The following is a 557,539-nucleotide window of genomic DNA, read 5'->3' as shown; positions in this document are numbered from 1 at the left end:
ACGCATGCCAGGCGAGTGCGCTACCGCGTGAGCCACATCCCCAGCCCAGATATTGACAATTATAAATAAAAAATAAATATTAAAAAAAGCCCTCTAGATAAGTCAAAAGTTGACAAAGTTTGGAAAACCACTGGGTTTACTTGGCTCCATGGCACACACCCACAATCCCAGTGATTCAGGAGGATATCAAATTCAAGACAGTCTCTGAAATTTAGTGAAACCCTTTCTTAAAATAAAGTAAAATAAAATGACTAGGGTGTAGTTTGGTGGTAGAGTATCCTTGGGTTCTATCCCCTGTACTACATTGAATTAAAAAAACAACAACCCTTAATTAGTAGTATAATTTTCACCCCTGCAGTAATAAATTTGTCACATTTATTAATTACAAACATTTCTGGTACTGGGGGTTGAACCCATGGGTGCTTTGCCGTTGAGCTACATCCCAAGTTCTCTTGCTTTTTTATTTTGAGGCAGGGTCTCCCGAAATTGCCTAGACTAGTCTCAAACTTGGCTACCCTCCTGCCTCAGCTTCTTAAGTCCCTGGGAATTGCTGGAATTACAGATATATACCCAGTATACATGCTTAGCATTTTTGTGTTTTTTATTTTATTATTATTACTTTTAATATTTTTTTAGTTGTAGATGAACACAATACCCTTATTTTATTTATTTTTTTATGTGGTGCTGAGGATCAAACCTAGTGCCTCACACGTGTACTAGACAAGGACTTCCTAGATCAAAGTATGTAAATATTTGTATGGCTCCTGTTAATAGATTTCTACCTTGTTGTCCAAAATAATTATCAGTTTTTTTTCCCCCTCTCTTTTCTATTTAAATTACTTATTTATTTTTTTGTACTGGAGATTTAACCCAGCAGTGCTTTACAACTGAACTAAATCCCCCCAAAACTAAGATTTTTATCTAGTTATAGATGGACACAATACATTTATTTATTTATTTATTTTGAGGGCTGAACCTAGTGCCTCACACATGCTAGGCAAGCACTCTACCACTGGGCTACAACCACAGCCCCTAATTTTTATTTTGAGACAGGGTCTCAATAAATTGCTTAGGGCCTGAGTTGCCAAGGCTAGCCTTGAACTTGAGATCCTCCTGTCTCAGCCTTCTAAGAAGCTGAGGTTACAGGCCTGCATTTCCACATCTGGTTTAAATTATCTCTTGAAATGGTTATATATTTATTTCTCTGCAAAATTAGAAAGCATTATTTTTATTAGGATTTATTAAAATACATCTACTTAGCACTTTACACAGGCTACATTTTGCACAGTTAATGTGGTTTGATCTGAGACAGATTCTAAGCTTGGAATGACTTAAAAGTGATTTTTGGGTTTGACTCTTGTGCAATAGGTATTGTTATAAGTAATTTTTATTTCGTTCCAGCAATATTTTTCTCTTTTTTGTGTTACTAAGAGTTTATGTTGCTTGCATAAATGAAGACTCTTCCAAATTAGATACAATCTAAGAGTTAAACCAACCATTCCAGGGGTGGGGGGAAGGAGAGGGAAAGGAGTCACTGGTGGAGGAAAGGGAAGAGAAAATTAATTTTTTTTTGGTGGGGGGATACAGGGGATTGAATCTAGCAACATCCTGAGCAACATCCCCAGCCCTTTTATATATTTTTTATTTAGATTCAGGGTCTCCCTGGGTTGCTTAGGGCCTAAGTTGCTGAGGTTGACATTGAACTCAAGATCGCCCTGACTCAGCCCTTTTACTGAGGTTGGCTTTGAACTCAATATCCTCTTGCCTCCCCAGTCACTGGGATTACAGGCGTGCCTTTGGACTTTTTTTTTTGGGGGGTGGGGGCGGGGGCGTTCCGGGGATTGAATTCAGGGGCCCTCAATCACTGAGCCACACCTCCAGCCCTTTTTTTTTTTTTTTTCAAATTTAGAGACAGGGTCTTATTGGCTTTGAACTTGGGATCCTCCTGCCTCAGCAAAGGCAAACCGTCATTTTCAAGGCTCTGGAATTACAGGTGAGCACCACCACGCCGGGCGTATTTGTTTTAAAAGGACGAATTTTTTATTTATAATTTTTGGTACTGGGGATTGAACCACCAAGTTACATTCCAGCCCTTTTTATTTTTCACCTTGAAAGTTTCTTGCTAAATTGTTGAGGCTGGCCTCAAACTGGTGATCCTTCTGTCTCAGCCTCCCAAATCGTTGGGATTAGCAGGTGAGAGCCACTGTGCCCAGCTACATGAACAAATTCTTTATAGAATGACAGGATTTTATTAATCCATTCTAATTTCCTTTTCGCCAATTCCTATAGGTCATTTGGAAAAATCTCAGGGAAAGGAAACGTTCCCACAGGTAAAACATGGATACATTTGTCTTGTTTTCAGGGGCCAAATTTTGTTCTGAAATAAAAGCTGTTACATTTTCTGGTATTGTTTCTTAAGAATTACTTTTAAATCACTAATTAACTAAAGTTGGGTCGTTTGGAAGTTTAGAATCAGAACTATTCTTGCTTGATGTGTTACATACTATTCAAAAAATAGAAATTTAACTCCTTGAAGTTTTTCTGAACTTTCGAATTTTGCACAATTCGCCAGGGTTCCCCGACTTCACAGCTTTGCCTGCTTCTCCACGGAGAGGGAACCACAGCAGTCTTTGTGTTTAACTCAGCAAGCCCAGCTGCCTCCATTTGGGCCACGTGCGTCCTGCGTTTTCAGGTGGGAGTGGCGGCGGCTGCCTTTGAACACAAACTCCGTTACACGATCGGATTTTGAAGAAGCGGCTTCGACGAGACTAACGCCCCAGACCAGGACCCAGCGAGCCCAGGCAGCCGCCGACACCTGCGGCTGAGACTCCGCGGGGCTGTGCTAACCCACGCGCGCCCCGCCGCCCCCGGGGCCTTCTGCTGCTCGGCGCGGGGCTGTCCGCGGCGCCGCCTGACCCGCCGAGAACGTTCCGAGAACGCTCCTCGCGGACTGGTGGTCTCTGGCGCTGTTTTTCTTGGCGAGCTGTCGCGACCGGGAAGGAAAGACGCCTAGAAAGCCGCTAAGGAGCGGGTCGTGGCTGAGACGAAAGGCCTCTGCAGCGCCGGCGCGCCCGGCCTGCAGGCGTCGCAGGGGGCGCCCGGGCGGGGTCCTCTCTCGCAGGCGGCTCTGAGCGGGAGTCTGGAACGGGCAGCGCTGGCGGCTCCGCGAGGTCCAGGTGGCACCATGGAGGAGCTGGACGGCGAGCCGACAGTCACTGTAAGGGCGCCCGGAACGGGCTCGCTTGCTCGGCACGAGGACTGCGTCTGCGTTGTCGCTTGAGGCTGGCCTACCTCCCCGCCGGGCGCAGCCCGCCTCCTGGACTGAAGTGTCCTGAGCGGAGGCGGCCGGCGTTGATTAGGGAGAGGGTCGGGTGGTAGTGGTCACTACCTTTCGGCGCCTTGGTATACTCACAAACCTCGGCCTGGAGGCCTCTTGTTCCCTTGTCCTTCCGACCTATTTTCTTGGTATCCTCGAGGGCATTCCAGCGAGCTCAGATCAAGCAGAGGACCCGGGGCTTTAAACTTTCCAGCCAAACTAGGCTCCACATCACAGCGCCGTGAACTTGCCTTTCACCTATCGTGCTGTGCGGGTTTTACGGTTATGAAACGTATTTGTTCTCTTGCAAGACTGTTTTTATTCATTTCCGCTTGAACTCTCAAGAGAGTATGTCAAGTGTGTATGATCTGTAATAAAGAAATTCTTGAGCTTTAGGTAGGAGATGCCTTCCATTTCCGACTCCTGCAATGCTAGTCTCTTCCCCGCTTTATTTGCTGCTCATTTTTTCAAATGGAAGCTCCAGCAGCCTATCTTAACCTCCTTGACTAGGTCAAATATCTGCTCACTGTAGCTTTTCAAAAGTTCTATTTTATTTTATTTTATTTTTTGGTACTGGGTAGTGAACGCAGGGGCGCTAAACTTCTGAGTCACATCCCTTTTTGTATTTTATTTTGAGACAGGGTTTGCTAGGTTGCTTAGGGCATGGCTAAATTGCTGAGGCTAGCTTTGAATTTGTGATCCTCTGGCCTCAGCCTCCCGAGCTGCTGGGATCACAGGTGCATGTGACCTTGCCTGGCTCTTTTGAGACAAGGATTTCACTAAGTTGTCCAAACATGCCTCATAATTAAAATTCTGCCTCAGCTTCCCAAGTAGGTGGAGTTACAGGAGGGTGCCCCTGTGCCTGGCCTTTAAGTTTTACAGATACTGTTCTACATTGTGTCTATGATCTAATTATTTGTTAATTTCTGTTTTGGTGCTGGGGAATTGAACCCAGGACTTTGTGCATACAAGCAGGCATTCTATCACTAAGCTAGACTCCCCCCCAAAGGTTTAGTTCATTTTTGTGTATATTGTGAAGTCTTTTTTTTTTTTTTAACCACTGAGTCTGGTAAAACCCGTGGGTGCTTTACCACTGAGCCACATTTTTATTCATTTATTTATTTATGGTACTGGAGATTGAACCTAGCCCTTGTGCATGCCAGGCAAGCACTCTACCAACTGAACTGTATCTCCAGCCCCCACATTTTTTAAAAATACTTGTTTTTTAGAAGTAGTTGGACACAATACCTTTATTTTTGTTTATTTATTTTATGTAGTGTTGAGGATTGAAACCAGGGCTTCACATGTGCTAGATGAGCGCTTTACTGCTGAGCCACAATCCCAGCTCCCACATTTTTGAGACAGATCTTTCCAGGTCACTGATGGTCTCACTGGGTTACTGAGGCTGGCCTCCAACATGATCCTCTTGCCTCAGCCTCCTAAATTGGGATTATAGGTTTGCATGACTGCTCCCAGCCTCTTCTTGCTTTGTTTGGCTGCATTAGAACTTCCTAAGAACTGAATATACTTGTATCAAGACTAGACTATTGACAGTCAAAATTCATTGTCAAAAATATTTATGGTATGCCATCTGTACCAGTCTCTTTTAGGCAGTGAATGAGAATCCTAGAGTCCCCTGATCCTGTGAGCTTTTGTCTACTTACAGGACAGATAATAACCATGTAAGAGAAATCATTTGGATGCTGACAGAGATGCAGTGGTTCAGAGGAGAGTTCATGGGAGCTTGGGTTATACAGGGTTATACAGATAGAGGTGGTAAGTGGTTAGAACCGGAGTCATTGGTGGATTGCATTTCGGTGCTGAGGGAAAGAGAAGAAGCATAGATTATTTCTAACAAGTGGGAACACTGTTCATTTGTGAGTATGGAAAAGGTTCTGGGCTAAGGATGGACATCACAGAATCCTTTTTTTTTTTTTTTTTTTAACCTGGGCATGGTGGCACACACCTGTGGTCCCAGCTGTTGGAGAGGCTGAGGTGGAAGAATTGCTTGAGTCCAGGAGTTCAAGACCTATCTGGGCAAACATCTTATATATGTTTACTTTTGGGGCTGGGGTTGTAGTTCAGTGGTAGAGCATTTGCTTAGCATGTGTGAAGCACTGGGTTTCATCTTGAACACCACATAAAAAGAAGTAAAATAAAGGCATTGTGTTCATCTATGACTAAAAAACAATTTTCAAAGATTTACTTTTTAGCTGTTGGTTATAGATATAGCTCTATAGATTAATCTTTGGATTAGGCAGCTTCGTGTGTGAAGCTGACACTCAAAGAGATTGGCCTGAGGAAAAAAAAAAATCACCATTACAGAGATGGCACAGAAGCTATAGAATTGGAAGTTTCTTTTTTTTTTTTTTTTTTTCAGTAACAGTTCAGTTATTTACTTATTTTTCATTTTTATCATTTTTGTGCTATTGGGGATTGAAACCAGGGCCTTAAACATGATAGGCAAGTGCTTTACCATTGAGCTATACCCCCAAGCCCCACCTAACCTTTCAAAAAATTTTATTTGAGGGCTGAGGATGTAGCTCACTGGTTAAGGGCTTGCCTAGCAAGTGCAAGGCTCTGGGTTAAATCCCTAGTACTCCCCCTACCCCCCCACCAAAAACAAACAAAACCCTTCATTTTTAAATAATTTGACACAGGGTCTCACTAAGTTGCCCAGGGCCTTTGACTTTCCATTCTTCTACCTCAACCTCTTGAGTACTTAAGATTATAGGCATTTGCCACAGCTTCTGACCTTTTATTTTTTGAACTCCTTTTTCCAAACCATAGATTGCTAATTACAGAGTAAGAGTTGATGAGGGTGAACTGGACACAGTGATGCAGGCCTGTATTCCCAGTTGCTGAAGTGGCTGAGGCAGGAGGATGGCAGATTTGAGGCCAGTCTGGGCAATTTCTTGAAACCCTGTCCCAAATTAAAAAGAGTAGGAGAAATAGCTTAGTGGTCACATGAGCATGACTGACTCCAGTAGTGGGGAGCCGGGGAGAAACCAAGTTGGTGTATAGCTTGGCAGGCAGGGTTGAGGTGCCCAGCAAGGTTCGGGGAGTCAGTGGTCCCTGAAACTGGGCATGTGGATTAAAACTTCATAATTTTCATAACCACTGATTTCTAGGATTGTACTTAAAAATCAATTGAAAAGCAAAGCCTTCAGTAGGAGTAACATTTCCTACTCTTATTTTTCTCTAGTTGATTCCAGGTATGAATTCCGAGAAGAAGCAAATGTGTTTTGACTGGGGTCCTGGGGAGATGTTGGTGTGCGAAACCTCCTTCAACAAAAAAGGTAGTCATTTTTTCCTACTAGATTATCTTGGCATATTTGGTTGTTTTTCTTTGATGTTTGACTAGCAGAGACATGAAACGATTGTGCTTATTTTGCACCATTTTCATTTTAAAACTAATTGATTTATGAGACCTGGAAGATGTTAAGTCCAAGGGAAAAAAATGTCTCCTTGTTTTATGGGAAAGTTTTTTTTTTTTTTTGGACTAGGAATTGAACCCAGGACGCTCTACCACTGAGCCACATCCCCAGCCCTGTTTTGATTTTGTTCAGAGAGAGGGTCTGAGTTGCTTATGACTTGGCTAATTCACTGAGTCTGGCTTTGAACTCACCCTGCCTGAGCCTCCTTAGTCACAGGCTTAGATTACAGGCTTACAAGTGTGCACCAGCTCAGAAAGGATTTCCTTGATGTTTTAAAACCTCATCTGTTCTTTTCCCCTTTTCCTTTCTTATCTTGTGCTGGGGGTCAAACCCAAGGCCTTGCAAATATAAGTCCCCTTGTTGTGAACCTTAGGTCCTGTGGCCATCACTTTTGCATTCACAGTGTGAATTGAATGATGGTTTTGTAGAAATGGTGGTTTATATCCACAGCAGAAGAGGTGCAGATGGCTTATCCTTGGCTTGGTTTTCCTAATTTCTGTCAATGACTGGTCATGGATCTTTTAAAAAATTATTTATTTATTTTTTTTAGTTGTAAATGGATCTTTTATTTAATTAATTTATTTATATGAAGTGCTGAGGATCAAACCCAGGGCCTTACACATGCCAGGCAAGTGCTCTACCACGTGCCACAACTCCAGCCCCTGATCTTTTTTTCCTGCTACACTTTTTTTTTCTGTGATGTTGGGAATCAAACCCAGGCCCTTACACATGCTAGGCAAGCGCTCTACCATTGAGCTACATCCTCCAGTCTTTCTTATATGGTACTGGAATTGAATCTAGGGCCTTATACATGGTAAACAAGTGCTCTACCACTGAGCTATATCCACAGCCTTTTGTATGATTGTATATCTGAATGATTTATAAATGGTAATCCATATTACTTTATTTATTTTGCTTCATTGGTTGTTTTGCAATGTTGGAGGTTAAAACCACAGCCACACATGCTAGGTGAATATTCTAATACTGAGCTACACCCCAAGAGAGAGAGAGAGAGAGAATTTTTTAATATTTAGTTTTTAGTTTTCGGCAGACACAATATCTTTGATTGTATGTGGTGCTGAGGATTGAACCCAGGCCACATGCATGCCAGGTGAGCGCGCTACCGCTTGAGCCACATCCCTAGCCCACATTTTAGTTTTTATAAATGAAATCAGTAGCACACAAGCTAATTTATAATTAAATAACTCAATTCAAATTTTTAGGATGGATTCTCTTTTGGAGGTGGTAATGATGTTAATGTTTTTTCCTGTTTTTTTTTTTTTTCCCCAGAAAAATCAGAGACAGCCCCAAACTGTCCCTTTATCTATATCATCCGGAAAGATGTAGATGTTTACTCTCAGATTTTGAGAAAACTCTTTAATGAATCCCACGGAATCTTTGTGGGTCTCCAGAGAATTGAAGAAGAATTGACTGGAAAGTCCAGAAAAGCTCAGTAAGTAGGCTGTTGGTAGATGCTGAAGTTTATAGCTTTATTGTGAAAAGCCATATGAAATGCATTCTTATCCTTTTGAGTGATGAAAGGGTTGCCTAAAGAAAGGAGTGACTCCTGGTTCTGGTGTATGGCCTCCCCATACACTAGAATACAGGTCTCACAGGAAATGTTCATATGCTGTTGGTTGACTCTGAGTTGCTGCGCTTTTGCTGTTTGTATTCCTACTTCATTTACCCTCCAAAGAAGGCAGTTGGGCCAAATCAGCACTTGAGAATTATTGAATGAGGTCCTGTTGTTTTAAGATTTGTTATCCAAATGGCAGGGATTTTTTTTTTTTTTTTTTTTCATTACTGGGGGTCAAACCAAGGGCCTTACACATGCTAGGCAAGTAATACTCTACCACTGAGCTCTGTCCCCAGACATTTTTATATTGAGACAGTCTCACTAAGTTTGCCAGACTGACCTTGTGATGGTCCTGCCTCAGCCTTCCTAGTGTTGCTGGAATTGTAGGTATGTACCATCACGCCTACTTTGTTTAGTCTTAGAAGAATTACTTTTGAGACTTTTCTTAACATTTGAGACAAGAAAACTATTGTTTTCTAAGATTAAGAATTTTTGAGGGCTGGGGATGTGGCTCAAGCGGTAGCGCGCTTGCCTGGCGTGCGTGCGGCCCGGGTTCGATCCTCAGCACCACATACAGACAAGATGTTGTGTCCGCCGAGAACTAAAAAATAAATATTAAAAAATTAAAAAGAAAAAAAAAAAAAAAGAATTTTTGAACATGTTTCAAGGCTTAACTCTCTCAATATCAGGGTATTAACTTGTTAACTGCAAATTCTGGGTCCCACTCCAGATCATCAAAATGAAAATCTTTGGGGTTGTTTCTGAAAATCTCCAGGTGATTCTTAAGCACACTGGAGTTTGAGAACTTCTATGTTAGGTTTTTATTATGTCTGGTCATATTCTTAGGGCACGGGCATTTTTTCTATCTTACTTCCTAGCTAAGCTTTTCACAAATGAGTCATTCTGGGCAATACCCTAATCAATTGTGTGTGTGTGTGGTGGGGGAAAATATCACTGGTTTAAGAGGCTGTAGTATGGAATATGATGACTCAGAAATCTGTTACTATTTCTAGGAAAAAATATTAAAAGTCCTGTAAGTCCTTGATGGCAGGGGAACTTGTCTTAACTTCTGTGGATTATCTGTTCCTTCATCTCCAGTGTGTCAGTACAGTTGGTATTTTGTATAGTATGTTCAATGAACGAATATGTATGTGAATGTTCTAATTGTGAGAAGCTAGTTTTGTCCACAGGGACTTGCCCATTACCTTGTTGTTTGGCTAGGTAAATTAGTCTTGTCTGAGCCTTTACTGAGTCTGTTTGTCTGCCTGTCTGCCTGCCTTTCTTTTTTTCCTTTCTTTTTCCTTCCTTCCTTCTGTGGTGGAGATGAAACCGAGTGCCTTATGTATGCTAAGCAAGCACTGTACCACCAAGCTCCATCCCCAGCCCCCTGAGTCTTTATACTCTTTACTATAAAATGGGCAATAGTGAGGATTGGGAAGATAATTGGGAAATTATTTTACTCTGAATAGACCATTTGCAGAATACAGGTACTATTTTTGTTTTGTGTGTGGATGGTACTGGTGATTGCACCTAGGACCTCACACATGCTAGGCTAGTGCTCTAACACTGAGTTACATATATAGCTCTTTTAAAATCTTATTCTTTTTTTTTTAATATTTATTTTTCAGGGCTGGGGATGTGGCTCAAGTGGTAGCGCACTCGCCTGGCATGTGTGCAGCCTGGGTTCGATCCTCAGCACCATGTACAAATAAACATGTTGTGCCTGCTGAAAACTAAAAAATAAATATTAAAATTCTCTCTCTCTCTCTCTAAAAAAAAAAATAATAAAATAAAGAAAGAGAATCAATAAATGTGATGGAATCAAACTAAAAAGTTTAAAAAATATTTTTGAGTTGTAGTTGGACACAATATCATTATTTTATTTATTTATTTTTATGTGGTGCTGAGGATCAAATCCAGGGCTTCACTCGTGCTAGGTGAGCGCTCTACCATTGAGCCACAATCCCAGCCCCAAGTCTTATTCTTTATTATTATTTCTCGGAGGCACTGGGGATTGAACCCTAGAGTGTTTTACCACTGCAGTGTATCCCTAATCCTTTTTAAAACTTTTTTAAATCTTAAGACAGAGTCTTGCTAAGTTGTTGAGGCCTGCATTAGCCTCCTGATTCACTGACATTGTAGGCATGTGTCACTGTACCCAGCTCTCCATCCTCCCCCCCCTTTTATGTGGCACTGAAGATTGAACCCAGTGCTTCACTGGTGCTAGGCGAGCACTCTACCATTGAGCTACAACCCCAGCCCCTACAGCCCAATTTTGTATTTGATTAGAGACAGGGTGTCACTGAGTTGCTTAGTTCCTCGCTGTTCCTGAGGATGGCTTTGAACTCTCAATCCTCTTGTCTTAGCCTCCTGAGCTGCTGGGATTACAGACATGCACTACCATGCCTGGCTCCCCAGCTTTTTTAAAAAATTGTATTTTGAGGGCTGGGATTCTGTCTTGGCCGTGGAGCACTTACTTAGCATGTGTGAATCACTAGGTTCAATCCTCAACACCACATAAAAATAAATAAATAAAATAAAGGTAATGTGTCTCTCTACAACTAAAAATATAAGAGATTATAATTTTGCCCGTGAGTTTGTGTGTGTGTTTCTTAGTCTCTTTCTTGACCTTCATACTTTTGAAGAATATTGATGACTGTTTGGCTTTGTCAGATTTTTCTCCTAATTGACAAAGCATGTATAGCATTTGTTACCAAGAACACAGAAGTGGAGATGTGTCTTTACACACAGGTTCATGATACTGATGTTTCATTACTGAGGATGCTGACCTTGATTATGTGGTTTCTGTTGGGCTTCTCTGCTGTCAAGTTACCATTTTTCCCTTGCTGCTAATATGTGTGTGTGTGTGTGTGTGTGTGTGTGTGTGTGTGTATGTATTAGGGGTGAAAGTTTGAGACTATAAATCCTATTTCTCCTCATTTTTTTCACCCACTAATCTTTGTGTCCATCAATGTGTCTCATCTGCAGTAATATATCCAGGTGCAATTGTGCCTCCTGTAATCTCAGAGACTTGGGAGGCTGAGGCAGGAGGATTTGCAATTGTTCCAGGATAGCTTCAGTAATTTAAGGAGGCCTTAAGAAACTTAGTGTGACTTTGTCTAAAAATAAAATATAAAAAGGGCTGAGGATGAGGGTCAGTGGTAAAGCACCCCTGTGTTTAATCCCCAGTACAAAAACAAAAACACCTAAAATCATCTGCAATGATAAACATTAGTGTAACCTCATGTTTGTTTTATTCTGATTATATAACAATAATTATTATTATTTTTAAAAAATTGTTTTCTTTAGTTATACATGGACACAGTGTCTTTATTTTGTTTATTTTTATGTGTTCCTGAGGATTGAACCCTGTGCCTCACACATGCAAGGCAAGCGCTCTGCCACTGAGCCCCAGACCCTAATAATTAATATTTTAAAAATATTTTTTAGTTGTCAATAGACCTTTATTTATTTATATGCAGTGCTGAGAATTGAACCCATTGCCTCACACATGCTAGGCAAATGCTCTGCTACTGAGCCACAACCCCAGCCCCTCTATCGTAATTATTTATTTTGTCATTCAGATTGTTCCAGCTTTGGAGCATGTGAATCTCTTTCAGGTTGGCTGATGCCCCCCACTTTTTTTTTTTCAGCAAATTCCTTTGTGATTTGAGTGTTCCCTTTCTGATATCATGAGATGTTCCAAGCTCATCTTGTGTATGTCATTTCATTTTTTTGTAGATTGGTTCGAGTGAGTAAAAACTATCGATCAGTCATAAGAGCCTGTATGGAGGAAATGCACCAATTTGCAAGTAAGAATTTTGTTGTGTATGTGTGTGGTCATATTCATGGTGTCTATTTGGCTACAAATACTAAACAGTAAAGTCTGATGTATTTTCAAATTCTTTCCAATTTTACACAATTCCTAATTTAAAAAAATTTTTTTTAGTTGTAGTTGGGCATAATAACTTTATTTTATTTATTTATTTTTATGTGGTGCTGAGAATTGAACCTAGTGCCTCACACGTGCTAGGCAAGCACTTTACTGCTGAGCCACAACCCCAGACCACAATCCCTAATTTTTTTTTTTTTTTTTGGTACTACAGATTGAACTCAGGGGCACTCGACTACTGAGCCACATCCAAAGCCCTGTTTTGTATTTTATTTAGAGATTGGGTCTCAGTGGTTGCTTAGCACCTCTCCATTGCTCAAGTTGGCTTTGAACTCATGATCCTGCTGCCTAAGCCTCCCAGCCACCAGGATTACAGGCTTGCTCCATCAGGCCCGGCTAATCCCTAAATTTTTGATAATAATCTAAAGTATGTTTTTCAAATTATAACATATTGACAGTGAATTACTTATTGAAGGTGGCAGGCTAATAAACAAAATTAAGCCTCTCTGAAAATTATGTTCCCAGTTCTCTGACCTTGTTTATTTAAAGTCACCATAACCATGAGAATTACATGATTCATTGGTACCAGGATCAGTGTTTGTTTTCCCAGGGGCACCTAACCACTGAGCAACATCCCCAGGCCTTTTTAAAATTTTAATTGTTTAAAGTTTTATTTATTTTTCCTTGGAAAAAACCATAATGTCACACAAGTAGGTAACACAATTTTCATGGTAATACTCAAGGAGAAATTTGATATCAAGAACCTCTCTGGGGGCTGGGGATGTGGCTCAAGTGGTAGCGCGCTCGCCTGGCATGCGTGCGGCCCGGGTTCGATTCTCAGCACCACATACAAACAAAGATGTTGTGTCCGCCGATAACTAAAAAAAAAAAATAAATATCAAAAAATTCTCTCTCTCTCTCTCTCTCTCTCTCCTCTCTCACTCTCTATTTAAAAAAAAAAAAAAAAAAAAAAAGAACCTCTCTGTCTTATGGAATGGAACTACAGAGATAGTAATATTTCAAATGCTTTCAGAAGGGGAAACTACTATAAAACTCTTGAGTTATATTGTAACTCTACCTGCATTTTATTTTTTATTTTGAGACAGAGTCTTGCTAAATTTCTGATGCTAACCTCAAACATGCAATCCTCCTGCCTCAGACTCCCAAGATGCTGGGATTTTAGGCATGTGACACCACACCCAATTGGATGAGTCTTCAGTTTTATATAACATAAAGTCTTTTTCAGGGTGTTTTAGTCAGCTTTTTCGCTGCTTTAACTGAAAGACCCAACCAGGGCAATTGTAAAGGAGGAAAAGTTTACTTGAGGGCTCATGTTTTCAGAGGCCTCAGTTCATTGATAGCCGGCTTTATTCCTCAGGGAATAAAGGTGAGGCAGAACAACATGGTGGAATAGTATGGTGAAGGGAAGCAGCTCTCATGCTCATCAGAAAGCAAAGAGAGATCTCCACCTGCCAGATACAAATATATACCCCCAAAACACATCCTGAATGCCCATCTCCTCCAGCCACACCCTACCTGCCTTCCTAACCACTCAATCCCATTGAGTGATTAATTCACTGATTGGGTTAAGACTCTTGTAACCCAATTATTATTATTATTATTATTATTATTATTTATTTTTTAGTTTTTTAGGTGAACACAATATCTTTATTTTGTTTTTTTGTGGTGCTGAGAATTGAACCCAGTGCCTCACACATGCTAAGTGAGCGCGCTACCACTTGAGCCACATCCCCAGCCCCCCAATTATTTTTTTCTTGAACTTTCTTGCATTGTTTCACATGTAAGCTTCTGGGGGACACCTCACATCCAAATCATAACACAGAGGCTTTTTTTTTTTTTAGTGCTAGGGATGGCACCCAGGACCTGGTATATGCTAGGCAAGTACTCTGTCTATAGTGCGTGCCACCACAACTGGAATCAGAAGCTTTTAAGGTGGCTGCATTATAGTTGAAAGTGCTGTTTTTTTTTTTTGTTTTTTGTTTTTTTGTTTTTTTAAAGAGAGATGAGAGAGAGAGAGAGAGAGAGAGAGAGAGAGAATTTTTTAATATTTATTTATTTTAGTTCTCGGCGGACACAACATCTTTGTTTGTATGTGGTGCTGAGGATCGAACCCCGGCCGCACGCATGCCAGGCGAGCGCGCTACCGCTTGAGCCAGATCCCCAGCCCGAAAGTGCTGTTTGTAGCCTGAGTAGTTTTGTTTGAGAGGCATTGAAGTACAACAAAGGGATATGAGACATCAAAAAACATGTAGAGCTGAACACAGTGGCACATGCCTATAATTCTGGGCAATCTCAGCACTTTAGCGAGGCCCTCAGGAATTAGTGAGACCCTCTCTCAAAATAAAAAATAAACAAGGGGTAGGGATGTAGCTTGGTGGTAAAGTACCCCTGGGTTCATTTTTTAGTATCAAAAAATATCTAGAAAATGATGGTCATTAAGAGAAACAAAGGCACACGCTATAGAACTGACATATGAAGTTAGAACAATGGGAATAACATTTCCATAGCATAACATTTCATTTCCATAGCTTGCTTAAAAATGTTTTGTGTTTTGTTAGTTGCTGCAAAGGATCCAGCCAGTGGTCGCCAGTTCAGCAGCCAGGTAAGGGGGAGCTGCCTATCGTATTGGCATTACCATCTATTTGAGTCCTCAGGACCCACTTAGGATAGCTCTACAGTCACTGTTAGGGTGGAACCCTTTCTTTCCAGGTCTACGGGCAGCCATTTGGGGCGATAGAGATCCTGCTAGACATCCTTCAAGGTCTAGCACATTGGAACACAAGGATCACCTTGATAAATACCATATGAGTTTTCAAAGAACTATAAATCCTAAATACACAGTATATATGACTTGTCACTTGAGACGGATAGTTGTATGTTTAGAACCAGTGCTTATTATCATAAAAACAAATCATGAACTCAGAATCTTTGCTGAGTGGCAAATGGTTATGCTTAGGTAGAGCTGGAAGATGACTTGCCGAAATTTTCTTTCTTTGGTAGACTCTTGTTTTTTTTTTTTTTTTTTTTTTTAAAGAGAGAGTGAGAAAGGGAGAGAGAGAGAGAGAACTTTAATATTTATTTTTCAGTTTTAGGACACAACATCTTTGTCTGTATGTGGTGCTGAGGATCGAACCCGGGCCACACGCATGCCAGGCGAGCGCGCCACCGCTTGAGCCACATCCCCAGCCCCTTTTTTTTTTTTTTTAAGAGAGAGAGAGAGAGAATTTTTTAATATTTATTTTTTAGTTTTCGGCGGATGCAACATCTTTGTTTGTATGTCGTGCTGAGGATCGAACCCGGGCCGCACGCATGCCAGGCGAGCGTGCTACCTCTTGAGCCACATCCCCAGCCCAACTCTTGGTTGTTTTTTTTTTTTTTTTTTTTTTTTTTAAAGAGAGAGTGAGGGAGAGAGAGAGAGAGAATTTTAATATTTATTTTTTAGTTATCGGCGGACACAACATCTTTGTTTGTATGTGGTGCTGAGGATCGAACCCCGGCCGCACGCATGCCAGGCGAGCGCGCTACCGCTTGAGCCACATCCCCAGCCCACTCTTGGTATTTTTTAAACTCAGTAGTCAGTAGGGAAAAGTGTCCTATCTCTCGTCTACAAAGTGTTTATTTTCCTCTTATGAACAAGGGATGATGGTGTCTGGATGGAAGAGTGGTAGAGAAGAGGAGCCTGTGTATTCTTTTCTTCTTAATTTCATATATATATTTTCGTTGTAGTTGGACACAATACCTTCACTTTATTTATTTATTTTTGTGTGGTGCTGAGGATCAAACCCAGGGCCTCGCACATGCTAGGTGAGTGCTCTGCTGCTGAGCCACAACTCCAACCTGAGCCTGTGTATTCTTAAGGGCAGGGTCCAAGTCTGATTTATTTTTAGGTATTGTATGGGGCTTTATTGTTTTGGTATTAGGAAATGAACCCAGAGGTGCTTTACAACTGAACTATATTGCCTACTGTTTTTATATTTTGTCTTGAGACAGGGTTTCACTGAGTTGCCCATTTTGGCTTATATCTTGTGAATGTCCTGCCTCAGCTTCCCAAGTAACTGGAATTATAGGCGTGTACCACCACACCCTGATGCCCACTTCCCCCCCCCCTTTTTTTTTGTGGTTTTGGGATTCAACTCGGCCTTGTATATGCTCAGCACATGCTTTACCTCTAGAGCTGCACCCTAGCCTAAGATTTGCCTTTAGTACACTATTTCTTAAAATTGAGTCATTGAAATACCAACTTCACAGTTTTTGCCTAATGTATATTTTTATTATTTAGTCTTTTTAAAATATTGTCTCTCCCTTTTTACTTAAATACTACCACTTCCTAAGTCACAATTCAGTAGTATCAGTATGATGTGCTGGTTTTATTTGTCTAATGAACATTAAAATAAAATCACAACCATTAAAATAATATCCCCACCATGTGGCTCAGTGGTGCACGCCTGTAATCCCAGTGGCTGGAGAGGCTGATTCAGGAGGATCTCAAGTTCAAAGCCAGCCTCAGCAATGGCGAGGACTAACAGCTCAGTGAGACCCTGTCTCTAAATAAAATACAAAATAGGGCTGGGGATGTGGCTCAGTGGTTGAGTGCTCCTGAGTTCAATTAAAAAATAATAATATCATCACTGAAAATTTTCATATGGAATGCCCTGTGGAAATACTGCCATAGACATGCCAGTAGTTGTTAGGTTAGTAAGGGACCATCATGGGATTCAAGCCCTTCTTTCTTCTGAGAACAAACCTGAGGAATATTAAAACCTGTTTCTGTTTCTTCCTAAGGTCTCCATTTTGTCAGCAATGGAGCTCATATGGAACCTGTGTGAGATTCTTTTTATTGAAGTGGCCCCAGGTGAGCCTGGAATAATCCTATCATATTAGAGAGCTCCCTGCCCTCCACTGATCATCCCTCATCTGTCCTATGAATCAGTATGTTTCGCTGCTAGGAATGTTTTTTTCCAGTGTTCTTCATAATAGCCATCAGAAATCATTATAAGACACCCCAAGAAATGTGTCATTTTGTTAGATGTGCAAAAAACAGTCATATGGAGCACCTTCCCTCAAACAGGCAGGGTACAGTGGTGAACACCTGTAATTCTAGCCATTTCAAAGGCTGAGGCAAAGAGGATTGCAATTTCGAGGTCAGCCTGGTACCTTAGTGAGTCCTGGATTCAAAATAAAAATGAAAAGGACTGGAGATGGAGATGTAGTTCATTGGTAGAGCACCCCTGAGTTCAATCCCTGGTGTTCCCCAACACCCAAGTACTTAGTAAACAAATATTCAAGTTGTGCATGAGAGTAGTGGTTAGTATTTATGTTATGGATAGGTGAAGCTTAAAGTTTTAAAGATGTGAAGAGGGGCCTGGGGTGTGGCTCAGTGGTAGAGTGCTCGCCTAGCATGCATGAGACACTGGGTTTGAGCCTTGGCACCACATAAATGTAAAATAAGGACACTGTGTACATCTAAAACTTAAGAATAAATATTAAAAAAAAAAAAAAAGATGTGAAGAGGAGTTAGGTGGTGAGAGTCAAAAGTTGCTTTGAGAATTTGTCAGTAATTGGATTATTCTGTTTGGGTTTTTTTTTTTTTTTTTCCTCCTTTTCTTTTTTTGTATATGCTGGAAGTTGAACCCAGAGCCTCACACATGATAGACAAGCGCTCTACCATTGAGCTATATCTACAGCCCTATTTTGTTAATCTTGAATTATGTCATATAGTGTCCTTGCTTGAATGTGTACTCTGTGGAAGTGTAGTAGGCTTTTTTCTTTTTTTTGTATGTGTGTGTGGGGGGGAGATACTTGGGATTGAACTCAGGGGCACTTGACCACTGAGCTACATCCCCAGCCCTATTTTGTATTTTACTTAGAGACAGAATCTCACTGAGTTGCTTAACACCTTGTTTTTTGCTGAGGCTGCCTTTTTTTTTTTTGGTAGTGGTGGTGTTAGGGATTGAGACAAGCACTCTACCCACTGAGCTATATCCCCAGCCCTGAGGCTGGCTTTGAATTCATGATCCTCCCGCCTCAGCCTCCAAAGCCACTGAAACTACAGATGTGTGCCACTGCACTTGGCTGTTTTTAATTTCTTGAAATGGTTTTGTTTGCTAGTATCCATACATGAGTATTGACCTCTGTGCAGTATAGCAGTTCATTCATTCTACTGCTGAAGCACTGAGCAACCTGAAAGTTAAATTAGTTGGTCAGATACCTACTCTCTCTAGTAGATTTTGAGGAGATTGCAGTTTCACATCACTGCATGTAACATCTAGTCAGTACTAGTCCCTAAATGGCCATTAACCACATAGGCATTAGATTTTTGTGAAGAATCTGGCTAGGGGTGATGAGGTCTGCATCTCAGCTTCAACCCTTTCCAGGATTCAGTGAAGGATGAAGCTGACTGGCACAGGGAGGATTTTGTAAAAGTTCCACTTGATTTTTCCTAGCATAGCACTTGGTGCAGCACCATGTGTGCCTGTTTAGGAGGGATGAGCCCCTCTTGGAATGCTATCTTGTCTGCTTTGACATTCTCCCTACCTGGGGTAAAGTAGAACTTGCTGCAGGTGAAGTGAAATTTTCGTGCATGATGAGACTCTCTCCTCCCAGCTGGCCCTCTCCTCCTCCATCTCCTCGACTGGGTCCGACTCCATGTGTGCGAAGTGGACAGTTTGTCAGCAGACGTTCTGGGCAGTGAGAATCCAAGCAAACATGAGAGCTTTTGGAACTTGGTAAGGACCTCGTGCAGGCCTCCCCTTCCTCCTGCCTTGCATTCTGCTGCCTGGATGCTTTTTGAGTGATTCTGAGGTTGTCCTCAGGCTCCTGCCTGGCTCCCCAAGTCTGATCATGGAGATACTTTTTCCTTTCCTGCTTTAGGGCAGAGCTTAAAAAAAGCTTCATAGATATTCTAGTGGAAAGGGATTTGAGTTCTTTTTGGATCTAAGGAAGAGAACACAGGAAGATCATACAAAAGCAGTTGACATCCCCAGCCCTTTTTATTTTTTATTTTGAGACAGTCTTGCCAAGTTGCTGAGGCTGAATATGAATTTGTGATGCTCCTGCCTTAGCCTCCTGGGTCACTTGGATTACAGGAGTGTGCCACTGGGCTCAACTGCATTTGTCATTTGAATGGTGGTGAAAGTGCCTGAATATTGATTTGGGGGTTGTAAGTAAATTTTAATGAGAATGTTAAATTCACAAGTAGAGGACCTGCTATATTTATTCTGAGTATGTATATGTACATAAAAGTACTTGAATTGCAATTTCTTTCCTTTTTTGGTGATATTGGGGACTGAACGTGTGGTCTTGCACATGCTAGGTAAGTGCTGTACCACTGAGCTATCTCTTCAGCCCTTTTATTTTATTTTTTATTTTTGGCATGAGGTTTGACTATATTGCCTAGGCTGGCTTTGAAATTGAGATCCTCCTACCTCAGACTCCACTGTAGCTGGGATTATAGGTGTGCACTACCAACAGGCAATAACTGGCAATTTGATAAAAATGGTCAGGGTAAAACTGTGAGACTCGTGTGATAAATGGATTCTGAAGGGGGCCATCCATGGAACTGAATGCAGTGGCACACACCTGTAATACCAGCAACTCAGGAGTCTGAGACAGGAGTATCCCATGTTCGAGGCCAGCCTCAGCAATTTAAGGAGACCCTGTCTCAAAATTTTAAAAAAAGGGCTGGGGGATGTGGCTCAGGGTTAGAAAAAAGGAAAAAGTCATCCATGGAGCAGAGAACTGCCCAAGGAGTTGTAAAACCTCTCAGGACTAGACCTGTGCCATCTTCTTGCAGGTGACTGTCTTGGTGCTTCAGGGTCGGCTAGATGAGGCCCGACAGATGTTGTCCAAGGAGGCAGATGCCAGCCCCACCTCTGCAGGCATGTGTCGAATCCTGGGGGACCTGATGAGGACAATGCCTATTCTCAGTGTATGTGGAACTAGCCTTGCTTGCTGGGTCATGGGATTGGGAATGATTTCTTGAAATATAAAGGGTTTGTGGGTTGGCATCTCATGCGGTCTTTCCCCTTAGCCTGGAAACACTCAGACACTGACTGAGCTGGAGCTGAAGTGGCAGCACTGGCGAGAGGAGTGTGAGCGGCACCTGCAGGATGGCACGTTTGCCTCCAGCCCCCGCCTAGAGTCTCTCTGCAAGGTCTGGGGGAAGCAGTTTGGTTGGGTCCTGATGGCCTTCCCTAGGGCTGTGGCATCCCCTGGAGCCACAGCAGAAGCTGGCTCCCTGGACAGGGCTGTCCCTCACTATGCTGGGAAAGAAGGAACTTTTGGCTTCTAGTTGAAAGCTTGGGCCCCAACTGAGATTAGCAAAACCGTAGAGAAGCTGCCCCTAGAGAAAGTGGAGCTCAGGGAATTTCTCTCCTCAGATCATGCTGGGAGATGAGGCTGCCTTGTTAGAGCAGAAGGAACTTCTGAGTAATTGGTACCATTTCCTAGTCACTCGGCTTCTGTACTCTCATCCCACAGTAAAACCCATTGATCTGCACTTCTATGCCCAGGTGAGTGAGCTCTTCATGGGGGGGCAGTAGTCCTGGGGTCTATTTGTGCATTTTCTTTGAGTTGAACTTTTCCAGAAATAAGAAAGGCTCTTTTAGCCCTTTGTGAAGGAACCCATCATCCCTCTCCAGGGGTCCCTGTGTAGCAGTCCTGACTGCTCCCCTAAATCTCTGCTTCCATGCTGGGGATTGAGTGGGTCATCACCTTTCCACAGTCCAGCCTGGACATGTTTCTGGGAGGTGAGAGCAGCCCAGAGCCCCTGGACAACATCTTGATGGCGGCCTTTGAATTTGACATCCACCAAGTGATCAAGGAATGCAGGTAGGACCCTCCAATCCCATCACTTTATCTTTTTGTGGGAGGTGTACTGGGACTTGAACTCAGAAGTGCTCTACCACTGAGGTATGGACTCAGCACTTTTTTTTTTTTTTTTTTTTGTATTAAGGATTGAATTCAGGAGAGCCTAACCACCGAGTCTCACATTCCCAGCCCCTTTTATTTTGAAACAGGGTCTCATTGAGTTGCTTATGGCCATGCTAAGTTGCTAAGGCTGACCTTGAACTTGTGATCCGCCCCCTCTGCCTCCTGAGTTTACAGGCGTGTACCACCATATCCAGCTTTTTCTTTAAATTTATTTTGAGATAGGGTCTAGCTAAGTTGTGAGGCTGGCCTCAAACTTGGGCTTCCACTGCCTCATCTTCTTCTGTAGCTAGGATTACAAATGTGTGCTGTAACAGGGTCTTAATGGATTGCCTAGATTGGTCTCAAACTTAAGATCTCTTGCCCCAGCCTTCCAAGTAGCTAGAATTTCAGGCATGTGCCACCAAAGCCAGCCACTTTAACCATTTTTAGATGTGTAATTCAGTGGCATTATGTGTATTAATAGTGTTGTATTTTGTCATCACCATTCATCTCCAGAACATTCTGGGTTTTTTTATCCTTTCTCTTATAGAATAGCTGCCTTAGTTTGTGCTGCTATAACAGAATACCTGAGACTGGGTAATTTATATAGAATAGAAATTATTTTCTCACAGTTTTGGAGACTAAAATAAAGGCACTGTCAGATTTGGTGTCTTATGAGGGATGCTCTTGTTTGCATAGTGGCACCTTGAATGCTGTGGAGGGAGGAGAAGCATTGTGTCCTTCACATGGTGAAAAGTGGAAGGGAATAAACTTCCTCCAGCAAGCCCCTTTGTAAATTCCTGACCTAATCACCTGTTGAATGCCCCAACTTTTTTTTTTTTTAATACTGAGGATTGAACTTAGGTGTGTGTTAACTCTGAGCTACATCCTTTTTTTTTTTTAATTTTGAGACAAGGTCTTTCTAAGTTTCGCCTCCAGAGTTGCCGGGATTACAGGTGCATGCCTTAAGATTCTCACATTGGCAGTGCCCAAAATTTGGAAGAGACACATGTCCAGCTCCCCTTCCTGTCCAGATGCAGGCAGATAATAGCTTCTCTATGGATGAATTTGGGAGCTTCCCTGAGGCTTGAGGGCTATAGTGTTTGTAACTATTTCCTTTTTATTTTATTTTTATGTTTTGGTGTGCTGGGGATTGAACCCAGGGCCTTGTGCAGATGAGGCAAGCACTCTACCAATTGAGTTGTATCCCAGTCCTGTTCTTTCTATTTTGGGGATGTTTATTTAAAATAACATTGCAGGAAATTACTTTGATATTTAAAATCTAGATAAAACAAACCTGGTTCTTGGCACCAACTGAGCATACTACCTTGTTACAGGACAGTGTTTCCCAGCAGTCTCATTCTAGTTTTATCAGGGGAATCAAACCAATGGGCTGAGGGCTGAGATTTCTAGCCTTTTCCCCAAAGGTTGTCCCATTATTGGAAAGCCTCTGGTGAGGCAGGAAAGGGAGGGTCAAACATAATGAATTGAAGGAAGGCTTTCCAGAAGTATCATATATAGTAAGTCAATAAGCATCTACCTTTCCTGGACGGTGGGTGTTGTATTGAAGCTTGCTGGGAAGGGATGAGGTTGGAAGTGGTATCAGTAGGCTTTGTTTAGTAGCAAGCTCACTGACCTCGACTGGATCTGTTTTAGTAGATATGGGAAGGGTTTCCCTTTGTCACATGCTTTTCTTGTTTTGGCCAAAAGAAAGCCAAGAGCTTCACAAAAATGATACTAGATTTGGGACAAGATCTTTCTAAGTTTAGCCTCCAGAGTTGCTGGGATTACAGGTGTATAAATGAAAAGTCAGTGTTGTTTTCACAAGCCTGTAAATAGGTGATACTGGGGTAGGGAGTGTTTATGTAGTTAGAATAACTTCAAAAAACACACATGTATTCACGGAGGCATACACCTCATCATCTGGCCTCACTGGTGTTTGTTCCAGCAGTTCTAAGCCATAGGTCTTCCTGCATCTGCTCTCCCTTTCAGCGGTGAGTCCCACCAGGACTTCCATCATAAGCCCGATCTGGAATTTTAGGAACAAAACAGATTTGAGCAGACCAACTGTCTTAGGTGCAGGGACAGTAGATAGGGAGATCACCCTGCTATTCCTAGTGACAGAAGAAAGAGAGGGAAGTGGCAGTAGATTGGTGGATTTTCTGAATCACATAGTCACAGCAGTTGTGTTGAAGGTGGTGTTAGGCTTGTAGCCCTGTCGAGGCGCCTCTGCCTCATAAGCAGTACAGGATCTGTGGTCTGCTGGTGTACATCTCAGTATTTGCCTGTGACTTAGCAAGAAGCTAACTCCTGTTCACTGTGGACAAGGAATTGAAAAGAACTCCTCAGAACTTTTAGGATATAGTGTCTTCAGAGCAGTAGTGGAGTTTTAGAAACCATGCCCTCCTGGATGGGCAATGATTGAGTCAGGGTCCTATGAGCACTTGGTTTCCCATGGCTTCAATTGTTCAGATTCAGGAACAGTTTCCCAGAAAGTGTCTTCATGGAATGTGGCTGGTGGTGTGGGAAGCCTTGATGCTTGGGGTACTATGTCAGCTGGTTCGTGACTGCTCCATTATAGGTGGATGAGAGGAATCCTTTTTAAAGGTGCGAGAAGGGAGGTTTCCTATGTGCATCTGGTTAACCCCCACGAAAACTGCAAGATCCTCAGGGACAGAAAGAGTAGCGAGAGGTCCTGAATTGGAGGCCCTAGTTTCTCAGGCCCTGCTTGAGGGCCATGAGTTTGTGGTTGGCACTGTGTAGCCATGCTTGCCTGTTAACCCAGAGTTGGAAAGCCATGTCAGGGGTCCTCTGAAGTTTAGCTTCCTCCCTGCCTGCCTTGGGAGACTTGCCCAAAGGAAGTAGGACTGGCATGCACTTAAGTGAGTTAGCCAAGGTGTTCATAGTTTTTTACTGCCCTTCAGGTTCTCCAGAAATATTGAACTAAAAGGCAATAGGACTTCCTTCAAAAAGCAAGATGTGCAGTTTAAAGTCTGCTGAATCTAGATTCTTTTGTTTTGGCCCAGTTTGTAACCTTGCTGGGTGCAGCAGTACATGCAGACCTCACTCATTTCCAGAAGAGTAGGGCTGGGTCAGGTAAAGGGAGTGACAACCATGATTACTATAAAGCCACCAGAAAGCAAGATGAGTTGGAGTCAGGTGATATTGGCCTCAGTGTGGGTCCCAGTATCCACTGGGGGTTACAGTTGCCTCCACAGGGTCCTCACCTTCACTGTAGGTGTTCTTCCTTCCTCCACAGATCTTCTGTTTTCCAGCAACTATTCTGGAGCTTTTCTTTAAGTCTTGCCCATCTGGACACCAAGCTCTCTACCTGCCCTGCATATAAGCTGCCATCTTAGAAATAGCCAGTGTTTGTATGAGGAGATCTCAAATGTAGCTCTGAGGTTGCCTGACCCTTCAGGGAGATGGGGTGGCCTTGGTCAGCTCTTAGTTTGGAACCTGTCACTTTAACCCTGCTGTTAGTTTGCTTGAGGCCTTCAGTAGTCACTGATTAACTGTATCGGTGGCTGCTGTGATCCTTCAGGAAACACCATGCAGCCCTTTGTTCCATTTTTAGGTGGCATTTGAGCAGACTAGAGCATGTCTGGTGACTTCTCAGTCTGGGGTCCCCCCATAACCACTTCCTGGCCTCTGGACATAATTGTCAACTAGAAGTCTGGGCAGCAGCTGCTGTTCCTGGAGGCTAGGGGACCTTTCCTCTTGTTGCCTAGTCACCTCCACTCCCCTGCTGCCTTTTTAAAATTTGGTGTTGGGAAACCAAGGAATTTATGCATATAGCCACAAAATCTACCACAGAACTATACACCCAACCTGCTTTTTTTGTTTGATTGCTTTGTTGAGTACAGGTCTTTCTGTGTTGCCCAAGCTGGTCTCAAATTCATAGTCCTCCTGCCTCAGCCTCCTGAGGAGCTTGAATCTGCATTTTAACAAACATGAAATCCCCAGCTAATTCATATGTATATCCAAGTATGAGGAATGCTGGTTGAACATATCTTTAGAATTAGGATTTTTATGCTGGGCAAGGTGGCATATGCCTATAATCCCAACTGTTTGGGAGGCTGAGGCAGGAAGATTACAAGTTTAAGGCCCTAAACAACTTAGACCTTGTCTCAAAAAATCAATCAGGCTGGTGGGGGCTGGAGCTGTCGCTCAGCAGTAGAGTGCTTGCCTCATATGTGTGAGGCACTGTGTTTGATTCCCAGTCCCACATATAAATAAGCAAATAAAATAAAGGTCCATCAACAACTAAAAAAATAAAAATTAAAACAATTTTTTCAAAATTCAGGCTAGGAAAGTGGCTCAGTAGTTAAGTGCCCCTAAAACTAAAAAAAAAAAACCCTAAAACTAAAAAAAGAATTTTTTGTGTATGTGTATGGTACTGGGGATTGAACCCAGTGCCTCACACATGCTAGGTAAGTGTTCTACCACCAAGCTACATTGTCAGTTGTTTTTATTTTGAGACAGGTTCTTGCTAAGTGCCCAGGGTAGTCTTGAACTTGATCCTCCTGCCTCAGTCTGCTAAGTAGCTGGAATTATAGTTTGCCCTACCACCATCACAAGAGGCCAGACATGTTTTTTGTTTTGTTATGGTTTTTTGTAATGCTGGTGATCCAACCCAAGATCTTCCACATGTTAGGTCAATGCTCTACCACTGGGCTACATCCTCAGCCCTGAGACATGATGTTTTGATCTTTATGACATTTGCAACGTGAAGTGTTTATGGCAGTCAAATTAATTAGCATATCCATCATCTCATATAGTTGTGTGTGTGTGTGTTAAGAAGACTTGAGATCTCACAACAGATTTTGTTTATGGGTACTGGGGATTGAACCCAGGGGTTCTTTACCATTGAGCCATGTCCCTAGCCCTTTTATTTAATCTTTAATTTCTTTGGGGTTGGGGGAAGGTACCGGGGATTGAACTTGGGCACTTGACCACTGAGCCACATCCCTAGCCCTATTTTGTATTTTTGCTTAGTGCCTCACTTTCACTGAGGCTGGCTTTGAACTTATGATCCTCCTGCCTCAGCCTCCCAAGCCGCTGGGTTTACCAGTGTACGCCACTGTGCATGGCTATTTTTGAATTTTGAGACAGGGTTTTACTAAGTTACCCAGGTTGGCTTTGACTTGCCATCCTTCTGCCTCAGGTTCCTGAGCTACTGGGATTATAGGCATTGCCACTGTACATGGATCAACAGCTTTTAGTATTCAATACTTTATTAACTATCGTCACCAAGTTGTACATTAGGTTTTCAGTACATATTCACCTTTTAACAAAGTTTGACTAACATCTCCACATTTCCCACATCCTCTGGAACCTTTGGTAATCATTCTACTCTGTCCTATTTTTGGATTGTACATATAAGTGAGATCATGAAGTATTTGTCATTCTGTGTCTGGCCTGTTTCACTTACCACAGTTTCTTTAGGTTCATCCATGTTGTCACAAGTGATAGGAGTTCCTTCTTTTTTTAAGGCTAAATGATATTTGTATATACATATATGGAAATCTGTCTATCAGTCAATCTATCTGTCTCTTACATCTCCTTTATCCATTCATCCATCAGTGGATGTGTTTCTGTGTCTTGACTGTTGAAAATGCTCTTTTGAGATAGTGAGTTCCTTTGGATGTATTTCCACATGTGGAATTGCTGGATCATTTGGTAGTTTGTTACCATGGATTGAACCCAGGGGTGTTTAACGACTGAGCCACATGATTTGGTTGTTTTACTAATTTTTTGAGCAATCTCCGCAATGTCTTTCATAAAGGCTGTACCAGTTTCCACTTCTACCAGTAGTGTGCCAGGATTCCCTTTTCTCCTTTTTCCCAATTCCTACTGGGGGTTGAGCCTAGGTGCTACATCCCCAGTCCTTTTTATTTTGATATGTCTTCCTAAGTTGTTGAAGCTGGCCTTGAATTCATGATCCTCCTGCCTCAGCCTCTCCAGTTGCTAGGATTACAGGCTGGTGACATTGTACCTGCTGTATCTTTTGACTTTTTGATAACAGCCATCCTAACATGTGGGAGTGATAGCCCCCCATCTTTCTGAAGTGCAGGATGTGTAGTTCTGCTCATACCCCACTCACGGGGGATGTGGATTCTTTCTGATGTCCTTTTTGCTTTGGTGTCTGAATCTGCAGCATTGCCTTGAGCAACTGGTGGTTTGTGGCCCACCTGACAGACCTGCTGGATCACTGCAGGCTTCTCCAGGCACACAACCTCTAGTAAGTAAACTTGACACTGCAAACCTCTTCTTGCCACCACCAGGTTTTCAAGGGTAGTACAGGCTGAATGCCTGGAAGGGAGGTTGGGCTACTAATGGGGTCCAAATGGAGCAAGCTTGGAGTCTGGTCTTGTGTTATGTCTTATTCCAGTTTTGGTTCCAACATGAGAGAATTCCTCCTATTGGAATATGCCTCAGGACTGTTTGCTCATCACAGGTAAGGCCCCACAGGGAGGCTGCTTTCCAGTACATCAGTTCCAATGACTCTTGGATTGTTCTTTCTGACTTCTTGGGGGTTATAGAGGATTGGGGAAGTGAGGTTTTGCCTCCAGACCTCACATCTACAGGGCAGCCCCTGAGCTAACCACAATTTCTCTTTGGATCTTTGCAGCCTTTGGCAGCTAGGGGTAGATTACTTTGACTACTGTCCTGAACTGGGCCGAGTTTCTTTGGAGCTACACATTGAGAGAATCCCTCTCAACACAGAGCAGAAAGCCCTCAAGGTGCTGCGAATTTGTGAGCAGCGGCAGATGACTGAACAGGGTGAGTTGGCCATGCTCCTAGCTTACCCTCTGGGATGTTTGGGTACCCTGAGGCCAAACTCTGCTGATATCACACCAGCTTTCTCACCAGTCACACCTGGGACGGGAAGAAAACTAGCATTCATTTTTTTAGTAAAGACCTTGTCCCACTTCTCAGTCTAGGAGCTCAGGCCTAGGGTCAACGTTGTTTCCTGTCTAGATTGCTGCCAGCTAGGCCAAGCCCAGCTGGGGAAATGGTACAGAGGCCTTTCACAGCTCAGCAGGAACACAGGGTTGAATATGAGCAGATCTGCCCTCCTCCCCCATTCTGAGTGATAAAAACCTGCTTTTACTCCTCTTCTCAAAGGAACTTGCACATTTATGACCATCTCTGAAAGCATATGGTGTTGAAGACCCAAAGGAAGATAGGTTTTTAAGCATATAGACAGATAATGGAGGGGTTGGCATGTGGGGAGGAGCAAACATCTTTTTGCCACCACTGAAAGCATAGCCATTCATAAAGCAAATCCCACAGGGTATGTCTTTCAGTATGCTGTTAACAAAGCAAGGACACCGTTAATAAACACAGGAGCATTTTGTTCTAATGACCTGCATGTGTTTGGAGCTCACAGGCTTTGGGTTATAGTGATGTTGTGGGAAAACCTGACCCTGCAGAGCTCCTGAATGGATTAAGGGCTGCAAGGCTTCACGTTTTTATCTTTTACCCTGCAAAGTCCGCAGCATCTGTAAGATCTTGGCTATGAAGGCTGTCCGCAACAACCGCCTGGGCTCTGCCCTCTCTTGGAGCATCCGTGCCAAAGATGCCGCCTTTGCCACACTTGTGTCAGACAGGTGGGTGCAGCTGGTGCTGGCTCCCAGGAATTGTTTGGGAGGCTGAAGGTTAAGGAGGTGGGGCCAGGACTGCTGCTCTGATTTTCTCTGGTTGGTGCTACAGATTCCTCAGGGATTACTGTGAGCGAGGTTGCTTTTCCGACTTGGATCTCATTGACAACTTGGGGCCAGCCATGATGCTTAGTGATCGGCTGACATTCCTGGGTGAGTCTTCTGTGTTATGTCCACTGGTTAAAAGTGGACACTTGTGGGGCTGGGGTTGTGGCTCAGGGGTAGATTGCTCACCTAGCATGTGCAAGGCGCTGGGTTTGATCCCCAGCACCATATTAAAATAAATAAAGGTATTGTGTCAAACTACAACTAAAAAATATATTTAAAAAAAAAAAAAAAAGTGGACAGGCCGGGCGTGGTGGTGCATGTCTGTAATCCCAGTGGCTCAGGAGGATCGAAAGTTCAAAGCCAGCCTCAGCAATTTAGCGAGGCACTAAGCAACTCAGTGAGACCTTGTCTCTGATAAAATACAAACTAGGGCTGGGGATGTGGCTCAGTGGTTGAGTGTCCTTGCGTTCAATCCCTGGTACAAAAAAAAAAAAATGTGGACACTTGTGCAGTTTGGAGGGAATGTTCTACATTTGTCCATGTGTTTTTCTCTTGGTAAGCCCATACAGCAAACCACATAGAATTCTGTGCGCTAGATTCTGCAGTTTGTAGTATCATTTTACTTTCCAGCAATTTCAAACAGAAAAGTTGCAAAATTAGTATGAGAAATGAATACCTTCCATGTACAGGTTTTCCAGATTCAGCAATTACCTATTTTTTCCCTCATTTATCATTCTTTCTTGCTTGATCAATTCTTTTGGGACCAGTTTGAGAGTAAGTTGAAGATACTGTTCCCCTTTCTCCATAAATTCCTCAGTGTGTAAGAATAATAGTTATCACAAACAGAAAACCTCCCAGGCATGGTGATACATACCTGTAATCCTAGTTCCTTAGGAAGATGGCAAGTTTGAGGCCAGCCTGGGTAGTTAGCAACAGCCTGTCTCAAAATAAAAAATAAATTGGGATGTGGCTCAGTGGTAAAGCACCCCTGTACCCTAGTACCATTAAAAAAGGTAGGGGCAGGAGATCCATTTTTGATACAGTATTCTGATCTATAATCCACATTCTGATTGTATTCAGTTGCCCCATTAATTTTCTTAGTTGTATCCAGGATCACAAATTTAGCTGCCATGTTTCTTTAGTGCCTCTTTTTTTATGCCTTTTTTTTTTTTTGGCAGGGGGATTGAACCACAAGTGACATGCACTTTAAAAATTTGAACACTGAGCTACACCCCAAAACCCTTAGTGCTTCTTTCTTTTTTTACTTTTTGGTAAGACATGGGTTTTGCTATTTTGTTCAGGCTGGCCTGAAACTCCTGGACTCAAGTGATTCTCCTGTCTCAGCCCCGAGTAGCTGGGATTACAGGAGTACTTCATTATGCCCTATCTCTATGTGCTTTTTTGTGTGTGTGGTATTGGGGATTGCACTCAGGTCCTTGCACATGATAGACCAGTGCTATATCACTGAGCTACATCCCTAGCTGAGAATCGAACTCAGTGCCTCACAACTGCCAGGCAAGTTACTGAGCTACAACCCCAGCCTTTTTTTTTTAATGCTGTAGATGGACATAATACCTTTATTTATTTTTACATGGTGATGAGGATCAAATCCAGTGCCTCACACGAGCTAGGAAGTGTTCTACCACTGAGCCACAATGCTAAACCTGTTTTTATTTTTTGAGACAGGGTCTCACTAAGCTGCCCAGGCCAGCCTTGAACTTCTGATCTGCCTCCCAAGTCTCTGGGATTACAGACATGTGCCACCACACTCAGACTCTTTGTGCTTCTTCCTTTTTTTTTTCTGGTGGGGTACACTGGGTATTGAATGCATGAGCTCTTAACACTGAACTACATTCTCAGTCCTTAAAAAAAAAATTTTCTTTTTTTGTAGTTGTAGATGGAGAGCATGCCTATATTTTTATGTGGTGCTAAGGATTGAACCAGTGCCTCACATGTGCTAGGCAAGTGCTCTGCCACTGAGCCACAGCCATAGCCCCTAAAAAATGTTTTTGGGGGACAGGGTCTTGCTGAGTTGCTGAGGCTGATCTCTGACTTGTAATTCTGCTGTGTCACTTTGCCCATCTTCATCTTTTTTTAAATTTTTTTTCCCCATGTTTTTGGTGCTGGGAATTGAACCCAAGGTCTTGTGCTTGTGAGGCAAACACTCTACCAACTGAGCTGTATCCCCAGCCCCCAGCTTCATCTTAATATTTTTGAAGGCACAGACCCATCCCTTGTAGAATGTTCTCAGTTTGGGTTTATCAGATTTTTCCTGATTAGATTCAATGCTGTTTGAGGCAGGAATGCCACTGAGATGTTTTGAATGGAATTGGTGAGCTGTCTGTCCCCTTACTGCTGTTGGTGGTGTTCTGAGCATGTAGCTAGAGTAGAGTAGGCTGGGTGGCTCCTGTGATGCACTCTTTTCCCCTGTAATTTAGTGATTGATGGGGAGATGGTTTGGGTGATTTGAATGTCTTTTTCGTCACTATACTTCTGCCTCTAAATTGTTGCTCCTGTGTATTAGCTGGTTTCTTACTGTAAGGAAGTGTTCCCTTCTTTATTATTTGACTTGTAGGATTGGGGATTTGTGGAGTATCATCAGTCTGTTATAATCCAGGACTCTTGACTTCTTTTGATGCTGATAGTTTCCCATATTTGGCTCTGGAAGCTCTTCAAAGCCAGTATTTTGGAACTTCTGAATTTGTTTATCATTGATCTGTGAATTTAGAGACAACTCTGGAAACTTCTCCCTGCTCTGTGGAGTGGCTGATCTAGGATCCCTTTCCTCTTGTCTGGGTCCTGGGTGATCTACATGTCACCTGGGAACTTGGAGGTGACCTGGTTTTTCCTCCTCTTGACAGGAAAATACCGTGAATTCCACCGATTATATGGAGAGAAGCGCTTTGGGGATGCTGCGTCTCTCCTGTTGTCTCTGATGACTTCCCAGATTGCGCCCCGCTCTTTCTGGATGACTCTGCTCACAGATGCCCTGCCCCTTTTGGAACAGAAACAGGTAAGGCTTAAGTTTCTGGGGATTTTCTTTTCTGCCTTTTGTAATTCCTGACAGCTTAGTTCTGTAGTCATGGCCCATATTCATGTTTTCTCTGATGTAGTTGTTTGCCTGTGTATTCTCCCCAAGCATCCATGCTACAAATCCAGTAGTCACTCTGTCCAGGGCCTGAGTAGAAGGCTTAGAGGGCTGAATGTCAAGACTCTGAAGCTGCTCCACCCTCTGTGGCACCATGTACAAAGTACTTCTCTTAAGGGCACAGAGTGCCGACTTTCTCTGGCCTTGGCTGGAGAACAGCTAAGTGAAGCAGCTTCTCTTCCCCAGGTGATTTTCTCAGCAGAACAAACATACGAGCTGATGCGATGTCTGGAGGACTTGACCTCAAGGAAGCCAGAGCGTGCAGAGCCTGATGCCCAGCGACTACAGGTCAGTTTAGCTTCCAGAAGTTTGATGCTTCCACAGTGAAGACAGGAAATGGCTGTCTGGCTTTCCTTCCCCTGCCCTGTACCCCCTAAAACATTGGTCTAGCACATGTGCCTCTTGGTTTCTGCTTAGCCTGTAGTCGATGTGCCACATTTTAGGGGGCAGTGGTCCATGTTTTCCCCCTGTTGATCAGCTGTATTGTGGCCCTCTGCATACTCTTACTCTGTGTATCTTTGAAGATTTTCTGCAACACATGTTGGCTCTCTGCTTTTCAGGATGACGATATAGAAACCACTAAGGTGGAAATGCTGAGACTCGCTCTGGCCCGGAATCTTGCTCGGGCAATTATAAGAGAAGGCTCACTGGAAGGTTCTTGAGGTCGCTGAGAGCTGCTGCAACTATATGGCAATGTATATATAGATTTTTAAAAATAATTAAACATTTTCTTTTGCAAATACAAGGCAAATTCTTATAATCCACCAGTGAGTTTCTGTTCATGTCTACTCTGAACCTGAGGTGACAAAAATGAAGAAAATGGTTGTTTTATGTTTTCTCATTCTTGAGGTGGGTCTTGCTATGTTGCCCAGGGTGGCCCCAAATTTCTTGACTCAAAGGATCTTCCTGCCTTACCCTCCCATGTAGCTGGGACCACAGGTGTGTGCCATTGTGCCTGGCTTGTGTTCTCTTTGACATGGAACCGTCTTCCTTTATCTCCTTAAAGAAGCCACCCCAATTTAGGAACGATGAGTGTGGTGTCTTTCTGCTTGTAACTGGAAATTCAAACAAGAGCCCTTAGTGTTTTACTTATGGTTCAGAGACCTTGCCTTATTTCAAATCAGCTGGAAAACTCCATCATCCAACCTTTTCTTTTTCCCCTTTATGGCTTCAGACTTTTAACACAATTTCACATAGGCTATGCAACTACCTATGTTTGGAATTCGCTGTTGGCACCTTCCTGTGAGTTTGGTGTCTCTATTAGAAGGATTCCATGTAGGGTGAAAATGGTTTTATTTAACATGCAGCAAAACAAGGGCAGTGGAGTTGGTACATTCAGTACAGCTTTTTGCCATGAAGTAGTGACCTCAATAGTAACGGGTAACACTCATATAACTTTAATGTCTAAAGCATATTATAAATGTACATGTCCACATAGTAATCCCATGGACATTCCCAGGGCTATAGCAGCCAGTCTCTGAAAAGCTCTTGGATTTATTCCTTAAGTTATGAAAAGAATTCACTTTGAACTGTCCTGATGAAGCAGTGGAACCTGCTTGCTACAGTCAGGGGACGGACAGGTGAGATGACCTCTGGATATATAGCAAGGAAGCCTGGTGCGGGCAGAGGGACCAGGGGATGCAGTTCGTGCCACCTTCCATTCCCCACAGATGCTGGATAGCTGAGGCTGTCCAACTGAGCTGTTTGACCTTTCCCAGCTTCTGTGGCAACTGGTGGCAGTTTCCTGTTGCCTTGTGAGGCTTAGTGTCCCTGGCCCAGGAACAGTTGGGACTGAGCACTGTTGAAGCAATAGGGTCTGGTGACTTGGTTCAAGCATGGCTCTCATCTCATCACCTCCAGACCCAACATTTTGCGGACACTACCCCTTCATAGCTGGGGGACATTGGGGCTTCTGTACCACACACAAGGACATAAATCTAGTGCAATGTGCCTGACGCTGAGGCCTCTTGGATCCACCCATGAGTGCCACACCACACACCATCTGGTGGGAAGAGGGAAGGCCAAAGCAGGATGACGCAGGGGGTTGGGACGAATTGTCCTCCCCTTCAGAGATTCTAAGGGAAGGATAGCAGTTTATTTCATGCCAAGCAAGAGGTAGTGAGTAGGATGGCCTGTCTATATGGCAGGAGATTTACTCTTCCCAGAAAGCTCCAGTACCTGCTTTTGAAGGGGAAACTGGTTCTCTTCCATTTTCCTTCCTATCCCTAGTTGAGGCTGTGATGAGGCCAAGTTCGGTTTCTGCTAGGCTGGGTTCCATGTCCTGCTGAGATGTTCATAGGACAGTCTGCCACTGCCAGGAATGACCATAAAACTCATTCAGGGGCCACTGCAGGTTGCCGCTGCTTACAAAGGACAGAGTGGAGAACTTGGAGTGTTCCAGCTCCTCACTGGGCCACTGGTCTTGCCCACCTCATTAAGGGTGGCAGCATAGCCTAATGGCAGGGGAAGCAATAGGGGCAGCAGCCTCTCACACCATGCCTCTGCAGAGTGAGGACCTAGTTCTTGAGGTGGCCCAGAAGCCTCTCTTTAGAGCCTACCCCTGGGCACCAGGAAATGCCAGTAGAAAGGAAAAACCTACTCCATGCCTGGAGCCCATGTTCCCAGAACAGCAGTGAAGCCAGGGGCCACTCCCCACCCCTGACGGTATATGGCCACTTCAAGTCACACAGGTAGATAAAAACAGGTCCTTTTAGGGGCCCAAGGAGGAGAGATTATCACAGCTGCAGCTTGGCTCCCAGTAGAAACGCCCCTGTTCCATGTCAAAGCTACAAGCATTGCCGTCAATAAGTGGACTGGAGCCCTCTCCGTCTCAAAGCAGCCTGCCTGGCTTCAAAGTAGAGATCACAGCGTCCTCTGAGGTCATAGGCTCCCCCACTGCTCCACAGGAGGGAACTGGTCCACCTCGCCCACCTCTGTGCTGAGCTGCTCCCCCAGGGCGAAGGTCAGCCTATACCGAAGCCGCACCTTCTCCTGTGACAGAGGGCAGCAGGTGAGATCCAGGCCAGGGAGTCCCTCAGCAGGATGCCTTCTTCCCTGCTACCCTCTCACGGTCCTCTGTGCTTGAGGGCCAATCCCTGTACCCACCATGTCCACCCACACTGAGGCACTTATTGCTGGGGCAGCAAAGGGAGGGGTTTATGTTGTAGGTGATACACTGCAGGCTGGGAGGTTGTCTCAAGATCCTAATTTGGGGTAGCTGAGACTTTGGGTTCTCCCATTGCTCACCTTCATTGGATTGGCTAGCAGCATGACCTGGGTGATGGCTGCAGGTGGCTGGATGGGACTAAATGGAGAGAGTTCTGTCCCAGAAGGTGGTTGCAACTTCACTTTCATTGACTGAAAATAAAGAGAAGCTTCTTCCAGAACTCTCTTCAGAGTTCACAGGTACCCAAAATAGAACTCAGTTTGGTCCCAGTGGATACACACATACTGCCATCTGCTGGCTACCAAGAGGCCCTCAAGGTACAGCTTCGTTCAAGACAAAGGCAATTTTGGTCTCTGGAAGACCCAGGGGTCCATGAGTACCTTGGGCACTGCAGCCTGCAACACAATGCTCTTGACAGGCAAGGGAGCTGTGTTCAGCATGGACACCACCACCACCAGCACATCAGGCCGTCCAGGTGGGCACTCCTTGGCAAAGTGGAAGAGGATGCGGAAGCCATTTTTATCATAGGCTGTCACAGGAAGGGCACTGCCTGCAAGAAGAGGCATATTAAGTGTGATAAGAGCAAATGCCATAGACATTCTGGAGCCCGGTGGTGCCTGCTGTAGTCAAGTGGGTGGCAAAAAGGCTACATATGGCCTTTAAGTACAGTGCTCCCTTATGGAGTCAGGGAAAGGCCCTCTGTTGAGGGGGGGCCTAAGGTCATACAGCTGCAACAAACAAGCTGAGACAGGAGGAAAGCAGACACTCAGCTCCAAGCATGTTTGAGCATGCACATGCAAATACCACACCACACCTCTAACACCTTGGCTATGGGCCCCACCTCCCATCTCCCAACACCTACTAGGCTTGATTGATTCCAGGGGCACATGGACACTGGTCAGGGAGAGCTCAGGCCCTTTCATGGGGCTGCCCTGGGACTGGAAGGCTGGTGGCTGGAAGAGAGGGCTGCCGGGCCCAGTGGAGAAGGTCAGAAGAGGCTTGGCTGGGGTGGAAGTGGGGAGCAGTGGGGAAGCGGTGGTTCCAGGCGAAAAGCAAGAGGAGACAGGCTTTACTAAGCCTGAAGTCCTGGGAAGCAGGAGAGAAAGTAAATTAGAGTGGGCCAAAGCTATTGGGTCAACCCCTCACTAAAGATCTCTAGGACAGCAATGGCCTTTAGCCACCCCAAACTCCAGCTTCCAGTCCTGATAGAACCCAAAAGGATCCCCATTCTGCTGGCTCTGTACACTAGGCCCAACCCTCAGCCACCCCACCTCTTTTCCCACTCGTTACACTTTGGCCTCTTCCAGAAGCTGATCAAGGGCATCCAGGTGGTGTAGGGTGCTGTCACCCAGTGTTGAGCCATGGCTTTCCGGGGCCACAGGTTCAGCCTTTGGAGTCAAAGCTGGGGTGAGTCCAGAAGAGAACATGAAGGAGGCTGCACTGGGGGCAGGTACACTGGAAGGGACCAAGGGAGCTGGGAAGGGATGTGGCAGTGGAGCTTGGGAGGTACTTGAGGCAGGGGCTGAGGATGGGAGCAGGGTCCCATCTGAGGAGCTGCAGACGGCAGGCCCTGGCCTGGGGCAGAAGAAGTCCAGGTTGGACTGTTCATTCTGTGCAAGAAAAATGACAGGTGAGCAAAGGGCTGGGAGGACCTGTTGCCAATACCAGGGACACTTTATCCCCCCATACCCTATCACACAGCCTGCTGAACCAGGTGCCCTCCAACGACAGGGCCAGACACAAGTACTTGGAAGAAACATGTTTCCAGCTGCAGAGGGTAGTGCTCTGGAGGGCAAGGACAGCCAGGCTCCAACTAAATGCAGCTGAGCACAGGTCAGGAGAGAGGATACTGATAAGTGAGGGTCCCTGGGTACTTCAGTGATATCCTCAGGAATAGGCCCCTACCTGGAACATGTGCCACTGGCTGTTTCCAGCTGATTCTTTGGGGGGAGCAGTAGGGGCTGGGTCTGTAAGGCCTGAGAATATAGAAGAATAGGATGAGAAGAGGCTCTGGGCCCAGCACCAGCTCCAGGGGTAGGGATCCTTTTCCTTTCTCACATGCAGATATGAGAGGTTGCCCAGGAAAGAGCAGCAGAGCAAGATTTGAGTGCACCATGTCCACCCCAGAATCCCCTGAGAGATAGCCCTGGTGCCCTTGAGGGACACTGAACTTGGCGAATAAACACACCAGAGGCTCTGGGCCTCTTCATTCCACATGCCTTTCTTTCTTTAAGGGACCCACCAGGAGAAGGCCCATATAGCTGCCCTCCAGGACATACCCAAGCAAAGCAGCTCCTCATCCAGCAAGGAAAGGGCATTGCTTGTGCTGCTGGGCCCTGTGGGAGCTTCGGCCTGGCTGGATGAGCGACTGCGTGAAGGTCCAGAGGTCTGAGGGGGTGGAGGGAGGACAGGGATGCCTGAGGGGAGTGGGGCAGGTGCTGGGGCCAACATTGGGGATGAATTGTTAGGTGTCTCCAACTCGGCAAGGTCGATGAGAGTGCCTTGGCTGTTTCCTGGATGGGTCAAAAGAAGGGGAATAAGAATAATCGAATCATCTAATGGCTGTGCAACAACAGGAGCAGGACCCTGGGCATAACAGCTGACACTCTAGCCTTGGGCCTAATTCAATGGCATTTCTTCCAGGGAACATTCTGGATAAAGCAGGTAGGGAATCCCCACTCATCTCTCCAGACCTCTAGGAAGCTGGAGGACCACTGGAATGGCTTAGAATCCCCTCAGATCCTATGGGTTGCATACGTTCAACCTGTACCCAGGGCTCCTTGGAGGGGAGTTGAGGCTATCTGGAGGGTGCCCAGAATGAGGAACCATAACATTTTACCTTCAGAGTCAGGCATGGTTGAGGTGGTCACCTCACCATTGATGACCTGCCCTTCAATAATTGTTTTATAAGAGTTGATGACCCGGGAGAGGTTGTCACTGGCCTGCAGGATGTCCCCTAGAGCAGAAGAGAGAGAAGTTGTCACTCCTGGCAATGACAACTCCCACACACTTATTAAAATTCTTGGCTCATTATTGCCAATTGTTTTCCTTTTCACTCACCCAAACTATTGTCATTGTCCTCCGTCTCACTGGCTAATTTAAATAACGTCCGTCTCTTATTCTCACAACGATCAAACAACTCCTAGAGAGATTTGGACAAAGTTACAAGTATAGAAGCCCTTTGGAATCCTCTGCTTCAGAGGCTATACCCAGAATGAAGCAGGGTTCCCCAAAGTATCAGGGACAGTTACAGAGCTGGGACCAGAGTGCACACCCTCGTGTAGCTAGCCTACACATTGGCTACTGAAGCAAGCCCCTTCCTGCCTCCCAGGCTGGCATGCGTCTCAGAACTCAGTGTCTACCCAGTTACAGCCTGGGCCACAACATTAGCATCAGCATCCCTAAGGCTGCCATCTCTAGAGGCACAGACTCAGGTTCACTCCCAGCTCTTCCATTTAGGGCACTTTAGCTAATGTCATGTGTAAGGCAGGGCACCACCCTCCAGTTTCCTACTGTCATGCAGATAAACAGGCCCATCAACAGTAAGTGTGCCCTTGACAGGACAGCTCCAGCGGATGGCGGCCTACCTTCATGAGCTCTCGGTCTGCCTCTGATGAGTGCTCCTGGCTATAGTGAAGCAGCATCTCATGGAGCAGCTTCACGCTGTTGTGGACCTCCTCCAGTGTATGCAGGCGCTTGGTCACCTTTTGGATGCGAGCCTCATCCTGCCTCAACCAAGAGGGTTCAGGAGAGAGTAGGCTCACACGGTCCGTCTTCCCACTCCCATGAGGGGAGACGTAACTGCTTACCCCATGGCACAAAAGGCTATGCCCAGTGCATGGTTCCTGGGACCACAGGCCTCGGGACCCACCATACAGTCATATTTTTACAGTGACAAGCCCCACTCCCAACATCCCCACCCTCTGTCTTTCCCCTATTCTACTCCATTCTCTTCCAGGGAGCTACAACACTTCTCCTCCCAGTTGCTCCAGGTGAAGGCTGGTGGCAGTGGGAAAATGGCCTAACTGTTCCAGGGAAGATTTCTGCTCTGGAGCCACCCACTCCTCCAACCCACACCCAGAGGACCAGGAACCACTCACTTCCTTCACCATGGACTTGATGAGCTTATTTGCCTCCTGCAGGTCATCTGGGTTTTTGCTTTTCAGCAGTTTGGCTAAAAGCTGGAAGAGAAGAATACTAAAGTGAAGGCAGAATCGGCACTGTGTAACCACCCCCAACTCACCATCACCAGGGAGAACCTGGAGCTCCCCACAGCACCAAGCCAAATGTTTCTCCTGGCTGCTACCTGCTCACTGAGAGATCCCAAGGTCCAGAATTGTTCTTTACCTTAGACTTCTCCTCATCATCAAAAACAGGGTTTTTGGGACGAGGTGGTGGAGAAGGGATCAGCGTCCTGTCCATGGGGATTGGTGGGTCAGACTGCACAATGCCTGAAAGGAGACACAAGCAGCAGAGCATGCACTAGGATGTAGTCACGTTGTCCCTACTCCTCACACATCAAGGCCACATCAAATGATTAAGACCAGGAAATAGGACAGTTTCTCATACCTAAGCCCACCATAACCCCAGCTAATCCCTGCTCTGTTAACAAAAGCCCTACTCTCTTTAGGAGGAAGAAAGTGAGTCTGGGGACCTCAACATTCTCGTGCTTTCTTCCTCTTCCCAGTCTTCCAGGACCACATTGAGACTGAGAGAAGGTAGATATGTACCTTGTCTCTTCAACATATGGTAGGCATCTTTGATTTTTGCTTCTTCTGGCAGGGCCATTGTCCAGCTGTAAAGCAACTCGATGACCTTGGTCTTCACTTTCTCAGACACTCTGTCCCCCAGGTACTAGGAGGCAAAAGAAAATGGAAAAACCTAGTAATTATAGTTTGGAAGCAAAGAGTTAGGCTCTCTTCACAGCAACAACATAATCACTTATTAGATAGTTCCCAAGCCTACTTAAGCCCAGCAGGTGTGAAGATGTATGACAGAACAGGGGAGGGGAGAGACCTCCCTATGGCATAACTGTGTAGCTAGTTGGAAAGCCAGGAGCTTGTCACTGTAGCCTCACACATAAGCTACCTGAAACACAATTGCATTTTATCTTGTTTTCTGCAGTACTAGGGATTGAACCCAGGGGTGCTTTACCACTGAGTTACATCACTAGCCCTTTATGTTTTTTATTTTGTGACAGGGTCTCTCTAAGCTGCTGAGGCTGGCCTAGGACTTCAGCATCCTAAGTTGCTGGGATTAAAGTGTGTACCACCACACCTAGCTAATTTAATTTTATCTTAAAGGACAAGAATGTCACTGCATGAAAATTGTTCCCTCTGCTTTAAGTGGGAGGTGGTCAACAGAACCTGGACAGCTGAACAATGAGGGCAGCCAGCTCCTCATAGCCCTGTAAGTCAGAAGAGCCACAACTGCTGTGTGTTCAGAGTATGGAGTTCTTCACTGCCAGGACCATGTTCTTGGGCATATGCACAGCTGCTGTCATACTACCTGCCACATAGACTGGGAGCCTGTCAGAGGAGATTGTCAGCCATGTGGTTTGTTCAGTCATTCCACTATCTACAGGGCCTACCTCTGCAAGGACAGGGCATGAAGGATTAGCTCCACAGAGATGTTTGCTGAGCAAAGAAAGTAATATGGGATATGGGGAGAAACAGAAAAAAAGTCCTTATAAGGGAGGAACTACTATCAACTGACCTTTGGAGAGACGACTTTGATTAACTCATTTAAAAACCGGAACTTTCCCACTTCGTTATGAAATCTCCTCCCACAGTTCTTCATACACGCCTCCAATACCTGTAGCCATGAAGAGGATAGGCGCTCGGTGTGGCAGCTCTGGGCTCAGGCACCACCTGGACTTCTGGCACCCAGACTGTCTGAGAAAATACTTCTAGGTGAAGGAGCTCATCTTAAGAAGTGGGCACTCTGCCTTGGGGAACTGTGCAGATCAAGCCCCAGGATCACTTACCACTACATAGCCCTCAAACAGCACCTATGCTAAGGATGCTACACAGGGGCTACAGTAAGAAACCCTGAGACCCAGACACCAAGACAGCCTGGCTGCCAGACCTGGAAGGTGCCTTCCTCAAACACACTGTTCTCGTGTGTTAAAGATGAGGAAAACAGGTTCAGGTACAATAATAGTTCTCTCAGGGCCCAAAGTTCTTTCCACAAGGCAACCAATATTTTTGGGGGGTGGGGTGGTGCAACAGAGATAATGTTATTTCCAATAAGATGACAAAATGATTTCCCTCCCCTTGCCCTCCATTTACGCATCCTTGTGCTGCCCATGGTCACCAGTACTTGCAGTTTATATGGAGGAGTGTGCCCCATGCAGCCTGGGGCTCCTTTTCTTAGCTTATTTCTTTTTCTTTCTTTTTTAATAACTTAATTTTATTTATTTATTTATTTTTATGGGTGGTAAGGATCGAAACCAGGACCTTGCATGTGCGAGTTGAGCGCTCTACTGCTGAGCCACAACCCATAGCCCCCCATCTTGGCTTGTTTCTTTAAAGCAGGATTTCTCAAATATAAGGCTGATGTTTTGGACTGGTCACTCTGCTCTGCTATGGGGACTGTCCAGTGCATTCTAGGATGTTTAGCAGCACTCCTGACCTCTACCTACTAGATGCCAATAGCATCCCTAAACCCCCAACAACTAAAAATTTCGAGACACTGCCAAAGGTTCCTTGTGGGGCAAAAGTGCCCATCTTGCAAATCACCTTTTTTTTGGGGGGGGGGAGGGGGCAGGTGGTACTAGATATTGAACTCAGTGTTCCTTAACCACTGAGCCACAGAGTCTCACTTGGTTGCTTAGGATCTCATTAAGTTGGTGAGGCTGGCCTCAAATTTGCAATCCTTCTGCTTCAGCCTCCTGAGTTGATAGGATTATAGTCATGTGCCACATTCAGCAAGAATCACTATCTTAATTGATTGCGGTAGACAGGTGCACATGGACCTCCAAGCACCCTCTGGAGCTTCTGCCTCTTCAGGACATGAATGAAGTCAAGGGGGATCCTGGGTTCCCCTGAATTCATTGCTTTCTGGTTTAGGGAGGAGTGACATGCAGTACCTCGTCCTGAATCCCTTAATCTCAAAAAAGATCACCCAGAACTCTCACCTGACAAGGTAATACCTCCACTGGCACAGGCAGTATTTTCAGCTACAAAACACACTATGCTCACCTCATTTTTCTTCAGCTGGTCAACTCTTAACTGTCAAGACTTCCAGAAGACTTTCCAAGCCCCATGCTGGGCCCAAGGCTCTGGGTCTGAGTTCCCTCCCTTGGCAGCTCTACCTCTTACACTAACCATGTAGTCATGCTGCTAAAGGTGGCACCTCGGTCATCTTTAAAGCCTTAGGGCCTGGCCCAGTGGCATGCACACTTGTGAATTGGCTGACTGAAAATGTTCTAGACACATCTATTCTGTATCAAGAATTTTCTGCTGGCCTTTTGGTATGAGCCCTGAGAACCACCGAGGAAGGCCCAATGGGTACATGAGAAAAGGCCCATGCAAGTGAGGAGCCGCTGCTGTCAACTCAGAGTGAACACCTACCGTCAGGGCCTGTACTGCTTCCCATTCCTGTGGAGACTGGATCTTGTGGGCTAGTAGTCGGACGGCAATCTGGGGCCTGGGGGTCAAGGAGACCATAGTCAATGCACTGATCCAGGCCTACCTGGCCAGCCCTCCTTGGCTAATTTTGGGTTTTTCCTGTCAGCTTTTCCACCTGCCCCCTAGCAGTGCTGAGACTTACCCTTCAAGCTCTTTGTTGATTTGATCACAGAAGCCAATTATGTATTCCCAGTCCTCTTGGCGGTTGGAAGGATTGGTAGCTTTATCTTGGGACAGAACAAAGGACAACAGTTATGAAGAGCAAGGAGGACATGATAGATTTTCTTCATAATTTTTAGGCACCTAGAAGAGTTTGCTTCCAAATTTCTTGTCTCATAGAGAGCCTCAATATTTCAGTTAAGCAGCAAATATAAACCCTGCTTTCTGCTGAGTATTTTGGAAATCACACATGAAAGAGAAAAAACCCTCAGCTTCACAGAGCTTATCAGGATCCAAAGGATAAACATGAATGATTAAAATATTCACAAATAAATAATACTTTTGTAAAATAGGCAAATATAACAAATATAGATTAATTCCAGCTACACAAAAATGAGTTAAATGTCCATTAAGTAGGGATGCCAAGAAATGTTTTCTGGAGAAACTAAAGTCAGGCTAGACTACATTAAAAAATTTGAGTTTTCTGATTTTGGTACTGGGAATTGAACCCAAAGGCACTTTACCACTGAGCTACATCCTTGGCCTTTTTATTTTGAGGCAGGGTCTCTCTAAGTTGTTTATATTCTTGTTAAATTGCTAAGGATGGCCTCAAATTTGACTTGCCTCAGTCTCCCCAGCTACTGGGATTACAGGTATGTGCAACCATACCCAACTCAAAATGTAAGTATTTTCTATAGATCCTTCAAAAACACTTTTGAAGCCACACCCTTGGGTTCAATCCCCAGTACCCATCCCACACACACAAAAATAGTTTCAAAACTAACCTTCCTTAATAGTTTAAACTTTTTTTTTTTTTTAGTGGGGTGGATCAAACCCAGGGCCTCAAGCATGCTAGGTAAACACTCTACCACTGAACTACATCCCTAGCCCAGTTTAAATGCTTTTTACATTGCACATAATTCTCATTACTGTCAGGCCAGCAATACATATTGAGCCTCTAGTAAACACCAACCACTGTGCAGTCTATCCCTGGGACCAAACAAACAAAATCTTAGCTTGAGTATACAGCACCCTCAGGTTTAAAGAGCCTGCCACAATTATACACAAATACAAATGCTAGAGAGTCTCTGAGGGAGGGTCACTGAGGGTTGAAATTCCCAGTGCTAAGTACAAAATTTGGTAATATTTGGTTTGGGTCCTCCTCCTCTTTAGCCTTGGGATCTGTGCTTATAGAGGATGGCCCAGTTGAGGGTGCTTCAAAATGAATTCGTCTCTGACTCAGATTTAGAGTCTGCCTTTTTCCAGAAAGAATTCTCAAGCTGTTTGCTAAATTTAGGCCTCTAAGCTCAGAAGACAAATGAAGACTGAGAGGTACAAGCTCTTAAACATCCATGTTCCTCCTGTACCTAGTGACAGCCCTCCCAACAAGGGATGCTGTTAGAAATTTCTGCATTCTGACTTCTCATGACTGCGGTCTTTATTGTTTTTGTTTGTTTTATACTAGGGACTGACCCACTAAGGTACATCCCAGCTCTTGCTAAATTGCGCGGGCTGGCCACAAACTTGTGATCCTCCTGCCTCCTCTCCTGAGTAGTTGGGATTACCATGCCAGTTTTTGAGTATTTTCTTAAATAAAAAACCCCCGAACTAAGTCAGGAGGATCTCAAGTTGGAAATCAGCCTGAGCAATTGATTGGACCCTGTCTCAAAACTAAAAATAAGTAAATAAATAAGAAGTCAAAAAGAGAGGTAGGGCAGACTAGAAGCCCTGGATTCAAATTCCAGCATTGCAAAATAAATAAATAAATAGGCAAATAAAGTTTGTGTTTTAGAGGAAAAGAAGGTGGTTTGCTCTCAAACTTGAAAGAAAATTAGCAAGCCCTTCAAAATGTCAAGCTTGAAGGAAAGGAATTTTTTTTTTTTTGGTGACGGGGGGGGGGGGGTCACTGGGAATTGAACACCTCTAGTCCTTTTTATTTTTTGGTACCAGGGATTAATTCCAGAGGCACTTAATCATGAAGCCACATCCCCAGCCCTTTCTTATTTTGAGACAAGGTCTTGCCAAGTTGCTGAGGCTGGCTTTGAACCTGTGATCCTCCTGCCTCAGCTTCCCGCTCCCGAGCCACTGGAATAATAGGCAAGCACCACCGTGCCTGGCCAGTCCTTTTTTATTTTGAGACAGGGTCTCGCTAAATTGCTTAGGGCCTTACTAAGTTGCTGAGGCTGACCTGGATCTTGCCATCCTCTTGCCTCAGCCTCCAGAGTCGCTGGAATTGCAGGTGTGCACCAAGACCACATCCAGCTGAAGGAAGATTAATTTAATCGAAGGCAGTCATTTGGAAAGAAATGCCTAGCAATCCTGCACTGACTGCCATAGCCAACCCCTAGCTATCACCTTCCCCAAAAAGCCTGACTCCCCACCACTTCTCTGAAATCTTCTCAAGCATTAGCACGATTTTCTTATTAATTGCTATCACTTCACATAACACCAAGAAGCTGGAGGATTTAAAAATAAGATTGTCTAAGGAGTCAACTCCCCTCCCCCCACCCTTTTATCATTTTGGTAAAAGTCACAAACTTCATGGTAGAAGATTAGCCCACCTGTTTGCACTGTTCACAAAGGGAAAAGTATCTCCCAAACAGTAAAATGTGGATTTCTCCATCCCATAAACAATGGACAATCACCAAACAATGCACTCTTCCCAGGCCTGCTCCACTCCCTACAGCATCCCTGCCTCCTGAAACATTCCCCCCTACTTTTCACCGCTGTGTTCACTCCTCTAAGAATCTCACTTCCCTAAAGACATTCCTACTGCCACAGTGAACATTCTGTCTGCACATGGCATAAAAAGCCCTAGTTGGAGCCATGGTCAGTGCCACTTTCCAGTGTCTGCAACAGATTCCCAGCAGCTTAGAAGGTATATCTGTCACCACAGGAGCTGGGAGAAACAGCTGGAGATGATGCTGGGTGACTCTATGAGCCTACTGCTCCTCCAACAGAGGAACATGCCCTTCCACCCACTTAACATTCTCTTTCATCTGGCAGGGGAGACAGTGAAGACTCCCATGCAGACCCTGCCTTCTAGAACCGCCCCTCTGGGGCTCTGTTCTGACTCATGGTTTCTATTTTCAGATCTCTGGTGAAAGCCTGTCTTATTCTCTTCTGTCTCTGTGCCTTTAGATCTCCTGCTCTCATTTTCAGCTTAATTCCATTGTTAGTCTTGACTCTCATGGGAACTCAAAGGTCAAATAGGGATGAAGACAGCAGCACAGAGTACCCCATTCCAACATGGCTCCGATAATCCAGGGAAGCCAAGTTCCATATAGCAGTGACTTAGAAATAAGAGAGGATGGAAAGGGATCACGGATGAACTGCAGTCTTGAAACACAGTTCACGGATGAACTGGGTCTTGAAACACAGGTGAAACTTTCTGAGATGTTCAGAGAAAATGAATGAGCAGCATTTTAGACAGGAGGGACTACAGAAGTTTAAGACACAGAGCCACTCTTGAGGAAGTTGTGCTCTTTGGGCTTAATATATGGGAAAAGGGGAAATTTGGACAAAACCGTACACAATTACAAACGCCAATTTGGTACAAATATGACTCTAAAAGCAAACTCATTCTTTCTGACTTATTTTCTCTAACTGGTGCCATATTCAAAAGCTTGTTTGTTGGCACAGGCCTGCAATCTCAGCCACTCAGGAGACTGAGGCAGAACAGAATGCTCCAGGCCAGCCTTGGCAATTTAGCAAGAACCTCAGCAACTTATCGAGACCATCTCAAAATTTTAAAAAAACTTTTAAAAATAAGGACTAGGAATGTAGCTCAATGATAGAGAACCCCCGGGTTCAATCCCCAGTACCACCATTAAAAGAAAAAAAAAGAAAGCTGGGCATGGTGGTGCACGCCTACAATCCCAGTGGCTTAGAAGGCTGAGGCAGGAGGATAATGAGTTCAAAGCCAGCCTCAGCAAAAGCAAGGTGCTAAGCAACTCAGTTAGACCCTGTCTCTAAATAAAATACAAAATAGGCTGGGGGATGTGGCTCAGTGGGCAAGTGCCTCTGAATTCTGTCCCCAATACCCACCGCCAAGAAAAATGGCAGGGAGTCTGGGAGCGTAGTTCAGTGGTAGATTCCTTGACTAGCAGGTACAAATCCCTGGGTTCAATCATCAGTTCTGGGGGTGGGGATATGTTTTGGCCCCTATTCCCACACAACCAGGCTTGAAACCCATTTATGATTCCTTGCCTTTCTTCACCCATTCCCACCAGTTTTGGGGTCCCTTCTTTCTCAATGTCATTTTTTGGTGGTATTGGGGACTGAACTCAGATGCTCTACCACGGAGCTACATCCATAGCCTTTTTAATTTTTTGAGACAGGGTCCTGCTCAATTGCTAAATCTGCCCTCAAACTTGCAACCTGCCCACCTCAGCCTTCCTAGCTGCTGGGGTTACAGGTGGCGCCACTGTACCTGGCCTAATATCTGTTTAAATTTATTTTTTTATTCCTGTGCCAATCCTGCCTTCTTAATTCTCAATTGTTTACTTAACCTCTAATACATCCTATGTAAAGCTCCTATATATCAATCCTCCTAACACACTGATGGAACCAGAGGAGTGGGGACCTGATAACTGTAGAAATTTAAACTTCTGGGTCTAAAATACCCACTCTTCCAGAATCTGGCCCTAACTTCCCAGCTTGATCTCTCACGAGACCCTCTAAGAGCTTACTGCCTAAACCAGCCAAACACCTACAATACTGTGTTCAATGCTGGGTGACTCCAGCTCTCTCTGTGCCCACAAACAGACTGGCTCCCTCCATTTCATCATGCAGTGGTTTTTTTCCCCCTTTTTCTGTTTTTGGTACTGGGGATTGAAGCTAGAGGTGTCTTACCACTGAGCTACATCCCTAGTCCTTTTTTTTTAAATATCGAGACAGGATCTAAGTTGTTTAGGGCTTTTTCATTAAGTTCTTGAGCCTCAGACTTTCAATTCTCCTGCCTCAGCCTCCTGAGTTGCTGGGATTACAGGTGTGTGCCACCATACCCAGTTCTTCTTCTTTTTAATGAGACAGGGTCTCCGTAAGTAATTCAGGTTGGCTTCAAACATGTGATCCTCCTGCCTCAGCTTCCTGAGTGCACTACACACTCAGAATCATCCAGTGTTTTCTTGGCCAATTTTTCTGATTTTTTAAGACTTAGTTTAAATTTTATCTCCTTGCTGGATCATTTGCCAATCAAATTCCCAAATCCCCCCTCCCCAAATCTGAATCAAACCAATTCCACTATGAAATCCTACATGATTCTAGGCAGGTAGTTTGATTGCAGTCAGGGTGTTATGTTTTTGAGAAACTTTTGACAGCAGAACCTTCTTTGCTAGGATACTTGTAAACAATTTCAATGAATATCTATATAGCATTTTGAGCTCCATGGAGAACAGTTAGTTCCACATATACTAAAGACTTTGTGACCTACCTTCAACAGCAGGCTTTGCAAATGTAATTTTACTTTTCTCCCTTTTGGAATGTGCTCTGTTAAAGCCTAGGTTCTACCTCTTGAAATGGGTTTCTTAAGAAAGGTCAGGCAACTCGAGGCAACAGCCATCACCCTCAAGAACTTGGAGACTACTCAGTAAGGCATACTGCACAAGGCAGGATGTCCACATCTTTCTGTCTTATCCTGTCCAGTACCTGTTCTACTGAAAGAGACCCCCAGAGGGTCTAGCCCTTAGGAAAGTTCACTTATTAACCCTTTAGCAAAATACTGCCTGCTAAGGTTAACCCTCATTCTTTCAGAGTAATATGAATTAACAATGACAGCAATACACCGCTTTGGTTACAGCTTCCAACTGCTTCTCCGTTTAGAGTGTGTTATGTCGCGAAGATCAAGTGTGTGCGTGTGAGGGAGTCCCAACGTCGACTTAACAAACCAGTTGTCTATCGTCGCTCTATTTGGAAAATTACTCGCACTTCAAGCTTTCTGCCTGAGCAAAGCTGTCAGTTCTCCATGGTCAAGATTTTGAAGCTGCCAGGTCGGGCTATGCCTGGGTGTAATTCGAGCTGTAAGTGCAGCCCTGTTACCGGTGGCAGCACCCACCTGTCCCCCGAGCTTCAGCCCAAATCCGGAGCTTTTTCCCTTCCTCGGGGACTGGGCTACAGAAATTCCGGAGTCACACTCGGGAGCGGCCCTACCACCAGCTCCAAAGCGCCAATGACTGTCAGCCCTGAGAACTTCCTTGCCACTCTCCCCAGGCCTGTCGGGCCACGACAGGACCCAAAGCTGCGGCCGCCTCGCGCGGGAGCGGGAGGACGCGCTGCAGAGAAGGGCCCTCTGCTCGCGAAGGGGCGTGATCGCCGGATGCTTGCCAAGGGGTCGCCCGGGCGCGAGCCGCCAGGCGGCGCCGCCGCGGAGCCCGGGAGGGGACGGGGGGGTGAGGAGAGGGACCGCTCGGCGGCTCGAGGACAGGCAGAAGCGGCCGCGGTTACTCACTCAGCCAAGACTCCAGGCTCTCCCCTTCCGCCTCCGCCATATTGCAGCCGCCCGGGTCGACCCCGCGGCCTCAACCCTCGCGAGAGTCTGTACGAGCTGAACCAGGGCGGGGCCTGCATGGGGGCCTGAGAGGAGTGAGCGCTGTTACTGAGGGTCCGCCAGACTGCGACGGATATTGGGACCGGGAGTGTTTCTTTTTGGTTCTTCCTTTTGACCCTTGGAGTGAGAGATTCTAATGTGCAGATCAATGAGAATGAAATGCAGTTTTAGGACCCTCTGACGTCTTTATCCCGTCTCCCGTCCCTAGCTCAGGCGCGCCGAGGACAGTCCTTGTGGGGTCCTCGTGGCCGGCCAAGATGGCTGCCCCCGCGCTGAAGGCTCTGCTAGGCTGGTCAGGCTTGGCGCCGGCTTTGCTGCGTACTGTCAGTCCGCTTGTAGGGTAAGAGGGCAGCGGGCAGCTGGGAGCACCGCCTGGGTCTTCACCGAGGGACCTGCGGGGAAAGAAAGGAACCACAGGCCGACCCACGCTGGACCTTGGAGAGAGCGTTGCTCTAGGGGTCGAAACACCTAAGTTCAAGCCTCTTAACCAGCTGCGTAACCTTGGGCCAATCTGAAGATTTAGTGACTGCCCCTTGGCTGGGAGGTCGGGCTATGCCTGGGTGTAATTCGAGCTGTAAGTGCAGCCCTGTTAAGAGTTTAGAGCTGAGATGCCTGGAGGTGGGTGGAGAGGTGAGCTGGCGGGAGCCTGTTCTTACCGTTAGCATTTGACTAGGAGGAAGCTTTCCTGACCTGTTTGGGGGAGGTCCTTCTACCTCTTGGGACAGAGCCAAAATTATTACTGTTCAGGTAAAGCACGCGGCTTCCGTGCTGCTCTCCCTCGTTGGCGGGTTGGCACACATACCTATTGTTAAGTCAAGCTTGTTCACTTGTGGAGTCAGCTTGTGCCTGCCTCCTTTGCTTCCCGCTCCCAGGCAAACCCAGGTGAGGTGGAGCCGCTATGGTGCTGAATTCAGAGATCCCCTAATTGACAAGGAACATTACCGCAAGTCTGTGGCAGAGCTCACCGAGGAGGAGAAATATGACCAGGAGCTCAAGAAAACTCAGCTCATCAAAGCTGCCCCAGCGACGAAAACAAGCTCCGTGTTTGCAGACCCGGTGATCAGGTTAGATGGAAACACTTGTTCCACGGACTGGGATTATCCCAGGGAGGGTATGCAGCAAGGATACCATAATACAGCCTTAGAACACTAAACCTGTTGCTTTTCTCCTTAAAGTAAATTCACCAACATGATGATGAAAGGAGGAAACAAAGTACTGGCCAGATCTCTCATGAACCAGGTAAAGAGTTCCTCCTGTTATCTTTCTCCTCAAGAAGAATGGGCCAGGCATGATGACACATACCTTTATCCCCAACAACTCAGGAGGCTGAGGGAGGAGAGTTGGAGACTCTAAGCAATTTAGCCAGACCCTATCTCAGCATTTAAAAAAAAAAAAAAAAAAGATGGGACTGTGGCTCACTGATTAAGCTCTTTGGGTTCAATCCCCAGTACCCAAAAAAATATTAAAATCAATTCATATGCCTTTTTTTTTCAAATTAACTCCCCAGTAATGTATAGGGTTTGGGGCTTCAATGAGGTCCTACAGGAGTCAACAACTGCCATTCCCTGCCATGTCACAAATCTCTGCCCACTCTTTCTGTCCTAGTCTAGCAAAAGACGGAGGCACTTAAGAACTTTGTATTGTACATGATAAGTACAACTGTACTGCCGAAGAACTGAGTGGTGGGAGTAAAGGGCAAGGTACTAGCTGGATGGGTCAACTCTATATGAAGCCTGGTGCAACCTCTTCCACTGTCTCCCTTTGCAGACTCTGGAATCTGTGAAAAGGAAGCAGTTTGAGAAGTACCATGCTGCTTCTGGAGAGGAACAGGCAACCATTGAACGCAACCCCTACACCATCTTCCACCAAGCACTGAAAAACTGTGAGCCTGTAATTGGGCTGGTACCCATCCTCAGGGGTGGCCATTTCTACCAGGTGAGTGGTATGGCAAGAAAGCAGGGCTGCCCACATGGAAAACAATGGGAATGGAAGGCTAGGAGTGTAGCTCGGTGGCAAAGCACTTGCTTATTAGCATTCATAAAGCCTGGGGTTCCATATCTAGTAAAGGCCCTCCCCCACCAAAAAAAAAAAAAGATGGTGGGAGGGCCCAGAGCTGGGCCAAAAGATTGTTAGCTCTCTAGACTAGAGACCATCAGGATCTACTCACTTTAGTTATGTAAGCAGAAGACGGAAAAGGAAGAGAGCAAAGAAGTAGCTAAATGACATCTTCTGGTAACCCATCCCTCCCACCTTCTGTTTAGCATCCTGTTGTCCTAAATCTTATTTTTTTTTTGTCGAAGGGACTACGCTTATATCCCAAAGTTATATGCCAGTATCTAGCATAGTGCTTGACCCATAACTGATGGTTCATCAATTTTAGTGGTATTGAACTTGGTATCTCTAGCATAGGTTGTAATAATCTTTGGTATTAGAAGGATTTCTTGCCTTATCAGTATAAACTCCATTATGGTACGAAGTTTCTCACTGCACCTTTAGTATCTGACACATAGAGCCTTGCAAATGAGTCTTGTACAGAGGGTCATGTTTTTAGGCACTCTTGGTCACCCAAAGTAGCTATGTCACCCAGAAAAACGGGGCTTTTTCCAATCAGTGCTTGTATCAAAGCTTTTATGTGGCAAAGCTTCCATTAGAGGGGAAAAGGCCAATACTTGGTGAGGTTTGCAAAGCCACTTATGTCTGCTACCCTGAGGTTATCCAAAGATGAGGGAAGCTCAAAGAAAAAAAGACAGGCCTCTCTTCAGGAACTTTACTGTGCTAGAGAAAATACAGAGCCATTCCTTACAGCTTTGGGAGTCAGGAGTCCCCAGCCATGGCAAGCCCCTGGACCCGCTTACCTGTCCTGTCCCTTCACCCAGGTCCCTGTGCCCCTAGCTGACCGTCGTCGCCGCTTCCTAGCCATGAAGTGGATGATCACTGAATGCCGAAAGAATAAGCACCGGCGGACATTGATGCCAGAGAAGCTATCACATGAGCTGTTGCAGGCCTTTCACAACCAAGGCCCCGTGATCAAGAGGAAGCACGATATGCATAAGATGGCTGAGGCCAACCGAGCCCTGGCCCACTACCGTTGGTGGTAGAGGGGGAGGAAAGGTTCCCATCAGAGCCCAGGGCCTCTGCCATTTAAAAACAAAAAAACCTTATGAGCCACTGTTCTCTTGAAAAGTATCTGTGGGTTAAGGATATAGTTCCTTTTGAGAAGAATGGAGCAGCATGTTTGTTGCCTATCAATCCTCTTCCTTTGGGGCTAGAATGGCTCTCCCTGTCCCATCTCTTTGTAAAGAGAGAACATGTCAACTTATTGATTTTCTCCAAGAAACTCAGGGCCCAGGCTTCTCTCACCTCAGAGTGGGCCTTCGGATACTATGAAAGGAAGAAATTTTTGTATCAGAAATGATGATTAGAAAATCTTTAATCTGAACTAGTGTAACACATTATATAAGAACTACCATTCATTAAAACTGGCTGGAGGATATAGGCTGGTTTCCACAGTGGTTTTTATACAAAATGTATAAAAAGCAGTTTCTGGTGCAAGCTGTGCTCTGTGCTCCTCAAAATCCCAAAGCATCCTATGGATGACTGTGATTACCCATTTTACATATGGGGAAACTGAGGCACCAAGGTACTGTTGCAGAAATTATTATAGGGTACAGTGGTTAGAAATTGCCCTTCTCTGACTGGCCCAGGGGAAAGGTGGTAGGAGAGAGGCTGATTGAGCTGTGGGGAAAGGGGATCAGTCTTGAGCCGAGGGAGCAGATCTGTTTGGTGTCCCCGCCAACCTCTGAGTGTGGGAAGGGAATGAGAGGACTGTGGCATAAATGGGGAGATGTGGAAGTCTAGAAAGGGAAAGCCTTTGGAAAAGGCAGCTGTCTTGCCATCTTAGGAGGAGGGTGGAGTAAAGACCAGTGCTGCAGTGAGCAATCACTGAGCCAAACCTAGTCAGAAACCTCACTGTAGTAATACTTGTGGGCAGCCGGCGTGGTCTTCCAGCCAGCCGCCCGGAACTCAATGATCTCTAGCAACAGCAGCTGGGCCAGGGAGCTGAGGCCTGTTGGGAGCAGGAAGCCATCCCGGATCAGGACAAAGAGCTCATCCATGCGCTGCCCATTCATCTTCTCCAGCTGTTCCCCAACCCGGTGCAGCTGGAGCACCAAGCAGTCCACCTGCAGAGGTAACAGGAAATACCTCGTCAGTCTGGTAGGACCTGCCTCTCACAGGAGTAGTATTGCTTCCTGACTGTCAGGCCCCCATTTATTCTAGTTTTTCATTTTCACACCTCCCACCATGTTACCCACATGTAAGGAAGGAAACAAGTGGCCGGGTACAGTGGCACATGCCTATAGTTCCAGTGGTTCGGGAGGCTGAGGCAGGAGGATTGCAAATTCAAAGCCAGCCTCAGCAATAGCGAGGCACCAAGCAATTCAGTGAGATATCCTGTCTCTAAATAAAATACAAAATAGGGCTGGGGATGTGGCTCAGTGGACAAGTACCCCTGAGTTCAATCCCTGGTAACTGTACTCCCCCATACCCAAAAAGAAAAAAAAAAAAATGCGTTCAGAACCTTGCCTAGAACATCTGGCCCGGCAGGCCTCACCTGTTCTCCAAACTGCTTCTGAACTCCACTTTCCTGCTTCCCACTGACTGCCTGACCTGGTTTGGTTTCTAGGCCATCTGTGCCCACAGCTGGCTGTGGCTGTCACCATTCCTATCATAGCCTGGTTTTCCTGCTGGGGAGAAGCTGCTGAGCCAGTCAGTCTTGGCTGCTGTCTGTCCTGGATAAATTCCAGACCCAGCAGCTTGTCATGTAACTATAACATGCCTTAAATGTTCCCACCAGGCTGCTACCCAGAAATGATGCCCTCCAAGCCCTCTACAGCCTTCTGTGCCAGGGCTACCCACCTCCTCCTCTTTGCTCAGACTGTCAGGCTGGGCCAGCCGGAAGAGGCAGTCATAGACAGGGTTCACCAGGGCCATCATGGGCATATTGTTCACCTGTGGAGGAAAAGGAGGGGACAGAGTGGCAGCCATCTCTCAAGTTTGAAATGCTTGGAGCATTTCAAACTTGAGAAATGGTCATCTCTGCCTCACAGGGTGGCTGGGGCCTCACCCTCAGGTAGTCAAAGATGTTGCAGATAAAGGTGACATAGCAGACCCAGCCCTGCAGGGAGCGTGCCCTCAGCTGCTCCCGGGCTTGGTACTCCTGCTGCAGCCGGTTGAGGAGTCCACGACGGAAGACACTCTGGCCTGCTTGTTTACTCTCTGCCTGTGAGCCAGGGAGAGGCTGGTGAGGGGCAGGGGCAGTGATGTGGTCACCCCACTATCCTATACTTCTCCCTGCCATTGAGCTAATGCTCTTCGTATCTCTGTCCTGCTGGCAGCCTCTTCCCACTACTGAGTAGTCTTCCTCAAAGCAGCTCCCTTTCCTCTGCCAACCCCCCAACCTGAATGATGGCGTAGCACATGCGTCCTGCTTCCTTGCTGAACACACAGTCCTGCAGAGAATGGTCCACAATCACATTGGCCACTTTCTCCAAGTCCACAGCGCCTGGATCTAGGTAAAGATAGGAGGGGAGTCTAGAGCTGCCTGCTGATCACATTTGCCTTCATCTGCTCCCAAGAGGAATTTGAGATATTTAGGGTATTCACATTATATGCTTAAACTTAGAGAGATGAAGAAGAGGCTGAGGGGAAGCTCAGTTATACAGAACTTCCCTAGTATGCATAAGGCCTTAGCTTTGACCCCAAGCACCACAAAGGAGAATACCTACAGAAGGGGGTAAGTAACCACTCATAGAAGCAGCTCCAGCTGTAAGACCCCTGGTTGCCCAAAGAGAGAAAATAGGGAGTTACATGGCTGGTAGAGACCAAACAAAGCAAAAACTTCTTAGGACACATATCTTCCTGGCACTAGGTTGAGAAAGGAACACTAATACTAAGCTGTCTACATCAGTTTCACAGAAGAAATTTTCTTTTAGCCAGATGTAGCAGTGATGCACACCTGTAATCCCAGCTACTCGGAGGTGAGGCAGGAGGATCATACGTTTGATCCTGGGCAACTTACACCTGTCTTAAAAATCTAAGAATAGGGCTGGGGATGTAGCTCAGTGGTAGGGTGCCCTTGGGTTAATCAGTACTGAGGGGGGGTGGTAGTTCTATGATTCACACACAGCTCCTGATAAGTAGGCTTTTCCACAGGCTTAGCCTGGCATGTGATGGGCACTGCTAATTAGAAGTTGGGTCACAATTTTGTCCTGATTGCTATAGAAGGAAAGCTTTGGGACACAGTAATTATCTCCTCTGCAAATCAATGTTTTCCATCCTCTATCCAAGTCAGGTAGCCCCATGTAACCAAGAGTGGGCTTCAGCAATGCAGAACCCAGCAAATCAAATACAAAGGTTTAAAAGGAACTGCTCTCCTCTTTCATGGGTATTTCAAAATAAATAAATGAATGAATGAATAAAGCTTTACAGTCTGAGAGAGGGTTTTTCAGAACCATTCTCCCAAATATTAGCCTTAATGTAGCTTATCTTCCAGTTCAAGAGTTAGATTGTGACTCCTCAGAAAGTGAAGGGAGAGGGATGAACATTCCCTGGCCCTAGGGGTCAGCCCCTTCTCTGCAGCTCCTGCCCCAGCTCAGGTGGAATCTCGTGCTCACCTTTGAGTGCTGTCTTCAGAAGCTGTTGGGTCTCGGCATCAAAAGATTGGATTTTATACTCCTCTCTACTGGCCTCCCCCATGACCATTCAGACCCAGCAGCTCTTTAATGGTCTGGGATTAATGACAGCACCTGAGAGAAGAGGCATAGGGAGAGGACTCAGGCGTGGAGACCCGAGCCCAGGGTTCTAATCCTTCCAGCCCTGGGCGGGTCAAACAGTGTTTGGGACAGGTGCAACTGAGCGGTCCATGGCACTCAGTGGTTGACTGAGAGCCCGCCAAGCCTGCTTCTGGCGGAGACTGGGTACCAGCCAAGCACCTGCTGCTCAGTTTAGGAAACCCTAGGCTTCTGGGATTACCCAAGAGGAGAGATGAAGGGTGAAGGCACCTACCCTCCAGTCCCAGCAGGAGGCAGGTTGTTCTCAGTCGATATCAGGGAAGATTTGGGGGAAGGGTTCGCTGAGCTGGGGGCGTGGGTAGGTGGAGGCTAGACTTGCCCATATAAACCGGCCTGCTGGCTGCCGGCTCAGCTCCATTGCCAGAATGAGGGCTCTGAGCTGCAGCCGGTTCCGTACAGCGGGATCCAAGGCCCTCTCCCAACCTTCTCCCTCAGCTTTCGTCAGGGTCGTCCTCAGTCCTCAAAACCCACCCGCAGGCGTCGACCGCCTGGGTGGGTGCAGGATCCTCGTCGGCCGCCCCTGCCACTCGGAGCCCGAGCTCCCACTGTCCCGGCCAGCTTCCGCCCCGAACCGACTGGTTAAGCTGGCCTCCCGAGTGGCAGAAACCTGGCCCTACCCATCGGGACTGTGCTGCAATCCGGATCCTTCTTAGAGCGGGAGCGGAATGAGGCGTCCCTCTCTGGACCCTGTGCCTCCCTCTGGCCAGAGGAAACGACCTTAGGGGTCTGCAGACGTCGGCAGCCTCCCCCAGACCGCAGCGCCCTTCCGCGCCGCGCAGGGCGGGCGGCGGAGCCCGCCATGCGGTGTCCCGCGAGCGGGAACGGCTGCGTGACCTCGCGACCCACCTGCCGGGCCGGCGCCGCGCCCGCGTGCCCGGGGACTCCAGGCGGCCACGGAGCGCGCGCCCGTCCAAAGTGCTGCGCGGCCGCCGCTGAGCTCATCTCCCGGCGCGGTGCGAAGCGGCTCGCCAGCGCCACCTGCCGGTCCCCGAACCACCGCGGCCGGATCCCCGGTGGGGCTGCGCCGGGCGTCTGCCAAGCTGCCTCCGTCGCGCCTGGAGAGCTCACCCTACCTCGCCTCTCCTCAGCCGGTGCGCTGAGGCCCTGTTCAGGACCGCAGCCGCTCGTGCCGCTGGGCCGAACCTGCTCCTCCATCCGCACGAAGTCCTCGGACTGGAGTGGTGGCGTCCCCACCTCAACCCTGTCATTCTGACCCTCGCGGGACTCAGGTGAACTGACTCAAGAGACTCCGACCAGCTGTGCGGGTGGGAGGAGTCCGTTGAGGGCGTGGCTTGGTCCAGGAGCAGCGTCTTCCGGGGTCGTGCAGTGTCCCCTTTTCCACCCACCAAGGTAGAGAAGGCGGAGGGCAGGTGTAAGAGCTGGGTCAAACCCCACCAACTCCCTCTCCTACTCCAACGAAACTAACAAAATAAGTTTCAAATCAAAGGGGCAGTCGAAGGGAAGGGTCCCAATTGGCAACATGCGGTCCATGTCGCTGTGCCCTTGGCCTTTCTTGGCAGGGACTGGGTGAGCTTCGTAGTTGCCGCCCCACCCCCCACAGCCCGGTCAAGAGTGTTGCCAAAGTCTCTCTGGAAATGGAGAATTCTCAGCTGCAGCAAAAATTCTCTTGTGAGCAGGAGAGATAAGCATATACTTTACTCCAATGGAATTTCATTAAATACAATGATGCAGCTGCCTGCAGCAGGCCCAGGCCTCGGAGAGTCGGTAGCCTGGACCTTCATCAGCAGATCTGAACAGACTACAAAGAGCCAGGTCCAAGGAAAGAAGCATGATGGTGAGAAAGAACTCGGGGATCACAAGGTACCCGGGAAGGCCCCAGCACCCTCAAACTGTGGCCACTCCCTGAAGGTGTCTCCAATTTGGTGCAGGGGCTGCAGCATCATAGCCTGAGACCAAGTGAGGCCAAGGTGAAGGTGCTGCTCCTCCCTCCTCAGAGCCTAACCCCACAGCAGACTCGGCAGATGGAAAGGGTGGCAGTCATACCCCTGTAACTGAAGTTCTTCCTCCACATCTAGACACACACCTCTGTGGGTACCTGGGCTCTGGTAACTTCCCTGGAGTGCCAACTGTGCCATCACCAGGCTGTCTGTCCAGCCCCTTCCATCCCCCTCTGCTCACTGGACAGCTTTGAGGCCATGACCCTTCTGGGGCTCCAGAGGACACACACACAGTGCTGTGCTGAGCTGAGAAGGAACATCCTGAGCAGGCCCTGATGCCAGCTGGCCTGGCTGTAAGCTCCTCACCCAACAAGGTTAACCCAGGGCCTGCGAAAGGGGAGCCAACCAAGGTAGAATGGGGGAAGGGCTGTGCCTTTACCAGATCTTGTCCATCAGCACATTCCCTCCACTTCCTGTAGGGTCACTGGTATGTCTTCCCTGGAAGCCAGTGCCTTGTTGGGAGAACATGGTCTGGTGCTAGTGCCTTTGTAGACATAAAGTCTAGGTCTGGAGGCTTTGAAAATGACTGACTCACCTGGGACTTTATCCTTAGGTTTATTAGGAGTAGCTGTAACTGATAAAGTGGAATTTGAGGAAGTTAGAGTCCCTTCCCTTATCCTGGGTAAGCAAAGATGCAGTTTGTAAGGGAAGGTGGAGGAGCAAGGTAAGGAATGTGCTTTTTTGCTTTAATGGCTATTAAAAAAGTTGTTGGGGAAAATAGCCCAAGGATGGGGACCAAACTCCTGCAAAGAGCCCATTCCTTGCTCTCTGCACTCAAACTGCAGCTCCTTCCAGAAGCAAGAGTTCCCCAATGGATGCAGCCATGAGTTGGAAGGTAGTGTCTGATTCCTTTGTTTCTGCGCTGCACTGAGAAGAAACGAGTGGGAGCTCCTTCTCACCGGTGTTGCTCGTCCCACAGCCCCAGACCTCTGTTCCATCATGGAGAAAGTCCTGGCCCTTCTGATGGTATCCCATCCGGATGGGTCAGGGTTGCCACCCTGCTCCCAGTGACTGTTCATGCTTGGGAAGGCTGGCCAGGAGGGCAGGCAGGACAAGCGCCTTCAGTGCCATATGACATCAGGTTTTGCTTCTCTCAGGAGGTGCCCTCCAGTAAAGACCTCAGTCTCTTCCTGCCTCCACAGCTAGCTGTCTGTCCTTTTCAGGCAGTGGAAGAAGTTACAGACAAGCTCATACCAGAAGAACACTAACCCTGTGGAGAGAGCAGCCTTCAGCAGGCTGGGGGACAGGCCCTTGAAGAAGCCTTGGGCACCTTCCTCTTGCAGAATCTGCTTGGTGCAATCCAAGAGGCCCCTGTATCTCCGCACCTGGGGAGAGAAAGGTTCAGGTTGAGCAGAGATGAAGTGAGTAAAACAGAGATGCACCTAGGACATCACATTCCCAATAAATGCTTGCCAGATGAAGGAATGAAAGCAAAAACAGCAAGTAAGTTACTTTCATTCTTTCCACTCCAAGTAGGCTAAGTGAGACTTCACAGATGAAGTGCCTGAAGCCAGCAGCTGGAAAGAGCTCCTTCCTGCAGAGGAGGCACGGGCTGACTGTGGCTCTGGGGATCCACTGACAGTTCTGGACCCTCTACCGAGAGGTGACTCAAATCCTTCACCCCATTCCACCTGTTTCTCCTTGGGCTACAAATCTAAATCTGGCCCTTGCTAGCTCTTAGCCTGACCAGTGCCACCCCTCCAGCCTGATCTCTTTGCCTCTAGCTGACACCACAAACTGCTGCTAGATCTGTGTCCTCAAGGCAGGACAGCCCTCCCTTTCAACATCATAAAGAATCAAGTCCAAGCTCTGAGGCTGGCTTCCCTCCCTGACCCTGGTTCCCACTGGTCCTCCCAAGAGCCATCCCCCAATTACGGCCAAAACAGAATAGTCTCTGTTAGGAGTAAGACCTTCCTCCTCTGTCCTGGGCTCTTCTACCTCTCCCATTCCAAATTCAAACAGTCTCTACAAGACAGGTTGGTTAATGGAAACAGGTTACAAAACCTTACATTCAGTGTATGACCCCATTTTGTTGAAAAGTATATGTGTGTTTATTTATGCAAAGAAATTAAACTACAGGGATCAGGCTGGGGGTAGAGGGACCCGTGTTGCCCAATGGGCAGGAGTTGAATTCTGGCTTCTTCATGTGAGTGCTAGAATCACAGCTTTCTGCACAGGGACAGCTCACCTGTCCAAAGGTAGCTCGGGCCTGCTCAAATCCTCCAACCTGCAGTCGTTTCTTGAAGAGGTCCAGGGGATAGGTGAGGGTCTTACTGATGACTCCGGCCCCACAGCCACAAAGCAGGTTTTTGAGGTTCTCTGCACCAGAGAAATGAGATTGAGGGGAGAGGTGAAGAGAAGTGCAATCCTAGTGGAAACTTAAATGCCATCAGGTCTAATCTTCACCACAAACCCAGGCCCCACAAGCATCCTTGGATGCCAAAGGGAATTTAATCTAGGAGCCAAAACCAGAGTCACTCTCAACAAGAATGATAACAGACTGTAGGCTGGACAGGCGAGGCCAACAGGGCGTGAGCCTTTATGTAGCAGTCTCCCACTGGAGGCTATAAAGGACAGTAGGCTAGGCAATGGGACATGGTTCCAGGCTGTAGAGAGAACAGAATGTCCCTTCCAGAAAACAACAACAAAAAGTGAATTTGTAACTTGGATTCAAAACAAAAAATTCAGGCCGGGTGCAGTGGCAGCACATGCCTGTAATACCAGCAACTCTGGAGGCTGAGGCAGCAGAGTCATTCAGACTGAGCAATTCATTGAGACCTTCAGAAACTTAGTGAGACCCTGCCTCAAAATAAAAATAATAGGCTGGGCCTGGTGGCGCACGCCTGTAATCCCAGTGGCTCTGGAGGCTAAGACGGCAGAATCTCGAGTTCCAAGCCAGCCTCAGGAATGGTGAGGTGCTAAGCAACTGAGTGAGACCCTGTCTCTAAATAAAATTCAAAATAGGACTGGGGATGTGGCTCAGTGGTTGAGTGTCCCTGGGTTCAAAAAAATAAAAAGGACTGGGCAGGTATGGTAAAGCACTCCTGGGTACCAAAAAAAAAAAAAAAATGGGGGAAAACTAGGACTGATCACTAGAAATAAATCTCATTGATGCCAGTGATTGGTGTGGCAAGAGATAGAAGAAATAAAGTTGTTTCTAAGCTGCTGGGTTTACTCATTTTGTTGGCTACACTATACAGCCTGGTACAGGAAACAGGGATGCCTTAGCTTCTGATGAGAAAACTATTTCCTTCTCGATTCAGAAAGAGACACATGGCGCAGGCTGGGCTAGGGCGATTCACTTGTGGAACGTCTCACCGCTGTGCTTTCTATTGGCTGGCATGACCCACTCATAGACATGCTTCAAGGAGCTGTAACAAGAGAACTGCAACCCAGCATATGGGAAGATGGCGATCAAGGTGGGGGTCAATCCTTTGTAGAAGACCAAGGGTCCCTCAGTTCTATACATGGTCACCACAGCATCTTGTAAAGTCTTGTAGACCTGAACAGCACAGATGCAATTTGAGCAAGTTCAGTGAGTTATTTTTGCCCTATAACCAAGCTCATCATCTCTCTCCCCCTTATTCTAAAGATCCTGCCCCCAGGAGCATAATTTTTCCTGCCAAGAGGACAGTCCAGGAAAACTCTGAAGTTTTTTTTTTGTGTGTGTGTATGTGTGTGTATGGTACTAGGAATTGAACCCAGGGCATCATGTATACTAGGCAAGCACTCTACCACATCCCCAGCCCAACTCCAGGAAAACTCTGGACAAAGAGCCAAGGGTAGAGTTTTCTAGCAACTCCCTTTCTAAAAATTTATATCCACATGTGTGCACAAAAGCACGTGTCCAAAGGGCCACACCAGAGCAAAAAATAGTGTTCATCTGTGGGTGATGATTACATAAATAATGATCCACTGGTTCAAGAGAACACAGTGCAGCAGGATAATGAGGGGCTGGGACTGTAGCTCAGTGGTGGAGCACTTGCCTCGCATGTGTGAGGCACTGGGTTGAATTCTCAGCACCACATTTAAGTAAAAAAGTAAAGGTCCACTGACAACTAAAGAAAAAAAAAAAAAAAAAACAGGATGATAAGCTGGGCAAAATGGCACATGCCTGTAATTCCAGCAACTCAGGAGGCTAAGGCATGAGGATCCCAAGTTTAAAGCCAGCCTCAGCAATTTAGTGAGGTCCTAAGCAACTTATCAATATGCTGAAGACCTGTCTCAAAAATAAGTAAATAAATAAATAAAAAGGGCTATAGATGTTGCTCAGTGGTAAAGTACCCTGGGTTCAAATCCCAATTCCAAAACCAACCAACCAAAAAACAGGTTGAGGAGATCCACATGACTGATGTGGAATAATCCCCCAACAGATAAACAAACACAGCAGGATGCACAAGAATAGGGCAGAATTTGTAGAGAAATGAACTATACAGAAATTATGCCCCCCCCACCCCCAAGGATACACAAAAGCCAGGAACAGCAACTGCCTCCACAGAGGGAAGGAAGCTGTGCAGTGTCTCTAGGGGCCAGGGGAAGAAGAACGTTCCCCAAATACCATTTTATGCTGTTTAGAGCTTTTTCCATAGGTAAAGTGTAATATCTATGCAGAAAAACTACAGTTCAATTGCTTCTTAGTTCCTTTCTATTAAGACATATTTGAGCTGGGCATGGTGGTGCATGCCTATAATCCCAGTAAGGGAATAAACTCAGGAAGCTGAAGCAGGAGGATCATAGGTTCAAAGCCAGCCTCAGCAACTTAGCAAGACCCTGTCTCAAAACAAAAAATAAAAAGGGCTGGGATGTGGCTCAGTGGTTAAGCCTGTCTGGGTTCAATTCCTGGTCTCCCCCTGCACCCCCAGGATATTTGAAGTGGCCTGAGGGGCTCTGACTCAGCCAAGCTGGGGTATGGCATGGCATCTTGCTGAAAGTGGGGGCTGAGGGAAGGCTTGCCCCTCTCACTGAGTGGCTCCAAAATTGCTGGTGGTCACACTGAAGGATTCCACCCTGGGGAGCTCTGTGAAAGTGTCAAGCTCTAAAGGAAGTCCACTAGCAACTGCAAAGATGCTGCCTGGAGTTCCCACTCTGCTTTTCTGAAGAATGCAGAAACAAAAGTCAGACTGGATGGGTCATTTCAAGGTACTTTCCTTGGAAGATGGGGATAGGAGACAAAACAATAGAAAAACAACTAGTTAACATCATGTCACTTTACATTTTTTTTTTTTTTAAAGAGAGAGTGAGAGAGGGAGAGAGAGAGAGAATTTTAATATTTATTTTTTAGTTATCGGCGGACACAACATCTTTGTATGTGGTGCTGAGGATCGAACCTGGGCCGCACACATGCCAGGCAAGCGCGCTACCGCTTGAGCCACATCCCCAGCCCGTCACTTTACATTTAACTTTATTTATTTATTTATTTATTTTAAAGAGAGAATGTGAGAGAGAGTGAGAGAGAGAGAGTATGTTTTTTATATATTTATTTATTTTTTTTAGTTTTTGGTGGGCACAACATCTTTGTTTGTATGTGGTGCTGAGGATCGAACCCAGGCCGCACGCATGCCAGGCGAGCGTGCTACCGCTTGAGCCACATCCCCAGCCCTACATTTAACTTTAAAAAAAGTTTTTTTTTGTAGTTGTAGATGGACAACATTCCTTTTTTTTTTTTTTTTTTAAGAGAGAGGTGTGAGAGAGAGAGAGAGAGAGAGAGAGAGAGAGAGGGAGAGTTTTTTTAATATTTATTTTTTAGTTTTTGGCGGACACAACATCTTTGTCTGTATGTGGTGCTGAGGATCGAACCCAGGCCGCACGCATGCCAGGCGAGCGCGCTACCACTTGAGCCACATCCAGGGCCCGACAACATTCCTTTATTTATTTTTTTTATGTGGTGCTAAGGATCAAACCCAGTGCCTCACACATGCCAGGCAAGTGCTCTGCCACTAAGCTATAGACCCAGCCCCTACATCAACTTTTTTAAAAAAATATTTTTAATTGTAGATGGATACAATACCTTTATTTTGTTTATTTTCTTTATGTGGTGCTGGGGATCAAACCCAGTGCCTCACATGTGCTAGGCAAGCGTTCGAACCACTGAGCACAACCCTAGCACCAGTACATTAACTTTTTGATCAAAAGATTAGGTAGAGGGGCTGGGGTTGTGGCTCAGTGCTAGATTACTTGCCTGGCATGTGTGAGGCACTGGGTTTGATCCTCAGCACCGCATATAAATAAATAAATGAAATAAAAGATCCGTTTACAACTAAAAAATATTTTTAAAAATAATAATACAATTAGGTAGAGGGAACTTCATTATCCCACTAACTGAAGCTGGCCTGTTTGGAAACTTTCGCTGTTCTCTCTCTAACCCTGATTTCTTGTAAGGTCAATAATATGCTTAGTTTCAGCTTCATGACTTAGAACTTCAATGTTGAGTAACTCCACTTAGATTTTTAGTCTGGTCTGTTGGGGCCCTGGGCAGGAGCTTAATCCAAAACAATGGCCTCCTGTAATTTTTATTTAGTAGAGGTAAAATGGTATTCTCCTAATACACTCTCCACTTTTCCCTTCTCATAGACTGTGTGTGTGTGTGTGTCTGTCTGTCTGTCTGCTGTCTGTCTAGTACTGGGGAATAAACCTAGGTACACTACACTGAGCTACATCCCGGCTCTTTTTATTCTTTATTTTGAAACGGGGTCTTACTGAGTTGCTGAAGGTGGCCTCGAACTTGCAATCCTCCCGTCTCCATGTCCTCAGTCACTGGGATTACAGGTGTGTGCCACAGCACATGGCCTCATGGACTTTTATAAAAAGTCAGAAAGTGCCAGGAGAGGAACTAGGCACTGTCACTACTTATTTTTTTCTTCAACCCCTCAGTGGTGCCCTGATGCAGAAGGGAGACAGTGGGAAATTCTTTCTTTGTTGAGAACCACACACACACAGAGAGCTATTTTTTTTTTAATATAAATATTTTAGGTGTAGATGGACACAATATCTTTATTTTATTTACTTTTATGTGGTGCTGAGGATGGAACCCAGAGCCTCACACAAGCTAGGCGAGTGCTCTACCACTGAGCCACAACCCCAGCCCCAACACACAGAGCTATTCTTAAATATGACCAGGAAACAGACATTATGCTAGAAACTATTTCAGGGTTTAACCCCCTAATCTGTCTCAGCAAGTCCTTCCTTGAGCTTGACTCAACTACCCCTCCAACCCATTCTTTGTAGAAACAAAGGAGATCCTTACAATAATAGACGCAGAAGTTTTCAAGTCCTACTTTTCCAGATGCCTATCTTCATCCAACCCACAACTGGGCACATATTTGTTCTGTTTCACATCCCTAGTTTCTGTCTCCCCAGGGAATCCATGAGGATTCCTTCAGGACATGGAGCATCTGCATGGTGCTGACCAGTTACAGATTTGACAAATTGGCCACTGCACTGAGAACCCAGGTTTACCCCAGTTTGGCCTCCTCCAAAATCAAAACCCCCAACTTTTGCATCACCTTCCTCATCCAGGTCCATGCCTGGCCCTGGCCACTTACCCTGGGCTCACCCTGAGCTGCAAAGCGGGTGCGCAGAACATCCACAGGGTGCACGGTGAGGGTGGCTGCACAGGCAGACAGACCGCCACACACAAAGTGCACCGAGAATTCACGGGCATCGTACAGGCTGGCTCTGTGGACCAGCTCAGTCAACAGCTCAAAGGACAAAAACTGCAAGAGAGAGTGAAAGTCACTGATGGCCCAAAAGATGAGTGAGGATTCAGACCAAATGCTTCCCAATATACCACCTGCCACCCCAGGGAGGGGTGGCAGGTGGTATATTGGGAAGCATTTTTGGGAAGCATTTTTTTTTTTTTTGTAGTTGTAGATGGACAACATGCCTTTATTTTATTTATTTTTTTATATGGTGCTAAGGATCAAACCCAGTGCCTCACACATGCCAGGCAAGTGCTTCCCTTTCCCCAGGGACAGGGAAAAGGCTGAGGAAATACACTCCTTGAGCAGTGACCAAACACAAGAAATACTTTTATAATTATGTAAAACTCAAATGCCTTATCTCTAAGCACAGTGCATGTAAAAAAGAAAAAACAAACAAACAAACAAACTCATAAATCATTAAAATAGAGTCAGACATCAAAGAATTAAGAAAGCAGACAGAGGGGCTGGGGTTGTGGCTCAAGAGGTAGAACACCCGCCTAGTATGCATGAGGCACTGGGTTCAATCCTCAGCACCACATAAAAATAAAATAGAGATATTGTGTCCATCTATAGCTAAACAATAAATATTAAAAAAAAAAAAAAAAAAAAGAAGAAGAAGAAAGCATTCAAAGATATCTGGGGGTGTAGCTCAGCATTAGAGCCTTGCCTAGCACGTGTGAGGCCCTGGGTTCTATCCTATCAACCAACTAAAACACTCTCTCTCTCTCTCTCTCTCTCTCTCTCTCACACACACACACACACACACACACACACACACAAAGAACAGGGAGAAAATTTTATATCAGAAAACTCTACTTGTTCACTTAGTTTTCTGACAACTAGGAAAGATGGCCATCATGTGATTCTTGGCAGAGGACCCCCTAACAGCTGACACCAGCAATATCTGAGAACCACTCTCCTCAGACTGTTATCAGGAGAGTGTTCCACAGGGTGACACCCTCACACTCAGATCTTCCCCCAGCCACTTCAGCTTCCCTATGTCATCAGGGCGCAGTCTTCATTCACCACACTGCAATGCCTCCTTGTGTACCAGCTGGGGAGATGGAATGACAGGGCATGTGTCAGCCTGGTAAGCACCAGACTTGAGCCAGGACTGTGATGTCATTCAAAGAGGGGGCAGGGATTACTCTGGCACTGACTGCCTGGGTGGGGATCCTGTCTCTGCCACCTTTGTTTTTTTTTTGTTTTTGTTTTTGTGGTGCTGAGGATTGAACCCAGGGCCTTGTACATGTAAGGTAAACACTCTACCAACTGAGCTAGATCTCTAGCCCTATCTCTGCCACTTTCTCATGAGTGACTTTGGTTGGATTGATTAAGAAAGCTCTGTCTCAGTCTTCTCATATGAAAACTAGGAGTGACATCAGAACCTGCCTCACAGGAGAGCTATGAGATAGTATATATAAATGCTTAATATAAGGGCCAGGCCCACAGATTGCAAGGGCTGCCCATTACCATCACAACCACCATACAACTACATACTGTATGCCATGACACAAACTGACATCAGCTGAAGGAACAAATGACCAGAAGTCAAGAAGCCTGGGTTCTACTCCAAGCCCACCATGAGTAGGCCACATGGCCTTGTCAGCTCACGTAACCTCCCCGTGGTCCACACAACACCTCTCTACCTTCCTCTCAATGCCCCTGTGAAATTCAAATGAAGCACATGTGTGATGATGGTATTTTGAAAAATGAAAGGCATTAGTATCACCCTTTGCCAAGCTGTCTGGGGCAGAATATCAGTCTCCTAGGTACAACACTTGTCACTGGGATGAACCTGGGGATATAGAGAAGGGAATGCCAAGATATAGTTCAGTCTGATGTCACATTCCTCAAGCGAGTAGCATGGGAGCTGCCTCTCCTCACCCTCCCTCTGCTCCTCCACTGAGCAACATGACCCCAGGGGCCTGGTCAGGTCCTTGCCACCTACTTGGACAGTTCCATAGCCAATGGACAGAAGTTGGGCTGGGATGTGTCCTTTCCAGAATGCTGCTGGGCCTTCTTCCTGCAAAATCTGCCTCCCAGCCTGTAGGATCCCATAGTATTTTGCATTGGGGTCACTGCGAGACAGGCGCTCAATCTGAAGCTGGGGATCAAAAGTGAACAGGTCAGGATGGTGGCGGAGGGGGTGGGGTGAGAAGGGGAAATTTCATAAAAGTTTGAGGGCAACAAAATTGACAAAATTGTGTTTCAGAAACTGCTTTTGCAAGAAAAACTGAACTTGTCTTCCAATCCCTCACAAGGCAAAAGGGGAAAGGGTACCTGGAAACGGATCTTGATGACATCCAAGGGGCTGATCAGTGCCCGAGTGGTAAGTCCAGACACAGACCCTGCCACTGCCACCTCAAACTTGGAGTTACTCCTACCATCTTCTTTGGGGTCATAGCCCACCATCCCTGCTTCTGGTCCATCCAACGTCCATCAGTATCAAGCTACGTGCAAGAAACAAGGAGTAAATATGAAGAAAAGTTTCTTAAGGTCTTTCAAACATCACCTCCTCAAAGCAGCCCTCCCTGCCCAACCCTTCTAAAACAGCACCAGTCTTTTTCTTTGAAGCCTTATAACTATGAGATATTGATAACTGTACATTTGTTTCTTGTCCCCCCCCCCCATGCAAAACCCATGATCTCATCTGTTCACCCCTGCCCTTCTAGCACTAGATTAGAGCCCACCATAGTAAGTGCTCAATATCTGGGGACTGAATGAATGAACAGGCTTGATAAGAAATCATTCATGTCCAGAGATCAGGTGGTTTTCCAATGACCTCTGACAACTGAATGGTAAACCCTGCCTGAGGTAATGTGCCCCCGCACCCAGGGAGGCTGTCAGTCATATGGTATCAGAGACCAAGGATTATCTACAAGCACCCCACTATCCAAAGGAGAAGCCAAGTGACTCCTGAGCCCCTTGGCATTTCCCTTCTTCTTCTTCTTTTTTTTTTTTTTTTTTTTTGACAATTTTTTCAATGCTAGGGATTGAACCCAGGGTCACATGTGCCAGTAAAGTGCTCTACCACTGAGGTAAATGGCTCATTCTGCCTTCCATTCTTCCCCCAACCCCGGGTGGTGCCAGGGATTGAACTCAGGGGCACTCGACCACTGAGCCACATCCCCAGCCCTATTTTGTATTTTATTAGACACAGGATCTCACTGAGTTGCTTAGCACCTCACTGTTGTTGAGGCTGGCTTTGAACTAGTGATCCTCTTGCCTTAGTTTCCTGAGCCACTGGGATCACAGGTGTGCGCCACTGCACCTGGCTGTTTCCCATTCTTTTCACACACCTTAGACTCACCCGGCACAGTGGAGCTGTACTATGCTATGAAACAATGTTCCAGCCCCATCTGGGCCAGACCTACTGACCCCTTCAGCCTCACCCCGGACCATTTTCCCTTCCGTACCTAACCAGGGAGGTCTCAGTGCTTCTGACCAGTTTCCACAAAATGCTGCGGGGACACCTAACTGCAAGCCTTACCTCCTGGTACACTTCCCGGTGTCCGAATGGCAGCCCCACTCCTAGCCCCTTCTCTTCCCTAGGGCAGCTCCTCTGGTCCACCAGCTCTAACTACAGAGCATCCCCTCCTGGAGATGCCGTTGTTTCCCTCTAGCACCAGCAACTGCTAGTATGTGTTCTCCACCTCTGCCCACAGGAAGGAGGACCCACAGGGGCAAGACCCAGCCACCTATCTACATCTACATCCCCGGAGACCAGCACAGTGCCTGGCACACAGCAAAGGCTTAGAAAATTGTCAGTGAATAAATTATTAAAAACCAAAGAATTTCTACTGCTTGTTTCAGCAGCATATATACAAAAATTGGAATCACAGAGATTAGCAGAGGTCTGAAAAAACCAACAAACCCAAAGAATTTGTAGATTATGGAAGTTATAACTTTACAGAAAGTTTAGAAGAGATAATAAAAAAAGAACCTGCCATCTTAATATTTTTAACTTCATATATTCCTTTTTGGGGTTTTGTCTGCATATTCTGGCTTATAGAATGTGAATGTCATAAGCATATTTTTATGTTGTTGTAAGAATTTCACCAAACCAGGTGTGGTGGTGCATGCCTATAATCCCAGTGACTCAGGAGGCTAAGGTATGAGGATGGTAAGTCCCAGGCCAGTCTCAGCAACTTAGCAAGGCCCTCAGCAACTGAACTAGACCCTGTCTCAAAATAAAAAAGTAAAAGGGCTGGGAAGGGTGTTGGGTGTGAGATTAAAAATTGGTAACTGAAATATTTAAAAGATTATATCCAATTGGGCACAGTGGCACACACCTGTAATCCTAGCAGCTCGAGAAGCTGAGACAGGAAGATAACTAATTCAAAGCCAGCCCAGCAACTCAATGAGACCCTGTCTCTAAATAAAATACAAAATACGTCTGGGGATGTGGCTCAGTGGTTGAGTGCCCTTGAGTTCATTCCCTGTTACCCCTCCAAATAAATAAATAAATAAGAGCTGGGGTATGGCTTAGTGGTGGAGCGCCCCTGAGTTCAATCCCCAGTACCAAAACCAAAACAGGTTTCAGTACAATATGCCTGAAATATGTTTTTTTTTTTTTATTAGAGAAAAGCAGCAAGATCTAAATCCGCTCCATACAGTTGCATAAAATATAGAAACAAAATCTGTAAGGATGCACACATGGGACAGGTGGTTGGTAAATTAGCCCTGGGAGAAGGGCAGAGGGAAGATACCTCTCTCTCTCTCTCTCTCTCTCTCTCTTGTAGTTCTATATTGTTTTAATTTGGCATTAAAACAAAACTAAACTAAAACTAAATATGTAATGACTTGAGAATGGGCTTCAGAATTAACCTAGTTCTTGAATACTTGTAGTAATGGGGAGGTCACTGCCTACATAGTGACCCTCCACTTCCCCAACCCATCATTGATTTTTTTTTTCTCCTGTCGCCCACCCTGGACCCCCTCCCAGGCACCTGTGAGAGGCAGGTGACCTGACCTAATGGTTAAACCTCTCCCAGTATTTCCCTGGGACTGCTCAGGTCACCCGGAACAGTATCCGTTTGTTTCCTGCATTCTTGGAGAGAATCAGGGGTAAGCCCAAGTGGCAGGTGTTCTGGCTTAGTCTCAGGAGTCACCGGGAGGATATCAGGCTCTTTCCTCTGGAAGCTCAGGATATAACTGCATGATTCACAAGCACGGTGAAAGGTGATGGGAAGGCTAGGGTGTGTGGAGATTTTTATTAATAAGCAGTTCTGTATAGCTGGATATGATATAGACCTGAGCTCAAGAAATTAGAGCTATCATTGGGCAAGGTGGTGCAAGCCTGTAATCCCAGTAACCTCAGGACGCTGAGGCAAGAGGACAGCCTGGGCAACTTAGTGAGAAACTGTCTCAAAAAATAAAAAGGACTGGGGATGTAGCTCAGTGGTAAAGTACACCTGGGTTAAATGCCCAGTATCAAAAACCAAGAACAAAAACATGATTAATATGCATGATATAAGGTAGCACCCAGAGACCGGAGACTGCTGGTGAGCGTGGCAGAGTGGGTGGGGTGGGACTGTGACAGCTGCCTTCTCCACCCTGCTTCTTTTCCGCGGAAGACCCCAGTTCTCCAGTACACAGGTGACCATGGTGAGTGCCCGGGCACTCATGTGCTCAGCTGAGGGACTCTGCAGAGGTCCCCCACGTGGGTATACCAGTGTCCAGGTGTGCCTCAAGGTGTCTTGTTTCCCCAAGTCAGAGAGCTCGCCTTCCATGTGGGATCCGCGTGCGCAAGTGCGGGGGAGGAGGGGTACGGAGTTTTACCTCCAGCGTCCCCTGAAGATGCCTCGAGAGTCAGGTGTGCCCTTGAGTACAGTCCCAGTCCCCGCCTCCGCGTGAGTACCAGCTTGTGTGTGCTGCCCGCGATCCGCCCGGGAGAGCGAGTGTGCAGGTCTGCGACAGGACCGCGAGGAGGGAGGTGGTAGAGGTCACTCACCTACTCAGCGGGCGCTGCCAGACTCCCCGCTCTCTGCACTCCCGCCCTGCTCACGCAGTCTAACAGCAAAACTGTAAAGCGCTTGGTACAAACTGACGGGCCTCTAGGCCAATCATCGCGCAACGCCCGGCAGAGGCTGGACCAATGGTTGTTCGTTTGAGACTCAGCCAGCGCCTCCCGCAAGGACTCACTGGGTAATGTAGTCTTCCGCTCTCAAGGGCTTCCTACCCAACCCGCAAAACGCAGAGCCTCCTGGGAAATGTAGTCCTACTGAGCGTGCGCGCGCATGATCCTGATGCATCACTAGAAGGCGGGTCAAGAAGGCGAACTGAGACGTTAGAGGTCGCTGGGATCCTGAAGTTTGGAAAGTCAGTGGGCAGGGTGTGGGAAGTTAGGGTGCCCTGAACTTGCCCCGCATTCCTCAAAACCCTCTTTGTATCAGAGCCCCGATCATCAAAAACCTTGGAGGAGAGGGAGAGACAACAGTTGAATTCTTAAGCTCAGAACCTATACGCGGGGGTTTTACTCCCAAAGTTTGTGTGTATGTCAATTTTTTGACATAGGGTCTAAGTTGTCCAGGCTGGCCTTAAACTTGCGGTCCTACTGCCTCATCCTCCAAGTGGCCGAGATTACAGGTGTGCTTCCCTGCACCGGTTTAGAGACGTTTTTAATTTTAATGTAATCCAGTTTATTGATTTTTTTTCTTCTATGTATCATGCTTTTTGGTATCATACCTAAGAAATCTTGGCTTTGCAAAAGGTCATAAAGATTTTCTCGTATATTTTCTAATATAAATGTTAGGGTTTTTTTTTTTTTTTTTTTTTTTTTTACAATTTGGAGTCTGATCCATTTTGTGTTACTTTTTGTGTTTGGTGTGAGATATGGATTGAAGTTATTTTTCCCCCTGTATGTAGATATTAATTGTCCCAGCATGTGGAACACTGTTTGTTTTGTTTTTATTGTTTTTTTAGTGCTGGGGATTGAACCCAGAGCCTTGTGCATGCAAGGCAAGTACTCTACCAACTCAGCTATATCCCCAGCCCCTGGAAAATTGTTTTTTGCTGAAAAGTTTATTTTACCCCTTTTGGCACTGGGAATTGAATCCAGGGGTGCTTTACCACTGAGTCACATCCCCAGCACCCCCCACCCCCCACCCCCGCCTTTTTTTTTTTTTTTTTTTTTTTTTTTTTGAGATAGAGTTTTGCTAAACTGCTAAGGCTTGGTTTGAACTTGCATGCCTGACTCAGCCTCCTGAGTTGATGGAATTTCAGACATGCCTGACTTTGTGGTTTGTCTTTTTTTTTTTCTTTTTTGAGACAGGGTCTCACTAAGTTGCTGAGGGTCTCACTAAATGGCCCCTCAAACTTGTGATCCTCCTGCCTCAGCCTCCCTAGCCACTGGGATTATAGGTATGTGCTACTACTCTCCACCAAGCTCACATTTACAAAGACTTCCCCAGTGTTCATCCAACAGAAAAGTCATTAAAGACTTTGACCACAGACTAATTGTAAACTGAACTGGACTCAGGGAACCACAGATCATCAGAACTGGAAAGATCACAGAGGTCACTTAGTCCAATTGGAGCCCAGAGGGGCTGGGTGATATATCCAAGGTCTGTTACAGTCAAATGGCAGATTTGTAGCTGAGTTCCAATGGGATTAGGGGCAGGTACCAGTTTTCCTGGGTTTATGCCCTGGTTCTACTTTTTGACCTTTTGAAGTCTGGTCATTTCATTTTAAGTTACATATATTTAGTAAATCATGTCATGCATAAAGAGAAACCGGAAAATAATGGATTCCCGTCAGTTTGGGGAAGTGAACCTTCTGTGACTTCATCAACACTTACCCTAAACAGACCTGTTAAGTTCCTGGACTTCCCCCGCCTCCTCAGAGGGAGGAAATTTCTGTTTGGCCTTGACTAAATGGAGTTGGTATTTAACAGCTGCTGGGGCTGATGTGGAGGTGAATGAGCCTCATTGTTGAATGAGATTAGCTCTGCTGTGAGTGTCCATAAGACAGAGTTAGGGGCTAGGGTTGTGGCTCAGTGGTAAAGCATTTGCCTGGCATGTGCAAGGCCCCGGGTTCCATCCACAGCACCACATATAAATAAATAAAATAAAGATTTTATGTCCAACTACAACTAAAAAATAAATATTAAAAAAAAAAAGAAGATGAAGAAGCTGAACTTCAAGGTGTCCAAACCTTGCTGCTCCTGTACCACCTCAGGTGTAAAAAAACAAATCTGCAAGCTGGGATTGTGGCTAGCGGTAGAGCACTCGCCTAGCACATGGGAGGTCCTGGGTTTGATCCTCAGCACCACATAAAAATAAATAAATAAAGATATTGTGTCCAACTAAGAAATAAATATTTTTTTAAAAATCTGCATTTTTAGTAGGCATCCCAAGTGGTTCTCAGCTTCAGCTGATACAGGAACCATCTGGGAGGGTCTGGGAAGTAGCTCAGTGGTAGAGCCCCTGCCTTGCCTAGCATGTGTAAGGCCCTTAGTACAAATCCCTGGCACCATAAAAAAGAAATGAAGGAGGAAAGGGAGAGAGAGAGGGAAAAAATAAATCATCTAGGAGGCTTATTTTAAAATGTAGATGACTTCTTTCTCAGGACACTCATCCTACTCAAGCAGCCAAGCATGAGCCTGGGAATGAGCATTCTGGCAGATGGTCTACACCTGGATTGATGCTGGAGATCCACCCCCCAGCTGATGTCCAAGGCTGCCCTTGTTTCTTTCTGCTTCCTCATGACTTAGGATGAGATGAAGCGCCTCTTTTCCATCTTTTTTTTTTTTTTTTCTTATATTAAGGATCTGCTTTGGCCAGACACTGTTTTAGATGCTGGGGATGACAGTGAACACTTAGGAATCCTGCCCATTTGGAGCTTGCTTTCTTTCCTTACCAATGGCTTCTAAGGTCCTTCTATGTCTTCTTGTGCCAAATAACGTTTCATTATGTGTGGCTGGGGGTGGAGTGCAGTTGTGAGACTCTGAGTTTGATCCCCAGCACCAAAAAAAAAAAAAAGCCCCCGTCAGGATGCAGCAGTTTTTGTCCACTCACTTATTGAAGGGCATCTTGGTTGCTTCCAAGTTTTTTTTGTTGTTTTTGTTTGTTTGTTTTTTAATTTATTTTTTAGGTGTAGATGGGCACAACACAATGCCTTTTTTTTTTTTTTTTTAATGTGGTGCTGGGTCTGAGGATTGAACCCCGGGTCCCACGGGTGCTAGGTGAGTGCTCTACCGCTGAGCCACAATCCCAGCCCAAGCTTCCAAGTTTTAACATTTATAAATGAAGTTGCTAATAAACCGCATGTGCAGGTTTTTTCGTAACTGTAAATTTCCATCATTTAAGTTATTATTTTGTTTTAAACTTTAGGGCCATAATGCTGAGAAAATCATGAAAAAAAAAAAAAAAAAAAAAAAAACCAACCACTGTTGGAGGATTATAGAGGAAGTTCTGACAGGCTGTGGAGGCCAAAGATAGGAGTGTTTCTGGTAGTTCCTTTTTTTGGTCTTTCAGATTCACTCAGCAAATGACTCAAACACCAGTAAACTAACCAAAAAATATTCACTGTCCAGTGACTTTTAAGAGTTGATTTCTTTAAGCATTTCAACCTCTTGTGTTGCTCTTCTCAGCAGACCCCAGTGTCAGGGGCCTGTTGGGAGGGTGGATTCAGCCCCAAAGGGAAGGATCTTAAGATTGCTGGCAAGGCTCAAGCTTTCTGGTTTTCAGCATTTGGTTATCTCTGACCAGATCATCAGCATGTTACTCTTCACCCATTTCTGAGGTTCCCTGAGAAGGTCTTTTCTGCTCTGTCTGTGGGAAGCCCTTCTCCACCCTGCACCCAGTTTCACAGAGGAAGAGAGTGGGTGCAGCCCTGTCTTCAAGATGGAAGTGTCTGTGCCTGGCGGAAGGGTTGGCGTGTCCAGGTCAACCACAAACTGTCTTCTTCCACAGACCCACGACTCAGGGTACTTCTGGGAGTCCCAAATCTAAGAAGCAGGTTCTCTGCTTTCTTACGGCTTCAGGCATCTGTCAGGGCGCAAGGGCTCTATGTATCTGTGGCTAAGGGGCATTTCTGGACTTACAGAGAAAATGGGCCTGGGGGGTTCCTAGAATCCACAGCAGGTCAGGGAGGTCATTTCATCACTCTCAAGACACAGGGATTTTCTCCCGGAGAGGTCCTTCCCTCTGCCTGTCACTGGCACTCTCCCCTCATCAGTCCCCCAAGACCCATCTGAGAGGCCACCGTCCCCAGGTATCAGACTCTCTCCAGTTCTAACCTCTGGGAGGGCCTGCAGCCTTCTGTGACTTCCCAGTTCTCTGCACACACCTTACAGGAGCACTTAGGACCTTGTGCCAGTGAGCAGGAGTTGCCCAGTTCTTAGCATCTGGGAGCTCCTGGAGAGTGAGCAGGGAACACAACTTCTGCCACTCTAGTGCCATCTGGTAAGACACTCCAGGAGAGTCCGGTGGATAAATGAAGGCGCAGCCAGACTCTGAAATAAACAGTGCAGCCTCCTTCATTTGGAGTTTATGGTAATGGTTCTTGGCTCAATCCACTTGGACTTTTGCCATTAGGGTTTGTTGTTGTTGTTGTTTTTTGACAGTACTGGGGATTGTACCCAAGGCCTCACACATGCGAGGAAAGTACTCCACCATTGAATTACATCCCTTGTCCTTTTTTAAAATTTTTATTTTGAGGCAGGGTGTCACTAAATTGCTGAGGCTAGCCTTGAATTTGTGATCCACCTGCCTCAGCCTCTGAGTTACTGGGATTACAGACTTGAGCCAGCATACCTGACTAGTTTTTCCAATATTTGAAACAAACAACTTGTTTTTATTTTAAGAATCTCATGGTGGAAACTTGCATGATAAAGTTTTGTTTTGTTTTGTTGGTACCAGGGATTGAACCCAGGGGCACTTAACCATTGAGCCACATCCCCAGCCCTTTTTAATATTTTATTTAGAGACAGGGTCTTACTGAGTTGCATAGGGCTTCCCTAAGTTGCTGAGGTTGGCTTCAAGCTCGAGATCCTCCTGCCTCAGCGGCCCAAGCTGCTGGAGTTACAGGCATGCACGACCATGCCCAGCTAAGGATAAAGATTTTTAAAACCTGTGACTCAGAGGTACCCTGAGTTAATAACTATTTTTTATTTACTCTTCTTCTTCTTTTTTTTTTTTCAGATTTTGAGGGCTTTTGATGGACTTTTATTTTTATTTATTTGTATATGGTGCTGAGAATCAAACCCAGTGCCTTATGCATGCTAGGCAAGCTGGCTACAACACCAGCCCCCTTGAGGCATTTAAAATTTATTTTTTTTTAATTGGAAATGAACACAATTTATTTATTTTTATGTGGTGCTGGAGATTGAATCCAGGGCCTCACACATGCCAAACGCGTGTGCTTCTACTGAGCCACAACGCAGCCCTGAGATATTTTAATTTTTTTATTATAAAAGTAACACAAGTTGGGGCTGGGGTTGTGGCTCAGTGGTACAGCGCTCGCCTAGTATGTGCGAGACCATGTGTTTGATCCTCAGCACCACATATAAATAAATGAAATAAAGGTACTATGTCCAACTACAACTAAAAAAATACATAAATATTTTTTAAAAAAGTAACACAAGTGCTGGGCACAATGGCACATGCCTGTAACCCCAGAAGGTGGGGAAGCTGAAGCAGGAGGATCACAAGTTCAAAGACTCAGCAATTTAGCAAGGGCCTAAGAAACTTAGCAAGGTGCTGTCCCAAAATAAAAAGTAAAAAGGGCCGGGAACGTGACTCAGTGGTTAAATGCCCCTGGGATTGAACTGAAATTTGGAGTAAACATAAAGCCATCTATTTATTGCCCTGCCACCTTACTATAACCACTGTTAGTAATTTGATTTACTTTGTCATTTTTTTTTTTTTTTTTTTGTAGCAGGGATTGAAACTAGGGGTGCTTAACCGAGTCACATCCCAGCCCTTTTTTTTTTTTTTTTTTTTTTTTAGAGAGAGAGAGGAGGGGGCTAGGGATGTGGCTCAAGTGGTAGCAGCTCACCTGGCATGCGTGCGGCCTGGGTTCGATCCTCAGCACCACATACCAACAAAGATGTTGTGTCCGCCGAGAACTAAAAAATAAATATTAAAAATTCTGTCTGTCTGTCTCTCTCTCACCACCTCTCTCTTAAAAAAAATTTAAAAAAAAAGAAGAGAGAGAGGAGGAGAGAGATGGGGAGAGAGAGAGAGAGAATTTTTTTAATATTTATTTTTCAGTTTTTTGTGGACACAACATCTTTATTTTATTTTATGCGGTGCTGAGGATCGAACCCAGCGCCCCATGCATGCCAGGTGAGTGCATTACCACTTGAGCCACATCTCCAGTCCCCCAGCCCTTTTTTGATTTCTATTTAGAATAGAATACTGAATTGCTTAGGGCCTTGCTAAGTTACTGAAGCTGGCTTTGAACTCACAATCCCTGTACCAGATTGAAGCCAGGGGTACTTATCCACTGAGCCCCAGCCCAGCCCTTTTTTTTGCCTCAGCCTCCCAAGCTGCTGGGATTATAGGCATGTGACCCTGCACCCAGACACTTTGTCAACTTTTTATTATATGCTTAGTGTGTTATTTGCCCCCATGATCATATTCATTCATATACTTTTGCATTCTCACAATTTTTTGCTTACTATAATACTTTCTCATGTTTTTCACAATATTGATTACTAATTTTTAATGAGTACGTAATGCACTCTTCATCAATCTGTTTGTTGACTATTTACCTAGACCAGGGTATGACAAACTATAGCTCTGCATTTGTACATATAGTTTTATTGGAACATAGCCATGCTCATTTGCTTACATCTGGCTGCTTTCATGGTACAAAACTCCAGTGTTGAGAAGCTGTGACAGAGGCAGTATGGCCTGCAAAGCCTAAAGTATTTACTTTCTGGCCCATTACTTTCTGTGTGACTGACTCCTGCCCCAAACTTTGAGTGGCTCATCATTTGGGCTATAAAAGCAATACCATTTAGACAGGGCGCCATGGTGTAAGCCTGTAATCTCAGCGGCTCAGGAGGCTAAGACAGGAGGATTGCAAGTTCAAAGCCAGCCTCAGCAACTTAGAGAGACCCCGTCTCAAACTAAAACAATAAAAGAAAGGCTAGGGCTGCTGGGCGTTGTGGTGCACATCTGGAATCCCAGTAGCTTGGAAGTCTGAGACAGGAGGATCGCGAGTTTAAAGACAGCTTCAGCAAAAGCAAGGCACTAAGCAACTCAGTGAGACCCTGTCTCTAAATAAAATATAAAATAGGGCTGAGGATATGGCCCAGAGGTTGAGTGCCCCTGAGTTCAATCCCTGGTAATCCCCTTACCCCTGGCTAAAAAAAGGCTGGGGTTGGGGCTCAGTGAGTAAGTATCCCTGGGTTCAATCCTTGGTACAGAAAAAATAAAAAGGAATAAAAGGAATACCATTTGGAAAATCTTTGTGCATATAATTTTTTATACTTTGGACAAAGTATAAAGACATTTTGGGGGGCTGATACTGTGCCCCACTCTCTCTTATGAAATTCTAACTATGATATAATAAGGATGGTGGTAATAGAGATGGAAAGGAAGTCCCAGCACTCTTGTAGGTAGCATTTCTCTGGTTCCTATTAACCCATACCTGTAAATTTACACTCTTTTTCTTGGGGATGGGCCAGTAACCAGGGATTGATCCCAGAGTTCAACACCAGGGACTAAGTTACATCCCCAGTCCTTTATTTATTTATTTATTTATTTATTTTGAGACAGGTCTTGCTAAATTGCTGAGGCTGGCTTTGAACTCATCATCCTCCTGCCTCAGCCTCTCAAACCACTGGGATTCCAGCTGTGCACCACCATATCTGGCTGAATTCACAATTTTTAAAAATTATTCATTTATATGTGGTGCTGAGAATTGAACCCTGTGCTTCATACATGGCAAGCTAGGCAAGCGCTCTACCACTGAGCCACAACCCCAGCCCCTAAATTTATACTCTAGATAAATATTTTTAATTTTGATCTAAAGTCAACCAAAGAGAGAAATAACTGTAAGTGCATCAGGAAAATAAACCAATTCAAAGAAAGAATATGCTTTCTATTGGAAATGAAATAGCAGGCAGAATCAAATTATCTAGGTGCCACAGTGCATATGAAGTGTCATCCCAAGCTAGCCACAGAGGCCAGAAGTCCCTGGGAGAGATGAGTAAGGGAAAGAGCTGCAGTGGCAGCTGAGTGTGGGTGGCAGAAGAGGCACAGGGGTTCCACCCCTGAGCACATAAACCTCCCTACAACTGTAATTAAACTGTCTACAATAAGAAAGTTCTAGGGCAATTGCTCTATAGTCTTTTTAAATTAACTTTTGCTTTGTTTTGTTTTATTTATTGGTTCTGGGGGATTGAATCCCTGGTGCTTTACCGCATCACCAGCCCTCCTGCCTCAGCCTCCTGAGCTGCTGGGATGACAGGCGTGCACCACCACATCTAGCCTCCTGTATGGTTTTGAGCAATCCAGATTCTTCAATCTGATAAAGTTTCATTCTTCAGAAAGAAAACTTAGGGAATGGGACCAGATAAATCAACTATACCTCAAAAGATGCAGCAGGTGGAGGGGTCTCAAATCCAATCTTTGTGATCCTCTTGCCTTGGCCTCCTGCGTCACTGGGATTAGAGGTGTGTGCCACCATGTCTACCCTAGCAAGAATATTGAGCAGCTGTCAATGGGAATATAATATGACACAGTTTGGGCAAAGGTCAGGCAGTTTCTTATGCAGTTAATAATATGTACATCTATGATCCAGTAATTCTACTTCTACGTATTTATCCACGAGAAATGAAAACATCTCTACAAAAATGTTTGTATAGTCAGGCATGTAGGCTTAGGAGAATGATTGGGAATTCAAAGCCAGTCCCAGCAATTTATCGACTCCTAAGCAACTTAGTGAGATCCTGCCTCTAAGAAAATATAAAAAGAGGGACTGGGTTTGTGGCTCAGTGGCAGAACGCTTGCCTAGCATTCATTGAGCACTGGGTTCAATCCTCAACACCACAAAAAAAAAAAAAAAAAAAAAAAAAATATATATATATATATATATATATTATAGATAGATAGATAGATAGATAAATCGTGTCTACCTACAACTAAATTTTTTTTTAGATAAATAAAATATAAAAAGGACTGGGAATGCTGCTCAGTGATTAGCCCCCAGGGTTTTATCCCTGGAACACACAAAAAAAATTGCAAAAACTGGTGTGATGGTGCAGAACTGTAATGTCATCGATTTGGAAGGTTGGGTAGGAGGAGCACAAATTTGAGACCAGTCTCAGCAATTTAGCAAGATCCTTAGCAATTTAGTGAGATCCTGTCTCAAAATAAAAAAATAAAATAAAAATGCTAGGGATGTAACTCCTGAAGTCAATGCTAAGTACCAAAACACATATATACATAAACAAATAAAAAAATTAAAAATATATTTTTTAAAAAGGGCTGCAGATGTGGGGATATATAGCTCAATGGAAAAGTGTCCCTGGTTTAATCTTCAGTACTGCAAATAAATCAATCCATGAAATCAAAAGTATAATCCAGTGGCATTAATTTCATTCATAATCGTGCAATGAACATCACTATTTTTAAAATATTTTTTTAGTTGTTTCTGGACCTTTATTTATATGTGGTGCTGAGAATTGAATCCAGTGCAAGCGCTCTACCACCTGACCCTAGCCCACTATTTTTTTAAACCACTATTAGACTTTTTAATGACCCCAAATAGAAACTACGCATTAAGCACCCATTAAGCAACAACTTCCCATTCTCTCCTTCCTCCATTCTCTCCTAACCTTTCACCTACTTTTGGTCTCTATAGATTTACCTATTCTAGATATTTCATGTAAATTGCAATCATACAACATTTATCCTTCCTTTTTCTTTCTTTATTTCTCTCTCTCTTTCTTCCTTCTTTCTCTTTTGCAGTATAGGGAATTGAATCCAGGGCCTTGTGCATGCTAGTCAAGTACTCTACCACTGAACTACATCCCCAGTCCTTTTTTTTTTTTTTTTTTTTTTAATTTTTTTGCTTTAAGACATGGTCTGGTGGCTGGGGCTCAGCCTCAGCCATAGTGCACTTACTTGGTATGTGTGAGGCACTGGGTTCAATTCTCAGCACCACATGTAAATAAATAAAATAAAGGTCTATCAACAATTAAGAAAAAAAAAAAAAAAAAAGATATGGTCTGGCCAAGTTGCTAAAGTTTTCAAAAAGTTGCCCAGGCTGGCCTTCAACTTTCCAGGCAATTGTTCTACCACTGAGCCACATTTCCATGGCCTCAAATTTGCAATCCTCCTGCCTTGGCCTCCCACAGAGGAGTTGGGATTATAGATGTGCATCACCACACCCTATTTCAGTTATTTCAGTAGATACTGGGGAGTGGAATGTTGGGTTAGTGGGAATTCTGTTTAGCATGTAGAGGAACCACCAAATTGTTTTCCAAAGTAGCTGCAACGTTTCACATTCCCCCAGCCCTGCACAGGCTTCTGATTCCTGCACATCCTTGTCAATGTGCATCATTTTCTATTTTTTGGATGCCCATGTACTTTTCATGTACTACTTCACCTTCTTTCTTAGCACCTTAGCTCTGAAATCACCCTTTCTTTGAAACCTCTTCTGAACTGTCCAAGTATCAGGTCTCCTCTGCTCACCTTGACCCACCCCTGACCTGGGAGTTCCTGAAGGCTGGTATTTTGTAACTTCCTTATTCATATTTCTGTTTCCAGCCCCCAAGGCAGGCAATACTGAAAATGTTCAGTAGACACTGGGAAGGCACGGATGGGTGACACAGTACCCCACATGGCTCAGAGTGACATGACTTCCTTTTCTGCATCCGCCTCTGCCCATGGAGGTATTTATAGGCAAGGGAATGTGGGAGTAGAAAGAATTCTGGGCATAGGAGAGCTGAACAGAGAAAAACTGTGGGGGCATCCTTGGATGTTTTTCCTTTGTTCACCTCTGAGGTGGGGATACACATGCTGGAGAGGACCTTGGATTTCAGAGACAAAAGTGATGTGGGCATTGACCTCTTGGGGGACAGGCATGAATGATAGTGTATCAGGATTAGATTGAGCTGCCAAGAAAGTAGCAGAGTTCCACAGTAATATTGGTTTAAATTCATCCAAGTCCAAGATAGGGCAGGCACAGTTGGTCACACCTGTAATCTCAGCAACTCAAGAAACTGAGGCAGGAGGATCGAAAGCTTGAGGTCAGCTTCAGCAACTTAGCAAGGCCCTAACCAATTAAGCAAGACCCTGGGCTGGGGATGTGGCTCAAGCGGTAGCCAAAAAAAAAAAAACTAAAAAATAAATATTAAAAATTCTTTCTCTCTCTCTCACCTCTCTTTATTTATTTATTTTTTATTTTTTATTTAAAGAAAGAGTGAGAGAGAGGGAGAGAGAGAGAGAATTTTAATATTTATTTATTTATTTATTTATTTATTTTAGTATTTGGCGGACACAACATCTTTGTTTGGATGTGGTGCTGAGGATCGAACCCGGGCTGCACGCATGCCAGGCCAGCGCGCTACCGCTTGAGCCACATCCCCAGCCCTCACCTCTCTTTAAAAAAAAAAAAAAAAGAAAAGAAAATACGTTGTATAAGCCAGAAATGTGTGCAGTCATTAACTATCTAGAGGCACCAAACTCTGAGATTCAAGGGCTCTTTAAAGACTTTATGTCTGGTGGAAAACAGGCCTGGGGAGAAGACAAAGGTGGTCATGGAGCTTCTTAGATTTACGATTACAGTTTCTCTTTCCTCCCTATTAGTCTTTTCTACCCATTCTTTCTTTTTTTTTTGGGGGGGTACTGGGGCTTGAACTCAGGGGCACTCAGCCACTTAGCCACATCCCCAGCGCTATTTTGTATTTCATTTAGAGACAGGGTCTCCCTGAGCTGCTCAGCTGACTTGGAACTCTCAATCCTGTCTCAGCCTCTGAGCCACTGGGATTGCAGGCGTGCTCCACAGCACCTGGCTCCTTTCTACCCATTCTTGTTTCTCCTATCCTACCTCTTTCAAGAGAAAGAATGGGGGATTTTTATCCAGAGCTACTAGATAAGATGTATGTATGTATGTATGTATGTATGTATGTATGTAACAGTACTGGGGAGTGAACCCAGAACACTCTACCATAGAGCTATATCCCCAATCATTTTTAAAATTTTTATTTCTTTTTAAAATTTTATTTCGATACAGGGTCTTGCTAAATTGCCAAACTTGTCCTGAATTTATGTGGTCAAGCATGACTGTAATCCCAGCGACTCAGAAGACTGAGGCTGGAGGATTTACAAATTTGAGGCCAGCAATTTAGCAAGGCCCTAAGCAACTTGATAAAACCCTGTCTCAAAGTAAAAAATAAAAGACTGGGGTTGTAGCTCAGTGGTAAAGCACCCTTGGGTTCAATCCCAGTACCAAAAAAAAAAAAAATTTTTTTTTTTTTTTTTAATGATGAAGTTCTAATACCCAAAGTGATTGTATTAGGAGGTGGGACCTCTGAGTGTTAAATGGGGTTAAATGAGATCATGATGGTGGGGACTTCATAATGAGATAAGTGCCCTCATTAGAAGAGGAAGAGTACCTTTATTTCCTCTCCCTCTCCCTCACCTCTGCTCTCTGTTATGTGAGGACATGATAAGAAAGCAGCTATGTGCAAGCCAGGAAGAGAGCCCTCACCAAGAACTGAGTCTTTCCTGGCACAATGGTACACACTTGTCATCCCAAGGACATGGAAGATGTAGAGAGGAGGATCACAAATTTGAGATCCACCTCAGCAACTGAGCAAGGCCCTAAAGACTTAGAATAACCTGGATTCCAAAAAACAAACAAAGAAACAAATAAATAAATGAAAGAAAAGAAAAGGAAAAGAAAAATAACTGAGTCTACTGGCACCTTGACCTTGGACTTCCCAGCCTCCAGAACCGAGAGGAATAAACATCGGTCAGAGAATGTTGGCAAAAGACTCATAGCCCTTCCTCCAAAAAAAAAAAAAAAAAAAAAAAAAAAAGTTTTGTCTGTACTGTGGATTGAACCCAGGGGTGCTCTGTCACTGAGCCACATTCCCACTCCTTTTAATTTTTTGAGACAGGATCTCACTAAGTTGCTGAGGCTGGCTTTGAACTCATGATCCTCCTGTCTCAGCCCCCTGAGTTGCTGGGATTTTGGTTGTGTACTACTGTGTCAAGCTAAAAAAAATGCTTTAAAGTTTATTCAAGTAAGACTTTTTTGACAGATTTAAACAGACTTACTTATAGGAATAAGCAGTCATCCACACTGAGACAAAGTGCTGTCTCTTAGCAGCAGTTATTTGCTCCCTTAATGACATCTTGGTGGTACAAGAAGGGCTACAAGCAGTGGAGAGCTGGGTGTGGTGGTGTATGCCTGTAATTCCATCTGCTCAGGAGGCCGAGACAGGAGGATCATGAGTTCAAAGCCAGCCTCGGTAATGGCGGGGTGCTAAGCAACTTAGTGAGACCCTGTTTCTAAATAAAATACAAAATAGGACTGAGGATGTGGCTCAGTGTTTGAGTGCCTCTGAGTTCAATCCCCAGTACTGCCACCCCCTCCCCCAATAAATACAAGCAGTAGAGAAAGCTTCCTGGAGCTCATCTAGTTGAAGAGCTTAAACATGATGTTTAGTTACAATTTTGTCTGTGTGAGATCAACCACCAAACCAGTACAGTCAGATAATTTAGCAGGGGAGTAAGAAATCAATACCCTTCCACACACAGAAAACAGCCAGCCAGACAACAGGATGTGAGAGAAGTTCTGATTTAAAACATCAACAAAGCAGACTACATATCTGGGAACGAACATCCCAAGAGACAAGCCAAAGGTTTGTGAGGAAGACTTTGAGACGTTCCCAAAGAACAGGAGACCAGGAAGACCTGCTGGGTTCCTGGACAGGGAGACTCAACATCATACGGACGTCACTTCTTTTGAAGGGAGTTTACAAAGTGAACAGGATCCAAACAAAAACACCAAGGGTTTCTTTCTATTTTTTTTTTTTTTTTTTTTAACAAGACAAAGTTTACATTGAAAACCTAAACAAGCAAGTAGAGCCAGGAAAATCTAGGAGAAGGAGGAAAGAATGGGAGATCCAAACCTGCTGCTTTGGGACTTAGCATAGCTGCCCACACTGGCCAGGAACAGAGGGACAGAGGGACAGAACGGAAGGCCCTGGATCAGGACCCTGATGTACAGAACTTGGTATGTGACTTGCATTCTCGCAAATCAAGAGTGTGGATACTTTTTTTTCCTTGTGGTGCTGGAACCCAGGACCTCATGCATGCTAGGCAAGTGCTCTGTCACTGAGCTGTGCTCACCCCTGGTCCTTACACTAAATACAATCTGCATAGCTCTGTAGCCATCTGGAAAAGAGAGCTGGATCCGTACCTCCCACAGATCACAGGACAACTCTCAAATGGATGGAAGTTTTAAATAACAAATAAATACGTACACAAGGCAATGGAGTGAGCCAGGGATGAGCCCATTTCAGCTGAGGGGAGCTAGCATTGAGGAGCCCGCCTCCTGCTAGTGACTCAGGCATCACCCTGTGTCATCTTGTCAACCACCCTCAGTTTCTCTTATGAGAGAAGTTTCCTGAGACTTAGAAAGGGCACATGTTCAAGGTTACCTACCCAGGTGTTCTAAATGCATAGGAAGCAATCTGCCCAAGGCCACTGTAGAGTCCAGGGTCCTGACCACTCCCCTATTGCTCCCGGCCACCAGCACCACAGTAATGAGGCCAGAGGGCAGGAGGATGCAGGACAGGTTGGAGAGCAGCTCCTCAGTGAGCAGAGACACATAACCTGAAGGAGGGCCATGCACTTGGGCTTTGAGACTGCAGAGGAGTGAGCGTCTGGGGAGTGTTCAGGAGAGAGGGGTTTGTGGAGTCGGCTCTCGCTCTCTCTCTCTGGAACTGGGTATTGATCCCAGGGCCTTGCGTATGCTGGGCGAGCACTCTGTCACTGAGCTAATTCTCCAGCCTGACTCGGGTCTCTTGACAGGTGAGGGATAAGTAGAAAAGCAGAGAGGATAGGGCAGAGACAGAGAGGACAGGGCAGAGAGGTAGAGAGGACACTCTGGAGGGGGAAGAGGGGTCAGAAGAAGCTTTTGCCTAGGATCTGAGAGAAAAGCAGATTCTGGCTAAAGCCAAGGTCCAGAAGGACTGGGCAGGCCAGAGCTGGAGAATTGGACCAGGTGCAAACTGAATGCAAAGATCGGAGTCAGCACCTGATCTTATCAGTGACAGATCATGGTGGACCCTCAGATCAACCCGGCGACGTTATAGTTGGTTTGTTTTTTTCTTTGTTTGGAGGTGCTGGAGATGGACACCAGGGCCTCATGTCTCATTCTTGCTAGGCAAGCCCTCTAGCCTGAGCGACACTCCCAGGCCTGGTTTAGCTTTTAGACTTTTGAAGGCAGGGGATGGAATGTTGAAGGCCCTGGTCACACAGCCAAGAATAAAGCCCTAGGTCTAGGCCTCCCCTCTCCTGTTCCTGTGGGCCTGGAGTCTGGACTTTGTCCTCTCCACTCTCTGGGGAAGACACAGGGCGGAGGGGGAAGACAGGAAGAGGCTCTTGCCTGGGTAGTGATGGCACCAGTGTTTCCTGGAGCCTGGGCTTCTGGGTACTGCCTGCTCCTGGTTTGCCTCCTGCTCTGCCTCCTGTCTCCAGCTCCGTTGTGGCTTCCTGCTTCCTCGGGAGCAGTGCTTCCTCATGGATTGAGGAGCAGGAGGCCTTGCCATGGCCTTGACCTCAGGGTGACACACATGCGGACAGCCCTGAGCTGGAGCCCTTGCTCAGCTTTCTCCTGGCCTTCAGGTGAATGCACCTCCCTGCTTCCCAGGCACATCCTCAGGCACAAGTTCACCTTTCTTCTCCTCCTGCCCCCAGGCTCCTCCTTGAGGTCCCCCAGGCCTACAACAGCAGCCACTTCCACTGCCCAAGCAAGGAGCCTTCTAGTCATCATGACCGGCCTCTCCCACAGGACACTGCATTATCTCCACAGGGCTCCTTCCCCACTGTTTGCTGGACAGGATCCTGTCTGCTCCTCTGCTCAAAACTCTCAATGTTCTAACATTGATTGTGGTCATGATTGCATAACTAAAAATTACTAAGAACCATTGAATGGCTCACTTTAAACAAGTGACTTGTATGATATGTTAGTTGTATCTGAATAAAGCTGTTCTTTTGTTTTTTGGTACTGGGGATTGAACCCAGGGACACTGAGCCACAAACCCAGCCCTTTTTATGGGTACATATATTTTATGTGTGTGTGTGTATAATATAATATATATCTTTATTTTGCACTCTACCACTGAGCCACAACCCAGTGTATTATATTTTATTTTGAGACAGGATCTCACTAAGCTACTTAGGACCTTGCTAAATTGCTGAGGCTGGCTGGGCACAGTGACACACATCTGTAATCCCGGCAGCTTGGCGGGCTGGGGGAGGAGGATCACGAGTTCAAAGCCAGCCTCAGCAATAGTGAGGCCCTAAGCAACTCAGTGAGACCTTGTCTCTAAATACAATACAAAATAGAGCTGGGATGTGGCTCAGTGGTTGAGTGCCCTTAAATTCAATCCCTAGTACCCCCTACCAAAAATAAATAAATACATAAATAAATTGCTGAGGCTGGCTTTGAACTCATGATCCTCTTGCTTCAGCCTCCCGTGTTACTGGGATTATAGCCCTGTGCCACCGTGCCAGGCTAAAGCTGTTTTTTTTTTTTTCATCTTCCTGCAAATCCAAGTTTAAAAGAAAACTTGTATACAGAATCCAACATAGCAAATACACAGAGGGTAAAATTAAATAAAGCACTGTGTCCTAATTAAGAGAGTTTACAAACATGTTCTGAGATGGGAAGGAATATATAATGAGACTAGAAAATAAACAAAAACTGGGAAGAATTTCCTAACATTTACTGTAAAGTTTACCATAAGACTTTCATGTTCCACCCTGATCTTAAACACTTTCCAACACATAAAATTCCTACCCTGTTGATTATTTTCTGGAATCATGTTATTTTGTTATGGATTGCCATGTTAAAATGAGGAAGACTACATTCAAGCAGTAAGAAAGGAACCTAAGATCACAGTGAAAACAAAAATGGTTCATAGCTAGGTGTCAAAAAAGACCCAGGGGTCAATATAAATCACAGGATGTAATTATGCAGGTAGCTTCCAAACCCAGTTCACGATGACTTGTTGTGCACCTAAAATGGTGATACAGGATTGAACAGAAGTTGCATTAGTAGATAGTAAAGCAAAGAATTTGTAAAGGAGGCAATTCAAGAGCTATAAATAGGGCTGGGAATGTGGCTCAAGCGGTAGTTCGCTCGCCTGGCATGTGTGAGGCTCAGGTTCGATCCTCAGCACCACATACAAGCAAATATGTTGTGTCCGCCGAAAACTAAAATAATAAATAAATATTAAGAAATTCAAAAAAAAAAAAAAAAAAAAAAAGAAAGAGCTATAAATAGTTAGTGTCTAAGAAGGAAAAAATGGGAAGAAATTAAAAGGCAAGCATAGAAGTAAATTCTGAGACATATCTCCTGCTCATGTATGCTTACAACTAGGGCATAAACAAAATCCATGACCTAGCCTGCCTAGCATCAGCAGGTAAGAGAGAGAAGCCCGTGCAGTTTAAGGCTAGGCACATTTCCATGTTCCGATGCATTAAGAGGCTAAGCAAATTTGCTGAAATCATCTTCAGCAGTCTCACACCTCAGAAATTATTTTTATGATTTTTCCATCCTTGAGGGGGTTTAGCATACTGAGGTGTTTCTTCAGGTGTGTGTGAATGAATATAGTACCCATTTTTTTTTCTGCTATCTGTATTGTGGTGCAAAACCTGACTCAAACTGTGTGTGTGTGTGTGTGGGGGGGGGACTTAATGACTTATTGAACAATTAAAGATAGAAGCTTTGCCTCTCAAACAGGGATGAGCCCTTTCATGAAGAAAACTCGATTTTCATTTTCAAATTCCTGGGATGATGAGGGGGATTTGGGGGCTGAAAAGTCCCAGCAGAATGCAGGTGCAGGTCTGAATTGGTCCCTGAGGACATCTGGGGCTGCCATTGTTATCTGTGTCTTTTTTTTTTTTTTTTTGGTATTGAGGATTGAACTCAGGGGCACTCGAATACTAAGCCACATCCCCAGCCCTGTTTTGGATTTTATTTAGAGACAAGGTCTCACTGAGTTGCATAGGGCCTCGCTATTGCTGAGGCTGGCTTTGAACTCCCGATTCTCCTCTCATGAGTCGCTGGGAATATAGGTGTGCACCACCGCGCCTGGCTATCTGTCTTTTATCAGGTTGAATATAAACCTTAGAGTGCTCACTTGGAGATGCAAAAAGGATTTGGGAATATGTTATGGTAGTAACAAATAGCTTTGAAACTTTAAGCAAAACTTCAAGGTCTAGGGCTGGGTTTGTGGCTCAGTGGCAGAGCGCTTGCCCACATGTGTGAGGCACTGGGTTTGATTCTCAGAACCGCATATAAATAAATAAACAAAACAAAGGCCCATCAACAACTAAAAAAATAAAACAAACAAAAGGTCTAAAGCTGCTCTTAAAAACAAAGAAATGGCCAGGCATGATGACACATGCCTGTAATCCCAGTGACTCAAGAGGCTGAGGCAGAAGGATAGCAAGCTGACATGCCTGAACAATTTAGTGAGACCCTGTTTGGAAATAAAAAAATAACAAGGGCTGGGGATGTGGCTCAGTGATAGAGCACTCCTGGGTTCAATCCCCAGTACCAAATTCAAAACAAAGACCTCAAAACCAAACCCAAACAAATGAACAGACCTGTTTCAGGGGCCTATGCATTTCTAGCTCCTTCCTGTGTTTCCAGGACCACTAAGTCTGGCCTCTACCTGGTGCATCAGCATCTTCTAGGGCCCCCTTGTCTCTTCCTCTCTGTACACAGCCCTTTCTGGAGGCGGGTGCTCGTCTCACCTGGTATATACTCCTTCCACAGAGCGCCGCTCCAGGTCTGCAGTCATCACTCCTGTCCACCCGGTCTTCCTCGACCTCTGGCAGACAAGAGCTGCTGCCCCATGGCAGGCGTCATTGCTTGGCTTTCTCTGTACATAAGACTGGGAATGTGGCACCATGGGCCTTGTAGTGTCTGGGACATACGATTCTTAACTCAGATGGTAAATACTGTGGAGCAGCCCATCTGTTTCAGGAACTATTTATTCTAGGGAAGCCACAGTGACTGAATTCCTGCCCTGTAGGGCTTACCGTCCATTGGGGAAGCCAGGGTAGGAGGCAGCATATGGACAGCAAGGAATCTGTGCAGGCTGGGAGCAGTGGTGCAAGCCTGTAATCCCAGCAGCTTGGGAGGTTGAGGCAGGAGGGTCACATATTCAAGGTCAGCCTCAGAACTTGGCAGGGCCCTAAGCAACTTAGTGAGATCCTGTCTCAGTAAAATATAGAAAGGACTGGGGATGTGGCTCAGTGGTTAAGCACCCAAGTTCAATCCCTGGTACACATGGCTAACCACACGTCACTTACATACTACATGCCAGCATCGAGCACACAGCTATGCATACACACACTGAGGCTGGGCATACTGTGCAGTTGACTGGCCAGGAGAGAAAGCCGAGCTGGGTGACTGGGAGGCTCCACCCAGCTTCCTACTTCCTAAGCTAATGTGAACTTGGCCTCCTGGTTTTCCAAGGTTCTGTTCTGGGCACTACTGCAAGTCAGGAGATCCATGGTGCTCCTTGAAAGACAAATGAAAGCCTTCGGAGTGAACAGAAGAGGGTAAGCATTGTGCAGCTGCTTTCAAGGCCTCACAAACCCAGCAGCAGAGGGCTGCTCAGGTGCCTTCTGAGCTGTCTCCAGGAACTGTGTCCACCTTCACCCTCCACACCATCCCACCTGCCCTTTTTTTTTTGTGTGTGTGTGTGTGTGTGTGTGCAGGGGATTGAATCCAGCGCCCTGTGCATGTAAACATATGTTCTACCACTGAGTTGAATCCCAGCCCTACTGTCCTATTAATGACTGCCCAAATAGTCAGGCGTGGTGGTGCATGCTTACAATCCCAACAACTCAGGAGGCCAAGGCAAGAGAATTCCAAGTTGGAGACCAGCCTTGGTATAAACCCTGTATCAAAAAATTAAAGGGGATGTAGCTCAGTGGCAAATCACCCTTGGGTTCAATTATTGTTATATTGGGGGGTGGGGAAGCCAGGCATGGTGACATGTGCCTGTAATCCCAGCAGAGGCAGGAGTTCAAAGCCCACCTAGCTGTGCACAGTGTGCACACCTGTAATCCCAGTGGTTTGGGAAGCTGAGACAGCAGGATCATGAGTTCAAAGCCAGCCTCAGCAAAAATAGAGGCATTAAGCAACTCAGTGAGAGACCCTGTCTCTCTAAATACAATATAAAATAGGGTTGAGGATGTGGTTCAATGGTACAGAGCCCTTGGGTTCAATCCAGTACCAAAAAAAAAAAAAAAAAAAAAAAAAATCCAAATAATTTCACCTAACACCTAGGTCAAGCTAATGTGACCCACCATCTGTCTCCAAGTCCTTGTCCTAGGGTTGTGAGCTGTCCACACTTCTTCTCTGAAATTTGCTCAGTCTACAACTTGTGTGTCAGTATGAAAATCGGGACTGAAGAATGCTTCTGTACCAAACACGGAAGGTCAAAGTGGGAACACTTCTAATACGACCACTGTGCAACAGTGGAGAGGGGTGGCTGCTGGTCTGGGAAGGGTGTTCAGGGCTCTCCTCGGCCTCTCACTGGCAGATGTTCCCAATTACTGAGCCAGAAGAGATGCTGCATGTCACAGGAATAAAATTACTATAAGGAGCCATCCACAGTCCCATAAGGAGGTTAAGGGAGAGGCCATTCCTGGTCCTCTCCTTCCTTAGCACAGCCCAGGATGATGAGAAGCACTAAGGCAAAGGCCTGGCAGTTTTGATTCTGAGGTAGGCATTGTTGAAGCGTCAAGTCACATTCAGGGGCAGCTGCAAGGGCTGTGCTTTTCTATTTTGTGCTGGGAACTGAACCCAGTGATATTTTACCACTGAGCTACATCCCCAGCTCTTTTTATTGAGATGAGGTCTTGCTAACTCTCCCTGACTGGTCTTGAACTTGTAATACTTCTGCCTCAGCCTCCTGAGTTGGGACTTTGGGTGTGCACAACCACACTCACCATTATGCTTTCTAAACTCTAATTCCGGAGTAGTAAAAAATAAGGCTGTTGAAACCCAAGATTAGTGCTGCCTATGGATGGGCTACAATCAAATCTTGAGAGACTCTCGATGCTTTCTCTCAGGCAGGACATAGCAAGTCTTTATAAAACTGCCCGTTTTTAAAGTTTTGAGTAATAAGTAGATTAATCGATATTACTATCATATAATATTTATCAATGCTGTTGGCACATAACAAAAAAATCCACCTGTCTTGTTTGTGCTCTTGAGATGTCTGTCCCAGGATCTGAGGGTGGGGTCTGCAAGCCTGTATTATTAGTAAGCCCCTCTGCCCCAATTCTGAAGAACAGCCAGGTTGGAGACCCACTTGCTCCCAAAGGGCAATGTAAACTAGGTGAGTTGAAGAGAGAGGATCCAAGAGTCCCGACTCCCTGACCTAAACCCTTATGGTTTTAAGTTTTTAGGTAAAGCAGGGGGGAAAAAAGATACAGAGTGAAGAATTCATTGTATGTTTATTATTCACAGTTAATCACTACCTACCAAATGCTATTCGCAGAGTTAAAGGATTAAGTACATAGGTCTTTTTATTTAAACACTGATTTTTTTTTTAAATATATACACACAAAACTTAGTTCAGCAAGGCTTCATGATATACACCAATTTCAAAATAAAACAATCAAATGGTCCAGGGGTAGAACGCCAGAGAGTTCTCTTATCATAAGTGGGGAAAGGAGGAGCAGAAGGAGAGGGAGCCAGGAGAGGTGAGGACTGCTTGGGCCAGAGTCAACATCTCCTGGGCCTTAAGGCTCTCCAGGCCAAGTCCATTTCCACAAGCAGAGTCCAGCGGAGATTCCACTGACCCCTAGGAACTCAAAGGGCAAAGGATGCCAACTTCCAGGGAGAGAAAGAGAAGTGACCTTGTTTTTGTTAGGGGGAAGGGTGACTGTGTGGAGAGAAGCAGTTAGCAGGCACACTGCTACGAGGGACCGAGAGTCAGCAGAAGGTAGACAGAGCTCTGAGTGGCCTGGCCTTCCTGTCTTTCCCACTTCACCTTCCTCAACTCCTCCGGCTTCCAAGGATGGGGTGTTGGGAATAGGTGCAAACACAGTCCTCTGTGAAAGAGACATGAAAGCCAGTCTTGCTTCCTGCCACTACCCCCTTGAAGGTCAGGGGACACATAAGTGAAAGCCTGGACCTAAATTTAAGAGCAAGAAAAACAAAAAATGAATACTCTGAATTCTCACCCCAGTGTAGGCATAAGAAGGTTGGATTTGTGAAGACTGAAAATGGCTTAGGTGCCATTTTCTGCCTTCCTTATCTGCAACCTGCTGGCTCCAGGAGTTTGTGCCTGGCAGACTCTGGGGATAGGAGGGCAGAGCACACCTGAGACCTGGAGGTCAAGCACTGTGCCGCCCTTGCAGCCAGATGCACCAGGCTTGTGGGGTCAGCAGCTGCTCCACTGCTCACGGCCAGCATCGAGGGCCTCATAAGTACTGAAGCTGAGCAGCACACACTCCTGGCTCAGTACAGGCAGGTCACCCACCTTCAGTTGTACTGTCTCCTTTCTCTACCCCGTACCCCGCTTTCCCTTCTCCTGAAGGAAAACTGTTTACAGAGAGTAGGGGACAAATTGGCTGAAAAGCTCTGGACTGTTTTTAATTTATTTTAAAACAAAACACTAGCCACCACGCCTAAGCAACCCTTGAAATAAGGAAAAAGGCACTATGAAGAAACAACACCGTCAATGACACTGGGAACAAAGTGAGAGGCGCGCAGGTTCGCAGTCTGACTTTCTCAGGAAGCCATAGGGTGGGCAGCATGCCTCCCTCCTGACTCTAGTTCCAATGTGATGAAATACCTGGGGGAAAACCCAGCTGAGGCAGCTGCCCTGCAGCTCCTGCTGTGTGTGCATATGGAGGACAGACTCACTGTTCTCCTTTCAGTCATTTTCACTAAGACAGACATTTTGCATAGAGAAAATACAGCCCACTTGATTTCTTTTCTTTTATTATTGGCATCAGCTGGGACTATATGAGGCCTTAAATCCATGCACCGAAGGACAGAGAAAAAGGAGGAGAAAAAGGACATAGGAAGGGAAACAGGAGCAGCGGTGAGAATCTGTAATAAAAACTCTTCTTAATTCAATAGGTAAGTTTTGGCATTTTGATATCCAACACCCCACCCACCCCCCAAAGTTCCAACCAAAGTGAGAAGGTCACCAGTGTGACCCAGCCAGGTGTTCTGAGCTCCCTCACAGGCTGCTGTTACAGGCAGCTTGTGGGTATGTTTCTTTTGTGTTTTCAATTTCTTTAAATAATCTCTTCTTGATTCTTAGACGTTCCGGTTCACGGGGGTAACATAATTGCGGGGAAACATGCCGGTCTGCCCGTGGCAAGCCCCCTTCCACCAGTTGGGGTCTGAGTTATCCATGACATGGATGAAATCTCCCCGGCGGAAGCCCAGCTCACCATCCTCCTGGGGGTCAAAGTCAAAGAGGGCCTGGACGTATGTTGGCTGCTGCAAAAGAGGAACAGGGAAACACACACGCCATTCCTGATCGTGCTAACAGCTCTGTAAGCCCAACCGTTTACAAGGGGGAATAAATATGTGCTAATTCTCATGTTTCCTGAAGTAGCTACATTGTGCATCCTCCCTCATTTATTCTTTCTTTCTTTCTTCTTTTTTTTGGTACCAGAGATTGAACCCAGGGGCGCTTAGCCACTGAGCCACATCCCCAGCCCTTTTTATGTTTTTATTTTGAGGCAGGGTCTCTCTAAGTTGTTTAGGGCCTAAGAAGCTGAGGTTGGCTTTGAACTTGCAATCTTCCTGCCTCAGTCCCAAATTACTGGGATTGCAGGAATCTACCACCATACCCAGCTTATTCTTACATTTTCTAGGTTCCCTAAATGGTTTTTAGGGTAATCTTTCACCAATGCTCAAAGAATACTGGGGCATATCTCACTGTGGGCAGCCAAAGTGTCACATCATCAAATAGGAGCGATAGGGAGGTTGAGGATGGGGGGAAAGCTGGGTTTTGTTGATAGACTTTAAAATCTTTTCATTCCTATCACTTATAATACCCTTAAGGTTTTATAGGGTTAAAAGGGTGAGAGTTTGAATAAAAGTCAAACTAGCCATAACTTATGGCTGGGATATAAGGAGTGAGTGTGGACCGCACTCCCCGACAGGTCTGACCTTCTTCACAATCTGCTTTCAAGTACAACATCTAAAAAGTATGTTAAGAATTGTGTCCCTAGAGAGGCAGGTGGCATACTAGCAACACTGCCTCAAAGAAGTGCCCCTGAAAAAGGCAAAACCATCTTATTTTAAACTACAGATCTTCAACATAAACTAGGGGTGACGTTCTGAATGATGTGACAGAAGTCCCAGAAGTCTCCCTCTGGAGGATACCTGCTGGCTTAAGGAGCTATTCCTCCCTGCCAGACATAATCCCAAGCTCTCTCCTGGGAGCTCAGTCTTACCTGTGGCACCTGCTCTATGTCTCGCAGGAATATCTGCTGGTTTCTGGACACAGATGTTGATCTGTGGTAATCTACCAATTCATTCAAAGAATTGAATTTCACCACCCAGAGGAAATACTTTCCAGCTCCGTCCCGGAGCACCTTGAAGTGCTGCACATCATTTCCAAACCTGGGGAGGCAGAGAGAACACATGTGAAAGGTCAAAGTGCACTGAGTTGGCTAGTCAGGGGCTGTCTGTCCATGTCAGTATGGACAGAACCTTTTCTGGCAACATTTCTCACAGGGTCCAGGCTGGAGAAAGTTGGGGAAGTCACTGAGCATTGCTGGTACCTTCTATGACTGGGGTTACCAGGAACAACACGAAGAGGGAGAACCTCACCCACCAGTTTGACTCATGATGCTTGTAAGATAATCAAGAATGTCCTTGAAGGTTCCTTAATAGACTAGGAATGGAACTCTAGGTAGACCATTCTTTGGTATGGAGGAACGGATAAGAAAAAACATGGCATAAATACATTAAGGTGTTTCATTCAGCTATAAAGAAAAAATGCAATTAAGTCATTTGCAGGAAAATGGATGGAACTTCAGACCATTACGTTACATGAAATAAGTCAAACTCAAAAGGGGAGGGGATATTCTAACCTACCACACACTTGTGGCCTGCACTGTGCCAAATAAAAGACTTAACTGACTTCCTTTGAAATAAAAATAATTAAAATGTGATATGACATTTTAAAACTAGAAAATATGGGACAGGAAATAAAGTAAGAGGGATCAGAAATACTTCCAACGGTTCTCTTATAACTGGGAATAAATTTTTCATTCGAGAATTTTGGTTTACTTTACCCTTTCCATGAGAAAAAGGATATGCTGGACAATAAAATAACTTCTCCATTGCCAGATAATATACTTCCTTTTGCACTATTAAAAACTGCTTGTGTGTGACTGGTACTGACTCATAGGGTCCGTTATAGCCACATCTGGCTAGAACAGAAGCTGTGTGAGGACTCTGTTATCCTGCTGGGTGCCATGCCCTCAAAAGGCACTTCATGCACATTCATTCAATGAATGGAGGCTGTCCTCTTGTCTTAGAGCTTCAATAAACCAAACACTTCCTGAAGGTTATCCGGCAGGTGGCAGCACTGAGCTTCAAGCCAGTGAGCTTCAAGCCAAGCATCTGCAAACCGCACAGTTGTTCCAGGTAACCTAAGGGGTATGTCCCAAGACACTGGGTGGATGCCTGAAAGCATGAATAATATTAAATTCTATACAGGGTTTACTCTAAACATACACAACTGTGATAAAGTTTAATTTTCAGTAAGATTAAGAATAAAACAACAGTCACAATATGATGCAATTAATAAAAGTTATTTAAAGCATATGAGTTGTTTATTTCTGGAATTTCCCACTTAATATTTTCTTTTCTTTTTTTTTTTAATTTTTTTTTGATATTCATTTTTTATTTATTGGCGGACACAACATCTTTGTACGTGGTGCTGAGAATCGAACCCAGGCCGCACGCATGCCAGGCGAGCGCGCTACCACTTGAGCCACGTCCCCAGCCCCCTACTTAATATTTTCTGACTGCAACTGACCTTGGGTAACTGAAACTAAGGAAGGCAAAACTGCAAATAGGGGTGACTACCGTATTGCGTGCGCGCGCGCGCACGCGCGCGCGCGTGTGTGTGTGTGTGTGTGTATGTTTTGTTTTACAGGGGATGAAACACAGGATCTTGCATATGCTAGGCAAGCATTCCACTGCTGAGCCACATCCCAGCCCTTTAAAGATATTTGTGTTAAGGACAGTTATGACATCTACTTCATATTTTATTTCTGAAATAATAAAACTCCTCAAAAGATTTTGATAAAAGGGAATGGTTTGGTCTTCTTGGTTTGCAGTAGGAGCGTGTGCAGTGATTGGTGAACAGGCAGTCACGGCTCAACACTGACAAGGCCTGGTGGCTCTGGCTGCTGCCCTCTGATTACTTACTTGTCACCTTCATCTTAAACTGCTTAATTTCCATGTGGGTCAGTATAAAATGTAAGGAAAACATCAACTACTCAGGAGACCAAGAGAGAAGGATCAAACACTGGAGGCCAGCCTGGGCAACTTGGTGAGACTCTGACTCAAAAATAAAAAGGGTTGGGTATATAGCTATAATGTACTAATAAAAACACTTTATTAAAAAAATAAATAAATAAATAAAAAGGGTTGGGGTATGGGAATGCTACTTAGTGGTAGACAGTCCCTGGGTTCAATCTTAAAAAAAAAATAAGGAAAACAGATGATTTGAGCTAATGAGAAACACAAAGATTTTGATTTCACAGATTCACCCCAGAATGTTCCTCATTAGAATCTTACTCAAATATGCTCAAATACTTCAAAAAGCCTTTGTTACCAGATGAAAACTGTGATTATTATAACACAGTTTTCACGTGGTGGAAATAAAAACTACATTGCAAGTGTATTTGTGAGATATTCCAAATATCACCTGAAACCTCTCTTATCTTCACTTAGAAAAATAACACAACTGCTGGGTGCGATGGCTGTGCCTGTGATCCTAGCTACATGAGAGGCTGAGGCAGGAAAGTTCAAGGCCAGCCTGGGGACCTTGGTGAGACGCTACTTCAAAATAAAAAATAAAAAGGGCTGGGGATGTAGCTCAGTGGTAAGAGTGCTCCTGGGTTCAAGTCCCAGTAATCCCACCCCACAAAAAGGAGAGTAACCTATGATAAAATAGTGATCTGCATGTTTAACCTAGTGCTTCTCCATATGTAAATGATGAAGCAGTTTAAGATTCCTTGGGGGTTTCCTATAATAATATAGGAACTAGAAAAGGACTAAAAGTAAAAAACTATGGACAATGTAACTCAAAATCCTCACTTCACAGATGAGGTGTGACTTTCACAGACTCCTTAAAGTCCCGGGTGCTATTCACTAAGATTCCCAAGGTGAGACTCCTTTCTTCCCCATTCCCTGATTACCAGCTCCACTGGGGAAGTAAACCCAAATCCCTCACAGTGCTGTGTGTACCAGGGATTGAGCCCAGGGCTGCTTAACCACTGAGACACATCCCCAGTCCTTTTTATTTTGAGACAGGGTCTTGCTAAGTTGCTTAGGGTCTCATTAAATTGCTGAAGCTACCTTAGAACTTGCAATCCTCCTGCTTCAGCCTCCTGAGCCGCTGGTAACATAAGTGTGAGCCATCACGCCCAGCTCTCATGGTGACCTTTTGAAGTTAGTGAGAGAGGCCTTAGGACAGGGCTGATAGAGGTAAGCTGGCTCTCTGGTAAAGGCAAGCAAAGGCAGCTAAAATGGCAACCAAGTTATTCTGTTATGGAGTGGCAGGAATCCCAGCAAGTGCAGGGAAACTGAGAGTGGTCGTGATTAGCGAAAACTGGCAGCAAGTACTGTCTGAGAGGACTACTCCTCAGTTCCACTGCAGAATCTAAGCTAGTGTTGCTAGAACCAAGTTTTATGAGGAACTAGACATTAGGATTTTAAGGTAAAATTAAAAATACTGATTAGGCTACATCTCTACCAGTTTGTATGTAGCCAGACACCTGACCTGGCCTCACGACTTAGTGAATCAGGCACAGGCTTCCAGCAACCACAGCAGGAAATACTTACTTGACGGAGAGGGAGAAATCCCCAGGAGCACTCTCACTCTCTCGGATTAGAAATGCCCCATCGTGCCGCTGTTTGCTAAGCATTTCTTCTGCCTTGGCTCTGGGGATTTTGCCAAAAAACCACCTAAGGAAGGAAGACAAGCCAGTCAACATCTGTTTCTCCACAAAGAAACGGATGTCCAGTTTAAATGTGAGTAACAGAACACCTCTTGCCAGAGGAAGGGGCTCACTCTTACCTTTTGGTCTCACTGTGCCCAAGACGGGAGGACATTGGGTAGGGTCCTCCCTAAGAGATGGACTTTCAAATGGCTTCACTCCATCCACTTCCCAGAAAGTGACTCATCAAGGCACTATCACTATCAAAGGTCATTCTTTCTATAGAGAAAGAAACTTGAAAATGGGCCTTCCAAACCAAAGTCCTCCAGTTCCTGACCCACTCATTAGAAAGGTGCCCAGGAGAGTCCCAGGCCTATGGGTAAATGATCCAGGCTTGTTGGAGACAACAATGACACTTCTTGCAGTCAATGGATAAAACTGCAGCTCTGCCTCAGTGGGAAGAGGGACACAGGGGAAGGGAGGAAATTTGGAAGCCCCAGAACTTGGTGGTGGGGCTAATTCTATTAAAAGTCCAAAGGGAGAAGGTTCAGGCTGTGAGAAGGCAGCCTCTACCAGTTATGAAAGTCAGCATTCCTCTCAGGACCTTTCTCTAGAGTCACTGCTCAGTGTTCAGTTTTCAAAAGCCACCTGGAAGGGGCTGAGAACATGGCTCAGTAGCAGAACACTTGTCTAACAAGCTTGAAGCACTGAGTTCAATCCCCAGCACTGCAAAAAAAAAACAAAAACTCAAAACCCCCACAACATTGAGAACATCAAAATTTACCACATGCGCAGCAGCTGGTTGCAAAATTCAGATTTTTCATTTGAACCAAGTTACAGACTTTCCTGCTCCTAACGGTCATTCACTTTGGTCATAAGAAAAAGTGGCTGAATTACTGGATAACTATGGGAGCAACTGGCCTGTGGCTCAACAGGAGGAGGGGACATCGCTAAACGAGCTCAAGGCCATGGCTGCCTGGCTATTTCAAATGAAAACCATTACCAATTAGGATGGAAGAATGGTGAAGACAATGTTCTTTCCACAATCATCTTCAATGTTTAATTATTTTTAAAAAGCAAAAACATTTACAGCTAAGACTTACCTTACATGGTAACTAGCATTCATTTAATTTGCAAACTATAATGCACCAATCAGTCCATTAAAGTTGTAAATATAACCCTTCTATCTATCCTACTTAGAAGCAACCACACTACAAGGCATTTTTAAAATACTACATCACTCTGAAGTTCAGGCAGAAGGATGCAAGCTGCTGAGAGAGAGAGAGTCAGAAGCTGCCCCAAATCTACTTACTCATGTCTTTCCCACTTTGCCTGCTCTGATGCCAGGCTGCAGAGGTGCTTGTACAACGCCCTCACCCCTTCTACAAATATTCCACCCTCACCCCTTGTACAAATATTCAAGGGCAAGTCCTGCAGTGCCTGGGAATTAGGCCACACAAAAGAAATTCCATTAATGATAGACAAGAATGATCTCTGAAGATGAAAGAACGGCTACCAGCAGAGAGGCACATTTTCTGTTCCCTGGTGCTTTCAAGGATAGGCTATACTTGTGAGCAGTGTACATCTGACTGGCCACTGCTAGGGGAGGAACCATTCTCTTCTCCTCTTGGACCTCAAGATCTTCCCAACTTGTTTGTTGGTTGGTTGGTTCATTCGTTCATTCATTCATTCATTCATTTTTGCAGTACTAGGGTTAGAACTCAGGGACATATTACCACTAAGCTACAATCCCAATTCTTTTTGAGACAGGGTCTTGCTAAGTTGTCCAGGCTGGCCTCAAACTTACCATCCTTCTGCTTCAGCCTCCTTTGTACCTAGGGTTACAGGAGTGTGCCACTGTGCCTAGCCATCTTCTTTTTCAGGGTACCAGAGATTGAACTCAGGGGCATTGGACCACTGAGCCACACCCCCAGCCCTATTTTGTATTTTATTTAGAGACAGGGTTTCACTGAGTTGCTTAGCTGAGGCTGGCTTTGAACTTGTGATCTTCCTGCCTTAGCCTCCCAAGCCGCTGAGATGACATCTTTTCTTTTTAAAAGGTATAATAAAGTAATGAATATGAATTAAAACGGCCTACATATACATGAATGCAAATAAAAAGAGACTTCCTCGGGCTGGTATTGTAGCTCAGTGGTAGAGTGCTTTCCTAGCATGTGTGAGGCACTGGATTTGATCCTCAGCACTCATAAAAATAAATAAATAAATAAAGGTATTGTGTCCATCTACAACTAAAAAATTAAAGACTTCCTGGATCCCCCCAAGCAGCAACTTGCTGGCAGCTGTATATATTTCTAGACCTTTCCTCAGGGGCATAAATCCACATAAGTTACAATGTTTTCTTGTCCTAACTTAAAATGAACTCAATTTCATTTCCAATTAAAAAGAAAATCATAGTGAACTGTAAGTTGCTATACAGAAAAGTACTCAAATTTGAAGATTTATAATTAAACACATCTTTGTTATAAAAACCTAGATCACAAACTGGAAAATTAGTTTGAAGACCATTTCAGTACACAAAGATTTCTTGTGTATCTCATGAAATACTCATACTCCCTTTCTGACAGACATCCCATGTAGCAGAAGGGAATCATGAATGTAATTAAGAGCTAGCATCAATTAAAACACCTAGCCACCACCACTCTGTAGCCACACTGCATTTTATATCATTTATTAAATTGATAGTCTTTATTAATTATTTTACAATACCGAGAACTGAACCCCAGGGCACTTTACTAACTGAGCTACGTCCCTATAAATAAAATTTTTGGAGACGGGTTCTCACAGGGCACAGTTGGCACATGCCTGACATCTCAATGACTCAGGAGGCTGAGGCAGGAGAATTACAAGTTCATGGTCAGCCTGGGCAACTTAGCAAGACCTTGTCTCAAGAAAAAAAAAAAGAGAGAGCGCGCGCGCGTGCGCACACACAAGAGAGAAACACGTGCATGCATGAGCAAGCACATGAGCATCCAGCTAAATTGTCCACGCAGGTCTCACTTCTTTATTATTTGCTATTCTGGGGATGGAACCCAGGACCTCGTGCATGCTAGGTAAACTCTACCCCTGAGCTACACATCAAACATGACAAGCTTCTGTTAGTGGTGATACTTATGGGTAACTATGTGCCTCTAGTCAATGTTCTACAAATTTTTAAAAAGATGGGATTGGTACTAAACTAGAAACAGCAAGGGAGAAAGTCAAGGGGAGGAGAGATTCATTTTCCAATTTAATTATTTAGAGCATGCCACAGGCTCCTGTCTATAAGTAATTCCTGTGAGGAGCACGTATGTGGATCCACGCCAGCCCATACCACTCCTGCCATAGCACTGTTGTAACAACTGTTTTGTAGTCTGTGTTCCATGTGCTAACACAAACACTACACCAGGAGAGGTGGTACTTCCATTTTATATTTCCCCTTTCCTCTCCAACAAATAAAGAAAGAAGAGAGGAGAGTCCTTGTCTCTGCATTATACCACATCTATGTCTACTCACCTGGCAGTCCCACGGGGGCGGGAGCATGTGCTTGTAAAGTCACAGTTTCACACAGGCACAAGCATGGTCTTTTCTAGCAATATGGTAGGCTTGGAGAAAGAAGAGCTTTTGAATTTCAGTTTTCCTTTTCAGAGCATAAAGTGGAGGAGCACTGCCTGCCCTTCAGCGGGTCTGTGATGAACCACCCAGTAGAGTTCCTGTTCAACAGTTTCTTGGCAGCTCTTTTATATAAGTGGGAAGGTCAAGGCGTGAGAGTGACTTTCCAATCAAGGTCGGTAATGACAACTTCACCAAAGATGTGGCCTTTCCTATCTTCTCTCAACAGACTGATTCAAAATGCTTATGTTGCTGGGCATGGTGGCATATGCCTGTAACCCTAGCTACTCTGTGATCCCAGCTACTTAGGAAGCTGAGGCAGGAAGATGGCAAGTTTGAGGCAAGCCTCAGCAATTTAGTGAGATACAGTCTCAAAACAAATTTTAGGGCTGGGGATGTAGGTTAGTGGGAAAGTGCCCCTGGATCCAGTCTCTAGTAATCACACAAAAAAAAGAAAATAGAAACGATCATTTTTGAAATAGAAGCAGGGCCAGGCAAAGAGGGGTGGGTGAGATGGGAGGTCAGCAGCCTTCAAGGATCCTCAGGGTCCCACTATACTGATTATTTATATAGAGCAGAAAATTCAAAATTCTTACTACTCTCAGCAACTTGGAGGAGAACACATTTCCTTCCAACTGAAACATGAACACTAACATGGAAGAACAACCACTTACAGAGAACTATTACCTACAACACCAAGCTTGGTGTACTCTCACAAGGTCACCCAGCATACCAACACAAAACCATGTGGTAAGTACCTTCTCTGAAACTCAAGAAGTGTGGAATTATGGAACACATCTGGCCCAAGGGTTTTAAAGAAAAAGGTATGGACTTGCAAAGTATTGTTTTATTTTTGAAGATAACTGATAGGTATTAATCTAAAATGTACACCATTACTATTATACTATCATTATATACATGATATCATTATATCATTATTAATGTACAAAGTCAACATGCTGGGCTCGTTCCCCAAATAGAATAAATGGCATGACATTCATCACGATGGTCTCTGTTTTAAAAACGGTATTTGAAACAAGCAGGTGGGCCCCGCCTTGGCAGATCATGAGCCCCACTTACGGGTGTGGTTTCATTTCTATGTAGTTCTTGGGAATGAAGCCATCCTTCCCATTGAGCTCCGCCTTGTACCAGTTCTGATCACATTCTTCATTCAAAACCTGAAAAGAAGAAAAACAAATCAATCATTCCCTTTCCACTTTCAAAAGGGAAGCCACAAGACAATTATGCCACCCCTTAAGTTTGTGAAAGGTCTTATTTGAAGTATTAGCCAACCTCTAGAATTCACAGGGATCCAATCACAAGATTCCCCAAAAGCTTCTCTACTTTTCTTCAAGGATAGGATGTCCACCAAGCAGCTTCACAGTGCTGCTGCTTAAAGCACAATCACAGGCCCTTGCATGGAAAGACTATTGACCAAGAATGAATCCTGCTCACTTCAACAACCTTCAAGACCCATGTGGTGTCCAGGTTAGATAATGCTAATGTGATTAACAACCCAGCAGAGATCCTGTTCAACAGTTACTTGGCAGCTCTTTTATGTAAGGGAGAAGGTCAAGGCGTGAGAGTGGGCTTCCAAGCCCACCAACCAGCACAATACACCCACATAGAGAGGAAGAAAGTAAAGAAAGAAAGATGAAATGGCACAATAAATGCTGGAGACTTAAAGTGTATGGGGGGGGAGGTTACTGTTGGTGGGTTTGCAGATTAGTAGTACCACTAACGAAATCAGTATGTAGGTTCCTCAAAAGACTAGGCATGGAACCACCATATGACTATTATACTAATCCTTCGTATTTATCCTCAAAAATTAAAGTCATCATACTATAGTAATACATGCATACCCATGCTTATAGAAGCACAATTCATAACAGCCAAACTATGGAACCAACCTAGCTGTCCACCAATGGACGAATGGATAAAGAAAACATAGTATATACATAAGAGAGTCAATAAAGAATCATCATAAAGAAAAATGAAATTATGTCATTTGCAGGAAAATGAATGGAACTAGACACCATTAGGCAAAATAAGTCTAACTCAGAAGATTAAGGGTCATGTTTTCTCTCCTATGTGGAAGCTAGAGAGGAAAAAGGAAAATGTGGAGGCAGATCTTATGAAAATCAAAGGAAGATCACTGGAGGAAAGGGGCCAAGCAAGGGTTGGGAGGTGTATATGGTAGGGACTGAAATTTTGACCAAATTATAGTTATATTGTATACTGTATGCATGTACAAATATGTAAAAACAAATTCCATCAGTATGTACAACTATAATGTACCAATAAAAATGGTGGGGGTAAAAGATGAAATGGCTATCCAAGGTTATAAGCTATTAACCTCCCATACCTAAGAACCACATGCAGGTTTTCAGATTCCAAATGAATGTTCTCTCCAATGCTGCCTCCTGTGAATTAGACAGGCCAGGCCATGAGACTAATCTGAAAATACAAACACACCCTAGGAACTCTAAACTGGCTACACAAGGCAAAAGGCAGAAGGTATTTTAAGAGAGAAAAGAGATGTGACAACAACAACTCCAGACCAGTGAGCAAAGGGAATGTGGACTAGTAAGTGGAGTGGTATTAATATACACTACACTGCACAGTTCTGAAAGGAAGCTGATAAAATTTTTTACAAAATGATTTATTTGAGATGCTGAACAATGCTGTACCCATAGCCAAATTGAAAACTGGAATGCTTTAAGGTGTTTGAGGTTAGTGCATTAACTGACATTTCAAAGTGAAATGTATAACAGTAGAAAGGGTAGACAAGGCTGATCAGCCAGGCTGCATTAATGACCACTGAGGCTCATTCAGTTCCAAACAGAAGCCTGGCCTGAACTTTACCACATCGGTGCTTAAGTGTGATGCTGGCCAGCCTCTAGCCACAGCTGTCAGTCACTGGGTTTAAGATACATATGTATACAATAACATGGCAAATCCTGTGACAGCTGGTAAGTGTGAACAGTAAGTGCTTTAAAAATTAGATACTACTGAACCTGGCAGTCTTAATGTTCTCAAGAGTCCCACATATACATATAGTATGGTGATGAAGTTTATCTTTATTTTTTCCCTTAAAAAATTTCTAAAGCTTTGAGGATATAAAAGGATTCACACACACATACACACACACACAAAAGTCATAATTTTTAAAAAATTTATTGTTTAGTTGTAGGTGGACACAATACCTTTATTTGTTTTTATGTGGTGCTGAAGATGGAACCCAGTGCCTCATGTATGCTAGGCAAGCACTCTTCTTCCGAGCCCCAGCCCTACAATATTTATAATTTTTGAACCTTCATTTGAACACCGAACTGTGCTGTGGCAGGCAGAGGTATTTTGTTGTTTATAAAGAGCCAGGCACAATGGCACCTCTGTAATCCCAGTTACTGGGGAGGCTGAGGCAGGGGGATCACTAGTTGAGGCCAGCCTGGGCAACTTACCAAGACCTTGTCTCAAAATAAAAAATAAAAAGAGCTAAGGATGTAACTTCACAGAGCACCCCTGGGTTCATTCCTCAGTACCACAAAAAGGGGTGAGGGGCATACTGAGGACAAATGTTGAGGAAGGAGAGTGCTCCCGGGCCCACCATGCCAGCTGCCCATCCCTGCAGCACAGGAGGGCGTTCAACACTTAAAAGCCTGTGAGAGGGCTGGGGATGTGGCTCAAGTGGTAGCGCGCTCGCCTGGCATGCATGCGGCCCGGGTTCAATCCTCAGCACCACATACAAACAAAGATGTTGTGTCCACCAATAAGTAAATAAATATTAAAAATAAATAAATAAATAAATAAATAAAATAAAAGCCTGTGAGAGAGGAGCTACTTACAAAGTTGCTTAAGGCTCAGATTTCTGTTATTTAAAACAAACAAACAAAAAACCAAACTAATCACTTAGAAAAGGCTGGCTGATTTGTGACCAACAACCTTGCTGAAAAGGGCAATTGTGCCCGCCCCAGGAGCTCCCGGAGCCTCACATTCTTGTTATCTTTACCAAGAAAGAGGTGAATCCCCCTAAGAGGTATCTCCCTCTCCCAAATAAATGAAAGTCCAGGCAACTCCCATACTTGGAACCAATTTAACACTATGGTTTTCCTTAGGGCAAAGCTATTAGTTGTTGTTTAGAATGCTTTTCTACCCCAGAAGGCAGGGCTTTTTTAAAAAAATATTTTTAATTGTAGATGGACACAATGCCTTTATTTTATTCATTTACTTTTATGTGGTGCTGAGGACTGAACCCAGTGCCTCACACATGCTAGACTAGCGCTCCACCACTGAGCCATAACCCCAGCCCCAGGGAATGTTTTTTTTTTTTTTTTAATGGACGCCATAGTATGTGAATGGTTACAATTCTGGTCATCTGGAAGTTCCAGTATCTGAATATCACTTTATCAGACAGCCAAGGTGTTGCTGCTGGTGGCTCTAAATCTCTACTCTAGGATTTCAGGAGAGGCTGGTGCTGCTGGAGGCAAAGCGCAGGAGGAAGAGTGAAGCTGCTGGCTCCGGGCACCCTGAGAGTCAGGGACTGGACCTGACTGCACTACAAAAGCACATTAGCTCTCACGTGGACACCCTGAAAAGTCAATTTTTATTCAGATGTTAAGCAAATGAGCAGGCAAGGGACACAGGAACATGAGTTTAAAGTGGAACTAGGAGGAGAGCAGAGCTCTCCGGGGGTGGGCCTGTGCCCACAGGTCTGTGGTTCTAGATGAGAGCTCCTGTCTGTCACGAACAATGCTTAAAACCTTGCCAGAGAGCTGGGAACCAGGAAGCTGCTTCTGCCACTGTCGCCCCACAGAAGACAGTGAAGGGCTGGCTCATCCATCACCTCCTCACAAACCCACCAGCTCGCAACCAAGTTCCAAGGACCATCTCTAGCCATTGCCTCACAGCTGCATTTTCTTTCCAGCCCCCACATTCCCTGAGTTATGAAGCCACACAGAACACTCGGGTTTAACGGAAGCAGATTGATCAAGAGATGAGATTACGAGGAGGAAGAGCCAAGTTTCAGTGAAGGTTCTTTTTTTCTTTTTTCAAAGACACCTAAAATAATGCTAGCCCAAATCAGGAAGATAGTTAAGAGATAGGAATGAGGTGAGCTTTATGCAGGAAAATTTAAAAATATTCCAGTCAACAGAAGAGACATGAGGGGACACTGGAGGTACTGCCTCTGTTGTATTTCTCAGCTAGGTGCCATGTATGTGGGTGTGTTCAGTCTGTGAAAATTCACTTAACTGTTATGATGGGTAAATTTTTCTTTATGTATATCTTGATCAAAAGTTAGAGCTATTCCGGTTCAGAACATACTGTCATATTATGGTTCATTTCACACCTAAGAAAACTCCATCATGGCCTCACACACCTCAGACACAAACTTCACACCCTCAAAAATATATAGGGAAGCAGGAAAAACATAGCAAGCCTTCAGAAACCCCCATGATGACAGCTTTTCATTGCTACTCTATGAAAAAAAAGAAAAAAAAAGTAATTCCAAGGAAGAAAGCTTTATTCACCACAGAGGACCCAGGGCATTCAGCATGCTCCACTTCCCCCACACCATGTGCCCTCTTCCCTCACTCCCAACCTGAGACCACTCTAACGGCAACGCAAGAAGATCTCCCTTTAAACTACAATGGGAAGCTTTCTGAATAAAGAGGAAGGAAGGGAGGGACGGAGGGAATCCAGCAATACAAGATGGAGGTCTCAGACCCCATAGGATCTACCTGACCTGATGGCAAGAGCTCAGGATGCATTCCAGAGGCTGCATGCAATGGGTCAAATTCAACTCTCACCCACAATGAATATGGCCCTGGACAAACTACTATTGTTTCCATTTTCTACAGTACAAAGTGGTGATAATGCTTTATACTGAGACAGTCCTAGATCTAGCAACACATGACAATCCTGGGGACTGCATTTTATCTTCCCTAAATTGCGTCCATGCCTCAACGCTGTCCCTGTGCACCAACAGTACATAATAAAAGAAAACTGAGATTCTTATTTATTTTTTTAATATTTTCAAGTCCAGCCTCAGCAACTTAGCAAGGCCCTGTCTCAATACAAAAAGGGCTGGGGATGTAGCTCTGTGTTTAAGTACCCCTGGGTTCAATCCCTGATAGAAAGAAAGAAGGGAGGGAGGGAGGGAGGAAGGAAGGGAGGGAGGAAGAAACCCACAAACAGAACATACAGTTATGGTCCCATCAGACTATTCAAAATAGCCTCTAATGCTAATGGCCTGTAGGAGGTTCAATATTTCTTCAAGGCAAAAATTCTATCTATGTGAAGGAATTTGTACAAGGGTACATACGCATGAAAGGAAAGAATAATTACTTTTTTTTTTTTTCTTTTGGCTACCAGGGATTAAACCCAGGGGCAATTAACCCTGAGCCATATGCCCAGCCCTTTTATATTTTGAGTCAGGGTCTCAATAAGTTGCTTAAGGCCTTGCTTAGGTTGCTGAGGCTGGCTTTGAACTTTCAATCCTCCTGCCTCACCCTCCCAAGTTGCTGGGATTATAGGAGTGCGCCATTACGGATAGTAAGTAAAAACAATAAAAAAAAAATTTTTTTTTTGGTAGTTTAGGTGGACAGCATGCCTTCATTTTATTTGGTTATTTTTATGTGGTGCCGAGGATCAAACCCAGGGCTTCACATGTGCTAGGCAAATGCTCTACCACAGAGCCCCAGCCCCAAGAACAACTACATCGTTAAGCTCTTAAATATTTAAAAAAAAAAAAAACAAAGTAAAAAACCCAAAACACTATTTTTAGCTAGTTCCTGTAATATAGAAATCCAGCCTAAGGCTAGGGTGTAGCTCAGTGGTGCAGCACGTGCCTAGGATATGTGAGGTCCTGGGTTCAACCCCCAGTATTAAACACACACAAAAACTCAACATAAGCTAGTGAGTTTTCCCCAGACCTTCTTTTTCTTTTTCTTTTTTTTTTCCTTTCTTTCTTTCTCCCTCCCTCAGGCCCTGCCTTTCTTTTTTCATACTGGGTATTGGATCCAGGAGTGCTTAATCACTGAGCCACACATCTCCAGCCCTTTTTATTTATTTTTGTTGTACCAGGTTTATTGAAAATATTATAGCACAGCAAAAGGATTCAAACAGCTCCATGTGGGTTTTAAAGTCCCCACTATAGGCTGAATGACTGCAAGTTGAAGAAACTGCCGAAGTCCAGGCTTCAGCATTTCTGTAGTGTCAGATCTCTTCAGTGATCTCCAGATTCAGAGCGGAGGCCTGAGGAACATGATTATCTCTCCTTTCTCCTCTTCCTGCAGCTGGATGGAGGAAGTTCTCTCTGAATCTGCTTCATCAAATGGGTGACACAACCTGTGTTCTTGCTGTGGAGCTTCTTGCTGTGTGAATAATGGTGACCTTGCACACGTGCTTATGGGTATGGAAGCTGGAGCCCAGGCACATGTACTGCTTCTTGAGATGATCTCGGCCACCTTCTACATGGTTTTGGTGCAAATGCAGCCCTTGTTGGTGGGTCCTAGTAAAAGAGCCCTTTTTTATTTTTTGAAACAAGGTCTCGCTGTTGCATAGGGCTTAAGTTGCTGACACTGGCCTTGAACTTGTGATCCCCTCGCCTTAATCTCAGAATTGCTGAGATTATAGGGTGCACCACTTCACCTGGTTACACATTTTTTAAAGACCTTAGATCCCTAATAATGAACTCTGTGGGGGTTTCGCTAGGGTAACATTCTGGAAGAGCCATTTAAAATCAGTTCTCTTCAGGTACCTGTTACATATTTCATTAGAAACTATCAGAATGTTTGTCACCTCCCTTAGTATGATGGTTACTGCCTTAGTCAAGTCTCACAGATTCATTACCAACACTGAATAAGTGCCATACAATCACCACTTCCATCTGTTACAGGCTTTGTTCAGCATGAGAAAATCTTGGCTGCACTGCTTGCCATCCTTCGTGCCAAACCATGAAATACACCCACGATGCAGATAAATCATTATGAACTTTCATAACAAGATGACCAACTTAAAGGTGGCTGGATAGTGAAGGTCCCTGCTCCCACAGAAACTTCCAACTGCTTACTGAGCACACAAATAGTAACGGTTCTTGGTTCTCGAGTCTGCCCTGTAGGCTGGTCTCCAATTTGAATGGCCAGAGGATAGCTCCACAGGGCCACAGCTGAGTGGAAACACACAGAGCATTTTAAACACTCGGGTCAGCAGCATACACTTGGCCACTCAAGACCAGCATGTGAGAAGAAATGAATCGCACTCATTAAGTTCAAAAACACTCCTACAAAAGAGAAAATCTATACAGTTATTTATATAATGATATCAAAATAAGAGGATATTTTACCTTTATGTTGTCACCTCTCAGCCGAAATTTATTATCTATGCTACAAAATGCTATTTTAAGCATTCCCCTTGAAATGGGTTTTCTAGAGAACTCTTTTCTTTTGGGATCCAGGAATCCTAAATCCTTTTCTTTAAAGAAAAGGAACCTATTTATCAAACTCTAGGAATCCAAAGAACATCTGTTGGTCAAGCTAACCTTCTGATCACTAGGGATGGAATGATGAGAGGTTCTAGTGCTTCTCTTTGAAAAAACTTAAAAGGATGGCTCTGGGGATTGAGGCAGGAGGATCTCAAGTCCAAAGCCAGCCTCAGCAACTTAGTGAAAACCTGTTTCAAAAAAAAGGGTGGGGGGGCTGGGATGTGGCTCAGTGATTAAGCACCTCCAAATTCAATCGCTGGTACTGAAAAAAAAAGAAAGAAAGAAAGAGAGAGAGAGAGAGAAAGGAAAGAGAAAAAAAAATCATTGCTTTCTATCTTCTAAGTAGTTATACTCAGTTTGCAAGGGAACATTAGTGCATCAGGAAACAGACCTACTCAATGCTCAGGCTTCAGGGATGAAAGCTCAACTGGTTTGACCTCAATATCTATTTAGTGTTAGTGCCCCAAATCTGTTCAAATGTCACCCCACCACCACCACCACCACCAAAAAAAAAAAGTCTTAAATAACAGGCTACCTACTGTCTATAGGCCCAGATTATTCTTGGTTAGGCATATATTTTCATAATTTGGTCATCACCTACTCCTCTCTGTCTTTACCACTCACTAATTCTCCCAGTGAACTCTGAGTTCAATCAAGTGAGTTGGTGCATGACCTCTGAACACTTGGTACTTCTCTGTCTCCCCAGGTGCTATTGTCTTATCTATTTAGATCTTTTATGATTCAGTTCAAAGCTCACAACCACCTCAGCCACCTTCTCTCTACTTCACTTTTTTTTCTTCTTCAAGACTAGGCCTCAAATCTGGGGTGCTTTACCACTTAACTAATCTCTAGTCCTTTTTAGTTTTTGTTTGGAGACGGTGTCTTGCTAAGTTACTGAGGCTGATCTTGAACTTGCCATCCTCCTGCCTCAGACTCCCAAGTAGCTGTGATTACCATGTACTCTATCATGCCTGGCCTCTGCTTTATTTTTATAGCATTCAATAGAGGATTATTGTCAATAACAATATAATTCAGCTGGGTGTGTTGGTGCATACCTGTAACACCAGCAATTTGGGATGCTGAAACAGCAGGATTGCATGTTCAAGGCAGCCTGAGCAATTTAGGGGGTGCCTGTCTTCCAAATAAATAAATTTGAGAAAGTACTATAAGCTCAGTGGTAAAGTGCCTCTGGGTTCAATCCCTAGTACAAAAACAAAAACAAACAAACAAAAAAAACTTTAGGATATCTCCTCTACTACTATTTTGTCCTGCATGCTGGCGTGCCCTGGGCCCCTTCCAAGCTAATTCCAAGTACCCCAAAGCTGGCTCAATTCTCATTTGTGTTCCCCACACCTCTTAGAATGGAATCTGGCATATTTTGAGGGAGTGATCTGTATATGGGGCTTTGCTGTAAGTGATGCACACAGTACCAGAGAGTTAGTGGGGCCCAGGGACAAATGAAAGAGCAACACATGCTCTACATTCCTTGGTGAGAAATAAGAACCTTTCAAGCTGATCCTAGAAAGAATGATTGTCATGAGTTTGTTCCCTCAAGGAAGAAGAGGCAAAATAAAGGAAGTAATAGAATTAGGTCATCAGTCTTCCTAAAATTAAGCATCACTGCCAAATGATCCCCATGTGCAGTCCCTCAAGAGAGGGTACACCACATCTGTCCCACAAGACTGCCTATACGTGCTTTCTCCAAGACAGAAAGGTATAGAAGGGTGGAGATGTGAGGGTGGGTGAGTGGGGAGGAAAGTTTCAAGGTGACACAAATAAAAAGAGGCAATGCTTTGGCTGGACTAGGATAAAAGCAGTGTGGCTATTTCCATGTATGTGTCCTACTAATCCCTCTCTGGGTGGGTGCTTCCTGGAAATGTAGAAATGCCTGCTTCTGTCTGCATGTTTTACCTAAGACTGACTTTTGCAGGTTGTTTGAATTACATTCGAAGTCCAGGACCATTTGTACATTTTTTGAAAGGTAAGACTTCCTTTGTAATGTTCATGTGTTGGAAGGTGAACAATTAAGAAGATGATTGGGTATGGTGGTGCATACCTATAACCACAGCAATTGGAGAGGCTGAGGCAGGAGGATTCCAAGTTAGAGGCTAGCCTCAACAACTTAGGGATACCCCGTCTCAAAATAAAAAATAAAAAGGTCTGATGATATAGCTCATTGGTTGAACACCCCTGGATTCAATCCCTAGTACTATGAAAAAAGAAAAAGAGTATGTGTATTTCTCTCTGAGAAAAGGTTTAGTACTCAAAACATAAACTGGATACCCTCTTCAGTCCCTTCATGTTCAACTGTCATTAAGAATAGGTTGCTTATGAAATTTCAACAAAACAGGAAGGTAGTTCACACATATGTGATATTACTCCACCCAAATCTAGAGGCGGTGAAACCTAAATGCACAGACAATACTCCCAAATAAACTCTACCAAAGGGGTACAAAGAGTTTCCATTCAAAAATGCTGTTTCAGGCTTGACCTGTGAGTGGGATACAGCTCAGCTGGTAGAGTGCTTGCCTCACATGCTTAAGGTCCTGGGTTCAATCCCCAGCAACACACACACACACACAACACACAAAGCTGTTTCTTGTGGAACCAACCCTTTAATGCCCTTTAATGGATAAAAAAAAATTTAAGATGCCCTTTAATGGATAAAGAAACTGTGGTATATATACACAATGGAATATTACTCCATATTACAAGAGAATAAAATCATGGTATTTGCAGGTAAATGGATGGAGTTGGAGAATATCATGCTAAGTGAAGTAAGCCAATCCCAAAAAACCAAAGGTGGAATGTTTTCTATGATAAGTGGATGCTGATCCATAATGGGTGTGGGAGGCAAGGGAAGAATGGAGGAACTTTGGAAAGGGCAAAAGGGAGGGAGGGGAAGAGAGGGGGCATGGGGGAAGAGAGGAAAGATGGTGCAATGAGAGGACCTCATTGCCTTAGGTAATTGTATGAAGACACAAATGGTGTAACTACTTTGTATACAACCAGACATGAAAAATTGTGCTCCATTTGTGCACTATGAAATCAAAATGCATTCTGCTATCATGTATAACACATTAGAATTAAAAACAAGATCAGAAGCAAAAAAAAAAGTTAACTTTAGTATGTTTTGACTTGTGGAAGGCCTATCACTTTGGTGAAGTTGGACCACTCTCAGAATATTAGCATTTCAACTGCAGGAGAAGGGGGAGGAAGGGTGAGGTCAAAAAGGCACAGAGGTAGAAGAGTTTCAGGAGGGAAAATCCAGTACATTTGAAAAACATGACTATCATGATGATCTGTATGGGACCAACACTGTGCACCTGAGTGCTAAGCCTGAGCTAGGTGAACTGAGGATATGAGACAGCCCTCCAGGAGCTGCAGTCAGGCAGAGTGCCAGCTGCAGTGCAGCGAGTTGCATGCCAGGGGAGGGGCAGTCATGGGTGCCACGCAAGTGTCAATTCAACAGAAAATATCTGGGCTCCAAACACCAAAGACCATGTAACCCCAGTTTAGGGGCTATGAGGAAAATTTCCCAAGGAAATGTAAACTAGGTTACATTCCTTGTTGGTATTTTAGCTCTGCTTGACCTGTGAGTGGAAGGAACATGATAGACTCTCCAAATTGCTGTCAAGCAAATGGAAGGATGGCTTTTTCTTTTAACCAAACTTAGTTATTACTAAATAGAAGATAATTATGCTCTTTTAAGCCGAAAAGTAAAACTTTTACTAATGGTACTAAAACTTCCTAACTGGAAATAACCAAAATAATCTCAAACTATAGTTAACTCTTCAACAATATCTATTTAGTTACTGTCTTTTTCACCTTGTTAACTTTTGATCTTAAGTGAAATTCTACACTCCTCTCCTCAGGAAAAACAGAACAAAATAAAAACAAACAAAGCTAGCCAGACCAGGCAAGCAGTCACATTTTTCTGACACTGACAGGCAGCGTGCTCCCCTTGGTCAGTTCACTTCCCTATAGTCATTTATTGGGTAAGGGTGTTGGGAGCTCCTGTTCTCTGCAGATTACAGGAGCTCCCAACACCCCTATCCAATAAATGACAATAGAAAGAGTTCATTTAGTTCCATTAAGACCTTATTGATTCAAGAGGCAAACTAAAGGATCAATTGATTTACAGCTGTTCAGTGACCCAAAGCCACTTCAGTGAATGTTACTGAAAGAAGAAAAAGTTTACTAATCAACACTTTTTTAAAGACCCATGACTTGGAAAAACTCAAGACATCATTCTCAATCCCCCCGCCCCCGAAAAAAAGCTCCAGATGCATTTTCTTTTCTTTTCTTTTTTTTAAAGAGAGAATGAGAGAAAGAGAGAGAGAGAACTTTTTTAACATTTATTTTTTAGTTCTCGGTGGACACAACATCTTTGTATGTGGTGCTGAGGATCGAACCCGGGCCACACGCATGCCAGGCGAGCGCGCTACCACTTGAGCCATATCCCCAGCCCCCTCCAGATGCATTTTCTACAGCTGAAGGATTTAATGTTTTAAATTAGGGCACATTTACTATAGTCACATGGTAGACAAAAAAAGGACTAGGATAGGGTGGTGAGTCCCACCCCCATTCCCAAGGTGGAAGCAAATGCAGACCAGTTGAACAGGGAAAGAAAATACTCAATTGCGAATGTGGGTCAGGGTTAGACTAAGTACAGGGGTAGAGAGCAGAAAACAGAGGGCTCTGACCTAGTGGAGGGACTCTCAGAGAAAACCTAAGCTATGACATTTGAGGGCCACTAGAGGTTCCCCTGCTGGTGGCCTGCCAGACTACTGCATGTAAATCAGGGTGTTCATTACAAACACTGAGGAGCGTCAATGGTTTTGCATTTTTCAAAAACTGCTCTGGCTGTACTGAGAATGAACTGCAGGAAGAGCAGGTCGGCCCTACTGTGGGTCCAGCAAAGAAAGGGCAGGGCAGTAGAGAGGACAGGATATACAGCAGAGACAATTGGAGGGAGAATCAAACTCCTTCATGTCATGACTTTGCAAAGTTCTTTAGAAAAACTGCTATATAAAGTCACTGGGCAGGGCTGGGTTGTAGCTCAGTGGTTGAGTGCTTGCCTCGCATGCGTGAGGCACTGGGTTCAATCCTCAGTATCACATACAAAAATAAATAAATAAAACAAAGATTAAAAAAAAAAGTCACTGGGCAAATTTCTCTCATTCATTCATTGCAGTGCTGGGAATTAACCCACGGGTTTTCTAACACTGAGTTATATTCCCAGACATTTTAATTTATTTTCAGACAGGGTCTAAGTTGCTCAGGTTGGCCTTAAACTTGTGATCTTCCTGCCTCAGTTTTCTGAGTAGCTGGAATTACAGACCTGAGCCACCATGCCCAGATTAGGCCCCATAACTTTTAATAGTAAATGCAACAGAGATATTAGGCTAGTAAAAAAAAAACGTTAAGCTTAGCCAGGTGAGGTCAGTCATCTGTCTCACTTTTGGCAGTGCTAAAGGATGGAATCCAGAGCCTCAGGCATGGTAGATAAAGTGTGCTGCCAATGAGCTACATCCCCAGTCCCAAGACCTCATCTCCATTAAAGAAACAAAAGTTATAGGGAGATAAGAAAGGGCACTTTCACTTTCACTGATAGACCACCATAAAAATTCACAGTAACCGTTCCTTCTGTACTTTAGGACTAAGTTTCTACTACACTGAAAGCATTTGTTAGGAAGCTGCAATGGGAATAAAGGAAGAAGATAGAGCTCCGCCCTTAGAAGAAATTTATGAACTAAGGGAGCTATAAATGTAAATAATAAGGGAATAAGTAAAAAGTAAGGTAAGTGAAACTGCTGATTTTGAGTTGAACATGGAATTCGTGGCAACATGTTTCCAAATTAGTTGCATGGTTGATGTGGAAAGTTCAACTCATATCTGGAGGAACTATAAAATGGACAACTTCAAATAGTCTAGAAATAATGCAAGGACCTGAAAGTACAGCAACTGAGTATATTGGAGGGTACAGTAAGCAAACAATCTTCCATTTTATGCTTTAATTAGATTTAAATAATTGGGTTTAAATAAAAAAAGGATATAGCTCAGTTGGTAGAGTGCTTGCCTTACATGCACAAGGCTATGGATTCAATCCCCAGCACCACAGGGAAAAAAAAAACAAAGAAAGAAAAGGGAGCCATTGTTGTTTAAATGCACTGTACTGTCTGTCCTACACACTGCCCTCCTTTGATGAAGCTGTCCCATGTTTAAGTAACAAATGGTAATTTTCCATGCCTTCTGGACAGCTGGCTGTGGCTCCATCAAGCAGTTATCTCTTACAGGTAACCAGCTGGCAATGTCACTCTGATGCAAAAACACTGCTGCTAACAGACAGAACAAGCAATCCTCCATGCCTACTCCACCACTACCAACAAAGCTGAGGAACCCCACAGTCCTGTAATCTTTAAGGACACAACTTCATGCAGTCTGGCCTGGAATGCATAGATCAAGGGGCTCATTCCAGACTTCTGTTCTTAAAAGAAAAGGTATCTGATAGACCACCCCAATTCTGGATGATCATACTGGTTTAAATGAAAACAAGTTAATATTCAGAGATGTAAAAGGGTAATTTAGCCATATGTATTAAAGATATGAATTTTCATTCCTACTAACCAGTAATGCCATTCTTAGGATTCTATTCTGATAAAACTACCAAATATATATTCTGTGACTACAGGATCAAATAAGGATTCAGTGAGTGCCTAAATCAGGGATTGTGCTAGGTCCCAGGAATGCAATGAAGAGATAAACCTTACCACGGGGCTGACACTGGGGAGGCAAGATAATCATAACTTCCAGATTAAGATTTTTTTTAAAAAGCAGATGCCTTCCATTTTTATTTATTTTTTAGTTGTAGATGGACACAATACCTTTATTTTTTTATTTCACAAGTGCAAGGCAAGCACTCTACCACTGAGCCACTACCCCAGCCCAGATTAAGAATTTTGTTCACAAAAAATTCAGGGTGCTTTGCAGAAGAGTACATCCAGGGGAGACCTAAGGGTAAGGATGGAGAACTGAGAGAGCAAAGAGAAATATTACCAGAAGAGAGAAGAGTCCAAATAAACACTCTTGGGCAGGAAGGCACTTAGCACTGAGTCTAGGAACTGGGATGCTAAGTCCCAGTGAGTGGGGCAGCAAGTGCAAGGAGTCCAGAGGGACAAGTGAACTGGGTCAGACCACACAGGCTTTGAAGGGCAGAATGAGGACTTGCAGGGTTTGCTCTTTAAGATGATGATTTTGGCTTCAATGTAGCACAAAGAGATAGACAAGAGGGGCAGCAGAAGCCCAGGTGGTTAATTAAGAGACTACTGAGGCAAGCCAAGCAAAAGAGAGAAATTTAGAGTAAGGGAATTTTGGCTATTTTGAAAAGTCTCTGAAATGAGCGTTAAAAACACTCTCATGCATTACTCTAAGAATCTAATTTTATCCTCCCTTCCAAAACCCCCTCTCAACTTCCACAGAATAGAGAATCTTGTACATTACAAGAGTGAAAAATCAAGTTTCAATCCATTCCACATGTTTTTCAAGGTGATGTAATTAAAAAGTCAGGAAAGGTACAATTATTCTTCACTATAACCAAACTTGTACAATGACAGTGATAATCTCTTGGTTATGAAGAATGATCCCATTCTGAGAATAAAGGTGATGATTTAACTGCTGTACAATTAAAAACAACTGCAAAATCTAACATTGCTGTTTTCATTACTAACTCAAATTGATACAAGCCAGTGTGGTAGCCACACTTATAATCCCAGCTACTTGGCAGGTTGAGGCAGGAGAATATCAAATTCAAGGTCAGTCAAGGCACCTTAGAGAGACTCTGTATCAAAATAAAAAATAAACTGGCCACAGTGGTACACGCCTGTAATCCCAGCAACCCAATAGACTGAGGCAGAAGCATCACAAGTTCAAGCCAGGATTAGCAATTTAGCAAGGCTCTAAGCACCTTAGCAATACCCGTCTTTAAAAAGAAAACAAACAAAACAAACAAATAAATAAATAAAAGAAAGAAAAAAGACCAGAGACATGGCTCAGTGGCTAAGTAACCCTGGGTTCAATCCCAGGGGCCAAAAAAATTGAAAAATACTAACTTGCATAAATAGAGAGATAGGGTAGAGATTTGAGTCTCCTGAAATAATGTTTTTGGCTGGGGGTGTAGCTTAGTGGTACACTGCTTGCCAATCATGCCCAGGCACCTGGTTTTCATATCTACTATGGCAGGGAAAAAAAAAAAAAAAAAAAACAATCAAAATGAAAAATAAAAAAGGGCTGGGGTATAATATAGCTCAGTGGCAGAGCATCCCGAGTTCAATTTCTAGCATGCAACAAATAAACAAATGGATACAATATGCAGAAAGCCTGTAGAATATATGAAAACATACCATTTTAACTAGTACACCCTGGCCCATGCTTATTACTCCTCATCATCTACACTTTCTCTACTTCCAAAAGTGACTTTGGGGACTTACAAGACCCCAAAAAAAGGACACTTTCATAAAGTAAATGGGCACAGACTTCAGGATATAAAAACAACTTTTTTCTAAGCACCTCCAAGGGGACTGGAGACAAATATAACTGCTGTTAAAAGACAGTTAATTTAGCCCTCCTTCTGCTTCTGGAGAAGAGGACTCTAGTAATTACTGTACTTCAGGCCTCCTCAGGCAGCTGCAGAGCTTGAAGGTTCCAAAGGAGCAAGTTCCTGAGAGGGCTGGGGGGCGGGAGCAACCAGAGAAGAGCCTTGCTGCACTTGGCGCTTTCCATCAAAAGAGAACAAGCCTAGTCTTGCTCGGCCTAGGGTTTTATCTCTCCAAGTACCTACACACTGCTCTATGTGAAAAATCAGCACTTTTGTCCCACAGAAATGTCACAACCTGCAGAGAAAAGACAGACTAGGAGGGCTAAATAAATAATAGGATGTGTTAATGCAAATAATGGATGTGTCAGACCCTCAATGCCAGACTCTAGAAACAGTGAACAACTTCCTGATTTCATGTGGCATATAAAGGGGGAACTTGTGTATCATTTCATGATTCTGGATGGGCCACAGTACTAACAGAACAACATCCATGCTGCTTGGAAACAGAAGGGTGACCAGGTATAAGAGGTTCATTCTCATCCCATCCCCTATCCCCAATTCTTGCTACTGGGGCTTGAACTCAGGGCTACATACCCAGACCTTTTTATTTTGAGACTTGCTAAGTTGCTGAGGCTGGCCTTGAACTTGCGATCCTCCTCCCTCGCTGGGACTATAGGTACACACCACTCAGCCTGGCAAAAAGGTTCACTTTCTTGCCCCCAAATAACAAGTAGTTTCCCAAATCACAATGATCAGACATATTATTATACATCAAGATACAATTAATAAACTGGGTGTATATATGTAACGGTATATATCTAAATACACATACATGTCATACTATATTCTAAGCAAATAATGGAAATCTTCCAATAGTGATAAAATTATACTAATTGAAAAGAAAAAAAAAATTACTGTTTTCTGCTACAGAATGGAATCACTTGGCCTCTACAATCCCTTCTCCACATAGCAAAAGCATTTTAATGGATCTATGTATAATAGATTGTATTGAATTTTCATTATCATCATTTTCATCATTAATCTCACAGTCTACAGCTATGGGAGAAAAAAATTAAGCAGATTTAAGATCATAACTTCATGCCAGGCACAGTGGCATATGCCTGTAAACTCAGCAGTTTAGGAGGCTGAGGCAGGAGGACTGCAAATTTGAGATGAGCCTCAGCAACTTGGCAAAGCCCTGTCTCAAAATAAATCAAAGGCTGGGGATGTGACTAAGTTGTTAAGTGCCTCTGGGTTCAATCCTTGGTAAAAAAACGACCCCCCACCAAACCAAGAAAATTTTTTAGGAAAAAAATATACTTCTTTTATTGGATGGCCTTCTGTACTTCTTAGGGGGTTCTAATGTCCTTAAAACAATAAGGACATTAATGTCCTCTGGCTTTATTATTACATTCTCAAGCTATTAAATTTTTCAGGGACAGTGTAAGAATGTCTATATTCCCTGTCCCCACTCCCTTCTTCAACAGGCCACACGCAGAGATTTTTCCACCAATACTCTCTGCTTAGCTGGATGTGCTGAGTTCTATTTTTCAAGTCTTTCTCATTCTAGGTTTTCACTCTACTGTGTCACTACTTTCCCAAGAAAGAGCGGTTTTGGAAGCAAACATTCTGAGTCCTTGCACATCTGATGATGCTTGGTTGTGCGCCTTTACTTGAATGTTAGTTCAAATGCTAGGCTGAACAGAATTCCTTCAAAACTTGGAAGATAACTATTTTCTGGTATTTGGGTTTACAAGCAAATTCGACAAGTTGACTATATCATTCTTTTTGTTGTTGTTGGAATGTTGTTGTTGTTGGTTCTGGGAATGGAATTCAGGGCCTTGCACATGCTAGCTGAGTGCTCTCCCAGTGAGCTACATCCTAAGCCCAGTAAGATAGATATATCATCTTTTCCAGGGACTTATTTATTTTTTTTCTAGATGCTTTTAGAACCTTTTTCTTGTCCTTTTAAAACCTCACAATAAAGTATGTGAGTATGGGTCTTTTGTTGCTGTTATAATATTAGGGATGAACCCAGGGCCTCACTCATGTTAGGCAAGTGCTCTACCACTGAGCTGCATCCCCAGCCGACGGATCTGTTTTTATTCACGACACTGGGTAGTTAGTGGGCCCCTCCTAACTTGAGAATTCACATCCATCAGCTAGGAGAAGTTAGTTTTTCTAAGTGGACAGTGTCTCTCATTTGTACTGTCCTTCTTCTGAAACTTCAGATAGAAGTCATCATACTTCTGGAAGGCCTTAGGGGGCTCCTTCTGCAGTCCCCTAACCATTCATTCTTCATTCTCTCCAAAGACAACTTCTGCCTTCTGTTTAAACCTCAGTGGCACCTTCTCTCCTTTCCTAGCAATTGATCCTATTTCCTATTTCATTGCAAAATAGAAGCAACTGTAAGAGGAATTAAAAGTTCCCACCACGTCTACACAACTCCTCATTTTTTATTCTTGTCCATGCTCCTAGCAAAATAAAATTCTACCTCAACACAGAGTCCATCTCTTCTTTACTGCTCAAGGACATTTATCCAGTTGTTTTCCTTCCTTTTTCTTGCAACATCAATATATTTTTTTTCTGTCTATACTGGATCTTTCCTATCAGTAAATAAAAATGTTGTTTATCCACATTCTTTGGTGTCCAATGACAGTAAACTTCTGATTCTCTTGTCTCATCTCTCCTTTCCATCTAAACTCCTCAGAACAGTTGTCTATATTCCTCATCTCAAAGTTCTTTCACACATTCTCCCTTCCCCCAACTGTAGTGGGGATTCAACCCAGGGGTGCTCTACCACTGAGCCACATTCCCAGTCCTTTTAAAATTTTGAGACAGAGTCTTCCTAGTTGCCAAGTTGCAAACCTGCAATCCTCCTGCCTCAGCTAGTCCATCTTTCATTTTTCTTTGGCACTGTGGACTGGAACCCAGGGGTGCTTTACCGCTGAGCCACATCCCCAGCCCTTTTCATTTTTATTTTGAGACAGGGTCTCACTAAGTTGCTTAAAGTTTTGCTTAGTTGCTGAGACTGACCTTGAATTTGCAATCCTTCTGTCTGAGCTAGTCCATCTTTACTTTTTGACACATTTCAAAGTTGCAGACATCATTACACTGTCCCCTAAATACTTCAGCACACACACTATTAATTTTTTTTTTTTTTTTTTGAGAGAGAGAGAGAGAGAGAGAGAGAGAGAGAGAGAGAGATCGAACCTGGGCCCCACGCATGCCAGGGGAGCACGCTACCGCTTGAGCCACATCCCCAGCCCCACACACTATTAATTCTAATATTAGTTTGTAGCATTTTCTTTTGGTATAAAATTTACATAGCCACCACCACTGTTATACAGAGCATCACAGTCACCCCAGCAGTTTTCCTTGGGCCACTTTCCCTGTGCCTACCCCTCCTTCTGAATCCTCTTCAAATATGCTTAGGCTCTCACCACTCATCAAGGTCACCAATGAGCTCCTGCTGTTGAAGCCAAAGGTCTATTCCCTGCCCTCAGCTGAAATGGCCTACAGGCAGCAATGTGACGGAAGTGACCATTTCCTTCACCTTAAACACTTGGCTTCCAGGACATAACTCTTTCCCTGTTCCAGCTACCAGTCTCCTCTGCTAGTCTCCCCTCATTTCACTTTTTTCATGGCAGTCCACACTCATTTCTTTTGTTTCCCCATCCCACTTTAAGGCTTTACACAAACCAAACACAACCCTTCTCTCCTGTTCCACTGATATTGCTCTGGCCCAGGCTGCCCGTTTCCAGTAGTCTAGCTCTGTCTTCCTAACCAGTCTTACTGCTTTTGCTTTTCCCTTTTGGAATGTTCTAAACTCAGCAACCAGAATTAGCACCATTAAAGCACAAGCTAGAACTGTCAGAGCCAAGAGGAGTCTAAGGAGATGACGATGAAATGCACTGTAGTGATCTATATGGGATCCCACAACAGAGAAAGAACATCAGGGGAAAACTAACGGAATCCGAATAAAGCCTGAAGATTAGTGAAAATATATTGATATTGGTTTGGTCACTGTAATAAATACACTATGCTCTTTTGTTATAACAAGAAAACTGAATGTTAGGGTATGTAGAAACTCTTTCTAAAACTTATCTATAAACCTAAAACCATTCTAAAGAATAATCATACTTAGAAGAAAAAGGCAGCTAGACTATCATATTATTCTGCTGAAAATCCTACTCTCAAACATATGGTGCTCCTTTCTTTCTTTTTGGTACTAGGGATGGAACCCAGGGCCTCAGCATGCTAGGCAAGTGCACTGCCACTGAACTATATCCCCAACTCCTTTAATTTTGAGACAAGATCTTGCTCAGCTGTCAAGGCTGGCCTTGAACTTGTTATCTTCCAGTCTCAGTCTCCTGAGCAGCTGGAATAGCAGGTGGATGTGATATAGCCATATGGTGCTCCCTGGTCTCTGTTCATGCTAAAACCTCAAGCAATCTAAAAGCATACTAGGCACTCAGCTTATATGGGTGTGGTTTGAAAATGGAAAGACTCTGCTTTAGGATGCATGTGCAGGGACCTGGCTGCAGGTAGCCTTGGGGCAAGCAGCTGAATATCATTTCCAATGCCATCTGCTTTCTTGACACAACTTCGTTAAAGTGGTACTGTCTATTATTTTCAGTGACAGTACTATCCACAAAAGATGATTCTATTGTCATTAGTGACAGATAAACACTGTCTTTGTTGTCAACAAATTCCTTCATTATATTGTGATATTCCTTTGAATTTACAGGTACTGTTTACTGTTCTTTTCATTCTCCCCTTTTAGGATAAGGCCCCAAATGTACTAAATACTAAAAATACTAAAAAAGTGGGAATGGGGAATAAGATGTAGAAGGACAACGGAAAGAGGTTATTATTCATTTAAATTGAGATTAAAAATAAAACATAACAGGACATAAGTAGCAACATACATTACATCTCTAAAACTCTAATCAAAATGTTAGAGCGTATTGCTCAGTGGTACAAGGCCCTCATTTGATCCCTAGCTCCAATTGGGGGGAAAAATAAAGGTTAAATGTAAGGAATTTTTCCCCTAACAACTTAGGTAAAATGTAATTTGGCATCAGTTTATTATTATTACTATTATCATTTCTTGGTACTGGGGAGTAAATCCAGGGGCACTTTCACACTGAGCCACATCCCTAGAGCTTTTTCTTTCTTATTTTGAGACCATTGCATGGCCTGGCATTAATTTATTTAAACAGGTCTTGTGGTCTATTTTTAGTTTAGATATTATCTACTAGCCAGCTGTGGTGGTGTACGTCTATAATCCCAGCTACTCAGGAGGCTGAGGCAGGAGTAATGCACATTCCAGGCCAGCCTCAACAAATTAGCGAGGCCCTAAGCAATTTAGCGAGACCCTGACTCAAAATAAAAAGGGCTAGGAATATGGCTTAGTGGTTAAGCGCACCTAGGTTCAATCCCTGGTACCAAAAACAAACAAACAAAAAATATTATTTACTTACAAAAGCTGCTTCTCAAGACTGGGATGAGGCTCAGTGGTTTCATGATGGCACAGCATGTGCAAGACCCAGGTTCAATTCCCAGTCCCACAAAAACAAAAACAACAGCTATTTTTCCTCCTCTGTATCTACCTGTAAGGGCAGTGAGTTAATAACTAAAGTTAAAGGATGGAAAAGACCAAATCCAGAGAGCTCGCCTTTGACTACCAGAGCAAACACCACCATCATCAGGCAGAAATTTGCAGTATTTTCAGACTGGCATGAAGAAGCATGGCAGCAAACGCCAAGCTTTCCACTCTCTGACCCGTGCCTAACCTTCTGGACTCACCTTCCTGTTTCTGCCTTGATTTCCAAGTTCCAACAACATTAAAGCTATCTGCAGTTTCCCAACTGCCAGGGTGCTTAATGATTTTCAGACTGTGTATGCATCCCATTGTCTAAAATGGTAAACTCATCCTAACTCAAGCATCACTTCTCCTCTGTTCTCATGCATTTTGTATTATTTTCAGAGTTCTTGTCAATCTATTCTCATTACCTGTCTTCTCTACTAGATTGAGCTATGTGAGAACTGGAGCCTCACCTGTTTAATCTTGGAGACTTCCTGAGCATTCAATAAGTGTTTGGCAATTTACTTGTCTTGCAAAGAAAAAACTACATTGGAAAAATGGTATGCTACAAAATATTTCAGTTCTTTATCTCTTAGAAGAAATGAACAGTTGGGTATGGTAGCACACACCTGTAAACCCAGCTTCATGGGATGCTAAAGCAAGTTTGAGGTCAGCCTGGGAAACTTGACAAGTTCGGGGGGTGGGGGGGCACACAGGGTGGTGCATGACCCTTAATTCCAGCTATTTAGGAGGTGGAAGCAGGAGAATCACAAGTTTGAGGACAGCCTCAGCAACTCAGTGATACCCGTCTCAAAATGAAAAAAATAAAGAGGGTCTTTCCTCAGGTAGCTCAGTGGCAGAGCACGTGCCTAGCACACACCACAAGGCCCTGGGTTCAATCTTAAGCATCACAAAAAATTGGAAAGAAAAAACTATTTTTCAAACATAAGTAAGGAAATATGGTTATTATATAATGATTATTTACACCTGATTTTCTTTATTCACAACAGGCAAATGCTTCAATAGCTTAAATCTCAAAATAGTCCCAACAAATTGCAACCACTTCCCCCCTCCCCGCCCCTTCCCTTTCTCTGCTATTTTAGAAGCCAATTCTGGACAATAGGGAGCAGTTTTACATATGTTTGGAATAATTCCTAGTAATTTTAGCCCCATCCCACCTCCACACATCAAAGGACCAGATGGGATTTTAGGAGATTTTCCAATCCGTTTTCTTATCATAAAGCCTAGTAGCTGAAGTCACAGATAGGCAAGGTAATTATCTGATTCAAGAAGGCTTCCACAGAGATATCCTTAAGAACCCACACAAATGTATTCCCTTATCCATGCTATTTAGGTCAACGCAGTATGAATTCACTCAGGGCAGCAAAATGCCACCATTACCATGTGGGTCTATACAGTAAGGGGATATGGCAAAACCAAGGTGTACTGGAGCAATAAAGAACACAGCTACCCAGAGGCATCGATTCCACTGCTTCTGTTACCTTTTCCTGCCACTTGGCTTCTCTGGGCTTCAGAGAAATCCATATTACAAACTATTATGGGACCTTTATATGTATATTAAGTACAATCCTTGCCAGAGAGGGTACTTTTATTTGATAGATGGATAAACTAGGGCTCAAAGAGGTCAAACACCATGACCAAAAACACAGTTAATAAAAAGCAAAACTGCAATTCACTTCTGAATCATCTCTCTTATTTTCAAAACCATTTTGCTACCCTGCCTCCTTTAAAAGAGGAAAAAGAAAATAAACTAAGCTCAATGTAGCCAAGGTACAAATAAGTCTTTCTTCAGGTAGCATAATGACAGAAAAATAGGTGAAGATGGTCTACCATGCCACAGGAAGAGAGAGGAAAATGTAAGAACAAAGGACCCAAATGCATGACTTCTGAAATGTCATAAATCCTGTCAGCTCCCCACTAATTGCTTCATTCACCAGGAAACACTCCTACTCTCATAGCTAGGCTGGCCACATCACACAGATATTGTACTGAATTATCTGCTTGCAGATTACTTACACCAAACATCTCTAACAGTGGTACAAGGGAAACACTCTAAAGCTTGAGGAACCATCCTAAAAGTCATGGGGTGAAGGAGACAATACACTCCCCATTAATTAGGGAGGAAAAACCCTTCCCAAGTAAGGTTTAAGCATCTCTAAAAACAACATTATGATTACATATATTTTATACATTGGTGTCTCACTATGTTGTCCAGGATGGCCTTGAATTCCTAGATGCAAACAACCCTTTTTTTTTTTTTTTTTTTTTTTTTTTTTTTTTTAGTTATAGACAGACACAATATCTTTATTTTGTTTATTCATTTTTATGTGGTGCTGAGGATCGAACCCAGTGCCTCACATGTGCGAGGCAAGTGCTCTGCCACTGAGCCACAACCCCAGCCCCGCAAACAACCCTCTTGCCTCAGCTTTCTGAGTAGCTGGGACCACAGGCACTTTCCACCGCACCCATGCTCTAATTTCTGATAAGTATTAGAACCATATATTGTACCACACAATCCTAAAAGTACCCATAAGCCTTCCTGAAGCACTTTTGACAGTGACACCACTTATCACCCTTAGGCTAGTTTTAGAGAAGAAAAAAATGAACAAGGTACACTAACACCTCTCAGAAGAACCCCAACTTGGGGCACTAGGGGTCCTAAACAAGGAAGCCTTGACTGTCTCAGTTTTTGTTTTTGTTTTCAGTGGTGGAGATGGATCCCAGGTCCTCAAGCATGCTAGGGAAGTGCTTTATCACTGAGCTATACCCCAGGCCTCAGTCTTTTTACCTTTTCTCATTATTCCCCTTAGCAGCCTTTTTAGATATTTTGTATTTAATTGCCATCTCTTATGAAGTTTTGATAACACAGATAAAGTACATGTCTCTTTATGTGCTATAATATGTGTGTGTGTGTGTGTACGTATTTTGAACATAAATAGTCAGATTTTTTTCCAAGAACTAATTTCACTCCTTGGGGGAGGAATCATTTCTGCTAAGAATGCAAGATCCAGCTCATTTATTCTACCAAATTATTCAGAACACAAGTAAGTTAGAAAATATTAACATGGGAACCAGCAGATATTTTTAAATGTGCTGATTTGACCAAGGTGCAACTGATATTAAGTATTAAATATTTTTTACCTTGAAGCATTTTAAATTGCTAGGTGTTAAGATAAGAAAAACAGAAAAGTTCTGTTGTAAAGTCTATTACACTGGACCCATCAGGTACACAGGCTTTGTCTTGACTTTTCAAATTCTAAAAGTATACAGGCACCCACCCACAGTATCATGCTTTTGCATTCAGAATCCAGCCAGCTTGCTGCTGCTCCTGTGTGGGTACCTAAAGTACAATGGTGTGTGGGCCAATCTTCAAAAGGGCAGAACAGCCCCCCACCTCCAGCCAAACTCACCCAATTGCTAATGTGACAAATACTGACAGCCAAATAAAGCACTACAGTTAAATGGGACAGGCGACCCACTTTGGGAGTAGAGGAAGGAGAATAGTAACTCTAGGTGATGGACAGAGAGAGAGCGAGCGAGCGAGCAAGCACGTGCGCTCTGTGAGGTAGAAGACAGAAGGAAAAATGAGTGCTTGAAGTTCCTAGCAGAAAGTATAAATCCCTTTCAAAGGCCCAGGGTGCCTGTTCTGGACACCACACTTCATAATCTATTCTCTTCACAAAGTATGCTTGTCTGTCTGTCTGGGGGAATGGTGAGATAATTTTAATTGCAGAGAATTCCTATTTTTTAACTTTAGAGAGTGAGAAGCCCTTTTTCAAAGGTTTTGAGCACACTGAATGACCTAAGTTATCTTTTCTGGTCAATGTATGCCCATTAAGTACCCATGAACACCCCTACTATCAGGTCACCTCTAAAATCAGTTACTCGACAGGCTACTCTCACTTCTATCACAATAGCATCTTCTGCATCTCAGCTTTCTCTCTGGAATATCTTCACTTTGGAAAATTGGATTGTAGAGACTACAGTGATAGATACACTGTGTGACCATAATTTCAGCAATCCAAAAAGTACAACAAAAGCAAATAATGTCATATTTGCAAAATGCTTTATTAAAGTCTCACTCTTGGGAACCCAAAGCACTGAATTGTTGAGTGAATTAGTTAAAGAACACAAAGATAGAGCTGAAGTACTTTGTGCACCAAAAAGTCAATATAGTGACTACAAACCAAAAAGTCCACATAGAATATTCTCGTACAAAGACCTCCTTTTGGCTTCGGGAACAGCAGAAATACTCCAGAATTTCTCAAGGTTCTCTCTTTGGTATTGTTCTAACTCTACAGTTTCACTTTAGAGAAAGCCCACTTCTGCACAAACTTACATTACATTATTGCCTATAGTCTACTCAGTCCCAAATCTCTCTAGCCCAATCCAACACATACACCTTCCCATCTTTCCTCGTACGTCCCATAAGCAGCTTAAACTTAAACATAACCAAATGCAATTCAGAATATTTCAAAATTATTCTCTCCTCTCCTACCTTCCCCAGTTCATATTACACTCATAACCTTGGCCAGACTTCCTTATTCCTCCCTGTATCTAGTTCCTTCCATCCTCTAAGTAATGTCCCCTTAATACCATCCCCACATGGAAGAGTGCAATTGATCTCCTTACCTCTACCACACTGCTACAATGATTTAATCCTTAAAACAAAAAATGTGATGTTACTTCCACACTTTAAGTCCTTCAATTACAGCCTACCCTTAAAGAATCAAGTTCAATATTTAGCGTACTCCCCAGTGATAAAGCTTCTGCCTGCCTCTCTGGCCACCTCTGCCATTTTCTTACAAAGACCTCTTATTCTGATTGTAGCAGACTACCTGGAGCCCCATTCTGTTCCATGTTCTTTCATGTCTCTGTTCTCACTGCCTGGAATGCCACTTCCTCTGTATTCATTCACCTAGTCTTATCTTACCCTTCAAAACAAAGGAAAACAAAATCCACAGTATTTCTTTTGTGAAGTTGACCATGTCTGCACCTACACAAACTTTTAAGAGGGAACCTGAACTAACTGCACTACCATAGAGCCCAAATCTCTAGCCCAGGTCCTTCACAGTAAAGCTTTTGGTTTTTATCTCATACATGTTGAAGGAATTAACTAATCATTCCTTTAATAAATAACACAACTTCCATTTACTAAACATTAACTGTGTTCCAGAATTCGTGACATATTAGGCCACTGCATCCTCACAACTTTGTAAGGCGGGTGGGTATCATCCCACTTTACAGGTGAAGAATCTAAGGTCCTTCAAGAGAGGCTAGATAACCTGCAAACCAATCAACAGATCAGAACCTAGCTCTGACCAATTGCAAAATTCACATTCTGTAACCACTATGTAGACTTCCCTTCATGTGCTGTTGTACATGGTCCCCAAAGATTGTTGTTCACGGCATTTCTTTTTCCTTTAATATATATATTTTTATTTTTATTAATTTTTTAGTTATAGTTGGACACACTACCTTTATTTTATCTATTTATCTTTATGTGGTGCAAAGGATCAAACCCAGGGCCTCCAACGTGCTGGGCGAGCGTTCTACCGCTGAGCACTGCCCCAGCCCCTATCCGTGGTATTTCAGACCAGAATTTCCTGTTAATCTTCTAGTTAGGTTTCTATTAGGGTTAAATTTCTTCAGCTGAAGGAATAGAGTTATTTCAGATTAAGACTGTCTGTTATGGACAATGATCTGAAAATAATAGGACTATTCCAAACTGACTCACATACAATATCTGGAACCATCCTCATCTTCTCATTCTACCCAAACATAAAATTCATCCCAGCAGAAAGAGTAAAGGTCCTTTTATATACAAATAGAGGTATAAAAAAATGTTCTATATGTGTAATAAGAATTGTGATGCATTCCACTGTCATGTATTAAAAAACAAAAAACCTAGTTGTGGGGTGGTGGGGGTGGGGGTGGGGGAGTGGGAAGAGTAACAGGTACTTTGAGGTCTTAAAGGGACAGCAGGCAGGGAGTGACCAACTACTTACTCACTCAGGTCAACCCTCAAACAGAATAACTCCTTTCTTTTTTTGAAAGAGCAATGTGGAAATATCAAATCTGGTTTACTCGGGAGTTTTTGAGTATAATATCCAAACTTAGGGCTGGGGTTGTAGCTCAACGGTAGAGCGCTGGCCTCGAATGTGCAAGACCCTGGGTTCAATCCTCAGCATCACATAAAAATAAATAAGTGAAATAAAGGTATTGTGTCCAATTACAACTAAAAAACAAATATTTAAAAAATAATAATAATATCTAAACTTCTCATGGCAGCATGAAGAAAAAATAAAATCACATTCCTCTTGTTAGCTTTTCCTCTGCTATAGGCCCTCTTTATTTTTAGGACATCCTCTGACAGTTCTAGTAATCAAGGATTTGCTATAATGAGAATATGTGAGCTTTAGAAGTTAGCAGGTGTCCGACATCAGTTCTACTGTAGTTCCCTATGTTGCCCACCCAGATGCTTATGTTTAACTGCAAAAAAGTCCACTGGGAGAGCAGAAACTAACAGCTCATCTAACACCAGATTCCTTACTATCAATAGACTTAAAACAAAATCTTGAAATCACTAAATTAGAATCATTTAATTCTTCCTGGGCAGAACCCTTGGATACAAGAAATTTAAAATCCTATTTTAGTGAATTCTACTTTCTATAAGTAATGGTACAGAAAATTAAACTGCCCTTAGTATTACTGAGAAAATATCAAATTATGCTTTTTCTTTTTTTGAACCAGGAATTGAACCGAGGGGGATTCTCTACCATTGAGCTACATCTCCTGTGCCACGCCCCCTTTTACAGAAAAGGTCTTGTTATATTGCAGAGGCTAGTTTCAAATTTGGAATCCTCCTGTCTTGGCCTACCAAGTCTCTGGAATTACAGGCATGTGCTACTGTACCCAGCAAGCTGAAACTTTTAAGGAGACATCTTACCAAAATAACCTGTCCCTCTCTATGTAGGCTTCTGTGTTTAGCTTCTATTAAAAATGCAAAATATGCCAGCACGGCGAGACAGTAGATTGCAAGTTCAAGGCCAGCCCTGGCAACATGGCAGGACCCTGTCTCAAAATAAAAAAAAAAAAATAATAATAATAATAAAAAGCAATCATGAAACAGTAAGTGCCAAGAAAGAAGTTACTTTGTAAGGAAGGACTTGAATCCAATTATTGTTTACTCAATACATTACTGGGCAAAGATTCTGAACTGGGGCTGGGGATGTGGCTCAAGCCATAGCGCGCTCGCCTGGCATGCGTGAGGCCCGGGTTTGATCCTCAGCACCACATACAAACAAAGATGTTGTGTCTGCGAAAACTAAAAAAATAAATAAATAAAAATTCTCTCTTTTTTTAAAAATATTTTTAGGTGTAGATGGACACACAATATCTTTATTTATTTTTATGTGGTGCTGAGGATCGAACCCAGTGCCTCACACATGTGAGGCAAGCGCTTTACCACTGAGCTACAACCCCAGCCCTCTCTCTCTCTCTCTTAAAAAAAAAAAAAAAAGAAAGAAAAAGATTCTGAACTGTCCACAGCATATGTAGTCAAAATTTTCCTTATGCTTTAGACTTCAATTTTTTTTTTTTCACACCTTCTCCAATTAGTTAATTTCTAGCTTTTCCACCTCTGTTAATGGTACCAATTTTCCCAGCCTCAAAGCCCTGGAATCCCCTGATAAAGAAACTTCTCACCAATCACCAAACTCCTGTTAATTCTTTCCTTGTAGTACCCTCTAGATTTTAACTCTTTTTCCACTTCCACTAACTTTACTCTATCAGCTTTGCCTAACTGCTTATTACTGGTAGTAACAAACTACTTGCTATTTTAAATGTTTACATGTTTCTTTCTTTAAAAAAATTTTTTTAGTTGTAGATGAACACAATACTTTCGTTTTATTTTTATTTATTTTTTAATGTGGTGCTGAGGATCAAACCCAATGCCTTACATATGTCAGGCAAGTGTTCTACCACTGAGTTACAACCTTAGCCCCAAATGCATACTACATATTTCAATTAGTTTAATATTCACAATGATATAATGAGGTAAGAATCACTACTATTCCTTTTTAGACTGAGGAAATTTTAGAACAAAGTAGTTTAAAAACTTGCCCACCATCAATCACACTCATGACAAATGGCAGAGTGTCAGCCCGGCATGTGTGGCTCCAGCATGGGTTCCTCTTTTCTGGCCTTTGGATGTGGCTCAATGGTAGAGTGCTTACCTTGACATGTGCTTGGCCCTGGGTTTAACTCAGAATTGGGATGGGGGTGGGGGACGGCAACATAATCCTTTACTGAGGACTACTCCTCTACTCCTCTGCTTCTTAAGAGCTCAGAATGTGGGACTGAAACAAGTGGACTATGCAGTGGTATGGGCAATACCAGGGCAAGCACTGAGTTTTTCTGACTCTGGCTCATCTTCCTATCTATGGATGGCACTGGTCATGGCAGATGGTGTTTGAGATATTATTGGTTGGGCACAGTGGTGCATACCTGTAATCCCAGCTACTCAGGAGGCTGAGGCTGAAGGATTTCTAATTCCAGACAAGCATGAGAAGCTCAGGAAGATCCTGTCTCAAACTATAAAAAGGGATAGGGATGTAGCCCAGTGGTAAACATTATTTATTCAAAACATGGACCACCACACCACAGTACTAATAAAGAGGCATAATGCTCAAAAGGAATAAATGTTCAACATGGAGGCTGAGACTGACTCTTGGAGTCAATGGATAAAGGAAGGTCTCACTAAAGATGCAAATTCAGGGCTGTGGCTCATTGATAAAGCACTTGCCTAGCTAATACATGTGAGGCACTGGGTTCAATCCTCAGCACCACATAAAAATCAATGAATAAAATAAAGACATCGTGTCCATCTACAACTAAAAAATAAAATAAAATGAAAAAAGATGGAAATTCACTATTTTTGATTAGCATATGTTTAGTATGTTAACACAGGACACTGAAACAACACCCAACCTCTAAATTTATTTGAATACATGCATTCCAAAAGCTGGCAAATTTAAATAGATTGAAACCTACTATTCAAGGTCTAAAATGTTAGTTTGTGAAAAATTTTTCACAAGCATGTCTGATGTGCCTGCAGGACTGTCACTATAAAGACTTCCAGACTCTGGGGAAGAGAATGTGCAACACTTGTTCCTTTTGAGTCCTGTATCTTCAGTATGGACACATTCCAGGTTGGCCACAGCTATGTTTGGCACCACAAAACATGCCAGCCAGTCTTAGTTGTGTTGCTAATAAGAGGTCAGAAAGCATCCCTGGAAATGCAGGAACACAATTTAGAGTTCAAACAGCTGTTAAGCTGTTCTGGCAAAGCTTGAAATACACAAAGAAAGTTTTCCCCTCAACCCATGTCACTATTAGCAGCAAAGTAAATGCAAGAGAATATCTGATTTTAAAAAAGAAAGTGAAAAGAAAAGAAAAGAAAGAAAAAGCTTTTCCCATAACCTAGTCCCCTACAAAACTGCCTCTCTGGCACATTCTTCTAAGGCCATGGGATGTATAAACCATGTAAATTAGAATAAATCATCAGGGTGGCTTCAAACTATTCCTGTGACTTGTTTCTTTTTGTACTAGGGTCTGAACCAGGAGTGCTTTACCATTGAACTACATCCCCAGCCCTTTTCATTTTTTATTGCTAAATTGCTAAGGCTGGCCTGGAACTTGCAATCTTCCTTCCTCAGCCTCCTAAGTCACTGGTATTATAGGTGTGTGCCACCACACCCAGCTAGTGTTATTTCTTTAATGCGAGACAATATTCCATTGCATAGTCATACCACATTTTGTTTATCAATTCACAGTTAATGGTCACTTAGGTCACTTGTCTTTTGGCTATTCTGAATAACGCTGCAATAAATTTATGTGTACAAGTTTTTGTGTTTTCATTTTTTCTTAGGCAGTATATACTTAGGGATAGCAATTGCTGGGTTGAATGATTAACTTTCTGAGGAATTATCAAACTGTTTTCCAAAGCAGCTATACCATTTTATATTCCCACCAGCAACATATGAAGAGTTCCAACTTTTCCACATCTTTAGCAACTGTCATTTTACTTCTTTCTTATAAACCTAAAGGATAAAGAACAAATAGAGGTTTAAAAAAAAAAAAAATTCCTCTGTGTTAGATGCTCCTTTAAAAGTGATATATATATTTTTGTCATCTAGGTTGGTCTTCTGCTGAAATAGAATGCTGCCATGACTTTGGATGGAACAAATGTCCAAAAATGAAAACTGGTGGAATCTGGGTAGTAACTTAAGAAAACCAAACTAAGTAAGTATTCTTTAGCTTAGAAGCACAGTAAAGTGTAATTATACTTTACAAGGACTCAAATAAAAAGTAGCTAAGGAACCTAACCAAGGTGGTAACAAGAAAAATAGAAGAATAAAAAGCTACAATGAAAATTCAAGAGTTCCTTTTTGTCTGTTACCTAAATAAAGGCAAAAGAGTTGAGTACCACAAGAATTAAGCCTGAACGCTAATAGGGCAATATCAGGTCACACAAAGATGCTATCAACTCTAGACTGGATTCAGGCTGAGTAGGATGACTCTTTCCCTCCAACACATTCAACTACTATGTTGCAAGGCACTGCACAAGAGTCTAGAAACAGGAAGTGGCTCATCTGGGAAGGGAGAAAGATACTGTGTCAAGAGGTATGCATGTGCTAATGAGGTTTGGAGGGGCACCTGAGGGAGAGGAGTCATTCAGAAAGCCTTTAGGAGTTTGTGCCTATTCTAAGTGACTGGGGAAGGATGAGAGGTGGCCAAGGTAGGTTAAATCTTTGTAAAGTCTAAGCTTATGATATAGGAAAATAGGCAGTGTAACTATTCATGCTAAATGTTATACCAGACAAAAGGAACAAAATGACTGAAGACCAGAAATGTGAGATAGCTCAGTGGGCAGGGCAATTAAGAAACTAGCTGAAATCTCACCAGTTTTTGTTTAAATAAAGCTACCTGAGCCATTATTTCTGATATTACTGGGGAAAATGATGATCAACAAAACACTGTAGAGCTTTTCTGGTAAGGATATAAAATCATACAAATTTTTTTGTGCAAGTTAGCACAGACTCTAAATGACTACATCCAATAAGGGAACAGCTTTGCCTTGCCTCAGAGTACTTGCGTAAAACAGTTTTGAAAAGAAAACACAATAATTATGGTTTTGCTGAATTCAAAGAAATGCTGCCTCTGCCCTCTGGACGTGCCTCAGATGCTGCCATCTGCACATTTAGCTCAAGACCACATTATACATCCAATGACACAGGCACCCAAATTAGAAGAGGCAGCACTGGACTCAAGGGCACCTCACAGACCACCCGAGAGGAGCAATCGCACCAGGACTCTTCTGGCCCTTCCATTTTCTTTTCACTGGCAAAGGAACCAAGTGGCCACAGGTTCCTAAGATCTGCCTTGCACAGGGCAGAGGTGAAGAGGGGCAGTGCCAAGAAAAAGGGGCTGTGGGAAATCAAAGGTTCACAGGAAATGGGATAGGGCAGAAGGGAAGGGACCCCACAATTCTATTCCTAGTCTACAGTAGCACTTTACTTCCCACTCCCACCCCAATTCTGCCCAGGCCTCATCTCCAAAGACCAGAACAGCCACCAAGAGTTTGCCAAGAGAAGAAGATATGATTCCTGACATTTCAAAGTAAAACTCCAAACACTCTGAGCACTTGTGATTGGGGTGTTGACATTTAGAGCAGGACTATCCCATAAACCTTTCTGCAATAATATAAACATTCTATAGCTGCAATGTGCAATAGACTAGCCGTTCAGTTATGGAGTAAAGAAGCAAGAATAAAAAACTGACTTTCTAATTTAACTTAAAATTATAAATTAATTTTTATTGTTTTCAGTGCTAGGCATTAAGCAAAGGGCCCCACACATACTAAGTGAATGCTCTACCACTAAGCTACATCCCTAGGTCTTAAAGTAAAATTTAAATAGCCAGGGCTGGGGCTGTAGCTCAGCAGCACAGCGCTTGCCTAGCATGCGAAAGGCACTGGGTTCGATCCTTAGCACCACATAAAAATAAACAAAATAAAGGCATTCTTCCCATCTACAACAACCAAAATAAATAAATAAATAGCCAAGTATGGTTAGTAGCTATATACTCAACAGTGCAGTTTAGATGCTATGTAAATATTCAACAAATGGAGGCTAAATCCTTTGTGGTCAAACCTTAAGACATCATTAGCATGCATTACATGAGGAATAACAGCTTCCACAAAAGTATCAATTTATAAGCTTTCAGAAAACTATCTGTTGATATTGACAACGTGGCTCATTGGTAGAGCACTTGTGAGCATGCACAGGCCCTGGGTTTAGTGCCCATCACACCCCCTACACACACACACAGACACATACTCACTGGGTATGCTGGCCCATGCTTATGAACCTAGCTACCCAGGAGTCTGAGGCAGAAGAATTTTGAGGCCAGCCTTGGTAACTTAGCAAGACCCTGTCTCAAAAAGGGGTTGGGGTACAGGAATGCAGCTCAGTGTAGAGTAAACCTGGGTTCAATTCCAGGTATTGCCCAAAGTGGGGAGAGTACTTAGAAGATGCTCACTAATGATACTGTAACAGTTATCTTCTGTTTAACGGGAAGCTGGCTTAGAATACAAGTTGTCCATCCTCCTGTATCAACCAACATCTCAGGGCTTCCATACTATGCCTAAAATAATATTAATTGAGTAAATGTTCTCAGGTTTAGGAAAAGGAATCTTGAACTTTTTTTTATATACTTCAGGGTTTTTGTTTGTTTTCTGGGGTAGGGATGGAATTCAAGTCCTCACACTTAGGAGGCAAGTGCGCTATCCCTGAGCTGTACCCTTGGCCCCATTCTCAACTTCTGATCAATAACTTTTTTTTTAATATCAGAGGTCTACGTGTTTTTTTTTTTTTTTTTTTGAGTTGTCAATGGACCTTTATTTTATTTATTTATATACAGTGCTGAAATCGAACCCAGGGCCTCCTCACATAGCTAGGCAAGCATGCTACCACTGAGTCACATCTCCAGCTCCTGATCACCAACTTTTAACTTTAGAAACTAACACAGAGCTGGAAGGTTATATGTATACGCCACTCTGGGCTATATACAAACATAACAAATATAATTTATATTCCAGTGATGAGAGGAAAATAAAGGCTTGACCTTTTCCATTTCTGAAGTTTTAGTAACACTGATGTTGAATTCAGGGTATCTTCAATACATGGAAAGTTCTAGTTAAAAACAGTTCCACTCGGGCTGGGGTTGTGGCTCAGTGGCCCTGGGTTCGATCCTTAGTACCAAATAAAGACAATCAAATAAAAATATTGTGTGTCCATATACAACTTAAAAAAAAAAAAACAGTCCCACTTAAGCCAGGCACAGTGATACATGCCTTTAATCTCAGGGGCTCAGGAGACTGAGGATGTGGCTCATTAGTTAAGCACCCCTGGGTTTAATTCCCAGTACCCCACCTTCAAAGTCACACTAAAATTCTTTATTTTATATTTTTCTTTTCTTCTTCTTCTTTTTTTTTTTTTTGTACTAGGGATGGAAATCTGGGTCTTGTGTATGCTAAGACAAGCACTCTACCACTGAGCTACATCCCCAGCCCTTTTATTTTGAGACAAGCTGGGCTCAAACTTGTGATCCTCCTGCCTCAGCCTTGCAGATAGCTGTGATTACAGACATGTGCCACCATATCAAGCTTCTATTTTCTATATATAAATGTGTAATAGAAACATCTTCCACAGATGATATCCTGAAGAAAGAGTAAGGTCACAGGCATAAAGTTTGAAGGCATTTACCTAGTGTCTTTTACAAAATGTAAAAGAAGTGGCAAAATTATTTTTAGGTTCTTACATATGCCATGCTTCTATCAATATGGCAGCATAAACTAAAGAAAGCCGAGTTCATGTGTCTTCCCACCTTTTACCAGACATGAGTTAGGATGGATGATATCCCTCTAGAAGTAATTAATTTAGTTCAAAGAAGGAAAAGTGAATTAAAAATCCAGCATATCTATGAATACATGCCAAATTTCTCCAGTATTATAATTACTTAGCAATTTAACCTGTCATACCTATAAAAGCAAATTAATCACCCAAAAGACTAGACCAAAATATAATGTGCCTCAGAAAAAATGATGTCAAGAATCTTAGATGCAAAAAGATGTTTAATCCTTTCACAAATCTGATTACCACAGTCATATAAAACACTGTTAAATCTTGAAATAATGTTGTATTGTTATGGGAGACTGAAGTATGAAGTGAACATGATCTGTCCTATTAAATATTCTAGCTGGGGATTATGGGCCATTCTCATTTAACTTTAAGTAGGTAACCACTGTTAGTCCCTTTAGACAATAGAGCAACATGTACCAAAAGCCTCCCTTGAAATTATAAACTAAATTATCAGAAACAAGGAAAATATCTAGCAATAGAGAAATATGTAAGTCGATTATAGAGCATTATCTAAATGTATTATGTCACAACTAAACATAGCAAAACAAATGAGGAAAATAGCAACACATTATAGTATTTTAAGTCCACTAATAATTATAGAATAAAAATGTGTGCAGTGATAAAACTTAGATCTGAAATAGTAAAAGTAATGAAGTGAAAGGATTTACACAGAATTGAGTTTCCCATCCTTGTCTACTAATGTGTCAAAGTAAATGTTAATGTGAAATGGAGTAGTATTGTTAATAAAATAATCTGAATATATTATTGTCTCCTCACATTCCTTTTCAAATTATGTATAGCTATCTATAAAAATAAAGATCTATGAAATGACACAGAGACATGAAAGACAAATATACCCCAAAATGCATATTCTTTCAATAAATCTAATTTCAAGGTCCAAATTACTTTCCCTCTCATTTTAAACTACATCAGTGATTTTTGTATTTTTCAAAAAAAAAAAAAAATGTTTACAAAAAGCTTTTGCCATTTCACTAAATCTAGATATTAGAAGCCCATTGTTAAACTGAAGATTAAATGAGTTGAGGGGGCTAGAGATGTAGCTTAGTGAGCACTTGCCTAGCCTGAGTGATATCCTGGGTTCAATCCTTACTACCACCAAAAAAAAAAAAAGGTTTTAAAACAAAAGCCATTGTTAAGGTAAGGTGGAAAACTTACTGCTAGTAATCAGTACTATTTTGATAAAATTGTTAGGTCAGAAAATACAGGAACTGCTGAACTGCTGTTAGAAATGGAACCAAGGTAAACTCTAAGCTCTTCTGCAAAGTAAAAGTTAAGAAGCAAACATACTGAAGCATTATTTATAGCATCCTTAAAATGTTAAAGAGCTGTTCAGAGGAAACGTGCTATTTCTCAATCTTGAAACCCGAGAGAATGTTCTCCCAGGGGTCCTCAATGAGCTCACTTGTAGATAATGAAGAGTCCTTCATGTCCTCACCATAATGAGCTTTTCCAAGGCTGTTTTTTATATACACCCTCACTGTTGACCAGCAGCATAATCCCCAAGCTACACTCAAGACAAAAAAAACTTTACATCCCCCTATAGGACTCTGAGTAGGTGTGAGTCTCTCTGCCTTTTGGTTTAATCCTGAGTGATTTACAAATGTGTTAAGAATGGAGAAGAAATCAGGCATGGTAGTGGTAGTGCACACCTGTAATCCCAGTGGCTCAGGAGGCTGAGGCAGGAGGATCAAGAAATAAAATACAAAATAGGCTGGGAATGTGGCTCAGTGGTTAAGTGTCTGAGTTCAAACCCCAGTACCAAAAAAAAAAAACCCAAGTCTCATCTTTCAGACACTCTTCCATGGACTTTCTGCTGCTATCTGGGACAGGGATGTTTGGTACTGGGGATTGAACCCAGGGGGTACTCTACCCCTGAGCTATATCCCCAGTCCTTTAATTTTTTGAGAAAAGATCTTGCTAAATTGCTGAGGTTGGCCTTAAACATCCAATTCTCCTGCCTTAGCCTCCTGAATTGATTGATGGGATTACAGACATGTGCCACTGTGCCTAGTTGGGACAGGGTTTAAACAGTCGTGAACTTGAGGTAATAGCAGACAAGCACTTGCCAGTTTTATGGGTAATCTCTTGGGACTCGAAAATTCTTTGACTGACCACCTCTTATCAAAGTTGTAAACTTGAATAACATTTAAAAAGCTAATAACAGCTAGCAACTACTGTCTACTTTATGCCAGTCACTGCTTTAATTACACTAACATATTAGCTCTTTTAATCTTCATTATGACCCTAGGAAGAAAGGTGTTATTGTTCCCATTTTACAGATGGGAGAATCCAAAAAAAAAAAAAAAAAGATGTTAACTGCCCAAGATCACTGTTTTAATCAGTTTTTCTTCCTGCTGAGACCAAAAGACCCAATAAGAACAGAATTAGAGGAGGAAAAGTTTATCTTGGGGCTCAGAGTTTCAGAGGTCTCAGTCCACAGACAGCAGGTTCCATTCCTTGGGATGCGAAGTGAGGCAGAACATCATAGCAGAAAGCTGTGCCTAAGGAAAGCAGCTAGGAACGTGGTACCCAGGAAGTCAAAAAGAGAGCTCTGCTCAACAAGGACAAAACACAAACCTCAAAGGCAGGCTCCCAATGACCTACCTCCTTCAGCCATGCCTACAGTTTGAGCATTTGAGGGACACCTCACATCTAAACAATCATAATGTCACATCTGCCAGGAGAAGAGTTGGGATTTAAAGCACATCTAGGCAGGAGACTGTTTCTTTATACTATCACTATTACAGGTGTCTGTCATTTCAAATCCCAGAGATGGTGAAATTAAGGAAGTATCTACCAAAAGGAACAAATTTTCCTCAGAAAGTCATTTGAGGTTACTTTAAAAAATATTTCAGAATTTTATGATACTAAGAATGGCCAGCGAATTCTAGCCTAAAAGATTTAAAAATCAAGTCAAACCCCAACCAAGCACGGTGGCACATGCCTATAATCCCAGCAGCTCGGGAGGCTGAGGCAGGAAGATCGTGGGTTCAAAGCCAGCCTCAGCAACAGTGAGGTTGCTAAACAACTCAGTGAGACTCTTGTCTCTAAATAAAATACAAAATAGGGATGGGATGTGGCTCAATGGTCGAGTGCCCCTAAATTCAATCCCTGGCATCTTCCCACCTCACCCCTCAAAAAAGAAAAGAAACAAAACAATCTCTGAGCACAGCACTTTAATTTCCTGGGCTACTCTTCGGGTAAACTAGGGTGCAAAATATTAACTACTGGGAGCTGGGGTTGTGGTTCAGTGGTAGAGCACTTGCCTGAGAATTGAACCCAGTGTGAGGCACTGGTACAGCGCTTGCCCAGCATGTGTGAGGCACTGGGTTTATTCTCAGCACCACATATAAATAAATGAACAAAATAAAGGCCCATCAACATCTTAAAAAATATTTTTTTAAAAATTCACTATTTACTATTTGAATATAACTCTATTGTTTTAATAAAACTGATAAACGTGTTCCAAAGTAACAAGCCAGATGTGGTAATGCACAAACATAATTCCAGCTATTAAGGAGCCTGAGGCAGGAATATTGCAAATTCAAGGCTAGCCTGGGCAACTTAGCAGGATTCTACTAAAAAAAATAAAATAAAATAAAAAGGGGGCTTAGAGATGTAGCTCAGTGATAGACTACTTGCACTGGGTTTGATACCTAGTAGCACAAAAAAATAATAAAGGGCTAGAGATATAGCTCAGTGACAGAACACTTGCCTAACATGTGTTAGGCCCTAGATCCAATCCTCAATCCCACAATTTAAAAAAAAAAGGTAAAGTAACAAAGAAAATACATAAAAATCACCTGAAATCCAGTTACTGGAAGCCAACAGCTACCTTCTGGGGACCATTTGGAAAAAAGTCTTTGTATGCAATAAGCAAAAATAAAAAGATAAAAAGATAACAATTTTCCTAAATGGACTCTTTATCTCATTTGGCCTCATTTGTGTATAAAAAGTCTCTAAAAGGTAGCGATTCAAAACACGGAATCAGGGCTGGGGATGTGGCTCAAGTGGTAGCGCTCGCCTGGCATGCGTACGGCCCGGGTTCGATCCTCAGCACCACATACAAACAAAAATGTTGTGTCTGCCGAAAACTAAAAAATAAATATTAAAATTCTCTCTTAAAAAAAAAAAAAGAACCACGGAATCAGTACTCCAACCAATTTCAGTTCTAACCCATGAACTGGGGCAAATTATCTAACCTAAACCTCAGGTTACTTACCAGTGAAGTGGGGATAACAGTACCTGCCTTTAGAGGACTACTGTGAGGATTAAAAGTGAATGCAAGTAAAATACTTGCTTAGCATAAGGGTAAGCCTTCAATAAATTAGTTATATTATTATGTATTAAAGAGGATCCATTTAAAACTTCCCTGTACAAATACAGACATTACTCTATGTTGACAGAATAGAACTTTACATCAACATTGCCTCCTTCATAGTATTTCACTTAATAGGTTCTGGAACCTACCTAAGTAAACACTGATAAAGGCTTAGAGTTTTATTTCGTTTTAGCTAATAAAGTAATTCTAGCCAAAGATGACCTCTTTTACACATTTTAACATTTCTGAAATGCATCCTACAATTGACAGAAGTTAATAATTGGCAGAAATTTTTTTTCTTAGGTGCACACAGATTCACTGAAACAAACATCCTTTATGTCTACATTTTTTAAAAACTTGGCTGATAATTTCTTAAGAATAAATTCTTTGGGCTGGGGCTATGGCTCAGTGGTAGAGTACTCTGCCTAGCACATGTGAGGCCCTGGATTCGATCCTTAGCACCACATAAAAATAAATGAAATAAAGGTGTGTCCAACTACAACTAAAATAAATAAATAAGAAGAAATTCTTTAAAAAGTATAATTGACAGATAGCTTTGTTCTGATATATGTCCCCCAGCTGCCATTGGGAAAGACTGTATTGGTACAACATCCAAAGACATGGGGCGGTGTTATCCATTTCCTCACACCCTAGCCAATAGAAGATGAGGCCCATCTTTATCTACTTTGCTAACCTCAACACAAAATGACCTCCTTTTATTTACATTTCTTTTAGCATTGAAAGAAACTTATTTTAGGCAGGAAGTCCAATAAGTCACTCAGTAGAAGCAGGGAGGAGTGAACAAAACAGAACTACCGCTCCCCTACATTTCTGATACTAATGCCTGACAGTTGAGAGGAGCAGGAATGCACATCAGAGGGGGTGCCACAGCCAGACCTAAGGTCAAACCCCAGCTTTGCCACACGCTAGCCATGTAAATCTGAGTGAGTCTTAACCTCTGAGCCTGTCCCTGAACCCATAAGATGGAGCTAACAGTGCGAGTCTTTCAGAGCCCAAGAAGACTAGGAGGGGCTGAGGCTATGGCTCAGATGAGGCACTGGGTTCAATCCCCAGCACCAAGCAAGCAAATAAATAAATACATACATACATAAACAAATACATAAATAAATGGAGTTATATTCATCTACAACTAAAAATATAACTAGGAATAAGGTATGAACCTACCAGCATATAATAAATACTCTATAAATGGCAGCTATTCCATGTGGACTTCAACCTATACTTTATGATGGTAAATGTTCAAAGGAACACTGCATTTTCTTCTTTCTTTCTCCAAAAAAGGGAAGACTGATTGTCAGTCCCCTCAAAAGAGTCTTACACAGGAACTGAAAGCACATTCTCAGCACCTATTTGGAAACAGTCTGTTCAACTGATAAAATGAATATGATAAAAGACAAATTTATTTGCTTTGAGAGAACACTAAACAACAAAACAACAAACTGTATTCGTTCCTTTTTTTTTTTTTTTTTTTTTTTTTGGTACTGGGGATTGAACTCAGAGGCACTGAACCATTGAGCCACATCCCCAGCCCTATTTTGTATTTTATTTGGTGATAGGGTCTCACTGAATTGCTTAGCACCTACCTTGCTGAGTTGCTGAGGCTGGCTTTGAAATCGCAATCCTCCTGCCTCAGCCTCCTGAGCTGCTGGGTTTACAGGCGTGAGACATGGGGCCTAAGCTGTATTCATTCTTTTTTTTTTTTTTTAAGTTATCGGCGGACACAACATCTTTGTTTGTACGTGGTGCTGAGAATCGAACCCAGGCCGCACGCATGCCAGGCGAGCGCATCCCCAGCCACATCCCCAGCCCTGTATTCATTCTTAAAAACACCTCTGCTCTTTTTTCTTTCTTTCTTTCTTTTTGATACTGGAGATTGAACCCAGAGGCACTTTTACTACTGAGCTATATCCCCAGCCCTTTTTATTTTTTGAGAAGGATCTCACTAAGTTGTTGAAGCTGGTCTAGAACTTGTGATCCTCCTGCCTCAACCTCCTGAGTCCTTGAAATTATAGGCCTGTGCCATTGTGCCCAGCTCTACCTTTAGGTTGGATAATTCAAACACCCCAAATGAGACTTGGACGCTGGAATTCAGGACTTAGAGCCATGATGAAAACTGTGACCAACCAAACCAGGGTTTGGTTTTTCAAGGATTATAATCAATGGTCATTCTTTTTACCCCACCCCACCCCCTTTTTTTGGGTAGTACTAGGGTTTGCACCCAGGGGCATTTAACCACTAAGCCACATCCCAGTCCTTTTTTTTCTCATTTATTTTTTTTTTCCAGTCCTCTTTTTAATTTTGAGGCAGGGTCTCGTTAAGTTGTTGAGGCTTGCTTTGATCTTGCAATCCTTCTGCCTCAGCCTCCCAAAGAGCTGGGATTACAGGCATGCACAGCCACATTTGGCTTAAATGGTCATTTTTTATTGTTACACAGGAGACTTGTGCAAATGTCACTAGATGACAGGCAGAAATACCATTATTTTATTTTTTCTTTCAGCATCTCTGGAACCACTCCCCTCCTAGCTCACACCCTTATTACTGCAACATTCCAGGCTCAGAGCTTTGAGCCTCCCTTTCTGCAATGCATTATGCACAAAGGACACTTTCATCAACAGCTAAAGACCTGAGGCTTCTTAAGGACTAAACCAAACTCTTAATGGGTTTTTCTTACTTGGCTCCAATTCTACCTTCTTTTCTAATATTCACCATCTAGACCCTTATTCTGTCCTCTCCATCTCAATCACAACATGCAACTTCCCCTACACGACTCCCTGCTTGCTGAATGTCCCTTGTTCTCTTAACCCGTACTTTTCAACTCCCAAGGTAGAGTTTGAATCCCAACCCTTGCACACATCTTCATTTGATATCAGCTCTTACTAATTTCTTCCTTTCCTGAATTACTCTAGCAATTAGTGTGCAACTCAACTCAGCATTCCACCAAACACAGGTTCACTACTGAGAATTAATAGTTGTGTGATCTTGGACAGATCATTTAACCTCTATGAAGCATAATTTCTTCATCTACAAAATAATAAAGAGTTTGTTAAGAGATTTTAAAAGATCTTTCCTGTTCTACAAATCCTGTAAGTTAATATACTACCTGGTACGGTACTGTTTCATGTATTAATCTTACTCATTTCTCTTATAAGAATTTAGAACTGCTGAAGGGAGAAAGGACATCTTAATTTCTTCCCCAAGTCTCAAAGCAACTGCTCCCAGGATCTAGCTCAAGAAGGTACTCGGTAAGTATGACACTGAAATAGGCCAAGCAGCACCTGCAAAGAGCCCAAAGTGAACATGGGACCTATTTCTCGAGAAGTTCAGGAAGCCAGTAAGGGTAGTGAGTGACAGCAGGAGAAGGTGCATAGATCATCAGAGCAGGGCTGGATCTCATCCAGAGCTGAAGAAAGTAAGCAACTAGCTCTAGGCTGGAATGAGCACAAGTCTGAAAGCTTAAAATGGCCTTCTGATTCCTATGCAGCACTGTTTGAAGCAGGTAACATATTCCCAGCAACTGTAACTCTGAGTTCAATTCAGGCAGTTTCATGTGACCTAGTGCAGACTACTCAGGGTTTTTTTGTTTTGTTGTTGTTGTTTTGGTGCTTGGGATTGAACCCAGGGCCTTGTAGAATGCTAAGCAAGCATTCTATCACTGAGCTACATCCCCAGCCCCTTACTCAGGGGTCTTGTCAGCAAAGAACCTCAGAGACTATCACAAGCCTGCACTACTATAATGGGGGAACTTAAAGTGCATCTCAGCCTTGCAAGGCCTGAAGCAAGAAAAGAGCAAGTGCTTCCATTTTTAAGGCCCATTGCCCTTCCCTTCCCAAGAAATGCAAGCTTATATAAAAGGGACAACACAGATATATTAAAGCATTCAGTTCTAATTTAGGCTTCCAATAAAATGCTTTTAAAAAATATTTTTTAGTTATACATGGACACAATATCTTTATTTTATGTGGTGCTGAGAATCAAACCCAGTGCCTCACATGTGTGAGGCAAGCACTCTGACACTGAGCTACAACTCCAGACCCCCAGTAAAATAAATATATATATATATATATATTTTTTTTTTTTTTAGAGAGAACTTTAATATTTATCTTTTAGTATTCGGTGGACACAACATCTTTGTTTGTATGTGGTGCTCAGGATCGAACCCGGGCCGCACGCATGCCAGGCAAGCGCGCTACCGCTTGAGCCACATCCCCAGTCCAGTAAAATGTTTTTTATTTCTTTTCTCAGGGCAGCAGGTCAATGTACATATATAAAGCAAAGACGGAATCTGTTGATAGGAGTCCTTCCTAACTAAAAGTTAACCAAGAACTTCAAGATAGCAAGAAGATGTAATCTTTAACTCTAATCAGAGGCATAGGGCAAAGCCCCCATCTATTTCATTATACTGAAATGAACTACATTCAACTCATATGTACATGTCTTCTTTGTCAAGGAGGGCAGATATAGCCCTATTTCAATCCAAGTTAAACTGGTCAGTGCTGTTCTAGCTACTTTGAAACATGTTTTGGTTCACAACTAACATCCTAAAAAGAGTTCTCAAATGATATCAAATGATATCAAAGCCAGTCAAATGAAGCCAGTTTACTCCTTAAAGAATCAAATGAGGAAAACTGTTGTTTTGTTGCTTCACTAACCTCACTTATGGCAAAGCACATCCCTCCTCTTCACTCAGCTGTTTCAATTATGAGACAAAGGGCAACTACTATATGAACACTTTTTTTTTTTTTTTGAGTAAAGTCACAAGATTATTAAGAAACAGCTAATGGCCACTGTTCAAAAGCAATAATGGCATTATGATTTCATATCCCAGTTATCTACCAAATTGGAAAGAATCAAGTATATGTATTTTAGTAAATGTAAGCCCTCTGAATCACTTTCTTCTCCATCATAAAAGTTTGGCCAGGTGCAGTGGCCACACCTGAAATACCAACTACTTAGGAGGCTGAGGCCTTAGGCTCACAAATTGCCTTAGCAACTTAGCAAGACTCTCGGCAATTTATTGAGACCCTGTCTTTTTTAAAAAAAAGAAAGAAAAAAAGAAAAGAAAGAAAGAAAAGAAAATCTTCTGGAAGGAAAGATTTAAGGTAAAGAACTTATAACTGCTTATGGTCTAGAACAAACTTCAGAGACAGTAATCAGGGAACATTATAGTCCAAAAAGACGTCAAATCCCTGTGTTTTGTTTGAATTTGATTTAGTGCCAAATATGCAATGGGATAGACTTAGAGAAAAATGTAAACTATCAGCCTTCCAGTGGGTTGATGGAGAAATCTATTTGTTAAAAAAGTTTCAAAAAGGGTTTTGCACAGGGTACAAAGGTGTGTACTTGAGTAGTCAGTCTCATTTTATTACAAGTGGGTTATCAGCTAGAAATAGTAAACACCCACAAAAACATCAAATTATCTCTGTACACCAATGACATGGAGTGATGTGTCAAGGTGCCTTTGCTCTGCTTCCAGCTCTCTAAGAAAATAAGAAGGTCTCATTCTGCAGGCGTTCTGACAAACACTATGGACTTTAAGAACACCTAAAGAGCTAGATGTCAAAACAAAGCTTTCTTCTCCCTTCAGGGCTTTTCGTATCATCTTCTACAAAGATTAGCCTATATTTCTAATATTAGAAAACTGCTGTGCAGGCAACTACAGAGTAGAATTCCATGCCTTAGGCATTGGGAGCAAAATAGCAACTATCAATATGCCCACATAACTGAAGAAAAAAAAAAATCATGAATCTTTCTATGCAGCTGTTTCTGTAAATCACATTTTCACTTACTTCCTCTATAAATTCTAAGAATTTCATTCAAGGGTAGAAAACAAAAAGCTGGCAAATTCTGACAATCAGACTAAGGCTCAGAGGAAAGAATGTCATCACTTGAGACACAGTCAACACTCACACATTAAACTTCAGCTTTTCTCATTTAAAGTCAACACATTCTTTGACAATACTTACCTCTGTAAAGATAAATTGCATATCCAAAAGGGCAAACTGCTCCAGTCAATTAGGTAAACAACATAATTAACATGTGCCAGGTGGGGAGCAAATGCTTAATGTAAATAGTGAGACTCAAAATAAGCTACAAATGTTAAGCTATTTCAAAACTATCAGCAGATTTCTTTTTGCAATTAGAGTTTAATAAGGGGTAACTGCTCCTCAACTTTCTCTTAAGAAAATTGAAATCTGACTTGTACAATGACAAGTTGAACCCTATTATATACAACTCCATTAGATTTTTTCATAAAGAATAAAAATACATCTAGGTTCTTTAATGAGTTTTGGCAAATACTTCTAACAGCCTCTAAACTGGGAAAAAATCAATCTCTAACCTACCAAGATATTACAAAATTTAAAACCCTTTGGCTATGTAAAATAAGACTAATGGAATACTTTTACAAAAAATACATCAAGTTTAGGTGTTCAAAAAATTTTCTGATTTTTTATAAACTCTACAATGTAAATCAATCTACTCATTTCCTTCCTTTCTACAATCATATTACTCATACTTTTCTTGAAATTTTGGCAGTATCAATAAGCAGAACTACTCAAGGTAACCACACAAAGGCAGTTAAAGACCACACATCACACCAACTCTTAAGTCACATTTAATATTCAACTCAGCGCCTATTGCAAGCTATCCTGATCAAACCTAATGGTATATGTTAAAAGTGTGCCATGAAAGAACAAGCACAGCTTCTTTGTGTGTGTAATCACAGCAAAGAAGGTAGCTGAGCACAAGGAGAGGCAACCTCAGCATCGCGCTTGGCATCAACACTTACCTTGAGGATGTCCCCCCTTTTGAAGCTCAGCTCATCGTCTGCAGTGGCTTTGAAGTCATATTTGGCGATGGCTTCCATTCTGAGCGCTGCTCAGTGCTCAGCAGCCTGAAGCAGGGGGGAAGGGAGTCTTCCCTGCTGAAGCAACCCAGCCCTCTGGGCTCAGCCTCGCTTCTGGTCTGGGAATACTCCAGCACGCTGAGAAGCACAATGCCACCCTGAATCAGAAGAGGAACGATTGAGAAGTGGCCAGGATCCACAGCAGCCCCGCCCTGCCAATCGACCTGCAGTCCCAGCCCCCACGCCCCCTGGCTTGCAAGGTTCAGCCCTCCTCCTCCCTTCCAGGCAACAGCCCTGCTCTTCTTCTTCCTCTTTTTAGCCTCAGCCCCAGGCAACTGACAAGCCTAGCGGCCAATGGCGGCAGCTGCTTGTGCTATTCCAGAACACACTTCCTCTTCCTTCCCACTGGGTGTGCGCACTGTGCAGGAACCGGCTGGAGTCCCGTTCAGTCTCCGCCTTTCCTCCTGCACCCCTCATACCTCTCTGGCACCCAATGCTGTCCACTGAAAGAAAGACCCCACCCTGGGGAAAGCACCCCACTCTTCTTGGTTAAATAGGCCTACTTCCCTCCTTTCTTGCCAATGTTTCAAGGCTTCCTGGGAGCACTAGCTCCCCTACTCCACAGTCAAAAGCAAACCATGCATGCTGCGGTCGAGCTGCTTTACTCTTCATGAAACTAACTCTTATCTGCTCTCAAGAAAGTGAGAGAAAGTGAAACTAGACATGCCTTTTTAGTCCCAATTACCACCAAGAATTCTGGTGGCCTTCCCCCACCACATATGAACTGATCAGCATGCTCAGGCCACCAGAGAAAGATACTCCGGAGCGCTCTTTGTTGGTGGAGATCTGTCCTTGCTTAAGGCTCCCTTTCCCCTGAAGATTCCCAGAACTGTGGAGTCCCCACCAGTCTTTGAACTAGATGACCAAGGTTCAGCATTCCAGAAGTAGCCTCCACATTACTTCTAATTAGCCTAAACAGCAGAGCTAAAGTCTTAATCTACACTTGAAAGGAACCCTTTTTGGGTGTGCATGGGGTGGGTAGTTACTGGGGATTGAACCCAGGGGCCCTCTGCCTCTATGACGTGGTGTCCCTAAAATACCCAGGCTGGCTTCAAACTTGTGATCCTCCTGCCTCAACAGGGATTACAGGTTTGCACTCCACGCCAAGCAAAAAAGGAATCCTTAAAAAAAAAAAAAAAAAAAAGAGCTGCCAAGCATCTAATGCGGGTAAAGAAAGTACAGTCAGAAGATCAGACTGAAGACCCACACAGTTACTCTGAGCACAGCTTTTCTCAGAGCCAGAAAAGTACTAAACACAGTGTACCAGGCGAAGGTGAACTGGGGTCAGTGCAATCACTGCTTTAGTGGAAGAGTCTCCCACCACGAAAAGGGATACAACCTTAACCTTTGCATACCTAAAGGCAAATGAAATCCCATTCTTGTTTGCTCAGCCACTGTTTTCATACACACTAAACAAAAGCAGAAAACAACAAAGGCACTGGCAGAATGGAGACTGATTATTTACAGTGGCACCTTTCTGCTAGATAATTACCATCTAGCAGCTCATGTGAGGGGTAGGAGAGATTATTCTTTTATCCTAAAGCTAACCATTGGGGCATTAATCAAATATAGCTTCAAAGAACTAAGCAGGAAACCAGATGGAAATATTCAGCTCAGGCTGAGAGAATTAAAGAAATCACCTGGTAAAAAGTCTTTCAGGCTAATTCTGAAAGCCAAACATTCTGCCGCAGGTAACTAATAAACCAAACCACTACCTTCCAGGTCATACCTAAGACATTCTATGTAGTGCTGGCTCTAAAAGAGGTAAGTAAAGAAAAGCTACAGCAAACAAATATTTTAAAAATACTAAGATTTATCTTTGTGTATCTAAATGCCCTTCACTTACACTCTCTAGTTATTTTTATCAAATTAGTCCATATATAATTTTTTTAAAGAGAATTTTTTAATATTTATTTTTTGGTTTTCGGTGGACACAACATCTTTATTTTATTTTTTATGTGGTGTTGAGGATCGAACTCAGAGCATGCCAGGAGAGCACACTACCGCTTGAGCCACATCCCCAGCCCTCCATATATAATTTTAAAAGCCAGAGTATATCTTCCATTGCCTACTTATTTTAACAGGTCCTCAGGGCTAATTGAGGAGCCTATATGCATCAATGATGGAAAGCTGAAGAAGAATGGAACAAATCTGAAAAAACAAGGAGTTTTATTTTTTAAAACAGACACCACACAAACTAAAAGCACTGTCACTGTCAAGGTACCATGTAATATAGGGCATAAACTTTTACCTGCATCATAGTTGAATAGCAGGAACATAAAAAACAAGAAGGTTCTCAACACCCACCTACTCAATTCATCTGCCACAGGTTACTGAGTGAAAGCTTTGAAAGACTAACACTCCTCAAAATTATAATTATTCAAGTAATCACTCAAGTAAATTGTTTTGTGAAACAGTTCATAGAAAATTAATACTTACAAGGCTGTGCCAAATAAAATTTAGCATCGCATTTGCAAAACTTGGAAAGGTCAGCTTATTAGGGTATCCAAAGAAAAAGAATCCTATCCCATACATAACACTAATGTCTAAAAGTAACAAATCTGAAGGAAGACACAATTTTTTAAATAAATTTCCCCCTTTTACGGTATGATGCGAATTGAACCCAAGACATTAAGCATGCACTCTACCACTGAGCTAAACCCTAACCTCCGCAAAGATGCTGCTGTTCTCCCCAAGAAAATGCAGTAGCAATATGCTTAACACTGTCGCCTGATCCGAGCATCTCTAAACTGTTAGCACACACTCTACAGCTCATTACACTCAGTGAATTTTTTTTTTTTTTTTTTTTTTTGGATACTGGGGATTGAACTCAGGGCCTCATATATTTTCATTTTCTACTCTGAGGCAGGGTCTTGCAAAGTCTTCCAGGCTAGTAGCCTCCCAAGCAGCTGGAATTACAGGCGTGCACCATACCAGGCACTCACGGAATTTATAAATAAAGTATGTTCAAAGGATGTGCCCTATATCTGAAAACGCAGTTCCCTAAAATGCAGTATCCTATTGTCTTTCTTCTGTTTATTTCTCTTCTTCCCCAAATTCACAGAAAATATATCACAATGGGACAGTATAGTGTTGAGTTTGCATAGTCTGTCCAGAGGCAGGCTAATTGTTATTCATTTAAGTAATGACCCTGCCAATCATAGCAATAATTTAGGAAAGCCTTTTAAATAAGTCTGTTTTCTAATCTGTAAAATGGGATAATAGCTGCCTTTAAGATTCACTGAGCATTAAATTAGATAACATATGCAAAGTGCTTTGGTCAGAGCCTAATGTATAACACCACTCAATACAAGCTAAAAATGTTACTTTAAAACACATAAAAGGAAATGAAATGTGCTGGGGATATACTCAGTGGTAGAACATTTGCCTAGCTTACTCAAGGCCCTATGTTTGATTCCCAGCACTACCCCCCCCCCAAAAAAAAAAAGGAAATGTAAATTAAAACAAATTAAATTTCATGTATGAATCAGCTTTTTTTTTTTTTTTTTTTTTTGTACTGGGTCTTAAACTTAGGGATGCTCTACCACTGAGCAGCATCCCAAAACCTTTTTATTTTGAGAGAGTCTAAACTGGCCTTAACCTCCTGCTCAGCCTCCTCAGTTACTGGGATTACCGATGTGTGCCACCACACCTAGCTATATATTTTAAAGACTTATAATATCCAGTCTTTGTATACTTTGTGTAAAGAGGCTCTGTACCCTATCATATGTTACTCATTCAACGCTGAAAAGTTACTACTATCTGCCAGATTTAGCTTGGTATATATAAAACTATCAGAGTCCCATTCTAGCTGAGAATTAATTAGCTCAATATTTTTGGAGAGTAATTTGGTACTACAACAATTTTAAAATACATACTCTGATTAAGCAATTCCACTTCCCTGATTTATTTTACTAAAATAGTGACACAAAATACAATGTGCAAAATACCTATACTTGATCAATATCCATGAATTTACCTAGGGGATATCTTTCTATATAGTGGGAAGGTATGTTATCAAGTTTAAAAAAACTGCAGAAAAATTAGTTTATCCCATTTCCATAAAGCAAAATAATCTACCCGTATATATTTTTAAAAAGATGGAAAGCTACCTAGGAATGAGATCACAGAATATTCTTACTTTCTGCACAATACACCTCAGTGATATTCTGTTTTTACACTAAAAATGTATTACTTTTTTTTTTATTTTGAGAGCTATATAGTTATACACAATAGCTGGGTTCATCCTGACAAACAGTTCATGATCTCCCTTTTTCTCCCCTCCTCTCTCATTATCCTTCATGTATTTCTTTTGTTGTTGGAACACAAACCAAAAAGCTTACAGATTCTCTGCAGTAGACCTGGATTAACTATCACTTTACCACATACATATAAATTGAGTGACACTGGAGAAATAACCTGGGGGTGGGGAGCTGTGAAACCAAGAGCTCTTAAGGTAGTGAATGGCCAAAGACTGAAGTTCTCCACACGATGTTAGTCTCTCTCTTCAGGGAAAAATTAAGTGAAATCTGAAAATTCACAATTTAAAAATTGTGAACCTGAAGTAAAACCTGAAATTTCACAATTTAGAAAATTGTGAAAATTCCTGAAGAGAGAAAATTTGACCATTCAAAATCATGACAGAAACCATGACTGGTGATGAGGAAAAATAAATAAATGCTTCAAAGTTTGAAAAAAAAGTGCCTGCTGCAAATGGCTTGGCAGAGTCTCTGGCAAAAAGAGATGTTAACACCATCAAATACTGGTCAATATGTTGTAAAAGTAAACCTAGAACTTGCTTCTACAAATGTAGACTCAGAAGGACCTTCTGGTAGACAAAAGAATGGTCATTAAGTATAAACTTAGGAATGATGAGGAAGCTCAGTGATAGAACACTTATACATTCAAGGCCAAATTCAATCCACAGCACACAGACAAAAAAAAAAAAAGGATAAACTTCAAGGTAAATCAATCCATATCACAGTCCTAAGATTGATCAAAAATTAAACATAGGGCTGGGATTGCAGCTCAGTGGTAAAGTGCTTGCTTAGCAAGGGTGAGGCACTGGGTTAGATCCTCAGCACCACATTAAACAAATAAACAAAAAACAGATAAATTAAACATATAGGGGCTGGGTTTATGGCTCAGTGGTAGAGCACTTTCCTAGCATGTATGAGGCACTGGGTTGGATTCTCAGCACCAAATATAAATAAATAAAATAAAGGTCCATTGACAACTAAAAAAATTTTTACAAAACTGTAGTTTAAAAACAATTAAATATATAAATCTAATTACACAGCCAGGCACTATCTATAGTCTTAGCTGCTCAGGAGGCTAAGAAGGAGGACCAAAAGTTCAAGGCCAGCCAGGGCAATTTAGCAAGACCTGATTCAAAAAACAATATAAAAAAGTCAGGGGTGTAGCTCAGTGGCAAAGCACCCTGAGTTCAATTCCCAGTATGGGGAGGGAACAACCACTAATCACACCTAGAGTCAGTTATATTAGGATATTCTAAATATTTACTTAAAATATAGAGAAAATGTCATTTTAAGTCTCACACCAGTTTATTTATTTTTGTGACACTAGGGTTTGAACCCAAGCAACCCTCATGTATGCTAGGCAAGCACTCTACCACTGAGTTACACCTCCAGGCCCCAGGTCTTATTATTTTATGACTGCATTCTGTAAGTATTGGTTCTTGGACCTTCTGCATTGAAATCATTCCATTCAGAGACTGATTCACTATGAGTTGCTTGCTGGAATTCAGCTGAAACCTAATTTTAAAAAGATCCCCAGGTATCCAGGCACACTGGATAATCCCAGCAACTTGGGAGGCTAAGGCAGGAGGATCACAAGGGCTCAGGATACAGAGCCCCTGGGTCCAAGCCTGGGGGGGGGGGCGGGCGGAAATGGATGGATCCCCAGGTGATTCTTATGCATATAATTTTTTTTTCCAGTGTTGGAGACTGAACACAGAGCCTCATGGTAGGCAAGCATTCTATCACTGAGCTCTCTCTCCAGCTCTTTTTATTTTGAGACAGGGTCTCACTAAGTTGCTGAGGCTGGCCTCAGACTTGTGATGCTCCTGCCTCAGCTCCTGAATATCTGGGATAACAGGTGTGCATCACCACGCCTGGTTTATGCATATAAATTTTAAAAATCACTGCTATACTATAAAGATGATATAAACAAAAATTTTGATTTACATTCCAGAAAATGCACTTTAATTAAGAATAACTAATAGGGACAGGGACTGGGGCTGGGGCTCAGTGGTAGGGCGCTTGCCTAGCATGTGTGAGGCACTGGGTTCGATCCTCAGCACCACATAAAAAAATAAATAAATAAATAAAAATTAAAATGAAATAAAGGTGTTGCGTCCATCTGAAAACTAAAACAGGGGGCTGGGGATGTGGCTCAAGCGGTAGTGCGCTCGCCTGGCATGCGTGCGGCCCAGGTTCGATCCTCAGCACCACATACAAACAAAGATGTTGTGTCCGCCAATAACTAAAAAATAAATAATAAAATTCTCTCTCTCTCTCTCTCTCTCTCTCAAAAAAAATATATATATAAATAAATAAATAAATAAAAACTAAAACAGGGGCTGGGGATGTGGCTCAAGCGGTAGCGCGCTCTCCTGGCATGTGTGCGGCCTGGGTTCGATCCTCAGCACCACATACAAACAAAGATGTTGTGTCTGCCGAGAACTAAAGAATAAATATTAAAAAAAATAATAATAAAATAAAATAAAAACTAAAACATTAAAAAAAAAAAGAATAACTAATAATTTTTCTCAGGAGAGCATGGTGGCTCTCCACCCTGTACTACTCAATTTCTTCAAACTCTATTGCTCTTTTGCTTTATGTAACAATTACAACTGCTGCTGAACACATGGAACATAAGTACCATTTGGGGGGGAATTTTTCTAAGTACCATTAACAAGCAGAACTTAAAACCCAGCAATTCTCTCAAATCAAAATAACCAACTGAAAAAGTATGCCCCAAGCATTTAAATGCTTGCACTTGTGTCAAAAAAGTTGATTATAGGGGTTGGGATTTTGGCTCAGCGGTAGTGCGCTCGCCTAGCACAGGAGGCACCCAGGTTCGATCCTCAGCACCACATAAAAATAAAAGGAATTGTGTTGTGTCCATCTACACCTAAAAATAAATATTAAAAAAAAAAAAGATATTGTGTCCACCTAAAACTAAAAAATAAATATTAAAAAAAAAATTAAAAAGTTGATTATAAGAATTAACTTTTTAAAAAAATCTTGGGATTAGAAAAATTTTAAACACAGGAAGGGGCAAGTAAGGTATTTCCTCTTCTTTTTTAGTTGTTGATGGACACAATACCTTTATTTTACTTGTTTATTTTTATATGGTGCTGGGGATTGAACCAAGTGCTTCACTCTTACTAGGCAAGTGCTCTACCATTGAGCTACAACCCTGCCCCCTAAAGTATTTCTTTCTATCAAAAACAAATGTGGGTCAGATGCAGTGGCACATGCCTATAATTTCAGCAAATCGGAGGATGAGGCAAGGAGGCCAACTTCAAAATTAGTGAGACCCCTGTCTCAAAATAAAAATAAAAAAGGACTGGGGGCTGGGCGTGGTGCACACATCTATAATCCCAGTAGGCTCCAGAGGTTGAAGCAGGAGGATCATATTCAAAGCCAGCCTCAGCAAAAATGAGTCACTAAGCAGCTCATAAGACCCTGTGGAGACCTTATCCCTAATTAAAATACAAAATAGCGGGCTGGAGTTGTAGTTCAGTGGTAGGGCACTTGCCTAGCATGTGAGTCCCTGGGTTCGATTCTCAGCACCACATATAAATAAATGAATAAAATAAAAGTCCATCAACATCTTTAAAAAAAAAAAAAAACATTAAAAAATACAAAATAGGGCTGAGGATGTGGCTCAGTGGCAGAGTTTCCCTGGGTTCAACTCCCCAAACAATAACAAAACAGGGGCTAAGGTGTAGGTCAACCATAGGAGGTCCTGCCTTGGATTCCCCAAACAAAACAAACAAAAGCCAATTATAACATGTTGAGAAAGATCCTTAAGGTAAAAAGGAAAAAAAAAAAAAAAAACTGATAGGGCTCAGTGGTAGTGTGAGACCTTGGGTTCGATCCTGAGCACCACATAAAAATAAATAAGCAAAATAAAGATATTGTACCCATGTATAACTAAAAAAATTTTTTTTAAAAAAACTGATAAAGAATAAATTTGTACTATTACAAAGAGCAGTGGCTTAAATCATCAGTGAAATAAGTTTGTTCCCTTAAAATTTTCAGGTTATCTTCATTTGATTTTAGTATAGATCTACAGTTGATTTTCATTTTTGAACATTAACTACCTTTGGAAAAGGAAGTCCTAAAGGCCCCAAACTGACTCAATCTTCCTTACTAATACAAAAAAGACAGGAAGAAAACGTAAGGAGGAACAGAAGCATATTCTTAATGTGAAGGAAGAAAAATAACTAAAACATAAATAAGCAAACTACACTTGTGACCAGGTTAGCAGTATTGACTACTTATGGATAAACTGAATCCCAGTTCCCAGGGAGAGAATCGAAGTCTGGCATAGCTCTCTAGCAACCCTTCTGGCTGGCTGAAGGAACACAGTGGGCGCTTAAAAAGTAAAGGAATAACAGCAGGATAGAGGATATCTCCCCGAAAATGCAAGGAGAATCTTGAAAGGAGGGAGAAAACGAGCAGCGCCAAAGGTCAGAAACTTCTAAAAATTATGCCTCAGAAGACAGCAAGGAGGAAGGGGAAGTAGCTTAGAAAAAAAAAGGGGGGGGGGGAGGGGGACAATGACTAGCGTTACAAAAGCAAGCATTTCGTGTCCCCAGTGGGATAGAGGCAGGGGGAAGGCAATAACGGGGAAAGTACAATGTGAAAAAGGGGTAGGAAAGCCAAAATAGACTAAAGTGAATTTCTCTCGTGTTCTCTTTTCGGAGTGTCAACAGTACCAAAAGACATACCACAAGTGCACTTCAGCTCCTGTGCAAATTGCACTTTTATAGCATCTGAAGCCAGCCTAGAACACTCTCCAAACGAGCCTTAACTCATCGGGCTTACAATCATGTACGTATAAGGACAGCATTGCAAACAAGCATTCCCAACGCCTTCTCGCGCAGAAATCTTTTCCTTCGAGCATTCCAACCTGCTGCTCCTTATTTTCTTTGACAAATATTTTTCAAGTCGTTTAAAGAGAAAAATGCCAGCATCAAAGGCATCGCCATAGGCTCCTTGCAACTCACGGTGGATTTCCGCACAAAATTCGGCCCAAAGAAGTCAAGAGATGGTGACGTGTTGCGGTGCAGGTCGAGGGAGCATCAATCAGCACGTCTGCAGCCTGCACCGAATCCCCCGCCTCCCGGGCTAAGTCAGCCTGACTCACAGAACTAGCACCCTCTCCTCTCGGCTGCTCCTGGGCTCCTGCGCAAACCCTCGCGACCAGGGCAAGAGCCTTCCTTGGGGAACCCCGAACTCTTCCTCGCGGTTCGAGGCTTTGCCTGGACCCGGAGGGGCGATCCCCTGGAAGGAAAGGGGGAAACGTGGGGTCCGGAGCGCAGCGATCTGCTCCTCGTCCTGAGCCCCAGCGGCCCTCGGCAGGCTGGGCCCGGTCCGCCCGCTGCCGAGCCGAGAGGAAGAGGCAGCGAGCCGCGCTCCGCGCCGCCGCCCGCACTCACCGTGGCGCAGCTGCTCGCTCTGCGCCGGCCCCGCTCCTCAGCAGCGCTGCGCGCGGCTGCCGACCCCGCTGCTGCTCCGCGAGCGCAGCGCCCACTCCCGCCGCCGTCACCGCCTCAGCCTGGGTCGCCGCCGCCGCCCGGTAGCCGAAGCAGCAGAGCCGCCTCGCTTCCGCTGCTCGTCCGGGTCCCGCGAGAACTTCCCCACGCGGCCCCGCCCCGCCCCGCCCCGCCCCGCCCCCGCGAGACTTGCTCCGGCGGAAAAGGCCAGAGCGCAAGCGCCCCTCCTCGGCCGGGCCCCCGCAGGTAGATTTGCAGTGTGCCTACGCGCATGCGCCAGGCCGCCCCACAGCAGGTGGCTCCGGCGTGGTTCCGCCCCAGGTCGCTGTAACTCTTGTCAGTGCCACAGCGGATAAACACAGCTTTGCGCTGAAGGAATAACACTTTCCACGCTCTGATTATTTTCCCTGCCCTTACTATCAAACCGAGGCAGTGAGACAGGAGGGAAGAGCGATCTCCTACCATGGCGCACTCCAAATAGAGGACCAGATCTTTGAATTGTTTGGGAATCCGATTCATACAAACTGCAGTGTTAAATGAATTCATGGATTCGTTCTGTCTCTGTGTGCGTGTGTGGCGTGCGCGGTGGAAATTGAACCCAGGGGTGCTCTATCACTGAACTGCATTCCAGCCTTTTTTAAAATTTTATTTGGGGACAGAACCTCGCATGTTTGCTGAGGTTGGTCTCGAACTTTCTATCTTCCTGCCTCAGCTTCCTGAGTAGCTGGGATCACAAGCGTGCGCGGCCCCTGCCCTTGGCAGGATGCTTTTTTTCACAGACCGTACCGTGCCTAATCTTTGTCAGCACTTTGCTGGATATAGAGGATAAAGCGAGAAATAGAAATCGTGACCCTCAAGCAATTCACAGCATAGAGAATTAGCAAGAAAATAAAAAGATAAACAATGCCATAGTTCTATTCTCACTATTTGGGGGAATGCTGAGGAAGTTAAAAAGATGGACAGGGTCTCTGCTCGCCGCAGAAATGTCTTCACAGAAAAGGCAATGTGGAACTGAGTCTTGGAGGGTGAGTAGGAGGTGGACCGACAGAGGAACCGAAATTAAGGCATATCAGGCAAAAGGAATGGCACGTAAGGGCTGGGGTTGTGGCTCAGTAGCAGAGCACTTGCCTAGCATGTGAGTTTGATTCTCAGCATCACATATAAATAAAATAAAGGTCCATTGACAACTGAAAAAAAGTGTGTGTGTGTGTGTGTGTGTGTGTGTGTGTAAATAAATTGACGCTTCAGAAATTCCAATAATCTTTTTCCTGGTCAGATCTTGTCCATAAAGTTCTAGGGAACACCCTATAAAAGGGGCCCATTGTGATTGTGTTCAGCCATTGGTATCCTGATTCCATATATTGATTATGGGGGCAGGGATCGTGATGTCATTGTGGGTCCACAGATGAGGTGGCTCTGTTACGCAGACCTAGAAGCCAGACACTTGTAGAACTCAAGTTGTGTTTTAAGTATTTATTTAAAATAAAAGAATCACGGCTCCCATTTTCACTTAAGCACTAGTTCCTCTTTTGTCTTATTGCAGGCTGAAGCAACCCCAAGGAATATGTTCTATGTTGGGCATTCTGCTGAAAAATAATGAAATAACACATGGAGAGAGAGGTGATACAAAGAAAAGAGGAATAGCAGAGTGGAGGTAGGGGGACATAGGAACGGGAAGGGGGCCATGTGAGTAGGTGATGATGACCCAGTTTGGGAAATATAAAGTTCAACTCTTCAGGAGCCATACAGGTGGAAATATCCAGTATGCAGCTAAAAAGCTCAATGCATTCCTTCATTCTCCCAACATTTACAGGCATCTGTTCTACAGCACACAGGACAGCCCTTCCCAGAGTTTGCAGCTGGAAGTGGAAGTCACACCTCTGAGAATATGATAAGTGGTACTGAGAATATGATGGGTTTGGGGAGCACATAGCAGGAGCATACCTCTTCCAGGATTAGGAAAGCAGAGGAGTGAGTTTTAGCCTGAGACCATGGTTAGCCTGAGAAAAAGAAAGCATTCCAGGAGAAAGAAGAACATGGCATTTGAGTGAAACAGAGAAGCTCATGGGACTGATTTTATGGGCTACTGAGACAGGGCTGGGCCACAGTTAAATTTTCTTCTTCAGAATATTTTATCACTGTTGCTGTAAAGTGGAAAATTGATTGGAACTAAGATATTTATCATCTACAAGATAATATGTCAAGTCCATTTTAAGGCCCTTAAAGATCAGCCCCTGCCTGACAGCCCTATCCTCTCAGCCCCTAGCCAACACAAACTCCACCAATCCTAAACCACTTATGGTTTCCGGAAGGTGCTATGATCTTTTGAATGTCCCTATGTCTACACATACAATTTCCTCTACTCAGTGGGTCTTCTCCCCTATATTTAGGTCTTCATATTAGTATTAGGACTTCTTCAAAATTTCTATTATACTTCTGATCATACTGCATCTTCATTTGCTTGCTGTCCCACAACTGTCCACCCACCCTGCCATGGTGGTCTACAAGCTTTGGGACAGACATGACTATGCCTTTTCACATATATCTCAGGACCCAGCTCAGAGCATGAAGTTAACAAATGGATGAATAAATAACACAAGCTGAAAAGAGATAAAAACATGAATACTTTTCTGTGCAGTAGTCGTCTTTGAAGCTAAGAAAGTAGAAGGAGATCTCAAAAAAGATCAGATGCCCAAGAGAAGTAGGAAAAAAGAGGTGTGTGCTTCCTTTTTGAATGCAGCCATTATAAAATAGACTCAGTATGTCTACATAAAAACATATGCATATGGACCAGATTGGGAAGTGAACATTTAAAAGTAACAATATTTGTGTCAAAATGTTGCATTTGTGGGTGACTAAGTAGAAGTCACACCCTGGTATGAAAACCTGTTGTAGGGCTGGGGATGTGGCTCAAGCGGTAGCGCGCTCCCCTGGCATGCATTTGGCCCAGGTTTGATCCTCAACACCACATACAAACAAAGATGTTGTGTCCGCTGAAAACTAAAAAATAAATATTAAAAAATTCTCTCTCTCTCTTAAAAAAAGAAAAGAAAAGAAAACCTGTTGTAACTGTAGCAAAACTTGCTAGTTGCAAACTGGCCACATCAGTCGCCTCAGAATGCAAAATAATCACCAAGAGTTCTCTTTTTCCTCTCCAAGTTTATGGTCATTTTTAATCACCTGAAAGGGTTTCTGGCTTTATTTTGTGTGAGTATAGTGCTTCCACCTGCAGGTTAGAACTGGTAATTGCTCTAGAGTTTACTGAGCCTCAGAGGCCCCAAATTGTCTTAGGCACATCCTTTGAGATGTCCACATTTCTCTTTAGTGGGAAGGAACCACAGTCAGTGACAGCCTCATCTTGGTCATTTGAAATTCTACTCCATTTGCCTACTTGATCTTGGAAGCTCTTCTGGAACTTCCTTTGCTTAAGTTGTAAGCCAGTACTCCTCTCAGGAATTGAGGGTTGTTCCTGATGCAGAACCAAGCAATGTGCCCCAAGTGCTGTGACCCCCCCTCCTCAGCATCCTGATCCTGTTCCTATCCCTGACCTGGTGAACACCACCATCCTTCCTTGGGGTTGCTTCAGCCTGCTAAAGGGTCACCTTAGCCCATTTAAAGCATTTACTACATTGCAGCTAGAGTGGACTTTATGAAACACAAATAAAATCATGGGGTCCCAGATAGAGTCCAGGGTCCTCAGCATGCCCGTCAACTCTTAGTCATCTCCTTTTGATTGCTTTGTCACTATTGTATGCATGTGTTGGTGGGGGGAGGATCCAGGCTACTGGGGACAGACTCCACGACCTTACCTATGCTAAGCAAGTAGTCTATCACTGAGCTATACCCCAAACCCATTTTAAAATTTTATTTTGAGACAGATTCTCCCTAAGGTGCTGAGGCTGGCTTTGAACTTGAGATCCTCCTGCTATAGCCTCCCAAATAACTGGAACTGCAGGTGTGAAACTACCCATGCCTGGTTATCCCTATCTGTTGAAAGGTTTATATTTTTTTTCTGAAAAACTACAATTCTCTGACCTCCCAGTTTTTGTACATAGTGCTCCTTTGACTTGAATGCTTTCTTTTCCTGCCTTCTTCATCTTCACCAGGCTCTTCTCTGCCCTTTAACACCCAACTCCGTTGCTATCTCTTCTGTGAAGCCTCCCCAGGTGATCTGCTTGCTCTAGTATGTTCTCAGGAGCTGCAGCACACCCCATCTTTGCTCTTTTTCTATATTTTTGTAAGTTGGTATTTCAGGCTGACTTGTGCCCCAAAGTTCATATGTTGACATCCTAACCTCCCATACCTCAGAATGTGGCTGTATTTGAACCTAGAGCCTTTAGAGAGATAATTAAATTCAAATGAGTCTGTTGGATTGTTAATTCAATATGACTAGTGTCCTTTTAAAGAAGGAGATTTAGACACAGAGGTGCATCAGGAATGTACATACATTTGAAGGCAGCAAGCCAAAGAGACAGGTCTTAGGAGAAACCAAACCTACCAATGCCTTAATCTTGAACATCCAGCCTCTAGAACTGTGAGAAAGTAAGTTTTTGTTGTTTAAGCCATCTAGATTGGATATTTTTTGCTATGGGAGCCCTAGCAAACAAAATGCATTCACTTTCCTTCTGCCCTTTAGAATGAGTCTGTCAAAGTGGGAGCCATATCTTGTGCTCTTTGGCTGCCTGATCCATCCAACTGGATGCCTGGCAGGCATACACCCCAACAATAGCCAAATTGACTGGCTGCCTTAAAACATGGAAGGAAGATAGAAGGAATATTAAATAAAGGTCATAGTAAAGAAAGGGAGAGAGCTTTATAAAAAAGATGAAAAGAAGAAGGGAGGAGGGGAAAGAAGAAAAGGAGGAGAGAGAGAAGAGGACGAAGACATGCTATGGTTCTTTATAGGTCCTTTGCTCAGTCATCACTAAAATACATTAATATCAAAGTTTCCTATTTTTTCCTAAAATACCTATCAGCGTTCATTTTTCATATAAAATAACAGTTACAATGAAGAATCTAGCTATAAATTTTGTTATTTGTTTCTTATAATATATCTCCTTTCCACCCCTTCATTTCTTTCTTCTGTTTGGCCATTCCCAAAGTCTGTTTTATTATTTATTTTTATTGTTTATTTACTCAACTAAATTTTATTGAGTGACAGTACTGCTTACAAGGCTTAAAACTAGGGGTCAAAGCATATAGTATTGATGCTTAGTAAAAATTAATTGAATGATTTTTAGTTCCAAACCTTGCACACAGGGTTAATGCTCAATTCCCTTTATCTTAGTGATAAGGCAGAGAAACAATTGTTAATGCTCAACAAAAGTTGTATGTATCATCTAGTTATTTTGTATCTAATTTTATAGCTATTTTGTATATAATAAAATATCTGTTATTGTGTACCTATGAATGATAGATACAAAAAAAGATTTTGTATCTACCTACAACAGATACAAATAGCTATAATAGAAAATTTTGTATCTATCTACAATGGCAGGGAGCACAGGCCTGTAATCCCAGCAATTTGGGAAGCTGAGATAGGAGGATTGAGAGTTCAAAGCCAACCTCAGCAAAAGCGAAGCACTAAGCAATTCAGTGAAACCCTGTCTCTAAATAAAATACAAAATAGGGCTAGGGATGTGGCTCAGTGGTCTAGTGCCTCTAATTTCAATCATTCATATATCACAAAGATTTTTTTTTTTTAACAAGCCAGTGTTAAACTAACAATCTGTAAAGTAATTGTGGTGATAAAACCAAGCCCCCTAATAATCTGATCAGCATGACAAGGCTCTAGGAGCACTGAGACTCAGATTAAGGGAGTCTAGGAGACAGAGATAACTTGAGGTTGGGAGTCCAAGAAGACTTATGGAGGAGGTGGTACCTGAGCTGTCTGGAAGAATAATAGCACTTCAATAGAAAGAGCCAGGTTGAAGCCCCTCTAGACCAAATAGCAAGCTATTAAGATGGGGGAAAGTCAACAATTCTCAAATGTAGCAAATCTCAAATTTTAAAAAGAGAGTCACCTGGAAGCTGTTTACAATGTGAGTTCCAGGATCCCAGAGAAATTCAACTCATTAGGCCTGAGAGGGACCCAGAAATATGAATTTTAAATAGGCAGTTTCAGGTAATTCTGAGGCTGGACGTCTTTAGAACAGTCTTTGTGAAGGAATGCTTACAGACTAATGGACTCTTGGGGATTCCAGGATCCTCCAGTGTGCCATTTCCTTTACAGGAAGCAGATGTTAATTGCCATGGGTGGGAAAGAAGTTGGGGGCTTGTTCCTTAAGTGCTGTCCCCTGGGACTTCATGCTGCCCGTGGCTGGGAAATGCCAGGAAAGTGCTTGGTGTGGTCTGGGTCTGGGTTTAGGTGGATGGTACTTCTCAGTGCCCAAATGTAAATAAATTTCACAAAATAAAAGCCCAAATAAGGGGCTGGGGTTGTGGCTCAGTGGTACAGACTTGCTTGGTATGTGTGAGGCACTGGGTTCAATTCTTAGTACCACATATAAATAAATTAATAAAATAAAGGTCCATGGATGATGACGATGACAACAACAACAAAAAGTCCAGATAATCAAGTGGACTTTGGTCCCTTTGGTCCTGACATCTCTCTATAATGATGCCAGAGTCAAGTCCACAGGAGGCTGGCCCTTCTCCATTTCTTTTGTTTCAGTTCCTACATCTGTTTCCTTGGACACATTCTATTCATTAAGGAGATGGAGTCAATTCCATTTGGCTATGCACTAAAATGCAAGTGACACATCCCAAAGATGTAAATTTCCCATGTTCCTAGGTTTATGAGAAATAAGCATCAGCAACTGAACACTAGGAAGTTTCTACAAAGATGGTTTTGTTATATTTTTATCTACAAAAATATTTTATCAACAAATAAAGACAGTATAAAGTCAAGGTATACCTTGTGATGATTTGATATATGTATATGTTGTATAATGATTATCAAATGAGCACACCCATCATCACCCATATTGTATACTAGATCCCCAGAACTTTTTAAAATATTTTATTTTTTAGTTGTAGATGGACACAATATCTTTATTTTATTTTTTTATATGATGCTGAGGATCGAACCCAGGGCCTCGAATGTGCTAGGCAAGTACTCTACTGCTGAGCCACAACCCCAGCACCCCCCGAACTTATTCTTTATGTTTGGTATTCCTTCCTTCCTTATTTCTTTATTCCTCCCTCCCTCTCTCCCTCCATCCCTTTCTTCTTCTTCTTCTTCTTCTTCTTCTTCTTCTTCTTCTTCTTCTTCTCCTTCTCCTTCTCCTCCTTGTTATTCATCATCATCTTATTTTTCTATTTTTTTTAGTTGTGATGAATACAATACCTTTATTTTATTGTTTATTTTTATGTGGTGCCATGGATTGAACCCAGTGCCTCACACATGCTAGGCAAGCGCTTGACCACTGAGCCACAACCCTGACCCACACATCTTATTATTCTTCTTCAGATTAGACCCAGACCCTAGCACATGTTAGGCATTGCTATACTATTGAGCTACACATCTTTAATCCCAGCATGCATCACTAAACCTAACATAAATAAGTAAATAGTTTAAAAATTCAGATGGAAAATCTCATATACAATATTTAAAAATTTTTAATGAATAAATTCTTTCTGGCACAGTGGCACATGCCTATAATTTGCAACTGCTCAGGAGGCTAAGGAAGGAGGGTCACAAGTTTGAGGCCAGCCTCAGCAATTTAGTGAGACCCTGTCTTAAAAAAAAAAAAAAAAAAAGGGCTGAATTGGGGATATAGCTTAGTTGATAAAGTTCATGCACAAAGCCTTGGGTTTAATCCCCAGCACCACAAAAATGGGAGGGGGTGCTGGGGGTGTAGCTTGGTGTACAGCATCCCTGGATTCAATCCCCAGCAGTGCTAAATAAATATAATAGAATAAAATAGAATAGCTAGTGAGTGTCACACTAATTTGAATCCATAAAAAGTCTAACATCTTTTGAGGCTGGGGTTGTGGCTCAGTGGTAGAGTCCTTGCCTAGCATATGCAAGGCCCTGTGTTCGATCCTCAGCATCACATAAAAATAGGTAAATCAAATAAAGGTGTTGTGTCCAACTATAACTGATATTTTCAAAAGTCTAACATCTTTAGACACATTATTTTATTTAGTATTGACAGCAAGCATATGTGGTAGATGATATCATGACCTGTGCCCCTTTTAGTGTTTGTTTTTTGGTTTACTGCTGTGCTGAAGATTGGAAGCACGGGCTGGGGATGTGGCTCAAGCGGTAGCGTGCTCGCCTGGCATGCGTGCGGCCCTGGTTCGATCCTCAACACCACATACAAACAAAGATGTTGTATCCTCCAATAACTAAAAAATAAATATTAAAAATTCTCTCTCTCCCCCCCTCTCTCACTCTCTCTTTAAGAAAAAAAAAAAAAAAAAAGATTGGAACCAGGTTTTTGTTCACATTAGGCAAGTGCTCTCCTCTGAGCCACATCTCTGGCTGACTTATGCCCATTTTATGGGTGAAAAATTAAATATTTCTAAAAGGAAGGGGCATTTAACTCTGTCCAGCTTACTAAAGAGGATTCATAAGATGAGAACTGAGAATCAACCACTTAATTTGGCAAGACGGAGATTACTGGTGTTGACAGTCTAGGTCAAAAAGCACTTGGGAGAAGGAGACAATGAGGGGAAGGGAATTGGGAGCAACAATTCTCTCTCTCTCTCTCTCTCTCTCTCTCTCTCTCTCTCTCTCTTTCTCTCTCTTTAAGAATTCTGCTGCAGGGCTGAGGATGTGGCTCAAGTGGTAGCACGCTTGCCTGGCATGTGCAAGGCACTGGATTTGATTCTAAGCACCACATAAAAATAAAATGAAGATATTGTGACCGCCTAAAACTAAAAAATAAATATTAAAAAAGAAAGAAGGGGCTGGGATGTGGCTCAAGCGGTAGCGCACTCACCTGACATGCATGCGACCCGGGTTCGATCCTCAGCACTACATACAAACAAAGATGTTGTGTCTGCCAAAAACTAAAAAGTAAATATTAATAATTCTCTCTCTCTCTCTCTCTCTCTCTCTCTCTCTCTCTCTCTCTCTCTCATCATTTAAAAAAAAGAAAGAAAGAAAGAATTCTGCTACAAAATAGAGCAAAACAAAGAGTGCTTGCTTGCTCAGATTTGGAGGGCCAAGGAAAGAATTTTAAATATGGTCTCTATTGTAGCCTGCTTTGTATGCTTAAGGGAAGAGAGGGGAATCTTGGATACAGAAGAGAGAAGAAGAAATTGAGGAGAAATATCTTTGAACTTCACCCATTTTTCATGGACCAAAGAAGCATATATGAGAACAGATATAGATCACTGGGTGGCAGTGGTATTGGGAAGATGAGCTCTTGCTATTCTGATAATTTCTCTTTTCTCAATTTAATGAGAATGAGAAATACCTGGGAGAGAGAGGGGGAACCATGCAGGAGAGTTGAGGAAACTGTACTTCTAAACTGTAGGGGATCAATAGGTTTAGGAAACTTCACAGGTAGTGCAGAGGGCCCACTCAAACTTATAGTTGTCAACTTAAAATAGACTACTCAGTCTAGTCGAGTGTTTGTTTGTTTGTTTGTTTTTGAGATACTGGGGATTGAACCCAGGACTGGCATATGCTAGGCAAGTGCCCTACCACTAATCTACATTCCCACTCCACAGCTGTGTTTTTGACCAGTCAAATTCATCTACCTTGTTGCAGATTCAGACAGGTATAGTCTCTTTTAACCAGGAGCGGCCAAGGGTGTCAAGGATGCATGCAGGGTAGTGGATATGGTGCTAGGACATGCAATCCAAACCAGATTACAGAAAGAAAGAAGAAAAGAAAGGGAGTAATAGTGCTTAATGGCTACAGAATTTCAATTTGAGATGATGAAAATTTCCTAATATGTGCTGTGTGTGGTGGTTCACACCTATAGTCTCAGTTACTTGGAAAACTATGGCAGGAGGATCACTTGAGCCTAGGAATTCAGGGACAGCCTGTGCAACATAGTGAGACCCTGTATCTTTAAAAAAACAAACTAAGCCAAAACAAAAGTTCTGGAGATGGTTAGTGGTGAAGGTTATACAATAACATGAAGGCACTTAATGTCACTAATGGTACAGTTAAAATGATAAACTTTATGTTATGTATTTCTTATCATATTTAAAATTATTTAATACTAAGATTTTTTTTTAAAAGTATCTGGCTGGGTGCAGTGGCACACACCTGTAATCCCAGTGACACAGGAAGCTGAGGTGGGAGGACAGGTTGAGGCCAGCTTCAGCAAATTAGCAAGGCACAGAGTAACTTGGCAAGACCTTGTCTTAAAATAAAAAATAAAAAAGATTAGGGATGTGACTCAGTGGTTAAGTGCCCATGGGTTCAACCCCCAGTACCAAAAAAAAAAAAAAAAAAAAAAAGTCTTTTCTTTTTTCTTCCCCTGGTACTGAGAATTGAACTTAGGGCCTGTTTATGTTAGGCAGGCACTGAGCTACATCCCCAACCCTTTTGATTTTGAAACGGGGGTCTCCCTAAGTTGACCAGTCTGGACTTGAAATTGTGATCCTCCTGCCTCAGGCTCCAAGTAACTGGAATAACAGGTGTGCACCACTATGCAGGGTTCAAAATGTTTCTTTCTTTTTTATCTTTTTTTTTTTTCATTTATTATATGTGGTGCTGAGGATCAAACCCAATGCCTCACGCATGCGAGGCAAGCGCTCAACCACTAAGCTAAGACCCCAGTCCTCAAAGCGTTTCCTAATCACCTTTTAGCTGAATGTGATGGTGCACACCTATAATACTAGCAGTTCAGGAGCCTGAGGCAGGAGGATGACAAGTTCAAAGCCAGCTTCAGCAACTTAGTGAAATCCTAAGCAACTCAGAAAGACCCTGTCTCTAAATATAAAAAGGGGCTGGGGATGTGACTCAGCGGATAAGTGCCCCTGGGTTCAATCCCCAGTACAAAAAAAAAAAAAAAAAAAAAGTCACTTTATACACTGATGTCTCATTTTCCCTCCATTCCCATTCCCATAATTATTAAAATCATATCAGGTTACATCTTTTAGTTGTTTTCTCTTAAGATCTTTGTTCTCAGTCATCCATTGATCTCCAAAAAAGTAGTCAACACCTTGTAGATTATCACCATTATTCCTTTTCTTTCTTTCTTTTTTAATGTTATTTGTGTGTGTGTGTGTGTGTGTGTGTGTGTGTGTGTGTGTGTGGGAATGAACCCAAGGCCTCTAGCATACTGACATGCACTCTACCTCTGCCACTGAGTTACACCCTTGGGATCATCATTTCTTTCTTTCTTTTATTATTTTTTTTTGGGGGGGAGGGGAGCAGGGAAGGTACTGGGGATTGAACCGCGAGCCACATCTCCAGCCAGCTGTTTTTGACCTTGCTAAATTGCTTAGGGTATCCCTAAGCTCCTGAGGCGGGCCTTGAACTTGCAATTTTCCTGGCTCAGCTTCCAGAGCTGCTGGGCTTATAGACACGCGCCACCCCGCCCCACCTATTGTTTCTTTTATGAAGTCTTAAGGCCCCTCCAGAGAGAAGACATCCTCCTGCCAACCCATAGCCAAGCAGGTTGAACCCCTGGCAGAAAAGTAGCTCTAGCAGCACTCAAGACAATCATTGCCAAGGCCAACTTGGGCACATCCAAACACATTTAGTGGTTTTGTGTATTACATGAAAGCATACTTCAGTTTTAATTAGCAAGTGGAATAACTTCAAGCTGCTTGTGTTGTCATTCCTCCTTGTTATCATCAACCACAGGATAATTAGTGAGAGAAAGAATCTAGAGGCTTCTGCTGGGAGGAGGAGTCCAGCAGTTCTTGGGTGATTCTGATGTAAATTGAAAAATTAGGCAAGTCCCATCAGTTGCCATTAGGTGTCACCCTAGACAGGCAGAAGCTACTCTGGAGGTTGTAGAAATAACTAACTGTAAAGGAATGCTGCCGTTTGGCTCCAAAAATGGATTTGACCTCGCTTCTGGGACTTACTGTTCTAGGAGTGCCAGGAAATGTTATTTGCCAGGTCCCAGCGATGGAGTGTGGAGGAAATATCCAGTTGCACCCTGTGTGATGGAAACCCTACTTCCCTGGAACCAAAACAGAAATAGGACCGAATAGTCCTCCCCTCTCACCCTCCCTAAACCCTAAGTCTTTGTTAACCACAGGTTTGAATTCTTTGTGGTTACGAAGGGATAGAACTAATATTTTCTCATTTATTAATAAACTCCACAGCTTTTTTCCATTTTCCTCTTTCTTGAATGAATGAAACAACTTCCACTTCTTCTGTACTGTTGTGTTGGTGTTAAGGCCCAAGGGCAGGAAGTTGGGGAATTATTCTGTCTTCACTTCTCAAACTTTTTCAGATATAGATAATTCGGTGGTGAGGTCCAGTGTCCTTCTATTTGATAACAATCATCAATGTGTGAAAGTTTTCTCTTAAGAGCCAAAATGAAGTAATGCATGTAGTATGTTTTCCTTGGGGTCTGGCCCGCAGTAAGCTCTTAAGGAATGTTAGTTGTCACTATTATCATCATCGTCACCTCTGGACCATGACACAAAGATAAATTGTCATCAGGATATAGGGGGATACTGGTTGCAAGGATGCAAGTCCACCCCAAATTTCCACCTACAGAGGCTGGGCCACCTAAACCAGGCTGCAATTGGAGCAAACCCCTGCCTGAGCTCTGTGACCACAGAAGGTGGGTAGAATGGCATAATAAAACTAATAACTTTGGTGTAACAGACATCATTTATTGACTGTGTGTTATATGCCAATATAGCTAAAGGCTTTAATTGCCAACTAGAATATCAACTCCACTACCTGCCTCTAACCCTTCTTATTATTAGCAACACAATTAGGAAGAGAACTAACTATTGTTGAATACCGATTATGGTTTAGGGCTTGGTGCTAAACACTTGGCATAATTAATTGCATCTAACTTCACCAAGACTCAAAGTCCTCATCAGTAAAGGTGTTAGGGTGTTTTGAGAAATAGTCAATGATGTTCTTGCTTTCTGCAGGCTTGTTTTATTTGAAAATAGCATTGGACTGCTTGCAAATCAACTCTAAAGCTTTTTGCTTTCCCAATTCCCTTTCTGTTTTTCTGTAGCTTAGTGTTTTATGAGACTTCACTCAGTCACAAAGCCCTTGGAAGTTTTCTAATACCTCCTCTGTTCTGCTCTGAGCAGCAAAGAAGTAAAGCAATTCGCTCCAGAGTTTTGCTGGCAGCTTTTCTGGGTCTAGGAATCAACCAGTTCTCAAATATTTGGCTCTGCTTAAGAAATCAAATCTCCATCCTCTCCCAAATTAACATGAGCATTTGCTCTTTAGGAAAATTAAATCTCCATAAGCATTGTGAGCCAATATCAATATAAATACCCAAACTGCCTAGCAACCAGGAGGGACGTCTTTACTCACTTTGATATTTAAGTATGTCAGATGGGGAAAATTTTTCTACTTTCTATAGCTGTGTTTATATACACCAGGCTGAAGATGAATCAGGCGAGCAACTCCCATTGCATAGAGGAAGCAAGGGATGTGAAAAATACAGTAAAAGGTGCTGTAAGATGGGTGGTGTAGCTTAGTGGTAGAGCACTTAGCATGTCTGAGGCACTGTGTAAGATCATCAGTACTGCATAAAATAAAGGTATTGTGTTCATCTACAACTAAAAAAAATAAATTTTTTTAAAATGCTATAAGAGGCTGTGGTGTAGCTCAGTGGTAGAGCATTTGCGGAGCATGCCTGAGACCCTGGGTTCGTCCCTAGCACAGAAGAAGAGAAAAAAAAAAAAGCCATGTAGCAGTTCCTCCCCCCCAACCCCCTCTCTCTTTTTAGTACTGGGAATTGGACCTGGGGTGCTCTATCACTGAGCTACATCCCCAGCCCTTTTTATGTATTGTTTTGAACTAGAATAGAATCTCACTAAGTTGCCAAGGCTGGCCTTGAACTTGCGATCCTCTTGCCTTGGCCTCCTGAATAGCCAGAATTACAGGTATGCACTACCATGCTGGCTCTTTTGTGTTTTTTTTTTTTTTTCCCTGATATTCTGTGCATAGAAATTTCTACACCAGCCTCTGGTCTGGCTTGGAGGCCATGAAAAGAGAGGCCTGAACCACAGGAGTAGTTGAGAAGTTAGAAACTGAATGTAAATGAAAGAACTTGGATGGGCTTTCATTTGGTATTAAAGGGACAAAGTGTCTTCAAGTACAAACAGGTGGTGGAAGATAATCATTACCATGTTCCTTATTTGTTAGAAACCAGACAAATTCTAGTGAACTCAGCTTAGATCCAAGTGGAATCTTTTTTTGTATTGAACCCAGGACCTCATGCATGCTAGACAAGTATGGTGCTACTGAGTTACACCTCTATCCGTTTTTATTTTATTTTGAGACAGGGTCTCACTAAGCTGCCACTGGCCTTGAACTTGCAATCCTTCTCCAAGTAGCTGGGATGACTAGCCTGCGCCACCACACCCTGCTAAGTGGGATTTTTTTTTTTTAATATGTTTTTAATGTATGGACCTTTATTTTATTCATTTATTTATATGTGATGCTAAGCATTGAACCCAGTATCTCACGTATGCTAGGCAAGCACTCTACCACTAAGCTACAGCCTCAGCCCCAGGATTTTTTTTTTTTTTTAACATGAAAGTTGAATACTGGAATATGTTATTGAGGTTGCAGAATCTCTTTCTTTCTTTCATTCTTTCTTTAATAATTTTTAGTTGTCAATGGACCTTTATTTTGTTTATTCATATGTGGTGATGAGAATCAAACCCAGTGCCTCACACATTCTAGGCAAGGGCTCTATCACTGAGCCACAACCTCAGCCCCAGAATCTCTTTCAGTTGGGATGATTAAATACCTGTTTGGCAAGGAGTAAACTCTCATAGCTGTATTAGCAGTTGCCCTATTAACAGTGTGGCAACAAATATCCTCATTTGGATATAGCTCAGTTGGTAGAGTGCTTGCCTTGCATACAAAAGGCCCTGGGTTCAATCCTCAGCACCCCCACCCCCCCACCCCCCACACACACAACAGGTGCATCATAGGACTTAAGCTACCTAAAACTTACCAAGAGGATACTAAATAAATATAAGCTCTGTGCATTTTACAGAACAAAAATGGGACTGCAGCAGCCAGGGAAAGATATGGGAAGGAATCCTGCTTTTTTTCATTTGGTCTCTGATCATTGTCTCTTCTACTCCATCCTTTGGTCCCTCAGCAGCTGAAGGCAGAGCTATGTGACCCCAAGTATCTCTGTCCTGGAGGAAAGAAGAGAACTTAAACCAGAGGGGAATGTCAATAATGAGGGCTTGGCAAATGCAGAATGCTGGGAATGAGCCACAGTTCAGAGTTCAGATCTGGAAGCTTGGCTTGGCCCCACCCTGACATCCTTCATGAAAGGCAAAGCCAGACGACTCCCTGGGAAGGGCTGTCTGCTTTAAGCGCTGTGAATCCTACTTCTGAATCACATTGCTTTTCTGAGCTGTGTGTCTTATTATAGCTAAAAGAGTTTATCCAGTCTGGATCAGGCCACAGAGAACTAAACATGTATCAAAATACTCCCTTTGTAATCCTAGTGACTTGGGAGGCTGAGGCAGGAAGATCACACGTTTGAGGCCACCTCAGCAACTTAGCAAAGCCCTAAGCAACTTAGCGAAACCCTGTCTCCAAATAAAATTTAAAAAGGACTGGGGATGTAACTCAGAAGTAGAGCACCCATGGGTTCAATCCCCAGTACTGGAGAAAAAAAATCCTGCCTAACCTTGGGGTCCAACAAAACCAAACAGGCTGCTATCTTCATTACCACACTGCTCTGCACAACAACAATGCCATCACAGTGCTCTGCAAAGCTAGTTTCCCTCCAAAGTTAACTCTTAAGCTAATGGGAATTTCTGGAAAGATACTCAGGAAACTCATAAAGTTAGTTGCCCTAAAAGAAGAGAACTAGGAGGTCGGGGACGAGGGTAGGAAGGAGACATCCTTTTCACCATACACCTCTTTATATCTTCCGAATTACTTACGTGCATGCACTACCTATTCCAAAATAAATACAGTGAATTTTTAAATGTAAGATTTGTAAAACTCAGTGTGGAATTTAACTGACCTCTTTCTCCTCCAAATTATGCTTCTCTCCCTTTTTCAGGTCCCCATTTCACTAAAGATCACAGCTGTACCTCATATCTTCTGTTCATGATCTCATTTCAGAAGTGACTGGAAGGTTCTACCATTATTCAGATTCTACAGATGAGGAAACTGAGGCTTAGATATAGGTCCAATAGCCAGTCTATATCAGATGCAGAATTCAAACCTGGGTCTGTCTGACTGATCACAGCTTGTAGCCCCCTCCACCTATTGCCTCTGTGGCTGTGAGAATGTTCACCGGAATATTAAATTGTAGCAAACATATTAAGAACTTTCTCACAAGCTCCATTGATCAAACCAAATCCCTAATGGTCTCTAAAGTAATAAAGTACGTGCAATGTGTGCTCTTTGCCTAATAACAAAGCTGAGTGTATGTGTTCCTTTTTGTTTGTTTGTTTTTATTTTGGGGGTGGTGGTAGAGCTAGGGATCAAACCCGAGAGGGCCTCATACATGCTAAGCAAGTGCTCTATTACTGAGCTACACACCCAACCCTGGGTGTATGCTTTTCATGTTGAGGGCACAAAGTGTTTCTAGAGAATGACTGACTAGCTAGTCTGTCAAAGTATGAGGCATCTGATCTCCCATAACCAAATTCTGGGCAAGGACCCTCTCAGTGGGACACATCAGAAGCAGTATTCAAAGAGCAAAGGGACCCTTTGGATTGAGACACACCAGTCCTATTTCTGGCTCAGAGCAAAGCTGTGGGAACTCTAGCAGCCCCACAGGAGGACAAGCCCCTGCATTACTGGTAGTTTCTATGGACACAGAAGAAAGGACAGGATTGCAATGAAAAACAACCATATGAGCCTGCAACTTGAGATGCAGCTGCAGAGACCAGGTGGAATAACAGCTGATGATACATCACACACGCTCACAAAAACCGGCTGCCGCAAGTGAGAAAAGGGGTTTCAAAAATAATCATCAATTATATCAACTTTTTAGGGTGACAATCAAGGCAGGGATCTGGTAATCAACCTGCCTTTCTTCATGTAGTTTATTCACACTGTTAAGGGGAAGCTTTATTGGAATCTACTTTATATACTTCTTTGCAGTTCAAACATATCTTCACATGCATTATATCATTTGATCAAGCAAAGATCTTGCCTTCCTCTAGTCCTGGTGTGCAATAAGCTCTCTTTCCACACTCTCCCAATAGGCAGCCCAGGGATGCCTTTGAGGAACAGACCCTGGGAAGCAGCAACAAGCAGAGTTCTAGGTCTGTAGGCTCTGTCTAGGGTGGAGTATTTGGGGACATTTACTCCATTTTAAACAATGAGGGTCATGGTTAGTCAGTGTGGCATTAGAAGAAAATTTGTGAAAGAAATTTCTTCTGTTTTCCTTTCCAAGTTTGCATTCATCACGCTCTCGAAATTATGCAAGCCAGAGCATCCACTGGAATGAGCCAGGTGCCTGAGAAGCAGAAGCTCAGGCTGACAGGGACAGCCTGAGCCAGGGGACCTTGTTCTCTCCCAGTGCCTACCTGTCTCCACCCAAAAAGCCCAGCCCCCACATTGTGAAGGACAGCCCTCATTCCAATGACATGACCCTGAACTTCTGATTAAGAGTTTTAGAAAAGACTTAAGTTAAGGGTATATAATGGCTGCCAGAGGCCTTCTTTGAGAAAGCACATGTTCTCATAGAGCAGTTTGCTTAACCTTTTAATTTTCATTATTTTCCCCCAAAGAGAAAAAGCAAATTGAATTCTCCTTAATGAAAGAAATTAAATACTTAGAAATAAGGTTTTTTTTTGGATAGAGTTGAGCTTTGGAGGGTCACAAGCTATTGTAACATCTGAAAGTTTTTCATCTTCCAAGAACCAGTTTTTTTCCTTTTTAGGGGAAACATTGCTGTCCCCGCTCTTCCCACATTGAAAACACATGCCACAAGGAAATCCAAACAGTTGTCTTAGAGGAACATCATTGATCATCTTAGATGGCCAATTATGCACAATTCTTCTGATTAAGCCCAGGGCTTTATGCATGCTAGGCAAATACTACCATTGAGCTAGATCCCCAGCCCTTTTTATATTTTATTTTGAGACAGGGCCTCACTAAGTTTCCCATGTTGGCCTCAACCTTGCAATCCTCCCACCTCAGCCTTCTGAGTATCTGGGATCATGGGCATGTGCCATTGCACCTGACATATTTTCTTGTTTAACAATATATATACCTGTCTTTTTCTAGTCAAGTAAATTTGGCCATAATCACTTTGTTTCTGTTTGAAAATCTGTGGCCCACATATTGATATCTTTCTCTAAATTGCTCCTCTGCAATCCTGGAATAGCCTTGTTGCCTCTCAAGGATAAAGAAAACAAGGTTTGTCAGGTACAGTGGCACAGGCCTGTCATAATAGCTACTCAAGAGTCTGAGACAGGAGGATCACAAGTTCAAGGCCAGCTGGGTAACTTAGCAAGACCCAGTTTCAAAAGAAAATATAAAAAGTGTTGGGGTTCAGTCCTTAGCACCAAAAACAAAACAAAACAAAGCAAAATCCCTCCAAGGTTGCATACTGTACCTTGAAGTTAAGCTGGGATTTTCCCTTCTAGTCTAGAAGCTGGAATGGCACATTCAATCAGCTGGGATCCCTAGGGGTGGGTGCAGCAGGCATAGTATGTCCCCTCTCCTTGCAAACCAGACAGCATGGAAAGGCAGCCTAGTCCCTCCTGCTGTGAAAAGGGTGTGAGGAGTGACAAGCTTAGAGTTTATTTTCAGCTTCAGCCCATAGCCCATTCACTGTGTGACCCTGAGTGAAATCACGTAGCCTGGTTGTCCCACATTTCTGCTTTCCAGAAGACAGATATAATGTTGCTAAATCTTCAGCTCACTTCACAGGGATGGCCTAAGAAGGGAAGTCACTGGGGAAAAACTCTGGAGGCCCCCAAAGAAATGTGTGTAAATTCAAGGGTTTATTACCCAAACTGCAAATAGGTCTGAACTTCAGTCCAATAAAGACATGCAGAGAGTTCTAAAGTTCATTTGATCCTGAACAACACACTAACCACACCCCATGATAAAATCAAAACTAACCAAGGCAACAACCTCTGTTTGTTGGCCTTTTTCCCCACAAGACAAACTGCTTAGGGCAGGGTTGTCTCCCCTCGAGCACACGAGTGCACCTGTGTTTATTAGCTGATGTGGATCACACAGCCATTACTATGCAGCTGGCCCCTGAGCCCATACCCTGGAAAAGGGGCAAAGATGAAGGAATACAGACAGTTGGGACATCTGACACCACCAGGTCATGTGATCAATGTCATCTAAAAGACACATTTCAAAGCAGCCCCTTCTCAGAACTTTCTGCCCTTTCTCTAAGAACCATTGGTCTCGTAGGTCCCATAGCCAACTTCCATTCATCTATGCATGCCAATCCTGGAAGATGGACAGGCAGTCCAGATGGACAGGCAGCCATCATTGCAGGTGGACACAGACCCAGTCCTAAGGGGCTGATAAGGTGGCATGAACATGTGCTGAAGGCTTGGGAAAGGAACTAATGAGTCCTCACTTGCAGTTGATCATGAAAAGACCAGTTGTTCTCAACAGGAATATTATACTCCCAGGTTTTTTCAGGACCTCTAAACATCAACCTGCCACCTTGAAAAGTCCTGCTGTTGATCAGAAGGGGTGCTGGGCAAAATGGTGTAGGGAACTGACACAAACCCATTACTCCTCTTAGAAGACATGAGGGATGATCGTCAATAAGGGGTGTGCAGATGGCAACCCTATTGCCTCTCAGAGCATCTTCTATCAAGTCTTCTCAGAGGCCACCTCTCAGATTTTAGTGTACTCAAAAGTGATCAGGTGCTGGGGTCAGGCAGGTGCTAACTGCTAACCAAGAATCTCAGGCCAAACTGGTGATGGATTCACTCACTCTAGGAGGCGGTAGAACAAAGCAATTAAGAACCTGGGCTTTATGCCCACATGAGCCAGCAATTCCACTCCCAGGCATCTACCTGAAAGAAATGCAAATACATGTCCATACAAACACTCCTACATGAATCCTCACAGCAGCATGATTCATAATAGCCAAAAAGTGGACACAGCCCAAATGCTCGTCAATGGATGAATGGATAAACAAAATCTATCCATGTCATAGAATATTATTCAACACAAAAGGAATGAAGCCCTCATACATGCTACAACCCAGATGAGCCTTGGGAACATCATGCTATGTAAAAGAAGGCAGTCACGAAAGGCATGTGTTGTGTGATTCCATTCCATTATGTTAATGTTCAGAATGATGAAGCCCTAAGCCCTGAGGTGGATTAGTGATGCCTGGGTGAGGGAGAAGTGTGAGGGGCATGGAAGTGATTGCTAAAGGGTGTAATGTTTCTTTCTGGGGTGATGAAAATATTCTAAAATTGGTTGTGTTGATGGCCACACACTTCATGAATATAATAAGCACCATTGAATGGTATACTTTAAATGGGGAAGTTTTATGTGAGTTATATCCCAATAAAGCTTTTTTTTAGATGGATAGACAGATAGATAGATAAACAGAGATAGATAAATAAAAGATAGAAAGATAGATAATAGATGATAGATAGATAGATGATAGATAGATAGAGAGATAGATAGATAGAGAGAGAGAGAGAGAGAGATAGAAGATAGATGGATGAAGACACTGGCCTCTGGAGATAGACTGGGGCTGGCTGAAATCCTGCTCTTGCATGTTTTGACTGTGAGACATGATGGCAAGTTACATTGACTCTGGGCCTCAATTTTATCATCTCTAAAATGAGAAAGATAGTTGTTATTTTTTGTTTTTGAGACTGGGTCTTGCTCTGCTGTCCAGGCTGGACTCAAGATCATCATCTTCTTGCCTCAACCTCCTAAGTAGTTGGGATTATAAGGATAAGCCATTGCACCCTCTCTAGGATAACAGTTACTATAAGAAGAATGAGAACAGCAGGGCATGGTAGCATATGCCTGCAATCCCGGTGACTTGGGAGGCTGAGGCAGGAGGATCAGCCTCAGCAACTTAATGAGACTCTGTCTCAAAATAAAAAATAAAAAGGCCTGGGGATGTAGTTCAGTAGTACAGCATGGCTAGGTTCAATGCCTAGTACTGCAGAAAAAGAAAACAAAGGAGATTTAGTAAGCATGAAGTCAGAATTAGGTAGCTTTTTTTTTTGTACTGGAGATTGAACCCAGAGACACTCAACCACTGAGCTACATCCTGATAGTTATATCCCCACAGTTCTTTTTTTTTTTTTTTTTTAATTTAAAAAACTTAGTTGTAGTTGGACACAATCCTTTTATTTATTTCTTTAAATATTTTTAGTTGTAGATGAACACAACAACTTTGTTTATTTTTTAATGCATTTTTTATGTGGTGCTGAGGATCGAACCCAGTGCCTCATACATTCAAGAGAAGCACTTTGCCACTGAGCCACAACCCCAACCCTTTTTATTTATTTTTATATGGTACTGAGGAACTAACCCAGGGCCTTGCATGTGCTAAGTGAGCGCTCTACCACTGAGCCACAACCCTAGCCCCTCCCCACAGTTCTTTGGATTTTTTATTTCGAGACAGAGTCTTGCTAAATTGCTGAAGGTCTCAATTGGTGAGGCTGGCCTCACACTTTCCACCTCCTGCCTCAGCCTCCTGAGTCACTGGGATTACAGACATGTGCCACCACCTTGGTGCAGGTGGCTAATCATGTGGATGCTGCATCAAACCATGGAAAACCCTTCCTTCACTTGTTCACTAAAGTGACATGACTGTGCTGGGCACTGCTATATGTGTTGAGGGAAACTGCAATAACCAGAATGGACCTACCTTCTGGCTCCTCCAAAGATTACACCCCATTGGAAGAAGACTGGCGCTACATGAATACACAAGAAAATTTGGAGGTGGAGATCCGTATCCTGAAAAATACAAAGTTGGCCTGATGGAGATGGATGTGCATTAGGTTGGAGGCCAGGGGAGCACTTTTGGAGAAGGGTATATTCTGCTTATGGGGTCTTCTCAGGGAAAGGCATGTTGGCTGTGGAACAGCTGCTGCACAGGTTCTGAAGCACGGACATGCTGGGCATGTTGGAGAAAAAGAAAGAAGACCTGGCTGGTGGAAGCATGTGGAGCAGGGGAGAGTGGCAGGAAGTAAGGTTGGATATGTAGGAAGGGCCTCAGGGGTCATGTGTGACAGAAGCCTCAAAGATGGCCCTGAATGACCCCTGCCTCTTGGTATTGACTCCTGTGTGGTTGTCTCCTCCATTGAGGAGGGCTATTTTGAGTCCAATATGATATTGATGAAATGATGGCGTGACTTCTAAGAATAGACATAAAAGACATTGAGGATTCTGCTTGGTTTTCCCTTAAATCATTTATTCCAGAAGGAGCTGGCAGTCTCTTCCTGAGGTCACTCAAACAATTCTACGGAGCATCCATGGGCTGGAGAACTGTGGCCTCCTGTCCACAGACATTATGAGCTCTTCAGGCATGTGAAGGGGGCATCTTGGATCTTCCAGCCATAGCTAAGCCTTCTGATGATTACAGCCCTGACCAGCATCTTGACAGCAGCCTCATGGGAGACTCCAGGGCCAGATTCATCCAACTAAGCTGCCCCCAGATTCCTGACCCACATGAACTGTCTAAGATAATAGATATTTATTGTTTACAACCCACCAAGTTTTAGGGCAATTTGTTATGCAGCAACAGATAACCGAAACACCACAAGAAGGTTTTGGGGTCTTAGTCTAAATGTGATGAGCAGCCATTCAAAGAATTCAGGTTGGGGGTGGATATATGATCTGACTTCTCTGATAAAAAGAACCCTTTGGCTCTTAGGTAGAAATTGATTATGGGAACCTAGAGAAGAAGCAGATGTCTAGCAGATGTCAAGTGAGGAGCTCCTGCCATATCTAGCAAGGCTTGACCATGCAGGCCTGGACCATGCTGGGAGACTAGGAAGTGACAGAAGAGGGCAGTTTGTGAATGTGGTTTGGAGTGAGAGCCCAGGGCACCAGCTGGGAGTGAGGAAAAGGATGGAATCAAAGGTGACAGCTTTCAGACAGAGCAGCTGGTGTGCTTCAGTGTCATTCACTGCAAAGAGGAAGTCAGGATCAGAGCAGAGGTTGGAGCAAGGTTTGGATGTGTAAGCTTGAGCAGCTCATTAGGCATCCAAGTGGACGTGTCAAATGCAGAAGGGGAAGGTCCTGCCCACTCCCATGTCTAGGGGTCAGTCAGCAGAGGAGTTAGCCAGGGTTGGGAAGGAGTAAATGGGGGCTGGGGGAGGTGTGCAGGAAGCAGAAGAAAGTCTTTTTGAGAGGAAGAAGAGTGGACCAACTTAATGGTTTATGTTCCAGGACGCGTGGCGGTCACCCTCCACGGTCCTAACAGTTCACTGACAGTGTTCCAGTGTCTCATATTGTACTGTTTCCTGTTTTGACTAAGGTGTCTCTTGTGAGAGGAACCAATGTTCCACTGGACTGGGAGGACATCCACCAATGAGCAGGCATATCTACCAGGTAGGGCCAGCCTGGTTTTGTTTTATTTATTTAGGCAATGCTGGGGATCAAACTCAGCTAACTCACACTTGCTAAACAAGGTTTCTACCACTGAGGTACATCCCCAGGCCTTTGTGACAGGGTCTCACTAAGTTGCCCAGGCTGGCCTCAAACTTGGGATCCTCCTTCCAGTTTTAGAGACCTCTGCGATCACTATACAAAGGTAGCTTAACATAGGGGGTTGTCTTGGCTCTTTTGGATCTAGACATTGTTATTTTAAACCCCATTCAAAAGACTTCTCTGCAAGGTTTTCTGTTAAGGTGGTTGCTGATTCCTAGCCCAATTGGCCACTTCAGGGATTCTCCCATAATCCCTCTGGTCTAGTTACTGATCCAACAGCAACGGATTGAGATGTGAAACACACACCTTACTTTTTACTAAACCAACTACTTACACAAAGGTCTGTGTGGTTCTCTCTATAAAAGTTCTGGGAAACTGCACGCAATGGTGCACACCTGTAATCCCAGCAGCTCAAGAGGCTGAGACAGGAGGATTTCGAGTTCAAAGCCAGCCTCAGCCATACTGAGGTGCTAAGCAACTCAGTGAGACCCTGTCTCTAAAGAAAATATGAAATAGGGCTGGGGAGGTAGCTTAGGGGTTGAGTGTTCAATCCCCGGTATAAAAAAATAATACTTCTGGGAAGAAAAAAATAATACTTCTGGGAAGCTGCAGGGTTTTATGCAGTAGAACAATAAGCAGCAATAGAGACATAAACTCAACGTCTGGATATTTTTTCCCCTAAAATCCTTTGCCATTTCTATGAGTGAGTCTCTAGCTTCCCTCCATATTACTCAGACTCTCTGCTCTTTTCTCTCTTTCTCTTCCAATTCCTAATTTTAGGACTACTTTTTAATGCAGAGTATTTGGGCTTGTTCTCTACTGCTTTGATGCAATACCTTTGTGTCCTAACAGTGGCACCGAAGGCCCTGGGTATATTCTTAAAATATTTACCAATTATGTTTCTAAATAAAGACAATTTCTTCCTCAAGAGGAGTTTTGGTGCCACTGTTAGAACACAAAAGTATATATAAACAATCACTGTAAGGCAGGCTTGGTGGTACTCACCTGTAATCCCAGCTACCCAGGAGACTAAGACAGGAGGATCCCATGTTCAAAGTGAACTTCGTCAATTTAACAAGACCCTGTCTCAAAATTTTTAAGAAAGGAGCAGGGCATGGCAGCTCACTCCTATTATCCCAGTGACTTGGGATGCTGAGACAGAGAGAAGACCAGTCACAACAATTTAGTGAAAACCTGTTTCAAAAAAAAAAAAAAATGTTGGGGATGTAGTTCAGTGGTAAAGTGTCCCTGGGTTAAATCCCTAGTACACCCCCCAAATTTTAACAGTGCCAAAGATGTAGCTCAGTGGTAGAGTACTTGCCTAGCATGCATGTGGTCCTGGGTTTGATGCCTAGCACTGGAAAAGAAAGTGCTATATAATAGAAACATTATTATAATGGCACATAATCTTCCATGTCTGGCTTCAGAATCATCTTCGGTGTGTCTATGCAACTCATTCATGTTGTGATGTGCATCAGTGGTTCATTTATTTTTATTACTGAGTAGTATCCCCTTGTATGGGTATACTGCCATCTGTTTATCCCTCTCCTGTTGATGGATATTTGAGTTGTTTCCCACTTAGGGCTACTGTGAACAAAGTCTTTGGATGGCTATTCATTGTTACCCAGAGATTTAGACTTTGCAGACTGTGACTGCAGTTTGGCAATGCAGATTGTGATGTGGCCTGATGCTCCTATTGTGCTGTATAGTTGTGCCCCTGTTTCCAAAGTGTCAGAATTGCCTCGTTGGCAGTGTTTATAGCAAAAGTTCCCCAGCAGGACCTCTTGACTGAATCACGGGGCCCAGGAAGAGGCCTCACCAGTGAGATATTACTGTGACATGTTGCAGATATCCAAGGGGCACCTTATCCTAAAAATAGCACTTGCAATTTAGAGGCAAAATGCTCTTCCAGGCTGGGGTTCAGCAGTAGAGTGCTTGCCTAGTATGCTGGGGTTCTGGGTACAATCTCCAGCTCCACAAAAATAAGTAAGTAAATAAATAAATAAATGGCCCTTGTCAACAGAATATGCTGAACACAGGAACTGGCTACTTGAAAATGGACAGCTTGGATGATTTCAGCAGGTGTCCTTATAACAACCCACATGTCAACAACTGTCATTAGCTTCCCTTTTGCAACCTCTGGGCCATTTCCTTTGAGTATCTCTCTCATTGCCATCTCCCTCAGACTTTCCCTGGCCCTATTTGAAGCCCTTTGCTTCTTTGACTACTTCAAGGTCTTCAGAGGATCTCTCCTTTCACTTCCTGGGAAGTGAATTTCCCACCAAGAGGCCATTTTCTCTGCCACTGCTGGGTGAAGGCAGCACTTGTTCCAAACTCAGGTTCCTCAGGATTGGAAAGTGCAGCAATGTTTTCCTTGCTTTTGTAGCAACTTCTAGATCATTCTGCTTCATTTCTCATGAAAGCCACCTCTTTTTTATTTTTATTTTTTTTCACTGCTGGGTATCAAACCCAGAGTCTCTCATACGCTACGCAAGTGCTCTATCACCGAACTATACCCTTAACCCACACAACCCCCTCTTCTTTTGAGGTTCATGCCATCTGGCAATAATCTGTAACTCTACAATTTCCATCTGCTCCAAGTCCTACCATTACCTGTATGGAGACTCTTTTTTTCGCTTTTGTTTGGTCTTTTTTTTTTTTTTTTTAATTGCCGATGAAACTTTTTGTTTATATGTGATGCTGAGAAACCCAGTGCTTCACACATGCTAGGCAATTGCTCTGCCACTGAGCTACAACCCCCCGCGCTTATTTTTGTCTTGAGACAGGGTCTCACTATGTTGCCTAGGCTGTTATCAAATTCCTGGGCTTAAGTGATCCTCCCACTTCAGCCTCCTGAGTGTCAGGACGGCAGGGCTGCAAGCACCATACCCTGAGAGAAGTTTGACTTCTTTGATGTTAAGAATCCCTAATGTCTGTGTTATTTTAGACTCTGACTCCCGTGGCCTCACCCTAGGGTTTGTCCTCACTTGAATACATAAATCGAAAAACAAGCATACTATGAGTTGGGACATAGCAAGCTCCTGTCTGCTTAGAGAGTCAAGGCACAGGTCAGTGAATCCTGCAGAAGGAGAGGCTGTGCTGGAAAACACATGGCTCGAAATGACGGTTCTAATAAAGTTCAGAGGGTGGTTAAGAACAGTCCAGAGAAGTCACAGGTAGGCCCAGAGCAAAAGCACTCAGAGCTTGCAGTATCTATATCTATCTGCACACACACACACACACACACTCACACACACACACACATGCACATACATGCACGCATGCACAAATACTCATAATGGCAGTCAGGGCAACATGCCTTACGTCAAGCATTCTCTCAACTCCATATTCCTCTCTCAAACAATGTAGCCGTTGGCACCCTCTCACCACCCCACAAATCCTTCCTTTCTTTCTTTTGGTACCAGGGATTGAACCCAGGGCACGCTTTACCACTGAGCCACTCAGTCCTTTTTATTTTATTTTTAAATTTTGAGTCAGGGCCTTGCTAAGTTGCTGAAGCTGGCTTCAAACTTTCAATCCTCCTGCCTCAGCTGCCAGAGTAGCTAGGATTATAAGTGTGCACCACCATGCCCAGCACCCCTGCCTTATTTTCTGAATACCACTTAACATCTGACATATAAATTACTTTAATTTCTTGTTTATAGTCCATCACAACTCTCTCCACCCCAACTTTAATGTGAGCTCCGTGAGGGGAGGAATTTCTATTGACTTATTCATTACTATATCTAATATACCCCACAAGTACACACCTGATACACAGAGCTTCGGAATTCTTTTCTAGAGTTGTATTATCATAAAAAGAGATAATCAGTCAGACACTGTTGTGCAGGCCTGTAATTCCAGCAGCTCAGGAGGCTGAGGCAGGAGGATCACAAGTTCAAACCTGCTGTAGCAGTTTAGCAAGGCCCTAAAGCAACTTAGCAAGACCCTGTCTCAAAACATAAAAAAATAAAAAGGGCTAGGAATGTGGTGTGGTTAAGCTCCCCTGGGTTCAATCCCCCATACCAAAAACAAAACAAAAAATGATATTATCAAAGTGGGGCATGATGGTACATGCTTGTAATTCTGGCTACTCAGGAGGCTGAGGCTGGAGGATCACAAGTCTGAGGCCAGCCTGGGCAACTTAATAAGACCCTGATTCAAAACAATTTTTTTTAAAGGGCCAGGGATATACCTCAGTGATAAGGTACTTGCCTAGCATGTGTTAGGCTCTGAATTCAATCCAAATATTGAAAGGAGAGAGAGAGAGAGAGAGAGAGAGAGAGAGAGAGAGAGAGAGAGAAATATTAAGACAAAGAGTTGATCATTTCATGGTTTTTATTACCTGAGGTCTGACTGCCCCACAAAGTACTGTAAGCACACACACTGTGCAGTAATGTATAACCATGTTAGTTTCACCAAGGCCTCTCATTATTAAATTTTATTCTTATCTGACTGAATAAGTGGGAAATACTGCATCCTTTTCAATTTAATATTTTTTGCTTATTAGTAAATCAAATCTTCTCCTATTAAAAAACAGTTCCTTATATTTGCTGTCCTCTTGTGTCAACCGTCTGCTCTCCTTTGATCCTTTGGTTCATGCTTTCAAAGAGCCTGGAAATGTCTGAAACTTTGGCTGCGACAGCAGATAATGCAGCTTATGGATCCTGACCTTGTTTTTTTCTGGCAAGGGATTCTAATTGTAATTGTGGTTTAACTCAGTGGAGTTAAAAGATTTTAGCTTAGAGGTTTCAAATGACCACCATTTCCTCCTGTCACCTTTAAACAAATGACTAGGTGGAAAAGATGGTGCAATGACACAGGATACTCGGTAGGAGGTGGGAGGAGCTTGTTTCAGCTTGCAGGTGGCTCAGCACGTAGCTCCTAGTTAGAAAAAAACGTGAATCAGGCCTGAATCACTCGCACTTTCTGACTCACTTCTCCTATCTCCATCTAGATGAAGTGAAGTCTTATGAACAAGAATGTTCTCCAGGGGGTACATGTTCAGTGTTTTGCTTTTCCTTTTTATTATTTTAGACCTGGGTCTCACTATTTTGTTCATACTGGCCTTGAACTAATGGGCTGAAGTGATCTCTTCAGCTTCCAAAGTAGCTGGGACTATAGGCGCATGACTCTGATTCTGACTTGTTACCCAATACTTTGCTCTGATACTCTTCTGGGTACCTTGGAGCAGGACAGACGTGGTTTCTGTCATTATAACTGAGACAATATAAAGTCCTTCTTTCTCCTTAAACCTTATGTTCAACAGACCTTTAGATTTGGCCTGTTCTATCTGCTTAAGAGCTCTTGGACCTATCTACTTCTTGCCATGCAGACAGCTGCTACTTTAGCAGGGGCCCTGGTTGCTCAGCCTATGCATGGCTTCCGCTGAGGCTTCCCAAAGTGGCTCTTATTTCTCTGTAGTGCACTCCCTACTTGGCACTTTGGTACCCGGGATCAAACTCAGGGGCACTGGACCACTGAACCACATCCCCTGCCCTCTTTTGTATTTTATTTAGAGACAGGGTCTCTCTGAGTTGTTTAGCGCCTTGCTAAGTTGCTGGGGCTGGCTTTGAACTCGCAATCCTCCTGCCTCAGCCTCCTGAGCTGCTCAGACTCAGTATTTTTATAAATGACAATCAGAATGTGGCCTTCTTTCATTTAAAAATCTTCCCATTGTTTTTCAGTGTCCTCAGAATAAAGTTCAAAGTCTTTGATGTGGTACCAGCCACCCTGCATGGCTGCTTACTGACTTCTCCAGCCTTGACACTTTCCCTGGACTGCTTTGGTCATGTTGGAATATGCCTTAGTGCTTCAAGACTCTACCCTCCTTCCTTGAGACTTTTGTTGATGTCACCCCCTCTGTCTAGAATTGTTTTTTCTTCTCTTTTATTGGGTGACTTATAGTCATCTTTCAGATTTCAACCTTAATTACTTTTTTGGGAAAACTTGCCTCAGCTACCCAAGACAAGACTAGATCACAGTGCTGTTGTAGCTTCTCCAGCTGCTCATTTGCAGCCCTTTGCACACTTGTGATGACATAATTATATATTTGTTTAAGGGCTTATCTGCTCCAATAGGATATCAGTGACCAGAGGGCAGGGATCTAAGTTTTGTGCAGTTTTGTGCAGTACTGAATGCTCAGCATGCAGCCCCATGTTGGCACTACACAGGCTTCAATAAATATGCGCTGAGCAATAGGTGGGTTAACCAATCAAGGCATCGTGTAGTTGACTGGTTTTGAAAGAGTTTATTCTAAGCTAATTTAAGGACATTTGAGACATGTATCTTAAAGCCATGTGACATTGAATTTTTCAGCTGTCTTATATAAATATTCCACAGGATCACATAATACAGGAAGCAATAAGTCTTTTTATTGTAATAGCTGGGATGAGGTTGCTGGGTGCTTCTGCACTGGCTTCAGACACATCTTTGAAGGGAATCCTCTTGCTGGTCAATTCACTGGCTATTTGCAAAGGAGCAGCAAATGGGCAAAGGCGTCTAATGTTGAAGGTCCTCTCCTCTTCCTTATCCTTCCTTCCTTTCTTTAAAACTATGAGTGTTTATATAGCTGGGAACGGAGAGGAAGATCCAACAGACAGGATGAAACTAAAGACATTAGAGTAAGGATAAATGGGTACTAGCTTCTACTCAGAATTGTATACAAAGAAACCCAGGCTGGAAACCAAATATAATTGTAAAACAACTTTAAATCTCATTGTAGTGTCTTAAGAAAAATGCCAAAGGGGGAGTTACCTAAATTATTTACAAGAGAACTTAAAATCCTATATTTTATTTCTCTTTCCCTTCTGTCTGCTAAGGGGATTCTGTCTTTACCTGTTAGGTTCTCAAATTGTTTCACAGCAGCAGAATAAGGGGGAAAGGTATTTTATCTAATGAGCCAAATTATTCTAACTCTGCCCTAAAGCCTTTCTTTTCCCTCCCTCCAAGCTTTCTCCAACTCTTTCCTATGCCAGAATTTTCTGCTTCTTCTTGCTCTTAAGAAGCTTCATTGCTCAGTCAGGTGCAGTGGTGCGCACCTGTAATCCCAGCAACTCAAAGAGACTGAGGCAGGAGACTTATAAGTTTGACGTCAGCCTGGGCAATTTGGTAAGACCTTGTCTCAAAATAAAACAAAAAATTGACGAAAGGGCTCGGGATATAGCTCAGAGGTAGAGCGCCACTGGGTTCAATCCCTAGTACCACCCGAAACTGGCTTCCTTTCTCAACGGCATTCAACTGCCCATTCTATCCTAGGACAGTAAAATCACCCAAGGCTCAGTTGCTTTCAGTCCTGCCTCTTGTTACTATTCTGATTCTGCCCAATAGTTAGAAGCCTCAAGGGATGACAGAATCCTCCTCTGCAATCAGGAAGAGGGAAGGAGACTGCATACTCATGCATTATTAATATTATTTTCCTGTCAAAGAGATCAACAATGTGGAAAGCACCGTGATACATTATCCACAGGGAATTATGAGAAAACAGAGCAGAGAGGAGCCCACCTGATCTTAAAGGTTGATAAGGAGCCAGTCAGAAAGCAAGGAGATGAGAAGGGCATTTCTGGCTCAAGGAACAGCAGCAGCTAAGGTCTCAAGATGGGAAACAGCATGTGAGGCTGGAGGGGAAGGGACTTAGGACACAAGAGGAAGGGAGGAGAGAGCTCTTCCTTGTAGGAATATTAGGATGTAGACGAAGTAGATGAGAAATCTCTTGTTAGTAAGCTTGGTCCTCTCATCAGGGTTGTCTTGGGAGACACAGGAGGCTTTAGAAAAAATGAAGTATCGCTGCCTGGGGTTGCTAGATTCCAGTAAGACATGGCTAAGGATTCAGAGTTGCGAAAGGGTGCATTTAGAATGGGGGCATCAGCACCTCTGACTCAAGCAATTTGATTTACTGCTTCAGCAAAGCTTTATGGCTGAGGGGATGCACAGAAAGGTCTGGTCAGAGGGTGAAGCACAGCTCCTTAGACTGGCAGGCACTCAGCTGAAGTTCATCAAGTGACATTCATAAAGTCCAGAGGAGCCTAGGCACAATGTGGAGCAGGACAGGGGCAGGATGACTGTCCAGTGTTCATTAATTTCCCAGAGGCACCATGCGACTTTTAGGGGATGAAGAAGAAAGACCTAAGACACAGTTCAGTTCAACAAACAGTAAGGTGCTGTGGAAACTGCCAGGATAAGCTATCTGCCTTGGGGAGCTTGAAGTCTTTCACAAATAAACAGTGCTGCGCAAAGCATGGTTTTGAAAAGGTGGCAGTGGAGACACAAAGCAGGAGACACAGCAGTATATGGAGAGATTCGATTAGCTTAAGTCAGAGAAGATGTTTGTGAGGGCAGTGTTTGAGGTGAACCTTTAGGATCGACGTGGACTTGAGCACTGGCTTATTAGGAAAGGAACCTGAGTGTATGAGGAGCCTTTAGGCAAAAGAGCAGTGATGGGAAGTTCTCCCAGGTGTTTAGGGATGGTGATGAATCTGCCGCTGCTGGAGTAGTTTGGTCTGTGTCAAGTTAGGCCTGGAAACATGTCTGAGTCAGTTTATGAAGGGCTTTGAAGATCAGGTGGAGAGATTTAGACTTGTCTACTTGCAAAAATAAAGTTTTTTTTTTCTTTTCTTTTGGTACTGAGGACTGAACCCAGGGGCACTCTACCACTGAGCACCATTGCTAGCCCTTTCTATTTTTTGAGACAGGCTCTCACTAAATAGACTGACCTTGAACTTGTGATCTTCTTGCCTCAGCCTCCTGAGTGGCTGGCATTATAGGTGTGCACCACCATGTCCTGTTAAACTGCAGATTTTTTGTGTGGAGGAAAGCGACATGATTCTATGGGTGTTTTAGGCAAAAGATTAACTGTTTAAACGTATGGTTAGGTAGTAAAATGGCAGCTTCTTGTCCAACTGAGGAAGAGGAATTTTAATTACATGATTAGGGAGAAGTAAGTATTTCCCAGGGCCAGCTATGGTCCTTTTCTGATTTTATAAACAGTTTTTTTTTTTAAAGACAAGTCTTCCATACTTAGATCTCCGGGAAAACAAGCAAACACTGACACAGGCTTGCTTTGTTTTCCCAAGGGAAGTCTCCCAGGCGATTTCCCTAATTATCTAAGAAAACTTTAAACCTGTTTTTCCCTTTAGAATTTAGCAGAGGTTGGGGGAAACAGCAGTGTTGCCTTAGATTCTCCAGCTTTGGTTTGGACGCAATATTAGTCCTGAGGGACTCACTCCAAGGTCTCTGTGCAAAGCGTCTCCAGACATTTGTTCTGGCAACCAGGACAGAGCTAGAATAGAGTAGGAGAAATGGGACACTCTGCAAAGGGTTTACTAAAAAAGAAAAAAAAAGGAGGGGGATATCGTCTGCCCATCTCTTTAGGACAATTCCGTGGGAAAACTAATCCGGGCGAAAGCCGTGCTCCTGCCTCTGGTCAGGGCCTCTGGAGCAGAAGGAGTGCAGGCATCACGACCAAGTAAAGTAAGGACTGAGGCTCCGAGCTCTCCCCTGGCTATCACCTCGCACATAATTCCGCCAGGCTCCCAGAGGGGCGGTTGAAGCTACAGCCCAGCGCGCCGCGTAACCAATAGGAAGCCAGATATCCCCGTCTGTCTCCAAACTCGTCCAATCGGCGTCCGGAACTTTAGCTAGTTGGCCAGCGCCTCCGTTGTCCGGGAAGGTAGGCAAGCCCCCTAGAGTTGCCAGTAACGGACATGGCTGCGACCCCTGGAGGAGGGGACGTGAAGTGAGGAGGGGGCTGGGAGGGGAGAGGGGACTGGACGCGGGCGAGGAAGACGGGCCCTCGGGCCCCGGTAAGTACGAGAAGGCTTTCGGCCCGAAAGTGGGGAGCAAGGGGGCGTGGGGCTCGGCCTTCCGCATCCTCTGGATTCTTGGCCAAGGCGACAGGAGTCTGGGGTCTGCATCGGAGAATGGCCTCGGGGGAACCCTTCTTAGGGGGAGCCGAAGGGCTGTCTCTCGCCTCCAACTCTTGCCCATTTCCTTTCGCTGTGTCCTCAGACTCTTGCTGTCGGCCCTGGCTTGGCCCCTGGGGGTCCCTTGTCAGAAATAAAGCTTCTCTCCAACAAAGAATCCCTGCCCCGGGATTGTCGTGTCTGGTCCCGGGCCAGAGGGCTCCCAGCGCTGATGGCACGAGTATTACAGGCTTCTGGGCGTCCCCATCCTCGGCCCAAATGAAGACCGTTGTGTCCCCGCGCGCGCTCCGCTGCTGCCCGGGGCCCTCGTGCCGACCCTGTTCTGTGCCCAGGCGGATGGAGGTGCGAGAGGCTTCTCGCAGCCCAGAGCTGAGACAGTGCAGTTTGGAACGTGCTCTCCGCTCCCCTTCCTTTCCTTTCCACAATTGTTTTCACACGCCTTAGAAACAACTGTAGGATCACAGTACTTGCCATCCTATAAAGGGACTTCGGTGCTATGGCCTGGTCCCTCTGTCGCACACCCTAAAACCCGGTTCCCACAGTCCTTTGCATGCTGCGGTGTGAGCCCGCGCCGCCGGCGCCGGGTGCCAGATGCTAGCAAAGCCCTGCTCTCCTTTCATTGGCGTGTAACCATGGGCAGCACTTTGGCTTGCGGGTCGATTTGGTCACGTGCTGCTCCATCCCACCCTCTCTTCGGAGTTTTTCTGCGGCTCTTGGGGAGAAAGAGGAGGGAGCGCTATACTGAGTTGTTTTCCTTGGGGTATGTGGTTTTATGCACTGGAAGGAATGATATTTTCTCACGCTCTAAGACGTTCAGCCTTAGTGACATAGTTCAGTTACTCGGTGGATGCTCTCGAAGATAGATAGGAGTGGGGAAGGGAGAAGCTTAACGGTTTTTACACGTTACAGACGTAGAAACAACTGGAGAGGCAAAAGGACATAACCAAGTTCTCCTTGAGCCAGACTAGAATTCAGAAATCTAGATTTTTATGTTTTTCACTCTCTAGAGCCGGTTGTTTCCTTGGCTGCATCCCCAGTCCTTTTTATTTTTTAGTTTGAGTTAGACTCACTAAATTACCTAAGTTGGCTTTGAACTTGTGTTCTTCCTGTCTTAAACTCCCCAGTAGCTGGGATGACAAGGTCTGCACCACGCCCTGCTGATTTTTCTTTTTTTTCTTTTTCCTTGAGGGGGGGTGTTACTGGGGATTGAACTCAGGGGCACTCAACCACTGAGCCACATCCCCAGCACTAGCTTGCATTTTATTTAGAGTCAGTGTCTCACTGAGTTGCTTAGTGCCTCGCTTTTGCTGAGGCTGGCTTTGAACTTCAGATCCTCCTACATCAACCTCCGGAGCTGCTGGGATTACATGTGTGTGCCCCTGCGCCTGGCATGATTTATTTTATTTTTATTTTTATTTATTAATTTTCTTAGTTGTCAATGAACTCTTATTTTATTTATTTATATGTGGTGCTGAGAATCAAACCCAGTGCCTCACACATGCTAGGCAAGCGCTCTGCCACTGAGCCACAACCCCAGCTCCCAGCATGATTACTTATATAGATATTTATGTCTTATATTGATATTTATTGTGTTCAATTTCAGTATTTAGGGGCATAAATTATTTTAGTGGTTCTCAGTCAAAAAAAAAAAAGTGAGCCTTTTGTTTTTTTGGGAACCATGGCGCATCATTAGAAATGTCATGAATGGGGCTGGGGATATAGCTTAGTTGGAAGAGTGCTTCCCTAGAATGCACAAGGCCCTGGGTTCAATTCCCAGAACCACAAAAAGAAAAAAAAACAAATGTCATTAATAGGCCGGGCGCTAAGCAACTCAGTAAGACCCTGTCTCTAAATAAAATACAAAATAGGGCTGGGGATGTGGCGCAGTGGTTGAGTGCCCCTGGGTTCAATCCCCGCTCCCCCCAACCCCCGAAAAAAAAAAGAAATGTCATTAATGGGAATGTGTTGGATACAAGAACAACATAGAGGCAGAAAAGCATTGAGAACACTGAGGGAAGAAATAACCACTCTAGTGTTTGGTGCTCTTGGTAAAAGAAAAACTGATCTTAGTATGCTAAAAGAGGTAGTTTACAGTTTTATTAGAATGTAGATAGTTGTTAACCCTGCAGCAGGAGATAGCATTTTCAGATGTAATCCACAGTTACACTGAGGTCTAATTTCAGCTACCTTGTTAGCTCTTCCTTGCTCCCTGGTTCTCTCCACAGGAGTTACAAAAGGGGAACCTGGCAAATCTTGCAGAGTAGTGCACTGACCAGGGAACTGAAGTACAAACCATCCCCTGGATAACCAGCCCCCATAAAATGGAGGGTTAACTGTCCTTGATTACCCATACCACACCCCTCTTTTATGTGTGTTGACCTAGCTTCAGAAAATTAGACCAGGAAAGGCAGAGCTGGGCAGAGAAATGGAAGAAAACAGCACTTCACATTTCTATTTTGAGAAGTTGCTAGGGAGTTCCAGCTCCTAGTGTGGAGAATCAGCCCTTTGGAAATCTTAACTCCTGTAGAACTAATGAGCAACCAAGGGCACAATTCTTTGGTTCCTCTCGGCTTTTTCCCTAAATTGGGCTTAGGAAACAATTTCTATAGGGAAAGGGAGGAAAAGCAATGTAAATACTTCCTACACCCAAGACTTTATTTAACCCAACCTGGTGAGTCAAGTATGTGCCCTTACCGTAGCAGTGTAGGCTGGAAAGGCAGCCTAGGTCCATTCCTGGTGTTCAAGTGAGAAGGCTCCGGGTCAGGCTTGGCAGCCACTGGTAAATGTGGGTCAGTGTTTTTATCTTGTTATTGTGTGTTATTTTCTCCATGATGTCTTTCCTTTTTGAAAACTTACTCTTGGCTCCTTTAAAAATATTGTTTAAACTCCGATTTCCGAGCAGACCAGGGTTTTGTTTACAGCAGCACAGGTGAAAGGTTAGGCCATGACTGAAACAGGAATTTTTTTTCTGAAAAGACCCGCCAGGGAGAATGTGTGGTTTGGTGATCAGGGGTTTGTATAATAATCAGCTTTGCCTAGGGCTGCTGAGACAGTAGTAAACATTATGGTCACATGGTATGGCTAGTAGGATAAGGGCCAGATTTCCACCCAACCCCTTGCTTGCTTAAGGCTGGGGTGAGGGGTGTCCAAGGGAAGGAGAGGCCTGAAAGGCTGAGAGTTGCATTTGGGAAACTAGAAATTTTGGCGTAATTATATGATCCTAGTTTTCATAATTTTAGGATTCTTTTGAAATAATTGTTCTTGATACCAGCTTTCCTTCCTGGGGAAGTGAACAGAAAACTACTGGGAAACACTGAAAAGAGACAGACTCAAGGTAGAGTCCAAGAGTGAAAGCCTTCCTCAAGCCGACAGGGAACCCAGAGGCCACATTGCCAGATAACAGAAGGCAGAGCCTCTCGCAAAGTCAGAATCAGAAGTTGCTGATTTTTTTTTTTTTTTTTTTTTTTTTTTGTGGTGGTGGTAAAATATAGAAGGGCATAAAGTTGAACAGTTCTGTAGCATTAAGTACATTTGCACTGTTATGTGACCATCATCACCATCCATTTCCAGAACTTTCTCATTTTCCCTAACTGAAACTATGTTCCTTTTAAACACCACCCCTCTGTTCATTCCTGCTGTACCCCCTGACAACTAGAATTCTGCTTTCTGTCTCAGTGTCTTTGAAAATTGTAGAAACCCAGAGTGGTTGGGGCAATCACCCAGTTTTTGTGCCTTTGTGCCTGACTTATTTCACTTATTATGAAGTCTTCGAGGTTCATCCATGTTGTAGCAGGCATCAGAATGGACTTCCTCTTTAGGACCAAATTCTATTCCATTGTAGGGATGTAATGTATTTTATTTATCCATTCTTCTGTCGATGGATACTTGGGTTGCTTCTGACTTTCTGCTAACGTGAATGATGAACATGGATGAATAAATATGTTTCAATCCCAATTTTTACTTCTTTTGAGTATATACCAGGAAGTGAGAAATTACTGATCTTTTAAAGATATATTTGAGCTGGGTGTGTGGTACTTGCCTATAATCCCAGCTACTTAGGAGGCTGAAGCAGGAGGATTGTAAATTCAAAACCAGCCTGAATAATTTAGTGAGACCCTGTCTCTAAATAAAATATTAAAAGGACTGGGGGATGTAGCTCAATGGTAAAGTGTCCTGGGTTAAATCCCTGGTACCTGTCCCCGCAAAAGGATACTTTTATACATTCACATGATTTGAAAATCAAAAGGCAAAAAAAAAATTAAAGATATGAAAATATAAACAGTAAAAATTTTCCTCCAATTTTATCCCTAATCATTCAGTTCCCATTTACCCAGTTTTATGCTTTTGTTGAATCCAGGAAATCTAACCTAAGGTCATAAAGATTTTATCCTCTCTCTTCTAGAAGTTTTATAGTTTACATTTAGGTCTGTGATTCATTCTGAGTTAATTTTTGTACATGGTAAAAGTCATATTTCCAAGTTATTTTATTTTTTATTTTTTGCATCTGAATATTAGGTTGTTCCAGCACCATTTGTTGAAAAGACTTTCCTTTCTCCACTGATTTGTCTTGGCACTTTTCTCAGAAATCGATTGTCTATATATGTCTGGATCTATTTCTGGACTCTCAAATGCCAATCCCAAACCACACTGCCTTGATTACCATGGCTTTATAGCCTTGAAACAAGTGGTGAAAGTCTCTTTGTTCTCATAAGGAAATCGAATTTGAATGTCTCCTATTATGAGTGGACTTGATCTTCTTTTTTATATATAGAAGACACTGGATTTCTTGCTTCCATGGTCTCAAGATTAGAAGAGACCATAAAAAGTCATCTCTCTCCTAATGTCAATCTGTTGTATTAATCATCTCCATAATTTCTCAGCCTCTGCTTGCTTCCCTTTAGTGATAAGGAACTTCATACCTCATGGGGCAGTCCATTCCATTTTTTAATACAGTTCTAATTATGTAAAAAGCCATATTGTTCATGTTGAGCAATTTGCCTCTTACAGTCTCCTCCCTGTCATCCTCCTCTGTGTTTCAGGGCCTCCCGAGCAAGCCTGGCTCTTCTTCCCATTTGCAGCCATCATACCTGTCTAGCCCTCCCCACTGTGTACTTTTGATGTCCTGGCTAAGCCTCTTTAGTTTTATTCCACCATTTTTCATGTCACAGTTTGGGTTTAATTTTTTTTTATTTTTAATTTATGTTTTTGTGTCTGGGAATTGAACTCAGGGATATTCTACCATTGAGCTACATCCCTAGCCCTTATTTATCTTTTTTTTTTTATTTATTATTTTTTTTAATTTTTGGCGGACACAACATCTTTGTTTGTATGTGGTGCTGAGGATCGAACCTGGGCCGCAAGCATGCCAGGTGAGCATGCTACCGCTTGAGCCACATCCCCAGCCCCTTATTTATCTATTTATTTTGATACTGGGATTGAACCCAGGGGTGCTTAACCACATCCCCAGACAGGGTCTCACTAAGTTGATTAGGGCCTCACTAAGTCGTTGAGACTAGCTGCCAACCTGCAATCCTCCTGTGTCAGCTTCCAGAGCTGCATGTCAGAGTTTCTGCAACCTGGTGATGGCTCTCTGGAAGCCTTCCAGTTTTGTAAGTGTTCTTTAAATGTGTGAGGCCCAACTGAACAAAATATTCCAGGTATGCTCTACATACAGAAACCAGACTTACCCACTCTTTCTAGGGACATGGTAAGTCTGTTACTGCAGCCTGAGTGTGAATGAACTCTGGGTGACCATGCTCACTTATATCGAAATCGTGTTAACATCAAAGGTAGTTTTATTTTTATTTTTTTTTGGTGCTGGGGTTTGAACTCAGGGCCTTGTGCATGCGAGGCAAACTCTCTACCAACTGAGCTATCAATGGTAGTTTTATACAGTAGGTTTTGAACTTGGGCTTAGGGCTTAATATTTTTTCCCAGTAAAATTGAGCCTGTTGGGTTTGGCTCATCATTTCAGACCATTCAGATCTCCTTGGATCTTGACTTTTATCCCCTTTCCAGGTTTATGCTATCCAAGAATTTGATTAGCATACCATCTGTTTTCTCACCCAAGTCATTGATAAAAATATTGACTAGATGCCACCAAGGATAGAACTGGGAGGCTTGCTATTAAAAACCTCCCTCCAGCTTAGCATTGATGTATCAGTTCGTTCCCTTGGGGCAGGGCTAATCAGTTGAGTACAAATCCACCAAGTTGTGTTCTGGTGGGTTGGGTGAGGCTAGAGTGCAAACTCAGCTAATGCAGATTGTGTTAGAAGGGATAGAAGGAATCAGAAGGACAGCTTACTCCCACCTCACCTTCTGCCAGAGCCCTGGATCCCACCTCCCACCTGTCTTTTCTTTTTAGTTGTAGATGGACACAATACCTTTTATTTATTTTTATGTGGTGCTGAGGATCAAACCCAGTGCTTCACATGTGCTAGGCATGGCTTTTCCACTAAGCCACAACCCCACCCCACCCCACCCCCATCTTTTTTGTTTTCACTTTGGTTCTGACTAGGCAGCAGGCAGTATCCATGCTCTGTTTTTATGGCTCCCATTGCCACCTTTGCCTAGCTATTCTCCTTAGCAAACCAGAATTATCCTAATTTTATTCTAACACTCTGCCCGTTGTTTCTTTCCCTTCTCCCTCTGACCTGCTCTCTAGCCTCTTTGAACACTGGGACCTACTCAGAGACCTTGAGGGCCTCTTTGGCCTGGCCTTCTTGCTCTCTCCATGTTGGCCTCTGATTCCTGTCCTGGGTGGTCTGACATTTCTTCCCTCATCCTCCTCAGGCCTTCTGCTCTCATCAGACAGATCCACTCACCATCTTTCCAAAAGGCTCTGTATCTTCCTTCCTTAGTCCTCTGTCGGGACTTGTCGTTCTTGCTTAGAGTTCACCCTCCTAAGCTCAGCTCCACCTGGCTTTTCCTGGGAGGACTTCCCTGGCTCCCTGGCCCACCTCTGAGTATACCCTGGTTGTTTGTAATTCCTGTTTAGTATTTCTATGCCAACTTGAGTTTTAGTTCCCTTTTTATAACAGCCCCAAATAGGCCATATTTGAAATCTCTCTGGAAAAAGACTGTCTTATATTTTGAAAACAGAACCATTCCTTACACCACTTTATTTATTTATTTATTTTTTAAAATTTATTTATTTTTTAGTTTTTGGCGGACACAACATCATTGTTTTGTATGTGGTGCTGAGGATCGAACCCGGGCCGCACGCATGCCAGGCGAGCGCGCTACTGCTTGAGCCACATCCCCAGCCCCAACACCACTTTTTTTTTTTTTTTTAATTTTTATTGTTGGTTGTTCAAAACATTACATAGTTCTTGATATATCATATTTCACACTTTGATTCAAGTGGGATATGAACTCCCATTTTTACCCCGTATACAGATTGCAGAATCACATCAATTACACATCCATTGATTTACATATTGCCATTCTGGTGTCTGTTGTATTCTGCTGCCTTTCCTATCCTCTACTATCCCCCCTCCCCCCTCCTCTCCCCTCTTCTCTCTCTACCCCCTCTACTGTAATTCATTTCTCCCCCTTATATTTTTTTCCCTTTCCCCTCACTTCCTCTTGTATGTAATTTTGTATACCCCTGAGGGTCTCCTTCCATTTCCATGTAATTTCCCTTCTCTCTCCCTTTCCCTCCCACCTCTCATCCCTGTTTAATGTTAATCTTCTTCTCATGCTCTTCGTCCCTACTCTGTTCTTAGTTACTCTCCTTATATCAAAGAAGACATTTGGCATTTGTTTTTAAGGGATTGGCTAGCTTCACTTAGCATAATCTGCTCTAATGCCATCTATTTCCCTGCAAATTCTATGATTTTGTCATTTTTTAATGCAGAGTAATACTCCATTGTGTATAAATGCCACATTTTTTTTTATCCATTCGTCTATTGAAGGGCATCTAGGTTGGTTCCACAGTCTTGCTATTGTGAATTGTGCTGCTATGAACATGGATGTAGCAGTGTCCCTGTAGCATGCTCTTTTTAGGTCTTTAGGGAATAGACCGAGAAGGGGAATAGCTGGGTCAAATGGTGGTTCCATTCCCAGCTTTCCAAGAAATCTCCATACTGCTTTCCAAATTGGCCGCACCAATTTGCAGTCCACCAGCAATGTACAAGTGAACCCTTTTCCCCACATCCTCGCCAGCACTTGTTGTTTGACTTCCTAATGGCTGCCAATCTTACTGGAGTGAGATGGTATCTTAGGGTGGTTTTGATTTGCATTTCTCTGACTGCTAGAGATGGCCCAACACCACTTTTTTTTAAAAAATATTTTTTTAGATGTTGATGGACCTTTATTTTATTCATTTATTTATATACAGTGCTGAGAATCGAACCCAGTGCCTCATAATGCTAGGCAGGTGCTCTACCACTGAGCCACAACCCGACCCCCCTTCTTTTCTTTTCTTTTTTTTAAAATGAATTTTAAAAAATTTGTACTTGTAGAGGGACAGAATGACTTTATTTTATTTATTTTTATGTGGTGCTAAGGATTGAACCCAGTCCCTCACACATTTCAGGCAAGCGCTCTGCCACTTAGCTACACAGCCCTAGCCCTCTTTATACTTCTTTATGCATACACAGTTGCCTCGTGTTAGTTTTCTGTTGCTCTAACGAGGTCCTGAGACAGTTTAAAAGGAAGAAAGGTCTCTTTTGGCTCACAGTTTTAGTCCACAGTCTCTTGGCCACTTAGCTCTGGTGGCACAGTACATCATGGCACAAGCATGTGGTGGAGGAGGCTGCTCACTTCATGGCAAGCTGGGAAGCAAAGAGAGAGGCAGGAGCCAGGGTCGGTCGCTACATCCCCTTCAAGGGTGTGCCCCAGTGACCAGCTTCTTCCCACTAGGTCCCGCCTCCTAAAGGTTCTGCCACCTTTTAATAGTGCCACAGGCTGGTGACCAAGCCTTTAACACGTTGGACCATTGAGGGTCACTGCAAGTCCAAACTGTAGCCCCTAGCACACTGTTAACCACAGTAGGTGCCTGATCATGTTTACTTCCTTTGTTGTTTCCTTTCCCTCTTAGGTTCCCCAAATCTTGTGTGTGCTAGGCATTTTAGAAGTTGGTTGAGCTTTTCAGTTCCATCCCAGGTTTTTCCTTACCTTTTAAAAATCATCTCTGTGCAGCAAAATTTACATACAGTAAAAGTAAAGGCACCTATTTAAGCGTATTGTTCAAAAAGTTTTGACAAATAAACAGAGATATAAATGCCATCCACAACCCAGAGACTGAAAAAAGGTCCTTGCTCACTCTGCAGTCACTCCCTGCCCACAGTGGCCTCTGATCTGTCTGTAGGTCAGTTTTGTCTGTTCTGAAGTTCATGTATGTGGGACCGTATGCTAGGGTCTGACTCCTTTCACTCAGCAATTTTTAAAAAATAGTTTTTAGTTGTTAATGAACCTTTATTTTATTTATTTATATGTGTGCTGAATTGAAACCAGTGCCCCACACATGCTAGGCAAGTGCTCTGCCACTGAGCCCCAGCCCCAGCCCCTCGGCAAATCTTTTTGAGATTTATTTATACAATTTTGTATATTAGATTATACTTTGTTTTGTTGCATTGCAAGGTAGAGTTCCACTGTATGGATAGGCCACAGTTTATTCATCCATTTCCCTGTGAATGGACATTTGGCCTGTTTGCAGTTTGGGGCTGTTTCATATAAAACTGCTAACAACATTTGCATATAATTCAAGGACTAATGTTTTCATTGCTGGGTCACATAGTAATCCTGTGTAGCACTTAACTTTAAGAAACTGCCAAACTGTTTTCCAAAATGGTTGTACTGTCTGGCACGATGACTCACGCCTGTAATTCTAATAACTCTGGAGGGTGAGGCAGGAGGGTCTCAAGTTTGAGGCCAGCCTCAGCAAATTAGTGAGACTCTATCTCAAAATAAAAGGGAAGAAGGGCTGGGGATGTGGTACAGTGGTAAAACATCCCTGAGTTCAATTGCCAGTACCAATTTTTTTGTACCTACTATCTACCAATATTATAGTAGATCCCCTGCATATACTATTGTGCAGTTTTCAGGCCATCTTAGTGAAATACATATTGTTATTTTCATTCTGAGAATAAGGACACAGAAGCTCAAGATCATCTGTCATTCGATACATGTCAGAGCTGGGATTTGAACTCAGGGATATTTGGCTTTCGAGCTTGTGCTGTTTTTCACAGTGGCCTCTAATGGATCTGGCCGTTTAAGGGAACTGCTCCTGGTTTCACGTCCAGACATGAAGAACAGTCTCTCCCAGAACCTCATGTATGGAATGCTGGGAAAACAGACTGTTAGGAAAAGGTCATGTTCCTGGCTGCCCTCTGTACTGCCGTGGTCCCAGCTGGCTGCAGAGTTATTTCACTCTTGCACTGTTGGTGGAAGAAGTTAACAGGCACAGTCCCCATCTAGCTCCTGATGCCTTTCCCTGTGGGGCCACTACCTCATCCAGCCCTGCTGGGATGGAGTGTCATGGGGACCTCAGCCATCACTGTAAACAGGGCCTGGGCAGCCTGAATCAGAGTGTGGCCTTGGGGAGGAGTGGTTTGGCCTCTCAGGATCTCATTTCAGTTGGCTGCCAGGGACCAAATGTCACTGCCTCGCAGAGCAGCTTCCAGCGTCACTCTGTCTCTGACCCTGTAGGCTGGCTCAGCTTTGAAAGTCCTGGCTGAAAGGAAGGGGTAGGGGGAAACTTGGCAGAGCGGCCAATGACATCAGCACTGATGCTGCCTGAGAAATCGGGTGGGATTTTGGAGTGGAGTTGGTGGCTGCAGAAATGGGGCCTCCTGGCTGGCCCTCTGGACACGGCTTCCTTGTTTCCCCACAGCTCTTTTATGGGTCAGTTCTCCTGTGCTTCTGATTGGCTCCTCTTACCGAAGCTTGCTGCAGGCCCCAGAAATTACTGCCCTCATCAGCAGGTTAGTGTTTTTGCCAAGAGGAGTCACCTGGCACCAAACTAGATCTCTCAGTGTCACTCTTCACCCAAACATGCCCTGATTTGAGGCCTTGAAAGTCATGGTGGTATTCCTGTGATCCCAGCAACTTAGGAGGCTGAGGCAGGAAAACTGCAGGTTCAAGGCCAGCCTCAACACTTTAGCAAGACCTGTCTCAAGATAAAAAAAATGGAACAGGCTGGAGATGTGGCTCAGTGGAAGGGTGAGGGTCAAGCTTTGTGTGGGGCAGGTTCTGGGTGAGTGGAGAAGTTGGGCTAATCTTTTTTCTTTTCTTTTCTCTTTTCTTCTTCTTCTTCTTCTTTTTTTTTTTTTTTGGTGTGGTGCTGGGCATTAAACTCTAGGCCTCCTGAATCAGGCTAAGCACTTGCTCTTCACTGAGCCACACCCTTAACCCCCAGGCCATTCTTCATTTTCCAGATAATTAGTCAACTTTTGCCAGACTGGTTGTCAGATTGGCCTGCCTGTCCTTGCGGACCTCTGCTGGGGTGCCTGTGAGACACTGCTATCACCTGCATGAGAGGCTCAGGGGCCTGTGGGCATGTGTGTGCTGGCAAGTGTGGCACACATTTCCCAGCAAGTAGAAAGAGAAGGCACCTGCTCCTGGTGGCCGCTGCTGTTCCCTCCTTGTTCGAGTTGTTTCTAGATTCCAGATGACCCCAATGCTCACTTTAAACCTAATTTTGAAAAATGCTTATAAGCCAAAGTTTTTCCTGTCTGCTGGAAGTCTGTGATTAACAGAGAATGCACAGAACCAAACACAGTGTGCCTCTGAAAAGGAGGATTGGAGTTCCCTTCTCTCCTGGCTTCAGAGAGTGGAAATTGTCCCAAACTAACTACTCAGAGCAGTCCTATAGTAAGATGGGGCTGATGGGGCCCTGGCACAGTGGGACCATCCTGTGGCTTTGATGAGACCGTTGTGTTACACAGTAGTCACCTAGTCCTGCAACCTGATTTCTTTCTTCTTTTTCCCCAGATGCTGTGACTGGGGCAGACGCGCTGGGGTTTGTCCATGCTGGGGAGGAGTCTTCCTTCCGGGTGTGACTGCCTTCATCTGGGCATGCCTGCAGTACCCTGGGCCCATGGACCTGAAGGAGAAGCATTTGGTGGGCCCTGCTCTGTTGCCATGTGGCTGTGGTTGGGGTGCCTCTGTTGGCCTCCCCATCTGGGTTTGCTGGGAGGTCCTCATCTGGGGGATTTACAATGAAAGTAAGAGAAGGGGTGTGGCTCTGAGGCTTGAGAGACAGACCATGACCCCTCTGAGATGCTTGGCTGTGAAGGATGAAGAATGAAGGGCAGATCAGTTAACACAACTGTGCAGAGGTGGGGCTTCTGATTTGGGTTGGCCCCCGGCCAGTTTTCCACTTCTTGCCCAGAGGTGTATAATTTAGTTTGTTTGCTCTTTGCTAGGGCTATGCCCCAACCTGCTGAGCCATGTTGAGGACTGTTGGGTACCCTGTCTGTGGTTAGGGACCAGCTCCCCATCAGACTCCAAACAAAGCTGCTTAATCAGCTGGGGTGGGGTGGATGAGAGGGGGCAAAAGGGAGCAGCCAGGCAGTCCAGGCTGTCTGTAAGATCAGCCCAGCCTCCAGATGTACCATCTGGAGGTAGATTTGTCAATCAGAATATTCCTCTCCCAGGGCTGGGGATGTAGCTCAATGGTAGAGTACTTGCCTAGCATGTCTATAGCCCTGGGTATAACTCTTAGTACCTCAAGGTAAAAAATAAACACACAGGGCTGGGGATGTGGCTCAAGCGGTGGCGCACTGGCCTGGCATGTGCGGGGCACTGGGTTCGATCCTCAGCACCACATACAAATAAAATGAAGATGTTGTGTCCACTGAAAACTAAAAAATAAATATTGAGAGTTGTTTTTTTTTTTTTTTCTCTCTCTCTCTCTTAAAAAAAAAAAAATAAACAAACAGAATATTCTTTTCCCATGACAAAGACTGCCCTAGAGGAAGTCCAAGTCTCCTGCCTGGCTCCTGCACACCCTCCTAATGTAGGCGTCCTCTCTGTCTCTGCTCACTGCACTCCAACCACATGGTGCTGATAACTGGTACCTGCTAAGATCTTTAGTGTGTACGAGGCACCCACATTCTGCCTGCCCATTGGTCCAGTGTCATTCCTTGCCTTGACTGTACCTCTAGTTATGCTGAATGCTTCATAGTTTGAACACATACACCACATGGAGGCTGTTCCTTCTGAAGTGACTTTGTCCCTTTTCCTAGCAAAATCCTTCTACTCTTTCTTTCTTTTTTTTTATATATTTATTTTTTAGTTGGACACAATATCATCTTTATTTTATTTACTTATTTTGATGTGCTGAGGATAGAACCCAGGGATTCACATGTGCTAGGTGAGCGCTCTACTGCTGAGCCACAACTTCAGCCCCTCCTACCCTTTCTTCAAGACCCAGTGGAAATCTCATCTTCTCCACATAAGTCCCCCTTCCCTGCTTTCCGTATCCATGGTACCTTTCCCATTGTGCTCGTTATACTCTATGGGTGTAATCTCTTTCTTCTGCCATATCTCACTTTCCCTGGGTCCCAGCACAGAGCCTGGCATGTAGCAAGTCAAGGGCTTAGTAAATATTTGTTAACTTAAGAGCTTGGGGTGGTCTGGAGAGGGAGCTGTGGGTTCACTTCTTGGGCTTCTGGCAGCACCTGGCTGACTGCTTCCTCTTCAGCTCCAGGCTTCCTGTGCCTTTGGACCAATTGTGCAAGAGGCTTATGGACTTGAACAAGGAGCCAAAGGTTCAGCTTGTTTGTAGCCACCTCTGGCTGCCCTGCAGGTGTCTGTACCAGCAGTGATCAGCACTGAGGGATGGCTACACTGGCCTGCTTCCTATCTTGGGTGCAGTTTTGCTGTGGGTGCTGTGCACTGCTCAGTTCCAGGGAGTGCCCCTGGAGACTGATGTCATGTGATATGGCAACCCTCCTGGTGGGGCTCAACGCCCCCCAGAGGACAGCGTTGTCCTCTGATTCCTGCTTATTGTTGAAACACCAGTGCCTAGTGTATGGGGGAAACAAATTGAGGGGCTAGCTTTGCCCTCAAGCCTGAAGGAGAAGCCTTGAGGGCCCCAGATAGGGAACTGCAGGTGCTATTTTTCCTGGAGGATTTCCGTGTCATCTTTCTCTGTAGATGAGCCAAGAAACCCTCAAGACCAGCAGCAGCAGCCTTGCCTATGGGATGCTGACATTGGATTGGTAAAGCCCTAGGTAAAGCTGGGGAGGTGGCCTCTGGCTTGCAGAGACTATTGTTTAATTGAGTAATCAATAGCACAAGTGATTCAGTCAGGACCTAGCAGGGTTTCTACCTACACAAGTACCTTTCAAGTTGTATGCTGGAGTTTAAAGATGATCCGTAGCCCAAGACAGTCACAAAGCATCTTGGACAGGTAGTACTGGGAGGAGCTGGCATGGTCAGTTGATGGTCAGGTGGTCTGTGGGTGCCTGGCTCAGCCCAAGATCGGTTTGGCAGTTGCTGGATGATTTTTGGCACCTTGCCCCCCTTTTAGACCTACCAGTTCTCAGTCTCTCTGTTAAGCCCATGGTGAACGTGCTGCAGCAGTGATGACCTGGGCTTCTGCTTCTGCGATGCAGGCCTCCCCTTTCCCATTGCTGAGGTGGGCAGTGTGGCAGGGAGGAGAGGGAGAGGCTGCATTGGGGCTGCACAGCACCTGGTGTAGCCCCCTGTATTGTCCCCTCCAGGGCTTGCCAGAGAAGGGAGAGCATCTGTTTCCCTGTGGTTCCCACCTGAGCAGTCTCCAGGAGCAAGGGACAGGGGAACAGGAGTCTTTTTTTCTCCTTGGCTACAGCTGATAGTCCTCACAGGGGCTGGCACTGAAGCTGACCCCACCCGCCTTCCTTTCCTGCTCCACATGGAAACTTCCTGCCCTTAACTTCTGAACTGCCCAGCCCCTCCTTTCTGTCCCCATTCAGTTCTCTGTTTGGCAACCCCCACCTTCTCCCCCGACAGGGAGCCATGCTAGTTCGGGAAGGGGGAGGGGAAAAGTCAGCTTGTGCAGCTCTTCCCCTCCCTGAAGCTCAAGATGGTGTCGTCTAGGAGACAGGGCCCTGGAGGAACGCACTCAGCCTCTAGCTTGCTCTCCAGCTAGGGGATCTGTTAAGCTGTCTCCTCTCCCTGGGGTATTGTAGCCCCGTTCTAAGGATGGCAGAGAAGTGTCCCATCCTCTCCTAGTGCCTCAGCTGCTCCTTCACCCAGGGAGCCTGTGCCCAGAGCTTCCTTTATATCAACATTGTTCCCAGAGCCCTGTTTCTGGAGCTCCCACTCTCTCAGGCCCTGCTCGATGCTCTGAGAAGTGCTGAAGTGGAGCCCCTGGTAACTGGCATCCTCTTCTGTCCGGGAGATGAGGGCCTGGGGTACCCAGGCAGTCCTGGTCCTAGCAGCTCTTGGCTGGTGTGTCAGTGCTGCTCTTCTCACCATCAGTTAGCTAGCTGGTAGGAAGGTGTTGGAATTCCTCCTTTCAGCTAGCTCTGCCTCCTGCTGCTGGAGTCTTCTACTAGCTCCTTGGCCCTCTGCTCAGCCCTCCTAAGTAGCTGCTCTCTCAATGGCCAGTCCTCACCCTTCGTGCAGGAGGTGCTAGTGTTGTGCAGGAAGTGCACAGATTCTCTTCCCTCTTCACTGCAGCTCTGTGGAAGAGCTGCTGTTATCTTGGCTCCTTGCTGGAAGCCTCTGACTGATTTAGGGAGCTCTCACAGCGGAGCTCCTAACCTTGTCAAGTGACCTGGGGGCAGAGAACAGGTAATCTGGGAAGAAAGCTGGTATTTATACCCCAGGGTTCTCCTGAATACCAGCTGTTGCCCTTGGCAGCTTCTCCTGTCTGCCTGTCCGGCCCTCTGTCTGTCTGCTCTCTGGCTGCACATCTTTACTCTGCATACCCTGTAGGAGCCTCCTCTGAAGAACAGGCCAAGCTCCCAGACAGCTGGCAGAGCATCGGACAAACTTTCTTCTCTGGGCCCTCCTTTCCCCTCCCTCCTTCCTCTCTTTTTCCCTCCCTCCCAGGGCTGCTGTTGCAGCCTGCTGCCACCTCCTCCTCCTCCTCCTCCCTCCCTGAATCTGCAAGGTGACTGGAAATAGGCTGAATTAATCAGCAGATTGAAGCTCTGCTCTGCTCTGCTCTGCTCTGCTCTGCTGCGCCCGATTCTCTGCAGCACCGGCTCCTCGCTCACGCCTGCACCAGCCCTTTGCCCTCGTCTTGCTCTCTGTTCTGCCTCTCCCTTTCTTGGAGGGCAGCTAACGCTCTGCCCCATGCTCTTTAAGCAGGCAGAGCTATGGATGCCCCATCAGGGCAAGCATAGCACAGTGAGTATTGCCAGCTTGGCTCCCCGTTTCTCTCACTGATAATCTGTTCCCTGCTTAGTGAGGGAGTCTGGGTTAGTGGTTGCCAAAGGAGTCCTAAAGATACAGAGCAGGAGGAAGCTAGAACGAGCATGGGGTAACCAGCACCTTGGGAAGAGATTGGGCATGAGAGCCAGAATGCCAGCATGTCAGGTGCCTGAGTCGGCCAGAGGAGGACTGGGGCCCGAGCTCCCGGGGGCATTCTGCCAAGGGATGCTAGGAGCAGGTCTCCATGCACAGGGTGATAGAAGTGTGGGGCCTGCATGCCAATGCTTATTGGGGCCCAGTGAAGGGGACTTTTTGGCTGGACTACATGGCTTACTGAGTCAGGAGCCATCAGGACAGGGATGATTTCTTCCTGGGTCTTGGTGGCTGCAGGAGGTGGGGTAGAAGAGGGGTGAAAGTGTGATTAAGGTCTGGTGAGCCTGGAAGAGTGAGACGGGGAGGAAGCACCACTGTTCTGTCTGATTTTCCCAGCTGCAGGTGAGTCTAGCTGTGTCTGGCTGAACTCAGAATCAATAGTAATGGCCAGATTTGCCTCAGTGATCTGGACATTGTGTGGAGTCCAGCTTTGGGCCCCCTCCCTGCCTACACTAAGAAGGCTGTGACAGGGGACCCAGAGAAGGGACCACAGCCAGTTGTAACTGGTGGTTATCTTTGTCAAGGCCTCAGGTCAAGGTCTAAATTTATAACCTGCCCACCTGAGCCTAGGAGTCTTGATTCTGTTGCTCCTGAAACAGATGGAGTAGGAAGAAAAATAGTTGCTGAGCCGAGAGGACCTTGGAGGGCCTCTGCAAGGACAGGGCTGAGGGCTGGGAGCTTCTGACTGTGCCACCTAAGATATTTGGCTGAGGTGGGTACAGGAGAAAACAGGGTATCATTTCTTGGAAGGCTTGTTAGATTGTCGATGCTCAGCTTTGTACCTTGATAGTCAGTTTTGCTCAGTGGCCAATTCCTGTGGCTGTGATTTGGTGGGCAGATTCACACCGCCCCCTCCCACCTCCCTGGCCAAGATTCCCCCAAATCCCCACACTTTGCCAATAGCCCTCTCGGATAGCAGAACAGAGAGAACAAGTCCAGCATGTTGGAAGGAAGTCCCAACCTTGAGTTATTCTTTCTGATGCTGCATTCGAGTCTGAGAACTTACAACAGTGGGATGGGGCTGGTTCTACCTGAAAAGCTTCAGTTTCCTCTTATCCTGGTCCCTCTGGGATAGAGGCCTTCCTCTGGGAGAGAGGCCTTGCTCTTGGCCCGAGGAAGATCTCCTGAGGTGCCTGCAGTGAGCCAGGGTGGGAGTTTTTAGCATCTGGGAAACAGGGTTACTTTTGGAACCTTTGGGTATATACAGCCAGGTCATATTTTTCGTTACCCTTCTTGGCCCCAGTAGGCAGGAAAAGTAGACCTTAGACTGTTCTTAGGTTCTTATTTCTCATATAAGAGGAACTTACTGCAGTCTCCCCAGGGTGCCTGAGCACATGGAATACCCGACCTAACTCCATGCTGGAAGGGCTGACAGAGCCCGCTTCCCACCAGCCCAGTCTGAAGCTCCTTCAGGAAGTGTGCCCGTCTTCCACAGGCTCCTCAGCTCTGGCTCTTCTGTTTTGTGGGGAAAAGCCGAGAGCCATGATGAGGGAAAGCAGTTACTTGACATTCTAGCTTGGGCCCTCTTGCCACAGAGGGGCGAGCTGTGCAGGCTCCGCAGTTGGATCAGCTCAGCTCAGTTAAGACGGTAGAAGGCGGGCTGGCCCAGGAGGCTGAGTCCTCACCACAGGGCCAGCCTGTGCGGGCAGGCGCTTCCTTTGGGTGGCATGTAATTACAGAATGGCTTATTTGCCTTCTGTTGTGCTGTCTTTAATCCCAGCCTGGAGTCGGTGCCCCTGGCCAGACACAACATGCGGGGGCAGATGCACACAGACAGCTCTGCAGGCAGCCTGGTCCGGGAGCATCTGCCACCCTCCAGTTCACTCCTCCTTACCTGGAGAGCAGCAGGGAACCTGGGGTGGGAAGAGGGCAAGAGAACAGCTGGAGGCTGGGCAGGTGAGGAGGTCCTGGGAATGGGCCTACCTGGAAGGAGGAACAGATGTCACGACAGCCACTTGCAGCCCAGGGGAGTCAGTGTCCTGAGTGTCTGGGTCTGGAGGCCTGGCTAATGGAGAGACGCCTCCCTGGCTCTCTGGCTGCTGCTGCGCCTTTTCTCTGCCTTGCTGGAAACTATTCCTTCCTGGGCCTGGGGTCCTTGTTCCAGGGTGAGGGTGTCCCAGGTGGTCCTGCAGCCCTGTGTGGTTTGCCCACCCCTCCCTCTTTTCCCCTCACAGCCCCCTCTCCTATGTGTGCCCCCCTTGCTTCTGCTGAACAGCCCTCCCTGCCTCCTGCATATTTTCTCACTTCATCATTTCTGGAGGTGTGGCCCAGGCACACCCACCCTGTCCATCCTGGGGACTTTGTCATCTCACTGTGGAGAGGAAACCCTGACACAAGAGGAAGCCTCAGTCCTAGGAAGAAGGGACGGTGGGAGGGGAGGTGTTAGGGGTCAGGATTCTCACCTGGTTCCAGGTCCTCTTCTTCCCTTTCGGGGACTATCAGGCATCAGTGCTCTGGCCCAGCCCAGTACATGTGAGAAGGCCCTTTGGCTCCTCTTCCCTTGTGTCTTCCTCCCTTAGAGACCCCCGAGGGCCTCTTTCCTTCCATGTCAGGGACTCCAGGAGGCCTCAGAGCAGACATTGGCCTCACCTGGCATTGATGTGTTCTGGCCCTGTCCTCTCAGAAGGCTCAGGATCCTGTGGAAGAGCGGGGGTGCTTTGGAACACAGTGTTTACCCCTGCCCAGAGGCCATTTTCTCCTGAGCTGAAATAACCAGTTTATCTCCTCTGGTAGAAGCAGCGCTTATCTCCATGATCCACCAAAGCCACCGTGAAGAGCAGGATTAGGCGAAATTTAGGCAAAGGAGCTAGAAGCTTCAGTGCTGAGCCCACTCAGCCAAGGCAGCTGGGAGTTGACAGTGGAAACTCCACTCAGGTGCCTCCTGTGAGCCAGAGGCATGGTACTGGGACACTGCCCCTTAGGCCAGCCACCCCTCAATGCAGAGGAGGTGTGTGCCCTGTGAGCGCTCAGGCCACCTGGACAAGGAAGGGTGCCTACAGAGCTGGGCAGGGAAGAGGAGGTGCAGAAGGTGGACCAGCAAGCCAGATGATTTTGGAGGACTGACTTGTGGGTCACGGGAAGGCTGGGGGAGGCAGCCAGGGCAGCCTAGCCCTAAGTCCCTGTCCTGGTGCCTCTGGTCTAGGGATTCACTGCTCTTCTCCTGATGGAAACACACATTGAGGCTCTTTGTTCACACTGTTCCTTCAGGCGCTTCCTTTCTTGGGGCCAGTCTTTGTCCTAGAACCCTATAGCTAGAGACCTGAGATTCAGCCTGACACTGGCTCCATTGGCAGAAGTTTCTGTTCAGTAGGTCCAGGGTGGGGCATGATTTTTAAAAGCCCCAGGTGCTGCTGCTACAGATTTCAGGTTGACAGCCCCTGACTGAGGTGTCATTGGGATCAGTGATACTTTTTGGGCACTCTTTCATTCACTCATTCAGTCGGCAGATAGTCACTGAGTGTGTGTGCCAGGCACCATCATTCCTAGCTTGGTAGAGGGTGTGTTCAGAGGGAGGAATTCTGTACCTATTTTCAAGGAATTTGCAGTCTACTGGGAGAACCAGACAGGTCAATCTGTAATCACAGTTCTGTCAGACACAGGCTGAGAGCCAGGCTGCCATGGTGCCATTGGAGTACAATTGAAGTGTAGTTCCCCTTTGGGAAAATGTCCCAGAGGAGATGACATTTGAACTGTCTCGAAGAGGCAAGGATCATGTGGAGTAGGGAGCATGTCCTTGGCCAGAAAGTCCATAAAGGAGTTCTGGAGGATGGAGACCTGTGGAAGGAATAACCGGGAGGGATGGGGGTGGAGCTGGGAGGTCACAGTCCCCAAAGGCCTCACAGAGTAGGCCCAGGGGTCTGGATTGGATTTTAAAAGTAGAGGGGGTTCAGTCAACGAGGCACATGCTTGCCCTGTCTGAGATACTGCAGTGAGTTTGGAAACATGGGCCGGGAAGGGTTGGGCTGGGCAGAGGGAGGCGAAGGCCAGGGTCTGCGATACTTCAGAGGCCACTGGATAGGCAGTAGTGTGGGTGGATAGGAGAGGGCTGGGGTACGAGTTCAAGGTTTTGGGTATACTGATTCCCATGCCCCGTGAAACAGCTCTGAGTCAGCTCAGTAGATGGGTCTACACTGAGAGTAGAAGTCAGACTGGGAGTTAAATGCAGGGGTTGTAGGCAGTCTTGTGGCAAGAAGCCCACGACTGTGGCCTGGGATGCCTGGGAATGTACAAGAGTTGGCAAGCTGCCCAGGATGGTCTGTGGTGTGGACTTAGGGAAAAGAATGGCTAGAGGGGCTGGGGCCGTGGCTCAGCGGGAGAGCGCTTGCCTAGCACGTGCAAGGCCCTGGGTTCCATCCTCAGCACCATATAAAAATGAATAAATAAAAGAAAAAAGATATTGTGTCCAACTAACTACAACTAAAAAAAAAAAAAAAAAAAAAAAAAAATGAATGGCTAGAGTCCAAGGAGGGAGAAATGGGGACAGCCAGGTCTCAACAAGGAGGGGCCTTGGAACATGTCTAGTCCTCATGTCCTCTGGGACCAGCTTGGTCCATGCTACATTCCAGTCGGCCATGGTGACAGGAGCATGGTAGAATCTCTGCACTGTTGTTCCCCAGGGATGGCTACTTTTTTCCTGAGATTATGTCCTGCCCAATATTGAGTGTTGCAAGACCCTTTCTTACAAAATAATGCTACTACAACCAATTAAAAAAACAAACACACAAAAAAAACCCCAAAATAATGCTACTAGAGGTGGTAGGTTTTTCTTCATGTTATTCCTAAGAACCATGAAAAACTGGCATCTCTATTTCTCCCCCATTAAAAAAGTATATATTTTTCTGACTGTGAAATCTAAAAGACTGGCACCCTGAGGTAAACTTGGAGATGGGCACCAAGAATATTCTGAGTCGGGCAGGAAGACCACACATGGCCGTGGGTTGAGGGTCCAGGGAAAAGTGAATTAGAAAACATTGACTAGCCCCACAGAGTGGTGCACACCGGTAATCCCAGCAACTCTGGAGGCTGAGACGGGAGGACCACAAGTTTGAGGCCAGTCTCAGCAACTTAGTGAGACCATATCTCAAAAATACAAATAATGGTAGAGCCCTTAGGTTTGGTGCTCCTTACCAAACCAAGCAAAACAAGACAGAAAACATGGAGTAGAGGAAGGTTTTTGGTTTGTTTTTGTTTTTGTTTTGTTAGCCAGGCTTTAAAGAGTAGAGTCCTGTCCTCCTGAATATTTTAAAATTTGATGGTAGTTTGGCTGTGGTTATACCCTGAGGCGCAAGAGCTGGTAGGAAGGGAGGGTCAGAAGGAGGAGGGGTAGTGCGGGGACAGGTCCAGCCTGTGGTGGACACGTCCATCTGGGCAGGGACCTGGGGCCTTGGAGGTGCTGAGTGCCTCCTTTTTCCCAGCAGGGAGAGCCCCCCGTGGCCCTGGGCCTCTCCACCTGGAAGGCCCTCAGTGTCCTGAAGGAGCAGCTGGAGGCTGTGTTGGAAGGACACCTCAAAGAGCAGAAGAAATATCTAACCTGGAAGGTGAAGCTTCTTCACGGGTGGCCAGAGCCTGGGCAAGATGGCAGAAAAATGTGGGGGGTGACTGTCTCAGGGTCAAGATGCACCCTGACTGCCTGGCAGGAGGAGGCCACCCAACTAAGGCCTCATGAAAAATCAGAAGTGGGGGTGGGGTCCCTCTCAGCCATGTCCTGACACCACTTGCTGTAGGAGCTGCTGTGAGGTCAAGTGAATTAGACGGAGGTGGCCTGGGGACCACAGGGGCTCAGGGCAGGGAGAGGCACCCAGATTGCTGCTGGATGGCCGGCCACTCAAGCCCAGCTGCCATGGCTCCCTAGGAGGCCTGGAGAAGCAGCTTCCTGCACCACAGTAACCGCTGCTCCTGTTTCCACTGGCCGGGTGCCTCACTTATGCTGTTGGCTGTGCTGCTGCTGCTGGGCTGCTATGGGGGCCAGCCGGCCGGGAGGTAAGTAGGGCCCTAGAGCCTCTGCATCTGTCCCTCTCCATCCCCCTAGGGTGTCCCAGGGCTCTGAGGGGGCTGTCATCCCTGAGGCTGGGGAGGATAGAGGCTTCACTGGAGTCAAGAACGACGAGACCCTCTTTTCAGAAGGGACTGGGTAGAAAAGGGCATCCTAGGCTCTGGGGGTGTCTGGGGGGCCCTTACTTCCTGGAAATACACTGTACCCTCTGCATCCTGTACACCAGCCATGGGGTGGAGCTGGTGAATGCCTCTGCGCTATTCCTGCTGCTGCTTCTCAACCTGGTTCTCATTGGGCGGCAAGATCGGCTGAAGCGCAGGGAGGTGGAGCGCAGGCTTCGGGGAATCATCGACCAAATTCAAGGTGAGACCAAGGGCTGGGGATATAGCTCAGTTGGTAGAGTGCTTGCCTAGCATGCACAAGACCCTGGGTTCAATCCCCAGCCCCACAAAAAAAAAAAAAAAAAAAAAAAAAAAAGGTGAGACCAAGAGTCAGCCATGTCATTGGGAAAGATACCCTGGAATGTGTCTGAGCCCTGAGAACTCTCCTAGGGTGGACGGTAGTCAGCGTTCCAGGAGCTGCCATCTCTGGAGTTAGAGGATGCCCAACCCTCTCTTTTGCAGGGTGGTGAGGGCCCTGGAACAGCTGTGGGCACCCAGGCAATGCCCTTGGCAGGCAGGAAGAGGTGTTGCCCTGGACTTCTGGACTTGTTAACATCGGGGTCTGACAGAAAAGACCCTAATGCTTAGAGGAGGGCAGTGAGATGTTAGTCTTACCTGGTAGAACTGGGCCAGGGGAGGTGGGAAGGTGGACCAGGGAGGTTGAGATGCCCACAGGAGTCAGGGTTGGTGCAGGGAGGCCGCAGCCTAAAGTAAGCAGCCTAGTTCCTAAAGGAGAGGGGCATTGTTTGTCTTTCTGTCTATCTGGAGTTAAGCTCTAACCATAGATTGAGGGTTACATTAGGCTCTTTGGAGAGTCTGTGCTTTATGCTCTCCAGGGACGCGTGGTGTCAGAGAAGTAGCCTCTGCTATTGGGAGGCCTTTTTCTGACAGTTCGATCGTGTGTTGTACTCTCAGGGTACAATGACTGAAAGGTAGGCCCTTCTCTCCAGGAGCATATCTCTTGCTTAGAAACCACCAGTAACTCCCTCTTGTTCCTCTCAGCCATCACAGATGCTGCATGTGGCTTCTGTGCCTCTGCTGCAGGCTCTGCCCTTCCTGTCTAGCTTCTTCCCTTCCTTCTCTTCCTCCTGTTAAAACCACTTACCCCTCCCAGACGCCTGTGTGCTGACCCATTATGTGCCTCTGTCCTGCTTTTCTCTGACTGGTGGGCATCTCCCTCACTCATTTCCAACAGACAGAATTCATTCCTTCTTCCTCTTCTTGGAATCCATCTCCCATCATCCTGGCAGATAGGTTTTTCTCCCTTTCGTGCTATGGAGGGGCTGGAATCTTTGTTAACACACTCAGCACGTATTTGCCTGCTTTGTAGTCCTTCACCCACGTGTTTCCTCCCACCACCACAGGAAGAGACCTCATACCCCTCCAGGCCCTCAGCAAAGTCTATAATGGAATGGCGAGAGGGTACAAAGAGTTCCAGGTGTGCACGGGGCTGGCTGAAGGGTGAGAAAGTTGTTTTCCTCCTCCTTTTCTCCTCAGATGCCCTCAGGGATAGCAAGGAAATCAAGTGGCCGAATGCCCTGTACCCAGACCTCCACATGCCTTTTGCCCCATCCTGGTCTCTGCACTGGGCCTACAGAGACGGACACCTCGTCAACTTGCCTGTTAGCCTGTTGGTGGAAGGTGACATCATAGCCCTGAGGCCTGGCCAGGAATCCTTCGCCTCTCTGAGGGGTATCAAGGTAGCTGTAGGCTGGTCTCCTTCATGGGAATTGCCACAGGCATATCTATAGGCAATTGGGGTCCCAGCGCTCAACCCTTAAGATTGACAGCCACCTCATAGGCTTCACAAGGGCTCTCAGGCAGAGCTGAACCTCCTCTTCCTCCTCCTGATGTTCTGTCTCTCCCCAGTCCTTAAGCATCAGGGACCCAGCCCCTCAGGCTACACCCCAGCAGGCTCTTTGCTAGTGGACAGTCCCTGACCTTAGGAGCCATGGCCATTTAGCTGGCATTGTCCAGGCGGAGTGGCATCTGTGAGAGCCCTTTCATTACCCACCTCCCTGTGCTGCTGGCAGGATGATGAGCACATTGTCCTGGAGCCAGGAGACCTGTTCCCTCCCTTCTCTCCCCCGCCCTCGCCCCGGGGAGAAGTGAAGAAAGGACCACAGAACCCCCAGCAGCACCGGCTCTTCCGAGTCCTGGAGACCCCTGTGATTGACAACATCAGGTAACCATGCCATTGTCTCTTCTGCCTATGCTTCCTCTCCCCAGTGCCTCCTGTGACAGGAGTGAGCCTCGTGCATCCCAAGGCCTTCCTGAGAGCTGGTGTCTCCTCAGGCTCCTCCCCTTGATCTCCTGAGAATTCTTAGACTCAGTTGTGGACAGCTCCAGAAGCAGCCACAGGCCCCTCTCCCAAGGGGCCATTAGCCAGGGCCAGGGTAGAGTAGGGAACCGCAGGACTCGCTAGTGCTCAGGGAAGAAGCTCACTGGTGCTCTGGCTGAGAGGCCCAGAATCCTCTCAGAGTGCTGGTGTCTGGCCTGTCCCTTGAGCAGGGCTGAGGGTCACCTCTTTCTGCAGGTGGTGCCTGGACATGGCCCTGTCCCGCCCAGTCACTGCACTGGACAACGAGAGGTTCACAGTGCAGTCAGCAATGCTGCATTATGCTGTCCCCGTGGTCCTGGTGTGTGAGGCAGGGCTGTGGGGCAGGGAGAGGGCTGGACATGGGGGAGCCCGGGGCAGACCCAGGTGAGCATGTGAGTGCAGGCAGAGGGGCCCAGAGTGAGCCTGTGGTGTGAGTGAGGAAGGAAGGGAGCCAGAGCCCGGTTGGTCCCCAGGGGCGAGGGCTAAGCTGCAGCCCTCCTGTCCCCTCAGGCTGGCTTTCTCATCACCAATGCCCTGCGCTGCATGTTCAGTGCCCCTGGGGTCACCTCCTGGCAGTACACTCTCCTCCAGCTCCAGGCAAGGACGGCCCTTTCTTCTCTGTTGTGCTTCCGTGCTGTGGGGCCCAGTTCCCTCACAAGGCTCTGACTGTCCCTCCCTCTTTGCAGCCCAGGGTTTCCTCAGGCTTTTGCTTAAGAATTTTTCCTTCCCCTCCTTCCCTTCCCATCCCTGGACAGCTGTCCTTTCTACCCAGGGGATGGCCATATGGCAGGGCAGCCCTCCCTTCTTCCTCCCTCTGGCCAGCAGCTCCTTGGGAACTTCGGTGTGGTCCACTCCTTCCCAGGTGAATGGCATGCTGCCCATACTCCCGCTGCTTTTCCCAGTCCTCTGGGTCCTGGCGACTGCCTGTGGTGAAGCCCGCGTCTTGGCCCAGATGAGCAAGGCCTCACCCAGCTCCCTGGTAGGTTATTTCTAGGCATCTGGGGACAGTGGCAGGCGAAAGAGAGAAGTGGCTAAAGCAGAGAAGTGGGGGCAGAAGCCTAGCTCCACCTTTGGGCTCAGTGTGTTGGAGGTTCTGAGCAGCAACATGAGGGCTCCAGCCCCTTCCGTTGCAGAAGGACCTCCAGACCAGACCCCAGGGTGCAGTGATCTCCCCCTGGCTCCCACCAATGGCGAGTCAGGACTGCCCTGAAACCCCTTAGCAAAGGGATTGGGAGCCTCGATGGCGTGGGTCTCCACTGCCTGCTTGGAGGCCTGTGCAAAGGTAGCTTTTTCCACACTGAGGTTCGTCCCCTCCCTGTGCAGCTGGCCAAGTTCTCAGAGGACACTCTCAGCAGCTACACAGAAGCCGTCTCCTCGCAGGTACACTGACCACAATGGTTTGTCCCAGTCCCTTGCAGTCACAAGCCCTGGGTGCCCTCAGGCTCCTTCCTGGAACCTTGGGACTCTATGACCTTGAGCCTCCAGCTGGGCTCTTGGAACTTCTCTGTACCCATCTACCTGTTGCATGTAGACATCACCCAGGCTTGGTCCCATGACACGTCCACATCTTGTCCCAGACTCCAACCTCCAGTGTTCCCCCTGACTCTTCCTGATTTGGGTCTTAGAGACCATCTCCAGCAAAACAAGGCTGAGCCCCACGTAACCTTGCAGACTTTTTCTCTCCCACCAGGAGATGCTGCGCTGCATTTGGGGCCATTTCCTGAGGGTGATTCAAGGGACATCGCCAACACTGAGCCACAGTGCCAGCCTATTGCATAGCCTGGGCTCTGTCACGGTGAGGGTGGCCCTGGAGGGAGGAGGTACCTGTCCTACCAGGCCTGCTGTCTGGCTAGGTACTTATGTGGCCCCTTGGGGGTGGGGCTGATGCCAAGTCCCCTTCTAGTACTGGCCTCTCTCCCTGCAGGTTCTATGCTGTGTAGACAAACAGGGGATCCTGTCATGGCCAAATCCTAGCCCAGAGACTGTGCTCTTCTTCAGTGGGAAGGTCGAGCCTCCTCATAGCAGCCATGAGGATCTTACAGATGACCTGTCCACCCGCTCCTTCTGCCATCCTGAGGTAGAGGAAGAGGTATGGATGGCTCCCACGGGCTCGACTGGGCCGGGCTTCTTAGTCATGGAGCCTGGCTGGTGGCCTTGGGGGGGGTGTGGATTAGGAGGGAGAAGCTGGGTTCGGGACCTCTGGAAGCTGCTTCCAGGTGGTTAAGGTGAAGCCACAGGACAAGACAGTGAGGGGCCCAGAACCATCCTGCTTCAATGGGAGCCACTAGGACCCTGGTCCTAGGCCTGTGTCCCTGTTCTTCTCAGCCCCATGAACGAGATGCCCTCCTGACTGGCTCCCTGAGCAACACCCTGCACCTTTCCAATGAGCAGGAGCGCGGCGACTGGCCTGGTGATGGTCCCAAGCCCCCCGAGGCCTACTCTTACCACAAAGCACACGGCCGCAACAAACACCCATCTGGCTCCAATGTGAGCTTCAGCAGGGACACTGAGGGCGGCGAGGAAGGTCCTGGAAAGGTGAGGAGGGACACAGAGTAGAGAGGCCACCTCATCTGCTGCAGGCTTTCCTGGTCTCTCCTGCCAAAGGTGCACAGCCCAGCCTGGACTGTCAGGGTCTTGAAGAATGCAGAAGTCGCACACAGCCCCGTCTAAGGGCCCTCAGCCTGGCCATCGGGAAGGATGACCTCCTGAGGCCTCACCCAAGTCTCTTCTGTGAATTCCTTTTCCAGTTCTCTCTGATGGTCACCAGCCTCCTAATTAAAACCTTCTAAACACATAAAGCCATGATGTCCTCTTGGATGTTGACCCATGACTGAAAAAGATCTCTTATTGTTTCCTCCCTGTCTGGCTGTCCTCTACAGGGCTACCAGGGTCATCGAGTATAGATACTAAAGGCTAACTGGAACCGAGAACAGGGAGAGGGTCTCGGGAGGGACAGGAGCGTGTCAACAGCAGCATTTGGCCTAGGAATGTGCTTTCTTGCAGGGCTAGCTTTGAGCAGGGCCCACCCCACTCCCTGCCTGAGGCTCCTCTTCTCCCATTCCTACAGGGCCACCCTGGCACAGAGGCCGAGCCCTATGAAGCAGAGGACTTTGTGTGTGACTACCACTTGGAGATGCTGAGCCTGTCCCAGGACCAGCAGAACCCCTCCTGCATCCAGTTTGATGACTCCAACTGGCAGCTCCACCTTACTTCTCTCAAGCCCCTGGGCCTCAACGTGCTGCTGAACCTGTGTAATGCCAGTGTCACTGAGCGCTTGTGTCGCTTCTCGGACCACCTGTGTCACGTTGCCCTGCAGGAGAGCCACCGCACTGTGTTGCCTGTGCACGTGCCCTGGGGCCTCTGCGAGCTGGCCCGCCTCATCGGTATGGTCCTTGGTGGTGGCAGTGGGGCGGGGCTGGCTGGGTGTGCGCTGGCTTCTTCAAACAGGCTTGGCACAGGCTCCGCACAGATCAGTTGTTGGAATGGCATTTGCTTGCCATGAGTACCAGCCGCTCTTTTAGATTCTGATGGTCCCACCTCAAGCAAACAGCAGTGTGAGGCAGAGCTTCCTGGCGTGGGAAGATAACAGACTGACAGGATGAGAAGACTGAAGGACTGGCTGGACTGTCTGCTGGGCAGTGAGGCAGCAGGTGGAGCAAGCCTCTGCCCAGTGGCCCTGAATCCTAACGTTGTCCCTGCAGGCTTCACTCCAGGGGCCAAGGAACTCTTCAAGCAGGAAAACCACCTGGCGCTCTACCGCCTCCCCAGTGCTGAGACTGTGAAGGAGACTTTGCTGGGGCGGCCATCCTGTGTCACCAAGCGGCGCCCCCCACTCAGCCACATGATCAGCCTCTTCATCAAGGACACTGCCACCAGTGAGCCTCACATCAGCTCAGCTGGCATCTAGTCGAAAGTTCCAGAGCTTGGCGGGTGGAGTTTTCTGCCCTACTGAGTCCATTTCTAGGGAGGACTGGGATGATGAATGGTAGACCACTTCCTAAGTTCTCTAGTGTGGCAGAGATTAGGACTGGGAACCTCGGCCAAAGGACAGGAAGAATAGCATCTATATTACCAGTTCAGTGTTGTTTCATAGTGGCTTGCTATCTGTGTGGCCTAGGGGTGTCCCTCCTCTGTCATAGGCTCCTTAGCACTCTTCTCAAGGATGGCAGCATGCTACCTGTTGGGTCGGATGAAGCAGGGCCTGGCTTGGGGCCTTCATGTTTTGGTCTTTTTTACCCCACCCTCAGGCACAGAGCAGATGCTATCCCATGGCACTGCTGATGTGGTCTTGGAAGCCTGCACAGACTTCTGGGATGGAGCTGACATCTACCCGCTTTCAGGATCTGACAGGTGGGTAAGGAAGGAGTGTGACCAGTCTATCTGCCCATCTCATGGACACGGGGCATCTTAAGACCACTTGCCTCATTCCACTCTGCTTCCCTGGCAGAAAGAAAGTGCTGGATTTCTACCAGCGAGCCTGCCTGTCTGGTTATTGCTCTGCCTTCGCCTACAAGCCCATGAACTGTGCCCTGTCCTCTCAGCTCAATGGCAAGTGCATTGAGCTGGTGCAGGTGCCTGGCCAGAGCAGCATCTTCACCATGTGCGAGCTGCCCAGCACCATCCCTATCAAGCAGAACACCCGCCGCAACAGCTGGAGCTCCGATGGTACCGCACACTTCCCTCCCAGTGGGGTGGCACTGGGGCTCCTGGTGGTGCCTCTGGAGGGCCATGGCATTGTTTGCTGCAAAAAGGGCCATGGGCACTGTTTGGGAGCTGGGATGCCAGTGTGGCACTCATTAGCTAGTGACATGGGTGCCCCTTAGTTTTCTCTCTATAAATAGGTGCTTACTCTATCCTCTTTGTAGGTCTGTTGTGATTTCAAGGGGGTTACTATATATAAAAGTTATGGAAAGTTATGAAACTTTTCAGAAAGGTGTGCATTATAGAGTGTTAGCCTTATTAAAAATAGACAAAAGCTTAGGTCACAAACCCTACTGGAATCTAGGGACTCAGAACTTACCCCTTCTACCCCCAAGTACACACTTATGGGGTCTTAGAAACCCAGGAGGCCATGCACTGAAGCAGTTGCTAAGGGTGGGGCCAGCCCCCATCCTTGGAGTGGGGCTGTGCAGGAGCTCTGCCACATTCTACCTGGCTCCCGGGATGGCCACCTGACTGATGAGTACCTTTCATTGTCTTTTCTCCTGTCTGTTGGCTCCTTATGCATCTTGGCTGTGTGTGTGTGTGGTCCCCTGGGGCCCACCTGCTCATTGATTTGGGTGTGGCATCTGTGCGTGTGGCCCTCGGCTGCCTCCTGGAATCTGCTGGTTCCTGGGTGTCCTGACTGGGTTCCTGGCATCCTGCCGCTTGTTTGCTGGTTTTGTATCTTGTTCCTGCCTGAAGAAGGGATCGGGGAGGTGCTGGAGAAGGAAGACTGCATGCAGGCCCTGAGCGGCCAGATCTTCATGGGCATGGTGTCCTCCCAGTACCAGGCCCGACTGGACATCGTGCGCCTCATCGATGGGCTGGTCAATGCCTGCATCCGCTTCGTCTACTTCTCTTTGGAGGATGAGCTCAAAAGCAAGGTGGGGAGAGACCTTTCCCTCTGCTGCCACTGACTCTTTTCCCCCATGGGCTTCCTCTGTTCATTTCATCTTCCTTTTTTAGGTGTTTGCAGAAAAGATGGGTCTGGAGACAGGCTGGAACTGCCACATCTCCCTCACACCCAATGGTGACATGCCTGGCTCCGAGATCCCTCCCTCTAGCCCCAGCCATGCAGGCTCCCTGCATGATGACCTGAATCAGGGTGAGGGCAAAAGCATGTGGTGGGGTCAGTGCGGGTGGAAGGCTTCCCTCCTAGGAGCTGCAGCTAGGAAGACCCTCCATAGGTCTCTTCTGATTAGTATACTCCCTTAGAAAATGGCCCCAAATGTCCTTGCAGGCAATAGCAGTGGGAGGGTAAGAGTGGAGACCTGGAGGCAGGAAGTTGTGTGCCATCTGCAGGGCAAGGGAAGGCCCCAGAAGGTTGGCCCAAGGTTGAAGGACAGACTTTTGTCCCTCATAGTGTCCCGAGATGATGTGGAAGGGCTCCTCCTCATGGAAGAGGAGGGTCACTCCGACCTCATCAGCTTCCAGCCTACGGACAGTGACATCCCCAGCTTCCTGGAGGACTGCAACCGGGTATGGTAGCAGGATCTGTCCCTGCCTCCCCAGTGCCCTCTGAAGTGGCTTCATGGCTGGTCCAGGGGAGGGAGGGGCAGGCAGGTGAAGTGGAGGCACCCTGTTCCCCATCCTGAGGTTACTGGCCTCTTCGCTTCCTCCAGGCCAAGCTGCCCCGGGGCATCCACCAGGTGCGGCCCCACCTGCAGAACATTGACAATGTGCCCTTGCTGGTGCCCCTCTTCACTGACTGTACCCCTGAGAGTGAGTGCTGTGGCCCCTGCTGCTGAGCTCTGCCAGGGCTGAGCATCCATGGGCTCCAGAGGGGATGTGGGTTTCCCATGTGGGGCTGCGATTGCGGGGTAATCTAGTGGGCTGGCACTGTGGTTTGGCCATTCCAGGGAGCCAGAAGTGACAGTATTCATATGATCATGCTGCTGGGATGGGATTGTTCCAGAGAGGGGCCCACTTCCCATTGTTTCCTGCCCTTCTGGCCTGCGGGTCTCTGCTGGCACCTGCACAGGGCTCCACCTGCCTGAATCTTGTGCATCCCACCTGTCCCCCAGCCATGTGTGAGATGATAAAGATCATGCAGGAGTATGGGGAGGTGACCTGCTGCCTGGGCAGCTCCGCCAACCTGAGGAACAGCTGCCTCTTCCTCCAGAGTGATGTCAGGTCAGAGCAGGACCCTAGGGCTGGTGGGCCAGCCTCTGCCTCTCAGATCTGGGACAGATCTGCATGGGACTTGGGGTATATCCGGTGGTTGATCTTGCATTGGCTGGGACCCAGGCACCTAGTTGTGGTGGGAGAAGAGGGATGGGATGCTCAGTCCTTGGGGATATGGGATCTTCCTGAAATGAAGCTCATGGGTGGGCTTTTTCTACACTATGTAGCATTGCCCTGGATCCCCTGTACCCGTCCCGCTGTTCCTGGGAGACCTTTGGCTACGCCACCAGCACCAGCATGGCTCAGGCTTCCGATGGCCTTTCTCCCCTGCAGCTGTCAGGGCAGCTCAATAGCCTGCCCTGCTCCCTGACCTTTCGCCAGGAGGAAACCATCAGCATCATCAGGCTTATCGAGCAGGTGGGGGCTCAGACAGGTGGAAGGGGTAGGAGTACAGGGCTCCCCTGGGGCAGCCTGCTGGGAGGAGTTGCCACACAGGATATTTCAGGGCCCCCTGGCCTCATGTTCAGCTCTCAAAGAAAGTGAAACTCCCCCAGGCAGTTAAATTGGTCTCTGCTCCTTCTTTGCAGGAGCCTCATGGCTTTTGGCTGAAGTTTGTCAGTTGTAGGGCCTTGAGAGAGTTCAGGCAGGCTCAAGCCATAACCTATCCTTCTCGGTTCCTAGGCTCGGCATGCCACCTACGGCATCCGTAAGTGCTTCCTCTTCCTGCTACAGTGCCAGCTGACCCTCGTGGTCATCCAGGTGAGCTGGGGCCAGGACAGACATTTTCCCCTCCCTGTCTGCTCCTTTGGGAAAGGCCAGTTGAGAATCTGAGGCGGGAGGCTGGGATACAGCGCAGCCGAGGGGTCCCCAGATCCTCTGGGAAGCCCTTGGGCATTTGGAGTTGACTCTACTGGCAGGAAAGTGTGCTCTCCAGCCAGTTCCTCTTGGCCAGGGCACAAGTATCTCTCTGGGCAACAGGCATGGCAACCCTGGCGCCCCTCAGCTCTTATTAATTGTGGTTCCTGGGTTCTTTCTTGGTCTAGTTCCTTTCATGCCTGGTCCAGCTGCCACCACTTCTGAGTACCACAGACATCCTGTGGCTGTCCTGCTTTTGCTACCCTCTGCTCAGGTGAGAGGCCTTGCAGCCCCTCTGTGTCCAGCCAGGTAGGGCCAGGATATCATGGGTGTCCTAGGAGCACAGGGTGCTCAAAGCTCACCTCCTCTGGTGCAGGAGGCACTGAGGGAGTGCTCCTTTGCCTTCTCACACCTCCTTACCAGACTTGACCTCACTCTCAAGACTCCCTAAAGGCTTTTCCTGTGAGAATTGGGGGACAGAGGTGACAGTTCCTGCCCCTTTACCACTCTTGCTTTTCAGCATCTCTCTGCTGGGGAAGCCACCCCATAGCTCCATCATGTCAATGGCTACAGGGAAAAACCTTCAGTCCATTCCTAAGAAGGTAAACAAGGCAGACCTGACAAACCAGAACCTGTCATGGAGGAATGCAAGTGGCATGGAGTGGGCTGAAGGTTGGGGTCTGGGAGAGGGTTGAACCCAGAGGCTTTGAGGTTGGGAGACCTAGAGAGTCAGCACCTGAGCTGGTAGTTGGAGCTGAGAAAGATCCTTGTTGGGGGTGCAGTCCCTGCTCTTTCTCCCCCAGCCTGTCCATTTGCTAAGAGCCTTTTGAAGATGTGAGCCCACTGCGTGCTGGACCCACCATGTGGCCAGCAGAAGGGCCACCCGCCATGGGAATGACCTGCCTCCCTTCTCCTGCAGACCCAGCACTACTTCCTGCTCTGCTTCTTACTCAAGTTTAGCCTCACCATCAGCTCGTGTCTCATCTGCTTTGGCTTCACGCTGCAGAGCTTCTGTGACAGTGCCCAGGCCCGCAACCTCACCAACTGCTCCTCTATCATGCTGCGTAGGTGGGTCCATGGGGCTTCCTCCCTCCCCACTCCAGCCCACTTCCCTGAGGCCCCACAGGAGGCTGAGCCCTTGTCTTCCTTTGGCAGTAACGATGAAAGGGCTCCAGCCTGGTTTGAGGACTTTGCCAATGGACTACTGTCAGCTCAGAAGCTCACAGCTGCTCTAATTGTCCTGCACACTGGTGAGGGCTCAGTTTAAAAGGAACTATTGACTGCTGAGTGGAGATGCCCTGATTTGGGGGATAAGGCCTCAGACTAGTGGGGAGTCTGACGCCCCCATCGGCCCTTTTTCTCCAGTCTTCATCTCCATCACCCATGTGCATCGCACCAAGCCTCTGTGGAGAAAGAGCCCTTTGACAAACCTTTGGTGGGCCATGACGGTGCCTGTGGTGTGAGTAGTGCTGGATGGAGGGGGCCCTGGGGCCAGGGAGGGGCTTCTGTAGGGCTAGGATTGAGACCTCTCTGGGCCAGAGGTCTAACTGCCCTCCTTGAGCACTTAGGGCAGGTGGGGAAGGAAGCAGACAGCCCAGGTATCACATAGGGCTGCCTCCCCCTCCCATAGGCTGCTGGGTCAGGTGGTGCAGACAGCTGTGGACCTGCAGCTGTGGACACATAGGGATAGCCACATCCACTTTGGTCTGGAGGATGTACCCCTGCTGACATGGCTCCTGGGCTGCCTGTCCCTAGTCCTTGTGGTGGTCACCAATGAGATTGTAAAGCTGCATGAGATTCGGTGAGCTGTCAGCAGGGCATCTCCCTTGGGGCTTCAGCATGTTCCCTAAACTTGTCACCCTCTTATCTGCATCCTTCCCTCCCTCCCTCCCCTGGGGTCCTGCTCCATCTCCTGGTCTGAGGATCTATAACAATCTCCTGCCCCACCAGGGTCCGCGTCCGTTACCAGAAGCGACAGAAGCTACAGTTTGAAACCAAGCTGGGCATGAACTCTCCCTTCTGAGCCATTGGCCATAGCAGCCACCATTGCCCTGGTCCCTGGGGCAAAAGCCAGCCCATTCCTGAGTCTGAGGAATTGGTATTATGAATGTTTCAGGGTTTGCTCTTGTGCCCTGTGGCATCGGAGGTCGAGCTCTGGTCCTTGGAGACACTGGCTTAATGAGGAGAAGTTAAGGAGTTGTAGCCTTGACCAGACAGGACCATCCTGGCTCTTCCCTGGCCTTGCCAGGGGCACTCTTGAATGTATGACCTCAGGCACTGGGTAGAGGGACTGTCAGTCCCACCTGGTGGGATGCCCTGCTTCAGGGTCCCCTGTCCCAGTGCCCTCTGCTCTTGCACCTATGGCACAGCTTCAAAACCATGGGCAAGGGCCTTAGCCTTTTTTGGAAGAGCAATGGCTGCTGCCGTTTGGCAATGCCACGTCCTCCTTGACCCCCCACATCTTGTCTTCCTGGGGTAAGGCCCAGGTGTGGCCCTGAGGACCTCTCCTCTAGAGGGGAGTCTCAGGCTTGGGCCTGAAGATGCAGAAGGGCCCCCACCTTGCCTGGAGCCTCTTTCTGTGCCTGCACTCAAATGCCTGTAAGTCAGTTTTGGGGGAGATGGCCCAGGTCTCCGTAGTCCCGCCCTTGTTCTCCTGGGAGATGTTTTTACTGGTGTATATTTTTTACTGGAAATGATCCTTTTAGGAATGAATGTAGGCTGGTTTATATTAAAACTTGTAAATTGCTTAAGAAAAACCTGTGGCTGGTCCATGAGGCAGCTACAAAAGGGTAGCCATGAAGTGGTCACCCCCAGGCTGCAGGCACTGAGGGGAGCCCTGAAGGCGAGGACTCAAGCCTTCCTCTTTCCACATAGGCAGGTGCTCCTAGGGCCAGCTCAGGGAAGACCCTGGACTTGGGTCCATGGCACAGATCCAGACAGACAGCCCAGTCATGTGGAATGACACTTTCATTGGTGTTAGTGGGGGAAAGGTTAATGGTTACAGAGCCAGGGCCTGGGCCAACTGGGTCGGGCCTCCAGCGCCGAGGTGGGCAGCAGGTGCTCCTGCTGTGGTCTGAAGGCCCTCCCACACTGCGTCCTCTCAGGCAGTTAATAGATAGAATAAATTCCATTTAAAATATATGCATTTCTCTCTGCTTAAAAAATAACATTTACAGTTGAAAAAGTCTGGACACTGGGGATCTGTTAATCCCATTGCTTCCTAACCCTGCTAATACTGTCTCCCAGTGAGGGATGGCAGGAACAAGGACAGGAGCTGGTCAGAACATGGCCAACCATGAGGGCATGCCCTGTTGGGTATTTACATGTCCTATGTACACAGGCAGGGAGGGGGCCCAGCCAGGCACACTGCCCCACCCAGGGCAGCACATGGGTGGACAGAGGCATTCCCTCAGCACAGGAACTTGAACATGGGGTGGGAGCACAGAGAGAGCACCCCCAAAACCCTGCCACCACCTCCTCCTTGAGGAGAAAGCTCTTAGCAGGGTTCCCATCCAGTCAGATTATACATGGGAGGGGGCTCTGACAAGACGCAGCAGAGACCCCTCAGCTAGTCAGGTTCTGATGAGGCCCCCTGGCCCCTCCCCAGGGCTGCCCCACAGCACTAACAGCTGTGTTGGGAGGAGCAGGGAGGGGCTCTGCTGGGGCAGGACACTCCAGCCCGACCAGCCCTAGGCCTTTGCCTAGGGTGGCCAGTCCTTTTCCGTGCTGGGCCAAAGGGAGTGAATGTGACAGGTCACAGTGGGCACCACTGGAGGACCACAGGCAGGTCTTGCTCAATCCAGCATGGCATCCAGCTGGTCAGCCAGGGCATCAAACATGGTGCTGATGTCATCCAGAATGTGCTTGGTGGAGGTCACCGGGGGACTGCAGCAGGGGAAAGGGCTGGATCAGAGGGGCCAGAGGCCTGCAGCCCACTGGCCCTGGGTAGGAGCTGCCACTGAGCCACTGCTGGGTGCCAGGCACTTAGTGTGCATCACCTCTTAATGCTCAAAACATCCTGGGCAGCAGGAGTTCTTTCCTTACAGATGGTTTTTCTGAGACTGGGGGGTTAAGGGACTTGCCCAAGCTCTCATCCCCCTAAGGAGGCAATCACCAGGAATCTCTTCAGATCAGATCTGGGTGACTCTAAAACCTGAGGTCCTGCCATCCTATTGGAGGGCTCCCCAGCTTGAGGCTCTGCCGGCAACATCCCCCTGTGATAGTCCCAGGACCCATGTTCTATGCCCACCCTTTTCTCCCACCCCATCTGACAGCCAGCATCCTTACCCTTCTCGCTCCTCAGCACCAATGCTCTTCTCTGCGGCCCTTAGTGCAGCTGCCAGGGATGAGCTGGTCTGCTCCAGTCTCTGCTGGGCCCTGCCTGAGCCCACAGCCCCTGTGCTTTCGGGCCTTGGTGGGGGCACTGGGCGAGGGCCCAGGCGGGGAGCCAGTTTTGGGCCAGAGAATGCCAGCTGGGTGCAGGCCACAGACACAGGTTTGGGGGCTGTTCCTGCAGAACAAAAAAGTTGGCAGGTGACTCATCTGGGTTGAAATGTCCCCTGAACACAGCATACCACTACAGGCTTCAGCTTCCTACCTGCTCCAGGCACCTTGAGGAAGGCAGCAGGGGCAGTGGGGGGCTCCATCTCCACATTCTGCCTACCACCTGCTGAATTTTCCAGACTTGGCCCAGTGCAGGGCACTGGGGGGACGGGGGGCTGCGTTATGGGGCTTGGAGGAGTGGCTGGAGCTCCTTGATGTGAAAGGCTGCTGGAGTCAGGCCGTGACGGGTTAGAGGAAGTGGAGGTGGGGGACTCACTAGGAGCCTTGGAGGGCAGGGGAGCAGAGGGGCTAGGGGTGGCTCCTGCCACCCCAAAGGCTAGCAGTGCTGTTTGCAGTGGCTCTCTTTCCCTGCATTTGGGCCTCCGTTTGACAGTGTCTGACTCTGTGAGGTTGAAATCGAGGCCAGGGGGCACAGACGTTTCCCGGGATGGGGGGCCAGCTGGCTTCGGCCGCTGCTTGATAGTAAGATTCCCCTCTTCTGCAAACGGCAGCCCTTCCCCTGAGCTGCCCCGAGATGGGGGTGTCCCCTCAGGGCCAGGCTCTTCTTCCTCTGTGTCTGACGCAGGGCCAGATGAGACGGGCAGACCAGGAGACTCAGAGGGGCCAGCTGGTTCGCTCAGTGTTCGCCTTCGGGGCCCCGCAGCACTCTCCTTGGACCCTGAGCTCCCTTCTAGTGGAGGTGGCTCTGAGGGGCCAGAGACTGAGCTGAGGCGCTTAGGGGGTGGGGGTGGAGGGCCTTTGCGACGGGCACGAAGGGCAAAGGACTGGCTGCGGGGAGCCCCTCGAGATGGGGTTGGGGAAGGACTGGTCCGGGCGAGGGTGCTGCGTCCTGGTCGCCGGGTAAGGGTGGCATAACTGCCCAAGGTGCTGCCCACTGGGCCTTCGGTCTCCCCCTCAGCTTCTCCCTCTGCAGGGCCGGGGCGGCTCAGGCTGTGAGACCTGCGCTTGGGCCGAGGTGGGTCTGGAGGAGTGGCAGGGGGGCCGGCCAAGTAGGAGAAGGCTCGGGGTGCACCAGGAGGTGGCCCTGCGGCTGGGCTAGAGGGTGAGCCCTGGGGGTACATGAAAACATAAGGGGCAGGTCCTTGGCCAGGAAGTGGGGAGCAGAGCTTAGAGGGCCGCTCGGTGCCCTCTGGAAGGTTCCTTTCCTGTAGGGAACTAGGGTCTCCACCACTGGGCTGAGGGGCAGGCTGCTCCTGTGAGTGACCAGACCCCCGTGAGCGTGCGCCAATGCTCTCCTGGCTGGAGGAGCGGGCAGGGGGCAGGGGGAGTGGCTCAGGACCACCCCCTGCCATGGCTGCTTGTAGCTCTGGGCTCAGCTCACTGCCCTGAAAAGTGAGAAGGCGTGGGCCAGCCACAGCTGGACCCTCCCCATTCTCTAGCCCCTCAATGGCCATCAGCTCCGGACCCCTGGCCAGCCGATGCCCACCCTCACCCAGGGCCTCCCCCTGTAGCAGGCCCCGCCGAAGCTCTGCCAGCCGCTTCACACCCAGCATAAGCTTCTTCTGATGCCCTGGGAAGGGTGGACAGAAGGAATGAGGTTAGCTGGGTCTAGGATGGGTCACTCCCACCTCCCCAGACCCCATTCTCTGTTCTCTTAATGACCCTGGAGGCATAGGGGGCGCTCAAGCAGAAGGCTTCAGAGCGGTCCTCACCCAGCTTGTTGACGCCAATCTCCTGCAGCTCCTCCCAGGTGAGGTCGGCCACCAGCCCCATGGAGTCATAGCCACTGCTCACCAGTTGCTTGTGGTACTGCGGCAACCCCAGTGCACACAGCCACTCCAGCAGGTCCGTCTGGAAGAGCACTGTCATCAGATCTTGCTTCCCACCCAAGCCAGAAAGGGAGGGGCACCACAAAACCATAGCCCCAAGTGAGAGCCCCACCACCCAGCCCAGCCGCCGGCTCACCGGGATGTAGTTGGGCAGCCACTCGGCAATGCTGAGCTGGGCGATCTCTGAGGCGATCTTCTTCCTGTGCCCAGGCTTGGTCACCCCGATGGCAGTCAGATCCTGCCACACAGGACACGGGTATCAGGCTCCTCCTCTGCCTGCTGGGCCCTCCCTTACCTGGCTGCAGCACCCACCTCAGGTGTCATGCGACTAATGGTTGGCACATCATAGCCAGCCTGCAGAAAGTGGGCAGTGTAGCCCTCCAGCTGGAACTCACTCAGCCAGTTGTGAATGGCCTGTGCATCCTGTGGGGGGAGGAGGGGACACAGCAGGAGCTGAGTCCGCTGAGCAGCTCAGCCTCTCCCAAGGGCTGAGCTTAAGTCCATAGAAGGCCCTCCATCTCCTCTACTCACCCCTCAAGGCCCACAGCGCACCCCCAGCAGAGGTCTTACCTTCCCCTCCAGCAGCTGTTCCGGCCTCACATCTTGGGTGAAGATCTCCCCAGAGCGGTAGCTGGCCAGAGGGAGGTGGCTCAGGTTGTCTTTGAGAAAGGAGAGTATGGCATCAGGTGGTGGAAGGACGGGGTGGCAAGCCCTTAGCCTCCCCACCTGCATCTCTCCTAGCCAAACCTGGTCCCATCGAGCCTTCCTACCTGCCAGGGACGGGGTGTGCAGTCCTGGCAGCACCTGGTCCTCCCCTGCAGAGGGCAGTGGCTGGAGACAGGGAAAGAACCCACTCAGCGTGTGGAGAATCGCAGTGGGGCTAGACCCTGCCCTGGTCCCAGTGCCCTCGCTCCTACCTGGGCATTCTCAATAAGGAGGCCGGTGCCATGGCCGTTGGTGCCCTCGGAACTCTGCCCGCTGCCAGCACTGCGGATACTGCCCACACTGCCCTCGCTGCCCACACTATTCCTGTCACCTGCTGTAAAGGGCAAAAGGACAGAGGTCAGAGCCTCAGCTGGTACTGCTAACAGCTGACTGGCAACTTGCTAAAGCCAGACGCCCCCACCAGTGCCTGGTGCCACCCTCTGGGAGAATGTACCTGGGCTGTCTGGGCTGAGGCCCACCCGAGGAAGCTGGCCATAGGTAAGAGGGTGTAGGGAGTCGTCAGCAGGAGGCTGCGTTGTCCGGGAGAAGCCTGGGCGCAGTGGGGTAGGAACGGAGGGGAGACGGGGCACAGGGATGCCCACCCGCTTGCTGACCACTTCCACGATGCCTGGGGGAAAGTAGCCTACACGGTCCGTGCCCCTTTGGCTCTCATGGATGTGGCCCTTCCAGCGGCCATCAGGATGCTGTTCAAGCACCTGTGACAGGTTGTAGGGGGAAGGGATGATGACTCCCCACATCAAGCAAGTGGCAGGCAGCTATTCTTGCCACCGTTCAACAGCCCGGGGGGTCTAGCTCTTCCCCTACTCTCAGGGCACTCGCCTTTGATATCCAAGCCAGCCCAAGTTTGGCTCCAGTGTCCAGCAGGCAGCTCAATGCCCTTGTGCCACAGAGCTTAGAGACAGAGGACCAGAGACAGCCTGTGCTCTAATCCTAGCTTGCTACTTGCCAGCTGTGGGATCTTGGGCAAGTCACTTTCTTTAAGCCTCAATTTTGTCATCTTTAAAAAAGAAATGATGATGGGGCCTACCCTCCCCAGATTTGGAAAGAAAGAAGTAAGAGACCTAACACAGCCTGATATCACAGGTAAGTCACAGCAAACATTCATATTCTCAAAGGAATGCCTGTCGGGCCCCTCACCGTGATGACATCCCCCGCTCGGACATTGAGAGCAGTGGGATCGTGGAGATTCCAGAAATCCTTGAGTGCTCGGACCTTCAGGATCCCTGAGGCCTCTAAGAGAAAGGGGAGGGCAGGCATCATCTAAAGGTCCTTTGGCCATCTCCCTACCACCCCACCCACTTCACAGCTTCCCCAGGAGACACCCACTCCTCTTCCACATCCTGGTACCTACCAAATGGCTCCAGCCCTTGGCTAGGTCTTCTCCCACACACTCACCCCGAAGTAGCTGCTTGATTTCCCGGCTGGCCTGAGAGGTGGTGAACTGATTCACAATGTCCAGTGCCGTCTGGTTATACGTGTTGCGGATGTTCACGTCCACACCTCCCTAGGTAAACAGTGGCAGGAGCTCATGCTAAGCACTCTGTCATCTCTGCCCTAGTCCTCGCTATCACCCAGGAGGTGGGTGCTGTTGTCATTTTCAGACCTTATAGGTGAGGAAGGAGGATTTCAGAGACCAGGTCAGGGACGAGCTAGCAAGAGGCATGCTTAGGTTCCAACCAGGTGGAGCTGCTCTTGGGCCTTAGGACCACTCAGGAAGCCTGGCCTCTTTCCCGCCATCCAAACAAAGCAAATCACCCTGGCTTCCCCGCCTGGTCTCAGCACATGACAGAGGCTCCACACACACCTGTGGAGTTGACAAGGTGACATACCCACCTCAAGGAGCAGCCGAACCACCTCAGTCTTGCCATACAGCGCAGCCTCGTGGAGTGCTGTGCCTGTCTTGGTCTGGCGGTTGATTTCAATCCCAGCTCTTAAGAGCTGCCTGTGGTGGGCAGAGGGAATCAGGGGTAGTGGGCCAGGGAGAAAGCCAACTGCCGGGAACTAGGAGATGGAGCATGGGTGAAGATGGCAGCAGGGAGGCGTGGAGGGGGCACCGATGGCCCCACAGGAAGGGGATGAAGAAGTTGTGGGGGGAGTCACTGTGGGTACCTGATGACTTCTCTGTGGCCATTCTTGGCAGCCAAGTGCAGGGGTGTGGTGTAGTTGGGGTCACATGGGTCCTTGGCCTCACCCTCCAGCAGCGCCACACATAAGTGGCTGTTCAGTAGCAGCTGGGTCACCTGCAGCATGCAGCACCCAGCACCCAGTTGGAACCTCTCCTGAGACCCACAGACACAGGCAACTCAGAGCCCCCAGGACTATAGGCCTTACCTTGAGCCTCCCAAATTCACAGGCCAGGTCCAGGGGCGTCTTCTTGGCCTTGTTGACCAGGCATGGGTTGGACTGATGCTGGAGGAGCATTTCTGACTAGGGTGGGGAGAGCCAAGTGAGGGGGCGTGGCCTGGCTGGCCTCTGACCTCCTAGCTTCCCCGCCCAGCATCCCTAGTGCAGGCTCACATACCACCTCATAGTGTCCATATTGTGCGGCCAGGTGCAGAGGTATCTGCCCGTCCAGCGAGGCGGCATTAACAGCTGCAGAGGCGCGCAGCAGTAGCCGGACGGGCTCCAGCCGGCCCTGCCAGGCTGCATAGTGCAGTGGGCGCATACCTGGCAGGAGGAAGGGCTCTGAGGGAGATCCCGGGATGACGTTGGGGTTTGAGGGACTTAAGCAGATTGCAGAGCCACCCAGCTGGGAGAGGAGATAGCCCAAAAAGGTGCGGACACTGGCTTAACCCAGATTTGGTCAGGAAGAAATCTAGCTGCATGGGTCCCAAGCCAGAGTCCACCATGGCCACTACAGGTAATCTGGCAACCACAGGCCAGTGACGTGAGTAACCTCTCTGAGCCTCAACCTCTTCATCTGAATATCAAGACATGAGTGCCACTCTCTACTCCCAGAAGGCTACAAAGAGGGAAAGCCATTTGCAAGCCCAGAGAAGCTTTGGGAACACCTAAATAGCATTGCTATGTCCTAACAAGAGCAAGCTCTGGTCAGAGGTCTGGGTTGAGCCTCTACCTTCACCAGGCGGGGACACACTGCAGTCTCACCATTGCTGTCCTTGATGTCAACAGTGGCCTGAGCCTCCAGCAACAAGGCTATGAGCTCTAGGCTACCTCCCAGAGCGGCATGGTGGAGAGCAGAGAATCTGGCATGGGGGGAACACAAAGTAGGGATGTCAGTAAGCAGTCTTCCATCCCCAAGTCCTGGCCTGCCACACCCGAACTCATCCTGAGGCCTGGCAGGGATGGGTTACTTGCACCCCCACCCCTGCCAGCCCTGCCGTGGGAGCGCACAGCAGCCGAGCCGTAGCATGAAAGGGCTCAGTGTCTGGGCTGAGTGGCCTGTTTGTCTGGCATCCCCCCCCAGCCAGCCTAGGGGAGGGGGCCGTGGGAGCAGGAGCCCTCGGGTTCCTACCCTCCAGGGAGAAAAGGGGCCCAGGAGGAATCCAACTCAAGGAAACCCCTCAGAGAGGCCTCAGGCCCCTCCCCTTGCTCAGGGCTAACCTACTGAAGGGTGGGTGGGAAGGACCCTCACACTCTGCTCTACACTGGCAGGACCCAGAGCTCTCAGCAAATATGCTTCAAGGGTCAAGTTTAAGAGAGGAAAGGATTCTGGATTCCAGGACCTTTCCCTTCCGGCCCTCCCGTCACTCAGCATCTCTTACTCACCCATCAGCATCCTGGTAGTTGACATTGAGCCTCTTCGTGGAGCCGAGGAGCTCTGGGGGTCAGGGCAGGGGCATCAGGGAACATGCAACCATCTGACCTCACCCATCCCTCACCCAGTGCTGCCGCAACCCCAACTCCCAGAGCCCAGCTGACCTCTTGGTGTGCAGGAAAACACCTGCCCCATGGCGCTTCACTAGTCCTGGCCTGTGGCTCCTCACTCTGGCCCACAAGCTAGCAGCTTGGAGGCACCAAGTGCAGGGAGCCACTGCAATAGTGGCCTGGCTCCCGGGGCCCAGCCCAGCTCGTTTATAGACCCAAAGGGGGCGGGAGGGGACACTGGCTCGATGTGCCCTCAACAGACAGGCCCACGGAGCACATGGTTAGCATTCCTGTCTGAAGGGCTAGAGAGCAAGTCACATTGTCCCACTGGGCCAAAAGGGATGGGTGAGGAAGAGAACAGAGAAGGACCAGGGCAGGGCCCAAGGGATATACTGCCTACCCCTGCAGCATCCCAAGGAGGAGCTTAGTAGGGAAGGTGGCTATGCTCTGTACTAGCCCTGGCTCTGCCTCGTGCTAGCTGTGAGTATGGGCAGTCATTTAACCTCCCGGGCTCAGTGTCCTCTTACGTAAAATGGGCCATCACAGAACCTGCTCACTCTGCACTCTACACATTGGCCATTACCAGCACCATGCTATCCTCCAGCAAGAGAGGCACCATCTCCCATCTGTCCCCTGGATCTCAGAGGGTTCTGTGCCAGCCTGAGTGGCATCCTTTGACTCGCCCCCCTCAGGCTCTTGACTGAGCTGTCCAGCCCCAGGCGGAGGGGCTGAGACCCTGCCTCCCCAGGACAGGGTGCATGCAGGTGAGGTTCTCAGGCAGCCAGGACACAGTGGGGGCGGTCCTTGAAGTGTTGGGGAGGGAAAGGGGAAGGCCTGTCACAGGAGGCCTGAGCCTCCTGCTGGAACCCACCCCTAATGCAAAGGAGGGGGCCTGCCCACCCGGGCTGGGCAGTGTGCCAAGCATGCTGGTCCAGGCCTGCCCCCCAGGCCCTGGTGGGCCCCTGAATACCCCAGCAGCCTGGGCAAGGCAGGGCCTCATTCCAAAAGGGAGGGACCAATCCTGCAGTGAGAAGCAAGAGACGGGGAGGGAGGGGACAGTCACATGGAGGGCTGAGCTGAAGGACTGCACCAAAAAGGTAAATACAGAGCCAAGGAGTAACACTGCAGAGATGGGGGCCTTTGCAAAGACCTTGTCACACAGAACCATTTGGGGCGAGGGAAGGTACAACAGCTTGAGAAGCAGCAAGTGCAGGACTCCCATGCTCACTCTGCCTCTGGCCAGCTGGGGGACCTGGGCCAGCTATGGCGCCTCTCTGAGCCTCAGTGAAAACAATGAGGGCAGCAGGGAAGACACAGTCCTTTGGCCCACCCACCCTTCCACCAGCCTGCCAGCCTGGCCAATCTGGGATGGGCAGCTGGGTGGCTGGATGTGGCCCCTCCAGGGAGGGGCAGGACAATGTGACAGGAGGGACACAGGAACAGGGGCAGGGTCAGGCTGGGTGGCTCCGTTCTTTTCAGAACAATGGCCGGAAAGGTGGTAGGGGAGAGGCTCAAAGTGACTGGGCTAGGGGCTCAGCCGGAGGGTGGAGGGTCCTGGTTCCTGGCAGTGGCTCAGGCACTTCCGCTGCCACACAGCCTTCTTCCCGAGCCTGGCTCGGGGTGGAGGGGATGTGAGCTCAGTCAGTCACACCAGCCCACTCCGTTTCCTTTGGCCACAGAAGGAGATGTCAGAAAAATGAGGCGGGGAGGGGCGGGGGCAGGGACAAGGGCAAGGCCAGGGCAAGCGCACCTTCTCCTGCCAGCCACCTGCAGCTTGAAGAGCATCAGGTGGGGGAAAGAATGCAGGCCAGACAGCAGATGTAGGAGGCGGAAGGAGGACCTCTCTTCTGCTCTCTTTTGATAGCCAGAAAGCTCTGGCTATCCCCACAGGAGGGAAAAAGGGAGCCCTGTCACTTCCCTTCCTACAGTGGCAGTTTAGTTAGCCTCTCTGTGGCATGGAACAGGAGTTTCCCCTCTCCCCTTCTCAGAAAGGTATTAAAATCACCTGGAGAACTTTCTGGTTTGCAGAGTCCTGGCCTTTCTGGTGAGTGCAATGGGGGTGGGGTGTCCAGGGAATCTGTACTTTTAGAACAATCCCCGTGAAATGCTGATGAGCACAGAAATCAGCGATCAGTGAGGGAGCATGGCGTGGTGGGGCACGGAACTCAGCACGGGTTTGGCACAGGTTTATCTCAGATCCATCTCAGATCCGCCCCACAATGGCTATGTGACCTTGAGCAAGTCACTAACCTTTAAGTGTCACTTTCCTTACCTGTACAACAGATATAAAAACACCAGCTCTCAGGGAACTGAGAGGACTACAATTTTTCATAAACTGGAAGGTCTGCCAAGGTCACCTTATGATCTCACTTCTGTTGACAGTTTCTCCAACTTCTCAGAGGACAGGGAAGGGAAGCACGTGGCCAGGACTTCACAAGGAATTCCAGGCCCTTGTTACCTATGCCCACACCTGTACCTGTGTTTTTCCTCTTTGGACTGAGTGAAGGGACCTCTTCCCCTACACACGTTTCCCTCTGGGCACATGGAACCTAGGAGCCTGGCTTTGAAGTTCCTGCCACCTGTCCCTGGACCTCGCCCACCATCCTCCCATGGGCCTTACTTTGAGGTCCCAGGGATGTGAGGACAGCAGGAGTATGACCAAAGCCCCACTGGGCAGGTCGCCCAAACACAGAGGTAAGGGAAGAGGGGGAGTGGCTCCCACTCTTGGGCTGTGCAGGGACCTCCACAGCCCCTTCCCTCTATTACATTCACCCTGCACCCACCTCTCCAGGGACAGGAACCATCACCCCTGGCACCATCGCTTCCTGCCCAGGCCTCCACCCTGCTGTGCAGGCGGGTACACACTGATAAAATCCCTCCTCTGGCACTCATACTCAGGGGTGCGGGTGAGGATGGTATAAAATCTCCAGGCACAGGGATTCCTTCCTGTGCACAGGACCCAGATGTGTCTTGGTCTAAAGCTCCAGCACTTCAGGGGAGAACCCCCTCCAGGAACTCCATATCCAGACCCAGTCTGGTGGCAGGAACCACCAGCTGTCCCTGCTTATCTAAGACCTCCAGGACATAAGTCCAGTGGCCTCCTGGGACAGCTCAGAGAGCTCACCCTAAAGGCCAGAGGTCTATTCTCCCTGGGGGTGTCACCACAGAGGGACCCAAGAGATGGGGTTCAGGTGTGGCCACCTAGGCCTCAGCCCCGCACAGCCCTGTCAGAACTAGAGCCTCCAGACCATGGAAACCTCTAGAAAATTAGCTGCGTACTTTCAGGGGACACAGATGAGTTAGTGGAAAAGAGGTTCTTTAGTAAGTGGTCAGACTGTGTTGAAAGTAAGGAAAACCCCCCAGAAATTTAGACATAAACACAAAGAGGTTCTAGTTGAGTGTACGTAGGATTGACAGTGGGCATGGAGCTCTACCCATTCAATCTTTCCGGACGGACACATACTCAGAAACCCCATGGTGACAAAGACATACAAAAGCCACCAGCTAGCAGGCAACACCATGAGGACTGGAAATTTGGTCTGTTGTGTTCACTAATCTGGCCCAGGGCTTGTAACAGAGCCTGACACACAATAGACACTCAATAAAAATTTGAATGAATGTACTTCCATCTTTTCTCCTGGCAAGCAAGGAAACTGGCCCAGAGAAGTTAAGTGACTCACTTAGGAACACACAGCAAAGGGGATCCAATTCCTTTAGCTCTCCCAGACAGAGGCACTTCTTGTCCAGAAAAGGACCATTGTCTTTCCTTAAGTTCACAGAACCCAGTGACCTCCCCGCTCCCTATCCTTCTCTGTAGCTTCAGCACTCAAGGGAAGGCCCCAGCTGGTTGGTGACCCCACCAAGTACTCACTTGTCTTTGAGGCCTTAACCTTGGCCACCAGTTTCTGTACACCAGTCACATCTCCGTTCTTGACAGCAAGGATCAGGTCCTGTTCACGACCCATTCTTATCCTCAGGCTGGGCTCTAGGCTCAGGAGTCCAGGGCAAAGACAGGGAATGTGTCCAAGCCAAGTGTCAGTATGCCATGCCTCAGCCCCTGGAAGGGCTTCCAGTCCTGGGGCACGTTTGGTGTCCCAGGAAGTGGGCTCCTTGTCAGGCGCTGATGGATGCTCCTTTAATGTGCTCTGTGGGCTGCCACCATAAGCAGGAAAGCCAGTCTTGGAGCGGGTGGAGGCTGTGTTGAAATGTGCACAGATATCAGCCTGCAGCTTCTGACAGCCCGGGGATGGGCTGGGACCAGGCACGCAGAGCTTCCCAGCTTGGCTCAGGAGCAGCCAGCATTCCCTCAGGCAGCAGTGGTGGCCAGGTCGTGGGGGTCTGAAAACAGTGCAGTACCTCTGCTGAAGGTTGGGCCAGAACCTGCAAGTGAGAAGCCGGGCACCAGGATGAGCAAGATGACCTCTAGGGAGTCCCCAAACCACCCTGGGAGTCAAGGAATCCCTCAAAGGGGAGAGGGAACTGCCATGCCTGAGAGGAGTATGTACAGAGGGGAGGTGGTATCCTGTGAGGGGGAGGCTGAGTCATGGGGGCCCCAGGGCACCAAGTAGTACCTCAGCCTTGGGCAGGAGGGGCCCTGGCAGCACGACACACTGGAGCAGGCCAGGCTAGAAGCCCGTTCTCCACAGCCCCAGGCTGTAACACCCACAGACAACTGGGGCCAGGAGGTGGGGCCTAGGAGGGTGGCACAGGCAGACGGGCAGGGGTCACTCCCTGTCCAAGGCGCCTGCCCCCAGACTCCTCCCTACCTAGGCTTCACTTTAATAGCTGGATGCTTTAGCCCTAGGGCTCTTTATGAATTGAGGGGGTGGAATGGGGAGCTTATGGATCCCATTTCTGGGGGCATCTACCTGCTACACAGGGAAGCTCTACAGCACCTGTTGCTGACCCTTCCTCACTCTATGTGGGGTGAGCAAAGAAGAGAGACAGAGCTGGGGCACCGATGGCCGGCGGCCCCCCAAGCCTGAACCTGAAGTCCAGACCCTCGACTTCACTTCAAAAAGGCTTACGTCAGTTCCTCGGTGGCGGCGAATTTTTGCCAGAGTCTTGTGGCATAAGACCCGAGCAGGCCTGGGGCCCTGGAGGGGTACCACTCACTCCCCAAATGTCTCAAGCCCAACTTAAAGGGCACTCCCCCCGCACAGGGCTGGCGGCCGATACTGGGGGAGGGCGCCCCTGGCAGTGCCTGGGGTCGGGCTGGCTCCCCCGCCCCTCGGAATGCCCTTCCAGCGCCGCGCAACCCCCAGCCGAGCCCAGCCCAGGCCGACCCGGGGAACAAAGCGGCGGGAGGGACCGGGAGGGCCGAGCGCTGGAGGGGTAGATGCCGGAGGACGAAAAAGGGGGCGCGAGGAGGACGGAAGGAACGGAGAGATGGAGGCGCCCGCGGATCCCGCAAGAAAAGTTAGTTTGCGCCGGCTCTCAAGGGTGCTGGCCCCCAGCTCAGGCCCCGCAGTCTCACCTCTCCCGGGCGCCCCGCCGGGGTCCAGTTGGCTCTGCTCGGTCTCTGCCACTCCGGACGCTGGCTCCTACTGCCCCCCTGCGCCGCAACCCTTTCTCCTCCTCCTTTTCCAAGGCCGGCTCTGCACCTCCCGCAGGAAATCCCGCCCCTCCCCCCTCCCTCCCGCCGGATCGGGAGAGGGACCGTCCCGGCCGCGCAGTCGAGCTGTCAGTCAGAGCCCTCGGCCCCGCCCCCATGCGTGCCAAGCCCCGCCCCTACTCGCGCCACTCCAGACCCCGGGCACTGACCGGATCAGCGCATGCGCGCAGGTGAAACGAAGTCGGGGTGGGGTGGAGGAGGCTGGGGGTCGCGGGCGATAGCTAGCGCGGCTACGAACGATCTCGGATCTAGAGTCTAGATCGAAGGAGGAGATACCCTGGATATGACTCGGTGAGAGACGTGACGTGAAGGGGTTTGGCAAGACCCGAGACCCTACTTGGAGCGTCCCCCTCCTCTGTGTCCCACCCCTCCCGGGACTCCCTCTGCGACCTCCGCCCGCGACCAGAGTCAGCGAGCCGCCTGATTCTGCTGGCTGGAGCAATGATGACACCTAGCGGACAGTGACTGGGCGGCCCCGGTGGCGGCGATGGGGACCCCAGCCTCGAGGAGGTGCTATTGGAGGGCTGGGGTGGCGCTTCAGCACCAGCATGGGCCGGACAGCGCCTCCCACCCTGAGGCCCTCGAAACTCAGTTTTGGAGCTCCTCGGAAGGGATCCAATGGCAGACCCTGAAGGGATCTCGAACTTCTCCGGACCGCTCCCGACAGACCCAGGTGGCCTCCAGTTAGCAAAGCTGCAATCCGGGAACCCACTGTTATCCCCTCTCTAAGCTCCTTTTCCCTCCTTGCCCAACCCCCGGGGGAGGGAGTGGAGGGTCCCACATCTGTCCCACAATCCCTGACGCCAGTTCAAGTTTTACTAGAGAGGGGCCCCGAAGAGGACTTGGGACAGGACTGAAAAGGTGCGCATCCATTTGCAAGTTAAACAGTCGCCGGAATAGAGGTACACGTGTGTGGGCCGGCGCTAGGACCCAGGACACCAGGAAGGGGGAAAGCCGGCGTGTTGGCCCGGTACGGGAGGAGCCCGGCTCGAAGCCGCCGGCGCTAGGGCGGCGCGGAGTTCCGGCGGTGGGCGGGGCATGGGCGGCGCGCGCTTCCGCAGACGAGGCCCGATGGAGCCCGAGCCCGAACACGGGGGCGTGGAGGTTCCCGCGGGGCGCGTGCTCAGGTGCCGCACGAGGGTCCGGGGGCGCGGGGTGAGCGGCCGGTAGGAAAAGGGGGCCGGGCCCGGCAGGGTGGCCTCGAGCTCGGCGTCGACCCCCTGTCTCTTTGTCCCCCAGTGCCACGGAGCTCCTGGCTGCCCGCTCGCGGTCCCAGAAGCTGCCCCAGCGGTCGCATGGCCCCAAGGACTTCCTTCCCGACCGCTCGGCGACTCAGGCGGAGCGGCTGCGCCTATGTCGCGAAGAGCTCTGGCAGCTGCTGGCCGAGGAGCGCGTGGAGCGCCTGTGAGGGGGCTGGGCCGGGGTGGGGGGCGGCTGGGCGGCGCGGCCAGACCCCGCCGGGGTGTCTGGGGGACTGAGACGGACCCCTCCCTACTCCTCGCCAGGGGCAGCTTGGTGGCAGCTGAGTGGAGGCCGGAAGAGGGTTTCGTGGAGTTGAAGTCCCCTGCGGTGAGCGGCTGGGCTCAGTGACGGTCACCCGTCGCTGTCCTCCTAGTGATATAGGACGGAAGAGGCTGGACACCCGAGGAATTTTCAGGAAGCAGATTTATTGGCTGCAGGGTCTAGAGGGGCTATTGCCCCTGGAAATTCTTGAAACTTTATACCCACGGTGGAGGAGGGACTTGAAGGATTATATTTTTGTAGGAGTATAAAAGTATTATTATTATTTTTTTTTAGTTCACAAAAAAGTGCTTTTGCCCGATTTTTTCAGATTAGAGTGTTATGGTGTGTGCAAGAATTATAGGCCACCATGCTTATTGAGCCAAACTGAAAGGGGAAAAAAGGTCCTTTAGTGAACAAGCCAGGCAAGCGACTTAACTTAAGCGTTTGAGACTAACGCCTCAAAGAACTTCCCGCACTTAGATTTTGGAAGCACAGAGTTTATAAAGGCAAAACCCACAAAAACAACAAAGACAGTTGAGACAGATATAGTTCGGAAAGACAGATATTTTGATTACATGAGAGAATTACATATATACATATATACATGAGTATACATTTCAGCATTATTTTTGTTATACATCAGGGCCATAGTCAGGGCTGTGGAAAGGTCCTAATGTACTGTAGTCGACATAGATACAGCTGTCAGGAGGCTGTAAAGAAAACATTTTAAGCAAGCATAAAATGGATTCAGGTCAGAAAAAAATGGTATTACCTTGGTTCTTTTACATTTCAAGAGTTTTGCAAGTTTTACTATAAAAGCAGAAGTAACATCATCAAGTCTGTGGCCAAACTTAGCTTTTTGAAAGACAGCAATTTAGTCCTCACAAAAAAACTCAAATTGAGTTTTTTTTTTAAGAAATTTTTGCTGATATTCTGTTAATAAGAACAGTTACGATGAGGGTCTCTAGAGAAGCTTAATTAAGATTCTTGGTGGAAGCAGGGGTGCCACTATACTAGTTCATTTGTGACTCTTGCTCTGGGTCCCTTACAGGGTAAATTCTGGCAGACCATGGGCTTCTCAGAACAGGGCCAGCAGCGGCTTCACCCCGAAGAGGCTTTGTATCTGCTGGAGTGTGTGAGTGCAGTCCCAGGAAAGTCCCCAGAGGAAATAGTCAGGGTCAAGGAATGGGAAGGACTTGTTTTTATTGGAGTGAAAGCATACACAGCATTTCCAGTGAACTTGTAATTGGGCTTGTTAGAGAGGGAGGCAGGAATTCTGTGCAGGGAGCAGGGATTCCTGTTCAAATTGGGGTGCCTTCTCACTTTGCTGGTTGTTCATATTCTTGCTGAGATGCTGGGAGGTGGTGGTGGGAATATAGCACCAGGAGCTGCCCCTGGCTGTGGCACTGCAGGAAGGATGCACAGATGAACTGTGGTCTCCATTTCCAGGGCTCTATTCAGCTCTTCCACCAAGACCTGCCACTGTCTATCCAGGAGGCCTACCAGCTGCTGCTGTCTGGGGATACTGTGAATTTCCTGCAGTACCAGGTAATTGTCACATTCCCCCTCCCACCACCAGTACCAGGAGCCTCCATTCATTAAGTCAGTGAGTTGTGACAAGTACCATTAAAGTGTCAGGAATAGTTAGTGTCACATGCTGGGGTGGCTACAAGACAGACAAGGACTGCATTGTCACAGGGCTCACATTTTAATGGTGGCAATCAGATAATAAAATAAGCAAATGAATATTATATTTACAGAGAACTAGATGCTAGATAGAAGATGAAGTAGAGGAGAAGTGGTAGAGTCTGGGATATTTGTTTAGGTAAGAGAAGGTAGATTGGGAATGAGGTGGGATATCAGTAAATGAAAAGAAATAGATGAATCTCAGAAATTGTGGAGAAAGAATGGATAGGACTTTGCCAATGCATTGGATTTTTGATTTGAGGATAGAGAATAATCAAGAATTATTCATTGGTCATGAACCAGCGGTTGAGTGGTGATATCATTTGCTGGCTGGGAAGACCCAGGAAGGAACAGATTCCAGAAGAAGAGACCATAAAGAGCTTGTTTCAGAAAAGTTAATTTTAAGGTGCTTCTTGTGACATCCAAGTGAGGATGTCAAACGAACAATTGGATACATAAGCTTGGAGTCTTGGTAGAAGTCAAGGCGAGACATAAATGTGGACATCATAAGCACATGGGTGGATGTAAGCCATGGGTCTGTATGGGAGTGCATCCAGAGGGCTGCGTCTGAGACTTGGGACTTACCACATTGGGGAGGTTAGGGGGAATATAGGACCAGAAGTTAAGGAGTATCTGGTGAAAAGGAGAAAAACAAGTGGGATCACTGAAGCCAAGAGAAGGTCCTTAAAGGAGGAAAGGGTCAGATCAAGTAAGATGGGAGACATTTCCGGATATATCCCTCTGATATGGATGAGGGACACAAGGATGAACATGTGGCTTTTTACTAGGGACTGCTTCCACTCAGGACAATGGAGAGGTGGGGATTGAGGAGATAACTACCACCTTCTCCCAACTTTTTGTCCAAACTTAGTATCAAAACATTCTAGGGCATAGTTCTTCTGGTCCATCACTGTTGGCTTTTTGGGATTTGTGTTTATGCTGCCATGAGTGGTGGCACACTCCTGTAATCTCGGTGATTCAGGAGGCTGAGATGGATTGCAAGTTCGAGGCTAGCCTCAACAACTTAGTGAGACCCTGTATTAAAAATAAAGAACTGGGGATGTAGCTCAGTTGTAAAGTGCCCCTGGGTTTAATCCCTAGCACCACAAAAAATAAAAATAAAATTGCTAAATGTCATTTGTGTCCAGAATAAGAGAACAGAAATTCAGAAACAGATCATACTTTGGGGATGGCATTTATAATGCATGTGGTCCCAGTAGTCCTAGGTTTTGGGAATATACAGGAGAAGCAAGCAGGGGACATCTTGTGGGGTGTGCAGGAGGAGCAAATGGGGAACAGCTTGTGTCTGGGGAACTATTGGTGTTTTTAAGAATGAACATCTGAACTTTTTTTTTTTCTTGTTGAGGTCTTCAGCCACCTGAAGAGACTGGGCTATGTGGTTCGACGATTCCAACCGAGGTAAGTCGCTATCCCTTTCTTATTCATTCTCATCTTAGGACCTGGATGCTTAAGCCTAGGTAGAAAGTGGCCTTTTCTTACCTGGAACCTTAGGCTGGAATGCAGCTCCCTGGACATAGACCATGGATCTGGGCTTGAAGTACTTCGTAGGGAGGCATATGGGGACAGATCCCATCATTGCATTTTCTAGTAGGTTATCAAATCAAGACCCAGCTGCAGATAAGGACTAAATACTTGGAGCTCATTGTGAACATTGAGATACAAACAGGCACAGCCTTTATTTTCTAAAAGTGGGATCCATATTAGAGAAATAGTCATGGCTGTGCATAGAAGTTCCCTTGTGAGAACATTCATTCATTCATTCAGCAATATTATTGACCACTTAACTGGTGTCAGGCCCTGCACTTGTTGCTGAGGAACACAGATCCAAATGCTGCCCCACACAACTTGTATTTAATGTGGAGTGTACACAAAACACCATCACTTAACAAAATCAGAAACAGCCTAAGAGCTGCTTATCTATTTAAGCAGTGTTGTTCTCATAGAACTTTCTGTGGTGATGAAAACTTCCACATCCGTGTTGTCTATTTATGTGGCTTGTGCAATTCTGGGACTGAAATTTTAATTTCATTTCATTTTAAATTGATTGAAATTTAACAGACACTTGAAATAGTGGCTACTGTATCAAACATCGGGAGAAGTAAAAACATTCATGGCAGGGTCAGGCACTATGGTGCACATCTGTAATCCCACCAACTCTGGACCCCGAGGCAGGAGGATTACAGTTCAAGGCCAGCCTCAGCAACTTAGCAAAGCCCTAAGCAACTTAGGAAGACCCTGTCTCAAAATAAAAAATATAAATGGGCAGGGAAGTAGCTCAGTAGCTCAGAATGCGCTGGGTTCAATCCCCAGTGGGGGGGAGGGGGAAAACATGGCAGGGAAGAATACTATACTATAGTGATAAGGGACTGAGTACCTAATATATGATTGAGTGGGGAGAAACAAGGGGATTACAAAGTAGTGTGTTAGTACAATGCCATTTTTTGTGAGAAAAAGACAGAGAGGGACTAGTCAGTATTCACATTTGTGTACATATATACATAAGAAAAAAATGTTTTAATTTTATCTTTGTTTTTCTGATTTTTCAAGTTTTCTAGTTCCTCTTGGTTTTCCTCATCAGTGGTTAATCATTTGTTTAAATTTATTCATACCCTGGGTTTTATTCACACCAGGCACATTCTACAACTGAGCTGTGTCCCATTCTGATTAATCACATTATTGCTGGCTCTTCAATGAGTCTCTGCTTAGATGTGTCATTGGTGATATCCAGAGCCTAGGCAAAGGCACATAATGGCCCCTGTGGCTATCCCCACGTATCTTTCATGCAAGTCTGCTCAGAGCCTTACTCTTAGGTATGGCTCTGACCTTAGCGCTGACTTGTCCTCTTGGCCAGTTCTTCATGAACTCCGCCAGGAGCACCAGTGTGGGGAATTGGATCTATTGCCTACTTGCTGTTTATTCTTATTCCATAGCGCCATTCTGTCCCCTTATGAGAGACAGCTAAACTTGGATGGCTGTGCCCAGCGCCTGGAGGACAGGACTGGCAAGAGGAAGAGGAATACCAGCTCTGAGTAATGCCCCCAACTGTGGCCACAAGCTGGGAGTGTTGGTGGCTGGGACTTTGAAGAATGCATGGGCTTGGGCAGTTCTCACATAGACCCAGGGAGACAGCTGAAGACCTGTTTTCCTCAGCTCACATGGGTGTGTGCAGTCAGGAGCTAATGTGTTGCTTTTTCTCCCATGTCCTTCAGGTGTGTTAATAAAAAAGTCACGGCCCTGGAGACTTCCCTGCCATCCACAAGCCTGGCAGCCTCCAGCCCACCTGACTGCAACCAAAATAGCCAATGCCCAGTTGAGAAACCCCAGAAGCCAAGCCTTGCAAAAGGCCCAGGGGTCACCTTTCCATTTCTGGGTTCCCTGGAGCCCTGCCCTAGTCTGATCAGACAGAGTGTGGGGTATGACCAAGAAAGTGGCAAGGTAGAGAATGGAATCAAGGGAGCTCATAAGCCCCGCTGGAACTTTGAGCAGATCTCCTTCCCCAACATGGCTTTGGATGGTCGCTACACCTTCCTATCTGCCCCAGCCCCAGAGTTGCTTCCAGCCAACGTCATTGGGCGGGAGATAGATGCTGAATCCTGGTGTCAGAAGCTGAACCAGCGGAAGGAGAAGCTTTCCCAATGGGATCAGGAACAAGCAGAGGCCCGGCAGTTCCAGGACATAAACATAGACCCTGAGGTGCAATCTTGCTCCAGCTGGCGGGAATACAAGGAGCTGCTGCAGAGGCGAGACATGCAGAAGAGTCAGAGCTACCCCCGACACCTGTGGAGTCAGCCCATCACCCCCTTGCTGAGTCCAGGACAGGTGGACTCCCCAGGTACCTCTTCATCCTGCCATATCTCTGCAGGCCACTGGTAGTTGAAAATCATGACTTTGAAAGGGTCATGGATTGATCAGTACTGGATGAAGCTTAATATGTGGGAGGAGACCGCTGTTGGGTAGAATGGAACCTGTGAGGACAGTCAGTTCTGTAGACTTGAATAGCAGTGCCCACAGGGAAAGGTTTAGCCATTGTGACTCAGTCCAGGGAGGTAAGAGGTGTGAAACGGCATGTGCATCCTTAAAACTATAAACAAGATAATATCAGTGACTTTGACACTTACTAGCTGTGGTCTCCTCCCTCCAAACCTGTTAGTTTGAACATGGAAGTGTTATCTTGGCTAAATTAAAGGATAAATACTGTCCTTGGTTTTAAGCACAGGGAACTAGCAGGGTAAAAATTGCCCAAGCTAAATGTAGTAACAAATTCAGAACTACTAAAAATCATCATAGGGACATGGTAGGTTGTTGGTGACTAGATTCGGGTCACCAAATCAGTTAGAATTGAATTTCAAGTAACAATAACTAATTTTTGCCACTGGGCCTGGCAATTACACTGTTAATTATAGCTACTCAGGCTGAGGCAGGAGGATTGCAAGTTCCAACTCAGCCTGCGCAACTTAGCAAGATCCTGTTTCAAAATGAAAAGGGCCGGGGGTGTAGCTCAGTGGCAGAGTGCCCCTAGGTTCAAACCCCAGTATAGCAAAAACAAAAACAAATGTAATTTTTCAGTATGTTGCAAATATTACACAGGACATACTATACTAAAGAAATTTTGGTAAATCTGGCAACCCTAAACTAGATAGCAGATTCAGCAATGTGAAGGGAGTGGATATAAAGTTGACTCCCCTCCCATCTCGCCAACACCTTGTTTCCACTGCTCTGTAGCCCTGGTCCTTCAGCATATCTCCGTGCTGCAGACAACACACCTAGCTGATGGAGGTGCCGGGTAAGTTTCCAAGTGGTGCCTGTCTTTGTAATTATATCAGCTGCTAGGTGAAGTGACAGCTGGGATTTGGCTCCTAGGGTTGGTTGTGAGCCAGAGGATGCCTTTTGGGACCCTTTCCCACATGCTTTAGCTCCTAGCAACAGCTAATGTTCATTTGTGTCAAGGGGAGTGGGAAGAAAGACAGGTGGGTTTATCTCAAAGGTTTGAAGACCCCACCTCCCTTTTTTTTTTTTTTTGGATGGTGCTGAGGATTAAACCCAGGGCTTTGTGCATGTGAGGCAAACACTTTACCAACTGAGCTATAACCCCAGCCCTGAAGCTCCTCTTTTTTAAGTGGCACCTTACAGCATCAGTTCCCCTGGACAAGGCTGCTTCCTGGAATTGGTGATGGGAAAAGGGTGTGGTGGAAAGGAAATGTGGGAAAAAGAGTCTTTGTCCTAAGGTTTCTCACTCTATTCTCCAGGCTGCTGAAGAAGTCCGGAGGCTTGGAGATCAGTTTTGATGTTTACCAGGCTGACGCTGTGGCCTCATTCCGAAAGAATAACCCTGGCAAACCCTATGTTCGGATGTGCATTAGTGGGTATGATATGAGCAAGCACCACCCCTGGGCTACTGCCAGTTGGCCTGTGAACCATATGGACTTTCTCTCCCCTGTTCTCTCCTGGGCCAATCCCTGAGAAGAACCTGAGGTCCAGCGATATGTATGAGGCAACACAGCCAGTTAGTGCCATAGGAGCTCAAGCTTCTCAACCCTTGGTTCCTCGTTGTTAGCATTCTTGGGTAGTCTCTCTTATGCCACTTTAGTCATGAGCTCACCCAGCAGAAGGGATGTGGATTGGGCTGAGTGGTGAGAACCTGGCCCTTCCTAACTCTCTTGGAGAACTTATCAGAGCCATGTCATTTGGAGACAGGAGAGCTCAAGGGTTCCCAACTGTCTTCCCTGAGAGCCTCAGAGGAGCTGGTATCCTGGGGCTTAGGGGTGGGGTAAGGCCTAGTCTCAGTCTAACCCTTATACCTACAGATTTGATGAGCCTGTCCCAGACCTCTGCAGCCTCAAGCAATTGTCCTACCAGAGTGGGGATGTCCCACTAATCTTTGCCCTGGTGGATCATGGTGACATCTCCTTCTACAGCTTCAGGGACTTCACACTGCCTGGGGATCTGGAGCACTGACTACAGCTCTGAAGGTGTTGGAGCCTGCTCTGGGAGACTGAACTATTTGCTCTCAGGGACTATCTCAGCTGCCTCCTGTACTTAAAGACTCTGACCTGTAGGGGCCAGTGTGTGCCTTGGCCCTGGGTGTCTGATACTTGCAGGAAAGTAAAACCCTGCCCCATATCATTCACCCCTTGCTTGGGCTCTGCAGCTTCCAAGTCTCAGGCCTGAGAGTGCTGCCTTCAGTGACCCCCTTGGAACTCAGGACTAGATTTCAGAGGCGCAGGAGGTGGGACAGAAGAGAGGACTCTGTGCCTTTAACAAGAGGGTGCCTGTTTCGCCGCCATAGAGCCAAAGCCATTAAAAATCTTTTTTTTCTGCTGTGGCTGGATATACTGGACCACCTCCACCCTCTATTTTACCCACTTACGTGATGTGCCTCTTTCCCCGCGCTGAAGGCAGGACAGGGACTTCAAAACTTTCCACGAGCTTGCGCTGACAGAAGGCTTGGGAAGTTGCAGGTTTCCTGTAAGGTACTCCAAGAAGGGAGGCTAGCGCTCTATTGTTTCTTCCCTTAGCATAGCCCAGTCGGGGGTATAAAGGTGGCCGGGAGGCGCCATGTCCGTGTGGCCTGAATCCGGGTCACTCAGTGACCACAAGCAGCTGTGCGTGGTTAGCGCCCCAGGCTCCAGCCCCCTTCCATACCCACCCCTCATCATTCTAACCCCCTCCCTTGCTTAACTAAAAACTTATCTTTGTGACTCCCTCCACAGTAATAGAAGAGGGGAGCTAGCCCCAGGAGAAGGCGCTTGCTGCCACGCCCTCATCTCTTTACAACCCTACACGTGGGACCTGAAACCAAGTTCTGGGTTCGCCAGGCACTGTCCCCGCCCAGCGCTCTGGAGGACTGGCGGGCTGTTCCCCTTCCTTGACAGATCCGGGCGAGTAGAGGGAGGGATGGCTTCCTCCAGGAGTTGAGCCTGGGAGGCGGCCGGAGACTGCCGGGGGTTCCGGGAACTATTTCCTCCTCTTGGAGGCGGCGGGACACTGGGCGCGGCCTGTCGTCCTTCGGTCAGGTGAGAGCAGGTGAGAGCAGGGGCGGGCCGGCAGCGCCTCGTGCATATTCACGCAGGCTGCGACCCCGCCCCTGCGCTCCTGGGGCTGCGGATTGGACGGAGCGTGGTCCCCGCCCTCGAGGGCGCCGGGCTGCACCCGCGCCCCGTCGGCGCAGGGCGGCGGGGGCGGGGCCGGCCGGGCCCGGGGGCGGGCCGCTGGGGCCCGGCGCTCAGGGTTCCGCGGGCCCTGCCGGCTCGCCCTTTATGTAAATAGCGGCAGCTCCGCCCCCGGCTCTCCGCGCCGGAGGTGAGCAGGAAGGAGACGGCCGCCCAGCTAACAGCCCCTGGGCCCGCGCGGCAGAACCAGCGGAGCCGGCGGCAGGCGCCAAGGGACGCCGAGGCCTCGGGCAGGCGCCGTCCTGGGGTTCCAGGTGAGGTGCGGGCTGGGACCCACCTAGCCCGCCCCGCCCCTTTGCGGCGCCTCGGGGTGGGGAGGAGGGGAAAGGCCGAGACCCCTGAGCTTCTTGGGCTTACGGGCGGTAGGTCCGCCGCCTCGTCCTTGTCCTTGTCGTGTAGCTCTACACCTGTAGAAAGTGCCGCCGGGAACTCTGTGCCTGACCCGCCCCCGATTACCAAACTTGGTATTTGGGTTTGCACAATAGTGTTGGCTTTCGGGAGCGTGGAAACAGGTGCCCGGCCGGACTGGGTGTGGGAACACCACGGGCAGAGACCGAGTCCCCGAGCCCCACGTGCAAGGCCTGGCTGAGGAGGCCCGCGACGCGGGTCTCCTGTGACCCTGTCTCCGCGAGCTGGGGCTGGAGCGCGTTACCTTGCGGCTTAGCCCCTACCCTGCCATCTGGGCTCTCTCCCTATCGGCCCTTTGTGCCTCCTAATCCCCGGACGCAGGAAGCCGCGGGAGGGACTTCGATCTCCGGCCCTTTTTCTACCCTAGGCGGCTTTGGACACCTTTGGTTTAGTGTTGAAACTCAGTCTGAGGGGTGGGGGAGTTGCGCTGTTAGACTTGATGAAGAGTGGAAAATTCTTGCCCCCAAAAAGTGTGTCTTGGTTTGCTCCTACTGGACGGTTGGTGGAGACACTGGGCCTTGATTGTGGGAAGACCTGACTGTAACCAGGGCACCCGCGGTGTGGCTCTTGGAGGCGTTCACCTGAGACAGGTGAACTTTGGGTGAGGAGGCTGGGACTTAGATTCAGTACTCTTTCCCTTGGGATTCATATGTTATGGCCTGTTGCCTTCACCTGGGCACTGTGGACACTGCAAGAGTATGTAACTCAGGATTCTGCAGAAGAAACTCTAAGCAGGGAGGGCATGGGTGTGTCAGAGTGAAAAATGCAGGTGAGAAGAAGAGGATTGCTGCAGAAGAGTGCTGTGCTGGCACACCCAGGAGAAGCCAAGATCAGAACTGGCTTTTGAGGAAGATTGGTTCTGTAAGCTGGGATTTCAGGAGGCATGAGAAGGCAGACATGAAAAGCTTTTTTATTTTATGGACCTTGAATCTGAGTGTAGTTTCCTAAGTCATCACAGAGCTTGCTGGAGGCAGTCAGGACTCAAGCCCAGCTTCTGGCTTTGACCAGATCGTGGTTCTCTTCTCTGAAGTTAGCCTGGAACAGTCCCTTTGAGGGCCCTTGAACAGTGTTTCTAGGACCTGGGGTTATTCTACATCTGAAAGGGAACAGAATTTCTCCTTGGGTGGCAGATTAGTACAACTTTAATTATATTAAAGTAACAGTGAGTTATTAATAGACCACAATATTAAAAGAAGAAAGGGTTGATAGTCCTGGATAACCTCTGTTCATTTAAAAACAGAAAAGGGAATCAGGGCTCACAGTGAAACAAATGAAAGAATTTAGAAAGGGTAAAGTAATGCAGAAAAAGATTCTTCTTTCCTGATGGTCTTTGGCAGTCAGTGTTCATTAAGATTTTTAGTGTCAAACACAAGTGATTTTGAATCATGCTTTGTTGAGTTCTTGTTGGGTGACCTTAGCTCAGTCACTTAACAATGTCAAGCCTTGTTTTTGCAGATGTTGCTGACAAGGTGAATATATGAGCATGTGTGGCCTGCTGCATAGTAGGCACCCAAGGACTAGGACCTCATTGCTTCCCCAGGAAGTATAAAAAGTGTCAGTCACTCACAGGCCTTTGAGTAGACATCTGGACCTCTTGGAAGTACCTAATGGATTGAGGGAATTTGTTTCTCTGTCCAGAAATCGGCCGAGGCACCAAGATTTTGTGGTCTTTTAAAGTCTCTGGAGGTCAGAACTGTTCCTCTGAGATACTTTTCAGGAATCGTGCAGGGACCTCTCCTCACCTGACATTCTGTTCCTGTTGCTCCTCTTATTTCCCTTGCTCCTTAGGTGAGCCAGGAGTGAAGGTTGATGGAGGGTCTTTCCTGAGGGCAAAGTCTAATCTGTTTTGCTCCCGCAGGCCTGGAGGGCTCCCGCTGTGCACTCTCTATATCCTATTGGGGGTGGAGGGAGGCGGGGCAGCACATTCCTATGCTGCTCTGTGGTCCTTAAGGAGATTGGAAATTCCATAGTGCTCCCTTCCAACCTCACTTGGGGAGGAGGTGTCCTCTCCTGCCAGGCTTTCTGGCACCCTGGACTCTCCTTCTGGGAGGGAAAGTGATCCATGGAACATGAAAGCTTGAACCCTCTGCCATCAGCCTGTGACCTCCTACTATCCACTGGGACACCTGAAAATCCCTAACAAGAGCCTCCAGGAACAGCATGGGAGACTGAGCTGTATGGTCTTTCCAGATGAATCAGGAGCACCAGTGAGACACCAGAGTTGGGGGCCAGGGTGGAGGCCCACAAGGCCAGGGTGACTTCTCTGGCTGGCTATTTGGAGCACACTGGTGGCCTGGACTTGGGAATTCTCAATACTCAGCTCTGAGAGGCCCTCTTATCTCACTTGGGCAGTAATGCTGTTGGGGCTCTTCCTGGTTGAGGCATGCCAGATAGGCTTGGCAACTTTGTTTTCCTCTGCCCAGGTGCAGTGTGCAGGGAGAAACAGGGTACAGCGTAGAAGATGTTGTTCCCCGGGGAGTTGGGGGGATCCTGCTTACTGTACCCAGCTCTGGATCCCAGGGAGCTCCCCACTTGCTGTGCCCTGTGGCCACCTCCTGGAGTGGCTTTTACTCCTTGCCCTGCCTCAGAGGAAACTGATCCTTTGAAGAGTCACCCCATTCCTTCCCCTTCCCAGGAACTATGATGAATTCTTGAGTAGGAGAGGCTTCTTTGGGTGTGGGGACAGGGAACCTGCAAGGTACCTGACTCTACCCTTCAGGAATTCGGCAGAGACTAGAGCCATCTCTTGAGGCACCTGACTCAGTGTTCCCAGTGTTTGACAAAAGGGACATCAGGCACAGATCTATTTGGCTCTAATAAATAGTGCTAATATTTAATAATAATCTGGGATTCTCCTTTCAAAGGAGCTTGGTGTCTTGGAGTATTGGTCCAAAGCAGTAACCACCAGGATATCTCTAGCAGGGTACCTTGATGACATCCACATGGCCCTGACCTTGACACAGGTCTTGAGAACGTGGTAAGGGTAATTTTCTGAGGACCTATAGGTCCCACCTCAGTGTTCTTTGGAGTCGATGACTAGAGAAGACCTGGTTGATTCTGTGCTGTCCAGCTGTTCATTCATTGATTTAACAGGTATTTAGCAGTGCTTGTTGAGGGCCCAACATTGTTCTAGATACTGGATGAAATCCTTAAAATAAAGGTCTCTGTCATCATGGAACTTTCTAGAGTGGGGCACATGTGTAACAGAAAACGAAGATAAGTAATAAATAACACAATAATTGGTGATATAATTTGTGGGTTAAAAGAGCTAGAGCATGGGCTGGGATTCCCCATGGTAGTGGGTTGCAGCTTTAAAAGGTAGTCAGGCTAAATCTCAGCAGGAAGGGGACATTTGAGCAAAGACTTGGAGATGAGAGAGTTCTTGAAATAAAATAATTTGAATGCCTTCCATGAGTCGCTGGGGATTAAACTGTGGCATAGTCCCTCCGTTCTGCAGCTGACATCTCCTGGCAGTTTCTTGTAACAGCTGTTCAAGTTTCAGGGCAGGTAGGAGGCCCTAGGATGGGGCTGGACTGTATGGGCTGAACAGTTCACCCACCCCAACCCCCAGCAAGTTGTCTGCTTCTCAGATGGTTTTGCTTCTTCTAGCATTTGGCCACATCTAACTGGCCTATAGTCTGGTGTAGGATGACAGAGGGGGCTGAAGCTGCCACATGGGAATGTGTGCATTCCCACCTCCTGCCCCACTCATGGGCCCAGGAGGGATAATGGAGGAAAGGCTTCAGGAGGAACCTGGGCCCAGTGGGAGAACTCTCAGGGTTGTGGGATGGATAGGATTGTAACTCCATAGGGTGGACAGAGATGGGGGGTGGAGGCTGACGCCATCCAGCCTACTTGTGTCCCAGGAGAGCTGCTGGAAATGAATAGAGGATTCTGGACTCAGATCAGACTTCAAGCTGCAACTTGGATTCACTGGGGGCTTGATGCCACCTTGAATCAATTATTTCATAAGTAATTGGAAGAATTAAATGAGATGCCTGAATCCCAGCAGCTTGGGAGGCTGAGGCAGGAGGGTTTCAAGTTCAAGGCCAGCCTCAACAACTTATCAAGGCTGTAAGACATTTAATGAAACCCTGTCTCAAGATCAAAAGAGCAAAAATTGCTGGAGATGTAGCTCAGTGGTAAAGCACCCCAGGATTCAATCCCCAGTACAAAAAAAAGAAAAGAAAGAAATAAGGTGATGAATGGGAATCGTCTAAAGTAGTATCTGGTCATAGTGCTCAGTGATTTTTATTTTGTAAGACATTAGTGAACAGTTATCTGGTCCCCTCACGTGGGCCTGTGTTCTCCATGTAGGTGTGATTCAGCCCAGGTTTCCTTGCTGCTGGGAGATTGGGTTTTTCAAGGGAACATGGACCCTGGCAAAGCGGCCATGGGCATCTGAGTAGGCAGGGACAGAAACTGAGCAGTCAGCAGCTGCCCCAGTGGCTTACAGCCCTGCCCTGCCACTCCCATCAATAGGAGGTGCAGGGGTATTCTCACATCCGCCAAACAGGAGGCCAAAGCCACACACAGACCTCACACAGGATGTCGGGGAAGCAAGGGCAGCTTCTTGATTAGTAACAGACTGTGGGGAGCCTGAGCAAAGGGGAGAAGGGGAGTAATCCTATGTTGTGCTTTCCTAGAGAGCAGGAGGGTGTTGCTGGGTGTGGCTCCGGGTCTGCCCTCCCATGGGCCAACCCAGGAGTCTTGAATTCCACCTTGGTTATGGACTTCCTGGGAGATCAGCTGAAATTCCTGGGCTGTCAAGGGTCCTTCTGGGGTGCTGGATTTTCCCACACCTCTAGAACAGTTCAGCCTGACAACACCTTGGGATCATAGGGGCAGATTAGCCAGGTACTCTAACAGTGTCATCAGGGAGTAGCCAGGCGACCCATCCCTTCCTTCTTCCCTGGGGCACAGTCAGCTCTGCCCCTTAGAGCAAGGAGCCCAAGACAAACCCACCCTATGCAGTTATTCTCTCTGCCTCTGCTGGTCTTGGTGGGGAGGTTAACATGTGTCCCAGAGGTAACGTGGTGTCCAGGCAGAGGATGGGAAGGGAAGACAGGGTATGAATTTTCTAGCCTATCTCCAAGCAGAGGGCTCCCTCTTTTTTGCAGGTCATCAGAGTGTGGGAAGACCCAACCTAGACCCAGGAATGTTCTGCTGGCTAGTGGCAGTGAGGGGGTGATTGGAGCTTTGAGAAGAGAAGGCAAATGCTGGATCAGCTGTTTACAGGGAACTCTCAGGCTAATTCTACACACAAGGCACAGACTTGTGTAGGGAATAGATGGGGATCAACCCCAGGTCAGTGAGTCTTTCATGGGCTGTCCCTAAGCCCTGGGTGCCTGGCCCTGTAGGAACAAAGCAGGAACATAGCTCAGAGGTTGGCCTGGTCATGGAAAGAACTTGTGATGTGCAGGAATGGATCCCAAGGTTGGGTAATCTTTAGAAGCTGGAATGGAGAAGTATATCTTCTTAGGAAGCCCCATGTCAAAGTAGACTCCCCAGTGCCTACCCTGTACCCTTCCTGGTGTTGAACCTGGGGATCTGGGGCTCCTCAGCCTGTGAGGCTCTGGAACTTGCTTCTTTTTCCACGTCCCTCTTAGTAGTTGGTTTCACCCACCTGAATACCTGGCTTTCTTAGCTTTTGTACCTGTTCAGATTCTACAGGTGGTGTCCCTCCCCATTCAGGTAAACGTGTGCCTGTGCCCTCAGATAGCTGAGTGATGCCACTAACAGAAGTTAGGCCCACTCTCACACCTGGCCACTGTCTGGGGCTTCATTTCCTCTCCCATCTGATCCTCTTATTTACCTTGCATAAGAGGCGGGAAACCATAAGAAAAGGATCACCACTAATCCCATAACCCTTGCAGAATGTAGCTTACATATGAACCTTTTGTTCCCCCAGTACTGGATCTTGAACCCAGGATCACGCTATCACTGAGCTATATCCCCACCCCTATTTATTTTATTTTTTAATTTTGATACAAGGTCTTGCTAAGTGCTGGGGGTCTTGCTAAATTGCCAGTCTGGCCTTAAACTTGTGATACTCCTGCCCCAGTCTCCCTAGTAGCTGGTATTCAGGCATGCACACCACACCCCACTGTATGTAAAATATTAAAAATAGACTCTACCTGGCTCATGGAAGCCTCATACACCGGCTTCCTTCTCCTTGAAGGGTCATATGCCCTTTCCATTACAGCAATCCCTCTATCATGGGGCTGTGCACAGTTCACCTGTCCTGTGTCATTGGCCATTTAGGCCACTTCTCTATTTTCCCAGTAGCTTACTAAGGCTAGGGTAAATGTTTGTGGAGATTGATGGTGTTCCTATCCACAACAGGTGTTTCTTTTCTTTCTTTCTTTCTTTTTTTTTTTTTTTTGGTGTGTGTGTGTGTGTGTGTGTGTGTGTGTATTTTATGTGTTTAACTGGGAATTGAACCCAAGGCCTCACATGTCTAGGCAAGTGCTCTACCACTGAACTACATCCCCAGACTTTTTTCTTTTCCTTTTTTTTTTTTTGGATTTTGACACAGAATTTTACCAGGTCACCCAGGCTGGCCCCAAACTTGGACTACCATGTCCAGCTCCACAGCAGTTTTAAGGGATCATTTGAGCTCAAGGTGCCATTGAATGCAGGGGGAAAACAGTGAGAATGGTCAGGACAGGTTCAGATGGATGAACTTTTGGAAGGTAACTTGATGTGTTCCTGGAAAGGAACACAGCAGCTCAGAGATCACAGTGAGGGAACATGGGGAGGTGGGGCTGAGTAAGTGGGGCAGCCAGCACAGGGCCAAGTCAAGGGGATGTGGCTTAGAGCGGGGCGGGGCAGGGCAGTCCACATAGGCCCCTGCTCAGTCCTGTCAGTGGCTCCCAGTGGGGTCAAATTGGAATTCCTCACTGTGTCTCTAGAAGCCCCACCTTTGACCCTCATCTCTCCCATGTCATTTGTGTGGGTCTTTCCGAGGCCCTGACTTGTCTTCATGCTCCTGGAATCTGCAAGCTTGCTCTGACCTGAGGCTTCACAACTGCTGCTCTGCTGCCCAAACTGCTCTGCCTGCAAATCTTACTACCACCTAAGCTTCATCCAGTTCAGAGAGCAGAGACTTTGTTCTTCCACGCCCATTCATTCATTCAGCAGTTTAGGAGTGAGGCTCACCCTGTGCACTGAGGATGCTATAGTGAGAGAAGGGACAAAACTCACTGAGTGAGACAGCTGCTTCCTGTGGAAGGCTCCCTAGGTAGTCAACAAGGTTAATAAGTAAACTCTTCAGTGTGCTGAAGCAGGGCAAGGTCTAAGGAGAAGAGCAAGGAGGGGACGGAGGAGAGTGTGGCAGGGGAGGTTGCAATTTCAGCCAGGAAGGGCCATTTGAGCATCTGGAGGCTAATTGTGCTAGGCAGCACAGTGAGTGCACAGGCCCTGATGAAGGAATGGGCACTGAGGCTTTCCCAATGCCTGACTGCCAGATCTCAGCATCTTAATTTTCTTTTTTAATATTTTTTAGTTTTAGGTGGACACATATCTTTATTTTTATGTGGTGCTTAGGATCGAACCCAGTGCCTCATGCATGCTAGGTGAGCACTCTACCACTGAGCCACAACCCCAGCCCAGCATCTTCATTTTTTTGACATCCTGTTCACTGGCAGAAATCATCCCATTGACCCATCATGGTGGAACACTCCTGTAATTCCAGCAGCTTGGGAGACAGAGGCAGGAGGATTGCAAATTTAAGGCCAGCTTCAGCAACTTAGTGAAACCCTAAGCAACTTAGTGAGACCTTGTCTCATAAAAAATAAAAAGGGGGACTAGGGATGAGGCTCAGTGGTTAAGTGCCTCTGAGTTCAATCCCCAGCACCCCCCACAAAAAATTCATACTATTGAGTGACTTGTCTTCTTAGAAGTTACCCCTCCCATAACAGTGGCACCCCAAGACAAGGCCTGCTCCGTGCCAAGCGCTGTGCCAGGCACTCTGCATTTGGCCCTGCTCCTTCTTTCAGGGAACCTGAGCAGGGTTGTTTGCTTTACATCCCCTGGTCCTAGGAGTGGACTGAGCAGGCAGATTTATTCCACACCAGGCAGTATGGAAGCTGGGCCTGGTTTCCTGGGCTTCTCCACAGAATTTCCTTGTTTGGGGTGGGTGTTGTTGAGGGGCTGCCTGGAGGTCAGTTTAGCCAGGCCCAAACCTATCCCCCTCAAGAAGGGGGTGTGGTTTCCTGCTTTAACATGGGCAGTTTCTCTGTTGAGAGGCTACACTGTGGGCTAGGTGCTGGGCCTGCCCTGCTTTGGTTCTGGCTCTGGCTCTGGCTTCAGACCAGTGGGGGGTCCAGGTACCGGTGGAATGAGCAGTGAGGCCATCCAGCCCTGCCTAACCAGATCTCACAAGCACCCTGGAAGTAGTGGCCAGGCTCCCAGCCTCAAACTGCTTGGTTGATGCGGAGCTGCTGGCCAGAGGGAAGATGCCCAGTGTCCCTGTCTTTCAACTGCAGGGATATAATTGGGCATTTCCTCCCCTGCAGTAGCCAGCCTCCACTGCTTTCCAGGCCCTTTGATTAGGGAGTTAGCCAGACCTTGGGTCAGAGCTGAGTTCTGCCACTTCCTATTGGTGACCTTGGACAAGTCCCACAGCTCCGGTTCTTGTTTTCCTTATCTAAATGGGGACATTCCACTTCCTTTCAGGTAGCTGCCTGCCAAGATGTTGAGTGAGCCACATTCACAAACTCAGATGCGGAGTGCAGAGGTGGTCAGGACATGTACCAGCACACCACCCAGGCTGATCAGATTCAGGGAGGGTTTTCTCCTCTGTATAGTTCACTTGCTTTTTCTACAATGCTTACAGATCACCTGAGCAAAAATTTTTTAAATGTAATGTCAGTATCACACAGGGGGTCTAGTACAATGCCCAGTGTGTGTCAGGTGCTTGGGGGGCATTTGGGTGGATAGCTGGGTGTTCTTCCCCTCCTCCTCCCTCCACCCACCCTTCACCTTTAAGCTGTGTGGGGTCCTTGGCACAGATGGCCCTGTGGCCTCTTGTCCCCTCCCTGGAGTCTGAGTACCTTCTCCTCCTCCAGGCAGTCACTCCCAGCTTCCTCGAGATTCTGACCCAATGACCTCGGCCCAGGGGTGGGAGAGCCAGCTCTCCTGGAGCCCAGGGCTAACACCCTCCCCCATGGCTGGGCTGGAATGTGCGGCAGCTCAGCTGTTTGTCCAGAGGCGGAGATCACTGCCTGAGTCTGTTTTCACTTCCAATCCCAGGAGCCCCCAAGGCTCTCATGTGTGTTCTCTGGCCTGCTGTGGGGTCTCAGATCAAGTGGGCACCAGGAGTTTCCCAGCTGCCTGCACTCCCTCAGGAATGGGAGGCTTCGCTGCAGTCTGGTGCCCCCACACACCTCCCCCTTATCCCCCACCATGAGCAGTGGTCTTGTGGTTGTCTTGGAAAACTAGTCACAGGTGTTTGGTTTCGAGGTAACTGATCCTTTCACTTGTGCTGGGGGTAGGCTTCTGCCTCTATTTTACACATAAATGCAAAGAGAGGCGACCCCTTCCAGCATTGCAAGCCCTAGTTCCTGGCCAGAAAACCCCCCCAACCCTAACATGCATATTGCATGCTGTGAGGGGTTGCCTCTAAGAAGCCCCGGTTTTAGATCCATAAGGTTTTTTGATATGCAAAGTCCTGACCTGGTGCCCCCCTCTCACTGGGGATTGAACCCAGGACCTTGCACATTCCAGACAAGTTCTGTACTACTGAACTATATCCCCAGTCTTGTTTTTAATTTTTGTCACCTTAGAAGCCAAAACTTCCAGGCTTCAGCATTGGAACCCCCTCCCCTGTGTGGACTGTGCCCTCTGTCTGCCCAATTCAGAACACTTAGCACACTGAGCTGGCCTGTCTCTACCTGCCCTGCCCAGATCAAGCTTCTCTGGGTTAGGATCTGCTTGCCTTCCCTTTATAATCTAGTGGAATGAATGGTGCCATTTCCAGGGTGGGCCTGAGCCCCTGTGTACTCAGAGACAGGCCTTGGTGTCTTGTGGTCAGTAGGAGGCCCTGCTGCTGGAAGCCGGAAACTGGAACTTTCCCCTTCCCCCAAGGATAATCCAGAAATAGTTTCCTCTTGGGCTGGGAATGCGTTCTTTGGTGGGCGGATGGTTTGGGGGCTTTGAGCTGGTTTATTTATTGGGTGCAGATTTCTTTTCTGATTATGTTCCACTTGAGCCCCCGGGAAAAGGAGCCCTTCTGAGCCTGCCCCATCAGATCCCAGGGGAGCTGGAACTGGGAGAGCCAGAGACAAGATGATGCAGAAATCAGCAGGAAGGCTGGGGTACAGCCTGCCACAGAGACCCTAGCAGCCCCCTGGGATTGGACCTGGGTCCCAAGCACCAGTGGCTGGACCAGCGCCCCTGACTGAGCACATTGCCTTCTCCTCTCCACCAGGTCCCCATTACTGGGGCTAGTTGGAAAAAAACCAAGCAAGAGCCCCTTGAGAGCCTCCCTGAAATTAGAAGGATAGGTGGCTCAGGTGTGCTGGCCCCAGGTCATCCTGCTGTGTTCTGGCCTGGAATTGCTCCAGGCCTCTCCCCAGTCCCTTAGAGCTCTGCTCTGGGGGTGGGAGGACAGCCTTTGCATTTCCTTCTTCCCACTGGCTCTGGAGGGTGGCTTGTGAAGTTTCCCTTTCTGGTCAGCCAAGTTTTATGGTTTTCAGAAAACAGGTTAACAATTAAACTAATTAACCTCGGGGCCTGCTGGCCCTCCTTGTTCCTATAAAGCCAGGCTAAATGGCTTCTTCCCCCAGCTTCTGCTCCCATTATAAGCCTGGGCAACATTAGAGCATTAACCAGCCAGGAACAGGCTGGGGCCCGGTCCCCAGGTCTCTCCCACTTCCCCTGTACCACACTGTGGATGAGCATAGGAAGCCACCAGTGAAGCTGGGCTTGAGAGAGGCCTGAGGCAGCCAGGGCTCAGCATCCCCTTTGGTTTCTGCAGATCTCAGGCAGGGGCCATAAACTAAGCAAGATGAGGCGGTTCCTAAGACCGGGGCACGACCCTGCGAGGGAGAGGCTCAAGCGGGACCTTTTCCAGTTTAACAAGGTAAGTAAAGGGAAGCAGGAGACCTCGGTTCCTCCCAGGGCTGGGGCTGGGGCTGGGGCTGGGGCTGGGGCTGGGGTTGGGGTCAGGTTTCCTTCACCTGGTTGAAGGTGCTTACTGGGTACTGCCCAGAGGGCCCCCTTGGAAATCTGACTTTGGAAACAGTGTGGTTACAGGGCATTCCTGGGCAAAGGCAGTGGGATGCCGGGAGATGGGATTCCTTGTCCTGGTCTCTTGCTGGCTGTGTGACCTCTGTGTCACTCCATCAAGCCTGAGTTTTCCCTCCTGTGAAATGGGCATAAAACAGTCTGCCCTATCTACCTTGTCACAGGGCTGCCAAGGAAGCTTAGGAACAGAAAAAGATGAAAGGCTATTGACCCAACTGTGCAAAGTATAATAATGTTCCTGGGATAACCAGGGCCCTTGGGGCCCAGGAAGCACAGGCCATGGCTGTCCCCTTCATCCTCAAGTTGCCCCCAAAGAAAAACACAGCTTTTCCTGAAGGCTGACCACCTGATTCCTTCTAGTGGGCTCCAGGTCTGTGTGAGAGAGAAGGGATGGTGAAGAGAATGAGCCAGAGTTGGCTTTTGGATACCCCAGTTTTGCTCCTAAAGCCCTGGAAGTTTCACAAGGCTTGTTCACGGGTGCTGAGAAGACCAGCTGGGGCCTGTAAACAAACAGGAGGCTCTCCGCGTGGCTTAGCTCCTCTCCAGTGCCACCTAGCAATCTGGAGCTGTTTGGGGGTAATTAGCCTTCTGCTCTCTGCTTTGATCTCTGCCCCCAGTGGCCTGCAGGGAGTACACCATGATGCTCTCCCTCAGGGTGGCTGACCCTCCAGGACATGCCCATAGGTGGAATTCTGGCTTTTTTTTTTTTTTTTTTAATGGTGCTAGAGTTAGAATCCTTAGCCTCAAAATGCAGGACTTTGGCATACTAAGCAAGTGCTCTTCCACTGAGTCACTTCCCCAGCTGGATCTGACTTGTTTTAGGGGCTTCAGTTTGGGGTTTTCTTTCTCAGAAAAGGAAACAGTGGATATTGGACTGGATAGTTGGGAAAAGGCACCTCTCCTTGTGGAAAATGAGGAATTCTCTTTAGTTGGCTTTTTGTGGGTCTGAGAATGTGGAAGAGGCTCATCCGCTTCAAAGCCAGCTTTGCCTACAAGCTGCAAGACAATGTGCCCGTCACCCACACCACACCACAGGCTCTTTGGGGACTTTATGTGTAACCAGATAACTTCAGTTACCTAGGCTAAGTGGCCCAGGAGTGTTAGCTACTGGGGGCTTTGGGTGACGATTTCCCTCCAGATCCTGCTGTATAGGGAGAGTGGGTCAGGAAGCCCAGCATGCCTTGCCATTTTCCCCTGGTTTTCTTGACTGCAGGGGAAGGGGTCACCAAGGAGCTGTGCCAAGGCTATTTTCCTCTGGAATCAGAGCTTTTCCAAGTGAATGCTCCTCTCTGTGGCTTGCTTTGGGTCATAGAAAATGAGGGTGCAGGTTCTGGGAATAGGGGAATCTCATGATACTTGGGGCCTGCCATCCTTACTCCTGAGAGAGCCAGGTTGGGTGCCAGATATGGGTCTCAAAACCTCAGCGTCTACCAGAGCACCTGGTTGACCCCATGTGCTTCTGTCCCCCTTAATGATGCTAGGATCTCTCACTTGGAAAAGATGGCCAATTCTAACAGAAACCTGACAGACAGGCTAAGCAAAAGGATTAACCCCCACTCCAAGTTCCTCTGTGCAGTGGATGAGGCCAGGGTGAGGTTGGAGTGGAGGATATTTCCCTTCATAATTCCTACTCCCCACTGGTCGTCCCCAAACTTAAGAACCCCACCTCCAGATGTGACATGGGGTAAGTGAGGCTTCTAGAATTCTTCCTGCCTTCTCTGCCTCCTCCTTCCATTCACATGCAGGAAATGTGCATTGAGCACCTACTAGGTATACTCCCTAAGTCTGGGGACTAGCTGTCTCAGGTGATGGTGCCTTTGCCCTTCAGGAATTAGGAAGGGCAGTGGACTGATGGCCTGGAATTCCATGTCTTCTAGTGAGAAGGAAGGGGAGAATCTGAGAGGGCTGGTGAGAGAATAGGGAGTCATAAATAAGTCTCATTCAGGCTCTGGGAGCCAGAAGGGTAGCACTAGAAGGTGAGGCCACTTCCTGGAGGACCTGGGACCTGGCGTGGTCCTACCCATGGCAGGCCCTCCCTAGCCCCAGGCTTCCCCAGGGCCTGTGGAACAGAAGGGAGGCCAGAACCTGGAGTCTGGGCCTGGATGATGATGTTGTAGTAGAGGGACACAATATCTCTATTTATGTGGTGCTGAGTTTAGAACTCAGTTTCTCACACATGCAAGGCAAGTAATCTACCACTGAGCTACAACCCCCAGTCCTGGGCCTGGATTTTGAGCAGGGAAGTGAGCAATCCTGTCGATAATTTAGAAAAGCTGACACTGGGGACATTTTCACTTATTGAGTGAAACAGGTAAACTCAGCAGCTGGGAGACATCCCAGGGACAATCCAGAGGAAGCAGGTTGAAAGGCAAGGAAAAAGCAAGGCTTTTCAACCCTGCACTGACAACAGCTGGCAGAGACTGGGGCTACCGGCTATGTCCAGCACCTCAGTGTCTGCAGTGATCCACTGGGTCCTTACACCAACTCTGTGGGCTGGCTTCTAGGATCATCACTGCTGAAGGGCTGTTCCAAGCATTGTAGGATGTCTAGCATGATCCTGGATCCTACCCACCAGATGCCATTTGTGCCACCCCCAGGTGTGACAGCCCCCAGTGTTTCCAGATATTGTCTCGTATGGAATGCAGTTGCTCCTGGTTGGGAGCGGCTGGGACAGGGCACTCTTCAGGACATAAGATCCATTGGCCTGGTGACAGAGGCAGTGTGGAGGGAGGAGGCAGAGCACAGGGCAGGGAGGCGGGTCAGGATGGCTGTGGTGTCTGTGCTGGGAGTAGTGGTGCCAGGTGCTTGGGAGAGGGAGCCCAGGGGCAAGTCTGAAGGAAAGTGATACGTGTTGATGGTTTGGATCTGGTCAGAATAGAAACAATGAACTCTATTCACAGAGCCGGTGGTTAGTGTTATCCTTGGTACCTGGCTGCCTGGTTCCCCCACTGCATGACCTTGGGCAGGTCACACACCTCTAGACCAGAGATGATCCTAGAAGCCAGTCCACATAGTTGGTGTGAGGACTCAGTGGATCCCTGCAGACACTGAAGTGCTGGACATGACTGGTGACTCCAGCCTCCACCAGCCAGGCTCTGTGGGTGTCATTGGCTTGAGGTTGGATTTGGGGAGCCTGAGGACCTCAGCTGAGGGAGGGTCCAGCATTCGGTACAGAGCTGGACCTTGAGTAGCATGTGGGCCGCTGGTGTAGGTTAGTTGCAGGCGAGAGTCAGCCTCGTGGAGAATGTCTGTGCCTGGGGATTCTGCCCACCTCTTCTGAGGGCAGCATCCTGAAGACCATTCTGCAAGGGACTGTGTGGTGGGGATGACGGTGGCACCATCTCAGGCTTATCCCCAAACAGATTGCAGATACCAGCTTCTAATCCAGTTCTGGGCTTTTCCTTCTAGCACATTCTGGCCAAACTCCTTTCTGCCCATTACCTGCAAGATACCTCAGAGCAGGAACATTGCCCTAGGAGTCCTGAGAGCTGCATATACCTGGGCAGTAGTTGTGACTGTGACCAGAGTCTCTGAACTTTGCTAGAGACTGGCTGCCAGAGGGACAGCTCCAGTTCAGCAAGAGCTGTGTGCCAGGCATCAGGGGACTGGGTATGTGATGAGGGGAGGGGACTTAGAGCCAGATGACTTGGATCTCAGACCCAGTTCTGCTGCCTTTTATTTTGTGGTCATGAACATATTACTGAGCCTCTCTGCTCCTCCATTTCTTCATCTGTAAAGTGAGCACCATGACGGCTCCTATGTCCAGGCTGGTGTGCTGAGTTTAATTGCTTAAAACAGTGCCCGGCACACTGTTAAGACCATAGCAAGATTTGCCTTGTCATTGATCTCATCCTCATGATGACTCAGAGATGGATGCTGTCCCCACTCCACAGGTGAAGAAACAGGTCTCCAGGGCTTGCAGAGCCTGAGCATATTCCAGCAGATACTGGCTAAGGATGAGGACGTTTCTGTCCAGGCTGTGTGGCCTTAGGTTGGTTATTTCACCTCTCTGAACTTCGGTTTTAACTTATAAAATAGTCATTTACCATGTGTGTTAGGTCTTCACGACGCATGAGGAGATAAATCAGTCGACTGACAGGGCCATTGAGGACCTAATGAGGGAGCACTTCCTCAGTGGGAAGGAAGTGACTCAGGAGGGGAAGGGAACTTGTTTGGCAAAGTAAAACCCTTTCCTTGAATACAGCTTGGACTTGCTCACCTCCCTGGTGAAACCTGAGCACATTTGAGCCAGCCACGCCCATGAGGGTGAGCCTGCAGAGGTGGCTGCCCAGGACCTTCCTGCCCAGAGCCTGAACACACAGTATATTCCTGACCAATTGCCCCTGCCCAGGGCCAGATTGTTTTGTCTTGGCTTTCCAAAGGCTGGACCACTGGTGTCAGGTGACAGCCACACAGGGAGGGCCAGGTAGCTTGCCAACTGCAAGGAATCTGAGCTGGACCACACCCAGTATCGAGAGAGCCACCTAGCCAGCCTGGTGGGTGTGCCCTGTGGCCCTGCACAGCCTCCTGGGGCTCTGGTCCCTGACATTTCTCCCCCCACCCTGTCCCCACCCCATCCCCACCCCTGACAACTATCAGGACTCCTCAGGTCCTTGCTCCTGGATGGGGCCCCTCCCTGGCTGAGGGCAGGATCAAGGGTCCCCACTGTCTCTGACAAACAACTTTTGTGAACTTTTTTCCCTTCTGGGGACCTGGACCTGGATCCTGGAGCTGGGGAGACAGATGGCCTTTCTCTCCCACACCCACTAAGGTTGCAGTTTGGCGCCTCCTGCGCCTCCTTGCTCTCCTTTCCCCACTCCCTGTCACAATGGCTCATTGTTCTCTTCTCCCTTGGTAGAGGTCACCTGAGCCAGGTAGCAGCGTGGGGGCTCGGGTGGAGGGATGGGGAGGATGTTCCCAAGGCTGCTGAGCTTTGGGCAGCCTCCCTGGATTCTCAGCTGGAGTTAACGGGGGTCCTGGGTCAGGAGGGCTGGTCTGGGAATTCAGTGCCCACCTGCCAGGAGCTGTGCCTGCTGCCCCAGGCTGAGCCCCTGCCCCTCTTGACTACATGGATGCTCAGGGCTGTCCGTCTTCCTTGGAGGGAGGCCATCTGCATACTCCCTCTTCCAGGGCCCTAAACAAGGCTGGGTATTTGCTATCCACATGGACCTTGTACTCCAGTGATGGTGGAGAGGCTTAAAAGGGTGTTAGGGGTTGGGGGAGGGAGGACAAAAGTATGGGCAGGGTACACTGGTTTGGGACAGATGGGGCGGGGATGGGGTGCCTGACAGAACTTGGTTCCTTCCCTTACCTGGTTTCCCTGTCCCTTTGATTGACTGATAGATTGGCCACTGGCAATCTTCAAATCCAGATCTCTCCTTCCCTGTCCCAAAAAGTCTTCTCATACCTTCCAGCCTAGCCCAGGTCCCTGTACTGAAAACTGCTTCATTTAGAGATTTGTGTGGGATTTTGTGCGTGTAGTGCTGGGATTGAACCCAGGGCCTTGTGCATGCAAGGCAAGCACTGTACCAACTGAGCTATAGCCCCAGCCTAGCCCTTTTTATTTGGAGACAGGGTTTTACTAAATATTGATGCTGACCTCATGCTTGGGGTTGTCCTGTTTCAGCCTCCTAAATTGCTGGAACTACAGCTGCTTTATGGGTCGATTTGCATGCCCTGAGCTGAGGGGTTCCCAGAGAGCCACACTGCTTACATTCAAACCCGCTCTCTTGGGCTCACTCCCATTCTTTTGCTCTTGAAGGAGCCTCATCCTCCCTCTGTTGTCTGTGTAAGGTGTCCCAGGAGATGCAGCAGGGATGCCGCAGAAGAAGCTGGGCTTTGGAGGCAAAGCCTGTGCACTGTGACTGAGCAGAGCCTTCCAGGCTCCTAGGTGGCTTTCCTGAGGGTCTTGTGTTCCACCAAGGACAGCCCTGCTCAGGATAGTCAGGGTATCATCCCGTTGATGGGAGAGAGCTGAGACCCAAGAGCAGAATGGCTTACTAAGTGAAGAGGCAGGAGGGGAGTGGAAGCCTAGTGGGTCTGACTTACTGCCTGTTCTGAATGGCCCTTTGCAAGAGAAAGAGGGGATGGGAAGGAGCAGTGACCACAGTGTCCCCATGACACTGAAGGAATTGAGGAATGTGTGTTCATGATAGAAGAATGGGCCCAACTTCATTGTCTTCTTGTGAGTTGGAGAAGAGAAACTGACCTGCAGGAGGGCCTCAAGTGAGATGTTCGGGGAAGTGCCAGTGAATTGATGGGATCTGTGACCTGGGAGCCTGACAATAAGCTCCAGATCCAGACCTCATAATCCCAGCTACTGGGGAGGCTGAGACAGGAAGATCACAAGTTTGAGGTTAGCCTTTGCAATTTAGTGAGACCCTGTCTCAAAATAAATTTGGGGCTGGGGATTGTTGCTCAGTAGAGCACTTGCCCAGCATGCGCAAGCTCCTGGGGTGATCCCCAGCACCAAGAAAAAAAAAAAAAAAAGCTGCAGAACTGTTTTTCTTTGGCTTTAGTTTCCTCCTGATGCCCTGAAGCAGAGTTGTCCCAGGATTGGTGCAATAGGACTGTAATATGAGCCTTGTAATTAAAAATTTTCTAGAAGCTGTATTATAAAATCTTATAAACATTTGAAATTAATTTTATAATATAGTCTCTTGAATCCAGTATATCCAAAATAGTGTTCTTTTGACAGGAAGGCAGTATAAATTAATGAGATTTTTTTTTTTTTTGTAGTGGGACACAATACCTTTATTTATTTGTTTTTTTATGTGGTGCTGAGGGTCAAACCCAGGGCCTCGCACGTGCTAGGCGAGCACTCTACTGCTGAGTAGAGCCCCATGAGATTTTTTTTCCTGTATTTTTTTTAATACTAAGTTTTTGAGATCTGGGTGTATTTCATACTTTATAGCCCATCTGAATTCAGTCATAAATTTTCCTTGAAAATGCTAGATTCTATTTGGGATTCGGAAGATTTACAATTGAAAAGGAGACTGGAAACTTTCTCCTGACCCCAGCCCCTTTTCTATTTGGGCTGGGGTTACAGAAGACCACTCATCTAGCCAGTTCAAGGTGGGCTCAATTCTCAGCACCACATAAAAATAAATAAATAAATAAAGGTATTGTGTCCAACTACAACTAAAATAATATTTAAAAAAAATACTCAAAGAGTTTTTCAATAACTGAATTGAACATCCATTCTTATATTTAAATTGATTGAAATACAGGAAAGTTTAAAAGACAACTTCTTGGGGGCACTAGCTGCGTTGCAAGAGCTCTGTAACTCCTCTGGCTCCTGGCTGCTGCTCTGGCAGCCAAGGGTGGGGGGCCTGCTACTGTCCACCAAGCTCTGGAGGGTATTTCCCCCAGAGTCTTCCAGATTCCAAATTCCACAGGCTTTACCCTGAACTGCTGCTGGCTGTGATGGGAAACATGGCGCCTTCTCAGGAACCTACTCCTATCTCTGGCAGCTAGCTTCCTGAGGCCCCTGCAACCTGTGGCTGCCTGAGGCCTGGCAGGGCCCCCAGGGGAACTTGTCCCACACAGCCTATCTGTTCCCTGCCCTCCTTTTCAGAGAAATGTTTACATTCCAAATACTCAGCTATCCACCCAGGGCTTTTCCAGGGCCTGCATTTTTTACATAACTGAACTGGGACCTAGGCTGGCTTAGAGGCTCCTGCAGGGTCCTTTATGCCCTCCTGGCTGTCCCATCCAGGTATATCCATTTGCTGTACAGACTCTTCCCCCTCCTCAGGGCCCCTTCTCAGTTGGTACAGTGCTTGCTTCACATGCACAAGCCCTGGGTTCAATTCCCAGCACCACAAAGAAAAACGGGGGTTGGGGTGGGGGCTTCTAGCTCCAGAAATCCCAGCAGGTCTTGGGGCTTTCCTTCAGGCCTGACCCTGGCCTGGGCCTCCTCTAGTGAACCACAGTACTGGACTGTCCTGACCTGTACTGGCAGAGGCAGGCAGCCTTTGAGTGCCAAGCTGTTAGGCCTGATGCTCAGGGGCCTGACAGAGCTGCTCAGGATGGCTGGGGAGGCCCTCTTGTTGCTGCAGCTTTTTGGGCTTGGCAATTTCCTTGGGTAAAAGCAGTCTGCAAACCCACTGGTTGGCATGGCTGTGCTCTACTCCAATCCCTTAGCAGTGTCTGTGTCCCCTGAGGGTTGGGAGTAGCTGATTAAGAAGCAGCACCAAGAACCTTTCCCCAGGCGGTTTGTCCATCTGAAGCCTGAAGTTCACCTTCAAACCTTTTCAACCTGCCATTTTACCTGGGCAGCTGCCTCCCGAAATGCCGAGGGTTGCAGACAGAACCATGGTCAGTGCAGTTGGCAATTGCAGAAGCTCTAGAAACAGACTAGCTGTACCAGAAGCTCAGGTAGTGAGGCAGCTCCACCTTGAGAGTATTCTCCAGCTGTTGAAAAGTCACTTTCCAGCATTTACCAACCAGGTGATAAAGCTACACATGCCTGGGTGTATCTGTGGTGTGATTGGGATCATGCCTCTGCATTATTAAACTGCACGGGGGGCTGGGGATGTGGCTCAAGCGGTAGCGCGCTCGCCTGGCGTGCGTGCGGCCCGGGTTCGATCCTCACCACCACATACAAACAAAGATGTTGTGTCTGCCGAAAACTAAAAAATAAAAATATTTTAAAAAAAATTAAAAAAAAAAAAAAAACTACACAGGTTTGGGGCTGGGTGGTGGCTCAGCAGTAGAGTGCTTGCCTCCCACGTGAGAGGCCCTGGGCCCGACTCAACACCACATAAATAAATAAAATAGAGGTATTGTGTTCAATTATAATTAAAAAATAAATATTAAAAAAATAAAAATAAAAAAATAAATTACATAGGCTGAGGTGTGGCTCAGTGGTAGCACATGCAAGGCCCAGGGTTCTTCCCCAATACTGCCAAAAAAAAAAAAAGGCCGAGGGAAAAACAGAATAAAACCTCATTAAAAATAAGGTAGGCTAGGTGCAGTGGTGCATGCCTGTAATCTCAGCAAGTTGGGAAGCTGAGGCAGGAGGATCCCAAGTTCAAAGCCAGCCTCAGCAACTTAACAAGGCCCTGTCTCAAAACAAAAGGGCTGAGGATGTGGCTCAGTGGTTCAGTACCCCAGTTCAATTCCTAGTACCACAAAACAATTAAGTAAATGTACACACGTGTAGTCACAAGCACAGAAAAGACTCAAAGGATATACTTCCCAAGTTAGCGAGGACTACTTCTGATTGTGGGATCAAAGGATAATTCTTGTTTTTTTAATACATTCCAACATTTCTACAGTGTATGTTACTTCTGTAATAAGAAATGAACAAAAGCATGTACCAGCAACCATGCTCCAGAAATTGCCTCTCTGGAAAGGTAGTTGAGAAGAACTGTTGACAACGAGGGCCCTTGATTTGAGGCAGCAAGCTGGAGGCAGAGGGGGCCTTGAACAGTCCAGACTCGGGCAGGGACGCCAGGAGGCTCTCAGGGTATGGGGTGGACCTGGAGCTGTAGCACCACTAGACTTCTTTCTTGAGGGACCCATGTCTCCATGGTGCCACTCCCCACCCTACTGCAGAGGGTGGGGTAGTCCTGTCAACAACCAGGGTGCACAGGTGGAGTTGGGGGTCTTATGGAGTGTTAGGTGGCCAGCATGGTGCCAGGAATAATAGCATGCAGTAATGGTGAGGGTCAGAAATGGGCTGCAGAGGTGGGGCGTGGATGGGAGGGGTGTGAAAGGGTGCAGGGCTCTCCTTCCTGTTGGGCCGACTCTGGGCTGTGGCTCCACCTATCTATCACTAGCCCCAGCCATGGCAAGACAGAGGGGACACAAGGACACTGAACATGTTTGGTCTTCGTGCCTCTTATTGCAGACAGTGGAGCATGGCTTCCCACACCAGCCCAGTGCCCTTGGCTACAGCCCTTCCCTGCGCATACTGGCCATCGGCACCCGCTCCGGAGCCGTCAAGCTGTATCCTTTCCAGTGCCCAGCTCCCACCAGCAAGTGGGGGGAGTGATATTTGAGATTTTTCTTCTCTCTCCTAACCCATGGGCTATTGGTATAAGAGCAAGATGTTCCTGATCTGATTTTGAATGTGATTTTCCGGGGGGATAGGGTATAGTTGTTGGAGGGATGAGAGGACTGGGCATGGTGAGCTGTTGTGTGTCCTTCTAGGATTGAAACTGGGGAGGGATGGGTTTGTTTAGTCTCCTCTTGTTCCTTGGTTCCCTTTCTCACCCATAGTTGGAGATTTCAAGAATGGAGCCCTACTGGGTGAGTGAGCCTCTGTGCAACCAGGCACCACGCTGGGAGGAGAGAAGCCTGGCCCCAGTGTCCTTCCTTCTGCCTTGACAGGGCGTGGGGTCTCAGAGGCCTGCTTTGCAAGGGCTATGTTGAAGGCTAGGGCCCCAGAGAGCAGGGCCTGACACCTGACCAGAGCCTGGTGGGTGTCTGCCTTCCTAGTACCTGACCCAGGCTACAATGGTGGGGTTTTTTGAGGGGGTCTCTCCAAAAGCATAACCCTTTCAAGGAGTCCTGGCCTTTCTTCCCCTGCTTTCCTCTATGCTACCTGCTCCCCTACCAAAAAAAATTACAGGTGACTCTTCTAGTCCCATGTTCGGCTTGGTAGTTGCCCTGAGTGCAGTGAGTGGGGGTAGTTGCCCTGAGTGCAGTGGCGCCTATGTTTTCTCGCAGGTGCTACCAGGTGTTGGCTGAAGGGCCTGTTGTAGGGGGGGCAGCCTAAGAGTTACCAAGGAAAAAGGTGACCTCCTGGAAGTGGTTTTGTTTGTTTACCTTTTTCCTTGGTAAAAAGCAGAAGTCACAGGGAGGGAAAGCCCTCAGTGGGGGGCAGCATCTCTTCTGGAAGGCATAATGGATCCTGCTTGGCAGGGACATCCTCCACTGGCTGAGGCTGGTTGTCATCCAGTGGGGTGGTTTTTTACCCAAAGCCTCAGCTTTGGTTAACTGGGGGCTCTGATTATTTTGGAGGCAAGTCCACAAGTTTCGGGAGGAAAGATTGCCCCTGAGACTTTTCCTCAGCAGGCATGGCCTAGGCCATGCATCTGGGGCCCCCATCGATATCTGACCTGCATTTCTGGATGAGCTAGGATGGGGCCTAGGGCAGTTGGGAGATGGGGACTGCCTTGAGTATCTCAGCTGGCACCTCATGTAGGTAGGCCTTTGCTCCTCTGTCAGAGCATTGGGGTAGCTGGAGGGTGCACAGTCCCCAGGTGGCCTGGGCTGGCGTACACACAGCACAGGGGCACAGGTGCTGCGATTCCAGCCTTCTCCACAGTTAATCATTGCCAGGCCACAGCCATATATCCTGGTTACCAGTCCTGGTGCCAAGACGCAGGCCAAAGCTGCTGGGGGTGGGCCTGCAGTGGCGCCTATGTTTTCTCGCAGGTGCTACCAGGTGTTGGCTGAAGGGCCTGTTGTAGGGGGGGCAGCCTAAGAGTTACCAAGATGGGCTCCATCTTTCTACAGAGTTGCCCCACACACACCTGGCTGGGAAAACTCTTCTTCAGAGGTCAGGTCACTGGCTGAGGTTCCTAGACCAGGACCACTGCTGCCTGCCCTCACCCCAGGTGCCTGCACTTGGGAACTGATGTCTGGAGGGAGGGGGAACCCTTCTCTCCATTTGTACTCCTTGCCTCCTGGGCCAGAGAGCCTGCAGCTCCAGGCTAGCAAGGGCTGGTCCAGCTTTCAAAGGTTTTCCTGAGCCTTCTCCTAGCTACGGTGCCCCAGGGGTGGAGTTCATGGGGCTGCACCGGGAGAACAATGCTGTGATGCAGATCCACTTCCTGCCTGGCCAGGTAAGGGCTGACTCGGGAAGGGGAGGGCTGAGGGCCTTCTCCCTGCCCTTATACCCTTACATCTTCCTGAAAGAGTGGTGTGTGGAGGGAGGCATGGATCGGAGAAACATGCTGGGAAAACATGAGACCACCTCCCTTTTCTTAGCTGGAGGCTTTCAGGCCACTCTGAGAGTAGCTGGGGGGTTTTGGTCCTGGGCTTTTTTGAAACAACTGGCCCAGCTGGGTAGGATGTCACACACCTGTAATCCCAGCAACTCAGGAGGCTGAGGCAGGAGGATCGCAAGTTCAAAGCTTCAGCAACTTTGTGAGACTCTGACTCAAGGGAATGGGGGCGACTGGGCATGATGGTGCTATAATCCTAGCAGCTTGGGAGGCTGAGGCAGAAGGATCACGAGTTCAAAAACAGCCTCAGCAAAAGCAAGGCACTGAGCAACTCTGTGAGACCCTGTTTCTAAACAAAACAAAATAGGGCTGGGGGTGTGGCTCAGTGGTCAAGTGCCCCTGAGTTCAATCCCCAGTACCCCCCGCAAAAAAAGGAATGGGAAGTGTTGCTGGGGATGTGGCTCCGTGGTTAAACAGCCCTGGGTTCATTCCTGACCCCACATGCATTCCCTTCCCAGTGTCAGCTGGTCACCCTGCTAGATGACAACAGCCTGCACCTGTGGAGCCTGAAGGTCAAAGGTGGTGTGTCAGAGCTTCAGGAGGATGAGAGCTTCACCTTGCGTGGCCCCCCAGGGTATGGAGGATGGCCCCTTCCCCTCCTTGCCCAGCCTACTCCTCACACCCATCTCTAAGGCAGACTTGTCCTTTGAGGGCTCTGGTATCTGCATGCCAGTGCCGGGCTGCTGCATACCCATGCTCAGGTCCTCCAGTGCAGTGGGTGGGTTTGCAGCCTCCACCTACACCCTTGCCTTGTCATGCAGGAGGGTCCCAGCCCAAGCTCTCTACCCATCTGTTTCCCACCTTGGCAGAAAGTAACTATTATGGTTTTCCTGGTTGAGATGCTCTGAACCATTAAAGACCATGAGGGGCCTATCTTCCATGGGCTGTTAAGGACCCTATCCTCTGGGTCCCTCCTGCCTCCGCAGCAGCCAACTCACGGGCAGCTGTCCACATTGGCAGGGCTGCTCCCAGTGCCACACAGATCACTGTCATCCTGCCTCATTCCTCCCGAGAGCTGCTCTACCTGGGCACCGAGAGTGGCAACGTGTTTGTGGTGCAGCTGCCAGGCTTCCGCGCCCTGGAGGACCAGACCATCAGCTCAGAGGCTGTGCTGCAGCGGTAAGCCACTGGACATGGCCTTATCCCTTTGGTCCCCAGATATGTCTCAAGAGTTTATTTCCTCCTGGAAAGTCTTTGGGGACAGGAAGGGAAACCCTCAACTCTCTACCTATCCCTCAAATTGAGAATCTCTCACCCCTTATGTCAGCATCGTAGCCCTAACAGGGATCTTGGAAGTAACATGTCACCTAATTTTTTTTTTTAAATTAATTTTTATTGTTGGTTGTTCAAAACATTACATAGTTCTTGATATATCATATTTCACACTTTGATTCAAGTGGGATATGAACTCCCATTTTTACCCCGTATACAGATTGCAGAATCACATCAGTTGCACAACCATTGATTTACATATTGCCATTCTGGTGTCTGTTGTATTCTGCTGCCTTTCCTATCCTCTACTATCCCCCCTCCCCCCTCCCCTCCCCTCTTCTCTCTCTGCCCCCTCTACTGTAATTCATTTCTCCCCCTTATATTTTTCCCCCTTTCCCCTCACTTCCTCTTGTATGTAATTTTGTATACCCCTGAGGGTCTCCTTCCATTTACATGCAATTTCCCTTCTCTCTCCCTTTCCCTCCCACCTCTCATCCCTGTTTAATGTTAATCTTCTTCTCATGCTCTTCGTCCCTACTCTGCTCTTAGTTACTCTCCTTATATCAAAGAAGACATTTGGCATTTGTTTTTAAGGGATTGGCTAGCTTCACTTAGCATAATCTGCTCTAATGCCATCCATTTCCCTCCAAATTCTATGATTTTGTCATTTTTTAATGGAGAGTAATACTCCATTGTGTATAAATGCCACATTTTTTTTATCCATTCGTCTGTTGAAGGGCATCTAGGTTGGTTCCACAGTCTTGCTATTGTGAATTGTGCTGCTATGAACATGGATGTAGCAGTGTCCCTATAGTGTGCTCTTTTTAGGTCTTTAGGGAATAGACCGAGAAGGGGAATAGCTGGATCAAATGGTGGTTCCATTCCCAGCTTTCCAAGAAATCTCCATACTGCTTTCCAAATTGGCCACACCAATTTGCAGTCCCACCAGCAATGTACAAGAGTACCCTTTTCCCCACATCCTTGCCAGCATTTGTTGTTATTTGACTTCCTAATGGCTGCCAATCTTACTGGAGTGAGATGGTATCTTAGGGTGGTTTTGATTTGCATTTCTCTGAACATGTCACCTAATTTAAAGGTGAGGAAAGTGAGGCCCAAAATGCTGGTGTGAAGTTACCAACTCAGTCCAGTGTCCTTTCCCTGAGATTGTATGTCTCAAAATCTGGGGGCTGTGCAGTAGGGTAGCTGGGACCCAAACCCTGCTCCACTGGGCCAGCTCCTGCTGTGCCTTATGTTTGGGGCACGTGCTGAGCTTCCACTGGTGCAGGTTCCATGGCTGAAAAGCCTGTAGGTGCTCTGCTGCTCCAGGACTACATGGCAGCAGAGGAAGGCAGGCTCAAAGGGAGACCAGGGAGCCTGCCTGGGCTTGCTGGGGGCTAGGTTGCTAGTGACAGAATGTTCTGCAGTCTCAGGGGACAGGGGCCTTGGTCCTAGAGGGCTCTAGGCCAGGCTTAGAGCACATAGCTGGCAGCCTGGACTCTCCACATCCCTGAGTGACACTGAAGCAGGTTCCATCTGGCCAGGGCAGGGTTGGGAGGATTCCTGCATGGAGCTGGGTCCCTCTGTGTACAAACCCCAGTGCCTTTCTCACTTAGCAGGGTAGGGCTGGGGCAGTGTGCCTGAGATCAGGGTAGAGCAGTTTGCAGGACACCAGGAGGGCACAACTGGGGCCTAGCTTGGGTGCCATCTGTGGGCACCTTGGTGGGAGAACCTGCTCCTCAGCAAGTGACCCTCAGAGCCCAGCCCTGCCCTGTCCCCGCCCCTTAGCTGATCTGAGGGGAGACAAGAAGGGGCCTAATGCAGAGAGGCTGCCTCCAGTCTAAATCCTCCTTTGGCCTTCACTTTGACCACACTTACCTAGGCTTTTAAAGTGGCCAACTCTGGTGACTGTGACTCTGAGCATGTCACTATCCTGAGGGGAAATATGTACAAAAGACACAGGTGGGGCTAGGGCTGGGGCTCTAGGGACTGAAGGCACAGCCTCTTGCATGTGAGGCACAGGCTCTACCAATGAGCTACACATTGGTAGGTAGCTCATGGGGCTGGGTCCCTCTGTGTACAAACTCCAGTGCCTTTCTCACTTAGCAGATAGGATAGCAGATATCCTCAGCACCATAAATAAATAAATAAATAGATAGATAAATGCATTGTGTCCATCTACAACTATTTTTTTTTATATATTTATTTTTTAGCTTTAGGTGGACACAGTATCTTTATTTTATATTTAGTTGGTGCTGAGGATCGAACCCAGTGCCTCACGTGTGCTAGGTGAGCACTCTACCACTTAGCCACAAACCCAGCCCTACAACTAAAAATATTTTTAAAAAAAAGAAAGAAAGAAAAAAGAAAAGACAGAGGTGTGGCAATGACCATTCCAGAACTTCTTTCAGTGGTGAGAGGTGGGGTGGTTGGGCGCTATCTGATTATGCAGCAGCCTTCAGCTCTGTAAAGACATCATTTGCCCTCAGTAAGAAGGCCTTGCGGCCAGGCACATGCCTGTAATCCCAGCGGCTCGGGAGGCTGAGACAAGAGAATCTTGTGAGTTCAAAGCTAGCCTCAGCAATGGCAAGGCACTAAGCAACTCAATAAGACCCTGTCCCTAAATAAAATACAAAATAGGACTGGGAATCTGGCTCAGTGGTCAAGTGCCTCTAAGTTCAATACCCAGTCCCCAAAAAAAGCCTTGAATGGTGTTCAAACACACGAGAGAACAGCCGTGTCTCATTGGATGATGGGGAAAATAGTATGTAAAATTATGTGTATGGGGTTATTCCAGTGTTTAAGTAATAGCATGCCTTAGGTGGCATGAGGTCACATGCCAGTGGGCACGGTGTGGAGCATAGTCACCGGGATGTGCAGCAGCCGCCGTCCAGCCATGCAGCTTCCTTCTGTTGTTCTTCCAGATGCTTCAGTGTGTTTTCTAAGATGGTGTGATTCTTTAAGAAATTTTTTTTTAATAAGTAATTTACCAGGACCAGGTGTAGCTCATTGGTAGAGCCTGTGCCTCACATGCGAGAGTCTGTGCCTTCCGTCCTAGAGCATGTGTACTCGTGTGCGTGCACACACAACACACACAAAGTAATACTTCATGTTGGAATCCACTTCAAAAATCAAAACTTTACAGATAAGTGAAAGTGACCCTTCAGGTCCCACTCCCAGTGCTAATTCTGATTCCACAAAAGCCATTGCTTACAGCATAGGGTATGAGAAAGCTGAGAGGTTTGGTTTGGTTTGATTTGCAGTATAGGGGTGCCTTCAGGGTCCAGGCTTCCATTTGACTTCTTGGTGTTGGGTCTCGGTCTCATGTCTGCTGCCACATGGTTCTCTGTTGGCCTCAGTACCTCCAGAGTCACGTCAGCATTCCAGATCCAGAAGAGGAAGAGAAGTCAGTTCTAGGGCTGGGCCAAGTAATATAAAGTTTTGTTGATCTTTAAAATTTCTTTCTTGGGCTGGGGATGTGGCTCAAGTGGTAGTGCACTCGTCTGACATGCGTGCGACCCGGGTTCAATCCTCAGCACCACATACAAAGATGTTGTGTCCACTGATAACTAAAAAATAAATATTAAAAATTCTCATTCTCTCTCTCTCTCTCTCTCTCTCTCTCTCTCTCTCTCTCTCTCAATAAAATAAAATAAAATAAAAATTTCTTTCTTGTGAAATACCACCTCCTTGTAGAAAGCCCTAAATATGACTGTATGGTTGCATGATTCGTGAGAGTGATCCTCCCCCTCTAGCCAGCTCCTGAGCATCCCCACATGCCCTTCCTCATCACAGCTCCCTCTTTCTTGCTCCATCCCTCCTCCAGGTTGACTTCCAGAAATCACTTCCTTGCCTTTCTTTATGATTATACCACCTGTGTGGCATTTTCTTGGGGTTTTATTTATTTTTTAAATCAGTGTGTCCTGGCCACCTTTCCGTGATGGCACACAGGCTGCCACTGTTGCTATGGGCTGACTGCGCTGCCCTCTCCAGGTTGCCAGAAGAGGCCCGCCACCGGCGAGTGTTTGAGATGGTAGAGGCTCTGCAGGAGCACCCTCGAGACCCCAACCAGGTCCTGATCGGCTACAGCCGAGGCCTTGTTGTCATCTGGGACCTGCAGGGCAGCCATGTACTCTGTCATTTCCTCAGTAACCAGGTAGGTGGTGCCCCGACACAGGTGGATACCTCGTGGCTCTCCCCAGCCCCCACTTGGCAGTGCAGCCGCTGGGCAGCAGGGGGGGAGGATCAGACCTTGCTAACACTGCCCCAGTCCCACCCACTGCTCTCTCTCCCTCTCCCCCTCTAAAGCAACTGGAGAATGTCACTTGGCAGCGGGATGGCCGCCTCATTGTCACTTGCCACTCTGATGGCAGCCATTGCCAGTGGCCTGTGTCCAGTCAGGCCCAGCAACCCGAGCCCCTGCGCAGCTCCATGCCTTACGGTCAGTGCCTCATGGTCTGAGGAGTCCCTTTAGTCTACTGAATTCAGACATGGGGTACCCTGTTCACAGAAGCAAAACCTGGGCCCAGAGAGACTCAGGGCTTGATCCAAAGCCACACAGACTTTGGATGCCCACTGAGGCTGTCTCTAGGAACTGCTCAACGAGACTCCCCAGCCCAGATCCACATGAGGGTTTGGGTGTGAGGTGTCCTTGCACATGAGCAATCTGTGCCGGTGGGAACCGGCATATGCTTGTTCCAGCTGACCACTTTTCTTTTAGGTCCCTTTCCTTGCAAAGCAATTACCAAAATCTTCTGGCTGACCACCAGGCAGGGGTAGGTATGGTGCTCTGTCCTCTCTGTCTCCCAGAGACTCCCTTCAGGGCTAGAGAGGCTTCAGGACTACTTGGGGAGATGGTCCTAGGGAACAACTGCAGGTGTGTCTTGGGTGCTAGGTAGGCAGGGAAGGGCAGGCTCTCCACCCATGCCTCTCAGGTGCTGCAAAATCCATCCGTACACCTTCCTTCCACCCTCCCAGAGAGATGGTCTCAGTAAGCAGGTCACAGACCCTTCTAGTCACAGGCCTGTTTCTTCAGAAAGAACGATGCAGGAAGGCCTGAGGTAGAGGCAGGGACTCAGCTGGAGGCTGCCTATCCTGCCTGACCCTGGGTTCTCCTGGGCTGCTGCAGTGGGCATGAGGTTGGGGTCCAGCCTTACCCACTCCAGTCACCCTGAGACCGGCCTACCTCCCAGCATGGGAACCCACCCCAGGCTCTGCCATGAAGGCTGGCCACTTCTCTGTGCTCTGGAAAACCATACCACAGGCCCAGCTCCAGGCTGCCTGAGTGGTGCGGAGCCCAGCCCAGCCTTCCCCTTATACCCGCAGGTTGCCCTTCACCATCTTCCAGGGCGGCATGCCACGTGCCAGCTACGGAGACCGCCACTGCATCTCAGTGGTCCACAATGGCCAGCAGGTAGCCTTCGACTTCACTTCCCGTGTCATTGACTTCACCGTCTTGGCGGAGGTGGACCCTGCAGCCGGTAGGCAAGCTTCAAGAGAGGGCAGAGGGTGAGGCGTGGGAGGTGCTGGGTAGGCACATAAATAAAGGGGAGGGTCCTACACAGGCATGCCGAAACAGCCACCCTCCTGGATCCTTCTTAGTACTACAAAGTGTCACCAAGGCCAGTGGCATGTCACTCCATTCTCTCCCTCCCTGTGTCCTCCCAACTGGGTTCACAGCCTGGAGCTTCATCCTTACCAGGTCACACCTCCTGCCTGCCCTGAACTTTCTTTGCCCTTCCCAGGCTCTGAGGGACTTAGCCCAGTGAGGACAGATCCGCCTTGTTAGATTTACCGTCCACCAAGCTTAGGAAGAAGGTCCAGGCTGAGACACAGTGAAGCCTGCCTTCTGGGTGGGGCGGGAGGTAGCTGTGTGGGGCCAGCTCTGAGTCAGCCTCATAAATGGGTGACAGGCAAGACCAGCAAGGGCTGATGTCAGCACCTGGGAGGAGGCCTCTAGGAGCTCTCCAGGAGGGTGGGCCTCCTCCACTAGTGAGTGACCCACCCAGCCCTGGTGTCCCCATCACAGAAGAGACCTAAGCCTGCTTTTCCTTTTTTCCTGGCCCCTCCTTCCTCCTCTTACTTGATGCTGAGAGCAGGGCTCCAGAGCTGCCTTCCTCAAACCAGTCAGTGCCATGTGGGGACAGAGCCTGGGATCTACTGGGCTGTGGCCTCTCCCTGCTTACCTTGGCTGACTGGATCCTCTGATCCCCAGCAGAGGATCCTCCCAAGAGAAACTCAACTGAGCTGTACACTGAAAACCGATGGTGTGCTGGGCACAGTGGCACACGCCTGTGACCCTAGCCGCTCTAGAGGCTGAGGCAGCAGGAATCATACAGTCGAGGCTGGCCTGTGACTTAATGAGATTCTATCTCAAGATCAGAAAAAAAAGTCGGGGGTGGCTCAGTACCCCTGGGTTCAATCCCAGCAGTGCAAAACAAGACAAACAAAGCCAGGGCCTTCTAGGGCTGGCCATGCTCCTCTGATTGTCCATCTGTGTCACCAAATCGGATCCAGTGGCCTGGGTTGAGTGCATGATCAGAACTACTCCCCTCAGGGTGTGGGCACCCTGAGTCTCTTGTGCGATTTCTCTGCCATAGGCCTTTGCCGGGCAGACTTTCTTATTTAATAAGCAGGCACCACCCGCCAGGCCCTATCCCAGGAGCAAAGTCCCTGCTCTGGTAGGGCTTACTCAAGTGTGGGGAAATAGGGAAAAAATTGATAATAACATCAGAAGCAAGAAAAAAGCAAAGCCAGGTGAGGGGGCAGGGGCAGGAAGCAGGTGACCCTGCTGATTTCGGCAGGGTGGCCAGCAAGGCCACCCCTGGAATGAACTTAGAGGGCAAGGTAGGCCCCACAGGGACCTGGGATGAGAGACTTGAAGTCAGGAGACCTCTTTGCTTGCTCAAGTGAGATGTGAACAGAGGGAGGAGGTGACTCCAGACGGGGACAGTGCCAGATTGTAAAACTAGAGGCTCGGAAGCCTTTAGGTATATTTTGAGAGGGGTTAGAGCCCCAAGCAAAGGTGCCATAGTCTGGCCTCTGTTCGGAAAGAATCTGTATGGGAACTTCCCATGGGGTGGAGGTGGGAATCAAGGGGGGGGGTGCTGAAGCTCAGGTTGGGACGGAGGCACAGGACATGGCTGGGTTTGGAGTGTTCTAATAGTCAGCCTTGACCTTGGCCCAGACCCGTGAAGGACTGGGTAACAAATGATGTCCCTGCCCCCTCTCCTCAGTCCTGCCGTTGTAGAGCAAGTGCAGCCACGGGCAGTGCATACACAGTGCGTCATCCTACAAAAACAGGCAGTGGACCAGCTCTGGCCCTTGTGCTGTGATTTATCAACCCCTTGTCTAGGTGGAGGTACATGGAGGAAAGATAGGATCAGGATGGGAAGGGGTGTTGTCTCAGGAAGATTGGAGAAGGTACAGGGAGGAACAGGCTTTCTTGAATGGAATTGAGTTTGAGGAGATGTTGACCAGAGACCTGGGAAAGAAGAAAGCTCTGGAGTTACCCATGCAGAGCTCTGAAAAGCCTGGGGCAGGTGAGGCTGTCCAGTAGCGCAGGGGACAACAGATGAAAGCAGCCATGAGGAAACCCGCCCTGGTGCATGCTGAAGATAGTAGGAACTCGGAGATTGGCGGAATCTAGTGAAGGAAGCTGAGCGCTGGTCAGAGAGGAAGGAGACCTGGGTGGGCGGCATGCTTCACCTGCAGAAAGGCAAAAGAGGGCCCCAGCTGGGGGAAGATGGACACCTGGTCACGTGGCAACCAAGAGGAAAGCTCTCTGCTGGGGACAAAATCCTGATTGGAGAGAACTGGAGGGGAGCAAGTGGAGGGAGACAGGATGGGCTCTGCCAGACAGCGACACTGGGATGGGGTGCTAATGCAGGGAAGCCCTCGGAGCAGAAAATGTCCATCTGTGACAGATGTGCAGCCAGATGAGGCTTCCAGAATGTGCAGAAGCACTCAGCCAGGCCGCTGCTCTGAACTGGCAGCAGTTTCTCCAGGTGGATAAAGTGGGAGCCCGGCAAGATCAGCCTGGCCTAGGAAGGGGGGCTCCCGGAAGCCAGTTTTCAGGACGTGTTTATTGAGTGGCAGCTGGGGTCGGGCCTGATAGAGGGTGTTGTGTGCAGTAAGGCAATGCACCATGGGCAGCCAGGGTGCTAAAGGCCTGCTCGCTGGTGTTGCAGGGACACAGCGTCAATGGGCATGATCCAGCCGCAGCTGGTGGCCTGAATAGGGAGAGCAGGAACCAGGGAAGAGGGCTGGGTGGGTTCCGTTCCTGGCAGGGACTCTACCTTTTCAGCCTTGGCTGGAGCCCAGGTTCCAGCCAGGTGTGTCCCTCCCTGTGAGCTTTGGGCCAGTTAGCTCTCCGCAGCGCAGACACAGGCAGGCTGCTTCCCCACACCTGATGCCTCCCTGAGGTGAAAGATTTTGTTCTTGTAGCCAAGAACAAGGGCGCTCTGCACCTGCAGATTCCAGGCTCCGGGGCTATAGCTCTTTCTGCAGGGCCAGGCGGGGGCAAACTGCTTGCTCCTGGGCCCTGACCCTTGGCCTGTACCCCAGCCTTTGATGACCCCTATGCCCTTGTGGTGCTGGCCGAAGAGGAGTTGGTGGTGATCGACCTGCAGACAGCAGGCTGGCCATCTGTCCAGCCACCCTACCTGGCCTCCCTGCACTGCTCCGCCATCACCTGCTCCCACCACGTCTCCAACATCCCTCTGAAGCTGTGGGAACACATTATTGCCGCGGGCAGCCGGCAGAATGCTCAGTTTTCCACCATGGTAGGTCCAGCCCCGGCCCCTGCCCCAGCCCAGCCACACCCAGCCTTGCCCATCTTGGGGCCAAGCAGTCCTGGAGTTCTTGGTCTCTTTCTCCAGGAATGGCCCATCAATGGTGGCACCAGCCTGGCCCCATCCCCACCCCAGAGGGACCTGCTGCTCACAGGGTAAGTGACTCTGATGCTACTTTTCCTCCTCCCAGGGGAGGGGCAAGGTGGGTGAGGGCACCGCCCTGAGGAGTGTGTGCCAGACACTGGGCACCCCAGCCGGCATCACTCTCACGGGGGACAGGTGGGCTCTGCCCACAGGCACGAGGACGGCACTGTACGGTTCTGGGATGCCTCTGGTGTCTGCTTGCGATTGCTATACAAACTCAGCACCGCGCGGGTGTTCCTCACTGAAACGGACCCCGGCGAGAACCTCAATGCTCAGGGCGAAGACGAGTGGCCTCCACTCCGTAAGGTGAGGCCAGGAACCTAGAAGCTGGAGGTGGGGTGGGAAGGATGGGGCTGGCCCTGGCTGCTCACAGGTCTCCTCTCCCTCATCAGGTGGGCTCCTTTGACCCCTACAGTGATGACCCCCGGCTGGGCATCCAGAAGATTTTCCTCTGCAAATACAGTGGCTACCTGGCTGTGGCAGGCACGGCAGGGCAGGTAGCAGGCTGGGCAGGAACGGTGGAGGAATTGTGGAGGAACGGTGGGGTGACTCTGGGCAGCAGGGACAGGAACCAGCCTCCGAGCACCCACCCACAGGTGTCACCAGGAGTGCACATTCTCTGTGCTTCTCCCATGGGATAGAGGTTTCTCAATCCAATAGAGAAAGGCCCCTAGAAGGTTCCTCGATCCCATAGAGGAAGGTTGGTTGTTTCCCTCTCCTCCTAAAATCAGAACAAAGGCTGGAAGCTAGGCAGAGGCTGAGCCTGGACTTGAGTCCTGATCCTTTGCTGTCCTTTGATGCTGGGATCTTGCTGAGCACATCTGCCCCCACCCAGGTGCTCGTGCTGGAGCTGAACGACGAGGCGGCAGAGCATGCTGTGGAGGAGGTGGAGGCCGACCTGCTGCAGGACCAGGAGGGCTACCGCTGGAAGGGACATGAGCGCCTGGCCGCCCGCTCAGGGCCCGTGTACTTTGAGCCCGGCTTTCAGCCCTTTGTTTTGGTACAATGCCAACCCCCAGCTGTGGTCACCTCCTTGGCCCTGCACTCTGAGTGGCGGCTTGTGGCCTTTGGCACCAGCCACGGCTTTGGCCTCTTTGACCACCAGCAGCGGCGGCAGGTCTTTGTCAAGTGAGTGTGATGGCTGGGGCTGGGGTCTGGGACTAAGGCCTTGGGAGGACCCTGCACCCTGGCAGCACTGATGACCTTATGTCCCCCAGGTGTACCCTCCACCCCAGTGACCAACTAGCCCTGGAGGGCCCACTGTCCCGTGTAAAGTCCCTCAAGAAGTCCCTGCGTCAGTCATTCCGCCGGATGCGCCGCAGCAGAGTGTCTAGCCGGAAGCGGCGGCCAGCTGGCCCCCCAGGAGAGGTGAGGCCTAAGGCTGCCCTTGAGCCCTGGCCAAGCCCAGGGCAGCCATCACCTGGACCACGTGACTCTCCCTCCCTGGGCTTCATGGGCTACAAGCAGAGGCTCTGAATTCAGGCCACCTAGGTTCTCACCCCACTAACTGTGACTGCCAGTATGTCACGCTGCTTTTGTGCCTCAGCTTCTCCAAGCACAAAAGATTGTAATGCTTACCTTGGAGGTGAGTCCCCAGCAAAAATCAGTTGTTTTCTTATTATTCTGCCCCTTTCCCTACAATGTGCTGGGAGACCAGGCAAGCTCCCTCCAAGGCACCTCCCACTTGTACAAGGTCTGCTTGGACATGGCTATGGCCAGCCTTCCAGCCTTTCTGGGAGGATTGGCATCGAGCAGTGCCCCTGGGGTGGGGAAACAGACCTCTCTCTCAGGACCACCCACCTCACTGCAGATGCAGGCAGCAAACACCAAGCCCGAGCGGATGGGGCTGCAGAACATGGAGTTGGCACCTGTGCAGCGCAAGATCGAAGCCCGCTCAGCTGAAGACTCCTTCACAGGCTTTGTCCGGACCCTCTACTTTGCCGACACCTACCTGAGGGACAGTGAGTGGCCTGCCTGAAGTTGGGGGGTTGAGGGACACCCCTGGCGTGAGAGCACGTGAGAGCCGCTGCCTGTCTGGGACTTCTGAGGGGTTCCCATTGTGAGCAGGGGAGATCAGAGTCCCCATCTGCCTTTTCCCTCCCCTACCCTGGGCTCCCAAGTTGAGTTGCCCTGGCTTCATATCCAGGCTCCACCGCGCTCTAGAAATAGAGCCTTGGACACATCGTTTAACCTTTCTGGCCTCAGCTTCCCTCTCTGTGGAATGAAGGATGCTGTCTTTTTTTCTGGAGCATCTGTGAGGGTTAAGATGATGTGGTGCCTGCTGGTACCTGATAGGCAGGTGGAAATGTCCACTATCTGGCCTTCTCCTCTGATGGGTGGGAGCATCCTCGGCCATATCACAGCTAGGGCTGAGCTGTCGTGGATTTGGGACCATCCATGTGCGGGCGCCATGCAGTTGTCAAAGGGACATTCCCATCTTTTCCTGGGAGGTGGGCAGGGCCTACAGCATGTCCATTTTGAAGAGGAGAAAACCTCTTTAAAGTTTGCTAACCGGACTTTGGAGTCACGTGGTATCTAATGATAAAGACAGGACAGAAGCCCAGCTTGCCTGTTCCTGCCCGACTCCCAGAGCCAGAGGCTAGATATGCAAACCTTTTCCTCTTGGTAGGCTCCCGCCACTGCCCTTCGCTGTGGGCTGGCACCAATGGAGGTACTGTCTATGCCTTCTCCCTGCGTGTGCCCCCGGCTGAGCGGAGAATGGATGAGCCAGTGCGGGCGGAACAGGGTGAGTGCTGACAGGGGAGTACAGGGTGCTTGATCTGCCTGGGCTGGGTGAGGTGGTATCTCCAGCCTGGCCACCCACCATAGGGCCCTCCTCCTCTTTTCTATAGCCAAGGAGATCCAACTGATGCACCGAGCGCCTGTTGTGGGTATCCTGGTGCTCGACGGGCACAGCATACCTCTTCCTGAGCCCTTGGAAGTGGCCCATGACCTGTCAAAAAGCCCAGACATGCAGGGAAGCCACCAGCTGCTTGTGGTGTCAGAGGAACAATTTAAGGTACCACATGTGGCAGCAGGATCCCTCAGGAATTCCTGGGACCTCTTTGGGGCTCAGCACCTGGGCACAAGTCGTGAAAGCTGGGGCACAAAGTTTTATTTGGAGTTAGTCGTAGATGACAAAGGCACAGGAAAGAAGGGGAGTGGTCTTGTATGGGGTCTCTGGACCCCAAGCTCAGGCAGGGACACTGAGGCAGCACCTGAGTCTGTGGGAAGGAAGACCACCAGACGTGGAGGTCGACAGCCTCCTGTCCTCCCAGTCCAGTGCAGTAACTGTGTTAAGAGCTGGGTGCAGGGCGGGCACTGAGATAGGGTAGGGAGCATCTGCTGAGGGCAGGGCAAGAGAACTGTGGTATAGCCACAGCATGAGCACTGCCCTGTGCCCCAGGTGTTCACGCTGCCCAAGGTGAGTGCCAAGCTGAAACTGAAGCTGACAGCCCTGGAGGGCTCCAGGGTCCGACGAGTTGGTGTGGCCCATTTCAGCAGCTGTCGGGCAGAGGATTATGGGGAGCACCATCTGGCGGTCCTCACCAACCTGGGTGACATCCAGGTGGTCTCACTGCCCCTGCTCAAGCCCCAGGTGCGATACAGCTGCATTCGCCGGGAGGACGTCAGCGGCATTGCCTCCTGTGTCTTCACCAAATATGGCCAAGGTGTGCAGGCGGGGCAAGTGGATGGGGGCTCCCCCGGCACTGCTGAGGGCTGGAGAGGGAACAGCAGCGAGGCTGTGACAGCCAGGCTGGCTTGGCTCCTGGTGAAGAGCAGAGAGGGAGGTTCTGTCTCCTAATTTCCCCTGCGGGAAAGCTCTCCCACAGCCTCAGCCCTGGAACCCTGGCCTCGCCTTATCTGTCAGATTTCTTTTCTGCTGTCCAGGTTTCTACCTGATCTCACCCTCAGAGTTTGAGCGCTTTTCTCTTTCCACCAAATGGCTGGTCGAGCCCCGGTGTCTGGTGGAATCTGCCAGAACCAAGCACCACAGCCGCCCCAGCAATGGCAATGGCCCTGGCCTGGACAAGTCCTTGGGCCAAACCAGGTGAGGAGGAGGGCAAAAGACCTTTGCATGGCCTCTCCCCCCGCCGCCTCCCCTCTGCTGACTAGTCAGAGGCCCCCTTCCTCCCTTGCAAGTCACCAGTTCAGGGAAGGGCTCTGTTGGCTCTGTTCTTCTCTGACCCGGTACTGTGGCAGGCCAGGTCAGTTGATGCCATGCAGTCTTCACAGGACCAAGGCTTTCAGGGTCAGAGTAAGGAGCTTAGAGGCTCCTGGCCCTCACTGTCTCTCCCCCCACAGGAACTCAGGGAGCCAAAGTGATGGAGAGGGTAAGTCAGGCCTCTTGGGGCTACCACCTGGGGGAACACCTGGGCCACACCTGGTCAGACTGGGGCGGGAAGGGAGGGATGGAGCCCCAGGTGAGCAAGGAGATTCGGTGCTGGGAATAGGAAGTGTACCATTGTTAAGAGGAGAGCCAGGCAGAGAAGGACCCAGAGTAGGGTCCACCTCACCTGCCTCTGCCTTCCAGAGAAGAAACCCGGCCCGGTGATGGAGCACGCACTGCTCAATGATGAGCGTGAGTCAGGGTGGGGGCTGGCAGGAGGGAGGGGAAGGGTGTTCCTGGATACTGGGTGAGGCCTGGAGGCCCAGGGTGAAACTGAGGGCTGTTTCCCTGAGGTGGGCAAGACGGGCAAAGCGGGGAGAGACTGCTAGCTGGCCCAGCCCCTGCTGGCCTCACCAGGCCTCACTGCCCTGCAGGAGTCCTGAAGGAAATCCAGAGCACACTGGAGGGGGACCGAGGGTAAGTCCCCAGGCTCTTGGAGAGGGGGCGGAGAGCACTGAGGGTGGAGGGGCCTGTGGGTGGTGACTCCCTGTGTTTGGTGCTGCAGGAGCTGTGGCAATTGGCGGTCTCACCGAATGGCTGTGGGATGCAGCTTCGGCAGTGGGGGAGGTAGGGACTCAGGGCACTGCTTGGGAGGCTGTACTTCCTGGGAGGGATCAGAGGAAGAGCGCTGGGCCCCTTCCCCAGGGTTGATAGGCCTTTGGGGCCATCCTAGCCCTGACACATGCCCTGGATGTCCTGGAAAACAACTGCTTAGGCTCAGAGTGGGTGACTGTCCTGCCCAGGATGGTCATGAGCTGCTTTTCCCCCATATCCATCCACAGCGGAGTGAACAGGACAGGTGACCAAGCTGCAAGATGAACACACACTACTGAGGGCCCTTAGTGGGCAGAGCTGCTCCTGCTGGAGAGGCCTGTGCACTGGGCCAGGCCATGGGCTTCAAGTGCCCCTGGTCTCCACCCTGCTGCTGCTCCTGGCCTTGCAGGAGGAGAGACCCCACTCCTGGGGCAGCCCCTCCTGGCCTTGTCTGTCTCAGTCCTTTTATCAATGTTGCACAGTTTTTATTCCTCTGCCCCCCCCCCCCTTTTTGTAGTGGGTTGGGTTTTAAATTATAAATCTTAACTGCCTTTGGGTGAAACAGAGTTTTTAATAAACACCTTATTACCTCTTGACTGGTCCGAGAACTTGACTTCAATTGTCCAAATAAATGGGAAGTCTCAGCAGACCTGGCCTCGCCCCGGGTCTGTTCCCAGCCTTGGAAGCCTCAAAGAACCAGCTTTTTAAGCATTTGAATCTGAGCCCACCATGCTTGTCTGTATCTGAACATACATAACTGAGTGCTCATTCTTTGGGAATAAACAGCAAGTATGAACCATCCAAAGTCTGTTTGTCCCACCTGGAGAACAGGACACCCCCACCCCCTGTGGAGAGGAACAGGGCTTTGGCTGTGAATTTAAGAGGTTGTACAGTTTGTTTTATCTAGTTAGCTTAAAGAACAAATGTCAAGAGACACAAAGTTTCCTGCCTAGACACCAAGAATTGAAGAAAACTGTGATAACATAAGCATTGTGAATCAGAGCGGAGAGCCAGCGTTTCCATTTGACGGCTGTCTGCCTGATTAGATCAGATAGGAGGCTGAAGAAAGAGCCTAGCTTGATGGTAGCACCTGTAGTTCTACCTACTCAAGAGTCTGGAGCAGGAGAATTGTGTCAGCCAAGGAATTCAAGGCCAGCCTAGGCAATGTAATAAGACCCTGTCTCGAAAAAAGAAAACACACAACCCTGCAAATACCAGGAAGACTTTAAAAACAGGCTTACCTCCGCGCTCACTAACTGGAGCCTTGCCTAAGTACCCAGTGCGCTCAAGTGCTAGCTGACATGGGCAGGTTTCTTTCAGTTCTAAGGCATCCTCAGGCTGGGATGTGAGGTGAATGGTTTCTGTTGCCGGGCATGAGCAAACAGAAGCAGCTGGTCCTCTAGCAAGCGAATTGGAGGAAGCTAGGCTGGCACAGGGAGAGGAGTCAGGGGTCCTTCTAGCAGTCCACAGAAGAGGTGATAGGGAGCAAATTGAGGCATTGAAAGGTCGACAACTGTCACTGCCTTGTGGAGAAGCCACCAGATGGGAGGTGCTGGCTCCAGAGGTCATGGAGATGTGCCATAGGAAACTGGATTCAGGGTTCTCAACTTAGATCTGAGGGTTTCAGGCATCCAAACAGGTGGGAGGCTTGGTGTTCACTTTGACTTTGAAGTTTGGCAGATCCAGCTCTTGAACACTGGCTTGGTCTGTGACTGGCCCTGTGACCTTGGGCAGATGACCTCCTGTGCCTTAATTCATATATAAAATGGGGGATAATAGAAGGACCTGTCTCAGAAGGTTGTAAAGACTAAATGAGAGCCTGTAAGAACACACAGCACCTAGCTCCTTGTAAACACCCAAGCCAAGGAGGTCAGAGTAAGTGAATAGTGGGTGAGGCCAGCAGAGAAGGATTTGGCTCCCCAAGGGGATGGAGTCACAGAGAGCTCAGAACACAGCCGCCGGAGGAGGTCCCAGTGTGAGGGAGGGCTGGGTATGTAGTTCAGTGGTGGCATGTGTGCCTATCATGCATGATGCCCTGGGTTCCATCTCCAGCAAGAGAAAGAAAGAAAAATTTAAAAAAAAAAAAAAAAAAGAGAAAGAAAGATTACCCAGGTTGATCCTTGAGTGATCCAAGTCCTGGCCTGAGTCAACAGGAAGAGAGGCAGTCACCTAACCTCACCAAGCAGGTAGAAGATTGAAGGGGGACATAGCTCTCTGTTCTGCTCCAAGAACAGGACACATTGTAATAGGGTCACATAGCTAGCTGCCAGAGCTTTGTGGCTGATGCCAGCACCTCACACCCATTCTCCAGCTGGGCCTTTGGAGCCAGACTGCCTGGGTTGGCGGTCTATCTCTGACCCTGACTGGCTGCGTGTCTCAGTGGTCTCCTCCATAAATGGGCATCTTTATAGCACCTACCAGTGTGCTTTCAAGGATACAATGACTTCATAGTAAAGCATTTAGAACAGCGCCTGGTGTATCATAAGCCCTAAAGTGCTAGCTTTTTGCAATTATTCATGTTTGCCCAAGGCAGAGCAGTGAGCGAGCTCTTTCTGGTTTGTTTCCTAGATTGGTTTTTGCAGTACTGATGATTAAACTCGGGGTGCCCTGCCACTGAGCTACACCCCCAACCCTTTTAGTTAGTTACTTTGAGACAGGGTCTGTAAGTTGCCTAGGTTGGCCTTCAATTTATAGTCCTCCTGCCTCAGCCTCCTGAGTAGCTGGGATTACAGATGTGCACCACTGTGCCCAGCCTTGAATTATCTTTATAAAATAGGTGCTGGTAGTGCAGAAGTCAAAGGAGCACAGCTTGACACACTCCCCCGTGCTAAACAGCATCCCCCACATCCCAGGGCAAACTCTCAATCACACTGCCTGCTTTTGCACTATCAATAAATGGAATCACGCAGCAGATACTCTTTCATGCACAGCTACTTTCACTCAGCATTTTTGAGGTTACCCACTTTGCTTGTGGTTGTAGAGGGTTCTCAATGCTGTGCAGTGAACCATTGTGTAAATAAATACCTCTCTCACCCCACATTCTGCTTTGTGTGGGAGATTCAAGCTCTCTGAATACCACTGCCCATTTACCTGGCAGCATTGATGGTGGGGGGTGCAGCTTAGAGCTGTCTCCAAACACAGCTGTTACCCATGAGCTTGTGGTCTGCGGGGACAGCTGACTCCTGGAGATGCACACAGCACTGGATGAGTCACTTTCAACTCTGCTTAACCAGGCCTCTGGGCTGAGTGGCCCTCGGGGCGTTCTGAGTGAGACTGCTCTACTGCCTCTGAGGCTCCTTCAAGGAGATATGCAGAAACAGATGTCAGGCAGGCATTTAAGGGAAAGTGCTGCAGTCTGGAATGTTCCTCCCCTGCTCCAGGACTAGGTGGTGCTGCTGGTGAACAGAGGCCAGAGCAAGATGGGTCAGTGGGACACAGGAGTCCCTGAGAGGGCAGGTCCTGGGCCTTGGCTCAACAACTCAGCTGGCTCCATCTTGGGGCCCCAGAACCTGCTCTTGCAGCAGCTGCTATGTCCCAGGGACCTTCCGGTGACCTCGGGAATCCTGACTGGGTTGAACTACAGTGTAGCCATCAAGAAGCAGACCCCCCACCCTGTGTCCTAGAGGAAGACCCCCAAAGATGAAAAAAGACAGGTGTCAAAGGATCATAGTGTCTCTAAGAGGAGGGAAGTCTGCTTTTTTTTCCCATAGAAAAATGAATTTAAGGCATTGGGATTTTGCTTCAGAGTGTTGGTACCACTTTTCTTTTTTCTTTTAGATTTTTAAAATATTTTTTAGTTGTAGATGGACACAATACCTTTACTTATTTATTTTTATGTGGTGCTGAGGATCAAACCAAGTGCCTCACCCATGCCAGGTGAGTGCTCTACCACTGAGCCACAACCCCAGCCCAAATTTTATTTAAATTTTTAAAATAAATTTTATATTATTTTACTCATTTTATTATTTATTTATTTATAATTTATTATTAGTTTTATTTAATTTTATTAAATTAATTAAACTTAATTTCTTATTTATTTATATTTTATTTTTTATTTGTTTCAGTGTGTTGGACACCACCCTGTATTAATGCTATGCAGAGACACCTGTTCTGTTTTACTGGTGGGAATGTATATGAATACGATCTCCATGAGGGAAAATTTTGGTGTTTTAGTCAGCTTTTGTGTCACTGTAACCAAAATACCTGACAAGAACAACTTAGAGGAGGGAAAGTTTATTGTGGGCTCATAGTTTCAGAGGTATCAGTCCATAGACTCTGGCTCCATTGGTATGGCAGAAAGTGAGGCTGCATCATGGGGGGAGGGCACAGCAGAGGGAAGCTGCTCAGCTCATGGCAGCGAGAAAGCCGAAGAGGGGGCCACTGGTAAAGGGCCACGGAAGATGCACCCTTCCAGGGCATGCCCTGGTTACCACCTCCTCCAGCCACAGTTTTTACCTGCCTGCAGTTACCACCCAAACTAAGACAGACTGATTAGGTTACACCTCTCACCATCCGATCATTTCATCTCTCAACACTTCTGCATTAACAGAAGTGTAACCATAATGTTTGGAAATCTTCAAAATTACAAACACATATAGCCTACGGTCCAACAAGTCTACTTCTAGGAATTATTCCTACTTGGATACTGATGAAATTCCAGTGTTTTTTGTAATTTAAGCAAATGATGAGATGAGGCAGCATCCTCATCTATCAATAGCTGGGTGAAGTAGCTCACGTCTGTAACCCCAACTGCTGAGGAGGCTGAGGCAGTAGGATGGCAAGATCCAGGCCTGCTTGGGTAACTTCGTGAGACTCTTGTCTCAAAATTTTTAAAAAGTCTGGGGTTATAGAGCTCAGAAGCAGAATGCTCCTGGGTTGAAACCCCAGCAACCACACACACACACACACACACACACACACACACACATACACAATTATACGTACCTATAGGTATATAGATACATACCAAGAAGTTGGTTAAATGATGGTGCATTAATTTGCTGGATTACCATGCAATTTAAAAACAAGGGAGTGAGGAGAGAGGGAAATTTTCTATGTATTATAAAATCTCCAAATGAAATTGTTAGGTGAAAAAAAAAGTAGTGAGATAAGATTCCACTTTTGCTAAAAGGAAAAAAAGATTCATTTTTATCTGAATGGATAACTCTGGAAAATGGGAAACCTCAAGGGGAAATTGAATAGCTGAGGGTCAGGAATGGGACTTTTGTGAATTTTGAACTATGAAAATGTATTTCCTATTCCAAAATAAATGTTAATATTTATTGGGGGGGGTGAGAAGATAGATCTCTATCTCAGAGGTAGAGTACTTGCCTAGCATGTACAAGGCCCTGAGTTCCATCCCCAGAACCTGAGTTCCATCCCCAGAACCATAAAATAGAAAGAAAGAATAAGGAGGAGGAGGAGGAGGAAGGAAGGAAGGAAGGAAGGAAGGAAGGAAGGAAGGAAGGAAGGGAGGGGAGAGGGAGATTTAATTGGGATTTATGGGGTCTGGTTTTGTTTCATTACTATAAGAGGGTACACAGCCATCTATTTTATACCAGTTCAAGATGCACCATTCAATGTGCAATTTTGGATAAATTATAGTTCACAATGGAAAAGAACAAACTAATAATACTCATGGAGCATTCCCTGCATACCAGGGTCACCTGGTCCCAGCCTCCCAGACCCAGGAGAAGTAGGAAGCCCCACACAGTTTCACTCTGCCCTCCCCAGCCAGGCGAGCAAACAGGCAGAAGCAAAGGTGGGCCCCTCAGTCTGGCATGGTGCCAGTCTGGCATGGTGCCAGGCTGGCCTGGCTGGGAGCGAGGCCCAGCAAGGTTGCCCTGTCCATGGCCTTAATCCACAGAGTCTCCTCTTTCGCAGGTGCTTCTGCTCCATTGTTGGCTGAGAGGGTCAGGACTCACTGTCTCCTGCATTATTGATGCTAACTGGAGAGCCCTTAGCTTCACCAGAACACAGCTGAAGCAGTCAGACCCCTAAAAGGAAAAAGAACCTGGGAAGTGTGAAGCCTGTCTTCTCTGGGACTGTTATGGGTGGGAGCAAGAACAAAGCGCTGAAGCGCAGGGCGAGACCTGGGAGGCCAGCCTCAGGGAAGCAGGAGTCCGGGTCGGCTAGCGCTGATAGCGCACTTAGCCAGGACCACCGACCTGGCCGCGGCAAAGCCCTCCGGGCGAGACCCTCCAAGGAGCCCGACACCGCAGGGGACAAGAGACTCGCTAGTGGCCATAGGAAGCCGGCCACAGACGGGAACGGTGGCTGCAGAAAGCCAAGTGCTGAGCCGCCACTGGAGGCACAGGAGAGGCAAGGCAGCACGCGGCATAGGGGATCCGGGCCCTTGGAGAGCCACCGACCAGGGGACAGCCGTGGGGAGCGCCAGGATGAGGAGAGTCTACCGGAAGAAGAGGGTACAGCCCAGCGCCGCCGTCGTCGCAAGAGGAAAGGAAAGGGGCAGGAACCCTTGGCTCAGCCCGGCCGCCGAGAGGCTCGGAGCCGCGAAAGTGAACCATCGGGAGGGGACCGAGGCAGCTCTTGCCGGGACAGCGAAGCTCAAGAGTCCCAGGAGACGAGCAGCCAGGGCAAGGGGGCCTTGCAGCTGCGGACTAAGTCAGAGCCAACGGAAATGGGCCCGGAAGGGAACAAAATATGGCCAGAGTCAGCGCTGCATCCAGGCGAATGCCAGACCAGCAGCAGTCAGGGCAGTGACGAACCCTCAGCTCAGCTTCTGCATGAGTTAGTGTCGTCGGGGACAGGGTCCCAGGGAGCGAGTGAGGATTCTGGGACAAATATGGACTTGAGTCCGGAGGGGACCCGGCCTGGACAGCGCCCACCGGCACCCCTGGGGACAGCAAGCTGGGTTCCTGATGCCCAAGAGATCGACCTGGATGGAAAAGCCACGGCATGCAGCTCCCTCGAGGAGCGCAGTTGTGCGCACGTCCCTGGGAGCTCGTGGGATTCTCGAGACCCCATGTTTTCTCCGGATACAAGTGATGGCTGGGCGCAGCAGGAGGCGGAGCTGCAGGACGCCCAGCCTGAAACAGTCGAGGCCTCTGCGGCCCGGGCTCAGCGCCTCCAGACTGGAAAGGTGGTGGGGAAGTTGCAGGTGGCAGAGGACCAGAGCGAAGCGGCGTCGGAAAAGGGGGCAGGTCCAGAGGACCCAGCGCCACAGGCCACCCTCACGGTGCTCCGTAAGCTCCGCGCGAGGCCCACTCCAGGCCTCTCACCCCAGGCCTCAGGGTCGGGTGGCGCGGGCCTCAAGGAGCGCCTTCTGCGTGTGGTTCGGGCCCTGGGCCTGCTGCAGTGGTTGCTGCGGCGGCTACGGCAGCCTCGGGCCCGGGAGCCTGGGGCGGAGCCTCGGGAGGGCGAGGGGCGGGGCCGCGGGCCTGGACGGAGGCGCCGTCTCGCGTTGCGCCTGGCGGGTTTAGCCGGGTTGAGAGCATCGCCGAGGCCTCCACCTGGCGGTGGCAGGAGCCCTCCACAGGGCCGGGATAGCCCAGCCCCGGAGGACCCTTCCGACGATGAGGACCCCACTCCAGATCCCAAGTTCGCAGTTGTGTTCCCCAGGATGCACAGGGAGGGGAGGGCTTCGGGCAGCAGGAGCTCAAGGGAAGTGTCCGCGGACGCCCACACCGGGGAGGCTGCCCGGGAGAGTGAGAGGCACGTGGCGAGTGGAGAAGGAGCGGTCGGGCTCCGCCCCGCCGTCTTCCTCGCGCAGACTACCCCAGACTCGACTCCACTCGAGGAGAACGGCTCCAGCAGCGAAGCGGAGCCAGAGACCTTGGAAGCCGAGACCCCAGTGCACTGGGCGCGGGACTCTGGCCCCCACCAGGACCCTGGGTTGGGCACCAACGCGCTGCTGCCCCGACTCACCTTGGAGACCCGCCTGGAGCGCGACAGGAGCTCCTGCTGGTCCCTGAGGGAGCAGTGGGAGCCGGAGGATGAGGCCGAGGCAGCGCTGGAGAGGGACCTGGAGCTGAGCCTTGGGCCTGACCTGAAGGCATCCTTCCTGGGTACTGAGGGTAGGAGCCTCAGAGACGGCCTGGAAGACACTGAGGACCTGGCCCGGCTGGGGTGAGCAGCCGGGTTCCAAATCGGCCATCCCTGCCTGGCGGTTTCTTATACGCCACCTACACTCATCTTTATAAACTGAATAGACTTCCATAGAATCCTTAGAAAGATTTTTTGCCCCACAAAAGGTTTTCTGACTAGAGGGGGCTGGTGAGGAGTGAAAGTCAGGTGTCCCTTCCTGGGACTTCCTCTTGTAATTGGCACAAAGCTTCCCTTTCAGGAGCCTGTTCCTTGTCTACCCCCATAGATTGGTCATTTACTGAATAGACCCTCCCTCTGTAGTTAAGGCTCTAAAAAGTTGGGTGACTTGCCCCAGGTGTCCCTGAAGCTCCTGGCACAGCTAGGCCAGGACCTCCTTCATCTCCCAGCTCCTCCCTTCCACCCTGCTGTCCCCACAGGTTGGTGTGTGACAGCTCTGTGCTGCTGTGCCTCAAGAAGAGGTTTCACCTGGGCCGCATCTATGTATGGGGGCCTACAAGGAGCTGGTGGTGTGCTGGGTTCCCTTTCCCCTAGGAATAGAGGGCTCCTGGGCATCCCAAGGCTTCTCCTTCCTCTTTGTGCCTGGGCTGGGTGGTGAGCCTCTGTCTGGGGTCCTACAGAGCAGCGTGGGGCCCAGCTGGAAAGCGCTGCCTCCTCCTGCTGCCTCCATGCACCAATAACAACTTCTGCTTCCTTCCCCAGACATTTGGGGGGCCCCTCCTGGTGGTTCTGAATCCCCACCAGCCCCTGCCTCTCTTCTCATCTGAGATCTTAACCAGCTACCACCCTGGGAAGGCCCCCAATACCACCCCGTATGTGCCTTTGGTCTTTCAAATTTGTGTTTACCTCCCTGGTGGCTGGGCCCCAGCACAGCCCATTGACTGGCCCTGGGGCCTGTGGGCATGTCTCACCTATACCTAGGAGCACCCTAGAGGCCCATCTCTGGCAACCTTCCCGTCTTTCTGCCCTCCTTCCCCAGACACGTATTTGCCATCGTGGCAGCAGCCTATAGCCTATTTAAGAGCACTGGGCAGGACCCCTGCATCCTTCTCAGGTGAGTGCTGGCTGGCCTGCCTGAGCCCGCAGGCCTCCCTGAGGACTCGCAGGTGGGGCATGAGGTCTGGTGCACCACGGGGTGACAGCTCTGGACTTCACTGGGGTCTGCTCTTGAGGTCACCACATAGGCCCCTTTCTGTTCAACCTCCACACCCTGCATCTATCCATGTTTCTGGGGTTCTCCAGTGTGTCACTTCCAAGTGGCACAGCCCCACTGTGCAGGTTCAGGGAGGCAGTCCCACAGTCTCCTTCCTGGAGAACCTCCTGGTCTCCACCCATCCCCAGCTCCTCCCTCCTGCAGTGGGCGCAGTGGCTCAGGGAAAACAGAAGCTGCCAAGAAGATTGTGCAGTTCCTGTGCATCCTGGAGCAGCAGCAGGCAAGGGACAGAGGGTGCCAGGTGAGGCTGGGCTGAAGCTGTCTCCCTCCAAGGGGCAACTGGCCACTTGCCAAGGGTCCAAGAGAGATCATCCCTTTCCTTTGGGCCAAAGGAGAGTGGTCTTGAGTCTCTGGCTTCTCCTGGAGTTAGCTCCAGTCATTGCCTGCTGTGGGGGCTGGGGAACTTTTCTGAGGGGTCTGACTCCCCCATGGGCCCAGCACAGCCAGCAGGCACAAGGAACCCTTGAGGCAGTACCACTGTCATCCCAGAGATGCTCAAGCACCCCTCCTCCCCACAGCTGGATGATGTGCTGCCTGTGCTCAGCAGCTTTGGCCATGCCAAGACTCTCCTCAATGCCAACGCCAGCCGCTTTGGCCAGGCCTTATGCTTCTGCCTGCAGCGGTGAGTGATGGGGGTCCATTGGCATCTGTAATGGGTTACCCTTACTGGGAGCCTGGGGCTGATGCCCTTGGTCCTAGCCTCTCGTGGGCCCATTCTAAGAGGGGCTCCAGTGTACAACAGGGGCACCCTAGCCCATCTCCTGTGCCCACAGTGGTGTCATTGTGGGAGCCTCTGTGTCACATTATCTGCTTGAGACCTCCAGAGTGGTATTCCAGGTAAGGGTGCCCTCCTGTCTACCCCTTCCCAATTCCCAAAGTGAGGGGGCCGTGCCTCCAGGCATCGTTCCACCTACGCCAGTCTTCCCAAAGGCCCAGGCTGAGCGGAGCTTCCATGTATTTTATGAGCTGCTGGCGGGGTTGGATCTCATGGAGCAGGAGCAGCTCTCCCTGCAAGGACCAGAAACCTACTACTACCTCAACCAGGTGAGGGTGATGCTCTTGTGGTTCAAGGGCCAGGTCTCAGCCCAGGTGTGAGGAGTCGAGGGAGGCAGTGGGAGACTAGACCTGCCCCCTCAGCCCCTTTGTGCTTTACAGGGCCAGGCCTGTAGCCTCCAGGGCAAGGATGATGCCCTGGACTTCAGAAGGCTAGAGAAGGCCCTGCAGGTGCTGGGCTTGAGCCCCGAGGAATTGACTGCAATATGGGCCATGCTGGCCACTGTCCTGCACCTGGGAAACATCTGCTTTTCTTCTTCAGAGGTGGGCTTCCCCTGTGGGCAGGGCTAGTGGAGACGCTGATTAGCAGTAATTTTTTGCGCAGTCAGAACAATGAAAATGATGTCAAGCCCTCACGTGTAGGAGCCTACAAAGCCTTGGGCTGTCCCCAAAGAGGGAGACACCCATTGTTTAGATGAGAAAACTGAGCCCTGGAGAGTCTACATTTTCCCAGTACCTGTTACACTCAGCTGCTGCCCATCAGTAGAGCACCTGGCATTAACTGAGCAGCTATTTTGTGCCTAGCCCTGGGCAAGTCACTTGGCACATGTTGTCTAACTCAGTTTTCATAAAAACACCATGACCTAAGAGTTATTGTTTCCCCTTTGGCAATAAGGCAATGGAGGCCCGGGAAGGGAAGGGACTCACCAGAGCCACCCAGCTGGTAAGGAAGGAAAGCCAGGACTTGACTTGGGGGCCCTCAGACTCAGGGCCTAGCTCACCGTGACCCAGATTTCCCCCACATTTTGTCGTCCCTTTGGATGATGGCAGCTGACATGACAAGGAAATTCCTGTCCCTGCCCTGGGGAACAGGTCCATTTCATGAACAGAGTTCTCCCTGTCCTTTTCTCTGTCCAGTGGGAGTTCCAGGAGGTAGCTTCTGTGTCCAGCTGGGCTGAGATCCACACAGCAGCCCGGTTACTCCGGGTGCCACCAGAGCGCCTGGAAGGGGCTGTCACCAGGAGGGTCACGGTGAGCCCGAGGGTCCTGGGAAGGTGAGGGGACAACCCAGGCCTCCTCCAGGCTGGGTGGTACCTGAATGGGCCACAGGCCTGACATACCCCATGCACTTCCTCTGGCCTCCAGGAAACATCCTATGGCCAGATCTCCAGATCCTTGCCCGTGGAAAGTGCCGTCGATGCCAGGTGGCCCTGGGGATGGGAGAACCAAGCCAGGCTTGTGCTCTGCTGCATGTGGCTTACTCACTGTGCCCACAGGGATGCCCTGGCCAAGGCCCTGTACTCACAGCTCTTCAGCTGGCTTTTGAGGAGGATCAACTGGCAGCTGGCACCACCTGAGGAGGAAGGCAGCGTGGGCACCATCACTGTTGTGGACGCTTATGGCTTTGAGGTCAGCCCCTTGGGAGGGCCCAGCACAGGGGATGCCCATCTCACACTGATATATTTCTTTTTTTTAATTTTTTTTTTTAGTTCTTTATGGACTTTCATTTTGTTCATTTATTTTTATGAGGTGCTGAGAATCAAACCCAGTGCCACCCACACGCTAGGCAAGCACTCCGCCACTGAGCCACAGCCCAGCCCTCACACTGATATATTTCTGAGCTGCCTGACCACCTAACCCTGTGCCCTCGCTGGCCTCTTCTGCACCTGTTGGGTGGCTGCTCCAGGGACAGAGAGGAAAGGGCACAGGCCTGGCCTCTGGGTGCTTTAGACTGGTTGAGGGTGGCAGAGAACACTCCATTCACCTCCAGCTGCCTGCTTTCCAGAAGAGCATGTCCTGCCATGCTCCTGGGTTGGCTTCCTACAGGGCTTCTCCTTTCTCCCCCATGGCTGCCCTCTGGGAGAGGCTGAGGCCCACCCCAATCTCCATTGCCAGCACATGCTGCCCTCCTTCTGTGGAGCAGAGGCTCGGGAAGCTCTGGAGCTCCTAGGTTTCAATCCTGTCACTCAATTCTGTGACCTCATGCAGGTTGATTAACCTGTCTGAGGCCATCTGCAAAGCAGGGGACCATAACAAGTCCCGGAGAGCTGTGTGCTCCCAGTGCAGTCATTCTGCGCTGCCCTTGCTATCCTTTCTTGACAGAACCTCTGCGGGGTTCTGCCCTGCTCAGCCCTACAGAGGCCCCCAGAGGCCCCAGGGTAGGCTCACCCACAGCCTCACCCTACACATGGCCAGAGGAGAGGGAAGAGGGAGAGTCCCCCAGATCTCCCTGAGTTGTCACGCACTCCGCACCCCTTTCCAGAAAATTCACTTCTTCAAGGCAGCAGGAGTGGGGTGGAGGGAGAGGAGGTGGCTGGATGGGCACTGTTCCCTGCTCCTGTCCATCCTGCCCCCCCCATATGTTCTTGGTGACTATCCCCACCTGTGAGGGGGGTGTGTGCTTGCATGTGTGCTGTTTGGGGTATATAACTGCATGAAGGGGGGGCTCTGCTGGGCTTATAGTCAAGCACTGAGCTGCACAGAGGAAGGTACATAGTCCCTTTGGGAGGAAGGCTGGAGGGCTTCCTGGAGGTGGCAGCCTGAAACTCTGCTTATGAGGATGTGGGATTCTAATAGCAAGCTAGTTAGTGGGCAAAGGCACTGTCTGGACCCAAGGATGGCTATGAGCAGAGCCCTGAAGGCTCACAGTGGGCTGGAGCAGAGGCAAGGGTGTGGGCAGCTGGAGGGAGGCTGGGCTTGTGGCTGGGTCAGGGCTGAGGTGGACTGTGTGTTGTGCCAGGGCCTTTGGACCCCATCCTATTGGCTGCAGCATCAATCCTGGGGCACCGTTTCTCCCTGAGCCCTGGAGAGGATGGGACAGCTCCTAGGGGAGGGAACAAAGGACACAGGCCTGTGTGCAGTCCTCACCTGCGCTGGCCACACCTGCTGTGTGTGCTCACCTCACTGTCCCCGCTGTCCCCACTATCCCGTGCCCCAGGCGCTGCGGGTGAACAGCCTGGAGCAGCTGTGCAACAACCTCGCCAGCGAGCGCCTGCAGCTCTTCTCCAGCCGAGTGCTGCTGGCCCAGGAGGAGGTAGGAGAGCTGAGCACAGGCAGCACGGTGCCAGGGCACTGCCCAGTGCAGAGGCCACCTTGGTAAAGGAAAAGTGCTGCATGGAGAGCTTGCCTGAGTCCCCCTTTCATGGGATGGCTGGGTTCTTCTGAACTGAGTTCACTCACCTATAAAATGGGAAGGTGAGCCCTGCTTCAGCTCAGGGGGTCCCTGGGGACGTAGATTGTAAATGGCCAAAAGCTGTTTGTTCCCAGGAGGAGTGTCGGCGGGAGCTGCTGCCCTGGGTGCCCCTCCTTCAGCCTTTGAGGGAGTCCTGCCTGGACCTCCTAGTAGACCATCCCCACAGCCTCCTGAGGATCCTGGATGCCCAGACCTGGCTGTCCCAGGTGAGGGCTGGGGCAGTGGGCTCCCAGGGACAAGGAGTAGGGGCCCTGGTTAGCCAGGCTGGAGCCAGCAGGACCTCGTAGAGGTTATGGGATCCAGAGACCCTTAAGAATTTGAAAATGGAGGGCTGGGGCTCAGCAGTAGAGCGCTCGCCTAGCATGTGCGAAGCCCTAGGTTCGATCCTCAGCACCACATAAAAATAAATAAATAAAGGTACTGTGTCCAGCTACAACTGAAAAATAAATATTAAAAAAAGAGTTTGATAATGAATTTCTGTGCCAGGAAGTGTGCTAAGGATAAAAGGTGAGCAAAGAGAGACCGTAGAGCCCACCATGCAGCAGATGAGAAATGCTGATTTAAAAGGAAAAGGCAGGTGCAGTGGTGTACGCCTATAGTCCCAGCCCAGCAGGCTGAGGCAGGAGGGTAAGGCCAGCCTGGGCAACTTAGAAAGATCATGTCTTTTTTTTTTTTTTTTTTGGTAGTTGTAAATGGACAGAATGCCTTTATTCATTTTTTTGTTTGGTTTTGGTTTTGGTTTTGATTTTTATGTGATGCTGAGAATTGAACCCAGTGCCTCACACATGCTAGGCAAGTGCTCTGCCACTGAGCTACAGCCCCAACCAAGATCATGTCTTTAAAAAGGAGGATGGGGTTGAGGATGTAGCTGAGTGGCAGAACGCTTGCCAAGCTCGTGCAAATCCCTGGGTTCCATCCCCAGCACAGCCTGCGGGAAGGGGTGTAGAAAACCCTAAGCCAAAAATACAGAAACCAATATAAAACCCACATGCATGATCTGTGGGTGGGTTTGTGAGGCTCTAAGAACATATGTGGGTCCCAGGCCTCCTTTGGGAACTGAAGACCAGAAGGTAGAACAGGATTATCTATAAAAGCTAAATATATCATGACCCTGAATATAAGCCATGCCCGTTGTCCCAATTAGAGGTCAGAAATGAAAAATAATGGTAGAATAATCCAACACATAATTATGATCATTCATATCACAGTATCATAAATGATAGTCACCATGATATCAATGTAATACTTAAGTGTTAATATATAATAGATACTGATATGTAACATATTACCTTAATATGTAACTTTTTTTTTAATATGAGGAATTGAATCCAAGGGTGCTTAACCATTGAGCCACATCCCTAGCCCTTTTTTTTATATTTTTTATTTTGAGATAGCTTCTAAGTTGCTCAGGTCCTTGCCAAGTTGCTGAGGCTGGCTTTGAACCTATAATCCTCCTGCCTCAGCCTCCTGAGCCACTGGGATTACAGGAGTGCACCACTGCCCCCACCTGTAACTTTCATTTATCGTTTGTTTTCCGGTTCTGGGAATTGAACCCAGGGTCTCACACATGCTATGCAAGTGTTGTACTGCTGCGCTATATCCCCAGCCCAACATTCATTTATGAAACTCAGACATATTTGAAACCCCTTACTAGATAAGACAGTATATTAATTTGTAAAGGATTGCTTTTCCCCTGCTCACGTTGCAATTTTTTTTTTTTTGAGTAGTGAGTACTGGGAATTGAACCCAGGGCTTCACACATGCTAGGCAAGCTCCCTGCTATTGAGCTACACCTCCAGCCTTGTTTCCACTTTATTTTGAGACAGAGTCCCAGTGAGTTGCTGAGGCCAGCCTCAGACCTGTGATCCTCCCGCTCAGCCTCCTGAGTAGCTGGGATTACAGGAGTGCACCTCCTTGCCTGGCCCATGATGTCTTTTTTTTTTTTTTTTTTTTTTTTTTTAATATTTTATTTTTTTTTTAGTTTTTGGCAGACACAACATCTTTGTATGTGATGATGAGGATCGAACCCGGGCCGCACGCATGCCAGACGGGCGCGCTACCGCTTGAGCCACATCCCCAGCCCAACGATGTCTTATTAAAACTTGTCACTGGTGTCTTTGAGGCCTCAAGGCTACTTTTGGAGCACCTAGCATGGTTTTCCAAGGCTTGACGCCCCCTCTAGTTCTGTACTATTTGAAACGCAGCACTGTGTGGGTCTGAGCCATGGCTCTCCTGTGGGCAGCAGGAGTCAGACTCCCCTGATTGATTGCCATGTGCTCATTAGCTCCGTCAAGTAAGCTCTGCCTGGTTACATGTGGAAAATAGTGTTTGAAATACTCATTTAGAAGCTGTAATTGTGGGATCCTATATCCGCAGTAATTGCTGCATCTGTCTTAAAGTCCCCTGGCCCCTATTTCCTTTAAGTGACCCCATCAGGCATCCTCCGCAAGCTGCCAAATCTAGTACTGACCGGGGTGGTTTGGTTTCTGGGCCTGCGGTTGCTGTGTCTTTCTCAAATAGTATTTGGTTGCTCAAAATTAAATCATTGAGAAAGGGGGAGGCTGGGCAGGGTGGCAACTGCCTGAAGTGCCAACAACTCGGGAGGCTGCAGGAGGAGGATCACAAATTTGAGGTCAGCTTTGACAACTTAGAAAGACCCCGTCTCAAAATAAGATTAAAAGGGCTGGGGTATAGCTCGGTGGTGGAGCACCCCTGGGTTCAGTCCCCAGCACTGGAGAAGGGAAAAGAAAAAAAAAAAAGGGAGAGACACCTTTGGAGCCACTCAGTAGTCATTCTTCCTGTCTGAGGAGAGTTGGGGGGACAAGACCTCCCTTATATTCAGGGCATATGGTCCTGGGGTCACTGGGAGGGAGTGCAGTCCCTGCAGGGGACAGTGTGTGCAAAGCCTGAGGAGGTGCCACTCATCTCCTTATCAGGCCACAGACCACACCTTCCTCCAGAAGTGCCACTATCACCATGGTGATCACCCAAGCTACGCCAAGCCCCAGCTGCCCCTGCCCATCTTCACAGTGCGGCACTACGCTGGGACAGTCACCTACCAGGTATCTGGCCTAGGGATAGACTCCAAGGTGGATCAGTGAGGTGATGTGACCTTGATGTCCCCTCCTAAGCTGAGTCACTTGACAGGTGAGAGGAGTGGGTGAGAGGCACTTCTCATGCTTAGCCCTGTGTCCCCAGCCATCGGCTCCACCCAGTTCTGAGCATGATTTACGGATTCTGTGTGAGCATCGTGGGGCAACAGGGTCAAAGCCTTGGGACCTTCCAGATGTAGAGGCAAAGCACAGGCCTGGGCCGCGCCGAGAACCCAGGCACTTTGCCTGCCGGGCCTCCTTTTCCTCATGGGTAAAGTGGGCATGAAAGTCGGTCCTACAGCATTGGCATGAGTATTAAATGCAGTAACACTGAGGGGCCTGCTAGATGCTCACTGAATGGACTTCCCTGTCCTGTTCCGAGTTTCACATCTGCCGAGGACTTCCCAAGAGGACAGTCCCTGACGGGAGGGTTCCTGGATGCAGGAGGGTACAGTGTGATAGACTTGAGGTGGGGAGCGTCAAGGAGGATCCCTGGTGGAGAGGGCATGCTCTGGTTGTAGAAGAAAACATAACCTGGGAGTTGATAAAGACAACTGTGAAGACTGGGAACGTAGCTCAGGGGTAGAGCACTTGCCTGGCTCGTGCAAGGCCCTGGGTTCCAAAACACAACTCTGAATATCAAAAAAGAAGACTTAAAAATGGAAGACAAGCCGGGCACGGTGGCACACACCTGTAATCCTGGTGGCTCGGGAGGCTGAGGCAGGAGGATCACAAATTTAAAGCCAGCCTCAGCAAAAGCGAGACGCTAAGCAACTCAGTGAGACCTGTCTCTAAATAAAATACAAAATAGGGCTGGGGTGAGGCTCAGTGGTCAAGCGCCTCTGAGTTCAATCCCTGGTACCCCCCCTCCCCCTGCAAAAAAAAAAAAGGAAGATAAACCACAATGTGATCCGTTCTTGCCTAGTCAATCTAGAAAAGTCATTGTCTTTCCAGCCAAAACTCTGATGGAATTCTTACAGGAGGGGAAATGGATTGTTGTTAAAAATTATTCTGAAGCTTTATCTGGAGAAGAAATGCAGGAGAGTAACCAATAAAATACTGAAAAGTAGAGAAGGGGTGATTTGCTCTCCCAGGTAGGAAAACGCCCTGCCCCGAAAGGGGAATGGCATTCATGAGGAGTGGCATCCACGGAACGGAACAGCCAGTCCTGAGGGCTGTGAGAGGCCTGCACAGCTGACCAGGGGCCTTCTGATGCTGGAGAGAGGCTGCCCTCCTCCTGCGGGAGTCTGGCCACCACACACAGTCTTCTCGCTTCCAGGCCCGCTTACTCACGTCTCCTGCAGGTCCACAAGTTCTTGAACAGAAACCGGGACCACCTGGACGCTGCTGTGGTGGGAATGCTTGCCCAGAGCCAGCTCCAGGTGCCCTGCAGCCTCAGCCCTGCCCCTCCATACTCTGTCCCCATTGTCCTCCTCCCCGTATGCCCTTGCCAAAGGGGCTGGCCCTCAAGCCCCAGCACCCTGCATGACAGGCTCAGTGTGCCAGAGCTGGCCTGCCTGGGTCCCCAGGGCTGTGGGGCAGGTGGGTGGGCCTGGGGGGGCCTCAGCCCTGTCTTGCCCCACAGCTGGTACGCAGCCTGTTCCAGGAAGCAGAGCCCTGGGCTGGAGGAGGGCCAGGCCAATCCACGCTGACCTCTCGTTTCCAGAAGTCCCTAGGAGACCTCCTAGCCCAGCTGGGCAGGTGAGGGTTATGGTGCTCCCCCACAAGGCCCCCGGAAGTTGAATGGGGGCTGGTCTGTGCCCAGTGACCTCCCCTTCCATTTAGCAGGAGCTACATCTATTTCATCCAGTGCCTTGACCCCAACCCTGGAAAGGTGAGCTCCTGGGGTCCCAGGGCCTTCCCCACACTGCCCTGCCCAGCCCCTTTCCCTCGCTCCCCTGGACGCAGAGCCCTCAGCCCCTCCTCTCACTGGCGCTCTCTGGCCCCAGATCCCAGGCCTCTTTGATGTGGGACATGTGGCAGAGCAGCTGCACCAGACGGGCATCCTGGAGGCCATAGGCACCCGCAGTGCCCACTTCCCTGTGCGCATGCCCTTCCAGGCATTCCTGGCCAGGTAGGGCCTTAGGGCGGGGCAGCCCGGGGCCCAGCACCTGGGGGGCAGGGCTGACAGGGAGGCTCTCAGGCCGACCTGGGAGACCTGGGCTCCTTCCTGGAGGGAGGGACCCACTTTCCCTGGGACCCTGGGCCTGGTGTCCAACCTTCCTTCTCCCTTCCCATCACCCTTCTCACCCTCCTGCACTCATGGGCCCTTCCCCATCCCACACGCCTCTCTGGCGCTAATGCCCAGGGACCAGGGAGGAGGTTGGCAATGCCTGTCCTGGGGGCTCACAGTGTAGCCAAGGGACACAGTCGGTGTTTGGGAAGTGCTGGCTGAATTAGTGACATGGGAAGGGAGGACAGGGAGAGCAGAGCCCTTCAGACGCACACAGACTTGGGTCAGCACTAGGAACACTGGGCGGCTCTGGGGAGTTCAGAAACTGCTAGAAAAGCTGGTGACTTTGTGTTTTTTGCCTATTTGACCTTTGCCACTGACTGGATGGCCTTGCAGGCGCCCCCTGAAGGGCTACTAGGTGTGTGCACCTGTACTTGAGCCAGACACTGAGAAGGCCAGACAGGGAAGTTCCTCCCTGCCCTTTGGACACTTACCAGATGCAGCATTGCCACCTCCTCCAGGAAGCCGTGAGGCTGGGTGGGGGGTCATGGGGTACAGCTGTCCTCTCAGCACAGTCCAGGTCTGTCTGAAGGTCTGTGGTGAGCATCCCCTGCTGCTCTGGGGCCTCCTGCAACCTCCCTTCCAAAACCACGCCTTGACACCCGCTGTGTATGGGTGTGCCGGCCACCAGGACTCACCAAGCTGCAGGATCACATTCCTGTTGCTTCCACAGCCCAGGACTGGTCTTATGGCCCTATCTGTGCACCGCATTTCAACCACCTGTCTCCCCCCCAGAGCCAAGGAGAGCCCAGTTCACAGCCAGGTCTCAGCGCCCAGCCATGCGCCTAGTATGGCAGGATTTCCACATTGTGAATGACCCAGGAACTAAATGAATACGGAGGGGCTTGGGTGCAAACAAGTGTCAAAGGAGCTAAGAAGCTGTCCTGACATGGTTCTGCCTCCTTGGGGCAGGTTCCAGGCCCTGGGGAAGGAAGGACAGGAGGACTCCGATCGGGACAGGTGTGGTGCCATCCTCTGTCAAGTGCTGGGGGCTGAGTCACCATTCTATCACCTCGGGGCCACTAAGGTGGGTGTGTGTATGCGAGGATGCAGTGGGGCCGGCAGTGGCAGGTGGAGAGGGGCTGGGTAGCAGGCACCCCAGAGTACAGTGTGGCTGGGAAGGAGGAGGCTGAGGAAAGAGGAGGAGAGCAGGTGGGCACTGGTCCCCTGCCTGTTCCACTGCAGCCACAACCTTACCCACAGGTCCTGCTGCAGGAGAGGGGCTGGCAGCAGCTGGAGAGGCTGTGGGCGCAGAGGCGCACCCAGGCTCTGTTCACCCTGCACCGGGGCCTCCGTGCCCGCGTCTCCCGCCAGCGCCTCCACCTCCTGCCCCGGATACAGGCTCGTGTGCGCGGGGTCCAGGCCAGGTGGGCCGCTGGAGCCAGGGCTGATTAGGGAGGAGGCCTTAGGGACGAGGCCACGGGCTCCTCCTCAAGGTGGTGGGGCAGTGTTGGGGAGGTAGGGTCCCAAGGTAAGTCTGCCTGCCCCAGAGCCATCCCATCTGCTCTGGACTCCTCCTGACAGCATTCCCGCCATGCCAGGCAGCCTCTGCTTGAGTACCCCAGGCACAAGAGGCTACCTGAGAGGCCACCTGAACTACGGGTCCAACTCCTTGACCTGCTCTTTTCTAGTCTGTTCTCTACCCTGCAGCAGGAAGGGTCATTTAAATCAGGTGCTGGAGGTGTGGGCCAGTGGTAGAGCTCTTGCCTGGCGTGTGAGGCAGCCCACGCACGGGCTTCTCAGGCCCATGGTGCTGCCCTCCTCGCTGACTCCCATCCCCCCATCAGCTCCTGTTGACCCTCCACAGCCATCGTCACCCATTCATGCCACACACTGGGACACAGGGGTGATGGCAGCAGGATGGTGCCTCCCAGGGTGGTTAACCCAGCCCCTAGTCACCCCAAGGGATGACTAGGACTGAGAATAAAGTGGAGACTTCTCTGTGTGGACAACACCAGGGGACCCTCCGAGAGGGGCAACGGTCATCCCTGCTCATTTCCAAAACTTTTCCATTGAACAAACACAAACTGTTACCACTGCACAGACTCCCTCTTCCTCCTGCCCTTGACCTGTGCTAGCTTCCAATCTACTTTCCGCCTCTATTCGGGATGTTTCATGTAAGTTGACTTATAGGATATTTCCTTTTATATCTGGCTTATTTTATTAACATAAGGCTTTTTGTGCCCATCTGGGTTGAAGCATGGATCAGAACTTCACTTCTTTTTATGGCTGAATAATGTTCCATTGTATGGATTGGCCACACGTTATTTATCAGGTTGTCCATTGATAGATATTTGAGTTGTTTCTATTATTTCTGAATAATGCTGCTATAAATACAGGTACACAAGTGTGTGTTCTAGGCTCTGTTTTGTTTTGTGGTACTAGGGATTGCTTAACCACTGAGCCACATCCCTAGTCTGTTTTTTGTTTTTTTTATTTTGAGACAGGCTCTTGCTGAGTTGCTTAGGGCCTCACTTAGTTCCTGAGGCTGGCCTTGGACTTTCGATCCTCCTGCCTCAGCCTCCCTAGTTGTTGGGATTACAGGCGGGCACCACCATGCCTGGCTCTAGGCTCTGTTTTCAAATCTCTGGGGTTTGTACCTAAGAGTGGAATTGCTGGACCGCGTGGTCATTTCTGTGTCGAACTTTTCGGGGAGCTACTGGACTGTTTCCCATAGTGGCTGCATCATGGTTTGTTCCTATCAGCAATGTGCAAGGTTCCAGTTTCTCTATATCGTTGGCAATACCTGTCATTTTTCATGTTTTTACATCATGCCCATCCTAGTGAATGTGACTGCTAACTCATGGTTTTGATTTTTGTTTTTCTAGTGACCGATGACATTGAGCATTTGTTTGTGTGCTTTTTAGCCATTATTTGTCTTCTTTGGAGAGAGATCTATTTAAGTCCTCTGCTTAACTTTTAAATGGGCTGTTCCTGATGTTAAGCTGTAGGAGTTCGTTTTATTTTCTGGATATTAAGCCATTATCAAATATGTGATTTGCAAATAGTTTCTTATTCTGTGGTTTGTCTTTTCACCCTCTTCATAGTGCCCTTTCAGCCACAAAAAGTTGCAGGGTCTTTTTGTTGTTGTTGTTTGTTTGTTTGTTTTTTAGTTGTAATTGGACACAACACCTTTATTTTGTTTATTTATTTTTATGTGGTGCTGAGGATGGAACCCAGGGCCTTGTAAGTGCTAGGCGACCACTTCACCACTGAGCCATAACCCCTCCCACGGGCTTTTGTTTCTTTGTTTTGTTTTTGCTTTTGCAGTGCAGGGGATCAAACTCAGGGCCTCACACAGCTACGAGAGCTTTACCACTGAGCCACGCCCTTGGCCCTATTTTTATGTTTATACTGTTCAGGATTCCTCCTTTGACAAGTCTTCCTATGACTGGGAAATTCTGAAAGCTATTTTATTTTCATATTCCCTTTTCTGGGATCTCCTATTTAAATTTTTATGAGGTCACTTTTTAACTTTATAAGTTCTATAGTAAAACAAAGAGGTAGAATAATTTATCCACAGTCACATTGACTAATTAGCAGGGAATGATTTAGATCCAGGTAATCCAGCTCAGAAGTCAGGTCTTGATCCCCTTTTGCCCAACAGCCACTCCATTTACCTGTTCCTTTTTCATAATGTCCTATTCTTTTCTTGTTGCTTCTGTTAAGCCTTCAGGGGCTTCATGGTCCAGAGTCAGGTTTACATAATGTCTAGGCTTGGAGGGATTGAGTACCAGGCAATAGGTATAAATTTGGACCCTCATCACCCTCCATGGCCTCCAGGAAGCGATACCTCCGGCGTCGAGTGGCTCTGGGACAGCTGAACACCATCCTCCTTGTGGTCCAGCCCCTGTGCCAGAGACGGCAGAGGCTGCAGGTGAGGGGTATGGGGACAGATACTGGGAAGCTCAGGGTGTCTAAATATCAACAGTGTCTGCCCTCAGCCCAGCCTCACAAGAACTGAGGTCTCGGAGACCACGTTGAACTCTTTCCTGTTTCTTCTCTGGCCAGGGCAATCTGGGACCCAGGAGTCTACTGTCTTGTTTCTTGCCTGGAGTCTCTTCCATTCCCTCTGTCCCTCCCCTGGGCCCCTTGTTCTCCCCCTCTTGCCTGATGACTTCAATTTGAGGCCCATAAAGCCGCTCAAAGGTCAGTGCCCACATACTGCCTCCCTCCCTGGCGCCTCCCTGGCTGAACTTTGTCCTCTGGGACCATTTCTTCCTGTCCTCCTGTCCTCTTCCCTGGGTCCTGGCAGACGGGCAGTGAGGAGCAGGTGAGAGCTCTGAAGGGCTGGGGTCAGATAGGAATAAACTGGCCACTTGGCAGACAGCTGGCCCCTCTGGGTCTGTGCCGATCCTTTTCTGGAGTCAGGACCTCCAGCAGGCAGGAGGGGACTCTGACCTGTGGAACTGGGGAAGTGCCACCGGGAGGCTCACGGTGGTGTTTATGTGGGGCTGGGTAGGGAGTCAGCTCTTCCTGCATCTCCCCCACAGCTTGGCCAGCCGTGTGGCCAGTGTGGCCGGCACAGTGGTGGGGCCTTGGAGAAAGCGTCAAGCATGGTAGGTGGCCTGGGACAGGGAAGGGACTCCTTGGGGGAGGGGGTCTGAGCCTGCTGAGCCTGACATAGCTTTGGGAAGGGTAGAGAGTCAGGGGAGCTGCCAGGGTCACTATCCTTATGTGTCACCTGAACAGAGAAGTAGCCACCTGCAGCCTCCCTCTGAGGCTCTTGGGGCTCTATTTGAGTGCGTAGGACTAGAGTCCTTGGTCTTTGGAGGGGATGTCTATTGTTCTGGGGGAAGGGGGATACCAGGTGCCTCTGTGCCCTCCCTTGGTTCCTGGTATCTTGTTCCTCCTACCAGGAGCTGGGGCGCTTGGAGATCCCAGCTGAGCTGGCCGCCATGCTGAAGAGAGCAGAAGGTGGGTCTCCTTGGTGCCCCAGTCCCTTGGCTGTGCAGTGGCTCTGCTTCTCCCTGAGCTCCCTGCCAGCTTCCTGGAGATAGGTGCTGGTGGCTGATGGGGAGGCAGGGTGGGTGCCAGTGGAAGGACTACACTTGGGTACCTTCAGGCTCCTCGTGTGCTCTTTTCCAGGTCACCAGGATGCCCTGGCTGGAAGCATCACCGAGTCCATGCCTCCTGAGGTTCCTGCCCGGCCCAGACTGACCCTCCCCCAAGACATTGACCAATTCCCCTTCTCCAGTTTCATCGCTAGCAGCTTCCAGGTGGGCCCCCGGGCCTGAGCACTTCCTGCTGGCCCTGCTGTTCCCAGTCTCAGCACATGCCAGACATGAGCTGGGCCTCCCCACCTTCTCTACCCTTTGTAGTCACCCGGGCTGTGGGTGCAGCTGGACAGATCTGAAAATATCCATCAAACCGAGATGTATCACCATAGAGTTATTTCCATCTGTGCGGCCACACCTGAGTGCCTACCTGTGGTATTGCTCCGCCATTGAAGTCCTTAAGAATGTTCAAAGCAAGGGAAACTGTCTGGGAGGCAGCGTTCAAATCAAAAGCAGGATTCCCTGCTGCACATGTAGTAGGATCCCAATTTTGCTTAAAAAAAAAAAAAAAAAGTGGGGATGCTAGGGTGTGTGTATCTAGGCACAGAAAGGAAGACGAGAGAGAGGGTGAAAGGCTTACTCTGGTTCTCTCTGGCAGTAGGATGTTAATGGTGGTTTTCATTTTCTTTCTTTTTTTTATCCTTTTCTGTGCTTTCTCTACATATGGATCTCAATCTAATCAAAGATTTGTTAAGATGTATTTCTGGGCTAGGGATACAGCTCAGTTGCTAGAGTGCTTGCCTCACATGCACAAGGTCCTGGGACAATCCCCAGCACCACACACACACTCTCACACACATAAAAACAAAAAAAGAATGATGAATTTCTAAGATGTCTTTGTGCACCAGTCCCCCTCCTTCTCCTATGCGGATCCCCAGGACTGTCCTCCCGCTGATCAGCACAGAGGACAAATGCCATGTCACCCTTCTTCCCTGCAGGAGCCATCCCTGCCCAGTCCAGGGCAGCTGCTGGCCAAGCCCCTGACCCAGCTGGATGGTGAGAACCCCCAACTTGCTCTGGACATCAACAAGGTGGTGAGTGACACATTGGGGAAGGGACAGTGTGGACCCTCCAGGGACAGGGCAGCACATGAGAGTCCTGTCCCTCCTGCTCTGACCTGGCATTGTGTGGCAGATGCTGCGGTTCCTGGGAGACGGGTCCCTGCAGTCCTGGCAGGAGCAGACCATGGGTGCCTACCTGGTGAGACAGGGGCAGCGCCGGCCAGGGCTACGGAACGAGCTCTTCAGCCAGCTCGTGTCCCAGCTCTGGCAGAACCCTGACGAGCAACCGAGCCAGCGCGGCTGGGCCCTCATGGCTGTCCTGCTCAGCGCCTTCCCCCCAATGCCCGCCCTGCAGAAGCCACTGCTCAAGTAATGGGATCAGCAGCAGGGGACCTGGGGGGCAGGGTCCACACGCCTCTCCTCTATTGCAACCCGGTACTGTCCCTGCAGATTCGTTTCAGACCAGGCCCCGCAGGGCATGGCGGCAGTATGCCAACACAAGCTGCTGGGAGCCCTGGAGCAGACACCGCTGGCCCCTGGGGCTGCACGGGCCCATGCGCCCACCCAGCTCGAGTGGAAGGCAGGATGGCGGAGGGGCCGCATGGCGCTGGATGTCTTCACCTTCAGCGGTGATGGCCCCCTCCTGCCAGGCTTCCCTGCCCTCTGCTCTCTTGGCTCCCTTCCTGCTCTGGTCTTCCTGCTGCCCCACCCCCACCCCATGTCACTTTGATCTCCCCTCTCCTCTGCTTTTGGATTCTTCCCAGGACAGTAGCCCCTGGCTGCCAGGGTGGACCCTGCTGTCCCTCACCCTTGTCCCACCTCCTCCCCTGCAGAGGAGTGCTACTCGGCGGAGGTGGAGTCCTGGACCACAGGGGAGCAATTTGCCGGGTGGATCCTACAGAGCAGGTATGAGGATCAGGCTGGGGGCCATTGGGACCAGAGCTGATGGTTGTCCCCATCCCTGTCCTCTCTCCCTCTGCCACACACCTCCTAGGGCTCAGGGACTGAGGCTACACCCCAGGGTCAGGGAGGGGGCTGGGTTAAGGTAAGTGAGTGGGTCAGACAGTGGATTCCAGATGGGGAGCAGAGTGGAGGAGATGCGCCAGAGCCCGGGTCAAGATCCTCACTCAGTAGGTCTGTGGATGAGGGTAGCAGAGCCGCGGGGTAATGAGGAGGGCTGCCTGCGTTGCCCAGTGAGACCGGGCCCTGCAGTTCACTGACGATGCCGAGGGCTGGAAGGGCCCGGGCCGCCTCCCCTTGCTCCTTGCCTCTGCAGGATGGTCATCTGACTCACTGACCATCTTCCTACTGCATGTTGCTGTTCCACCCAGAGGCCTGGATGTGCCCCCTCGAGGCTGGTCTGTGTCACTGCACTCTGGGGATGCTTGGCAGGACTTGGCTGGCTGTGACTTTGTGCTGGACCTGATTGGCCAGATGGAGGACCCTGGGGACCCAGCAGGTCCCCGCAGCTACCCCATCACCCCTACTGGCTTGTAGGTCTACCCATGCCCTCTATCCCTGGTCTGCCCTCCCCTGGCTAGTGACCCCTGTAGTCACCCTGTCACACCCTGAGGCAGTACTGCTACAGACCCAGCACTGCCCCCAGCCTCCCCCACCCCATCCCCACAGTTTGGGTGCTACTCTCTGCCTCAGCAGCCCCCTTAGCTAGACCTACTGGTTTCTGCAGAGCCGAGAACATTCCCCCTGCCCCTGGTGTCCAGGCCCCCTCACTGCCTCCGGGCCCACCTCCAGGTCCAGCCCCAGCACTGCCCAGCAGAGGCCACACAGGTAAGGCTCGCTGAGTTGGCAGAGTGCTGGGAATGGGAGTCCAGCAGCCCTAACTCTGGCTGGATGCTCCAAACTGTCCCTGCCCCACAGGGGAGGCCCGGACATCGGGGAGCCTGGATGGCTTCTTGGACCACATCTTTGAGCCTGTCCTTGCCCCAGGCCTCAGTGTGAGTGTCCCCTACATCCTGGCCGTGCCTCAACTTGCTGGGGCCTCTGCTGCTCCTTCCATTTTTCACAGGCACTAGTTCTGACACTGTGACTATTATCCCTTCAGGATCTGGAACAAGGCTGGGCTCTGAACAGCCGCATGAAGGGAGGGGGTGCCATCGGGCCCATGCAGCAGGGCTACCCCGTGGGTGAGTGTGGGGTTGGTTTCCCTCCGGGGCCATCTGGCCCAGTAGCACAGTCAGGAGTGGCTTGGGACCCCGAGGCAGCTGGGACAGGGATTCCAGCCAGCATCCTGGGGGCTGATGCCCTTGCTCTTCTCTTGGCCTGGGGCTGGAGGGAGATTGTGTGTGAGCTCAGGCAGAGACTGACCTGGAGCCTGGTTCTTTAGTGTACACAGGGATGATGCAGATGCCTGGATACCAGCCAGCTATGATGCCTCCACCAATGCCCATGATGCCAGCGGTGGGCACAGTCCCCACCATGCCAGGTAAGGCCAGGCAGGGGGCATCAGGGTCCCTTGTAGCAGCTAGCTTTGAGACTGAAGCATGAAAGGGCCTTCCAGGAGTCCCGAGGGCACAAGTGGCACTCACCTGCTCTGGCCACCTGCTGCCCCTGTAGCCATGATAGTGCCATCGCAGCCACAGCCACAGCCGCAGCCCCTGCTTCCCAGCCTGGACACGAGGCAGCTGGCAATCCAGCAGCAGAACTTCATCAACCAGCAGGCGCTGATCCTGGTGAGTGGCAGGGCCCATGGGGCTGCCTGGGGGAGGATGGGTGTGTGGGGTGGGGGCCACACAGGGTTCTTACCTGGCTTCTCACCCCTCTCCTGAAGGCCCAGCAGATGACCACCCAGGCCATGAGCCTGTCCCTGGAGCAGCAGAACCAGCAGCGCCAACGCCAAGCCCAGGCCTCTGGGGCTGCCTCCCAGGCTCCACCCTCACCTGTCACTCCCAAGCCCAAGAAGCCCCCTGTTCCCCTAGAGAAGCCAGAGCATGACCTGGAAGCAGGAGGGGCCTGCTTGAGGGTGAGGAATGAAGGCCAGGTGGATACAAGGCCTGGGGAGGGTCCAAAGATGCCGGGCTGAGACACATGGGCTGGGTGCGTGTGAAGGTTTGGGAAAGGGAGCAGAGGGGGAGGTCGTGAACAAGACATGTGCTTGCTGGGGCTGAGTTTGCATCTCCCTTGGGCCAGGAGGAGACCTCAGAGGAGGCTGAAGACAGGCCCCAGCGCCCTAAGAGCTTCCAGCAGAAACGGGACTATTTCCAGAAGATGGGTGAGGGTGCTTAGGGTGGCAGTCCATGTGGAACTCTAACTGGCCAGGGGAGGAGAGGGTGCCCCCAGATCTCCATCAGTATGGCCTGCTGGGGAGCCCCGGTAGAGCTGCTGGGCAAGCATAGATGACAAGAAGGCCGTGTGGGGCATTACAGGACAGCAGCAGATCAAGGTGAAAATGGTGAAGCCTCCAGCCAAGGTCCAGATCCCCCAGGGGGAGGAGACAGAGGAGAAAGAAGAGGAAACAGGAACAGGTGGGGCAGACAGACGGGGCCTGGGGCTCCTGCTTTTCTGTGCAGAGATTTAATGTTCTTTCTTCTTCTGGTCAGTGCTGTCCCCTTCTTCCCCTCCTCCTCCTGTCTCAGTGAAGAAGCCACTGAAACAAGGTGTAGCCAAAGCCGCAAAAGAGGCTGAGGCAGAGCCAGCTGAGGCAGCACAGCCAGCCCAGGGTGAAGGGCCCATGGTGCGCAGCTTGGGACCCACCCCGCAGCGGCCAGAACCCAGCAAGGAAATTCGCAACATCATCCGCATGTACCAGAGCCGCCCCAGCCCTGTGCCCGTGCCCGTGCAGCCAACCAGGTCAGCCCAGGGAGTGATGGCTGGCCTGCTTCTCTCAGGAAATTTCCCTAGAGACTTAGTGATCTTTTGCTTCTCCTACAAGGCCCCTCAAAACTTTCCTGAAGAAAAATGACCCTAAAGACGAGGCTCTGGCCAAGCTGGGGATCAATGGTGCCCACTCGCCCCCCTCAGTGAGTTTCCTGTCTATTTTCTTCAGGGCATGGTCTGATCTACTCGGGGGTGAATTTAGCCTTGCCAATTGACCCAGCTCTTGTGCCTTCTCTGTCCCCCCCAGACTCTGTCCCCCAGCCTGGGGAAGGGCCCACCACCAGCTGTGGCTCCCCGACCCAAGGCCCAGCCACGGCTTGGGCCCTCCAATTCCATCAAGGAAAAGCAGGGGCCCCTTCGGGATCTGTTTGGCCTAAACCCTCCCACTGCCCAGGAGCCCCTACTGCCACCAGCACCCCCACTGCCTTCATCCGAGGAGCCCAGGACCCCTTTGGCAGAGCCTCGCGGTAAGGAATCCCATCCCCCTGTGCAGTGGGGCCTCACAGGGTCAACAGCCTCTGGGGACCCCATGACTGACGTCATCTCTACACAGCTGAGGTCAGCTGCTTGGGCTTTTGGACTTTGGAGCCATGTAGCCCCAGCTTCCGCGTTCCCTCCCCGGGCAGGGCCCGGGAACCCTGGGCCTGTCACTGAGGGACTGTCAAACACAGGGTGTTGTCCAGGATGCAGACCTGGCAGCTCTGTGGGGAATTCAGTGTACATGACTGATGTGTGCAGGGACACCAGGGACATCTAGGGCCAGAAATGGAGGCAGGAGATGGTGCTGAGTTCAGGAGTAATCCAGCTGGGGGTTGAGGGAGGCAGGCAAGGACAAGGGTCCTCTCTCCCTGAACCCCTGGCCTTCTGGCCCTTGCAGCCCCTCACCTGAAGCTCTGTATCCTCCCTTGACAGTCTTGTCAGAGCCCATGGGGGACCGGGGCATCTCCACCCAGCTCCTTGTGCCCTCTGGCAGTGTGTGCTTCTCCTATGCCAGCGCCCCCTGGAAGTTGTTCCTACGAAAGGAGGTGGGCATCAAAGTGGGCCTCAGAGGTGGGCCTTGGCCTGGCCTCTTTGGGCTGGGGATCCCGACCTGGCACTCAAACGTCCCCTTCTCATGACCCACCTTTTCAAGGCTGGTTTCCCAGTCTGTGCCTGGAAGGGCAGAGGTGGGCTGAGTAGGACACAGGCCCACCCAATCTCTACTCTTTCCCCTTCTCCTCCAGGTGTTCTACCCTCGGGAGAACTTCAGCCATCCCTACTGCCTCCGGCTTCTCTGTGAGCAGGTGAGGCCTGGGCTCACCTGCCAACCTGCCACATCTGCAGCCAGACCGCATCCTGTGGCCCTTAGCCCAGCTCCTAGCTCAGGTTAACACCAGTGTGAGGGGCATAATAGCAGTGGCACTTTTTGTGTGCCCAGCCCTGACTCTTAGAGTCCTTTACAGAGTGGAGACCATGATTAACCTAGTTTTAGCAATGAGGTCCTTGTACACAGTAGGTGCTTCATAAATGGTGGTTGTTGTGTTGCCACCTATGGATGCTCCTAGGGCTGTGCTTTTGCTCCCAAAAAGTAGCCTCCTTTCTCCCTCTGGCCACATTCTGTTCCTTTAGGGCAGCTCACCTCAGCTGACCCAACAGTGGCTGACCAGTGGGGGAGGGACAGAGAGACGAAGAGTAGGAGAGCAGGTGACTGTTGGCAAGGGGCAGGGAGCTCCCTGGGCTGGGGAGCCCTCTGTCCCTCCTGACTCCTCCTGGTCCTCCACTGGGCCCTCCAGTCTTTCCTCCCTATATGTCCATGGCTGCTCTGGGGTGGGCTCTGGCCTCAGGACCTGTGGTGGTGACCACTTGGCTCTATTCCTAGATCCTGAGGGACACCTTTGCTGAGTCCTGCATTCGGATCTCCCAGGTCGAGCGGCACAAGATGAAAGACCTGCTGGGTATGGGTGCAGGGACACTGGAATCCGGGAGCTGGAGTGCCAGGGGCTGTGCTGGCCCCAAGGGAGGACGTGGTCACGGGATCACTTTGAGATCAGGGACCTGCCTGCAGGAGACTTGGAGGTGGGCCTGGACTCTCTCGCCACTGTCGAAGACAGCATCAAGAAGCGCATTGTGGTGGCCGCTCGGGACAACTGGGCCAATTACTTTTCCCGCATCTTCCCTGTCTCGGTCAGTGGGGCTGTGGGGAGGGCCAGGGTTGCACCCTGAGTCTGGGCCCTCCACAGGCGGGATGAGTGCTGGGGGAGGTGTGCCAGTGGCCCAGTGCAGGTCCAGGGAATGAGCAGTGCCAGGAGCCTGTCCCTGACCCACCCACCTTCCTGGCAGGGCGAGAGTGGCAGCGACGTGCAGCTACTAGGTGTTTCTCACCGAGGGCTGAAACTGCTCAAGGTGACCCAAGGCCCCAGCTTTCACCTGGACCAGCTGAAGACACTCTGCTCATACAGGTGGGCTGGCCTGGAGCCTAGGCTGAGGGTGGGGTGGCAAGATGACCCCCAGCTCATGTTCCATCTGTGTGTAGCTTTGCCGAGGTGCTGGGTGTGGAGTGCCAGGGCAGCTCCACCCTAGAACTGTCGCTGAAGAGCGAGCAGCTTGTGCTGCACACAGCCCGGGCCAGGGCCATCAAGGCCATAGTGGATCAGTTCCTGAGTGAACTCAGGAAGGTAAGTGCAGGCCGGGTGCTGGGTCAGAGGGCAGCCTGCATCTTGTATCTCGGCCTCTCTGGCTTCCCTGGACTGGGACTGGGGGTTTAGGTTGGATCCCTGGAACTCCAGGGTGCTGGGTGGAGGGGAGGTCAACTGGGGAGAAGGCGGGGTGGGCAGGCTTGCTGCTTCTGGCTCGCTCACCCACCTGCCCACAGGACTCCGGTTATGTCATTGCCCTGCGAAGTTACATCACTGATGATCACAGCCTCCTAAACTTCCACCGTGGGGACCTCATCAAACTATTGCCAGTGGCGGATCTAGAGCCAGGTATTCCCCAAGGAGGGCATCCTCCTGGCGAAGCCTGCTTAAGCTGGCGCGGCCAGCTGGGGGTGAGCCACTATCTTGGGTATGCCTTCTAGGCTGGCAGTTTGGCTCTGCCGGGGGCCGATCTGGACTCTTTCCTGCTGACATGGTGCAGCCGGCTGCTGCTCCCTACCTTCCCTCCCCTGAGCAGAGGAACGGCTGGCGGCGCAAAAGTCAGCCTCAGCTGGGAGAGCCAGGTCCCACTCAGTGGGACAGGGCCTCGGAGGTGAGAAAGACAGGAGAGGCAGAGGCAAGAGCTCTCTAGAGTCAAGGAAGGAGAGTGTGATTGCTCCAGCGGCTGCCTGCCTCCTGTGCCCTCCAGTGGCCTGGTGGTCTGTGCTTGGTGCATTGCTGTCCCCTCTGCCTTCTCTTGCCTTCTTTCCTTGTTTCCGAACCAGCAAGTCTGTAAACCTTCCATAGCAGGGGCTGGACCTAACCCTCTGGCTCCCACATGGTGCTTATTTCAACACAGCTATCAAGGATTCTCAATAAACAGTCTCAACTTTCTTGGCTTCTGGTGTTACTCCTCTCGGGTCTGGCAAGACTGGGACTGGGGCTGGGGCTGGGTAGGGCCTTGGGGACAGGTTAGTGGGCATTCAGGTGGCACCAGGTTTCCTGTGCTCCCAGCGCCCTGCTCGCCCCTGGAGACAGGCACACAGTGATGATTCAGAGGCCACCAGCCTGCCCTCCTCCATGGCCTATGCCTCTCTGTCCAATGACTCCCGCAACTACACCATGCAAGAATTTGCCCTGCACTACTTCCGGAAGCCTTCCACTTTGTGAGTGCCCTGGGCCAACCCCTGTGCCTGTCCCCAGCCTTCCCAACCCAAACCCCCAGCCCACAGCCACCTGGCTGGTGCGTGCCCACCCTCTCCATAGCCTAGAACAAGGGCAGGTGAGCCAAGCAAGCAGGGCTGTCCTTTCTTGTGTCTCCCATAGGCTGGACCAGAGAGGTGGCAGTGCCCAGGGGAAAGTCATAACCAGCCTGGTGCAGTACACCAAGGTAAGGGGCCAGGTGGGGAGGAATCTGGCCAGTGTCTCTGTCTTTTGACCAACATTGGTCCAAGACCCACACAGCTGAGCCTCTTCTGCCAGTCTCCCATCCAGGAATCTCTCATCAGACTTAGTGATGAGGACATGAGCAAGCAGGCTGTGGCGGGCTTCCAGGGTGAGTGGTGTGGGCATCCTGGGTCCCCATGTCGACAGTACCTTGGACCTACACACCTGGTCCCCCTTCCTCCCTAAGCTCTACCTGGCTCCTCCCCAGTCTGCCAAGTCGGACATGCTTGCTGGTGGTTCCTGTGCCCCAGGGTCCTCCCCCACTTGTGTTCTCACCCACAGATTGTGGGTTTTTTGGAGTTCGGGGCTGGAAGGCAGTGGATGGGTCCAGCTGACAGCTTGTGCTGTGTGTGGCCTTGGGCACCCATATGATTTCCCTGAGCCCATTTCCTCCCTGGTAAAGCTGCCCTGCCGGGCACATGGGCATTTGGAGAGTGAGGCATCAGATGGCAGGTGAAGGCCCATGCAGCGACGACGGCATGAGCCAGGCCAGGCCCCAACCCAGCTCACCTCGCTCCTCATCCTGTCTGCAGCTCTGATGCAATTTATGGGGGACAAGTCTAAGCCACGGGGCAAGGAGGAGATGGACCTGCTCTATGACCTGCTGAAGGTATGGAAGAGCTATGTGCGCTAGAGGCTGGGCAGACACCTTGAGTCCTGAGGGCCTCCTTCTGTTCTGCCTGCGCCTCAACAGGATCCCCTCCCCTTGGTTACTGTTCCTTTTAATCAATCAAATGTATCCCACACCCACTACCTGCTGGGAGCATGGCTGTGAACCCAACAGGCGGTGGCCCAGCAGGGGCAGTGCTGCTGCAAGGAGAGGGCTCTGTGACAGAGATCTGGAGGAGTGAGCCATGTGTACACAGAGACAGGACATCGAGGCAGAAGGAAGAGCAGGGCGCAACAGTTGTGACAAGGCTGTGCACCTCAGCACCGACAGAGCAGCATAGCTGGACTCTGATGAGAAGTGGGAGGGGGTGGGGACAGGCAGGGTACATGGGTCCAGGTCACAGCAGGGACTTTGATGGTATACTGACAGGAATCACTGAAGGGTTTTGAAGAGAGACTTGGCTTACATTTCCCATCCTGCTACTGCTTGAGATTGTGGGGTTTAAGGGCAAAAAGAAGTTACTGCAGTGATCCCAGATGAGAGGGTGCTAGGTCAGGATCAGAGGCAGCAGCAGAGGGACAAGGGGAAGATTCAGAGCAGTGGGTGCAAGGGGATAGAGCAGGGACTGTCTCTGGTGAGGAGCAGGTCTGGGTTTCTGGAGGGTCTGTTTTGGACATGTGAGGTCTGAAACCCAGACTTCAGATTAAAGGGGTCTGGGATTCAAGGGGGCATATAGTCTAGATAGAGGCAGGCACCTGAGACCATCAGGGAGGGTGCAGAGAGAGGCTCCAGGGCATCACAGTGGTGGAGGCCAGGGAGACAGGTGGATCCAGCAAAGATGACCAACAGACCAGAGAAGCAGGTAAAGAAAGCAATTTAAAGAAGGTGACCAGGGTTAGGATATGGTACCTCAGGAGGCTCTGGGTTCCATCCCCAGCAAAACACACACACACACACACACACACACACACACACACACACACAGTTGTTCATATGCTTCCAGCTGCTGAGACAGAGAGGCAACCACTGGGAGGTCACCTTGATTGGGCCCCTGCTTGGGACCATAGCAGAATCTCTTCCTGACTTTAGACCCCACTCATCCCTCACCCTGTGGGCCTGCCTACTTGCCCTTCTTGTCTCCACAGCTGTGCAGCAAGGAGGACCTCAGGGATGAGATGTACTGCCAGGTCATCAAGCAGGTCACAGGACACCCCCAGCCGTGAGTGGGCACAGGGGTGGGGACCTCAGGGGGGCAGTATGGCACTGTAGTCCAGCCACCTGCAGCCCAGGCTTTCTGCCCCACAGGGAGCACTGTGCTCGGGGCTGGAGCTTCCTCAGTCTCCTCTCAGGCTTCTTCCCCCCATCCACCACGCTCATGCCCTATGTGACCAAGTTCCTGCAGGACTCAGGCCCCAGCCAAGGTGCTGGTGGGAATGGAAGGGGAAGGGGCTTTGGAGGCTGGGAACCCACTGGCTGGGGAGGGGTTTGGACACACGTGACCTCCTTCACTATGGCCCCTCTGCAGAGCTTGCCCGGACCAGCCAGGAGCACCTCCAGCGAACAGTCAAGTATGGGGGGCGTCAACAGCTGCCCCCCATGGCTGAAATGAAGGCTTTCTTGGTACTGGGAGTGGGTGGATGCCTTCTGTGGCTTCCCTGGATTAGGGGACAGTATGGGACTGCTGACTGCTGGTTACTCAGCCTACATTCTGTTTCCACAAGAAAGGGCATGCAGTCCGCCTTCTTGTGGTCCACCTGCCCGGCGGTGTGAATTATAGGACAAATGGCCACATGTTCACGGTGAGCAGGGGGGCCAAGGGAAGAGGCCCTGGGCCTCAGCTCTGGACTCCCAGCCTCCTTCCCTCATCATCACAGTCCCATCACCGTGCACAGGTGGCAGGAGAAGTGCTGGAGGAGCTGTGTGGGCAGATGGGCATCAGGGACCCCCAGGAGGTGGAAGAATTTGCCCTCTTTCTCATCAAAGGGGAAGGTGAGTCCAGGGAGAAAAGGGAAGAGCAGCCAGGCTGGGAGGAAGCCTCACCTGGGGGCCATTCTGCTCACAGGAGGTAGCTTCTGTGCTGGGGTGGCAGGGTGGGCTATAGGCAAGTCTGACCTGCGCTCCCCATGTAGGTGAGCTGGTTCGTCCCCTGTGGCCCCACGAGTACCTCAACAGAGTGATGGTGCACCAGAATGCGAGCCTACACAGCCGGCGGCTGGGCTGGGAGACCCCACTGCATTTCAATCATCCCACCTACATCAACACCCATTACGGCCAGGTCAGTCCCCGCCCCTGGGGCTGCTATCCAGTGCTGCAACAACTTGGGGGCGGAGTCTTCCTGAGCAACATCTACGGCCCTTCTCCATGAGGATCTGGATCTATGGCAGCTGGAAGGGGCTGCTGGCAGAAAGGGTTTGAGCTCCTGGGGGCTTTAGGCTGCCCCCTCATGGCCTTGCCCCCACCAGGTGCTGCGGGACTACCTACAGGGGAAGCTGATGGCCAGCGCCCAGGCAGAACACCAACTTGCCCGGCTGGCTGCCCTTCAGCACCTTGGAAGGGCCAGCAAGAGCCCCCCCTCGGGGTGTGTGAGCTTGGCCCCCATACCTGTGTCCCCACCCACCTCAGCCCCAGCCCCAGCTTCTCCTCCAGACCCTACCCCATTCCCTCTTCCAAGGCGACGGTCACTCCACTAACCCTTCCTGGCCCTGGCCCTACTCAGAGTGGCCTGAACAGTCAAGGCAGTGGATATCTGACCTCTCTACCCCACCCCAAGCTTCTCCAGGGTGAGGCCCTCACCTCATTCATGTGCATGATTTCTTGTCTTCCCCACAGTAGGCATTATTACCTGGCACCATATGCCCAGCCCTACACCAGGTGGTCATTGGTGGTGGGATTGACTGACCTCAGCTCTGTACCCTAGGCAGGACCTACTGGCTTATATACCAAAGCCTCTACAATGGCAGGTAAATATGGCAACTATAGAGAGTTTGATGGGCCAGGAGCTCAGGCAGCTACAAGGACACAGCCCCCAGGAAGCACAGATCAGCTTCATTGGTAGGTCTGATGCAAGGGGGTCATGGGGTGGAGGCTAGAGGGGTCTGCCTGCCCTTACCTGCCCCACGGAACAAAGCAGGGCAGGCTCCTGGCCCCTGAAGTCAGAACCCTTGCCCTGGCCCTCTCCACTCACAGAGGCCGCAAGTCAGCTGCCCCTCTTTGGCTACACTGTGTACGTAGTGCTTCGAGTGAGCAAGCTAGTCCTCCCAGGACCTGCCCTCCTGGGGCTCAACCGCAGGCACCTCATCCTCATGGACCCCAGCTCCCAGGTGGGCAAAGCTCCTGCCCTGGTGCTGGCTCAGGACTCAAGGACCATTCCTCTGCCACTATGGATTGAAGCCCCACCCCAGAAGAGCCAAGCTTTGCCATCTCTGTAATCCCCAGAAACTGTGCTGCTCCATAGCCCTGAAGGACCTGCAGCGGCTCCGCCTGCTGAGTCCCCTGGAGGAGGAAGGGCCCCCTGGTCTGGAACTCAACTATGGCTTGGCCGACAGCCCTCAGACCATCTGGTTGGAGCTGCCACAGGTGAGTGGCCAGGGCTTCAGTCACCCTTTGGAAGGAGGATGAGTGCCTCCAATCAGCCCTGGTGTACAGTGGGACTCACTGCATTCTGAGCAGTGCCCACTGCTCAGGAGTGGTGTGGGCAGGGGCAGATGGGAGCTGGCTAGGGAGCCCAATGCTGACGTGCCTCTGCCCAAGCAGGCCCAGGAGCTACAGAACACCATCATCTTCCTGTTGGATGACAGTATATCTTCCACTTAGTGGCCTGGCCTCAACTGAGGGCCTGGGGTTGGACAGAAGAGGCAGCAGCCTCTGCCTGGCCCAGGTCTTTTCCAGATGATCCGCCTTACAGGTCATTCTGGTTTGGACTTCGTCACTTGACTCTGCTCTGGAACCCACTACAGCATAGCCTGGTTGGCCCAGGTGAAGGCTGAGGCAGGGGACTCCACGGTGACTTCAACTGGGAATAAAAATAGCCACACTCCCTCCAGGGTGGGCTTGGGGAAGGGAAGAGCTGTAGGAACTCAGTCCAGGCATCTGATGTTGCCCAGCCTGGAGGAGAGGCCCATGTTGCCACCCAGGCTCAATGTCAGCATGAACCTAGGCCTGGAAGAAGCAGCTGCTGAGTAAATAAAACTCCTGAGGAAAGGCCTGTGTGTGTGTGTGTGTGTGCGCGTGCACACGTGCCATGTGCTGACAAACAGGACTTTATTCTTGTCAACATCTCAGTTAGGCCTGTCCTTGCTGACTAGGAGCTTAGCGGGGGGCGGGGGGGGCTGGCAGCTGCCCTCTCCCCATAGCTCTGTACCTGTAATCTCAAGGGAAGCGGGTGTGGAGCACCTGGGAGGGCCCAATACCTTGGAGAGGAGGGCTTCACTCCTGGCTGAGACCCATTCTATTAAGTACAAGATAGAGGACCTTTTTTTCTTCCTCTTAACCTGGTAGCAGTCACACCACCCTCCCCTTCTAACCTGGGGATCTGCCCAGAAAACCCAGCCATGAGGGTCAGGAGAGGCAAGGAGGCTCTAAAAAAGGCCACAAGCTTTGCAGGCAGAAAGCTGGGCAAACCTCTGGCCTCTGACTAGATTTGAGAGGGTCTGGGGCCATCTCCAAAGCAAGGTGTGATTAGAAGTGGGAACAACCCTGAGAAAGATGGTGCCCCAGGCATCAGCAGGCTGGCCCAGCTGCCCAATTCTGCATGAGGCCCAGGCTGGTCCATGATGGAGTCCGGGCAGGATGCTGGCCCTGTCCAGCCAGTGGTGGGGTCATGTCTGTGGGCCACACAGGCTGTGCCAGTCAGCTTCACTCTCGCACCGGGTATGTCCATGGAAAAACTGCTTGATGAGGCTCTGGGCCTCTTCCTTCACTGCAGATTTGGGGCAGGATTTTGTAATAAGTAAGGCCCAATCTCCTACTCAAAGAACCCCCACACCACCTCCCAACCCTGGCCATGATGGTGCTCACCAGTCCTTCCAGGAAAGGTCCTCTGGATCAGCAAGTGTGAGAGATGGCGGGCGAAGCCTTTAAACAACTCCTAGAAAGCAGAGGGGCAACAGAACAGACTGCAGGAACCTGCCCCAAGCCCTGGAGCCACCCACGGCCATGACCAAGGCAGGCCCAGGGAGGGAAGATGCTGATGTTGGCTGAAGGCTCAGCCTGCTCTGCCCCACTTGGTTCTGGGGCACCCACCCCAACCACCCATTACCCTAAGCCTGGAAAGGGCAAAGCTCCCCTTCTCACCCTACCTTGGATGCAAACTTGCCATCCTTGTAGAAGGGGGTCAGGTATCTGACCACAACATCTGCAGCCTCTTTCAAGGAGATTCCAGGAGCTGACGGCTGGCAGGGGTCTTGGGCCAGGGCATTCAAGGTACCCTGTTCACTGCCCAAGGCACTGCCCCTGACCTCTGCTAAGATGGAGGGCTTGGCTTGGGGGCGAGGTCTCTTTTGAGCCCGACTCCCTGGGTTCTCCTGGACAGGACAACAGTGAGAGGTCACTCTTGGGTTCCCTTTCACTGGTTCCTACCCCTCCTTTTGGAAGACTGTGCCTTAGCACCAGGTGGCTCCCTCTAGCCTGTCCCATCTGCCCCTGGGGTATAGAAAGAAGTAATGATTTTCCTGAACCCCTGACCAGAACTCCTGGTCTTGTCCACAGGCCTCCTCCATTCCCCCGTGCTTCTTCCTTGATGATACCTGCTGGGATCTGGGCCGCTTGCCCATCTGTGTCTTCTTTGGGGAGATGAGCTGGGCTTCAGGGAACCCCTGGTCTTTGAAAGGGCAGGTGCTGGCCGGAGGGAAGAGCAACATCAGAGCTCCAGGGCCAGGTGCTCCTCAGCCCAACAGACTCATCAGAGCTTCAGAAGCCCAGTTAGTAGAGGGGATGCTGCCAGGCAAAGTCCATAGGACTCCATGACAACTGTGCCCTCACTCCCGCCCCGCCCTGTGCCCTCACCTTGGCCCCTCACTGGGACATGCCTCTGTCTGAGGAGGGTCCATCAAATATCCCTGGAGTCCATCTTCTTCCTCTGTGTACTTCTCTGAAGTCATCAGAGGTTCCTGCTTTCTCTCACAGGAGGGGCTGGCACCATCTGCCCTTGGGGCTGTGGCGAGTGGAGGTGGGTTTTCTGCCCTTTGACAGAAGAAGCGGGCAATATTCTGGGAATCCTTATGGGCTGCTGTGGCCAGGAGCTGCTGCTTCTTGCTGGCCCGGGCTTTGGTGACTGAACTGCTCCTGGAAGAGGCTTTCACCTTCTCAGCAGAAGGCCCTGCACAGTGAGCACTACCTCCAGGGTCTTCTCCTTTGGGCCCAGGGAGGGCCTCACTCACATCCTTATCCTGGATGCCTGAGGGCTGGCTTGGGGGTTCTTGTTCATCTCCCCGCACAGGCTGGGAAGACTCCTGAGTCTGAGACTTCTCCATCAGCTCAGTGGCTGTCTGGAATGGGCAGGAGCCTTTAGGGAAGCCAGCTCCCACCCTCTTGGCTTTGAGCTGTAAGGAAGAAGAGGAAAGGCTCAGACCTCTAGGCCCCCTGGAGGGTATTGTTGATTACTCCAAGCTATGGCTGTTGGGATGGGGCTCTCAAGACCCTGGGAGTTGCACAGGACATCATTTGGGAGTCAGGCTGATGGGAGAAGAGGCTGCAGTTGGCAAAAGCACAGCTAGCATAGCAGAGATGTTCCAAGGGACCCAGGGCCAGGGCTGCATCACCAGGAGAGTGCAAGAGGATGTGCCCTACTGAGGGCAAAGAAGTGGGGCCTTTCCTGGGCCCAAGTTTGGGGTGGACACACTCCAGTGTCACTCACCGAGTACACATGGGAGGCTGGTGGGATGTCATACTCATTGGGCTCTGGGGGCTCAGCCTGGGCACTGCAGCTTTTGGCACCACCTCCCACGTCATAGAGCTGTCCATCCTTGGAGGCTCTGTGGATCTCAGCTACCTGGGCAGGGACAGACAGGGAGGTCATGGTACCTACAAGCTCCTTCTATATTCCCAGCCCAGGTCTTCCTTTCCCATGAGGTACAAGAAGAAACTGGACACTGGACAAGTTGCAGTCCCTACAGAGTTGGCTAGAAACATCTCCAGCTGGCCCAGAAAGCCAGACTCTCCTCTTATAAACGGCTCTTGGGGCCAGCGGGCTAGCAGATAGCCTGCCCTTTCCTACCCTGATCCAGTGAATGTGCCCTGCCCACCTGCCCCTTGCCCTGGGCCCACCTTCCTCAGCACGCTGGCCTTGTAGAGGTTGGCCATCTTGGCATTCCGGAATGTCTCGTATTCTAGCTGCACGGCCTGGGCCTGGAGTTCTGTTCTGAGGGTAGGAATGAACACAAGGCGTCTGGTGGGCCCAAGACCTCTCCCTGGGATCTCCTGCTGGACCCTACACAGAGACCGCAGGGTACCTTCAGGACCTGGTAGGGATAGGCACAGGGATTCCAACCAGGACTTTCTGGGTGCCCTATGGCTTACAGGTCTTCAGCAGACACTGGCAGCCCCTAAGTGTGGTCACACCTGCCCCCTGGGGGGGGGGCTGTAGGGACTGGATGACTCTGAAGTAAGACAGGTATAAGGAGGGGCTGCCCAAATGAGCCTGGGGGTGGGGTTTGCCCACAGTCTCCTGAGGAACTAGTGCTCAGACATCTCCTCTATCCCCAAGGCTGGCTCTTGCTCTGGCCCCATAGATCTCAGGACACTCACCCATTGCTGGAACCTGTGGCTTGGCGGTTGCTGCTCAGAGCCTCCTCCAGGAGACCCAGGCAGTGCTCACGGGCCTGTAGGGAAAGAGGAGTTGTCACCTGGACTAAGGGGAGAGTCCTGGGGGGCAGGTGAGGACTTGCCCCTTTCTTACCTTCACAGTGAGCCTAGGAATCTTTCTGCTAGAAGCCTCTTTCAGGGGACAATCTTCATCTGGGGAGAGGAAGGATGGGTTCTTCCATTCAACTTCCTGCTCTCTGGAGTCCCTGAAGACCCCAATAAGGCAACCACCATCCAAACCCAGGGCACAGCCCATAAGCCCCTGGAAACATTTCTGTACCAACCTGGGGGTATGAATTCTTCTATCTTGGGGTCTTTGCCCTGGAAGACAGCATAAAGGGCCTATGAGGCATCCTGCTCTGTTGTAGTACAGTTCCCACCCAGGGCCAGGGAAGGGTGTTAGAGGGTGAAGACAGGACCACCTGGGATGCTACATAGGTCATTGACTCCCTGCTAAGTTCCCACCTCCTTCACCTTGCGCAGGCTCATCTGCTTCTGATAGAAGAGACTCCATTCCCGCTTGTGGGCCTCATCTCTGCCCTCATCACCACTGCCTCCCGAACCTTCATCATACCTAGGAAAAAGGCTGGTTGTGAGCAACTCAGAACTGAGGTTCTGTCCTGACCACTCAGGCTGCTGGTGGAACAATGATGTCCTTCCTGCCCTGGAAGCTTGGGGCAACACTGAGATCCAGGCCCCAACCTAGTCCATAGGGCAGGAGGGTAAACCACAGCACTACCATGTCTGGCCTTAGCACCAGGAGAATGACAGACTATTTCCAATGGGTTGGGGGGCCTCTGGCTTCATGGCTCCTGACCTGCTGAAGCCCCCGTAGCCCCTGCGACCTCCTTCGTACAGCTCAGGGTCAAAGCCATTCCCCTGGGAGGGCCTGATGCAGGTCTTGCTCCAGCTGCTGCTGTGCTCCAAGGCATCCAGCTGTTTCCGCACAGCAGCAGGGTTTTGACAGTAGTCGCAGCCTTTGGTGCAGGCAGGCGGAGCATCCCCAAAGTACTTGGCAATGGCAGCATGGCGGCACCTGGAGCAGGCAATACAGAAGAGATGAGGGATAAGAGATGAGGACCCAGGCAAGCTAGCATTTGCTCACCCCAGCTCCAAATACTGGCTGAGTGTCGCTGTCCAGCACCACACTTGGCATCTCACACATGCCACCTCATGGGGGCCTCACAAGACATATTTGATTTTGCCCATTGTATAATTGGGGACAGTGAGGGAAGAAGCATTTCCAAGTTCATATCTATGTATGTACCCTAAGAGCAAGGATATAAGCCCTATTCTGTCTATTACTCCCCTGGCCCCTGGGACCCTATCCTCCTGCAGTAGGTGCCCTTGTTAGAGTTCAGGCTCTGATACAGATGCTGGCTCTGCCACTAAGGCTGTGCCCCTGGATAATCATCTCACCTTTAAAACCTACAGGTTCTCAATAAAACGGTGCAGCAGGACACTGGCCTCAAGCTGTGTGAGGACTGAGAAGGGATGCTCCGAAGGGCATTAGGATACAATATTACTTCCCACCCTTCTCTGGGTCAGAAGGGGAGGGAATAGTAGGAGAGGGCCCCACTCCAGCCTCAACACTCTGCTCTGCTTGTCTCTTGATGACTTATTCCTTGTGGACCCTGATAAGCCTGTGTCCCAGCCTACTGTACCCAGGCCGAGACTGGGAGCTGCACAAGGCGTAACTATCAAGAGAGCTGGCAAGCAGGTGGTTCTGAGGGCCGGCACTGTACCGACTCACTGGTGAGCATTCAGCTAAAGAGATGTGGCTTCACTGGAGTCCCCTCCTCACCCCCACTGCCTTGACCCTGTCTTGGCCCTCTTGAAGTAACTGCCCAAGCTAGGAACAGATAGCAGCTTCCATCTGGCCCAGTAGGGTCTATTTCTGCTCTAATCCCCAGACTGAGGCCCCACCAACCCTCAGACAGGTACAGAGGCCCTGGAAGGAACCATAGCTTTATCAGGGTAGTTACAATAGCCATTCCTGCCATTGAGAAGGTAGCACAGGGTAGAAGAGCCCAAAAGGGGATGCTGGAGCAGAGGCAGGGTTGTCTGGGGCACCAATCGCAGGGATAAGAATAGCTGGTGCCAGATGCTCTAACCAGAAGTCTTCTCAAACGGCAGTCTCAAGGAACAAAAGCTGAATGTGACCAGCCCCCAAAGCAGTAGGGTCAGGTCACCCTCTAGCCAAGAAGACACAGCTCTGAAGGTAGATAGGAGCAGCCAGACAGCAGAGGTAGCCACCAGAGGGCGCTCTCATGCCCACTCCTGCCAGCCCTGGATGAATATGACACATATTACCTCCACTTGAGTCCCCTTGTCTATACAGTGACTGCCTGTCTGTCTCTGGGAGGCTCAGGCATTCAAGTGGTGTGGCCACAGCGGTTTGCCTCCTCCCTACCCCCCAAGCCCTGACTCACTGGGGTTTTGTGTTCAGATTCAAAGAGCTCCATTGACTGCGGGGCTAGGGTCAGTTTCTCTCCCAGGAGACTGGTCTGCTGGGTGGCACGACCAGCCAAATGTCAGAGGGCCCCAGCCACTGGGCTCTGGAGCCAATCCCTGACAGCTGGGCCAGGAGTCTGCAGGGAGAAAGCTAAGTAGAAAGAAATCGGTAGTGTCCTTCCTCTTAAGAAGAGTTCGATGTCCCTCACAGGGCAAGCAGACCACTCCCAGGACACCAGGATTCCCAAAGACTTCCCAAGACACCTCTGGGTGTTGGGTGGCCTGCTGGCAATGCCTGCCTGTTTGCTGGGGTAGCCCAGCAGTCCCTCACTATTTACTTTCTTTCCTCGGAGAGGCCAAAGGGAGGAACAGTGGCTCAAGGTACAAATTGTGGGAGTTGGGGACACAGGCCTGAAAAACACTCCTGAGGGCGACAGTGGGGAGCCCAAGGGCAGGGAAAACTGCTCCACCCTCTTTCCCTGAGGGCTGAGGATGAGCCCCTGGGTCATCTACTCAGAACCAGAGCCCAGCACCTGTCATCAGCCAACCAGGCCCAGCCCACTGGCTAGAGGGAGGGGAGAGGAAGAGGAGGAGGAGGAGGATCCCAAAGCCCACTTCCCCAGCAAGGAAAGCCACTGGGTAGAAGTTGCAGGACAAGCTCCAGAGAGGGTTCCCTCTGGCTCCCCCTCTCGACGGTAATTTGACACTTACATCTCCAGGACAACCAACAACAAAAAAGCCGAGGCTGTCGGACAGCAGCTGGCTGTCAGCCTCAAGGAGGAGCTCCAGGCTCCAGGAGCTCGTGCTGAGGAGAAGTGCCCAGGGGAGCTGCGGCGGGCCAGGGAAACGGTGTGCACGAGATACGAGGTGGTGGCCAGGGGCCCGAGGGGAGGCACACAGACACCCTGATCTGGGCTTCCTTTCTTCCCTCCCCAACAGCTACGTTCCAGGTAAGTGGTGCTGGCCACAGAGAAGGGGGGAAAGGAAGACAAGGGAACAGCCAGGGTCTCCTGCACTGGGGTGAGGGGCCACATCTACCACAAACAGGGAGAGGAAAGTCTTGGAACGCGTCTAGTCACCTCCTCACAGGGAAACCCGACGTCTCCTGTGCACCTGGGCTCTCCCTTCCCCTGGGACCTTTGTGAGGGGAGGGTGGGGGCATCTGCCCCAAGTGCTGCCCTGCCGCCTGCTATGCAGCAGAGGGCCCAGGCTGCTGACTCTGCAAGTCAGTTTAAGCTTTTTCTATTCAGTGGGCTTTGGAGAGGGATTTGGCTGCCCTGCCACGCATGCACGCTGAGCCCCCGTTTTCCCCAGGATTAGGCCCGAGTCCTCCCCTCCTGGGTTCCCCTAGTGGAGGAGGCACAGGGCAGGGTATGTCCAGTCAGTTCACAGCCCCCTGGGGATGCAGCAGGACCTCAAGCAGCTCTGCCCACCTGTGTCCTGGACAAGAACAGCAGCTGCCATCTCTTTTGGAGGTTTGGCCCACCAATATCAGATGTTCCCACCTAGGGCTTGGCCCAAGGAAGTGTCCCTGGGCCCACTTAGATCCCCAGGAGCCCCCAGATCTCCCTCTGGCAATGAGTTCTGAACACTGAACCACAGCCATGTACACCCGATTCTAAACTCAGGATTGGGCTGGGAGATGGTTATGAAAGGTGTGAGGCTGGGGAGGAACCACAGGGATTCAGATCTCTGTGGCACCAGAGATGCTGTGACCTTGAGACAGATATCTGGTTCTTCAGGCAGCACTGAGCACTTCCCTCCTGGGAAGGGCTCCACAAGTAGAGGCTACTTACCCCTCCTGCCTCCCTGTCCTCACATCAGAGTTAAAGTCCCCCACACCCCTAGACGGTTCTTCCCAAAGCAAACAAGTTGGCATCTAGCAAGAAAGAAAAATAATCCAGGGAAAAGTGGAAAGCAAAGATCAGGCCAAGTGTCCCGGGCTTAGGAGAGGCCACGGGCTTTGCCTAGCTTGGGGAATGGAAGCATGTGGCAAAGGGAGGGGACTAAATGGAGGCCAGGGTGTACCTGAGGCATCAGGTCAGGGAAGGGAAGGGCACAATGGTGAGGTGTGTCTTATCTCTAAGACACCCCAACAGGCAGGTGCCCTACATCCACTGGACACAGGTGGATGAGGTCCTTCTAGCAGTCCAAGCAGGGACAGAAAGTGGATGGCAGGAAGTCCACCTCCTGTCCTGGGAAGCTCTGGGGTTGGGGCAATGAAACTGCCAAAGGTTCTAGTGCCTATGTTCTATTTCAAATCAGAACCAGGGCTGAATATCCAGCACGGTGCACACCAAGTGTCTCCACTCTGCTGGCCTCTGGGCCCTACAAATCTCCCACAACTGTTGGTTTTTTCTCACTGGAACCATTTCTCAAACAAGATAATGCCCCACAGGGCAAGGGTGGCTGAAGCCCACCATGACAAAACAACGGGGGCTGAGCAAGAAGGTCCTGGGGCCCCGAGTCACGGAGCACACTGTGCTTATCAGGCATGCACACATGCCTCTCCTCCACGGGGCAGCCTGGAGTTGGACTATCAGTTTTCTGAGGAGGAAACAGACAAGCCCTGGTACCAAGTGGCAGCTGTCTGGCCTGCAGGATGCCAGTCTGCTCCATGGCAAGGCTCTCTCTGCCAGGAGATGCCATACAAAGGCTGTTGCCAAGTCCCTCCAGCATTGCCAGCCTCCCTCTCTGTCCTGCGGGCTGTCGGGACTGAGGCACTAACAAGCTTGGGGGTGGGAGAGGCTCTAGTTCCTCTGGTTCTCAGGCAGGAAGTAAAGTTAAAAAAGTTTGGTGAGTCTGGGAAAGACTAAGAAAATACATAATTCTCAACTCCACTTGGCCTCCCTGCCTTCTTCCCCCAAACCTGGGAAGGTAAAGCGGCAAGAGGGGCTAGTCCCAGGGCTCCCACATTCCCCTGGCCACAGCTGGGAACACATGCAGCTCCCTCAAAGATAATGGCTGGGACACATGCCACAGGGTCACCTGACGGCTGCTGGTTATATTGGGCACCAGGCTTCAGGCACTCTGTTGGTCTTGCTTTAAATAGCCCACTGGGAAGACGCGGGGGACCCGATGGAATGTGCCTCTTTCCTTTTTTAAGAACAAGACCCTTCAGCTTGCCCCCCACTCTCCTGCCTCTTTCCTGGTGGGCCTGTTCTGCTCAGTCATAGGGCTAAGCTTGAATGGACAAATACCAACAGCCACGCAAAGAGGACCCCAGGTTCTTAGGGGAGAACAACCACGCCCAACAGCCCCACTTCTGTGCACAGTGCAGATGGAATCCCGTGGGCAACCCTGGGTCAGTTTGCTGAGTGAGGATGGCCAAGTCCAGCTGGCTAACTCAGCTCCCAGTTGGCAGTCTAGAGAAGCCTTGGAGCCATCCACATGCGTGGCCCACCGTTGGTGTGGACCGACCTCTTCCAGAGTGGAGACCAGGCCCTCTAGGCATGAGTCTGCAACTTTCGGACTTCACAAGCCCTGGAGGACACCACCTTGTAGTCTAAGGTCTGATCAACAAACCCTGTCTTCCCTGCAGGGAAGCTTCGGCCTCATTGTCCCTTCCCTGCCCTGGGTTCTGACTCTCAGATGGACCCGGAGTCCCCAACCACTTCTCACTAACAGCCATCTCTCCCCTCCCCCACAACCTCTCCCTGGGTCTTTGGGTGTGGCATAGAAGAGAGAAAGCTCTCCCTACCCACCCACCTCCTGCCCACTTCCTCTTTTAAGGAGTGGCTCCACTGGGCTACATTAGTCCATGTGGGCAAAGTGCCAATCAGGTTGGAAAGCCAGACCAAGTACAGATGAAGCCGGAGGGGGGGGAAGCAGGACCACTTCTGAGCCATGAGCAAATTATTCCTTTAAGGATGAGATGTCTGGAAACCTGAGGAGTGGTAATGACACAAAGGTCTCAGAACAGAGGGGACCACCATTCTGTGCAAGCCTGTCCCACTTGGTCAGAGAAGGGCCTCCTTTGGTCTGACCAGAGGGAATGGTACTATGCTCAAGTCAGCAGGGCACTTAAGATCTGTCCTTTTGGAGACAAGTAGTACATGTACTCTCAAGAAGCCTGGTATGCCTCAGTCTGAAGGTGACATGGTGGTGAAGTTAGAGCTTCAGGCCCACAAGAGCAGGGCTGACCGTGCAGAGCCCAGGGGCTGCCAATCATGGGCAGTGTCCTCACTGGACGGCTGCTGCACTGGCCTAGCTTTCTGCTCAAAGCCTGAGATGGGCCCTCACTGATAGGTACAGGGCAGGAGGAGCCTGTCCAGTAGTGACCACAGAGAAGTCACATGGCTCTCAGGTTACCCATATATAAAAGCAAAGAGGTGGGAGTGGGTGACTAGCAGTATCCCAGGATTCTGTGCGGCTTCTTACTGTGCAAACTGGGGTCTGATCTCCTTTGCAGAAATGTGCTAGCCCTGAGGTAAGGCGTGAGAGAAGTCAGAGGATGTAAGCCAGAGAACCTCACACTTCTGACAGGAAGTCACTTTTCCAGGGAGCCATCATATGCCTGCTACCCCCACTGTCACTAAACAACAAGTCCCCTTGTCCAGCTTCCAGACACACCAGAAACATCCCAGAGTAAAGGACAGACAGTTCTGAAAGGCATATCTGGGGAGGGCTAGTTGACAGTGCATGGGGGGACAGCTCCTAAGCCAGGAGACCTGCAGCTGCCTCAACTCCCCTGGCAATGGCCAGGCCCCACCCGGAGAGTGTTCATATCCACCATGTATGGCTGGATGGCTAGGGCCCAAGTAGCTGGAAAGGTGGGCATCTTATCTCTGTGTCAATGCAGAGATGAAGTGACCTACCCACGACACAGAGAAAGAGGGGAGGTGGGATGATTGAAACACTGTTCTAAGAGGGTCAGCTGGAAAAACTAGAACAGTTACTGCGGGGAAGGGAAATTCACACCAGCTGTCATCAAGTTCCTGATGGATTGTGCAGGGGAAGAGAGACTCCCTGGAGGGCAGGGGTCTGACCTTCTGTGAGCAGATGGGCTGCTCCAGCAGGAGAGTCCTTGCCATCAGGTGCTCAACAGGAGGGCAGCAGGCCAAATGCAGGTGGAGCACCAGGTCAGATGGCCCACAGTTCTAACCCTGCCTCCAGGCAACAGTGCTGGGAGTGAGCAGCCCTGTAGCTGGGAGAAACACAGCACAGGTGCTGCCTGTTGGGTTGAGACCAGGAGCAAGGTGGCAATCAGTAGAGCCAATCAGTACATCACAATCCCCTGGCCACCTGATCTACCACATCAGGCCCAGGATTAAAGCAACTGTCTTGGTGAACCGGTTCAGGCTGGCTGGCAAAGGTTGTCCCTGGTCCTTCTCTAAAAAGGCTCTGGCTCCCTTGTGCCCACAGGAGAGGTAGAAGGGGAAAGAATCCCTGATGCACAACAGGCCTCAACTAACAGATTGAACCTGGAAACTCCTTTGGGCCTCTTGGGCACCCTGGACAGGAAGAAGCTCTCTGGGGTTGGGGTGATGGACAGGCCTCTCTGGTCAGGCCAGAACAGATCCAAACCAACAGGGGAGGGAAGTCTTGATCCCATTCAGAGAGGACCCTTCCCCTGGCAAAAACGGGAGCAGACAGTGCAATCTCTTCCCCTCACATTAGAACAATGTACCAGCAAAAAACTCTGGCTGCTGGGAGTGCGGGGGGTCCCAGGGGACTCAAGTTTTATATCCCCCAAACCTCCTCTCCGCAGTGTTCACTACCACTGATCCCAGCCAGAACCCCCATGAACACGTCCTCCTGCTGGGCATGTGATCAAAGGCAAACATAGGCTGGACTCCGGAGGTCCATCTCCCCAGCCAAGGGCATTGGAGAAGGTACCCAAGTCCCAAAGACCCAGGGGCTGATAGGGGAACTGTGCCAGCCAAAGCATCCTGGCCAAGCCTAGTTGTAGTGACTCAAGGCAAAGGAATATACAGCAAAGTTGCTCCACCTTGCGGACAGAAACCTTCACCAACTCAGGCCTTGGCTGGCAGCCCCCCAAAGCAGGCTCTTTATGTCACTCATCCCCAGTGTCCCTGATCCAGAGCTGGGCCAGCCAGGTTGGGGCTGAGGGTGGCCACTAAGTGGGCCCCACTAACTCCCTGCTTCCCTCAGAAGCCACCAGGGGCACAGGGGTAAGACCTGACAAACTTGTTCTGCGGGCTGCAGCAGGAGAGAGGGTGGTTTGCTGGTGCTGCCTCAGTGTGCGGCCAGCCCCGCGGAGACTCCAGGCACACTCTTTCTGCCTCAGCGCAGCCCGCAGGAACCCCAGCAGGAGCTGGTGCAGCATGGCAGCTTCTGGCTTTGTGCAGGAGATGCACTCTGTGGGTGAGAGACTGTTGAAGAAGCTGCGAGGGCTGCCCCAGGCCGAGCCCGTGGAGCTTGTGGCCTTCTCCATCCTCGTCCTCTTTACAGGCAAGTGTGGGCACTCATAATCTCCTTAGCACCCCATGGCTCCTCCTGGCATCTGGGAGACCAGAGCATGGTGCTAGCTAGAGAGCTGGTGGGGGTGGAGACTGTCCCCAGATAAGGAGGAAAAGCAGTTGCCCCTTGTGGGAAACCAAGGGATTTCCCCATATCCTCTGACATTGCCCAAGTGATGGGCAATGCTGGGTAGTACTGGGAACGGGGCCCAGGGGCACTGTCAGGTTTCAACCCAGAGATGAAGGGAACCAAGCTTGGGTGGTGGAAGAGACACCGGGAAGGAGGTCAAGGCTCGGGGCCAGTAAGGGGATGGTCAACATCCCCCGTCAGACCCTCAGGTCTTTCAGACTACTAAACCAGACCTGGGGGAGCCCTAGCATGGGTCCGAGGGCTCCTCTGGAAAGAGGGTGGGCACCCTTGCCTTCCCCACCTTCTCAGGCCCACTCTCCCATCCTGCAGCCACTGTTCTGCTGCTGCTGCTGATAGCCTGCAGCTGCTGCTGCACTCACTGCTGCTGCCCTGAGCGCAGAGGCAGGAAGGTCCAGGTGCGGCCCATGAGCCCCCACTGAGGGACAGCAAGACATGGAAGGAGAAGCTGGAGAGGCTGTCAGCCTGGCCCTGTGGCCCTCGCGCCTCCAGACAAGGACCCCCCAGCCCCAGTTCTGGCCCTGTCCCGATGCCAGGATGCTGACACCTGGAGCCTCACCAAGGAAACAAGGGCTGGGACACACACAAAACTCCACCTGCTAGTGGACGCTGGGTGTTGGGGAGGAGTCCACTGCTCAAAGACTGAGGACGCCACCTGGGTCTTCTGCTGACCTTCACTTTTTAACAAGGACACAGGAGTCCTCATACTTTGATGGGGACCAGCCTACATCTGTGGGGAGCTGGCCCTTGGGGCTCTACTGATCCATGCCAAAGAGGAACAAGCCAATCAGAGGGACTTTGTGCAATAGCTACTGGATCCCAACCAAGGGGAACATGTCAGTATTCTAGCCTGGTATTTGCCTGTTTTTTTCCAAGTAAAAGTTTTTTGGTTATATATTTCTGAGGTTGGCTGCACTCTGTGCATCAGGAGGGCGGAGCTGGAATTCCAGGGGTGTGGCCAGCGACTATTCTTTCCAGGCCACTGCTCTCCCTAAGCCCATGAAAACTGGAAAATCACACAGGGAGGAGTCCCCCTCCACAGCCAAGAAACCAGTGGAGGAAAACAGCAACATTCCTGTCACCCAACAGTTAACAAGCAGTGGCTTCTGGATACCCACACTGTGCTAGGCCCAGGAAGGCCACTTAACATTTTCCACTGTCTATAACTTCTGCCTGGACACACCACACTAGCAGGCTTAAACCCCTGGTCCCTAAACTTCTGAGCTCCAAGAAAAGAAGTCAGGTCCCTAGTTTTCTCTACAACTACTTCCCCGTTTGTGGGCTCATACCTCACCTGCCACTCACTGGCTATGTGACTCAACCTCTGAGCCTGTCTCCTCCTTGGTGAAATGGGCTCATCCTGGCACCTGCTTCCTGTGGTGCACCATGAGAATAAACAAAGATGACCTCCATCTAGCACTTAGCACAGCTGAGCATAGTTCTAAGAGCTCCATAAATATGAACTGACATATTCTCCCCTCTAGACAAGAGACCAACCCACAGCAACATAGACCCATTTTAAAGAATGGATCTGCTAAAAGGCAATGCCCCTTCCTGCCTCCCTCCAGTTAACTTTCTCTTTGAGAGGTAGAGCTACAAATCCAGAAATGGGGGAGAGAAGGCACATGGATGTATCTCCCCACATGCCAACGGGGCTGGACCAGAGCATCTGACAGCACCTCCCCACCAGCCCTGTGGAGCCATAAAGGGGTCTGCAATTTCCTGGACCCTTCCATCATCTGGTCTGTGCAGCACACTCCCCAGGTGCCTGAGAGCAGAGCCCTGTCATGGAGAGGGGATGTCAGCCCTGTCACCTCTAGCTGGCAATCTAGGCCACACAGGCGGGGGCAGGCAGGGCAGAAGCAGCTCTCACTAGCTGGCTCCACTTCCTGGTCTCCAGGACTCACCTGGCAGGTTTGCGTCAAAGGCCTGGGGAGGAAGGGTTTCCATCCAAAAGAAAAGAAACCCAAGAATCCACCTGTCCTTAGTAGTGTCCAAAGTAAGGGATTCTAAAGAACAACAGCAACACTGAGGTCAGTGACAATGAAGAGCTGGAATCCACTGAGGGCTAGTCCACGCCCAGGAGCTGTCTAAGCATTTCAATTCATTTAATCATCACAATACTTTAATGCCTTAGATACCATTATTATCCCCATTTAGAGGTGAGGAAGTTGAGCCTCAGTGACACTAGGTGTCCAAGCTCAACCAGCTGGAAAGTGGCTGAGCCAGCCTCTGGGTCCAGTCTGTCTGGCTCCAGAGCTCCTGCTCACCACACCCAGGGCTCTGAGGCCTCCCGGATGTAGGACAGATAAGATTCTTATTATCCTCCAGTGAGGATAATAAGAACCCTACTGCACAAATACCCACACCCAAACTCTGTCTCAAAATGACCTTCACATGAGTTGGAGGTACCCAACGGGGAAGAGCTGGGGTGGAGCTCAACCAGGTGTCAGAAGAACAACCTCGGGATGGTGAGAGGGAGGGGGAACCCTGCATTTTTCACTCCTAGCACTGCTAGTTGGAGGGTCCTGGGAGCACTTGGTTGGGAAACAGACCAGTGCTTGCCCGATTCCTCCAGAAATTGGCATCAAGAATGGCCCTCCTGAAGAGTGGCTGAGGCTGAGACTCTGCTAGGATAGCCTCCAGTTCCCAGCCCAGCTTCTGGGAGTCAGGCACCGTGAACAACCAGGGCACACACAGGTGTCTGGCTAGTCTATGTGCACCCTCCTGTCCCATGGCAGGCAGTACAAAACTGCTGGGTCCACATATAAGGCTGTCCCTGCCTGCGGAAGACGTGCTCCTCCTGCTCCCTGGTGAACACTGAGCCCCCCAAGCTCTTCTGGGTCAAGTGCCACGCAGGCTCCCAGCCCACTCAGGCAAACAAAGCTCCAGCCCAACCCCGGGACGCACAGCTTGGAGAGGAGGAGCTGTGCGTTCCTAGGGAAGGGGACTTGGAGAGGAGGCAGCTACACCCCCACTGTGGGAAAAATAAACACAAAGACGCTTCAGACGCGGGCTGCCTGAAGATAGCTACATATAAGGGACGGCCATCAGGTTGCCTCAGGCCTAGAGAACATCTGACTGACTCTGGTCACCACCTGTCACGGTTCCATGCCACACTGGACCAAGCCACCAGCAGTGCTTGCCAGGGCCACTGCACAGAGGCCTGGGCAGATTCCACAGTGATCTCACCAGCCTCCTCATGCCACCCCACTGTGGCCTCTGCTCCACCAGCGTCTGCTCTCGGTTCCTCAGAAGGGCTGCGCTCCACACCAAAGATCTGTGCACTGTGCTGTGGGCGTATTATACCTCATTACAACTACAAAACCTATTGGGCAAGACTCTGGTTAGCAAAATTTGGCAGAGCACAAAAATTATTATCTGCTCAATTATTAACACTTTAAAGCAATCTACAATAAAGATCTTTGTTATGGCACAAATGAGGAACACAAACTGTAATACAAATTTCAGAGCACAACTGAGGACAAATGAATTTCATCCTTAAAAAGTTCCCTTGATCTCCTTGTGCCTGCTCCATGCCACACAACACTGACCCTAGCTCTGTCTCCAGTCCTTGTGTCTTAATTTATGCACTGCTCCCTCACAGGAGAGCAGGCCGGGCAACTGAGCTTCAGCACCCTCTCTCCTCCCCATCAGCTCATGCTCTTAACATGAACATGCCAGCAGAATTATGCACCTGTGGACAGCAGTTAGCTGAAACAGTCAGTCCACGCACCTTTCATGTGTATGACACATTGTCTACACGTCTCATCTTTTTAAAATTTTTTGGTTTTTTTAGTTGTTGACAGACCTTTGTTTTATTTATATGTGGTGCTGAGAATCGAACCCAGTGCCTCACACATGCCAGGCAAGTGCACTACCACTGAGCCACAGCCCCAGCACCTACACATCTCACTTTAAATTGAGAAAGCCCACACATTTCCTGGCTAATCCTTCTGGGATAGGGTGAGGGTCTTTTCTCAATGTAGGCTGGCTGACTAGAGTCCTTGTGGTATCTATTTTGTAGTTCTGATTTAATTACAGCAGGCCAAGATGGGTTGTGGATGCAGCTCAGTGGTAAAGCACTTGCTCAGTATGTACAAGGCCCTGGGTTCCAGCCCTAGCAACACCCCCGCGCCCCCCCAGCCCCCAGTTTGGAGTAGAACAAGAACCTAGGCTTTGCAAAGGAATCTGAGTGTGAAAGTCCACTGAATTTTTATAGTGTTCCTATTTAGTTATCATGTCTGCATCTTTTTTAACAGGAATATAATCCCAGTGATTCCAAGGGGTCACGCAGGTACCTGTAGAAACAACTTCTTTCTCTACTTACTCTGAGGCACAATGTAGTATCTCAGAGCTCAGATTCTGTACAGCTAGTTCTCAACTATAACTAGCTGGCAGTCCCAGCCCCAGGGCTCCCAGCTCTGGGCAGGTTCTCTCTGTGGACAGGTCATCTAAACCATACTTACTAGCTGTATGACCTTGAGTAAGTTATTGAACTTCTCTGTGCCTGTGTCCCATCTACAAAACTGGACTTTTAGGTGGGTGTGAAATCCCAGTTATTAAGGAGGTTGAGGCAGGAGAATGGCAAGTTTGATGCCATCCTGGGCAACTTAGCAAGACCCTGTCTCAAAATAAAAATATAAACGGGCTGGGGAAGCTCAAAGATAAAATGCCCCTGAGTTCAATCCCCAGTACCCCCCCAAATAATGAATAAAATTTTTAAAAATTGGTATATTATTATCATTGTTGCTTCATTTGCTTATGTTACATTCGATTATGTAACTATAACAACAAGTTCAACTGCCACAAACCATTCTGGGGACAAACAACTGACTCTTGATAAGACCCTGGCTTGACTGGTGGAACTGAAGTACCAGGGTGTGCCAGAGACCAGCCCGCTCCACATGCCAGCGACATGAGTCAGCAAGTTCTCCACAAGGAAGTGGAAAGCGTCAGGCAGGCCAGGTCCACGCAGCTCACGACAGTTAAGAAGGCCTTGTTGCACTTGCTCATCTGTCAGCCATCTGGCTACACCTGGGAGAGTCCCCTAGGAAGGTTTAAAACAACACAGCACCCTGGCATCCCAAAGACTGATGTGCAGGGCCTGGGCGTTTCTAGAGATCCTAGTGACTGTCACAGGCACGGTTGAGGACCTATGGGCTGGAAGATAAGCTCTCAAAGGACCAGCCCCACTCATTCTTGTCTCAGTGGCTGGCACAGTTCCTGGTCACAAAAGGCCCACCCATCCTAGCTTTTAAAGCAGTTAAGGGTGGCCATGAGGTTTTGGGCTTTGTTCCCTTTTCCTAGCTTCCCGATCACACCAATGGGTAGCAACCAGTCACTCAGCAGCCAAGGCCTGGCCTGAGAGGCAACAGGCACCATCAAGAAGTGAGGCCTCCACAGTGCTCCCCGCCCCAGACTCCCTTCAGAAGCTGCAGTTAATCATTCACCACATTCCTGGAAATAAGGCCTGGGTGGCAGTCCCAGCCCCAGGGCTCCCAGCTCTAGGCAGGTTCTCTCTGTGGACAGGTCATCTAAACCAAGCCAAGACTCTGCTCTATACAGGTAAGATGGGTGGGTGGCCTGGGGTACAGGTCCCAGGTTCAGTCTCCTCCCCCACCCCATTCCAAGTCTGACTGCTCTCAGGGAGCACTTCTGAACAGGTGTCCACAGTACCCCAACAGTGACATCACAAAAGGCAGGATGAAGCTGAGAGGAGTGTGAAAGGCAGAAAGGGAGTGGTCATTGCCAGGCAACCAGCCCCAGCCCACCGCTGTTTGCTCTGGTGGCAGCAATGCAGGTCTGGTCAGGGTTGTTAGTCAATACTAACGCCTTCCCCCCAAAAAAGTTGCTTCCTTGAATCAGGGTGAAGCTCTGGTCACCTGGCAGTCTCTTCAGTCAGGGCCCCCCAAAGCGTGGAGCTTGAAGGACAACCTTGATTTGCCCTCGTAGGTCACAAGACAGTAGCAACAGCAGGTAATGACTCTTTCCTTTCTCCTCTCTACTTGCTTCAGCTAAGGGCTCACAGCTCTCCAAATACTGGTTCCATTTCGAAAAGATATTTAGATTTCCTATTTTCAGGGGCCCCCAGGGACTTTACTGAAGCCTGAGCTACTTCTTGGCTTTTGTCCTTTTTTTTGAGACAGGGTTTTACTCTGTTGGCTAGGCTGGCCTCCAACTCATAGGCTCAAGTGATCCTCCTGCCTCAGCCTCCTGAGAACTGGGACTATAGGAGCACACCACAGCACATGGGTGGGCTCCTATGCGGTTGTTCTCAAAATGCCTCCCAAATGTTTAGCAACTGGGGCAGGAAAAGTTAGGGAGGATGCATAGCAGTGCTTTTTAGCTCTGAGTTGAGTAGGCCTCAGATAGAACGAATGTCCTGGCTCATACCAGAGCTATTCAGGAGAGAACGGGAAGCTCCGGGGCAGCCTCTGGGAAGAATGCAGGGCCCTCTCTACAAAGGGGGAAACTCCATTTGTTGCTTGCAGGAGACTTGGAGCTCAGAGACTCACCATTTCTTCAGTGACCACACATGGCCAGCTATTCCCTGCAGCTGCTACTTAGTGTGAAGGTTGGGAGTGGAGAGTAGCACCTGAGACAGGACCTTGAGGGTCCAAACTCACAGCCTCCGTCTTTTCTTTTCCAGGTTTATATGGACCAAGCGGCAATCCAGAAGACCGCCTGGCATGATGAGTTTTGGGAGAACCCCTGGGAGCTGGGGGGCCTGATAGTGATTGGCTTATTTATCTCCACAGTCCTGTTTTTCTTCATGTTTGCTGTTGTGTTTGGTTTAATCCCTCCACTGGAGAAGACAGAATATGAAGAGGATTGATGTGACTTCCTGGGGGCCAAGAAGATGAGAGGTGGGCTCCTCTGCTTCTCCCATACCCCTCTGTGGTCCCCTCAGACTCAGGGCCCAGTCGTCTTTTCTCACCAGAAAAAAAAAATCTAGTCAAACACTGGGTCTGCCTTAGGGTTGGTCAGATAGCAAAATGGGGAGGTTGGTCTGATGCTGATCATGCAGAGGTCTTCTCCTCTGTCCTCAGGTGAGAGAAGCAATGGTTAAGAAGGTCCCCCAATAGATTCCCAGCCCAGCCAGCAACATGAAGAGGACACACATACACACACACACACACCAAAAAAAACCAAACCAAATGAAGTAAAAAATTCCTTTTCAAATCTGTTAACTTGTAAGAGTTCATTTTCTGGGCTGAGGATGTGGCTCAAGCGGTAGCACACTCGCCTGGCATGCGTGCGGCCCGGGTTCGATCCTCAGCACCACGTACAAAACAAAGATGTTGTGTCCGCTGATAACTAAAGAATAAATATTAAAAAAAAAAAATTCTCTCTCTCTCTCTCCCTCTCTCCCTCTCTCTTTAAAAAAAAAAAAAAAAAAAAGAGTTCATTTTCTATCTAGATGTGGTCACCAGAAGAAGCCAGCAAAGCCTTACTGGGACCTGCAACTCTCCCTGTGGTCTGGCCCTGCCTGTCCGACCAGCCATCTGGCACGTGCCCCTAGGTTCTTGGAGCAAGTTTCAGTTCCTGAAAAAGCCCTGTTCTGTCCTGCCACAGACTGGTGTGCACCACCAACACTACACTTGCTCAGCTAGTGCTTCCTCACCCTTTAGATCTCAGTCTAAACCTGACTCCTCAGGTAAATTTCTCCTTACTCTCTGGACTAGGGTAGGGCACCTGCTATATACTATCAAAACACCATTTATCTTTTTTTTTTCAGAGCCCTTTTAACAGAAATCGTACATTTTTATTGTTTTGTTCTGTTCTGTGGTACTGGATACTAGACCCAGGACCTTGGACATACTAGGCAAGTCCTCTATCACTGAGCAACCTAAGCTTTTCTATTTTATTTTGAGACAGGATCTTAGTAAGTTTCCCAGGCTGGTTTCAAACCTGTGATTCTCCTGCCTCAGCCACCCAAGTAGTTGGGATTGCAGGTGTACACTACCATTATCTGGCAAGAATCATCAGTTACCTGACAAATGCCTGTCTTTCCCATTGAAACTGAGCACCACAGAAGCAGGAGATGGGTCTCTTTCTGTCACCATTTTATTCCCATGGCCAGTGTGCCTGGCAAAGCTGATATCAATCAATATTGGTTGGTTGAACACATGAGTGAATGAGCACATGAGTGGATAAACAGGAAGATACTGGGCTTCTGTGCTCCCCAGCTCGGAGACCGCAAGAGACAGTTCAGCTCAGGCCTAAACACAGAGCTGTTCTTCTATCTCAAGGTACTGAGGCCGCAAGGCCAGAGGTTGCTTCATGCCTTATAACTGTTCCCAGAACACTGAAACACAAAAAACCCTGTCATGAATAATGCTTTTCCATGGCTACATCCCAGAGAAAACAGCTACATGCAGAGATGAGAGGAACACTGATGGGAGCCACAAGCTGGCCTCATTCCCAACTGACCTGAGTCCCTTTTTCTGTTGGTCCCAGACCCTCCCACCCAGTGCTACTCACAGGGTGCCACCTCGACATGCCCCAACATCTCCAAAGCTTTCTTTTAGAGTGTTCTGAGCTTAGCAAACCCACTGCACGGGTCTGACCTCTCACTGCCAGGTGCCCGCCCTGAGGGAGTGCTGGCAGGAAAAGCTGCCTCACCTCGACCTCAAACTAGAACTATTCTTAGAAAAGGAGCAAATATAGGGTGGAAAGGAGCTTTTTCTTCATGTTCTGCCCCATTTTATAATAAACATTCCCTTCTATTCAAAGAGCAGTGGTCCTACAGACATGCCAGGGGTTTTATTCCAGCCTGAAAGCCCTGGGATCCAGAACCCTCACACACAGAAAACAAGACACAAGTACAAGGCTGTGCACAAAGCCCGGGAGGCCTTCAGCTGGACTCCCTGGGCCCATGGATGCCTGGGCCCCTACCCCCAGCTGGCCCACTGACACACTCAGAAACCCCAGCTCCTTGAAATGAGATGAAATAGAAGTAGAGGCCTCAAAGAGGATTGTCTCCCTGCCTGGCAGGTTCTAACCCCCAGAGCCTCAAACAAGAACCAGCCAGGGTGCTTCCAGCAGAGGAGGCTCTGACAATTAGCAAGAACACTCCAAGTGGTCCTTTTATTCCTCACCAGAAATGAGAGGTCCCCTCAAGGAGCCCAAGAAGGCTGAATTTAGCAATCCCCAAACCAGTGCCTGAAAAGGGTTCTGGTGGCGAGGGCCATAGGCAAGGGTGGGCCTGGCATTGCATTCTACCACTTTTGCTGGGTGTGGTCCTGTCACAGAGACCAAATGAGAGATGGTCATTTCCAGAAGGAGCCACCAACTCATGTGAGTAGGACAGAGATGGGAATGCAAAGACAGTGCCTAAGGAAGTGTCTCCCTGGTTTCCAGAAGACAGCCCAAAACATCTGTTTCATACTGGTACTATGTACCTCTACACAGAACCTTGTCTCAAGACTCTAGTCTTCAGTAGTACAGCACTCGCTTAGTAGGCATAAGGCCCTGGATTTCATCCCCAGCACTATAAAAACAAGCAAGCAAGCTAAGAAAAAGAAGACACTATGCTTACAAAAACCAAGATGGCTTAGGTATATGAAATGAACACTCCATTGACAATTAGGAGGCACAAATTTAGTGGCTTCTGTCTACCTTGAACTTTATGATTGTGACCTCTCCAGAGCTTGGTTTATTCATCTGTATCTGAGAAAATCATATCTGCTGTCCTCTCAGGACTGTTCCATGAGATCAGACGAATCTCAGAGCTTTTTAGACCAAGTATACAGAGTCCTTTGGGGTGTCCTTCACAGGGGGCACTAACAACTACATGTGTCCAGCCACAATCATGACACCCTGCCCAATCCCCACAGATGAAGACAAAGGAGACAGGTGGGTTCCATGTGGGCTGGCTGGCTATTAGAAAGGGTGATTTCTCTAAAGCACATGATGCCTCCTGGCCCAAAAGATAAGAGGGTCACATGCTTCTGTTTGGGACATAGATAAGAGTGGATACTTGGAGTAAAGCAAAAGACCCAGCTCAGTGGCATGTGATGACCATAATGCCAATGGCTCGGGGCTGACCACATAATGTCAGTCATCCTAGAAGGGAGTAGAATGAAAAGGTGGATGACCACCTGAAATGCTAAACAAATCCTCAAACTGCCAGAGTGGCTGGGGCCTCCAGAAGAGAAGAGAAAGGGTCCTGAAGAAGGGTCCTCAATACAAAACCCAATGATCTTTGTCCCTTGGTGGACAAAAGGCTGTTTTATGTTAGCTGGTCAGATAATGGCTACTGGGGAAGGAAATGATCTGACATTTTGCTCCATAACTAAAATAAGTCACTTACCCCAATTCTTCACAGAAGGTCACCAGGGCCTCAAAAGCCAAAAGGGTAGCTTTGTCAGAGGCTTTGTTCCCTCTCTTTTCCTGGAGACAGAAAATGACCACTAAAAGTCACAGAGTTAGACTACATTGTCACTACAAAAATTAATGAGGGAGAAAACTATTACAGGACAATAATAAAGTCATTTACTAAATGGTATCCCCAAACCTGTGTGTACATCAAAATCCCTAGGTTAATGAATCAAACTCTCTGGGACAGAAGCCTTAATATTTGGAAATATTTTATATTTCCAAAAGCTCTCCACGTGATTCTCATGCAAAGGGCCCTGGACTACCATGTGGAAACATGATATGATCTGACTCCATATAAGTCCTTATATGGTGTGACCCTACCTGCTAATGTATATACAGAGGCTTAACACACAAAAGGTTAATGGGGGCTGGGGGGCTGGGGTTGTGGCTCAGTGACAGAGTGCTCGCTTAGCATGTGCGAGGCACTGGGTTCAATTCTCAGCACCACATAAAAAAATAAATAAAATATTGTGTCCAACTACAACTAAAAAAACAAAACTAAAAAAAAAGTTTAACAGTTGTTATTTTTGAGTGATGGGTATGCACCACTGGCCTTTTTAATACACAGCTATTCATTAAAAATTTCCTTTTAGAAAATTGTCAACTTGGGGCTGGAACTGTGGCTCAGTGGTAGAGTGCTCGCCTAGTGCGGGTGGGACCCGGGTTCGATCCTTAGCACCACATAAAAATAAAGGCATTATGTAGAGTCCATCTACACCAAAAAAAGAAAAGAAAAGAAAAGAAAATTGTCAACTTAAAAGAAATACAGAAAAGTGAAGAAAATATGACATGATACCTGAGACATTACCTACTGACTTACTGCATTTAGGTGGCCCCTCCCCCTGATATAGATGAATGCACATACTTCCTTCACCTGCAATCTCTCAATGTGTTTCAACTGCAATTTCTTATCACATTGGTATTTTCCTCATTATAACTCTGTCAACACTACTTCAAGCTAAACCATGGAATTGCATTTCCCATGGTCAGGTTTTCTTTTTTATAACTCTGTTTTCCCTGAAATAGTTGCTTTGTTTGTTCCATTTACCTAGATTTCAGGATGTCACTAATTCACCCTCAAATGTTTTGACATAATAAGGAATTCATCTGAATTGGAGCTAGACATGCAGGTTCCACTTTAATTTTTGGAAACTTCCTTCCTAGAACCTTCCATCCCCAGTTTCATCTGCATGATTTTTTGTAAGCCTATGCCCAGCTGTCTTTCTGACTCCCACTGAACATTGTCCCTTTGTCTTGCTCCTCAGTCACATCTCCATTTTCCTCTCCAAGTTTACTACCTCTTTTTTTTTTTTTAAAGATTTCGTGCATATATTTTTTTTTAAGAGAGGGAGAGAGAATTTTTAATATTTATTTTTTCAGTTTTTCGGCGGACACAACATCTTTGTTTGTATGTGGTGCTGAGGATCAAACCCGGGCCGCACGCATGCCAGGCTAGCGCGCTACTGCTTGAGCCACATCCCCAGCCCCAGTTTACTACCTCTTTATGATGGAGAGCATCCCTTACCAGCCAGACATGACACAGAGGAAATTTTTTGAAACCCTGCATCTGAAAATGTCTTTATCTTCATGCTTAACTGGTGGACTGGGTAGAAAATTCTAGGTTGGAAATTGTTTAGAATTTTGTAGGGGAGGAGGACAGGTACTGGGGATTAAACCCAGAGTGCTTTACCACTAGCTATATTCCTAGACCTTTTTTGTATTTTTATTTTGAGACAGAACCTCACTAAGTTGATGAGGTGGGGTTTGAACTTGAGATCCTCCTGCCTCAGCCTTCCAAGTCCCTGGAATTACAGAATGTGCCACCACATGGGCCTGGCATTTGTTTGGAATTTGAAGGCTCTACTTCACAGTTATCTTGTTTCTAGTGTTCCAGCTGAGAAACCAGATACCCTTCTGGTTCTCTGTCCATCATATATACCCTGTGTTCTCTAAGTTTTCTAGATCTTCTCTTTCTCTCCAATGATCTGAAATATTTCAAGGAGTCTAGCGTAGGTTCCCAAAATTCACTGTGTTAGTAAGTTTCAAATAAATACCTTCTACTCAATCATCCTAGCAAAATCTTTACCTTGTCTAATGTGAATTTCAGATCATGGAGATGCGTTAATCATGCTCCCTTAGTTCAGGGCAAACCATCATTCTCTGTCCACAAAAGTCTCCATCCTAATCTTTACTTGCATTCACCTTCTCTCCCCATTCCTTAATTTAGCCATTCATTTACTAAATACTAACTCTGTTCCCAACACAGATCTAGGCACTACAGTTACAGAAAGCAAAAGGTCCCACTCTCATGGAGTTTGCATTTCAGAAAAGTAGACAGAGCATAAACAAATGTCTGAGTAGTAATAAATATGAATTTCTAAAAAATAAGAGAGGAGCCTTCCTCAGCCTCAGCTGTGCCTTGTATCCCCTCATGGGGAGCATGTACCATGATTTCTTTACTCATTGCCCAAGGATCAACATTCATCTTATTTGTCATTTTCTGTCATCATGAACAATTCTGCCTCACAGGCTCTACACATGAGCTTATGCACTGGTACTTTTATTTCATAGACTCTGATGCCAGAAACAGGATATCTGGGTCAAAGTGTACCTGTATTTTAAAGGGTAACAGGGAGCTAGGGATGCAGATCAGTGACAGAGCACTTGCCTCCCAAGTGCAAGGTCCTAGGCTCTGTCTCCAGTATTGCAAAAAAAAAAAAAAAAGTGTGATAGAAGGTGCTAGATTGCTTTCTTCAAAATGACTGTAACTCTTTGCTTTCCTCTTGGCAAAGCATGAGTCCTCTTTCCTATACAGCCCCACTAGCAACCAGGGCTAGAGCTTATTCACATGCATATCAAAACATTTACTTTAATTTGCATTTATTTGATTGCTATTAATTTGAGCATCTTTTGAAATGTCATTTGGATGAGTTTTTCTGGGAACATTTTTTTCATATTCTTTGCTTTTCTTGTCCTTTTTCTTATCAATTGGCAAAAGCTCTCTGTTCTCAACCTTAACCTTTTACTTGCTTCTATACTGAAATATTTTCCCAGATCTACTGTTTAACTACTGACTTTGTTTATGGGACTTTTTGCCATATACATTTTTTATAGCTTCAGAATTGATAGAAATTTAAAACTTTTTAATGTATTCAAATATTTCTTTTTTTCAAAAGGATAGCTTTCCAGGCTTGTAATTTCTTTTCTTTTCTTTTTTTAATTTTTTTTTTTTTAGCTTTTAGGTGGACACAATATCTTTATTTTATTTTTATGTGGTGCTAAGGATCGAACCCAGTGCCTCACGCATGCTAGGCGAGTGCTCTACCACATGAGCCACATCCCCAGCCCTCCAGGCTTGTAATTTCTACTACAAAAGTTATCTCCAGGCTGGAGATATCCAGTGACTTATAATCCCAGTGACTTGGGAGACTGAGGCAGGAGGAACACAAATTTGAAGGCAGCCTCAGCAATCTGTGATGCTCTCAGCAATTTAGCCAGACTTGTTTCAAAATAAAAATTAAAAAAAGGACTGGGGATAGAGCTCAATGGTAGAGCATTCCTGGGTTCAATCCCTAGTACTCCCCCATACACACACACAATAACTCCAGCCCTAGAACATACACCAGGCTAAATTTTCTTGTAATTTTTTTTTTTTTTTTTTTTTTAAGACAGGGTCTCACTCTATTGCCCAGGCTAGCCTCAAACTCCTGGGCTCAAGTGATCCTCCTGTCTCAGCCTCCTGAGTAGCTGGGACCACAGGTTCACATGACCATACCTAGCCTCCACATTCTTAACAACAATTGGTTATAAATGTTTTACATTTCTGCCAACCTAATAGGTATAAAAGGATAGCTTGTTTTCTGATTTGCATGTTTCTGATTCCTAAGTAACATTAAACATCTCTGTACATTTATTAAAAATTCTGTTTTCCTCTTCTATGAATTGTCTGTGCTTTGTGCTATGAGGCTGGTACCTTTTCTTATAAGGAGTTCTCTCAACAGCCCCACCAATAATATATACTACAAATATCTTCCCCTTTTTTTCACTTAATTTATGGTGTTACCCATTATACAGAAAATTTTAGTTGAATTTCATCAAATACGTCACGTACTCCTTTATGGTTTCTGTTTCAAAAATCTTGAGCGGGGGCTGGAGTTGTGGCTCAGTGGTGGAGCATATGCCTAGTTTTGTATGAGGCACTGGGTTTAATTCTCAGCACCACATATAAATAAGTGAATTAAATAAAGGTACATCAATATCTAAAAAAATTTTTTTAAACTTATTTAAAAAAACAAACAAACAAACCTTGAGTTGCTCTGCCCTTCCTCAAGAAGATAAAATATTTCACCTTCTAATTTTATAGCTTTTTGAGGTCTTGAACCACCTGTAATTCATATGTATATGCTATCAGGTAGGGACCTAAATTTTTTTTGGTTGGCACTATTCAATAGTTCCCCCTTTTCCAACAATTTCCTGTTGATTTATAATGCTACCTATCACACATCAGGTTCTCTTACATGTTTGGTTCTGTTTTTAGGTTTTCTATGAAGAATGCCTAACCATTAAAAAATAAAAAATGGCTAAAAGCAAAAGTAAAAGACACATAACAATGGGAAATGCTCACATCAATGCTCACTAAAACAAGGGCAAGATTGATTTTGACTGTAAAGTAGCATAATTTAAATGTTTATAAAGAAAATAAGACCAAACTAGCTTGTTGTCAGCTGCCTGTCCACCCTACACACCACTACTACCTTGCAAAACCCTGGCCAGTAACGCCCTGTCTAGCTTACAGAAGTTCCAGCTGGACTGGGAAATAGACTGTGTAAAACTGGAGAGTGGTGGGTTCAGTTAGAAAAGGCTAATACCACCCATGACTTACCTGGAGTTTCCCAATTTCCTTCCTGATTAGAAAGCTAATTTGGTCTCGATCATTCCTAGAGTAATAAAGACGGCACCAAGAAGGCTTCCCATCCCTGCCAGCCCGGCCAGACTCCTGGTAGAACCCAGCCATTGACTTGGCAATATTCCAGTGGACGACAAACCTGTGGGATTCAAAAGAATGAGTTGCATGAGATATGGAAGAGCTGAGTCCCCATGGAGGGGGGAATCCTGTGCCACTAGAGCAGGGCTCTATCCACTGTGGCCAGATATAAGGAAGCAGAAAAAAGATCCCAGAGTAAGCTGGCTGAGATGCCTGTAGCACATTAGCAGCTCTCTCTGCCATGGAGCAGCCCAGCTTAGAGGCAGGAGTTTAGGGGGTAATTTCAACAAATATGGGGGATCCAAAAAAGTTCACAGCCAGAGGCCCAGTGGAATAAATACCAGTCTTAGAATAAGATTAGACTCTGACACTTATGAGCGACACAACTATGACTAAGTCTTTTATAACTTCTTTGAAGCACAGAACTAGGCAATCTACCCTGAGCCAGGCTCCAACCAGGAAGGTAAAGCAAGAAGCAGAGCTCACCTGACATTGGCTTTGTCCACTCCCATTCCAAAACTGATGGTTGCAACAATTACAGGGACCTTCTCCTCCATCCACTCATTCTGCACCTGTGTTCTATCAGAAGCCTTCAGCCCTGCAAAGGTGGAGAAGGTGGGGAAGGATAACCCACATTTCCCATGGGTTTACCTTGGGTTTTACATTGCTGCCACTTTATACCCACCCTGAGTCCATCACTCCCAGCTATATGACCTGGGGCTGGGCACTTAATCTCACAGAACCTCAGTTAATAGACATAAAGACCTCAGCCCATGGGTCGACGTGAATGCACAGAGCATTCAATAAATGTTAGATGAGACTCAAACTGTTGTCCATTGGCCTCCAAAGCCTGTGCTTCTTTGACCTGGTTTTTTATATCTGGACTTATAAAAATGCATCCCCTGCTGCTTGGTGGGCACAGGATAAGAAAAAGAATTCAGGAATTACAACTCTTATTTTAGACCTCATTCACACCAGGACTCCTTTTAGCGGAATCAAATGAATTTTAGCTCTGCATGGATCTCTGGAAAAAGATAATGAATCACCTAATTATCCAGAATCCATAGGAACAAAACAGGCCTCCTCAAGTGAAGAGGACCACATAGCCTGGACATCTCTTACCTGCGTGGTAAGCCTTAGCATTCACACCCCTGCTGCTGAGCTCTATGGCCACCTGTTCACAAGCCTCTCTAGTCCTGCAGTAGATAATGCCACAGCCGGACAACAACTGAATGGGGAGACAGGAAGAAAAGAGGTGTGGGAAGAAAACAATCAGCCTGCTAGGTGCAGCCTGCTTCAGAAGAAGCTCTGTGTGTTGTCAACTTCAGTCTCCTGAGAAGGCAGGACACCCAACAGAGCTCTCCTGCTTCAGAAGAAGCAGAACCAAAGCAGCCTAAAGTCCAGCCTCTATAATTCCTCTGCCTACTCCCCAAAACCCTGTGTAGGTCAGCAAAGGCTTCACACAGAGGGACCATGTGCTTGTTTTCCACAGATGTAGCCAAGACAGGGGAACCCCATTGAGGAGGACAATGCCAGGAAATGAAAGGGATAACTCTTTTTGTGCCCAAGTTTGTTTTGTGAAGCACTGAGAACTGAACCCAGGGGCACTCTACCACTCAGCTATATCTCCAACTCTTTTTTAAAATTTTATTTTGACCCAGGCATGCTGGTGAATGCCTATAATCCCAGTGACTAGGAAGGCTGAGGCAGAAGGAATGCAAGTTCAAAGCCAGCCTCATCAACTTAATAAGACCCCAGGAGACTTTGTGAGGGCTAAGGATGTAGTTCAGTGGTAAAGTACCCTTAGGTTCAATTCCTGGTAGCTTCCCTAGCAAAAAAAAAAAAAAAAATTATTTTGAAACAGGGTCTCACTAAGTTGCCCAGGCTGGCTTGGAATTTTCTATCTTTCTATCTTGGTCTCTCATGTAGCTATAATTACAGGCACTGTACTCAGCTTGTACACAAGTTTTAGGAAGCCTGCTAAGAAGCTAGGAAAAGCAAAGGTTTGAAAAACTATCCATCTCTCTGGTGCAGATAGCACCTTGGTCCCCAACCTTAGGGTCTCACCCCTTTATCAGCCTTCTGTCCAAGAGCCTTAAGGCAGAAATCCCTCAGGTTTCCATAGGGATCAGAAATCAGTTCCTTGAACTGCACATCATAAAAGAGGTTGGCCCGGAAACAGGGAGTCTTGAAAGTGGCAACTGGTTGCTTCAGATGCAGGGCAGCAAACACATCCTCTTGAACTTGTGGTGTGGCTGTGGCAGTCAGGGCCACACATGGGGCATGTGCCAGGCGGGAACGCAGAGCACCCAGACGCAGATAATCAGGACGAAAGTCGTGTCCCCACTGGGAAACACAATGAGCTTCATCCACCACCAAGTAGGAGAGAAGGTGGCGGGACACTAGGGAATTCAGGGTGGGCTGAAAGGAGGATGCAGCTGCCATCTCTGGGGTAATGTAAAGAAGCTTGGTCCGAGGTTTTTCTTGCTCCAAGTCAGAAAGCAGCTCCTTCCTCTCCTGCGCTGAAAGCTTTGAGTTCAGGGAACTCACATGTACCTTCAGGGCCAGCAAATGGTCCATCTGGTCCTGAGAGCAAAAGGGGACAAGGCCAGTGGTCCCTCAGAATTCAGTGGTCAATTTCATTGCAACTCCCCAGGAAACTTCCCAGTCATAAAGCCTCCTCCCCTCCTTCCATATATCTGCTCTTTGCCCAGAAGTATGCAAGGTGAAGTGGCTGAGAGAATAGGCTCTCTGGGGTCACAAAGACCTGGATCTAATCCTGGCTCATTAAAGTGCTACCTGCTCTCAGGCTGTTTCTTAACCCCTGGGACTCAGTTCTAGTTCTCTCTCCCAAAATAGTAACCATCTAATAAGACTGTAGTAAGAAGTGAATGAAATTTTACATTTTAAAGGTAATGTGAATGCATATAAAGCACCTGGCACAAAGCCTGAGAATAGGGAACACTGGCAAAGTACAACTGGTGTTCCCAGTCTGTGTACCTTTCTTTTGGATGGATGGCTCTTAACCACATGGCCTTACTTCCTCAATTCTAATTCCATCAGCCCATCTGCAGGCACTAAATACACTCAGAACATCTGGTCAGTAAGGTCCCAATGAGTTTCTCATCTCTTTTTTGGTTTCACATACCTGTACACTTGCCAAAATAAACCAGGACACCAGGGATTCCTCATATCAATTTAGCTACCTATACACCTGCACCTTTTATCCTAACATCACGAGCACATGTGTGTGGATGTGAGAGTGAGTTGGTGTATGGAACAGATAAAGTTTCATACACTTCTGCACCAAAAAAACCCAAACCAAAACAAAACAAAAGCAAAAACAAAAACCAAACCCAGAGGATGAGGGACCTCAGGCCATCAAAACAGTAAGACTCATTTGTGACCCACAAGAGTGACATGCACTAATAGAGAATCTTACATTTGGGCAATTCAGAAACCCAACAAGAGAAATGTAGGAAAATCAGAGAAAATAAAAGGCAAAGACCAAATAAAGGAGGAGTAAAATTTCTAACTATAAACAACCATTCCTTCATTGTTTTGGGTTACCACCTTCATTCCCCAAAGCTCACCTGAATCAAAGCAATAAGAGGAGAAATAACGATAGTGATGCCTTTAGCCAACAGTGCAGGGAGTTGATAGCAAAGGGATTTTCCTGCACCTGTGGGCATGCACACAAAGACATCCTTGTCACCTGCAAAAAACAAAAAGATAACATCTCAGTGCTTCCTGTTTTCATCAAGGTTGTTGAAAATTTAATGAGAATGTAGGAACAACATCTAGCAGTGTCTGGCACAGGGGAAGATCTGGATATGCTAACTCTCTTCTGTCCCTTCTATAAAAAGGACAAGGATACTAAAATATTTGGAAATGTCTGAAAACTATTCCTGGTAATGGTATTAAAAAACAAGAGTATGAATTGGGCATGGTAGCATCTGCCTGTAATCCCAGCAACTTGGGAGGCTGAGGCGGAGAATAATAAGTTTGAAGTAACTTAGTGAGACCCTATTTCAAAATAAAAAAATAAAAGAACTAAGGATGTAGCTTAGTGGTAGAGTGCCCTGGGTTCAATCCTCAGTACCACATACACGAATAATAATAAGAAGGGCGTAAATTTTGAGTCTGCTGGGACATAGATGACTGAAAAAAAAAAACAGTTGTAAAAGCAGAATATTGCTAGGTGACTGGGCACATCTGTGTAGACACACAAGGACATCACTTAGAGATATTTTGTTTATAAATATATCAGTAATATTAACTGCTGCAGGGCTGGGGTTGTTGCTCAGTGGTAGAGCTCTTATCTAGCATGTGTGAGGCACTGGGTTCAATCTTTAGCACCACATATAAATAACTAAAAATAAAAGCCCATCAACAACTAAAAAAAATTTTTTAAAAATATTACGCTGCTCCCCTCTGGACAATTTCCAATGATCATATCTCCAGTTTACAATCTTACTGCTCCTTCCTTTCTTATGGGGGACCCAAATACTTACTTTTCAACAAGGGATTACCTTGTGACTACCCAAACAAAAAATGGGAATCAGGGAATAATTTTTCAAAGACCATTTTTGGCTCCAGCTATATAATGTAAGAATCAGAACAGGTGAGTGATTCTGCCATTAAAATTGCAGCTTTAGATGATAAGTCTAAAGATCTCCAAAACTAGTTACAGGCCTAAGGTGAGGAAGTAGGAAGTGTTAGGAGGATGATGTTATGCTATGGTACAGCCAGTAGAAATTTAAAGGCAGGTAGTCTCATGTTACCTTTCACTACAGCCATGGTCGCATTCTCCTGTAAAGTTGTCTTAAAAGAGTCAAACCCAAAGACCTTCTTCAATGTGCTCCGGACTCGCCGTTCAGGGTCAAAGGAAGTGGAGGGAGGGTGGGTGTTCATCTTAGCGAAAATTAGTAGCCAAAAGTTAAAGCAAAAGTGGTGGAAGATTGCCACGAGAACTCTGTTCTGCTTTTAAAACACTGAATGTTTTTCTTCTGTAAGAATAAATCTGCTATATTACACTTAAGCAATGTTATTTTCAAGTAGTAAAGTTGCAGGTGAACTGTCTCAAGCAATACATTCCTGGGCAATTATCGTCTGCACTGTTAGACTCCATGAACATAAACACATTGAACTATCCCAGGCCAATTAGCCCAGAGCTACAATCAGATCACAAGAAACGCAAGTGTCTTTGGAAGAGTTTGGAGGACGTGGAATTGTTTTTCTAAGATCCACCTACTGCTCCTTCTTCTGTAAGGGCAGCCTTGACGACTATTCTTCCCCCCAGGACCGGCCCTTCCACTTTTCTTCCTCTGAGCCCCAGATCCAGTTTTCTCCCTTCACCAGCTGAAGATTCCCTCTTTTCACCACCCCCAGGTATCAGACCCGGCCGCAGGGCCTCTAAGGGCCAAGGACTCTTGCCGGGCCGCTGCTGTCCACTGGTTCCGCAAGCGCTCAAACACTTCTACACACCTTCCCCAACTCTAAGATAAACCCCTGGGAATAGCCTGTCAGGTACAACCCCTACAACCTTACATCCGTCGCGCGATGATGACGTAATCAAGCGCAGACCTGAGGAATGGGCTAGGTTCAGAAACGGCGGTTTTGATTGGTTACCATCGGGCGCGGTGTCTACTGGGATCCGGAAGAAGTTGACTTTCCTCACGGAAGTCGTCGTCTTTGAGTCATAGGCGTGAGCCACGCCCAAGCTGTGGGAATAAAATGGCGGGGAAGAAGAACGTTCTGTCGTCTCTGGCGGTTTACGCGGAGGATTCAGAACCCGAGTCTGATGGCGAAGCTGGAATCGAAGCTGTGGGCGGCGCGGCTGGTGAGGCCCGAGTGGGAAGCTGAAGGGGGAATCGAGCGTCTTTCAGAATGCTGCTCTCCTAGTGGGGTAGAAGGGGAAAGAGATGTTCATTGTGCCCCACGATTCGGACCCCGGAGCCCCGAAGCGCAGTCGGGGTCCTGAGTTAGGTTTAACATTAGAGACTCTACAGTAAGAACTGTTTCCTTCATTTGTTTCTACTCTTCTGCTAAAACTTAATAGAAATCTGTGCTGGGCATTGGGATGGACGAAGGGAGAGAGGTATCCACGGCTGCAGCATCACTACCAGTTCGCTCCGGTTCCTTGTTTGATGGGGGGAGGGAGATGAGTAAAACGTACTTGGAGAGTGATGAAACGTGTGTCTTGGTAAATTTATGACTTTTAAATTAGGAACGTACTCTAAACATATCTTGGAGTTTTTAGACGTATGTCTAAATTACACTCCAGAGAGTGTAATTCTGTAGCTACGCCATAAAATTTGGGTATTTGTGAGCTTTTTTTTTTTTTTTTTAAAAGCTTCTGGGTGATTCTGTTTCTTTGTGAGTTTTTAAAGCCCATCAGTAAATTTGTTATTTTGTTTGAATTATGAATCCCTTGTTAGAATAGGAACAGATTTCTTTGGGGTAGTAGAAAGAGCAAGTTACCTAATGTATCTGGGCCTTGGGTTTTTCTCATCTGGAAAGTGAAGGGAATTGGTACGAAAATGAATAAGACAGTCTGTCTTAGAAGGCAAAGTCACAGGTTCCTATGATATAAGGTAGAGGCGAGCATGTCAAAAGAGAAGTTCAAGTTCCATGCTATGATAATTCAGAGAAGGGAAGGCTTCAGTTAAACTAGTGTAGATGGACTGACAGCTTTTTTAAAAAAAAACTTTTTTTTATAATTTTATTTGCTTATTATTATTGTTTTACATGGTACAGAGGATTGAACCCAGTGCCTCACATGTACTATGCAAGTGCTCTACCAATGAACACAAACCCAGCCCTGGACTGATAGCTTTATTTATTTATTTATTTTTGGCTGTGCTGGGAATATAAGCCAGAGCCTCATGAATGCTAGGCAGGTGTTCTACTACACCCCCAGCCTAGATTGACAGCATTAGAAACAGGATTTAGTGTGATATTCTTCCATGTTTGTGTCTGTGGTCACTTACATGAGAATTAATTTCCCCTTTTTTCTTCAGAGATAGTCTTGGCCATTCAAGTCACTAAAAAGTTTTCTTGCTTTTTTTTTTTTTTTCTTTCTTTCTTCTCCATCTTTTACCACCTCTGTTTCAGAAGAGAAAGGTGGATTGGTGTCTGATGCCTATGGAGATGATGACTTTTCTCGCCCAGGGGGTGATGAAGATGGCTATGAAGAAGAGGAAGACGAGAACAGCAAACAGTCGGTAAGTAAATTTCTTGAATCCAGAGCTGCTCAAAGCACCTTTTTGTTTGTCAAGAAACTTTTGAATTGTGTCAATAATATTCCATTTTATGGCTGACTTCATTTCTTCCCCCCCTTTTGTTTTGCATTGGTTGAAGAAACTAAGTTGAATATCAGTAGTTCTATTGAAAATGAAATCCATTATTACCTGGACCATTTTGTATGAACCTTGGAATTGAAATTTGCAAGGAAAGATAGTGAATTATTTTAACTCAGATATCAGTGGGTGTTTTGTATGAGTTTTCCCTACTTAAATGATATAACGGTGTGTTCATCCTAATTGGTGTGTTATTTATATCTGAAATCAACTCTGTATTATTTGAAATCTCAATTGGGGCTCATTTAATTACTTCAGTTGGTTAACAAGATAAGGAAGGGAAATTCATTTTCTTCCACTATGTTAAGTAGGTACTGGATAACAAAGAAAGGAGAACTTGTTTTTATTAACAAGAAAGACATAGGATTCACAATCACCTGAGCAGCATGAACCAGAAATTTTTTTTGGTACTGAGGATTGAACCCAGGGCCACTTTACCACTGAGCCATATCCCCAGCCCTTTTTATTTTTTTATTTTGAGACAGGGTCTCACTTAGTTGCTTAGGGCTTTGCTGAGTTGCTCAGACTGGCCTCCAATTTACATTCCTCCTGAGTTGCTGGGATTATAGGTGTGCACCACCAAGCCTAGCTTATGAATCAGAATTTTTAAGTTTGGAGATGCTGGTGATGTAACTCAGAAAAGGAGTCTTCCCTACCATGTGCAAGGCCTACATTTAATCCCCACCACCGTAAAAATGAATGAATGAATGTTTGGAGGAAAAGCAAGGAAGTTCATGCTAATGCTTAGCATAGATATGTACAAAATTGAATTTCTATATTGATCGAGTCTGGCTATTTTGCAACAGTTTGAATTGACACATTTATTTAAACGCGTTATTACATGTTTATATGTTAATGTTAGCATTAAAATGCTTCCCAAATTAGGGCTGATAGTGTAGCTCAGTGGTAGAGCACCTGCCTAGCAGGCCCTGGGTTCAGTTCCCAGCGTTATGACTTTCCAAATTAATAGAAATATATTCTGTGCTCTTTTGTGAAGTATTTTCATGTCTTTAGCCTCACCCATTAATAATTATAATTCAGAGTTGATTAGATTTTTTTTAGAAAAACTTTATAAGATCTTTTCTTGACTTTTCTCACGTATGTATATACTGCCTTAATCTTCATAACTGTTTTCTTTAATACATTTACATTTTTTAAATGTTGTTCCATATTTGTTTTTCTTAGAATTTCCATCATATTTAAGCTTTGTTTCATATTTTAGTAAAATTTCACCAATCCCAAAATAGATGTTCTGAAATATGTGTTCAGCTGGCTCCATCACTGATTATTTGGTTGATTGATTTCATTTTAAGGAGATTATGGAGATTGCATCCAAAGGCTTTGACTCACTGGCACCTTACAGGGCAGTTAAGTCTCAAAATCATTACTATATTTGTTTACAACTCTTAGGTGGTATGTATAGTAGCATCTAGAGTGCTGGGTCACATTTGGTTTAAAGTGTAGCTTTGTTGAAAATAACAGTGTCAAATCAGTTTTTCCTCAGCACTAAAAAATCTTTCATGTATTGGGAGTGCTGTAGGTAATGGAAGTGACATGGATTTAATTATCTTACAAAATAGCTGTGCCTGATCTTTGACCTTTGTTATAATAGTATAAGTGTTCAGTGGAATTGTGGTCTTGCTCTGGACAATGTCTTATTCACATGGTGCTCATTTGGATAAGGAACAAGGTGGGCAGAATGGATCAGTGGCAGTCAGTAATGTAAGCACTCAGTGGAGGCGGAACCCACTCAGCTGGGACCCAAGAAAGACTGTGCATTGCCCTTTAGTCCTGCCTTTCCTAGGTCACCTGCTCTAGTCATATGTCTACCTTCCTGTGTTCATGTTAGTGTGAATTCTACTGGTTGTGGTACCAGGGTATAGATGTTTGAGTCACAGCTCTTTTTATGTTGAACAGTGTTGTTAGGTCTAAATCTGATATATTTGTGAATATGGAAGGCAAGGGGGGGGGAAAGGTCCATAATACTGGTTTTAAATCATTCATATTTCAGTGGAAACACTATGCTTGTTTTATCCTGTAACCTAATTTTATTCTTTTCTGAAGCAAATTACAACTTCTTTCCACTCTTTATGTAATATTTTACCTTGAGCATTTTCATTGATGTGGACTGTGGCACCACTGGAGTAACTGTTGACTTTGAGCTGCTGTTGTTTTTGGATTCCCCCCACCCCAGAACATCTCCTTTTCCACTTCTCTTTCTCTAGCTGTGGGTCATTTGGTAGGGGAGGGATTCTTGGTGGGATGACCCCTTCTGGGTAAATGAGCTTTTTGCTCCAACCTTAGTTATGCATGTGAGACTCTCAGGCCCACTCCTTTAAGCTTAATCCTCTAAATTCTTTGTCTTGTAGGAAGATGACGATTCAGAGACTGAAAAACCTGAGGCTGATGACCCAAAGGTATTTGGTGTTGGCTGTGGCGGGGTGGCTGGATACGAACAAGGCATTTTAACATCATGGCTCAGTTCATATGTCTTGTCACGATCTGTCCCACTAATAATTAATTGTGTGACCTTGTGGCATTTATAAAGTGCCAGCTTTATAAAGAAAGATCTTTGAGGCAACCTAGGAATGAATAAGTCCTGAGGCAGAGTAGATTTCCAGGCTTGCAGATTGTGCCGTACTCTGGACTAGAAAGCAAGAGGCCTGAGTCTCACAACTCACACTGTCTCCCAAGTGCTTTGTGGAAATCAGGAAGGCATGAGGGTTGCCATGTGTACTTGGGATTCTCTTAGGCTTCTAGAAGGGAAAAAGATCTCCAAGAGGCTCAGACCAATATGAGACCTCACCCCAACTGCTGGGGATGTTGATCCCAATCCTCATTTTCCTAGGGATGTACAACTTTCACTCTTGGGCAAGCTGTGTTTAATGGTCAGGAAGACATATTTATTTTCATGAAGCCATTTCTTCTCATAGGTCCATCCCAGTAGCAGCTGAGAGTAATTAGCAGTGATTCCTGTCAAGTTTCTTAGTGGTCCAGTAGTGATGAAGGTTAAGACCCCTTGTTCAGGTTAAACTGCTGTGTTATTCACTGGGCATTGGACATGTGTCTTTTGAGGAGTCTTTCTTTATGGGACATTTTTTTTTTAAACCCCTAAAGAGAAAAACTAATTCCATTACTCTGGGCCTGGGGAATAGGGATCAAATTTTGCACTTAAAAACTGCTTTGAGGGCTGGGGATGTGGCTCAAGCGGTAACACGCTTGCCTGGCATGTGTGGGGCACTGGGTTTGATCCTTGGCACCACATAAAAATAAAATGAAGATGTTGTGTCCACTGAAAACTGAAAAATAAATATTAAAAAATTCTCTCTCCTCTTTCTCTCTTAAAAAAAAAAAAAAAAAAAAAAACTGCTTTGAAGCCAGTCCTACTGGTGAATACCTGTAATCCCAGCTATCTAGGAGGCTTAGGCTGGAGAATTACAAGATTGAAGTCAGCCTGGGCAATTTATTGAGACCCTGTCGCAAAATAAAAAATCAGAAGGGTTGAGGGTGAGGACTAGTTATGTGGCTCAGCAGTAAAGTCCTTGAATAGTGTGTGCAAGGCCCTGGGTTCAATCCCCAGTACTACCAAAACAAAACAAAACAAATGAAAAATCAAAAAACAACATACTTTGAGCTGGGCATGGTAGCTCATGCCTGTGTCCCAGCAACTCGGGAGGCTAAGGTGGAAGATCATAAGTTCAAAGCTAGCCTCAGCAACTTAGCAAGACTCTGTCTCAAAATAAAACATTGGGGATGTGGCTCAGTGGTTATGTAACCATGGGTTCCATCCTTGGTACCCCCGAAACAAAAAATACCTACTTTGAAACCAGGTGAAGCCTTCAAGATGACTTAGTAGAATTTAGGAAAACTGTCCAGTGACAATCTAAATAGTAGTCCTTCAGTGTCCGTGGTGATTAGTTCCAGAACATCCCACCTCCACCCCATGTGAATATCAAAATCTGCGGATGCTTACAACCCTTATCTAAATTGTGTAGTGTTTACATACAACCTGTGGATGTCCTCCTCCATGGATTTTCTAGGTTACTTAAAATATCTAGTACAGTGTAAATGCTGTGAAAATAAATGTTACACTGTATTATTTAGGGAAATATTTAGTACATACGAGATTTTTTTTTCAATTTTTTTTTTTTTTTTGTAACTTGTAGATGAACATAGTTCCTTTGTTTTGTTTATTTTTATGTGGCGCTGAGGATGGAACCCAGTGCCTCACACATTCAAGGCAAGTGCTCTACCACTGAGCCACACCCTAGCCCACATAAGCGATCCCCCCCCCCCAAATATTCTGGATCCATGGTTGAATATCCAGATAATGAAACCCACAGGTATGGAGAACAACAGTATTATCTGAAAATATAATGTGAGCTGTTCCATACTTGGACTGATTCTGTGATTGGATACAACTCTTTGCAGCTATAGAAGTAAATTTATGAAAGGCTATAAATGATTCACATAAAAACTTTTTTTTTTTTTTTCTGGGGATTGAACCCAGGGGCACTGAGCCTGAGCCACATCTTCAGCCTATTATTTTATGTTTTATTTTGAGTCAGGGTCTTGCTAACTTGCGTAGAGCTGAGCCTCTTGAGTTGCTGGGATTACAGGAGTGCACCACGTTCCTGGCAAAAACACATTTTACCAAGAAAATAACTTTTGCACTAGGAATGTGGCTTAGTGGTAGAGCATTTTCCTAGCATGCACAAGGCCCAGGGTTCACTCTCCAGCATTACAAAAAAAGAAAAAGAAAAGTAAGTTTTGGCATTAGCATGCAAGAGAAAGAAAATATGGACCCTAAAAATTAGGTGCAAAGTATTTTCTGCACAGAGTGAAGAACCCAGGCCTGGGCATTCCAGCAGGAAGGCATAAGATAGACCTGTGGCCTAGTTCAAAGATGGCCCCACACTGCTCAGCTTGCAGAAAGAAAACAGTCAGTAGTAGTAGTGTGAGTATTATTCTGTTGTTGGATTTGGGTGTAAATTTGAGCCTGTGTGTACAACAATCTTGTGTACAACAATCTGGTGGAGCCATCAGGTGTTGGGCTTGAATTGTGGAGGGAAAAGAGGATTTACCAGACTGGAGCTTTATGTGTGCAGTTGCAGCCTGTGCTCAAAGCTGGAAGGCCATCTGGGAAAGTTGACTTAAGAATGGGGTACATGCACTTAACCATCACCCCTTGTAGAGTGCTGTGGTCCCTGAGGTAAATCCTCAGGGAAGAATGTATCTTTATCAGAGAGGGCAGATCATGAAAAATAAAATAGACTTTCCCGCTGTCTAGGAGCAGTTAATAAAGAAATGGGGGTGGGGGTGAACTCCATAAAAAGGCACACTCAGGGAGATTGTAAATGTGCTTTTGTGCTCAGCCTTCTCTTTCTCAGTTCCGAATTGGGATTAGAAAGTCCTATCATTTCTACTTGGCCCTTGACTGAGGTGCTTTACTGTACCTCATTCAGTCACTTGAATTTCAAGTCTTCCTATGAAAATAAAAAGTTTTTGTGGAATAATTTCTATTTCTGTTGGGCAGACCTCAGGAATCAGAACACAAAATCCAGTCCTAAGGTTACTTGACTAAGTTATTTTAGAGAGTAATGGTGGAGAGTTTATATCGAGCTACCGGATTAGATGTCCTCCAGTCACCAGTATCCTAATGCATCCTAATGACTAGAAACAATCCCTGCCCAGCATGAGCCTGCCATCAAATCTGGCCTGGATGCATCAGACTATCTTCCAGGTAGCAGCCTGTACCTCAAACCCAGAGTTTTTCTGGCACATTCAAATTTTATTTTAATTAATATTTAAAGTTTTTTATTCTAAAACCTTAATTTGAATGTTTTTGCTTTAAGTATATAAAGTTTCTAACAATATAACTTGTTACAGGAGTACATGTTGGAGGTATCTTTTATTTGGTTAGTAAGCAAGTTGCTGTCATAACTGTCTATTCCACTAGATGGCGATCTCTGTTCTGCTTTGGCTTTTCAAGATCCACTTTTTGTTTTTTTATAGCAGTCCTCAAAACATTTTGGTTATTACACAATTAAAAATTGAGGATCCTGGGCTGGGGCTGTAGCCCAGTGGCAGAGCGCTTGCCTAGCTGCATGAGGCCCTGGATTGGATCCTCAGCACCACATAAAAATTTAAAAAACAAAAACAAAATAAAGGCATTCTGTCCATCTACAACTACAAAAATTTTTTTTTTTTTTTTAAATTGAGGATCTTGTAATTGGGGTATAGTTCAGTGGTAAGGTGCTATGTTTAGCATGCATGAGGTCTTGGGTTTGATCCCAGTACCCGGGGAAAAGAAATTTAGGATCCAAAAAAAACTTGTGTTTATTTAAATTTTATCTATTGGTATTTATTATAAACTGGGAGCCAGCCTGAAATCCCAGCTACTCAGGAAATTAAAGCAGGAGAATTGTAAGTTCAAGGCCAACCTCAGCAACTTAGGAGACCCTGTCTCAAAATAAAAAGGGCTGAGAATGTAGCTCAGTGGTAGAGTAACCTTAGCTTCAGTCCTCAGTCCTTGAGGGGGAAAAAATGATTAAAAGTGAGAAAAGTTGAAATTATATGTAATTTTAACAAAATTCAGCTCATTACAAATTAACACAAATAACACTTTTGTGAAAAACAGTATTTCTGAAACAAAGTGTGTTAATAGAAGACAGCTGGATTCTCATAACTGCTTTTGAATTTAGTTTGTTGTTGTGTGTTCAAAGTATTTGAAGAGAATCTGGCTTTATACAATAGGTAGTTGAAAAGAGAAGTATTTTAATAGTCCTTAAGATAATTATGGATATTATTCTTTGATACTTTATCAAAACTCAATCTGTGGTTTCTTTGCTACCGAACTACATACCCAATTTTTTTTTTTTCTTTCTTTCTTTTGAGATAGTCTTTCTTGCTGAAGCTGACCTTGAACTTGCAAACCTATTTCTGAGTTTCTGGGATTATAGGTGTGTGCCCAGCTTCAGATTTGTCTTACACTTTCGATGGGTCTTTTACCCTTGCATGATCTTATATTATCAGTCACTGGTGATTTATAAAGATGTTGGTTTATTGTGTATACAGATCTCATGTTGACACATTTTGTTCTATAATATAAAAAAAAAAAAATCACGTTTGTTAGTAACATCATTGATCTTATCAGACAAGCTGTTAAGTAACAGAAATCTACCAAATATACAATGGGGAGTATGTTTTCCAAGATTCTAACATTTTTTCCTTGAAAGCCTAAGTTGCATTGTACTATCAGAGTTTTCCTGGAAGTGACATGCTTCATTTTTTTCAGAAAATGCCTGGCAGATACCCAAGATCGTATAACCAATTTGTCTGTGGTCATTCTTTAAAGTAGAAATGGTGTTCTCTGTGGAAAATGACTAGCTCAGCTTGGAACTCAGGCATTCACCATATGTGCTTTCCATTGAGCAGCCATCGTACTTTGGCATGCAACAAAAAGTTTCATGCATTCCCCCCAGTTCATCATACACCGTATTAAAGAGATTGTACATTTTTTCCAAAGATCAGGATTTAATAATTAAATATATTTAAAAATAACTAATCATTTTTACTACTTTGCCAGAGTAGTGTTCTTACATGAAAATGGTTTTACTTTTTCTCTTTTTAATAAACTGAGTTTACAGTAACTACAGCTACAGTTTGGTGCCGCTACCGTTATTTGTCCAGCAGCTTATATGCCATTGCTTCTGCAAATGGCAACACAGTGAAAAATAACATACTGTTATGAGAATAATTTAGACTTTGCAGACCCCTTGGATCTGCAGACCAACTTCAAGAATCACTATTCTTTCAAAACAGAAATTATGAATTAGTATATTAAATGGTTGTGTCATAACTTCTATTTTTCTGCAAAAGTTTATTATTCCCCTTTTAGGATCTTGCTCATTGTGGGCATTAGAGTATCCAGAGTAAGAAAATTCAGCCCACCATGGTGGGGAGAAATTAAATTTCTGGAATTAGACCCAGGTTTGAATTCCATCTCTCCCTTAACCTTAGTCTCTTTAACCTACTATCTCTTTAACACTCTTGTCTGGAAAATAGGCATCATAATAAAATCACCTCATTTATTTTATGAGGATTGAGTAAGTAAAAGTATAATACGTGGCTTAATAATGTCAGTTATATCTGTGTTCAGTAGCACTAGTAGCAAGGAACACAGCTGCCAGAACTTCTGCTTGCTTCTGAGGCTTGACTAATCTCAGAATTTTAGAGTAGTAATCTTCATGCTTTAAACTACACTATGCTCCGAGAAGAGCAATCATAAAGGTGAAGGGAACCAGGCACCTGTGATCCCAATGACTGGGAATGCTGAGGCAGGAGAATCATAAGTTCAAGGCCAGCCTTGACAACTTAGCAAAACCTTTCTCAAAATAAAAAATTAAAAGAACTGGGAATGTAACTCAATGGTAAAACACTCCTGAGTTCCATCCCCAGTACCAAAAAAAAAAAAAAGTATCACCAAGACTGGGACTGAGGTTGTAACTAAGCAGTAGCATGCCCAAGGTCCTGGGTTTAATCTCTGGCATGGGGGGATACCAAGAGTGGAAATTGCTTTTTTTTTTTTTTTTTTTTTTAAATCACTGATGTTAAGGATTATCTATTGGAAGTTTGAATAAGAGATGGTAACTCTGGACCCAGCTATACAGGGAGTCTTCAGTCCTGTCCATCACCCAGGGGTGGCACTAATGAGGTTCTGTGGGTGCTGTGTTTGTCCCAAACCAGAGAAGAGGTCAGGGGAATCAGCTGAGCATCCCATAGGAAACAGAACATTTTTGGTGTTTCTGTTGCATTCTTTTTCTGCTAACTTAGGTTTCTGATCTTACCTCCTCAGTGAGCATCCTGACCCTTGTATAACCCATACTCAACAGAAGGTGGCACTGCTGTCTTAGAAAAACACCAGATTAGCAGTGGCTTTCCTCTATGAGGTCCTAACTTCATGGAAGGGACACCTGGTGGCTCAAGCATTTTCCTCTGTCTGATTACCTTGGTATGTGAGCGTCCCCCTTTGCACTCTTCACTGTCCAGGTTTTCCCTCAGTTACCCTGGAATGTTTTCCGATGTTTATTTTTTTCCTCCACTCCTACAGTTCCTGTGGATGGAGGTATTTCCACTCACTGTCCTTGACACACCCTTCCTTTGAAAACAAAGATTGATGACCTGGAGCAAGAAAGATGGAGCAGCCTGTTGCCAGCTGCCTGGGAGGGACTGAGAATGTTGCCTCCCTGAGGTCTCGTAGTCTAGGCTGTGGCCTAGGAAAAGGATACTCATGGCCCAAGAGTAAGCATCTGTAAAAACAAAAGAGTGTCTTTGGGTCATGGAAGTGACATCACGTGGGAGGCATGTTCTGGCATTTTTTGAAAAGATGTGTATGACCCCAGTTAAAGTTTTTTTAAAACAAACACATTTTTAATATTCTTCTCCTTTTTTTGGCGAGGGGGTACTAGGGATTAAACTTGGGGCAATAAGCCACATCCCCAACCCTGTTTCAGATTTTATTTAAAGACAGGGTCTCACTGAGTTGCTTAGTGCCTTGCTTTTGCTGAGTCTGGCTTGGAATTTGTGATCTTTCTGCCTCAGCCTCTACAGGCATGTGCCACTGCGCCTAGCCTGCATTTTTAAGATTATTAGAGACTACTAGGCGCAGTGGCACATGCCTGTAATCTCAGTGACTTGGGAGACTAAGGTAGGAGGGTCACAGTTCAAGGTCAACTTTATCAACTTAATGAGACCTGTATCAAAATGAAAAAATAATAAGGTCTGGGGATGTAGCTCAGTGTTAGAGCAAGCACCTCTAGTTCAATCCACAAGTACCGCAAAAAAATAAAATAAAAAATAAAGATTCTTAGAGCCTGAGAGTAGTGCCAAAATTGAAGTTCACAGGTTCAAGCTAGGCTAGTGGCTTTCTATCAGAAGCCCTGGGTGGTACCCTGGTTTGGCTTCCCTCCAGCTGTGGAAGCACAGGTACATACCTACACTCCATTCACTTTATGGGTAAAGTCAGCCATGGCAGTGATGCAGGCGAACATATGTGAAATTGCTTCTCATGGGATGAAATGCAATTGTGAGTCTTGCTCAGCCTTGGCAGTGTAGCTGGGTCTCATTAAACATCCTCACTCCATAGGCAGAAGTTGCCATATCTTCCCAGGTTACCACCCATGGGATCTCAGTAGTTTTTTAGAATTGCAGGCCACAGAAATTCCTAATGGTTCTCCTCGTTCTGAAATTGGCTCCATATACTTAAGTACTACTATCCTCACAATTCAGTCATTACTGCTTTCAAAAGTAATACATATAAATTTGTATAGTTTCTAGTGATGCTATTTACTGTGAAATTTTTAAATACCCTATGACACCTTTGTAAGTTTGTCATGGTACCTTGGTATAGTTCCCTGGGTGGGTGGGTGTGTGATATAAGTCCTCATGTGCCCTCCCCTGGAGCTTCAGCTTAGCTATTTTTTGGGTATGCTTGCTTTTTTTTTTTTTTTTTTTTTTAAGTTATAGGTGGATACAATATCTTTATTTTATTTTTATGTGGTGCTGAGGATTGAACCCAGTGCCTCATGCACGCTAGGCAAGCGCTCTACCTCTGAGCCATAATCCCAGCTTTTTAAAAAAATTTTATTTTTTAGTTGTAGTTGGACACAATACCTTTATTTATCTATTTTTATGTGGTGCTGAGGATCAAATCCAGGGCCTCGAACATGCTAGGGGGGAGCTGTACCATTGAGCCACAAGCACAGCCCTAGTGTTTGCTTTTTTGTTCCCAGTGGTTGTTCATACCCAACCTGAAGGTCAGGTTTTTCAGTAACTGCTTATAATTATTATTATTAGTAGTAGTAGTAGTAGCATTAGTATTAGCACTAATATTATTATTTAGTTGTAGATGACCTGATACCTTTATATTTACCTTTATGTGGTGCTAAGGATTGAACCTTGTGCCTCACCCATGCTAGATGGGTGCTCTACCAGTGAGCCACTGCCCCAACCCAGTTACTGCATATTATTGATTCAGAGTCTGGACAACAGATTTGTATTGAGCCAATCTGACTCAATAATTTCCTCATGTTCTCCTTTCCAAATCCTCCTCATTATTGATCTTTTAAAGAATCAAAGACCTGGAAACTGAAAACTGCCTAAGGAGCTTATTTTGAAAGAACTTGTTGGCCACTGATTTTAGGAAGAAGTTTCAGGAGCCTGTCAGCAGTTGCCCATGGACAGTACTAAAGGTTGAAATCTTACATTCTCTTTATTGACTGTGAAGAGACTGTGGAACAAGTGCCATTTTCCACGGAGGAAGAGGTTGGCTCTAGGTGTGCTTGCTATACCTCTGGCACTCTGAAGTCCAAAAGGAAGATGCTAAAGCTGTTTATAAACAAATAGTGTGGGTGTCTGGTCATCATAACATTGAAGGATATTTAAGAGAGCAAGTAGCTGGGCTGAGGCAAGAGGATCATGAGTTTGAGGCCAGCCTCAATAACTTAGTAAGCCTCTGTCTCAAAATAAAAAATGAAAAGGGCTGGGGATATAGCTCAGTGGTAAAGCACTTGCCTGGCATATGCAAGGCCCTGGGTTTAATACCCAGTACCTAAAAAAAAAAAAAAAAGATTATGTAGGTTGCGATGGAGTAGGAACCATGAGTTTTCCCCTGCCCCCCACCTTTGGTATTGGGAATTGAACCCAAGGATGCTTTACCACTAAGTTGCATCCCCAGTCCTTTTTATTTTGAGACAAGGTCTCGCCAAGTTGCTGGGCTCAAACTTCTGATCCTCCTTCCAAAGCCTCCCAAGTCCCTGGTTACAGGCTTGTGCCATTATGCCTGGCACAATCATAAGTCCTTTAGCAAAATAGAAAACAGATAATTTTTGTGTCTTTGGTGCGCTTCTGGACAACCCTGAGGGTTAAGAACTACCTTTCAGGGTATGAGAGTAAAAGTTATCTCTTAAGGCTTATATTTGGACTTTTTTTTTTCCTTTTTTTTTTTTTTTTTTTTTTTTTAACAATACTGAGGATTAAATCCAGGGGAGCTTAGCACTGAGCTGCATTCCAGCTCTTGTTAATTTTTATTTGAGACAAGGTCTTTTTTTTTTTTTTTTTTTTTTTTTAAGAGAGAGAGAATTTTTTTAATATTTATTTTTTAGTTTTTGGTGGACACAACATCTTTATTTTATTTTTATGTGGTGCTGAGGATCGAACCCAGCGCCCCATGCATGCCAGGCAAGCGCTTTACCATCCCCAGCCCCTGAGACAAGGTCTTGCGAAGTTCCCTAGGCTGACCTTGAACTTAGAATCCTCCTGCCGCTACCTCCCAAGTCTCTGGGATTACAGGTTGGGATACTGTATCTAGCTGGACTTTTTCTTTTGAGAAGAACAAAATTATATATGGTGATTCTATTAGAGTTTTGTTTTTATAATTGAGTATTTTGTAAAAGAAAAATTCATCTAATCTCATAACAGTAATAATACTCCCATTTCCTTTTTTTTTTTTTGGTTTGCCTATAATATGCATATGTAGATATACATCCAGTTTTGTTTCCTGTTCTCTGGTTCCAATGTTGCTATGTCAGTAATTTTAATAGTAGCATAACATAAATGAAAAACTAAAAACTACAAACACTTAAGAATCTATGAGGCCCTGGGTTCAATCTCCAGCACTGCAAAAAAAAAAAAAAAAAATGTATGTAAGTTATATGTCAATTAAGGCTGCTATAAGAAAAATATTTTTTTAATTGTCTAAGTATTTTAAATCAGGGATGATTTTAAAAAAGAAAAAGTCTGGCCAGGTGCAGTGGTGCACGCCTGCAATCCCAGCAGCTGGAGAGGCTGAAACAGGAGGATGGAGAGTTCAAAGCCAGCCTCAGCGAAAGTGAGGCTCTAAGCAATTCAGTGAGACCCTGTTTCTAAATAAAATATAAATAGGGCTGGGGATGTAGCTCAAAGGTCAAGGGCCCCTTAGTTCAATCCCCGATACCGGAAAAAAAAAAAGAAGAAAAAGTCTGTCGAGATCCACCAAGTTTAGTTCTCACAGTGATGTTAGCATCAGCACCACACTCTTTCACATCAGTTGCCTCATATTCATGTTTGCTTCAGCTATGTAGATTAAATCCAGAATTAGTACATTATTGTAGCCAAACCTGAATATATTGCTATAGTTGTTACAGAGTCAGATGCTGTGCCTGCAGTTTCTCTCTAGTGAGATTCTCTTTTTTTTTTTTTTTTTTTAGAGAATTCTCTTTTTTTTTTTTTTTAATTTTAATATTTATTTATTGGCGGACACAACATCTTTGTTTGTATGTGGTGCTGAGGATCGAACCCGGGCCGCACACATGCCAGGCGAGCGCGCTACCGCTTGAGCCACATCCGCAGCCCCTCTAGTGAGATTCTCTATTGAACTAGAAACCTGCTGTGTTCTCTAAGCGGTCAGGTCAGAGGAAATAACTCATCTTTGGGAGTTCCAGCTATCACTGAGAGTCCACATGTTCACCCAAGAAGAAAAAAGAGCTTAAGTCGTGTTCAAGATTTGATGGCTTTTCTTCCATGAGCTCCCAGGAAGTCTGTAGGCTGAGGACAGAAGTCAGTAGGCAGCACCCACTGTTTGTGTCTAAGTCTTAAGCACCAGCCCTTCCTTTGGAGTCCACTCAGGCATTACTCACTGGGGCATCATAGATTCAGGAGTGGCTTCCCCTGATCATCATCATAGCTGTAAGGCAGTGAATCTGGCCGTCTTCCTCTTAAGTCCAGGGTTTATCACCTGCTCCGCTCTGCTGCCTACTAGAGAGTCATTCCTCCTTGCTGTTTTATGTTGGCTCCCGCAGTGGTATATCCAGAGACTTCATAGAAACAGTTTTAAGTTGGGAATCCATATAACTAGACTTTGGAGTCAGAAAGACTTGGGTACTTTATTTTGGATTTCAACATTGCCATTTGCTAGGCAACCTCCTTCATCATACATTGCCTTAGTTCACTCATCTGCAGAATGAGATAATACTGTCTGCCTTGTGGGGTGGTTGTGAGAATTGAGTAATAAACATTAGCTTTCAGTGAGTTCTGTGTTTATGGTATGGGAGGAAAACTATAGGAGAGGGAGAAGGTATACTGACCCCTCAACTTAGTTTTAGTGTTCCACCTACCCCCTTGTTCTGTCTCCCATTCTCCATGATCCTTTGAGTGCTGAATAGAGAAAAAAGTTCCCTGGTCACCTAGGACATTTCTGAGAAGGAAGTGGCCCTTGACTATTGCTGTTTTGTGAATCACCTATTCTTCTCATTGGAAATTATAATGTGACCTTTGAACTATTGAGAATACCCACGCCTGGGCTGGGGATGTGGCTCAAGTGGTAGCACGCTTGCCTGGTATGTGTGCAGCCCGGTTTTGATCCTCAGCACCACATACAAACAAAGATGTTGTGTTTTTATATATATATATATATATATATTAAAAAAAATTCTCTCTCTCTCTCTCTTTAAAAAACAAAACAGAGAATACCCACGCCTGCCTAGCATCTGGCACTTTTGTGAACTCAGCATGATGAATGGCCTTCTTTAGAGTTGTCCTCAACAATGCTATGGCTGCCTTTGAAGAAATGGGAGGCATGGCCTTTCTAGAAGCTCCTGGGAATAGGCATGCTCAGAAAGACCCATTCCAGGCTGGGATCTAGGGATCTGCTGGGTGATAACCTGCTCTGAGCAGCAGAAATAAGGCCCGACAGGACAGGCTTTAGAAGTCACTTTCCGGAGTGAAAGAATGACCACTGTTCTCTTTCTCACTCCTTCTTGGCTCTACCACACTTCCAGAGGGGCCTTGTTGACTGTACTGGCTCCAAGAAAACAGAAGCCCCACCTTGCCTGCTCCTCCATGGCTCTGCAGCCAGAAGGAGCCATAACATGCCCAGTCCGCCTTCCCATGGCCGTGCAAGCCCCAACATACCTCCTTCCCCTCAGGACCAGATGCCGTGGATTGCTAACTGAGGTGTGGCCGAGCCCCTCCCTCCCCAGCTGGGACTCATCTTTTTTAAATTATATGATGCAGAAAAACTGCCTTTCCTTAGGGATCCAGCACTTTCCCACCTTCTGTGTTTTAATCTATGTCTCTTGAAATCCTACTCCATGCATGATTTCTGAGTTTGGTGGGGTTTGTTCTTCTGTTTTCCTAACTTTGGAGTTCGATCACTTTTTTCCCAGCATGCTTTAAGCACTGGCATTCCTTCTGGCCCTCTGGATGATGAATCCCCTTCCTGCCCATAAGTGGATGACTACCAGTTGGCAGTTCCCCCTCCTGGCTTTCAGGATATTAACCTAACACCTCAGGGTGATTCTAATCTCTCAGAAGGAATAATGCAATTTGGTGGCCATGTAGAGTTGAGTCTTAAAATCTTCACTTTGCTATTCTCAGCCTCAGAGCTGTCTCTTTTGTCCTTGTCTGGCTCCGACCGCCCCCACACCAAAAAATATAGGCTTAAAGCCTGGAGACTGTCCTTTAGGAAGCCATGAAGGAAAAGTGTGGCCTGGCCCCTCCACTGAAGGTTTGACTACTCAAATCTTTGGTGTGAGGCAATCTCTGTCCCCCAACACAGCCCACTCCTGGCACTCGTAGGACCAGAAAGAGTGGAATGGAACAGCCCTCTCTTACCATCCTCTATAGCTTTCAAGAGACTAAAAATCCTCACATGCATGTCTCTTCTGTGCTATTGCCTACATTTCAAGTCTCAAATTCATATTTTGCTTTTGTGATAAATTTGTTGCCCTGCTACTTACAAAAGATAATAAAAATCCTCAAGTGTCTTAAATCAAGTGTAAATGACTGTTGGAATGGTCAAATAACAAAAATCTCCCCTTTGGGTTGTGGCTCAGTGGTAGAGCACTTGCCTAGCATGCCTGAGGCACTGGGTTCAATCCCAGCACCACATAAAAATAAACAAAATAAAGGTATTGTGTCCAGCTACAACTAAATATATATATTTTTTAAAAAAAATCTTTTTGGAAATGGCTCCTGGTCCAGCTTTTGCTTTTAGGTTGAAGTCTGGTCGATGCAGCGTGTTTCATGTGGCCAAACGTTGACAGCCATACTGAGCCACAGCTTTGTTTTAACCAAATTTTTCAAATAGAAAAAGAGGCCTTTTTTTTTTTCTCCTTCCTGTCTTTTCCTTAATCTACAAGGAGGCCAGTTCTAGAGCTGGCTTAAGTTGTCTTGGCAGTCTTCTGTTTAACCCTTCCTGGAGAAACATTCTCTGGCTCTGGTTGGGGGGCTGAGCCTTCCTGTCAGTAAGCTCTCTGGGAGTAAAGGTAATTCCAGAGCATCCAAAGCAGCCCCACCAGCTTCCGCCCATTTTTCTGATAAGTGCTGTGTTTCCATCCCTAGACAGGCAATGTGCCATGGCAGTGGCCCAATCCTAACCCACAGGATGCAACTGAAGGAAATGTGCTGGTGATGGGCTTTCTCCAGGGCTCTCCAGCCTGTGATGGCTGGCATCTGGATTACAGGGGGGAATGTACGCATGCAACCTTGGTTCTGTGACTTGACTGAGCTTGGGGGTTGCAGACAGGGCTCCCTCCCTCCACCCACCTACCCACCCACACCCTCATGACTGTCAAACCAGCATCATTTATTCTGGAGATTGGAGTTATTTTGACAGAAGTAATCTAGAATTGCTGCTTTTTTGGTTACCTGAAGTGACTCACATCTACTCAGAAAACCTTGTTTCAACTATCACTTTGATGCCCGCAAGAGGGTTTCCTGGGCATGCATACTGGTCTTTCTGAAACAGCAATACTGTCTTGATAGTTCAGAGATGGTTTCCTGGGCTGTTCTGAATATTAGATAAGACCATAATTGAAGAGTTTAGTATAATACCTAATGCTGTTTCCCTAGATTGGTATGTATTTTATCACTAGTGCTTTGCCTATTGCCTGAGACACAATAAATTATTTGTTAAATAAATAAGTGAACTAACTATACTGTAATTCTGTGTTTTTTATTGTTGTCTTCTGGATTTTGTGTTTTGTCTTGACATATGGTCTCACTGTATTGCTCGAGTTGGTTTCCAACTCCTGGGCTTATGGAGTCCTTTTCTCAGCCTCCTTAGTAGTTGGGCTATAGGTATGTACCACCTCTTAGGAGCATTAGGCCCAATTGTTAGAAAAAAGATACAGGGAGAAGAGTAAAGAATTGGGTTTAAGTGGCTAGGACTGTAGCTCAGTGGTAGAGCGCTTACCTAGCACGTGTAAGGCGCTGGGTTTGATTCTTAGCACCATATAAAAATACATAAATTAAATAAAGGTATTATATCCATCTACAACTAAATTTTTTTTTTAATTGGGTTTAAAATATTTTTTAAGGATGGGATGTAGCTCAGTGGTAGAGCACTTGCCTAGCATGTACAAGGCCCTAGATTCCATCTCTAGAACCACAAAAAAAGGAAAAAATAAATAAAAAAGGTGCCACTCCCAGTTTTCTCTCTGTCTTGGGCCACTCTTATTGCAAATCTAACACCTTTGTTAGCGCCTCTTATGAAGTTTTCTGTGTCTACACATTGAAACTAACTGGAGTTTAACAGGTTTGGAGCCTAGACATTACTGCACTGCATCAAAAGGTTGCCACAAAACCCTGCCCTAGACTGAAGGAAAACTGACAATGGAGAGTGCCTCTGTGTGTGACAGTGTTTGCACATCTACTGTGGGCCAGGTACTGACTATACTAGGCAGTATGCTGGACAGTTTGCGAGCACACACAGTAGAACAGGGTGTCATCCCTGAGTGGATGGAGGCAAAAGAAGCTTCCCTAGACTGAGGTCTGAAGACTGCATAGGGTTTACTAGGCAACAGTGGGCAGGGAGCAAGCATTGCAAAGCCCTGGTGTGGAGAGGGGAGAAGAGGGCCCCAGGATTATGTGAAGATTCATTTAAGTAGATAGTTTGCTCATTAAGTAAGATAGCCTTAGGGCTCTATAACTATGTGGCTGTCACAGAGCTGAGATGATACAGTTTGGTTGGTATTAGTTTACCAGTCTACCTCCCCATATCCCACATTAGATTGCCCAGCTGAAATCCATCACATGCTGTCTCTGGCTCTGGTAGAGGCTTCTCTGTGTGCTGCTCAGAGTGCTTTCTCTGTGCTTAATATTCCCAAACCTGAAAAGAAAACATTGATTGGCAGAATTCAGATGTGAGAGGCTGCCAGTACTGTGATGAGTTTGTTACTGGAGCTTTGTGTGTGTGTTGTGGGACTGGTTCTAGGGAGGGTCTACGAAATATTGCTGGCTGTAAATAAACCTGCTTCAGGATATGCTGAGTAAATCCTCCCAGCTCCAATGGCAGCTCCTCTATCTTCATGAATTTATATTGTTTTTACTTCCTTCCTGTGCCCCAATCAGCTTCATCGGTGACTGGGCTTTCGTATTCTTTGCAGGGAGAACCAAATTCTAGGTTCTGTAATTCCTGAGAATACCAGGGCTCTACTACTGACCTACAGCCATAGCTGGTGTGTTCTCCCAAGTGTCTGTCACAGTTAAACCAAACTGGCAAGTTCTACAGCCTGCTGTAGCCACCTCATGCTCTAGCTATTGGGACTTTGGTCTCAGGTGAAGGCTGGAGTGGTTCTTTCCTCCTCCCTTGTCTTCTCACATGGCTTCTGTTGGAAAGCTGTGGATTTGGGCTTTTGTTTTTCCTTGTGTCTCAATTGGACTTCAACTAGGGAGCTGAAAGGGATTTCTTCTAGGAGCTGCTTGCCTTTCATAGGGCGATGCTTTCTTTCATCTTTCCTATAGACTAGGAGAGTCCCTCTCAACCTTTTCTACCTGAGAGACGTGTGCTGTTGCCTTCTTGTCTCTGGGCTGTGGGTTCCATGCCTCCTGACTGACTCAGACAACTGTCTGGTAAATAGATCTCCAGGCTGAGTTTATTACTTCAACCAACTGGAAGCCAGAGGAACGGATCTGTACAAGTCAAGACAGGTGTCCCCTGTGAGTTTTGAAATGTGCTTTGTGGGAAGGAAAGAGGAACAGTGATTTCTCATTGCTTTTGTTTGTGTCTTCATTACTCCCCTTCCCCTTCCTACCTCTTTAAGGGCATGGCAAGACTCTCCGAATGCAGGTATAATTGAATAATGTGACCCTTTTTTTCTGTCCCTTTAGCTCTGCCACTTAAAATACTAATGTGTGTGTCCTATGACTAGCTTGTGATAGCTGTCATGGGTACTTGAATAGCATCTGGCTTGACAATTAGGAGGATGTTCCTCTGGGTCTTTGTTTTTACTCTGACAGCCTCCCTCCGCTTTCTACCTTTTCTTCCACTGTATGGAGGTCCTTGTGGAATCATGTTGCTACTGTCAGAATAGTGACTGTTTTCATTTAGTGAAACTTGCTTCAATGGATGGGCGTAAGTGGTCCTGAAAGCATCTTGGGATGTTTATCACCATCTTCAGTGATTCCCACTTTCTGCCAAGACTTCCTCAGTGGTGTTTTAAGTCTGGACCCATCTCCATTGAAGTACAGGTGATGCTGTGCCCCTGGTCTTATGCTCAGATATGGAGGGAACCTGATTTGTCAGAGTGGGCACCATAAGAGCCATAAGAACTTGGTTTGTTTTCTCAGAAGCAGCTCTATGCAATGATGTGCCCAGGGCTTAAGCAAGCTCACACCCAGCTTTTTGGTCTCAGGGCAGAAGAATTACCTTCCAAAAACAGGACAGGGTGTGGCCAGCAGGAGGTAGATTCCCACTGTGGATTCTCCAGAACCTTCCAGGTTCCAAGGGTGCCTATAACACCAATGGGCTCCAGAAATCTTAGAAGATCTCCAAAGATCTTACATCCTAGGAGATCTTAGCACCATGTTTCTGGCCCCTTCCTGAAGCCCACTGCCTCATATGGCTTTGAAGATATGCAGGCTCATTTATGCATTTGACTTATGGGATTAAGGCAGGAGAATCTTCTCACATTTGGAATAATGTCCATGGTCCATTGGTCAGCACTTTGTTTGGAAGCACCAAAAGTTGGAGGCCTGTGGAACCAAGTTCCACTGAGGTAGGTCAGGTGAACCTGTGTTTTGGATGTAAAATACGAGTTCTAGCACCTTAGCTGGGTGCTCTCTGGCATACCCCATTCTTGGTCTAACAGAGTAGAAAGCAAGGACTAGATCAGTTCACAAATGGAAACCAACTGCCCAGTTTTTTCTTTTTTTTTTTTTTTTTAAGCTTTTTTAAAAATATTTATTTATTTATTTATTTTAGGTGTAGATGGACACAACACAATGCCTTTATTTTTATGTGGTGCTGAGGATCGAACCCGGGTCCCACCTGCACTAGGCGAGCGCTCTACCGCTGAGCCACAATCCCAGTCCCCCACTGCCCGGTTTACCTTTCTCTTTTAGTTAACATGTGAAATAACTAGAGTCATACAGCAAAATAATATAAGAGGAAAATACACAAATATACTTCCTGTCTGGTTTTTGCCCCATCATTTTCTTCCTCAGATATGACTAAAGAACCTCAGCTAAGCCAGCCAGGCATGTGTGAAATGCAGGATTCATCCCTCATCACCACACACACCTCCTCCCCTCCCATCTTGGGTCACAAAGGTCATAAGAAGCCATGGGGAGGCTCCTGAACTTTTACTGTACTTAGGGAGCCCTTTAAGTGACATTTGCATGTTTGGTGACCAGCTTCCTGTCACTCAGATGGACACTGGATTAGGATTTCAGTGACTATCAACCCTCCTTCCTCAACTCTGCATATTTATCCATAAAAGGAGAGTGGCAGGAAGCAGGGCCTTGGAAAACAGTGAGTTTGGGGCCCTTAGAGTTCACAGGTCAGTCCCCTGTATTGGCTGGGGGAGGTAGGATGTACCCAGATGATGTTTCCTACAATCAGCACCAAGAAGGCTGTCCCCTAGAGGAAAAATGTAAGAAAATTTTACAGTCCAACATTTTGTTACTGACCACTCTTTAATAATGGTTTCTTCAGTTACTTCTACAAAGGGATTGTTGTTGGTCCCCTGAGAGATTGGTGCTCTTTATAAAGCAGCTGATTTATGACTCCAACCTGAACTTGACGTGGCAGTGCTCCAGGCCCGCCTCCCACCTTCCTCTACCCTAGCCCTCTTTCCTCTTTGCCCACCTGATTGGCAGGGGCTGTGTGCCTAGGAGGTGGGTTGCTAAGCAGCCTGGCTTTAACATTGTGCCCTTGCAGTTTGGATGAATAGCTGCAGTGTTTAGAAGAGAGAGAGGATTTTGGTCTGTCTCTTAATCAGGAGGGACTTTTTTGGGGAAGGGGTTAAGCACTTGTAGTCTGGTCTTGGCACATGGCCATAGCTTGGGAGGGAATTTGGTAACCCTCACGGTGCCTTCCCTTCTGAGATGCAGTGTGAATGGAGTCCAGAGCTCTGTGGCGGTTCCCATGTGAAGATCTTATTGCAGAGTTGTCACTGTCTTATCTCCCCCCTCACCAAGAAAGGAAAGGAAATGAGATCCAACAACATTCTGTGAACTCAGCTTTTTCTGTTTTGATCATTAACTTGTAGTGGCACTTGAGATCACTGACCTTACTGGTCAGTAGGAAACAGGTGTGTTCTTGCCATTTTATGTTTGGGGGAATGCCTTCCTCCTGCTGTGTCAGGAACTTGTAATATGGGGCTTAGATTGTCACCTTTGCCTTCTCATCCATTGATTTGTTTTAGATGAAGCATTTACTCTGGTGCAGTGAGGTAAGCAGTTTTCTGATAAGAAGCCTGTGTTGGACTGGGGTCGTGGCTCAGTTGGTAGAGTGGTTGCCTAGCATGTGTGAGGCACTGGGTTCTATTCTCAGCACCACATATAAGTAAGTAAATTAAAAACAACTAAAAAAATTAAAAAATAAAAAGAAGCATTTGTATTTAGGTTTCTACAGGATGAAATGGGAGTAACTGTCGACTTGCATTAAGTATTGAGGAAAAGCTTTTCTTTAGAGAGAATATACAGCCAAAGAATGCTGCCTGGAACTGGGACCTCATTTGGTCCCTTATTAAAGGCGTGCTGTACACATGCTCTTGGGTTCTGTGAGCTGCTCCTTTATCCTTACGTAAAGACTCCTTTTTTGACTTAAGCTAAATATGAAACTCCAGGAGTAACTAATCTCACGTCTCAATCTTGGGAGCGGGATATTATGAAGAAGTACCCCTTCCTTTGTGCCAGCAGTCTCAGTAATATACTCTGCGGCACTGCCTAGGCTCTGGAGGAAGAGGCAGCCAGGATCTTGAGCTCTGCTGCTTCAGGGTACAGGGGGCTTCCTGAGCCCAAGGGAGCAGCAGGCATGTTTCAGATCATACAGGTGGCCCAGGCAGGAATGCTGCTGTGTTGGCTGTCCTCAGCATCAGTTGGAACTGCTCCTTGCTGGAGGCTATGGAAGAAGACTAACACGGCACTCTCGAGTATCCCAGCTGATATAAGGAAGAAGGGGTAGGAGGCTCTGGGATCCCAGAAGCCCCCAAAGCACTGCTCCCCTTCATTTAGTGCCACTGCTGTAATTTTCCCTCTTCTCCTTCCCTAAAAAAATCAGGCATCTCCTGAAGAGAGGGACTGGCTCAGGGGCCTGATCTTACCTCTGTGTGTTATTTCTCTTCTGCAGGATAACACAGAAGTAGAAAAGCGAGATCCCCAAGAACTAGTTGGTAAGTATGCAGGAGAGCTGGGGGCATACTTGTAATCCTTGCCCTGTGAGCAAACCAGCTTCTGGCTATGCCAGCCTCTGCTCCTTTGGGCTTTTCTCAGCTATGAGCATCCTAAGTTGCTAATATATCAGGAGGGGGTTCCAGGTCCCCATCAGCTGGGAGCTTTGTTTCTTCCTCTTGTGCCCTGGGTCCTTTCTTTGCCTTTGTTCTCCTCCTCCCCCTCCACTGGTGTTCATGTTGCTCACAGAGTCAGCATATGGCCTTTGCTGGAATTTTGCTTTGTCCCCAGGCAAGAACATGCCCTGAAACCCATGAGTTTGGGGCCCTTGGTGAGAGACAGAGCCGTTTCTGGAAAATTACGTACCGTCCGCCTCCTTTGCCAATCCCAGCCTCTAATCCCATTAGAAAGTTTCTTAGCTCCTTTAATTTGGCCATGGACATTATTGGATCCAAAAGCCTTACCCAAGGGAATTTTCCAGTGAATCCAGGCCTCTCAGCAGTGTCAACCCTCCCTCTCTATGGCAGCTGTTACCTGCCTGTCCCAGTGATGTTTACAAAGCATATTTTTTTCTTCTTCCCAAGGACACCTATAGAACCTGCCCTTGTACACCCATGTTGGCATTGAAGGCTCACTCCTTCTAGTCCCAAGTTTTCAGATCACAGAGACTTGGCCAGAAAGTGCTCCTCCAGCCTCCCTTCCACTTGTTTTTTCTCTAAGTACGATCCTTTTGCTGGGGGGGTGGGGAGGAGGAAGAGTTTATTTGGCAACTCTCAGTTTCAGGGGTCTGAGTCCATAGACAGCTGGCTCCATTCCTTGGGGCTTGAGGTGAGGCCGAACATCATGACAGAAGATAATGGCAGAGGGAAGTGGCTCACTTGATGAGCAGGAAGCAGAGAGACTGTACTTGTCTGATACAAAAACATATCCCAAAGGCATGCCCCCACCTCCTTCAGCTGCACTCGACCTGCCTTCAGTTACCACTCAGTTAATCCCCATCAGGAATTAATTCACTGATAAGGTTATGCCTTGTAAAACCCAATCATTTCTCATTTAAACTTTCTTCCATTGTTTCACACATAAGCTTTTGGAGGACACCTAATCTAAACCATAATGCTGTTCAGTGCCACCCCAGTTCTCAGCAGGATTCTGTTTTGATCCCTGGGCTCTCTAATGGGTGGAATTTGAATCTTCCAAATCCTATAATGACTCCGGGTTTTCCTAAGCCCTAGCTAGAGTTTGCTCAAAATTGAGAGACTTGCAACATCAGGAGCAGTAGTTTCCTTCTAGACCAGAAGAGGCAGAGTATGTCAGCTAGGGAGCCAAGGGCCTGTCCCTAGTGAGTAATCTGTAGGGCCAGGTGTGGCAAGAGCCTCAGCCTCTTCCTTCAGAACCCCACCTGATCTTTCTGTTTATTATTAAGAAGCTTCAAGGCTGGAGGTCAGAGCCTGTCTGTGAGCCATCATGGCAGTGCCCTCCACTCACTAGCAGTGTCTGGCACATGATACAGTGTGTATGGGAGCTTAGCTCCCAACTTCTTTCACAGCCAACTGAGCACTGTTTCTCTCTGCTATGTTTGTTTATTTGTTTTGGTACTGGAAATTTAACCCAGGGGCACTTTACCACTGAGCTACATCCTAGATCCACCCCCAACTTTTTTGACCTTTTTTTATGAGACAGGGTCCCCTAAGTTGCTTAAGGCTTAAGTTGCTGAAGCTGGCCTTGAACTTGTGATCTGGAATTACAGGTGTGTACTGCCTATACCCAACTCCATGCCACAGTTTAAAAATAGCTTTGTTGAGCTGGATTCTGAGATTCACATCTTTTAATCCCAGCAATTTGGCAGGCTGAGGCAGGAAGATTGCAAATTTGAGGCCAGCCTCAGAAACTTAACAAGACACTGTCTCAAAGATCTGGTCAGCTTAGGAGGAAGGAAGATCACAAGTTCAAAGCCAGCCTTAGCAACTTAGCAAGGCTCCACGCAATTTAGTGAGACCCAATCTCAAAATAAAAAATAAAAAGGATTGGGTTCAATCCCTGTTACCAAAAAAGTAATGAACTGGGAATGTAGCTCAATAGTAAAGCACCTCTGGTTCAATCTCCAATACCAAATAAATAAATAATGAAAAAATAAAAATAGTTTGGTTGAACTGGGCAAGGTGGAAAAGACAGTATTTGAAGCTACTTGGGAGGCTGAGCAGGAGAGTCACAATCTGATGCAAGCTTGGACAACTTCAAGGCCAGCCTGGGCAACTTAACGAGACCCCTAGTAAATTGGTGAGACCCTGTCTTAAATAAAAAATTTAAAGGCCTAGAACATAATAACTTGAGTGGTAAATCACTCCTGGATTCCATCGCCAGTAACCCCCTCCCAAAAAAATACAGGAGCTTTGTTGAGGTTTATTTTATAATTTTCAAAGTAAAATTCGCTGGTTTTAAGTGTGCCATTTGATGAATTTTGACAGCTGTGTATAGTTGTATTATTCCCCTCCACCTTCACAAGACAGGATGTTTCCATCCCTCCAAAATGTTCCCTTATGCGCCACCACTATTTGCAGACCATTTCTTCCCCTGGCTTCAGGCAAGAAGTGATCCACTCTCTTTGGAAGTTCTGCCTATTTTAGAATTTCTTTTTTTTCTTTTTTTAAGAGAGAGATTTTTTAATATTTATTTTTTAATTTTCGGCGGACACAACATTTTTGTTTGTATGTGGTGCTGACGATCGAACCCGGGCCGCATGCATGCCAGGTGAGCGTGCTACCGCTTGAGCCACATCCCCAGCCCCCTAGAAATCAGAATTTATTGATGTTTTGGGCTGGATCACTCCCTGTCATGGGGGCATCCTGTGCATTTAGGATATTTAGTATGGCTTTAGTTTCTACCCACTAAATGCCAGGAGCATTCTCTCCTTCTTCCCCAAATGTGGTGGCAAAATGTTATCTCCAAAGGTGCAGAATCACCCCCAGTTGAGAACTGCTAATACAAATAGATCATAGTTTTCCTGACTGGCTTCCTTTACTTGTCTTGATGCTTCTGAGATTCATCCATGTCATTGAGCATATCCATCATTTACTTCTTTTTATTGCTAAGGAACATGCTTGTAAGGTATACTACAGTTGTTTGTGTATTCATTCACCCACCGAGGACACAAATGCCGCATAGTTTTGAACTGTCTCACCACTTCTCATTAAGGAATAGCTAGGTCAGCTCTTCACTGAGCATGCAAGCTTGGACAACTTTTAGTTTAGTGGAGAGTAGATTCCATTCATGATGCCATGCTTGTCAGCTCCTCTGTCTGAACTTGGCTCCTGTACCTGAACTTAACTCCTCTAGATATCAGGACTCAACGTTGCTCACTGGATGTGGGAAACATTTTCAAACATGTAGACAGCCCTACCTTTAAAAAATCAATCAAGAAAGCCGAGAGTCCAATTCATAGGTGAGGTATCTCTAGTACTGTAACTCCTGACAGAGCTGTCCATACCCACCAGGGGCCCCACCATTGCTCTATAGGTGCCAGAAACAGAGGTACTGGAGTGACACCCCCAGTGAGTTCTCCAAGCCAATCATGAACTGGAAATATCCCCCCACACCTCCTGCTTGTAGCCCCCCACAACACCCTGCAGACATCCTCAGGTCTCCCAGTCTTGCTACTCTGCTTGCTCCCTGCCACTGCATAGGCCTACCTGGCAGCTGTGGATATTGGGGATGTTTTCTGACATGGGCAGGCCCCAGGGGTGATCTGTGCTGATGCAGGCTCCTTAAATTCTAAGTTGCAGCTGCCCTCCCAGACTGTCCCTAGAAGACCCAGGCAGCAGCCACACATGTGGTTGTATGTCCTGAATGTCGGAGGACACACTGCTAAATGTATTTCCTGGGAAGATGGTTCAGAGTTCTGGCTGCTTGTAGCAAGATACACAGAGTTGATGTCATTTTTATTGGATTCATTCTGGAACTTAGGAAAGAGAATCACTGAAAAATTGCTTCTAAAATCCGTGGGATAACTTTTGTTTTCCCAAGTTTGTCCCTTTATTGTCAGTTACTTCCTAGTAATTCTTGTTTCTAGCCCAGAGCTCAGAGGGGTTTCCCTTTTGTCATGCTATCTACCATTTGCACCCTGGAGGTTGGTGGGGTTGCTATGGCAACAGTGTCACACCCTGTTTTTCTAAAAGACTTTCCTGGCAAATGCCAAAGGGCATTCTTTGTCTCCCTGTCACATGCACACATTGTCACATTGTGGCTCTAGTCTTGGGAAGAACTTAACTTTCCTTGTTTCTGTGCCCAGTGCCTGCCAAGGCCTCCTTGCTTTTGTTGACGATGTTCATGAAATCTGAGGACCAGCTCTTCCCAGCTACTTCCACTCTCAACTGGCCTCTGCAGCCTTTTTGAGCTCATGTCTAGAACTTCTGCTCATCCCAGGGCTGAGAAGAAAGAGGAAGTCTGGGTGAGGCTTGAATCCCAGCCAGAGCAGAGTGTTACCCTTGCTTGAGGAATCAGGAGGCAGAAGGAAGGTGCTGGACCGAGAGAATCACATAGTCCCCTTGTGGAAACTCAGGCCACAGCAAGACCTTTGATCTATGAGTCACCCAATCTCTGTCCTCTTGCCCCCCCTCAAAATAATAGGCCAGTACTCTGCCCTTGGAGTGTGTCCAGCAAAAATCCATTGATAGCAGTAAAAATCAGCATGTGTAGTCGTGTTATAAGAGTTCCCTGGCCAGGCATGGTGGTTCGAACCTATAATCTTGCTACTTAGGAGGTTGAAGTAAGAAGATTTCATTTCAAGGCCAGCCTGAACAACTTAATGAAACCCTGTATTAAAATAAAATTCAAGCCGGGTGCAGTGGTACTTCTATAATCCCAGTGGTTCAAGAGACTGAGTCAGGAGGATTGCAAGTTCAGAGCCAGCCTTGGCAACTTAGGCCCTAAATAATTCAGTGAGACTCTCTCTCTAAATAAAATATATAAAAAGGGCTGAGTATGTTATTCAGTGGTAAAGTGCCCCTGGGTTCAATCCCTGGTACCAAATTCAGAAAAAGCTAGGGATGTGGCTCAGTGGTAGAGCACCTGCCTATTACATGTGAGACCCTGGGGTCAATCTCTAGATCGGTACCTTAAAAAAAAAAAAAGGAAAAAAAAAAAAAAAGCAGGAATGCTCTGGGCTTGACCCCCAGCCTTAAGGTGTTTGTAGGGTGAGCAGGCTGGAATCCCAACAGCTAGACTGACAAGTCTGGAGGGTTTGTTTCTAGTCTAAGTAGTACAGGTGGCAGGCTCGTAGTCCCAGCTACTTAGGAAGCTGAGGTCACTTGAATCCAGAAGCTCAAGGCTTCTACAACATAGGCCTTCTACAACAAGGCCTCCACAACATAGTGAGAGCTTGTCTTTTTAAAAAATAATATTAATAACCAGACATAGTGTTGCATGCCTGTAATCCCAGCAGCTCTGGAGGCTGAGGCAGGAGGATTGCAAGTTCAAAACCAGCCTTAGCAACTTAGCAAGGCCTTAAGTAACTCATTGAGACCCTGTCTCTAAATAAAAAATACAAAATAGTGCTGGGGATGTGGTTCAGTGGTTAAGTGCCTCTGGATTCACTCCCAATACAAAAATAATATCCTAGCCTTGGGAGAGGAGACCCAGAAGGCTGTTCTAGGCCAGTCTCCACAGTCCAGGAGACCACTTGTTCCCCCTAGAATTACAGGGGTGCAAAGCTAACCCATTTCTTAGAGCAGCTAAGTGGTCTAAGAAATAGGTTAGTTTTGCACCCCTGTAATTCTAGCTTTTCAGGAGGCTGAGACAGGAGGATTGCATGTTCTAGGTCAGCCTCAGCAACTTAGAGAGACACTATCTCAAAAATTAAAAAAGGACTGGGGACGGTGTTACGAGTGAAAGTAGTCCTGGGTTCAATCTCCAGTACCACAAAAGGAAGAAATGAAATGAGTTAGCTGGAGGACCTGGCACACACAGTTGGTCCTCAGAAAGTATTTGTTGGATATTATTGGTGGTAGCTTGTTCATTCTTTCCCTTCCTCCTGCCCGCCCTGTTCTGCCTGCTGTTTGCTCATTGTATGGTCCTTTTCATGAAGGAATGTTTTAAAGAGCACAGGCAGAATTTTACAACAAACAGTGCATTGTTTGAGTGATCCAGAGCAGGACTGTGGTCACCAGAGTGGCCAGAGGCTACAGGGAAGGGAGTGAGAAGAGAGGGCGAGGCTTGAGTGGGAGGCTTGGGTGGGCAGCAGCAAATCTCTGAGGGAGTCGTCCCTTGGCGGTTGTGGTTCTTAATGTCAGAATCAGGCCTTTTGTTCCCAAAAATTAGTTGGGCCAAGAAAAAGACCATAAGCCAATCATCAACAGGTAATTTTTTTAAAGTGTCCTTATGCATAAGCAGTTTTAGACTCTTAGAACCCAAAATCTCAGGAACCCTGAATACAGTTTCTCCCTAGGCAGGTCAGCCCAAGACAAGAAGGCTGAAACTGAGCAACTCTGATTTCTAGAGTTCTAGTAGAGGTGTTTTAGAGACCACGCAGTGGGAGGCTGGAGCCAATGCACAGTGAGTTGACTTGCATGTTCCTCCCAACCATGTGTTCACTAACTTCACATTGGTAGCCTGAAATTGGCCACAGAAAGGAAATTTACACCATGGGAATCAGCAAATGCTAAGGATCCCTCTCCCCCAGCTGGTTGTTAAAACATTTCCCAGCACAGCACTGGGCATATTCTTTTCTTAAAATTTAACCAGGGGCTGGGACTGTGGCTCAGTGGTAATGCACTTGCCTTGCATGTGTGAGGCTCTGGGTTCGATTCTCAGTACCACGTATAAATAAAATAAAGATCTAGTGACAATTAAGGGAAAAAATATTTTTAAAAAAGTTAACCAGGGCTGGGGATGTGGCTCGAGCGGTAGCGCACTCGCCTGGCGTGCGTGCGGCCCGGGTTTGATCCTCAGCACCACATACAAACAAAGATGTTGTGTTAGCTGAGAACTAAAAAATAAATATTAAAAAAAAAAAGTTAACCAGTGGGGGCTGGGGTTGTGACTCAGTGGTAGAGCACTTGCCTCACACATGTGAGGCACTGGGTTTGATCCTCAGCACCACATGGGGGAAAAAATATATATATAAAGGTTTTGTGTCCATCCATAACTAAAATATTAAAAAAAAAAAAAAGTTAACCAGTGGGAACCAGGCTCTGTAGTGTACACCTGTAATCTGTTTTAGGAGGCTGAGGTAGGAGGATCACAACAAGTTCAAGGCCAGCCTGAGCAGTTTAGTGAGACCCTGTCTCAAAAAAAGGAGGATGGGGTGGCTGGGGATGTAGTTCAGTGATAGGAACACTTGCTTAGCAAGCTTGAAGCCCTAGATTTAATCCCCAGTACTACTCCACAAAAAAGAGAAAAAGTTAACCACTAGGACTTGGTAATACATGTTTTTCATCTAGACCTTCTACCTAAATTTCTCTTCTCCCAGGTTAACATGTGTCTGGCTCCTGATCAGCTCAGGTGACAGCAGAATACCCTATTTTATTGTTTGTTTCTTTTTTTTCTCCACACCTCCCCAGTATTAGGTGTGAACCCAGGAGAGCTCTACCACTAAGCTATATTTTATTTTGAGACAGGGTCTCACTGAGTTACTGAAGCTGGCCTCAAATTTGCATTCTTCCTACCTCAGCCTCTGGAGTCACTGGGATTATAGGCATATGCTACCCTACCCAACTGTTTTACCATTTTCTCAGCATTTATCCCTTCCTGAAAACATAAAAACGCAGCATATAAAATGTTATCTCTGTCCCCTGTCCTGATACCCTCACTTATAGAATCTTTCCCTCTAATTTCTCAACAGCCTCCTTTTCCGAAAGGGTCCGGAACATGTCGCCTGATGAAATCAAGATCCCACCAGAACCCCCTGGCAGGTGTTCTAATCATTTACAAGTAAGCACAGGGCCTGGCTGCTGAGGCCAATATGGATGAAGTGGTATGGGTTAGTTACTTGGTGGGGCCATAGTAGGGAAAAGGGACCAAGGTCCTGGGTTCAATTTCCAGCACCACAAAAAATAAATAAATGAATAAATAGGCTGCCACATGATCAGGAGCTACAATCCTGGTTATCTCTAGCTAGCCAGATCTCAGGAATTGGCACCCATAGTTCATGGCACCTGATATCAAACTAGACTACCTTCAGCAAGGCCTATGTCCCCACAGGAAAAAACATGCACATTTCCCTGCACACAGTTGACCCAGTGGTAAAAATCTGTGTTGACAAAGTAAGGACATATCAGACTGTAAAGTAAATTAATATGAAAACAGCATTTATACTTTTTATTTTCCTGCGGTACTAGAAATGGAAGCCTCACACATCAACCACTGGCACATCTAGCACTCTACCACTGAGCTACACCTTCAGCCAAAAGTACAGCATTTATATGGCATAACATTCCTGTCCTCATTCCTAAATTCAGATTTCAGCCATTTATTGCCTACCTTTGGCTTTGAAATCCCTAGTGGTAGGAACTGTTCCTGCAGTTGCTCTTTGGCTGGCAAGACTTCTGGATTTCAGACTATACTGTGGCTTCTCTTTGTCCCTCTGCTGTGAGTAGGACCTTGTAACTAATAATAGGCCCAATGCCCAAGGCTGTGCAATTGTGGCCCTGGTTCACCTGCTTTGCCTTTGATCCTGCAGCTTCTGCTCAGTGCCTCTGGCTACTCAGCAAGCCCCTGGCACCACCCAGACGGATGGATGACTAATGGAAGTGGGGTTGAAGAATGCAGCAGACCAGGGGAGGGCTAGAGTCAAGGCTAGGGTACAGTGCAGCTTGTCTTCCTTTCATGGAAGTCTCCTCCCTTTGCTGAGTTGTCTGTTTCCCAGCACCCTCAGGATCAAGTCATCCTCCATGGCAGAAAATGGGCTCTAGCCTGTAAGAACAATTCCAAAGACCTGCCAGACAGAGCCAGATAGCCATTCAGCCCTCAAATTCAAAATGTTCCTCCTCATTCAATCCTCCCTTGGGTAGAAACCATGGCATTTGAGCAAATGGTTTAGTTCACCTGAGGTAGCAGAACCCATTTGATTGATGGGCCTGGAAACCCAACCAAGTCAGCTATATGATAAGTTCACTGAAAGCTGCCCAGCCTTCTCTGTAAGGCCTCCTTCCACTGCCCTTGATGAGAACCCATTAAGGAAAGCAGCTTGTCACTCTCGGCTTCTCTCTTCCCTGGTAGTTAAATGGATTATAAATCTTTCAGTGCTTCTTCAGGTCCATCTCGGCAGAAAAATTTGCCTTCTGACCAGGCGAGTAGGCCACCTCTCCTGACATGTCCATCCTAAGGAGTATCACTTGGGACCTCCAGCCCTGCCCCCACCTCCTCTTGCAGGGAAGGGGTGCCCAAATGTTTTCCTTCTGGAGAATCTGTGTATTTAACTGCCAAGTGAGGGGATGCTGCAGTTTGATCTTGAATTAGATCTTACCCACCTTCCTGGATAAGAACACACTTTCAAAGAACTCTTCATTGTCACTGGGCAGCACTGATACCATATGCCACAGGGGCCAGGCAGGACCCCCATCCTGAATATAGCATATTACTGGCCCAGTAGGTTAGCCTGGATCCCAGCCAGGTAGTTCTCCTGTGTCCCATTGAGAGTAGGTCAGGGATCTGTGTGAGCATTTTGGTCAAAATGACATGAGTTCTTAACCCTTGGTTGTGACCCTTGACAAACTGGCATGACCCAGCCACTTGTGAGTGCCTCACATAAGACTTGCTAAGGCTGAGGGTTTAGTTCAGTGGGAATATGCTTGCCTAGCATGCACAATCCCCAGCATTGAAAAAGAAAGAAAATTCTAGGAAGTTTGTGAGACCACTCCAAGACATTCTACTCCTGCCTTAAAAAGGTCACAGGTCTATTGGTTGCAATTCACAGTTTTGGTGAGGACTTAACTTTCTGTTGGAATTTTAAACCAACCAGGCATGGTGGTACACTTCTATAATCACAGCAACTTTGGAAGTAAGGCAGGAGGATTGCAAGTTCCCAGCCTTGGTTACTTAGTGAGATCTTGTCTCAAGATAAAAGTTAAAAAGGGCTGAGATATGGCTCAGTGATAGTGTCCCCGGATTCAGCCCCTAATACCAAACATAAATCATGTAAAAACAGCTAACACCTTAAACTCTTCTTATAGTGATTTGAGAGCTGATAACCAGTCAGGAGTTTGTTTCTTTTCTTCTCTGTTCCTTCTCCACCTTGATCTTTACTCCTCACTGTACTGGCCATCCAGAGAAGGTTGGGAGAAATCAGCAATGAAAACAGACCCATCTTGGTTTATCTTGCCTGTGGGCAGCTCTGCTCTTTAAAGGCTGGGTGGAAAAGGAGAATATGGCTGGAGTTGGGCTTCCTGGGGCTCTTGTTTATGCCACAGACTGGATTGTGGGTGGGTGGTCTTCTGTCATATGTCCTTCTGTTCCTGTTCATAGGACAAGATCCAGAAGCTTTATGAGCGAAAGATAAAGGAGGGAATGGATATGAATTACATCATCCAAAGGAAGAAAGAATTTCGGAACCCTAGGTGAGTTTCCCATGAGCTTGCAGGTAAGTTGAGTCACTGGTGTTGGATGGGGGAACCAGGAATGCGCCTAGGAAAGGCTGAGGAGAGGCAGCCTTGATCCCTCTTGAGTAAAAAGGGCTATCTCCCAGATTCTCCTTATTCTAAGTGCCTGTGACACATAGCCAGCTGTCTAAACCAGGTGGAGCTTTACCAGTTAGATCCAAACTAAGCATAGAAACCAGCCTACAGAATAGCAGCCAAGAGTCCTGGGCTGATGCAGGGAGACCTGGCTGGTTTCTTGTCACTCCTCTGCTCCTACACTTCTCAAGGCTTCCTCATCTGTTCAGTAAGGGAGTTACTCTTCTTCCAACTCTAAAAAGTTGGTTTTGCATGCAGATGAGAGGTTTTAGGGACAGGTGTATCTAGGTCTTAGTCCACCTAGTGTTCTGGCTAGTGACAAACCCAGGAAGAAGGTGGTGTGTGACAGTGGGACCTGTTCTGGCCCCTGCATGGGCCTGAGTGTGGTGGACTCAACCCAGCCATACAGACTGAAGGTTAGAGACATCTGGATTAGACACAGCATAGCTGACATCTCACTCCTGGTGCTTGCCCCAGCTACATTTCCATCTCCCAGAGAAGGTAGAAAGCCAGAGCCAGGAGGTCAGGCCCCCCATTAGGAAGCTTGCTTAGAACAATATAACTGGCCTTAAGAGTTTCTGCTCTTATCTTAGCCCCAGGGACTAGTGGTTTCATTGCCCTGTAGACTTGGACCAGTGCCTGCTCACTGATGAGGCTGTTTTCTTTTCAGCATCTATGAGAAACTGATCCAGTTCTGTGCCATTGATGAGCTGGGCACCAACTACCCAAAGGTGCGTCCTGCACTCTGCAGCTCTAGGGTAAAGAGGGTTCCCAGGACTCTGTGTTTGCTCCACTGTATTTGACCTAGAGCCACAGAAAGGTCCATGTAGCAGCACTATGGGTTGAAGAGGACAGGCCCCATCTCTGTTGTTTTTGAGTTTCTATTCTGAAATAGTTTAACAAAGAAATGCCAGCAACAGACCTAGTCTCTAACCACTTAGAACCCAAGTATATGCTTGTTGTTCCTATCAGTATATGCTTGTTGTTCCTATCGGCCAGCTGGTGGTGGTGGTGTTACTGAGCCAAGAACTTTGCCACTCTCGTGTTCTTTTCTGAGCTTTTTCTGGCTACCCATGGCTGGGAATCATGCCAGCTCCTGTGCTGTCAAGAGGACAGGGGGCTCCAGGCCAAAAAGGTCCATGGAAAGACTCTTCAAATCATTGTTACCTAGTGGTCTCTGCTGATTGCAGCTTGATCTTTTCTTTTTCAGGATATGTTTGACCCCCATGGCTGGTCTGAGGATTCCTACTATGAGGCATTAGGTAACCTGCTTTCCATCTACCCACCACTCATCCATCCACCATCTGTTCAGCCATTCAGCCATCCAGTCTCAACCATCCAGGATCCAGGCCACACATATTTCAGGGTCTCCTCTATGTCAGGCCACATCCAAGGGGCTGTTGATTCAGTCTTGAATAAGACAGACCCCATCTGTAACTTACAAGACTTAAATATAAGTCAGGCATGGGGGCATATAACTGTTAATTCCAGCTACTTGAGACTGAGGCAGAAGGACCAAAAAAAGTTCAAGACAGGTCTGGGCAACTTAGCACGACCCTCTCAAAACTTTTAAATTTTTTTTTTTTTTAAGTGCTGGAGACATAGTTCAGAAGTAGAGCAATTTCCTAGCATATGTGAGGTCTTTGGTTTCCAGTACCCCACATGCATGCACGCACATGCACGCATGCGCACACACACACAAAGACTTAAATATAGCAAGGAAGATAGTGAAACCAGTAATTCCAACACTGATGGGTATTAAGATGAGGAGAGAGTGTTGGGTGTAGTGGCACACACCTGTAGTCCCAGCAACTCATCAGGCTCAAGACAGAGTGTCACAACTTCAGGGCCAGCATGGGCAACTCAACAATACCCTATCTCAAAAAATTAGGACTGGGAGTGTAGCTCAGTGGTAGAGTGCCCCTGGATTCAATCTCCAGTACCGGGGTGGGGGGGGGGCAGGGGGACCCAATGGGGTTTGGGGAGGGTTTGGTAATCAGGGTCACCTCACCTGGCTAAAGGGTTAGGAAGACCCTGCCAAGGAAGCCATGTTGTAGCTAAGGTTTGGAGAGGTGTAGGAGCCAGGCAGATGTGGGCAGAATGCTCCAGGCAGGCTGGGGAATTGTATTCTAAGGCCAGGGGGATTTCAAAGGGTAGCCTTCAAGCTACAGGTCTTAAGCCAACAGCCCATGGTCCAGTTCCTGGCGTATACATATATTTTGTTTTCCCCACACAAATTTTTTCTTTTCTTAATTTGAATTAGTTGCCAACATTTTGTATAAAATTCCATAATTGCAGCTTTTCTTTGTCAGTAGGAAGATAGTCCCCACATTCCCAAACCCAACAGTCCCTGGAGCTCAGGAGTAACTAACCCTTCCCAACAGGATATGCAGCCTCCAGGCCCTTGTTTTGAGGCTCCTGCTCTAAATTGACTAAGGGCTGGCATTTCATTTCACCTAATGCAAAAGAATTCTAAGCCCACAAAGGCCTTAAAATCATCAAAAAGAATACAGTGCTCCGAGCAGTGAAGGGATTAGGCTCCACAGGCCAAAGCTGCTCATAGGGTTCCTTGTAACACCATCTTGTCTCTTCTAGCCAAGGCCCAGAAGATTGAAATGGACAAATTGGAAAAGGCCAAAAAGGAGCGAACCAAAGTAAGTGGTTACAGACCTGCAGGATCAGAAAGGCAAGCATTGGGTATGCGGGTCCTGATGGATAAGCCGAGAGTCCCCATTTCCCACGCCCACCCTTTTCCGCGCTTGTCACCTGCTGAGGCTCTGAGGAGCCTAGGCCTGCCCTTCTGCACCAAGCAGGCTGTGGCCCAGCCTCTGACGTGGCTTTTAGAAGCCTCCCACTGTTCCATTCTTGATGTCTTGTAGTTCAGATATTACGCTTTCCCTCACCTTCCCTCCCTCACTCACAACTTCAAAGCTCAGGTAGCTTGTCTCTTGTGGGTCATTGGGTCATCAGTGCCCTCCCTGACCTGGATGGAAGGAAGTATTTGCTTCTGAGAGTGTAGGCACCCCAGCCTGCTCCAGCCATTGCATTTCTTGCCCTGCAAAACTGACCTCAGCAGCCTGCTTGGGTGCTTCCTTGTAAGTCCCATGTCTAACAGCCAGGTGAACCCTCATTTTAGAACCCTGAGTACCACTTCTTCCCAGTAGTGTGGTATGGGTTCTTCATAAGCTTCAATTTAGCTCTGAGACTAAAGCATCATCCTTTGGACACTGTGCCTTTATAACCAGAGTCTCCAAGAGAGAAAGCTGGGCATCAGACACTGGCTCCTCCCACCTCTGGTTAGACCTGGTCAGCCTCACGGCAGCTGTGACCCCCAGGATACTCCCCTCACCCCCAAGCAGAGGGGCTGCAGGGCCTGGATGCACTGGTGGCCCTCTCAAGGCCCTGGCTGGTGGGAGCTGGTGTGAGGGGATAATCTGGTTTCTCATTCTTAACCCTTGATTGAATCTCCCTTCTCTCTCTTTCCCTCTCCCTTCCAAACCCCAGGCTTATTGCAGGGACGTGTCTGCAGCGCCTGGGGACCGGAGCTGTCCTTCCCCTGTGCGGGCGGGCACCGCCTCCTGGGTGTGAGGAGGAGGGGCCTGGCCAACCGGTTCTGGGCATGTGAGGTGGGGTGGTGGGCAGGGGTACCGGGCATGCGCAATCCTGTGATGCCGGGAGGGACTGCTGTCTGCTGGGAAAGCTCTTTGAAGAGTGGTGAAAGTCCCTTCGGGCTGTTTCCAGGCACCTCTCCCTCCCCAGATGCTCATAGCTGAGGTGACTTTCAATGCCTCTTTGTGTACTGCCAAATTCCTGTCCCCCTGGAGCAGACGGATGGCACAGGAAGTAGGCACATAGCTCTGCATTGGCCTTATCCTCCTCTCTCCCCCCTCCAGATTGAGTTTGTGACGGGCACCAAGAAAGGCACCACCACCAATGCCACAGCTACCACCACAACCACTGCCAGCACAGCCGTCGCAGGTAAGATGGCTTGGCCCAGCTCTGCCCAGACTGGCCACACCAGTCTAGCAAGGGTTTCCTGGGCTCGTCTAGGGCACCTACTGGCCACCTGGGGCTTCTTGGACCAAGGCCTTTGCATTCCTGCCTTGAGGGCATGGAGTACTCTGCTGTTGGTTGGGCTTTATCCTGATTCCTCTTCTGCATTATCTCCAGATGCCCAAAAGAGAAAGAGCAAGTGGGACTCCGCCATCCCAGTGACGACAATAGCGCAGCCCACCATTCTCACCACCACTGCCACCCTGCCAGCGGTAGTCACTGTCACCACCAGCGCCAGCGGCTCCAAGACCACAGTCATCTCTGCTGTGGGCACCATCGTGAAGAAGGCCAAGCAGTGACAGAGCCATGCCAGGGCTTGACTGTGCAGCCTAGTGGCTGCTGTATATTTCAGGACTTGGACCTGCTCCCAAGGTGCCATCTGAGAGGAGCCTCTGTGTGGCATTCCAACCAGAAGGACATTGTAGCAGAGGCAGAGGATACAGCAGATAGGGTCTGTCTGTCCACACACCACTTTGGGGTCTCACCCAATTAAAAGTGTCGTGTTTTTCTGTCCCAGTATCTGGGGTACACTGGCCTCTCCCACGGTTTGTTTTCAGGCAAATGTGAAGCTCAAATTGCTCCCTCCATCTTCTTATTCATGATTATTGATTGCCTAAGGATTGATAGTGGGGTGATGGAAGCCTGTGGCACTGCTCAGAAGGGTGCCCCAGTAAGTCACTGATTGTTCCCACTGTCTGCCTCTTGGCATGGTCAGGTGTGGCCCCCAGGGAGGAGAATGAGGCCTCTGGTTCTTAAGCAAGAGCAGACCTCAGCTGTCTTGGTGCAATTGAGCACTCTACAGGCCACTTCTTGGACATGCCCAGGCTTTCAGAATTAGGCTAGATACCAGAAGGGCTGGGGTGAGATCCCCAATGTGCACCAGAGGGGTTTGGTATGGGCACCTGGCCAAGGCCGCCTAGTCCCTTAGTGCCCAGCAAGCGCAGCCAGTGAGATCCGCAGTTGGGGAGATGAATCACCTCCTGCTCTGGCCGGCAGCAGTTCATTGTTTATGTGAAAGCACTGCTCCTGGGAGAGCTGCTGCCACCCCCGCCCTTCCTCTGTTGTTATCTCTGCCCAGCAGCAGTCCCTGGGCAACACCAATGACTGACCAGCTTCTCTTGGGCCAAAATAGGTTTCCCAACCACCACCAGCCTGGGAGTGGAGGGGGCAGTTTGCCTTTGAGCTCTCTGGCAGCTCTGGTCCAGCGGAAGGGCTGAGTGTCAAAGAAGGAAGCCGGGCTGTGAAAAGCTGTGGATTCCATGGGCCCGGCACAGACTGAGAAAGGTGGTCTTGAAATTGATGCCTGGTACTGTTATGTGATCTGGGGAATATGACAAACTATCCCTAATGTTGCCAAAATAAAAATAGTCACTCTTGCCCCCTCTTCTCCTTGGGATTTGGCCACCCTGGGGGAATTGATGCTGCCTGCTCATCCCAAGAGGGTCTTTTAAAGGCCCCCTTGCTCCCAGGCTCTGGGGGTTCCCCCATAGCCAAGGGTACCAGGAGGTCTAGTAGAAGGCAGTGCAGCAGGGAAACAGAGTGCCAAGTACAGTGGGCACCCACTGGTCTGGCGTCCTGGCCTAAAGCAAGTCCTGTGGTCTGTATGCCACTCTTCTGTCAAATCACAGCAATAAAGCTTCATGCAGAGGTTTGGAGGAATCATTGAAGGAAAAGCTTTCTAAACTGTAAAGTACTCGGAAAGTGTCTGCTGTTTACCAATACATTTTATTTTCACTATTGACCTAGGAGAGAAGCAAACCCTAAAAATGACGAAATCAGCCAGGGTCTGGGGAGTTGGCAGCAAGGCCACCTCCCCTTTAAGGGCTCTTTGATAGAGCGGGAAGTAGGCTGAGGCCAGTCTGTCCCTCTCCCCAGCCCTGCCATTGAGCTGCCCAGTTGGAGCAGCAGTGACCGTGCAGTGGGGGCCTGGGCAGTGGACACAGCTGAGTTGGCAGCCCCAAGCTGAGAGTGCTGTTCCACTTCCTAGAAACCGAGTGAGTTAGCTAAGTCTTAATCCTCAGAATAACAGGTTAGTATAAAAGGGTGCCTGCCCACCTTTATTCCCACTGAGTATGGTGTCTGTGGATACCGGGTGTCCCTGCTACTAGGGACTAAGGTGACTTCTGATCTCACAGGGAAAATTCACTCTGCCCCCACCCCTTTCCTGTGTTGAGCAATGACATCATGATCCATGCAGGTCTCACCACTGTGCACTGGGAATCTGCGCTGTCCCTCACACCCTGTGGGTGACTTCAGAAGCTCCTCTTCCATCCGCTTTATTGCTGCCTCTGTTCAGGCTCTTGTCCCTCACACCACACTGTTCTGGCCTGTTAGTGCTGCCTCAGTCTCCCCACTCCCGTCCGAGCTCCGGTCATCCAGCAGAGGCCCCTTGCTATACTCCAGTTCTTGCCATGTTACACGCTGCACAGCAGGGTCTAGACTTGAGCATGGCATGCCAAGCCACCAGCTTCCCACCTCTCCACGCCCCACCCACTGTGCTTGGGCAGCTCCCTCACCTTGTGCTTTCCCTGCTGTGCCTCTGCACGTGGAGCACCTCCAAAATGGATCTCAGGTTTCATACCCCTTCCTGACTTCACTCCCCGCAGCTGCTCCTTTCTCAGTGCTCTCAGAAATGTTTCTCTGCCTGTGACTTATGCCCACATAACAGTGAACTGAGACCACTGGTGTCCTAGTTACTGCAAGCAAAGAAGGTAGTTACAAGAAACAATGTCCCATGTGCCTGAAATAAGGACTTCAGTGATGTAGTGGAGGAATGGAAGGAGGGGTTAATTAGTGGTCATCCAAAGTTGTGGTCACTAGGCTCGAGTGACCCTCCATGCCCATGTTCACAGCGATTCTTGTATGGGTTTAATTCCAAAGGACTACTGTAGATTGTGTGCTGGCAATCCCAGAGGCTCAGCCATAGGAATAGGGGGCTCATTGTTCTCTCATTTTGTGCTTGTTTTGATTTTGGAGACAGGATCTCACTATGTTGCCCAGGCTGGCCCCAAACTACTGGGCCTAAGCAATCCTGCCTCAGCCTTCCAAATAGCTGAGAATACAGGCACGTACGTCATCACACCTGGCTCTCATTTTGTATATATTTGAAAGTATGGGTAAAAGTTTGGTTTTACCAACCACTGTGGTGCATGCCTGTAATCCCAAAGCTCAGGAGGCTGAGGCAAGAGGATCATAAATTCAAAGCAGCCTCAGAAACTTAGTGAAACCCTGTCTCTAAATAAAATATAAAAAGGGCTGGGGTTGTGGCTCAGTGGTCCAGTGCCCCTGGGTTCAATCCCCAGTACCAAAAAAAGAAAAGAAAAAAAAGTTCGGTTTTATGGTGCTGGGGATTGAACTTCAGGGTGCTCTACCACTTGAGCTACATATCAGCTCCCTCCCCATCTACACACAGACACATACACTTTTAAAATTTTATCTTGAGACAGGATCTCACTAAATTGCCTAGCTTGGCCTTGAACTTATGATTCTCCTTCTGCTTCCCTGGTAATGGGATTGCAGATGTTACAGATGGGTCCCACCTCACCTAACTATAGTAATTTAAAAAAAAAAAAGAAAAAAAGGTTATTGAGCTGTAAATAAGAATGAGGAAGATTTCCATGGACAGATTTGCAGTGATCTTAGGAGAGGCAAGATGTAGAACAGTGCTATAAAGAAAAGCAATACAAGAATAAAAGATATCAGGGCTGGGTATATAACTCACTGGTAGTGCATTGACTCTGGGTGAGTTCAATCCCTAGCACCAAAAAGAAAGAAAGAAATGTTAAACTTGAATTGGGAATATCAATGTGAACTCATTATTTTTAATCTGTTTCTATTAAAGGAATGTAGAAACCCCAGTAGCAATACACATGTGTAACACCCAGATCTTGATTCCCCACAGGGCTCCTTGGAGAAACGGATGAGTCAAAATCTAAGTGGGGCTGGATGGAGCACTTTGTTCCAGAAAGCAGTATTTCAAAAGGTCAACGGAACTGTTTTGAAGATATTTCTCATTGGTCAAATGTGGTTAATGTGAACATTAAGAAAAAATGACTGCAATGGACTATAAACTGGGTAAATAGAGATCCATTCATTCATATTTGAAAAAAAAAGAAGAAAAATGTATTTGCCACCATCAGAGTTTAATGTTAATTCCTTACTCAGAAATTGACACTGAAAAGAATCGCCCCTAATCTAATGTGGATGGCATTGTGAAATGGTACAACTGCTATGGAAAACAGTATGGCGACCCTCCAAAAGTTAACGAGAACTGCCCAAGTCAGGTGTGGTGGCACACCTGTGGTTCCATCTAGTCAGGATCACTTGAGTTCAGGAGCTCAAGGCTAACGGGGCCTGTCTAAGAAACAAAAAGGGCTGGGGACGTAACTCAGTGGTAGAGTGCTTGCCTAGCATGATCAGGTCCTAGTTCCATCCCCAGCATGACACAAAAAAAAAAAAAAAAAAAAAAAAGTTCAAATAAAGGTAATATAAGTTTTATTATTAAAAAGGAAATAAGCCAGTGGAGGTGATGCATGTAATCCTAATGGCTCTGGAAGCTAAAACAAGAGGATTACAAGTTCAACACCAGTCTCAGCAACTTACACCCTAAACAACTTAGTGAGACCCTGTCTCAAAATATAAAAAAGAACTGAGGATGTGGCTCAGTGGTTAAGCACCCCTGGGTTCAATCCTCAGAAGCAATAAAAGAAAGTTAAGATGGGAAATTTTACATTATGTGACATAAACACATAGCATGGTGCTGGGCACTAGGCATGGTGGCTTGTAACTCCAGCTCCTTGGGAGGCTGAAGCAGGAGGAGTGCAAGTTAGAACTTCAGCAACTTAGCAGGATCCTGTCTTAAAATAAAATGTAAAAAAAGATTGGGGATGGCCTGGGGTTATGATTCAGTGGTAGAACGCTTGCCTAGCATATGTGAGGCCCTGGGTTTGATTCTCAGCACCGCATACAAATAAATAAAGGTCTATTGACAACTGTATGTATGTATGTGTAATATATATATATATATATGAAAAAAAGGATTGAGGATGTTGCTCAGTAGTAAAGCACTTGAAGCCCTGGAATCAAACCCCAGTATCAGAAAGAAAAGAAGGAAGGAAGAGGAAAAAAAGAACCTATTAAATATAGGAAAGTAAAAACAGAAAATAGTCATTTTGTAACTGTAAAGAAATACTTACTTCAGGCCAGTCACCAAGGGGTGCTAAAACATTCAGAAATGTTTGAGCAATGTGCAGGGTGACAAAGCACTATTACCCTCTTCTAGATAACTGTTAATCACAAAGAGAAAAAGGGTATTTTCCCACTAGAAGTTAGGGCCTTCACTCCCTTACCCTGATGACTGACTTCAGCATCCCTAATAGAGAGGCAGGTGCCACTGGCAAAACACACTACCACCTATGACCAACCTTGTCAAAAATATGTGACTCAAATCCAATTGGACCTTTAGGCCCAGCCTCCCTTTTGCAGAAGGATAAGAGAACAAGTCCAATGACAACCTTGAGGAAACAGTCCAGACAGAGCATTCTGCAAGGCCATGGGCATCTCTTTAAAATGTCGGTGTGGGGATCAGGGTGGGAAGACTAAAGTAAAAATGAGATGATCACATGCAATGGGTGATATGAATTGGGCTCAGATTCAGAAGGAAACATGATTGACATTTTGGGACTGCTATGAAAATTTAAATATGGACTGTCATAGATTCCCCACCCCCCACACCACTGGGGATTGAATCCAGGGGTGCTTTACCACTGAGCTACATGCCCAGCCCTTTTTCCTTTTTATTTGAGACAGGATCTTGCTAAGTTACTGAGGCTAGTCAGAAAATTGCAATCTTCCTGCCTCAGCCTCCTGAGTCCATGGGATTACAGTCGTGCCATCGGGTGCAGCAAGCCCCAAATTATTTAATAGACATGTCATGGTTAACTTCATTAGGTGATATCACAGTTCTTGAGCTTGTGTGATGTTTTGGGCTGTTCTAGAGGGTTCTAGAGGCTGTTCTAGAGTGTGGAAAGATGAAATGTCAGGATATATACAACTTAAATCCAAATTAAAAATATGAACCTGTGTCCTGGGATTTTGGCTCAGCGGTAGAGCGCTCGCCTAGCACGGGCAAGACCTGGGTTCGATCCTCAGCACCACATAAAAATAAAGGCATTGTGTTGTGTCCATCTATACCTAAAAAATAAAGATTTAAAAAAATATATGAACCTGTAATGAATATATAAATACAACAAATGTGGCAAATGTCATTCTTGAATCCAGGTGGTAAAAATAAAATTGATTTTTGTACCTTTCAATATTTTTGTATGATTGAAAAATACTCAAAATAAAAAGTTAAGGAATCAGAACTCCCAAGGAGGCCTATAGGGGCTAGGAGTGCAGGTTAGTGGTAGAGCACTTGCCTAGCATGTTCAAGGCCCATGTTCAAGGTTCCATCCCCATCCCAGCAAATAAATCAGTACATAAATACATACATTCATAAATGAAAGAAGGGCCTAGTGAGCAAGCGCATACCTCTGTGGAGAAAAAAAACTCAGTGACTATCCCCTCTACCAATAGGTGATGTACATTAGCAAGCCTAGCACATCCCTGGAGACCCATGGTTCAAACTGTAGGCTCCACAAAAGGAAAGGGCAGTGTATTTCATTCAGCATGGTCTTCCCACCACGTGGCCTGGGCAGTTATTAAATGCATGTAAAATAAACAAGTGACTGAACTAATGACAATAACTCTGGCCTAATGGAGTCCACAGGGGAGTTGGCAGTAGCAGTAGCAAGGATTTGTGGTATTTGTTGTGTTCCAGAGGCCTCACCTGCTTATCTTGTAGAGCCTTGAGAGGGAAGCCCCCACTCTGGCCCTAAGGCTGTAGAATGAGTCAGTGGAGTTTTATTTCATTTTTATAAAATTAACATGTAGGAGGCTGGGGATGCAGCTCAGTGGTAGAGCACTTGCCAAACATATGTGAAGTCTTAGGTTCAACCCCTGGTACCACACTACCACAAAATTAGCAGATCATATAGTGAATGATTCTTAACATTTTGTGGGTCTGTGACCTATTTGGGAATCCAATGTAAGCTCAGCATCCCCTTCTCACAAACTCATATTCCTATATCAAATATACCATGAATTTTTCACACAATCTCAGATGGCCCGTGGACCTTCCCTGACCACAAGTTCACGTTCAGCTCCAGGTAATGAATCCCTGCACTCCAAGAAGCCTGAAGAACCTCATGGCCCATCCTACCAAAACTGCCCCAGATTGGATATCTCATGACACTCAGCTGCTGCAGGGTAGGGCTCCAGCCCCAAAGGCATTTTCAGAAGGGTTTGGCAGGAAAACGAAGTGGCTACTGAGCCCCATGGAGTCTGGGGCATTGCCATCTCTGGGCCTGGGTCCTCTTCTCTAAGAAGATGCCTCAGTCCCCCACCTACAGTGGGATGTATATGCACCCCAGCCTCCAATGGAGGATGCTGGTAGACACAGGCCCCTTGGCCAGGCTGAGTTTGGCTGCTCTGAGCCACTGCTCTGTTCTATTTTCCAGGGTGATTGGATGCCTGATAGAGGGGCTCACATCCACAGGGAGGGCACTGTGCTGGCCTGGTACATGCAGACATGAGTGCTACAGCCACACTGGGGCTCCTTCCACAGTGTTCCCATATTCCAGGAGCCAGCCCTCTCTGAGCACCTTGCCTGTGTAGTTCTCAAGATAACCTGGCAAGGCAGGTGATGCACAAGGATGGTGACTATGGCTCATGCATTTGCAACAAGCATTTCCTCAATCCCACTGGGAGCTGGCAGCACATGGATCTGTTCATAGCTGAGGTTCAGGGAGGTTGACAGTCCCATACAGTTCAACTATGCTTTTATTGAGTACCTGCTATGTTCCAAGCACTGTGCTAGGTGCCAGGGAGCATCTGATCTTGAGGGGTACAGTCATTTCAAAACAACATGGCAAATGCATGAAAAAGCCACAAGCTGGGCTGAGAGTGCAGTTCAGTGGTAGAGTGCATGCTTAGCATGTACCAGGCCCTGGATTCGATCCCCAGCACACATTAAAAATAAATACTATATGCTGAGGTTGTAAGCTCAGTGGCAGAGTGCTTACCTAGCATGTGTAAGGCACTGGGTTTGATCCTTAGCACCACATAAAAATAAACAAACAAAAGCATGCTGTTTACCTATAACTACAAAAAATGATTAAGAGAGTAAAAAATAATAATAATAAATACTTGGGCAGGTATCACAGGCCTGTAATCCCAGGGTGATTGCATGGCCAGACTCTCCTAAGGCTGAGGCAGGAGGATCCCAAGTTCAAAGCCAGCCTCAACAACTTACTGAGACCCTAGGTAACTTAGTGAGAACTTGTCTCAAAATAAAAAATAAAGGCTGGGGATGTGGCTCAAGGGTTAAGAGCCCCTGGGTTCAATTGCCAGTACCAACCCCAATAAATAAATAAAGGCATGCCCCCCAAACTATGGGGACACATGACCCAACCCAGGGTGTGGGGAGGTAAAGAGAGGCTCCAGGGAACATGTGACATCAGCACAGTGTCTTCAAGAATAAGGATAAATCAGGGCTGGGGTTGTAGCTCAGTGGTAGAGCGCTTGCCTAGCATATACAAGGTACTGGGCTCAATCCCCAGCATAACATAAATAAATAAAATGAACAAAATAAAAGTTAATAAGGATAAATCAGCCAGGTGCAATGACCCACATCTATAACCCCAGCAATTTAGCAAGACTGTATGGGGAAAAACGGTAAATAAAAGACTGGGAATGTAGATCAGTGATAAAGGGTTTTAGATCTGAGACCTGTGAAGCCACAGGCTTTAAGGAAGCAGGTGCCAGCAGTCCCTGCTGTCTGGCGTGGCCAGTAGAAAAATATAGACAGTTGGGGTCTTGGAGGCCCTGGCACTCTCAGCGTTGAACACGTGCTCCTGGTAACCAGCGGCACTTGAGAGCCTCAAAAGATTATCACTAGAGGGACATATATATGGACAATCACTAGAGACATCAGATTTGTGACAGCCCATGAGGTGCCTACCCCATGCCAGGCGGTGCTGGCCTCTTGCTGGCCTCTATTATTCACACTTTAAGGGGATTTAAGTAATTGCCTCGAGGAGGCACAAGGACCCAGCCCTTGCTCCACGCTCGCTCTGGACACATCTGGGGGACCCAGTGAATAGCAGAGCAGGGACTTGGGGGCCAGGTCTCCCTACCGGCTGCACCAATCCCTGGGCCCATCCCTCGCGCTGGCACCGGGAGAAGGGAGGGCGGTGCGCTCCCCTGACGGCCGTCGGGGCCGCTGCCCGAGCGACGTGGCTCACTGCCCAGGGTCTGGGAGGAGGGCGCCCGTCCGAGCTTGCGGCTGAGAGGTCGCCTCCGCCGGGGCAGCCCGGGCGCCCACCGGGAGCCGGAGGGGTGGAGAGGTCGGGCCAGGCCGCGCGGCCGGACGGGTGGCTCCTCCCCCGGTCCCGCCGCCGGGGCTCTGGGCGCGGGGCCGGCTCCGCGGGTGCCGCAGCCCTTTCCGGGGGGCGGGCCTGGCGGCGGCGGCCACAGCAGCTCCTGCCCCGACAGGTGCGCGCTGCGCGCAGGAATGCGGCCCGCCTGACTCACCAGCGCCTCCTTCCCACCTGCGTCGCCGCCCCATAAAGCGCGCCCCTCTCTCCCCGCCACCGCCGCCCTCCCGACAGTCTCGGCCCCAGACGCCCCAGCCCGACCACTGAGCCCGGCCAGGCGCGGAGGGCGCAAGGCAGCGCCGAGGTAGGTGCAGTCGGCCCCTCGGGGCAGGCGCCGGGAGCCCAGGTGCTGGGCGGGAGGGCAGGGGCGCCGGGGCTGGCCGCGAGAAAGTGAGTGCCCACCCCATCCCGGGCGATCGCGCTGAGGAGCTGCTGAACTTTTGTTTCCCCTTCTCCTCCCTGAAGTCTGGCAGACTCTGGTTCTCTCTGCCCACGCTGCCCAGAGCAGGTGCCGGCGGCCCGAGTGTGCCCAAGGCACTGCCAGGAGCAAAGGGTAGGGGCAACTGGAGAAGGATGGTGGCCAGCAGATCTCCCGCTAGAGGAGGAAATTGATGGATGTGCGAAATAGGTGGGCAGAAGCCCCCAGCTGGCAGGCCTCTGGGTTGCACCCCTCTAGGTAGGGTTTGCAGTGAGAGTGGGAAAGCAGGCGCGCTGAGAGGCAGTTGCCCTCCCTGTTCCTTCGGGATGTGGGGAGTCCCTGACTTTCCTCCTCTTGGCCAGCCCCCTGCCTGCTCTCTTCCCAAAATCGGCTTCAGATGTCTTTCCTCTGGGCAGCTCTCTTGACCTCACCCAGCAGCCCTGGGGTTGTGCCACCCTCATAAACCTCTTCCCCACAGCCTCTGGATGGCCCTTGGGCTGTCACTGTGGTTCAGGGGCTCCAGATTTCTCCCACAGACGGGGACAGGGTTCCCCCCTCCTCCCTCACAGCCTTGCCACACCCTGAGTACAAGGAGGGGGCTGGGGTGGCATGGCTGTTGCTCTCCCCTAGAGAGCTGGAAGTGAAGGCTGAGTCTTCAAGGGGGGTTGGAAGAGAGGGAGGATAGCTGCAGAGTCAGCAGGGAAGGGGTGTCCTCTCCTTAGCCCTGATTTCCCGGCTCCTAAGGGTGAAGGCCTAGGCCCTCCAGACCAAAGGGCTATGGTGGGCAGCAACAGGCTGCCTGGGTGGTCCCATGGGCAGGAGGAAGAAGAGGCACTGGAGACTCTAAGCCTGTGCTTCTGCAGTGTACTCCATTCAGGGGGGCAGCCCTGTCTGTACTCCATGGACAGAGCTCATACAGGAAGTCCCAGCAGTACTGGGCTAGGTGGTGGCCTGTAGAGCAGTACCCTGCGTGATGGGCCCTGCTTGCCATGGCCATGTAGTTCAATAAACCCATGATCCTGACTTACATGAAATCTCCTTGTTTCCACAATTGGCAACTACTTTAAAAAATTTTTAAATGCAAGTTGAGTCAAACAAAACAGTGCCTACCTAACCCCCGACTGCCATTTTATAGCCTCTGAGTATAACATGGAGGATCAGTGTGAGGTCTGCACTGCCTGGGCCCCCAGGGAAGCGCTGCCACCTTTTGTGCCTCATCTATGGCCTCAGAAATGGGCACATGCAAGCCTCTCCCTCTGGGGTCCTGGGTAGATTCGACAGCAATCCTGTAGATGAAGTTCTGGGTACATGTTGCTGGTGTAAGTCAGCCCTGTGTGCCGGGTCTGTGGACACGTGGTGGGTGAGTGCAGGCTGGGCTTGGGCCTCTAGTGCCTGTACCTGCCTGGGTAGTGGTGCCCCCGGGAGGCTGAGGCTGAAGCCTGTATTGTTTAGCATGTGGGTGTGGCGCCTATACCCCGAGGCTGTAAGAAATCATATCCCGGCTGACTCAGGGCTCCCTTCTGAGCCACTACCCTGGTAGGGCGGCACCTCCCCTGCAGCTCTGCCTGGAGCTGCTGTGCCTGGGGGGTGGGGGGGCAGTGCCTTCCTGCAGTTTACCTGAAGGGCCTCTGCAGCACTGCAGGGGCTTTAGTCCCCCGCCCTTGCCCCCCAGGCCCTGGGGCTGCCCCTGCCCCACAAAAGGGGGGCTGAGAAGGGATTCAAGGGGGGTAAATGGGCATGGTGTCCTCTGGGCCCCTGGGAGATCTGACCCTAGAGAAAGAGGTGTGGCCCTGGCCTTTGTCCTCTGCTCTGCAGGCCCAAGTGTTCATATGGCCAGCTTCTTTTCTTCCCCAAACTTCAGGCTACTATTCAGGCCTTTGGGATGCCTGAGCCGACCCTGAAGGTCACTGATGAGTTGAGATAGTTTAATAGTGGGGTTACACTGTTCAGGGGTCCTGAGAAGTCAACTCTGAGGCCAGGGGAGGTATTTGGAAGGGCAAAAGGGCTTAGACCTGTGGGCTGGCTGTAGCTCAGTGGTAGAGCACTAGCCACCTTGCATGTGTGAGGACTGGGTTGGATCCTCAGCACCACGTGAAAATAAACACATAAGACATGCCTGTAATCCCAGCAGCTTAGGGGACTGAGACAGGAGGATCGTGAGCCAGCCTCAGCAACAGTGAGGCGCTGAGTGAGACCCTGTCTCTAAATAAAAATCAAAATAGAGCTGGGGAAGTGGCTCTGTGATTGAGTACCCAGTTCAATATCCAGTATCCAGAAATTAAATAAATAAATACGTAAAATAAAGATACTGTGTCTATGCACACCTAAAAACAAATAATTTAAGAAAGGGGAGCTTAGGCCCCACCCTGATGGGTCAGCGTCGAGCACAGAGCTCGGCAATGTAGAGAAAGCCGTCTCACCCTATCCCTGGCCCCAGATACTGGGAAGGGCTCCTCTTCTGTTCCTGAGCCAGAACAGAGGGGGCAAAGGGTAGATCCATCCTAAGGAGGGCTTCTTTATTGGGTGACCCTGTCCTTGCCAAGCCTGACCAGGCCCACTGAAGAGCAAAGGCAGAATAAGCCCTGCCCTGCCCTTGGGGAGACCAGTACCAAGAGACCTGGCACTGGCATAAGCTTGGAGCCCAAAGTCTTAAAGACCAGAGAGAAAGTTTCTGTGCAGGAAGGAGGCAGTGGAGAAGATGGGAGTGACATCCCTGGGCCTTGCAGCTCTCAGAGCCTCAATTTCCACACCTGCACTTTGGGGTGGTCTTGCCTCCTCTGAGGAGCTATGTTGGAGATCCAGTGCACTGAAGGCACCAACCAAGGATGAAGAGGTGTCACGCGTCCATTGTTGTGGTTTTGTAGGAGGAAGAAGATGGCAGGGCCACATCCCAATCCGTGGGTCAGGCTGCTGCTGGCAGCTCTACTGAGTGTCAGCTTTCCTGGGAGCACAGGTGAGTCTACATGATCCTGCAGCCCCCTCTTGGGGAGGAGCACCGCTGATGGGGCCTCTCCAGACTCTTGGCTGTCCAGCAGCTGACCACTGCGCCCCTCCAGGCCTGGAGAACTTGAGGTTTTGTGCCCTGCATCAGAGAGAGTCGTGAGCCCTGCTGGGTGGCCTGGCACTGAGGGAAAGGAGCCTGTAGAGGAGAGAAAAGCTGCCTGCTCCGAGGAGGAACTGAGGCTCCCTGGTGGAGCTGAGGTTTCCCAGGGATTTCAGGGAGAGAGACTGCTAAATATCACTCGCTGTCTGAGTGTCCCCATTGGCAAATGATGCGAGCCATCCCCTGCCAATCAAACTTCCCCCATTAAGCTAGGTATATTGGTGGCCCCTGTAGCCCCAGCTCCCTGGAAGGCTGAGGTAGGAGGATCACTGGAGCCCGGGAATTCAGAGTCAGCCTGGGCAACATAGTGAAACCCCATCTCACATAAGCCCCCATCTCAAAAATAAATACACAAGCAGGGCGCGGTGACACATGCCTGTAATCCCAGCAGCTGGGGAGGCTGAGATAGGAGGATTGTGAGTTCAAAGTCAGCCTCAGTAATTTAGCAAGGCCCTCAGCAACTCAGTTGAGACCCTGTCTCTAAATAAAATATAAAAAAAGGCTGGGAACGTGGCTCAGTGGTTGAGTACCACTGAGTTCAATCCCCAGTACGAAAAAATAAATAAATAAATACACAAATAAATTTTCCCTGTCAATTGAGGCTGTATTGATAGCTTGAAATAAGCTTGAAATAGACCGCGATAGGAACACTTACACCACAGAAATTGGCAAACAGCAAGTCAGAGCCTCCTCTCCCTATTCAACAATGTTCCTCCCAATGTTCAACAATGTTCAGTGTTGAACATTGACCAACATTGACCAACACACCATAGCCTGGAGTCCAGGAGACCACCCACATGGGTGCACATAGTAGGCCTTAGTGTGTTCTAACTGAACAGACCCAAGGGGAACCTCAATGACCTTTGGGAGAACTCTGGAGTTTTCCTTACTGAGGACCTACTGTTTGTTGGGTTTTGTGCTAGGTGATAAACTTGACAGAACTGGCCCCCTGGACCCCAGAGGAGGCTCAAAAGACAGATGGGAATTATTGTGTGGGAAAGTATGAACTACGATGGGAGAAACCGACAAAGGGCAGGGTGCCCTCGGTGTGGCTCACAGAAGGTGTTGGGGAAGATGGAAGTATCTCCGGGACCTGGGGAGTTAGTGGCAAGGGGGACAACCAGGCCCTGCCAGCCAGCAAATGATGGCCAGCCCTTCGTCCCAGCTGTGCCCTCCTTCCCATCAGACTTGAGTGGAGCATCCAGGCTTGAGATTTGGCTCAGAGAAAAGCTGCCTGCTCCGAGGAGGAACTGAGGCTCCCTGCTGGAGCTGAGGTTTTATTTTCTGCAGAGCTCTGCAGCCAGCTGCTGCACCTCGGGGGACCGTTTCCCCCTCCATACAGTTGGGAGGGCATCCCCATTCCTGGTGGAGGGTGCAGGCTGGAAAGGGTGTGGTAACCAGAGAGGCCCTCTCCATGCGCTTGCCTCTCGCCCCTCTGCCCCCAGCCAACCTCTGCAAGAAGGCTCAGGTGAAGAGCTGCACGGAGTGCATCCGTGTGCACCCGGACTGCGCCTACTGCACGGACGAGGTGAGCTGCTGTGCAGGGCTATGCGGGGCCAGCCCAGGGCCACTTCTCCAACCTGCACACACCCCTTGCCACACCCTAACTCTGGCTGTGGCCAACTCCACCCTTGCCACCCCTGCAGCCTGACCCTGGGCCAGGTGGGTGTGGAGAAGAGGCAAGGGTCAGGAACAGCAGGGGAAAATGAATTCAGGGTTGGGACAGCCAGGGGATGGGCACCACCCCCATGGACCCCTCTGCTTCTGGCCAGATGTTCAAGGAGCGGCGCTGCAACACCCAGATCCAGCTGCTGGCCGCAGGCTGCCGGCAGGAAAGCATAGTGGTCATGGAGAGCAGCTTGGAGATCACAGAGGTGCCTGGAGCAGGGCGGGGGCTGGGCTCTCCTTGCACAAGGCTTGCTGGTTGTGGGGGCCATGGTGGCCCCTAGCAAGGCTGAGAGGCTCCCCTCAGGTCTCTCGAGTGAACTTCCAATCAGCTTCCCCCTTGACACTCAGTTCCTTTCCCTGGACACAGGAGACCCAGATCGATACCACCCTCCGCCGCAGCCAGGTGTCCCCCCAGCGCCTACAGGCCCGCCTGCGACCAGGCGAAGAGCGGCACTTTGCACTCGAGGTGTTTGAGCCCCTTGAGAGCCCTGTGGACCTGTATATCCTCATGGACTTCTCCAACTCCATGTCCGACGACTTGGACAACCTTAAGAAGATGGGGCAGGACCTGGGTACAGCTGGGCCAGTGTGCAGGACAGTGGAGATGGGGGGCAGATCTCACCCAGCTGGCTCAGGACAGCAGCACCCACCTCACAAGGAAAGATGGGACATCTGATCCCCGGAGAAATATATCTCCCCCATTCTCAGGGGAGGGTCCCGGCCAGATCCCTCACCACTCGACTTCAGACAGGTCTGGTGGGCAGCAGAGCCCTCTGGCCTTGACTAGGAAGGGCACCCCCTGCCACAGCTGTGGATAAGTCTCGGCGCTACAGAGGGAGCTGGGCTCAGTTCCCCCTGCCAATCCCCTGCTTACTAGATACATTGTCCCAGGTCCCAAATTCCATTTCCCTCAACTGTAACTAGGGACAGAAGCTACTGAGAGTACCTGGAAACATCCAGTGTACAAAGGGCTAAGAGGTGGTGGCTTCTGTCCAGCTCCCCTCTTCCTGAGCCAGCCCAGGTGCCCCTGTGTCCATGGGGGGTACTAGGGCTCACCGTCCTCTCTTTTTCTGGTGCATGCCCAGCCCAGGTCCTGAGCCAGCTCACCAGTGACTACACTATTGGATTTGGCAAGTTTGTGGACAAAGTCAGCGTCCCTCAGACAGACATGAGGCCCGAGAAGTGAGTGACTGAGCGGGCCCCGGGTGGGCAGCGGTGCTGGCTGGGTGATTCACTGCCTTCCTGCTGGCACTTACAGGGGCACAGCGTGGAAGAGTGCAGGGTCTCCCCCTTTCTAACGCTCTCTCCCTCCCACCTCTGCCCAGGCTGAAGGAACCCTGGCCCAACAGTGACCCTCCGTTCTCCTTTAAGAACGTCATCAGCTTGACGGAGGATGTGAACGAATTCCGGAGTAAGCTGCAGGGAGAGCGGATCTCAGGCAACCTGGACGCTCCTGAAGGTGGCTTTGATGCCATCCTGCAGACGGCGGTGTGCACGGTGAGCTCAGGGAGGGGCACTGCTGGCCTCAGCCAGGGCCGCTGCTTCTTGGTGGGGGAATGAGCCGCCCACCAGCGTGTGCGGGTGTCCTGGAGCCTGTGATCCCATATCCTGAGACAGACTCAGACCCTTTGGGTGGCCCTCATTTCTAGTCCAGGTTTGGATGTGCTGGGACCAAGGTCCCCCCACCTAAGCAGTCACAGCCTGGTTCTGTGCCGGCCTTGGAGTTCCGGAATCTTCAGTGCACCTTCAGGCCAGCCTCCCAGTGAATCTTACAGGCCCCACAGGCTGCCAGTCTCCAACTGTGCTGGCGGCTGAAATGGCTACTTCTTTCTATGTGAACAGCAATTTTTTTCATTTTGAAAATAACATATCCACATTGAAGGCAATTTAGAAGACAAAGAACAGAAATTGCTCATTATCTTAGCACCGTCAGCTAGCCACTCCATGTCCCGTCAGCATTTTGTCTCTTTTCCTTATTTCACACACTCAGCTTGGTGTACTTATAATTCTGAAACTTGCTCTTTTTTCTTCCACTTAATGCTCTCATAAACATTTTCTCTTGTAATATATAGTTTTCAAAATCTTCAGAATCACCCCCCGTGTTTGTGTTTTTCTAACAGAGAGCTAATACACTGCTGTGCCTATTTTAACTGGCCTTTTGCATTTACCATTTACCACTGATGAGGTTAACACACTCTTGCAGGGTGGTTAAGAGCTTGGGGGAGGGGGAGTCCCACAAGCCTGGTTGAATCTGCCCACTGTGTGCCCACACTGCAGCCAGTGCCCTCCCCCATCAGCACTTCAGGTTTTCCTGTCGTTGTATGCTGTCACAGGCTATTCTCATGTGCCTTAAACCCGGCCCCGTGTTGGGACCTGCTTCCCCTGCCCTCCATGGCATTAGAATGCAGGTCCTCAACAAACAGCCCACGCCCTCCCTGCCTCCCCCAGGGGGCCATCGGCTGGCGCCCCGACAGCACCCATCTGCTGGTGTTCTCCACTGAGTCAGCCTTCCACTATGAGGCCGATGGTGCCAATGTGCTGGCTGGCATCATGAGCCGCAATGATGAGAAGTGCCACCTGGATGCCACGGGCACCTACACCCAGTACAATATGCAAGACTACCCTTCAGTGCCCACGCTTGTGCGCCTGCTCGCCAAGCACAACATTATCCCCATCTTTGCTGTTACCAACTACTCCTACAGCTACTATGAGGTACAGGCCTGGGCCCCACTGGGCAAGAGGGGCAGGGCAGGGTGTCCCCGAAACTTCCCAGCCACCCATCCCTCTCCTCCTTCCTTCCCTCCCTCCCAAAGCTGTGGGCCCCTAGAGGGAAGGTCACGTGCCCATCCCCTATCCCAGCTCCCAAGGAGGTGGGGGCTGAGAGGAAAATTCTGGAACATGCTGTCAAAATTCCAGACCTCAGTTTTCCCAAAGCAGGGGTCATCCTAGAGCAGTTGTCCAGATTCAAAGAGACGCTTAGTCCGAGGCTGGCCCTCTCTCCTACAGAAACTTCATACATACTTCCCGGTCTCCTCGCTGGGGGTGCTGCAACAGGACTCATCCAACATCGTGGACCTGCTAGAGGAAGCCTTCAATGTGAGGCACAGCGCCCGCTGCAGAATCTGAGATCTCCTGGGGCTGGGCTAGGAAGAGGACAGAGTGGGCGAGGGGTGGAATAGGCCAGTAAGGAAGGGTCTCTGGCAGTCCCTGGGAGTTTGAGGGTCACCCGGATCTGGTACCAAGCTCCTGGAAGCTCTGCTGCCGTGATCCCACACACATGGCCACACATGCCCTCCATCTGGGTGGGGCAGAGCACAGCCAGACCAGGCCAGGCCAAGGTGGGAGAGCCCAGGCTGCCCCCAGACCACTGATTGTCTGCCTTCCCTTAGCGCATTCGCTCCAACCTCGACATCCGGGCCCTAGACAGCCCACGAGGGCTGCGGACAGAGGTCACCTCCAAGATGTACCAGAAGACAAAGTCAGGGTCCTTTCACATCAGGCGGGGAGAAGTGGTATGTTCCTGTGGGTGCAGTGGGACAGGGATGGACATGGCACCCTGCGAGGAATGGAGTCCTCTTACTGGGTGTGAGCTTGGCGCTGGGGTCAGGTGGGCCTGGGTTCAGGTCCGCAGGGTCTGCCCTTGGGGAGCTTGGCACATGCCTGGTCTCGTCTGTACCCTTGTCCACACTGTGGGGATGAATCAGAGCATCAAGCTGAGACATGGCTCTTCTTATTGTCCAGTGGTTGTGACTGACCAGAAGGAAGGGGTCCCCAGCCCCAAGGAAGGATGAACAGGGACCTGGGGGTCAGGAATTCAGGCCCATCCTGAGAGCCGAGGACCCCCAGGCACAAACAGTCCCCTGGTCTATGCGGCAGGGGCCTGCCTTGGGTGACCTTGGGATCCCTGCAGGGAACTTATGATGTGCAACTGCGGGCCGCGGAAGACGTGGATGGAACACATGTGTGCCAGCTGGCGGAAGAGGACCAGAGGGGAAACATCCACCTGAAGCCCTCCTTCTCCGACGGCCTCTGGATGGACGTGGGCATCATCTGTGACGTGTGCACCTGCGAGCTGGTACAAGGCAGCCCCCTGGGTGGGAGAGCAGAGCTGAACTGAGCACTGGGCCCTGACTCAGGGAGCAGAGCCTCCTGGGGCCACACCTCCCTTGCAGGCTGTCCCAAGGCACAGAAGGCAGCAGAAGTGCCCAGTGGCTCTGGACCCCCTCCCTCCACACACTCCCCATGGTCTTGTTCTAGCAAAAAGAGGTGCGGTCAGCTCGCTGCGACTACCATGGAGACTTCATGTGTGGACACTGTGTGTGCAACGAGGGCTGGTGAGTGGGGGAGGGCAGCCCAGCCCCCAGGATCTCCCCTGCAGGGCCCTGACCCTGGGCACACCTTATACACTGAGCTGTGGGGGGCGGGAGGGGCAGATCTCAGAAAGAGCTAGAAGAGGGGTACACTTTTACCAGTTGTTGGGTAAATCCAGTTTAGAGCATTTAGAATGTCACAATTTAGGATTTTTTCAGGTTGCTTTTTCTTCCCCCCACACATGGGATTAATCCCAGATTGACCACTGAGCTACCTCCCTAGTCTTTGTTTTTTTGTTTTGAGCAAGTTCTCACTAAATTACTAAGGGTCTCACTAAATTGCTGAGGGTCTCCCTAAATTGTGGAGGCTGACCTCACACTTGGATTCCTCCTACCTCAACCTCCCCAGTTGCTGGGACTGCATCACACTAAGCAGGAAGAGCTTTTAAAGCCGCAAGATACTGGCAAAAGAGAAAACCAGAGGCAGGTACACACACTGGTAATCTCAGCGACTCAGGAGGCAGAGGCAGGAGCAGCTCAGCAACTTAGTGAGACCCTCAGAAACTTAAGGAGACTAAGACCCATCTAAAAATAAGAAAAAATAAAAAAGGACTGGGGGTGTAGTACAGTGAAAGAGTGCCCCTGGGGTCAATCCCCAATGCAAAAAAAAACGCTTTAAGACACTGGCTCTGAATGATGGCATGGACCCATTGTCCCAGTTACTCTGGAGGACAAGGTAGGGAGAGTAACTTCAGCCTGGGAAACATAGCAATATTTTATCTCAAAAAATTAAAAATAAAAGCTTTGAGACGTTGAACAAGTCTGTCATGACTCGAGGTAGACAAATAGCAAGGAAGGGACTCTGGGGGGGTAACGAGGCGGAGGCTCATTCACTGTTCTCCGTGTGACTTGGACCTGCCTCAGCCCTCTCAGAACATCAGTCTCTTCATCTGTAAAATGGGGCAGTAAAAGCCCAGCTGTCTTCCCAGGCTCAGGGAAAGTGTGATTTCTCCCTCAGGAGCGGCAAGACCTGCAACTGCTCCACTGGCTCACTGAGTGACACTGAGCCCTGCATCCGCGAGGGTGAGGACAAGCCATGCTCAGGCCGCGGGGAGTGCCAGTGCGGGCGTTGCGTGTGCTATGGTGAAGGCCGCTATGAGGGTCACTTCTGCGAGTATGACAACTTCCAGTGTCCCCGCACCTCCGGGTTCCTCTGCAATGGTGAGTTCAGCAGCTTCAACCAGTGCCAAGGACAGTGACCCTCCCTTCAGGACCCAGGCTGGAGAACCAGGCCAGGGGCCAAGATCTGCAATTCAGACGGCCCACTCCCAACTCCATGAGGGACTCTCCCAAGTCCTGCCCCAACCTGGACCTCACCTCCCTCACCTGCAATGTCCATGCCCAAGGGCCCTGTCAGGATGAAGTGCCTCCTATTTTTAAACCCTGATTCACCTGGATTAGTGGCCATGCCTATAATCCCATGCTGAGTCAGGAGGATCCAAATTCAAGGACAGTCTCAGCAACTTAGCAAGACCCTGTCTCTAAGTAAAAAGGAAACAAGGCTAGGGATGGAGCTCAGGGGTGAAGGGCTTGCCTGCATGCATTGCCACCTCTCCACCCTCTCAACTCATCCTAGGGTGGGGACCACCCAGTTCAATGCTCTGGTTGGCAGGCATGTAAGAAGGCAATCTTTCCTCTCTCCATAGACGCTCAATTTCTAGAGTTAGGCCTCCTCTGCATCTCCACAGGGCCTACACCCAGGCCATGTGCACATAGTCTGCTCAGGGCTGTCAGAGCTGAGCAGAGGGCACACAGAAGCACTGGTACCGAATTGAGGAGGTGGATATTTAAGCCCCCACTGCTCACTTGCCACTGCAGGTCGAGGGCCCTCCTTCTGAACCCTTCTCCATTTTTGTTTTTCTTCCATTTCTTCTCTTGAACTGTCCATCCCAGAGTGTGGTCAGAGGAACAGAAGGGGAACCAGGTTCAGCTAGAGAATGGCAGGCATTGGGCACAAGTGGAAGGGTCAGAGAAGATGAGAGGAGATGCCTCTAGGAAGGGGCCAGACTGCAAGGAGCTTGGGTTCTAGTCATTTTGTCCAAAGGACTTTATCCCTGAACAAAAAGAGTTGATGTCATTTTTTTAATACATTTTTTTAGTTGTAGGTGAACATAATACCTGTATTTTATTTTTACGTGGTACTGGGATCGAACCCAGTGCCTCACACGTGCTAGGTGAGCGCTCTGCCGCTGAGCCCCAGCCCCAGCCCTCAATGTCATTTAATTTTTTTTTCTTTTTGTAGTTGTAGGTGAATAGCATACCTTATTTTTTATTTTTTGGAGGGTACTGGGTATTGAACTCAGGGACACTTGACCACTGGGCCACATCCCCAGCCCTATTTTGTATTTTATTTAGAGACAGAGTCTCACTGAGTTGCTTAGCACCTCGCCATTGCTGAGGCTGGCTTTGAACTCACGATCCTCCTGCCTCAGCCTCTCGAGCAGCTGGCATGCACATACCTTTATTTTATTTGTTTATTTTTATGCTGTGCTGAGGATGGAACCCAGTTTTTCACACATGCTAGGCAAGTGCTCTGCCACTGAGCCACAAGCCCAGCCCAAGTTGTTGACATTTTAATTTCATTTTTGGTTTGTGTGTTTACCTTGTATCCAGCCACTTACGCAAACTATTTATCTGTAGATTCTTCTGGATATCTTGTAATAAGTTCCTGATACTTATAAATAATGACAATTTTTTTTTCTAACTTTCTAATACCCCGACATTTTCTTCTTACCTATTGCATTGGCCAGGACCTATTAGAGATTCTTATTGGGTTTATATTTTGAGATATTCACTCCAGCTGCAAAGTAGAAGGTAGTAGGCAGAATGATGGGTTGGGGGAGATGGAATGAAGGCGATTCTAGGAGCCTGAGGGAGAGGTGGCCTTTGCCCCTGGCTCCCCCAGACCCTCCCAGCAGATGGATCACCTGGACTGTGATGTGATATGGCCCTCCCCTCCCTTCTCTACCCTCTCTGCAGACCGGGGACGCTGCTCCATGGGCCAGTGTGTGTGTGAGCCTGGTTGGACGGGCCTGAGCTGTGACTGTCCCCTCAGCAATGCCACCTGCATCGACAGCAATGGGGTAGGCCTGGGCGTGAGGCAGACATTGGGAGGGCCCCAGTCAGGACCACTCATCCCCTCCAGGGGACACCTCGTAGAGAAAGGGGAAAGGAACAGGCAGGGGTGGGGCACAACTGGCTCACTTTGATCCCTCCTGCCCCAGGGCATCTGTAATGGGCGTGGCTACTGCGAGTGTGGCCGCTGCCACTGCAACCAGCAGTCACTCTACACGGACACCACCTGTGAGATCAACTACTCAGCGGTGAGGCCAGGATCCCTGGGGTGTGGGCGTGGGAACCCCAGGCACTGGGCAGGGTGGGCAGGAGTGGCTGAACCTGCTGCCACAGGAGGCGGCACGAGGCTGCGGGAGTGGCTTCCACGCAGCACAGTCTCCCCCTTGTCTCCCAGATCCGCCTGGGCCTCTGCGAGGACCTGCGCTCCTGTGTGCAGTGCCAGGCCTGGGGCACTGGGGAGAAGAAGGGGCGCACGTGCGAGGAGTGCAGCTTCAAGGTCAAGATGGTGGACGAGCTCAAGAAAGGTAGAGGGCAGGGTCTGAGAGCTGGGGTGCTGTGAGCCTAGGCAGAGCTAGTGGGTCCTCCTCTGGGCAAGGGCTTCCTCTGGGCAAGTTGAGGTCACACAGTCTGGACAGGGGTTCCAGAGCTGGGGGTGGGCACAGAACACCAGCAACAGTGAGCCCAAGAAAGAGGTAGAAAGTCTGGGCAAGCAGCACAGAACCCAGGCAGTGAACAGAGAATGGCCCAGAACACAGAATGGGGGCTGGAGGCACATGATCAGGCCTGAGGGCACGCAGATGGGTAAGGGACAAAGTCTGGGGACGAGGCATCTGGCATGGGCAGGGACGTGACCCGGCAGAGGCCCAGGGCCCAGGTGGGGCCCACAGTTGGGCTGTGGAGTGCACGGCCTCCTCCCTCTAGGCCAGATGTGTGGCCTGGACTCCACGCTCCTGGGGGTGCTCAGGTCAGGGAAGTGGAGACAGCTTTGCAGACTCCCGTGCTGCTGGGGCCCCGCACTGGGCGAGGTGCCCCTGCCACCGTCTCTGTGGCAGGGAGGGGCAGAGCTTGAGAGATCTTACAGCCTTCCCCAGGGAGACGCCCCAGGCCCTGCAGTGGGCAGGGTGGGCCACAGGTTCGGGGTGCCTCACTGGGCCACGGGGTGCTCTAGGGTGGAGGGGGGGGTCGGGTCCCTGCTGACCACCTGTGGGTGCAGCTGAGGAGGTGGTGGAGTACTGCTCCTTCCGCGACGAGGATGACGACTGCACCTACAGCTACACCGTGGAGGGCGACGGCTCCCCGGGGCCCAACAGCACCGTCCTGGTGCACAGGAAGAAGGGTGAGCTGGGGGCGCTGGGAGCGGGCGCTGTCTGGTCTGGGCCGGGCGCGGCGGGCGCGGCGGGCATGGCCTCCCTCCACTCTCTCTGCAGACTGCCCTCCCGGCTCCTGGTGGCTCATCTTCCTGCTCATCCCCCTCCTGCTGCTGCTGGCACTGCTGCTGCTGCTCTGCTGGAAGTACTGTGCCTGCTGTAAGGTGAGCCCCGGGGGTCCTCCCGGGTCCGCCTAGGGTCCCCCAGAGTCCCCACTCTCCCCATGGCTCCCCTGTACCCTCCCAGAGACTTCAGCGCTGGAGCCAGACTGTCTGGATTCTGGTCCCAGCTGTATAACTTTGAGCAAGTTACTTAATCTCTCTGTGCCTTAAGCTTCCTCATCTGTACAATGGAGCTAGCAGCACTGACCCCTGAAAGTGCTGACAAAGTTTGGATTAGTTATGGGAAGTTCTTAGAAAGGGACTGGCCTTGGGGAAACGCCATGTTAAGCCCTGGCTTCTTCCCACCCCTTTCGGAACCTGGCTCCTGAAGACCCTACTAACCCAGCCCCAAGCCTGTGTGACTCCTAAGGGACAATGGTGACGAAGCCTGTGAGTCTCCCTGTGCTGTTTTTCCTGGAGCCTGCTCCCAATGTAATTCCCCTGTGGCTCTCTGTGCCATCACAATGGTGTGTGGCCACACAACTTTATTTTCTCCTCTCAATTGTCCCATGAGGTCAGTGGCACTATCCCCTATGACAGGTGGGGAAACTGAGGCTCAGAGGGACCTCAGGTGATAGAGACAAAGTCAATGTTCTGCCGGATAAGGTGGCGCATGTCTGTAATCCCAGTGACTTGGGAGGCTGTGGCAGGAGGATCACAAGTTCAAAGCCAGCCTCAGCAACAACGAGGCACAAAGCAACTCAGCGGGACCCTGTCTCTAAAAGAAATTCAAAATAGGGCTGGGGATGTGGCTCAGTGGTCGAGTGCCCCTGAGTTCAACACCCAGTACCAAAAAAAAAAAAAAACAAAACCCAAGGGGCTGGGGTTATGGCTCAGTGGTAGAGCACTCGCCTCACACGGGCAAGGTCCTGGGTTCGATCCTCAGCACCACATATAAATAAAATAAAGTTAAAAAAAAACCCTCAAAGTCCTCATAAGTGTCAAGGCGAGGTGAAGCCACATCCTTGGCTCTAGCATCTCCCGCCACAGTCCCTCCCTCCACTGACCATCAGTGGCCACACTCCAGGAACATGGGTCAGCTCCCTGCAAGCCCCAGGGAACAACCAGGAGCTGACAGCCTGGCTGCACAGAAAAGCCCAGAGACAGGAAGTGTGGAGGGTGCAGAGCACAGAGGCTGATTGTAGGGAAGGGCAACATGCTGTCCTATCACGGGGTTAGCGGACGTTCCTGTCTGTGACATGGAAGGGGAGGTCTGTGAGCGGGTTTCTTAGCCAAGCACAGTGGCACACACTTGTAATCCCCGTGGCTCAGGAGGCTGAGGCAGGAGGATCGCGAGTTCAAAGCCAGCCATCATCTAAATAAAATACAGAATAGGGCTAGGGATGTGGCTCAGTGCTGAGTGCCCCTGAGCTCAATCCCTGGTACCGACAAAAGAAAGAAAGAAAGAGGTTCCTTCTTGGCAGGGCTTCTTAGAGCCTATGGTCTCGTCATTTGCTCACTGAACTTGAAAGAGGCCTGGTGGCTGGAGGGGCCTCCCCGGGCTGGGACGGCTCTTCAGGTGCTCACACCAGCCCCCTTGTCTCCTAGGCCTGTCTGGCACTTCTCCCTTGCTGCAACCGAGGTATGGGCCTGGCATGGGCAGCTGGGGTGGAGGGGCAGTGGGGCCAGGCTGGGAACAGGGGAGATGGGAGGCCCCGCACCCCACCTGTCTGGGTGCGACTGGGCAGGTCTGGGGAGGGCTTGTGCTCAAGACCCTTCCCAACAGGTCACATGGTCGGCTTTAAAGAAGACCACTACATGCTGCGGGAGAACTTGATGGCCTCAGACCACCTGGACACACCCATGCTGCGCAGTGGGAACCTCAAGGGGCGGGACACAGTCCGCTGGAAGATCACCAACAATGTGCAGCGGCCTGGCTTTGCCACCCACGCCGCCAGCACCAACCCCACAGAGCTCGGTGCGGGCCCAGGCTGGGCACTGTGGACCTTGGCAGTACCTTAGGGCCCTTGGGGACCTCTGTTCTAGATTGGGGATCACACTGATCCTGGGTGCTGGGCACAGGCCTCAGCCTCTTCTGTCCCTTCCTGATGTGCCTCCCGCTGGCCAGAGGTCTCTAGGATCCTGGGGTGGGGGGTGTTCAACCGTGCCCACGGGGCAGGGGCTGATAAACCCTCCATCCCACCCACCTCTAGTGCCCTATGGGCTGTCCCTGCGCCTTGCCCGCCTCTGCACCGAGAACCTGATGAAGGCTGGCACTCGAGAGTGTGACCAGCTGCGCCAGGAGGTGGAAGAGAATGTGAGAACCGGTGCAGCCGAGCCAGGGCTCTGGGCTTGGGTGCGATGGTGGGGGGTGGGCGGGGAGAGCGAGGTGACCTGGACCTCTCTGAGCAGGAAAGGGGCTCTCTGGATACGTGCCTGGTGTGGTGAGGTCATCCTGGGGGGCACCAGAGCCTGGTCTCGGGACCTGGCCCCCAGCTTGCCCCAGCCAACTCTGAGAGGTCCCGGGGTAGGGTGCGCGCCGCTCTCCGGGCGCAGACTGACGCCCTCCCTTGTCTGGCAGCTCAACGAGGTGTACAGACAGGTCCCTGGTGCACACAAGCTCCAGCAGACAAAGTTCCGGTGAGTCCCAAATACCCAGGGCGGGGCAGCCAGCCGCTCTGAGCTCTGCCAGTCCAGGCCATGCGGCAAGGGTCCCTGGGGTTGGGTGACCACTGACCGCTACTCATACACAGACTACGGAGCTCAAGCCCCCAGGCAGATCATGTACCCACCCCAGGGAACATCTGATTCATGGTCTCCTCTTTGTCTCCACAGGCAACAGCCCAATGCTGGGAAAAAGTGAGTTGAAGAGACATGTGGGACAGCCCCCCGCCTGCCCCTCTTGCCCTAGCCCTACCACCTGTCCTCTGCCCCTTGCTCCACCCCAGTTTCCACCCGTGGGAAGGGAGGGCCATATGTGCCTTCATGGGTGAGCCTTCCATTGGCTCCTTTACCGGACCATTCCTCTAACGAATTCCAAAGGAAGCGCTTGCCTGAGTGAGCAGCCCCAGGTTGGCAGAACCACACAGACCAGTCCCCACCTTTGGTCTGGTGACAGTCTACCACCTAACCCCAAGGACAGTCCAGGCCTGGTTCATCCTCCCCTGGGTCAGAGACCCTCCAACCGAGTGAGAGGCAGATGGGCCAGCAGGTCACACAGTCCTTTCCCCAGTTCTTGAGTCCTGGCCCTTTGGGAAGGGGGAACATGAAAAGGAGGTCGCACTGCAGAGACAGCAGAACCAGAACAACAGCTCAACACCTTCAGGAAGAAGCTTCGGCTGATGCTATTGAGTGCTTACAAGGGCCAGGCATTGTTCTAAGGGCTCCCTGTGCCTGGCCATATTTATCCAACCCTCTCAGCAGCCCTGCAAGAGAGGTACCATTGCTGTTCCCATTTTACAGATGAGGAACCTGAGGCTCAGAGAGGTTAAGTAACTTTCCCAAGGTTACCTAGCTATCAAGAACCAGGTCAGGGGCTGGGGATATAGCTCAGTCGGTAGAGTGCTTGCCTCGCATGCACAAGGCCCCGGGTTCAGTCCCCCCATCCCCCAAAAAGGAACCAGAGCCAGGACTTGAAGCCAAGCAAGTCTGATGTGAGCACCTGCCCTCAGCATCTCTGCTGTCCCACATCCAATCCTCCCACCATCAGCCCTTGTTGGTGAGGTGGACGGAGAAGCCCATTTCTCAGCTGAGAACACTGAAGCTCAGGGAGGTGCCGCATCAGCGTGGATGAGGCTGTCCCCCATCTTTCCCCTGATGGGGAGAGGACAGAAAGGTACAGGCAGGGAGAATGCCAGGCTGACCGCTCTCCTGCTGGACCCCCACCCAGGCAAGACCACACCATTGTGGACACGGTGCTGATGGCACCCCGCTCGGCCAAGCAGACTCTCCTGAAGCTGACAGAGAAGCAGGTGGAGCAGGGGTCCTTCCATGAGCTCAAGGTGGCCCCCGGCTACTACACCCTCACTGCAGAGCAGGGTAGGTGGGGCTCCCTGCGACACCCCTCACCTCGCCCACCCATGTGGCCCTGAAACCCACATCTGGCCCCCCAGACGCCCGGGGCATGGTGGAGTTCCAGGAGGGCGTGGAGCTGGTGGACGTGCGCGTGCCCCTCTTCATCCGGCCTGAAGACGACGATGAGAAGCAGCTGCTGGTGGAGGCCATCGATGTGCCCGTGGGCACTGCCACCCTTGGCCGCCGCCTGGTAAACATCACCATCATCAAGGAGCAAGGTTGGTCAGGGTGCGGGGAGAGGGAGGATGAAGCGGGGTCCGTCGGACACTTTGTTCCCCCATATCCAGCTGTAGTGGCACCTGGCTGTATGGCCTGGGCCAGTCCCTCGGCAGGCCTTGGTTTGTCATCTGTTAGCTGTGTATAGCACCTGTGTGGGGCTCTCAGTCACAGGCGCTGTGCCACCCTGCCCCCGTTCTCTATCCAGAGGAGGACTCAAGTGTGTCACCAGTCACCACACTGAGGGCACCTCGGGTGCTAGTGATGTCCTCTGGACAACCAGAGGGCCCCCCTGGCCCCTGACCACCACCACCCTTGCTCCAGGATCCACAGGGCCTGCTCTGCCCTGGACTCATCCATCTGGGGCCTGCCCCTGCCTGCCCCTTCCAGATTGCCTGATGGACACTTTGTTCCAGCTCCTCAATTTTTTCTTGGAGAATATTCCATCCCATTCCTTTGCCCTCCCCATGAGGGTGGTGGGGTGTGGGTAACAAACAGACCCCTGGAGTCTGGACTGGGCCAGAGGGAGGGGGAGCCAAGAGGGGACTGAGGCCAGGATCCCTGAGCAGCACCTGCGCTCCTTGCAGCAAGTGGCGTGGTGTCCTTTGAGCAATCTGAGTACTCAGTGAGCCGTGGGGAGCAGGTGGCCCGCATTCCTGTCATCCGGCGCATCCTGGACAATGGCAAGTCCCAGGTCTCCTACCGCACACAGGACAACACAGCACAGGGCAACCGGGTAAGGCTCCACCACAGGGTCAAGGGCGTGTCCCTCAAGTCGAGAGGGCATGCACTGGGTTCCTAGGACAGAGCAGGATGTGGCAGCTGCCTGGGTCCCTGGATGCTTACCCTGGCTGGCCTCCCATGGACACCTGCTCCTGCCACCCTTGGCAGGGACATCTCACCCAAAGTTCCAGTGACACCTTAGATGAGGCCCCATCACTTCCAGGGACTCAGACCAAGGGAGCCATTTCCTCCTGGATTGGCCAGGAATCTGTCCAGCCCACTCCTGTCCATCCTCCAATGACCCAGGATGACCAGGATATTCAGACATTTTCTAGGAAGGTAGACTCCCTTTCTGCCCATCCTGGGGATTTTGGCTTCTTGGCTGGAATTTCAGGGCCCTGGTTCCTGGGCCAGGCTCCCCAGTTCTGTCACTCTTGGTTCTTGCTGGGCCAAGCAGCATAGGCAGCCCTTCCAGGCAGGGAGGACCACAGCCTAATGTCCCCTCATTGCTGAGCCCCAATATCAGCAACAGCTAGAGCCAGGTGGTAAGTATACTTAGTTATACCTATTGGGTTTTTTTTTGGGAGGGGGGATACCAGGGATTGAACTCAGGGTCTCTCAACCACTGAGCCACATCCCCAGCCCTATTTTGTATTTTATTTAGAGACAGGGTCTCACTGAGTTGCTTAATGTCTCACCATTGCCAAGACTGGCTTTGAACTCACGATCCTCTGCCACAGCCTCCTGGGCTGCTGGGATTATAGGCATGCACTACTGTGCCCCGTTTACCTATCAGTTTTTGATCTGTTGATTGCTTGATTATACTGGGGACCAAACCCAGAGCCTCTTGCATGCTAGGCAAGCAGTCTACCACTGAGCTACTTCCCAGTCCTTGGCTACAGGTCTAAATTTATAACAGTATTTAAAAACATTCATATTGGGGCTGGGGTCATGGCTCAGTGGTAGAGCACTTGTCTCGCATGTGTGAGTCACCGGGTTCGAGTCTCAGCACCTCATATAAATAAATGAATAAAATAAAGGTCCATCAACAACTAAAAATATTTTTAAAATTCATATCAAAAATTTTTTCAAGGTAGTGAAGTCTAGGTTCTTCAGCAATACATTACCAGGCCCAGGCAGCCTGGTCACACCCTAGTTTTCTTTATTTCATTTCATTGGTAGGAACAGTTCCCATCACTACTCCAGTGCTCCTAGTAAAAATTTTCAAGAGTTTGTATGGCCATAAACCCCACTGATTGCGGCACATTATAAGAGAGATTTTGGCTGACTGGCTACCCTGCTGTGTATGGAGATGCTTGGGTATTTAATTCTTTTTTTTTTGCGGGGGGGCGGGTACTTTGAGTTAAACCCAAGGGTGCTTTACCACCAAGCCACACCCCCAACCTTTTTATTTTTTGTTTTGAGACAGGGTCTCACTAGGTTGCTAAGTCTGGCTTCAAACTTGCAATTCTCCTGCCTCAGACGGCCTGAGGACTGGGAATATAGACAGATGCCATTTCCTGGCTTATTTAACTGTTTTTAAAAATCATTTTTATAATTTCTTACCTTTTTAAAAATATTTTTTGTTGTAATCAGGCACAATACATTTATTTTATTTATTTATTTTTTTATGTGGTGCTGAGGATCAAACCGAGTGTCTTGCACGTGCGAGGCGAGTGGTCTACCGCTGAGCCATAACCCCAGACCCATTTCTTTTGTACTTTTATTTTTTTTTTTAGTGGTAGATGGACACAGTATCTTTATTTTATTTATTTATTTTCATGTGGTACTGAGGATCGAACCCAGTGCATCATCCTTGCAAGACAAGCGCTCTACCCCTGAGCCACAACCCTAGCCCCTCAGCCCCATTTCTTACCTTTTTATTTTAAAAAACTTCAAATGCGGGGGCTGGGGATGTGGCTCAAGCGGTAGTGCACTCGCTTGGCATGTGTGCGGCCCGGGTTTGATCCTCAGCACCACATACAAACAGAGATGTTGTGTCCACCGAAAATAAATATTAAAATTCTCTCTCTCTCTCTCTCTCTTAAAAAAAAAAAAAAAAAAAAAAAAAAAACTTCAAATGAACATACAAATGGAAAGACTGTAAAATTAAAATCCATTTACCCTTTACGTAGGTTCACATATTGTGAATATTTTCCTTCTCTCCTTATTTATTTATTTATTTATTTATTTTTAGTTATTGGCAGACACAACATCTTTGTTTGTATGTGGTGCTGAGGATCGAACCCAGGCCGCACGCATGCCAGGCGAGAGCGCTACAGCTTGAGCCACATCCCCAGCCCCCCTTCTCTCCTTATATGAGTATCTTTAGCTAATTTACATAAAGACGTTCAGGCAGGGAGCAGTAGCACATGCTTGTGATCCCAGTGACCCTGGAGGCTGAGGCAGGAGGATCACAGGTTGAAGGCCAGCCTGGACAAATTAAGGAAACCCTGTCAAAGTAAAAAATAAAAAGGGCTGAGGATGTGGCTCGGTGGTAGAGCACCTTTGGATTCAATCCCTGATTCCCCCAAAAAAGGCATTAATATCTTTATATCTGTATCTCTGGGTGTGGAGAGACGTATTGTCTGCTGAACTTTTCAAAGTAAGTTGTAGACATCACATAGACCCTAAACCCTTCTGCTGGGTCATTTTTCTACATAACGACAGACAACATGATTACCAAACTGAAGAAAGTTCACATGGATTATACTAGTTCTGAGGGATTGACCCATATGCAGATTTCCCCTTGTTCACACATCCCAACTGCTTTATGGCTTTTTCCCTAGTCCGAGAACCAGTCAGGTTTCTGGCATTACAGATTCTGATCTTGTGTCTTGAGTCTCCAGAACAGTTCCCTGACTTCCTGTTTTGTGATATGAACATTTTTTTAAGTGCTGACCTCAGTTGCTTGTAGACAGCTCTTCTTTGTGTGTGTGTGTGTGTGTGTGTGTGTGTGCGCGCGTGATATTGGGGGCTGGGGCTTGAGCCCAGGGGTGCTCTACCACTGAGCTACATCCCCAGTCCTTTTTGTTTTTCATTTACGTTTATTTTTTTATTGTGAGGCAAGCTCTCTCTAAATCACTCAGGCTGGCCTCCAATTGGCCATCCTCTGGCTGCAGCTGCAGCGTCACTGGGATCACCGGCCACAATTCTGGTTGCCTTCCACCTGCGAGCTTCCCTTTCTGGGCTTGGTGAAATCCTAGTTTGAAGCGCCACCTAGTGGTCGTGTGAGAAAAACTTTTTTCTTGCAGTTTGACTCATGCCCGGGGCACCTTCAGGAAAGCTTGAGGGCACTGAGAGGAAAGCTGGAGCTGATGGAAAGGTCCCAGCAAACAGGATCTGCCACCAGGAAGGAACCCAGATTTCAGAGCCACAGTGTGGGGGACACCTCTTCCCTGTCTGGGTGGGACCTGCAAATCCCAGCTGCCCAGGGCTTGTGTGATGGGCTCTCTGTGGTGCATCCCTGTTCCCCTCTGGGATTGATTTAAATCCTGGCTCTGCCACAGCTACCTGCGAGAGCTTGGGCAAGTTCCCTAACTCTCTGTGGGACTGAAAAATTTCTCCATCTGTAAAATGGGACAGTAATGTCTCTGCCTCACCCAGCTGTGAGGATTAAATGAGCGGATGTCTGTAGTGCTTACTGCCAGGAAGTGCCATTTCATGTCCACATGGGACAGTCCATGTGGGTGTGCCTGTGGCTCTGTCTTCTGGAAAGCTCTGATTTCTGAGACGCCTCATCCCCCAGCCCTGAGCTGACCCTGACCCTTCCTGTTTGCAGGACTACATTCCTGTGGAGGGTGAGCTGCTGTTCCACCCTGGAGAGACCTGGAAGGAGCTGCAGGTGAAGCTCCTGGAGCTGCAGGAAGTAGATTCCCTCCTTCGGGGCCGTCACAGCCGCCGCTTCCATGTCCAACTTAGCAACCCCAAGTTTGGGACCCGCCTGGGCCAGCCCCACTCAGCCACCGTCATCATTGGGGACCGAGGTAGGCAGAGCCTGGGGTCAGCATACACAGGTGGAGAGGGAGGTTGGAGGGCCTCTCAGCAAACACAAGCCCAGGAAGCCCAGTTGAATGTGAATTTCACGTAAACAAAAACAAAGCATACTTGTTGTGTAAGTATGCCCCTGCATTTGTGGGACATACTTATCCTTAAAAAAGTGTTCTTTGGGGCTGGAGTTGTACTTCAGTGGTACAGCACTTGCCTAGCATGTGTGAGGCACTGGGTTCAATCCTTAGCACCACATTAAAAAAAATAAAATAAAATAAAGGTGAAAAAAAAAGTGTTCATTGGCAAAGCCCTGTGGCACATGCCTATAATCCCGACTATTCGAGAGGCTGAGGCAGGAGGATCGCAAGTTTGAAGCCAGCCTCAACAACTTAAAATAAAAAAGGATGGGGATTTAGCTCAGTCGTAGAGCACCTGGGTTTATCCCGAGTACTGCAAAGAAAAAAGAAAAGTGTTCACTCCTTATCTGAAATTCAGATTCAACTAGGTACCTTGCACTTCAGCTGGCAGCCCCTCCTCAACCAGACAGGCTGAAATCAATGGCCACAGGGCCTGAATCCATTTGACCTCAGCCTCAAGTGGGTGTTCCTGGAAGCGGGGAGCCAGTGAGTTCCTATCAGTTCTCAGCTTCCATTGTCGTGGTGTCTCTGAGCCCTCCCCGAGAGAGCTTCCTGACAGGAAGATGGGAGGAAAGGGCAGGGGAGTGAGGAAGGGAGCAAATGTTCCATGGAGGACATTCCCTGGGCTGCCAAGGGAGAAAGAGGGGCAGATGAGTTTCCTCCTCCTTCGCATTCCAGGAGAGCGCCCCCTGGGCCTCCACCCAAGCTTGGTGTGATGCCCTCTGTGGCACCAGCTCCCCAGTGAGGTGCCGGGCAGGTCTTGGCTGAATCTCTCGGGAGGGAGCCAGGGCTGTTTAACTGAGTCTCTGGCTCCCCCTCGTGGTGAAGGCGTGTCTAAGCCAGCTGTCCCACCCTACCTTGGTCCACTAGATGAACTGGACCGGAGCTTCATAAATCAGACGGGGTCATCACCGCCACCTCCACGTGGGGACCTGGGAGCCCCACAGAACCCCAATGCCAAGGCTGCTGGGTCCCGGAAGATCCATTTCAACTGGCTGCCTCCTCCTGGCAAGCCGATGGGGTACAGGGTAAGCCGGGGGGCAATGGGCAATGACAAGTGGCTAGGAAGGTCTGACACCCACCAACATCAGAGAGGTGGACTGCTCCGAGGGAGGGGGAGGGCCTGCTGGGAACCAGCAAGTCCAAGCGAGAGTAGATGGCAGGACCCCAGGAGGAGAGAAGAGCCATTCTTGAGTTTTTCAGATTTTTTCTCTCCTTCTTAGAATGGGCCTCCTCCCCTTGCCCAGGAGATCCCCTGCTCTGCCCAACTGCCCTGTGAGCACCCCCAAGCCTCGGTGTCTCATCCTATTCAAAGAGAAAAATAAGGGCAAGGGGTCAGTGGAGGGACAAGTGGCTTCGGTGCCTGCCACTTCCCTCTGACCAGTCCCCTCCCTTGAGCAGGTAAAGTACTGGATCCAGGGTGACTCCGAGTCCGAAGCCCACCTGCTTGATAGCAAGGTGCCCTCGGTGGAGCTCACCAACCTCTACCCGTACTGCGACTATGAGATGAAGGTGTGTGCCTATGGGGCACAGGGCGAGGGTCCCTACAGCTCCCCGGTGTCCTGCCGCACCCACCAAGAAGGTGAGGCCTGTTCATGTCCCTGCATCTGTCCCCAGCTACCCTGATGTCAGTGTGCCCAGCCCTCCCCACTCCCTACCTCTCAGAGCTCGGCCCTCCTTCTGCCACTAACAAGAGCTCTTCCTGCCCCCAACCCAGTACCCAGTGAGCCTGGGCGTCTGGCCTTCAATGTCGTCTCCTCTACGGTGACACAGCTGAGCTGGGCTGAGCCAGCTGAGACCAATGGCGAGATCACAGCCTACGAAGTCTGCTATGGCCTGGTCAATGAGGACAACCGTAAGGATTGGGACTCTCCTTCCTGGCCCCAGGGACAGCATCAGTGGAAGGGGAATGGCAAAGAACCAGAGCTCCGGGTCACTCCTGGGTACTTGAGGCCTATTGTTCTGGTCAGTGGATAAGCCTGAGAGGCATTGTGGGGTTTCTGGTCACAAATGAGCGCTGCATCCCAAGGGAGGCAAAATTATATATGTACATGGAGATCACAGACCCCAGGGCCCCTTCCTGTACAGGTAACCAGGGTGCCTCATTTTTACATGTTCTCTTAGGCCACAATAGAGTTGCCAGATTAATCAAATGAAACCACTAGATGAGCTGGGTGCTGTAGTGCACAGCTGTAATCCCAGAGACATGGGAGGCTGGGGAGGCTGAGGAGGCTGAGGCGGGAAGATCACAAGTGTGAGACCAGCTTGGGCAACTTAGGGAGACCCTCAGCAGCTTGGTGAGACCCTGTCTCAAAATAAAAAGTTCAAAGCAGCCCAGGCACCGTGGTGCATGCCTATAATCCCAGTGGCTCTGGAGGCTGAGGCAGTAGGATCTTGAGTTCGAAGCCAGCCTCAGCAAAAGTGAGGTGCTAAGCAACTCAGTGAGACCCTGTCTCTAAATAAAATACAAAATAGGGCTGGGGATGTAGCTCAGTGGTTGAGTGCCCCTGAGTTTAATCCCCGGTACCCCCCGCCAAATAAAAAAAAGTTAAAAGGGCTGAGGATGTAAATCACCCCTGGGTTCAATTCCCAGGATAAAAAAAGAGAAAGAAAGAAAAAGAAAACACAGGATGAACTGGGACTGGGACAGCTGCTTATAGTCCCAGAAACTCCAGAGGCTGAGGCAGGAGAATCACAAATTCCTGGCCAGCCTGGGCACCTTAGGGAGACTCTGTCTTAAAATACAACACTAAAGGGGCTGGGGTTATAGCTCAGTGTTACAGCCCCCTGGGTTTAGGGGGAAATCCTAAAAAATGAAACACCGGATACTGGAAAATTTCTAAACACGTTTTATTTTTTTAGTTGTTGATATACCTTTTTAAAAAATTTATTTATATGTGGTGCTGAGAATTGAACCCAGTGCCCCACACATGCCAGGCAAGTGCACTACCACTGAGCCACACCGCCCCAGTCCACTCTAAACACATTTTTTTTTTTAAAGAGAGAGGGGGAGAGAGAGAGAGAGAGAGAGAGAGAGAGAGAGAGAGAATTTTTTAATATTTATTTTTTAGTTCTCGGCGGACACAACATCTTTGTATGTGGTGCTGAGGATCGAATCCGGGCCGCACGCATGCCAGGCGAGCGCGCTACCGCTTGAGCCACATCCCCAGCCCCTAAACACATTTTTAATAGAATATTTCATACATTTTTCCTGGGAATCCTAACCCAGAACAGCAGGGAGAAGTGTCTTTGTCTTCCCAGTCTACCCTTCTCAGTCCTGGAAGGGAGGAGAGAGTGGGGGACTTCTGCCAACTGTCATGATGAGAAAGTGTCCTGCCTCTCACCTGGCTCAGGGACCTCTGCACACCCTGACTCTGCCTGGTGGGTCCTAGTGATGGAGAGCAGACCATCCTCACACAGATTGTAGGAGCAGCAGTGGAACCCTAGTGCTAGGGAAGTTCTGATGATTTTGACTTAATTCACAGAGGGGGTTCTAGGAGTCTTTTCCTGTTGAAGCACCTCATTCACATCTTCTTTTCAGACTCTGAGGCCAGTGCACATTATAGCTGAATATGTGCAATCTGCAAAGTGCCTGTGCTGGGGAGGATGCATGCTTGTAATCCCAGTGACTTGGGACACTGAGGCAGGAGGATCACGAGTTCAAAACTAGCCTCAGCAACTTAGTGAGGCCTTAAGCAACTTGACAAGACCTTGTCTCAAAAACTAAAAAAGGCTGGGGGTGTGGCTAAGTGGTTAAGCACTCCTGGATTTAATCCCCAGTACCAAAAAAGAAAGAGAAGGAAGGAAGGAATAAATTTTAAAATTAATCAATTACTTCAGAATAGCAGTGAAATATTAGGGCCACGACCCCTATGCAGGGCAGTCGACAGTGGGACTCTCTGAGCATCAGGCTTGGGGCAGGGGGAGGGGTGCTCCCCACTCTTCACTAACCAGGCCAGCCAAGCATCAGGTTTCTTGGCAGCCACATCACACCTCAGCTTGGTGTGAGCTTACAACACTTGGTCCACTCTTAGGCCACAGCTGGGTGGTCTCCTCTGACTTGGCCTTTTAACCCCAGGAGTGACCCATAGCCCAGGACCATCCATCTCTGAGTCAGCCCCCCAGGATAGGGGCATTGCATTTTGGTGTGTGCCCCTGTTCCCTCCCTTCCATGAGCTGACAGAGATGCTAGGAGGGTGGGCCAAGGCCAGCCCTTGCTACCTCCAGGCTGACCTGGCTTTCGAGCAAAGCTTTTTGAGCACAACTGTGTGCTGGGGGTGCACATCAAGTTTCTCAGTTGTCATTTACAAGAATTTTCCTTTGAACTTTTTGGGAAATTGGGACATTTTCTAGTCTCCATTCTTGTGTGTCTTCTCTGGTTTTCTGTGTCTTCCAACAGTGGGCCCACCCTGCTTTCACGCAGAGCTCACTGAGTGCCCTCCCAGGGCTGAGTATCCACCCTAGGTGCGACTGGCCTCTGCCAATGTGCATTGCCAGCCCTCCACCTTCACCCTACCCTGTCCCCATTAGACTGTTTGTCCTAAATCATAGCCTCTGTGAGTCTATGTGTCCTCCCCTTGGCTCCTGTTGCCACAGCACCCTGGGGGCAGCAAGGCATGCAGGTGTCTCAGCGTTTGGGGCTGAGCTGTCAACCATGAGCATGGGTGGGAGGATGTTGTCCTGAGAGCCCCCTCAGCTCCTGAGCCAGCCTCCTATGGAGCCATCTGGATATAGGACTGTTTGCTAACTGGTAAGTGACAGCAGGGCCAGCTGGAGTCTAGTGTTGACCCTGGCACTTACGTAGCAATGAGTCCTTAGATATCTGGTAACACCTCCATAAGCCGGTCATACCCAGGTTCAAAGGGCTCAGCAGTAGATCAGGGCTCAGCAGCTGCTTGCTCCCCTCCCCATCTATACAACTCTGCTGGGTCAGGGATGGGGCTGGGACCAGGCTGGAACCTGGGTGACCTACCCCTGAAGCACCCTCCCTGCCCCAGGACCCATTGGGCCCATGAAGAAGGTGCTGGTGGACAGCCCCAAGAACCGGATGCTGCTCATCGAGAACCTACGAGAATCCCAGCCATATCGCTACACCGTGAAGGCGCGCAATGGAGCAGGCTGGGGACCTGAGCGGGAGGCCATCATCAACCTGGCCACTCAGCCCAAGAGACCCATGTCCAGTGAGTGCTGGGAAGGGATGTGCAGGGCAGATGGGGGGACAGGAGGCTGCAGCTGAGGCCCTGGCTCACCTCCCCTATCCTGCAGTCCCCATCATCCCAGACATCCCCATCGTGGACGCCCAGGGTGGGGAAGACTATGAAAGCTTCCTTATGTACAGTGACGACGTTCTGCGCTCCCCAGCAGGCAGTCAAAGGCCCAGCGTCTCTGATGACACTGGTGAGTGGGATCCATGAAAGACAGTGGGGGTGAGGGCATGGGGTAGGGCTGTCCCTGGTGTCCAGAGAGAGTAAAGTGGCCAGCAACTACTGGGCATGGAGGTCAACACTAGAAGTTGCTTCTCAGCCTCAGATATATATCCACAGAGCCCATGATTTGGCACTGGGGACATGGAGAGGACACAGCTATTGTGGCCCACTGCAATCATGTGCACTACCATGTGTGAGAACACAGGGGTGTCTGCTGGGGGCAGATGCACACAGGCCTGAGCATGTGGATTATGCACTGGGACAACTGCTTTGTGATCCGAAGGTTAACCTGCTGCGCAGTGGAGTTAGGACTCCTCCCAGAGGCAGGCCTAAGTGAGAGGGGGCAGGCACAGACCAGGAGCCCTGAGCAGCCACTTCACAGGGGTGGGGCCAGCTGATGAGGCAGAGATGCCCCAGCAGGCTCGGTTCTCCTGCTTGACTCCTGGCACAGTATATTGCAAAAAGAGCCCTTAGCAGGGACCCCTGGGTGCAGCTTTAGCTCTGGCTCCACTGTGGGACACACACCTGCTCTGTGCCTGTTGTCTGATCTGTAAAATGGAATGTCAATCATAAAATGCCAGGATGGGATCTTCCAGGGAGTATGGTTTTGAGGGTCTACTAACTATTAGTATCCTGGGGCTTCTGGAACTGTCCCTGGGAGGCTGGCAGGGGAAAGATTACTCTTCTTTGCACAGTCCGGAAACTGAAGCTCAGGGCATTTAAGCAACAAGGGAAACCTCACAGCGGGTGACAGGGCCCAGGCTCCATCCACAAGGTCTGTGGCTGGTACCGGGTCTTTCCTCCCGAGCTGTGGCCAAAACTACACAACCCTATTCGGAATCAGGACAAGGGTTTCCCCTGTCGCCGAGCTTCCCCATCGCTGCAGCATGGGGACACCCAATCCCTGACGCCGGGCTCTGCCGCTGGCCTGGCTTGGTCCTCCTTGGCGCCACCAACCCCGGCGCCCCCGGCGGTGCCAACGCGGCCCTTCGTTGTTCCCAAGGCGGCGGCTGGAAGTTCGAGCCCCTGCTGGGGGAGGAGCTGGACCTGCGGCACGTCACGTGGCGGCTGCCCCCGGAGCTCATCCCGCGCCTGTCGGCCAGCAGCGGGCGCTCTTCTGACGACGGCGGCGCGGGGAGCGCGGCCGGGGAGGGCAGCAGCCGGGCCCGCAGCGCGACGCCACGGCCCCCCGGAGGTGACCACCTTCCTGGGCTGCGCACGGCCTGTGCCGGCTCGTTTGCACACGCTGGTTGGGACCTGGGGCCGCCACTTGCTGCCCCAGGGCCCCAGCTTCGGCCAGGCTGCTCATCAAGATGCCAGGCCAGGCCAGGCCAGGGGCCTGCAACTGTGTGCACACAGCACCGGGTAGCCAAGGGATGCCCAGGGCAGGCATTTGGGCGCCCCCGGAGGCAGGACAGGAAGTGATTCTCATGATGCCTACCCCAACTGGGGCAGCCAGCTTCAGAAACTTGTCAGGGGAAGACCCTCAGGGACCTCCAGGATTTGAGGAGAGGCTCTGGGCTCTGGAGAGCCCAAACTGGGTTGGCTGTGCTCTGATAATCCATAAGCACAGAGCTAGAGGACATGTGGCCTTCTGGACTCCTCTGGAGACATAGGGGCCCTAACATCGTAGTTTGGGGGAGATTGGTGGTATTTTATTCCCAGGCTCCCCCAGAGGGAAGGGAACCCCAGGAATCCTCAGGGCCACATCCTGCCCCTTAGGCCTCCAGGTCTGGTGCAGATCTGACTGACCGACCCTCTTTCCTCCTGCAGAGCACCTGGTGAATGGTCGAATGGACTTTGCCTTCCCAGGCAGTGCCAACTCCCTACACAGGATGACAGCCGCCAATAACACCTATGGCACCCACCTGAGCCCACATCTGCCCCACCGTGTGCTGAGCACCTCCTCCACCCTCACTCGGGACTACCACTCACTGACCCGCACACAGCACTCACAGTCGTCCACACTGCCCAGAGACTACTCCACCCTCACCTCCCTCTCCTCCCAGGGTGAGTAACCTCAACCAATCCTGCCTCGCCTGTTCAGCACCTCCATTCCAGCTCCTGGAGGCTTGGGCCGCTGCTGACCCCCACTGCCCACCCTCCACATCGTGTCCCTCTCACTCCTTGTTTTGTCCTGCCCTAGGCCTCCCTCCCATCTGGGAAGACGGGAGGAGCAGGCTTCCGCTGTCCTGGGCCCTGGGGTCCTGGAGTCGGGCTCAGATGAAGGGGCTCCTGCCCTCCAGGGGCTCCCGAGATTCTATAATCCTGGCTGGGCAGCCAGCAGCACCCTTCTGGGGCCCAGGTAGTTCCGGGGTGGCCATCCTGTTTCTGTGGCTGTCCTGCTCCATCTGCCATCCATCACAGCCGCTGCCTGTGCCCATCCACCACCTTGGCCTCATTCCATTCACAGGACCCTGCCCTCTCAGAGAAGCTAACCCCTGCCCCACACTCATCAGCGCTGATGCCTAACATGGCCTCTGTCCTGCCAGGGTGTGGGCTGCGGTGGGTCCACACTAAGCAGGGAGCAAGGTGGGAGGTGGCAGACTAAGAGGGTGACCCTCTTCATCACAGGCAGGGTCTGTAACTAATCAAAGGACCCGTGGAAGGTTCTGGGTACAAACTGCCTGGGTACCTGAGGGGGTAGAATTGTGACAGCAGGAAGATCCCAGCTCCTTCCCCTGTGATGTCCTGTCTCCAGATTCTCGAGGTGCCATGGGTGTGCCTGACACACCCACCCGCCTGGTGTTCTCCGCCCTGGGACCCACATCTCTGAAAGTAAGCTGGCAGGAGCCTCAGTGTGAGCGCCTGCTGCTGGGCTACAGTGTGGAGTACCAGCTGCTGAATGGCGGTGAGGCGGGGCTACTGCTGCCTGCAGGGGTGGGGACCTTCCAGGCCTGGGCCCATGCTGAGCACCCCAGTGGGGTCAGGAACCTACCCAAGGCTTTGTGCATAAGCCCACCTCCAGTCTTCTTGAGGGTCTCACTCCATTCCCCTACGTTCCCTCACCCGAGGTCTCATCCATCTCCCCTGCGCCTCTCTGCCTATTTCCTCTGCTAGGTTTTCCCTAACAAGGCCTCAGGGACCAAGGCCTTCCCTGGTCTATGTGACCTCTGTGGGAACTAGGGAGTGGCATGACCTAGACCCCTGACAAGGGTGTAGGATGGGTGGGACTGCAGGCTACACTCATCTTTTGTATAGTGCACAACCTTAACAACCAATCTTATCACACTATACCCCCCCATAGGCAGCCCTGGGTCAATGCCGACCAGATGCTGATGGCAGCCTAGGGTAGTGGGGATCAGGACAGGGTTGGGGTAAAGCTGCTCTGCTGTCTGCCCTCACCCAACCTCCAGGCGAGCTACACAGGCTCAACATCCCCAACCCTGGCCAAACTTCTGTGGTGGTGGAAGACCTCCTGCCCAACCACTCCTACGTGTTCCGGGTGCGGGCCCAGAGCCAGGAGGGCTGGGGCCGAGAGCGTGAGGGTGTCATCACCATTGAATCACAGGTGCACCCGCAGAGCCCACTCTGCCCCCTGCCAGGTGAGTGGTCCCCCACAGCTGCCACCATGCCCACCACACTCCCACACACTTGACATTCTCTCTGCTGCCTCCAGGATCTGCCTTCACTCTGAGCACCCCCAGTGCCCCAGGCCCATTGGTGTTCACTGCCCTGAGCCCCGATTCACTGCAGCTGAGCTGGGAGCGGCCACGGAGGCCCAATGGTGACATCCTCGGCTATCTGGTGACCTGTGAGATGGCCCAAGGAGGAGGTACTGCCCACCCTGAGGCTAGGGGTGGCTGTGGATTAGTGGAGAAGGGACCACAGGAACTGAAGACATCCTCCCATGCAGGGCCAGCCACTACATTCCGGGTGGATGGAGACAACCCTGAGAGCCGGCTGACCGTGCCTGGCCTCAGTGAGAACGTGCCCTATAAGTTCAAGGTGCAGGCCAGGACTACCGAGGGCTTCGGGCCAGAGCGTGAAGGCATCATCACCATTGAGTCCCAGGATGGAGGTGGGGCATCTCTTCTTTATCCCAACTCTTCTCTGGTCACGCCTTCTCCTGCCATCCCCTAACAGGCCAATCTACCCTCTCCAGGTCCCTTCCCACAGCTGGGCACCCATTCCGGGCTCTTCCAGCACCCACTGCAAGGCGAGTACAGCAGCATCACCACCACCCACACCAGCACCACTGAGCCCTTCCTAATGGGTGAGTTACCACCAGGAGGCAGGGATCCTGGCTCCCAGGAGCGTAGCCAACATGGAAGGGCAGGGACCACGCAGCATCCTTCAAACTTCTTCTCCCACAGATGGACTGACCCTGGGGTCCCAGCACCTAGAGACAAGTGGCTCTCTCACCCGGCACGTGACCCAGGAATTTGTGAGCCGGACACTGACTACCAGTGGAACCCTCAACACCCAGGTGGACCAACAGTTTTTCCAAACATGACTCACCAACCTCACCAGTGTTCTGGAACCTGGGCCCCCTCCCTGCCTCCTCTCCCCAGCACTCCCTCAGCTACTCCATCCTTGGACCCCACCCTGGGGCCCAGCCCCACCTTCATGCTGACCACAGAGCCAGCACCTCTTGCCATAGAGCAGGGGCCAGGTATCCTGTAGGAAGCACGAAGGGGGCAGAGGTCTCAGAAGGCCCTTTGGCTGTCCCTGCCCCACGCTGGCCCAAACTTATTTGTAACCAAAGAGCTGGGACCAGGACAAGGATCCAACCTTTGTTCTGCACTAAATAAAAAATTTTGCTACTGCTTGACTCTGTCCTATCTGTCCCTCAGGAGCCCAAAAAGTGCCAGCCGGGCAGAGCAGTGATTCTGACAACCTCCCCTTCTCTGACCCCTAAGCACATACCCACCTCTAGAAGCAGGAGGGTACCACAGTCAGAGGCATGTTTATTAAGCACCCAAATGAGGAAGGTGGGGCCAGACACAGAGCTGCATGACCTGCAACCTCGGCCCATGCTTGCATATGCTGTCCAGAGGTACCTCACAGGCACAACACCTTGGCTCCATCAGCAGCCTGCGAGAGGTAGAAGGTTGCAGTACCACTGTACTGCTCCTGGGGGAGAGATGAGCAGCCTGAGCGAGGGGGGAACCCTGGGAATCCACCTCTCCTGCCCTCCAAGGCTCTGGTGCTTACCAACCTGTATGTGCTGCATGGTGCGGGAAGCAGCAGAGGCCTCCAGCAGTGTCACTGTGCAGCCACCAAAGCCACCACCTGTCATGCGACTGCCATAAACCCCAGGCACAGACAGTGCAGCCTCAACCAGTTGGTCCAGCTCAGAGCAGCTCACCTCATAGTCATCCCTGCGGACAATATAGAAGAGGTCAGCCTGGGACCCACCTGTGCCCAAGAGGTGCAGGCTGCCCTAGGGCCTCACCTGAGTGAGTAGTGACTCTCCACCATGAGGCGGCCAAAGGCTTTGTAGTCCCCACGGCTCAAGGCAGCTGCTGCCTGGGCTGTGCGCCGGATCTCACCCACCACGTGCCGTGCCCGGCGGAAGCCCTCCTTGCTCACCAGCTCTCTGCCAGCTGGGGAGGAACAGCGGTCAGCAGTCCCATCTCCCACTCCTGAGGGCCCCAGGGTTGTCAAAGAGGGCCCTGCTAGGCAGGACAAGGCTGATTACCCCAGGCCTGGCTCTGAAGAGCTCCCTCATCTCAGAGCCTCCCCTCCTCACTGAAAAATGGGACAGCTGTATCATTTTGTCACTCAGGGAGCAGGGAGGACTGTAGGAGACTGCACAGGGCTTCCTGCAGGGAGCTGGCATGGTAGATACTCAAAAATCAGCTGTTTAAGCACCAAACTCCCACCTGGACTCTACAGGTGAGTGGAAGGGCTGGGGATGTGGCTCAAGTGGTAGCGCGCTCGCCTGGCATGTGTGCGGCCCGGGTTCGATCCTCAGCACCACATACAAACAAAGATGTTATGTCTGCCAAAAAACTAAAAAATAAATATTAAAAAAAAAATTCTCTCTTAAAAAAAAAAAAGTTGAGTGGAACACAGTGCAACCTTCAAGAGGACACAAAAGCTGGACAGAGTGACACACACCTGTAATCCCAAGGGGCTTGGGAGGCTGAGGCAGGAGGATTGGGAGTTCAAAGCCAGCTTCAGTAAAGAGGCCCTAAACAACTTAGCAAGAACCTGTCTCTAAATAAAAAAATCTTTTTTTTGGTATCAAAGATTAAACTCAGGGGCACTCAGCCACTGAGCCACATCTCCAGCCCTATTTTGTATTTTATTTAGAGACAGGGTCTCACTAAGTTGCTTAGTACCTCACCATTGCTGAGGCTGGCATTGAACTCATGATCCTCCTGCCACAGCCTCCGAGCCGCTGGGATTATAATCTTTTTAAAAAAGATGGAGATGTGGCTTAGTGGTAAAGCACCCTGTGTTCAATCTTGGTACCCTTCACTTTCCCCCGCCAAAATAAAAAAGAGAATGCAAAAAAAGCAATCTTAAGATTTCAAGGAGGGCTGGGAGTGTTAACTCAGTGGTAGAGCACCTGCCTGGCACATGTGGGGCCCTGGTTTTCAGCCAGCACATGCCTATAAACCCAAAGACTTGGGAGGCTAAAGCAGGAGGATCAAAAGTTCAAGGCCAATCTCAGCAACTTAGTAAGACCCTGTCTCAAAGGAAATTTTTTTTAAAAGGGTTGAGGATATAGCTCAGTGGCAGAGCACCCCTGGGTTCAATCCCTAGCACTGAAGGGATAAAAAGAAAAATGATTTTAAGCATCCGTGATGAGGCTGGAGCCCTAGACTTGCAGTGCTTTGGGGGAAGAGGGCAGAGCATGGCAAATGGCCCTGAAAATCAGCAGAGTAAAGGCCATGAGAGCAGCAGGGAGCCCAACCATATTTAGAAAGAACTGATGTTCTCACCCTCCAGCTCCTCCAGCCGCACCTCCCGAAGGCTCTCCTTGCCCAGTGCCCTGGCCACTTCTTCACACTGGCGTCGTCTCAAGGGGTACTCGCTGGAACCCAGGGAGTGGCGGACGTTGGAATTAGTGATGAGCACGGCCAGCTTGGGGTCCGACAGTGGCACCAGGCTTGTCTCCAGGGACCTAGTGTGGAGTTGGATTAGGGAAGATGACAAGGCCAAGGATCTGCTTGCCAGGCCAGGCAGTAGGCATGCTCCACCTAGGAACTCCTGATTATGAGGTAGGAGGGTACAAGGGGAGCCCCTGACCTGCAGTCAATGAGCAGCGCATGGCCCTTCTGCCCCAGCAGTGCGATGAGCTGATCCATGATGCCACAGGGCACCCCTGCAAAGCTGTGCTCGGCCCGCTGACACACCTGGGCCCGGGCAGCTATTGCCCCCGAGTCTGTGGCATAGGGTGAAGTAGGGAAGCCGGGGCCCAGGAGGAACACAAGTGGCCACATGGGAGCACCAATAGCTCCAATGACACTCTGTGGAGACTCCCCACTCCCCCTCCCTAAACCACAACATGGGAAGAGTTCTGACCAGAGACTCAGGCAAGGAGGGCTGGGCTGGGGCTAGGGCCTATGTGGTACCTGGGCAGAGTTGCTGGAGGAAGGTGTACGTGGCCACTTCCAAGGATGCGGAGCTGGACAGCCCACCCCCCAGGGGCACTGAGCTGACCACCACTGCACTGAAGCCAGGGATGGGGGAAGCTGCAGTAGAAAGAATGGTGATGTTAAGATGAACTGCTAGAAGGATGGACACAGGAAGAGCATGTGTCCTTATAGGAAGGAAGGAAGCCTGGTAGCCACTTCTAGGGCATGTCTCTCAATTGTTAGGCCACCAACCTGCTGGTGCCAAAGAGCCTACTACCCTCCATCTTCTGGCCATCTGAGGATACTGGAACAATCTTTCTAGTTATCCTCTTGATTTAGGACTAGCAAATTGAGGTTTGATTCCTGGCTCCTCTAATCATGTAAAAGGAAACCCAGGGCAAGTTCTGGAACTTCTTAGGGCATCAGTTTTCTCATTGGTGCGGTAGGGTATTCCACCTTGCAAGCTTTCCCCAGTGTATTAGACAGGTTAATGGACTTGTGGCTGTGAGGTGACAATCCTACTGGCAACATAAATTTGACCTACAATCCTAGTGGCAGCATGAATTTGACCCATGCCTGGGCCCCATACCTGGGTAGTGCTGAATCACTCCCTTGACATAATTGGCCCATCGGGGAGTCCCAGGCTCCAGTGACCGGTGGACTGTGGGCAGTGGAAACTGCAGCCGCTGGGGCTCATCAGCATCTTTAGAGGTGGTGAGGAGAGAGACAAGCCCATCTGTTCGGGGGCTGCCTACCAGCAGGGTCACCAGCTCCAATGCCTGTAAGAAGAGATAGGAGTATGTGGAGCTTATACCAGCAAATGGAATAAGCCCCTCCAGAGACACCCTCCAACTACAAGGACTCCAGCCAAGGTTCTGCCCCCTGGGACACACAGGGAGGTGGAGGGAACCAGCTCAACTTGAAGGGAATGAGGTGTGGCTCAATGAGCCTGAGTGCAGAGCTGGCCTTAGGGGCTTGGAGCTCAGGCCCCTGGGTATTCAGAGGTGGAGCCAGCAGCAGCAGGAATGCAAACCTGGACTCTGCCCTGAGCAAGGGCTCCCAGCTGCAGGGAAAGAGGGAGAGAGAGAGCTAGCTCAAAAGGAAAACAGGATCAAAGGGGCTCCTCGCCTTCCCATTTGGGGATGACCTCCAAAAGGAGGCGGATAGATTTGCTATAACTACTCACTTCCCAAGCTGCAGGGTGGGACTGAGAGCCCAGGTTAAGAGCTGGAAGGTAACACTCAAGGTCACATACCAAGAACCAGCTGTGAGACCTTGAGCAGATCCCCAACCCTTTCTGAGTTGGCTTCCTCCTCTGTAACCGGAATGGGCTGGGCCAGAGGCTGAGGGGCTCCATTTGCCCTGGCCTATGGTTTTGGCCTCACCAAGGCCAGAAGCCGGAAGTGTTCCTCTTCTACCTGCTACTTAGGGCCCAAATTTGAAGGGGAACACGCCCCCCGGCTGAGGTCCAGGACCAGCAATCCCCAGAAGGCAGACTTGGGTGAAGAGGTGCCCGCATACCCTCTCCGGTCTGCGTCTGTCCCTCTTCGCACGTGAAAAACGGTCTGTCCCAGGGTCTCCCGCGTGCGCGACTCCCACTCCGCTGCCCGCCCCACATTCCAGCGGGAGAGAGCGCGTCTCTGAGCCCCAGCCGCCCGCCCTTCTCCGCGGCGGGGCAGCCGGCCTGGGGCTCCCCCAGCGCAGCCCCTCACCATAGGCAACACCAGGCCCTGGTTGTAGTCCGTGTGTTCCCCGATGAGGTTGACGCGGCCCGGCGCCGACACGGCCAGCTCGGGCTCGGCCCCGAACTCCTCGCGGAAGGCTCGTCGGGCCTCGGCCAGCAGCTCCTGGACTTGGGGCGGTCTCGAAGCAGCCATGACGCTGGTCTGCAGTTCGGCGCGCCGCAGCGCGGGATGCTGGGGGTGGGGCCTCGTATTCCTGCCCGACGCCCCGCCCCCGGATCGCTCGGCCCCGCCCCCGCCCGCGGAGTGCGACCGAATCCACCTGCTGTTCTGTGCTCCCATCCCTGGCGGGCACAGGTGACAAACACCAGAAATGCGTGAATCCGAGTGGGATTCTATGTCCCCGATGATGTCCTTCTCTCTGGATTTTGGGGAAAACCAATGACGACCGTGTGAATGAATATGGTCTTGAGTGGCACTTTGCACAACTGAAAGATCTGAACAGCCCTTCCCTACCCTGGCGACTGTTGATGGGTCACCATCTAACCTCCACCAGCACACAGCCAGAGCAATGGAGATGGCAGTCGGCAAACCTGGATTCCCAAAGGCATCTCCGAGGGCTTCAGGGGCAGGAGCTATGAGAAGTCGTGGGTTTCTAATAGTGGCACACAGTGTAGAGAGACACAATCAGGCAAGTTTGGTAGGAAGTCGTTTTTTTACAAGCTCCTTTTCTAGGGTGGACCCATCCAAGTCCCTAGCAATGGAGGACTGAAGGATAGCCATGGCCCAACCCCTCCTTGAAGTACCAACCAACTGCTGCTGCTAAGGTAGGTCGCACTGTGGACCCCAGGAGATACTTCCTCACCCCGAAGCCTTGGTCTCAAACGCATTGCCGGGATGCCTGTTCACACCTGCCTGCCCTGTATGTGAATATGGTGTGTGGACGGGGCACTGTGGCCAGGGATATAGCTTGGGGCCTGCTGAGTGGTTTGCTCAGAGTAGAGAACTGCATTCAAAAGGCTGCTCGAGGGCTAGGGTTGTGGCTCAGCAGTAGAGTGCTGGTTTCAATGCTCAGCACCACATAAAAATAAATAAAATAAAGGTATTGTGTCCAATTACAACTTAAAAAATTAAAAAAAGAAAAAAGGCAGATCGAGGGCTGGGGATATAGCTCAGTTGGTAGAGTGCTTGCCTCTCATGCACAAGGCCCTGGGTTCATTCCCCAGCACCACCAAAAAGGCACACCTGTAATCCCAGGAGAAAAGGAGCTTGTAAAAGAGCTTCTCAGGAGGCTGACGGGAAAGAGGGGCTGGCCTTGTGGCTTGTAGTAGAGTGCTTGCCTAGCATGTGTGAGGCACTAGATTCAATTCTCAGCAGCACATAAAAGTAAAATAAAGGTATTATGTTCATCTACAACTAAAAATGTTAAAAGAGAGAGAATGAGAGCAAGCACTGGATGTAGCTAAGTGGTTAAGCACCCCTTGGGTTCAATCCTTATTTTTTTTTGTTTTTGTTTTTGTTTTGTTTTTAAAAGGCAGCTCTGGCCAGTCTGGTAGTACAGTCCTGTAGTCCCATCAACTGAGGAGGCTGAAGCAGGAGGATCACAAGTTCAAAGACATACTCAGCATTTAGGAGACCCTGAACAATTTAATGAGATCTTGTCTTAAAAACAAAGGGTTTGGGGGCTGGGGATGTGGCTCAAGAGGTAGCGCGCTTGCCTGGCATGCGTGTGGCCCGGGTTCTCTCAGCACCACATACAAACAAAGATGTTGTGTCCGCCGAAAACTAAAAAATAAATATTAAAAAAAAATTCATTCTCTGTCTCTTTAAAAAAAAAAAAAGGGTTTGGGGTGCAGTTTAGGGTAAAGTGCCTCTGGGTTCGATGCCCAGTAACACCTACATCAAAAAAAAAAAAAAAAAAAAAAGGCAACTCTGGCGCTGGGGTGTAGCTCAGTGGTAAAGCATGTTCTTAGCAAGTGCAAGGCCCTGGGTTTGATTCTGCATTTAAAAAAAAAAAGTCCTGGGCTGGAGCTGGGGTTGGGGCCCTGTAGTAGAGCACTCGCCTATCATGCATGAGGCACTGGGTTTGATCCTCAGCACCACATAAATATAATAAAATAAAGATATTGTGCCCACATATATATATATAAAAGGCAGTTGGGAGTGGAGTTCAGTGGCAGAGCGCCTGCCCAGCATGCATGAGGAAAATGCCCCCCATACACACACCCTGTAGGACCTTTAGTTAGGCAATTTTTTTTTTTAGAGAGAGAGAGAGAGAGAGAGAGAAAGAAATTTTAATATTTATTTATTTATATTTTTAGTTTTCGACAGACACATCTTTGTTTGTATGTGGTGCTGAGGATCGAACCCGGGGCGCACGCATGCCAGGCGAGCGCGCTACCGCTTGAGCCACATCCCCAGCCTGAGTTAGGCAATTTTTTAAAAAATTTTATTTTATAAATTTTTAGATGGATACAATACCTTTATTTTATTTATTTATTTTTATGTGCTGCTGAGAATTGAACTCAGGGCCCCACACATACTAGGCAAGTCCTCTGCCACTGAGCTACAGCCCCAGCAAGCAATGGTTTTTAGATATGAAACCAAAGGTACAAGTGACTAAGAAAAATAGGTAAATTGTACATCATCAAAAATTAAATACTTTCTTCCAGGTGTGGTGGGCACATGCCTGTAATTCCAATAGCTTGGGAAGCTGTAGCAGGAGAATCTTTCCAGCCCAGGAATTCAAGGTTAGCATGGGCAACCTAATGAAGCCCCATCTTAAAATATAAATAATTAGGTCTGGTAGTACCCGCCTGTAATCCTGTAATCACAGTGGCTCGGGAGGCTGAGGCAGGAGGATTGTGAGTTCAAAGATAGCGTCAGCAATTTAGCAAGACTCTATCCTTAAGTAAAAATACAAAAAAGGGTGGGGGTGCACTCAGTGTTTCAGAGACCCTGGGTTCATTCCTTGGTACCAAAAAGAAATAAAAAGGACTGAGAATGTAGCTCAGTGATACAGCACCCATGGGATCAATCCCCAGTACCACAAAAATAAATAAATTGGTAAAAAATTAAATGTAAAAAACAACTAGGGGGGCTGGGGTTGTGGCTCAGCAGTAGAGCATTTGCTACATGTGTGAGGCCCTGGGTTCGATCCTCAACACCACATAAAAATAAATAAACAAAATAAAGGTATTGTGTACAACTGAAAAGTAAACTTAAAAAAAAATTTAAAAAAAGAAAACAACTAGAGATTGAACCCGGAGACACTTTACCATTGAGCTACATACCTAGCCCTTTTTTATTTTTTATGTTGAGACAGTCTTACTAAGTTGCCCAGACAGGCCTCAGACTTACCGAGTTTCCTGCCTTAGGCTTCTGAGTTGCTGGAATTACACGTGTGTATCACCATGCTTGGCTGAAAACAACTGACTTTAAAAAAGGGCATGGCCTGGGGCTGGGGGTGTGGCTCAGTGGTAGAGTGCTTGCCTTGCATGCATGGGGCACTGGATTCCATCCTCAGCACCACATAAAGATAAATAAAATAAAAGGTATTGTGTCCATCTACAACTAAAATATATATTTTTTTTTAAAGGGGGGGAGGGCATGGCCTGTGGGTGGAGCTTAGTGATAGAATGTGTGCTTAGTATGAGGCCCTGAATTCAATCCTGAGCACCACAGAAATAAATAAAGGGTGAATTTGTATAGTATGTGTACTATATCTCAATAAAGCTGTTTTTAAAAATAGGGATAGGGGGGCTGGGTTTGTGGCTCAGTGATATAGCACTTGCCTGGCATGTGTGAGGCACTGGGTTTGATACTCAGCACCATATAAAAATAAATAAATATTGTGTCCATCTACAACTTAATTTTTTAAAACTGTTACATTAAACAAAAAAAGAAAAAGAAATAGGAATGAGGGCCTGGAGACATAGCTTGTTAGTGGGGTACTTTCCTAGCATGCATGAACCCCTGGGTTTAATTACTAGCACTTAGAAAAAAAAAAAAAAACAGAAATGGGGATAGCTTACTGGTGAAGCACTTACCTGGCATGCATGAGGCTCTGTGCTCCATCCTCAGTAACACACACAAACACACACACACACACACACACACACACACTCTACTGTGTGCCACTGGCCAGAATGATAAAACATCTCAGGCTCCCACCATCTGATTGAGAAAGACACCACAAATCTGACCTCCTGTGATTGAGATAAATGCTTAGAGGAATATAGCTTTCTGAGAAGGAGAGGAAGGAGTGTCATGCTTTGAAATCCACACCTTCACTTTTACTTGGTATTGAAAACATGCCCATTGGGCTCCATCTTAATTGTATTGTTTCAGTTTTTCTTGGAGAAATTTGATTTGGCCTAAGGAGAAGGGCTCCTGTGTGTTTGAAATGGACTCTGAAACATTGATTTTTATCTTGGAGATGTGTTTGCTTTCCTTTTTTTTTCTTTTTTTCTTTTTTATGGTGCTGGGGATGGAACCCAGGGCCTCAGCATGCTAGTGGGCAAGTCTTTACGATTGAGCTACATCCCAACCATACTCCTTTTTTTGAATCCTATCTAGCTTGTTACAGGAAATTTGTTCAGAAGGAAGTCTGCTTTGACATCTGACCTTCCCTCCCATTTGCTGGCCAGATGTCCTAGGACTGGGGAGAGGTGGCACTATCATGGGGACATTGCACCCTAAAGTCTGTCCTCTGCTCTGTTAGCCAAAGATCTTATCAGCACAGCCAGCACTCTTGTTTATCACTAATGTCTGTTATAATCTGATCAAATTCCTGGTAGCGTCCACTACAAGGTGTTGGGGGTGGGGATATCATCCACACCAGCCAGGGTTCTGGTGGTCTAGGCAGGCCTAGAGCTTGCCAAGGAATGTTGTTGCCAAGGGTCCCAATGGAGGACAGGCACTCCAAAGATGCCTCTTCTCTGAGAGTCATTTCTATCTCCCAAATCAAAGCCAGACTCTCACCCTGTGGGCCCTCCTCACAGGACTTGGTCTTTTTTCATTCAGGGAAGGCATATGCTTGATACAGCTGTGGTTTCTCCATTGCAAGCACAGCCTAGGTTCCCTGGTGAGACTTGGGTCCACATCTTCCAAATGAATCTCCCTGAAAAATGTTTGCTTTCAGCAGATGGCCCACTATCTCACCCATTCTGGGAGGTTCTTTTTGTGGTTTCCAGAGGATTAATCCATTTCCTGATTTGGGCTCCCTTTGCCCTTCTGTGATATTAATGGTGACAGTTTCTATAGCACTGATAATACTGAAATTGGGCACATGTCAATTCAGACCTCAGGGCTGATGTCTAGCCAGAATGCACCTTCAGGGCACTACTGGTTGTTTATTACTAGTGTCTGTTTTGATTAATTGGTGCCCTGGATTTCTGTAGTCAAGTGTCTTCATAATCACCCCTAGAGCTTATGTATCTTGAGTTTTGCAAGGATTGTTTTATTAAATTCTTACTAGTATATTGGATAGATATTTTTATTACTCTCATTTTATAGATGAAGAAAAGCAGCACAAATAAGTTCAGGAACTCATCCAAGAAGAACTGAGCCAGGTGTGGTGGTGCACACTTGTAATCCCAGCAACTCAGGAAGCTGAGGCAGGACGATGGCAAGTTTGAAGCCAATCTCAGCAACTTAGCAAACAGTGAGACTCTCCCTGTCTCAAAACAAAAAAAAGGGACAGGGAGGCTGGGGATGTGGCTCAGTGATAAAGTGCCCCTGGGTTCAAATCCCAGTACAGAAAAAAAAAAAAAAAAAGTGGAGGAACTGAGACTTGAACTCCTGCTGCCTAACCCTAGGCCCACTCTCTCAGCCACCATCACATCCCCATGAGTACACTAGACTGCTGCAGCCTTGACTCTGCCATCCTCTGCCTGCAAAAGTGCCAGGATATAAAGCTTAAGTCTTTTCTCAGTGGAGGACAGAAGATATTAGCTGCTCTCCCAGACCATTGGAGCCCCACACTTCCTACATGGGACACTCCCCATGTGGAAGCCAGGCAAGTAACCAAAGCTCTTGGGAACCAGACCAATTCTTTGCTATCCATGCCAGAAGAAGAGCCAGCCAGTTGTGCAGTGGGGCTGCCAAGGCCATTTGGTTTGGTCAGCAAACACTCTTGAGCCTCTGCTGTGTACCAGGCTTTACTCTGGAGCAGGCAAGAACTCAGTGCCTGCCTTTGGAACCTCAACTTTCTTTTGTCTTTCCAAGATTCAGATTCCCCTGCTCAGAGAACAAGCTCCAGGCCTTCTCTTTATTTGGTGCTCCCACTCTGTCCCTGAAGTTCCTACCCTGTAGGCTGATGACCAACCTGTTGATAGCCAGGAGACAAGTCTAGACTTATGTGGCTAACAGCTCAGGGCTGCTTCTCTTCTGGCCCCTTGCACTGGCCAGAAAGCTGCAGCTGGCATTGCAGCTGCCCCAGGCCACTGGAGATGGGCAGGAGGACTGAGATTAGTTGGAGGCTGAAGAATGATAATGGGGCCCATACCCATCCTGCCACCTCTACTTGATAGCTCAGTGCAAAGCAGTGAGAAGCTTAATAGAAAATCCTGCAGCTGTGTCCACCAGAGGCAGTAGAAAGGGAGTAGGGGTTAAAGGAGCCCAACTACCATCTCCATGAGGTCATGCAGTCCCTCACATAGATCCTCCTCAGGGGATCTTCTGCCCTAAGCATGCAGCCCATTTGCTGCTCCTTCCCAGGGTTCTAGTTGTAGTGTCTGAAATGGACCTGTCCCTTTCTGCCTACTTTCCATCCTATTGTGTATTCCTGGAACTGCAGGATCCTAGATAAGAGTTGGCAGTTTCTGGTGAAAAGGTCTCAGTGTGTTCCTTCCTCTGCATCCCTTTCTAGATCATATGTGGCTTTTTAGCCTCTCCAGGAGCTACCACCTCTTTTTTGCTTTCCCAGTAGGATGTAACTGCAGAACCTCTTAGCTTCTTCCAAAGGGAAGGGGAATTGATTAAGTGTGGTAAGGGGTGTTCCTCCTAGGTGTGTCTAACCTGCAAAATTAACCCCCACTGGACTCTCAGCATGATGTTCAGGAGAGGACGATAGGCTGGTACACACACATCACATGGAAGTTCTGTGGCTCTTTGCTTGGAGTAATGGTGGTATCAGGGTGAGACTTCCAGGGACTGGTGGATAGGACCACAGAGAACAGAAACGGGAATCCTCTGGCCCCTCCTCACTGCATAGCCCTCAATCCATAAACTCAACACCTTCCTCATTCCTTAGACATGCTGATGAAGGGGTAACAAAGTCAAAACAGCAGCCAACTGACCCAAATTGCCTGTGAGGCACCCTGAAGTTGAAGGTTGAGTGTTGTGGAATTTGGGTTGGCAACATAGACAGGGGCCTTACTCTTGGGAAGGTAACTGGAAGGCTGTGTGCGCTGAAACTGCTGGCCAAAAGCCAAGCCAGGCTAAATGGAAAGGTCCAGGCTGCAACATTCTTAAGTTGAGGGCATCTCCCTGAGGAATGCCTATGGTGAGGGGCAAGTAGGAGCACCACTGGGTGAGGGGAAGCAGCAGCTCCAAGGACCCTAACTAAGGAGCAGTCATGGGCTGACACACAGGGAGTAGGCATTAATTCCTTTGGTAACTGAAATGCTTCCCTCCCCAAAAAATGTTGAGGGTAGGGGGCAGACAACAGAATGCCAAGAGTGTGGGGGCTTCAAGACTTTCATGCCCAGTGAACCATATCACTCACAATAAGACAACAGCTGCAGAAGGGGGAGTATTAACTCACCTATCCCCTCTGCTGGGGGTGGGGTGGGCTAGGTTGGCCAGAGGCCAGAGGCCAGGATCTCAAAACACAGGAAGGCTGAGACCATGCTGGAGAAGCTGAAGATCAGCCTCTGATGCGATGGCAGTGGCTATTTCACCCTGTTCCTCCCTGTGCAGCTCTAATTCATGATGCTTCAATAAGGACCTGCTTTCCAACTGCTCCAGCCCTGACTCCGGAGGCAGAGGCAGCAGCAGCAACAGAGACCGCTGTTGGGAAAATCTGAAATGAGCCAAGCTTAGGCAGTGAGGGAATAGCTCAGTGGAGCACTTACCTAGGATGCAAAGGCCACAAAACAAAACCTCCTCATTCTTTCCCCCATTACCCAAGCTACTCCTGTTGGACACCTAGGTCCATGTTTCTAGGTAAAATACCCTTGCTTAATCGAAGACCAACTGAACATGCACGAAGTAGACATAAAGGACAAATGTCTTACAACTAACAAGGGTAAAGGGGTTAAACACTTTGAACTGTTTCCAAGTTTATCTGTCCTTAGATGGTTCACTGGGTTCCCCCTGCACACATCACCATGCTATAAAAATAATGGCCATGTAATTTGCCAAATTGGAGTTGTCAGTAAACGTAGGCACCATTTATACAACAGAGTTCTACAGGAATAAATTAGCACTGTCCTGAGCAAAGGTCTGACAAGTATCATTTTTCCAGTTCTGCCCCTAGTGTGCTCCCCTCCCCGACTCTCCCACTGACATCAGAAAGGCAAGGCTCTCCAGATAATTTGTGAAACAATTATTGAAATGAAAACCATTAACAAAATGAGAAAAATCTCAAAAAACTTAAAAAAAAAAAAAAAAAAACTTTTATTTTTGTCTCATCCATCAAGGGCACAGGTTACACCATCAGTTTCAACTTCGCTTTCCTCCTTACATATTCTGGTCCATTACTCTTATCCAGGGACATGCTGTAAGGGCAAGTTCCTAGAATCAAAAAATATCTTCTAGGTTGTGTCCAAGTGTGGAAGTCCACATGGAGCTGTTTCAGCAGTACCTTCTAGCCTGCACATGGAGCTGTTTCAGCAGTACCTTCTAGCCTGCCCAAGCCTTCTCCAAGAGACTTCAAGACTGATGAGAAGGCTCAATATTGTCACCCACTTGGATTATCCATCAATTCAGCAAGCTTACTCTCCCCATTCCTGTGGCTGTTTTTCTGCCTTTTAGTTGCTGCCACTTTTGGGAACACTCCAATGCCTAGTATTTGTCTTGTTCAGAAGCACATAAGGAAATTCTCAGAATTAGTAAGTATGCCTGGTTCCAGATCTGGTTCAGATGGGACTTTGTCAAAAAAAAAAAAAAACGAGTTGAAAGCTAGATAAGCAACCATACAGTATCTTACCTCTTTCAAGTACTTCAAAATCAGAAATTAATCCACACTTTAGTAGGGCAAGAACTTCTATATAGCTACTAGCTTCATTGGAATGCTTTAAAGGGGTGGCTTTCGAGGTCAAGTCTTGCTGACATTCATGCATTATGCCTTGCAAGCAGCCCTCATTGCTCAAGACTTGTTCCATGCTGCTGAAAACAGCTTAGACAATTCCACACCTTGTAGATTTGTTTAAAATGATTTCTAAGCCTGCTCCAAAAGAGATGCATGGAATAAACCCCAAACGCAAGCCCTACAACTTTAACAAGAACTTCCCTAATAAATGCAACTTAATTTTACTTTGTTAACATTATGGGGATGGGGTAAAGCTATTAACATACTTTGCTATAAAAGCCCATGGTACAAAATATAGCAGTGTTCTTTTGCACAGGTGCTGGAGATCAAAACCAAGGCCTTCCTGCATGCTAGGCACATATTCTATTACTGAGCTACATCAGGGAATTTTTATAGATCTAAGGGCAGTTTTACATGCTTTCTTTGTAAATAAATGGTTCATCTACCAAGCAAGAGCTGAAATAAAGCTCAAACTTTTAAAATGTGTAGAATTTAAGTTATGGACATATCAAGGTTCTATAACATTCAATTTAGGTTTTTGACACTTAGTTGAATAAACAAGTTTATTTGTAAATTTAGTCAACATACATAATTGACCTAAAAACCTCAATAAAGGATAAATTTAAAAACCACTTGGAAGGCCATCTCTTATATAAAAGGGATTTTCCCAGGACAGTAAATAACCAGATGTAATCTATCCCAACACCATTGTAATTTGCAGAGGTCCAATAAACCTGGAGCTGCCTGCTCCTCCCCCACACTAAGCTCCATAAGGTAAAGAACCAACCCTTGATATTATTTCCTCTTAGAAGAAAACCTAGATTTAAAACCAACCACAACACTATGAAAAGCTAAACTAGATAGAATATTAGTTAACAGATGATGCTGGTGTGAATAACTTGTTATTTTATTCTAGAGCCCTTATAAATAAAATCTCCCAGTTAGTGTTTGCATTATCAGCTAGAGGGTTAGTTAACGTGGTAGAATGAGGACTTATGCAAGGTATATTACACATAGCATTTTACTACTATGAAAACAAGTGCAGTCTCTAGTTAGGAGAAAACCAACTGGACTCTAAATTATACACACCTTAATGACAAGACTCCCCACCACTTGTGAATGTAAAACATTTAATTTAAAAATGTTGACACTACAATATATAAAATAGCTATTATAAATGCACATAGTGTATTCTATAGCTGCCAGGTTTACTTTTTTTTTTTCTTTTTTTTTTTTAGGAAACTGTAAGTTACACTGTGGTTAAGACTTGTATCTTCACCCTTGAAAAAGCCCGCATTCTATCACAGTGATGTATGGTCAGACTTAACAGCCCCAATTGTTAAACACTTGGATCAAGTCATAACCAGTTTTATTGCAAAAGGACCCTGTACACATTTATCAATTCTAGTACCTTAATAACTACCCAACAAATCATTAACATACAGAAACATGCATCATGAGAAGCAAGAAATATCACCCATCCCTTCTGCATATTAGCAACTTGTCACTCCTGAGCAACAGTGCTCACATCACTGAGGTCTGTGAACAGTCACTTTTCGCATTCATCCTGAGTGAAAGATGGAATGACTTAAGTACAAATGCAACATATTATAAACAATTTCTTACAAAAAAAGTCACAAATTAAACCAAAGTATTTTACAGAATTTACTACAAAACGCCATAAAAACTGCCTTCACTTAAGCTCTCTCTCCCCGTATCCGGCGAGCCAACTGGATGTCTTTGGGCATGATGGTGACTCTCTTAGCGTGGATGGCACACAGATTAGTATCTTCAAATAAACCCACCAGGTACGCTTCACTAGCCTCCTGTTGAGGACAAGAGCCACACTATTAACTTCCCTCCAGGAGAAGCCACGCAGCCCTCCCCCATACTACAGAGCCTGTCCCCCTTACCTGAAGGGCGCCAATGGCTGCACTCTGAAACCTCAAGTCGGTTTTGAAATCCTGGGCGATCTCTCTCACCAATCTCTGGAAAGGCAACTTCCGGATGAGAAGCTCGGTCGACTTCTGGTAACGACGAATCTCTCGAAGAGCCACAGTCCCGGGCCTGAAGCGAACAGGAGTGTGTAAGAGGACATGTCCGAGCCTCGCGGCGCTGCCGCCCCACGCACAGTTGCCCACCGCCAAGTCATTGTTCCCCGGCTGCCTGCCTACCTGTAGCGATGAGGTTTCTTCACCCCGCCGGTAGAGGGGGCGCTTTTCCTGGCAGCCTTGGTGGCCAGCTGTTTGCGGGGGGCTTTCCCACCAGTGGACTTACGCGCGGTCTGCTTGGTTCGGGCCATTTTCTCTTACCTAGGATGCAGAGTGGATTTGAGGCCGCGAGATCCTCCCGCCCAGCCCCCAGGGAGGTGGCGGCGGGCACCGTGGGCTCCGCGCGTCCGCGAGCCCTCCCGCCTCTGCGCCCCATCTTGCGGTGGCAGATGGCCGAGGGCCGCCGCCACAGCCTCCTCCCCCTCCCCTAATGACTCAGGCTGCGAGCAGTGGCGGCCTCCCCCCGGGAGGGGGGGCGCGGGGAGGAGTCACTTCCCGCCTGTGGCGGGCGGAGGCTTGGCTGCCCGGAACCCGGCCTCCGGACCTCTGAATCACCACCGGGAAGGAGGTGTAAAGGCGGTTCCGGGGCGAAGCCCAAGGAGCCAGGCGCCCGAGCAGCCCCCGCTGGCTGGCAGTGGGCTCTCAACGGCCGCGGCCCATGGCATCAACGGCTGGAGGGGCCGGCAATCACCAATAACCCCGCGAACGCTTACCCAACGCCGAAATCTTAGGCCGCTTCTCCGACCGCCGCGCCGAGATGCTGCCCAGTGAAGACCTGCAGCTACGGAGCAAAAGAACGATACTACTCCAACGAACGACCAAACCGCTCTGCGCTCCAAACCCCCCCGGCGCTTCTGATTTTATACCCACGCTTCACGCTGCGTCTCTGCGTCATAGGGCCCTTATTTGCATACACCAACGGCTTTTTCTATTGGCGGGCCCTTTCGCCGACGCGCTGACATCCCCCGACACAAAGGCTGTGCTTCGGCCCCGTTCCGTGATTGGCGGATATTTAGGCCTCTGATTGGCTGTTAAAGTTGCCTCTTGATTGGATAGATGAAAAGAGGAATGGACGAATCAGAGTATAGCACTAAGCGGCTCTTCTGATTGGATAAAATGGAGCTATGTTTGGATCCTTCCCTTGGTTCCAAAGCTCCACAATAGAAAGTCAATGCAAATGAACTGCATTGGTCCCTATCACGATTTAAGAAGATGCGGATGCGCAGGCACTAACTTGTTTGCATCTAGCTGATGCAAGGAGGAAGTGAAGAAGTTATTTTAACAGATTTTTTGTAAATATTTTCTAATGTAAACCAAAATATGTCCCCCAGATTATTTACTTTTCAATAACATTTTGATCGTTTAAATACACAGTGCTAGAATTGAAACTGTCATGCTATCAAGTACAGTATTTTATGTATCACAAAAGATGCTTTTTTGTTTGTTTGTTTGTTATTGGGAATTAAATCCAGAGGCCCTTTACCGCTGTGGTACATCCGCAAACCCTTTTAATTTTTTGAGACAAGGGCTTACTCAGTTGCTTAGGATCTTGCCAAATTGCTGAGGCTGACCTTGAACTTATGATCCTCATGCCTCAGCTTCCAGATTCCCTGGGTTTACAGGCGTGAGCCACTAGACGCCTGACTCATGCACGTACATTTTAAACCAACAAGCAGTTCTTTTAGTTTGGTGGGACAGGGAGGGGTAATAGATACAAAGAAACAAATAGCAATAAATGATGTTAGAAGTACTGTCTTGTTTAACTTAGGCTGTCATAAAATATTTTGTGACTTAAAGGAGGAATGACCAACTTGGCAATATATTTCCCTCCACAAAATGACTGTAGCAGGAGGGAAATAATCCCGTTAGAGAATTGGCATCAATAATGAATAAATAAAAGATAGCTAAATATGGGATCTTGTGTTTAATGCTACACCTGGCAGATAGTACATCTGAGAAGAACATGACAAATGTGTAAAAACACTAATCTTTACCTTTGTCTAAACGCTTTGAAAGACTGAAATACACAGTTCTTCAGAGGCAAATATATAAAATACCAAACCTGGCTTAAGGTTAAGACCAGCCAAGCAAAGCCCAAAAAATTGAAATAGAGCTTCAGGCATTCTACTCCATAGTTCTGACTGTGATTCATTGAATAGTTTAAATTATTAAAACAAAAATTGCTGCTGGTCAGGATGATGGCACATACCTGTAATCCCAGCAACTCTGGAGGCTGAGACAGTAGGACCTTCTAATTTCAGACCAGCCTTGGCAATTCAGAGAGTCCCTGTGTCAAGATAAAAAATAAAAAAGTCTAAGGATGTAGCTCAGTGGTAGAGTGCCCGTGAATTCAAACCTCTACCTTTGCCAAAATTCTTTGAATAGACTGAAATACTCACTTCTTCAGAGGCAAATATATAAAATACCAAACCTGGCTTAAGGTTAAGACCAGGGCTGGGGATCTAGCTCAGTTGGTAGAGTTCTTGCCTTGCATGCACAAGGCCCTGGGTTCAATCCCTAGTACCGAAAAAAAAAAAAAAAAAGGTTAAGACCAGCCAACCAAAGCCCAAAAAGTTGAAATAAAACTTCAGGCATTCTACTCCATAGTTTTGACTCTGATTCATCGAATAGTTTAAATTATTATTATTTTTTTAATCTTTTTTTTAAAGAGAGAGTGAGAGAGAGAGAATTTTAATATTTTTTTAATATTTATTTTTTCAGTTTTTGGCGGACACAACATCTTTGTTTGTATGTGGTGCTGAGGATCGTACCCAGGCTGCACGCATGCCAGGCGAGCGTGCTAACGCTTGAGCCATATCCCCAGCCCGCATAGTTTAAATTATTAAAACAAAAATTGTTGCTGGTCAGGATAGTGGCACACACCTATGACTCCAGCAACTCTGGAGGCTGAGACAGGAGGACCTTCTAATTTCAGACCAGCCTTGGCAATTAAGAGAGTCCCTGTGCCAAGATAAAAAAATAAAAAAGGCTAAGGATGTAGTTCAGTGGTAGAGCACCCCTGAATTCAAACCTCCATACTAAAATAATGAAATAAATAAAAAGTTGCCAAGCATGGTGGCACAAGCCTATAATCCTCTCTACTTGGGAGGCTAATGCAGGAGGATCACAAGATCAATGTCATCCCGGGCAATTTAGCAAGACTATCTCAAGATTAAAGGAAAAAAGCTGGCATGCTTGTAATCCCAGCAGCTCAGGAGGCTGAGGTAGGAGGATCACAAGTTTGAGGCCAGTCTCAGCAATTTAGTGAGGCCCTAAACAATTTACTGAGACGCTGTCTCAAAAAGGGCTGGGGATGTATCTCAACTGTCACTCAATGATAGTAAAGGGCCCTGGATTTCAGTCCCCAGTACAAAAAAAAAAAAAAAAAAAAAAAAAGATTTTAAAAGAAAAAAATTGACTGAGGACCCAGCTTAGTAGTTAAGCACCCCTAGGTTTAATCCCAATACCAAAGGGAAAGACAAAGCAGAACCAGTTGAATAAAACCAGTTGAATTATACCTAAGTACAAATATCTCTACAACAAAGGTCTCCAACAGCTTAGTAGTGCAGAAACATTGTACAATTTTAAAAGCTATGACAGAAACATCTTTGGCCCAGTTTCTGCTACCAAATTCCTCTCAGTTTGTCAAACCTCTGGATTGAACTCAGGGGCACTCAACCACTGAGCAACATCTCCAGCCCTATTTTGTATTTTATTTAGAGACAGGGTCTCACTAAGATGCTTAGTGCCTTGCTGTTTCTGAGGCTGGCTTTGGACTTGTGATCCTCCTGCCTCAGCTTCTAGAGCTGCTGGGATTATAGGCACACAACCTATGCTTGGCTTTTCAACCCTCTTAATCCCCTGCCTCCACCTATACCGGGGATTGAATCTAGGAGCACATTACAATTGACCTATAGTTCCAGTCCTTTTTACTTTTTTGAGACAGGTTCTTGCTAAATTGCTGAGATTCTTATTAAGTTGCTGAGGCTGGCTTCAAACCTGTGAACCTCTTGCTTCCATCTCCCAGGTTGCTGGAATTAGAGGCATGTGACATGGCACCCCACCCACCTTCATCCCTCTTAAACTTAACATGTACAATATATATTTAATCATCATATACCCAAACACATAATTATTTGTGTGTGTGGTTGTGTGTGTGTGTGTGTGGTTGTGTTGAAAAAAGCACTCCTATAATCTCAACAGCTAGGGACACTGAGACAGGAGGACTGAGGCCAGGGGATGTGGCTCAGTGGCCAAGTGCCCCTGAGTTCAATCCCTAGAACCCCTGCCGTAAAATAAATAAATAAATAATGGACTTTATACATGCTAGGCAAGTGCTCTACCACTGACCTACACCTCAGCACTCCCATGTGATAATTTAGCCAACTTTAATATCTCCTTCTGCTCAAAGTTTGGGGTAGAGGAAAATAATTAAAGTATTTCATTCATGTCATACTGAAACCTCAAGATGGAAGCTCTTACTCTGTTCTCAGAACGTGTGAAAAGCTAGAAAATGGAACTATTTTATACCCATGTAGGAGGCTGTCACATGTTCTGGGATACAATCGGAAAAATGTCTTTTTTTTTTTTTAACACGGCTTATTTGGCCTGGAGGAGGAATGAACCCCTAAACTGACCCCCATCTTTACATTCTATGGTTTTTCTAAGAGATCCCAAGCCCTGTCATTTCCATGCTATTAAGGAGAGGGACAGTTCAGTTTATCCCCCCCACTTACTGTTTTGCCAATTATTAGAAACCAAACCTGTTCTAGGAGAAACAAGGTATAGATATACATTTACCCATCATGGTTAGTGGAAAAGTACTTATACAGGTTTTCTTTTTCCTAACTTGATTTAGAGAAAAACAAGCAATGCAGAAAATGCAGAATTAAAAAGGTCTATGCATGGGCTGGGGTTGTGGCTCAAGGGGTAGAGCACAGCACGTGTCAGGCACTGGGTTCCATTCTCAGCACCACATAAAATAAAATAAAGGTATTGTATCCACCTAAAACTAAAAAATAAACATTAAAAAAAGTTTATGCAGTACAATAAAAACAATAGTAAATGGGCTGGGGGTGTGGCTCAGTAGTAGAGCCTTTGCCTATAGTCAAGGTGAGACCCTGAGTTCTAATCCCACTGCCTCGAGCAAAGAAAAAACAGCAAATGTGATGCAGTGTGCAGGCTATGGTCTCAGGTCTTGTTCTGTCATTGACTTGCTGAGTAAGTTACTCAACTTCTCTGGGTTTCGGTTTCCTCTTCTGTAAATTAAGCAATTTGGATGACATCATCTTTTAATTCTACAAGTATTTAGACTTAATCTGAAACTCTTGGTGTATATCTATCATTTTAAAATGCAGTGGGGTGAAGTGTATTTCTGCAGTGACAGCATACCTGGAAATTTTAGGGATAATATATAAACCAATTACAATTACTTGGATATAATCATAAGATTGAAGCAATACACAACTTGCATCATTTTGGAATTTTTCCTCTTCAAGAGATCCTAGTAGCTACACAATAGACTTGGCTAGATTCTCAATTCTGTAAACTAACAGTTTGGATTCGGATAGGAGATTATTTGGAAATAAAAAAGTACCATTCTCTGCCTTTTTTTGTTATTTTGTGTGTGTGCGCGCGTGTGTGGGGAAGGTGTGTACTCAGGGCACTCGGCCACTGAGCCACATCCCCAGCCCTATTTTGTATTTTATTTAGAGACAGGGTCTCACTGAGTTTCTTCCCCGTTGCTGAGGCTGGCTTTGAACTCTGGATCCTCCTGTCTCAGCCTCCTGAGCTGCTAGGATTATAGACGTGCACCACTGAGCCAGACCTGTATCATTCATTCTTTAATACTAATAATTTTCCTATTTATCATTACCCTCCTGCCCCACTCAGGATATTGATTTTTTTTTAATGAGGCAATCATCAGTTGGAATAATCTCATCAAAAAATGTAAATTAGTCTAAAAATATGGATTTGAAATAGATTCAACATGGTAAACAAAGTCATCACAAATGTTAAAGTATCTATGAAGAACGTTTTAAACCTTACATCCAATCCCCAGGTTTGGGGAGACTGCTTTATCTTATAAAGTGAACTATTCTGCCTGATTGGTGTTAGACAGGGAAGAGAAAAATATTTTCCCAAGTAAAAAGGCTGTGGCCCAGAGAGGACGCATCCCCTACTCAAACCCAAGCCTTTCCTCTGGACTCTGATGCTTCTCAATATAAGTGCAACTGGCCAGGGTTCCCGAGACTATTCTAGAGGAAGATTGAATTCCTCCTTGGCCTTTAATATAAGCTGATCAGGCCAGGTGTCAGATGAGAAAGGACGTAGGTGGTGGAGTTCCAGGTTTCAGGGTTGGTAAATGTTAATGAAGCGCCTTAGTAAAGGTGCGGGCGGACACACTGTTGTATAATATAGCTCTGACTTCCAGCAGGCAGTCTTTTCATGCCTCTAAAGTCAATCGCGCCGCAGGGACGAAAAAAATCGCTGGCCGACTGGACTCCAGATGATGCAGTACAAAGGCCTGGCCCTAAGAACCCACAATACAAGCCCTGCTTGTGGGCACTGCTCTAAGCCGGCATTAGAACCATGCCCCAGCTGTACTAAGTATGGCAGCAAAGTAATTACTGCATCGTTGGCAGTGGAATTACACTTGGAACGGTTTCATAGAAGTCTCTTCTATGAAACCTCTCTATTCTCGGGGCTTCAGTTTCAAGGAAGGAATCCCCAACTAAACTGAAATCGCGCTGGTGAAGAGGAGATCTGCGCCCGAACTGCAACTCCCAGAAGCCATCGCGGGCCTTCAGCATCCGGGACACGGTCCGCATGGACCCCTGGGTATTGTGGTCCCTAGCTTTGGCAGCAACCCTCTGCCGACGGTAAAATTTCGGCCGAGGGGAAGACCACAACTCCCAGCAACCCTTGCTGCTGTGCGGGGGGTCTTAACGTTCTCGTGGCGCGGCGCAGGCGCACTGGGTCCTCGGCGCGGACCGCGCAGACTGAATAATAAAAGGGGAGCGGCGAAGAGGCAGGAAGACAGGACCATGTCGAAGGGCCCCGGGCCCGGCGGCTCCGCAGCTTCCTCGGCGCCCCCGGCCGCTACCGCTCAGGTGCTGCAGGCACAGCCCGAGAAACCGCAGCACTACACGTACGTAGAGCCCCCCCCCGCCGCGCGCGCACGCCTGACGTCAGCGGCCAGCGTGAGTCACGCGCGCAGGGAGAGCGCGAGGCGGCCTCTCCCTCCCCCCTTCTTCCTCCGGCCCGGCCCAGACCGGTTCCAACCTGCTGGGGCCGGTCCCAACTGCCTCCAACAGCCACCAACCTCTGGTCGGGCCGTGGGGCGGGAAACTCGGTCCCAGCGGCCGAGTGGGGAAGGCGGGCGCTGTAGATGCGGAGTGCACACTTCTCTGGGCGGCCTTCGAGGCCTGACTGTTGCTCAAACTATAAAACCACAGTCCCAGGCACTTTTCGGGGCGACTAGAAGTCCACGACACCACCCAGACGAGTTCCGTAGGGGCCGGCCCTAGAACCGCCTGTGAATGACGGTTTGCGTGAAGTCCTGTCAGGAGGTTCGGTGCAACGTGCACCGGAGGCCTTTTGTGTCCTGAAGGCCCTTAGGTTGTCCAGGAGGAGCACCCTTGCTTGATTTTACTTAGAACAGTTGGCTGAGAAAAACACGTAAAACCCCTAGCAGGCTGTCCTGATCCAGCCTCAGCCTGGGACCCCAAGGCTGATGGCTGCCAAATATGACCATAGAGCCCCCGCCCCCCAAAATGTGGCAATAGAGGGAGTTCCAGTTGTTGACATTGCAAGATTGCCAAGATGAAAAGCCCTGGAAATCTGCTTGTGGCTACGTGTAGGTCCCAGTATTCATTTCTTTTCAAGGGACATTAAGCTCTTAGTGCTAGGTGCTGTGGGAGGGAAAAGAGAAGAGGTTCCTCCTGTTGCGCAAAATGCTGTTGTTTTCCGGAGTGATGTGCATGCCTGGAAGACCACCCCGCCCCCACTGCTGGAGGAACTTGAGGGGTCAGCCAAGCCTCAAGTTGTTCAGTGAACGAAGGGCAAGGAAGCATCTTTTAGGAGCAGAGAAACCAAAAGTAGACAGGAGGAGCTCTTGCTTGTCACAGAAGAAACACCCTTTGGGAGACTGTTCTGGGATCAGTCATAGGAAGTGTATCTTTCTTTGTGGGATTCTCTGGTGTTGCTTGAAATCATCTAAGCCTCTTTGACTATAGTGTGACCCAAGTTTATAACTTTTCTGATAAGGCTATTGTTTTTCTGGTCTTTGTTTTATTTACTTTTGGAGGTGCTGGGAATGGAACCCAGGGCCTGGCTCTGCCGGTGAGCTACATCCCCAGCCCCGTTGGTCTTTTCTTCCTGGAGTTCTTGCTCCATCCATTGCTTTTGACCATATGAACTTACCTTGGAGAATACCTACTATTTGAATAATGTCATAATTCTTGATTTGCCAGTTTGGAAACTTAATATAATTGGAGCTTCTTTATAATCTCTGATTGTTCAGATCATGTTTTTATGTAAAGTACCAAACACATTTTGAGTAATGTAGGTTTTGGGTTCAGCAACTTGTGTTTCTATGTTGTGTTGTCATTTAATATACTATGTCTTTAATATACAATGTCTTCCTGATTACTTGGTCTTAACAGATTAAATTGTTTTTGACAGCTGTATGAATGTCAATAACAGTCTTTGTTCTCTTGATTTTCATTTGTTTGAAAGCTGTCTTTCCATTCTTTGTGAGGTAGGTGCAGAGTAATGGGACTCTTGTTTTTGAGGTGTCTTAGTAAATCAACAGGAGTTGATGAAATGCCAAAGCTTCTTGACTTGATTAGATGGTGAAGGTTGTAGATATTACTCTCTTTGGATTTTTTTTTTTTTTTTTTTAAATGCCAGTGTAGGGATTGAAGACTTTGTTCATGCTATACAGGCATTCTACCACGGAGCTGTATCCCCAGCTCCTTGTGTTTGTATCTCCAAAATTAAGGGAGAAAAAGTTGTTTTTCATGGTAGACTTATGGATGTTCAGTAGTTGTGATGATATGGAAAATTTTATCTCCTGTCATTCAGGTCTGAGTTGACACAGGATTGCTGGCTCTGACTTTATTATTATTAAGGTGAATTCAGTTATTGTCCTTAGGGGATACAGGGGACAGGAACATTTTTATTTCTATTTCAGTATTTTCTGTGAAATCCTGAGCTGCCCTGTATTTTTTTTTCCATTTCTCCCTTGCAGTATGAGTTTCTAGCATTTGTTTCAATCTCAATATGGCTTTTATCTATTACATTGATCCAATTGTTGAATACATATAGACCTCTTATTATTTATTTATTTATTTCTAAAATTTATTTATTGTTGTCCTGGGAATTGAGCCCAGGAGCATTCTACCTCTGAGTGAAATCCCCAGCCTTTTTAAAATTTTATTTTGAGACAGGTTCTCACTGTGTTGCCCAAGCTGGCCTCAAACTTAGGATCTTCCTGCCTTAGCCCAAGTAGCTGGGATTACAGATGTGCCCCACTTTCCTGGCTATATATTTTTTTAATGTATCAAAATTCTGTTGCCTTTTAAAACTCTTATATATGAATTAATTTGGTGTGATTTTTTTCCTCCCCATGATGGTGATTAAACCCAGGATCTCCCACTTGCTAGACAAGTGCTCTAACACTAAGCTACATTCTCAACTTCTAATTTAGTACATTTTTTATTTCTGATATTTGAAAATATGTGACTGCTATAGTTTTATAATAATCCAGAGAAACTTGCACTAAAATTGAGTCTCATTCATCATAATGACAATTTGCCAAATAGTGAATCTACCAAAAGCAAAAATTGCTTCCCACCACATGTAGTAGTGCGGGTCTATGATTCCAGCCACTTGGGAAACTGAGGCCAGCCTCAGCAACTTAGCAAGACCCTGTCGCAAAATAAAAAATGACTGGGATTGTAACTCAGTGGTAAAGAACTCTTGGGTTCAATCCCCAGTACCTCCCACCACTCCCCTGAAAATTGCTTTTCTATAGGCTTGTGGTTTTTGTCCTTTATTTTTGTGTCCTCAGAGTTTGACCTCTCCTTAAGTCAAGAGGATTATTCATAACATATTTAAAGGATAATTATTTGTTAGCAATTTTTCCCTGAACTTTTGAATAATATTGCATTAAGGGAAACTGAAATGATCCTTTCAGCAAATTGGTATAGTTAGTATACAATTGTTTAGATTTGAGGAATCAAGTCCTTATAGAAAATAGTTATATCAGGGGCTGGGGCTGGGGCTTAGTGATAATATACTACCTGGCATATGTGAGGCACTGGGTTCAATTCTCAATACTGCATATAAATAAATTTTTAAAAATTAAAGGTCTATCAACAACTAAAAAAATTTTAGAAAGAAAACATTTCAGAATTTAATCTGTTGAACAGTTCCAAGTATTTGATTAACACTCAGGAAAAGTATAATGTATGTATATTAGTAAACATTCAGTATAAGAACCACATGACCTTCTTTTATTGGGTAATTTGTCTTTTTATTTGACAAAGACTAAATTTAAACCAGCAAGACCATCTTGTACTTTAAAAGAGTTTTATATAAAACAATTTAAAATTGAGTCTGGGCCTGGTGGCTCATGCCTGTAATCCCAGCAGTTTGGGAAGCTGAGGCAGGAGGATCACAAGTTCAAATCCACCTCGGCAATTTAGCAAGACCCTAAGCAACTTAGCAAGACTGTCTCTAAATTAAAAATAAAAAGGCTGGGGATATGGCTCAGTGGTTAAGTGCCTCTGGGTTAATTTCTGATACCAAAAAAAAAAAAAAATATATATATATATATATATATAGTTGAAAGTTCATGAAAATATTTAATTTTCTTTTGTCATTGTTTTGGTCCTATAAGAGGAAGTATGCCTCAAAGATAAATCTGTTTCGGATTCCTTCATCTGCAGTTGATTCCGGCTTCTTAATGCTCTCATTTTAAAGGGAAAGACAATTCTAGTTTAGTGAAGGTTTGTTAGTATTTTCTAGACACTGGGTGATTTCTCATAGGAGACAAATGATAAGTGCTTCATAGCCTTTGCTATCTAGGTTTCATTTTAAGTTAGGAATAGTTTCCTGGGCATCATTAAATGAAGATAACATAGTAGTAGTTCCACAGAAAACTATTTTAAGGCAATTTTGTTAGTTTTACACATTACACGTAAATGTTGTGAACTTCACTTGATTGCATCTGATTATGTTTTGGAAAATCCAGGAAATGAATGTGTATTTAAGTCATTATTGCAAATTGTAGTAAAATTGTAAATACATACTGGAGTACAACTTGTTGCACAACATAAGTCACTAAAAGTGTTACTTAACAACCTCAGAGAGAATGAGCTAAATTACCAATAAATCTTTATGGATTTTATTGACTCGTTTATGAAATAAGACTAATTTTTTGCTGAACAAAAATTAAGGACTTATTGTAGTCTTCATTCAAGCTCACAAAATCCCTGTTAATAAGTATTAAAGTGCCCATGCTGAGAGTAGACTCTTAAGCTTAACACCCAGTTGATATTTGCTATAATCTAAATTAATAATTAAAGTCAAGATTTGCTTAATGGTTAAGTTTCTTTGTTTTAATCCAGCTATGTTAGATACTAAAGAAGGCTTCCCCACAACCCATATGCATCTGCTTTGACTGGTGGTTTCTATCATCCTACAAAGACTGTGACTTATTGGTGAGGGCAGCTGGACAACTCTGAGAGCATCTTAGAAATCCATCTTGGGCACAATCTGTAAAGGAGCTCCTCTGGAAATAGCACCCCAGATAAGTGCACAAAAGCAAGACACCCTCGTGGACCTACTACCTCCCGCTTCCAACACCCTGATGACTGAAGGTGAGGTCTCCTTCCTGTGTGTCTTAGAAGCCAAGAGCACACTAGGTTATTAGAGCCCTGCAGCAGCCTGAGTAACACATACCTGTAGGTATTCCTGCCAAACCTTTGCCTAAAGGTATTTTTTCATTAGGAGAGATGCTAGGTCAGAAGAGTGGTGAAAAATAAGGTTTTATTTAAAGCAACTTTAAATAGTGGACTAGTCTATGATTATTTTCTCAAACTGAGCAATATTTGCTTAGTGAAGAGTTTTGTTTTGTTGTTTTTTTAATCCAGCTGTGCTTGATATTACAGGAGGTTTTCCCACTATCCTTATGCTTCTTCTAAATTTTAAAATTGCAACTCTGGACAGTTATGACTAATCCTAGTAGGTTATCTTCCCTTGTTTTTACATCTTGGATGCATTTGGGGCACACCAATGTGTTATGTGAAGATGGATGTTGAATGTAAGTTTCGGTGCCATTCTTAGCCAACTTAGAAAAATTACATTAGCCTAATTGCTAAAAATTCTAAGAATTGGGTTTAGTATATTTCTGAACATTGTAGCTTTCTTGTTTCCTTACCATATAGATACTCTATATAGATTTGCCCCAGCCAGTCATCTTAAAATATCTGCCTAGGCAATAGAACCATTTGTGTAGAGAATTTGGGTAAAATCGAGTATGTGATAAAAGGCATGGAATTTAAGAGTGATAGAAGGGCTGGGGATGTGGCTCAAACGGCAGCACGCTCGCTTGGCATGCGTGCGGCCCGGGTTCGATCCTCAGCACCACATACAAAAACAAAGATGTTGTGTCCGCTGAAAACTAAAAAATAAATATTAGGGCTGGGGATGTGGCTCAAGCGGTAGCGCGCTCGCCTGGCATGCGTGCGGCCAGGGTTCGATCCTCAGCACCACATACAAACAAAGATGTGTCCACCGAAAACTGAGAAATAAATATTAAAAAAAAAAAAAAAAAAATTAAAAATTCTTTCAAAAAAAAAAAAGAGTGATAGAAATGTTCTGGAATTAGATAGTGGTGGTGATTACATAGGTTGGTAAATATACTGAAAATCACCAAAATGTATACTTTAAGATGGTGAGTTTTTATGTTGTATGAATTATATTTCATTTTCTTAAAAAGTTTAAAACAAAATCATTACGTGAGTTTTTACTACTTCAAGCATGTGACCTGTTGCCAAGGCTCAATCGCATTTGTTCAGTGTGGGAAAGCCTGCAATTTGCAAAAAGCACCTGATGTTCTTTTCCTAACCTTCCCAAAGGCTATATCCCTGTGTATACATTCTAGATGAATGGCCTAATGTTGTCAGGCTATGGAGAGGCTTTTGAGATAAGTGTATACTCACAGTACATTTGAGACTCCTAGTTGTTGATAGTTGTATTTTAAATTGTCTCTAAATTGACAGCCATTAGAGGAACAAGCAGATTTTTTTCCAATGCTTTTACAAAATGTACTGGGGTTATTTCCCAGGGTGGGTGGAAGGTGGAAGAGAAAGTTAGGTGTACTGCAAAAATGTGATAGAGCCCTTTCTTCAGTTTCTGGGATGATTGTTTTAAAACTCACAGGGGCATTTCTTAACTTCAGGTCATGTGTTTTAGGCATTTAAGATAATGTTAGTGGCTATAATACATTAGTTCTAATAATCTCAGCAAACTTTTAATTCTCATTAAAATCCCTCAACTTTCACCCTTTTTTCTTTGCCAGTTTGTAGAATTTGACAGCAGTATCAAGAGCTGAGGAGAAGGCGAAGATGGAAAGGAGTCTAGCGACTTAAAAGTCACATAGCATTATCTGTGAGGTGACCTTTTTCCTGTTGGTAGCTCAGTTTTTTAGGAGATAAAGAAGATGCTAAGGCCTTTGGCAGTGTCATCCTGTCATAGCTGAATTTATTGAAATATTTCTTCCCTTTCCTTATTCTTCACATCAGTTTGCTTTTCATGTTCAGAATTTGACTCATTTCTTTTCTGTTAGTGTTTGAAACACCATACGGCCACCATCAGTCCTAACAGTGACTTCTAATAAGCAGGGGTGGTCCAGATCCCATCTTCCTATAAAATTTTGCCCTACTTTTAAGGGAGAGGATTTTCTTAAGAACATTACTATATCTTTTTGCTGTCACTTTTATTTAAGAGGTATTAGGTACCTGATGGCCTGACGCTTTAGGTATTGTATGAATCAAACCTATCTAAACCTAATATAGAGACCACTATTTGTATTCCCTACGTAAAAACAAACTAACTGACTTATATTTTAATAACGAAGTGAGAGTACTTTATAATGAATATATATATAGTATATGTTAATGAGCCAATAGACATGTTAAAGTTAATATTTCTGTTTTCATTTTAGTAAATTACAGTATTATAATTATGGCCTGCCAAAAACTCTCCCTGGCATATTAAATGCTTGCTGTAGAGCCACTGGTACTTATTTGCTTCTACTATTGTTTTCCTTTAGCTTCATTAAGAAAAGCTTAGTTAACAACTAGTATAGTGGTTAATAGGACTGGCTCAGGGTCATGCTCCCTGGGTATGAGGCTCACCTCTGCCGCTTATTAGCTGTGGTACCTTAGGCAAGTAGCTCTTTATATTTCAGTTTCCTGAGAATAGCAACAGTACCTGTCTCATGGGGTTTTTAAGAGGATTCAGTGAGTTAATACATGTAAAGTGCTTAAAACAGTGCTGGGCACTTAGCATAAAGAAGTATGATTTTTACCAATTTTTGAACCAGGCCCAAGTCACTGCTTTCAGTTGCATTGTTCCCTCCTTCAGCATCCTTAGTCACATGCCTTCTTTGACTGTATCTGCACCAAAATAGTCATTTCATAGGGTGCTTGTGGGTCAGCTTTATCTCTTGGAGTACACATCCACTCGAGTCTCACTTCAGTCTCCTATTTTTGCAGAGCCTCATTAGACTGCCTAACTCATCTTATGTGTTAAATATGTGTCCTTTTTTTTTTTTTTTTTTAAAGAGAGATAGAATTTTATTTATTATTTTTTAGTTTTCGACGGACACAATATCCCCGTTCGTATGTGGTGCTGAGGATTGAACCCGGGCCGCACGCATGCCAGGCGAGCGCGCTACCGCCTGAGCCACATCCCCAGCCCTAGATATGTGTCCTTTGTTGACCCACTCTTTTTTTTTTTCTTTTGAACCCAGGGCTACTTAACAACTGAGCTACCTCCCTAACCCTGCCTTTTTTTTTTTTTTTTTTTTTCCTTTTTTTAAATTTGAGACTGAGCCTTGCTGAGTTGAACTTGCAATCCTGTCTCAGTCTCCCGAACTGCTGGGATAACAAGCATGCACCACTGCACCTTGCCTATGTTGATTTAGGGCCAAATAATTTGTTTCAGAGAATAACAGTATATAAAATGTTTATTTAAATGTGTACACCAAAATGTTCATAAAATTGAAGGTTTTTTAGGGCAGCTATGTACTGAAAAACTTGAAGTAAAGGTAGTAACTGATTCGGGAAGAATAAAACAGGGTTCTGGTTCTTCTTGTGTGTTCTCCAACATCAGTGATGTGCCTGATCCTTACATGAATTTTGTCTCCCCCATTTCGCCAGCTCCAAGATCCTTAGGGCCAGGAGACAATTATAGAAAGAAGGAACCAGGGACAAGCAGCACTGGTTACATAGCAGTGTTGACCTCCTCATAGGTCTTGTTAGTTCTTGGGGCCAGGATAGCTTGCAGGTATGATCTTTCCAGTGAACACCAGTGCAAAGTGGGCTGAAAATGAGTGAATTTGACAAAATTATGTTGTGTGCATGTATCAACATACTACAGTGAATTCCACTTTTTTTTTTTAAATGTCTCTCTTTTTTTTTTGAGAGAGAGAGAGAGAATTTTTAATATTTATTTTTTAGTTTCCGGCGGACACAACATCTTTGTTTGTATGTGGTGCAGAGGATCGAACCAGGGCCGCACGCATGCCAGGCGCTCGAGCGCGCTACCGCTTGAGCCACATCCCCAGCCCTGAATTCCACTTTTATAAAAAATAAAACAAATTTTATTAAAAAAAAAAAAAAAAAGGGAACTGGGCGTGGTGGCACACCCCTGTAATCCCAGCAGTTTAAGAGGATAGCAAGTTCAATTGATCTTAGCCAAAAGGCCGGAAGCGATGAGGATCTTGAGTTCAAAGCCAGCCTCGGGAACAGCGAGGCACTAAGTAACTCAGTGAGACCCTGTCTCAAAATAAAATACAAAATAGGGCTGAGGATGTGGCTCAGTGTTTGAGAGCCTCCGAGTTCAATTCCCAGTACCAGGGGAAAAAAAAAAGCGGGGGGGGGGGTGTGTGGCTAAAATGGTAGTGGGGACAGTGCTGGCAATGGAACACAGGGCCTTGTGTATGCTGGGCAAACACCACATCTTTTGTATATAAAATATAATCTTCAATGATGACTTGGTTTTATTTTGTTTTTTGTTTTTTTTCCTTTCCTTTGGTGCTGCTTGCAGAATCCTATTTTTATGGTTAGATTCCAGTAAAGAATGTTTAAGATCAGGACCTTTTTTTTTTTTTTTTTTTAAATATTTATTTTTCAGTATTAGTTGGACACAATACCTTTATTTTATTTATTTATTTTTTTGTGGTGCTGAGAATTAAACCCAGGGCCTCACACATGCTAGGCGAGCGCTCTACTGCTAAGCCACAACCCCAGCCCCAGATCAGGACCATTTCTTATGTCTTAAGATCCAGTTTCTGTGTCTTATATGTACACTTGTTGATAAAAGTGAAATTCAGTTTTCATAGATTAGCTTATTAGATACAGGCAGATCTGTTAAGTTGTAGATCTCTACCCGAAAGGTTCTTAAGTGGTAACTGCCACTGGCCAAGAGAGTAGTAGGTTCCTTAAGAGCATTAGCCCTTCCTACTTCAGAACCCATGGCCCATGTGCTCTGACGGAGAGATATCAGGCATCCTGAGTGAATTTACGTCATTGAGTCTGTTGCCCCTTTTGTTAGACTCTATCTTTTGCGTATTATATGTTGAGATTCTTCAAGTGCTGAGCACATCCAGTGTTGTAGCACCATCTCTTCCTATTCTTAGTTCTCCAGAGGCTACCACTGTCTAAGCTGTTTGCTTCTTTATTCCAATTAATAGCTGAGTCCCAGTCAACTTTTACAAATCCTAAACAAAGAAGATGCCATTTAGTGGGCCTGGGGATGTGGCTCAGTGGAAGAATGCTTGCCTAGCACATGTGAGGCCCTGGATTCAATCTTCAGCACCATATTAAAGTGAAGGTATTGTGTCAAACCACAACTACAAAATAAATATTCCAAAAAAGAAGATGCCATTTAGTCATTCATTTTACAAAGAAATGAAAGCACTGCAAAGGAATGAATTGCCACGAATAATGAGAGACATTTCTCCCTGTTTTGTTGGGTTCATGCAGAGCTTTTGAGTACCAGACTTGTTCCATTTGGGATGCTATTTGCTTTCTTTTTCCTTCAGTACATTTCATGAGCATCTGCTATGGGTCAGTTCTGTGCAGGGATGCGAAGATGAATAGCTATGGCTGTCTATAGAGTAGTCAGAATCAACTGCTCTGGGACTGAACCAATTGTGTTCACACAATGCATTAGGAGCATGGAGTGTGCAACTAATACCACTGGGCAGGGAGGGTCAGGAAACCCTCAGGATAGAGAAGAAGCCAGAAGGGTGATTGAGACACAGGAGACAACAAGATCAAAAGTATAGAGGTCTGAGACATATTGGGGAATACCATCTCTTAGAGCAGAGTTGGCAGACTACAGCCTGCCTGTCAGATCCAGCCTGCTGCCTGCTTTTATATGGTGCATGGGCTAAGAATTTTTTTTTTTTTTTTTTTTTGGTACCAGGTATGGAACTCAGGAGCACTCAACCACTGAGCCACATCCCCAGCCCTATTCTAATGGCTGGAAAAGAACAATATTTCATGAGGTGAAAATTAAGTGAACTTCAAAGAATCCATGAATAAGGCTGTATTTGAACCCACATTCATTCATTTACATATCTAAGGTTGCACGCTAAACTGCTGTACTGAGTAGCCACCACAGAGATTGTGGAAGGCTCTCTAGTAGTGGTGTGTCAGGGCACTCAGCTTATTTTTTTGGTATCAAGGATTGAACTCAGGAGCGCTTAACCACGGAGCCACATCCCCAGCCCTTTTTTGTAATTTTTATTTAGAGACAGAGTCTCACTGAGTTGTTTAGCACCTCGCTTTTGCAGAGGTTGGCTTTGAACTTGAAATTCTCCTGCCTCAGCCTCCCAAGTTGACATGTGTGTCCCGCTGCAGCTGGCAGTGCACTCAGCTTTGTTTCCTTGTGCTATGCATGTTAGTGTTCCATAGCACTTTATTTATCCTTTATTATCCTCGTAAAACTCTCATAAAAAAATGAGAAGAACACAGTAAAGTACAAATTATTTTGTTACTGAAGTCATTGGCAAAGCATCTAATAAAGATAGCTGTGCTGGGTGTGGTGGTTGCACACCTGTAATCCTAGCTACTCAAAAAACTGAGATAGGACAATCTTAAGTTCAGGCCATCCTGGGCAACTTAGTAAGACTTTGTTTCAAAGTAAAAAGATTTTAAAAAGAACTAAGGATATAGCTCCATAGTGGTACACTTGCCTAGCATTTGTGAGGCCCTGCATTTAAGTCTCCAGTAATACCAAAAAAAAGGAAAGAAAGAAAAAATGCTGTGCTGAAATAATATACCAGCATGACCAAACCACTTGTCACATATTCCCAATTCATTGAAAAGCACCTGTTAGAAAAATTAGAAAATGTAAAAGAGTATTTCATCACAACAGAAGTAAAAAATGCAAACTAGGCTACAACTGAAGTAAGTTTCCCAGTGGCTCATTTGTTAGTTGAGCAAGGAAAGCCATTACTGATATTGAGTTAATTAAATTGTGTTTGGGCATGGCAGCTGAAGAAGTATCTGGAGAAAGCAAACTTGTTTATGAATATTAGCCTTTTAGCAAAAACAGTTTCTAAAAATGATGAGGATATTCTTTTAACTATATGTCAATAGTTAAAAGAAGAAGACAAACTGGGTACAGTAGTGTAACCCTGTAGTCCTAGTTACTCAGGGGGCTAAGGCAGGAGTATGGGGAGTCCGAGGCCAGCCTGAATTTAGTGAGATGCTGTCTCACAGGGGTATAGCTCAATGGTAAAGGGCCATTGGGTTTAATTCCCAGTACTGCTTAAAAAGAGAGGAAGAAAACTAGGCAAATGGGGCTTAGAGGCAGAGCTCTCTCCAGCATGCTCAAGGTCCTGGGTTTGGTTCCCAACACTGCAAGGTAATGATTTTATTTAATTTTCCTTGGCTCTTGAGTCAACAGATATTACTGTTTAGCTTTTATTTATTCATGGAGTTATTGCCAGGTTGGAAGTGACAGATGAACTTACGTCTGTGAATAGCCTGTGAATAGCCTGGAACAGGTGAGAATATTTTTGAAAAAGTTAAGGAGCTGTAGTTCAATACAACCCAAAGTGTAATCTGCTAATATCTTTTACAACTGATGGTAAAACGTGTGGAGCACAAAAGGGAGTAGTTGGACAAGTTTACAAAACTTATGAAAACATCAGATATTTAAAACCTATAGTGCCTAGCTAGGTGCAATGGTGCATGCCTATAATCCCTGTGACTTTAGAGGCTGATGCAGGAGGAGAGTTCAAAGCCAGTCTCAGCAACTTAGCAAGGCCCTAAAAACTTAGTGAGATCCTGTCTCAAAACAAAAAAAGAAAAAAGAAAAGGGACTGGGGATGTGGCTCTGTGGTTAAGCACCCCTGGGTTCAATCCCCAGTATAAACAAACAAACAAATCAATCTTCATCTTGAGAAACTTTTTTTTTTTTTTTTTTTTGGTACCAAGGATTGAACCCAGGGACCCTTAACCACTGAGCAACACTCTTTTTTATATTTTATTTAGAGACAGGGTCTCTGCTGAATTGCTTAATGTCTCACTAATCTCCTGAGGCTGGCTTTAAACTCGTGATCCTCCTGCCTCAGCCTTCTGAGCCACTGGGATTACAGGTGTGTACCACTGCACCCTGCTACTGCTTCATCTTGTTATCAGTCAGCGGGTACTCTGCAGAAAATACATGAATTTATTATTACATTGTTAGGTTGTGAGTATCTATGATAAGTTTCACTTGCTCTGAGGACTTAACCATCATCAATTCCATGAATTTTTTTAAATTTTTTTTTTTTTTTTTAAAGAGAGAGTGAGAGAGGAGAGAGAGAGAGAGAATTTTTTAATATTTATTTATTTTTTTTAGTTATCGGCGGACACAACATCTTTGTTTGTACGTGGTGCTGAGAATCGAACCCGGGCCGCACGCATGCCAGGCGAGCACACTACCACTTGAGCCACATCCCCAGCCCCTAATTCCATGAATTTTTGTTAGAAGCTGAATATTCTGACATGCCCTTACACACAGCAATTTGATGGTTTAGCCGTAATAAAGTTCTCTTGCAATTTTCACTCAGAACTGATTGCTTTTAGCTACTATTACTGAATAGTTTTGGAAATTACCTTTTACTGCAGTCTTGATGATATTTCTTAATAAATATTAAGATTACAAGGTCAAAACAGTGATTATGGCAAACCTTATGTTGCAGTAAAGTCATTTTGACAACAGTACTTGAATTATTATGTCTTGTCAGGCTGCTTTATATACTTTCTGTGTTGTTTAGAATGAAAGCAGAGTTGGCATTGTGGCTCAGTGGTAGAGCACTTCCCTAGCATGCATGAGGTACTGGGTTCTATCCCTGCACCATGTAAAAATAAATAAAGGTATTGTGTTCATCTACAACTAAAAAAAAAAGAATGAAAGCAGAGGCAGGGTCTCCATTCCTGCATGTTTACCGTCAGTATGTTTTCCAAGCACGAATTACAGCATTAGCTGTGATTGTGTGTCTTGATGTGAGTACAAAAGAAATTTCCCTATTTCAAAATCCACTTACCTGTTCAGCTGAAGAGTTTACACCAAACCTTCAACTGGACATGATTAAAGGAGAAATATCAACTAATAGAATTCTATAAATGTCATTTAAGAGAGGAATATACTCAACATCATATGCTTGTAAACTGATAACAACATTTAACAGTTCCTATTTGTGTGAAAAGACTTTGTTTTTGTCTTTTTGGTACTAGGGAATCCATGGGCACTTAACCACTGAGCTGCATACCCAACCTTTTTTATTTTAATTTTGAGACAGGGTCTCACTAAGTTGCTTAGGGCCTCCTAAGTTGCTGAAGCTGGCCTTTAAGTTGTGCTCCTCCTTCCTCAGCCTCCTGAGTCACTGAGATTACCAGTGTGCCCCATCATGCCCAACTTTATGAAAAGACATTTTCAAAGAGGAAATATATCATATCTCATGACAGAGTCAACATCAACTAATGAGCATATGTGTCATTTGTGAACAATTTTGGTGAAAAGGATCCCTGACTTGGCAAAATGAAATCCCCCCCAAAAGAAGACGTCCATTCTTCATTCTTATTAGTAGATGTGTATTACAAAGAGATAATAGTCAATTGTTACAATATTTACTATTTGATCTTGATGTTAAGGTTTGTTGATGCCTTCTCTAGGGAGTCTGAGCAGCAGGGGAGGGAAAGCTTAGCCTGAGGCTCTACTAAACCCTATTCTAGAAGCAATGGAGAACTATGTATAGATAAAAAACATCAGCTACTTTCTCATGACTTTTTTTTGTGGGGGGGGTACTGGAAATTTGTTTTTTGGTGGTGCTGGGGATTGAACCAAGGGCCTTGTGCATGTGAGGCAAGCATTCTACCACATGAGCCATATCCCCAGCCCCTGATACTAGAAATATTCTACCACATCCCCAACCCATTTTTCTTATTTTGAGACAGAGTCTCTCATTGTGTTGCCCATGCTGGTCTCAAATTTGCCATCCTCTTGTGTCAACTAAGATTACTCGTGCCACCATGCAGGGCTCCCTATCCCCTTGCCTTTAAAATTATATACATGTAGTAGTTTTTCTGTCAGCTGTCTCTGTTATTATTCTGTCCATTCAGTGTGTTCAGTTTGCTTCACTCTCCTCTTCAGAAAACTGATAAATATTAAGTGAGATATTTTGGAATAGAATCTGAAAAGGTTAGTTGGAAACTGAGCTGGTCAAATTTAGCACTTGATGTAATACTCTCTTACGAATGCTGTAGGGGCTGGGGTTGTGGCTCAGTGGCAGAGCACTTGCCTTGCATATGCTGTAATTTTCCCAATTTATTGTTGATCCCTTACTTGTCACTGCTAGTTTGTTGCAGCAAGTGATTTAATTGGGATTTCATGAAGCTTGATTTTTTTAAAAGTATTTTTATATATGATACCTTTATTTGATTTATTTACTTTTTAACGTGGTGCTGAGGATCAAACCCAGTGGCAAGCACTCCACCACTGAGCCACAATCCCAGCCCCATGTAGCTTGATTTTTTTTTTTTTTTTTAGAAAGAGAGAGAATTTTTTAATATTTATTCTTTAGTATTTGGCAGACATAACATCTTTGTATGTGGTGCTGAGGATCGAACCCGGGCCGCACGCATGCCAGGCGAGCGCGCTACCGCTTGAGCCACATCCCCAGCCCATGTAGCTTGATTTTTGCTTGTTTTTTTTTTGTTGTTGTTATTTGTTTTGGTACTGGGAATTGCACCCAGGAGCACTTTACCATTGAGCTGTGTCCCCAGTCCATTTTTATTTTGAGACAAGGTCTCACTCAGTTGCCCAGGCTTACCTCAAACTTGATCTTCCTGCCTCATCCTCCTAAGTCACTGGGATTACAGGTGGGCGCCACTGTGCCTGGCTGAGTTGCTGCTTTTTAGCCAAGGTGAAGCCATGAAAATTGTAGTATCCCTTCAGGCTTTGGGACCCTTCTTGGTACAAAGTGTGACTTTCTCTGATGGCTCTTGTTTACTCTTTTTTTTTTTTTTTTTTTCTTTGTACCAGGAAGTGAACCCAGGGGCACTTAACCACTGAGCCACATCCCCAGCCCTTTTTTAAAAATTCATTTAGAGACAGGGTCTTGCTCAGTTGCTTGAACTAGCAATTCACCTGCCTCAGCATCCTGAGCCGGGCTTGACTCATCCTGTCACTGAGACCTTATCAGTTTGAAATTATTTGTTTATTGGTGTATATCCCCAAATGTGGGTGCTCCCAGGAGTTGGGAGTATGAGTAGTTTAACCTTCTCAGATCTTTGGGATTGGGGATGGCTGGTAAATCTTTCCTTTGTGCTTAGACCTCAGTACTTCTTGGTTTCTGGAGAGCTGATTGAAGAGTAGCCCTCAGCCTATTTATTTGGTTAGAACTTGTGCTTTTAGACCTTTGAAGTGCAAAGATGTACTTACTGGACTTTGAAGTGCAAAGAGCTTACTGGAGGTGGTTGAGCATTTCCACTGAAGACATAGGTTTAATATGGGCACAGGCCTATAGTCTAGCTACTGAGGAGGCTGAGGCAGGAGGATCTCAAGGTGAAGGCAGCTTGGGCACCATAGCAAGCCCAGATCTCAAGAAAAGAAAAACACACACAAAACTTAGGTTTCATTTCGGATAACCAGTAGATATTTTCTTTTCTTTTCTTTTTTTTTTTAATATTTATTTTTTAGTTTTAGGTGGATATGTTATTTTTATGTGGTGCTGAAGACCAAACCCAGTACCTATGAATGCTAGGTGAGCACTCTACCACTGAACCACAACCCCACAACCCCAGCCCTCTTTTTTTTTAGTTGTAGATGGATACAGTACCATTATTTTATTTATTTATTTTTATATGGTGCTGAGGATCAAACTCAGTTCCTTACACACGCTAGGCAAGCACTCTACCACTTAGCCATAACCCCAGCCCTTTTCTTTTTTTAGAGCTAGGAATCATACTCAGGGCCTTACACATGCTAGGCAAAGCATGCTAACACTGAGCTAAATCCTCAGCCCATATCATTTCTTTAGTATGTCTTATGCAATACATGGGGTATATTCATACTGGAGAAATAGTAATTTTGTTTGAAATTCAAGTTTAACTGAGTGTCCTGTATTTAACTTAATCCTAAACATAGAAAAGAATGATAACTAAATGTTTTTTCCCCCTAGTTTTGGGAACTGCTTATCCCATGACGTGGGAGAGGGAGAAAGGGATTTTTTTTTTTTTTTTTGGTAACTCTTTGCTCTGGATTGAACCCAGGCTTCATGCATGATAAGAAGCCCCCAGCCCAAGAAAGGGAAATTTAGGCTAACATTTTGTTTCCTAGATAGTGGATGGTACATTTTCAATAGTGACTTAAGCAAAAGGTTAGAATTTTCTTTCACCTGATTGTAGTTGGTTGAAAGTGGGCTTTTTTGCCTTCCTGGGTAGCCCCTCCTCTTATGAGTACCTATTCTGCAGGGTAGTCATCCCTGTGTGATAAATTATGAGTTGACTGTATGGTAGTGCTTTTCATAACTGTGTATTCTTCCTCCAATGCTCTGCCTAATAGTGGCATCATAACCCTGTGACTTTGTGACTTTATTCCTTGATACATTCATTCAGCAAACTTTCTTAACCCTGTCTTATCAAAGGCATTACAGTAGGTTTATACAAGCTTGCTATTAAGGAATATATAATCTAGTCGTATAAAGTTTTTTTGAGCATTGAGCACCCCACATCACAAGTGGAAAATTTCACACCTAACCTCACATGGTAGACTCCAGTCAAAATACAGGGATACAGAAAATATTCTGTAAAATTGTCTTCAGTTTGTGTACATCTCAAGGTGTATATGAAACCTAAATTTTGTGTTCAGATTTGGCTTCCATCCCTCAGTAGCTCATTATGTATTATATACAGATATTCCAAAATTAAAAAAATCTAAAATGCTTTTGGTTTCATGCATTTCAGATGAAGGATGCTTAGCCTGCAAAGAAAAATGTTTACATTATTAATATTCACAACAGGATTGAGGCCATGAGAATATCTGAAGAAGCTTGCGTGGTGGCCCATGCCTGTAATTGTGAAGATGAGGCAGGAGAATTGCAAGTTCGAGGACAGCCTCTTAACTTAGCAAGACCCTGTCTGTAAATAAAAAATAAAAAGGAAAGAAGGAGAAAAGAAAAAGTGCTGTGATAGCCGTTAGCTAGAGATAAGGAGTTAGGTGGAAGTCCAGGAGGGCATTACGGAGTTGGTAGCATCAGAAGATATGTGACCACGAAATTCAGCCTTGAATGGTTTCTACAGGTAAGCAAGGGGACATGAGCAAAGGCAGGAAAATGAAAGGTCTGCTTGCAAGACACCAAGGTTCCATTCATGCTGGATGGTGGTGAGGAATCCAAGGAGATGATGCTGGAAAAGGGAATTGAGCTGGACATGTGGGGCCTGGAACTTCAGGCTAAATAATTGGTGTGTATTCAGTGGATCCTGGAGGAGGATGAAGGCTTTAATGATAGAATTAAATTTGTACTCTAGGAAGAATAATGAGCACTGTGCAGTGCACACTGGACAAGGGAGACCAGAGACCAGGAGACCAGTTTTTTAAAAGGTACTGACCTGGGACAGTGGCAGTGGGAATGGAAATAAAGAGGCTTATAATGAGGTAATATGTTGCCTCAGTGTCTGTCCTTATCTGTGGTACTCCTGACAAAGTCCTGTGGAGCCTGACTGCATGTGGCACTGTGACATATGCCGCAAGTAAGCAGGCTCCCTAGGTGTCGCTGTTGCCCTCAGGGACCTCTTGTTTAATATTTTTTTTGTTGTAGATGGACACAGCACCTTTTATTTGTTTGTTTGTTTGTTTGTTTGTTTGGGCGTACCAGGAATATCCCCAGCCCCATTTTGTATTTTATTTAGAGAACAGGGCCTTACTGAATTGCTTAGTGCTTCACCGTTGCTGAGACTGGCTTTCAACTTGCGATCCTCCTCTCAGTCTCTGGAACTGCTGGGATTACAGGCTTGTGTCACTGCGCCTGGCGCTTATTTATTTATTTTTGGGTGGTATTGAGGATTGAACCCAGTGCCTCACATGCTAGGCAAGTGCTCCCTCCACCACTGAGCCACAACCCCAGCCTCATCAGGGACCTCTTCTTTAGGAGGACAAACTGCTCAAAATCAGGGACCACATCTTAGATTCTTCCCTTGTCCTGTTCTTTGACAGGCACACTGACACTGACTTTACTGGGTACAATGAGTAAAAATATAGGAAGTTAGCAGACAAGGTGGTGTGTTCCTGCAGTTCCAGTTTCTTGGGAGACTGAGGCAGGAGGATTGCTTTGAGTCCTAGGAGTTCAGGCCTGCCTGAGCAATATAGCAAGACCCTGTCTGAAAAACAACGACAATAAAACCAGACTGCAGCTAGATTTGGAATTTCAGATAAGCAATGGATCAACCCAACCCACCTGCCCCACCCTTTGTGTGTGTGTGGGGGGGTGTATGTATTTTGCCAGGAATTATAACCAGAGCAGGGCCTCACATTTACTAGACAAAGCACTCTACCACTGATCTATGTCTTCAGCCCAGATTTATTTATTTTTTTTAAACAGCATCAGGGATTGAATCCAGGGACACTTAACCATCAAGCCACATCCTCAGTCCTTTTTATATTTTATTTTGAGACAGGGCCTTGTTAAGTTGCTGAAGCTGACTTTGAATTTGCAGTCCTCCTGTCTCAGTCTCCTGAGCTACCAGATCATATCTTAAGTATGTCTTGTGAAGTATGTGAGACATACTTATGTTAGAAAATTATTCGTCTTTTGTCTGAAGTTCCAGTTTAACCGGATATCCTGCACTTAATCTGCCAATCCTAAGTGCCCCTTCATTCTCTGCTCCTGGCTTTGGGTTCAGCTTCCTCCTCTCATGAAAGTTCCTCTCTTCCCTGTTTTCTACCTGTTACCTCCTGAATTTGTTTCCTAGAGGGTCAAAAGAGTCAAAAAGAATATGTATTTGCCAGGAGAGGAATTGAAATAGTAATTTGGGGACGTGTGCCTTGACTCGGGATCAGAACTTGATACCTACATGCAGCATGAGGGCACAGCTTTTCTGTCTAACCAAAACGACAGGGAAACAGAAGAAAGACCTTTCATTCAAATGCCATAGGGGCCAGGAGTGCATCAGGCCCTTAGGGAACCTTCCAGATTTCAGTCCAGTGTCTCAGAATATACCTAGGGCCCCTGAAATTCCTAAAGTTTGCCTCCTGCACCCAACCTCTATCTCATTTCCCTTTTCCAGTTCCTCTGCTTCACCCACATTCCACAGAGGAACTTGGAACTCTTGAAAGCAGTCAGTTTCTGAGCTCGTACTGTTTCCTTTGCCTAAAACACCTTTCCTGAATTCTTTTTATACACTAGCTCTGCTCTTTTCCTTACTCTTTCCCATTGCAGCCTGGGTCGAGAATCCTGCTTTTGAGTTCCCAAAGCACCCTAAACAAACTGCCCTCATAACTCTTTCCACACTTAATTGGTTTCACCTTTTACTTGAGTGCATGTTCCATAAAAATGTGAGCTTTCTAAAGGACAAGAACCTGCTCCTTATTGTCCTCCTTGCTTACCATTGTGCCTACACCCAGGAAGTGCCCATTAAATATGTGCTGAATGAATGGCAGGGCTTTGGAGTCTCCACTACCTCTTACTTTGCTATCTGTGTTCCTTAGGAGCATCAAACCCCTCTGCCTGCCCCCTGACACAGAAATAAGACACTTCACACTTGAAGACTGGGAAAAATTTCAGTACTTTTCATTAGTTTCAAAGAAAACCTATTGGACTAGGGTAGCTCAGTGGAATACTTTTTTTTTTTTTTTAATTGGAGATTGAACCTAGGTGCTCTTTTCTTCTGATCTACATTCCCAGTTTTTTTTTTCTTTTTAAATATTTTTAGTTGTTGATGGACCTTTATTTATTTATATGCAGAGCTGAGGATCAAACCCAGTGCCTCATACATGGCTAGACAAGCACTCTGCCACTTAGCTATACCCCCAGCCCCATCCTCAGTTCTTTTTATTTATTTTTTTATTTTTAAAGAGAGAGTGAGAGAGATAGAATTTTTAAATATTTATTTATTTATTTTAGTTTTTGTCGGACATAACGTCTTTGTTTGTATGTGGTGCTGAGGATCGAACCCGGGCCGCACACATGCCAGGCAAGCGCGCTACCACTTGAGCCACATCCTCAGCCCAAGTTCTTTTTATTTTTTGTTTTTAGACAGGGTCTTGCTAAATTGCTGAGGGTCTTGCTAAGTTGCTGAGGCTGGCCTCAAACTTGTGATCCTCCTGCCTCGGCCTCCTGAGTCATGGGATTGTTACAGGTTAATGCCATGGTGCCCAGCACAGAAAACTTACCTGATTAGTCCCAGTCCTGGACCTGCCCACCCTTCCCTTCCTTCTGGACAGAATAGTAAGGTCCCAAGGATCTGGACAAGAGTTGCTGTTTCATGCCCTCCAGATCCAGGCTCTGCTCAGAGCCCAAGCAGTAGATTCCTATGAGGCTGTTCTTCCTGCCACACTCCCTTCTGCACACATCCTCTGAGTCTTCTGCAACCATCTTCCTCACTGGCACCAAATGCCCTCTCTCAAGGCATTTAGACATGTGGCCTGTTGGACACGGGAGAATAAATAACAGGAACTACACTCATCACTCCCTCACAAGGCCCCCAGTCTAAGAAAAACCCAACCTGATCATAGGTAATGAACAAGAACACAGAAGAACAGTATTTTCTGTAAGTGGGTAAGTGGGTCTGGGGTCCTCCACTGGGTGGGTTGTGGGAGAGATTTGGTGGTGTCTTACACACTGGGCAGAGGAGAATTATATGAAATGCTAGGAACCCAGGTGGACAGACAGTCCATAAATCTCAAGGATGTACATGACCTCAGCTGCTGAAGGTCCTCCTTTGTCAGACTACTAGGGACAGGCCAGACTGAGAGAGAGGGTATTTAGAATGCCACCATGAGCTTTTTCCTAAACACCTACCCAGCCAATGCCAGTAAACATCTCTGGGACAGTAATCAGTAGTCCAGAGGGACATCTTCTGATCCGGGCTTTCAGTTCCAAAGCTGCCCTTCCCTATGTGCTTTTCTGCAGATTCTTCCCCTTAGTGCCTAAAACCAGCCTTGCTGGTGGAACAGGGGAGGCTTCCAGGAATTGGCAAATTGGTGTGGGCAGCAGGGACCTGCAGGAAGTGTGGAAGAGGCTGCCACAGTTCTCTTGTATAGCCCTTTCCTATGATTGGTGGCTCAACCTGGGAAACTTTGGGGAGGGCTCCCCAAGCTGCTACTCAGGATCACAGCCAAGGGCCCTGTGGCCTATGGTTCCTGCTTTTCAGGCTGACTCGGGACCTGAATGTTGGATCAGATCTAAACGTTGAAGTCCAACCTTAGCCTTGGGCCTCTTCTGGTGTGTGCTAATGGAACTGGCACCCCAGAGCAGGGCCCTCAGGGGACTCGGCTAACTTCTTTTGGGAAGCACTCTTTGCTTCCGGCCTGTTCCACATAGTCTCTCTCTACAGGTACCTGAAGGAGTTCCGTACGGAGCAGTGCCCACTCTTTGTGCAACACAAATGTACGCAGCATCGGCCCTACACCTGTTTCCACTGGCACTTCGTGAACCAGCGGCGCCGCCGGTCCATTCGCCGTCGTGACGGCACCTTCAACTATAGTCCTGACGTCTACTGCACCAAGTACGACGAGGCAACAGGCCTCTGTCCAGAGGGCGACGAGTGAGTGCCCAGCCTGTCCTCAGAGGAGCTCCAGATCTCATCAGTCAGCTGTCCTAAGACTAGGCCAGGCAGATTCTGTAACACCAGTCAGAGGCTGCTTTGGGAAGAAGTATCTGTACCCAGCCTGCCTTCTTGTATCTTAAACCTGGGCTCAGATTCTGCCATCCTGAGGGTATAGGGGATGGGGATCTTTCTGTTTTTCTTTTCCTACTTTACAGAAATCCAAAATAGGTCTATCTTCCATAGGCCTAAGGGGCCACATTTGAACCCAGGTGGCTCCCAGTGTCTTCTTTCATCCTCTCCTGCAGATCTTACAGACCTTCTCCCTATCCCTCCACCACCCACTACATCTTGCACAGTTCTCACCAGGGCTGGCAGTTTAGAGAGCCTCTCTAGTTCCCTGATTTGTTTACCCTAAACATTCCACGGATTTCTCTAAAGGAACAGTACACTGCTAGCCAGGCATGGTGGCACGTGATTGTACTCCAAGCCACTCAGGAAACTAAAACAGGAGGATCACAAGTTTGAAGCCAGCCTCAGCAACTTAGTGAGAGCTGGGGATGTAGTTCATTGGTAGAGCACCCTTGGGTTTGATCCCTCTTATTGAAAAAGAAAGATATTAGTAATGACAAATATATCCCCAAAGGGAATATTCACTGGCCGTGCCTTGTCGTGTCTCAACTTGCAGACTGATGGGAGGCACCAGGAGGATACAGCCTACCATACCATCCCTGCCTCAGTCTCTCTTTCTCACAAAGGTCGGAGGCTTGCTGTCCCTCTTCTGGGCCTATTGAAGCACTCAGGATGTGAGGGGCTGCCTCAAAGATTGATTACTTCTCTGAGATTCCCTAGTCTGGGCAGTGTTTGTTCTGCAGGCAGCTTAGGGATACCAGGTCTATTGGACCATCCAGGCCATAGCACTCAAGTGGTAGAGCCATGGTAGCAGGAGAGCTCATCATTGCCTTTCTCCTTGAGCAACTGTCATTGCCCCTGAGTCATGGGACAACATTTCAATGGTTGGGGGAAGGGTAGGGTCGAGGAAAGCAGCCCAGGCTGCAAAGGGCAAAGCTGAGTAACTTCTACTACTGTGTTCCAGGTGCCCATTCCTGCACAGGACCACAGGAGACACTGAGCGCAGGTACCACCTTCGTTACTATAAAACTGGAATCTGCATTCACGAGACTGACTCAAAAGGCAACTGCACCAAGAACGGCCTGCACTGTGCTTTTGCCCACGGGCCCCATGACCTCCGCTCCCCTGTCTATGACATCAGGTGGGCTAGGTACTGGTCTGGGATCTGGGTTCTGGTAGCTACTTGTGGTGACTGTAAAGAATGGATGGTACTGTTTCCTGCTCTCATGCCTCTTCCCAATCCTCTCCTTTCCTCTTCCAGGGAGCTCCAGGCCATGGAAGCCTTGCAGAATGGCCAGACCACAGTAGAGAGCAGCATAGAAGGCCAGTCTTCTGGGGCTGCAAGCCATGCAATGATAGAAAAAATCCTCAGTGAGGAGCCTCGCTGGCAAGGTATAGGCGCCACACAAGTGGCCATGCTCCCTCCAGCAAGACTTCTTCCCCCTCCCCTTTGCTGCCCATAGCTGCCCTAAGAGCTCAATTCACAATTACCTACTACCTTTTCCAACCAAAGCTACCACCTCTTCTGGGAACCACCCTGCCCTCTCATCCCTCATACCTGCAATTCAAAAGGCACTTATAGGGACTTTCCCAGATACACCGTGTTCCCAAGATACTTCAGGCTTTCATGCACATATGTAAGTACACGTGCATGTGTTCTCCACACTCAAGGGGAGCCCTTTAAGCTCTGTGAGTTGTGAGTGTCTCCAGTGAGGGGTAGTGTCCTGCTTAGCTAATTGGACTCTCAGCCTTGGCTTTGACCTCTTCAGCGTGCCCATGGCCTGTAAGGAGGTGCCTGCTCATACCTGTCATGGGAACCTCAGCTCCACTACCCTTTCCCAGTGGCTTCTCCTTTCCTTCCCTCCACTCGACTCCTCCTGTTCTTGGGTGTTCCAGCTCCACTCCCTGACCCCTGCCCTCTGGCCCCCTGTGCAGAGACCGCTTATGTGCTGGGGAACTATAAGACGGAGCCGTGCAAGAAGCCCCCGCGGCTGTGCCGCCAGGGCTATGCCTGTCCCTACTACCACAACAGCAAGGACCGGCGGCGGAGCCCCCGGAAGCACAAATACAGGTCCTTTGGCCCCAGGAGGCCAGCCACGGGAGGGAGGAGTGGCAGGGAAGGGATTATGGCTGAGGCTGCTACCACTGTGGCTCTCAGGAAGATGGGGAGGCCAGTCCTGGGGATTACAGGGTCATAGGACTCAGATTTAGGGGAGGGACTAATATGAATGGCTGAACAGTGGGAGCCTAGACCAGCTCTTGCATGAATAAAAACCCTGATCAGTTTGAGGCCCATCCATTTCTGGGCCTGCAGAGTGTGAGCTAGAGCAGGACCAGGCCACAGTATGGGAAGTGTGGTCATGGCTGTGGCATAATTCTCCTCAGGCTGGTGTGGGCTCAGCTCCTAGCCAAGGGGAGCATACAGGGCCCTCCTTGGTGATGCAGCCAGTCTGGGCTGGAGGATCAGCCTGGCTGTTGGCACTAGTGAGGCCTTCACTCTGCAGTTGGTCTTTTCCATTTCTGCACCTGCCCCTGTAAGGCAGGGATACCAGAGAGGGGCCCAGAGCAGGTATCCAAATGGCACCTTCTAGGCCCTGATCTCATCATCTTTTTCCTCCATCTGACCCTTCCTTTGTTGGACCAGGTCGTCTCCTTGTCCAAATGTCAAACATGGGGACGAGTGGGGAGATCCCGGCAAGTGTGAGAACGGAGATGCCTGCCAGTATTGCCATACCCGCACAGAGCAGCAGTTCCACCCGGAGGTGTGTCCTTAGGTTGGGAACTGAAGTCTTTTGAGGGACCATGGATTGTTAGCATATCCCTTCAGAAGCCAGGAAAGAGACAAAAGAGGGTGAAGGCAGCTGCTGGTACCAACCTGAAAGAGGGATCCTCAGGCAGAGTCTGCAAAAGCCTGACTCCTGAGCATGCTGCTTCTCTTGTTCTGAGCCCATCCACCTGTTACAGATTTCTACTTCAGTTTGTTTCTGAGGTTGCTTGACAGGGGGGATATGGGCTAAGTATGATGACCTAGCCATTCTGGGCTTTATGCCACTCATTGTGATTATAATCCAGTGACACTAGGATTTAAAAAATGAAAAAGCCCCTTCTAGCTGTCTTGCCCCACGTCAGAGCATAGGAGACAGCAACTCCCTAACATAGTTCCCCTGCCCACCTGGGCCTTGTCAGTGTTCCTATGTTTTTTTTTTTTTTTTTCCTTTTTTCCCTTAGATTTACTTTATTTATTTTTTTAAACTTTTTTGTAGTTATAGATGAACAGAATGCCTTTATTTTATGTGTAGATGGTGCTAAGGATCGAACCCAGCGCCTTGCACATGTCAGGCAAGTGCTCTGCCACTGTGCTACACCAGCCCTGTTCCTATGTCCTTTTTTTTTTTTTTTTTTTTTTTTAATGTTTTTTAGTTATATATGGGCACAATATCTTTATATTGTTTATTTATTTTTATGTGGTGCTGAGGATCGAATCCAGGGTCTCACCTGTGAGAGGCCAGTGCTCTACTGCTGAGCCACAACCCAGCCCTGTTCCTATGTCTTGTGCAACAAAGAGGCACATGCTGTCCCTGCCATTGGGTCCATGGAAGCCAGGACACCTTGAGAGAGACACTGAGACAGAGATGACCTCATGTTGCTGTAGACAGCAGAATGGGAGGTTAGAGCCAGTACAGACCACAACCCAGGGTACCCAGGCAGAGGGCACATTGGGAGTGGCTGTGTGCTGCTTCAGGTGTTGGCATACTTAAAAGCATAATCCTGGTCAAGATCAGGAGTGGAGCCAGTGCTTTCATGAGGCTGGATGGACCAAGGAGGACATTGGTGGCAGTGGGGGTGACAGAGGGCTGTATTTTCTAGGTGCAGGAGTCTGAGTAAGAGATTGGTGAAGAGAGGCCCAAGCTAGTCTATCCTATTCAAGGATGGGGAGCCTGCCTTTTACTCTTGGCTGAGTCTGACTGGTCTCTGCTCTGCTTTGTCTCTTCCAGATCTACAAATCCACCAAGTGCAATGACATGCAGCAGTCAGGGAGCTGTCCCCGAGGACCTTTCTGCGCCTTTGCTCATGTAGAACGTATGCTGTTCCCATTGCCCTGGACAGTACCCTCTCCTTCCTCCCCTCCTCTAACCCTCTGCTCAGGCTCAGGCAAAGGACCAGCACCTGGCAGCAGGCCATGCACAGGAGTCCTTATCTGCCAGCAGCAGGCCCTGTTCCCACCGAAAGTCCCATTACCTTGCCCTTCTGGAACTGGCCTTAAAACCTGGAACTTCTGGGCTGGGGATGTGGCTCAAGCGGTAGCGCGCTCGCCTGGCATGCGTGTGGCCTGGGTTCGATCCTCAGCACCACATACAAACAAAGATGTTGTGTCCGCCAATAACTAAAAAATAAATATTAAAAAATTAAAAAAAAAAAAAAAAAAACCTGGAACTTCCAAGGTCATGAGACAGAGACTATAGGAACCACCCCCTTGGTTGGTACTAGCAGTCCTATAAAAAATAAGGTACTATGTTTCCCGTATCCAAGTTGGCAGATTTCACCAGCCATCCCATGTCATTCATGACAGACATCATTAATGGAACTTGGACCTCTTCTCTACCGAAGAGGTGCTCAGTCCTGTAGAACAAAGCTACCCAATCTGAATATAATGTGGCCCTGTATGTCATTTTAAAGTTCTGAGTAACATACTAAGATATGTATGTTAGATACTAAGAAAACAGGTTAAATTGATTTTAACATTTTTAGGTAGCCTGACACAAAATGTTGCCTTTTAATAGGTAATCAATATAAAAAATGAATCAAGATATTTTACTTTTTGCCAAGTGTGGTGGTATATATGTGTAATCCCAGCCACTCTGGAGGCTAAGGAGAATTATAAATTCGAGGCCAGCCTCAGCAACTTTGAAAGACCCTGTCTTAAAATAAAAAGTTTAAAAGGACTGGGGATGTACCTCAGTGGTAAAGCACCCCTGGTGGGTTCAATCAAGAAATAAAAAAAAATTTTTTTTTACTAAGTCTTGGACTTCTGATTTTTATTCTATTTATTTTATTTTATTTTTATTTAATATTTTTTTTAGTTGCAGTTGGTCACAATACCTTTATTTATTTTTATATGGTGCTGAGGATTAAACCCAGCGCCTCGTACATGTGCTAGGTGAGTGCTCTACCACTGAGCCACAACCCTAGTGCCTTTTTATTTATTTATTTATTTATTTATTTATTTAAAAGAGAGAGAGAATTTTTAATATTTATTTTTTAGTTTTCAGGGGACACAACGTCTTTATTTGTATGTGGTGCTGAGGATAGATCCCGGTCCGCACCCATGCCAGGCGAGCACGCTACCACTCGAGCCACATCTCCAGACCCATGCGCCTTTTTATTTTTTAATTAATTAATTAATTTATTTTTAATATTTAGTTCTCAGCAGACACAACATCTTTGTACGTGGTGCTGAGGATTGAACCTGGGCCGCATGCATGCCAGGCGAGCGCGCTACCCCTTGAGCCACGTCCCCAGCCCTTAATTTTTTTTTTTTTTAATATTTATTTTAGTGTTGATGAACCTTTATTTTATTCATTTGTTTATATGTGGTGCTGAGAATTGAACCCAGTGCCTCACACATGAGGCAAGCACTCTACCACTGAGCCACAATCCCAGTCCCTCTTTTTAATATCTTTTCTAAATTATTGTTAAGTTATAGATGGAATGGCCACAATATCTTTATTTTGTTTATTTATTTGTATGTGGTGCTAAGGATCGAGCCCGGTGCCTCACATTTGAGGCAAGCACTCTGCTACTGAGCCACAACCCCAGCCCCTATTTATTTATGTTTTGGCCATATTAGAGATTAAACCCAAGGGTGCTCTATCACCATCTCCTGCTCTTTTTTTTTCTAACTGGGAATTGAACCCAGACATATTTTACCACTGAGATACATCTGCACCCATTTTTATTTTTATTTTTTTCAGATAGGGTCTCTTTAAGTTGCTGTAACTTGCTAAGTTGCTGTGGGCTGGCCTTAAACTTGCAATCCCCCTGCCTCAGCCTCCAGAGCTACTGGGATTTATGCACTACTGTGCCTGGCATCCTCTATTTATTTGTTTGTTTGTTTTGTTTTTGTAGATTGTCACATGTCTTTATTTTTATGTGGTGCTGAGGATCAAACCCAGGGCCCCACATGTTTGAGGCAAGCACTCCACCACCGAGCTACAACCCCAGCCCTCTTTTTTATTTTTTATTTTGAGACAGGGTCTCTCTGAGTTGTCCAGGCTGGCCTTTCTTGCCTCAGCCTACCAACTAGCACCTGATATATATTTTAATACTTGCAGTACATTTCAGATGCGACCAACCCATTTCAAGTGCTCAGTAGCTGTAGCTATAGGTGCCTTGTGGCTGTGTGTGGGACAGCACAGATACGTTTTACTCCAGGCCACCACTCCAGTCTCAGAGAGGAAGCAAGGGGTGACAGCCCTGTTAAGAGTGAAGAATATTGGGCTGGGATTGTGGCTCAGCGGTAGAGCACTCCTAGCACGGGCGGGACCCGGGTTCGATCCTCAACATCACATAAAAATAAAGGCATTGTGTTGTGTCCATCTACACCTAAAAATATTAAGAGTGAAGAATAAATCAAGGCCCTTGGGAGAGAGAAGCATATTTAGAGTACAGAGTTGGTCCCTATTGAGACTGCAACTGAGATACCACAGAGAGGGGCTGGGGATGTATAGAGCTCAGTGGTAGAGTGCCTGCTGAGCATGTATGAGACTCTGGCTTCCATCCCCAGGACTTAAAAAAAAATAATAATAATAAGTTTTTTCAGTGATAGAGTGCCTGCTAATCTATACCAAAGAGAAGTGCTGAATAGGAAGGATCACATCTCAATTCTTAGCTCTGTCACCTTGGTAGATTTAGCCCAGTTTCCTTATCTATAAAGTGGAGACATTAATAATCCTGTGTTTTGTGGTCACTATAGAGCTTCACAGTTAATGCAAAGTGCTGGCACCACATCTGGCACATAGCAAGTGCAGAAGACTCAGTCTCGATGAAAATGATATAGGAACCTTCTTCTTAGGTGCAGGGAGATGCAGAAGATAGCATGCGGGCTGGGGTTGAGGTTCAGTGGTGGAGTGCCTAGCATATGTGAGCCACTGGGTTCAATTCTCATCATAGCATATAAAAAAGTAAAGTCCATTGACAACTAAAAAAAATTATTAAAAAAAGAAGAAGATAGCATGGGACTGAGCTCAGTAGACTGCTGACCCCTGTCCTTCTTTTACAGAGCCACCCCTAAGTGACGACCTGCAGCCTTCCTCAGCTGTGTCCAGCCCCACCCAGCCAGGTCCCATCTTGTACATGCCATCTGCTGCTGGAGACTCGGTGCCTGTGAGCCCCTCCAGCCCGCATGCCCCCGACCTCAGCGCTGTACGTGCCTGTCCTGGGGAATGGGTGGGCACTGTGCCTGCCCAGGAGCTATTCCTGTTTCTCATGCTCCCCAAGCCTGTGCTTGGGAGGAAACCCTGACATTTGTCCTCTGGACAAATGGTTCTGCCTTTTCTGTCCCAGGCAGGGTCCTGTCAAAGTGGGGCAGCACAGCCTTGGTGCTGATTAGCTTGGATAGGGCTCCTCCCCTCCAAGTCCCCCATGAGGCTCAGGGTTTTTGAGTACTTATTGTTGCCCGTTGGCAGATGGAAATGGAACTGAGCCCCTTGCTGAAGACTGACTTTGAGGTGGGGATGAAGGGTGGACCATGTCCCCAGCCTGCATCATGCCCACCAGCTCCTCATCCTCTGCAGCTCCTCTGCAGGAGCAGCAGCCTGGGCAGCCCATCCAACCTGTGTGGCTCCCCACCGGGCCCTGGTAGGAAGCCATCAAACCTGGAGGGTCTCGTCTTTCCTGGGGAGGCTGGCCTAGCCCCTGGCAGCTACAAGAAAGCTCCTGGCTTTGAGAGGGAAGACCAGGTGGGAGCCGAGTACCTGAAAACTTTCAAATGCCAGGTAAGGGATAAGCAGGGTGACAGGATACTTAAGCCCAGTGAGCTTGGCCTTCTCCTGCCTGAGTTGAGGGAAACTTGGAGGAGAGGCCTGGCCACACTCTGGGAAGGATGCTTGGGAGGTAGGATTCTCTGACCTCAGCCTTTTCAGAACCAAGAAGAGTGAGTAATGTCGATTCCCAACCAAGGGCAGGAAGGCTTTAAAGGCTGTGCAGCTTCTCTAGGGCCACAGAGCTTGTCAGTAAAGGAGTAGGAATTCCATCAGAGCTCAGTCCTTTTCCTGCTATGGCAGGGCCTGAGGGTGGGACAGGGGTGGGTCTCTGACTGGACCTAGAAAGAAACCTGGGCTTATCTGGGTGGAGAGGGGCAGCTCCCAGCTTAGAATAATGAAAGGAATGTGTGTATTGGGGCGGGGGGGGGGGGGGGGGGGGGCTGTTAAAGGGATGCATGGCAAGTAACAGGAATCTGCCACCGCCACTTGCCCCTGGTGGTCATAGTGGGGTCAGGTGTACTCCTGGACTCTTGAGCTCCCTGCCACCACATTTACCTCCTGTTCCCTGACTTTTCTCTCTTAGACCAAACTGAAACCCCATACACTAGAGCCCAGGAGTCAAGAGCAGCCTCTGCTTCAGCCCAAACAGGTACAGAATTCTCAACCTCCATTTTCCCTTCTGGTACCTGCCATGGACAGAATAGGCCCAGAACGCTAGCAGGCTGCTGGGAGTGAGAACACCGCTGTCCCCACAAGCTAGGGTAGGAATAAGGTAGGCCCAGCCCCAAATTCAGAGAAGATGAGGCTCAGGTCTGGAGTCCCTCCCCTTCTAGACAGATCCATCCATCAGGTGGAATTTTAAGGGAGTGTAAACCTTACTATGCATGGCACCTATTCCTCCCCTGACTGGGGGCTTTGCAGCCTCCAGGCCACATTCTTCTACTTCCAGCCTCCTAACAAGCTGGGGGATACAACTTGCCTGAGCCTGGGGAGGCCAGCTAAGAGCTGGGAGGAGCCACTTCCCTGTGCCCCTGCTGGCCTGTCCTAGCCCCTGGCTATTGCCTCCATAGGCAGGCATCCCATTGCCTCTCCTCACTCTCGTTGCAGGACGTGCTGGGCATCCTCCCTGTGGGCAGCCCTCTGACCTCAAGCATCTCTTCCAGTATCACCTCCAGCCTGGCAGCCACACCCCCCAGCCCTGCAGGCACCAGCAGCGCCCCTGGCATGAATGCAAATGCTCTGCCCTTCTATCCCACCAGTGACACGGTAGAATCGGTCATAGGTAATTAGGTTGGGTCTGTTTGCAAGCCCAGTTCTAGGCCTGGAGTCAGAGACATAAGGTCTCTGAAGTGAGTTCAGATCAGCACACTAGTTACCTTATATATCTGGCTTGGCAGAGTCAGAGAAGGACACCTGGGCCCTTCAAGCTGAAGGGAAAATGAGTTCCAAATATATGCCCAAGACTTAGCTCTTGGAGCTTTTTCATGCAGCTAGAGATAGGCTTATCCTAAGACATGGATCATGCTATCCCTAATTATTCTTTTACTGGGTATCCTATGAAGTGAACTATGAGCACAACTGTCCTTAGAGTGACACCCTGGACTACGGTGTCACTCAGCATACACGGGTCCTGGGTTTCATCCCCAGCAGCAAGCAGTCATCCATCTGTGCTCCTTTCCTTCATCACTCATTTATAGGTGCCCACTTTTTGCCAGGTACCATGGCAAACACTGAGGAGACAGAGATGATGATGTGCTGTTCTCTGCCTCTAGGAGGGAAACTGTCCCCATCCTCCCTCCCAGGCCACTTCAGTAGTCGGTGTTGGCATTTGTTGATCACCTACTATGTACTGGCCACAAAGAGTCCAGAGACCTCTGAGCTCAGGGTGAGACACACATCCTGAAACATCATAAAGACATTCTCCATCAGAGGCAGGGACCCTGGATTGGGACTTGATTCCTCCATGAAATGTCAAAGAAGACTTCAGAAAGGAGGACACTGGGGCTGGACAGGGCAGGCATCGAGGGTCAGTGTTCCAGGAGATCCTGAGCAAAGGCACATGGCGGGCAGGATATGAGGAGGTCTGGGTCAGGTAGGGATTAGAGCCTGGACTGTGGCCCCTGAGAGGCCCACATCCTGGTCTCTCTGTCCCTAGAATCTGCCTTGGATGATCTGGACCTGAACGAGTTTGGGGTGGCTGCCCTGGAGAAGACTTTCGATAATAGCACAGTGCCCCACCCCAGCAGCATCACAATCGGTACTGGGCACTGGGTGGGCAGGGTGGCCAGGAGGATGCCTTGGTCCCAGCTAGCCCAGGCCACCTGCTCTGTGTGGCCCATATGGCTTGCCTGGCCCTCACCCAGCCCGCCCTTCGGGGCACCTCTTATAGGTGGCAGTTTGCTGCAGAGTTCTGCACCTGTGAATATCCCTGGCTCCCTGGGCAGCTCTACCTCCTTCCACTCTGCGTCCCCCTCTCCTCCTGTCAGCCTCTCTTCACATTTTCTACAGCAGCCCCAGGGTCACCTGAGCCAGTCAGAAAACACATTTTTGGGGACCTCAGCATCACATGGATCTTTAGGTAAGAGGGGACTAGGGCAAGAATTTTTAGAATGTGCTTTTGGCCACTCATTGCTTGGCACATCACCCAGGCTAGAGGTCAGAGAAGTGTTTTTTATTTGTTTTACTTTTTTAGGCCTTTTTTTGGGGTACTGGGGATTGAACTCAGGGGCTCTCAACCACTGAGCCACATCCCAGCCCTATATTGTATTTTTTTTTTTTTTTTTTTTTTACTTTTTTTAGTTGTAGATGGACACAGTATCTTTATTTAGTATTTTTTATGTGGTTCTGGGGATTGAACCCAGTGCCTCATGTTTGCTAGGCAAGTGCTCTACCACTGAACCATAACCCCGGCCCCCTATATTGTATTTTAAGTGTCTCACTGAGTTGCTTACTGGCTCACTTTTGCTGAGGCTGGCATTGACCTCGAGATTCTCCTGTCTCGGCCTCCAAGCTACTGGGATTGCAGGCATGCACCACTGCACCCGGCTCCCTTTTATTTATTTATTTATTTTTATTTGTTTGTTTTTTAGGTGGGCACATATTTTTATTTTTATTTTATTTTTATGTGGTGTTGAGGATCGAACCCAGTGCCCCGCGCATGCCAGGCAAGCGCGCTACCACTTGAACCACATCCCCAGCCCTATTTATTTATTTTTATGTAGCACTGAGGATTGAACCCCTAGTGCTTTACATGTGCTAAGCAAGAACTCTACCACTAAGCTACAACCCCCAGTCCCACAGCAGGGTCTTTAGACTGTAAGGCTCTACCACTCTATGATCCTGGGCAAGTGATTCAGCCTCTGCCTTAAAGAAGTACCAGGACAGGCTAGTGCAGCAAACAGTAGTGGTCTTGGAATCACCACGGCCAACGTCTAGCTTTCAGTGTGGTTTTGCCTGGTGAAAAACAAAAACAAATAAGGACGAGGGGTTTAGCTTAGTGGTGGAATGCTTGCCTAGTACTGATGAGTTCTGGCTTTGATCCCCAGTGTCACAGAGAAATAAATTAATCAGTTTTTTTCCCCAGTCACCCAGAGCTCCCAGAAGACATTCACACCAGGGTCACAGGAGACCAAGGGAGAATGTGGCACAGACCCACCCCAAGGTCAGGGTGCTCTTCTAGGCAAAGGTACAGGGAGCTCTAGAACTAGCCCAGTGGGCTATTTGCCCAGCCCAGCATTATTAAAATATTGGGCACTGGGGGCCCTCAAAGACCCTCCAGGTTCAGTGGCCAGGGTCTGGTCTCCTGTGGGGCTATAGGAATGTTCACTGAGGTAATGGGCATAAAACACTTAATCCCCAGCTTGGGTGCCTCTCAATGAGCAGCAGTAGCCTCTCCCACAGCCACTTCCCCAGCAGGTATTCCTTGGCCAGGACTGCCCTCTGAGGGTCAGGACCTTCTGTCAGTCAGAGAGCCCTTTGAAGTTCTAATTTGTAGCTCAGGAATATAAAAAACATTTGCCTCGTATTTACAAGGCCCTGGGTTCCGTTCCCAAAACCACAAAAAGGAAAAAAAATTCTGATCAGCTGTGGGGACTTCCTCTCATTCCAAGGATTTTCCTAGTACCTTCCCAGTTTGGAAGAGGTTATCTGGGGTGGATTATGTCCACCACCGTCTCATGTTTCTGATTTGCCCATGTTGCAGAGGCATCTTGATGTAGCCCTGCCTACTGGCCCACATTTGTTTTCACCAGTTTGGTCATACTGAGCAGTCAACACAGTGGTCTCTGGCACCAGGGCAGGAGGCAGAAGTGCAGACATTGGGATCCCAAAAGGGCCTTATGTGGACAGAGCAGTTGAGTACACTTTCTAAGGAAGTGGCTTCTCTCCAACAGAGTAAATGCCACCTACCCGAAAGGTGCAGGTAGGCTGGGCCAGTCATGTCAGTGCACTCATCCAGAGGACCCAGGTTCACAGACAGACAGTGCACATTGCAGAAGCTCCACAGGAAAACATCTTCTTATATCAATCATTTGTATTGCTCTGAGGACAGAATGTCTGAAATCTGGTTCTGGAACATCTTGGCTAGATTAGTGGGGAAGGATAATATGTGTGGGCTAAAGGAAGCCAGAGATGAAGATGAGTCTGCCAGGAAGCAAGGGGTGCCCTGGGGGCCAAAGAGCAGGGCAGGAGGTATTACTGTCCTACTGTTAGTTGAATGAGTGGGCTGAGAAGAGCAGACACCACTCACCATTTGTGTGATTTTTTTTTTTTTTTTTAAACTGGATTGAACCCAAGCGTACTCTACCACTGAACAGCAACATCCCCAGCACATTTTATTTATTTATTCATTCATTTATTTATGGGTACTGGGGATTGAACCTAGGGGCACTTAACCTGAACTACAAATTAGAACTTCAAAGGGCTCTCTGACTGATAGAAGGTTCTGACCCTCAGAGCCAAATCCTTTTTTTTGTGTGTGTGTGTTTTATTTAGAGACAGGGTCTTACTGAGTTTCTTAGGGTCTGGCTAAATTGCTGAGGCTGGCTTTGGACTGGAGATCCTCCTGCTTCAGCTTCCCAAGCTGCTGGGATTACAGGCATGTGCCACCACACCTGGCTCCATTTTTCTCTTTTTATGTTGAGGCAGGGTCTCGCTAAGTAGCTGAGGATGATCTTAAACTTGTGATACTCCTATCTCAGTCTCCCAAGTAGCTGGGACTAAGGGTGTGCACCACTACACCCAGATTTCTGAGATTCTTATAGCACATCCTGTCTCATTGTCCGCTGTAAAACAAGGAGGCCAAGGCTCCCTGGCTTCTCCTGCTCAAAGTCCTTTTATCACATAAGGTGCTGTCCAGTGGCTCTTCTCCCATATCTCTTCCTCCTGATCTTGTCATCCAGGACCCTCTCAGGCCTCACACTAGGTACAAGAAAGCTCTCTGAGCTCTAGCCCTTTAGATTTCTAGTGATGTCATCACTACCAGTTGTCACCAGTAGGGGCCTTCATAATGCCCTCCCTTGTAATACTTCCTGAGCCCCTAATCAGGCTAGTGATGGGACCCAAGGTATAGATGAAAACACTAAGACTCATAAGAAGAGCCATTAAGGAGCAGGAAGCACTGAGGTCTAAGTCTGTAACTCAGCCCAGGGCACCCTTACAGCCTATTGACCCGTGTTTGCAAAACACTCTGGCCTGACATGACTAGAGTCTCACATGCCCACCCAGTGTCCAACCAGCCCTAGAAACTCCCAGGCAGGGGTGGCCAGGCTGATGTTCCTCCCCTTCCTGGGGCAGGTCTGAATGGAATGAACAGCAGCATCTGGGAGCACTTTGCCTCTGGAAGTTTCTCCCCAGGGACTTCCCCTGCCTTCCTATCAGGGCCAGGGGCTGCTGAGCTGGCCCGGCTTCGGCAAGAGCTAGATGAAGCCAACGGGACCATCAAGCAATGGGAAGAGTCCTGGAAGCAGGCCAAGCAGGTACTAGCCCCACACTACCTGCCATCCCTAATGCCTAGTGGCATCCAGCCTAAGCCCAGCCTACCCAGAGCAGGCATGGGGGTTGGGGGAACCTGGGACCCAAAGAAGAGAAGAGAAACTTGTTGGCCCTCTCTCCCTGTGGAGGACTGACCCTGCCAGTTGGGTCACTGGGGTGGCTAGTGCCACAAGCCTGGATTTTCCTTTGAGAGCTGTTTGTGTCATCTAGCCGCAGAGCCACCTGCTCCTTCCTGGAAGACCCAACTCCCAGGGCTCCAGGGTCCTAGGTTCTGAGATAGGCTGTGGCTGGACAGAGGGCCTAACTGCCCTTGGGAATTCTGGCAGGGTGTGAGCCCTGCCATACTAGGCCCTGCCCATGGAAGGAGGGTCTCCTGCAGGTCCTGAAACCTCTCTCCTCTGCAGGCAGCGTCAGCCTCCTCCCTGCCCCCTCCCCAGACTGCAGGCCCAGCTTCCCAGCAGGCCCTACAGCCAGATTGGCCCACACAGGCTCCCAGAGATGCTCTCTGGGGGGGCAGGGGGGCAGGGGCAGGGGGCCATCGTGATGAGGCGCTGCGTGTTGGGCCCACAGGCTTGTGATGCCTGGAAGAAGGAGGCAGAGGAGGCCGGCGAGCGGGCCAGTGCGGCAGGTGCTGAATGCAAGCTGGCTCGGGAACAGCGGGATGCGCTGGAGGTGCAGGTGAAGAAGCTTCAGGAAGAGCTAGAGCGGCTGCATGCAGGGCCTGACCCCCAGGCCCTGCCCACCTTCCCTGACCTGGAGGCACTCTCGCTCTCTACTCTCTACTCCCTCCAGAAGCAGCTGCGGGCCCATCTGGAACAAGTGGACAAGGTCAGCCTTGGAGGTTAGGGAGCACTGGGTGCACACCATGGCTTCAGCCAGTGTTGGGACCCTTGATCCAGTCCAGCTGCTCCAGGGACAGCCAATCTTCTGAGAGCCTCTGTCCAGCACTAAGCCAGCATGGGCAGAAGTGCCCGTTCCTAGTATTCTTGACCTAAGCTGCATTCGTGTGCCTGGGCCCTGAGTGGCATCCTCTTGTAGCTCTCCGCATGTCAGCAGTGAGGGCTTTCCTGTCTGCATTGCTAGATGCCCTGTTGGGTCCCCATCAGCCATGTGCCCTTGTGGAAAGAGCTGGCAGTAGGTTTCAGAACCAGGCCCCTTGGCATGTCACGGTCCTCTCTAGGCTTCATTTTTCTCACTTAGGGGGCTAGGGGGCCTAGAGTCACTAAGAGATAAAGTGAGTCAAGAGGCATTAATGTCTGTCAGGAGAAGGCCTAAGGCACAGAGGCTGCAGCCCCAGCCTGTTCCCTGGCCCCAGTCAGATCCACTCAGAGTGGTGGGCAGAGTCTGAGCTGAGCAGCCCAAGCTCTCACCCTGTTCCTGCTTGCCAGCAGCGTCCTATAAGCACACTGTTGTGCTCTGGGCCTCAGTTTCCTCCTCCCACGGGGCAAGTGAGAGTCAAGGGAACTCCTTGCTTGACTTGGGACCAGGCTGGTGACCACAACCTCACTTTCCCTGCAGGCTGTGTTCCACATGCAGTCGGTGAAATGCCTTAAGTGTCAGGAGCAGACTCGGGCGGTGCTACCGTGCCAACACGCCGTGCTGTGCGAGCTGTGTGCCGAGGGCAGTGAATGCCCTGTCTGCCAACCCGGCAGGGCCCATACCCTCCAGTCGTGACCTTGCAGGCCTGGCCTGGCCTGGCCGGACCCAGATCTCTCACCTAGAACTCTTTAAAGTATATATATATATATGTATGTATGTATGTATGTATGTATGTATATGTATATGATTATGTACATGTATACATTTGTGTGTGTGCCGGTATGCGTGGTGGCCAGCGTATGCAGTGTCTGTGTGTATATCTGTACATAGATATAGACACACACTTTAAAACAGACTTACCAAGCACTTTTTAAAAGAAAAGACTATTTTGCAGTCCTCCCCTGCCCGCTCCCCACCCTTTCTGCTCAGAGACAAAGTCCCTCCTTCTCCCACTGGCCTTTTGGCAAAGAATCAGTTTGTCTTTTTTATGTAGGAACTAACTATTTTTAACTTCTTCTTGGGGCCTAAGTGGGGAATGGTGGGAAGCTGGAAGGGGATAAGGGGAAGGGAGAAGCCTTCAGGGCAGGCCCTGCTCACCCTGTCTCTCCAGGCCCCCCTGGGTGGGTGGACCTGGTTCCCAGATGTGAGGGCCTCAGGGAGGCCTGAGGGTGTGCTGGGGGTTGACGCCAGTCAAGCTCCTAGGTTTACCAAATGTGTATTTAGTCCTGGGGACCATGGCGAGGGCTGGCAGGCCAAAGCTACAGGGCCAGCCCCCTCCCAAGTTGGGCCCTTGAAGCCCCTTGAGGGGCAAGGCCCAGTTATGTCCCCCTCAGTTCTTCCCTCTTGGGCTCCCTGGAACAGCCTTCCTGGCCCCAGGGCCACCTGCCAGGCTGGCACTGCCCTCAGCTGTCCCTGCCCTGGCCCCTCTCTGGCGTGGCCTCTGTGCAGTTCGCCCCCTCCCTCTGGCAGCTAGCAGGGCAATTTTTGGGGAGGATTGCGGCCTGAGGACCAAGGGGGCGCAGGCCCTGCCCTCCTGGCAAGAGGGGCTCCGTATGCATTCCTTGGTGCTCTCCGAGTGCAGCTGACGTCCTGCCCATTCTAGGCAGACGCCCGTGTGCATGTGTGTGTGTGCTGTCCAGTGTATATTGTGTCTTAGCTTCGATTTTAAAAGTCGTTCTGTACAGAAAGAGATGCAGCGGGGGTGGGAGGGCAGAGTGGGCAGAGGGAAGTGACCTTGCTCCCAGCTCTGGGTGTTGGGTGGGCTCAAGAGGGTTGCAAAGGGTCTGCCCTGGCCCAGGCCCCCCTTGGGCTCAGCACGAAAGGGCTTTCAATGAATTAAGTGAAAACTTTTCTCCTTTTTTACAAAAATGCAAAAATCAACAAAGCAGATCTATTGGAAATAAAATATGAACTTGCAGTGGTACTTATTTACATGGGGGGTGTGGGTCCCTAAACACAGGCCTCCAAGCTTCGAGACAGGCAGGACCCCTGCCTCAGGCATGGAATGGCTTCCTCCCACATCCTTAGGTGTGGCAAAGCAGCTGCCAAGGCCTAGGGCATGTCCAGGCGCACAGAGTCCACCACAGCTTGAGTGCCCTGTGACACAGGCCTGCAGGGACCACCATGAAGGTGACCTTTTAGCCTTGAATACTGATAGCTCCCAGGCCATGCGACTGTTCTGTGTAGGTCTTTTCTCAGCTATGAGTGGTTTCTTTATTGTTGATGTTATCCAAAAGGCAGTAGACAATACTGTCCCTTTGGAATGGTTTGCATAACAGCATAAGTAGGGAATGGCACTGAGGAAGTACCCTGCCTCTTGCCTTCAGAGGGGCCCATGCTCTAGGCGCCAAATCTTTCTGCCCTGCTCCCCATCAGGCTGTGTGCTGGGGGTAAAGAAAATAGGGCAGGCTTCACATGACCTCAGAACTGCCCAGCTCCAGCTCTTCCATCAGCTTGTACTGATTTAGATGTTGAGGGACTTCATCTGGGTCACAGCTAAAATGACCACTGGACTCCCAGTGTACAAGGGGCCCCCTTTCTCTCAGCAGGGCTGCCCCTTATACTGTCCAGAGCAGCCACTCAGCTTCATGGTGCACCTGCCCCTCTCTTGGGCAGTGACCACCATAACTGATGGGCCTGATAAAATCTGCCAAAACCCACAGTTAAATTGTGCGTTTTAGCCACCTCAGCACCTGCTTGTGGCAGCTGTGCCCATACCCTGCTTTGAGGCATGGGGGCAGCTTTGAGGCTCCTGAGGGATGAGGAGGCCAGCTGACCTGAGTCTTTGGTGACCCTCTGGATGCCAACAGACAATCCTAAGAGGGCTGTGGATAATTTTTTAATTTTTATTTTTTTCTAAGAAAGTTTCTAGGTGATAGATACCTCCTGAAGGAAGAACCCTCAGCCGATGCAGTCACATTGTATTTTCTGCTGTCCATTGGTGCCAGCCCTGCTGCCTGCCAGCTCTCATTCCAGAGCCAAAGTCCTTGGGTCTCTCCAATAATGGCCACCACCACCCTTCCCCTGGGGCAGCTGGAGCCCCAGGGAGGCTCTGCTCACAGCCTGGGTCCTGACAGTCTGGGCCCACCACACCCTAGCAAAGCTGAAGGAGGAAGGCCAGGAGACAGAGGGCTCTAGACCCTGGCCCACCAGAGCAGTTTTTGCAGGGGAAGCAGGGGCAGGAGTCATTCCTCTGTGCTGGGATGTGTCAGAGAATGCTGAGGCCAGGGCTGGAGGGAAGAAGGGAGGGAGTTTAAATACTGTTAAAGATGCACCCATCACTGTGGCCATGGGAGAGTCTAGAGAGGCTGCATTCTGACTGTTACACTTGCTATGGCTCTCCAAATATTAGGCCAGGCTAGGGGAATGAACCGTTCTGGGGAAGACTCCACCAGGGACCAGCCCCATCCCCCAACTCCCCCTCTATTGCCCTGGCCTTAGGGCATGCTGGGAGGCCTGCTTGGCTCTCTGCCTCCTCAACCTCACAAAAGCCTGGGCCTCTCGATCACCCTTCCGGCTCTCCAACAGCTGCAGGATTGGATCTCCTGTGGAGAGAAGCCAGAGGCCATGTCTGGGAGATGGGGTGGTGGGGGGAGACACAGCACTGCCCCACCCATCATCACCAAGCTGAAAGAAAACCAGTGACTGACACACTAGCCAAACTTCAAGACACAGCTGGAAGATGAGAGTGCTTGGACTGCCTGAGGTGGTGACTACTACCTTCCTGAAGAGAACCTGAAGCTAGTTAACTCTTTGTGCCTTAGTTTTCTGGTCTCTAAAACAGCTAATGATAACACCTGCCTCATTGATGGATTGTAAGAATTAAAAGAGTTCATGTACACCAAGTACTCAGAACTGACTCACGATATGTGCACAAAGATGAACTATTCCTATTATTACGCTGGGAGAATTCTTTGTAGGGATGTGCCCCTCACAGATCCAGGCTTCTTCCTCTCCCCAAGGAAACTCATTGGTGACCTTACCCACCAGAGAGAAGAGTCACCCAAAACTTCACTGAGCTTGAATCTCATTGGTCTCAAATCAAGAGATTGGCCAGACATAGCAATGCAAGCCCAAGCACTTATTCCACTGGCTTCCATCTCCCAAGGAAGCATTTCTCTAGAGTCCCTTCCTGAGTTTTCCAGGTGTCCCGTCTCTACCCTGCCCTATCCTGGGACTCAGGCCTACCATTGGGCGCAGGATACGTGAGAGGCAGGCGCATCTGGGGCGCCTCACTGGGCTCCTCAGAGCTGGTCAGCCCAGGCACCCCACGCAGTGGCAGGAAGGCCTCCCCTTCCAGGTCATCAGCCCCCAGTGTGTCATGGTCCAGCACCGTGAGTAGGAGGCACGACCCTTCCTTCTGGCATGGCTCAGCAGGCACCAGGCTGGCAAGGATATAATCAGGCTCAGCTGCTTGCCCAAGACTACCATCACCTTACCCCTGCTCCAACACATGGGTCACCCCCTCATTGAGCACAAGCACATTACAAAGTCAGCTCTGCCTGGCTCCTCTCAGCCATGTGACATGACACCTGCTCTGACCATGGGCTGATGCTTTAAATCAGGGGTCCTGTGGCCCCAGGTCCACCTGTCTTGGGCAACAGAGAGCAGATCCCTGAGGACCTCAAAGTCAGGACCCTTCCCTAGAAGGCTCCAAATTTTCCTTCCCCTCAGTGGAAGAAACCATTGTCCCAAGTGCCCTTTCCTTAAGTCCAATGTGGTCATCTCAGGGGTCCCTTGAAGGAGGCTCAGGGAAGGGAAGTAAGGGGAGGAACTAGAAGAGTAGGGACCCACTCACAATTCAAAGGTCTCATCAAACAACGGGTGAAGGTCCTTCTTGTGTTTCTGGGTCTCCCTGGGTGCCAACTCGGGGAACTCATGCCTGGGTTCCAGGGTCAGCTGGACAAAAGGGTCGCTGGAGCCTAGGGGAAGGGTGCTGCCAGGGTTCTTCCAGTCCTCCCCTGCAGCTATGCCACTCAACAACCCTGCGCCTCATGAGAAATGCACCCAGAACTCCTGCGGCAGCCCCAGGGACACTGGCAGGGAGGGCCATAGAGGAAGCAGTTAGTGGCCAATAACCAGCTTCCACTCACCATTGGAGTCCAAGGGCCGCAGGCCGGAGGCACTGAGCAGCTCCACATGCAGCTTCTGCTCAGAGGCGCGGTAAGAGGCCTTGACGGTGATGGCGCCCAGCTCCTCAGAGGTGGTTTCCACCTGGTGCGGGTTGCATACGCAGGGTCACCTGGGCAAAGCAGGATGAAGCCAACTCCAACCCTGGTGGGCGTGGGGGAGGGGGAGGGAAGCCTCACCTGCTGCTGGATGCGACTGCAGAAGTACTTCTGAATGAGCTCCCGGCTGGAGGCCGCCTGCAGTTCCAGGTCCCTCTGTAGAGCCTAGAAGGACACATCTGAGTAGCACCTGAATGTCCGTCAGCCATCACCAGGCTCACAACTGAGGCTGAGACATGACTTCAAAAAGGAAGCTCTGGGGCTATAAGACCATGAGCAAAAATGCACCTTCAGCAATGTCTGAGGTTTTGTGACAGAGGCACAGACAGTGGGCTTCTTGGGCATTCCCCCATCCTATGCAGGAGCACTGGGCCCCTGTGCTTTGAAGGATTCCACTCCTGGGTTAATACTCTGTTGTCACCATCTTAAATTTCTTTCCTTTTTTTTTTTTTTTGCAGTGCTAAGTATTGAATCCAGGATCTTGCACATGCTAGGCAAGCATTCTACCACTGAACTACATCCCCAGCCCTGGTAATAATTTTGAGTAAGGTGCGTGCGTACCTTCTCATTTTGTACTGGGCCCAATAAATTAAGTAGCTGGTCCTGGACACAGGTGAGTGCAGAAAGACAGATTCCCTGACCTCCTACCTGGGAGCTCACCAAAAGGTTCCTACCTGGAAGGTGGCTGTGTGCAGAGCCTCCGATGGCAAGCCGCAGCCCTCAGCATGGAAGCAGATCTCCAGGTTCTGGGGGAGACATCAGAGGTGGCCCCAGGAACCCTCCCCCAGGGTTACTGTCCTATGGCTGGCATTTTTACCTGCAGGGCAACCTTCAGCCTGCTAGAGGCTAGGGATGAGCTGCGCTGGGAGGCCGATGCCTCTGCTAGCACCGTGAGTGTGTGGGTCCACAGCAGGGTCAGAAGGCTGGCCGAGGGCAGAGGATGCCAGACATAGGATACAGTGGAGAAGGAGGAAGCAAAGATGTTCTTGAGAAAGGGGAGGTCTCAAGGACCCAGATCTACCCCAACCTTCCCCCACACCTGCTCCACAGGTGAGGCCAGAGCTGGCAGGCAGTGGGGGGTGGGGGGGGCTGGTGTCTCCTGAGGGAAGGGAACAAACAAGAGGCAGGAGGGTAAGTCCTATCTGACACATCTCAAGTTCAGTGAAGAATCTTCAGTAGGATCATGAAACCCCAATAAACCACAAAAGATGGGCAAGGAAGCTGGATCCCAAAGTCAGAAACATGATTCAAGATGGAGTAGCCAAAATAGATAGAATTACAACACATGACAGGGATAAAGCATCTACTACATTGCAGGGGGAATAAAATAGTGACAGGGACACCGTCCTTATAACACCCTGAGTTTAACATGTGTCAAAGTAGAGTCTGGCAGTTACGTACAAAAAAAAAAAAAAAAAAATTGTGTAATTAAAATTGGTGAGGAAAGGGGCTAGGGTTGTGGCTCAGTGGCAGAGCACTCACCTAGCATGTGTGAGGCCCTGGGTTTGATCCTCAGCACCACATAAAGATAAATAAATAAAGGTATTATGTCCATCTACAACTAAAAAAATATATTTAAAAAATGATGATGAGATCTGGACTGGGGCAAAGCTCATTGGTAGAGCCCCTGCCTAGGAGGCATGCAGCCCCAGGTTTAATTCCCAGCTCCAGGAAAAAAAAAAAAAAAAAAAACAGAGAGAGAGAGAAGAATGGAGGAGGGCTATGTATTTATTCAACACATGTAAGTGCTCATTATACACCAAGCACTGTTCTAAAGGCTTCTAAGCAAAGCTCCTGTCTTAGTGGAGAGGTAATTGTGGTTTACGTGGAGGTGGGGAGAGCTGAACAAATAGTATAAAATGGCCTAAGACATAAGGGTCTGGCTATAGGGGTCCTGGCTGTCCAGGAGGAAGAGAAGAATTCTAGGAGAGAAGGGTCAGCAGCCTGCTCAGGGCCCCAGTTCCACCTGGAGGTGGATCCTCCTGGGCATCTCTACAACTAACAGTCACTGGCCACTTCCTGTGTAGTCATTGACCACAACCCTACTCTCAGCACATCACATGACCCATTTAGTCCTCAGTAGAAGCCTATACTCATTGGCACTTTAGTAACTGCTCAAAGCCACCAAGGAGTACTGAGTCTGGAATCTAAAGTCAGGCCATCCAGAGTCTACACCCTGTGCCTCCATCCAATGCTTTAAGAGACCCTAACTAGAAGTTTCCCTGGATCATGGCCAATAACACTGGATGCCAAAAACATTAAAAAGAAGGAAAAAGCTGGACATGGTGGTGCATGCCTATAATCCCAGTGGTCTGTAATCCCAGCAGCTCAGGAGGCTGAGACAGGAGGTTCAAAGCCAGCTGCAGCAACTCAGTGAGGCCTTGTCTCTAAATAAAATACAAAATAGGGCTGGGGATGTGGCTCAGTGGTTAAGTGCCCCTGAGTTCAATCCTGGGGACTCAAAAAAAAAAAAGAGAAAAAGCAGTCAAGGGTTCCGGAAGATGGTCTCAGGACTAAGGAAGAATGGATAGGGAGATTTCAGCTCAGACTAAGGAAGAACTGGTAATTCTCAGTACTGAACAGCATGAAATGGACAGGTTTACAAGGTAGTGAGTTCCTTATCCCTGGAAGCAAACATTTGAGCAGAGGTTGGTCATACCCTCTAAGGGACTTCACCGAAGGGATTTACAACAGGTTCCCTTAATTAATTAAGATGCTGAGGCCCTGGAGGCAGGGCAGGTGGAGAAAGGGTGTGGGCACTGCAGGGCAGGGACTATGGCAGACCTGTTAAAATTCTCCTGCACCAGGTTGGTATTCATGTAGCAAAGCTCCACCTCCAGGAACTTCATCAGGGGCAGAATAGCCTGAGGAATAGGAGGAGGTGGCTCAGGCCCATTTCAATCCCACCCCCATTTCCTTGCCCTGGGGAGGAAACAGGGCCAGGAGCTTCTGTGCATGGGTTTGTAATGTCTGCAGGCTCTGCCCCTGTCCACCTCTCTGCCTTCCTCTCCTGGTTGCTATCGCTCCAGCCACACTAGCCTCCTCTAGGGTCAGGCGTGGTGCTACCTCACAGCCTTTGCTGTTCCCTCTGCCTGGAATGCTCTTCCTTTAGAAATTCTCATGGCTTCTTCCCTCGCTTCCTGGCGGTCTTGACTCAGCTGTTGCCCTCTGAATGAGGTCTTCCCGTTACTATCTAAAAATACAACCCTCTGACACTTCCCACCCTTCCTTCTGTTTTATTTTTCTCTCTAGCACTTATCATCATCTAACACACTATATAAGTGTGTGTGCACACACATACGCTTCTGTATGTATATTTATAGTTATAGTCATAACTAAGCTTACAGTACTTAGTAACTAAAGTTATCGTACTTCCGTACTCAGCTCTTCTTTCACTTTCCTGGCTAGAATGTAAGCTCTAGGAAAGCAGAAATTTTTCACTGATCTATCCCCAGGCTTGAATCAATGTCAGGACAATGTGGGCACTTACTAAACAGTTGATGAATTAATGAGTAGCCTTCCCCCAAAACAATCAGGGGTGTATATCACTCTCCCAGCTTACAGACAGGGAGAATGAAGTGAGCTGGCTCGCATAAACATGACAGCGGAGCTAAGAGGCACCAAGGAGGCTGTGTGCCCAGGCCTGTGGGGCTTTTCACCCTCCCCACGCTGATTGTCGGTGCTGGGAGAGCCCATACAGGGACCCAATTTGTACCCCTGAGTGTCCAAAGAGGAAAACCAGCCCAGGGAAACAACATACCTGGGCTGATCTCTGATACCCCTAAGGCCTTCAGCCCCCAAAACAACCTGGGTCCCCTTTATAGCCCCAGACACAAAGAGCTGGCAGGACAGCAAAGGTCAGTGAGCAGGAGAGTCACTCACATCCTCAGGCAGAACGGACTCCTTGACACCCACAAGTCTCTGGATGTGCTTGGCAATGCCCACTTCCAGCTGGGGACACAAAATGGTAGATGGAGGGAGGCCAGGGAATGAGTGGGGGATTGGGAGTTCACTTGGGACCTGAGTTTAGGCTTAGGAAGAGAGGGCTGGACATCAACCCAGGTCCTGCTGGGGGCCAGGGTGGGGTCACTGTGGAGTCAGACAACAACTTACCTGCTCAGCCAGAGTGCGGACACCACTGCAGATCTCGTGGCCCAGTCCAGCCAGTGCACCCTGCAGCTGGGCATGTAGTGTGTTCTGCAGCTGGCCATGCTCCAGCAAGGCCCCCACCTGCTGCTCCAGGGCTTCCCATGCCAGCTGAACGGGCAGCTTGCCGATCACCAGCCGCAGCTGCTCCATGTCATTCACTACCACACACAGCTGGGGACAGGCACAGACAGAAGGATGCAAGGCTTCCTAAAACAGGGCCAGAATTGCCAGGCTCCACCCCACCCTGACCAGCCCCCAGCCTGGGCTCTGTTACCATGTTGGCTGCCTGGCCCTGATCCTTCTGGCCTGCAGAGAGCTCTCGGGCCCGGGCCTTTATAAGACTGCAATACACCAGGGCCAGCCTGCAGGTGTCCTGAGGTGTCAGGGAGAGGAAAGTAATCAGTGGGTAAAGCTGTCATGCAGGGTAGAGGGCAGGGCATGTGAATCTCAGGAAGTTGGGAGAATTTCAGACATAGGCCTTGGGAAGACTGGTGGATGAGCCTGGAAAAAGTGGGGTAGGTGATAGGAAGGTTGTCCTAGAAAGATGAAGGACACAGAAAGACATACTGCACCTCCACAAACTTGACAGTGATCATGAAGGCCTCCTCTGGGTCTGGCCAGTCCAGCTGCCGGGCAGTGTGACTGATCTGAGCAAAGCAGGTGGACAGGTCCACAGCTGACGTGCTATGTTTGGTCAGCTCACCCAGGGGCACCAGCTGGGGAAAAGGGAGAGCATTAGAAAGGAGGGCTCAGAACAGGGACAAATCCATTCTCCCACTAACAAGCACAGAGCTGAGTAGGGAGCTACAGGGGGGACAAGCTAGGCTCTGTCCAGAGCCCCAGCCTGTAGGATACATGGCAAAGGGAAGTCACAGGTCACAGTTAACTCCAGGGTATCAGGAGGCAGCCGCATTTTGCACACAACTGGCCTGAAATGGGTGGGGAGGGGGTGTCCCAGCAGGTTACCAGCTTCTACCACACCCAGAGCGCTGGGCCATCTCCGAACTCAAGGCCCCCGCCCACACCTTGTCCATCTGCACAGCACGCTGCACCCGCTCCAGTGCCACATTGTAGGTCTTCTGCAGCCAGGAGGGAATGGCTGGCTGGAACCAGCGGTGAAAACTATCCAGAGCCAGGACTCTGTCCCTGGGGAGAGCTAGAGTTCAGCTGCGGAAGGCTGCGACCAGCTCTAGACCACCGCCCTTGTAGACCCACCTCTTTTCTGAAGCACCAACAGCTTGCCACAAGCCACCTGCTTGCTGCCTACCTGTCTAGAGGGACTGGGCCCAGCTGGCAGAGCTCTTTTAGACTGATGTAGAGCTGGAACAGACTCTCGCCCATCTCTGGAGACACAGGGCTGCCCACTGCCGATGTGTGGTCCTGTGCCCGCTTGGCCACCTGCAAAGAAAGGCCTAGTAGGCAGGGTGGTGGAACTGGGCTGAGGGATACAACCTAGGGTCAGTGGAGGGCCTCACCAGCCACTGTAGCTCCGAGAAAGCCATGGAGAAGAGGTCGATCTTGAGGACACTGGAGGAGACAGCAGTGTGACCCTGTGGTACACATCAGGATCCCATAGGCCCACCACCTCCCAACCTGGGTCTGCTCACTTTTGGAAGATCTTGTTCCATGTGCGCTGGCACTGGTGCAGGTCGCCCATGACATCCTGTACCAGGTTCAGCAAGGCTTTGCCTGCCTCTAGCATGCCCTGGAAGGGACAAGGTGGGCTAAGCAGGGCTGCAGAGGCAAGTGTCCCATTCCTGCCTGCCCCTGTCCAACACCTACCTGCACCATGGGCTGATGGTGCTGCTGCTTCAGGTGGAACCATTCAACTGTACCAGTCTGCCAAAAGAGAGGCAATGAGCAGGGAGGAGTTGCTGGGTCCAGGCACAAGCCCTCATGCACCCTAGGGAAGGTGTCATACCCTCAGAGCCTCCATCACCAGCTGGGGCAGTGGGGCACTGTCTGAGCACAGTTCTCCAAAGGCCTTCATCTTGCACATTTGCACCAGGACCCTGGGAGACAGAGAGAGGGCTGTGTCCAACAGGCCCAATGCCCCATACCCAATCCTGTAGCAGGCCTCTCCCTACAGCTGCCCCACTATACCCTCACCCCTGAAGAAGCAGAGCCACCAACCTGAGGAGAGACTGCAGCCGGGATGGGGAGTCAGAGACAGAAAGAGGGAAGACAGAGCGGAACCTCCGGATGAGGGAGAGGCCGTAGGCCAGCAGGGAGGTGAATGAGGTGGCCAGTTCCTCCAGCTGCAAAGCCAGGAAGATGTCAGGATTTGGGAGCTGCTTATGGGTCCAAGGCCTCCTGTGCTCCCCTGACCTCCCCCACAGCCCTCCCTGCTCAACAGCCCTTGCCCACCCAATTCCCACATCCACCTGTTCTGCTTTGAGCCGGCCCTGGATCCACTGGTACTCCATGCTGGTGATGGGGTGCAAGAGGCAACTGCTGGGGAACTCAAGGCTCTGGTAGAGGCGACTGTAGGCCAGCCACTGTCTGCAGGGACAGGAAGGCCTCAGCCAGGCCCAGGGGGAGGGATGGCACCTTCCCTGCTCCAAAGCCGCCTATGGAAACCATCTACCAGCAGAGGCTAAAAACCAGTGACTGAAGGTGACTCACATGGTTTATTTCCATGGATGTTTTTCAAATTGTCCATCTCTTAAATAGGGCTATGTGATTATAAAACTTGAGAATTTTTTGCTTCTTATGAAAAGTGGGATTTAAGGTTTAAGCCTGCATGCACACACAGCAACCATCAGCTGGAACTTGAGATGGTTCAAGGGGACATGATTGAGGAAATGACTGAGCTGGACAAGGGTCCAGTGGAAGGGCAGAAGTAGGGAAGAAGAGCAATCCAAGGACAGGCCAAGGTTCCTGCTGGACACAGCTGCCACCTGCATTATGTGCTTGGGCCCTGTAAGCAAACCAGGCCCCTCACTGTCTGGTGGCTGTACCAGCTTCACCTCCATCCTACCCTTATCTTCCGAAATACTCGCCTGCCTAAGGTTCTGGATATACATTGCCCCTGGCCCTCAACTACCTTCCCCCTAATGGCCACCACGCCAGATAGAGGACACACTGCTCTGCTCTGACTAGTCCTGCCATTTAAATACTTCTGTCCCATGAGCAGCTGGAGATCTGGATTATATGTGAAATCTCCAGATTTTTTTTTAAAGAGAGAGTGAGAGAGAGAGAGAGAGAAAGAGAGAGAGAGAGAGAGAGAGAGAGAGAGAGAGAGAAAGAGAGAGAATTTTTTAATATTTATTTTTTAGTTTTCAGCGGACACAACATCTTTGTTTGTATGTGGTGCTGAGGATTGAACCCGGGACACACGCATGCCAGGCAAGCATGCTACCTCTTGAGCCACATATGCAGCCCTCCAGATTTTTTAAAAAGTTGGCCACTGATTTAAAACATGCAGTTTGGGGCAAAGAGAATTCTCCTAAGTGTGAGGCTTCGAGCTTCCAGCAGAATACAGGAGCCTGCCAGCCGCCAACAGTCCCCTAGGGTCCCATCAGGGCTGTGCACTCACGCCATGGACTGGTGGAAGTCAGATAGGTCCTTCTGCGTGGCATGGAGAAAGAGGATGGTGGTGGCCTGGGGACTCAGTGACCCATCCCAGGAGATACTGCCCGCCTGAGGGGAATAGTGTAGAGGTATTAGGACCTGACTGGCAACCCTGGCAGCACCCAGCCCTGGGAAGGCAGTACCTGATGCTGGGTGACTTCATGGGACACAAGCTGCTGCAGCAGGTGGCGGTGCACAGTGTAGCTGGGCTGGGAGCGGCTAGCTGCCGTGGCTCTCTGCAATGAGGCAAGGATGGCTGTGAGCAGAAAAGACCCAACACAGCAGGGCCACTGAGGCTGCGGGGCTCAGTTCCTGGCCCAGGCCCCAGACCTACCCTCTTGTGAATGAGCTGGAATTGGAGGTGGCATTGGCCACGGTCTGGGTAGGTCTCAGTGCAGGGCTCCAGGGGGTACCACTGGTCCTCTCGGCAGTGAAGGTCCTGGTGGGCAGGAGACACCTAGAGCCTGGGGCCGGAGGCAGTGGGGCAGACCCCAGGCACCTGGAGCCCCTCTCCAGAGCCTTCACACATGCCCCCTTCACCTCTCCCCAGGCCCCATTCCTCCTCTCCCTCACCTGCAGCCTCAGAACCACGTTCCCCAGAAAGTCGTCTTGGCCTTTGTCCTTTCGAGCCTCCTTAAAGATCCTGTTTCAGGCAGGATCCATGAGGGAGATGGATCAAGTACCTGAAGGGATCAGGCTAGAATCTGCCCCCCACCAGTAGCCAGCATGAACCCAATGATGGAGTACATGGCAGGAGGGCAAAGGGAGTCCCCTTCTTTCCCATGAGTCCAGCACCCACCTCCGGAGCCCATGCAGATCTGTGAGCTCCCCAAGCTTCTGTCTGACAGACTCCACAGTGTCCAGGTCCCTGGTGGGGCAGAGTTTTGAATAAGAGACAGACAGGGTGCCCATCACCCTTTCAGGGAGGAGACTTTTCCACCCTCAGCCCTTCTCTTCCCATCCCCAGGAGCAGGCCATATCAGTCACCACATGTCCAGGTGAAAGCTCGCATTGGTTATGTCCTCAAACTCCCTATAGGGAGAAAAGAGTGTAGTTGAGGGCCTTAGAAGCATAGGACCCTCACCAGACCAGACCACAAGGACTCCAGATCCTGTCCTTCACAGCTGCCATCCCCACAATATGCCCACTCCCACTTGGCACCTTCCTGCAAGCTGCTACTCCCCTCACACACATTCCTCCCCATCCCTCCTGAGGCAAGGTAGGGCCTCAGGCTATCCCCAATGCACCTGGAGGGACTCCACCCAGCCCCATCAACACCAGGACTATCCTGTCTGGCCTACTCTGTCTCCCCCCTCCACTCCCGCCCCAGGGCCAAGCCCCTTCTCCAGAGCCACTAATCTGACTGACTGAGGAGTCCTGAGAGTATGGGGAGGAGGGCTGGGGCAGGGCCACGTACAGGATGAAGGTCTCGTCCCAGACAGGGTTGAGTGTCTGGTTGACAACCTGGGTGCGGTGGGTCTGCTCCTCAGGAATGGTATGCCTCACCACGGCCTTCTGCCTACGCCGGGACCCAGGGCTGCCCCCTGGCACACCCACCCCCTGCTCGATGCCCAGCAGGCAGTAGGGGTCACTGAACCCTGGGGAGGAGAGAGGATGAGGCACCACAGAGTTGGCTGGGCACCCTGGAAGGGTCCCTCTTCAGCCCACCTGAGGAGCTTCTCCTGAGAGAGGGACAGGGAAAGTTGGACAGAGCACCACCTCCCCAGCCCAGACGCCAAGTGCAAGGGACCAGCTAGATGGAGGCCAGTCCTGGAGACATTTGGGAGACAGGAGCTCCTGCCAGGAGTTCTGGGTCAGACTGTGATGGGACAGAAAGGAGTTAGGAAGCAGCCCTCAGGGCTCACCACCTTGCACTCACCACTGACATCCTTGCCCAGGATGCCCTTGGCCTGTTTCACTGTTGCCTTCAGACAAAATACTGGCCTCTAGAGGGATGGGAGGGAGTGGCCTGAGTCCCTGAGAGGGTTGGGCTTCCCAGGCCCTTCCTTGCCTGGGATGCCCTGGCCCAAGTTACCTCAAGCTCCCTGACCCGCTGCAACATCTGCTGGTGCTCCTCAGGCTGCAGCTGGAAGGCCTGGTGGGGAGGCAGATAGTGTGTGGGAGTTTGAGGGCAGGGGTCAGGCTGCAGGAAGGTGGAGGGGTTGGGGCTGGGCTCACCTCCTGTAGATATCCCAGCAGCTCTGAGGCCTTGGTCACATGGTTGGGCTCCGGCTGACCCAGGCGGTGCAGGACAGTGTAGAGTGCTTCCTCATAGAGCAGGTCCCGCTGAGGCAAAGCAGGGTCATATCAGGAACTCCCCGGCCCAAGGAACCCCTTACAGCAACACCTCAAGCCCAGAGCAGAGACAGGCAGCCCATGTGCAGTGAAGGGGGTTGAGGCTCAGAAGTCCCTCCCGGGTTGCCGCCATCAGCCTTGGCCAGTGATGGAGGGGCTTTCAGGAGATGTAGGGCTGCTCCCCGCACCTCTCTGCGACCCCCATCACTCCGACTCTTCCGCACCCCCCATCACTCCAACTCTTACCTCCTCAGGGGAGAAGTGGTGGGATGGAGGCTCAATCTGGGGAGTAAGGTGGAAAGACAAGGTGTCCTTGGAGGCCTGCTTGGAGGGACAGGAAGGCCCAGGCCTAGTGCAGTGGGTCCCCAGCACACCCTCCAAGCCCGCTGAAGCTCCACACCTGTTCCCACAACAGGCCTCCTTGGGGTCTGGCCCTTGGGCCACCTTGCTCGTCCCCTGGCCTGCTGAGGCTGAGGTCCATGGGCGTTCAGCTGGCCCAGCAGCACAGCCCTCTGCTGCCTGCCCCCACACTCTCTTCCTTCCCCAGAGGAAACAGCTCTGCTTATCAGGCAGCTGCCTGCTCAGCCCTGTGGCGGAAGTGAGGCCCTGCAGCTGAGGTGGGAGACTTGGGAGATGCTGAGCTAGCCTGGGGTAGCTCAGAGGGGTCCCTAGGCAGCCCACCCCACATCAGGGACACCTGCCTCACAGAGCAAAGTTCCTTTGGAACTAGGGGAGCAGGAGAGGGAGGGCAGGCCCACTGTGGAAAGGGGGCTAGAGAGGCTGGGGCCCCCAACCTGAGAGACTCATGGTGGCTCAGAGGACATGTGGCAAACCCACTCTGCTGACCCAGAAGGCTCTGCCCAGGGGCAGGGTGGACGGGTAGGTGGGGCCAGGCACCCATGCCTGCTGAGTCCCCAAGGCCAGCTGTTCTCCCCATTGAGGTCACTCCTACCTCCTGGGTTGTTGGAGGCAGGGCATCCTGTAGGTCTCTGACCCTGCGGCGCCTTATCTTGATGGCCTGGCGCAAGAGGGGAGGGCGACGCTGGGGGTGGGAGAGGCTTGTCGCCATGGTGGCTGGTTCTGCCCTTCCCTCTGCCGCCCTGCTGCCGCTGAGTGAAGACGGTGAAGCCACAGGATGATGCAAAGAGCCCCAAGGCTGCCACCCTCTGCCTGGGAAGGGTGGAGGGAGCGCAGTGACGGGACAGAAGGGTCAGGGTATCACTGCCTTGGAGAGGCTGTCTCCCAGGTCCCCTGCACTTTCCTCCAGCCCAGATCCTTGCAGGAGCCTGTCTATCCTGGAGCAGAAAGTGGACGCTGTAAGCCAGTAAGCCCCGCCCTACCTTTCCACAGAGGCTTTAGGGATGGTCCCGTGCTCTCAGCAGGGCACCCTCCCCCATCAACTGTACTGCACCCAGGGAAGCTAACCTTGGTCCTAGGGGTTTTCACCCCAGGCTACCCAGACAGAATGGGTCCCAGACCTGGGCAGGGGTGGGGCAGGCTCAAACTGAGACACAGTTCCCCAGCTGCCAGCTAACTGCTCAGCCTGCTCCACCCCACAGGTGACATTCCATGGAGGTGACGACAGGGCCAAGCTGTACCAGCCTGGGACTTCTTTGTAGCCTCAACTCCACCATGATGGTCAAATTCCCTTGTAGGGGGGCTTAGCCAAACCCTGAGAGCTCCTGGGTAGGACTGGCATTAGAGAAGTGGGAGAAGCCCTCCTGCCAATCTCTCCAAGAGGGCAGATCTGGTCTACTGGGGACAGGAAAACAGACTTTAGCACCAGCATCCCAGAGCTCCCCAACCCACTGACCATGTGCCCACTGCCTGGGCTGGAGTGGAGCACAGAATGTTTCCCACCCTCCCCAACACTCAGGTATTCAGGAAGGCAGTACCAGGTCACACACTGCAGTGACCCACCCAGCTGTCCTAGCCAGGCTTTGAAGAGGCATCCAGCATGCTCCAGGGACCCCAAGCCACCTCCTCTCAGATTCCTACTCTGAGCCTGGGGCTGGAAATGCAACTTTTCGGAGAGTCGGCAGGTGGGACAAAGGCTGGCCCTGCCTGCCTTTTCTACCCAGGTGCTGGGCGGCACCACTGGCCACCCCAGCCAGGTGCATGGGCCTCAGTGGGGAGGTGGCCCAGAGAACAAGGGGTTCTCGCTCCAGGAAGGAAGAGTCTCCTCAGCAGCTCGACAGCTCTTCTTCAAAAGGTTCCCCTTGATCAGCACACACAGCCAGAAAGGTCCAGTTATTTCATTTTTACTATTTCACAGTTTTAGCAAACAAATCAAGGTGCAAACAGGGTTTATTTTACATTAATATATTAACTGGTTTTTTTTTTTTTTTTTTTTTGTCAAATAAATAGGGAATTCTCTTTAAATAACCATCTCTCCTCACTTCGTGGCCGGTCCAGGAACAAACAAGCGAATCTCCATGCATCCAGGGGGCATGATGCTTAAAGGGAGGGGCTGGCAGCAGGCTATGATCAGCATGTAGGGTTGGGGGCCCTTTGTTCTGAGCCCACCCCGCTGCCCCCAAATGGCATGATGGGATGGACATGCACTCTTCAGCTCCAGTTGAGAAGCCCCTCGTAGAGGGAAGAGACTAGAGGGAAAACAAATTCCAGAAACACTAGCAAGAGAACAGAGGAGCCTCATCCCCAGCAGCAGTGGGCTTCCCCTGAAGCCACTAAACCCTGGAGGCTTGTTGTAAATCTCCTGCAATCAGAAGTGGCAACAGAATGACCACGGACAGGGAAGGCAGGCCTGGCTGAATGGAATGTGGACTGATGGTCAGGTGGGACAGTGGCCTTCCAGAGCTAAGCACAGACAGGGGAGGGAATGTGAGTTGAGCCTGGTAGGGCCTTCTTGGCCCACAGGGAAGACATGTGGCTGGTCTGGGGGTGCTCACAAGGCTGAGTGCAGAATGGCTACCAGACCAAGGGGCTGGACTGCAATAGAGGAGGTGGCCAGAGAGTCCCTCTGTGGGAAGGAACTACTAGAGTGAAACAGGAACAAGGGGAACCCCATGCTCCCAAGGACAGCCCCAGAAATGGTAAGAGGGGCGCTGTGGGCTGAGCTAGTGTGGGAAGCTGGGGGGACACCTCTCCAGAGGCCAGAGCCCTACGTTCCTACAACACTAGTTCCTGGTAACTCTTTATAATCAGACCTGGGGAAGAATAAGGTCCTCCCTGGCCTCCCCCAGCCAGATGCAGTCCCACAAGGAGGGGTAGGGAAGGCCCATGAGGTGGGGACAGGGAAGTAGGCGGGGTCTACTGGGTCTTCTTATCTTCTGGAGGGTAGTAGGGAGGTGGTGGAGGCTGGCTCTAAAGAAGGAAGGAAATATCATGTTAGAAGGTTCTTAGAATAAGAGGAGGCCCATCTTCCCGCCCAACTCCCTGTCTTTATGGCCGAGGGGATGGCCACTCCCACTCACCGTGGGCATGTAGACGTTGTGTGGGTTGCCTGGGTTGTAATAGGCGCTGGCAGCTGCTTCTGCGGCCTTGGCCTCAGCTGGAGAGCAAACACAAAGTAAGCATTGATGGCAAGCCCTCTCCTCCCAGCCCCAGAGGCTCAGGGCAGTAATGCTGGTGACCCAGACCACCAATAAAAAAGCGGCAGTTGAGTTTTCTAAGCAACTGCCACATGCTGGCACTTTTTTTCCAGTACCTTACATGCCTTAACCCTTGACACAAGCCCACTAGTGGCCCCAAGACCATCTGTTTATAGATGAAGGAGCCTGAGCCGAATAAGTAGGTCACTCAGCTACCTAAGGGACAGAGAGAACTAGCATCTAGCTTTTCACCACCAGGCCACCTCCCTGCTGGTTCCTAGGCCAGGGGCTCCTGCAAGGTCCTAGGTCCTAGAGAAGAGAGGATTGGTTTCAAAGGACTGCTAGCAGCCCAGTGGCCTTACCTGCAGGAGTGGAGGGGACATCAGGGCCACTGACTGGAGGCTCCATGGGTCCAGGATAGGGTGGTGGTGGGGGCTGCACATATCCCATGGCCCCATCCATTACAGGAGCTCCTGGATAGAACTCTGCTTGGCAAGAGAGCAACAGGGACCCAAGAGACTAGTCAGGTCTGGCTCCCTCAGAAGGCTGCCTCCTGGGAGCTGCCCCATATAGCTCCTCAGGGGCAGCCTCTGTACCTCTCCAGCATCTGTTAGTTACGGGTCTCCCCTCTGCACCCCCTGGCCTGGGAGAAGCGGTTAGTGGTTGAGTGGGTGGGTGGGCTGAGGGTGGGCAGCAAAGGACACACTCACCAGGTGGGGGCGGTGGATAGGGGTAGCCAGGAGGGCAGGGATACATTCCATTGGCGACTGGCGGGGGAAAGACATAGGCCCCGCTGGGCATGTAAGGGTACCCATAGGCTCCATTGGGGGCTTCACCTCTGGAGGCTATAAGCACAAGGGGAGAGAGAGATGAGTGCCACCTTCCTCGGGGCTGGCAGAGGGCGGCCCCACTGTCTGCTGGGGAGTTGCTGGCACCCAGGAATGTGCCAGCAGACAGGCCTACCCTCTGTTCCACTCTCCACCCATACTTGGGTCTGGCTCTGTCAGGGATGAGGCAAGGCAAGAGAGGGGGACAGGGATGGAGGTGAATGGAGGGAAGGAAGGAGGCTTGGGAGGGGTAGAGGAGGAGCCAGATGAGGCTGTCTGCTGAACACAGTACTTGGTATTTAAAATGGTTGCTTAATGGTTTAATGGTTGGGTTTTTTGTTTGTTTTTGTGAGGCCACAGTAAAATGTCAAGTCCAAATAGATCTGTCAGAGTGTAGTACACCTGCTCCAGGCAGAAGAGGCCCAGGCTTTGAGGTACAGGACCGAGCAGAAATTACAGGCTTTGTTCCCAACTCCCAGCCCTGGTCAGCAGGGTCAGATATATCTTCTGATGCTTATAAAACAAAAGGAAACCCGATCAAACAAAAAACCCACATGTACTATGTGTCCTTGGCCCCTAATTTCTAGAGCCTGAATACCTTGAGATGCCACCTGGAGCATGCGCTGACCAAACTCGATGGCACCCCCTGCTGTGAAGGTCAACTTGTATGAAGCGGAGCCTTCCCAGCCACCTATGAAGGGGACAAGACAGCAAATGAACAGTGCAGGAAAAGAAAACAGGTACACTGAAACAGATGGCTCTTCGCATTCTTCAGTGTCCCACCTAATGCCCCCAAAGCCTGCAGGATAAAGCCAGGCTTTCTCTTGCCTCCTCCTCATAGACAGGGCTGCTTCCCAAGCCTATGCCCCTGGTGCTGCAGACTGGCCTGGCTCCTGCTATCACCGCCTCCCCCTTTGGAACAAAGGCTTCTTCTTGAAACAAGCTTGACCTTCCAGCCCAGTCCCCTGAGGTAACAGGCACAAAGTCCACATGGTTTAGCTTTAGAGCTAATACTAAGGGGTTTCTTTTGACCCCCAATGAAGTACCAGGCAGCTTCCAAGAGCAAGAGCACTCAGCATTAACTGCCTTTCAAGTTCAGAGCAGACCTCTCATTCTGAGGGGGCCTAAGCATGAACCTTGGTCCCTCTAGCTTGGCATCTGTCCAAAGGGGAACCAAGAGAAAGCTTGGGCCTAGGTGGGTGTGAAGGGAAGGCAGGGTCCATGAGGAGGTCTCCAGTGTCTGTACAAGTCAGCCACAGGGCAGGGCTTCTCCAGCTTCCCAGAGGGCAGCTGCCTCTGCTTGTTCTCAGGAGAAGGTCCCTCCAAAAACAGGACACAGCTCCTTCCCCCATCTAAAATCTGCACATGCTCCCCAGGGCACAATAGGCATCTTACTTAGTTTTTGGTCTTTTTGCTGATTTTATTCTCTGAAGAGGTGATCTGAACTGCCAACTCTTATGCCAGCCTTTCCCAGCTCTTGGCAACTAAAAACCCACACAGGCTGGTCAGCTGGCAGCCCAGATATTCCTTTTGAAGGGGACAAGGCTGGGGCAGTAAGAGTCTGAAGGGGATGTTCCCAAGGCAGCACTGATGTCCCTGAGCATCCTTGTCACCCACCTCCTGCTTCAGCCTTCACCATCCCCTTGATGTAGTTTGCACCAAACACAGGCTGCTTGATCTCACAGTCCTTCATGAGATAAAATGGCATCATGAAGGACTGCATGGCATCCTTCCCCTTGGACAGAAAGATGACCTGTGGTGGGAAAGGACAAGGGCCATTAGTGCTGGAACTGCAGCCTGCTAGGCCATTGTTTCCCACCTGCTTCCTGTGTGTGGAGTCTATTCCCAGTTGGGAGCTGGTGCCCATGCCAGGCCCAGCAGGCTCAGGGCTCTCTTTGCACCAGATGCTTCTGGACAGAGTCACATGCACCCTGGAGAGGCTAGGCGTGGAAGTCACAAGAACAATGTCCCAATCACAGACAGAATATGTGAACTGGACAAACTGCTTCAGTTAAGTAAGAGAGAAGATGGCAGACATGGTGCAGACGTGAAAGGACCTCCAAAGCTGGGGAAGCATAGGCAGGGACAGGCAGGCAGGGGCCTGGACAGGGGAGGCTTGGCCTGGCCTTTTAGAGAACGATGGAGTAGCAGGGCCTCAGAGCTCTGGAGAAAGGGCCTTTGGGACCTTCCTGCAGATGACACTCTGCCCAATGGCAACAAGAGATCTCCTGTCCTGTGCCTGGAGAACCCCTTGGGTTTCAAAACCACCAGGTATATTCAATTTAACTGAAGATATCAATTGAGTTTCCAGAGATGGGATTTTGAGTCCCTACCTATGTAAGTTACGGTGACAGACACCTAAAGATGTATTCCCCTTCCTCCAGCCATCTTGAAGTCTCACTAGTAGCTAGCTACAGGCAGTGACTTTTTTCTGAGACTACACATTTTGTGTTACCCTCGGAGTCTGTATGGTAAATGCAGGCTGGGCCCATTCTGCTGTCTGGCATTTCTCTCTGCAGGGTTCTGCTGGGCTCAGTGCCCAGTCCGGAAGTTGTGGCCATGCTACTGTATCCTGTTTACCACATCTATCCCTCTGGATACACACACAAGCCTCAGGCTACTCTAGGCCCAAGTCATCCCAGCAGCTGCATCCAACCCTAGACAGATTTTTCTTTCTTTTTTTTTTTTTTTTTAAAGAGAGATAGATAGATAGATAGAGAGAGAGAGAGAGAGAGAGAGAGAGAGAGAGAGAGAATTGTTTTTCTAATATATTTTTTTTTAGTTTTCGGTGGACACAACATCTTTTATTTTATGTGGTGCTGAGGATCGAACCCAGCGCCCCGCACATGCCAGGCAAGCGCGCTACTGCTTGAGCCACATCCCCAGCCCTAGACAGATTTTTCTGACAGTGGCTCTGGAATCTGCATGAATTCACAGCCTAGTAGTTCAGCTGCACAGAGTCAGGTGATTCTAGAATCCAGGAGCATGTGACAAGAGAAACAGGAGGAACAAGGCACCAATATTCATCAGGGTTCAGAGGTCAGCTGACTCACAAGGCAGAGGCTAAGACACATGTCACCCTCCAAATGCAATCAGCCTCCAATCCAACTGTCCTGCTGCGCAACTCACCCGGTAAGGGGTAAGGTAAACAGTGCCCTTCTTGGTCCCTTTGAAGGCCTCTGGAACATTCTTCATGTCATTAAATGTAAGTTCCACATGATCATAGGACATTAGGATGCTGTGATAAGAAAAGAAGAGAGGCTATAATGAGATAGTTGGAGATGTCATCTGTTACCCCCAGACACTGGGTGAGGTTGCCCAGCATATTCCAACATGGCTGCAAAGAAATCATAAGACAGCCATGGAAGAGTTGAGCAAGTTTGGGTCCACAGAATTTTCCCAAACCCCATTCATACAGAACCCAAGTGACCAGCACAGTAGCAGAACTGCAGGGCTCATCCTTCAAGGTGCTGTTTTAAGTCCTGTGACAGATGTTCTATTTTTGTTATTTTGTTTGTTTGTTTGGAGGGGTATTGGGGATTGAACTCAGGGACACTCAACCACTGAGTCACATCCCCAGCCCTATTTCTTATTTTACTTAGAGTTAGGGTCTTACTGAATTGCTTAGCGCCTTGCCATTAATGAGGCTGGCTTTGAACTCACGATCCTCCTGCCTCAGCCTCCCAAGTAGCTGGGATTACAGGTATGCACTACCATGCCCAGCTTTGTTGACTTTTTAAGCCTAATAAATGAACACATTTAAGACTCTAAGACATGATTCCACACATTGCTTTCTCCAGGGCTCCCATACATACATAGGGGCTTCTTAAGCTAGGTCAGCAGAGATGCTGGTCCATGAGTTCTTGAAACGATGGTGTGTGTGCATTTCTCTAGGACATTTCACAGCTTTCGGTTCATGAATTAAAAAATAAAATTTACCATGAAGTCCTGGGTTCAATCCCCAGCATCACAAAAAAATGAAGTTCACCATTGTGTGTGTGTGTGTGTGTAGGGGGGGATATTGGGGAGTGAATTCAGGAATGCTTTACCACTGAGTTACACCCCAGCCCTTTCTTTCTATTTTTTATTTTGAAATAGGGTCTTGGGCTGGGGATGTGGCTCAAGCGGAGGGCGCTTGCCTGGCATGCATGCAGCCCGGGTTCGATCCGCAGCACCACATACAAACGAAGACATTGTGTCCGCCAAGAACTAACTAAATAAATAAATGTTAAAAAAAAAAAAAAAAAGAAATAGGGTCTTGCTAAGTTGCCCAGGCTGGTCTTGGACTTGTGATCCTCCTGCCTCACCCTACCATGTAGCTGGGACTACAGGTATGCACCACTGCACCAGGCAAAGTTTGCCATTTTAAATATTAAATTTTAAACACTGCATTTAAACTTCAATTATTACAGACTTATTTATTTGATACTAGAGATTGAATCTATGGGCATTCTACCACTGAGCTCATCCCTAGTCCTGGGTTGCTGGAATTACAGATGTGTGTCAGCACCCTCAGTAGATGCTTTTTTTTTTTTTTTTTCCCAGAAATGATGCTGAAGTGCTTTCCAAAACAAGGAACTAAGCTGTGAAGGGTGACACATGCCAAAAACCCCTCTGCTGCAGAGCTTGAGGCATAAGGATCACAAGTTGGAGGCTAGCCTGGGCAACTTAGGGAAAACCTGTATTAAAAAAAAGGGCGGGGGGGGCTGGGATATAGTTCAGTGGTACAGTGCCCCTGGGTTCACTCTTCAGTACCACACACACACACAAAAAGTCACACTAAGAAAAACAGGCTTGGTAGATGTTACTAAATGGAATCCAAAGTGTGCAGGCCCAGGAACTGGTTCACACTCAGAAACGCAATAAACCAGTAAGCACTGTGAGGTTTCTCAGATTACATGATCAAAAGGTCCAAGTTCACCCGTTCCATTGTCTTCCTTCTCCCAAATATCAGAACTTTCTTGACCAGAAAGGAGTAAATGGGAAGAGAAATGGCACAATAAGAGAAGTATTCACCAAGACCATCAGACCCTAAAGAGGGTAAGGTGGACAGAAAGTCTGCATTTTGAGGTCTGGGTCACCCTGGGCCTTCCCATCTGACTAATCAAGTCTTCTAAGTGACAGGTCCCAGTCTAGGCAATGGCCTTAGCTGGGTGAAGGCTCTGGCTCCAGCCTGTTTCCCTTGTAGACTCAGCTTTTCCTCCTAAGCTCTTCTACCTTCAAGCAGCAGCCCAGGAATTAGAAGAGAGAGAGAATGCATTGGGAAGTGGTGAGGAGGGTAGATCAGAAAGAACTCTGAAGTTCAGAGAACCTCTGCTCCGTGGAGTGATATTAGCCAAAAGCATTCAAGAGGAAAGAGTCTGGGGTGGGGGTAGTAGCTCAGCGGTAGAGCGCTTGCCTTCCATATGTGAGGCATCCTGTTCAGCAGGCACCGGGTTCAATTCTCAGTGCCACATTAAAATACATAAAATAAAAAATAAATAAAATTTAAAAAATAAATTAAATAAGAGACAGAACCAGTAACTAATAATAAAATGAGATTAAAAGTATCAACTTTTTTTTTTTTAATATTTATTTTTTAGTTGTAGTTGGACACAGTATCTTTATTTTATTTATTTATTTTTATGTGGTGCTGAGGATCGAACCCAGGGCCTTGCATGTGCTAGGCGAGCGCTCTACCACTGAGCCACAATCCCAGTCCCTCAACTTTTTTTTAAAAAAAGGAAAGAGACTAACCCTTACAAGGGCTCAGACTCACACCAGCGACTTTTAGGCAGTTGACAAACGTTACCTGTTTAATTTTACCTGTGGGGTCTGAGATTTTTCACTTGAAACCTGAGCTGTTTTGGAATACACTCAAAGGGTGTTTACTGTTAAGCCTACTGACACCGGGGTCAAGACCTCTTTTTTGGAATTCCCATCTGTTATTCAGACTTCAAATCTAGGTCAAGTTATTTAACCTCCCTGGGTCTGTATTTTCCTACCTGTAACGTGTGCATAATAGTACCTACCGCACAAGATTTACGTATTTCAGAAGAGGCGCAGTGGCTGCCGCGTAGTAGCAACACAGTAAACGCCTGATAAACAGCAATTTTTTTTTTTTTTTTTAAAGGCGCCTCTCAGCAAAAGGCTCAAGCAGCGCCCCTAGGCCCCACTGCCTGCCCCAAACCCTGTCCCCATCCCGCCGCCCTACCCCCGCCCCCGGCCCCCGGCCCCCAGCTGATAGCAGCAGCCCCGCCCCCGGCCGTTACCCCCCACACCGCGCTCCATCAATTTCTCTCCTTCAGGATTATTCCTCACCGCCCACCGCCCACTGCCCACCGTCTGGACACCCGTCCTTCGGTTCTCCAGGATCCTTCCGCAGTGTTCTCACCTCTCAGTGTTGTTGACGATCACTCCGCCGCCCTCCGAGTGGTTCTTGTTGAGCGCCATAGTCTCTTCGAGAGGGGTCCCGAGACTCGCAACGCAATGCGCCTGCGCCCCTCTGTGGCCCGCCCCTAGTGGCGTCGTTCGTATTAGATCCAGCCAATCACAGCTCCCGAGCGGAGGCTGGACCAACCACATGAGCCCGAGTGTCACGTGGTAACAGTGTACTACCTTTCCCCCTCCCCACTAGTAACTCCTGCATCACAAACAAGCCCAACACTACGATTCCCAGCAGGCAATGCTCTCCTAGCCTCGATCTCTCCCTACGTTGGGACCGGAGATGCATTCTGGAACTTGTAGTCTTCGAGACCAGAGGCCCGGCTGGACTCCATTATTTGCATAACCATCAGCCGGTGTGCTCCCTACCCCGCCTCCTCAGAAGGGTCGCTGTCAGTAGTTTGTCTCCTTGCATTGATCTTAATTCTAAAGACCGGGCTCGCGTTCATGAAGCCTACACCGGCAGAATGTACCATAAATGTGGTGTTTGCAGCTCAGTCACTCAGTGGGGCGCCTTCGTTCACTCACGGACGTTTTGGGGGCACGTTGTGTGCGGCTCTGCCCCCGGACATGGCTAGTGGACGCAGCCCTACAGATAAACGGAAGACCCAGCCCCTTCCAGGGCATATTGGGCTAATAGAGTCAGCACAAACTGCCACCCCTTAATCCACCCAAATCCAGACTCTCCGAGGTGTGAGAATTTCTTGGGGAGCGGAGGCTGCACCCGAGGCCCGGCCTGCTGCGTAGAGCGGGTGCCCACCTACCTCTGCCTCCATTGCAGCTGGCCTCGCAGTGGCGCTGCTGGCTTTAGAATGTTCCAGCTTTGCTGCCTGGTAGCCCTGCAAGATTTACAAGACTGAATGGAACCTGGCACCCTGCTAGACCGGCAGCCAGATAATATGACTTTCAAAATTGAGCTGACTCATATTAGCTCATGATTCAGCACTGGGCGCTTCCACTGCCCCTGTAGTTCTCCAAACTCCCTCCACCTCCAAGTCAGTCTTTGGGGGTAGATTATGAGGGTCTTCAGGTCCACTCGTGGCTGTTCTAGTGTATCAAAGGATCAGAGTTTGATTTTTTAAAATTTTTTTTGTTGTCAGTGGACCTTTAATTTATTTATTATATGTGGTGCTAGAATCAAACCCAGTGCCTCTACAAGCTGGGCGAGAGTGCTCTACCACTGAGCCAAGACTCCAACCACAGGGGTTTGATTTTTTTTTTTTTTTTTTTTTTTTTTAATATTTTTATTTTTTAGTTTTTGCCGGACACAACATCTTTGTTTATATGTGGTGCTGAGGATCCAATCCCGGCCGCATGCATGCCAGGCGAGCGCGCTACCGCTTGAGCCACATCCCCAAGCCCCAGGGTTTGATTTTTAAGTGAACTGATTCCCTGACATGTGGCAGCATCTGCCAGACTTAGCTTTTAAGGGAGATACTGTCAGCAAGTCATTAACATAGTACCGTTGGGTTTGTTCCAGGAAGTCAAAATTTATTGAATATCAAATTCAAAGCTAGGCATAGTGGTACACACGTGTAACCCCGCTACTCGCTATTCCGGAGGTTGAGGGATCCACAAGTCCAAGGCCAACTTGAGCAACTTAGAGACTCTGGCTCAAAAAATAAGACTGAATGGAACCCGGATGTAGTTTAGGGATCAAACGCCCCTGGATTCAGTCCCTAGTATCCCCCCACCCCGCCCCCCCAAAAAAGAAACATTTATACAAGATGTGACATGTAACATCTATATTAGATGTAAATATTTGGCACCTGGATGATCAGTTACCTACCTCTCCATCAGGGTTGAAGTGCTCACCAGGTAAAGAAAACCTTCTTTGAAATGTTCCAATTAACATTCCTAAACCTTAGTCCCCATTATAAATAGCCTTTTCACTTAAAGAAAACTCTCTTGGTTGGGCATGGTGGTGGGTGCTCACCGTAATCCCAGGCTGAGGCAGGAAAATTTCGAGTTCAAAGCCAGCAGCAGCAAAAGGGAGGTGCTAAGCAACTCAGTGAGACCTTGTCTCTAAATAGTACCAACAACAACAACAAAAAAAAAAAAAAAAAAGAAAAAACGAATATTCTCTTTTACCCAGTTCAGCCTTCTTGGTCAGCGTTGTGTCTTCCTTCTGCTCAAGTGAGAAGTCCCATTAAAAAGTTCTAGGGCTGGAATTGTGGCTGGTAGAGCGCTCGCCTAGCATGGGCGGGACCCGGGTTAGATCCTCAGCACCACATAAAAATAAAGGCATTGTGTTGTGTCCATCTACACCTAAAAAATATAAATATTTAATATAAATATTTTTAAAAAAAAGAGTTCTAGAGGGCTGGAGTTGTGGCTCAGTGGTAGAGCACTTGCCTAGCATGTGTGAGGCACTGGGTTCAATTCTCAGCACCACATAAAAATAAATGAATAAGGGCTGGGGATGTGGCTCAAGCGGTAGAGCACTCGCCTGGCATGCATGCAGCCCGGGTTTGATCCTCAGCACCACATACAAACAAAGATGTTGTGTCCGCTGAGAACTAAAAAATAAATATTAAAAAAATTCTCTCACTCTCTCTTTAAAAATAAATAAATAAATAAATAAATGAATAAATGAATAAAATAAAGGTCCATCAATAACTAAAAAAAAAAAAAAAAATGTAAGAAAAAAAGAGTTCTAGAACCACTGACCTAGAAACAAAGTATCACCTGATAAGAGTACAGAAAAGCTAAGAAAGGTTAAGGCTGCCATGGGGTTACAAGAGGCCCACCAAGAACAAAGTCAGAGAACAGATGCAAACGCAAAACAGCCCCTGCAAGGAATGGGAACCCATCGAACTTGTTCAGAGCACAGAGCTCTGAAGGCCCAGAGTTTAGACTAGGGTCCAGACAACAGGCTGTTTGCAAGTATGGCCATATGGATGAGGGAGAAGGAGCAGTACAGGGAGGTTGACTGTAGGTCTGGTGACCATTCACCAAATGGTCTGATGACCGGTGGATGTGTGGTATCCCACTGTAATAGGTGCTGCTTCTTTCACCTGATTCAGGTGAGGGGGTTACCTCTTGGGAGACTGGTGAGTCTGTGGGCCTGATTTATCTGAGGTGGATTTGGAAACTCCAAGCATCCATGTGCTTCTGATTTAATTTGATAAGTTTACAGGTGAGCAGTTTTTTTATTGGCAAGATTGATAAGTTTAGGCCCTTTGGGGGGACGGGGTACCTGGGACTGAACTCATGGGAGCTCAACCTCTGAGTCACATCCCCAGCCCTATTTTGTATTTTATTAGAGACAGGGTTTCACTAAGTTGAATGAAGTTAGCACTTCGTTTTTGCCGAGGCTGGCTTTGAACTGGAGATCCTCCTGCCTCAGCCTCTCAAGTCGCTGGGATTACAGGCGACTGTGTGTCACCACTCCCAGCTTCAGTTTAGGCTTTTTTTTTTTTTTTTTTTTTTTTGTATTGGGTATGCAGCCCAGGAGCACTTTACCACTGGGTTACATCCCCAGTGCTTTTAATTTTTATTTTGAGACAGGTTCTTGCTACGTTTCTGAGGTTGGCTTGAATTTGCAATCCTTCTTCAACCTCCCAGGTCACAGGGATTGCAAGTGTGCACCACTGCACCCAGCTAATTTATGTCTTCTGATTGTGCTGTGCAGCTGGGGGTTATTCTTTCAATAACTTCTGTATATTCAATATCTGGTGGCTATCTTGCCCAGACAAGTTACCCAGCCATTTTGCTTTGGTACTTGTACTCAAAATGGGCAAACTGTTGCTTTGTAACATAGAGTAACAAAGGGCTATGCACTCTTGAAGTCTACAACACAGCAAGGCACCACCCACTCTTCACAGTTCCACAGAAAGGAATAAAAACTGTCGCATTAGGAAAGATCATGGTGAAGTCCTGCACAAGAAGACCAGGTTGGGCCTTGCAGGACAGTGTGGTGAATTAAGGATGGTCATGGTGAAATCACCTCAAGTGGTTAGATTAATCTGGGAACATGCAATCTATGCAGTGCTTAAAAATAGGAAGTCAAGCTGGGAGTGGTGGTGCACACCTGTAATCACAGCGACTTTGGAGACTGAGTCAGGAGGATCACAAGTTCAAAACCAGCCTCTGCAACTTAGTGAGGCACTAAGCAATTAAGTGAGACCCTGTCTCACAATTAAAAAAAAAAATTTTTTTTAAATTGTTTTTAATATTTATTTTTTTGTTTTAGGCAGGCACAACATCTTTGTTTGTATGTGGTGCTGAGGATCGAACCCGGGTCGCACGCATGCCAGGCAAGCACGCTACCGCTTGAGCCACATCCCTAGCCCCCAAAAAAATTTTTTTAAAGAGCAGGGGTTGGGGTTGTGGCTCAGTGGTAGAATGCTTGCCTAGCATGTGGGAGGCGTTGGGTTCCATTCTCAGCACCACATATAAATAAATAAAGGTCCCTCAACAACGAATATAATATTTTAAAAAAAGGGCTGGAGATGTGGCTCAGTGGTGAAGCACCCTGAATTCAGTACCTAGTGCCCCCCCCCAAGAATAATAATAATAAGACAAACTCTACATGTTGATATTGAAAGATTGTTCAAGTCTAGTAAATACAGAAGAATATATGCTTCCATTGAATATGGAATATAGGTATATAATTTCTGGAAAGACCTACCAGAAATTGTAGTATTATTCTTTTGAGACAAGGGTCTGAAATTTTAGAGTGGGTTGGTGACTCAGGGTGCATTGTGTTCATTGTTCTGTTTTATTTTTTCCTATGTTCACTTTGATAAAAGCCAAATGACTGCAGGTTTTTTTTTTTTTTAATTAACTTTTTTTTTTTTTTTTTTTAAAGAGAGAGAGAGAGAGAATTTTTTAATATTTATTTTTTAGTTTGTTTTCGGCAGACACAACATCTTTGTTTGTATGTGGTGCTGAGGATCGAACCCGGGCTGCACGCATGCCAGGCGAGCGAGCTACCACTTGAGCCACATCCCCAGCCTCATGACTGCAGGTTTTTGTTGTTGTTGTTTTGTTTTGTTTTTTGTTTTTTAAGAGGGAGAAAAACCCTTTCCTGTGCCTTGGAGATTTTTCTGGCAGGAGGAAGACTGTCTGCCATGCAGACATTGTGTCAGGACCTGAGTCAGCCAGAGGGAAATATTTTCCAGAATCTAACAATACCTTGCAAGGTTTGAGAAACCCCATCCTTATTTGCATCAGTTTCCAACTGCTGGACTTGATAAAAGCCCAAGCCATCTGTTCTTCTGTAGACACTGGTTTGGTCTAACTGAGCCTGCATTTTCCTGATTTGCAAATCTATTCTCCACCTGAATAAAATTGTCTTTGACTTTTTAATTTTAACCTCATTTACGTTTTTTTGGTTTACAACTTAAAATATTAATAGTAAATTTCAAAAAGAAAGAGAATATGTACCCACCCACCGGCATTCAGTAATGACTGCTCTGAGAACCATGTATTGGAAGTTGAGGACTGTTGAGGTCAACTGTCCAGCCCCACCCCAACTCTGACCCTCTTGCCAAACACGGAGGTAGAGGCCGATCTGAGTTTTGTGGGGTCTGAAGCTTATACGATTTTGCCAACTCTCTTTAAGAAAAAAAAAAAAAAAAAAAAAATATATATATATATATATATATATACACACACACACACATATTCATAAGGCCACACTGAGGCCCTGACAGGAGGGAAAATGTCATGAAGAGGAAGTCACAGTGCAGAAAGATAGCAGGCTTGACCAATTCCGGCTAAAAAGCCCAACCTTTGCAAGTTTTATAAAAACATGATCATGTGAATACATTGTCAGGGCTGGTCATTTCCAGTATGCAGAGGTCCACAATGAAAATTCATTGCTGAACCAAGTCAGCAGCAAGAAGCAGTTGGGTCCAGGCCTCAGAGCTGGACTTCTGTGCTGCCTTCTACCCCACAGAGCTTGTTTCATTCAAGTAGCAAAATCATCTTTTCTCACTGTGCTATAAGTGCTTCTGTTTTCCCGACTGGAGCCTCTGAATGTGCTGAGGAGGGCGGGGCCTAGGGTGCCTGAGCCCCTGAACAGGCCCCCCTTTTGACTCCCAAGAAGCTTCATCTGGTTGTCCAGTGAGCCAAACCAACATCATTTTTTATTGTTGTTATTTTTTGCTTGTTTGTTTTGGGTACCAGGGATTGAACCCAGGGGTGCTTAGCCACTAAATCACATCCCCAGCCGTTTTTATTTTGAGACAGGGTCTCAGTAAGTTGCTTAGGGCCTCACTGAGTTACTGAGACTGGTCCTGAACCCGTGATCCTCCTGCCTCAGCCTCCCAAGTTGCTGAGATTACAGGTGTGTGCCACTGTACCTGGCCACATCATTATCAACTTTACTGAACAATTAATTATTTGTTATGTGTACCATCTAAAAGATTTGTAAACAGTTTACCAGGTTGTGGTTTTCAATTTTTTAAAAGCTTTGACTTATAATAAGAAATACATTTTCTTAGCCAGGTGTGGTGGCACAAACCTATAATCCCAGTGACCTGAAAGACTGACGCAGCTGAGGATTCAAATTCAAAGCTAGCCTGGGCAATTTAATGAGACCCTATCTTGAAAACAAATAATTTTTAAAAAGGGATGGGGACAGCTCAGTAGTAGGGCATCCCTGGGTTCAATTCATAGTACAGCACACAAACGATTTATATTAACCCATTAAGTCCCAATATTTTCCTAAAGGAACCTAAAGCAGGAAGATCACAAGTTTGGGGCTAGCCCCAGAAATTTGGCAAGACTCTCAAAAACTTAGCAAGACTCTGTCTTAAAATAAAAATAAAAAAGTCTGGGGATATGGCTCAGTGGTAACTTGGTACAGGGTTCAACCTCCAGTACCAAAAAAAAAAAAAAAATGCTAAGTTTTGAACTCTGTGGATATGTCTTTTATTTATTTGTTTTTGTTTGTTTTTGCATTACAATTCTTAATACGCTATTATACCATAATTTATCATATCTCTGATTATATATAAGGTATGTTGACACCAAATTCACATCTTTATACATGTATTTTGTATAGTGATGAGGGTCTCCTTCCACCATCCATGCTATTCCCTTTCTCCCTTCCTTCCCCTCCCACCCCTATTCCCTATCTAGAGGTAATCTTCCTCCCTTGCTCTCCCTCCCAACCCCATTTTGAGTCACTCCCCCTTATATCAGAGAAGACATTCGGCATTTTTTTTTAGGGATTGGCTAACTTCACTTAGCATAATCTTCTCTAATGCCATCCATTTCCCTGCAAATGCCATGATCTTATTCTTTTTATTGCTGAGTTATATTCCATTGTGTATAAATGCCACATTTATTTTTTATCCATTCATCCACTGAAGGACATCTAGGTTGGCTCCACAGTTTAGCTATTGTGAATTGTGCTGCTATAAACATTGATGTGGCTGTGTCCCTGCTGTTTTTAGGTCCTTTGGGTATAGTTCGAGAAAAGGAATAGCTGGGTCAAATGGTGGTTCCATTTCCAGTTTTCCAAGGAATCTCCATACTGCTTTCCAATCAACTCTGTGGATATTTCAACAACCTTGACCTAGATGCATTAAAATGGTTTGGAAAATAACCTAGTTTTATATTTATATATATATATATATATATATATATATATATATATATATATATATATATATTAAGATTTTTAATATTCTTTTAGCTGTTGATAGAATCAAACCCAGTACTTCACACATGCCAGGCAAGTGTGCTACTGAAGAGCCCCAGCCCCACCTTTATATATTTTTTCATATAAATATAATGGAAATATATATCTTTTTTCAAATGCTCTAATCATTTGCCTTTTACTTTTCATAAAAGAATAAACCTCTAAAAACATAATAATGATCTCAGTTACCATGAGTGGTATATATATGTTGCTCAATTTAAGTTTTTTTTTTTTTTGGGGGGGGTACTGGGGATTGAATTCAGGGCCACTTGACCACTAAGCCACATCCCCAGCCTTATTTTGTATTTTATTTAGAGACAAGGTCTCACTGAGTTGCTTAGCATCTCGCTAAATTGCTGAGGCTGGCTTTGTACTTGTGATCCTCCTGCCTCTGCCTCCTGAGCCACTGGGATTACAGACATGCACCACTGTGCCCAGCTCAATTTAAGTTTTTATAGGTGTTTCACATCTGAGACAAGGGGACAAATGAGTTAAGATCCCACCATATATAGATATATTGATTTTTTTGAGATGGGTCTCACTATGTTACCCAGGCTGCTGTATTCCTGAACTCAAGCCTTCCTCCTGCCTCAGCCTCTCCTGCCTGGACCTCCTAGTAGACCATCCCCACAGCCTCCTGAGGATCCTGGATGCCCAGACCTGGCTGTCCCAGGTGAGGGCTGGGGCAGTGGGCTCCCAGGGACAAGGAGTAGGGGCCCTGGTTAGCCAGGCTGGAACCAGCAGGACCTCCTAGAGGTTATGGGATCCAGAGACCCTTAAGAATTTGAAAACGGGGTGGGGGGTGCTGGGGCAGGGGCTCAGCGGTAGATTGCTCGCCTAGCACGAAGCCCTGGGTTCGATCCTCAGCACCACATAAAAATAAATACATAAAGGTATTGAGTCCAGCTACAACTAAAAAAACAAAAACAAAAAAAATAAGGCTGCCTAACCCGAGGCAGCAGTTGTAAATGGCACACTGACCCCTCTTTCAGCAAAGGCTGCTTTCTTAACCAATGATGGTTGCAATTCTGGCTGTTCATGGGGAAGCCCCAGAACCAAACTGATCATCTCTCCACAGCTTCCTACCCCTGGTTAATTCCTGCTGCTTCCATTTTTTTCTATTTATTTATTTATTTAGGTACTGGGGATTGACTCCAGGGATACTTTACCATTAAGCTGAAAAACCAGCCTCTATCTCAAAGCAAAGCCTGTCCAAGGAAGGGACATCACCTTTGTCCTTGAAAAGACCCACAGAGCACTCCTAGGCACATTCCCATCCTGCTAAGTGGTTTATCTACAAATAACAGAAGAGATCTGCTGTGCCAGGTGTCCCTGACTCAGTCAGGCTAGGTGGGGATCCATAGCAACCCCCTCCCAGCCACCAATCAGCATGAGACAGGGAAATACCTGGGATGCCAGATGACTCTCCCAGTAGTTTATGGTGTTGGGAAACTATGTAGTTCAGCACGAATACCCCTCTTGGCTTAAACCAATCAGTTCAAATGAATCCCCCTCTTGTAGTAACCAATCACCCTTACCCAACTTGTTCCCGCCAATGAATGTGCTAATCATGTTTTAGAGTTATTTGATTTTCCCGTGGTGTGTGATGATTTGCTAAGAGATGCTATGATGTATGTGAGGTCCCTGCCTTCTCCAAAGAATGTATAAAACTGCTGCAAACCCTGGGCTCAGGGCCTCTCAGCTTCACCAGTTGATATGTGTTCGCTCGCGGAGGACCGAGCTAGCTTGCAATAAACACCTCTTTGCTGTTTACATCGATCTTGGTCTCTGGTGGTCTTTTGGGGGTCCCGAATTCAAGCATAACAAAGCTACATCCTTGGTTCCTTTTTTTCTTTATTTTTTAATTTTGAGACAAGGTCTCACTAAATTGCTGAGGGCCTTGCTAAATTGCTAAGGCTGGCCTTGAACTTGCGATCCTCCTGCCTCGGCCTCCCAAGAGCTCTGGGTGTGCCCCAGGGTGTGCCCCACCGTACCTGGCAATCCCAGAAACAACAGCCACTGCACAACTGATTTTTGCTTCTCATGGTATCCTTCAACACACAAGCTGACCAATCTGTTTCTCATCTCTCTGTCTCATGGATGAGTGGGCATGCTGTGATTCCCCTGGAGGTCTATGCCTTCTGCTCCCTGTGAGTAGGCTTCAGCAAAATGAGTTTCTTGAAAGAATACCTGCACTTACTGCCTGCTACTTGATGAACCACTGCTGTTTGTTTAGTTCTGAGCACATGGAAGTCTTATTGCAATCTTGCATGCAAAGAAGGCCCCTGGTGGGCTGGGGATGTGGCTCAAGCAGTAGCGTGCTCTCCTGGCATGAGTGCCGCCCAGGTTCGATCCTCAGCACCACATACAAAGATGTTGTGTCCGCTGAAAAATAAAAAATAAATATTGAAATTCTCTCTCTCTCTCTCTCTTTAAAAAAAAAAAAAAAGCAACATGTGGTTAATAATAAATAAATAAAATGTTGTCAATTCAGAAGAATTAATTAAGTAATTAAAAAAAAAAAAAAAAAAAGAAGGACCCTGGTGGGCCATTTCTAAGATTGCTTTTGGAAAGGACATTTTACAGCAAAAGAAAACTGTAGAGAGCCACCGTTAGGCCAGAAGTCACTGGGCTTCTGACCAACAGCAGCTGGTTGAGTGGTTGGGTAACTGATTTCCCAGAACAATTTTAATCTCATTCAAGTTTATCTGAAAATCATTTGGACATTTTATCACAATGCTATTTTTCCACCAGTAGGAGACTGTGACTTTAAAATATATATATTTTTAGTTGTAGATGGATACAATACCTTTATTTTATTTATTTATTTTTATGTGGTGCTGAGGATCCAACTTAGGGCCTCACACGTGCTAGGCAAGTGCTCTGCCACTGAGCTACAACCCCAGCCTGAGACTTCGAATTTTGACAGCTAAAAACAACAAAAACATTGCCCACACCATGTGTGGGACAGTTTTTTTGTTTGTTTATTTGTTTTTGGTGGTACTGGGAATGATCCCAGAAACACTTAACCACTGAGCTGCATCCCCAGACCTTTTTTTATTTTGTGATAGGTTCTCACTGAGTTGCTGAGGCTGTCCTCAAACTTGTGTTCCTCCTGCCTCAGCCTCCCTAGTTTCTGGAATTACAGATGTGTATCCCTGCATCCTGCTCAGGTGATTTTTTTTTTTCTTCATTTATTTTTTTTCCTTTATTGTTATTTGTTCCTTTTGATATTTAAGTTATTTGAGAGAGGTTTTTATTTCATAGCATGTTGTACTCTGATTTTTTTCTATTGTATTTTGTCAGTTTAAAAAGTTGCTAATAACTGAGAGTGGGGGCGCAGGCCTATAATCCCAGAGGCTCAGGAGGCTAAGACAGGGGGATTGTGAGTTCAAAGCCAGCCTCAGCAATTGAGTGAGACCCTAAGCAATTGAGTGAGGTCCTGTCTCAAGATAAAATTTTAAAAAAAGGGCTGACGATGTGGCTCAGCATGGTTAAGCGCCCTTGGGTTCAATCCTCAGTACCAAAATAAGTAAATAAATAAATTAAATAGTTAAAATTTTTTTAAAAATTAAAAGGTTAGGCATTTCACTCAGAAGTTAGCTCCCCTGGTTTCAATCCTCAGTACCAAATTAATTGATCAATTAATTCCAAAGTGTTAGGGATGTAGCTCAGTGGTTAATAGTATCCCTAAATTCAATCTGCAGTACTGGGGGAAAAAAAGAATTAGCTAGGCATAAAGTTAGACATGTCATATTGCCAGAAGGAACTAGATAACTGAAAATGTAGAACAAAGCATTCTAAGGTGTCATAAAGATAACATAGCTCAAGAAGTGGTCACTAGCCCAGGGCCAGGAGACCAAAGAAAATGTTGCAATTTCATTAAAACAAGTAAACTTGGATGAAAAGCCCAGGGGACTGAGGAGAGGGCATCTGCTGGCTGGTGCTGGTGTCTCTTTGGGCTCAGGAGTGGGTTCTGCAAGGGTCAGAAAACAGAGGAACTGGATTCCACTGGATTCCAGGTGTCTGGGGGAGGCGGGGCCCAGCCACAGGCCTTCCTGGAGCCCCGCCCCCCTGGACAGGGCCTGGCAGGAAGCAGCAACCCAGGGAGAAATGGGGCTGATGTGGGGCTGGTGGAGCTCCAGTTACAGTGTCACAGAGCATGTGCTGAATTGTGTTCCTTCCTCCCAACCCCAAGTCCCTCAGAATGTGGCCTTACTGGGAAACGGGTTGTTGAAGACATAGTTAAGGTGTGGTCTTTGGGACCTAGTTCAGTGTGACAGGGGCCCTCAGAAGAAGGGGAAACTCAAGACACAGACCTGCCCAGGGAGATTGCTGTGCAGGGACAAAGGTAGAGGTCTACAAGTCAAGGATGGTAGCCCATGTTGTCCGCCAGCCAACCGCCAGGAGCTGAGAGAAAATAGCATGGGACCTGTCCTCTCACAGCCTCCAGAAAGAACAAAGCCTGCGGACACCTTGATTTGGGATGCTTGGCCTTCAGCGCTATGCAAAGCATTTGGATTGCCTGGGCCACCTGGTTTGTCATACTTTGTTGTGGGTTTGGAGTGAGGCACAGTGGTGTGGCATGATCCCCAAACCTTGGCCCAGGAGAGAGGCCACAGCACAGAGCACTTCGGGCTGTGACAGTGAGCCTTCCAGCAGCAGCCTCGGTGGGCAGGAGACAGGAAGCTCCCCCATCCTCCGGGTACCGTGTAAACCCCAGATTACAATTCCGCCAAAGGCAGGGGTCTCCAAACCTGCCTGAGGTTGAACTTTCCACCCCCTTAGCAAAGAGTAGCTCTTTGGTTTTTTGCTGTTTTGTTTTATTTATTTATTTTAATTTAATTTATTTATTTGGTACTGGGGATTGAACCCAGGGGCACTTAACCACTGAGGCACATCCACCCACAGCCCTTTGTTAATATTTTATTTTGAGACAGGGTCTTTAGATGCTTAGGCCTCACTAAATTTCTGAGGCTGGCCTGCCTCGAACTTGCAATCCTCCTGCCTCAGCCTCCAGAACTGCTGAGATTACAGACATGCACCACCATGCCCAGTTTCAAGTTTTATTAGATTTATTAGGATAAATATCAAAGTGGATATTTCTTGCATCTGAGTGTTATGGAACAGATTCATGCTTAATACACTGAGGTTTTTTATTTTTTAAATTTATTTATTTTTTTTCACCCAGCCAGTTGTAGTCTTCAAATAAGTCAGAGAGAAAAAAGAAAGCATTTGGTGGCTCTCAGCTTTCTGCCGTTTGTGCTAGCCGAGCTGTGATGGAGTGGCAGATTCCAAGGGACATGCTGGTGATGTGGACCTGAGTTATTTCAGGGTAGGTCCTTTTTTGGCTGTGGGTATTATGGGAACACAAGTTCCCTGCTCCTACATCAGGAGGCAGGGCCAGCACTCATCTGCTCATCTGGGGCTGTTTCTGGTTGCTGTGGAGATGGGCCGCACCCTGAGGCTCCCAGCCTCTGTCAAGTTCAACTTCCCCAGATACAGCTGCCAGGTTCCTTCTGAGCGATTCCTGCTGGAGGGGTGTTTATAAAAACCTCTGCTGTTCATTCCCACTTCTCTGCCTCCCAAATCCCAGAGAGCTAGAGAGAGGTGGGGTCACATCTGAAGATGCTGCACCCCTACACTGAGGAGCAAGGGCTGGAAGGACGCCTCTATAACAGGGAGCTCAAGGAGGATAGGGGAGGCTGAGACACAGAGAAGCTGAGTGCCTTGCTTGAAGGCACACAGGAAATGACTGAAGTAGAATGTTTAGCCAAGATTTTCTGATTCTCTTTGTTGTTGTTTTTAATATATTACACACACACACACACACACACACACACATATATATATATATATATATATATATATATATATATATATTTAGTTGTTAATAGTCCTATTTTTTATTTAATTTTTAGTTGTAGTTGGACACAATACCTTATTTTATTTATTTATTTTCATGTGGTGCTGAGGATCGAACCTAGGACCTCACACATGCTAGGTGAGCCTTCTACCACTGAGCCACAACCCCAGCCCCTAGACCTTTATTTTTATTTATTTATATGTGGTGCTGAGAACTGAACCCAGGCAAGTGCGCAACCACTGAGCCCCAGCTCCAGCCCCTTCTTGTTTTGTTGGTTGGTTTGATTTCGTTTCGTGAGGCTGGGGCTTGAATCCAGGGCCCATGCACACTAAGCATGTGCTGGGCCAGTTGTAGCATTAAATACACCCGCTGTCCAAATTTCTGATTCCAGAACTCACACACAAAACCATTTTCTGATGCTGGATCAAAACAAAACAAAACAACAACAACAACAACAACAAAACATTGTTTGTATATTAAAGCAAGATCTGAGGTATTCTACAGTAAAATTCAAAATTTGAATATCATTTAAAGATAAGGTCTCCAGGGGCTGGCACTGTAGCTCAATGGAAGAGTGCTTGGCTAGCACATGTGAGGCCCTGGGTTTGATCCTCAGTAACAGATAAAAATAGATAAATAAATAAAGGTATTGTGTAACAAAGAACCTTAAAAAAGAGAAAGTAGACAGCCTTGTGAAGACTAGTGCCTTCCTGCCTCAGTGCGGGCTTGGTATTCCTCTGGGCCCGTGTCCTCTGTGGTGCGGGCTCCCTCGGCAACCCCTTCTCTAAATGCACTTGCAAAGGACATGGAGGTTCTCCATCCTGAGCCCCTGAAGACGACCCAGGGCCTTCTGCTGTTCTCTTTGGGGTTTGGTTCATTTGCTTTTGGTTGTTTTGCGGTGCTGGGAATTGAACTCAGGACCTCTTCCATCCTAGGCAAGCAGTCTACACCCCAGCCACCGTCCTGCCCTTCTTCCCCTGACCCCCAGGTACGGGGGCACTGAACCCGGGGTGTTCTACCAGTGAGTCACATCTCTGGCCCTTTTTGTTTTTATTTTGAGACAGGGTCTTGCTAAGTGGCCCAGGTTGGTCTTGAACTTGTGATCCACTTGCCTCAGCCTCCTGAATCCCTGGGATTACAGGCCTGTTTCCAAGCCCAGTCACGCTGCAGTTCTTATGCATCTTCCAGAAGGTGTGACTGTGCAGAAAGTGAATGAATGGGCCTGTGTTCTAGATTCTGAAGTTGGCCTCGCAGGGGGACGTGTGCTGGGTGTGGGGCCGATGGGACACGGACTCTGCAGCTCAGGGCTCTTTTTCTCCCTGGGGCAAAAACAAGCTACAGCCCAAAAGAGCTGTCTGCAAACCTCAACCACGCCCAGGTCAGCCCCATCTTCCTGGCCAGGCCCTCAGTTTAGCCACAGTCCAGCCTCACCCTCTGTGCCTCCGAGGAGGGGAGGGGAGTGTTCCTTGGGCCTTGGGAGGGGACTGAGAAGAGCCAGAAGAGGACTGTGGGCCTCCCTGCGCTCCGGGAGGGCTACAGGAACTGGCCGTCTCCAGCTGCCCAGAGGGGAGTGATGCGGAGGCCCTTTCTCCACTGGGTTTGGAACTCTGGGGCATATTTCCCACAGAAAAAAGGCTCAAGTAGAGGTTGGCTCTGTGCCTGGCCCAGAAGAGCCATGTTCGGCTCACAGCACCACAGCTCCAAACCTTCACCCCCCACCATTGTCTAGACTGGCAGGGCCTCTGGCAGGAGCTTCTGAGACCACAGACCCTCGGGCAGCTCTGCCAAGACTCTGGGGACCGTGGGAACTAGGGCCTGGCAGAGAGCAACCCTTACACAGGGCACAATGCTGGGAGGCAGGGCTGTGTGTGTGTGTGTGTGTGTGTGTGTGTGTGGTGTGTTTAGACATTTCTAAGCACAGGACACACCTAAGATGTGGAATGCGGAGAGAATGGCCTGGATAGGGCAGCCTTGGGCAGCTACTTGCTGCCTCTGAGCCTCGGATTCATCTATAAATGGTAGTGGGACTAGATCTGTGGTTCAGGTTTTATTAAGTAAAATCATCTCTGACTAAAGTGTTGGCAGGGGGTGGGGGGGAGGGCTCCCACCCTGCTTCCTCCCCCCTTAGCCCACCTAGCCCAGCCTCCTGGGTCTTCTCAGAGTGTTGTTGCAAGACCCTGGACTGCATCCACACTCTCACACCATACAGGCAGACACTCAGACAGACACTAATGCACACCTGTCTCTCTCTCTCTCTCTCTCTCTCTCTCTCACACACACACACACACACACACACACACGCAGACACACAAAGGCACCCCTCTCCCAGAAATTCCCTCTCTAGCACTCTCCTAGGGTCACAGGTGAAGAGCAGGGTTATCGATCACACTCCAAACTGGAGCTTCCGAAGCCTGGGCCCCAGCCCCAGCCTCAGCCCAGCCCCAGCCTCTTGAAAGGTATGCAGCCACGGGCGAACCAATCCCCCACCCTAAATTGTAAAACTGTGGTGCTGGGATTGGGGATTGAGAAGCTTGTCTCACAGGCTCCACGCCAATCTTTGAAAGTTGCAAGTGGCACACTTGTGGGTGGTTGTGGCCACGGATGTGAGCAGTCAGGTCAAATTGTTACCGCTGTTGCTTCCCCAATGTTGAAGAATAACACCAGAGAAGCACGCCGAGGCAAGGTCAGAGTGGAAATTAGAAGTTTATTAAAGGACAGCAGAAAAGACTTCTCCCGGAGGAAGAAGGGGACCCAAGAGGTGGAATCCCTTGAAGGGCGAATGTGTTCCCCTTTTTATAGTTTTTGGTGATGGAATGTAGGTGGGAAGGGTTGGGACACAGGTGGGCCAAAGAAGTAATTCAGGGCACTTTGGAGTCAAGTTTGCTGTTCATTAACATTTCTTTGGGATGGGCTATCTTCAAATCTGTTAGGACTGTTTCCTGGGCTTCATTAACATTCCGAGAGTTGCTTAACTTTTCCAGGAATTCATTCTCAACATGGCCTCCATTTAGACCCGATTTACCTAACTACACTGACTACCTAATTTTAAATCTGGCTTCAAAATTCCACCAAAGAAGCTCCAGGCCTGTTTGACAAACTGACATTCCAGGACATGTCAGGGCTTCCTACAGGGTCTGGGAGCAGAGGGTTCTCCAGTAAGAGATGGTGGATGTGCCAAGCTGAGGGAGGAGATGAGCCAGAGCAGGTAGCCGAGGGCAGGCAAGGCCTTGGAAGGTGGAGGCTAGCAGCAGGTGGGGAGAGGCTCTAGGAAGTCCCAGCTACACTGGAGCAGTGGAGTGGCCCCTTGCTGGGTGAGCTGGGACCTGTGGGACCCTGGCTGCCATGGGAACGGGGCTGAAACACACAGCACCAGGAGCAGAGGCCCCGCCTGGAAAAACAACATCCTGGCCACCGCCCCCAGGCTGCAAGGGAGGCCTATTTTTAGCTGCGGAGGCCTGGGGCAGGACTTGTATGGCCTTGCTGTCTGGCTGTATAACTCACCCATTGTCCTGCCTGACCTCACCTGATGCCTGGGAGGCCTCTCTGTCTGCCCCTTGCCCTCCAGGCCCATTCTAGGGTGCACTGGGCCTTGGAGAACACAGAGGGAGCTGACCTGGAAACCCAGGTGCCTGGCAGGCTGGAGAGACCCAGGACAGGCAGGGGGCCAGGCAGGGGGCCCTGCAGAGAGTCCCGAGCCCTCCTCAGAGCAGGACAGCCGGAGCCCCTCCTGCTGCGCCGGGCCCTGGGGTCCCCAGACTGGAGGACCAGTGTTGTGGTGCAGATACACAGCTGCCCGTGGAGACCTGAGGCCCAGGCTGTCTCCAGGAGAGGACAGGGGACCTAATTTGTCAATGTTCTCTGCTCCAGCCACACCCTGGAGTGGTCTGAATCACACAGCTCTCTGGCTGAGGTGTGTATGTGAAAGAAGCCCAGGTCTCCACTCTTGTCCTTCCCCAGGTGTCCTGCTCTGCTCTTTGGGGGGTTAGGGTGACCTCTGTGTTTTATTCTGGCCGGCAAAGTGCAGGTCCAGACCTGGCTGTGGCTTCAAGAATGAAAAGAGCTGGTAAGAGCTGGGCTGTCCAGAGCAAACATGGGAGACGCCAGGGTGACTGTGGGGCTGGAGCCTGTGGAAGAAGCCACCTCTGGCTGCCCCTGCGGAGAACTAGGGAGTGGGGGTGCCCTGAAGGGGCTGTGTTCCGCCTCTCACCTGCCCACATTAGGCCAGCTGTTAAAAGCTGAGAAGTCCTGTGGATTTTTAAAAAGAGTGACTAAAAAGGGAGTCATCCATTCAGCAAACGTTTATTGAGCACCTACTGTGTGTCTGGCACTGGTCTAAAAACCTGGAAAAGGAGGGGTTGGGGCAGACTGGATCCATCCCAGCTGAAGCTTTCTCTTCCAGAAACAAGGACAGGGGTCCTCCTCCCTGAGGGGTGGAAGGCCCAGTTATAGAAAGTGGAAGCCTCTAGAAGTGAGAGGCTGGGCGAGGCCTCGAAGGCTCCCTGGGGGCAAGATGGACCTCAAAATTCCAGCCCCTAAGGGCTGGGCTGCTGCAGGAGGCTGGCCCCACATCACCTCCGCTTTAGCACGGATATGCAGGACTTCTTGAGGGGCCCGATCTGCAGATGGGCATCCACACTCTCCAGGAAGAAGGCAGGCTTGAGCCTGTGAGCGAAGAGCCCTGCAAAGTGGCTGTCCAGGCGGCTCTGGAAGGGGTCTGCAGGAGAGGCCAGAACACCACTCCGGCGCGGCCGGGAGGCCTTCAACCTCCTCAGAAGGCTCATCTTGCCATCGCGTACGGCATAGAAAGTCAAGGCCCGGTCGGCGTACTCCAGGCAGATTCCGACCGTGGGTGAGAAGGGCTCGGGGAGAGCCGCCTCCAGCCCGTGGAACCAGACAGAGAAGTTGCGTCCATTCCACTGCAGGCAGCAGGAGTATGCGTTGCGGCCCAGCCGGCCCCGGTCATAGGGCTCTTGTGGGGAGAAGCCTTCGGCCATGACCCCCACGCTAACCCAGCCCTCAATGATCTCTACCTCCCAGTAGTAGGTGCCACGGTCCAGGGCGCCTTCCCCCAGCACCTGTTCGCAGTGGGTGAAGCGGGTGGGCGACTCAGGGTAATTGATGGGACACAGCACTCTCTTGACACCTTTGGTTCCAAATAGTTGCAGGAACTTATCTGCCGTGTCACTATCCAAGTCCACGATGTAGGCGACTGAACCCACAGATGGAAGAGAGATGCAGGGCTCAGGGCCAGACTCAGATGAGATGGTCCCCCCACAGGTGCCCACCCCCCTTAAACACAGCCTCACCCCTCTATTGCAACCAGCATAACTCAACACCACGCTGACTTCATTCACCCCAGGAACTATGGAGGGGAGTCCAAACTCCTGGTGTCAGGACCATGCTGGGGCCTGTTTATGAGACCCCCATGGGAACAGGAAGGCAGTGTCTACTTACACTTGAGGAAATAGTCCCTGGGAATGTCACTCTCCAGGTGGTTCGTGCTATCAGGGTCCTGGGACTCGCTGTCAGCTGCAGAAGAAGGGACAGTGGCAAGCATATCCCCCAGACTCCCAAGGCTAGGCTGAGCACAGTGCCCACCCCAGAACCTGTGACTGCAACTCCCTCTGCCTGCCTTCCTCTCAAAGCCACCTGGGGACAGATACACATCCACACATGCCACCTGGTGGGCTCCTACAGGTCTATGTCTGAATTGTACTCCACTTGCTCCTTGGGTCTCAGCCCCTCTGAAGCTAGAAGCTGGGCTGTAGCCAAAGAGCTAACTGGTCATCAGAGGATGGTGGCTCCAGTCCCTGGCGGGCTTGGGGTCCCTCCCTGTGCCAGGCAGTTTCCCTCCTCCATCCTGAATGGGGACCAGGCCCAGAGGCCTGTGTGAGGAGCCCAGGGAACAGTGAGTCATCTGTCGGACACTCACCTTCTGAGCCCAGCTTCTGTGGCCCGTCATCGCTGCCCAGCCCCCGCAGCTGCTCCCACTGGCTGGCACAGGCCGAGACCAGCACATCTCTCACTGCCCGGACAGCTTGGGAGGACTTGGTGAAGCTGAGCTCCCTGGGGGGACCAGGTCCAGGGCCGCACCCCTCTTCCAGGGCCAGCCGTAGTGCCAGGAGCTCCTGTGCCAGACAGGTGCTGGTTAAGTCTCCACTGGACACAGTTCCTCCAGGCCGGGGCGGGGCAGCACCACCAGGAGGCTGGCACAGCCCCAGAAAGCCAAGCATTCCCTGACCCCACCTCCACCTCCCACCACGATGGCCCCAGGGTGGCCCTCACCTGCAGGAAGCTGACTGAGTCTGCTTCAGGGACCTGACCGAGGTTGTGGCGGGCCCGGCTTAGGCGGCTGCGTTGTTCCTCCTGTCGCCGAAGGTCGCCCTGGGAGCGGCCCAGCATGGCAGCCTCCCCCTCCTCGATGAAGCCTAGCACCTCTGTCTGGAAGCCCTGCAGGGTGGCAGCAGCCTCGGCAAATAGCTGGCTCACCCTCTCCCGCTCTGCTACAGCGGCGCTCTGCAAGGACAGCAGTGGAGGCAGCAATGAGGGCAGGGAACAGGCCTGGCCTTTGTCTCCACATGCCCACCCTGCCCTCTTGGGGGAATGCAGGAGCTGGATCTGTGACAGGTCAGGGGAGATGCTCATGCTTAATGGGGACTGATAGTGCCCTGAGCATGGTCTTGTTTGGAGTGATTGTACTATGTTGAAAGGTCTTGCTGCCAGTGCACAGGATGGGGGTTAGGGAGGGTCTGACCTTGATGAGGGCCACTGTCCGCCGGGACTGTGCAATGCATGCACCCAGCTCATCCATGCGGTCCTCCACGGCACTCAGGACTTTGGGCTGCTCAGCCTGTGGATGACACCTCTTTGAGTACCAGGTCTGGGAAAGGCCCCAGCCCTACAAAGGTCCCAGATATCTGTGGATCAGTGGGATCAGAGTGGCCATCATATCCCATAATATGCCAGGGGTGCCTTCAGCCCAGGATGGTCCATTACCAAATTCCTGGTGAGGAGCAGGCTGACTGTGGGTGTCTGCTTCTCCTCTGATCAGCCCCCAAGACAGGGCCATCAGCTATCCACCCATCTCAATGTTGCTGAAATTAATTTGAGAATTTCCTCCACCGGGGAAGAAAGTGAGGTGAGGCTGTGACCACACAAGAGGGCATAATCCGTGGGGATCACTGTCCCCAAAGAGCCCGCACCCCCAATCCAGGCCTGAATAAAGGGGATTCCGGGCAAATCCCCTGGGTCTTATGAGTCACTGCTCCAGGCAGGAGAGACGGAAAATCCCAAGGCCAGAGGCGTCTGGACCCGGCAAGAGGCCAAAGGAAACTGGGGGCGGGAGGTAGCGGGACGGGACGCTGTGCACATGTTCCCACCACTGCCCGGGCCCGGAACAGCTAGACAGAGGATCTGTGTGTCCAGCCCACCCTCTGTCGCACTCCTGTCGCCTGCCACACCCATCCAAAGTGGCTGCCTCATCCTAAGGCAATCTGAGCTGGGACTGGCCCGAGCCAAGCGTCATCAGCTCCGCTGCCTTTGCAGGAAGCAGCAGCTCCCGCCCCTACCAGGCTCTGGGGGCTAACCCGGCTTCCAGCCGCCTCACATCCCCAGGACACTAACCTGGCTTCAGATCTCCTGCTCCTGCTCGCCCTTCGCGGCGTCCTTTTTAGCAATCTCGCTAGTCCCTCCTTCCCACCTTCCCATCTCCACCACCGCGAGCGACAAACATTGTCAAGCCGGGAGAGTAAAACCCTCAGAGGAGATTAAGACACAACCCAAGAAGAGTGTAGGGTCCACGGCCTTCGGCCTGCTCGCACACAGCCAGTCACCCCCCGCCGGCCACCTAAGGTGCCCACACCCCACCTCCTGGAGCGCGCGCTCTTGCTCCAGCGTCACGAGCTCGTGGCCGCGGTGCTCCTGGGCGGCGCAGGCCTCGCACAGGCACACGCGCTCGACGCGGCAGTAGCGCTCCAGCGGCCGCAGGTGGCGCGGACACAGACTCTCCTCCAGCCGGCGCAGCGGTGGCACCAGGCGGTGCCCGCGCAGTGCGGGGCTGCGCTCGTGCGGGCCCAGGTGCGCGGGACAGAAGGAGGCAAGGCAGGAGAGGCAGGAGAGCGCCGCAGGCAGGGCCGCGCCCTCGGGGCACGCGTCGCAGCGCACGGGCTCTTCCCCGGCGGGCCAGGGCTCCTGTTCGCATGGAGCAGACGGTTCCGGAGCGCTTGGGGGAGCGCTGGGCGCTGAGGGCTCCGGCGTCGGGCGCCGTGCAGGGGCTGGGGCCGGGGAGGGCATGGCCGGGCCCGAACCCTGGCGTAACTGCAGCAGCTCGGACAGTGTGTGGTTCTTGCGGAGCTGCAGGCCGTCGGGGAAAGGTTCCTGGCACAGAGGGCAGCGGGCTGCGCCTCCGGAACCGCCCGTGCCTCCTGCGCTGCGGTGCGGCCAGAGAGCGCCCAGGCAGGCGAGGCAGAAATTGTGGCCGCAGGGCAGCGTCACCGGCTCCCGAAGCGGCTCGAGACAGATGGGACAGCTGAAAGGCCCGCTGCCGTCCATGGCTTCGCGGCCGCCTGGCGCCGCCTGTTCTGCTCCCGCCTGGGAGGGACTCGGACCGTTCGCGGCCTGGCGCCGCCCTTTGGGACTAAGGCCAAGGGTCCCGCCCCCCACGTCCCTCCCTAGGCTCGGCCCGCCTCAGCGCAGCCCGCTCGCGGGTCCTCGGATGTCGGGCCCCGCCTGACTTGAAGAGGCTTCTGCGCGCCCGCCCTGCCTGGGTTCTCCACCGCGCGCGCTTTGAGGGAAGCGCTGCTGAAAGAGTGTCAAAGAAACGAGGGCAGGGAATTGAAGGGGGACACAGGAAGGAGTCTGGGAAAGAGTTCCCATCCACCCTTGCCCAACCCGGGACGCATGGGGAGTGGGCGGGCCCAGATCTGGCACACCAGCACCTTTACTCTCAACTCCAGACCTCCTTGGCACCATTAGCAAAGGTGGTGAACTGCTGACTGCAGAGAAAGTAACTGCTGATGTGTGTATGTTTTTGCCCCTTAGCGACTTTATTTCCCCCCAGTGGGGAAGTTGGACTTTTCTAGACTTGGAATGGGAAGTTGACGTCACCCCCAAAGTCCCTGGTCTAAGGAATTTAGTCTGGTCAATAGACTCTTGCAGGCACCTATGGTGCGTCAGGGCGGGGATTGGGAATTCCCCAAGAGGAGGCATGGGTTAAGATTCACATGAACCCAAAGTATAAAAAACAAATTCATGAGTTCATGTTAATACTAATGAGTAATTGGGTAAATGAATAATGGGGAAGAGTAAGCACATTCCTCATTCAGGAGACTTCCAAATAATCTTTGTAGGTTCTCCAAGGTGGAGCATAGTTTCCCACTTATGTGTGATTGTGAAGAGAGACTTTCGTAAAAGAAGCAAAAGAGTAGTTTCACAGTGGAGACTCCTGCTGAACCCCATTTTAACCAGGTGATCAAGGTCAACATCAAAAGTTAGCATGGAGGGGCTAGGATGTGGCTCAGCGGTAGAGCGCTTGCCTAGCATGTGCGAGGCACTGGGTTCTATCCTCAGCACCACATAAAAATAAAATAAATAAAATAAAGGTATTGTGTCCAACTACAACTAAAAAAAATATATTAAAAAAATTAGTATGGACTGAAACTTTCTCCCGTTTTAGTCCCTCCAGGACTGGGAATTGAAATCAGACCCTTCAACATTCTAGGCAAGTGCTCTACCACTGAGATAACATCATCCCCAGCACTCCCTCATCTTTTTTGTGACAGGGTCTTGCTGAGTTGCTTAGGGTCTCACTAAATTGCTGAGGCTGACTTTGAACTTGCAATCCTCCTTCCTCAGTTTCTTGAGTCATTGGGATTACAGGTGTGCTCCAACGTGCCTGGAAGAGTGCCTACTTTAGAAAGATGCTATGTTGCTGGGCATGGTGGCCCAGGTCTGTAATCCCATTTACTCAGGAGGCTGAGGCAGGAACGAAACAAATTGAAGACCAGCCAGGGCAACTTAGTGAGATCCTGTCTCAAACAAAAAAAAGGCTTGGGGGCTGCAGTTCAGTGGTAGAGTGCTCCTTCAATCTCGATACGGAGAAAAAAAAAAAAAAGAAGAACAGAATCCCCCCCCCCTCGCACCCCCCCACCCCCCACCCTCCCCCTGGCCCCCAACATTCTAGGCAAGTGCTCTCCCACTGATACTACATCCCCAGGAGGGGCCAGGACCTGCCACAAGAAGGGTCTAGGGTCAGAGTGTCTGGAAGCTGGATAGTTTAAAAACAGCAGAGGCTTGGCTCAGTGTTGGAGCACCTGCCCCTCATGCACGAGGCTCTGGTTCAGTCCCCAGTACTGCCACACACACACACATACACACACACACACACACGTGTGCGCGCGCGCCCTCAGTTCTCTCACTCTTCAGTAAGCCAGAATCGGAAACCAAGATGCCAACAGGCCATTTCTTTTCAGAGAATCCAAGGACAAACCTGTCCCACTCCTGTCTGCAGCTTTTTGTTTGTTTGTTTGTTTGTTTTAGTTGTAGATGGACACAATATCTTTATTTTATTTTTTATTCATTTATTTTTTATGTGGTGCTTGGGATCGAAACCAGTGCCTCACACTGCGCTCTACCACTGAGCCCCAGCCCCAGCCCCTGTCTCCAGCTTTTTGTTTATGGCAATCCTTGGTGTTCTTGCTTGTCCGTGTATCGCTCTGATATTGGTTTCTATGTGATGTGCCCTCTTCTCTCTGACAAATTTCCTCTTTTTTTTTTTTTTAACC

The 557,539-nt window shown here is 48.0% G+C and overlaps 22 protein-coding genes across 56 annotated transcripts; 11 read left to right on the top strand and 11 right to left on the bottom strand.

Annotated features, from left to right (window-relative positions):
- Positions 1–3,126: 3,126 nt before the first annotated feature.
- Nup85 (nucleoporin 85) lies at positions 3,127–32,810 on the top strand. Its single transcript, XM_076871029.2, has 19 exons — positions 3,127–3,217; positions 6,522–6,615; positions 8,044–8,206; positions 12,071–12,141; positions 14,801–14,844; positions 17,025–17,094; positions 18,846–18,967; positions 20,035–20,169; positions 20,272–20,394; positions 20,621–20,752; positions 20,965–21,071; positions 27,313–27,396; positions 27,547–27,612; positions 27,787–27,938; positions 28,651–28,768; positions 28,872–28,972; positions 31,729–31,880; positions 32,202–32,303; positions 32,576–32,810. The coding sequence occupies exons 1-19, from the start codon at positions 3,185–3,187 to the stop codon at positions 32,675–32,677; spliced, it is 1,971 nt and encodes a 656-aa protein (XP_076727144.2). The 5' UTR covers positions 3,127–3,184; the 3' UTR covers positions 32,678–32,810.
- On the bottom strand, positions 22,590–50,831 carry Gga3 (golgi associated, gamma adaptin ear containing, ARF binding protein 3). 9 transcript variants are annotated; one of them, XR_013092713.2, is made up of 19 exons: positions 49,420–50,829; positions 45,160–45,233; positions 42,955–43,039; positions 42,756–42,831; positions 40,897–40,995; positions 39,912–40,035; positions 39,529–39,632; positions 39,282–39,362; positions 38,769–38,906; positions 38,242–38,323; positions 38,021–38,137; positions 37,461–37,694; positions 37,087–37,157; positions 36,472–36,791; positions 36,044–36,267; positions 35,562–35,731; positions 35,262–35,372; positions 34,194–35,006; positions 29,811–33,070 (listed from the first exon to the last, which is right to left on the bottom strand). XR_013092713.2 is itself a non-coding variant. In XM_076871023.2 (18 exons), the coding sequence occupies exons 1-18, from the start codon at positions 49,536–49,538 to the stop codon at positions 23,014–23,016; spliced, it is 2,397 nt and encodes a 798-aa protein (XP_076727138.2). In that variant the 5' UTR covers positions 49,539–50,831; the 3' UTR covers positions 22,590–23,013. The 9 variants fall into 9 exon arrangements, 7 of the variants coding, with proteins under 7 accessions (XP_076727138.2, XP_076727137.2, XP_076727140.2 ...); XR_013092712.2 differs by lacking the exon at positions 29,811–33,070 and adding an exon at positions 33,292–33,813; XM_076871023.2 differs by lacking the exons at positions 29,811–33,070; positions 34,194–35,006 and adding an exon at positions 22,590–23,181 and having other exon boundaries at positions 49,420–50,831.
- Positions 49,389–53,011, top strand: Mrps7 (mitochondrial ribosomal protein S7). Its single transcript, XM_076871037.2, has 5 exons — positions 49,389–49,858; positions 50,391–50,582; positions 50,694–50,757; positions 51,286–51,453; positions 52,395–53,011. The coding sequence occupies exons 1-5, from the start codon at positions 49,776–49,778 to the stop codon at positions 52,614–52,616; spliced, it is 729 nt and encodes a 242-aa protein (XP_076727152.2). The 5' UTR covers positions 49,389–49,775; the 3' UTR covers positions 52,617–53,011.
- On the bottom strand, positions 52,931–57,410 carry Mif4gd (MIF4G domain containing). Of its 3 annotated transcripts, none has more exons than XM_076871040.2 (6): positions 57,216–57,410; positions 56,193–56,324; positions 54,978–55,087; positions 54,644–54,799; positions 54,436–54,528; positions 52,931–53,699 (listed from the first exon to the last, which is right to left on the bottom strand). In XM_076871040.2, the coding sequence occupies exons 2-6, from the start codon at positions 56,278–56,280 to the stop codon at positions 53,472–53,474; spliced, it is 675 nt and encodes a 224-aa protein (XP_076727155.1). In that variant the 5' UTR covers positions 56,281–56,324; positions 57,216–57,410; the 3' UTR covers positions 52,931–53,471. The 3 variants fall into 3 exon arrangements, with proteins under 3 accessions (XP_076727155.1, XP_076727153.1, XP_076727156.1); XM_076871038.2 differs by lacking the exon at positions 57,216–57,410 and adding an exon at positions 56,584–57,209; XM_076871041.2 differs by lacking the exon at positions 57,216–57,410 and adding an exon at positions 56,987–57,209.
- Positions 57,411–57,489: 79 nt separating this feature from the next.
- On the bottom strand, positions 57,490–72,065 carry Slc25a19 (solute carrier family 25 member 19). 5 transcript variants are annotated; one of them, XM_076871030.2, is made up of 7 exons: positions 71,984–72,065; positions 68,311–68,480; positions 67,979–68,134; positions 65,869–66,039; positions 61,646–61,829; positions 60,516–60,646; positions 57,490–59,652 (listed from the first exon to the last, which is right to left on the bottom strand). In XM_076871030.2, exons 2-7 carry the CDS (start codon positions 68,440–68,442, stop codon positions 59,470–59,472), a joined length of 957 nt encoding a protein of 318 aa, XP_076727145.1. In that variant the 5' UTR covers positions 68,443–68,480; positions 71,984–72,065; the 3' UTR covers positions 57,490–59,469. The 5 variants fall into 5 exon arrangements, with proteins under 5 accessions (XP_076727145.1, XP_076727146.1, XP_076727149.1 ...); XM_076871031.2 differs by lacking the exon at positions 71,984–72,065 and adding an exon at positions 71,812–71,977; XM_076871034.2 differs by lacking the exon at positions 61,646–61,829.
- Positions 72,066–93,694: 21,629 nt separating this feature from the next.
- On the bottom strand, positions 93,695–161,830 carry Grb2 (growth factor receptor bound protein 2). Its single transcript, XM_076869784.1, has 6 exons — positions 161,654–161,830; positions 151,843–152,057; positions 105,099–105,196; positions 100,315–100,437; positions 96,684–96,852; positions 93,695–95,718 (listed from the first exon to the last, which is right to left on the bottom strand). Exons 2-6 carry the CDS (start codon positions 151,918–151,920, stop codon positions 95,533–95,535), a joined length of 654 nt encoding a protein of 217 aa, XP_076725899.1. The 5' UTR covers positions 151,921–152,057; positions 161,654–161,830; the 3' UTR covers positions 93,695–95,532.
- A 33,245-nt stretch (positions 161,831–195,075) lies between these two features.
- Positions 195,076–231,122, top strand: Tmem94 (transmembrane protein 94). Of its 8 annotated transcripts, none has more exons than XM_076871123.2 (33): positions 195,168–195,241; positions 206,199–206,289; positions 207,299–207,428; positions 217,246–217,365; positions 217,680–217,807; positions 218,047–218,183; positions 219,479–219,681; positions 220,015–220,166; positions 220,518–220,620; positions 220,812–220,898; positions 221,164–221,280; positions 221,625–221,681; positions 221,992–222,096; positions 222,226–222,390; positions 222,627–222,836; positions 223,369–223,684; positions 224,003–224,176; positions 224,549–224,651; positions 224,749–224,966; positions 225,705–225,886; positions 225,969–226,107; positions 226,366–226,481; positions 226,625–226,724; positions 227,027–227,135; positions 227,354–227,543; positions 227,808–227,885; positions 228,170–228,255; positions 228,502–228,583; positions 228,901–229,049; positions 229,137–229,231; positions 229,347–229,440; positions 229,612–229,782; positions 229,932–231,122. In XM_076871123.2, the coding sequence occupies exons 3-33, from the start codon at positions 207,405–207,407 to the stop codon at positions 230,002–230,004; spliced, it is 4,083 nt and encodes a 1,360-aa protein (XP_076727238.2). In that variant the 5' UTR covers positions 195,168–195,241; positions 206,199–206,289; positions 207,299–207,404; the 3' UTR covers positions 230,005–231,122. The 8 variants fall into 8 exon arrangements, with proteins under 8 accessions (XP_076727237.2, XP_076727238.2, XP_076727239.2 ...); XM_076871124.2 differs by having other exon boundaries at positions 217,243–217,365; positions 222,693–222,836; XM_076871119.2 differs by having other exon boundaries at positions 217,243–217,365.
- On the bottom strand, positions 230,931–244,455 carry Caskin2 (CASK interacting protein 2). The gene is made up of 20 exons (XM_076871127.2): positions 244,344–244,455; positions 242,739–243,247; positions 238,769–238,820; positions 238,148–238,245; positions 237,561–237,706; positions 237,371–237,466; positions 237,149–237,279; positions 236,873–236,981; positions 236,435–236,543; positions 236,177–236,271; positions 235,473–235,734; positions 235,231–235,352; positions 235,084–235,144; positions 234,884–234,972; positions 234,626–234,736; positions 234,450–234,551; positions 234,197–234,335; positions 232,579–234,054; positions 232,269–232,491; positions 230,931–231,866 (listed from the first exon to the last, which is right to left on the bottom strand). The coding sequence occupies exons 2-20, from the start codon at positions 242,830–242,832 to the stop codon at positions 231,776–231,778; spliced, it is 3,606 nt and encodes a 1,201-aa protein (XP_076727242.1). The 5' UTR covers positions 242,833–243,247; positions 244,344–244,455; the 3' UTR covers positions 230,931–231,775.
- Positions 244,456–245,526: 1,071 nt separating this feature from the next.
- Tsen54 (tRNA splicing endonuclease subunit 54) lies at positions 245,527–254,019 on the top strand. 2 transcript variants are annotated; one of them, XM_076870063.1, is made up of 11 exons: positions 245,527–245,608; positions 245,721–245,885; positions 245,987–246,050; positions 247,036–247,119; positions 247,434–247,532; positions 249,037–249,089; positions 250,622–250,720; positions 250,901–251,523; positions 252,414–252,474; positions 252,938–253,054; positions 253,496–254,019. In XM_076870063.1, exons 1-11 carry the CDS (start codon positions 245,553–245,555, stop codon positions 253,644–253,646), a joined length of 1,572 nt encoding a protein of 523 aa, XP_076726178.1. In that variant the 5' UTR covers positions 245,527–245,552; the 3' UTR covers positions 253,647–254,019. The 2 variants fall into 2 exon arrangements, with proteins under 2 accessions (XP_076726178.1, XP_076726179.1); XM_076870064.1 differs by lacking the exon at positions 247,036–247,119.
- A 972-nt stretch (positions 254,020–254,991) lies between these two features.
- On the top strand, positions 254,992–294,143 carry Llgl2 (LLGL scribble cell polarity complex component 2). Of its 3 annotated transcripts, none has more exons than XM_076869186.2 (26): positions 254,992–255,114; positions 266,250–266,354; positions 276,375–276,472; positions 278,235–278,316; positions 278,937–279,052; positions 279,439–279,597; positions 283,681–283,843; positions 283,996–284,128; positions 284,408–284,462; positions 285,013–285,167; positions 288,253–288,470; positions 288,567–288,634; positions 288,776–288,929; positions 289,016–289,120; positions 289,459–289,751; positions 289,841–289,991; positions 290,434–290,584; positions 291,253–291,369; positions 291,476–291,642; positions 292,030–292,294; positions 292,515–292,674; positions 292,929–292,957; positions 293,158–293,205; positions 293,388–293,430; positions 293,519–293,580; positions 293,796–294,143. In XM_076869186.2, exons 2-26 carry the CDS (start codon positions 266,280–266,282, stop codon positions 293,801–293,803), a joined length of 3,075 nt encoding a protein of 1,024 aa, XP_076725301.1. In that variant the 5' UTR covers positions 254,992–255,114; positions 266,250–266,279; the 3' UTR covers positions 293,804–294,143. The 3 variants fall into 3 exon arrangements, with proteins under 3 accessions (XP_076725301.1, XP_076725302.1, XP_076725304.1); XM_076869187.2 differs by having other exon boundaries at positions 254,992–255,119; XM_076869189.2 differs by lacking the exons at positions 292,515–292,674; positions 292,929–292,957; positions 293,158–293,205; ... (1 more) ...; positions 293,519–293,580; positions 293,796–294,143 and having other exon boundaries at positions 292,125–292,263.
- Positions 294,144–299,596: 5,453 nt separating this feature from the next.
- Positions 299,597–330,708, top strand: Myo15b (myosin XVB). The gene is made up of 65 exons (XM_076870487.2): positions 299,597–301,635; positions 302,031–302,094; positions 302,314–302,423; positions 302,591–302,665; positions 302,969–303,065; positions 303,343–303,446; positions 303,598–303,661; positions 303,755–303,868; positions 303,980–304,141; positions 304,736–304,849; positions 304,964–305,022; positions 305,095–305,227; positions 306,756–306,851; positions 307,085–307,216; positions 309,947–310,072; positions 311,407–311,484; positions 311,688–311,803; positions 311,891–311,936; positions 312,052–312,176; positions 313,248–313,362; positions 313,539–313,702; positions 316,119–316,208; positions 316,475–316,484; positions 316,829–316,894; positions 317,195–317,252; positions 317,424–317,554; positions 318,331–318,426; positions 318,527–318,762; positions 318,844–319,022; positions 319,227–319,299; positions 319,725–319,886; positions 320,081–320,181; positions 320,272–320,348; positions 320,456–320,537; positions 320,738–320,836; positions 320,968–321,083; positions 321,182–321,373; positions 321,544–321,622; positions 321,777–321,875; positions 321,951–322,200; positions 322,283–322,370; positions 322,475–322,694; positions 323,140–323,252; positions 323,451–323,510; positions 324,086–324,161; positions 324,272–324,390; positions 324,547–324,665; positions 324,740–324,881; positions 325,079–325,190; positions 325,283–325,452; positions 325,854–326,005; positions 326,166–326,229; positions 326,322–326,394; positions 326,819–326,895; positions 328,041–328,114; positions 328,201–328,316; positions 328,421–328,515; positions 328,617–328,694; positions 328,788–328,884; positions 329,025–329,170; positions 329,358–329,473; positions 329,813–329,946; positions 330,082–330,215; positions 330,331–330,471; positions 330,649–330,708. The coding sequence occupies exons 1-65, from the start codon at positions 299,597–299,599 to the stop codon at positions 330,706–330,708; spliced, it is 9,105 nt and encodes a 3,034-aa protein (XP_076726602.2).
- A 468-nt stretch (positions 330,709–331,176) lies between these two features.
- Positions 331,177–364,638, bottom strand: Recql5 (RecQ like helicase 5). Of its 2 annotated transcripts, none has more exons than XM_076869375.2 (19): positions 363,874–364,638; positions 362,683–362,804; positions 361,157–361,675; positions 360,212–360,317; positions 359,576–359,687; positions 358,988–359,150; positions 354,038–354,117; positions 335,513–335,731; positions 335,161–335,269; positions 334,980–335,016; positions 334,790–334,848; positions 334,639–334,712; positions 334,159–334,252; positions 333,749–333,883; positions 332,899–333,434; positions 332,640–332,730; positions 332,193–332,417; positions 331,912–331,981; positions 331,177–331,813 (listed from the first exon to the last, which is right to left on the bottom strand). In XM_076869375.2, exons 1-19 carry the CDS (start codon positions 364,001–364,003, stop codon positions 331,713–331,715), a joined length of 2,982 nt encoding a protein of 993 aa, XP_076725490.2. In that variant the 5' UTR covers positions 364,004–364,638; the 3' UTR covers positions 331,177–331,712. The 2 variants fall into 2 exon arrangements, with proteins under 2 accessions (XP_076725490.2, XP_076725491.2); XM_076869376.2 differs by having other exon boundaries at positions 335,170–335,269.
- Positions 343,437–344,141, top strand: Smim5 (small integral membrane protein 5). Its single transcript, XM_076870369.1, has 2 exons — positions 343,437–343,563; positions 344,032–344,141. The coding sequence occupies exons 1-2, from the start codon at positions 343,437–343,439 to the stop codon at positions 344,139–344,141; spliced, it is 237 nt and encodes a 78-aa protein (XP_076726484.1).
- On the top strand, positions 350,378–350,557 carry Erln (endoregulin). The gene has a single exon (XM_076870368.1). It carries the CDS (start codon positions 350,378–350,380, stop codon positions 350,555–350,557), a length of 180 nt encoding a protein of 59 aa, XP_076726483.1.
- A 168-nt stretch (positions 364,639–364,806) lies between the features above and the next one.
- On the top strand, positions 364,807–410,134 carry Sap30bp (SAP30 binding protein). Of its 2 annotated transcripts, XR_013092648.2 has the most exons (12): positions 364,807–364,931; positions 366,206–366,315; positions 368,820–368,867; positions 389,063–389,105; positions 396,938–397,026; positions 399,559–399,650; positions 400,438–400,498; positions 400,978–401,029; positions 402,363–402,421; positions 403,661–403,745; positions 403,938–404,271; positions 407,722–410,134. XR_013092648.2 is itself a non-coding variant. In XM_076869588.2 (11 exons), the coding sequence occupies exons 1-11, from the start codon at positions 364,826–364,828 to the stop codon at positions 404,117–404,119; spliced, it is 927 nt and encodes a 308-aa protein (XP_076725703.2). In that variant the 5' UTR covers positions 364,807–364,825; the 3' UTR covers positions 404,120–410,134. The 2 variants fall into 2 exon arrangements, 1 of the variants encoding a protein (XP_076725703.2); XM_076869588.2 differs by having other exon boundaries at positions 403,938–410,134.
- A 3,249-nt stretch (positions 410,135–413,383) lies between these two features.
- Itgb4 (integrin subunit beta 4) lies at positions 413,384–446,738 on the top strand. 4 transcript variants are annotated; one of them, XM_076871798.2, is made up of 41 exons: positions 413,384–413,600; positions 416,579–416,667; positions 418,263–418,345; positions 418,590–418,691; positions 418,853–419,057; positions 419,571–419,667; positions 419,811–419,982; positions 420,934–421,197; positions 421,492–421,581; positions 421,875–421,997; positions 422,396–422,560; positions 422,743–422,819; positions 423,814–424,016; positions 425,835–425,938; positions 426,080–426,178; positions 426,325–426,454; positions 427,144–427,266; positions 427,358–427,461; positions 429,007–429,040; positions 429,185–429,376; positions 429,612–429,715; positions 429,980–430,038; positions 430,234–430,257; positions 431,288–431,436; positions 431,511–431,690; positions 432,276–432,424; positions 436,193–436,397; positions 437,409–437,566; positions 437,940–438,120; positions 438,256–438,393; positions 441,536–441,718; positions 441,804–441,935; positions 442,968–443,159; positions 443,738–443,974; positions 444,111–444,269; positions 444,666–444,815; positions 445,321–445,509; positions 445,584–445,739; positions 445,821–445,985; positions 446,070–446,180; positions 446,281–446,738. In XM_076871798.2, the coding sequence occupies exons 2-41, from the start codon at positions 416,589–416,591 to the stop codon at positions 446,418–446,420; spliced, it is 5,607 nt and encodes a 1,868-aa protein (XP_076727913.2). In that variant the 5' UTR covers positions 413,384–413,600; positions 416,579–416,588; the 3' UTR covers positions 446,421–446,738. The 4 variants fall into 4 exon arrangements, with proteins under 4 accessions (XP_076727913.2, XP_076727915.2, XP_076727914.2 ...); XM_076871800.2 differs by lacking the exon at positions 442,968–443,159; XM_076871799.2 differs by lacking the exon at positions 444,111–444,269.
- Positions 446,739–446,862: 124 nt separating this feature from the next.
- Galk1 (galactokinase 1) lies at positions 446,863–451,396 on the bottom strand. 2 transcript variants are annotated; one of them, XM_076871802.1, is made up of 8 exons: positions 451,209–451,396; positions 450,086–450,275; positions 449,494–449,613; positions 449,168–449,303; positions 448,861–449,042; positions 447,363–447,513; positions 447,126–447,288; positions 446,863–447,040 (listed from the first exon to the last, which is right to left on the bottom strand). In XM_076871802.1, exons 1-8 carry the CDS (start codon positions 451,371–451,373, stop codon positions 446,969–446,971), a joined length of 1,179 nt encoding a protein of 392 aa, XP_076727917.1. In that variant the 5' UTR covers positions 451,374–451,396; the 3' UTR covers positions 446,863–446,968. The 2 variants fall into 2 exon arrangements, with proteins under 2 accessions (XP_076727917.1, XP_076727918.1); XM_076871803.1 differs by lacking the exon at positions 449,494–449,613.
- A 9,587-nt stretch (positions 451,397–460,983) lies between these two features.
- Positions 460,984–463,309, bottom strand: H3-3b (H3.3 histone B). The gene is made up of 4 exons (XM_076870619.1): positions 463,199–463,309; positions 462,609–462,746; positions 462,348–462,501; positions 460,984–462,260 (listed from the first exon to the last, which is right to left on the bottom strand). Exons 2-4 carry the CDS (start codon positions 462,734–462,736, stop codon positions 462,132–462,134), a joined length of 411 nt encoding a protein of 136 aa, XP_076726734.1. The 5' UTR covers positions 462,737–462,746; positions 463,199–463,309; the 3' UTR covers positions 460,984–462,131.
- A 6,202-nt stretch (positions 463,310–469,511) lies between these two features.
- On the top strand, positions 469,512–509,104 carry Unk (unk zinc finger). 5 transcript variants are annotated; one of them, XM_076871827.1, is made up of 16 exons: positions 469,512–469,635; positions 491,834–492,043; positions 493,140–493,316; positions 493,437–493,567; positions 494,111–494,246; positions 494,820–494,937; positions 496,171–496,255; positions 499,455–499,597; positions 499,969–500,169; positions 500,741–500,806; positions 501,265–501,439; positions 502,313–502,414; positions 502,547–502,735; positions 505,951–506,132; positions 506,719–506,976; positions 507,667–509,104. In XM_076871827.1, exons 1-16 carry the CDS (start codon positions 469,532–469,534, stop codon positions 507,820–507,822), a joined length of 2,433 nt encoding a protein of 810 aa, XP_076727942.1. In that variant the 5' UTR covers positions 469,512–469,531; the 3' UTR covers positions 507,823–509,104. The 5 variants fall into 5 exon arrangements, with proteins under 5 accessions (XP_076727942.1, XP_076727943.1, XP_076727941.1 ...); XM_076871828.1 differs by having other exon boundaries at positions 493,140–493,325; positions 499,969–500,133; XM_076871826.1 differs by having other exon boundaries at positions 493,140–493,325.
- A 1,265-nt stretch (positions 509,105–510,369) lies between these two features.
- On the bottom strand, positions 510,370–523,500 carry Unc13d (unc-13 homolog D). Its single transcript, XM_076871831.1, has 32 exons — positions 523,384–523,500; positions 522,678–522,713; positions 522,315–522,422; positions 522,172–522,231; positions 522,016–522,082; positions 521,554–521,734; positions 521,124–521,168; positions 520,936–521,004; positions 520,710–520,779; positions 520,471–520,575; positions 520,280–520,372; positions 520,102–520,205; positions 518,948–519,065; positions 518,697–518,821; positions 518,485–518,575; positions 518,346–518,402; positions 518,171–518,268; positions 518,039–518,090; positions 517,831–517,961; positions 517,589–517,709; positions 517,136–517,279; positions 516,838–516,936; positions 516,528–516,734; positions 516,297–516,365; positions 515,199–515,278; positions 513,232–513,337; positions 513,089–513,160; positions 512,496–512,579; positions 512,280–512,400; positions 511,985–512,108; positions 511,375–511,571; positions 510,370–510,731 (listed from the first exon to the last, which is right to left on the bottom strand). The coding sequence occupies exons 1-32, from the start codon at positions 523,498–523,500 to the stop codon at positions 510,610–510,612; spliced, it is 3,273 nt and encodes a 1,090-aa protein (XP_076727946.1). The 3' UTR covers positions 510,370–510,609.
- A 1,195-nt stretch (positions 523,501–524,695) lies between these two features.
- Positions 524,696–533,295, bottom strand: Wbp2 (WW domain binding protein 2). The gene is made up of 8 exons (XM_076869397.1): positions 533,186–533,295; positions 529,942–530,050; positions 528,430–528,565; positions 527,411–527,503; positions 526,696–526,830; positions 526,348–526,470; positions 525,869–525,945; positions 524,696–525,758 (listed from the first exon to the last, which is right to left on the bottom strand). Exons 1-8 carry the CDS (start codon positions 533,242–533,244, stop codon positions 525,705–525,707), a joined length of 786 nt encoding a protein of 261 aa, XP_076725512.1. The 5' UTR covers positions 533,245–533,295; the 3' UTR covers positions 524,696–525,704.
- A 17,752-nt stretch (positions 533,296–551,047) lies between these two features.
- Positions 551,048–555,327, bottom strand: Trim47 (tripartite motif containing 47). Its single transcript, XM_076870052.1, has 6 exons — positions 554,625–555,327; positions 553,513–553,608; positions 553,044–553,274; positions 552,691–552,886; positions 552,213–552,287; positions 551,048–551,967 (listed from the first exon to the last, which is right to left on the bottom strand). The coding sequence occupies exons 1-6, from the start codon at positions 555,306–555,308 to the stop codon at positions 551,327–551,329; spliced, it is 1,923 nt and encodes a 640-aa protein (XP_076726167.1). The 5' UTR covers positions 555,309–555,327; the 3' UTR covers positions 551,048–551,326.
- Positions 555,328–557,539: the final 2,212 nt, after the last annotated feature.

Source organism: Callospermophilus lateralis, chromosome 11 (genome assembly GCF_048772815.1).
Source record: "Callospermophilus lateralis isolate mCalLat2 chromosome 11, mCalLat2.hap1, whole genome shotgun sequence".
In the NCBI taxonomy this organism is placed as follows: Eukaryota; Metazoa; Chordata; class Mammalia; order Rodentia; family Sciuridae; genus Callospermophilus; species Callospermophilus lateralis.
This window is presented reverse-complemented; position numbering and strand designations above follow the sequence as displayed.

What these genes read in the sequence shown, in the direction of transcription:
- Nup85 (XM_076871029.2), top strand. Translation starts at nt 3,185, where the DNA reads ATGGAGGAGCTGGACGGCGAGCCGACAGTCACT. An exon ending in AACCTCCTTCAACAAAAAAG is followed by an intron (nt 6,616 to 8,043) that starts GTAGTCATTTTT and finishes TTTTTTCCCCAG; the next exon opens with AAAAATCAGAGACAGCCCCA. An exon ending in GGACAATGCCTATTCTCAGT is followed by an intron (nt 20,170 to 20,271) that starts GTATGTGGAACT and finishes CTTTCCCCTTAG; the next exon opens with CCTGGAAACACTCAGACACT.
- Gga3 (XM_076871022.2), bottom strand. Translation starts at nt 49,538, where the DNA reads ATGCAGGCCCCGCCCTGGTTCAGCTCGTACAGACTCTCGCGAGGGTTG. An exon ending in ATCAACAAAGAGCTTGAAGG is followed by an intron (nt 42,832 to 42,954) that starts GTAAGTCTCAGC and finishes CTTGACCCCCAG; the next exon opens with GCCCCAGATTGCCGTCCGAC. An exon ending in AAGCAGTACAGGCCCTGACG is followed by an intron (nt 40,996 to 42,755) that starts GTAGGTGTTCAC and finishes TCATGGCTACAG; the next exon opens with GTATTGGAGGCGTGTATGAA.
- Mrps7 (XM_076871037.2), top strand. Translation starts at nt 49,776, where the DNA reads ATGGCTGCCCCCGCGCTGAAGGCTCTGCTAGGCTGGTCAGGCTTGGCG. An exon ending in TTTGCAGACCCGGTGATCAG is followed by an intron (nt 50,583 to 50,693) that starts GTTAGATGGAAA and finishes TTCTCCTTAAAG; the next exon opens with TAAATTCACCAACATGATGA. An exon ending in CCAGATCTCTCATGAACCAG is followed by an intron (nt 50,758 to 51,285) that starts GTAAAGAGTTCC and finishes CTCCCTTTGCAG; the next exon opens with ACTCTGGAATCTGTGAAAAG.
- Mif4gd (XM_076871040.2), bottom strand. Translation starts at nt 56,280, where the DNA reads ATGGTCATGGGGGAGGCCAGTAGAGAGGAGTATAAAATCCAATCTTTT. An exon ending in TGTGCTACGCCATCATTCAG is followed by an intron (nt 54,800 to 54,977) that starts GTTGGGGGGTTG and finishes CCTGGCTCACAG; the next exon opens with GCAGAGAGTAAACAAGCAGG. An exon ending in GTCTGAGCAAAGAGGAGGAG is followed by an intron (nt 53,700 to 54,435) that starts GTGGGTAGCCCT and finishes TTACCTCTGCAG; the next exon opens with GTGGACTGCTTGGTGCTCCA.
- Slc25a19 (XM_076871030.2), bottom strand. Translation starts at nt 68,442, where the DNA reads ATGGTGGGCTATGACCCCAAAGAAGATGGTAGGAGTAACTCCAAGTTT. An exon ending in CAGCTCAGGGTGAGCCCAGG is followed by an intron (nt 61,830 to 65,868) that starts GTAAGTGGCCAG and finishes TGTGCTGTTCAG; the next exon opens with GTCTACAAGACTTTACAAGA. An exon ending in CCCGAGCTACCTTTGGACAG is followed by an intron (nt 59,653 to 60,515) that starts GTGAGCTGTCCC and finishes TTCTCTCCCCAG; the next exon opens with GTGCGGAGATACAGGGGCCT.
- Grb2 (XM_076869784.1), bottom strand. Translation starts at nt 151,920, where the DNA reads ATGGAAGCCATCGCCAAATATGACTTCAAAGCCACTGCAGACGATGAG. An exon ending in AAAGGGGGGACATCCTCAAG is followed by an intron (nt 105,197 to 151,842) that starts GTAAGTGTTGAT and finishes TCTTCTTTTCAG; the next exon opens with GTTTTGAATGAAGAATGTGA. An exon ending in ATAGAAATGAAACCACACCC is followed by an intron (nt 100,438 to 105,098) that starts GTAAGTGGGGCT and finishes TTCCTTCCTTAG; the next exon opens with GTGGTTTTTTGGCAAAATCC.
- Tmem94 (XM_076871122.2), top strand. Translation starts at nt 207,405, where the DNA reads ATGGACCTGAAGGAGAAGCATTTG. An exon ending in ACCTGAAGGAGAAGCATTTG is followed by an intron (nt 207,429 to 217,242) that starts GTGGGCCCTGCT and finishes CCTTTTTCCCAG; the next exon opens with CAGGGAGAGCCCCCCGTGGC. An exon ending in TTTTGCTACCCTCTGCTCAG is followed by an intron (nt 228,256 to 228,501) that starts GTGAGAGGCCTT and finishes CTTGCTTTTCAG; the next exon opens with CATCTCTCTGCTGGGGAAGC.
- Caskin2 (XM_076871127.2), bottom strand. Translation starts at nt 242,832, where the DNA reads ATGGGTCGTGAACAGGACCTGATCCTTGCTGTCAAGAACGGAGATGTG. An exon ending in TGACATCAAGGACAGCAATG is followed by an intron (nt 237,707 to 238,147) that starts GTGAGACTGCAG and finishes TCCTCCTGCCAG; the next exon opens with GTATGCGCCCACTGCACTAT. An exon ending in CCTCAGCCCAGACAGCCCAG is followed by an intron (nt 235,353 to 235,472) that starts GTACATTCTCCC and finishes TGCCCTTTACAG; the next exon opens with CAGGTGACAGGAATAGTGTG.
- Tsen54 (XM_076870063.1), top strand. Translation starts at nt 245,553, where the DNA reads ATGGAGCCCGAGCCCGAACACGGGGGCGTGGAGGTTCCCGCGGGGCGC. An exon ending in CCCGCGGGGCGCGTGCTCAG is followed by an intron (nt 245,609 to 245,720) that starts GTGCCGCACGAG and finishes TTTGTCCCCCAG; the next exon opens with TGCCACGGAGCTCCTGGCTG. An exon ending in AAGAGGAATACCAGCTCTGA is followed by an intron (nt 250,721 to 250,900) that starts GTAATGCCCCCA and finishes CATGTCCTTCAG; the next exon opens with GTGTGTTAATAAAAAAGTCA.
- Llgl2 (XM_076869186.2), top strand. Translation starts at nt 266,280, where the DNA reads ATGAGGCGGTTCCTAAGACCGGGGCACGACCCTGCGAGGGAGAGGCTC. An exon ending in GAGCCAAAGTGATGGAGAGG is followed by an intron (nt 292,958 to 293,157) that starts GTAAGTCAGGCC and finishes TCTGCCTTCCAG; the next exon opens with AGAAGAAACCCGGCCCGGTG. An exon ending in CGCACTGCTCAATGATGAGC is followed by an intron (nt 293,206 to 293,387) that starts GTGAGTCAGGGT and finishes ACTGCCCTGCAG; the next exon opens with GAGTCCTGAAGGAAATCCAG.
- Myo15b (XM_076870487.2), top strand. Translation starts at nt 299,597, where the DNA reads ATGGGTGGGAGCAAGAACAAAGCGCTGAAGCGCAGGGCGAGACCTGGG. An exon ending in TGCTGCTGGCCCAGGAGGAG is followed by an intron (nt 306,852 to 307,084) that starts GTAGGAGAGCTG and finishes GTTTGTTCCCAG; the next exon opens with GAGGAGTGTCGGCGGGAGCT. An exon ending in TCATCGCTAGCAGCTTCCAG is followed by an intron (nt 317,555 to 318,330) that starts GTGGGCCCCCGG and finishes TCTTCCCTGCAG; the next exon opens with GAGCCATCCCTGCCCAGTCC.
- Smim5 (XM_076870369.1), top strand. Translation starts at nt 343,437, where the DNA reads ATGGCAGCTTCTGGCTTTGTGCAGGAGATGCACTCTGTGGGTGAGAGA. An exon ending in CATCCTCGTCCTCTTTACAG is followed by an intron (nt 343,564 to 344,031) that starts GCAAGTGTGGGC and finishes CCCATCCTGCAG; the next exon opens with CCACTGTTCTGCTGCTGCTG.
- Erln (XM_076870368.1), top strand. Translation starts at nt 350,378, where the DNA reads ATGGACCAAGCGGCAATCCAGAAGACCGCCTGGCATGATGAGTTTTGG.
- Recql5 (XM_076869375.2), bottom strand. Translation starts at nt 364,003, where the DNA reads ATGAACACCCACCCTCCCTCCACTTCCTTTGACCCTGAACGGCGAGTC. An exon ending in GTGGACAAAGCCAATGTCAG is followed by an intron (nt 359,151 to 359,575) that starts GTGAGCTCTGCT and finishes TGAATCCCACAG; the next exon opens with GTTTGTCGTCCACTGGAATA. An exon ending in AGGAAATTGGGAAACTCCAG is followed by an intron (nt 354,118 to 358,987) that starts GTAAGTCATGGG and finishes TTCTGTCTCCAG; the next exon opens with GAAAAGAGAGGGAACAAAGC.
- Sap30bp (XM_076869588.2), top strand. Translation starts at nt 364,826, where the DNA reads ATGGCGGGGAAGAAGAACGTTCTGTCGTCTCTGGCGGTTTACGCGGAG. An exon ending in AAAGAATTTCGGAACCCTAG is followed by an intron (nt 399,651 to 400,437) that starts GTGAGTTTCCCA and finishes TTTTCTTTTCAG; the next exon opens with CATCTATGAGAAACTGATCC. An exon ending in TGGGCACCAACTACCCAAAG is followed by an intron (nt 400,499 to 400,977) that starts GTGCGTCCTGCA and finishes TTTCTTTTTCAG; the next exon opens with GATATGTTTGACCCCCATGG.
- Itgb4 (XM_076871798.2), top strand. Translation starts at nt 416,589, where the DNA reads ATGGCAGGGCCACATCCCAATCCGTGGGTCAGGCTGCTGCTGGCAGCT. An exon ending in CCTGGTGCACAGGAAGAAGG is followed by an intron (nt 427,267 to 427,357) that starts GTGAGCTGGGGG and finishes CTCTCTCTGCAG; the next exon opens with ACTGCCCTCCCGGCTCCTGG. An exon ending in ACACAGCACAGGGCAACCGG is followed by an intron (nt 432,425 to 436,192) that starts GTAAGGCTCCAC and finishes TCCTGTTTGCAG; the next exon opens with GACTACATTCCTGTGGAGGG.
- Galk1 (XM_076871802.1), bottom strand. Translation starts at nt 451,373, where the DNA reads ATGGCTGCTTCGAGACCGCCCCAAGTCCAGGAGCTGCTGGCCGAGGCC. An exon ending in AGTGATTCAGCACTACCCAG is followed by an intron (nt 449,614 to 450,085) that starts GTATGGGGCCCA and finishes TTTCTACTGCAG; the next exon opens with CTTCCCCCATCCCTGGCTTC. An exon ending in GAGAGTCACTACTCACTCAG is followed by an intron (nt 447,289 to 447,362) that starts GTGAGGCCCTAG and finishes TATTGTCCGCAG; the next exon opens with GGATGACTATGAGGTGAGCT.
- H3-3b (XM_076870619.1), bottom strand. Translation starts at nt 462,736, where the DNA reads ATGGCCCGAACCAAGCAGACCGCGCGTAAGTCCACTGGTGGGAAAGCC. An exon ending in AAGAAACCTCATCGCTACAG is followed by an intron (nt 462,502 to 462,608) that starts GTAGGCAGGCAG and finishes TGTTCGCTTCAG; the next exon opens with GCCCGGGACTGTGGCTCTTC. An exon ending in CAGCCATTGGCGCCCTTCAG is followed by an intron (nt 462,261 to 462,347) that starts GTAAGGGGGACA and finishes TGTCCTCAACAG; the next exon opens with GAGGCTAGTGAAGCGTACCT.
- Unk (XM_076871826.1), top strand. Translation starts at nt 469,532, where the DNA reads ATGTCGAAGGGCCCCGGGCCCGGCGGCTCCGCAGCTTCCTCGGCGCCC. An exon ending in CCCCGGAAGCACAAATACAG is followed by an intron (nt 494,247 to 494,819) that starts GTCCTTTGGCCC and finishes TTGTTGGACCAG; the next exon opens with GTCGTCTCCTTGTCCAAATG. An exon ending in CCCCAGCAGCATCACAATCG is followed by an intron (nt 502,415 to 502,546) that starts GTACTGGGCACT and finishes CACCTCTTATAG; the next exon opens with GTGGCAGTTTGCTGCAGAGT.
- Unc13d (XM_076871831.1), bottom strand. Translation starts at nt 523,500, where the DNA reads ATGGCGACAAGCCTCTCCCACCCCCAGCGTCGCCCTCCCCTCTTGCGC. An exon ending in CGGCTGCAGTCTCTCCTCAG is followed by an intron (nt 518,576 to 518,696) that starts GTTGGTGGCTCT and finishes TCTGTCTCCCAG; the next exon opens with GGTCCTGGTGCAAATGTGCA. An exon ending in GTGCAGGAGAATTTTAACAG is followed by an intron (nt 513,338 to 515,198) that starts GTCTGCCATAGT and finishes GCCCTCGGCCAG; the next exon opens with CCTTCTGACCCTGCTGTGGA.
- Wbp2 (XM_076869397.1), bottom strand. Translation starts at nt 533,244, where the DNA reads ATGGCGCTCAACAAGAACCACTCGGAGGGCGGCGGAGTGATCGTCAAC. An exon ending in TTTACCTTACCCCTTACCGG is followed by an intron (nt 528,566 to 529,941) that starts GTGAGTTGCGCA and finishes TTCCCACCACAG; the next exon opens with GTCATCTTTCTGTCCAAGGG. An exon ending in TGTCCCCTCCACTCCTGCAG is followed by an intron (nt 525,946 to 526,347) that starts GTAAGGCCACTG and finishes TTTGCTCTCCAG; the next exon opens with CTGAGGCCAAGGCCGCAGAA.
- Trim47 (XM_076870052.1), bottom strand. Translation starts at nt 555,308, where the DNA reads ATGGACGGCAGCGGGCCTTTCAGCTGTCCCATCTGTCTCGAGCCGCTT. An exon ending in ACTCAGTCAGCTTCCTGCAG is followed by an intron (nt 552,887 to 553,043) that starts GTGAGGGCCACC and finishes TGTCTGGCACAG; the next exon opens with GAGCTCCTGGCACTACGGCT. An exon ending in CAGGGACTATTTCCTCAAGT is followed by an intron (nt 551,968 to 552,212) that starts GTAAGTAGACAC and finishes CTGTGGGTTCAG; the next exon opens with TCGCCTACATCGTGGACTTG.